Here is a 576716-nt window from a genome sequence, read left to right on the forward strand (position 1 = left end):
AATATGCCTAATTAATGAGATAGACAATTATTCAGATAAGCACGTGTTGTTATTTCGATTTATCTTTACCCGAAAATAGATTCGAATTCCAAAACAATTGTATCTAAAACGAATGCAATAATAATATTTATTGATTTCGAGAAAAATGTGACAAGCAAACAAAATATTACTATGAGATAAATATGTAAATTAAGAATACATATAACGACGAATATTTTTTTAAAGAGTTGAATGTGTTGTAGGTATTTTAATATATTTTCATGTCAAGGAACTTTTCTAAGTACTCGCGTATATCAAGTTAGCAACAATGATAATAACGAAATACATACGAGACGTTCGTTAGTAATTATAATACAAATATCACGTGTGTCACTTGTGAGATATTATGAACAATAATAATTGGGAAATATCCGGCTCGTCTTAGTTTAATTTATCATTATTTAATGTAAATAATTTGCTTAGTTAAATAATTATTTATACTTCAATAATAATAAAGTTTAAGAACGAATTAGACTATAACATCAAAACATACATTTATTTATGATACAATAAATAATCTACAGGCTAAGTAAAGATTTAATATAACTTTTAAAAAACTTTGGCAATAAAAGTACATATCCTGTTTTAAAAAAAATATATCGTTTAATTTCGCATTGCGTATAATTTATTTTGATTAATTTAATTAAGTATCGAAAATCACCACTCTGCCACTTTTCGCACACCTTAACAAAACTACCATTAATATAATGAAATTCTCTTTGTAGCATTTTTTAAGCATTTGGTAATCAACTTTATAGATGAAATCACTGTCAAATTTATACTATTTATCTTGCAAAAACTATTGATAAGCTTTACATTGAAAGAAGGTCACACGTTTAAACAACTAACGAGGCCAATACTTTTATCCTTTTGTTCTCAAATCTAATCCCAGACTAATAGAAACATATATGAATATTGTTAGACCTACATTTCTTAAAACTACTTTCAAGTCTATTAATAATACATTTTTTACAGTCATATCGTAACTTTTTATGAGCTTTTATATTTGCTGGCTTTATAATATTAAAATACTACGATGATATTTTACGACAAGTAGAAGTAGAAAGCTGGATTCTTTATAGCCGTCTGCATACCGCTGCGGTTGTACCAAATTATTATACCATACCAAACTGATAAAAATATTAACTTTTACTGATTGTACAAAACCCACCTGGGCGGGTAACACAGCATTATCAAGTATTCTACTGCCTCAATAATTCAAACATTAATAATTAGGAGTACTGTGTTTCAGTCTGAAGGGTGAGTTAGTCAGTTTATCAGACACAAGGAATTCAACATATTCGACTCGAAATTGTCGCTGCATTAGGGTAAAGTAACGAGATGGTCGTCTATCCCCTACCAATAATGATAAAAAAAATGTATTTAAAAACTTCACAAAATTATTATTTTTTGCTATCTATTATATAAATATTATCGTGATAGGTGCATAATTATATATAATATACTTATATATAAATTATACTTTATTAATATTAAAATACAAAAATGTGGATGACCTTATATTTTCATACATTTTACACATCACAATGGCAAACTAAATGAAGATGTTAAAGCGACGTTGGAGCTAGAGCCGGTGACGCTTCACGAATATCTTAATCTTAGATTATTTCATGAACATTGAATTAATACCAATATTTCGTTAAAGCTAAATCTAAATCCCAGACTATTATTACAAAGTAATGTAATGTATTTATTATATATTCAGTAATAATTCAATACTAGTAAACATTATGTAGAAACGAAATACAAAACTTATTAATTTCAACATCTGGACTCGTATGAATAATAAACAATAATTCAATATTTTTCTTAGTATACGCCATAAATTTACGAATGTAAATATATTTTCTAAAGAAAACACATTTCAATTATGAAATAAGATGTGACTGATTTTTTTAGTTTTATTTATGTGTTAACGTTTACGTGAGAAAATCATTTGGAAACTTATTGTTATTTCCTTGCAGCGTCGCAAAAACATATCAGACGAGGAAGCCGAATAGAGTACAGTTGCGAAATATTAACGGGGTCGGGCGGCGGTCTGAGACGGGCGGCTCTTAAATAGTGCTTACAGATAACATTGTATCGACTTGTAAATTATTGTTTTGTCATTATAAATTAATTTAATGACATTATAATAATAGTTTGCGCTAATAAAACCAATCAAAAGTTTTAAAATAAACTACGCTAGAAATTGACGTAGGTACATAATTAAGGTACCTATAATGTTTTGCAAAATGTAATAATACTCAATATCATGAAAGTGTCGTTTAAGATATATGTGTGCTGTATTACATATTATAATATCGTAACTGTTTCGAATATGCTGATTTATTTTCCAAAAATCAACAATTTACCAAAAATATTAATCACCAAAGTACTATATTTATATTAAATTTATGAATAAACTGCATTAGTAATTTGGTAACTAATATTTTTTTACTACATATCTTGTATATTTTTCATAAATACATTATTAAATAAGTAAAATAATAAATATCGCTATCGAGAAAAAAGTACGAAAAGAATGAAAAACATCGATACAAATAATCAGAGGCAATGGGCAGCTCTAGTGTGTTTCGGCGAATGCTATGCGCAGGCGCGAGGGCGGGCGGCGATGTGACGCGTCACGCTCGCCCAGCTGACGGCGCGGCCGCGTGACGTGTATACGCAACCGCGAGTGTCGTGCACGTCTGCTACATATGCGGCTGATACCACGACTTGCACGGTGAATCTTTCGTGTTATTTACTGTTGCACCCCTTGTGATCCAAATGATGGTGCGACGTAGTGGACGTTACACAGTTAACTGGCGAGGATTTAGAGACTTCGTCAGCAATAAACCTCCCGATGACGGTGAGTTGTTTGCAAATCGGCGTGTGAATAAACTTAACCTCAAATCTAATGTGAAATAAATTACTATTCAAACATTGTAATCCACTCAGTAGATAGAATATCGCTTCACACATAATGTCAAACACGATACATACCAGACATCCGCAGAGCCTCATTAAATTGTTTGCGCATTCACTCTTAATGTATTCGCAAACTATCGACATAATAGTTTAGCTTCAATTTTAAAACCCTAAACGAGTTTAATCTTAAATCTGATGGGTGCAAATTGCACTTCGCGTGTATGTTAATGTTATATCATGTCTGTTATAAATTTAAAAGTTATTTAAGTTTCACGATTTATCAGTGTTAACGCTGTAAGTATTAAATATATACTTACAACTTTAAAGCTCATAAAGCGTGAAACTTCAATAACTTTAAAATCTATGGAAGATCAACAAAATCATGACAGAAAAATAATCTACATCACTATAAACAATCAGAATTTTAGTGAGTATATTAATTATTTGGCTTTGGTACTCGTTTTAACTGTGAAATAAACAAATCTGAGCCAATAAAAAACAATTGAACAACAGTAGGTACAGTATACACGAATAAAATGAAAGAAGGCAAAGCACAAATTAAAGCTATTCAAAGATTTTACTTTACATTACCATGTTCTTTGAATTTAATTTCAAGCAAAATATAAGTAGGTTCATAAATAAGTTACAAGTAGAGCCACTATTTCATTTAATTCATTGTTTCAACTATAAAAGTTCAAAGTATATTTTTCAAGTGCAATTTGCATTTTGTAATTATTAGGGGACTTAGTAGAAGTCGTAGCACGCAAATATATGTCACGGCTTAAGTATTTCCGCAATGTGGTTATTTTTTGCATGGCATATGATTCACCGAATATATTATGCAGCTTACGATAACTTTCCGCCGGTCGGTAATCTCCTTTCCTTAGTTAAATAAAATTAATACTTATTATTTAAGATGTTATTTAAATTTATTAGTTACATAATATTATGTAACAGTCATATAGACGTCATAGGTATATTGGCATTTAAATTATATAAAATCATTTATATCCGTATAATTTATTATAACAAAGACATAGTCAGTCGGTGGACAGTCACACGCTCTCGCATCACACTTTATCCCAGTTATACTTACTCAAAATCCTGCAAATCCTGCTCAAAATGATGCTGATGCAACAAAAAAGACAGGCGTTGGCAAAATCAAACATAAATATTTTATTCAAGTAGAATCTTTCAGCATGTCCTTATACACAAGTTTGTCACAAGATAAATTATATGTTCAAGTTCAGAATGTAAATTCCACCGATAAAAATCAGCGAGAAACTCAGTTTTATTATTTATCATTAAACATATACTTAACTTACCTTAGCTATAAAGCTATAATACAGCATTTGAACATTCATAGTTTGGTACAATTTTAGATATTTAAAATACAAAAAGATCGTGACTGCGACATTTATTAAACTCTTTCTGATGGACCTCACTTACCTTTGTAAAGAAAGAGATATTGATATTGATTATAAATGGGTTTACTCGTAAATACATATGTTTCATCAAAGTGTTTTTTTATTCCTACTATTTCGTAAATAAATGTTAAGCTAATTTCACATAATCGATGGAGTAGATGCTGGTGCAGTACAACCAAGTATGCCTTATTTTTTCTTTTTTATTATAAATATTAAACTTGTTATTAATCAATATATTTTAATACCATTTCGTTTTATATCAAACACCCGTTAATATAAATATAGAAATATATTGAACTATATCGATAGTTCAATATATTCATAATCTCATAATAATGTTAATATTGTAAAGAGATGATTTTGTTTTATTCGGTATTTATCAGTTAAAATTACTTATCCGATTAATATTAAAATACCATATTATGATAATTTATAGTCCTGTGGTGAACATAGCCTACTGTGATGCACATATATACATATTGCGACTTCTTAATTATATCATATTATGTCAATGTAGTCGGGCAGCAAATTCTCGGTCATGGTACTTCCCAAAAACTGCCAAATCCTGAAGTCATTATTATATATATATATATATATATATATATATATATAATATATATATTGTCCAGACCTATTCTTCATATTTTAAAACCTTCTTTCTTAGAGTATTGACATTTAATATTTTATAAATGAATCACGCGATTATATTTAAGGTTTAAACATTTTAAAAATAACCGGTAAAGCGACATTAAATGTTATCAAAATTTATTCCTCATTAAAATAAATCAAATATGAGCTTAGACAATTGAGTCGAGTGCTATAGTATATATTATATCGCATGTGAAAAAGATCGTGAGGCTTGCAATTAAATGTACTTAACATATTACGAGAGGAGAAATATTTTGATTCGATATTAATTTTATATAAAACTATACTCAGATTTATACTGCGGTCAAATAAAGCCGAACAAAGTATATAAAATCGATAACATACAATTAGAATAGTTAATAACTTATAAGTATATTTACAACGCGTAAAAAAAAAAATATAAATAAGAAATATGAATAACAATAAATACCTAATAAATAAGAACATTAAAGTCAAATTAACATCGATTCTAAATCGATCGATATAAAAATCTGAAAGAATGAATTAGATATGATGAAATTCAAAATAGATGACTCCGTCTACTGTTCAAAGCATCTACTAACCAAACAAAATCAAAATAAAGCATAAGAATCTATTTTCGTGTAGACCGATCATACATCTATCATGTTTCTATTAGTGACACTGACCGTGGTTAGAAATAGATCAAATCGAATGTCTATATTAGAAACATTCTATTGTACAAACTGATCAGAACGAAAAGAAATGACAATTCACAAAATTCGTGACTAAAGAGTTGAATTCATAGACCAGTATTTCCTTCCAATAGTAAAGAAAAATTTAAATAGCTCTATAAATAACTAAGTATACTTATTATAATATATTTACGTAGTTTTTATATAAGTTATGTTGGCAGTTATCGGCTTATTCTAAGAAGCTAGTTAATAGAATCATTAGTAGCAGGCACATACTTATATTATCTATTACTAATCTAATTAAACCCTTAAATTTAGTTTTCACTTTAAAAAATTATATAGGTAATAAATGTACAAAATCATCTAGCATCAAGAATAATATGTAACGATGCATAAATTTGCTCTATAATAATTCTAAGGACTATTTTCGAGTCCGATTACTAAAGTATAATTTTATTAGGAAGGTAAGTAAGTGTTAGAGGTAATATAATGTATCACAGGTGGATACAAAAAAGAATTTCCGAGTTAACATGTAAAAAATGTAATTTCCGTATCATATAAAAGATATATTCTAGAGCCTTTACAATATAAATTTTATCAAACGCAATATTTAAAATCTATTAATGCTATAAGGCATCAATATGTATGCTTTTGTACTAATTTAACTTGAAAGCAATTCGATTAACTGAAATGTGAAACGTATGTGTGGTGAAAAAATCTAACCGATTTTATTCATTGATTTTTATGAAAGTGGTTTAGATATTCAACAAAATACCTAACAATATCCCAGTTCATTCTTCACATAATTGTGTACGATAGGATCATGTCCCCCTGACCGATTACTGCAGCTATTAATTGTACACGAACTTAAGAGAGGTCTCATAATCCGAATGAACCAGCGATTTTGACACGAAAGGAAAGGCCGCAGGACCAACGGTTTTAGGTGTTTTCAAGATCATGGGAATATTGACACTGTAAATTTTTGGACACCGTGCTGATATAGAGAATTTCGACCAATAACCCAAAACTTTTTATATACCCAATACATTTTTAATGGTCCCACCTATAGTTTCAACTCAGGACTTTAGGATGTACGCCCTTAAAGCTAGCCACTAGATAAACAATAACTAATAAAATGTAAAGAAGGAGCTGAATTGTATTAGTCTACATATTTATATGCGCCGGATGACTTTACAACTGGACGTGGAAAACAAGTGGGTCCACTTGTTTTCCATCTTACAAAACTGTTTGTTTGGCTTTGGTTGGCCCTGCTAATGTTCAGTATACTTTCTCAATGATTTAATTCGAGACAATTTGGAGGTGCATGTATTTGACACCCCATCTCTTGGCATTCAAAAAGTACATTGAAATATTATTAAAACATATTGATTAAAACAAATCAATTTGTATCATCATAGGGCTAATTGTTGGATAACCATAATATCTCCTCAATCAAATTTCATTTTGACAACGAAATAATATTCATATAAAAATGTATTTTAGGTACTATAAATGTCTATAAATGTCTGTATGTTCAACTCTTTCGTTTACCAAAAGAAGAGATTTTGAAGAACGATAACATTACCCTTATATACCGATATCAGGACATCATATAACTTTCTTTTTAACAAATTTGAAGCTATGCCAATTGGCCACGCAGTGCTATTACATTGGGAGAAACATTTTTTGTACACTTATGACTATTAATAATTGGAATCCACCACCACATGAGAAGAACATAAATAAAAAAAAAATATCTCCAAAGTTGTAAGAATTAATAAGGATTTCAAGACGTTAAATTTAATTTTAGTGTTAATGAAATGAACTATAAAATGCCATAAAGTAAATTGACTTGATCACAGACATGCTTAAAAGTAACTGTTAGCACTACTTCTTCCATTTTACATCAGCTACAAACTTTTATATAAATAAAAATATTTATGCTTGATAAAAAAACACATAGATTCTCTGTTGACTGTTATTATTTTCGAAACAAATACAAGAGACAAGGCTTACTTTGGGATTCAAATGATCGATTCCAGACACATTTCTAAATATAGAATTGGAAAATTGACAAAAAATAATGTTCTCAAACAGTTTAAGTCGCTATTTTATTTCCGAGATTTTATTTGTAATAAAAGAGTACAATCTTTTACAGTATATAATCTTTTATATGGATTTCTTTTTTAATAAAACTCCTTCATAAAATCTTATTTCACGCATGTTTTATTTATGTACAGGGTAATAGTTACTGTATATATACATTATTGGTACTTTATCATCAAGCAATATTAACAATAATCTACTGTTCGTTTCTATAGAAATACAAGAAGAATCGCAGCCAGAAGAAGATCTGTCAAATCATGAAGTAATATTTTTAAAAAGCATAGTAGAAAGCCCCGATTTTGCTAGAAAGTATGGAGTAAGTATTATAAATGGTAAATTAATCATCATCATCATCACTATCAAACAATACATCTTTTATAGTGGAGACTTTATTTATTAAAGAAAGACAGATGGACAATTTGTTGACGCAAAAGTGTCACTCTATTCATCAGTCAGTGTGTAATTCTATTCATATCTAAATAGATTAGCTTTACCTTAATTCAGCTGACACTAAATCCGAAAATAATGAATTTATTTTATATTGTAAATTTGTAATAACAATAATTTTAACAAGCTTCTAAAACATTATTCTATTCAGTTCTTAGTTATAAAAGTGAAGCCATACTATTTTTTATCTGTTCCTCAAAGCTACTTTTGACAGACACGGAACATTGATAATATCATTTCTGTGTCATAATTACTGTGTCGACTGTCGTATTCGAAATGAATTTTCAGCTCTATGAAAACGTAATAGGGTATGAATTATATTTTTACAATGAATATACACTCAAACAAAAACACGCAACACGCAAACGAATTTCCAATGAGAAACTGAGTGGGTGTGTACATATATATTGGCCAATTTATTCGTTAAAAATGAATTTATTTAAATATACAGAATAATTTTATCATATTTTTTATATATTTTTATAGTTATTTTCAAATATTGTGGTATGTTGTGTGTTTAAAATAAAAGTTTTCATTCAAAATTATGAAATAAACAAGTGCCACGCCTAAGCCTGTTTTTTGTTTCATCCTTTTTATTGTAAAATCTTTATGCTTAAAACAAAGTTTTAAATTTTATGTGGGTCTTAGTGTACGTGTTGATGTTACAGGCGATCGATTCGGAAGAGGACTTAATCGTTAAGCCAGTCTCCCTGGATAATGTAAACATAATAAAGTCTCTCAGTGAATATCGTGGCAACAACATACGGACTATCGAACAAGCTGAACTAGCTATATTGTTGTCCCGAGTTCACTTCAAGGTAAGAATTTCACTTACAATCAGCTTGCCAAATAGCTAATTCGTTGTACTTAAAGCCTATAGTCCAATCATACTTAACAATGAAGGACAAGTGAATTTATAATATAGTCCTGTGAAATTTATTGTATTTATGTAAAATCCAACTCAAGAATACCTTTGTTTTATACCTAAGACGTAATGTTATTAAATATTTATTTACATCTTAAATATTTAGTCTTTTAAATAGGCACTGATTGATGCTCATGATCAAATTGGGAAAATTTGGCTTGAGCGTGGTTCTGGGATTGATGAGAAAACTTTAAAAGAAGAACAGAAAGACGTAGCTGAAAGCCTAGATTTAAGTCCAGACCACAACGGAGACATGCCAGTGGAGACTATTAAAGTTGTAGGGCTTAGAAAAGTACCTGGGCAACCATTGGGTTTAACGGTAAGTACTGATAATATCTTAGGCATATCACATAAAAAACTCAAACTCAACAATCTTTACTAGAATTATGTATGATTGTACGAGATAAATATTTATTACCAATTTCTTATATTTTATGGATTATATTCATAAAGATATAGTTAAATTAATTAACAATAATACTGTAAGTCATTTTTTCATTTTAGGTTACAACTGATGAACATGGTCAGTTGATAGTAGCTAGAATCCTAGCTGGCAGTGCTGCAGCAAAGCAAGCACTGCTCAGTGTAGGGGATGTGTTGCTAGAGGTGGATGGAGTACAAATAAATACCGAAGACCAGCTAAAGGAAGCTGTTTCTAAGCCAAATGATAGAGTAACACTCAAGGTTGGCCCTAACCTTAAAGAAAAGAATGCTCAATTAACTAATAAATTAAGTGTAAGTCAAACATTAGACAAATAAAAAGTTTATTGGTATAACATTATCATAGGGTATTTTAAATAATTATGTTTAATTTTCAGTGTTATATGAGAGCCTTATTTGATTATGATCCCTCTGAAGATACATTATTACCTTGTAAGGAGATTGGATTAGAATTTAAGAAAGGTGATATTTTACAAGTAAGTCAATATATTATTATTGTTATATTTAAATTAAAGTTTTTTTGGCTAGATTTTATTATTATAATTATGGTTTTTTTTTTTCATAGGTCTCTGATAGAAGAGATCCTAACTGGTGGCAGGCAAGCCATGTGGATAAACCTGATGTAGTAGGTTTAGTTCCATCGCCTGAGTTAGAAGAGAGGCGAAAAGCTTATGTACCACCTGAGGCTGATTTTGTTCACAAAATTAGTATATGTGGAGCTAGAGTAAGTGTATTTTAATTTTTATAGGTTCTAAGATGTCCTCATGGTTAGAACATGTATATCTTAACTGAAGAATGGGTTCAAACACAGGCAATAATCTCTAAGTTTACATACCGTGCCTCGGACAGCTCATGAAGTCTTTGGTCCTGTGTCTGGATTTGCCATCTGAGCATGAGAGCAAGGGAATAGGCAGTGCACAGGTGTTTACGGTCACTTGTGCACCATAAATCAGGAGGACATCAAAGACCTTGTTAAAATATAATCCGACATCAGTTCATTTATTTGATGACTAAATATGTTTTATTGCGTTAGGTTAAATTTTTGAATTCTAATAAATAAATTAATTTACGATTTTTATCTCGTACGTTACCAGAACATCTACTCATCATCATCATGGCAGTCGGATAGTACTAACAAACATACACGAATTCTAGATATCTAAGAAGAAAAAGAAGTTCGTCTACGAGTCGCGCTCGAGCGTGCAGCTGGAGGGCGCGGAGCTGGCGCTGTACGAGGAGGTGGCGCGCACGCCGCCCTTCCTGCGCCGCGTGCTGGCGCTCGTGGGCACGCGCGGCGTGGGCCGCCGCACGCTCAAGAACCGCCTCATACAGGACCAGCCCGACCGCTTCGGGGCCGTCGTGCCGCGTGAGTTCCGATACTGTTTTTCAAGAAAATTGGGAGTTTTCCTTGGCGAAAATAGATACATTTGAGCCAAATATTCATATGCTTCAAAAAATAAAATATTAATTTTAAAAATTACTCAATTTTCGTATTCCATATACAGAAAAAAGATTGAATAATTATATTTCATTATGAATATATTTACAGATACGTCGCGTCCACCTCGCCCCCTCGAAGAGAATGGCATGTCGTATTGGTTCGTGTCGCGCGAGGAGATGGAACGCGATGCCCACGCGGGACGCTTTCTAGAGTACGGCGAACACAATGGACATCTCTATGGAACTCATTTAGACTCCATAAGAGCTGTTATTAAAGAAGGTAATTTTTTTTCTTGAATAAGAAAACTACAAGACTCCTATTAAAATAAACAATTCAAATAACACTACCTTCCTTTTCTCATTACAACACTACAGTCCACTCCTCTATTAACTATTAGACTTGAGATAAAAAAAATAATACTATAGATTTACATTAAAAGTTTTTATGTTATAATTGATCCTCTGTTCAAAATGTTAAATAGGTAAAATGTGTATACTGGACTGCGCTCCGCAATCACTCAAACTTCTACACAACAGCAGCGAGTTTTTACCGTACGTAGTCATGATCTCAGCACCGGGCATCGAACAGTTACGCAATCTCACATACGCCTCCAACCGCAACTTAACGGTAAAAACAAGTTCACTTTATAAACAAACTAATGAATGACATTCATATATGGAAATTTAACAATAAAAGTATCTAGTCCTTATAATGTATAGCATGTATAAAATTTATTCATATATACAAATTTGAGTTTGTAGATTATATAGAAGAGTTTTGTTAGTATAGACATCTTATTGATAGATTATTTACCAACTACCTTTTGTTTTTAAATATATAAACATGCTACTTTATTTTATGGCATGTTTGAAGTAGATGTAAACTTTTATGTTCGTGACGGTTGCGCATGCGCCGTGTAGTTCGATCGGCAGAGCTCCATCCGCTACAGCTCGAGGCGCGCGCGCACGCTGGAGTCGCTCGCGTCACTCTATGAGGTAAATTAGATTACATTTTTATTTTCATATTTACCTGTCAAACTTTCTCTAACTAGCTGTCATCGTTCTTAGCACCTCTCAAGTAACTACTGGTGATAAGCTTTACTCAAGCCCATCCGGTACCACAGACTCATCAATAATACTGCTACACTACAACACTTCGGATTGTACCGTGTTCGGGTTTAATGGTTGAATGAGCGTAAAAACGACCCGACTGAGACGATGTAATTCACAGGAAGAAGACATGAAACAGACGCTAGAAGACAGCGCGCGCATCCAGCGGCAGTACGAGAAGTACATCGACCTGGTGCTCACCAACAGCAACTCGGACACCACGCACGCGCGCCTCATGGACGCGCTGCACTCGCTGTCCACCGACCACCAGTGGGTGCCCGTCACCTGGATCTACTGAGCCACCCGTAGCAACGAATACGACGTAGTACACTTCTATGACGCTAAGTAGTTGATATTTTCGAATATTAGGAGTTGAGCCAATTGCATTTAGAACGTTTTGAGCAAATGTTACATTGACAGCTTTGAAGATAAAATTATTCTTATACTTGATATTACACTGATCTATCACAACAATATATAATAGAATATTATACCAATATCATTATGAGAAATGCACATAGTGGTCAATTTATAAAATCGCGCTATTCGACTATTGTAAATTCGTGTAAAATACAACATCACAATACGAATTTATATAGACGATAAAATTTACTATAAGCAAAATTTAGTAATCACAAAAAAAAGTTACATTTACATGATTCAATTGCAACAATGATCTTTCAACTAAGCACTACCCTTAAAACAATGTATCTGTTATTCATCACGAAACAATCACAAAGAACTACTTTAATAAATATGTAATACACACATATATATAAATATATATATTTACATTTTTATTAACAGTTTGTATACATTATATTTATTTTTTCATTGAAAACTATATATTTCAAATAATAAATAAATTATTTAATAAAATTTTTATCATCACATGGTTGTATAAAACCTTATATCAACTATTTTAGATCAAGTAATCTCATTATATTTTAAGTTTAACTTAGTTTTTACTCGAATCTTATCGAGATATAAATAAACCGCAGTCGCAACTGCTTTAACATAACTGGTAATAATCATTCCAATAATTTTATTTCTTAATATACCCTTCCATAGGAAAATTGTTACCATTACAAATGTAAATGTTCTCATAATCTCTATACAAAGTATCTTGAACCACCCGATTATAATCACAATGTCTTTAAAGTGTTCAAAATTAAGTCCCACCTGGATATATAAGCTTATTCCAACTACAGAAGGAATAAAAAAAAAATAACCATAAGATTGTATTGAAGCGAGATTTTAATTATCTATGATATTCATTATGTATTTGGCGCTAAAATGGCGTTTTAAATGTCGGCGAAGTTGCTATCGGATGTTTGGATAAATAAAGATGTATTAATTAAGTATTTTTTGTAGTGCATAATATATAGCAGCTTTCAGCAAATCGCATGGAATAAGTAAATGGAAGGTTTATTTATATCAACTCCTTCTTGGATTGGAATAGGCTATAGTTATCTGTTACTTAAGTAACTATAGGTAATGAGTATTTTAGGTGTGTAAAAAGGTTCTAAGTTTATGTAATTGTAGGGCGATCATTCGCAAGGAATGTAATGCATTTAATTATAAACACACACTTTCACAAACTATTGAATAATTAAAAAGATGTCTCAGTTAGTTATTTTTGTATTTACGAATTAAGTTGCCACTAGTAAAATAAGATTTTGTATTACAAAGACACATCACTTATTATTTTTTAAATTAATCTCTCACTGCAAATTATGAAGCTATGAAAATATGGATAAATAGTTCGAATGCTTATAGTTTTTTTATTAATTAACTGCGATCTGCTAATGTTAAGAACTTATATACCATAGATATTCTTATTGTAATATTAGCTTGAATTTCATAAGGATTTTACATTCCGTCCATTTTATTTTGTTAATTAGCTGTAAATTTTATTGTATCGAGGATATTCAATATACATTAATATGTAAGTTTAAGCTTTATTTTATTTTCGCTATTACATTTACGCCATGTTTATTTTATTCTTTGCCAAATTAAATAATAAAACATCATATTCTTGAAACTGCAATAATCAATTTTTATTGAATATATGCCAAATCATATGAAAATTTTGAAGACTATGGGTTTGATGGACGTGAAGTATTCTTGTGATGACGCACTGAAGTCTTAAAAATGGTTGGGTCGATGTGGTTAAAACCAGTCTCATTGCTAGTAGAGATTACATTTTGTTCATTTTCTGTTTTCTCCAAAAGATGCGGCGCCAACAGAAGAAATAATTGCTGTAATCATTTTATTATTTTGGGTAAACAATATAAAAAGAACAAACTGATTTGGTCTTCATATTCAGTTCCATTCAAATCAGTAATAATACTTTATGGTGTATCTTTAAAGGAAAGTAAAGTAAGTAGAGAAGGTAAGGTTAAGTTAGAGATGAATTATAAACACAAATTAAGCACATGAAAATTCAGTGGTTGGCCGAGCTTGAACCCACAGATTTCGATGTGCACATTCAGATGTGCTAACTACTAGGCCCTTTCGGCTCAAATATCGCTTTAATATTAAAACAAGACCAGGAATATTCAACATATTCCTATACAAAAACGTCAGGCTATAAAAGAACATCAATAGGAAATAGAAAACGGTTATTAATAGTTTATTTAAATTTGGCTAAGACCATCTCTAAACATTGCAGTATCTAGTAGGGATCCGTAGGAAATTAAACTAAACACAGTTGTTGAGTGTTTAATGTAGCATTTTTGTCAAATCATTTGAAACCTGAAATTAACTTTTTGTACTGCTTGGGTTTGAAACTTATTTAAATAACGGACCCTTTTAATATCATACATTACCTCCGCCCATGGTATTAGTGGCAGGTTAGCAAAGGCCGCCTGCCAACCTGGAAGACCGAGATGAACGAGAGCCATTCTAAAATAATGGGTAAAGGAATGCGCTAACCAACCCCATGACCCCTCTCTTGTTGCAAGCCATATAGACCAACATCCACCGGTATATATCAAGCACACCTGAAAGTTATATGTCTTCTGCAAAATCCTTTAGTATACACCAATATATTATATAATATATATATATATATATTTTATATTACTGTTGTAATCAGTTTTATGCGTGAATCTACATATTATAATGATTTGATGACGAGCGAATATAGACGCACCTGCAAGCCCCCCCGGTGTTGCAGATGTCCATGGGCGGTGGTAGTCACTTTCCATCAGGTGAGCCTCCTGCTCGTTTGCCACCTCTATCATTAAAAAAAAATTAAATACGATGACACGACCGCTTAATGCTGTGAAATATAAATCAATTTGGAACATATCAACAGGAGATTCATAATGGAGATAATTGAAACATTCAAATTATACTTAAAATCAAATCTATTTCAATAAATAAACAAAAAATATTCACTACTATTTTACCTTTCCTATATTTCTGCAGTTGTCTAGTTCGAAGACCTTACTTTTAGTATTCAGTACCGGACGAGGACCACTATTTGCACGTGTAAGTGAAAAATCTAATAGATCTTTAAGTGCAGAAGTCAAACACAAATCATTTAAAGCATTTACTCGTATAGATCCAACAGACAATATTTCATCCGCTGCAATGAATATTCAACATTTTAAATAAAATAATAACGATCTCGGTTTTGTCATCTTAACTATCTACTACCAGCTTAATACAACTAAAAATACTACCAAGCAATAACGCCTGGTATGTTGGTTGGTTTGTTTTTGAGGTGTTCTCATTCGGATGGTGAAGGAGGTAGTGTATCAATGTACTCTTTAAATATTTTTACACTGACATCAAGAGGCAGAAATGACCAATTAAATAATTACATGTTAGCCCTTTGTCCGTTTACATTATAAATAAAATAAAATATAAAAAGTTGCTTTCCTGAGTATTTATAGCGCCAAGATAATTCAAAGCCATCTGTCGAAGCATAAAAATTACGCAAATCTTCTGGTAATGCAGCAGAATGCCTCTGTTCCCAATTTGAAAGCGCCACACGATCGCATGGTGGGCGACGTTCAACGACAACATTAGATATTCTTGAATCGGACTCTAAAATAATGTTTTGTTTTAAATATAATCTTTTCTATTTGGGTATACCATATTATATACTACATTATAATTAAATATTGACAAAGTTTATCAGAGGAGCACAAGGTCACAACTATAGTTGACAAGATTCTTGAGAGTCGAATGTGATGGTCTGATCGGTTCTGGATACTGATGTGTTGTTATCCAACAAAATTAAGTATATCGTTAAGTGTGGCTTTAGCAATAAAGGATAAAAATTAAGTCAAAGAACGCCCTCAAGCCACATAGTGGACAATAAGTGTAAAGTGGAGCTGGAGATACAGGCAACTCATGGTAGGATAATAGGTTACCGTCTAAATCAAGGAGAGCTGACAAGCAAATTAAGGGAGACTTAGTTTAGCAAAAAGAAAAACACTATTAATTTTTTACATATAATACTATCTACGCCGATGTAGTCAAAAGTTCAATTCCGGCATATTAATAAGGTTTCTTTTAGAGTAGATATGTAACTATTTTATAGTATGACTTTGAGTGAGGCAATGGTTGTATATATTTTTTCTCTTTGCGAGAATACTGCTTACAGCGTAAATTTTAGTTGAATCGATTATTGAACCAAATTTAATAAAATAACTTGGACACTAAAAATAATTAAAAATAATTCCAAACAGTTGGAAATTATTTTCAAATCTACTAATCCAAACTGTATTTTAATTAAAATGTTAATTTTAATTACTGAAATAAGATCACTTAAATCGGTCGATTTCTAAAATCGAAATTATGTTTTTGGTCCATAAAATTATAAAATTGAAAAAATCTATTTTTGCCACTTGACAAGTTGACAGTTTGAATTTTTGAAGTCAGTTTTGTTATCAACTTTGACAAGTCGTAGACCGTGGTACAACACATGGGCAATTATGTTTAAATATTCTGTATAAAATATTCTGTAGGCGATTGCAATGTACACTAAATATCCGATTTGTTTATAACATTAGTCAGCAGTATTATATTAACTGTAATTTTATGAGATTATTTATGAATGATAATAACATAACCTCTACGTTAATATTTCATTTGTATAGATTATGACAATCGTTACTTATCTGTAAAAAACTTATATATTTTAAATAATATAATAAATAATGACAAATCCTAATGCTGGCGTTTGTGATATAAAAAAAGAATTCATAATTCAGAAGCAAGATAAAAATAAAATAGTAAAAACTGAAATAATTAATAAGCGTAAATTAAGTGAAGATGACGATATTGAATCTAAAAAGCTCCGAGGTGATGAAAATGGGGATGCGTCCAGTGATAAATGTAAGGTTAAAAGACGAGGCCAAAACAAAGCAAGACCAAAAACATTTCAAGATGATAAACAAAGTAAACCATGCCCAACCATCATAAATAATATTTCCAAAGATGAGATTAAGCCATGTCAGTTTACAAAGTGCAAATACATTCATAATCCCATCGAGTACTTAAACTCAAAACAACAAGATTTAGGTGATGTATGTCATTTATTTAACATTCGAGGCAGGTGCCCTAGAGGAATTACATGTCGATTTGGTTCCGGGCATACAACAAAAGATGGACTTAACATTATTGATGAAACTAAAATAAGCACCTGGAAAGAAGATGTTAAAAATTCCTTACAACAATCACTACAAATAAGTTTACAAAAAAGAAAATATGAATTTTCTCTAGCTGAAAAATTGGTTAAATCTCTGGATACCAAGAATAAATCTGACAAAAAAGACATTGAAAGTGACACTAATAATTCAACAATAGAGAATGATGCAATCATTAGCCAAAGTGGGGCAGTTATTGATGATGATATGATTAAGTTATTGCCAAGAGAAAAAAAGAAAATTGATTGGCAAAATAAATTATTTCTTAGTCCTCTAACTACTGTAGGTAATTTACCATTTAGAAGAATTTGCAAACAATTCGGAGCTGATATCACATGTGGTGAAATGGCATTATGTGAATCTTTATTAAAAGGTCTAAAACAAGAATGGGCACTGGTTAAAAGACATGAATCAGAAGATATATTTGGAGCTCAAATATGTGGTAACAATGCTTATGGAATTGCAAAAGTAGCTCAATTGTTGCAAGAAAATACAGAATTAGATTTTATTGACCTCAATCTTGGATGTCCAATAGATTTAATTTATAAGAAAGGTGGAGGCAGTGGGATGATGCACAGAATGCCTGCTTTAGAAGCATCAGTTAGAAGTGCTTCAAGTCTATTAAATATACCATTTACTGTAAAAATGCGGACTGGTATATACCAAGATAAAAAAATAGCACATAATATTATTCCAAAAGTAGTAAATTGGGGTGCTGCTCTAATAACACTACATGGCAGGTCTAGAGAAGCAAGATATACAAAATTAGCTGATTGGGATTATATAGAATCTTGTGCTAAAATAGTTTCACCTTGTCCTGTTTTTGGTAATGGTGATATTCTAAGTTATGAAGACTATGTATACAGAAGAGAAGTAGCTCCAACAGTTCAAGGTGTCATGATTGGTAGAGGTGCATTAATAAAGCCATGGATATTTACAGAAATAAAGGAACAGAAATTGTGGGACATTAGCAGTAATGAAAGATTTGATATAATCAAAAAATTCACTAATTTTGGTTTAGAGCATTGGGGTTCAGACACACAAGGTGTAGAAAATACAAGACGCTTTCTACTTGAGTGGCTTTCATTTTTATATCGCTATATACCTGTTGGATTGCTAGAAAGACCTCCCCAAAAAATTAATGAAAGGCCTCCATTGTACTTTGGTCGCAATGATTTAGAAACTTTAATGGCATCTGGAAACTGCGCTGACTGGGTAAAGATTAGTGAAATGTTACTAGGTCCAGTTCCTGATGGATTTCAATTTTTGCCTAAACACAAAGCTAATTCTTATCAATGATTGGTATATTATATTTTGTTGTTATTTGAATTAAAAATTACTTTTATTACCTAAGACTTTGGTTATCCCCAATGTTATATTTTCGTAAAAGGAATCTTCAGACACTAAATCAACACAAAAACTCATTACAACTTTTTTGGTGATATAAATTATTGTACTTTATTGATCTGTCAATAGTTGTCTAGGATACAATAATTGTTGCCATTATGTTGAATTAATCCAAGGTTTTTATTTAAATGAAACTCATTTTGTATGTATGTAAAGGAATTTTATTTTCATTAATAAAATACACTACTACTCAAGTAAAATATACACTAATTCAGACTTACAGTCAAATTAACACAATGATTGTTATTAAATACATTTCAATGAGAATATCTTTTTTACAGAAAGAGCTTACTTTGCAATATTTCTTGCACAATATACCAGTGTCTAGGAAATTAATTATGAAGTGCAATTACAAAAAAACCTCTCAGAATAGCTTTTGGTTTCATTTTTAACAATACAAAATGTACAGATCTTAATGAATAAAGCGTACTACTGCCTTATAGTTATATTACTTAAGTAATTTTTTAGCATCTATTATAAAAAGGCATTGCGAATATATAATAAAATCGATTTTAATCATACTGTTATTTTTATTCTTAATTGTGTATGGTATATGTTAATAGACACTAAAACATGTTCACATTTTACTGATATTGTTTTTTAATATAAAACTTAAATGTACCAATGTATTCTTAATACTACTTTAAGCAATCACTGAAAATTTAATTATTTATAAAATGTATTACGTTTTCTCAACATTAAAACCAAATCAGTACTGTCAAATACATATGGAATGAAAATAGCAATTCCTTAATTTATTTTAGTTGTTCTGTTAGTGCCGAATTTATTCAGTTTTATCGCCGCCTTCGTCGACGAGAGTCACCATTATAGCCGTTCTCTGTAAAAAAGAAAACAAATATAAAAATATTGAACTCTTTTTTTGTGAATACAAAAGTAAATTATTTATTAATAGAAATATAGTGTTTTTGAAACACCAACCATAACCATATTAAAAGTTAAAAATAATATTAAAATCTTATAATATTGACATTTTATGGATGGCATCTCAAAACTGGTATTGTTAGGGAGACGAGCTTGCATTGGTTTGAATGTAACAAACCTCGATCTTATTCACCGTCGTTGGCGATTGCCCTGGCGGTCATTTCTGTACCCCATGGAGCCATTAGCCAGCGCACCATTAGACAAAGCTGGATCCATACCAGATGTGAAAGGTCGGCCAGGTCCCATATTTTGGCCGTAATAGTCAACACCATTCATATTGCTACTATCATAATTACTACCGTCATTTTCAGGTTGATTTCTTTTATTATTTTTAGACCCATAAGAACCGAAAGCTGTAAAGTTTGCGCTTTGTTGTCCCCCGAAGTCACCAACGTTCTGCGGAAGCATGCGCGGCAAGAGGCTCCCATGGGGCACGCCAAGACCGCCAGTAGCTAATCCGCCAGTTGCCTGACCCAGGCCGCCTTCGAGGCCGCCCGAGCCGTAAGACCCGAGACCACCACTCGGACTATCCGAGTTATAGTCATCATGGTCTCGTCCTCTTCCTCGCCGACGTCGGTCACGACTGCCCCGTGACCGCGAGCCGCTTTGGCTCTCATCAGAGCCAAGGCCGCCACCAGAGCCTAGGCCGCCTGACCCGAGACCACCGCCATAGTTGTCAGCCGAGCCCAGGCCACCGCTGGACGATCCGAAGCCTCCTTCGGAACCCAGGCCGCCGGAGCCCAAGCCAAACGAGCTCGAAGTTCCGAGGCCACCAGAACGACTTCCTCGTTTTCTGGAATCCGACTCTGGAAGGCGACTTTGCCCCGAGCCACTTTGTCCATAGTCATAATTGTTTTGTGGCCCACCACTTGTTTCTGTAGGAGGAGGAGGAGGAGGGGGTGGAGGTGGTGCTCCCCAGCCAGTTGTATTGAGCATGGCATTAGGAGGAAAAGTTGGCATCATCATTCCATATTGATCACTGGGAAAGTATTGAGGCATCATAAAACCTTGACCATTCATTGGAGGAGGAACACACATATTCATTTGAGGATTTATAGCCATTAAAGGTGGAATTGAGTTTGCCTGCTGTTGCTGTTGTTGCTGTAAATTGGTATCATGGTTTATGTGATTATTAACATTATTATTTATATTATTATTAGGAGAAAAGTCTGTATCATTAGATCGTGTTTCATTATTTCGAATGGGAGGTGTTGAGGAAGCTTTGCCGTTAGGTCTATCAAAATGTGAGGAAGGTAGTTGGGGACCGATGGGTGTGGGCAAAAGTGGTTTGGGCGTCGGTAGCAGAGCCTGAGTCGCAGGCTGGGGCCCAATATTAGAACCATCCTTCAGTGGGCTGCACTTGCCTGAGCGAGATCGGCTACGTGAACGGGAACGTGAGCGCGAGTGACTTCTCGAAGATCTCGATGACCGGCTGCGTGATGATCTGGACGAGCTGTGTCTGCGCCGACGGCGATCTCGGGATCGTGAACGCGTACGTGACCGCCGACGTCGATCGCGAGAGCGGGATCGAGATCTGGATCGACGTCCTCTTCTGTATCTGCCACCGCGACCACGGTGTCCTAAGTGGATAATGACAAAATTAATATATATATCTAATTTGAAAATTGTTCACTTTCGAGTCTCTGTTTCTGTACTTACTTCGGCCACCACCACCACCTCGTTCGGCTAGCTCTTGCAGCTTAGGATTAACTACTTGCTTGGCTTCTTTTAACACCGAGACAAGATCTGCAGCCTTAGCAGCATTGGATGGTGTAAAAAATGTATATGCGGTTCCAGTTTTATTAGTTCTACCTGTTCTACCAATTCGGTGAACATAATCTTCAGAATTACTAGGGTAATCAAAATTTATTACAAACTTGACATCATCAACATCTGAAATAGGATTTAAAAAAAATTATTATATGCAAAAAATAAACCACCAAAAAAGGCTAGTTAAACGAAGCAAAACTGTTGACATACCTAATCCTCTTGCAGCAACATCTGTTGCTACAAGAATAGGAGCTTTCCCACTGCGAAAATCTGAAATAATATATTTCGTAAGTATATCTTTAAGCAAAATATTAAACAATTTATATTAGAAATTTAGAAGGATTTCTCTATAATTTCATAAAATATAATGGTACTTGTAGTTTGATCAGTTCATATTATTAATTTAAATACTGGTACAAAGGCTTGATCAGCATGAAGTTAATGAAAATGATAATATATAATTTATAATGATAATCTTAATTAGAAGAATATATATTATTTAAAAAATTCTCATACTTAATTTGACAGTCACATATTTTTTCATTATTTTAAAAAAAATTGACTGACATTAAACATGATAAAACAATATTTAAATATTTTCAGCATATGTATAATATAATAAATATTATAAAATCAATATAAATTACAACCTATAATGAATGCAATAAATATATCAATCGACCGACTGCAGCCAAAAAACATCTCGGACGGTGTATAGGTCGCAATATGTTCGAAACTTACTACTTTTAACGAATCCATCGAAAAGTGATGGTGTACAGTTCATTCGAAATGTCAATTAGGACTAATAAGGGCGTCCGAGAGCGCAAGAGGCGCAAAGCGAGACGTGAACGGCGAGCGCACGGGGAGCCTCGAGCGCCGACTCGGAGCGGCGGCGGGCCACCCCGCGCCTCGGGCCCCCCGGCGAGGCCGACCGCCAACCCCGCCGCGCCGCACGCGCGAGAAGCGGCGCAGACTAGCCGCGGTGGCAACTCTGAGTGCTTAGGGCTTAGCCCCGTCAATAGGGGCGGAGCAGTGCGGCCGCCGGGCGCTTAGCGGCGACATCGCCCGCGGGCCGCCGCCCTCGCCGCCCGGCCGCAGCTCGCCTCAGCCTGCACATGCAGACATGTGTTCAGATACCGTTTATACGCGACACGCGTCAAGTGACGCGTGGCAGGATTGCCACACCCGCGACTCGCATGCTACTTCAGTCCGACACCGCTTCTCGACTCGTTTCGATGTTCGTCATTTTTTACAGTCGCCACTTTTTAGGATAATCATTTTTTACTTGAAGGGATAAGGATATCTGTTTTTTAATAATATGATACAAATGTTTATAGAATATCAAATAAAACAAAAGATAATAAAACATATTCCAAAATCAACATTACCCAGCCCTTTCTTACCTTGTAATACCCAGTCACGTTCATTCTGTGATTTGTCACCATGGATACAAACAGCAGGCCACCTGCAAATTGTGATGATTGCATGTTACATTAAATTATAAAATTGTTAAGTTTATAAACATGGTAAAGAGATACTTTGTAAACACATACCCATCTCTTTTCATTTTCCTTGTAATGTCATCTACTCGTCGTTTTGTCTCAATAAAAATGATTGTTTTATTTTCTTTCTCTGCCATTATTTCTTTTAGTAAAGTGCTCAACTTAGTTTCCTTTTCATATTCCATACAGACGTCAATAATTTGTAAGATATTATGGTTTGCAGCCAGTTGCAATGACCCAACATTAATTTGTAAGTAATCTTTTAAAAATTCTGCAGCCAAACTTTGAACTTCCCTGGGCCAAGTGGCAGACCACATAAGGGTCTGCCGGTCAGGTCTTATTTGTTCTATTATTTTTCTGATTTGAGGTTCAAAACCCATATCCAACATTCTGTCAGCTTCATCTAAGACTAAATAAGTGCATCTCTTTAGATTAGTTCGTCCACTTTCCAAAAAATCTAACAAACGTCCAGGTGTGGCAATTACAATTTCCACCCCAGCATCCAAGTCCCTTGCTTGAGGTCCTTTTGGAGCACCTCCAAACAAACAGGTATTGTGGATTTTTGATGTATTTGCAAATTTATCACAAACTTCTTGAATCTGTTGGGCAAGTTCTCTTGTTGGAGCCAACACTAAGGCCATAGGCCCATCTCCTCTGCTTGATTTTGGTTGATTATTTATATGAACAATAGCTGGCAAAATGTATGACAGTGTTTTTCCTGAACCTGTTGAAGCAATGCCAACCATATCATAGCCACTTAAAGCAATTGGCCAACCTTGGGCCTGAATTGGAGTTGGTTTGGAAAATCCCATTTTATCAATTTCATCCATAACGTAATCAGGGAAACCAGCTTCATCAAAAGTTAGGGTTGGTTTAGGTATGTTACGGCCTTTCAAAGTTATTTCATTTTCACTTCTCCAAGCTTCCACCTCTGACTCGGGTCTATTTTCTACTTCACTGTGTGGTATATAAAAATCCTTTTTAAATGGCTTTAGCCTACTTAAATCCCACTTGGGTTTACGAAGATTTGCTCCCGGATTACTTCTTCGGCCTCCACCGCCATATCCACCACCGCCGCCGCCACCACCTGATCCGAGACCGTAGCGCGGACTACGACTTCGGCTTCTGCTTCTACTCCTACTTCGACTGCGACGCCTATCCCGACTGCGGTCTCTACATTTTATGAACAAGAAAATAATAAATCAATAAAACTGTCGATGATGCCTCGATTTTGATTGCAAATTAATTTAACGAATATTATAATTACCTTCCACGTCCCATATTTGTGAACAATAAGGCTTTATATGATTACCAAGTACTATATTAACACTTGTAGACAAAAATTATATTATTAATTATGAAAAATACTTTTCATTCAAAATATTACACAAAAAACGCGTCTCACTAAAAATTAACCACATGAAAAGATCAAAATGGCGGCTGTAACATAAAGCCAAACTTTGGCTGGCTAAATTATCTTTGGTTAGCCAGAGAGAATTTAAGCATTAATCATAGACTTACTAAACTAGGCAGTAGACAATTAACATTATTTTTGTTCCTTTTATCCATCTTTCGGTGTAGGCCTTTCGAGAATATTATTATGTCTTTGGGCTTAAAGTTCAAAAACAATAAGTTGTACGATTTATAATTAAATCGCTTGTTGATCTATTAGCTGTTATCTCCTTTACAAATTAAAACAATGAATGTTATCATTTTGGTGACGTTAGTAAGGTATATATTAATATATATATATATATATTATTTGTAATTTTACAATTTTTTTTTTACCGTCGGTGTAAGGTAAGAGTGAAGGCCCCCAAAGGTGTTGCCCTTTTTCTCTTCTACTCTTACCTTAAGGATGCGAGAAAAGTATGTAAGTTAAGGGAACCAAGAAAAAAACTAAGACGGTCCTGAATATCCTAAAAGTAATTAGATAATGACATATTTTAGGGAACGTCACATCATAAGCTACAATTAGTAAAAACTAAATAATTTAACTAAGCCTCCCAAATAAACGGCTTAAAGTACATAAATAACAGCCAGCTTTAAAATTAATAAGTTGTAATCAATAAAATTAAAATCTAAAATTATTACATTCTTTACTTCTAACTTAATTTAATTATAAAAAAAAGAAGTGGTATGAACTCGACTTTATTTGGAACCAGGTATATTACATTTAATATTTAAACTATAATACCTAACTGTTACTAAAAATGATTAATATATTAAAATAGTTTGTTTTTAAATAATTCAATGGTTTTATTTGAAATATACGTAGTTACCTATTTCAAATGTTTTGTTATTTCAATTTGTCTTTATGGTCAAAACCGAATACCAGGGTAAAACTAGAAAAAAATCTATTTAGCTTGAAAAACCTTTCATTTCAGCAACAGTTTTTGTTTTCTCTTTCTATAGTTTTTCTTACCTTTAAACAAAATTACATAATAGTATGTACAACAATGTTTAATATTCTTTTATATTTTTTTTTTTTATAGCGTTGGTTGGCGGACTAGCATATGGGCCACCTGATGGTAAGTGGTCACCACCGCCCATAGACAAAGGCGCTGTAAGAAATATTAACCATTCCTTACATCACCTATGCACCACCAACCTTGGGAACTAAGATGTTGTTCCTTGTGCCTGTGATTACACTGGCTCACTCACCCTTCTAACCGGAACACAATAATACAGTGTACTATTATTTGGCGGTAGAATATCTAATGAGTGGGTGGTACCTACCCAGACGGGTTTGCACAAAGCCCTACCACTAAGTAAATAAATATAAATAAATTTATTATTTTATTTAACACGCTTGTGATGATTTTAATGTATATGGTTTTAGTTATTTAACCATTTTTTTAATTTAATCTACGTACCAGTTACTGTAAAATAAAATAAAATGAAAATATTTAAAATAGTCTATGAAATGTGAACCATATTATTATCTAAGTAACTTAAAACGGAACGTATGTTAGCGGAATCCATTTTCTGCGTTGTTGTGACATTTTGATTTTCGCTCTTCTGTTGTGAAAAGGAATGAATACTATGTTGTTTAACCTTGAATTATTTCAAATAAGTGATGATTAAATGTTGTTCGTTTGTAGTATTCCACATGAAATATTTCATATATGCATAGTATGTGAAGAAATACACAATGGGTTGAAGTAGTGATTGGCTGCGGCATTAAGTACTCCTTCACTGTAAAATACTATTACAAGACTATTAAAACTAAGCACGTTGTTAACAATGGAGTTGGACGTATCACCAATGGAACCTGTTACTAATGAGGTTGAATATTCAGATAACTCGTCTGAGAGTAAATACTTGGCATGCAACAACAACGAACAGTATACGGTAATTCGCATTCCTCAAGACGGTGAAAAATCTAGTAAACACTCCTCACGAAAACAATCAAAGCGTAGAAAAAAGAGCTCAAATCATTCTAGACCTTTGCCAAGAATAATAGTCAAACCATTACCACCTCCTCCACCACCAGAAAATCGAGAATGGACCGCAGCAACGTCTTGTGCAGACACAAGTTCCTCTTCTAGTAGTAGACCTTCCACTATGCGGGAAGTTTTAGCTAGTATTCCAGGATTTTGTATAAAACCTAGAAAGCGCAGCAGCAAAAAGCTATCAACAGCAGCCCAACTACAACAGACAAGAGAAGGCTGCATAGACTTAGAAACTCCAGATTCCATATTAGTTAACACAAATATAAGAGCTCTTTTAAATAAACATACATTTTCGTTACTTCCTCCTTTATATCAGTATAAGTTGGGACAATTACTACCTAATGTAGATAGACCAAGCACTTCAGGCCGCTTAAGTTCATCTAGTCTTAATAATGAATTTTTTGCTCGTGCATGCTTGGAGTGGCAAGAATCTCTTTCTGGAGGTGAATTTACTCCAGAAAATCAACAAAAGATGAAGAGTGAAGCAGAAAAAGAAAAAAGTAAGATTGACCCATGGAAGTTAAAACATTTTGAGCCATTTTGGGGAGAAAAATCACAAAGAGAGAAATCATCAATGAATTTAAATTCAGAGAGACCTTCATTGAAAACAACTATAAAACTTAGACCAACTGCTTCAATAACTAGCAGCAGTACTGTTCCAAAGATTAAAAAAAGCAAATCTTCAAGCTCTAGTAAAAGATTGCGTTCAGTTGGTGCAGTAACCAGGTCCTCAGCCAAAGAGGCTGAAGAAGCTGAAGATGAGTCTGTTTTAGTAAGCAATAAATCATCTGCACCTGTACCAGGTTTGCTGCCACTTAAACATGTTAAGAGTCAAGGGTATGTGGAATGTCAGATGGACTTTAGTTTCTCTGATTCATCTTCCATTACTAGGATAGAAGAATCAGTATCAACAACACCAGTTGATCCCCTGCTATTAGTAGATAATGACTCTGGAAATGAAATTAAACAAGATTTAGACATGTGTGTTGTTAAAATTGAAGAATCCAGTGCATCTAAAGATTGTGATGAAGACAAAACAACAGACTTTGTAAACAACATGCCAGAAGCAACTAAAAGATTGAGTAATGACATAAATGATTATCAATTTTCAAAAAGAATTAGATATGAGGATGATTACGCTGTTGATAATACAAGCTATATGACTATGAAGACTGAAGATCCAGAGAGTAACAATGGATCTGATGTTGAAACTAACTATAATAATGAACAAATATGTCAGAATGAGGACCTTAATCTTTATTCTGGTCAGGATCAAGGTGACACCAATAGTGAGGACAGTAAGGCCACTGCTTCTGTTTATGAGTATGATGAACATAGTGTATCATCCATTTCTAGCCTGAAGATAGAAAACCATTTAAATAATGTGTCTCTTGTAAATGAATCTTCTGACAATATTCCAAATGAATATGAAAATACTGAAACTGAATCCCACGAAATTACACCTATTGATAAAGAAAATGTTAAGGAATCTCCAATTCATGACAGCCAGGATGAGTATGTACCTGGGTTCCGGGAAACCGTGATAGATGCCTACAGTACAGATTCACTACAGAATAACAAATCACCAACACTTGTTTCTAAAGATGTGTCTTATGAAAAAATGGAAGTAATTGAGGATTTAGATTATTCAGCAGAGCAACCAATTGAACACTCTACAAGTAAAAGCGATGAAAACAATACTGACAAAAATGACCACAAAGTCAAAGAAACAGACGGTATTGTACCTAATTATTATGATGAACATTTCAAAGATGCTGAATCATTTATACTAGAAACTAGTGGATTACCAATATTAACATCTCGTAAGTATAATATGATAGCAGACAAAATATATTGTAACATGTAAATATATTTTACATTACTATATAGAATTTATTGACTTTATAGAAAACGAAGATGTCAAGTATGCTCCCCAAACCAATCTGATGGAACTTACATCATATATGAGTGAAACAAGTAAGTAATTCTTACATTTCATTACTTATGAGGGTACTCAAACAAAAAAATTGACATTGTAAAAATTGGAATAATAAAAACTTGGAATGGTAAGTGCACCTAAAGTATAATTATAAATATTACAGATGTAACAGCTGTTGTAACAATGCCAATGCCACAAAATCCTTCAATTCCAATGATGGAAGTTACAAATACATCAGTAAGTATGAGTTTGTAACACATTACTTGGTTATTTCTTGTCATACATATAAATCTTTAAAATTACCCTTAGGTGGTTTCATACCCAGACGATCACTTACAAGATCCAGCCAAACCTAAAAACTCTGCAGTGTCATGGAAAAGTGAGAGTGATTGGGTGCAAAATGAAAATGTTATCAGTATACAAAATTTTGCAAACATAAATATGGATAATACAAAGTATGTGAGTGAAGACTCTAAAACTAGCATGGAAGATGTTAATGTTAATGATGAAAATTGCATGTACAAGACAGATCGTGATACAAATTATAATATGGAATCATCAAATTCATCTGAGAGTTGCCACTCAATGAAAGATGTTTTAGTTAAACAGGAGTGTGAACCAACAGCTAGTATGGTTTCCAGCACTTCAGTTACAAATCAATCAATTAACTCAACTACAGTAACACAAAGTGTTAGGATCCCTGGCAAAAAATCTAAGTCTGGAAAGGAATCAAACAGGTACATTAGACATCATTTTTATTAATAGCAAGTAAGTTATTATAGATAATGTCAATAACTCTGATATAAATAAATATATTATTCATTGATTTACTCAGTGGTAGGGTTTTGGCCCATCTGGGTAGGTACTACCCACTCAACATGACACTGCTAAGCAGCAATGCATAGTATTGTCGTGTTCCAGTTTGAAAAGTGGGTTACCCAGTAACAACAGGCATAAGGGACATAACATCTTACCCCCCAAGGTTGGTTGATACTGTATTAAGAAATTTTATATGCTAGTTATTGCTATTAATTTATGAAAATGTTTAAACAATCTTTGGAAAAAATATATTTAATGGTTGGGGCCGTTTTCTTCAGGAGTCGCAGCTCTAACAAAGTACCCCCTGGTGCTGTGAACCTGGAGCGTAGTTATCAGATCTGTCAAGCCGTAATTCAAAACAGTCCAAATCGTGACGCGTTACGCGGCCAGCTGCGGCCACCGCCTGCACTGCTCACACGACCCACGCGACCACCGCGGCCTCCGCCACCAGTGTTGGTCAGACAGATACCCGCATCTATCATACCTCATACTGAGGTATGTTTGTTTCAATATCAATTATTCAAACATAACAAATGCTTACATAAAGTTCATTGGATTAACATATTATATGCAGTAAAATAATTTGAAGCACTAAATCAACCATTAATTCTTTTATATTCGTTCTGTTCTATTAAAGTTTAAATGTATGATAAGCATTTTTACTTTTTTAAATTCCAGATGAATGAGAATCGGTCAAATAACATGGGGCAATACATCCTTGTTCAGAGAACACCTAATGTTGCTCCTAGAGCATCAAGTGCTCCACCTTCAAATCAGAATTCTAATGTAGTATGTATCTAATATATTTTTTGTTTCCTTTTTACAGCTATCAAAATGTTTCATTATTAATATGTACTTTACATTCTATGCTGTAACATAACATTTTAAAAGTACTTTTATGAGCATACTTGAATAAAAAATATTTTAATTTGATATCTATAATATTGTTGGTGTAGCGATTGGGTTGCTTTTACGGTTATTAGTAATCATTGAAATTAATATAATAATGGTCATTGTAGTTCATAAGAAAATAATTTTAACTTTTTTTTATAGAATGTTACTCGTTGTCGAAGTGTGGGCGCAGATGACGCATGTGTTTGTAACCTGCGTGCCATGATTCTGTGCAAGAAATGCGGTGCCTTTTGCCACGACGACTGCATCGGATCCGCTGAGCTCTGTCTCACTTGTCTCATACGCTGACACTATACAGGCTCATATCCTCTCAATCTTGCCATACCAAATACAACTTTATATTCCAAGCATACACGTGAAAGGATCCAAGCAGTGACCTAGTGACTTATCTGACTGATCAAGTTAACACATATGTGACAGTGTAAACAGTGGAATGTGGTTGTAGAAATGGTGGTGCTATCTGTTAGAAGTGTGAAGTTTCATTTTTTTTTATTCAATCAAAACTTTGACTGTGAATTTTCAAATCATTAACACTATCGTCTCTAAGACTCTTAATATTAAATTGTAATGTTGTATATATAATTATATCGGGCTTGGAATGTGCTCCATTTGGTCAAAAGTATTAAAATCATAAGTAATTATAGAAAATATATTTATACAGGATACATTTATAACTTTAGAAATTATTTGTACCTCCATTTTAGCAATATCATAACTTGTTAAAATAACATATATCACAATTTATTAAAGTAAAGAGTTAATGTTATGTAATGAACTCTATATAAATGCAAGCACAAGTTTATTCTGTACTAAATATTAAATTTGATATATAATAGTATATGTTCTTATCTTTTAACTTATATACAATTATATACAGGGCTAAGGCTGAAGTGAGGATTCCAAGGCTGAAATCTATAACATTATTATAATACTTTGCTGTGTCCTTAACATTTTTTCCAAAGTATTGTTGTAAAGAAGTAAATAATTTAAATTGAAAGATATCTTAAGCCTTGTAAATCATTATAGATATACATACTTCAAGTGTCATTATAAAATCACTGGGATAATATTTTTTTACAGTTTTAACTTCATTGGTTATCTGTCATCTTTAAAAACTATAATAGTTTTATTAAAAAAAATTCATATGAGGTAATAAATAAAATGCAGAATATCCTCACTTGGTCAAGCAAAACAAGAAAATATATAAATTAGTAAATACTATTATTTTATTTAGTGTGTACACTTAAGGTTAAAACATGTAACAGTCTGCTTGAAGTTACATTTTCAAACTATACTCGCAGCTAATAACTTAATTACAGTAAAGAACATGGTTTTATTGTCAGAAAAGTTAACTAAATCCTTCAAGACAGATTCCATAGATATTATTTGAATAGATTTTAACAAAATATACTCTCTTTAAAATTCTCTTCTTGCATATTCAGCATAAAATATAAGTTTTACAAATTTGCCTTAAAATAAACAAGGAAAATTAATATTGTAACCTTAATGTGAGTTGAGTTGAGAACTTAAGAGTAAAAATATCAGTGATGGACTTATTTCATTGTTGTGATAAAGTTCTGTACAAAACATATGTTTTAATTACTATTTATACTATCATACTTAACATATAAATTCTTATTACAAATGCATTTAAAAGTCTGTTTTAAGAACTGTATAATTATTTCAATTGATTATGAGTTCTAAAATTCTGAACTCAATTTTCAAACAGATTTATTAAACTTATCAAAATAATTTCATTCATAATAATTCAAAGTATAAAACAAGACTATTTTTTCAAATGCCTTATAAATAGTTGCATAAAAAGTAATTATAATTATCTAGTTTAACTGAATACAAATATAATAAACCACATATATATTTGATTTTATGATTTTCTGAAAATGTAATTGTTTCTCTATCAATATTACAATTATTTAAGGCATGCCATCACAATATTTTGTTGTTATATTATAAGCCATATTTTGCTTTTCTAAGTGTATTTTTTGGTTTGTTTGGTTTTAGTACTACATGTTAAAAATAATTAGTACTTAGTATTGCTTTAGCTTTAGTTTATTGTTAAGATTATGTACAGATATTTATTTCCTTGAGAATACTTGGTGATTAATACTTGGTGACATCAGGTATTATAATTTAAAAAAACTAATGAAAACTAGTACTAGAACTAATACTAATGAAGATGTGAAAACAAAATGGACAGCTGTCACTAAATTTTTAAAACGAATTATGATTTTTGTATGAATGATAACATTTTGATTCATTTAAATATCTATTAAATGTGTCATAAAAATGACTGTATAAATTATTTAATGGATACACATAAAATATTTAATTATATTTTGGTACCCATTTTTTTCATTCAATTAGCAGTTATGAACTCTTTGGTCTTCAATTTATTAATTACATACATACATTGAAATCAATATAAAATCAATGTAAAAGTATATATATCATTTTATAGCATTTACTATATCATTGATTTGAAGTCTTGCTTATATTTTATTTAATCAATTATTTTGGACATCTTTGTTTTCTTCAGAATTTGTTTAATATGAATGAGATTGATTAATGCGTCATATTTAATTTAAATACAGCTTGTGTTAGAAGTATAATAAATTATAAAATTGATATTTTTCAATTTAAAAGTAAATATTAAATTGTGTAATAGCCCTCTACTGTGAATAACACAGGAGGTAACTATGTCACCAAAGTAATATTAAACTTATTGATTAATTGTATTCTTAAAATCAAGTTACGTAATTTATTTTCTTGTTAATTTTACAAACTGTAGTACTTTGTTGTGTACAAAATCATGTACAATTATTTATAAATTATTTTGTGATTATTTTCTATCACTATATGTTTATTCACTTGTGATGTCTTACTTTGCAAATTAAGTAACAGCAACTTAATTATTTGTCGCCTCATAAAATATAATATAAACAATTTTTGTTTTTGTCAATACTAAATTGTGACACAATAACTTTATTATAAGAAAATATTGCTCACTCTCAATCACAATATTTAGATAATATGTAATAATATCTAGGTACTTATACTTAGATGACATTATTAAGGACTGTTAATATTTTAAGTATTTAAAGTATGTTAATACATAATAAATAACATTGGAAGTCAATCTAAAAGGCAACTGGAAATAAATAATTTAGCAATATTAAATAAAACAGTGGACAATCACAATTGTTACAAAAATATCGATTTTTTTTTCTTATATTTGTTAAGTATGGCTTGCTGAACTTCTAAAATAATTACAAGCATAAATATTATACAGAAGCAGCATAACCTGCTTTTTTTATAAAAAAAGTATAGTAATTTCAGACAGGATTTTTTTTATGAGCCGAGTTTATATATATATACTAAAAAATGGATGATATAAAACAAAAATGATTGTGATGTAAGTAAAATTAATAAACATTAATTTGCACTTGATTTTGTTTGCTAACGAATGATCTTGTTAAGCTGAATTAGGTTAATTTTGTTATGATGTTTTAATCTTCGGCTTCTCTGTCCTGTTAATTTATTCCGTTGTCATTTTTATATATTGACAAAATGTATTTTTTTTTAAATAATGTCGATAGTAATGGAAAATAAGAGTGGTTTGATCTTTTTTAATCTTTAAATTCATAAAATTCAACTCTGTACCTCCTACTTGGCAAACAAAAGAGAGCTTTAGAAGGAAGATAAAGATATAATACAAAACAAAAATAAATGTAAGAAAACTTAACTATATCTGTTACTAATCAGGTTTGGTTTATTTTTAAGGCATTTGCAATTCATTAAATAGTGTTCAATTCTATGTTACTGCAGTAAAATAGTTTTGTTTCAAACTTAACCGTATCAGTAACCCATAACGGGCCATTTTTCATCAACATAATAATGTATCTTTAGAATTTGAAGATTGCTTGTAAACACTAAAGATCCAGCTAGTTGCCCAGTAGACTTGTTTTTATTTGGTGACTAAGAAGGTTTTATGTACGATTGATTACAAATTAAACAATTTTCACATTATTGTTATTTATTGGTAGATAGTTATTTAAGTATATGAACATTTTCTCTAATAAAACTATGTTCTTATTCGAATTATGTTATTGATTTATCTAACGAATTATTGAATATAAGACGATAAAATAATAAAATATTTTAAAGTAAACCAAGGAAAAGTCTAATCGGGTTAGGGTTGAATTCGTGACATTTTTTTTGTGCAAACTTAATCCAATCCTATCCAAGTTCCTAAATAAAGTTTCGTGTTATGATAAAAATAGAATGACCATTCGCTCACTAGTAGTATTCACTTAGTATTATAAAGACTAAAGGCAAAGAATAGTACTCCGATTTATATGAATAAAGAGTACTGGTTCTAGGGATACCTGTCTAACTCCTAAAACTGACTAGTTTTACTGCAACAATTTCTGTACGAAATTTTACATTCCATAAATGGAACTCTAAACGGTAGATAAAACCTTAAATGAATAAATCTGTTAAAATCTTTCTCCTTATTGTATATATTTGATTTGCATTTTACATGGAGCTTTGATAACACTGGTAAACACTGTTTTATCACACGAACTTTGTTATGATTTTTATTTATGTGTATGGTGTGCCCTCATTAAAAATATATAACAGTTTTGTTTCTATCCAGTTTACTTGTGACAGCTACATATTTATTTCTGATATCATAAACGTTTTTTTGTTTAAATACCTGCATTTAGTCGACTGTGTGACTATTATGTTTACTAAATTACATTTTATTTACGTTAGGTCGTAAATATGCTACAAGAGTGTTTGAACAACCTGGACAGTGAATGTTGTTGAAAATTTTCTAGGTAACCATAAAGCGGAAAATTACAAAGATTTAATAAATGAACTTATAATATCATATAAAACTTTGGGGTGTAATATGTCCTTCAAAATACATATGCTGGACTATCATCTGGATTCCTTTCCGGAAAATTTGGGTGCTCTAAATGACGAGTCAAGGTGAGAAGTTCCATCACGAAATTGCCTTAATGGAGAAGCGCTGTCGAGGGGAATGGAGTCCAGAAATGCTAGCAGACTATTGTTGGAGACTTAAATGGAACCTACCACAAGCCAAATATTCAAGAAAATCATAAGTATGTATATCGATATTAGGAAATAATTCTGTAAGTGTGGCTGATTTTTGTACTTTTTAAGAAAATTTAGTTTGATGTCACAAGACGACCTGATGTGTACATTTTTTCATTGATATATTATTGTTTGGTGGCCGCAGTATATTCAAATTTTGATATAAGTTTTCATGTGATAAAAAAAATACGAATTTGTTGACCAGTGTAATTGAACACAAGGGCACAATATCCCTGTAATATTCTGCCCATATACGATCCATTATCCAATATCTATTTCTGTGTGCAATTTCTGAGTTTATATAATAATATATAGAGTAACCAACCTAGTTGTTACTACCCAAGTAATTATTGTTTTGCCTATTTCACCTATTTGACAATAAAACAAATCTGAACAGATTGTTTCATAAAAGAATATGATGTCGAACGAAATGACAAAGACCATAATTCTTTATATATGATTTGAAAATCGAAATAAACTGCTCTGCATTTTCCTAAATTTGTTTATATTATTCTACCTTATTACTTAACCACCTTATAAAAAAGATGAAAAAATTGGTTGTCCAATTATTTGGTCTCAATAAGTATGTCAATGATTGGTCAGATTTTTGCATATAGCAGACAATTTTGCATAAAAAAATAAAAAATAATAATAATTACTTAATAAGGATAATTTACTTTGTTTCAAACTTTAAGTGCCCATAAATTGGCAGCAATTCCTTTCTAGATGAGTTACATAGTTTACAATATGGAAGGTAGATATATAGTATATGAAGGTATCAAGAACCATCTCATATGAGGACACCAGTTAAAAATGAAAGTGTCTAGCTACTAGTGTCTAAGTAAAAATTAAAAGCTTAAAACCCCTCCAAATTAGCGCTAGTATAGGCAAAGGGTATGATAACAGTAGCAGTTGAGGAATTGGTCCGTCGAGTTATAAAATTGAATATTTACGTAGTCTAAAATAATGTTGTAAACATAACCTTTTATAACTCTTTTATATTTTAAAATATAATAAAGATTAAAAATTAAATAAAAAAACTAAACTAATTTGCATATGGCAACTATATTAAGTCTTTTGTCTTAAAAATTCTAGAAAGACTTTGACAATTGACAATATAACTTGACATTAATTTAAATATTAATTTTTCGTTTTAGTTTTATATCCGTGGTTGGTGGTAGTGGGTTCGTGGCAGATAGCCGTGAAAATTTAACTTAACCCGTCTAAGTCGTCGTAATTTTGCCGCGATTATGTAGATTTCTTTAAAATATTTGGAGTGTGGTTGTTAAAAGTATCTTTGTAAAATGTCTACAGTTCTTCTTGCTGTAATTGCAGTTATTCTGTGTGTGCTTTTTCGAATACTCAATGTGAATAGTCAACCTCACAAGCCAGTTATATACGGCAGAGATAGAAATTTTATTGAAAATATTCTATTCATTGCACCATTTCTGAATGAACCGTGAGTAGATCCGTCTTTATTGAGTTATGTTTTTATTAATAAGAATCACCGTGCATCCACGGTCCATTAGATGATGTCATGTTTACTAAAAATTAATACTTAGTATGTCCAATTTTTAAAAGAAAATCATACATGTTTGCTGTATCGCTATATCGCTGTCAAAACATAATATGTCTAGTTTAATATTGTATGTTTATGTACCAAAACCTGGAGAAACATTTATCAAGGTTATATAAAAATGATAATTTCACGCTTATGCCATAAAACAAATGTATCAAAATGATTGTATAATATTATAGTTACATTTTATCACTAGATGATACCTATAAATGAAGCTCATTCAACTGAATTATATTGTAAATTATTTGTTATGTATACATAGGTTCTCTATATATTTAGCAAGACTATGTTCCTATTTTATTTACTTTTATTTTCGGGAAACATACAGCATAGTATTATACACAAATATTTGATAACAAAATAAGTCTCATATAAGCCAACCAAGTTTCCACTATTACATTAAAACATGGAGTGAACCTTATAAGAACAAATAATTAACAAATAGTAAAAGTTTATAAAATTAGGTTTTTTTTTAAAATTGTTTAAAGTAAAACAAACAAAAGCAATAAGAATATTAATGACAAATAGAGTTATTTTAATTTTTTATTTAGTTATTTTAAGCAATATATTAAATAAATTCTTGATAAATATGTTTTGCTTTTCCGTTTTAATTTGAAGTTGCTTGTGTTATAGTTTAATTTATAGTTGCTTAGTACAAGAGTACAGTAGTTAATGTTTTTATTGCATTTTCTGATGATTTGGAGTTGTTAATAAATCTTACCAATACAATATATCATAACAATTAATTGAAAAAATTACAACAATAATTATAAATGCCTGTAATAATTTACATGTGTGATTTAAATAAAATACCCATTTCAGTCTTTTAAAACCTCTCATATAATATTTATGAGGGACTAACTCAGTTTTAGTTTTTATTTTTTACATTTTGTACTACTGCTGAACCACAGTCATATTTGTTATCAACCATTAATATTTGTTAAATATTGTTAATTGTCCTGCAAGTCATGGGTTGGAAGTCTATGCTCTTAGAATTCTGATTATAAAATAATTTAAAAATATACCAGCAAAACCATTGCTAGAATATAAACTAGAATTTTGCATGACAGAATAAAAATGGTTTATCAAAAAATTGCATATACATATGTATAAGTAACTATAAAAAATATTTTAAAATAATGTTTGTTGTTTTTTCTTTGTTTCAGTTACATTCCAACCCGATTATGGGGATTTAGTGGGCATGTACAGACCATTCTTCATAGCCTAATAGGTCGTGTGCGATGCCCATGGCCTATTGGAGGAAGAATTTCCTTAGTCTTGCCTGACAAATCAACTCTAACCTATGATCTGTATGAACCCGTAGGAGCAGAACATGAAGGTATAGTTAATTTATTTTTATTTTTTATTAAGTTTATAGAATTTTTTTATTTTATTTTGATATAATATATAGCTTTATATTATATTTTACAGTATATATGCAAATAAGTGATAATGATATATTTATTCGGGACTCATACTCACTATCTGAGCATTGAAATATAATATCTAGCCTACATACTATTTGAAAGCAATGTGTTTACAACTAACTTCAATTTAAAGAAATAACAAGATTCCTTATATAATGCTTAAAGTAAAGCTTAAGTTAAAATAAAAATATTTAGTTATCACTTGACTGCTTCTCTTAATGATTTTGACCTAATTAGATGCCTTTACCTCATACTTTTTACAGTTAGAAAGTATGAATGCACTTTTAATAGTAAGTATATTATTTAAAAACATACTACATGTCTTGTAGTGTAACAAACTCGTACGAGTTATACGAAATAACATTGCATTGTTAAATAGACAAATGATTCATTAAATCAATGTTGCAAATTGATCGGTCAATTCATCCAATTGTTCGTATTTAGAATTGAATACTCATCGATGTTTCTTCTTATACAGATGACGTGACCGTGGCAATATGTCCCGGCATCGGCAATACGTCGGAGAGTGTGTACATCCGCACATACGTGCACTATTCGCAGAGACACGGCTATAGATGTGCTGTTCTCAACCACATCGGTGCGCTGAATAGCGTGCCAGTCACCGGCGCTAGAATATTCTCGTATGGTATGTTTCGTAAATTTTAGTAATTTTTATTAATATGATATAATAACTTGTAATTTTTTGCTACCAATAGAACTATCAATTTTATTAGACAAAAACTTACCTGCAGTGAAGTAAGTATCGTTCACAAAATAATGATTTATATATATAATCGTTAACTTATAAAACTGCAAATCTCAAGATCCCATAATCATATCTAGGATCGGACCAATAAATAGTGCTTTCTAAGATGAAATTCTCAGAAAAACCCGAAGTTTTAAAATTTGCAGTCTTTCAATCTCGTATCTCAGAAAGAACGAACTAGCTGATCCTGCGCCTTGATCTTATTCTCCGTCGAAAAAAGCAGCATTTACAGAAATCCATCAGGAGTACATCATTGTTTGTTACTTATTTAATTAAAACACAATGAATTTAATTTCTAGCGCGCAAAATACTTTCACAGAACAAATCGCTACGCTTAATTATAATAGAAAGTTTACAAATAGTTTCAATTATTGTAAACTTTATTAACTAATGGTTCTTGTATACCAGAATTTAATTAAAACATTTTCAATTTTCTTTCCATAAATAATTACATTGATTTTTTTCAACTAAAGTTATAAAGATAAATATAAAAACACTGCTATATGAAGTATGTTAAACAAACATAAAATCTAATACGATTAGTTTACCCTCCTTATTTCTGTAGTTGACTGTCAAATCGTTGTATTACATAATCGGAATTAAATACATCGATATATAATTCAATTTTCAAATCTGTATAATGGAGTACAATAAAGTCTTTTCAGATTTGTTATATAGCTAATACAAAACTTGTCGAAATAATAGGTATATTGTAAATACAGTATACATCCAAGTAGGTACGGATAATAAGACTAAAGTAATACCATCATCATAATCATTAGGATGCTTTGATGTAATTTTCTGTTATAGCAATACTTTTCTTGTTGTATTCGTTAATACCATGTGATCCAAATAATGCAACAGCGCATATATTTACAGTTTATTACTAAAGTAGTAACAAATAAAAAATAAAAGTAGAAACTTAGTAACTCTGTCGATCTGTCTGTGGCACTTTCACGGCTAAGCCACTGAGTCGAATTTGATAAAATTTGGTATGAAGGCCAAGGCTACGTTTTTATGCTTCACACCTGAAGACCAATCCTAAAACGCGTGCAAAGCCAACGGCGTCAACTGGTATTATATACATTACATTTCTCTACTAACTACGGTATCATCTTCAGTAAACAAAGATCCAATTTAATAAATTATTGTATTTGTACCCGTAAATTTGAAAGAATCGTTCGTTTATTTTTAATCTAGACAGTAAAAAGTAAACTGTCGAAATATTATGAACGTTATTCGGGAACATATATGATCTAAAATACAGTGGATCTTGTTAATTGGTGTAACGAATATTACAATGCTATGAAAGCTAATTCAATACACGTAATGAAATTACAAATGATTACCGTCTATATATTTATATAAAGTTATTCATGTTAAGTGTTTATTTAGTACGTTTAAGTGTTTAAAAAATAGGAACAAGTCAAGTTTTCCTCTCTCGTTCGACTGCACGTTGTATTCGAGGTTTATATTATGGACAATGTCAAGGTCGACGACAATCGAAAATTACGTCACTCGATAAAAATAAAATAAAAAATAATATGAACATCGATATTACGAAATAAAAACAGACTATGTGTATAAGTAAAAGTAACGGTACTCTCTGCATATAAAATATTAAAATACAGAAAGCGCTTGAAGGTTTTTAATCGACGCTGACATTTGTATTGCTATTGTTAACATGAGTAATTTTATATATGATTTTAAGAAACTGTGCACTGGCTGGAAAGCGTGGAGATCAATGATCTCCAGTTCAAATTCAGGCATTAGTCATTATTATTTGTACACAAGAAAATAACCGACTTCCAATTTAAATGGAACCAAACGGGAAGAATCTTCCCAACACAAAAATAATTGTACGAGTTGAGGTTGCCTTATTGATAAGATTTTTTTAAATTCGGTTTTGATTTGTATTTACACAATTTATCGGTGCAGGGAAAGTAGCGTGAGGAACTTACATGACTGACTGTGTCAGTTAAAATTTTGCGATATCTATATCCATACAGTCCCCAAACTTCTCCTAAACTTGGCTGTTGCGTTTGCTATTTAAATGAGTGCTTATATATAGTCGTTGAAACAATCATGTAAGTATAAGTTACTGTTATTGAATCTAGGTCTTCGAGGTTCGAGGGCAGACTAGATTAATATATTATACATTAAAGTATAGTATAGTTTCCGCCCGTGACTTTACCCGCCTGTGAGAGAAGGGTGTCAGGTGTTAGGTATCCTATGTCCTTTTAGTTTTACCCTTGTTTAACATACATAAATATGTAAAATTTCAAGAAGATCGGTTGAGTAGTTGCGGCGCGAAAGCGTAACAAACAAACAAAGTTACTTTCATTTGTATAATTATTATTTAACATTGTTTGGACTGCCTTTATAATATTATAATAACGACAACATAAGAGCTATTTGTAACAAGTTATAAGTAACAATGCAATTTAACCAATGCTTGTAATTAATATGTAGGTACGAGTTATAATTTAATTCGATTGACTAACACACAAGCAAACAACAATAGAGTTTAGGATGTCTAGTCTTCTATAATTCTAGCAGAAAAACTCGAGTAGTATCCTGAAAATTTTCCACCGCTCAGCTAAGGCCTCTTCTTCCTTTGAGAAGAAGAGCGGGTCGGTCGATACACATATGGCAAAATTTTATTGAATTTAGGCACATACAGGTTTCCGTACGATGTATGTTTCCTTCAAGGCCGACCACGAGATGAATTGTAAACATAAATTAAGCACATTGAAATTCAGTGTTGCTTCTTGTTGGTTTAGGTACACGCGTTCTAACCACGCCACCGGCTCGGAAATATAGCTGTCTGGAAGGATAAAGTGCTTGGTGATATGAATTTGTGTTTTGACCCAGACTATTTTGTCGACAACACAAAAAACATAAGCCCTTTTCATGTTCGCACGATATCGTCAGATCAGGTTTGGTTTACGAGGTCAACGAAATACGAACACGAAACTTCCTACTTTAGTGATAAAGCTCAATAATTAATTTTCACTGATCTTCTAATGAATATCCTTGGGAATGGGTTTTAAAAGTATTCACTAAAAACATCCTATTGTTATACTGTTATATATTCTTGTAAGACAATAGATATTTTAATTTTTGAATTATTTTTGTAGAGCTTTGGTTCCATGTAGAGATTAATAATATTTTTAATTATTTTTGAGCAAACAAAAAATCCTAATTCCGTGGAGTGCATGTTAACTGTATATTTTTAAGTTAAGTTCAATGAAATTAAATATTTGTACTCCTAATTAGTCTAATTTGATAACGAATTATATATGACTGAGTACTAATACACAGTTCAAAGACTTTGAAAATGTAATTTATATTTCATGTAAATTGTTAGATAGGTTTATTGTTAATTTGTGAACGAAACTTTATATTACAATTAGCTACCTGAACTGTACGAGTAAAATAAGGATTAGAAAGTTACTCTTTATTATCTATTACAGATAGCTAAAAGCATTTTCATATTTCTATAGAAATTGTGGAGACGTACAAGTTTCTCATGTACAGTTCTTAAGTATCTATCCTGCCAAGACTGACAATGCTCAAAAAATAAGCAAATTCTTAACATATAACCTATGTCCAATCTTTAAGTTTAAATTAAAGTACATAATATGAAAGTTCTATATACTTGAATCGGAAAGTTCTTTTGTGAAACGAGAAATTAACAAACAAACAGTATTAACCTCTTTATAATATTATTATAATTATTCTCATTATAATTCATGATTGATCCTCTTCCGTTTAGTGAAGTCCAAAGATCAATGGTTAGTCAAGTAACAATCAAGGTTTTCCGTTTAGTTAGAAAATGGTATTATTTATTTTTGTGATATGAATTTGATTAATTGTAATATAAAAAAGTTTAAGTTCCAAATTTGGAATGAGCCAGCTGGGTAACCTGTCACGCAAGTTTGACATGATGAAAGTTATCTTTCAGCGTCAAGGCTAACGCTCTTGATTGCGAACAACGTATGTACACACGAAACGTTTATCTTTAGTATTTTTTTGCAGGTCACACCGATGACTTCAACTATATGATAGAGAATTTATTGGAGAGATATCCTAATACGAAACTGATATTAGTTGGATTCAGTCTCGGCGGTAATTTGATAACGAAGTATCTCGGCGAGGAGAGGAAGAGAGCCAAGAATATAATAGGCGGTATATCGATATGTCAGGGATACAATGCCATCGAGTGAGTAATGGAATGTTTATTTGGAGAATATTGTATTTAAAGTTCGTATCGTAGCTAAAACATTGTATGATTCGTGTAATATTTTTGAATTCCTAATATATACTTATCAACTCATTATGTAATTTACTCAGAAGCTGGATGCATAATACTTTATCGTGAAAAACAAAACAATGAATTTTGTTATTAGATAAGATTCTTTAAATGTCTTATATAATAATAGTAATTTTGTTTTATCTTGTAATAACATAGAAAATGAATCAATCAATGGCAAAAAAAAAGAAAAATCAAATTGACTTTTACGTGCACTTATAATAGCCAATATTAGCACTAGTTCGGAATGTGGGCTCTACTGTGAAAATTACATTTAATATACAGCTATTCAATGTATACACGATATTCGGCAAACGTTCAATGCATGACTTTTTGTAGTTTGTTGACAGACGGGCTAGCACAAAGCAGCGATTTAAATAATTATTTTAAATAATATATATGTATATATTTAATTCCTATTTTGACGTAATTGACTAAAAACGGTTTGAAAACTTTGTGAAAAGGTAATAATTTATTTTTAAAAATTGATTGGCGCTGATTGCCTCTATTTCAGTAAAAATATTGGACTTTTATTGGATACTACTTAATAGCATTAAAATAAATTAAAGAGGTTTTACTTAGTCACTTTATTTATTTGTTTTAAGAAAATATTTTTTGGAAACTACGTACGCTCCTTTTGTAAGTCGATATTACTATGCAAGAAACCTTAGAGTTTTTAATCTCCTTTAAAGTGTTAATAATTTAACTCATTATATTTACATTTGCATGATTTCATACATACACATGAAATATTTGTATTTAACAATATTAACTACGCGATTTATTAAAATTGAAGGCAGTAGTAATTGCTAGTTATTGTTTATAAACAACCTAATTATACCTTATTTTTCATTAAGCGTACATTGAAAATACTATGCAGTATATAATTTTTATTTCAATAATATTTGGCGATCAGCTTAAAGTAAGTTCTTAACAACTGGAATTAAAAATATTTAAAATGAAGAATGCTTATCTAAGTTCCATGGTTTCATTGGATATGCGAAATCCCAAAAAGTACTATTTCACTTGGTGGAAGAGGTGGAGTTTGCACAGACCCCTCTGGGTTCCACTTATCACTTTGACTATTAAACAACACTGCTGAGTAGTTTGGTTTCGGTTTGAAGTGACTACAAAATGTATCTGCTTGAAGTATTCATCCATTCACACTACATACGAATAGTTTGTCGAATCACTTCGTGTGAATTCGTCACACATGCTAATTACCATTTGCGAATTTATTACTTGGACTATTCCAAAATAACTATCTGAGGCATTTATATTTTTATATTCATGTATAATCGTTTGTGGGAAGGTGAAGTGCGAACGATCCCTTGAAATTAAGATTTTACTTAATCCCTTCTCTACAACTGAGGTCAGAGAAATCAATACAAAATAAGGCATTTATTTCAAGATTGTGTCGAGCGTTATGCGTTTATACAAACTAAATAATATATAGTTATACTGATAGTAGGTGTACATTATTATAAAGCGGAAGTTATATATTAATCGGATCGGAGTTGCCATAATTGCGTGCCTTGAAAAAAACGCTAAGAAACACACAATCGAAATCAAATCATATGTTTTTGTTTAAGTAGATATTCGTTATACAAGATTTATTAACCCTTTAAACGCCAATAACGTAATATTACGGGTTTAAAAAAAATGTTATATAAACTTGTTATAACTAATGGTTATTCTATTCATATTCGTTTTAATTTTACGAGCAACGTTCCCATAACTACTTCCGATAGTTTCGTCGTTCAAAACACATTTTTTTTTGCAAATCCATAATGAATATCAAATCAATGATATAAATGAAATGAATTATTCATTGAATATTTATTCGATACCAAATGTAGTATATTTGTTTGAGTGCGACATTGATAAAATATAAATTAAACATAAAGTGAGAAACCCACGTTAATAAATTAATAGTAAATCAGATTTTGAAACCTCTTAATGCTATATTCATTAAAATCTTAAATTAATCATCTCATTTATCATTTCATCAGTAACAAATAAAATTTTGAGTTATATTAAATTAGCGGTGTAGAAATAAACCAACAATAATATAAAACCGGCTTATCGCGGTACTTCACCAGTTGGCAGTTTCAGTTCCTTGTATACATATTATTAGTTGGGTGACTAATGTTGTTCTTTAACCTGTCAATTTTAAACGATGAGGAAGTATATATTATCATTAATTGTATAATGTAACTGCTCATTATTATTTAATTCAGTTTAAGAGGACTACAAGAGCTTAGTGCCCTTGAGAATCGCACGCACACACTTACAAAATTGACAAAAACGGCAAGCCCGTGAACTACTGGTTAAGCGAGGTAACGAGGTTACGTCCATATATTATAATAGATGGCGCCAAACCGAGCGAAGTAAGATCAATCATAAATCTCATAAAAAATAGATAGGACAACAGAATTATTTTTATTTCTTTCGATGTTATTTAACAAATGATTATAAAAAAAAACTGATTCAATTAAACTTACAATATTTTTATTTATATTTTGTATACAATAAAATAGACAGTTAGTTTTAACCTTTTTTTTTCTTTTATTTATATTATTATACCACAATTAGTTCTTATACTAAATATTAAAACATACTAATTTTTAACATTTTATAAAAGTTTGATAATCTATTTATATAATAAAATCGTAAGTGTTCGAAATCTGTAGTCTAGTAACCGTGGGGTAACATATAGCGTAGTGTTTGTTTGTTTTATTAATATCGGGTCACAAAGAAAAAATATATATTCAATTAAAAAAAAAATCTAAATATTTACTAGAAAAAAATGTCGTCAAGTCGATTTGGTTGAATAGGTTAACTAGGTTAATCATACTAGGTTTAATCATAAATCTCATAAAAATAGATAGGATATTAGAATTATTTGTATTGCTTTTGACTGTTATTCGAAAATGATTAAAAAATAAAACTGATTTAATTAAACTTAAAATATTTATATTTGGTACAACAAAAAAGAATTCATTTAGTGTTAATTTTTTTATTAAAATATTTTATTTTATTTCACTTGTATGTATGAATGTATGTACATATGTCCTGGAATCTTGCAATCAATATTACACCCACTTCCACTGAAGCTATGGAGCTGAAAGTTGGCACACATATTTAGTCTCGATGACAATCCACGATTCATGAATTGCTGCCATATTCAATCCAATATGACGGACGTTACAAAAAAAATAAAATTTTTGAATTACGTACAAATGACACTTCTAAATATTCTAGTTCTCTGGTTCACAACAATTACATTTATTTTTTGTTACGACTTTACTTTTTTTTATTATTAAAATTAGTTCATACATAACTTTAATTCCTATTATAAACAAAATCGATAAAATTAAACTCTTACGCAATATAAATAGCTTCCATGTTATTGTTTTCGACTTTCTTTATTCTGTAAAAAATAAATATATGTTAGTAATTATATTTTTATTAATTATAAAAGTATGTATTTAAAAAATATGTATCTGAATATGCCCCATAGTACTTTTAGTGAAAAATATAATATTGCTTCAAGTTCATAGGGATCGAACGTAGTCACACTCGATTAATGTTTTCCTAACTTTGACCAAATATTCTATCGTAATATTTAATGAATAGCTTGAAAAATCTGATTCTATGCGAACTGATTGCACATTTTTTCTAATAGATGTTTTCAATATTCATAATTTATAAAAAAAAAAAAATGTTTACTAATAAAATACTCTTACCTTTTAATATCGTTCATATGTATGTTCTTACCCATATTTACACAATTAAAATTTATAACAAATAATATAATAAAAAATAAATGCCTAATTACTACTACACTATTTTAATTTAATATATTTATTTACAAGAAAGAATAATTTTTATTGTAAGAAAACATGAAACAATAAATTTACAATTAAAATTCCAAAAAAGTATCTCGTAACGTAATGATGCAGCGAAAAGATCGACACGTCTGTATAGCATCAGGCCTCGGCCGGCAATGTCTGTACACGGCGTTTACCCACGCATGCGTACGCATTTTGTTCGAAAATAAGAATATCTGATTTTAAAAAAATCTATTGATTTTACTAAAAAAGTGACGCAGAGGTAAAGTAGTATATTGCTTGTAGAATAATCTGACAAAAAACCAGCATTATTGAATTTATATAAGTAGAGTTATTATTTGTTAAAAGATTTTTTTAGAGGTAACTTTGTGAGTTTTTTCTATCGTACCAAATTAATTACATCATGTTTTCAAAATAATAAATAACTAGCATGTATCCTGAAGATTATCATTTTTTTTTTTCATTTGGTTTACTGCATTGGATCATATACTTTTTTGCATTATAAAACTTGCATTTAGCTCATGTAGTCCCCTTAATAACATATATAAATATTTTTACACTACCCTACTATATAATAAATACACCAGAACGTAGAATATTTATTTATTATTTGTTTTATTTTATAAATATTATAGTCCTGAAGTTAAATATCCAATTCACAAAAATCTCCTATTCTCATTTCATGCGCGACTCTCTTTTTATTTTTTAATAATTATTTTGCGCGGGAAAACTTCTTGTATTATTTTTTAAAGCCATACGATTGACGTTCTGAAATCGATTAATTACACTTTTATGAAATCGTATACAATAACAAAATATGTGTTTATTAAATATATAATTATAATATAAATGTAACTACATTAATAAGTATTTCTAACATATATAAGCTAGCGGTTTTATATCAAATTAAATAAAAAAAATATAAAACAGTATTATGGACCTATGCAGTAGCATAATACTCCATAATACGGATTTATTGACTGCAACATTTATCAATCACAACAAATATTTGATAGCAACAGTTGCTATGCTCTAACCGTAAAAGCCTCACAGATCGCACTACGCCCTCAGGATGCAATATTATTGTTTGTTTTTTCGCAAAAATTGTTATTATTGTATTTGAGTGTTATACAGTTTTTATGTATCTTATATATATGATATATAAGATAGATATATTATATATCGCTCTATTATACATATTCACAAGGAAAGGAAGGATGTACAAACCCTTGTGCATCTCTATAGCATTATATACTGATTAAATTGACGTATATTAAGACTTTTTTCATTAACAATGATCTTAAAATTATACATATTTTGTTTATTTCATCATTACGTCGATATTTATGTTTTAAAACATTATGCAAAACTATATCTTTTTAAACGTTGCTGCCGCTGCAGACATGCAACTCTAATCCAATCGTGGCGGTTGAATGGTTAATAAAACTTAAAACTATGCCAAATCGACGTTTCTAGTAGTTGGACATTTTGTTACTAGGAAGTTAATCTTGCGGCGAATCACGTAATACTAAAATATTTGTAAATAAAGGTTCGCTGAAATGGTTTGATTTAAACAGATTTATATCCGGTGTTATATACCATTGTTTTTCTACCTCTGGGCGAAACGATTGGGGGATAGAATAATGTCATGTTATCTTTTCACTGCCCACATTTCAACCATTGTTGTGCATTTGTGAGGTTGGAAAAGTGTGTGAACCAGAGTAACTACAGACACAACATCAACATCTTACTGCCCAAGGTTGGTGGCGTATTTGCAATGTATACAATACATGTTATGTTCATTGTTGTAAAAATATATGTATTTTTTAGAGTTTTAAAACATATTAACATAAGATGCTTAGAGGAGAAATATATTTGTGTTTTTCTTTGCATTTTACTATTGTTATTTTTTGTGCATACACGGGTGGTTTGCACCAGCGAATTATACTATATATCGCTAAATTGTATAGCTGTACTCCGGTTTTTATGTGGTACAGTAGTCAGTTCAATTACAAGCATGGTTATTACAAACCATCTTAGCCTATTCCTCACAAGAGGAGTGAAGATAAATCCTTCTTAGACTTGGAATAGGCTCATGCCTGCGTGGAATGATATTATCTCATACAGTACCATTCTCACGGGTTATAGTGATCACTTACCAGTAGGTTATCCTATTTATACTTGGACGTGTTTACCTTCCAAAATAATTAAAAAAATATATAATACTTTAAGACTAATTCTCTATCTGTCTTCCATTAATAAATGGCAGTGAATTAATTCAATTAATTACAAGATTTTGTAAAACTTTTTTATATATAGTAAATTTAAATTAATCATATATTACAAATTCAATTATAGCAAAAATAAATGAAACGCTTGATGAATAATAATTAATAATACTAAAAAGATCACCAAAATTTGAAAATAAGTTAAAAAATAAAACATTATAAAATAATAAATTTGGCAGAAAGCTGTAGAAAACTATGTTACGTTTATGAAATACGCCAATCGGCATGAATTTGTAGATAAATAAACTCAGATATTTCGCGCTAGTTGATATAAAGATAAGATATTTATCTCTTGAACATTGAATCTACCGAAGTGTACAATTTGAAACGGTCATGAGTCAGACGATGACCGCGTCATTCTGAGGTGGCACCGGTGCGTTGTATTCCCACGATAATCAATGTAACTTAAATTTCTTATAATATTGCGCCCTTATTTCTTTGATATAATATGAAGCATTGATGACCCGATGTTACTTACAAATTCAAATTTCTAAAAAAAACAATGTTATCCTACGATACACATGTGCTTGATATATGAAAAATATTAGCATTTTAATTTTGTTCACCTTGAAATTATTACCAGTCGAGTAATGTTATGCTTTCACATTTGCTTATGCTATTAAGTTTCACATATTTAAAGTAAAAAACCAACTCTAATTGGATCGAAAGGTCATTGTTCGGGGATAATTATCAAAAACTAAAAGTATGTAAAATCATATGCCTAAAGATGTGTCTTGAGCCAAAATACATCAACATGAAAGATAAATTTATTACTGTATTATTTTTACGAGTACACGTCTCACACATAATAATAAAATGGAAAATTGTGTAGTATAGTTTGATTGTTTATCACAGCGTCAACTTAATCATATCAGGGTTGCTCTTAATACTAAAAGGTCTTCATTTTATACATAACTCTGTAACGTTATATAAGAAAATTGTGTTAATATCCCACTGCCGGACTAAGGACAATTTTTTCATCTACCATTTGAGGAAAAGGTTTGAAGGTTATTTCACCACGCTGCTTCAATCCTAGATAACCATGTGACATGTTTCCATCCGACACATGCAATTTTCCTCACGATATTTGCCACCTCCCCAGCTTGCTGTAAGAAATATTAAACATTCCCTACGTCGCCAATGCGCCACCAACCTTGGGAGCTGAGATGTTATGTCCCTTGTGCCTGTAGGTACATTGACTTACTCACCTTTCACCGGAACACAATAATACTAAGCGTTGCTTTTTATATCTATCTGACGAGTGCACGGTACATGGTTCTTCTAACCAGAGGGCCATACCGGTTATTTTATTTTTATATTGTATTCGTTGATATATTTTAAACATTTGGTATAAAATAATAGAACATTATCATATTTAAAGTAAAATTGCTTTCAGTACGATGGTATATCTTCTTCAATGGCAAAACTTCCGTCGATTCTACCTTTACATAATGACGGATAACTATCGAAACATCATCACGAGACATAAGCGTATGCTTCTCAGTCCAGAAATGAAGAGCCGATATACGCTAGACGAAAACACGATCGTGTCAGCTGGAACTTTGCCTGACTTGGATGAGGCTTATTCGAGGTATGCATTCCTTTATAAAACGATTCGTTAGTTATCAACTAACTTAACGTTGATCCTCTTATACGCTATAAAATAATTTATCAGTACGCTAAATTACTTTAGCTCACAGACCAGTGTAAATATTCAAATTTATATTTATACCTACTTGGATTCATTTCGATGTTAATTTAGTGTAATTATATAAATAGTTTTGCGCTCGTTAGTGTTTTTCGGTAACTGTAGTTAAATATGTACATAAATGTTATAAATGAGACCTTGACATCGTCCATTTTAGATGATTCTGTTTCTTTTGCATTATTTCGAAAACAGCGGGTACGTTTGTATTAACTTATGATTTTTAATAAATTTTGTGCACTCGAATATTATAGGAAAGTGCATGGCTTCAATTCGGTAACGGAGTTGTACAAATGGAGTTCGTCGGCCTTCTACCTACAAAATATAAAGACACCAATGATATTTATAAACGCCCGGGATGATCCGATTGTACCCGAACCGCTACTGCCTCACATCAGAGAATTTGTCAGTAAGTATATAAAAGGTTTTTTTTTTTTTTAATATAATTTTCATAATATTCAAAATATTAGTGATAAAGATAAATTCGAGGCCGAATTCATCCTTGCCGCTGTTTACACTTGACATATAAATTAAACATTACATTGTACTGGTAGTAAGTGCGAAAGAGCGAATAATTTCAAGTAACACTATTTCAGGTAAATGTAATGTTAATACAATTACTGAATATTGTACACTTACAGGGCAATTTCATTTAAGTTTAAATTTAAATAACTTTACATTGCTCCAGAAAAAAAAATATTAAAAAAAAGAATACATTATATATAACGAATAAGATGTCAGCAGTGTATCGACACAAAAGGAAGGTCACTTAGCATATGTTGATGCTCGGGGTGGCATACAATAACCTCCAAAGTTTTCAGTGACCGCCTTATACGAACAACAGTGACATCCATAAATAAATCTATATAATATGAAATAAACCACTATTATTTATACTATTATTATAAAGACTGACTTAAGTAATTATAAATAGTTAAATAAAAAAATGCCCAACTCTCTCTAAACTGTTCTCTTTGTATACACAGAGAGAGAAAAAAGTAAAACTATTACATATATTATAGGCAATGAATAAGTCATAAAGCATTACTTTATTTGCATTTCCGCTAACTATTTTAAATAAATATCATATATTCTAACGAGTTGTCTCTTTTTTTCTGATTGGTGTATGTATTTACATTATATATTATATCTTTAAATAATTCATGATAACTATTAAGTATATAGAGTAAAAAAACATATTGATTGTGAAGCCTGTTCATACAAGTCGCGGAAAACTATTACGCGATCACAGTAACCGATGATGACTCAGACTCAATACTAAAGCCAGTAGCATCACGGATTGAAAGCGTTCAATGGTAAATTGCAAGGTTAAAATTACATACCATTTTTGTAAAAAAACGTGTACTGTTTAGAGAAAGCCTTTAAAGTAATGTACCTGTATCAATGTTCAGTAATCGCAACTGCTATATGCAAGGGCCACTAAATGGTCAACGTGGCGACCTTAAGCAAAGGTGCATTCCATCCAGACGATTAACAATTAAATAGATCATTTAAGGTCAAGGATAATGACGAGGAAATCGAAATGTATGAGAAGAAATTCTGGCTCATGTGATGTATTATGTCAATAGAGTAGAAGAGGGGGGATGTGTTTTGGTTTGTCAATAAAATTAGCGAATATGCTTATACATAAAAATTAAACATACAGACACTAAAAATTGCTTTACAAGCACTTTTAAACCGTCATTTAACAAACTATTTAAAGTAAAGCTACCAACGGTTCGGAATGTAAATTTTACCGAGAAGAACCGACAAGAAACTCAGTAGTTACTCTTTTTCAACATCTAAAAATACAGTCATGTTAGTTAAATACAATTATATATGTATGTTATGTCTCCCGCCTGGAAGTCAGCAAGCATTAACTCCACGCTTTTTTATCATCAATATAATCTTGTATCCAATAATATGCCTAACCAATTACCAATGTATTTTTTACAAATGACTTGAATCTATGAAACGGTAAAGTTAAAAATGTCTGCGGAATTTTATTATAGAAGCGGATACCTTGCCCTAATATATGCTTGGCGTTCTAAGCTTATCCTTACTTCTTGTGCACATACAATGATTATCACTGATTTTATCAAAGTGATCAATGCTACTGTGAATATACATAATATTGTTGTAAATATACTTTGATACTTCTCCAACAACTTTTCTTTCTTGAATTATATATATTGAAGTGGCGCAGTCCGCCGCAATCAATATAATAGAAGCAATCGCACATTTCCCACGTGTCTGAAACGTCGGTGATACGGATCAATTTGGCGGCATGACCTTAACTATTTAAATATACTGAACATTATATAAAAACAAAATAATTTATGCGAGCTTATCCGTTTATTGTTATCAATGCGAAAAATAACTATACCCATATAAACTCATTCATATAAAAGAGGTTTAATCGTCACACAGGCAATTAAATAAGTTAAACTGATATAACTTGACGTATAAAAGAAAATTTCTTAATTTTTCCCACTAGAGAATCTTCAATTTTCAATCTCTGATAACACAGATATTGTACATCATCTTCCTCTTAAATAATTCTGTTCATCTGCATTAAAATCCGTTGCGAAGTTTAAAAGATCTAAGCGTACTAATGTCAGGAACTGTTTTATACTAAGTAGATATTACAATATTCATTTAATCCCATGACAAGCGCAACGTGATATGGTACGGGCTACTTAAAGTATAGTTAAAATGTTATTATATTTCATGTCTTCGTGCTGTCGTCGTATTATTTTAAATTCTAACATCACTCGGTTGATGTAACTATTTATTACATCTTGTGATCGTCGGGGAAGAAAACCGTGGCTAAATTCTCAAACATCAGAAGATATTCTATACAACATGTTTGCTCGTCAAAATAGCTCTTTCGAACCTGGACGGATATTGATAAGTTTTTCCACCAATCGTGATGGAACGGTGGGGCGGCGTGGTGAAATAAGCCGAAACTTCTCCTTACCGGGTGGTCTTTGACGTTCACGGTATATAACTTACGATTCATATTCATGATTGCAGGCTCCCACGACAAGGCGATGTACCTAGAGCTGTCTCACGGCGGCCACCTCGGCTTCTACGAGGGCGGGCTGGTGTACGCCAACCCCGTGACGTGGCTGGACCGCGCGCTGGCGGCGCTGGTGGGCGGGCTGCTCATGGCGCACCACAAGTGCGAGCCGCGCGACGCGCTGTGCGAGCCCGGCGCGCGCTGCGACGAGCCCGACCTCATCAAGTCCGCCACCATCATATACCGCGACCCGCTCGACAAGCCCGCCCTGGACGCGTAGACTCGATCTCTAGTAAGAAATTGTCTGTAGATAGATGTTGACGGGTTAGTGACGACGAGGGGAGTTCGTGTCGATAGGTTTATGTTCCTATTGAGGAGATTTAAATATTCCTATATTATTCCACATGTGTATGTTTGAAGTTCACTTTTGTTTGTGTTTTAAACAGAAAGTCGTGTTTGATTACTGATTGCATTGATAAAAAGAACCATATTAATTTATATCGCTACAGTATTTATTGTAATTGTTTTTAATATTTTGGTGTAATATTAATTTCATATGTGATGTTTTATAGTGATAGCGCTTTCTGATTATTTCGAATGAAAATCTATTTTCCATTGAACAATGGTGATGTTATTTACGTTCCAGTGTTGTGTATTACTTATACGTAACGCGTACTTATGAGTTTTAAGATGAACCACGTGAGGTTTTATATTTTTAGTGAAGCCGATTTATATTATTTGCATTTACTTTAATGTATTATTTATTAATATATTTATATATTAATAACATAACGACGTGTTCAATTCGGGTAAAACCCTAAATATAAATTTAACTTATGTGTTTGTGATTTCTAAGTTCATACAATATGTTTTTAGTGTTATAAGATTTGGGATGTAGATTTATAGTTGTTAAAATATATGTCCAGCTTCATCTAAAGACAGAAAACACGTTAGGCGAATTGTTCGTAACAATTTGGCATATTACTTATTCGTTATATAAATGATTATCTTCAAACAATATAAAATCCTAGTACATTCAAATAGATATTAAAAAAATTTTTGTAAAGTTATTCGACGTATTTTGTTACCGCCTTTATTGGATATAAAGTCATACCATTTGTGATATTACCAAACGACATTTATAATATGATGGAATTAAGTGCCTCTATCACATTCGAAATTATGTAAATTATTTTAAAAAATATCAATTAAAATTAGTGATTAAGACAAAAGCCTTTTATAATTTGATTTGATCATTAAAGGGCAACAATTGATCATTTGTAGTTTTGAGAATTGGTGCAATATTTTAGAGAAATATTTAGATGAAAATTGTCGGAAGTATAAAAATTTGTAAACCCTTTAAAAAGTGAACTTAGCATGACTGCAATTTTTATAAACAGTTTATTGGAAAAAAAATGTTTTTATATTAGTTTTTGAGGTGCTTAACATATAGAACTTTATATATATATAAATATATTATATCCGCATAATTCTCCAATTTTGTTATTAATTTATTATGTTACCATGTTTATGTTACATAGTACAAATTCAAAGATAAGCACAAAATTTAAGCTAAGTGTTTCACCAAAATTAGCTTTTTCTCTACTATGTATAAAAGGTTATAATTGTTCAATTATTGTGTTCAAATTATAGCTATTTCGAGGGTTATACCTTATGCACAGTATTTAAGTAAAAAAATAAAATAGTGAAAAAGTTTATAGTGGTCTAAAATAAAAGACTAAAGTACTTCATAGACCAATATGACCTTATTTTATGAATTCTTATTTTTCCTTGCACAAACAATCAATATAAAACGAATACTTTGTATTTAAATTAAGATAGATTTAATTAATTGATATTATTTGATGGCATCTACTGTATGAAAGGTACAATTTTAAATTCAAATAATTACTAAGCAAATATGAAATTCCTCAATGTGGAATCTCATGATGATGTGTGATTTGAGCTGTTAACTCTCACTAAGAGTATTTTCAAATTCCAAATAACTAGTTCTAATTGTTAATCTCAAATAATTTGTGTGCGAAAAAATAGTGCATGTATATGGTATGGTATATACTACTGCTTTGTTGCGGTCAATTTATTTTTTTTAAATATGTCAGATTTATAACCAATGTTTCAATACCTAACGATTTATAAAAAGTTTAGTGTTAGCTATTAGTTGGACATGACGTGATGTTTCCCCGAAATTCCCTAGCATAAAGGTCCTAAAACACCGTCTGACGATATGCCGCAGGCGGCTTATCTATTACCTAATTGGTAGAAAAAGAAAGTATAGAAAATACGTATCGTATACGTTATTTTATAGTGCCTAAATAATAGTACTGGTGTTATGTGAGCCTTAATTACTTTGGTATTAAGATATTTTTATAGATCTTGTTGCCAGTTCTTTTTAAAAATTGTTAATGCTACAATCAAAGTTAAGTATTGGCCATTATATCTATGAATTAATTATTTGACATGTTTGATCAATTAAATCTTGATGTTAAATTTTATTTAGTACAGGCCTAATAAATGTGATGTAAATAAAACACGTGTTTTAAATTTTTTCCATTTGTAATTAAATTAATCATTACAAAAAATTTGATAAATAAGTATATTTCTAAGTCAATTATATAAAATTTTTAAGAGACGGGTGAATTTACGATGCCTTAAACACTAACAAGTTAAAACTAATCTTAAATTACTTTGTAAATGGAATATTATAATGACATTCTTAAAAATATGATATCCAATTAAATTACTTAGATGATTTGAAACAAACAAGTGATAAACATTTTGTGTTGAGCAATAAATAGAAATCAATTATATGAAGAATAATAATTAAATCATATTTGAAATTGAAATTTTAGAGTTTACAAAATCAATTGTACATATTATTTTATTTAAATATTGTATTTGTATATTGTTTAGGATCTCTTTATTAGGTATTTTAATGGAATTACAATTATAACGAAAATAATAGAATATCACTTCACATCATTAGTTTTTAATATACACAATTGATTTTTAATTTATCTTAATATACATGATATAAATAAATAATAAAAGCATGGACTTTAAATTAGAATCATAAAGAACAGTTTTCAGTGTGATAACACAAGCCAATGACGAGTGAATGAAGAAGATCAAGAGTTATAATTATTCCAAATACAAATATCACAACATTTTCCTTACATTAATCTCTTTACACATACATCTTACATTAATAAACATCAATATTAAGTATTTTAGCAGCATACATGAATAAATTTACAATTAACTTAATATCTGTGTCAGATCTAATATTTTAGGAAATCATAAGACTTAATATATTTTTAGTCATAATACTTTTAATTTTATCTACTAAATTAAAAATGGCATATAGGTAATAAAATATGGCCACTGGGAGGAAAATATTTGTATAAAATTTGTCTTTTTGATAATAAATGCAATCTCAGTAAGTATGAAACCATATATTGTTAAAAATATTATTTAGAATTGTCATGGTGCTAATAATGTCCTTAATATTCATTTTTAAAACAATATTGCTTTAAAACTGATATTTTACAGTCTTTTTTACAAATGAGTTATATATGAGTATTTTTCAAAATAAATTAAAGCTCTTTGTACAAAATTTCTGTTTTATAAATAAATTATGTGAATGTTATTAAATCGAAACTTATATTATCATATAGTCAGCATACTGCTGCAGGATCCCCTTCCAAAGTGCACGCTACACTATCTAATTTATGAGCTAAGTGCATTTTGTTTTCTAGCCCTAAAATAATTTGTTCTCTATATTTACTGACGTAAATGTACAACTCTTTCAAAGCTGATAAAGTATCAAATTCATTGAGTTGTTCAACTGAAAGCTGCTGCATAGAGGTACTTAGCTCTTGGTCGGATACTTGAGGTAATTGAGAGACGGCTTGATAAAATTGTATAACCATGTCCCTATAGGTTGGCAGGTCTTTAGCAAAAAGTAATTTATTGGATGGTGAATCTTTACACAGCCTATGTTCTGATAAAGAACAAGCATCCATAAATGTTTGAGCAATCACAGATAAAGAGGAATCTACTGTTGAAGTTTTATTAATATCAAAAATGAAATCTGGATTTTTTATAAGATTGACCCAAAATCTTAACGGTAAACTGTTAGATTTCCATGCATGGACGACTTCGGGGTTAATAATACCGTGAACCCTGGCAGCGTCGTCAAAAAGATCAAACAGCCATTTAACAGCAGGTGGTAAAACTTCATTTACTGTCAAAATAGTGCCGAAAAAGTCATCGACAAACTTATGAACCGTTCCTTTAGTAGAGAGTAGTCTCGTGAGAAATATTTCCGGAATAGCTTTGTGACTGTGTTCTGAAGATTTATTCACAATGTGTTGGTACTCAATAGGTTTGACTAAATGATAGTAGTGCACATTTTGGTCGCTTATATCACTTTTATATACTCTAATATGGGTATTTGAACAATAAATTCCTGTGCAATTTTTGCAAGGAATCTTATATGGAGTATTAAAGCTGTCATTTTGCCGTGATATTAAAGACATAACAGCAGATTCTTTAACTCCATAGTGAGCTAAGGTGTTTAATTTTCTCCAACCATTTAGAGTTTTCGTTGTAAGATCTTCGTCTTGAAGAGTAACATGACCACCACGGCCATGTCTCCATTCTAAATCAACTTCATGGACGGAAGGTCGCATACTGAAAGGGGTATTTTTAAATAAAGCATCCAATATTTTAGATTTTACTTGTGATATACTATCACAATCTAAGACTTTACATTGTACTTTATCATCAAAATCATCTTGTACTATGTGTAAAGTAACAATTTGATAGTCTATTTGTTCTTTTAAGAGTTTTTCTTCTGATAACGAATATCTAGCTTCATGAGTTATAGCATCAACTACGCCTTTTTCAATTTGATGTTTTATTGCTTTGAACAACAGGAACAGCGATGAACCGGCATAATCTTTTAAATAATAATACATGCAAAGAGCCATCCAATTTGTGAGCATTTTTTCAACCACGCTCTCCGTTCTTCTTAACATTAGTTGCGGATGTTTTGTACAAACCGATTTATCAATAAGACGCAACAGCAGAGACTTCAATATATCAGTAGCATATTCCATTTTTCCCATTAGAATAACCATCAAGAGTGATGCTACATTTACTTTATCCCTAATATTAAATGATTTTTGGGACTCCAATGTGTCTATAAATGACAGAAGGAAACATTTATTATTTAAAAGCTGTTCAAACTGAATCATGGCTGCATCATAATTTGTTCGTGGCGTATTTATAAATTGACGTTGAACGTTTAAAATAGGATGGTCAGATACGCCAGGAAAAAATACCTTCATGACGTAATTTACATGATCCAATGTAGGTATTCCAGAATGTTCCAGATCTGCTGCCAAATCTGACATATCAGTTTGAAGCTCTGCAAATGCTAATTTACATTCTAATCGGACGTTGCTCTCTAACGTGTCCATTTGTATTTGTATCCTTTTGTATTCTCTTTCTGCTTTTGTACTTCGTCTTCTATACATAACCAAAACAATCATGAATATAAGTACTAAGAAAAATGTACCTGCAGCGATTCCTGCTATCGCTTCTGGTGGAAAATTATAATTTCTTAAAAGCTCATAATGCAAGTACCCAATAGGAAATCGCAAGTTTCTACCAATCTTAACAACTACTAAAGGTAGATTGATATCAGTTATCTGGAAACCATTTTCGTCGGTATTTGTAGGTTGAACTTCTGGTGGGGTGCATAATAACTGTTGCATAGTAAGACTTGTAACATTGCACAGTTGAGTTCCAATAGTCACAATTACATCTGTCTCGTCACTTGCTCTAATGAGATTTTCGCCTTCAATAACTAAAGGGTCGCCTTTATACAATTTAATTTGATTTGGAAATTGATAAACATGGGGATCTTCGACAAAAACCATATGAGTTCTTGGTGGATTAAAGTATTTTTCCAAATCGTGCATTGTTTCCACATTATCCATTACAAACCCTACCTTCATAGCAATTTGTGGAGTACTAGTTTGTGATTTAGTTGCTTGTATTATATCATAATATTTTTTATTTACGGCTGGACTTGGACATTCCATTTGATTAGAATTAAGTACTGTGCAAGCTGTAGCATTAACAGGAACAACTTCATTTACATAATAGAGTTTCATAAGAGGTTTCTGTATAGTATGCAAATTAGTACCATGAACTGTTATCATTCTTCCTCCCGAAACAAAACTTTTTAATGGTTTTATCTCCATAATTGTAGGATCTGCTGTATAATTAAATAAATCTCCATACAATGTTCGATTTGCGTTGTCTATTGAAACTGTTAATGTGTGAACAATGCGCGGCATATTAGCTTTGGGGGTGATGCATATTAGCCTGCTATTTGATGTCTGTGTTTTATTTACAGAACATAACAATTCATCTAAATATGCTGAAATTGTTGATCCAATGTTAAGATGTTGACCCCCAATAGCTAATTGTGTTCCTCCCGATACAGGTCCAAGAGAAGGATAAATACCTTGTAACTTTATATTTTTATAACTAAACAGGACAGAGGATTCTGTATAGCCTGCATCATTTTCTACAATTACAGGAGCTACAACTGATACATTAGATGGGCCTGTCTTACATGTTATACTAACAGACACTTCAAAATCTACAATGTCACATAGTACATCACCAATTCGAACTTTACCAGTTACTTCTTCAACTCTGAGACCTAAATTACTACCTTCGATAGTTACCAATGTTCCACCTTCTATAGGACCACTTAATGGTTTTATCATATCAATCCGAGGCTTAGGACATTCTGTTACAGGATTGTCTAAACATGATTCACTGTAAGAACACGAATTGCCACACCATGTACACTGATAGACAGAATTACGTGTAATACAAAGGGAACAGTCTGCGTGGTCTCTATGAGATCCAAGAATTTCACACTTATATAAAGTAATTGTTATTGTATCTATATAATGTTTATGATTCCAAAAAACTTTTACACTTATATTATACTCCCCTACGTCTTCCTCATAAGAATACATTGTTTTGTCACATACAATAAAATGATTAGATTCTACTCTAGCTGGCAGTATCATATTAGCCAATTCAATAGTAACAATACACTGAAATCCTGTGTGTCCAGGTTGCAAATGAGGCAAATTTTCCACTTCAAGTTCCAATTCTTTCGGTACATTGTTTGGTAATAAAATTGGTTTTTTATATTGCCTTATTCTAGGACAGTGACCGATACCATGATTTAGAAGTTTGATGGGATTTTTCTCCCCACTTATAATGGTTCTTTGGCATACCGGTGCATCATGTGTACATTTATTATCATAAATACACCAATTGCAAGCCCACTCACTCATAATACATGTGTGACATGTTGTGTGTTTTGAGCAATCATAGAAAGCAAAATTACGGGAAACAAAGTCTTTGTTAGTTTCTGATGAGTGCACAGAAAGAGGTACATACACATGGTCTTGGTTTTGTGCTATTTTTGGTCTGTGTTTAATATCAGGTGTTGGGCATGCAAGCCCATTGGATGTCACTGCTGCATCTATTGGAGGAGCATTACCAAAAACACATTTATATTTTGCTCCAAATGGTAGTTCTGGCAAAGTTCTAATTATCAGTTGGACAGTTGTGATTTCTGACATTGATATTCGATCAGGTAAAATTTGTTCAAAATCTATACATTGTTGGCCAGTATACTGTGACAGCCACCTAGGTGCACTTTGAGTACCTTTTTGACACATATTCTGCACTGTACATCGTTTTTCTAAAGAGCACCAACCACAATGAGGATCATTTGATTCTAAACAAGAAGAACAATTGCCATGCTCCGCACACTTTTCAGTAGGAATTTGAACAATTGAATTATTTGCCAATATATATACAGTTTTACCATAAGGGGATAGAGTAGTATCAGGCATGATTTTTTGACCAGGGAGAAGCAGTTCATTAGAATATTCCAATGCCTTTTCTGCATCAATGAGCACTTTTTTAATAGTACCTTCACTAGTTCCTAAAAAGGCAACAGTATGTAAACCTGTTACAGACATTGTTACTGAAGTTATTAATGTGTCATTCCAATGTATCACTGACATCGCTTTAATAGGATAAAGACCACTTATTTTTAGACCTACTTCACAAAAATTAAGGATATTACCAGTGGAACCAACACTTGGACATTTACCATCTGATATCATACCCGATATGTAACCCATGTTACGTGCCTTAGTACTACCATTAAAACACATGTGAACATTTTCATTAAACTTAATTTCTATCTCTTGTAATGAGAATACACAAACAGCTGACTTAGGTGTAGGTTCATTTGATATTCCTTTTGATGGGCTGAATGATGCTACAAGAATGGTATCTCCAGTCTCAATTCCTAACTGATTGGCTAAATTAACACCTGCCTTAGCAATTTTAGCATCTTGAATTAAGTTATAATTGACAATTTCACTCTTACCAACAGTTGTTTCTTCACGAACATTACATTCTAATGTTACTTCTGTATAACTATTATAATTGTCATCATTTACACAAGTACGAGCTAAACGTGACACATATCCAAGTTCCTCGTTGCCAGCGAGGTGTGAATGTTTCTGTATAATAAGAAAGTAGGCATAGTCACTAGCATTGAATCCATACACATATTGCACAAGAAAATTGTCCCTGTATTTAACATCTATTTGAATTAAACTTTGCTTAGAAAATGTAAATTGAGCCAGTTGCAATGTCATTAGATCGCGACTGGATATAGCAGGAACGTCGTGCCTATATTCCCCATTATTTGTAAATGTTGTTCCTACATAAAGTACATTGGAGCGGTCCCAGGAATTGTATCTCTCTGGACCGATAAAAGCGTATGTGGAGGCTTCCGCATCGTTGGCAGCAACACTCTCAGGGACAAACTCAGGTTCAGCTGTAAGGTCACCCAGCTTATATTTGAAACACGATCCCTGAGCCACTGATCCACAAGCTATCACAATTCTGGATTCTTGATCAATCACTAATATTTTATTCACGTTATCAGTCCATGTGGTTTGAATATCCGCCGTCGGACAACCACTAGCATGGCACATAGGATTATCAAGCTTGGGTCCAGTCCGTACAACATGAAGCGGTTTCAAGTCGGGACTAAGCTGATGTAGTGTATTCAAAGAACCTGCATATACTTGTCCGCTCACTTTATCGACGACGAGATGGTTGAAGTGGAATGTTTCATTTTGATTTTTGGGATATTGCGATATAAACTCATATCCGAACACTATTGTGCATCGAAGCCAAAATGTTATAACTAATACTATCACAAATGCAGCCATGATCACATTTTAAATTGTCTCCACCAATAATTTCTTTTATCGTTTTAACATTAACATTCACTGAGTTTGTTTTATTTGAATATTCAACCCATTTTATTGTAAGAAAATATTAAAAGCATACATCGATGCGGATGACACGGAATAAACAAGTTTTTTTTTTCAATTTCTGTTAATTGTTACTCACCTCACTTTTTACTCTATATATGCAACCATAGATTTGAGTTTATATAAAATATATGACCTCATGAAATTTATTGTATATAATAACCATCTAAACTATATAATTTTTTTAACTTTCGTAATTTAATAATGTTTAACGATTTTATAAGTTGAAATAAAAATATTTCGTGTATCGAGTATCAACCTATACTTACTATTTAGATACCAAATTATATGTTAACTTAAGAAACTATATTTTTCATACACTACTTATTAATACATTTGAACAATACATACAGTACTAATTCAATTAATTATATTCTAATTATAATTAATATATTCATTTAATTCTAATTATTAAGTCTATTCAAAATATCGATAAGTATTGGAAATCAGAGGTACCAATCGGGGATCTATCCCTAAAATTAAGGGCCAAATATTTATGGATTTTATAAAATTATAACAAAAACAATCTTTTAAATAAATAATTCTGCTAGTAAATATATTGATTACCTCCTTTACTTTAATTTTCAATGGACATTTGGATTATAGAAATTTATATTTTTTCTCTATATTTTACATTGTTTTTTTTTGTGCTTATTCTAGGAGTTGGCAGCCTTGTACTTTTAATATGAAGTCTGAAATGTTGCGTTTTAAGTTTTATTACACTAATATTTCAACAAACTAAATAGTAATGTTTTAAATTAATTATATCAGTTTAGGCAGCTTTTTGTGTTTTCTACATTTTTAGACATGATTTTTATATTTATTTGAATGGTAGTAAATAATATGTGATTTAAGTAGCACAATACGATTTGTTATAATTTTTTTTAATTTTAATATGCCGGGTAGTGCCTAACACGAGTGAAACCATTCATAAAAATGATGGCTTCGATGGCCACTGGTGGTCCTGGGGACCCACATACACAGATGAATACCTATCGCAGCTATGTGACAATGCTAGCGGATCCCGGTGCCAAGGATGAAATCAAACTCAAAGCTGCACAGGAACTTAGTGAAAATTTTGAGGTAAGATTTATTTATCAAAATATTTTTATTAAGAATGTCACCTAAAAATATGTGTCTTTTTAATTAATTAATAACTCGATAAATTTTAATAGGTAATATTAAGTTCACCACAGTACCCGCAATTCTTAGATCATTCTCTCAAAATATTTCTGAAGATCTTGCAAGAAGGTGAACCACATTTTATAGCTGAATACAATATACAGCAAGTTCGAAAATTAATACTAGAGATGATCCACCGATTACCTATAAGTGAAACTCTTAGGCCCTATGTCAAAAGTATATTGATACTAATGCTGAAGCTCATGGAAATAGAAAATGAAGAGAATGTATTGGTTTGCTTAAAGATATTTATGGAACTTCATAAGCAATACAGACCGGCTTATAGTACAGAAGTTGATGTAAGTATGATTTTACTGCCTCCATTACTTATTACATATTTATATGCAAATATTATATTAATTTAATATCAGTTGGATATGTATTGCAATATATTTTTATAGTCCTTTTTTAAAAAAAATCGGAATTATTTTTTTAGATTCATAAGTTTCTCCAATGGGTTAAAGGTATTTATTCTGATTTGCCAAATCACTTGCCAAAAATATTTGAACCTAAACCTACAATTAGAGTGAAAGATCTATCTGAAGTCAATATAGAGCAGCTTCTTCAAGAGACATACACAACTACACCAATACATACAGAGAAAAAATTATTAGACGGAAGTGTTGTGACAGTAAGTTTTTTCATATTTTTCATTTAATTTAAATATCATATTAATATTATATATATGATATAAAGGTTAAACATTCAATTAATGAAATCTGTTACTTATTAACAAATACATATAATTATTTTCAGTACAACCTTATTCCCAGATCAGTGTTATCTTTGAAAGTTATTCAGGAACTACCAATTATAGTTGTTCTTATGTATCAACTTTATAAGCAAAATGTTCATCAAGAAGTAAGCAATTTCATACCACTGATTATGGAAACTATAACATTGCAACCGGCTGCAACACACAGGTATAATAAAGATCTGAATGCTATCAAATTATTTATTTCTTACATCAGTAATTTTGTAAAACATTTTCTATTAAAACTATGTTGAAGTAGTATCTTTTTTCTTCCATTATGTTCCGGGTCTAATGGGTATCATACTTTTTTCATTATATTGCCTTATGTTTCAACAAAGTTGCACTGGTTATTATGATCACATGCTGATTGATACTAAAACCTAAATATTATCTATGAAATGGATAACACATGTTGTAAAAGTTCAAAAGTGTAGTTTATTGTATTTTAGGCAATCAACATCTTTTAATAAAGAAGTATTTGTTGACTTTATGGGAGCTCAAATAAAAACACTGGCTTTTTTGGCATACATTATAAGAATATATCAAGATACTATAGCAAACCATGCAAGCTTAATGGTAAAAGGTATCATTGGACTTTTGACACTATGCCCACCTGAAGTGGCACATCTAAGAAAGGAACTTGTAATAGCTACGAGACACATTTTAGCTACAGATTTAAGACTGAGTAAGTTATTAGCACCATCTACACAGATATGCCAAATTTTTGTTTTCTTATATATAATTATTTTCATCAACAATTTACATTACAGAATTTGTTCCATATATGGAACGTCTTTTTGATGAAGAAGTATTACTTGGTGGAGGTTGGACAGTACACGAGTCCCTTCGTCCTCTTGCATACTCAACTCTAGCTGACTTGGTTCATCATGTTCGGCAACATCTTCCATTGACAGACTTGGCTATTGCAGCTCACCTCTTTTCTAAAAATGTTCATGATGAGTCCTTGCCAACCAGGTAAGTTGATTTGGTTTAGTATTAATTAAGATTAGCGCTACCTGTTGCTTCTTTACTTGTGAAAATTAATACAAATATATAAGTATGTTTTTAATGCAAAATCTGTAATACCATGATGAACTGTACATCTATCATGCATAGGATTCATAAAACATTGAAGCTAAATGACTTTGTAGTGTAATTTATATTATTTAATGATTTTTATTTGTTCTAACAGCATCCAGACAATGTCTTGCAAGCTTTTGTTAAATCTAGTGGATTGCATTCGCCAACGGTCGGAGAGCGAAGCAGGTGCGCCTCAGGGTCGACACCTACTTATGCGCATCCTAGAGGTTTTTGTTCTCAAGTTCAAAACTATCTCTAAGCTTCAGCTCCCAGCGCTCATGGCTAAATGGTATGTCGTCATATGTGTATCATATACATTAGAAACAATAAAATAAATTGTTCATTTTTATACTATGTGTATTTTCTAAATAATTGTAATTTATTATTATTTTGTACCTTTGATTTTAAATTTTATATATAAGCATATAAAAAATATTTTATTTTAGTAAACAAACAACACCACCTACGCCAAATGGTACAAATGGAAGTACTGCCAATACTAGTCCGAACACGCCCACTACGCCTGCCCCAAGCACATCCACAGCTGAGGTTAAAGTTGAGGAAGAAAAACCTACAACTGATTTTCTCGATAGCATAAGCAAAGCAGAGGAGAAGTCAAAAATAGGTTTTCCTACATCACAAATGAGTAACCTTAATGTGGGAGACTATAGAACTCTTGTTAAAACACTTGTCTGTGGAGTCAAAACAATCACATGGGGATGTGCCTCGTGTAAAGTAAGTTTATCATTATATTTACAAATTTACTATTTAAATTCACTAACTTTATTGCAATTTAATAGAATTATCTGATTTTTTGTTTTATTTTAGACTACAACAAATAGTGAAGGAACATCAACAACGACAATAACAGGTCAAAAGCAATTCAGTGCCCGAGAAACTTTAGTTTTTATTAGGCTCGTACGTTGGGGCTTACAGTCTTTAGATATTTATACATTAGCTGCTCCGAGAGCACCAGCCCAACCGCCTGCGCAACCTCATGTCCGATCCAAAGAAGAAAAAGAAGTTTTAGAACATTTTAGTGGTGTGGTAAGTACCATATAAAGAATATAATATTTAAATGTTTAGTAATTTTAGTTGACTTTTTTAATATTTATCTGTTTATTTTTAGTTTTCAATGATGAACCCTCAAACTTTTCAAGAAATCTTTACAGCAACTATATCTCACATGGTTGAAAGAATAAATAAAAATCCTACACTACAAATTATAGCAAATACATTTTTGTCTAATCCAGCAACATCGCCAATATTTGCAACTGTTCTTGTAGAATACCTGTTGAAACGAATGGAAGAAATGGGAACTAATATAGAAAGGTCGAACCTTTATCTAAGACTTTTTAAATTAGTCTTTGGTTCGGTTAGTCTTTTTCCTACTGAAAACGAGCAAATGCTTCGACCGCACCTGCATAGTATAGTCAACAAGGCAATGGATTATGCCATGACGGCAAAGGAACCATACAATTATTTTTTGCTGCTACGAGCCTTGTTTCGCTCGATCGGGGGCGGCAGTCACGACTTACTTTATCAGGAGTTTTTGCCTTTACTACCTAATCTATTGGAAGGATTGAATCGCCTTCAGAGTGGTCTACATAAACAACATATGAAAGATCTTTTTGTCGAGTTGTGTCTAACTGTTCCCGTTAGACTTAGTAGTCTATTGCCTTATTTACCTATGTTGATGGATCCATTGGTATCTGCACTCAACGGGTCCCACACGTTAATATCTCAGGGATTACGAACCTTAGAACTCTGCGTGGATAACTTACAACCAGATTTCTTGTATGAACATATACAACCTGTCAGGGCAGATCTCATGCAAGCTCTATGGAGAACGCTACAAAACAATGAGGTTGCAAGGATAGCATTCAGAGTGCTTGGGAAATTTGGCGGTGGGAATAGGAAAATGATGATTGAACCACAAAGACTAGAATACAGAGAGACTGACGCTCCTCCTCCTGCTGTTCAAGCTTACTTCCAAGATCAACCGAAACCGATTGATTTTGAAGTAGATAAGATTATAGAAACCGCTTTCTCTGCCTTGAAGTCTAGTACGACCGATCCTTTCTACCGACGCCAATGTTGGGAAGTTCTTCGATGCTACTTAGCAGCGTCATTAAATCTAGACGACGACAAGGCCACACTGCAGAAGTTATTTAATCATCCTAGTTTCCTCGAAGGAAAGATTCCACCTCAGACTGGTCCTTACTATAAATGTAGCAACAATATCGTTAGAAACACACATCGAACAGCTTTAACGGGAATGTTTGTTGCGGCGGCGATCAAAGAATTACGACACCATGTTTTGCCGACTATGGTATCTCTGGTTCGTCACTATACATTGGTTGCTATCGCTCAAGAGGCCGGCCCATTCGCTGGTTCAGGTGGCCCCAAAGAAGGTCTCGATGCTTTAGTGCTAGTCGATGCAATCGCTGTAGTGATGGGTCACGAGGAGAAAGAACTCTGTAAGCCGGGCCACCTGGCATTAGTTTTAATGATAGAGACTGCGGCAACTGTTCTGGGCAGTAAAGAACGTGCCTGCCGTTTACCTCTGATGGAGTATTTAGCAGAGCGGATGTCGGCGTTATGTTACGAAAGGGCCTGGTATGCGAAATTGGGCGGATGCATTGCCGTCAAGTTTATGTTCGAAAAGATGGCGCCCGAATGGGTTTACAAGCACGTGTTTACCTTTTTAAAGGCGGTTCTATTCGTTATGATGGACCTCACCGGTGAGGTGTCATCTGGAGCTATCGACATGGCCACAGTGAACTTGGAACGCTTGGTGCGAGTGTGCGTGTCCGGGCCGGGCGGGCAGGCCGTGGAGCCCGAGGGTGACGTGGCCGTGGCCAAAGCTCGCGCGCTCCACGACGTCCTGCAGGAACTCGTCCTGCAAGTTACCAGTCCACACCTTTTAGTTCGGCAACAGGTATTTGCGAATTATATTTTCAATATCAATAATTGACAAACAAATAGAGACTTTTTGTTTTAATTATACTTCAATAATAAATACTTTTAGGCAATGAAATCCTTGGAACTAATAGCGGAATTACAAAATAAAACTGTAACGGAGGTGATGGATCCACATCGAGAAGTGTTGGCCGATATTATTCCGCCGAAGAAACATTTACTTCGACATCAACCGGCCAATGCGCAGATGGGTCTCATGGACGGAACCACATTCTGCACAACATTAAAGCCGAGACTGTTCACAATAGGTAACACTAGCACTGTTTTTAAAACGTGGTCGCAACGGAGATATTCATATCTCCCTATTAAAAAAAAAAAAAACATTTTAAATGGTAATCTTTCCCCCGCAGATCTGAACATCAATGAGCACAAAGTGTTCTTCCGCGAGCTGTTGTCGCTGTGCGAGGCGGAGGACGCCATGCTGGGCAAGTTGCCGTGCTACAAAGGCGTAAACCTCGTGCCGCTGCGCGGGTCGGCCCTGCGCGCGCTGGCCGCTTGCCACTACATACAGGAGAAGGTCTGTCGGGAGAAGATCTTCCAGGTGCTCTACAAGTCGCTCGAGAAGAGCGATCTCGAGCTGCAGCAGGTATGACGGCAACCGAATATAAATAGTTATGACTCTGAGCTAGAAATTGTTTTCAATTGTATTCTTAACTTATGTATCGCTTCAAATACATTTTGGGCTAAACATATGATGTCGACAAGTCCATATAATATTATCTGAAAATAGTTTTTTTTCGTCGATTGTGTATAAAGAGGTCTAATTACAAAGAAGGTATCAATCACTTGTAATATACGCATATTAAGTAGTTCTGCTCGAAGCAGCCAATGAAACAGTGATGTCGATATTGTGTTATATGCTCATCATAGAACTTGTATTTATTAGACTACACGTGAGTGTACTTAGTCAGTAGTTGATTATGTACTATTTTATTAAATGTATTACATTACTTCCAGGCCGGGTTCGAATGTATGCAAAAATACTTATCTGGTTTCCAAATTGACATGGAAATGGTGCATCCGGTTATGCGACCACTTTTACTAACATTGGGCGACCATCGCAATCTCAGTGTAAATGGAGCGAAGCGACTGTCTTATTTGACTCAGTTATTCCCTTCAACATTCAGCGAGAAACTCTGTGAACAATTACTACAATTATTGAAGAAACTTCTGGATTACTCGATTCAAACAAATAGAGGTACGTGTATTAAATAACAGTCGACGAAAACTTATGTAATTAAAAAAATATAATATACAGATATATTTTTCTGTTTGTGTTTTCATATAATGTATTATATATTTTAGGTGGAAACTTCCTGCAAAGTGTTTCTAAAAATATGGAAAATGAACAAAAGATTATAATATTAATCGGTATATTCCATCAAATACCTGCCGCTTCTCCTCGTTTTATCGACGTTCTTTGTCGTCTTATTTTCCATACCGAGAAGTCGTTAATGATCGAAGCTGGGTCGCCATTCAGGGAGCCACTCGTAAAATTTCTGTTAAGGTAATTTAATTAAAAGTTAAATAGTTTCAAAACTTAACTAAAAAAAAATGAACAGTACGCTTTTCCGTTTATCGTTCTGTCTTTCGAACTGATTAATTACAGACTACTTAGGCAGTTTTGACGTTTTAAAAAAAAATCTGTACCCATTTGTAAATGTAACATTATGTGGGTACACTATACAAAATTAATGAATGAAGATTTTACTGAACTCGTATCGATAACCGACGCAAAAATTACTGTTTATTTAATGATTCATATATTATATGAAATGTTCATTGACCGTGGTGGTCGAAGGGTTAACCCTATCTAATAATTTATAGGTACCCCAAGGAGACTCTAGATCTGATAATGAGCGATAACAACATAAAAGATCAGCAGTGGAGCCGTTTCCTCGTATACCTAGTGAAACACTCGGAGGCGGGCCCCGCGTTCAGGGAGGCGCTGCAGACGTCCAAGAAGCAGCGGCTGATGCAGCTGCTGGCGGCCGGCTCGCTGGGCGCGGCCGTGGCGCCGGCCGACCGCGCCGAGATGCAGTTCCAGGCCGTGCGCGTCGTGTCGCTGCTCATCAAGTTCGACGACCAGTGGCTGTCCTCGCAACACGATCTCATCGAGCTGCTCAAGCGCATCTGGTGCAGCGACCAGTATCACGTGAGTCGCGAATTGATTTCCATTCCTATTCCATTTCTTATTACCCCACTTGCTGGTGTTTAGCCTTAACTGTTTCGTCTAATTTGACCTAATTTTCAGGATGTTCACAAAAAAGTGGAAAATGTGGACTGTACGCACTGGAAGGAGCCTAAATTGATTGTTAAGATTTTACTGCATTACTTCTGTCACCACCCGTCGAATATCGACTTGCTGTTTCAGTTATTGCGTGCCCTTTGTGATCGTTTCATACCTGATTTTCAAGTAAGCCCAGATCTTTATATGTTTTTTATATTTTTAATTCCTATTTCAAATACTCAGATAACATAATAAACACTAATAAAACTATCTATCTCTTTAGTTTCTTCGCGATTTCCTCGAGAACACTGTAGCCCAGAATTATACAGTGGAATGGAAACGATCTGCCTTTTTCCGCTTCGTGGAACATTTCGCCAGTGACGCCATGTCGCAAGAGCTCAAAGCGAAGGTCCTGCAGATGATTCTTATTCCATGTTTCGCCGTCAGCTTCGATAAGGGCCAGAAGATTGTAGGAGGTCCGCCTGCGCCTTACCAAGATAATCCAGATAACGTTGTCTCCGTTTTCATAAACAATGTAAGTTTTGCTTAAATAATAATGTATAATTTTACACTTCAATAATATAGTATAGTATTTGTACGTATAAGACTGAGATTTAATAATATGTTAAGTAACGACAACAATATTTAAACTCAGGTGATAGACCCGGAGAACCCATTCGCTTGCTCGGACGCGGTGCGCATCTCGCTGCTGCAGTTCGCGTGTCTGTTGCTGGAGCAGGCCTCCGCGCATATCCATGACGCCAACAACAAGAAGCAGGGCAACAAGCTACGGCGCCTCATGACCTTCGCCTGGCCCTGTCTGCTAGGCAAGAACTTCGTCGACCCCGCCACCAGGTTCGAATCGATCGTCTGCTGTGTTTTGGTTTGTTTTATTCTAGTTGTAATCGTTTTTTTTTTGTTTTAGATATCACGGACATCTACTACTGAGTCACATCATCGCGAAATTCGCTATTCATAAGCGTATTGTTTTGCAAGGTAATTTCAACTTGATTTGTTTGGATTAAATGTTGTTATTCTATATTTGAGTCGATGTGGTATAGTCTTTGGTATAGTCTTTTTCGGTGGTCTAGGCTTAGCTATGTTGTACATTACTGATAGTTTTTGATTATTAAGTCTTTACTTGTAATACAATATTATTCCACTTAACTAAGTATATTCACTTAATTACACACTTAATTTTATTCTTAAAGAATCGTTCCAAATGGCATTTTTTTCGAAAATCCATCACGATCTTTCGACCAATGATGTCACGTCAATTCGATGTCATTCGTTTGCGCAGTGTTCCACAGCCTGCTGAAGGCGCACGCGGTGGAGGCGCGCGCGGTGGTGCGCGCGGCGCTGGAAATCCTCACGCCGGCCATGCCGCAGCGCATGGAGGACGGGAACACCATGCTCACGCACTGGACCAAGAAGATCATCGTCGAAGACGGGCATTCGGTTCAGCAGCTCTTCCATATCTTGCAGCTGGTGGTTAGGCATTACAAGGTATGGTGTCATGCGTTTTTGTCCTATGTAAGTTCTCTAATCGACATAACTGAATGTCGATCAGCTTATATATATACTTATTTTGCGTGCAGGTGTACTATCCAGTGCGTCACGCGCTAGTGGGGCACATGGTGGCGGCGATGCAGCGACTGGGCTTCTCGGCTACCGCGTCCTTGGAACACCGTCGTCTCGCCGTGGACCTCGCCGAGGTGGCGCTCAAGTGGGATCTACAGCGCATACGTGACCATGCGCCCGTTGATACCGTCGTAAGATACTTCAAACTCTATACCTGAAGCAAATATGCTTTTACGTTTTTGTTCCATAAAATGTTTAGGTATATACACATGGAATTTGGCTCTAGGTGGCGACGTCTCCGAGCGGAGCTATGAAGCGCGTGTCGTCTGACGAGAGTGGCAACGAAACCCGTAAAGCGCTCAATACGGGCTGGGCCAGCCCGCAAGCGAGCGTTTCGAGAGCGGAACCCGACGCGGCCAAACCGCTCGACAGACAACACGTCGATGTCGTCGTCAATCTACTTCTGAGACTGGCCTGTCAGGTAGGTTAATGAGATACGATCTATTATATTTTGTATGCGCATAATTTCGATTGCAACAATCCAGAGACCAGTGATCGTAAAAAGTCGGCCAGCTAGAGGAACCAGTGTGACCCCGTCCCCCCGCAGGTGAACGAGGGCAGCGTGGCGGGCGCGGCGGCGGCCGGCGCGGGCGGCGGCGCGGCGGCGGGCGCGGGCGGCTCGCCGGGCGAGCAGCTGTCGCGGCGCTGCGTGCTGCTGCTGCGCGCCGCGCTCAAGCCGGACGTGTGGCCGCATCTGTGTGAGCCGAAGCTCGCCTGGCTCGATAAAGTACTTTTTTTTTATTAATAATTTATGCTTTTAGGTCGTATATCTGTATACGAATGTATACAGATATACATAAAAAAATTGATTGTATTAATAATTATAATTACTAACTCCTAACTTTCCTCACGTGTTACATTATTCTATTCGTAGGTATTTTCGACGGCTGACACTAATGCGGCGGCTTGCGCTAACGCTTGTACTGCTCTCGAACTACTCGTTTTTCTGTTGGGAGTGTTGCGACGCGAACAGATTCTAGCCGCTCTGAAACCGCTACAGAGAGGTTTGGCGGCTTGCGTGGCATCGACTAATGCAAAGATCGTTCGACTCACTCACAACCTGCTCGCTAAGCTGACGGCGCTCTTCCCGACGGAGCCCTCTGGGGCGGCACAAGCTTCTAAGGTAAACATTTCGCATAAACGAACGACTTTTTAAGTAATCAAACAATTTAATATATAAATAAAGAACACGTTATTCGTGTATAACTTCCAACAATTTCGGTAAATTATTATTCATTTGTGTGTGTTATTTTTTACCTTAGTACGAAGAGCTGGAAACATTGTACGCTTGCGTGAGCAAGTACGCTTTCGAAGGATTGGCGACATACGAGAAGTCGACCGGCGGGGGCGGCAGCGGCGGCGGCACGGCGGGTACGACCGGCGGGGCGGGCGCGCTGCTGGGGCCGCTGATGATGCTGAAGGCGTGCTGCGCGTCCAGCGCCGGCTACGTGGACCGACTGCTGCTGCCGCTGATGCGCGTGCTCCAGCGCATGGCGCGTGACCACGTCGCACCCAATCCTGATGCAGCTACCTCGGACCTTTTGGTAAAACGAATTTTCTTTATTTGTATAAATGACAATGTGATAATTATTTCTATTTAAAAATACAATAATTAAGTTATTTTAAAAACATGTTATTAAAACTTACAGTGTAAATAATTTTACTAAAAAAATGTTGATTGCTAATTATGTTTTTTAGATTATCTTTATACAATAAAAGAACAAACACAGTAAATATTTTTTTTTTTTATAATATATGTAATTTATCGTATATTTAATTAAATATATTTTTGGTTTCAGATTTTGGCATTAGATCTCTTAAAAGCACGTGTTTCTGTGATGCCGGTAGAAACGAGGAAAACTTTCATCGGTACCATACTCGTCGGACTTATTGAGAAAACTAATGACGCTAAAGTGAGAATTCTAAATGAATTTTATTTATATTATTATTTAATAAAATGTTCGTCTAAATTGACTCTTTATTAATGTTAATAGGTTATGAAAGCTATCACTCGTATGGTGGAAGAATGGGTGAAATGGAAGGGTGCGGCGGCAGGAGCCGCTCCTTCTTTACGCGAGAAGTCTATTCTTCTTGTAAAACTCATGCAGTATGTGGAGAAAAGATTCCCTGACGATCTTGAGCTGAATGCTCACTTCCTTGATCTTATTAACTATGTTTACAGGTAATTCTATCAAAATATTTGTTAGTTAAATTATGTCTTTTTTTTGTTGGTGATTGTTGGTTAACTCATATTTCACTTTTGACTGCCAAGATTTTCTTTTAAAAGTGTGAAACGCTTTAAATTTGGAATGTCAATATTTTTAAGCCTGCTTATTAACAATTTATTATTTTTATTTTTAGAGATGAACATTTAAAAATTACTGAACTGTCAATGAAATTAGAGCCAGCATTTCTTGCGGGTCTGCGATGTCCACAACCACATATTCGAGCAAAGTTCTTTGAAGTTTACGATGGTAGTGTGCGTCGTCGTATATTCGATCGTTTACTTTATATAATCTGCTCTCAAAATTGGGAACATATTGGACAGCACTTCTGGATCAAACAGTGTTTGGAATTACTACTCGTTACTTGTGTTTCTAGTGAGTGCTTCAATTATTATTATTTATATTATTATCAATTGTTTTAATGATAAATAATAATTGTTATTATTTTCAGGTTCTCAGATTCGTTTGTCAAATTCAAAGTATTTACTTCCAAATATAACGGCAGTAATAAACTGGGCCGATAGTGAGGAAAGAAAGTCGTTCGTTATATTCAGCAACGTGAAAGAAGAATCTGCAGATGGATTTAGTGATTCACTCGATCCAGATAAAGAGGATGTTCTCGATATGGATTTAGACTCGAGTTCCAATCAGAAAGATGATTTGACTAAAAACGTACCAAGGTAATAATTGTATTATTTATTTATTTATTATATAAGAGGTAAATCATTATTATTTACACCGATTTCACCAAATACAACAAATATGTATTTCTGATCGATCATATGTTCGGGAAACATTAAAGTGTTCGTATTTTCGCAGACAACGTGCCCTAAACCAGATAGTCGCCAAGCAGTCGGAGTTCCTGGAGCTGGCGCGGCGCGTGCGCACGGAGCAGCTGGTGGTGGCGGCGGCGCAGCTCGCGCACATGGACGACGCGCTGGCGCACCACACGTGGCTGCGCCTGTTCCCCGCGCTGTGGGCCGCCTTCGACGAGCGCCAGCTGGCCGTGAGTACCGGCGGTCTCCCTTCATACCATTTGATATCGTTTCGAATGCTAAAAATAAATATATTTTCAGACAATAATGAACGAGATCGTGCCGTTCATTATATCGGGAGTGCACGTTATTCAAAGAGATCAACCGTTGAGTGCACTTAATACGTTTATTGAAGCGCTCGCTCGATGCAATCCACCAGTTTCCATTAAACCGTGAGTACATTCACTTACAATTAAATGACTAAAATATTTTTGTTAAGGATTATGAAATGTAAGTGTCTGGAATATCTGTTAGTTGATACAATAAGTAGAACTTAGTGTAGAATATACTATTGATATTAAAAGCATATAATTATAAATGTTCTTACTTGATTGATATTAGGCCTATGATGAAATATCTCGGAAAGACGCATAATTTGTGGCATCGAATGACACTAAATTTGGAACAAATGGCTATCGACCAAGCAAGCGGTCGGACCGTCCGAGAGGCTCTTGAAATTTACGATTATGACGTTGAATCCACCACGCCGACTGTAAGTATTAGTAATGAAGTAAGTAAATATTGCTAAAGGTTCTCTTATTATTACGTTTATTATTTTTGTAGGAGGTTTTAGATTCTTTAAGTGATATGTATGAATTACTACAAGAGGAAGATATGTGGTCTGGTCTGTGGCAGAAGCATGCTCGGTATCGGGAGACTAACGTTGCTATTGCCTATGAACAGCAGGGCTTCTTCGAGCAAGCACAGGTACTCGATATAATACATAGACATTTCAATTTATTTGTGTTAATATGTTTATGTTTAAAACACATTTATGTATAATTAAACCATCACTAGGCCGCCTACGACGTCGCTATGGCTAAGCTAAAACAAGAATACTCTGCAAATCCGTCGTCTTACAACATGCATAAGGAGTGTACTCTTTGGACTCAACATTGGATCAAGTGTGCCAAGGAACTGAATCAATGGGATTCGCTTCTAGAACTTGGCCTGACGAGAAACGTTCGAGATCCATTTTTGATACTAGAGAGTTCATGGAGGAACCCGAATTGGCCGACTATGAAAGATGCGCTCGCCGAAGTCGAGTACAATTGTCCCAAAGAACTAGGTAAAGTCGAATTGAAACGAATATTGTCAACGAGGATCGGAGAGTTAAATTTGAACATATATAATATCTCCCCAGCGTGGCTCGTGAACCTGTACCGCGGGTACCTGTGCATCTGCGCGGGCGGCGAGCAGCAGCTGAGCGGCGTGGAGCGCCACGCGGAGGCGGCGGCGGCGCAGTGCCTGCGCGAGTGGCGCCGCCTGCCGCGCCTCGTGTCGCACGCGCACCTGCCGCTCCTGCGCGCCGCGCAGCAGCTCATGGAGCTCAGCGAGGCCGCGCAGATACACACCGTGAGCACTTACTGTACACTTGGACACACTGTCACGCTGACTCAGCTCATGTGGCATTATTGAACCTCTGGTGTTCTAGAACATGTCTGACTGCCGCTACACGATATGCATACACGATATGAATACGTAAGAGTTTTTACACTCGACAGGGACTCCTGCACAGTCGGCCGACTTCGTTGCACGACATGAAGGCCATAGTGAAGACGTGGCGCAACCGGCTGCCCGTGGTGGCGGACCCGCTGTCGCACTGGGGCGCCATCTTCACGTGGCGTCAGCACCATTACCAGTTCATCGCCTCGCACTACGACTCGCAGACGGACCACGCCTCCAACCACAGCATGCTTGGCGTACATGCCAGTGCACAGGTCTCTTTCGAATATAGCGCACAAAACTTAAATATAGAATTGTTTTTGTAGTTTGTAATTTTAAAATGTATTATTTTTCCAGGCAATCATTCATTTTGCTAAAATAGCAAGAAAGCATAACCTCTCCGGTGTTTGTCTCGATTCATTACATCGCATATACACCATTCCGAGCGTTCCGATAGTGGACTGCTTTCAGAAAATACGACAGCAAGTCAAATGTCACATACAGATGTCCTGGACGGAAGGAAAGGATGAATTGCAAGAAGGGTTAGATATGATAGAATCCACCAACTTCAAGTACTTCACGAAGGAGATGACGGCAGAGTTCTACGCATTCAAGGGATTGCTTTTGGCTCAGTTGGGTCGATCAGAGGATGCGAACAAGGCATTTGCTGCGGCCGTACAATTACATGATACCCTTGTGAAGGCTTGGGCTCTGTGGGGTGATTACTTGGAGCAGATCTTTATAAGAGACCCGCGTCAGACACAAGTCGGTGTTTCTGCTATGACTTGTTTCCTTCACGCATGTAGACATCAAAATGAATCAAAGTCTAGAAAATATTGTGCCAAGGTGTGTATCTAACAATTTTCCAAATTTATCAAGTCATTTATTTTTAATTATAATTTTTTTTTATTGTCAGTGAAACAAAAACAAAAATTTTTTTTTACAGTGGATTTTACAATTAAACAACATTCTTGCAAAAAAATAAATAATAACTAATATTTCACGAAAATTGGTTTTAATAAATCATTAATGTAATTATATAATTTTGTTTTGTAAGGTACTGTGGATGCTAAGTTTCGACGATGAAAAAAATAGCCTTGCAGAGGCACTGGACAAGTACTCAGTAGGTGTCCCGCCCGTGCAGTGGTTACCGTGGATACCGCAGCTACTGGCGTGCCTCGTGCAGTACGATGGGAATGTCATATTGAACTTGCTAAGCCATGTAAGTTAGGTTAAAATGCATAGTGTGTTTTTATAAGTATATTTTAAAAATCTTCTATTTATTAATGCTATCATAATATTACGTCATTTTCTTTTAAGCTTCGCTAAAAACATTTTGTCTCTACTAAACCTAAAAGAATATTAGGTTATAATGTAATATACATTTTATGGTGGTTGTTTCAGGTCGGTCGACTGTACCCACAAGCTGTGTACTTCCCCATCCGCACATTGTATCTGACTCTCAAAATCGAGCAACGCGAACGTCACAAGAGCGCAGAAAGCCTCGCCGCGCACCTGCCGCACCAGTCCGCTGCCGCCGCAGCCGGCGCCGTTAGTCCAGAACAATATTATTTATATACATTTAATGAAGTTTATCTCAGAAGTTCGAACCCTTACGTAGATACACATTTTTGTAAGAAATCATATAACGAACCGAAGGTAAAATCTGTCCAGGGTGCGGCGAAGGCGGGCGAGAGCGCGTCGACGTCGGGCGGCGCGGCGGGCGCGGCGGGCGCGGCCGAGGCGGGGCCCATCAAGGCCACGCTCCCCATGTGGCGCTGCTCCAAGATCATGCAGCTGCAGCGCGAGATACACCCCACCGTGCTGTCCTCGCTCGAGGGCATCGTCGACCAGGTGCGATGACTACTTAGGACCTAGTTTAGTTTGACAGCTACTACTTTTGTATATTGAGTTATTGCAATGGCGATCTATATTCTCACTCCAATTGGGAGATTATCTCAATCGTCGTGTTTGTTTTATCTAAGTTAATTTATATACATAATTCGGTTTTTATATTTATATACATAATGTCTCAATCTAGATGGTATGGTTCCGTGAGAACTGGTACGAGGAGGTGCTCCGTCAGCTGCGCGCGGGGCTCGCCAAGTGCTACGTGGTGGCCTTCCACCACCGCTCCGCCGTAGCCGTAGCCACTGTCACGCCGCACACGCTTAACTTCATCAAGAAGGTCGTCTCCACCTTCGGAATCGGTATCGGGATAAGTAAGTACGCCGTCCACGTGCTTAGCGAATGTTTTAAATGTGCGCCAATACGAATTTAATGCGATGAGAATGAGTAACGACCACCATGAGGTTGTTGAGCTTCGTTCGAGTAATTCGTGGTAATTCCCAAAAACCTTTTAATACTTTTTAACGCCAAAGAATTCGATTGAATTGTTTTATTGGTATCTTAATATGCAGTTCTATACATAGAAAAATACTAAATAACTGGATATTTTTATAGAAGTAACAAGCCTTTTGTTGTGCATTAACTAAGATAGCGCCGACTGCTGCTACAAACTGCTATCGTGTCGTAATACCATGACGACAAATTTTGAGGGTGAAAAATATTATAGACCATTTGTGTTTGCACACACATTTGTGTACTATAATATGTGCTGCGCCGTCAGTGCTAAGTCCTTTGAGACATCGATCATTATATCATTGTTTCCTTGAACAAATTCTTATCTATATAAATTATTTTCAAAACAATCATTTAATTTTCAAAGCAAAAGCAAAAATGAACGTAACAAAGAAGAAATTTTGACTCTTTAATTCAGGATTTATACACTTTTTTAGATTTTTTTTATTTATGTTACTTTTTGTTTTTTTTTAAGTGTAGGTATCGCTGAGGACAAAAATTACAGTTTGCTTAAGACAATTGGAAACTTGAACGCTAATTTTCTAGAGATTTGGCTGAAGAGTCGAGTTTATGACATCTTAATTCTTCGTCAAACTATAATGTTAATGTCAGCCAATCAACTATCCTACAGTGATAGTTATCTCGAATAACCTATTATAAGTCGGATTTTTCTTATAATCTTAAAATAGCTCATTTGATTGATAACATAGATTACAAAAATCTTACGATTTTTTTTTCTATTATCGTACGACATATACATATTTAATTACACTACGCATCATAAAACGTTAAAATTTTAATACGGGGCGCATGCCAGTTAAGCCCCGAGTCGGCATAATTTTTTCGACATCTTAGACAATTATCGTCATATTTATTTATGGATGAAATCTCTCGACAGGTAGTTCATATTTAGTATTTGTTATGACAATATCGAACTACAGAAAACTAGGACTTCACCACTAAAAATATTTTTTTGTGGTGTATTTGTATGTCTTTCAGTAAAATTGTTACTTCCATCGATCAGAAATCCGCCATTATTTAAAAATCAAACATTTTATTTTTGCATCAACCTGCTTAATAATTGCAAAGCGAAAAATGTATGCGATTGTCCCGTGTATGTACATTAACTTTCATCTAAACTACTGTGACGTCAATTAAGCCAATAAAATATGGTGGTTTTTTTATTTCAATCTTGTATTTAAATTCGTCCCTTAAAAATAAGCTCGATACATTAAACGTCAATATATATTTAAACTGAAATGATTTCATGTTAGCCGCGCTATACCTACAGGTATAGCGCGGCTAACTTTGGATCTGAAGGCTTTTACGTAGGAAATAGCGTTCTGCCTTTGTGAGCGCTCGGCGCGGTATCCCAATTTGGGTGCTACGTTTCAATGTTGATAGGTAAATTTGATAAAAAAATCTTTAATTAATTGTAATTTAAATCAAAAAAATATTTTTTTCAGTAATCAAAGACTTAAACTTTATAAGTATTTATTCGGTTAACGATGTAGTTTTGTAGAAATAACATGAAATTTGAAGCTTAATATTGTGCTTTTAGCCTGGTTTTCATTCCTTTTTTTCTCAAAAGTTATATCGCATGCATTTTTTTTTATCAATACATTCTAAATAAGGCAATCTGCTCGTTTATGTAGTGTTACACAAATGACTTAGAACCCATTTTTATGGTAAAACAGCGTTCAAATTAAATTGAAATGTAGGAATTCTTGAAAACATACAATTTTAACAAATATTTTGTCAAATATCTGTAATGTTTGTTTAGTAGATTTTCTATAGACTATTAAAAAAAGACGAAACTTTGGTACAGTAGTTTTTGTTTAAGTAACTGATAAATATTTGGCTCACAATATCCGGCATAAGCGCTCTTAACGCATGACAAGAACAATTCCGTAAAAATATTTTTATTTTTGGAGTTTGTACAACCAAATGTCTGCAGAGTACTCTAATTTTTGAAAGAACTGAAATCACTATTAATATCATATTAGTGATAACTTGATAAGTAATAAATGGATAACATTCTCTTCGTATGCAACACTGAACTAAAATATTGGATTCCACTCTCGTAGTTACACCTGAATAATTCTTCAAGCTTACATGCTTTGGAGCTCGTCTTTGTTAGCGGTTTGTGCACAGAATATGCAATATTTGTTTTTAATGCCTGCTTATCAATTATTTCCATAATTTATAGATTACTTCGCTCATGGAATTAGAAGCTCCTGTGTGCCACTAATCATGAACTTGATCTTGAAGCGTGGAATAGATTTCTCGATTATTCTTTCATTTGTAAATGTGATGTGTGAGCTCGTGCAACTGGCTAGTGGACATAAAATCTTAGTAACCAACCAGGGAACCGTATTTCGTTTCACATATACTTAATTTGAATTCATATCCATAATTTGATTTCAGAAGTAATCTTTAAATTACAGATAGCATTCAAACTGCGGGTATTGCTTATTTTTAACAACATTCTAAACCCTGGACGCGTTGACTAGGTAAACAAAGGTTAATTTCACGATTCTACAAAAAAAAATAAACGTTTTACATATTTTTTGTACGTGTTTTCCCTTTACCGCAATTGACCTTTGAGTTCTTGATTAGAGATTTTCACTAAATGTGGATATCCTGGTATCAACTCAATGTTGAGAAGGTCAAGATGGGTGGTAGGAATAGGTGCATCACGGAAATTAGATGCACATCGTGAAATTCGATTTTAAGTCACATTCGACAGTTGCAGCCGTCAACGACTAGGTTCTCGAAAAAGTTCAGGCTTATTGAGAAGTGGTATAGAAATGTTAGTGCTGATGATAACTCAGATGAGAACTGCCTAAGAACTCAGGCATAATTCCTTCTGGTGCAATGAACTTATACACATAAAGATAGAAAAACGCTCTCAATATTTCAAATAATCGCAATGAGGAATGGTCGGTAGATAATTAAAGCCAAAGTCAAGATCAAATTTTTTCACGATCAAATACGCAAATAAATTATCATGTTCCTGCATTGCAAAAGAAGTTCTTTTCAACTGATTTAGATAGAGACCGAAATTGCTTTCCGGAAGGCACAAAATTAATATGGCTCGATATGTTTGACATGCTCCTAACGAGCCTTACATAGACCCATTTTCAGGAATTCAAGGCTTATGAAAGGCTCCATCTAAATTCCTTGGACTTTTTAATCCAGAGTCTTACTAAATTCTCTGACTTGCTTATTGCACTAACTCCTATTAAACCCTATACAAACACACACCCATAAGCCGCATTATTATTTTATGTAACAGTTAATAAATAACTAAACTAAAACAGCAATCGTTACTATTGTAATAGATATTGTACATACTCGTAAACGATGACAAACAAAAACGAGCAAACACGACACGCATGTAATACATAAATACTAAATATGTGCACCATTATATTTGGGGGTATTGTGGTAATAATCTATGAATCTAGCACTTGTCACGTTCCTACTACTTATACTATTTCCATCACCGACCACTGTGCATGAGTCTCGTATGTGTAAACACTATTTGGTGCCCTATTGTATAATCACTTTCAGATTCACCATCCTCCATCGAACTATTTAACTAGACAGATTTATTTCCTTGGCCCCTGACATGACATTGTAAACTAATGAAATCGAATTCTTCATAATTAGTTTGTTAGCTAGTTTAGCTATTTTTTAAACAGCCCTACAGATTGACAAATAAATTAAAAGTTAATTTAAATTTTGAAACGATTAAATTATTATAAATTATGTTAATTGCCATCTATTCACATATCATTCAAAGTTCATTTTGTCCGAGTATAAATTAAAAATAAAACTTTATATGAGCGCATTTATAATTATAACAAATTACTTGAAATGTAATGTTATAATAATTCAGATCTCTTTAATACCATAATTTTAATTCAAAATTAGTTTAAAAATAGTTTGCTAATAGCAAGTAGCAAGTTTTTACTACCTAATTGTAAGTTATAAAATCCTCAACTGGAAATTGCAATTAGGTTTGCGATGCTGTTCAAATAAATGTTTTCAAGCTATGAAATAGATTAAAAATATTTTATTTTTGTTTAAGTTACGTATTGAATAGATCTTCATAATGTATCTACAAGAAACTAATTTGTGAAGTATTTTTAGTTAACATGATAAAGCCCGTATGTACTATGTAGTTATGATTTTTTGGTAACAATAATCATATTATTTATTAGGTAGGTACTGTAGAAATAGTAGGTATTAGCACCTTCATGATGCTATGCGATTTGATTCACTTTTCACTTTGATTACAGATGTGTCGTTTTTAATGTTTGCGAGCTTTGTTTCTGAAAGTGCTAACGTGTAACCTGTGTGAGAGTGGCCGATGCGAGCGTCCTTTTATACATGTACTCCATTTTGTATGTCTACAGAAAGTGTTTCAAGTTCTGTAAGTGGTGCATTCTCTTCAGCTGCCTCGGAGAGCCTCGCGAGACGCGCGCAGGCCACCGTGCAGGACCCCGTCTTCCAGAAGATGAAGACTCAGTTCACAGCCGATTTTGACTTCACACAACCCAACGCAATGAAATTACAAAACCTCATACAAAAACTTAGGAAATGGGTCAAGATACTCGAGGCCAAAACAAAGGTTCTGCCCAAGTAAGTAGCCCTACAGCACTGAGACTCGCGAGTGAGGTAAATACTGCGATCATTCGTTTTGAACTGTGCCGTCCATCTCACGTTTTTGCTGTAGTGGTGCTTACTTCATAATACAGTAGTTACGAGTCGGATGTTCATTAACTCACCGGCTTTCGGGCAGATTAGTTAGCAGACTTAACAAGCTTACACATGACACGTACTAACCCAAACATCCTAGTTACTCGGTAAACGCTTAACACATTAGCAGGTCCCATGAAAAACATTAACGTTTTAAACTAACATGTATTTAAATTGTTTCCCACAGATCATTCCTCATTGAAGAAAAATGTAGGTTCCTATCAAACTTCAGTTTGAAGACGGCTGAAGTTGAACTTCCGGGTGAATTTCTGTTGCCAAAACATACTCACTACCACGTAAGAATTGCGCGCTTCATGCCTCGCGTGGAGATTGTTCAGAAGCACAATACTTCTGCGCGTAGATTATACATACGTGGACACAATGGAAAAATATATCCCTATCTCGTTGTCAACGACTCTGGACTGGGCGACGCTAGGAGAGAAGAACGTGTCCTCCAGTTACTGAGGATGCTTAACCACTATCTTGGCAAACAAAAGGAAACTTCTCGAAGATTTTTGCACTTCACTGTGCCCCGAGTCGTGTCGGTGTCACCTCAAATGCGCCTCGTCGAGGACAACCCGAGCTCAATATCTCTTTTGGACATTTACCGAACCGAATGTGCTAATAGGTATGTCGTACTTAAAATAAATTGAAAATTAAACTAACTAATCGAACCGTATTAATTTAACATTTTCCCGTTTTAGGGGTGTGGAATACGACGCTCCTGTAGCTCGCTACTACGAGAGATTGGCTGCCGTTCAAGCTCGGGGATCACAAGCGTCACACCAAGTTTTGCGCGACATTTTACGAGAAGTAACATAACTGCTAATTTTAGAATACACGTGCGTTTTAAACACACCATAGAAGCAGACGTGCTAAACAATGGCCACGTGCAGGTGCAGGCGACGATGGTGCCGCGCGGGCTGGTGCGCGAGTGGGCGGCGCGCACGTTCGCGGCGCCCACGGACTACTGGACGTTCCGCAAGATGCTCACGCTGCAGCTGGCGCTCGCCGCCTTCGCCGAGTACGTGCTGCACCTCACGCGCCTCAACCCCGACATGCTCTACGTGCACCACGACTCGGGCCTGCTCAACGTCGCCTACTTCAAGTTCGACGTGGACGACACCACGGGTGAGTGCCTCATCGGCGTCGTGGTCGTCATGGTCGTCATTTGTTTTCACTTGTCTCACAGTATGGTGTTGTTGGTTGTCGAAACTACGTGCGTTGTCGTTATAAACGACAATGATTACTATGCTTAACAGAAAAATGTAGATGTAGATGGGCTGGCTCAATTTCTATTTTGCGTAAATCACACAGGACGTTGCGTCTCTATAGATATTTTATCAATCGATGAACGAAATGAGCGAATGCAAGAAAATCGTGAAAAATTATTATAATCGTATCGGCTGAGAAGTAAACGAAAATAAGAAAAAATATTTTAAAAAACTTATCAGTAGATGAAAATAAAATTAAAATTTGAAAATGATTGTTCGTTGTCAATTAAAGCGCTAAGATGAACAAAAATAAAAGATTAGTCATTACATTTTTATGATTCTAAAGCACTTAAAAGCCTTCAAGTTTTAATGGCATGCAGACTACCTCGCTAACCCTGAACGAGTTTTTATTTTATTTACATTATAAAAGAGTGCAATTTACTTCGTTAAAAATTAACAAGTTTCAAGTTCTCTATTTTATGTTGGAAAACGAGTTTTCGTTATGACGATCGAGTAATAAAAGAGCGATGCAATATTATTTGTTGCATTTTAATTAAGAATTGTTTAAATGTCATATGTGTTAAACGGATATGAGCCAGAACTTACAGACGAGATATTTAAATAGTTACATGGAATTATAAATATTTATAGTATCATAAAATATCTATTAATAAATGTTATATTACACATTAAATATAAACTAATGAAATATATCGCTTAAACAATATAATTACATGATTAGCAATCAAAATTATAGCACGACATTTAAATAACTCATTTGCTCATATTATCATAAAATATATTATTTTCGATTTTCCTGTAGGTGAATTGGATGGAAACAGACCGGTGCCCTTCCGACTGACACCGAATATATCCGAGCTGCTCACCAACATTGGTATCACTGGCCCTCTCACAGCATCTGCAATAGCTGTTGCTCGCTGTCTCGTAACACCTAATTTCAAGGTAAAACAAAGAACAACATGATCAACGAGCTTCATATTACTGATAATTCCATTGTTTTTTCATTAAGGTAATATGCGATCGTATGCGCATATCGTATATCCTGTTCCCTCTTATATATAAGTGGTATCGGTATCGGTATCTATTGACGACTGCCTTTATGTTCTGACTCACATTTACATAGAACTGGTTATGTGTGAGGAACACTTGTAAACGGTATAAAAGTCACGTGGATTCAAAATTATAACTTCTAGGGAGGAAAATTAAGTGTCATTCGATTTTTAAAATGTAGTTTAATGTAAATAATGTATTTCAAACAGATCCAGTCCATACTACGAACCATACTTCGTGACGAAATGGTCACCGGATATAGAAAACGTCTGGAGGATAAGTCCGGTCTTCCAACAGCTGGTACTTCCGCTGAAAACAAACCGATGGAAATGGACAACGAAACGATTATTAATATGGTGACGAAGGCCGTCACAGTTATAATGAATCGCCTGAACTCCCTTGCACTATTTGACGGACCGGACAGCAAGGTGGCCACGCTAGTAGCTGCAGCAAACAGTCACGACAATTTATGTCGAATGGATCCTGCTTGGCATCCTTGGCTATAAATAATATCATGTATAAATCTTTTTCAATGACAATTTGTTACTCTTATCAAATGTATATCTCTTTTATAGTAAACTGATCTCGACACGTCGATAAAGGTATTATAAATTAAATGTGGTTTTGTCTTAATTTGAAAACGAAATGTGATTTGTGTCTTTTGGGTTTCTTTGCTAGAGCCATGGTCGGTGACAGGCATGAAACTATTGCAAAAATGTGTCCATATTCGTGTTGTAATCGTCAAGCAAATAAATTGAGAATATCATTTAAGAAATACTTATTACACTGTTAGTTATGTTGTGAATGTATGAAAACTACGAATTTTATATGAATATTAAAGTGAACTGATATATGTTTTTTGTGTAAAACTATGATTGTTATGAAAATAATTAATTGCATTCTATAAATATAATAAAAGATTAAATAATGTAAAATGAATTGATTTCAAATCACAGATTTGAATTCTTATCGCAGTACCTATTAGTAGTGCATTAAAAGATGAATGAAAGTTTGCTTGTAAATGAGTGATCGGAAGTTGCGGCTTAGTCACCATATTAATACAGTAGATTAGAACCACATGGTCTTGGTTGTCTGTTCCTGCTTTCGGGTCTCGATTTTTCCAACGAGCTTCACATTAGCTAAGAGGCTGGCGCGGCGTGACAGCTACATTAGTTCATATTATAATGTAAACCATTTGCCAGCTTTTATTGTTACCTCGGATTATCGAAATAAAAAGTGAACATATAATACCAGTTTACTTGTTGAAATCAATATAATAAATCTGTAGGTTCAGAATGCCGCGTTTTCGTTACTGAATTACTCATAAACGTACGTATAAGTTAAAGTTTAAGCAGTTTGTATGACATGTATAGTAAGTGAAAAGTTCTTTTAATTATTTCTGATTAAATTAAAATAAATTTGCAGAAAAGTGTTTTGATTACATCTCCATAGCCTTACAATCGAAAAAATTACACCTTAAAATATATAATAATTATGTTACATCAACAAGCAAGTAGAGGGAAACAGAAAAAAAAATTGATAACAGGTCCTGCCACGTCTCCTTTTTTTTTGTATGAAAAATATAAAAAAAAAGATTCATAATTCCAATACGTACATATTGCATTCCATTATTATATTATATAATACCAACGTTATATTTTATTCAAACAAACAAGGATTAATAACAAAATTAAGGATTTTTTTTCTATAAATTTGCATAAAATGCATTTTTATGAGCTGATTTTACACCCATACTGGGAATTCAATTCCAACTACAACAAATATTTAATATAGATAACTCTTATTATTTTACTTATTAATTAATATATGGATACATATATACTATACCAAATAGTTATAGACTACCAGGCCGTTTTTCCTGCATGTGCAAAAATCTGGATGAAATATAATATGTGAAATTTGAGCCAGTGGTGAGAACATGTGTAAAAGATGGCTGTGTATTTGAACCAAGGCAAGCATCTCCGAAATTTCATATGCTTAATTAGTGTTTATAGTTTATCTCGTACTCGGTGTTAAGGAAAATATCGTGAGGAATCCTGCACCTGTTGGATGAATCAAGTTTATTGAAGCAGCGTGAACGAATAAGCTCCAAACCTCCTCAAACAGTCTAAGATCAGCCGTGGAACACATTGCTGTTATATGTTTAGTATAGGTAAGTATTATGTTTTGTATGTATAAGTTTTTACAAATAAATGTTACAATTATCTATCTCTCGCCTTCTAAATGTGTTAATATGAATTTACCAATTTATTCTAGATGTCACTATAATGTACATAGGTATGTATTGTCAATTGTTCAATTATTGTTCGAATGAAAAATACACGCGAATGTGCATACGATTGCCCGTGTCGCACTAATATCGAACTCGAACTTTTCGTCAAAACACGAGCGTACATTACATAATATGGTGGTAATACACGTTTTATCGTAATTGTGTTTCCATTAATTTATTATAATCCTTATGTCATATTAGAGAAAATAGGAGTGACATCTCTCGTATTACGACTTATTAGATGTTTGGATCAATTGCTCCTATTACCTACGTATATACATATTATATATGGTATGGGTACGTACTAATAACTGGTTGTTACTTGTTGCATGTTCGGGTAGCAGGTACCGAGTGAAAGTACAGGGGCAGCATCAAATGCGGCTAACGAGTAGTACCCGCTTGCCAATCTCGCTCTATCGTTAGATAGTAAAACCGATTTCAACACGCTAACAATGGGAAAGAAAGTGCAATAATTGTAGGATAATGTAGGAACAGATTACATTCAACCGGCTAGAAACAAATGCACTTTATTAAATAATTATACTTTGTGGAATCTGTCCAGTTATTTTTTTTTCATAAATTTAACGCTAAGTAGTATTAGTATATTTTACTTTGCTCGGATCAACCTGATTGAAATGATCATAATTAAAATTTTTACGTCAGTAAAAGTCCTATAAGTAGTCAACGTGTGACCTAAGTTAAGTATCAGCCCGTATTTTTGTAATTACACATCAGAAGGCATTAATGTCAATAAAAGCATTATTACTTTGCGTTAGACATTTGTTGAGTAACCTAATGATTTGATAGTCAGGGTCGTATTAACCATTAGGACTGGGCCGAATTAACCAGGCCTCTGGGCAATGCATATCTCGGGGCCCTTTTAACTTTTTCTGACTTTCTAAGATTTGTTTTATACCACAATACAACGTCATTTATGTATTCCATACACAAATTTAAATAGTTGAAAGATTTACCATAAACAATTTAATTAGAAATTAATTTTAATACTTTTTATATATTTCCACATTTTTGGTCTTTTTAGGATAATTCTGTACTACATTGATAGTGTAGGTATTTGCCAGGCAGCCAAAAGCCAAAAATTGAGAAATAAGGCTTAAGAATTCATTTTTTATAAAATTTTTGAAGCCATATATTTCTCTTTTTTGAACGAGGGTGGCATGTTTTCGGTACATAAAAGTAAAATCATAATTACGAATAAAATTGCGATGTTGTAGGAAATATTATTTTCCTCGAAAAGGGTAAAGTGACGTGCATGGGCTGCGACGCGCGGTTAATCCGACCCTGTTGATAGTACCATGAGAGCCATCTGCCAATTCAATTGTTGATGAAATGATACATACGACATAGCACATTCAAAATTAAAGTAAAACAATAGTTCCAAATATCACTTAATATTCTTTATTTGTTAGGCATATTCTCTGATAATAGGTTTTTCGTAGGACCTCTTTGTATTGCATATGCATTTTTCAATGTGTAGAACATCACATCAATGGTGTATCGAAAAAAATGGAGTCTGGCGATATGGGTGTGCTCGGCGTTGACGACGGCGGTTTCAACGGCGGCGTCGCGTTGCTAAGCGGCATAGCTGACAAAGATGAGCGAGAGCGAAGCGCTGCGGCAGCTCCGGTGCGGAGCGACTGCCCGGGCGGCGTGCGGCGGCGCGGAGGTCGCCACGTCGTCGCGGCCCCCCCTCGTCCCGCGCGTATCGGAGGGACGAGGGAGCGTGTCCGTCGCTCGCCACTCAGTATTCTCCGTGGCTTCGCCCAGGGTGTTTGTAAATCGTGGCTCTGCTCTCGCACTCCCACCGCCAGTGACCGACCTCTGGAACCCGACCATTTATTACATTCGACAACCCCGCCCCGTGCATTTTCCCAGTTGCAATTCAATCATTACGAAGAGTTCGCCGGCGTTACCCGTACCGCGACCTAACCGGTGGTTCCTCCCGCCTTTATTTATGTTGTCGTTTTGGTGTGGTGTATATTTGTGCCGTACGGACGATAACCGGATTATCTGTGCGTCCGAGTCAGTGGATATTTATAATACCCATCGACAGCTTTTTGTTGAAGGTGAGTGAAATTCTTGTTTTGGCGAATGTTGACCGTTTAAATGGACTGGACCATCGTGTCGTTTCGACGTGGCGGCCGTCTCGTCGCGCTCTGGAACGTCATGTTCTAGAAATGGACATTGATACCTAGTTTTCACAAATTTACTATTATATCGACCCAATTATTTCAATTTTTGTTTACAATTATCGTGTACAGGTGTGAGTAATTACAAATCCACTCTAATATTAATAGTTATGACGTCATAGAAAAACGACATGAGTATCCGAAAACTAAAGTTATATGTTTTATTTAAGACCTATTTTGACAATTTGGAATCTTGTAAGAATTAGTTCTTTGCCAGTATTCCATATTGTAAACGGAAACGAGTGGTAAGAAAACATGGAGCCTGGAGGAGAGCGGGCGTTGGCGCGGGGAGGTGCGCTGCCGGTCAAGCGACCGCATTCCATATGGGATGCCGGAATATATACAATGTCAGTGTGACTTTAAGTTCGCCGCCGCTTCTGTCCGGATCATTGCATATTTGCAACATTGTGTTCCAATTGGAATGTATTCTTCGCTGGAGAATGTTTATATCTGATAGATAATTGTGGGCGTTGATCGACATGGCGGCACGACTCTCCTGTCTCATGCCAACTACGCTATAATAAATTTAGCTAAAATTCAAATTTATGGACTTAAATTTTTTTTATTAACCCGTATTGACTTAAAATTTTATTTCTGCTTATTTCTATACTTACTTCAACATCTAACTTCTTACAAATAAAATGCAATACAGTTCTTCTGTTGTACTTTTATTTCCAATTTTGATTTGTAACTGTATGTTACAATGCAATGCAAACATTTGGTAATTATTTTAAAATGTAACAAAAAGCTACGGAGTTCTATTCTACATGAATGTGTACTGGACCTTTAAAAATAATTACTTGTTGTGGAAGTTAGAAGTCTTGTTTAGAAAAAGTAGACAATTAGTCTGATTTACCAATATTTATGAAACATCTTTATCTTTTATTATTTTTTCTCGTAGGTAGCGGTAGTTTGTTATTTCATGCTAGTATCTTGTAACAAAGCACGAGAATTGTGTTTGATAGATAATGCGTGCTATATTTCGAAACTCTTGCGTCTTCCGCTTTGTTCCCTTCTATTACCTATTGTAACAGACTTTTTTTTTGTAATTTGATGTATAAATAAGTTACTTTTTTTAATAACTAATAATTTTAGCCTATTCCATTTGACACGATTCGATAATCCTGTGAAATGAAATAGATGAAAGAAATTTGTTTTAAATTAAATTATTAATGATAATTGTTAAATTATTAATGATTTAAATTCTAGTAAAATAATTACTTAGTAGATTCGATTAAGTAGGTAGTAAGCAATACTTTATTTAGAAACCATATTCAAATCCGCCGCTTCCGATTTGCTTACTCTACACCTAATTATTTTGTTCATTTAAATATATAATTCAGTTCTTTTGATTGGACACATTGATAAAAAACTGTAATACTTGTATAGTATTAAAAACAGTTTTTTAAATTTGATTTAATTTGTAAAAATTGCTCTATCTATTTGGTTTTAGATCACAGATAATAAATATTGTGTTATCGCGAAATACTTCAAACCAAAAACCATAATTATATTATATTTTGTCCAAGGAATCGTATAAGTTAAATAAATAAAAAAATAACATATATTATTTTGTTTATGGTTAAAACGACTTTATTTAAAAAAACTAACGATAAACTATAATTTTTTTTTTAAATTAAAGTTAAAGATTACAATTAAAAAACAAACAATTGTAATGAGAGCTACATTATTTGTTGCTCGTTACTGTGTAGTTGTTTAAATATTTTATCGCGTAGAGTCCGGGTGTCGGGTCAAATTTACACAATCTCGACGACCTTTAATCTCGTTTCAGATAGCTCAAATGAGCTCTTTTGTTAATTCTCGGAACTATTGTTGTTATTGTTACATCTTAATATTTTATATTAGGCAAGAATTAGACCGTTAAGCTGAAACCACCCGCGCAGTGCAACTCTGTGTATCTAACACGTGACAGAGAAACTGCTCTTTGCTTTGAAAACGATAATAAACATCGACCTTGAAATTTAATTTTTATCGCGTCTCATTAAATTTCACTTATAAAAAAATTTAAAATGATTGTTTCAAATATAGTCGTATACAAAAAACATACCAATCGTAACCGATAGATCATAGAACTTTAAATGATGAATGATTCTATCGTTACATTGATTTGTATTAAATAAAGAGTCAAAATTAAGTTGATACAAAAATAAGGAAAGCAAAAGCTCAATGGTGAATTTAACTCGCGAGGCATTTAAATCGTTACAAAGGTTTTGTTCTTATAACCAAAAATAAGTTTATGTATATTCAAGCCTCTGTTTATTTTTTTTAATTCGACATAGCCTTAGATTAGATAATCGCAACCACTGTCATACTCACCAAACTCTTCATATTATCCTAATATTACATTTATTTATTAATGTGTGGTAAACGATATTTAAATATCAATAGTGTTTTTTTTTAATGGGATAAGGGCAAGCGAATTGTGTAAAAAGTGTTTAATATAATATATTGGTACTGATTCGTAGCGTCTAATGAGTATTCATAATTTCAATCGTGTTCAGACAAATTGCGCAGGATTTACTGTAGTTACAATATGCGGCGTTGTATTAAACAACAAAAATTGCTAATAAATTTAGCTTTTAATTTTTAATAAGGAATATTATTGAAAATACTAAAAATTTTACCTACACTAAATGATTTAAAGTTAACCTCCTATTTTTATTTAGAAATATTTTTCGATACGAAATGGCATTCGATTAAGATTTTCAATAAAATAAAAAAACACCGGACGAGATAATATAAATTATTATTTGATTTATTTTTTCTGTCCCTTACTATAATACACTAAGCGTTGTATGTTTCCTATTGGTGCTAGAATAATAGCCTGCGTTGAAACCTTTGTAAGTAGCTTACCTTGACATATTCGATTTGATAGTCGTATTATTGTTTATAAATAAAAAAAGAAGTCAACTAATTATTTATTTTGAATCTTGTAATTATCAAAATGTATCATTGCTTAAGTTATAAATATTAACACGTGTAAATGGTTTTCGGTCATATTATAAATATTATAATACAAAAAGTTAGAGCGCGCGGAATGAATATTGTGTTCTAAAAATTTACTATACGCGCTCTTGTAATACCTGCTCCAACGCTCCCGTATGGCTGCTAGGGTATTGAAAAATCCAGTTCTTACTCGGATAGGTCTAGATTCATTTATTTAATGTCCATTTCCACTCAGAAATATGCCTATGAATAATAAATACCCCATGATACGTTTGATGATGGAAACTCTACATTAAAGACATGGCTAAACATAGTTTGACATATTCCAACAAATAGCGTAATTTAAAAGTTTATCTTTCGATATCTCAAAAACGGACAATTTGCTAACAAGATCCACTGTACGACCCCAATTCGGCATGACCGTTTCGACACTATATCCTAATGATTGAACAAATGACATATTATATCTATAATATCTTTCATATTGTTAGTTTTACACATAGCAAACTAAATATAACTAATTGATGGGGAAAATAAAATTAAGCAATTCATACATATTATATGTATATTATTATACAAAATAGATTTTTAACAGCTTTTGGTTCAAAACATACCTTCTAAAATATTGCTTTCGGTTCTAAGGTATTGGCTTTGGTTTCGAGTTTGGCTATGTAGTGTAAACGTAGATTTGTATACATGTTTTTCAATTATTATTTACTATCAATAGTCCAGTATAACAGGATCTGGCGGTGCTCAGCTAAAAACATACGAAATTTATTAAGTTTAGAATGTTATCATAAAAGTGGTGGCATACAAATATAACTTACATAACTTTAATAATATTTACATAAAGAGTATATAATTATTTTGTATGCGGGCGTGAGAGTTTCAAATATATATACATCTGTATGAAAATAATAACAGAGATGTTTCGTCACCAATCATGAGAATAGTAACATCTACAAAATAGAAACATTAAAGCATCTTAGTAAATAGATTTTAAAAAAACTACCGGAGAAAATGTTTTCAGCTGATTTTCAGTTCGCCGTACTACACAAATGCCGCCAACACAAAATAATTATATATCATTAAATCATGAATATTTAAAATCATTACATAATATAAACCAAAGTCGCTTACCGCTGTCTGTCCCTGTGTATGCTTAGTTTTTTTAAATTACACAGTAGATATGATGCGGTTTTTTTTAATAGATAGATTGATTCAATAGGAAGGTTTATATGTATAGGTTTCTAAAGTGATGTCGTAAATAAACACATTTTTTGAGCTTACATTGCAAACGCTGGCCGAACCCTACGAGATAGATCAAAATAATGTACTACAGTATTGTACACTTTTTAAGGGTCTTCAAAAAACTCTAAGATTGTATATGTCTATCTCTTAGGGATAACCCACAATAACCATTTTTTATCCTTTTGTCTTAATTTCGAAGCGATTTTAAGCAATACAGCATTAATCCTTATCGAATTAAGTACCTTTAATACATTTTGCATTATAATCAATATGGCCATTTACAGCACGTAATTGAAATGATTTTGAAGATATTACAGATTTAAAATGCAGGAACATGGCGGTTTGTATTGTTTAATGACAAAAAAATTGCGAACGTTGTAAGACATTCTGTAGTATATTTAGTATCACCATTGCACCCGTGCAAAGACGGGGCGGGTCTCTAGTATATACTAAAACAAGTATCAAAATTAAATCATAAAACAAAACCTATATATTTTGTATTAAATCCACATAATATTTACATATCTGCTGTTGTCGAACCATACAAAGTGGACGTAGTCCTTTTAGTTTTCATATATATATACAATTTTTATTTAATTTGAACGTAACTTGATATCATTATGTGATATCGTTGAAGTTTTGTGTTCCAAGTCCATAATGACAAATAAAAAAAAATAGAAATTAATTTTTAATAAATCTAAAAATTACACTTTAATTACTTTTCGTACAAATAATTGTGTTTTAGTAATTTCGATCCATAACTATCTTGTTGAAATAGACCTTTTTTTAATTGACATGCACATATAAAAAATGAAATAAATAGTAGGGAAAATCTGTTTTCCTCTTAATTTCGATACAATAATAATTTTTTTAATCTTTTACTCGCATACATACGTAAATTATAATTTCGCTAATGCTATTGCATACATTTCTTTTAATTCAATAAAGATACGCTCATCTTTTTCGATGATGAAATTTAATGTTATAATCGCATTCCGCGGTTGGTCCCCCTCTCACCGTTTGCAGCACGGTGTAATTTTCTTTATATTGCGTACCTACAGGCAGCGCCGACGCGACGCTCGACTTTTAAGTAGGTTGCTCGTAAATATATACATAAACTGATAAAAACACACATGACAAGATTATCGGTTAACTTATATGGATCATATGAAATATGGATGGTATAAATGATAGCGGTACATTCATTGTATGCAAAGCAAACAATCAGTTTGCGCTGTTTAATCAATTTACGAATGTGATGTTTATTAATTGGCGGTTAATAAAAGTATTCATGTTCGGTGGTGGTAAGCAAAGTAGACCCTAAGAGTGTAACGGGTTCATCGTGTTTGCAGAAGCACGGACGTGCGTGTGTGCGTGTACGGCTCTCACACAAGTGCATTCTGTTACTCGCGGCGCGGCCGTTGAACCGAATACTTGAGGAATTTCTCCACTGTCGTGTCGTTAGGTTAGACGAAGGAAAAAATCACGACAAGGGGTGACGTGAACTGACCTCTTATGTCTTAGTTTCTTCATGAATATGCACTTCTTAGCACTTTTCATTCTGTCGGACATATTTTGAAAGATTTAATCAAGGCAATTTAAAAAAAAAATCTTGTCACTTTTAGAAGATATTTCATTTGCTTCATTCTTCATGTCATTCTTATAATATTTGTTTGTATAAGCCTACTATGCTGTATCTTGTAATTACAAGTTCACATTAGCATGTCGTTTATACATTATATGGTTAGCCGGGTGCGGATTGCGTTTTATAATATTTTTTTATCTCTCTCAATTGAATATACTTCGCTACACGTATACTATTTACCTTATTCCTTCGATGGTATTTAACTAATAAAAGATTGCGTCATACAGCGTTCACTTTTAGAGTTTCGACACTATGCATGAGTTGCATATTGTATAAACATGCGGCACAAAATTCGAACTCTGTGACATTCAGCGCTTTTAGCAACAATCGATTTATATAACTGAGTTCATTTTCACAATTGATATATCAAAAGTTAATGTATTGCATTGTATGTATTTATCTTTGTTGACCTTGAAATGTTTTGTTATTGTTTTTGTCATGTACATACGCGATTACATCATTATTTTTTGATAACAATGTAGATAATATATAAAAGACGACTACGAAACATACGAGATTGTCGGTATATCAAATGGCCGGTAGGCATAGCGTGCAGCGGTAGCGGTGGTGGTAGCGTACGCTAAGCAGAGAGCGAGGAGCGAGAGAGATGTGCGGCGAGTGGCGACCTTGGGCCCGTGCCGGCTCGCGGACGTTCGTTGAACGCAGACCCCGCTCGCCCCTCGCCGATCTACCGCCGCGCCGTCGCAACTCGTTTCAGCCAAGATTACACGTAATTTTCGTAAATTAAATTTAGAATTAGCAATTTTTAATGAAAGAAAACCACCACGGCTGTGCTTGTCAATGATTCACGGCTTCAATTTCAGCTCTGGCGATAAAAATAACGAAAGTATTATTGCATTTCACTTGCGATAATTTAATTTATCTATTAATTAACAAATTGAATAAATGTTATAAAAATAATATTATCAAACGCGTATATAGAGTACACATATACCTAAAATATAACAATATCAAAATGTCAAATTAAAAACAATTTTAATGAGGGAGATATTTGTAATAGTGTAAAAGTTCTCTCACAATAGCGATATCATTTCGAATATAATAAATAATGTTTGTTGAACAGAAATAAATTTATTTAAAAACATTTACAACTAGTACATTACACCAGTCTTTAAATGTTTTGCCTTGCAATTAACCTAAGATTTCAAGCTATGAATAGACGAAAGTTGTTTTTTTATAAATAAAGATCTCATGAATATTTACTAGCTTATAAAATATAATTCTGAACCTGTTACTTTACTTTCAGTTTTATACAACTTCAACTTTGCTTTGTTTATGTAAAATCAACACAATCATCAAAACAATATTTTCTCGACGTTATTGACCATATATATGTAGCCTTTGGTCATGACTTTGGAACTTTTCGAGATAGTGTTTGTAAAATAAAGATATAACGCATAGTTGGGCTTTAAAACGGAGACATATACAATGGATTGAATAAAAAATACTGCCAAAACAAGCGTAACGACTAAGGTGGCTGCATTATTTTCGCGCTAATGGATGCGTGGGGCCCAGCGGGCGGCAAGCGAACATTGACCGCGCAAGCGCACCTCGCATTACCGACGCGACGCAGATATAAAACGCATTACATCGATCTACTGAAGAAATTACATGTTAAAAAACCTTTAATTAAGTTAAAATTATTTATTATATATAAAATGCATTTTAATTTGACCAAATTATTGATAGATACAATAGCCTATTATAGCATTAATGATATCGCAATTTAAATATTTGTACATAAATATTGTAACAGAGCATATTCTCTGTGCTCTGTTACAATATATCGGAATATGCTCCATACCTTCTCCTCAAAAGGGAGATGAGGCCTTAGCCCAGCAGAGAGAAATTTACAGGCTGTTTATGTATGCTATGTTATGTATTGTAACAGAAATAGTTACAAAATAATAGACATATAAATATTTTATGCTAGTAATGACACCGTTAGTAAAGTAATAAAAATGTAATCTACATTATTGAAAATTCCGTATTCTCAGGAAATCCACGGAAGTAGGTCGTAACGTAAAATATAAATAGCTATATAACTACCCGGAGTATTACTTATATAACCAACCATCGGATAGGTCTGCACAGAACCCTACCAACGGGTAAATACTTTTAAATAAGCTTGATAACTGCTCAATTGTTAATGAAACGATTGTTTGAGCATAAAAGTGACTTATTTACAATGATTCGGTTTCTTTGAAGCAGTTATGCAGTCGTGGCTATGAACAGGATGTGGATTTTCCTTGTCGAGTTGGTAACTAGTTAAGATGTCTGAGGCACGTACTTATGTGTAGTATAATTGAGGTACAGATGATATGCCACGTATTGTTGTTGTGTTATATTGTCAATACATATTTGCTACAGTGAAACTATGAGATGCGTGTTCTATTAATCATTTTTATTGCGGCGCGGTGCATAGATACTGACTGGCCTTCGTTTCAATCTGCTTACACGCAGTAAGATTCAATAAATCTTGCACAATTACACGATATGACCGTTTTAACTGCCCAAATAAGTTGGCATGTGCAATAAAAATAAACATTTCATAATTTACGAAAGCGTAGGTATGTACTATGTACGAATGCGGTATATGACGATAATGATTCCAATTGAAGCATCAGACAATATTCTAGTATTGCTGCATTTTGCAAACTAATATTTATTGACTGTCATTTGTCGTAACCACATCGCAGTTACGCTAATAACTGCCATCTCATAAATGACTAAATACATGTTTGCGATCTCTCCGCCGTCATCGCGTCTATGCCCTCACCACACGACACTTTCTCCAACGACACTTCATTTACCAAGTCAAATGGTGTAGACTATATCTAACTTAAATACCTTTTATTTAAACATCTGTCAGTTTTCAGTCCAGGAGGTTTCCGCAAAACCTATAAACAGTCGGAGTAAATATAGTGATAATTTATTTCTCCGTAAGTTATACATGTTAAAACCTTTAAGCCCTGAGTACATAAAAATAGGTATACCCATTGCGAGGTTTTTTTATCCTCGTGGCAAAAGGTATGTGTACAATTTATGGACAATTAGGTTCATAAGTATTATATCACTTATAAATGCGTTGAAACATTGGACGTGGGTTTTTCTAGTAATTCTCATATCGACGTTTAGAATCTTCCAAACTCCAACTGATAGGATGCTTTTTAATTAATTACATTATAATTATATATGTTATTAGAGTTTGAAATTATTAATTCATGTTACCGAAATTTGCTTCCGATGGTACACCAGCTCAGTACTCAGAAGTGGATCACCTACTAGCAGGTCGTTACACCTGTTCTAGTTGGTACACCCACGTACTCAAGCAATGGATTACGTTTACCTAATATCTAGCTCACCTGTTCGATTATATATCGATATATCGTATCGTCATCTGGCGTTGATGTTAATCCATTAAAGATTTTTTTAGTAAGGGAAACACTTTTTTTGTTTTCTCCTTTAGTTAATGAAATCACATAGCGATGTGTTATTTTTCTTTTGACAAAGAAAGTACACGTCTAATCTCACAGCGGCTGAATAAAATTGATTGCATTACTCATGTTAAAAAAATGTAAACCCCAGGGCGTTGTCGAATAATAATCACGAAGGAATTTCAAGTAATAAATTTGCAACTGTTTTGGGTGGAATATAAATGGCGGCACACGCGAGAGTCAAACCGGTCGTTATCAGCTCATGATAAGCCGTCCGAGGCTTGATTGCGCTACCCACTTCCCTTATCACAACCGGTGATCGTCAAATATCTGAAGTTGGCACTGTTCCATGAGGTACCAATCTGATCGAACATAGTTTTGATTATTTAACGATAAATTCGCCTATTACTGTGCATATATTACGTGTAAGTGTACTGTATATATATATATATATTGAACGATTGATGTTGTTTTTGGACAGGAAATTTATGATTTGAAACACCTTTACTGAAAATGAATATAATTCTTTTTATATGAGCTAAAAATTGATCCTGGATTTATAGCGGATTGTTATAATAGTGGGCGATGTAACAAGTGGTGCAACTGTAGGGGTGGCGATCGATAAGAGGTTGTGGGCGGCCCCCGCCCCGCGCGTCTCCATCCCGGCCGCGCCCGGGCCCGGAGAAGAGCTGCATGTAGCAATGGCGGCGCCCACTGACGCTAACAACCTATAACTAATCTATCTCCCAGACACCCACCCCCTAATGTCATTTATGTCCCGCTCTCTCACCTCAAATATGTACAAGAGCCAGTGATGCAATCGTCCTTCATATCTAAGCGATCATTAGATATAATTTATAAAAATGTTTGTCTTTTAATCAAAAGATAAGCACACGAGTTAAGTGTATTAAGATCACACGCAATGCAATTACCCTTTAACAGTTCTTGTTTTGTTTGCCGTGTGTTCATTGATAATGTTAATAAATATGAGCGTAACAAAAGTAATTTATATAAATATTTATGAATGCTTGGTGCAGGCAGATATTATACTATTAATAATAATGTAAAGAAGTATATTTATGATAATCGCCACATTCTACCGGTCAGTTGCTGCAATGAATAAGTCTGAGAGGAATTTTCCGTTCATCTATGATTTTTTTTTAATTGTACAATTAAATATATATCCTAGAATACCTGTACAACTAATCCAAAAATACCAAATTTATTTAAAACAATCCTGCGTTTGATATATATGAAAAAAAAAAATGAAAGTTTTCGAAATTTACGTAACTATTAGATAATACATATTTATAGAATAGTTTCACTAAATAGTTGGTCGATTAGGATAGACATTTTAAACAAAGCTTGCGTATTCATGTCGATTTGGAGTAAATATTATAAAATTTGGAATAAATCGAAATTAGGTCTACATAGTTCTAGAATAAGGCGATGCCATTAACGCGGGTGCAATAAATTTTCTAGAACACTTTGTTACACCTTTCCAAATAACAACAAAAAGCAAAATCTTAATAGTTACACTTTTAGTATAATACATTTCAAATTACAATAAAACAATTATTTTATTGAAAACATTGTATGTCGGCGATAATGACTTTGCTACTGTTATTTTATTATTTACAATAAATAAAGAAAAACAGAATGATATGAATTTTAGAAGAATCGTCAATGCAACGTCTTACTTAAGCTTACAAAAGCAATCTTCCTATGGATATGAGATGTGAATAAAATAAAAGATTAAATAATTTTAATAGTGAACTCATTGTTTGTTATTTTGTTTCATTAAATGACTTATTTCTGTTTGTATATTTGAAAAATCTGTAACGATGACATCTATATTTAATATAATTACTTATTTTTTTGACGTCTGCTATGTATTCACTATAGAAATAATATCGTGAGTAAACAATCTTTATTTCGTTTCTTTATGACATATGTGTCAGGAGCTCTTGAAACTCATCAATGGTCCTTAATGATAGTATTCTTATTTCGTCACCTTCATCGATACCTCTATTAAACATTCCTATAAAAGGTGTACCTTTTATGCTGAACTGCACAAATATCAGTTGATCAGATAACAACAATTTCAAGGTTTCTCATGTAACATAAATTTCATCATATGAGTCTTGAATAATCACGCAAATTTGGCCTGAACATTTCTTCTTGCATAGAAGCGAAAGAGGTTCCAAATCTTTAAAGCCCAAATTACTTTCCGTTTCGATGACAGTTCCTAAACTAACGCTCTCCAGGTGAAACTGGGGTTAGTTGCTCAGAAATATTGTTTTCTAATTGAAAGATTTATTCCATCTTCTTTGCTTTGATTGAACACCTATTATTTTTTTAAATCTTAGCAATTTAAAAGGTAACAAAGCTTAAACTTTCTTTTTTATTTTATTCATCATTTTTATATAAAAAAGAGGGAAATAATAACACGAAATCTAAACCTATTAAATATAAACCATTACTCATACATGCAATATATGATAAATATGACAATAGGTAATGTTTAGATGACAAATATGTTGCATTCGCGAACTGAATGTAATGTGAACGTTTAATTGAACTCTGTTTACAATATAAGCCTACGATTGATTTAATTGTAGGGCATAGTTTCAGTCAAAAAGCTTTCATATATTTAATATCATATTGTGGGCAACATACTAAAATAATGCTGGAAAATAATGAAAATACTTACGTGTTTTTACTGAACGAATGTGTACCTTAAATTTGACTAAAATGTGTTTCGCGCGAATGTTTTCGAGTACCAATCTTTCAATTTGCACCAAAACATTGAATGCACCCCAAAATCTAATATACGTACCTGTCCGGTTAAAATTTCTTTTTTCTTTGTGTTGGCATCAAGAAAGAAAAATGTATATACATACTGCTAGTTAAAAACTGATGTCGAGAATCGTCCCATAGTAACAAAGAGATAAATTAAACAAATAGTTCCAATGTACTCGGTTATAGATGTAAAACAGTGGCAATTCATTTGATGACAGTCTGTTTGATAGCTGCTCTTAATCTGTGTAGGCATAACAATTCTGAGAATGACTGTTACATGAATGCAAACAATACAATGGCGTCGCGTCGCCTTTATTAAAGAACAGCCAGTTCGTACTTCGTGAATTACTTCATGTCAGAGACTCAAAGCTTGGTTCATCGTTAGTCATTCGAAATGATTGTAGTTACGTCACGATTACACTGGGAACTGAGATAAATCACGACGACTTTCACCACGTCGTTAACCAGAAATGTAGCCGAATATATAATTACGTGCAACAACATCTGTTATTCTAATGTGAACTGTTATGACGTAAATTAAGAACTATTAACAATTCTTAATTTGTATTTCAAACGTGATGGTTACAAAAATACAAATATAAGAGTGCATTGTTGAATATATCTCGAGGTGACTGATGCAAAGCATAGTTTTTTGCGTTCTTGAGCAATATTTCTCAAGTCAATTCAAAAACAGCATGTTCCTTAAATTTAAATAGCCTTCTCTTGACGCAAACATAAATGAACCTTATCTACGATATATAATATACATAACACTTTATCCGTTGATAAGGTAATGTTTTCAAAGAGGAATATTCGAGTTTATCTTGTGATTCATGTATTGTTTCTAATTTGCAGGTACGTATGCAGATAAGTGGCGCGTATTGGAGCCATCACGTTGTATGGTAATGTAGACGGTTTTTAAAAAAAGTTTTCATTGTTCCTGGAACAGCGGCCTTTCTTGTGTCCTGGCTACGTGTGTTCCTGTGGATACAATGGCTATATATTATTAAAGATCGGTCGACGCACACTTTAAAATTTCAGTCATATATATTATAATATACATATAATGTTATGTATAAAATCATGTTGTCTAGATTAAAGTAGATTTAATCAAAATAGTGTATCAATGATAACGCTGAAAAAATTTAAAGTAGTCGTGGCTGGATTCTGAGCTGTTATTTTGTTATACTAGTTATTTTATAGAAAGTTATAATAGATATTAATCGAATATCGATCCCAAGTAAATGAGATGAGGCAAAACTAGTGTTAATTATAAAGTTAAAATGCAATTGAAAGCATTTTTTTTTTAAATCACATCAATTTTTTATAAAACTGTTAATGTTACAAGGCTTAAGCATTGAAATAAACTATTCTCTGAGAATTCGATTCAACAAAGATATACTACCTCAGACCATACTCTAATTTTTATTCCAATTTTTAGTAGGTTCTGGGTAATATTTATAATAAAATAGAAAGATGATTAAGGCAACACTGAAAGCCATACTATAAGTCTATACTATAGCTTTTTCTTTGTTGACATTTGTTAATGATGTATAAATAGTTATCAATTTTATGAATAACATTACCACGTTCTTATCTATTCGTTTTTAACGCGATTGCAGTCGTATATAATGAATCATGGACTCAGATATCGTTATTTAGCAAAACATGTGGACTTATGCAGCGACATATGTATGCCACGTGTTCAACCTCCTCGTTACCTCATTAAAATCTTGTAATAGAAGTACGATTATCCGGCAACATTGTTGTAAGACTGCATCTTTATTGCATAAAAACATAGTTGGTATAAGAGCAAATTGAATAATTTTATTCATATCAAGGAAATTATTAAAAGCATGTATGCTGTTTTCTCATCGTCATAACTTAACGTTCCGAGATCATAAGGTATTTATTGTATTTCGCAAAGGATCAGTTTCTTTTTTATTGAATGTTGGTAAGCGAACTCGCAATTAGGCCAGCTGACGGTAAGTTTGCCATATATGTATTGTCATTGAGTCCTTTGGAATTAAGATGTTATGTCCGTTGTGCCTGTAGTTACACTAGCATTCACGAGAACAACACTACTAAATTATTTTCAATTTGACACTAGAATAGGCGATAGTTGCTAAGTAACTTTATATGTATATATAGTGAGTACATTTAAATATCATGTTTAAAAAAACTTAGATTACGCGCACGGCGTAGAATTTGGAAAAGGATTTTAAAGATAATATAAAAAGCGTGTTAGCAATCGTTGATTTCCGTGAAGGATAAATAATAATTCAATTCTATTTAATTACCAATGTAATTTAATTGTCGGAAAAGAGTAACTGCTACTTTGTTGCCGGTACTTCTCGGTAGATCTACATTCTGAACCGGTCGTAACTTTAAATTAATCTTGTATAGCGACGATTCAAAAGTGCTCGTAAGAGCTCGTAAGAGCCTGCTTGAACAATGTCTATTTTATTTTTGATATCATATGGGTACACCTCGAGGTAAAGTGCACGCCACTTTAATGTACTGCTGTACATTAAATGTAATGCTCTATATCTGTATAAAATAAAAAATACACATTCACTAAGTTCGTTTATAAAGATAATGTCTTAAAGACTGCAATCCGTAGATGTTTTACCATCCAGTCTCACTTCCAGTTTCAATGTACAATTAACAAATTCGCATGATCTGGATAAAATATTTTGAGTAAATATTTTTGCTATTCCGTTTTAACCGTTTGTATAATTGTTTTGATTATAATTGCGTGACAGTTCACAATAAAGCTGAATTCTAAATAAAGTTTTTATTCGAATTTGTCGACACGCTAATTGTAAACAATATGCTGTTTTATTCATTTTTCTATGATCGTGGCATTGAACCTGCGACCATGGAATTTATTAGGTTTATTATTTACATCTGTGATTCCGACAGATATTATAAAAGTACAATAAAGCATAGACTATATGCGAATCGCTCATTAATGGTACTCATTTTCTTTGGAGCAGAAATAAATGACATGTCAGTTCCATTCATATTTGCGGCGACTTCAAATGTTTTATGTCGTCTGACAGCAGCTGGTCTCGCTAACCAAGCAATTAGATTGGATACTGAAACATTACTCAACAGCAAACTGACAGCTCATATCAGATTTATAGTAGGTAGTACGCAAACGTACAATAATATAATTTCTTTTAACGCTTCTGTTAACGGTCGATTCTGAATATTTACTATCTAATTTTAAATTTAATTAAGATTTGGTATAGATTACTACGATTAAACTTTTCTTTAAATATAATCTTAACCTTTGTTTATAGCAAAATAATTCATCGTAATGAATGAAGTAGTTTCGCAATTAACATTATTAAGCAACATAATTGCAATGCCAGAGATCATAGCGGGACGGGTGATTTCATCCTAATAGATGTAACAGCTGAGTGTCAGCTGACGACGATACGTCCTCGCCGAGCCGTAACTGTACCCTGTGAGTTCATCGCTTAAAGTATTCATCGCATACACTGGTACAACTAAATAGAGGCGCCTATTGTGGCCGCCTATACTGGACTCGGCCGCGGCTGAGCGCGTGGCACTGCATGCACGCCGGTAATTGAGGGGCCGCGTTATTACTGTGTTATTGGAGAACGCACTGGAAACGTTTGAGATATTGCGTGCATTTTATAAAATTCTTTCACGAACACTTTTTAACCGTAAATAATACTAAATATGTACCATAAAAGCTAGCACTGATATCGATCTTGTTATCTCTTCGTTTGTTTGGAATCGTGTAATCTGAACCATAACAAAGAGATGATAAGATTACGCGATTAAGATGAATTAATATATATAAAAATAACTTCCCGAAAAAGGTACATTATGTTGACGTTAAGCAAGAAAATAAGTAAGTGGCATACGTGCGGTATGCGAAAAGCGGGAGTAAATAAGGTTGACAGCGAAGGCCGTCAGTTCCGCGTGGTGTCGTAACCGGCGTCGGCGCAGGCACAGCGCAGCGCCGTTCGCTCACCTCGTCGCTGCTGCCGTCTGCGGTTCATGCGCACCTTCTATTCCTTTCTAAAATGCTTTCTATAACCATATTGTACATACATTTTTCATTGTTTTCAAGCCTTCTTATATAATTTTAACTTGAGTTAGCTTAACATATTGAGTTTTGTAAAGAAAGAAGCTTAGCAGATGTGTCGCCTATTTTCTACTTACGGAACGTTTCAATTATCTAGCGCTGTGTGCTTCGTGCGATCAACAGCCACATTCCAATAGCGACGAGTCATTTTAGATTATGTTAGATTCATACTAAACAAAAACCGATTGCACATTTCTTGGTATTGGTTTAGAACGAAGTTGTAAACGTATAAAATCGAACGTAGAATGTTATGAAATGTTTTAATAAAAAAATATGACCTTTTAAGAAGCCTACTTAAGAGTTAAGATAATTATTGTTGTTGAGATTATTTCAATACCTACTGTTTCGAAAGTCTATGTATATATAGCAGGCAAAGATAAATAATTTCATTTTTTTTTTCTTTATATATATATGAAATAATATTAAACAATCGGTGCCCTTACGTTAGTCAAAGTTATCTTTCCTTTATAAGTTTCACACTTGATTTACAAAAGTGACTTATCCATGGTGCGTCTGGTACGTACATCGACGGGTTCATCCACATTGCACATGTGTATGGTAATATTAAGAGGAAAATAATCTTTTGATATTGGCCTGACCTTGCTTGAGTCTGAAATATTCGATATATTAATATCAAATGCAGATGCATGTTTTTGACGATATTATAACTGAATTGAGTATAGTAAATAAAATTATATAGATGATATATTAAAGGCGTGGAGCTAATACTTGTTGACTTCCAGGCAGGATATGTTATATACATATACAATTGTAATTTGGCTAACATCACTTTATAACTTTGTATTTTAAATGTTGAAAAAGAGTAACTGAGTTTCTTGCCGGTTCTTCTCGGTAGAATCTGCTTTCGGAACCGGTGGTAACTTGACTTAATACAGTTTGAAAAATGACGATTCAAAAGTGCCTGTAAAAGCTTACTTGATTAAAGTATATTATTTTGGTTTTGATTTTGTCATTTTAATCATACGAGTATACTTGTATTACAGTCGCTTTGGCCAGTGCTGATGTTAAGCAAAGATAATATTTTATCAAATGCGAAGTATGTATATGTTCAGGACCATTTAAAAAAAACGATTTTAGTATTCTTGTAACCTTTGTAGAATTTCCCGAACACTCACCGCAATGGAATGTCGCAGACATCGTTCGTCGTCCTTTCATTTTATTTATCATCGATGTAGTTATTAACCTGCTACATCTTAACAACTTCGAGGTAACCTTCACGAGCATTAAAATAAAAAATAAAAATAATTTTTAAAATGCGAATTGACATTTTAAAAAAATATTTAAATGTAAAGCTACCACCGTGCATTGGTTCGTAATGTAGGTTCTGAGAGGAAGCAACAAGACCTGAATAGTTGCTCTTTTTCATGAATTGTATTACATATGTTAATTATATAGGTCTAAATACCGATTTCTTTACTTCTAACATAAGAAATGACGAATTTCCATATAAACTTTCATCCCCCACTAAGTGAATTAGGAGATGAATTAAAAATTTTGAAATATCCGCTCTTAGTGCTCACCTTTATTCCATAAAGAATTCCTGTGCATAATTTCATCCTCATAAACCCACCGGTTTAGTCATCGCGTTGTATGTCAGTCAGTCATTCAGAATTTAGTGTCAATGGTTTTTGGAACGACCTGCTTTGTATAAACTCGAAGGGTCGAACCTCACCTTGCCTTACCTCAACTCTTGTCTATGATACCCACTCATAATACTTGATTCATAACATTCGCTTTACGCTTAACTGAGAAGTATTATGAAATCAGCGATTCCTTGAAAAAGCTATTATTATTTAAAATAATTGGATTAACTTCCTTTGTTAGGATATTGACAAAGCTTACACGCCTATGAAAGCAAATAGGAAATATTACGCCTTAGTATGCGACGAACGCGCTTGAGTTGTCGCCTCAAGTGAACGATTTATAACAGCGCATATTGTACACCTAAGTGCATACGCCATGGGACTGAGATTTGTCCCACCACATGTTTATATTGTATGTTGTGCTTTCCGATAATGGGAGCATAGCAACAAAATCATCTGTTTTAGTAATTGTCACATTCTGAATAGATAACATGGATCTCTTTTAGTAAAACGTAAGGAATGTTTTAACTTCCAAAAAGGCAATTTATTATACAAATTGTCTTAGAGTGTATTAACTGTATACTAATAGTAATAGCGTACACTATTAAAATATTAGCAACTTTAAAAACAAGACAACAAAATATGACGCATGGTGAACACGTCGAGATTAGATTATTATCTTGAAAACAATCAAATACATGAACGAACGATTATTCGCTAGTTAAGTTTACAATTTTAATAGCTTTTTTTCTCATATCTATATTCGTATATTCGTCAGTTTTATTTGCACAATCATACGTAACACGTTGACGTAAATGCGTTCGTACCTATACAATAAATACTGAACACGTGTAAATAATGAAATCGAAATAAGAATCAGGACTTTTTCGACAGGATATTATATATCTTCTTAATATCACTTTAAATTAAGCTGGCCACAGTCGTCTCCCGCCAACTGGTTTATTTGGTATTCAGTCTGCTAGCCCGCCATGAATTGAATCTTAATTCTCTCGCCAACTAACGTCCCAATGAACACATAGAACTTTTATTACATGAGTTCATTTATTTATTGTTATGATAGTTTGATAGTCTAGATAGTGTAATTTATTTATTGTGATAAGGTAAATAGATGAAGTGGAATGTCATTCACATTAAAAGACGCGTCATTCGGTACAGAGTAGTGAAAAGTATCGTATAAATTATTAAACACTCACTCTCTCTCAAATACACGGTAGTCAGTTAAAATTTGGCAGAATTAAAACATATTTTAACTCAATATGATATTTTAAAATCATCATCAATTCAACTAAATATAAGTTTGTTTATATAAAAAAATATATGTTTTTAATTTTCTACTAAAGTAATTTTTTTTATCTATAAAAATGTTGATCAATCAATTAATTTCAATTAATTTTACGAGTACTATAAAGATCTATGTTAAATTCTTTTGTGTTTTAAGTAGGAATATTTTCTTTCTAAAATTTTTTTAAACTCTATATATAGCAACACTATAATTATTTATTTTTTAAATTCGTGTTGGTGTTTGAATCTGGATGGAACCGCGCGGAAGGTCATTGCCGCTGCTTCCTCACACTGTATAGGGCTCGACCCTCCATTTTTAAATTATTTACTGTACTAGTTGATAATTGAACCACTAAAATTATTACTATTGCCTATGCATACTATTGCCTTAAACGAATGGGATTACTCAATTTTTAATGTGCCCATTAACACATTTTTATTTAGAACTTTACGTGTGTATAATTTTAGTTTTTTTTAATCTTTATATTTTCCCCGATTATCTTTACATTTCCTAAATCCATTCTAGGTAAGCGATAGCCGTTCTAAGTTCATATAATGCATTCAGATTCCAGATGTTTCCGCGTGATGAGTACTTAGAGAGTGTTCTTGATTTAATTTTGGTCAAAGATTGTTCGATCTTCTTGCGGTGCTATTATTATCATGTATATTTTAGACTGTATTTACAAGTTTAAGGAAAAAAAAAATCCACCTAAATTATTCGATATTTCAGTTAAAAAATTTAACGTTCGATAGCGGTTGTTGTTCATTGTGCACTAGTTCATCAAAGCTTTAGACGTATTTTTTATTTTTAGACGAGTTTAGATCTGCAACTCTTCATTTAGATAGTTTAGACTAGGTTGTTACGTTTTTGAGAGCGCGCTATATATGTATTGCGCTGAGGCGCAACCGATGTTGCAGATCAAACAGAATACGTAATCAGCAGTGAACTGGTCTCTTGCAAGACAATAAGAGAGAAAGTTTATAGCAGATGATGCGAAAGAACGGGCAATTATTGAACGATTCTGTGCCTTTCACCGAACACGTTCACTTCGCTCATCGAACGATGTTTCTGTTTAACTATTCCTAGAATGCTGTGCATTAATCTTAATTGAGAAGTTTGTTCTATGAGAATCGAAGTTGAGTTGAATATCCTTATTATAGCATATCTCTAGCCGCACTTTATCTCTGTGGTCTCCACTTGAGTATGTTCAAACCACAGCGCGAGCGCACTGTTTTGAGCTTTTACAACAATACGGAAATAGAACCATATTAAACTGTGATTTCTACAACATTGAGTGAATGCAAATAATCTTTCTAAATCTTCAAAAACACTTATGTAGGCATTACGTTTGCCTCAATTTATTATAATCAATAACAATTATGCAAACGAGAAATGTACAAATTATGTTGATATCTGAGACATTTTTTTTATGTGTAAAAGAATGATGTAATAAAAATTGCCAATCGACATATTATATGAGACAATAAAAATATATATTCTGTTGTTAAAATTTTTCAATAATAGCGGAAAAAGGGATAATTGGACATAAAACTTTACATATTTAATTACATGTTTTAATTTCCTAGTATCCATATATACGATTTATGTCTTAAATTGCGACCGCGTTTTTCATCGGTCTTTAATGGGTGTCTCTCAAAGTAATTTACTGTTAAAAAAAAAGTAAATTTATCGGCTATGTGTGTGCTAGTACTTTTTATTTGTAACATAATACAAATGTTAGTTACCAAAAGAATCGCCCCTATACGATAAACCTAATCTATCTGTAGTCTTTGCTTAGGAGCGGTTTAAATACTATAATGATATGATATGATTTGCTTGTATAATTGCTATTTTCCATTCCGTTTTTTTTTCACTCCATTTAGACATGTTAATCATTATTAATAAATGTTATTAATGCCAATTTGATGAATCAAATTATTTACGGTTATCGCTCGTTTAATATTACTGCATAATGTTATATGTAAAATTAATAACTCAAACAGCTCACGTTATAACATCAATAGCAAAGCGAATTTGCAAATAAGTATATGAATTTTATATCAGTACATAATAGTATATCATAAACATATTATATTGTTGTTGAGTATATTATCTTCAAGTTTTTCTGCCACTTTTAATAAAATGATACAAGAAATTTGATCTCATACTGAATAAAGTTCGATTTTTAGCTTCAATGGCCGTTTTTTTTACTACGTTGTGCATTAGTAATTCTATATTAACTCAGCTTTCATTCATAACGTTCGTCGCGTGAATGAAGTCCATTAAGGGCTGCTAATTGACTGACACTGGCACAATAAGGTGGACACGCGAGCCGCGCTTTGTTGTAAACCAAGTTTTGCTGTGTACACATTCTAGAGAATGATATGAATCCGACTCTACAAAATGTATGAAATATAATATTATTTAGTGTTAGCTTAACATCTAAATCGCCTTAAAAAACGCTTATATTGTTTTTTTTATTATTATAAATTTGCGATCGAGGTGGATGAGAATGCTAGCGCGAGACGCGGGCGTAGGTGGCGCTATCGCAACGGTTCGGCGGAAAACGAGCCGTATCCTGCGGAAGATAAGCGCTCAGCCTCATCTGCGGCATCGTGCAGATGCAATCGAAACGGACTCCGATAGTTTTTACTCGAATAATGTGCTATTTTACATAAAACAACATCTCTTCTACCATATTTGTAATGATGAATAGCTAACGCCGCCGCGTACTTATTTGAATGGAATCGATTTTGAAACTGTTCTGGCGAATGTGTGTAACACTTAACTAGGCACCTTTAATGCTAATGACGGTTTTTTTCTCACTGACTCAATATGAGTTGCGTTTGTGCATTCCGCGTTGTATATTATAAATGTTGTACTCTGTGTTCTATTTACATTTATCACATCGCTAATAATAAAACAGTTTTGTTATTTGTAAAACTGTATTTCTGTATAAATAAGTATGCCGGTACTCTTAAATAGTACAAAATGGAGTTCAGAGTAAATGTAGTAATCCAGTAAAATGTTGAGCCTAGATCATATCAGTGCTGCTGAAATTATTTTTCAACACTTAGATATGCAACTGTCAGGTTGATACATTATAATAGTTGGGAAGATCAATTGTTATTTACAAATGTTGTACGAATTTTAAATTAAGAACTATCTCTGTGAAGTAAATAGTTTACACTTTGCTAGATGAGGATATTGTAGGTACTAAGTAGTTGGATTTCTCGTTGCTAGTTGGAGTCAATTGTTATTCAATTCAGGTGTATCGAGACATGACGTCGGGCGACATCGGTCGCGGGCAACTGATCGTGTCGTCTGGCGCACGAATGATTCGGAGGTCGATGCTCGACACAAGTATGGTGATAATAGTCTTATTGAGTCTGTTAAAAACAACACTGCATTGGAAACACGGTTATGAACGTGTTATTTTAAAAACCAATAACTCGATACATAGACGTGCGAAACAAATGAATTCGATTTTTATGTCAATTCCGATCTTCTTCGCCATCAACCGGTTAGTGATAGCAATAACGTTCACGAAAGTTTTTTTACTTTCTTGTATTACTAATCGCATTTTAAATACTAAAATAAAATGCAATCGAATTATAAATAATATGCAACTACGAAAACTTAGTAACAATATTAATATTTATTAACATTAGAATTTAGCCACACATAAATAATTAATATAGGTATTTCAGCTGTATTGATATTTTTTGGTACCTCGACGGGACCGTTAGTGCGTTTTGAATTTAAAATGTATATGTCCACTATTGTTTGTTAATATTGTAGTACGTATAAGTGATTCATACGTCTGAACGAATGATAATTGTTGCTATTAGTATTTATATCGCATGCAGAAATTATCTACGGTATCCCGAACTTCTAAATATACAACATCGCCTTATCTTGTTTATTCTATGGTCGTATGCAATCCATGCACTTAACTAGTCGTCAGCTTGAATATCGATTAAACTATCAAACCGTTATCAGAGCAGCTGTTATTAGAGGAATTGTTACGAAATAATTGCGTGTAAATAGCACATTGCGAATAATAACACATTGAATTACTCGAACGGCATTTCCTGCGAAGTTTCTACCTATATAGGTATTTTATTTTTCCGTTACGCTTACATTGACTTTTATTACCTACATGTTAACGACATTATTATGATACGTTTTGGTACAGTAATAGAGGAAACCACAATTAATTGTTTGGTTTATCAATTAAATAGCATATTAAAACTTAATTAATTTAAAATTAAATAATTCATTTACACAGTGTCATTTTTCAGATATCGTTTAAAATGCTTAAACTTAATTTGTTATTTGGATAAACAAAAGTTGCACGAGGTGCATCAGGCATCCTTATCACTTAAACAGCGATCTCTTCCAGGCAAACTGGTCAGAGGACTGGTTCTAAAATACATGTGGGTAGGGGTACGATTATTTTAAATTCGTTAATTAGATATATTGCATATACAATACATACAAATATAAATATAACTGAATAAATACATAAATACGTAAACATCCACATATAAACGAGTAATCTTTACATAGTATAAAACAAAGTCGCTTTCTCTGTCCCTATGTCCCTTTGTATGCTTAAATCTTTAAAACTACGCAACGGATTTTGATGCGGTTTTTTTTAATAGATAGAGTGACTCGAGAGGAAGGTTTTTGTATATAATACATAGACGATATAGATAAGTAACACTGATAATTTTAAAATTTTCTAATGTGATGTCATAAATTTATACATTTTTTGCGCTGACATTGTAACACTGGTTGAACCCTACTAGATAGATCAAAAATAATGTACTACAGAATTGTACACCTCAAAAATGTCTACAAAAAAGTCCGCTATGGATATGTCTATCTATTAAAGATAACCCACAATAAACATTTTTTTATCGTTTACTTTTTACGAGAAATAATGGCTTATTTTCGAAGCGATTTTAAGCAATATAGCATTAATCCTTATCCAATTAGGTACCTTAAATAAATTGTGCATTCAATATAGATAAATATGGCCATTTACAGAATGTAATTTAAATTAATATTTTCGAAGATATTACAGATTTAAAAATTGCGGAACGTAGCGTTTGCGGTGGTACCGGCCGGCCGGGGCGGCGGGAGCTTGCTATAGGCGCATCGGAGGCCGCGATTCTCCCTGTAACACTTTGAATTTAGCAGCGATCGGACGCGGTTATTATTGGAGCTCTCTAGCGAGGGAAATAACAATCCATACTAATATCCATACTAATATTATAAATGCGAAAATAACTCTGTCTGTCTGTCTGTCTCGCTTTCACGCCAAAACTACTGGACCGATTTAAATGAAATTTGGTACACAAATAGTCTAGAGACTGAGAAAGGACATAGGCTACTTTTTATTTGGAAAAAAGTGCTATAAAGGGTTGAAAAGGGGGATGAAAGGTTGTAAGTTGTTGAAAGTATTGTCATGTTTAGAATTTTTAGAACTAGAAGCATAAAACTTATATTTTAGGCTGTACACTTATAAACTAACATATCATGACACCCACTCAGGAGGGAATTTTGGATATTCTATTTCACCCCTAGATGGGTGAAATAGGGGTTGAACTTCGTATGGATTTTTTAAGTTAGAAACATGAAACTTTATTTTTTGGGATACTGATAAAAATGAGTAGATACGTATTTAAGCGTTTCTGGATATTTTACGCCTAAGGGGAGAAATAGGGTTAACATTCCGTATACAGGTTAGTCTGGAAGACTGTAATTTTTTAAGTTAGAAGCTCGAAATTTTATTTTTGGGCTACCGATTAAAAATGAGTTGATTCGCATTTAAGCGTTTCTGGATATTCTACCCTAAGGGCTGAAATACACACCAATGTCGTATACAAAGAGGTATTACATGAACGTAACATTTATGTTAATTTGTAAATATATTCATATTCTACGCGGGCACACGGGTAACCTAGTACTAGTAACTATAATATACTAGGTACTAGTAACCTTTAAAATTAAAAAACAACCATCTGATATTGTGAAGCTAAGTGACATTACACATATTATAAGTATCGTTATACTAATTTATTTTGTAACGATCAAAGCAAAACGCTTTTATATTAAATTCCCTGTCATCAATGTTGCCTAATATTTTGCTTAATAAAACAATTTATCGTTGCAAATTAGGTCACACTCGTAGTTGCATCGCTTTAGCGTCTCTATCATGTTTACAAGCTATTTAAATGATTTTACTGTCTGTACTTGATATACATGATGTTTTACAAGAAACTATATATATATATATTATTTAGATATAAAATAACAATTAAATATATAAAATTGGTAAAATAGCATCCAAATAAGCGGTAGAGCTTAGGAATATCAATACGATATCATTTAATTTTAATTACAATAAGGATGTCAATTATATTCTGAATGTAATGAAATATCTGACGGAAATCCAATGTGTCAAAAATAGCAATTAATTTTTATCTGTGGCCTTGCTATTTACCGCCCAGTCTCCTCTCGCAATTATTATCTCGTTGGCCTTTCCTCAGTTGGCGTTAAATGTGAAAATATACAAATATTTTTGATATAAGGTCCGAAAATATACACAGACCTGGTTTTAAAATATACATTACCCTACAAAACTACAACAAAATCATTTCATTTAAAAAAATTAAGACAACTTTAGAATGTACAAGTCCACGACTTTTTAAATGATTACAGTTTCAATGCATTGGTCTTCCTCGCCTATCGCCCGAATTTAAATCCTATTGAAAACGTATGGCGTATTGCGAAAATTAAGTTGCCAGTCTAAATTTTGATCAGCATTATACTTCGATAACTCCAATATTAAATCAAGCTTTTGACCGAATAAACAGTGACATTTGGGCTAATATATGGAAGGAGTATGAGCAAATAGAAAACGAATATTTGAAATACTTTGATTTAGGTTTTAGTTTCACTATAAATTTCTGATTCATCGGCTCTGATACAAATATTTCTGAATTAAGCGACGACTATAAAATAATGTATAACATTACTTTCAATATATATTTTATTTTTATAAAATAGTGTGCATTCTATGCATGGCCCCGGTAACGTTTAATATTTAATAATAATATAGAATATTGCAGATTGATAAATAACGTAGTTATTTGAAATCCAGAACATGTGGCAGAGCATATTTCCCGTAGACTATAAATCTCTTCTGTCATTTAAGATAGTGTGCATGTAATTCTGAGCGTAGCAGTAGAACTCACACTCCAAAACCTAACATCGCACGCTTTCAATATAGCGATTCGGAAAAAGAGTGGGGATTGAACTAGCTATATTATAAAAATGTATTCTGTAAAATAACTGTCAATATTAGACGGTAATGAATGACATGACATGTGCATCGTCGAAAATAAAGATAATTAATATGAATAAAAAGTCCACCTAATTCATCAAAAGTAAGTTTACAACCATTAAATGTCCCACTGTTGGCCTAAAGCTTCCTTCCCTTTAAAGAAAGGGTTTTGAGCTTATTTCTTACAGTGTGGGTTGGTGTGAACAGATATGGCAGAATTTTATTTACCTATGATTTTATTTGTTTTCCTTCACCGTCGAGCAAAAGATGGATTGTAAACACAGCTCTAGCAAATAAAAATTCAGTGGTGCTGCCATAGGTTTGACGTGTTCTAACCTCAGGGCCATCACGGCTAACATCAAATACTATTATTATTTTTATAGCTTGTGTACTTATGTTTTCAGTCTCAAATGAACGTTTAGAGGGCGATGGAGCTCCAACTAAAAGCCGTTTTATCTTAAACTAATACAATCCGTCGAGCCGCGACGCATTGGCCCCGAGTCAGGAATAGACCATCCACAGTTCAAGTGTACGCCATTTCCGGTTTAAGTATGCAGTACTTTTACGCATGAAAGGATAAGACGTAAAATGTTTTGTTAATGTTATTGTTACAAAAGAGTTATTGTTATGAATAAAATAATTGAATTTAATTTTAACCGAGTCTAGAGGATTTATAACTGTGATTATAACATTTAACAATACCTTTATTAAGAATCGTTCAATAAATAATGTTCACTCGGGAGATAACTTCTTGGAACCTTCTAGCCTATCAGTTATACTTATTCAAGAATTATACTTTTACTGGAATGTAGGCGTGATATAAAATAATATAATTTTTCTCGGATATATACGTCAAAGGGTGGGCGCCAACCCGCCCACGTTTTACTAGGGGCGCCGCCCACGCTTGATTTTTGCGTCGGTCCATATTCAATATAAAAAGATATTAATTAGTTTGTAGTATATTGTTATTTTTTTAATTCAATACAGTTTTTTGAGAAATATCAATGAAAACTAAACTTAGTACACAAAAGTGAAAGTTAAAGTTGCAAATATGGACAAAAACAATTGAAACAGATTAGCTGACAACAAGCAATACGTTCAATTTAGGTTGACTGACAACAAGTGTATATAAATAAATTAGATTTAGAAATAGTATATCATTAATTTCATGGAAATAAGCTATAATATAGTATTGTAAGACATTTAGAGGACACGTCAAAATATATAATAGTGGCGATGTTAGTTGATGTGATGTTCCCGTCTGCTGATCGCGGCCGGCGACCAGACGGACCGTGCAGCGATACTAACTATGATATTATTATGTCGGACATAATATCATAGCCTTACTGTCAATGTAAATGACAGTATGTATAAATTAAAGTTCTAATATAGAACTTCAACAAGTCGTATATTACCGGTTTTTTTTTTTTCGTATATCTCAAACGCATTTTCTTTCTACTATTCATTCCTAAATATTTTTATTGATAAAACTAAAACACGGACATAGCTAAAAAAAAAACAATTTTATTTTCACACAGAGCAGAAAAAGGGGCAGAACTGTTTAATTTTTATGTATAGATAAATATATTATTATATTTTTTTAATAAGAAATTTATATCCTGCTATAAAGTGCGTGTAATTTTATGTACGATCTTTTTCACTAACAACAAATATTGATCATTGATCTTGATCTAAAGTAATGTAAGATAATCGCCTACAGTACTTTTACCTATATATATATAAAATATAAATATATTTGACGGCGCGGCTTCATATTAATATAAGCACTGAAGAGAATCTGCAAAATCTGCAAAATTCTTCTTAGAATATTTCATCATGGCATCCTTCGCAATAGAAAACTTAGGTATATTTTTCATCTAGAGCACATAATATTTAGCGCCAATATATTTGTTTTTTTTTTTTTTACATTTTGTTTCGTATTTTATGAAAATAAACTGAAATACAATTATTGTGTTTATGTTTTTATAGTAAATAACTTTTATTTTGTATTTTGATCAGGTTTGTACAGAGATGTTTATAATTTAAAAGACGATCTGTCATAATTTCTTTTGTCAGTGATACATGGAGCTTGTAACGAAATAAGTCACGCTTCATGAAGCACGGTAGCTTGTTCGTGTATAATGAACACTATTCCTATTGAGTTTGGAGTTATACGATTACATTTAGTTTCTTAATACGCGGAGGAACGTACTCTGCGTTGCCGGCAGATGAAAATATGAGTTTGAGCCAAATCGCTGGTATAAGCGTACAATGATACCACAACTTTAATGATTTGTACCACATTGTACAATTCGAGCTGTAGGTAAATTATTTTAATTGCTATATGTTTTTTAAAGGGTTTGACAAACTAAAATACATCAATCCAAACAGAGGAACACAAAAATCATTTCAGTTTGCTTAGTTTTCGATTGCACAAGTTATCCTAAGGTAGGTTAATACACACATAAAACAAAAAAGCATTCTACTATACCTCCAGTCAGTTAAAATTTAATCAAACATTATATGGTGGTAATACCCATATACAACACAATATGACACAATACAATACAATGCAATACAATACATAGAAGTTAAAAGTCGATGTACGATTGTTAAGGTCTGTGTTAAATATAAACGGTTGTGCAAATTGAATTAAAGTGTCAATAGCGCAGTGGTGGCGGCCCGTATCCGCCTAGAGAGGTCACAGATTCGATTCTGACTCCCTGGGCTATTGTCGTCTCCACTCCTAGCTCAAGTTTTAAGCTTAATTGGTGTAGCAAATAGGAATATTAGCAATTCCTTAAAATGGGGCATTGTTAAAACTAAAAAAATAACATCGAATTTAGTATCTATTTTTCTGTGAGTGAATACATGATTTATTATAGTAATCTTTCTAACGTCTGGTTAGAAATTAAACCAATGTTATATATCTATCTCTATATTAGACAACATAGTTACTTCACACTATTTCCCAAGCAGGGCGCATAAAACCTCGATCATTGAGGAAATAGATAACTATGAGATTAACCAACCGTTAAATATATTATCGTTGTTTTGCAACATCCTTTTTTCTATAGAGCCCAGAGCCGGTATTCGTTTCGGCGTATCGTGCAGTAGGCCAGTTCGTTCAATCCTCACATTTGCTATGTAAATTAATTCTCGGAACGTCTCAGACGACGTTCGGATGATTTCCTTTTGCACTTCTCGACATTTGGAAATACCCGCAAACCGGTTCTGTTTCGAAATTTGTGTTTATAGGGATTATGAATTACTTAATAAAATAAAAATCTACCTAGGTATATAGGTAGACGAGATGACTGAAGTGTGGCTACAAATTTGACTATATTTAACTTTATTTATTTACAAAGTACAAAACCTAATGAAATAATACATTTGTAACTAGTTACCTATTTAATATATATCTTAAATTTATAGGAAATATTACTCTTTCGATTTTAAATAATTTATAAAAATGCACAGCAAAGAATATGTCACACAATAAGAAAAGAAAAACCTAAATTTAAGGAAAATAGAAAAAGACGTATCGCTATTACAATTTATCTTCTGTACATAAATTCAATTTAAATTACTTGCAGTATGTATGTAATTGTCTGTTTATTTCTCAAACGACTACTGAAGAGATTTTTCATTCCGTTTATAATATATATTTTATAAATCATTCTGTGACTTTAGGATGGTTTAGTCAAGGAGTAGGATAAGTATACATATTTCATAAAAGATAGTCACTATAATGAAGCTGCCAGTTTCTTTATATCATGCTGAAGACCAGCAACCTGAAGTATTCACTTCATTGCCAACCCCAGTCTTATAAATATATATAAGGTTATAAATAACCTTATCGCATTTAAATTCATTTTCATTCATGAACATAGTCATTGTTTGACTTACTTATTTGTTTGACTTCAATAATAATATAACTATGTATGTCTTAAACATTTTTGATGTATGAGTCAGTCAGAGTTAACATTGAGTCAAGCCGTATGAATCAATTGAAAGTCTAACCACAATAAAGAATACGTATACCCATGTCTAACCGTTTTAAATGCAAGTCCTGATAAAATAATTTTACTTCTTTATTAATAAAATAAATGTAAACATAAAAACAGTGATGAAAACAATATAATAAAAGAAAGTAACTCCTCTCCTTAACAGGTTTCAAAAGAAAAATAAATTCAATTATGCAATATTGTTTTAACTAATTACCCACTGATTAGTTAAACAGAGCTGACCCGCAGATTATATTATTTATGATTATATTGTGCGGCCTTTATGTTTTCGTCGCCTAATAAACGAAGTTTTTTTTGACACGGGAATTAACTTGGCTGAACACAGACAGCCCAGAGTTAAACAATGCTGCGTCTTCTTTCGAATGTCAAATCAACTCAGAAATTATAAATAAAGCCGTAATTAGAACTTTAGATCAAGAAAAAGTCAAATATCAAATAATTAAAAAAATATTTGAAATAAAATCGACATTAAAAAAGCGCAGGCCACGCAGGCAATCTTTTTAAATGCTTCAATATAAAATACCTTCATAAGTTAATCGAATGGACGACTTAAGTCCAAAGTTGCGCTCATTTTACGTGGTGTAAATATTTGTATAGAGACGGCTCCGCCAATAGCAAGGGTTGCCATTTTGTAAATATTATTTTTTAATTTAAATTATATCATAAAGAACGTTGGGATATTAGTGTTTTCGGTACTTATGGTAGAGCTTTACGCCTGTCTGGCTAGGTACCTAGTACCACAACCCACTCAACAGTTATTCTAACGCCAATCATCAATCCTTTGTACTACTATGTTCCGGTGTAAAGGATAAGTGAGCCAATGTAATTACAGGCACAAGGAACGTAACATCTTAGATTCCAAGGTTGGCGGGCCGCGCTTAGACGGTATGATTCACTTCTATCAGATGTCCTATTTGTTTAACCGACTGCTATAAATTAAAAAAAAAACGCAACAATATAAATTGCAATGATATTGGTATTAAGACATATCTTTAATAAATAAATATAAAGTTAGAATACATTTTAAAATGGCGGTTTATATGAAAGTTCATAATTTTATCAATTAAAATTAGAATGCGTAGAATAACATGGTTCATATTCTTAAAAAGACGATTATTAATAAAGTGGATACCCCTAATTACGACGCCAAAGGGCCGTCCTCCTATTTACATAACAACGTGTACAGAATCCGGCGCGAACGCACGCCGTCGCCACCTCCTCATTTATTCAATTGAATATGATCGAGAGCGATGAATGATCGTCTTGAGAACGCCAATATTCTTTATACATTACATTGTAATAAAGCGAATACCTTTACAAATATCTCTTTCAGAAATTATGACGTAAATCCTTTTGTAATTCGATTCAATAAGTTATTTATAATGTACCTACTGCATTATTCATTTAAATAAATATATGATCAGTTGGATTGTACTTTAGTATAAAATATTAAAAAAAAAACATTTAAAAACATACATAATAATCTATACTAATATTATAAACATGAAAGTAACTTTGTATTTCTGTATGTTACTATCTTACGGCCACAGTAATCATCAGTCGTCATATGAAAATGTTTACTTTAAAGTACATATCTAACTAAATAATATAATTACTGAACTATATCCATACAAATTCCAAGAATGTTATGATTACAACACGACCTGGATTGTTATCAACAATTGGTTTCGAGTTACAAGGGGAGTTCCCCACATTCGAAGTGATTACTTTGCTTTTATAGACCGCTTCATATTTCATGAAATTGCAGTAAGATTATTTAATCGAATAAAAGCAGCATTGGCAAAATTTCCATTTTTTTGTAATATAGATAGGCAGAAAGGCAAATAGGCCTGATGGTGAGATTAAGATTAGCGCTATAAGAAATATATATATAATATATAAGCGAAATACTCACTTATTAATCACGAAATCTCAGAAACTATAACACCTACAAACTTGAAATTTGGCAGGTTAGAACGGATTTTACGGGGATCGGAAGTTTGTGTTAAGCTAAGATGTTTGTGCATTCTGCCTGTTACACAGGCTCACTCATCCTTTAAACCGGACCACAACATACCAAGTATTTGCTGCTTAGTAAATTACCAAAATTCATTAAATCATTTAAGTAACTTTGAACTAATGAATGCTTTTTTTGTTACTTTGTGTAAAATATTTCGATATGATAATTAGTTTTAAAACATTTCAGTGTACATTAAATAACGTATTAAATATGCCATTATAAAAACTTAAATAAACAATTTGCAGGTGAAGTGTGAAGTCGAGGTAATAGTGGAAAAATAAATACCTCATTAACCGTAGGTACATTCTTATCGAGTTTTTGTAACTATTTGTTAGACCTTCAAATAGAGGTAAATATGCTAAAACGCAGTGATAAGTATTTTCTGTGAAAATAACATTGTATATTAATTTATACTTTTGCATAACTTGGATTTCCCGCCATTAAACGATTCTAAATACAACAAAATCAACACCACATGCTGTTTTTATGACGTCAAACCATCTCGGTATATCCCGTTCACATAATTTTCTTAGAAATTTATTAATAAATATTGCAGTAAGAATTATTTTTTAATCCACTAATCTACATCTAATAGTGTATTAGAAATTTCTATAGAGTTTGGCTTAGACATGCAATTGAATGTTTGAAGTGTTTTCAACACGAGCTAAAATGAGTGGCGAATGCTCGTCGACAAGGTGTTCGAAACCACAATCACTGACACAGATAACGGGCGCATCCACGCAGAACTCGTGAGGCGCCATGACAGCACCCCATTTAAAAGGCAAATGCCGTCACGATGCGCTCACGCGGATGTCGATATCGATTTGGCGAAGAACCTTGTGCAACTGCACTGCACTATTGCCGTTGTGACGGTTAATGGGATTAAGTATATAAAATTAAAAATACACACTTGTAAATAAGATTATCCCTTAAAAAATCTTTATCATAGACTGCTAATAAAATTGTGTCACACCACAATTCTAGATTCTATCTCTTGTTCATGAATCAGTATTAATTAGCATTTCGATCAATGTTAGATCATAAATAAGATTAGAATCTATTAGTTTGATATTTCGTCAACTATTATTGTCAATGATCGATCGATGACCTTGCCTACCTGAACGTAAATAAAGTATATCGTACCTAAGATAATTTTCGTTTATGACAGTTAAAAAGTATTGCTCAAATAATATATCAATAAGTACGTAGTTATTTTACCCATATGTGATAAATGTTACGTAAATTGCTAGAAAAATAATATGGCCAAGCCCGCATTGCTGATCTGTTTGGCAATACGAGACGCGAGGAAATAAGTAAGTAGAGCATACTTATATTTCATGATCGATTTTCTCAGAGATAATGTATCAAACATATTAGACCATAACGGTTAGTGACACTTGCAGCTGGTAACATAATAGTCCTGGATCAGAATAAACAGTAATTTTCCTAATATTATGTTGAATAAATATTATCGTAACTTTATTATCCCAATAAATGATATGTGAGTTTAAATCTACGTAATTTGTATAATATATGTTTAACTATTGAGATTGGCTTTTCTTATTCAATTAGGTACTAGCACACTTATATGCTTAGTAATTTTCGCCATTGCTATAATTTAATAATAATTAAAATAATGCTATAATAATATATGTTGTTATTTTTATCTGCATTTTCTTTCTTGTATACTACTCGGTAAGGCTTGAATGTGTGTGATTTTAAAACAACAAATAAGGTATTTTTAGTTTAGTGAGAAACATTGTTCTATAGTGCGTGGTTAGTTTCAAAAGCTGGATCGATTACTCCTTTTATGAACTATTAAACGTTTAGCAGGTTTCGGTAAAATTTGGTAATTATAATATCGCACAAAATAAGTTGCAATAACTGTGGGCAATTTTTGGTTTATTTAATTCTATTTAGTTTAATATACACATGACTATATAGCTTAATCTTTGCTCTAAGTTGAAGTAGATAAAATTACCTTTCCAACTATGAACTCTTACCTCGCAGAATTCTAAAACATCTTTCTTTACGCTTAAGGGTGGCAGCAACTTTGAATCACGCGTGAGACACAAAGCTGGTTTTGGCAAATTTGGTTTAATTTTTAGCCACTAAAAGTATAAAAAAATCACACTCTCGGGCTGTAGTTACAGTAGTACATGTATATAATTTTGATGTATATGTTTCAGTTTGACAAACGCACGACGGGGCCGCGATCGCCACGGATGCGTCGCGGGCGGCAGCGTGCGATGCGCTGCTAGACGCTGCAATGGTGGGTGTGGGAGTGGCGGAGGGAGGCGGGGGTGGTGTGCCCGACGGCTACTACGGCGAGTACTACCCGTCGGAGGCATACTACGTACCGTCTGAAATATGCCCGCATCCCCAGCAGCACCCTCAACATGCGCACGTGTGCGCCGTGCACACTGAATATGGTATGTAATTAAATAGTATCAAATTGTTAATCCATCGGTACGTTTAATTGCAATATGAATACGAAATTAATAATTGCTTTAAATTATTCATTTATATTTTCCTAATAAACAATGACATTCAAACTAAAACGTTAAGACGTTATTAGATGTTAACTTACTGTTCGTAGTGTCTCTCAAATCTATTCCGCATTTTTCACCTGACGGGTTTAGTTTAGGCTGAAGTTTAATTTTGTATACATTATTTTCCATGCTCGATTATAAAATCCAATACTGTGTATCGAAATCTGAAGTCCGGTGTCGAACGAGAGGTTCGTTCAGAGGGCAAGGAAAACGGCCAATTGAATAAAAATCGAATTGGGAAGGACACCTGGCCAGGTCTTGGAATGACTTGTAGAATAAGATACTGACTCAACTAGTCGGTAAGTGAGGCATGGCTGACAAAACTCATTCTATTGCAAGACATCTTAAAAGCATAAAACCGAAAAAAATTGCAGGTCGAAAGGCTTCATGAAGAATCAACATTGATTAAAATATCAATTTATAATATAAAAAATCATCTACATAAAAAAAAAAACAATCAAATTATTAAAAAAAAAAATCTCGCATCGCAAAAATACTACTTACGTATTAAATATGTTAGATACATTAAATATTAAATGGTTTCGATTAAATTTCGATCTTTTTGTTGGGTAATAAAACATTCCGATGACATTTCCAAAAATTACTATTCTTATAATATCACAAAGTGATAGAATGAAGAAGACAAAATTTTATACACAATGTTTAAAATTATTTAATAATCAGTGCCCAATCGGCACAGCTAAAAGTCATTAAACTAAGAATTGAATTGAAATGAAAATTATTTAAAACTTCGAACTTACAATATTTTAGTAAAGAAATAGAAATAACGGTCTTATTCTTTTATTTTTAGTTTAAGTTATGAAGTCGATGATCCGTTTTTTACGATAATTTTATCAAAATAAAAAAAGGATATTTTTCTGCTGTAGATTTTTTATTAAATGATGATGTTGAACTCTTTACGCGACTATAAAATTCTGTCTGTGGAGTAAAGGACCTGAAATTCATTTCTTATTAATTTTATTTTTTAACAGACGTTATTCGAGATTATACGTTTCTATTACAGTCATTTATAATAATAATTATAATCCAGCCATCGTGAAAGAATGTTTGGTAAATGTCTAGGATAATAATCTATGTTCGGTCCATGCAGCTAACAAAAACCAAAACTGTCAGATCATAACAAGAACGGTAAATTACCTATCAAACAAGTCTATTATTACAAAATTGAGCAATTAGGTAATTACAAAAGGTAGAACTCGAGAAACAAAGGAATTATGACTGACAACTAAAGAGGCCCTTTTACTTGCATAAAATAAGAGCATCAAGGTTATTTCGGGATTCTTGTGAATTGCTTAAAACATTGCGGTCGGGTTGCATGGCAAGTTTATTCTAAAAACTACTCAAAACATTGACACCGCAAACTTTAAGCGGATTTATTCATAAAAAGCGGTTTCGCCGAATGCCCAAAACAAGTTCATTCATAAAGCACTGTGTTACGAAGCGGAACGACTGACGCGACGCTGATGTCAGAATTGTGGCCATATAGAGTTTGGTCGGTAATTCGGTCTTTTTTCGCATCCCAATTTATTCCAGACAAACATAATAAAAGCTATAACTTTGGATTATTTTTTAAGCCTAAACATTTTCATGTAATCGACATGCATCAAAATCTAGAGTCATGAAATACTGAGCCGGATGTTGGGATTAAGGAATACGCGCATCCTAAGTCGAACCTCGGGTTAGGGCATCGATGGTAGGAATAAGAATAAAAGATAAATAGAGATACCAGGGTTCGTGTAAACTAATAAGATAAAAGTGTATATCAAAAACGGAACATCTAAGGTATTGCAGAAAAATAATGTTTGTAACTTAAAAGTCCTGGATAGTGCTGAATATACTAGACCAATTAGTAATGGTGTATAATATATAGTATATTAGATAACTATGTATACGAGTTTATGACAGTAAAACATATTTTATTCAATATTTGAATAAATTTTAGGTGGTATGCCAGTTGTTACTTCAGCGACGATGATGCCACCAATGTTGCCGCCAGTATTGGATGAGGGAATGCGACACTATTTAGTGGCCCATCACGCGCAGCCGCATCCACATCACGGACCGCACCACCAGCCCCCTCATCATCAGCCGCCTCACCATCAACCACCACCGCATCACCAACCACCGCATCACTATGTAAGTGTTTACTTTTACCAGGGTTTACTAGTAAAATAAAAACAGCTATCTGTTTGAGACGGTTTAAAAGTTTTTTTTAAAGGTCCACCAATTTATTATTAAATGGATACTTAAAATATTTAACGTACTAAATTCCTACATTAAAACATATTCCTATAAAAATGATTGTACGATAGTTTGTTTTAATAACTCCAAACGTTTAGTCGGCGGTCGGTTGAATATTTTGATTTTAATCAGGTTCGTGAACGTATTTTAATGTCAATTTGACAAACATATATTCAGTGACATATGACATTTCAAAGCGTCAGTAAAAAATATCAATAAAGTGTAGAATGAGAATGACGCATTTTTGATCATTAATAAAATGATCATTAACATTTAGTCATTTGATTTTTAAATGTAATAGATAATATTAGAATAAAACCTATCACTTAAATTAATGATCATAATGAATGTTTCCTTCTTTTGAAAATTGTGCTTTTATGAAATCCAATTGTGTTGTGTGGTAATTTTCAAAAAATGTGAAAACTAATATTGATTTAACAGTATTGCTCATGTTCATTAGAAGATAAAACGAGAATGTCAAATAATTTTTAAAAGTGCGTCTAAATATACAATGTAATTATTCACCGCCTGTGCAAACGATTTCCGTCGACTTATTGATTGTTTCGCGTTTTTTTCTGTAAATTCGTATGAGTACACGTGTACTGTTTAAAAACATAAAATTACCCGACTATTTTATGTGAGACTTTATTTCTTATGCATCGGAGACTTCTTATCGTAGCTGTATAAAATTACCTTATGATTGTATTACATTGGACATTATCAGTCGAGTTGGTGGACGTGGCTTGTGACGTGTATCTTGTTGATATGTTGGTTGCGTGTAAAGTTGTTAAAAAATAAAATTTTTATGAATAAAATGAGTGGCTCTCAGCATAATAATATTGAAGAAAATTCTTCAAAAGAAACCATTAAGGTACAGCTATAAATAAACATTTCTAAATGTTAAATGGAATAATATGTTATTTTGGTGTAAGTCTAAACTACAGTATTTAAAAATTGTGTGTAGTAACAAGTGTCAATTATTAAATATTCTAGGGTCCTACGAATGGTGCAGGTGGCCCACAACATTATTATGGTGGAGGATATCCAGCTCACTTTCACCCTGTTCCTCCACACCATATGCAACATTCACCACCTCCACCAGTGTATCAAAAAGATGAACGAACTCAGCGCCAATATTCGAAACTTAAGCAGAAATTAGAACGTAAACATAATAACAGGAATAATGGCATCGGTAAGACTATGTTTATTTCATGTTTTATCAGAATACAAATTTATGTTTATTGAATGCATTAAATTTTATTGCTTTTCTTTTCATGGTTTTATTGTAGTAAATTAAAATTTTTACATTTCATAAAGAAAATTTTCTCATGAAGCCTTACTTTTGAATTTTTTTTTAAATATTTTATATATCTAATTTGTTTTTAATATAAATTAGATTAAGATCAAACATACTATAAATAATGAGATATTACAACAGTGAATATCTTTGTACAGAGGTAAACTCTGGTGCAAGTACACCTTCGCTATCACCTCGAAAAGAGTTAAATGGGCGAAGCGGCGGCAGCGGCGGTGCATCTTCCGGCGCATGGTCTGAGGGGGAAGGATCGTCGGCGGGAGCGTCTGTGCAGGGCGACGACGACAACGATACTCAAGCATTGCTTGACTTGCTGTCAGCCACACGTACACCTCAGGTATATTTCCTAAATTTAAATTGTGCCTATGTTACTTATATATCAATTTTTATTTGTGTTAAGTCTATAATCGAACACAGGCTTAAATAATTTACACAAAAAAATACTAGTATCATCACTTTTTTGTTGTATCTTTGTTAATTAAAATAATATGTTTGAATAGCTAATGTAATATAATAATCAGATTTTCAAGTAATTACCCAATAATTTTTGTTAACTTCTTTATTATTATGTTTATTTATTTGTCTTATTTATATCCTTAAAGATATTTTTATTTAAAAAAAATCCATTTGCAGGTCAGTGATATGACTCCAACCAGTGCACTTGTACAGTGGAATTCACCACTACCTGAAGGTGTTACACTCCCCAACGTCGAGCTTACTTATGATCTCTTATTGGGTGACCGTGGCAGATATAAAGCCATTTATAGTGGCTCTTCATTGTCATGTCGGTTAGTATTTCGCCGGTTTCTTCTTACTTTGATTTATATTAATGTCTGCTTCACAATATAATGTATAAACATTATACAAAAATATTCCATAAAAGCTTGATATACATACTATTAATACAAGAAATAAGAAAAACTTGTAACCTCTACTTTCCGTTTGCATATGGTACAGAGAATGTTTTTGGGCAATGGTATACGCATATATAATAAGATACCGGGAAATATAATCAATTTACCACTTACAAAATTTAAAAAGTTTATTGAGACTAAATTAATAAAAAAATTAATGAATACTTTTTTATCTCGCCGTTTCTTTTCGCTAGAAGTTTCATTCCGAAACGGTGGTCGAATTTAAATATTGAAAATTCAAAAATGCTTCATTGTGAAGTTCACTTGAATAAAATTGATTTGATTTGATTGATTAATATATTCTTTTATATTTTAAGGGTTCGAGATCTGAGGCCTGGCTGTGAGTATTCAGTGTGCTTACAAATTCGAGCGGGAGAAATAACAGGTGCGGCCAGCGAAGCAGCTACTTTCCGCGCACCACCTGCGCCTCCCGACAGACCGAGTCCGGCACGTGTTCAACAAAGGACACGAACATCAGTCTTGTTAAGATGGTCCTCAGTCGCCGATAATGGAGCGAGAATAACACATTTCATTCTGGAGATGGATGCCGGCGAGGGATTCACGGAACTAAAGCGTCCACGAACGCCCCAGCATACAGTGAACAATCTACAACCACAAACACGCTACCGATTCCGTATCGCTGCTGTCAATGAATGTGGTCGAGGCGAGTGGAGTGACGAAACGGTCGTGTGGACGGCCGGGCCGCCACCACCTGCCCCCGCACCGCCTGTGCTGACGACTGCGGAGTCCACGTCTCTCTCTCTAGCTTGGAAACGTGAGGCTGAAGAAGAATTCACTTTGCAAATGGACGACGTAACGCAGGGTCACGGATATTTAGTAGTTTACTCGGGTCCTGACTGTGAGTACGTTTGCGATAGACTTCGTCGAGCAAGCGATTATCGTTTCCGTTTAAGAAGCGAAACCGCCGATGGGATGGGACCTTGGTCATCGGAAGTCTCCTACCGAACATTGCCCGAGCGGCCAGGGCCACCCGGCCGACCGGTGCCACGCGGCAAGATCCATTCTCGTGCATTTCGACTGAGATGGGACCCTCCCACGGACGACGGAGGCACTGCCGTCGAGTCTTACACGTTAGAAATAGACGGTGGCGAGGGCTACAGCTGCGCATATCGAGGACCTGATCGCGAAGCGCATTGCGATCGGCTCCTACCCGGCACGCAGTATCGCGCTCGTGTGCGCTGCTCGAACGTCGCCGGCGAGAGCGAGTGGTCGTCCAGCGAGACCGTGGTGACAGAAGCGACGTGTCCCAGTGCTTGTAGTCCTCCGGAGATGGCGAGTGCGCCACGCTCGACGCTAGTGCCCGTACGTTGGCGAACTCCCGACTGTATCGGCGGAGCACCACTAACCGAATATCGACTTGAATTGGCCGATACAGATGGCTTAGTGCGTTTAGTGCATGTTGGCCTAGAATCTGAATGCATAGTACGAGAACTGCTACCAGGTCGTGAGTATCGTATGTGGGTAACGGCTTGCAACAGGGTAGGCGCTGGACCACCTTCAACGGCGTTGAGGTTCAAGACAGCACCGGCACCACCTGATGCTCCTGAAGCGCCCAATCTCACTTTAGAGACCCCTCGTAGTGCGCACGTAGAGTGGACGGCTCCCCCAAACAATGGTGCTCCCATTTTAGATTTCCGTTTACAGATGAGCGCGACGAACGTGGACGATAGCTTTACGGAAGTATACAGGGGCATGGACACGGCCAGTAACATAGGGAAATTGACACCGTTCACACCTTATTTCTTCCGCGTTTGCGCAACTAACTCGGCGGGACGCGGAGCCTGGTCTCCCGTGAGAGATGTCCTAACCGCGCGCGCTCCTCCCGCCGCGCCCGCTGGCTTGCGTCACGAAGCCACCGCCGATTCGCTGCGTCTGCACTGGCGAATTCCGGCTGACCATGGTGCCGAGGTACTCCGTTATCGGGTCGAAATCGACGACACCGCTTTCGACACAGAAGGACCGACTCCAGAGCGGCTCGTGGAAGGACTCTCTCCCGACACTGTTTATCGAGTGCGCGTCGCGGCCCTCAACGAGCTCGGCGTCGGCGATTGGTCAGAGGAGGCTCGTGCGGCGACCAGACCTCGCCCGCCTGCACCGCCCACCATTCGCTGCGCACAAGCCGCTCACAACCATCTGCGTCTCGAATGGGATGCCGGCGTCCAGGGTACACAATATTGCGTCGAGATGCGTCCACCCGACGCTCGTGAATTCCGGCCAGTATATCGAGGATCGGCGCACTCGTGCAAGGTGAAAAAGCTGCGCGAGGCGACATCGTACTCGTTCCGGATACGAGCGAGTGACGAGCGCGGCGGGCGCGGCGTGTGGGGGCCCGCGGTGGCGGCGCGCACGGCGGCCGCGCCCCCGCCCGCGCCGCACGCTCCCACCGTCGCGCTGCAGGCGCCGCGCAGCGCACTCGTCTCGTGGGACGCCGTCGACGACGCCGACTACGTGCTGCAGTGTGCGCGGAGCAAAGACACCATTTTCAAAGAGGTAAATAATCTCAGTAATTTTCACTACAGATTGTCACAGAGTCACTGCGCAATAGTCGCAATGGCCGTCTATGTAGAATCCTATATATTTAAAAGGCAAGTGCTCCCGTGATCAGCTGCAGTATAAATGTATAACAAATTCAACTTAGGTTATTGAAGTCTTCTGTTTAAATGCACTGGTGAAAGCAACAGATACTGCCACTTTACTCTTAATTTTATTCTCTATGTTTGTATTTTCTTTCTTGTACTTAATTAAATACTTGCCGTCTCGATTCAAGGCCATTAAGCAAACACACCATAGCTTATATATCATATTATCTCATAAATAATCTTACTTTATTAATTTTTAAAATCTACTTATAAATTCTTAGGTATACTCCGGTTCCGAAACCACCTACCAGCTAGAAGAGTTGGAGTACGGCGCTGAATATCAAGTTCGCGTGGGAGCCGTGCGCTGCGGGCTAGCCAGCGCCTGGTCTTCGCCGGCGCGCGTGGTCGTGCCGCCTGCGCCGGCGCCGGCCCGGCCGCGCCGCTCCCGGCCCCCCCGCTCTCTGTCGCCGCGCCACACCGCGCTGCTGATAGCTGCCGGCTTCTTACTGGTGGCCGTGCTGGTAGCGGTGCTGGTGCAGCGCCTGGTGGAGCCGCGCCCGTGACGCGAGCTGGCGGCGATGCGGCCGCGCGCTCTCGCCCGTCTGTGAGCGCGCCCCGCCGGCTCGCCGAGAGACCCCGACGACTCGACCGGTTCGCGTTATATACAGTTACGGATTGGGTTCGGAATACGCGAATTTGGCCCGGTTAATCCTACCGGATAGACCGAGGCGTTAGGAGTGCAATTATTCTTCTATTTCATAGCTCATTCGATGTGATTTTATAGCGTATTTGATGTCTCTGGTGCCCCGTTTGTACCGCCCTGAGAAAGTTATTTCTCCGAGCTTGCGTCGCTCGACTGACGGGTCGTCGACGATCGAGTACCCCCGCCTACGTAATCATTTTTTTGTAGAATCCTCGCTTTCTTATTGATGACCACCCGTTATAAAAGCATCTAAAATATTTATATGTATATAGTAGATAATTAAATATTAAAAAGTGTGTCGCCGCCATCAGATGACGGATGGCACGAGGTAATGTGTCATTATCGCTTTATATTTATATTTTAATTTCAGTTTATAAAAATTATGACAAGAGAGAATTTATTATCATATCTGTTTCAAATTACGTAACCGACTGTATCTCTACGGCCTAGTGACCACACCGATGACTATTTTGTATTCTCAAGTTTGTAATATTTTTTAAGAAATACACTGGGACTGCCATTTTTAAATGAATTGTATTTTTGGAAGTGTGACAAACATTCATATAAGTCTGTAAATTTTCACAGATCTTCACATCTAGTCTATGCTTTTAACATTTCTTTTTTTTATTGTAATTACTAATAGCAGTAAAATTTTAAATACATATATATATATAAATATATATAAAAGCAACTTTATTTATAGTGATACAAAGTGTACTTCCAATTAATATTATATTAGTCTTCTTGGCTCCGTGTTTTCCAGACATTTGATATTTTTATAAGAATCAATCGGTCTGTTGCAAATTTTTATCATATTTAAGTATAGCAAGTTAGCAACCAAGGTGCTCTAATGTAATTGTTCTGTTGAGAGGGACAAGGCCCCTTTTTCTGCAACGAGTTTCCAGTGTGTGTGCTGTGATCACTTCCTTATGCGAATGAGACTGATTTTGAAAATAATGCTTTGTCTACATGTTTGTTTCTAAAAGCTGATGTTAATTTTGACAATGTTTTAATATTTTAATTATACATATTGCAAGCTAAAATCAAAGAAGGAAGTGTAGATCCTTTCAGTGATGAAAGCGTTGCTGCCATCGGTGTTTAAAAATGGAACGCCAATTTGTATTTTGTCTATAATGTTATTTAACCGTATAACGTACCTTCCAAGTTTTAATTGATAATAGTGTTATTTTTTTAAATAATAGAACATGACTTCTAACTGATGACATTGTGTAATATAGAATAAATTGTTTATGAATTTAGAGATTATAAATTTATCGAGATTGTTACCACCCGGTGTATATTGATAAGGAATTGTCAAACTTGACCTTATTTCTAAGAAATAACTATGTTCCAAAAAAAAAAACAAAAAAAAAGAATAGAATGATCCCATATTGGTGTTTGTTACTTTAATTAATCAATATATTAGGAAAATATTAATTGACATCAATCTAATTATATTTTTAAATGAATTAATTTCTCTATAGTTAAGCAGAGTATGTTTTAAATTGTATTCAATTATACGAATTATATAGTAGAAAGTGCATCGATGTTCTAAGTGTCATTATTCACATATAAGTGTTTAAAAGATTTGTGGATTAATGTCATTTTAATGTAATAGTGACTTTGATTAATGATTGTTATCTTATAAACCTTATCGCATTCAATGTTTGCTAGTTGAAGCTATCAATGTTTATATTTTGTCAAGGTTAGAGCTTATTTTATGCACGAATTTAAGCCTAAATGTTGTTAATACTAATATTCTGTGATCACCGTATTCTGTTCATATATATATATTTATATATATTCTTATAGTAATCATAGACATTCCTAGGTTTGATATTTTTTTCAAAGCATAATTAAGTAAAAACATAACATTATATTTGGTGTAAAAAAAATTCGTATTCAATGCATGTTAATGAAAAAAACTTTAAATGAATTTTGTAAGCACAGCTTGCAACAAACATTTATACGTGGAACGATTAATTTTTTGAAAATTTTATAATTCTAATGTGCAATTTATTTATTTTATGGCTTAATATAATATATTTATTTTTTAGAACTTATATAAATATTCTATAGTCGTATAAATGAAGGAATCGATGTTCCTAAATGTGTTAAACGTTTTGTAAGATACACCAATCGCAAGCTAAATTGTGTACTACAGTAATGCATTCCAACTTTGTATTCCACTTTGTAAATAGGCCTAATTAACTCTGACTTAATGTTGCTTTAATATGGGAATGTAAATAAAACTTATGTTTATGAGCTTCTTTAAAGAGGCATCAAATCTATATGCCAATGGAAATTATTACAGTGTTGAGACTAAACGTTTTTAAATTAATACATATGATTAATGGGGATAACATCTCATATTGTATTTGTGTTTGAATAAGTAACGTATAACGAAATGTATATGTTTATAATATAATATTTGATGATGTTATGTATACAATTTATTAAACATGGATATATCAATAAAATTATATTTTGTGTATGGTGAAAGTTTTAATTTCATTAACAAACCACAAAAAAATAACTTGCAAGTCACATTCAGTTGTTCTAAATCGAATACTTATGGTTGGTATATGGTAACCATTAAAACATTTTGTTATATTAAATGTTACAATAGAATTGGTTCACAATAAGACGACGCGACAATAATACTTAGGTACAATGTTATAATATTCAATATTTCACAAAAGGTAACATGAATGACGATCAGTATATAAGACTAGAAACATTTTGTACTATGAGTATTTATTTACTTATCAACTATATCCACACAATACATCTATTTTGAAGCGAACAAGTACATGACATATCAAATAAAAAGTAGTCTTATATAAGACGTCTTTACTTCTTATGTCTACGCAATCTGTGGATCGAAGAAATAACACTTATTATAATAATTATGATTACTTTTTAATTTAGCGAGTATAGGGCTGCCCCATAATGATAATATATAAAATTAATATAAAGATTATGAAATTCGTTTTTGCAACATAATTTAATAAACATTTTACTAATAAAATAATTTCAAAGTGATGTAATGCTAAGTATTAATCATATTATAGGGATAAAATCATCATCCCCCCGATGACAGCCCTACGGCAGTGTTATGCTGAAACGAATTGTAACAATAATGAAAATTATTTTGTTTCCGTACAAGAATCTTTTTGATTCTCACATCCTAAGCCGTCGGGAATAATTGACATGATTGGATGTTTTCAGTGTAAACTTCGGTGTAGTTGGTCAAAATAATCCCTTCTTTTGTAGAGATTTTGTCAATGCAGCCTCTGAAGTTGAGGGGAAACATTTTTTTTGCTTCGATATCTTCATTAACAATTCCGCCTTTAAAAAAATAAGTCACATCAATAAAAAGTGAAAAATACCATTATTTTCATTTATATTATAAACTTTTGATGTTCAACATGCCGTGACGAGAGAAAAGGCATGACGCTGTTTTATGCGGACATTCTACTCCCTTGGGTGTGTTTGGCGCTTATAAAGTATACTGCGTTGCTATATTTAATAATAATAATATGAATCGTATACACCTACTTATGGGTTCTAATAATGAAATTATGATTTTTATTTAATTCATTCCATACTTATATTTATTGGTTTTCCTTTATTATAAAATCTTATTCGTTATTCGTACAGAAATACATAATGTAAGTTGTATCAGTGGGGCTATTACGGTTACAGCATAGCAACTGTTGCTATCAAATATTAGTTGTGGATTGATACCAAATCAAATAAAAAAAATATGAATCAGTATTATGGACCTATACAGTAGCATAATACTCCATAATACTGATTTATCAACTGCAACATTTATAAATCCGCAACAAATACTTGATAGCAACGGTTGCCATAACCATAATAGCCACAGGTATACATGGATGAAATATCCTATGAAATTTATGACTAAACACTTACCTATATACAAATCAGTATCTTCATGGTCCAAATCGTTATAACATTGTTCTTCTATGTAGGTCTTTTGATCAACAGTAATGGTTATATATTTTTTAAATATCAACACTATTGAATGCCATTCCCCGTTTGCCATGAATCCTGCTTGCACTAGACTAGATATTAGTTTAGGTGGTATGGCTAAATAGTCTCTAGTTTTTTGCTGTTTAGATGAGTTATTACAATTTAAAGACCACGTCAACTTAATGTATCCGTTTTCTAGACCTAAACCTAAATAATCGGATCCCTGTAAAGTAACGATATTTTTTTATTGTGTGTGGACATTTTCAATTATGATAAAATATTAATGAAAAAAAAGGTTACTTTCATATCCATAAAGTTTTTGCAATATTAACTTCTAAAAAATATATTAAATTTATTGTTATGCTTATATATTATTTACTTAATTTATGAGCTTTTATAATTACAAAAGCTCATAAATGATATAGTCACACAAAATTGAGCAATAAATTAATCAATTTATGTTTTTGACGTTATATAATAGTAATTTTATAAATACCATATTAATCCATAGGAGAAGACCGTTAGGTTCAGCGGTGGTGAAATTGAGTGAAACGCGGGAAGGTGTCGAAGCGGCCGAGCTGAGGCGTTGTCCGGAACGTGCGGACGGCCCACGCGATACCGACAATAGGGCTTCTCCGTCGAATTGCGGGATGGTCACGTTTATATCTGTTATGTTTCATTTTCATTACTGTAACTGTTACTTACATATTCAAGGGTGACATGAAAATTATAATGGTTTTAAAAATACCATAACCATGGATATGTATAATATGCTTTATATCCAAATACTCCTTTTGTATCAATACAGTGTATAATTAATTTGTTTTTAACTTTATGATAAATTTAAGAATTGAACTTAGTGGTTATGGTAGTTCACCCGAATCTGCGATGGTCTTAGTATTTTCATCCAGGAAGAACATTTTTTTATTGTAAATAAATTATACAACTGTAAAAGAGTAGCTACTAAATTTTACTGCCGGCTATAACAGGTGAATCTTCACTCAGAACCGGTGAAAGTTTTACCTCAAGTTAATAGTATAAAATAAATATTGAAAACAGCATTCTTAATACATATTATATGATAGTTTGATATAACTTACGCTGCTCACACCGTAATCCAGTTAGCCCAGCGGGACAGAGACAGCGCCCCTTATAGCAGCGTCCAGTCCCGCATTGGTTTGGACGACACGCAGCACGACGACATCTCAAACTACTACTCAGACTTGTACCACTGCAAGCGGCACCCTCACAAGCTCCGATATTCTGACCCTCTAAAAAATTCAAATAAATGGAACATATGTCTAATAGAATAATCAAAGGACGCCTGAGAAAAATTCCGTGATTTATCCAAGCCAATTGAGGGTTTACAATACGAAATGTACCTATTCTGCTGGTCCAACGATGATACCATTGCGGAATTAAAGATACAGTGCTTTTGATTTCTTATGTAAACGTACTGAAAGGTAAGATATTGTCTAAGATATAGTCTAATGTGTCTGTTAATAAGTTTCACAATAATCGACAATCTTAGGAAAGTTATTTCTTATTCACATATGTGATATACTCGTAAAAATATTTATGCCAAAATATAAGCAAAGTCGTATTAGAGATTTTTTTAATTTTTATGGTTGAAAAGTAGACATACTTTTTGTGAAGATATTTAAATCGAATGTTCTACGAAAAATCAATGAACTATTCATTCAATCTCAGAAGAAAATATGTCAATCATAAACACGAAATTTACTATGGTATCTTTAGGTTTCAGTATATTTTATAAAAATTAATACATTTATAAAACAGATCAATGAAAAGGAAAAGTATAATAATTGTACAACTATCATGTGACCATATCATACATAAGATGTTTTGATGTTTATACATTTTTACGAACAATTACTTTTGAGACATACCTATATGTAAAGTATTTAACAATTTTAAAATAAGTATTACCTTGAATATTCTGTTTTTCAAGTGGCAGCAATATATTGTTAACTTGAAAATTTCTAAGACATCCGCTGTATGATTCTGGTGGTCCAGACATCACGTCGAAGGGAAGAGTCGACAAGTCTTTTGCTCCACCTAAACATTAATTATGATAAATGATGTTGCTGACGAAACACGAAAATATTTTTAAGTTCTTATTAATTTACTGTTACATTTGAAAATGAAAAATTATCTTTTGAGGAAATGAAAAAGAATAATATAAAGAAATAATGACCTATAACAATAGATGCATCGCTGGCCGTGTGAGGATAGGCATGAGCTAACATCGGTTCAGTGCTCAGTGCTCCGTCCACCCACACATACAGCCTGTTACCATAACGACCAGCCTTCACGTTGTGCCATTGCGACATTGACACTACCACCCCAGATCGAACTAGTGACGTCAGACCGGAGAGATGATCTAGAAATCAATCAATATCCTTTGTAATGGTTGGTTGGTAAAGGGTAGATTATAGTTAATAGTGAATCACTAGCAATCGCTTAAAACTCTTTAAATGAATAAAACTACTCATTGGAAATTATCAAACGTCTGGCGTCGAATCTGAGGTCGGCAGAATATAACTTTATATATGTTGGCGGACAAGCATATGGGCCACCTGATGGTAAGTGGTCACCACCGCCCATAGGCAATGGCGCTGTGGGAAATATTAACCATTCCTTACATCGCCAATGCGCCACTAACCTTAGGAACTAAGATATTAAGTTCTTTTTAGTTACACTGCTCAACTACCCTTCAAAGCGGAACACAACAATACTAAGTACTGTTGTTTGGTGGTAGAATATCTGATGAGTGGATGGTACCTATCCAGACGGGCTTGCACAAAGCCCTTCCACTAACTAAAATATCGAAACTTCCCTCGAAAAGAAAAGCTAAAAAAGAAAAGCTTTCGGTCCTAGGTCTTACTCTATTCGAGTAGGATTGCCATCACATAAGATTACGAGAGTAAGGGTAGAGACTGTTCGATAAAAAATGTGCCCATGTCATATTGTACGTACTTATTTCTTTATTTACCTGTCCATCGATACTCCAATAAACCACCTTGGAGCGAAAGAGCCGTATAGAAATGAGGAGTCTTTACAAAAATCACAAGTCCTCGCTCCTTCATGGGTTTGATTTCCGCTTCCAGGGATAAACTGACGCTCGATATAGACCGCGGGTGGAGTGTTAAGTAAGATCTTGTACCGGTAAATAGCATATCTATTGGAACTAAATCTGAAATGATAAAATCTGTGTCTTGTATTTGTATTTTTTTTTATTTTGGATACACAATTGACCATGTTTGGGTATATTTTTTTTAAACCATATGTATACTTTTTCAATTACTTATAGAACAATTTTTCATAAAACAAAATTTTTAGGAAATAGTTTTATACAAATATAAATCAATAATTCTCAAAACTTAAAAAGACTATAAGCGCTTATTAAGTCTGAAATAAAAAATACATAAGTCTAAATTCTAACTATAGTTTTACTAGACTGGTTTCTAACGAATTTACTTAAATTAATCTTCTTTTATTTTATTTATCTAAGAAATAAAAGTTGTTGCAAGATGAAGCTTAATAAAACTAACCTTGATCACAATTGATTCCAGTTCTGCCATAAGGACAGTCACACTGTGCGTCATCAATGGTTATGACGCACGCTCCTTTACACTGCGATCGTGAACTGTCGCAAGGACTGTGCACAGTGGCACACGTCGCACCAAACCAACCTTCGTTGCATATACATCTGTGATTTGATTTGATTAAAAAAATTACTCTTGATACTTTGATTAAATAATAAACAACGTTTGACAGCATTCCTAGGTGGTTAATCAAAATGGTTATTATTTATAATTACTTTTCATGTTTTCCATTGTGCGGTAGTAAGCGAAGCCCGGGCAGTAATAAGAAAAAAACAAATGAATAACCGTTTTCTAAATGAATGTATAAATTTGAATTTGGAATTATTAACCAAAATTACTTTTAGAGTGGTCAGTACGACAAAACGCTAATTTCAAATGTAAGGACCTAATAGTATAGATTATATCCAGATTAGCTGAAATATTATTTACTAGGTAATATTAAATAGTTAGCAGGGTAGCTACCCATAAGTAGCTGGCGAGTGTATACACACTCCTCGTGGAGCATTGCAGGACTTGGCAGTGCACTGCGCGACCCCGCACTGCCCCACTCCTCGCCCCCCCACGGCGCCCGCGCCCACCGCTTGCCCCGCTACCTCCCACACGCAGCCGCGCCAGCCGCTGTGCAGCGGGATATCATGGGGCAGATCACGGAAATCCTTGGATGGGTGACCGCCTACAATTTATTTTTTAATTTTTCAATATTATCATTATCTTTTCAAAAAAAACATATAAAGCTTTAGCTTAAGAGAGCATATTACACGAGGCATTGGAAAAATATAGGTTGACTACTGAGTTTCTTGCCAGTTCTTTTCGGTAGAACCATTCCAAGCTGATGGTAACTTTACGTTTAATACAGTTCTGTAAAGTGACGATTCAAAAGTGGTTGCAAAAGCCTTCTTGAATAAAGTATATTTAGATTTTTCCTTTAATAGAAATATGAAATTACCAAGTAGATAATCGGTTGAAAGTAGTATTTATGCTAGTGTAGTGTTTATTCGACATTTGCACTATCAATTCGTCTTATTCCATATCCTATGCAAAACATAATATATGAAAAAAAAAAATAACAATTAAAGTTTGCGATTATATTTTATGCGCTGTCGACTCTACCCCACCGATAACAGATTCAGCCAATAACTTTACCAATATAGATGTAAGGCAGGAGTGTCATATTGGAGCGGCCGGCGGGTGCGTTCCCGGTGACGTTGAACCGGCCGTCGACGACGAGGCCAGCGCTGCGGCCGCGCCGCCACACGCGCACCACGTGGCCGCCGCGCCGCGCCCCCAGCGCGCGCGACGTGAACAGACGCCGCGGACCTGGCGGGAGCTCTACGTTATTGGTTTGACTATTTGTCTGTACACTGAACGTACATACGAGTTTGTTTCAGGTAAAAGCCAGGCAACAAAGACGTTCTGGCTTTTCAATTTGCCCTGAAATCGTTGCGGTCTAAAATCATTAACTCAGAAGTTCATCGGACTTCCCCACAAGCCCATTTTCAATACATTTTAACGCCAAAACTTAAAATTTTTGCCTTCCGGTGTAAAGGGTGAGTGAGCTAGTGTCACTAACTTGCATAAGGGACATAGCATCTTTGTACGCAATGTTGGTGGTGCACTCACGATGTACGGGAGGTTACTATTTCTTACATTTCCAATGTCTATGGTGGCCAGGTACCATGAGGTGGCCCATCTGTTTGTCTATATGTAGGACAAATAATTTAAAAAAAAAACGCAACGACACGAACTTCGTGTTTTTGTTGATATATTTTTCGTGGTGCTTACCACTTCCCATATTCCAAGTTAACATAATATAGCCCTTCACGAATGTCAAAGCTATATGTTGACTTTTGGAATCATGTCGTCCACTCTGTCCGACATACGCCAATAGAGCGATCTGATCCATATCCGCTGTTTGAAAGCGCAGGCGCAAATCGAAGCGATCTGAATTTATAGCAGCAGAAGACAAAGGGTACATCACGTACGTAGAAAGTCCAGTTGATATAGGTGATAATGACGGACGAGTTATTTCAACATCTATAAACAAGAAAATATTATTTACCAGTCTTATATTCGTATATGTACTACCGCAGAATGAAATACTTTATTTGAATAAAAACTTAAAAAGTTATAATCTTCTTTTCATGAAAATATCCCTTTGCCCAGCAGAGGGTCATTTACAGTTTGCCATAAAAAAGTCCAACAAAAATTCAATCCAACAATTGTAGCCTGAATCTTTAAAGGATCGAAATAATGTTTATTTTGAAGAATTATCAAAAAATATGTGTTCATTTTTACTATGCACGAAGTAACTAATCCTGTTAATTCTAAAATATAAACATGACTGCTAAACGGTTAAAGTAAAGCTTCAGGTTACAACTTTTGCGATTTTTCTTATGACCGTCTGTACTTTTACCCAATATTAAGATCACTTACTATACTCGCAAAATATGCCATGTTTGCCGTAAGGACATAGACACAAGAATCCGCTTCCTGGATGAGGAATGCAGCTGCCCCCAGACTGACAGGGATTGTGGTCGCATACAGATTGGTTGCAATGGTTTCCTATCCACCTGTAAACAATAATTATTATATTATGATCAAATAGAGAATGGCACACGTCATTCGTTCTGGGAAATAAATATATTTATGGTAAAAGTAGGTGGACTGGTGAATGGGCCACCGATAGTAAGTGGTAATCATTAGCTATAGATTACACATCGGTGCCGTAGGAAATATTAACCATCCTTTGGCACTATGATATTATATCCATTGTGCCTGTAGTTATACTAGCTCACTCAGCCTTCAAAATAATACCATATTATTACTGTTTGGCGGAAGAATATCTAATGAGTGGGTAGCACCTAACCAGAGAGACTTGCACAAGACGATCACTAAGTACTATCTAGTAGAATATGTATAGGTATAGATAGAAATCCAGCTTTGATTGTAGATCAGATCATACTTTTCAACATACCCATTAGCGCAGGAACAAGCATAGCTATCACCTCGATCACTACACGTGCCTCCGTTCAGACACGGTGAAGATAAACAGGATAAAGAAGAACACTCTGTAACTGCAGCCGCGTCGAAAGCGTCTCTAAATATATCACGTTTTTCACCATTTACCTAAAATATAATTCCTCAGAATCAAAGTATTTTATGATTTTTATTACTTAGTATAGAAAAATATTAAAAAAATAACAGATTTTAGGGCTTTTACTATTATTTTCCAAGTATACCATATTGTACTACTACAGGGCTACAGATAATATTTTATTTGTTTGTAATGATATATTTTAGAGATAGTTACAATCAAGTCCTTTATGCAACCGACAAATGGTTTGTTATCAGAGTGATTGGTGTATGGAACATTTCCAAAGAATAAAATAGTATTTTTATCGAGAGACGTTAAGCTAGCGACTTGTCCTCCGCTCATAGCCACAGTATCGTTAAGACGAAGAGTACCGTTGCAGTGGTTTTCTTTTAAATACAAATCCAACCTGAAATTTTCAAAATTATTGAAGTGTATTGGTAGTTTAAACAATATTTGGAACTTTTCAAATATATCTTTGAAATGTACCTCGTTTCAATTTTCATAAGATATCCTTTATTGACGTAAGTTTTTAATTCACTTAAAAGCATTGTCTGGTAACCACAAGAAAATTCAAACTTTAATAAACCAAAGTTCATAAAAAGTTTCATATATGACCCTTTGACTATATCCACGTGCATTATTTGTCCATCGGTTATGAGAGTTTTTGCATTAAATTGTATTGCTATTGAAGTAGAGTTTCTGACTTGATGAGATATAAATGAATTTCCATCGAATGCAGCTGATTTTATGATAATTTCTTCTTCGCAAAATCTCCCGCCATAATTAAAAAGACAGTGACACTAGAAATTAGAGAAATTCAGTTATGCACAATTGGAAATGTTGATATCCTCTTGATCATTTTCTGATATAGTGGAAAATCTTATTAACGACTAGCCAACACTTCTATCATCCTCTTAATCTGACGGTCGGCAATCTTTAGTCTCGAGGATTTCTTAAGAGAAAATAAAAAAAAAAAACCACTTCATCCATCATCCCAGTACCTCGAGATCTGCAAACTACGCTACAATACGCTAGCCACGAAATTGTAAATGGCTGTGTGGCTCAATATTGGGCTAAATCCTATCAAGGATAACGTTTGAAACTGAAATCACTTGACTAGACCAAGAAAACTAAAAAAATGATAATAAAAAAATCATACGTACTCTAATACCATGTAGTCCGTTAATGCAAGTTCCATGATTATTACAAAGAAAATCTGTACATTCTGAGTGACTTGGGTATGATTGTGTAGTATCTTGTCCAGTACTCGATTCCATTGTTTCAGTCGAATAAGCAGTAGATGTGTAATCTGTAATGTCTATGGGCGTATCGGTAAACATTTTGTCAGTGTGTGAATCAAGTTGAGGGCTTGTGGTAATAGTATCCATCTCTAGCTTTGTTGTCGGTTCTGTAATTGACGTCGTTTCTGTTTCCGTTGCATTTGCAGTTGTTTTAGTTGTCGATGTTTCTTCATTTACCAATGTTACTTGAGTTGATTGTTTAGGTGTTATAGACGATGAACTTGTTACAGTCGACGAAACAGTTGTTAATTCAGGTGGTAAGTTTATTGTGGATACGTTATATTTTATACAAGAGTCAATACATTCTGTTGTGGTTTCAATTTTATTATTGTCACTTTCTAATGTTTCTTGTGTTATTAATGAAGTTATGGTTTCTGTTGTTAAATCTGTCTTTATTGTTGTTGATTCTGTTATTATTGATGTATCAGTTATTATCGTAGTTAAATCTGGTTCATCGATTTTAGATATATTTGTCGTAGTGCTTATTTCTGTATTTGTCGATGACTTTTCGGTGCTTATAGCAACAGAAGTAATAACAGTTAGCGGATCACTGGAAGTCTTCCAGGTAGAAGTTTCCGGGATAACATCTGAAGTACCAGTGTCGGTACTCATGTTGTATTTAGTAAAATCAATTGTCGTTATACTACCTGTAGTTGTGGACTCTGAATATGTTGTTGAAAAAACAATAGTTCCATTATAAACCGGATATAAAGTTGAGCTTACGTACTCACAATCGTAACTCTCATCATCAAGTATAAAACATTCGCATAAAGCTCCAGTAAGCCTCGGTGGACATGAGCATGTAAAGTTATCGACACCGTCAATACATGTGCCTCCATTCATGCACCTAGTATTTAAATATAAAACACATAATTAATTAATAAATTTATCAAAACAAGTAATATCGAAAAAAACTATAATCTATATCTATAATATATAAACGGTAATCCTAAAGAAACTAAGCAATAAAGTTAAAATAACTTTAGAAAATAAGCTTTAATGTCATCAATACTATCAATTTAATTCCTTTTACAATTTTAATATATATCTAATTAGTTACGAGAAAAACACATAATCACCTCGGCCCAAGGAGACACTCGTCATATTGCAGTTCGCATCTTTCGCCGTGATAGTCAGGAACGCAATAGCAAATTCGGACGCCATCTTCCACCACGCATAGAGCATTATTACTGCAAGAGTCTTCGTCGCAAAACTCAATTTGAACTTCACAATCTTTGCCTGTAAAACCTAAAAATAATTTCAAGCATTTATGTTATTGAAACTAAACAAAATCACAAATCACTTTAAATATCAGTCTATTTATTTACCGTAAGCACATGCACACATATAATCAGCGTGTACGTCAATACAAATCCCACCATTTTTACACGGATCAGATTGGCATTCGTCAATTTGCTCCTCACATTTTGTACCTGCCCAACCTAAAAAGTTAAATAAAATTTAGATCCAAATTATTTTGATAGAATAATTTAAAAGAAAAGGTACATACTTATGTCTGTCTGAAATACAATTAATATGAGTTTTTGTGTGTGCTTTGTATGTGTTGTAAATGTGTGGGTATTTGTGTGCGAGGGTCAGACCGGTTAATGATCTAATCGTTTAAAATCATTACCTGCTGAACATTTGCAATAAAATTTAAAGCCAGGTCCTTCTATACATTCTCCGCCATTATAACACCTCTCCTCTTCAGTGGAGTTACAAACGGCAACGTCCAGCTCACAATGCTCTCCAGAGAAGCCGGGTATACAATGACAGATATATTCGTTTGTCATGTCGATACATGTGCCGTTGTTTCGGCAAGGGTTGGATTCGCACTCATTGAAGTTGGTTTCACAATTATCTCCTATAAATTTGAAACATAGGTCAAATTATCAACAATTCCTAAACCTATTGTATCCAGAAAATAGTCCTAATTCCTACTGTAAAGTGCGTGCTTAAACTTCATAATTTTTGTTACATCAACATACTTAAAACCATAGATTGTACGTATATTGACATGATAAGAAAATTACTAGTGAGATTTCAATAACATTTGAATCGTCTTACTTAAGAACTAGTTATAATTAGTTCTAATGATCACTTCTGTCTTTTTAACGGGGATGATAATATAAGTAGATTTAAAATAAAACTATTATATCTCTTTCTTATATAAATTGTTAATAATTTTGTTGTCTTCAACAATATGTAAAGCATCTAAGCAGGTACCTAAGTTAACTTTTGGGCTTTCATTATTTTTCTAAAATATATAGCGCAAAACATGCCAACACATCAAAAATAACAAAAGATATTTTTTTTAAGTTGCAATAGGAACAGGTTTATGTGATGTTAAGTGATTAGTGAATATCGACATTTGAGAACCAGGGGAAATGCTAAGTCGACCTTTGAGGTATAAAAAGGCAAGGACAGCACGACTGTAGACAAATTAAAATTAATTATAACGCAGATACCTATAAATCCGTCTGGACAAGAACAATTGTAAGTAGCGACACCGTCAATGCACACGCCATCGTTCTGGCATGGATTCGACCAACACTCGTCCCAGTTCGTTTGACATTGCACCCCGGTGTATCCATCGATGCAATAACAGGCAAACGTGCTAAAATAATACGAAAACATAGGTTTAAGATATTAAATATCCTAACAAACTATTGATCCTAATAAACTTTAAGTATTATAATGATGATGAAACAGGATACAATTTAATGTTCTTCGGTGACATGAAATGACAGTATAGTTCTAAACTGCTGTACCTACGCCGTACGTTTAGTTAATTAATTAATTATCTTCTTAATAAATTTAAAGCTATAAGTATACGCTTAATTCATTTATTATATATAAATATAATATCACCCAATATAAATGCGTAAAGTTTATATTCTATATTTTCTTAATATATATGAAATAAAATATCATGTCCGGTATAATGTACATAATAATTAATAAAAAAATATATATTTTTTACCTGTTTATATCATCAATGCAAATGCCGTGCAGGCAAGGATTGGCAAGGCAAGCGATGCCGGCTGACACCACTGGTATCGCAACAAGTATCCAACATAGAAATTGTAATTGTCTTTCGTGCCTATCTTTATACATTTTCTTAAAATAATTTACGATAGGTTGCTAGGCTGCATGGTTAGCATCATTATTTTAAGTGCAATAATATTTATTTTAACCTACTTATTTAAAAGAGCAATGTATTAGTCAAATTTGTTACTACTACTGTAACTACGGTCACTATAAAAATACTCACTAAAAACGTCTTACTAAAAAGTCAGAGTTTATTAAGATATAATTAAAACTTTTCACGTTAACTTTTACTTATTTCATATACATAGGTATAATGAAACTTCACCATTTATTTAATATTTGAAAAAAACTAACCAATGAAATATTCTATTATAAATTTAAAACTGTTTTATTTAAATAAACACAGAAAAGTATGTCCGTATAATACTTAAAAGACTTTAAATAGGTCTATATAGGTGTGGTTTATCAAACCTATATCGCTATAGCAACCGTGAACACAATACTCGCGGTCAATGATGCCATTATTATTGACAAAATTTTATGTTATGCTCCTAATAATGAATTTTGATAGAAAATTGCTGTGATATTTACATTTTTTTTCAAATTGAGATTAAAATAAATATGTAAGTATATTTAACAACCGTCAAACTTAGAGTCACTTTCAACAGCGGTTGCAATTAAGTTGCCGTCTCGAAATATACGTAATGCAATTTTTTTTTATGATATAGCATTAATTTAAGATAATATTAATATAGGATAATAATGATAATGATGACAATGATGTTCACAACTAACAAAAACAAATACTAACTGGACTAACAAATTGCGAATGAATTGTCACTATATGTTCATTAGGACATCATGGGTATCTTAAAATATTATAGACTTGTAACGAAAGGACTTCTTTAAAAAGAAATTCAAGTACCCTATAGCCAGGGCCGGATCTACCATATGGCTTTTTGGGCTTCAGCCCAGGGCCCCGTGGATTCAAGGGCAGCCCTAAGCTAAGTCAAGTCAAAGTCAAAAATAGACGATAATGCGAAAGAATCCATTACTTTATTAAATTAAACAGATCGTATTTTTTTCAGGCCTGCGAGTTCTGCAATTAATCAAACCCATTCAATTAATTTCATTCAAGTCTACGTTCAGATATGTCTTAGGTGGGCCCCTAAGTAGTGTTAGCCCAGGGCCCCCTAAACTTACGGTCCAGCCCTGCCTATAGCTATAGTATATAATAACTTTAATTCATAATGACGCGAAAATTATTTTAATTTATAGCTAATTCTTAAGATAATTTTATTATTAAACAGAAAATAAAAGCATTTAGTAATTATATTTTTTTCAAAATTGCCGCTTTTTCTCTATATTTTATATTCCAACCAATGACGAAAAGTTATGTTATGAATAACCAATAAAAATTCACTCATCTGTTAGAAACTGACATTATACAATAAAGTGCGTTCCAAAACTTCACCACGATGTTTTCAGTGAAGTTTTTGGATTTAAATTCAACATAAAAAAATATTGGATCATGTTTAATCTTTTTGCTTAAGTATTGTAATATAATTTTGTAACTATTATGTTGTATGTATTAATGTCATAAATAAACGACTCTTTGATTTTTGACGTACACGATTTTCGAACGTCACTATGAAGGCCTTCAAGATGTGGAAGGAGCTTGACGGTGGGACAATAGATCTAGATTCCAATTAGAATTTTGCTTAGTCAGTCATATATTGCGGCTTATTATTTAATTTTATTTTACTGAGTAACTTAGTGACAATTCTACAATTAGGATTAAACTTTAAAAGTATTAGTTTAATTTACGTTACTAAATAAAACCTTCTAAAAATGGATCCAGGTATTCTTTGTTTCCACCATTGTGAACACAAAGTTTTTTGTACCATAATACCCGAAAATTGCCCTGTTTGTCAACAGACACTGGATAGATACGACTATAATCTCTTGCCATTTAGGTATGTAGAATTTTATTATATGCGATTTAATTACATCTGACGAAATAAAGCTGGTTGCTAAGCATCCTATTTTTTACAGAGTACCATATCCTTTCGTGAAAGCCTCTCAGCATCCACGAGCAATCGTCATGAAACCCACTCATGGGGATTTCCTCAAGTAAGTATCCTTATTTTTTGTGAATTAAAGCAATATTGCTCAGACAATTCCTTGAAAATGACTCACATCCCTTTTAGATAAGAATACAATATGTCCATTGTGTTTCAGTGACTATTATAATTCCAAAGATTTGCATATAGGGGTCACTAACTCTCAAGGGTATGTAGTGGAGTTCAGCGAAGAGGGCATCCGTGCCGTTGACCCTGTAACTAAAAAGTGGAGTGAATGTGAAACAAGTGTAGACTGGGATCAATGTCTTTTGTTAGAACAGTTTGATGAACTGTGGAATGAGATCTGGGATAGTGTCTTATTAAAGGTAATTTATTTTATTTCTGTTTAATAAATATTATGTTAGTTATTTTATGATATTATAAGTTATAATCAATATTTTATGCAAAAAACTGTGAAGGCGTGGTTGTTAAAAATCTTAAATCTTAACAATTGATTCAGAGTTTGAACATGGCAAATAGAACAAAATTTTGACATGTTTATAATTTGTTTTGGGATTGGTGGTGAAGAAAAACATCTGAGTAAGAATCTGCCATGAGTATCCACCAACCTTGATTAAAGCAGCATGGTAAAATAAGCTCTGAATCTACATCTCAAAAAGTAGAGGAGCCCTCACCCAGGCAGTGTGACTTTATGGGCAGTTTTTCTATGAAAATATATTTTTTTTACTTACGTTTTGATTATGACAATAGTAATAATATATGTGTGATATTCATTTTCAGGTGAGCCAGCGATCATTGTGGGTGGCGGACAGGTATAATGAGGAGCGTCACAACTGTTTTACCTTTGTACTGGCATTTTTACGAGCACTTGATTGTGGGGAATTGTCAGAGAGAGCACGCGATCCTAAACTCTTCTGTAAACAGTATGTGGTCCCGCGAACTTCAGCTGCCGGGAAGTATATATCACTATATAGACAATTAAAGAGACAAAGCTATTTCATACAGAAACAATGATAGCCTATTTGAATTTACTTATAAACTATATGTATTTATTTATTGTCAGTTCAGTATTATCTGTGATTTCTCATATTTAGATAAGAAACTTTGAAATTAAAATGCATTTACCTAAAACCAAATAGATTATGTTTGAGTAATTGAAATTTCTCAGTTATTTAAGTAGTATATATTAATTTGTCATCTATATTATAGATTAATTTAGAAGTATTTTTTCAGAACTATGTTAAATAAACCAGTTACTTTAAATTTATAAAAAAGGTATAGTCCAATATCTTTATAATTTTTATTAACTATTAGAAACATAACAAAGGCTAAAAGGCTGTGTTATTTTTTCGTTTTGTAAATGGACCAGGCATATTTGATATAATTATACAAAATTAGAATAATTAGAATTTTTTTAACATCACAACAAAATTTCATACAGGCCTAGTGTTAATTTTTCATTTAATTAGAAATTATATAATATCCAGTCTAAACTTCCATACCATATTAATCTTCTAAATGCAAATGTAATCAAATAAATTAGCTTAAATATTGTAAGCTGAGTGTAGGTAGCACAAGTCAAATATTCTCATTAAAACTAAAAATGCTTTTAATAAGTACTCTCATAAGATAGCCAATGTTACATTAAGTAAATGTTGCATATCCTTCTATTAGTATTAATCGAACTTTTATTTCAATATATTGAAAACAATCTGATAGGTGTCAGTAAGAAGTTATGTGTAGTCAATTAGTGTTTTCTAAACATTTACATTTATGACTATCCTATAAAGTTCTCATGTACGCTCAAGTTGTTCCGTATTCATCTTCTCTAAGGTAAATGTAGTGTTTTGATGGTGTATTTTTCTCTTTATAACATATATCATAGTTTAAATACAAGTGACATTTAAATTAAGAACCGAAAAGTTGTCATGATATCTGTAATCATAAAAAAAAAAATCATAAGAAAGTAAATTAAGTAAGGAATTTTTAATTAAATTCATGAATGTATTCATTAAATGGTGTTAGTGTATAAGGTGTATAACATAAATTTATTTGTAAAGTTTAAATTCCTTTCAGCTTATTTTATTAATCTGTATCATTAATGCCCCATATAGTTAACCAAAGTATAAATGCATAGCATGTGAAGGTAATATTATTTAATAATGAGCTGATTAAATTAATATGAATTTTGACCACAGATATACGATTTGATGTCACCTGGGATCTTAAACTTCGAAAAAAAATTCGAACTCGAATAAAAGAGTATCTCTTTAAATCTGAAAAAAATTGTAAAGTTTGCATAAAGAATTAACATAGAGTTGCTACAACATCGAAATATATTAATTTATTTATATGTCCCGCAAACATTCATACTACATATTATAGTTGGAGTATGTAAGTTAATTCTATGTTATATCTTCTCAGCAAGTTTAGTTACATTATTACTATCTGTTCTTGGTTCTACTTATGTAGACAACCCTTTTACACTTTTATAACAAACTTGGGAAAAAATCTAAATCACAAACACATTAAACTAGTCAAACCATTCTTTATCTCATCTTAATTCCTTAATCTGTATAATCTTATATTAATACAAAATAAACGAATGCGATAATATTTGGTGGTAAAAAATTATATGTGAGACCTGAAATTTAATATTGTTAAATCCAGCCAGCAGTGACTTAATTAATAGAAAAAAAATGCTAAGATATAAATAACTATAAAACATTAAAACTGAATGCAAACTTATTTAAGATTTTATTTGCATTGAAAGTTTTTTTTATAATTAAGTATTTTTATAATAATTTATTTATGTCATAAGAATAAAACAAAAATAATGCCAAATCTTTGTTCCAATAAATAACTCTTTGATGTAAATAAATTACATACATTTTCTTCCATTCCAATGTATCTAATAAAATATATTTAATCATATGTAATGGTCTAAAGATACAAGTTGGTCACTTTTGAATGTCAAATATACTGCCACAATTGAGACTTGAAGATTTTATAATAATAGGTTTAAGTCAGTACAAATTCATTGGAATTGCTTTGTCTCAGATGTAGATACTTGATTTTTAAATTAGGCTTAATCAAAGACAAGACACAGGCTTCATAATTCTCATGCACTTGAGTTATTCACGGTTCTGAGCATTCATATGTATAGTCAAGTTGAATCAAATCACCTATTCCACCTATTCACATGAAATCTTGCCTAAAAATTCAAAACTTGCCTATAAATATGAGTGTTTGTTCCTATTATAATATTTATCTTTTATTATTGTATTGATCTCGAAGACAATTTTTCTAGGTGCTACAATTAGAATAAAAAAATTGTTAAAAAAATTCGGTACTTTTTTATTTTCTATGTTTTGGAAATAAAGGGCATAATTTATTGAACTTTTTTATTTTATATAAATTATACTTCACAGCAAATTAAATTATAAAGAATACATAAATAAGATATACATAATAAAAGTAAGTATTCCTAGCATATAGTGATTTATTGCGTCACTTTTATCGGTGCGGATTCTTCGCCTACCCAGAACACGGCGCCATTGAGAGCAATAGTAGCTCTGTAAAAAAATATTTATACAAATTTAGTTTAAGACGGTATGTTTTTTTTTTTCATATACACAAAACTTTATAGTATTTTATAATTTCTGTAACATGTCAAAATTCACCAATATTTTGTAATGAATTTAAAACAAATTTTGCACATCTTTGACAAGTGACGTAAGTTCCATTGCTTTCCATTTTTTATGTTTGAAAAAAGAACTTTATTTTATGGTTATGTATTAAAAATTAAAATACAAATATTCGTTCACCTGAATTTGATGATATCGTTGAAGTCAGCAGGTGGAGTCCATGTGAAAGTCACTGTTTGTTGGTCGTCCTTATGCTCGTGCTTCTTGTGTGTTACTGTGTCCTAAAAAGAAAAAAAATAACATAAAAGTAGTTGTTTTGCTATGCATAACGTAATAAGGACATAATTTTCCTTATTAATTTATGTACGTTATCTGACGAAACATGCTAATAAATTAGATTCTACAATTAAATATGGTTTGATATATTCTTTTTTAAAAAACCCAAGTCATATAAGCCACCCATTTAAGAAAATAAATTATGGAATTAGAGACACTGCACTGCCTTCTGATGTCGTATCTGAGCAATCGGATTCAGAAGGTTGATGTAAATGAAAAGAGATCTCCCGGGGCTCCAGTGGGGGTCCCTCAAGGATCAATTCTTGGTCCATTTATCTTTCTCATTTATATAAATAACCTGCTACATCTTATAGGTAATAAACTCGAGATAGTATTGTATGCTGATGATACTTCTTTAATTTTTAAAATAAAAATACGTCTCAATATATGACGATGTGAACAATGCTCTCTCTGAAATAGTACATTGGTTTAGTGTTAATACTTTACTGTTAAATAGTAAAAAGACAAAATGTATTAAATTCAAATTCACTACTCCCAATGTATAATAAGATGTGACAAAACGAATGTACTTTTAATTGGGGAAGCATTAGATGCTTTAAAAACAACAGTTTCTGGATATTACAATAGACTAAAAAAAGACCCGCTGTTTTTTTTTCGCCGGTTCTTCTCAGGGCAGGTATGTTCCGAACCGGTGGTAGAGTTTAATTTGACTATCAATAAGTAAGTGTAATGCTTCTGTATTGAATAAAGGAATTTGAGTTTAAGTTGAGTTTGACTCTGAGCTCCAATTTGGCCCCATATTAATATATTGGCTAATAGACTCAGCTCTGCAGCCAACGCGGTAAAAAAAAAATCTTGAGTGACGTAGACATAGATCTGAGGTAATGCAGCCGATATTAATATCATTTTTGTATTGCAGAAGAAGGCTATCTGTGCAATCCTGGACACAAAGATTCGTTGAGACATATATTTAAAGAAATTAAAACAATGACGTCGTTTCTCAATTTGTTTTTGATTGTGTTATGTATGTACGTTAAATATAAGACGAACGAAGGTTAGTAACTCTGTTGTGGGGCAATGTATATGTTTTTACAACAGGCTCCCAGAAAACGTTCAAAAAAATTCAATTGTATAATTTAAAAGAATCGTTAAAGACATTTGAGTGCTAATGGATATTACAACACTAATGACTGCTTAGTTGATTGTATACCTTGGGAATGAAATAATCGCCTCCAGGCTGTTTCAAATAACGCAAAAATATTTATTGTTATTGTAGGTACATTGTTATTGTTAAATCAATAAGTGTTTGAATGAAATTAAAAAAATAAATCTTGCTGAGTTTCTTTCGCCGGTTATTAATTTCCGAACCGTTGGTAGATTTTTGAATATCAAGCAAGCAAGCAAGTGTACCTAATACTTCTATATTGAATAAAGATTTTTGACTTTGACTTTATAAGTTTTTCGATTTTCTCAAACTATTGATCCGGTTGGTATCGGAACGAAAAACACATTAAGCTATATTGGTTAATATTTTTCGTAGATAATAAAACAGTTGAATGTAAGGAGCTAAATAACTAACTTAACTTACTTTAACATTCAAGAATTCCTACACTCGGCAGTCGGCACACAAAGGTCTAAGCCGCTTATTATGGACTACTATAACCGAAGATTGCAACATTCAAGGCTGTTAGTAGTGTATGAGGTCGCGCTTGGATGATGTGATTTATGATGGTACCTACCGTCGAAATGTATTATGTAATTATTAAAATACATCTATTAAGGAATCTAATTATGTTAATAACATCTATATATTTGACCTCAGATATGTTATGTTCATAATTTAATAAATATCAACATTCACATATGCTTGCTCGGCGCGCGGTAGCTGATTAATGAGAAAACATTCTGATGATTGATGAATGAATGATTTTATTGTACGCTATCTACTAATACTAATTAGTGCAAGTGTGAGCGCAAACACAGCTCAAAATATCTACTCTTACGTCCATGATCTGTTAAGAGGGCATATACGTGATTTCGCGAAAGGGAAAAATAACACTAACGTCCTAGCTCCTGCTACTGAAAGACTCGACCTTTTTTTATTCGAATTAAGCTAGCCATTAGAGCAATGAGGCAAGCTTTAGGTATATTTATTATATTATGCTTGCTCCAAAAATCAGAGGGCTTAGAACGTGAAGGTCTCTAATAAAAACAGGTAAGTATATAACTGATTATAATCATTTTTTTACAATCAAAAAGACTGACAGTACGTGACATGATTTAGGCGTTCGTAGTAATGACAAGGAAGTAAAATGAATGAAACTTACAGACCTTGGTATAAAACACTTTTCAGTCATGTCATGTTCATTGAATTAATAGATTAATTCGTTAATATGTTTTAATTTATATATGTATGTTTTACTCTAAATAGATTTTTGATTAAAACATATATACTGCCAGCGATCAATTGAAAACGTATTTGTAATTAAAAACAGAGACAACAGTACATTCATATCAAGAATTATTATCCAATATTTATAAGAAAGTAGTCATAGTATTTTTTATTTTGCAGATAAATATATAACAAATTCCTATACTTAATTTCATGGTATGTCACGTTTATAATTATACTTTTTGATACGTTTTTTTTTGAAAAAATATAATGAATTCATTACTATAATAATATGCGTTTACAACGCGGTTGTGAAGAGTTCAAAGGGGAAACGGAGTAGAGACAGCAGGTCCAAATATGAAATCAGTACCACGCCGCTTCCCGCACGTTGTCGTTATGTGCAGGATGCCACCTTGTCTTTTATCGCTCGAAAGTAAGTATTTTTCTTCTGACATTAACGCTTATATAATTTGTTCATTAAAAGTGAATGTATTGAGTGTGCGTTTGCGATTATTATGACTCTTGTATAATAAGGGACAGGGACTATTCTTAATGTAGGTATTATTATTAGTGTCGTAATTATAAAGTATATTTTTAATTTTAACATAAGTGGGGTTGGGGACGGTTGAAACATTTTTTGTAGGTACGGTTGAAACACAAAATTTATAAATATTTGTCTTTTTTAGATGCCGAGCGTTAGGGTGAGGAAGACTTTCAGAGGGAAAATTCATTTGTCGAGCTAAATGTAATGCATATCAGGAGGTAAAAGCTGAAGATTCACTACGAATAGCAGCCGACCATGTCAATCTACGATATACCGAAGATTGTAGCGTCTGCTATGCCGCTCGCTATGAGACCTTCCAATATTCACGCCGGCTTTCGCAAAACGGGCCACAATTTACCCATTTAACCGGAATCTGTTTACTGAGATCGACCTAATCCATAAAATAATATCGAGTCTGCAGTTGTTTCTATATACACAAAATATCAATATATCAACTGAAAATAAAACACTACTGTTATCGCCTTCTCATTTAACTGAAAAAAGCACCCCCAAGGAAATGTAATAAAGGGCGAAAAACTAGAGAATCAACTGTTGAAGACTGATAAATGTTTGAGGAGTATTAAAATCTTGAAGATCAGTCTTCAAGATTTTAATAATATAATACATACTTATAATATAATATAATTAGTACCTATTAGTGATAGATAAAACAAGTTTCATTAGTATTAATTGTATTATTTGTACCTGTTTCAAATGCCCTCAATCGCTGTTGTAACCGCCCCTGCCATGGGGACGGTTGAAACAAATATGTATATATGTATCTTAAATTTCATATATTTATAAAAATAGTAATCCGGCAACTATAATGATACAACAATATTGTTGCTTAAAGTATACCTTTGAATTTCACGTCTCATAATCGTCATTTGGTTAATAAATAACAAAATTATATTCAACCGTACCCAGTCTCCCGCTAAAGACAGCAAAAATACTAATTAGATTATATTTGTTAAATTTACTAAGACTATTACTAAGACGACGACATTTTTACGTGGAAGGGCGCCTTTGGGAATGAATAGATCTATAACAGAATCGTGTATGGTGTGTTATTGACTTATATAGAGACTGATAGCTACAACAATATCTTTATGGATTCGGTCAAGGTGGTTAACTTAATGATATACTCAATTGAAACTATATCAGTGTATAATTATGTAAACATATGAAGATTCAACCTCTTTCATTCTTGCAAGATTACGGTTTTCAACATTGGCTGAACATATTCCGTTCGATTCATGTGTTCTAGCGACTAAATCATGTCGACTTAAATAATTTAATATTTCGTGTTTTTTATTATTATTATCTTTATTAAGTTTATTACTCTTGCTTCACACTTATTCAAAATATCTCATCATAGACAATGAGATTTAGACATAGGCAACTTTACTTTTTTTACTATGTACTTAATATGACATATTTGAAGCGTTGGTTGTTAAATAAAAGGAACGTGCGGAATTAATCTATAAGTTGAAGAGTTTTTTTGTTTGAATGTTATCTAAAGGAATATTAAAAGAGCCTTCGGCTTATATTTGCAGAATATCTTTTTAAATATTTACGAACCATTTTTACGTAGGTAATTAATACGCGAAATACATTGCAACCCCTCTGTCGCCTTATAAATTAATGGATCAGTGACACTTTTTCTGCAATAACAGCACAGGGGCTGTAAGGTTTACTTGCGGCATATTTATCGGTAGGTCCAATCCAAGGTCAAGGATATGTCTGGAAAATAATAAATATGTACTTACGCCATCAACGCCGCAGTTCATTGTCTGGGCAAGAGGGTGATTGGGATCTACTTTGAAGGTTCCGACGATTTTGTCACCAGCTCGCGCTTGCAACATAATCCCGCGAATAGTGTCGTTAGCAGTTTTACCAGAAATCGTCACTTGCATGGAACTACCCGCCTTGACTTCCTGGAGGAAAATTAAGAATTTAAATTTATGACAATATTTTTTAATTTGAAAGTATTTATAATAATATTTATTAAACACGATGATAAAAAATATATATATATATATAGGTGGTACAGAATCTGGTCTTATATAATATATTATATTTAAATCAAGCAATCTTAATATTTTACTTGTACTTATTGTACTCATATACTTTTAAATACATTTTTTTTTTCTAAATACTAATAAAAACTCTACGTATATCCAATTTCAACCACATGAATACAAAAGCCAAATAAACAAAATTTGACAACAAATTGACGCGATATCATTGGTCGAGAGCTAGAACAATCTATGATATTAATTATGGATTTGCTAAAACATTTAAAATGTCGACAAGGCTTTGGAACTGAATTGGAACTTTGAGAGATAAATTCAAATAAATATAAGTACTTAAGCGGACAATATATTGTACACAACTAACTAATAATTTGAAAATTGCTTGGAATACGTAATTCTAAATTTTCCATTTCAAACTGATTGACTTTATATTATTTTGTTAATTTCTGGTATTACATTAATATACGAATGTACATAATTAAGTAGGTATATTCGTGAATTACGCGTCTTTAGGCGAATACAGGCTAAGTGAAAGGATATTTTAGGTTGATTGTAGATATAGATAGACAATACAAAAATGTTTGACTCGGTTTCATTCTTATATAAATAAAAAATAACACAAAACACTTGCTCATGAAATTTAACACAATGTTAGACAAAATTATTAAATTAATTATAAGTAAATACGTCTTATTGTACTCACCTTGGTGCTTGTAGTAATGATGTATGGTGAGGCTATTTTTTGAGGAGGAACGGGATGCCTTGGGATCATGTCCTTGCAAGCGCTCTCGGGAGCACCCACGGAATATCCTTCCGCGTACGCTACCACAACAAGGATCATAGCGAAAGATGGGAACCACATCTTAATTTTTTTTTCTGTAACAAAGTTATATTTTCAACCTCCTAAATATTATACAGTAATTTCACCCAATAACATTCAAATCAATCGAAATTCAAAAATCATGTTAAACTCGGTCAGGGTCCTTTCTGTTCTTCTTATCCCAAGCAACGTTTTCTTAGAGACTGGTTCTGTATGTGTTGAAACACCCACGGATTGACGGTGATTGCCTAAATATGCAAAATAAATAAAACTACGAGACTAACGCTAAATTTCTATATACGATTTTTATGTATGACATGACCTTCCTATACCTATGTGTAACTTAGCTACATACAATTAAAGTTTACCAAATACAGCAGCAAAGCAGTATGTTAAAAAAATGGAATGGTAAAAAACATTTCAAAGTTAAGTATGCGAGCAAAAAAATTCAAGGAACAATTTAAATTGTTTTGTAATTTCTATTACAAAAACATATTAATAATAAATTATTGGCTCGTTTATATTTTCACCTACGATTATAAAAATATAATAAAAATAAAAAGTACCATTAATTCAAAATATATTGTGTTATATGCACAGTACTTATAATAAATTTGACAATAATTTTAAACGTAAACAATTATTATTCTGAGATCTAAAATAAAACAAAATAATATAGTACCCTCAATCTATAACACATTAAAATTATCTTTATTAATTTATAATTAACGGTATTTTACCTTAAAGTTACACGACACGAAGTGCAGGTTACGTTTTGCGTGAATGGATCACAACGACGCGACCTCGCAAACTTTCAAGCTATATATCGACTCCCGCGCTGTATTCGCATTGGAAGGGCGCATCAGTCAAAGACTGTTTTATACAGAACATACAAAAATATTAACCTTTTATTGTATTAGAGGCATGATAGACGGATAATTGACTTTTTTTTTTTAGTTAATTTATTCTGACGCATCCTGGGCTATATAATCAATGGTAACCGTAGTTTTCCCGAAAAATACCGGTCTTTCCTCGAAACATATAATTAAGTGGGTAGTTAATAATTAAACATTTTGATTGATATCTCTGGATTCAGTTATTGAATCGCTAAATGTATCAAATTAATGGATAATGACCCATTTACATAACATAACAGATCTACACCACAGTTTTAATATAATATAAAAGGGATCATTTATGGTACTTGATTATAGATTAAAGTTGTCGAGTATTTAATTTATGTAAACTTTAAAGTTTAAATTACTACTATATTAAGTAGGTACTTCTGCAATTTCTTAATCTATATTGTAATTCATAGAAGCATTAACAATTTTTGTACTTTATTCTAGAGAATTTATCTCGTGCTGGTAACTTTATCTTTATTGCAATTTTGTTTTAAGCTCGTACTGGTATCATCTTGTTTAGTTACTATTTGCATTATAAAATTAAATTTATTGTTTTATAAATGTAGGCAATAATGTTATTGAAATTGTATTAATCATTTTAATTTTTTTCTCCCAAGATAAATTGTGATTCTATTTCTGTATAGAATGTTATAAGACTTTTATATTGATCACACTTACATGGAATATAAAGTTATTGAAATAGTTATGAATCAAAATATTCTCAAAGTTAGTCTAAAAATATTTCTTACAGAAGTTTACACATACGCCGAGAGCTTAGTATGATCCTACCCTTTAAAAATTACTATCGTGTTTTATGTCATACTGTTAATTCAAGATAAAAAGTAGCATAACTATTGATACATAAAATATTACTCCCCACCCTATACTACCCTTTCATTTGTTTAGTCCCAATACACTCAGATTGCCGGTACCTGAGAGATGATTATTAGTGTAAGCTAGGGCGCCAAATCAAATTGGCACTTTATCGCAATCGAAACACAAAGAAGTTGGATCGAATATAAAAAAGTAGAATTCGCACTTAATTACGTTTTTTTTTTTATAAGGAATAGTAGTTTGGTTCGGAATATAACCGGGATATATATACTTCTGTTAGTAGAATTGATCCCTGCGTTTGCATGCAATTTCGTAATTTTATTATTTTTAGTGCAATTAATTTAATCTGTGTTTGAAAAGGATACAACCTTCCAATATATGAGCTTTGTTTGTAATATACATGGCATGATGTAGAGCTGTGAGATATAAAAATTAAAATTGAGCATTGGGTTCTTATTTTCAAACAAATGTTTTCTATTTTCCCGCATATCTAGTTATGCAAACAATAGGAACATATTGTAGCAGTATAAAGGACAATAAGCCTAAGGGTTCAATAGCATAGCTATGCAGTTGCACAATTCAGGTTTGAAACATAATTGTTCCTAATTTTCTTAATAAATACTGGCCAGTGAAAACTTTAATTGAATATTTCACAGATGTTCTAAAAACATTGCTTTCCATAATATTTATAAATTATTAATATTAAAGAATTTAAGCATTATTATATAAATTTAAATTCCGTTGATACTCTATATATTAAGACAAAAAAAGGGTTTTCCCTTTTGAACGATACCTATACTAAAGATATAAGTATTATTCTGTGAAATAATTAACTATGTCATTAATTTAGTTGATAGTAAATATTGTCATTGTTGTTGGTTTATTTATTGTTTCAATTTTATTTTATAATTCCCTTCTGAGTTTATTACAATAGTAAGGATAAACAGGAATTATTTTACCGTATTGTTGTTGTAAATAGTAGGTATTTGTCATTAGTATAAATAATATCAAATGTAACTAAGTATGTAAGTAAGTTAATAAAATAGTAAATCAGCATGACAAGTATATAATGGAGGTAATGTTACAATTATAATTTACTTATTGTATTTATTTAGAGCATTATCAATAAAAATATCTTACTTAATGAAAGAAAAAAAGGAGCCCAATATGCTAATCGTAATTCTTAATATTGTAAGTTTAAGACATCGTAAATAAATATACAGATCTCATGATAAATTGTTGGGACAATTGACTATTATATTGTTATAAGACATTGATGTAAGTACTCTTTGTTTGTTATGCATATACAGGGATAAATTGATTCAATATTTTTCAGCCAGTTCCAGCTAGCCTCTATCTTATTTTAAAATTAATAAATAAAACCACAATTGAAAAAAAAAATACAAGAAAAGGCACTAAACGAAGCGTTGTGATGTGTTTTTGTTATTTTAATATTCATGTTCAAATAAAGTATATATTTTTTTAATTAAAATTAAATCGCCCATTAGCTAAATTTGAGAGCTCTTTATATAGTCCGATACCAAATGAATGTTTCTAAATTAATTGAAAAGTGTACTCACAAAGACTAATTTGGTTATATTCATTAAATTGATTCCACCTTCATTATATTATTACAGCGGATTTATGGTTGCGATGCGATAAAAAAATATTGTTTAATCCTTTTCTTTCGTGATTTTATTATTTTTATCAGCTATATTCAGTGCTTTAGAACATGCATAACAGACCAAAAAAATGTATACGATCGTCATTAAAGAGGTAATGGCGATACATGTTGTTACTGTATTGGAAACCAATATGGTATAATAAGATTAGTAAACACATTTGTCATGTGCAAAAAAATATAATCGATAAAAAATTTGGAAACAGTAGTCAGAATGAATAAAATTTGCCAAATGATGTCAAATATGGCTTCTCGTTAAAAAGGCATCTAAACATCAGCTGCAGTAATCTTGTCACAGTTTTACTGTATTATGATAAGAATAGATAACAGTCAATAAAACATAGAACTGAAAATGAAGAATATGACCATTGAAAATATTTTCCAGGAGAAAGGAACAAACACTCAACTTTGAGGTTTGTTTATCGACGAAAATGTACATGCCGTACTTGTGAGTAAGTAACTTTTGATGGAATTTTTATCGATATGGTAGTTTAAGTAAAATGCCCAATCTCTGCTTACCACTTAGATTATGTAGAAGAAATAAAAAAAAATATATAAACCCTTCTATAAAATGAACAAAAAAAGCAGCATTAGTGTAAATACTTACTAATCATAACTGGTATTTCCAAATACAGGCCCAGTTCCACATAACAAAAAATAAAGTGCCCGTTTGCGATGTGGTATGAAAAAGATGACAGTTTTATGTGAATTGCATACTACCAAAATCAATCAATTCAAGACATTCCACAAAACGAGATTAGAAACCCTGTGTACATTAAAAAAACTATGGAAGAGAAAGTCAGTAAAAAGGTATGTCCCAAAACATATAAATATTACAAAAAAATTTAAAAAAAATTGTTGCAAAGAGAAATACTTCTTTCTATTTTTCATTATTTATTTTTATTACTCGCCTTAGGTAAAGAAATAAGGTAGGGAAAGAGTAAAAATAAAGGACATCAAAAAGAAGGAGAACAGAGAAATTTATAATGATCGTCTATATGTATATTGTATTGTAACGCATTATGTGACAAAATAGAATAGATTATTTTCTATTCTATTTTGTCACATAATGCGACAAAAATAATATAAATTAAAATAACATGAAAGTTCGATATCAATAATTGTATTCGCAATTTTTGAGTGACTCTGGACAAAATTAAAACTTCTCTGTACGCATAGGTACCTATGTGTAATATGGCGATGAAGCCAATAGTAGGCAGTACAGCTGCAGTGGGTTTCATTCCCACTCAGAAGTAGGTTATCATTTCAGCCTTAATGTGATTCAGCTCCTAAAACTAACTCCTTAATAAGTTTCCTTTTCAGAAAAAACAAACTAAAAACGTAATAATCGTGCTTTTGAGATATAGGTAACTGTACTGTAGGGTAAATGTGAACAAATTTTATTACGCATTTTAGATTAAGGAAAATATATGACAGTGATGCATTAGCGTCCACCATTTTATTAAAATTTCTTAAAATATTGTGTCTTGGTTTTTCCATTATAAGGAAAATTTGTGTCACAAAGTGTACGTAGGAATTTGTATTTTAGTTAGTCTCGTCATTTTCAATTACAATTATACGGGTAATAAAATATGAGACCTATTAATGTTAACTAAGCTATTGAAGTATATTGCTTTATACAAAATATATTTTTTTTATGATATAAGTAAATACTTTTATCATAAAAAGGCAACTTCATACGTAAATAATTAATATTTAGTGTTCGAACAAACTCTCAGCTTCGGTAAAATCAAAATATACTTTATTCAAGTAGGCTTTTACAAGCACTTTTGAATCGTCATTTAACAAACTATTTTAAGTAAAACTACCACCGCTTCGAAATGTAGATTCTACAGAGAAGAAACTCAGTAGTTACCTACTCTTTTTCAACATCTAAAAATACAGTCTTGTTAGTTAAATACAATCATCTATATAATCATGTATCGAATAATATGCCTTCTTTACCAATTATTTTTTTACAAATGATTTGAATTTATGAAACGGCAAAGTTAAAAATGTTTGCGGAATTTTATTATAGAAACGGATACCTTGCCCCAAGAATGATTTATTGACTTTGCGGAGTCGGAAACTTGGCGTTATAAGCTTATTTTTACTTCTTGTGCACATACAATGATTATCACTGATTTTATCAAAGTGATCAATGCTACTGTGAATATAAATAATATTGTTGTAAATATATTGTGACGCAACAGTAAGTATTCCTACTTTGTTAAAAACATCCCGAAGAGAGTCTCTAGCTCCAATATTATAAATAGACCGGATTGCTCTCTTTTGTAAAATAAAAACAGATTCAATATCTGCAGCATTACGCCAGAGTAATATGCCATATGACATAATACTGTGATAATAACCAAAATATACTAGACGAGCGGTATCAATATCAGTTAGTTGTCAATTTTTTCTAACCGCGTATGCTGCAGAGCGGAGTCTTCCTGTTAGGGACGATAAATGAGGACTCCACTGAAGTTTGGAATCCAATGCTATTCCTTCACCGAAAGGCTTCAGGCAAGACTTGCTTCTTACCCCACCTTCCCCTAGATGCTTCTTACCTTATCTGTGTCTATTATGTACAAAGAAGTGGAGACTACTAAACATTTTTCCAAATAAGTCGAACAATTGTTTTTTAAATCAATATAATTTTGCAGATAAATAGAATAACTTTGCTTGTATTTTATATAAATCTTCTATTTAAGCTGTTTTCTCAAAGAAATAGTAATCTTTTCTTACACAAATCTCTTGCTCGGACTCTCTCGTGGAGGCCCTGTTACTGTAGCTCCGGATGTAGCTCTGGTACGGATTAAATGGGATAGTCTTGTTTCATAGGGAATATTTAAAGTCCTTTGCTATTTTTGGCATAGGTAGATACATAAATGATCCTCTATTATGTAATATTAATTGCAATTGTGATAAAATTGTTTTTGTTTTGTTTCTTGAAGATGCAGAACAATCGGTTATTATGACGATATAAACAATGTTCTATTACAGATATAAATTGAAGTAAAATTATTTATAATTTGTTTTAAGTTCGACATTTTCGTGCGGCGGGGCCTGATTTCGGAGATGGATGTGTGTCTTATTGTGTTCCAATGGCCGAGCAATGCGTAAGCCATGATAGTACATAACATCTGTTTACTTCTCACTCACTCAGCTATTAAGGAATGATTCATTGAAGTTTAAAGAATATAAGTATGTACACAATATTATGACTCATGTTCTTAAATTTAATTTAAAAAATGCGATCATTCTTCGTCTCGTTATATGATTGGAAACCTCTATTACACAAACATATTTTTGATTATTTAAGAAACGACCAAATTTTAAAAACAACAACGACGAAAGTTGTATCAATATTAACAAAAAGTTATTACGATTTACAACCACACAGTAATTCAGTTTGAGACAGATTTTTTTATAAGGTTTCGACATCATAACTAGTCTTGGTACTTACGTAATAACGCCACTGCGGAAAAAAAAAAATTGGGCTTAGAATTTCGCCGCACGATTTTGATGAAACAGAGTATATGGTTGAAATTTGATCCCTGGTTACAAGAATCTTTGTTGTGGTTTCTTTTGATCATTTTGCTAGAAAGCTCAGATTCATACACTTGATAGCGCAAAATTGTCACAAAAATGACTCTGTTAACTATGACTCAATATGGTCTTGTCGGTCTTACCCCTAGTTTGTTTTTTAAGAAACCCAAGGCGCGAAGGTGCTTCTCATCCCGTAGCGCCGAAGGATACTTAGTCTTGAAATTATTGATAAACAACCTAATTTTAAGGTTAGAATTACAATATTTATTTATGCCAATATCTCAGGAACGGAACATTTAGGTTAGAGGTCAGACCGAGGAGATCAAATAGAGTTAGAGTCGGGCTTTTTAAAACAATTTAAAAAAAAGGAGATTCTAAAGTACATAAATTGAACGGAAGATGAATTGGCCGAGTGTCATTCAGGCCGCCGTTTAGTACAGTGGCTAGGCGTTTCATTGGATGGCTAATGAAGGTAGTTGGGTGCGACATGTATAATACAAAAGGATGCACCTTTCACAACGATAGCTACTTAAGAAAATAACTCTTCAAAATATATATATCAAGATTTTTTTTAAGTATCTTTATGTGATGTACTATAAAGATGTTACTATGGGTTTGATTAATCAGCTGAAATATAATTTGCTATTATTATTAATTCAAAATTGTAAAGACACAACGAATTCTTAAAACGCCTTTAATTTTGAAAACACACTTCATGTAAAAGGTGTGTTTGTGCTAAGTAGAGCAGATAAGGCGCTATGACCAATATTTAACTATTTCCAGGTGGCGTCTCAGACACGTGTTATAGTTTTTCAGGAGAAAAAAGCTTGAACGGTCAAAAAAGACTTACAACAAAAATAATTCTATCTCTTAATAGCAGAACAAATAATTGCCATCATATAGACGATTTTTTAATTAGAGCTATCAACAGCTATCACCTTTGTTTCCAATTTTACTCTTTGGTCTACTTTTCAATTTTCATTTCATTTCCCGCCTTCAAAACTGTCAAATTGTATCACGGGCATGCGTACAGAAAGTCAGAAATGAGTTTTTTTATTAACGGTCAGGGCTGCCATTCTTACGTTTTTTTTCAGATTTTGCACTAACTTCAAATAAACGGTTTAACAACTTACGGAAATATTTTGTTCTTAACCATTATATCTTATTATTATTAATCCAAAACTTTTAAATTTTATTTTTTTTATGCTAACCAAAAAAATAAGTTTACATGTCAGATAGGCTTGTCCAGTCCTAATTTGTTCCGAAAAAATGGAGGACATACGTTTTCATAGGACAAAACTCGTCGTAAACAGTGATTTACCGTATTTCTGTCATAATTCAATACGGATGGCACAATCTTTACAACAATCATTAATCATTAGTGAAGATCCGCGATGTAAAACTCGCAGTGATTGTTTGGTGATATTCGACTTAATGACCCCTCACTAGCGCCTCTTGCGGCTGATTCAAGCGCGATAGCCTCCATTAATTTAAGACGCATTAATTATCACTTTTAAACACAGTTACGAAACACCTTTTATCGCTCCGGATATGCAGAAAAATCTTTGATACCGATAATCGTTTTAAACTTCACAAATAATATAAATCTATGGTAAAAAAGTTTGACATTACGTTGCCAGTAAGGAAGCAACACGTTTTAAATTCTGCAACGGTGGTATATTAAATCGAAATTATAATAACTAAATAATTTTGTTTTTAGGGTAATAATAATTTGAAGAATGTTATTTTTAATCATAGCGATACATTTTACATATGGCAATTTTTTAAAATGACATTAAGCCGGTGTGTCAATTTTTTCTAGTCTATGCTTGTGTAGTATGGTGGTCGATTTACCAATATTTTTCATAAATTGTTTGTTGAATTAGGCGGGAAGCAAGTTTTGTCATTTTATAAACAAAAATGAGTGTAGAAGAAGATGTTATGAAAATACAAAAGAAATTGACTAAGATGACATCAGAAGATGGCACGGTAGGTGTGGTAATAGTATATAATAGAACGACAATAATTTTAGTCGGTACTGAAATGCAACATAAATAAAAGCGACACCGCGTGAGCACGATACCTGATTTAGATGAACTGTAAAAGAAAAACAAAAAGATAAAATTGGAAACACAGAAAGCTGTATATCAGAATTAGTAAATAAATATGTGATTTATCTATATATATAATAATCTTGTTAGGTTTGTTTTATGAATTACTAATGCATATTTTTTTATATTTGTAGGGTCAAGAAGAGGCACTGGAACTTTTAAAGGCTCTACAAACAATGGCCATTAACTTAGATGTCCTTACCAAAACCAGGATAGGGATGACAGTGAATGCTTTACGCAAGTCCAGTAAGGATGAAGAAGTAATATCATTGTGCAAAACATTAATTAAAAACTGGAAAAAGTTTTTGTCAACACCAGCTACACCATCTAAGGACTCAGGTGGCTCATCAAAGTCTAAGAAAGACTCAAGCAAAGATAAAGAGAAAAGGGATGAAAAAGAGAAAGACAAAAAATTACCAGCATCATTTCCACCACAGTCAAATACCACCGATGCAGTCAGACTAAAATGTAGAGAATTGTTGATGCAAGCATTAAAAATTGATGGTGAAAACCCTAATGCATGTGCATCTCCTGAGGAACTTTCTGAAGAGTTGGAAGAATGCATTTATGCCGAGTTCAAAAACACAGACATGAGGTATAAAAACCGGGTCCGGTCTCGAGTAGCAAACCTTAAGGATCCTAAAAACCCTACATTGCGAACTAATTTCTTGAATGGAGTCATTGCTGCTTCTCGTCTTGCCAAAATGACACCAGAAGAGATGGCGAGTGATGAAATGAAAAAACTTCGGGAGAAATTCATTAAAGAAGCCATTGATGATGCTCAACTCGCAACCGTACAGGGTACTAAAACAGAAATGCTCAAATGTGGTAAATGCAAGAAGAAGAATTGTACTTACAATCAACTACAAACTAGAAGTTCAGATGAACCTATGACTACTTTTGTTTTATGCAATGAATGTGGCAATCGCTGGAAGTTTTGTTAAGACTGCTTTTAATATATTTAGAGAAATAGTGTATCTTTTATTGTATGATACACTGGTGTATCAAATAAATATTCTTAACTTTTACTATGAATTGTTTTCCCATTTCATTGCATTGACCTTTTTGCTATAATTGAAAATGGAATTGTGTGAAGTAGATAAGGAACTTAGTTTTAAAATTAATTAATAAATTAACCTGCTTTAAGTGATTGGCAATTTTTTTTACACTCTAAAGGTGGGTTCAGAAATGATTTAAACTACAAGACTTTTATCACATTGCTATATATTTCTCTACATTCTTTTACTCACAAAAGGAATGTGCTCTTAAGAGCGTATTAAAATGATATTCTATATTTATATTGGATTGACAGTGCCTAGCTTCTTACTTTTTAAATTCAATCAAAAAGTCTGCAAAAATATGTTTTTCAAATATCCTACTCACTATTAAAAATAAATACATAGACAACAAAGAGTGACTGTTTCTGCTGATAGTATTTTAAATTTTATACTGAAATCAAGTAATGTTAAAAAGTTATTGTCTGCATAAAGTTAAAAATTTTGGATCAAAATCACATTCTCAATAATGCAATATATATAAAATTATAATAACTGATATAAAAACGTATTTTATACAATGTTAATGGGTAAACTAAATACCTTTTATCAAAAACAGACATTCATTCGACTTAAAAGAATTGCAACTGAAATTTTGTTTTCATTGCTGACCCTAAAGTAAAGAAGTATTAATTTCGTGATTATAGTTTTAAGTATATAGTAATTGAGTTTTTTAATTTCGAATATAATAATAAAAGTAACATATTTTTTAAGCAATGTAATTTCCATAAATATTTTAATACAGTTTCTTAGGTACCTTCAGTAAAATTCTTTTTATCATTAAATAATAGTCCATATTTCAGCATTATATATTGAAATAGGTAATGGATGGACTTGTAACACTATTAAAAAACAAATGACATTTCTGAATTAAACACACATTAGCTGTATCTAAACAAAGTTATTGATGCTATAAATGGGTAATTTCACTTAATGAAATACTTTATTTTTATCACATTTCTTGAGTAAAATTGATCTTTTTGTAATCATCTTCGATTTATTATTGATCAGTTCTATCCAATGCTCCAAAAATATAACAATTGATTTAAAATTACATTTTTTCATTGATCCCTAATTAAATCCTTTATTGATTTAATGATTATAGGTACAATAGAAAGTAGTTTTGCATTTTGTTAAAGTTTTTTACCTGTTACTGGCCAGATATAATTAATGCAACTTGTTATGTACCCAAAAATGATCCGAAAAATTCGCCAAGTGTTCTACTCTAATATGGCAAGCTATACTTTGGTGAATATCGACAGTTTCACTTTTTGGCTCCTTTTTATGGAACTATTTTTATTTCCGTAATAATTTTGCTTACTGTAATAACTTATATCTACACTTAAATTATAAACTATATAACTGTATAAACTATTCAACAAACAGTTCGCCTGTTTTAATTTTTACAAATATTTTGTTTTCATTGCACATACTATTTTGATTAAGCATATCTAATTTGAGATCACAAGTTGATTGATTTTCTTCATTTTCTTCTAATTTTGTAACAGTAAAAGTAACATTTTCATTAGCCACGAAACACTCAGGGGTTAGGGTCTTTTGATAATTAAAATGAGTTTTTAAATGCTCTCGGAGGAAATGCGATTGCACCACTACTAAATCACAAAATGAACATTTATGATTGCCTGAATTGAGGACATCAGTTTCATCATGCCTTCTGTAATGATTACTAAGGGCATCTTGACGTTGATTCGTATATGGACATAAAAGGCACATGTGTAGTTTCCGGTCCTTTGTGGGAGAAAGTTCAGAATTAGAAGCGTCCTTTCCTGTATGATTCATAGAACGACGACGTTGTAATAATCGAAGGGTTTGTTGATCACTAATTGAAAATTGTTGAAAATCAGTTCGAGGAGGCCTTTTGGGCATAGTTTTAATAGCTAATTTAATGTTGTCACCACTCTCATCTTTTTTATTTTCAGTATTTTCGACTTCAGATTCTACGTATCCATTTACATCTTTCTTTCGTTCTGCTTGGGCTTCGTCATTCATTTGATGTTTTCTCATATGTTGGACATAATTAGCATAATATTTTACAGAATAGTCACATAATTCACATTTGTATCTTTGTTTTGAACCATGCAACGATAAATGAATTTTGTATTGTTCACGTTTTTCAAATGCCGAAGGGCATTTGTGACATTTATAACGTTTTTCCTTCTGTCGTCCATTTTTAAGATAAGTTGGATAAATGAATTCTGGATTACCATGCATTAAATATCCAAACTGAGGATCAGCCTGAAGCACCGGTGGGAAGTGATCGTTTGGCTTTACAAGCTTATCTTTGTCTGTTAAAACTCTCTTCTGTGCTTCTGTTTTTCTTTGGAATAAGTCGGTTCCTGATAGAGGTATATTTTTATAATCTAAATCATCACCCGATTCATAATCACAAGTAGCAGATTTATTTTCATTTTCATGTAATATTTCGTGCTTAGCTAGGTTTCCAATGTTTTTAACCGCGTAACTACATTTTTTACATTTATGTTCGCCTTCTCCTCCATGTAGTCCCATATGATAACTTAATGCAGAAGTTTTAAAAAACTTTGCAGGGCACTCTTTGCAAAAGTACTGTTTTGGCACGTGTTTTGTATCTGAAGATTTTTTGGTTATAGTTTCATGAAATTCATAATTTTTTCCAGGATTAGCTACCACCCATGTCACGTCTGATGTAAGTGGACAATGAAAAAGTTGCAATCTGGGTTCTTTATAAAGACTATGAATTTTATGAACGAATTTAAGCATTTTTGTTTTTGTGTTATATTCATCGGTGTGTACAAAGTTATGGGTATTTAATTCATTTTCTTGAGGTACCGAAAATTCACAAGCCTTACACTTATTTGAAAACGTTAAATCATGGAATTTATCGTGGACTTTTAATTCACTGTCTGCAAAGAATCTTGCTGGACATTTCTGACAGAAGTATAATGTTTTCGTTTCTTTACCCTCGTTCTGATTTTCCTCTTCTTTAACAAATTCATCTTCCATGTTATTTTTTTCTCTGTCTATCACTTTACGCAACTTAGCTATTTGCTCTTCATCCGGTAAATCTGATTCAACAGGACAATAAATTCGGCCGTATATTTCTCCATGAGTTTTGGAGTGCTCCGATAATCTCCCTTTATTATCGCACGTGAATTTACATTCCAAACATTTATATATTGTTATATCACTATTTTCAAACACAATACAATGTATTTTTTCATGATTAGGAATTTTACATTTTTGTGAATTCACGTACGAACAGTAACGACATTTATACATTTTGTGAAACTCATTTTTAGCCGACACCCACACGAAAGGAATCTCATCAAGGTTCATTGAAAACTCAGAATGTACATCAAGCTGATTAGAATTAGAGGAAAATGATTCCAATTCAGCTTCAATTTCACCTTTTTTCGTAATAATCCCATGAACACGCATGTGTTGATGAAGCAAGTGCCTTTTTGAAACACTATAATTACATTCTTGACATTTATATGGAGTATCAGCCGGTAATCGATGGAATTGCTCGTGATACATAAACTGAGACTTACTATTAGTTTCATATGGGCATTCAGTACATCTATGTCTTTTCGTAGATGAAGTGTTTGGTAAAGCGTGGGGTCCTTGCTCCGGTAAGGGTGATTTGCATCCCATTGCTTTTGATATATAATCTTCTGGATCAGTGATTCCGTGTAAAACAAGATGCTGAATTAATTCGTGTTCGTCTTTCACAAAGAAAGGACAAAAGTAACACTTAAATATCGACTGCGGCGAAGGTTGATGCTGTTGTAAATGCGCCATAAGCGTATTCTTATCACTTGTTTTAAATGGGCATTTAGTGCAAGTGTCAGTACTGATGTCGTTTGCTGACATTGCATTTATGTCCGGTTTTGGTTTTACTGTAGTGATGACTTTGATTACTCCATCATGCTTTAATCGGCAATGTCTCTGAAAATGGAAAAGACAAATAGTTACAAGAGTTTCATATTTATAATTAGGTAGAGATAAAAAGTTGGCATGAAAATTACAGAGCGCAAATCGATATGTATGTATGTTTCAATATATCAAATATACAATACAATGGCAATCGTATATTGAATTTTTACGTATAAAGAACATTCAGAACGAAGTTACTTATACATAGTTATAAATTGTAATTATATAATAATATAATTTATTCTATGCTGCTATGTTTACTACACATTTAGTAAATTGTAATTTTTATATATTATTTCTTCAAATGTTTATGCTAACCTGTATAACATGCTTCCAATTAGACAATTGGTTGCAGTGTCCGCATCTATACGCCAAATCGGCTGGATCAGGCATGTTCTCGGGTTTTTTATTAATGACAGGTTTTGTTTCTTCCAAACACTCATCAGGCTTGGAGTGCTCACGAACATGTTCTAATAGAGCTTCTCTTGATGAATCTCTGAAATATATAAACATAAAAGTATATAAAAATATATAAAAATAATGTATAAATTTCCTCAAAGTATTGATTTTAAAAGTGAATGATTTATATTTATTATAATTTAAAAAAAACATCTATCTAATATATTCTCCGACATACAGATGAGAGCTCGAATAATCCTTCTTGCGTAACAAACACTCAAACATATTGTATTTCTGATTTATTTAATGAATATTAAGATAAACGTATAGAGATAGAGAAATATTAAAAACTATATGTGTAGACTTAAAATAAAAATTATACTAACTTGTAATTGCATTTTTTGCATTTCCATAGGGTTTTTTTAGGTTTCTTAGCATCGAGATTTCTGTTATCTAATTCATATTTGTGATCACTGTTCAGAGTTTGTAAATTAAGAGGTTGCATTTCAAATGGTGTATTCATTCCATCAGTTACATCACTAAAGGCGTCATCGTCTAACGCAGTGTCCACAGATGTATTTTGATCAATGTAATGAAATTCATTTTCACCGTTTTCGTTTAATATAGGCATTGCTAAAAATTTATTATATTTACTGTAATTGCGCCTTCCAGTCTCGTCTGTCATAAGTACTTTCGCTTCTACATGATCAGGATCTCGAGCCGATTTCAATTTAATATGCTTTGTGATATCCCATCTCCAATTTGATTTATATTTACACAGAGAGCATTCAAACGGTTTCTTGTTTAAATGCCCAACTATATGAACATGAAATCTTGAAGCAGTTGATGCCCAGAAAAGACAGTGTGGACATTTAAAAACTTTTTTCCCAACTGCTTGACTAGGCGATAGATTCATAGTTTCATTATCATCAACAATATCAGGATCAAAACTTCTACTTTGTTCTGGCATCGTGGAATCATCATTAATACTTATGTCTAATGGTACATCAAATTTATTTGAGTCGTGGCCTATATTATTCCAAACAAAAACGACGTTTTCCATTGGATGTGGCTCTAATTCCTTTTCTTGATTTCCCGTCACAGCTTCACTGCTATCTTGATTATTTACTTCTGATGCATGTTCAAATTTGCTATCTTTCTTTCCGCATGTTTGCATGTGTATGTATAAATCGGCACTTGATTTGCATCGATGTCTACAGTTTTGGCACCTTGTCGAGCCTAAGCTTGGATGTAATGCGTTGGTTAACATACGATTTGATTGAGATGTACAGTTTTTTTCATGGACAGAATGTTCTGACAAACATTTACTTTCAAAACCACAATTTTTACATATAAGTGAACCTTCTTCTCCAGTTTCTGTTAATAACCTTTCTTTTAATCGATCAAAAAATGATTCATTCTTTTTGCGGTTAGAAGTATCTTTACTGACTACATTATTTACTGGAGTTAAAGTAATATCTATAGGTATATTATCAGTTTTCTGACTATCTGACTGAGATGTAGTTTCCTTAAATTTTTTAGCTGGCGGTTCTCCAGGCAGTGCTTTATTTTGATTTGGCGTTGATGCATTTAATGGAATAAGTTGTGGGATCGGTCTTGGTATTTTTTTACATTGTTTTTGATTTTTCGCTTCATCCGATGTAAGTTCATTTTCCGCTTCTTTTGTACTGTGCAAATTTTCACTTTTTCCAACGTCCGAAGATGAAGCCTCGTTAGAGTCGCTATTACAACTCACGATGTCTTTGTCCATGTACTGTAGACCCATTTCCTGAAAAGAGAACAAAAATATTTTAAAAAGATTTGTTTATTACAAGTTTGCTTAGTTTTAAAAGTGCAAACAACCTAACGTTTTTCTTTGTTGTATTCTATGCAATACAGTGGATATTTAAAATTATTAAATTAATATCATTGTAATTTTACTTTTATCAAGCTTAATGAAGACTAAATTACCATCTCGTGTAGAATGTGTATGTATTGTTTATCCCTAAAAAGTGAACTAACAGAGTCGAGTTTTTTAACCTAATTAACAAATGTGTGAAGTTCGCAAGATAATAAACAATTACATAATATTTTGAACATATATCTTTTTTCAATCTAAGATCCATTTCTAAAGTTGAATTAAAGCTTTATTTATTTAAAAACGTCAGAAATTCTTTACAATTTAATTTTGCAACAACCGTTGTCATGGGCACTATTATTTAAAAAAAATAACGAAATTCTATTATATTACTATAGTCTGATATTTTAAAATAGGACAGGTCAAGAAAAATTTAAACAGACAATGGTTTACCTCATTAGTACCTACATTTTTTTAGTATCTAATACGTATACGAAATTGACAATATCTGTTATATTAAAATAATAACAGGCCTGTGACTAGACATTATTTTTTGATCATTTATAAAAAAAAAAAAACAGTTAAGAACATCTGAAAACGTACAATGTTATTCATGCATGAACAAAATAATAAACAACATGAAAAAAGTGGATGTTACGAATAAGATTCACAATAATAGAATCTTGTTGCCTCGATAATAGAATTATTGTAAACGGCTCAACGGTAGTCGCACTCGTGAAGTCGCAGGTTCGATCCTTACTTGGACTATTGTCTTCCCCACTCTGAGCGCATACCTCGTATTGATATTAGAAAACAAAAAATATTACTTAGTAATGAAAATGTTTGATAAAATTAATTGTGATTGCCTATTCCTTTGTATAAAAAAAGTTTATAAATAAAAAATAATTTTATGTTCCGAATGTGTCATTTTAAATTTTAAGTTATTTTAATATAGACAAAACATACACATAAACATTTATGAGATAAGACATTTTACCTATATTGATAATAATTAGCCGCTATTATATGTGGTGAGTTTATTTTTCTGCTTCAAAATCATTATTATTATTTTCTTATTACTTAATCGTATGTTTACAATACAACCGTTAAACATTATTTATATAATAGTATTATGTCTTTAAATTAGTATCGAAAAGAAATATTATGACGATGATTAATACGAGTGTTAATTGCGTTATACAATGGACTTTGTAGACAAATATTTTCATGCACGCAATGCAAACTTGAACAACATGCATAGATCTAAGCATGATGCAAGAGCGCGCGAGGGGCCGTGTGGAGTGCAGAGCAGTCACTCCGCAAAGCCGGAGTGATAAGAGGCATGACGTCACCGACCACTGCGGCCCCTAGGCGCGGCCTCTGCACTCAACGCGACACTCACCGATGCAGAGTGTGAGGACCGTGAATCTCCGCTCCCTTCCTCCTCTTTCAAGATGAGAGTGTTTCCGTCCGTCATATCGACATAAGTGGGCATGTCACTAGCGCCCACCCGGTTGCGACGGCGACTCGAACTTGATTGACCAGCAGGCGGTGTGTGATGATTCATTTCATGTACCGTCAAACTTTGTCTAATATCAGCGGTAAAGTTACACATAGAACAGTGGAAGCTCCCGTTGCCGCCATGGTTTTTCATATGACGATCTAAATTCCATTTGTAAGGCGTCCGGAAATCGCACATAGTACACTTAATCATTGGCATTGAGTGATATTTTACATGCTTCGTATATCTTGCTCTAATGTGCGTAACGTAGTTGCATTTACTGCAAGAAAAGAATTTACTTCTATCTGTTGACAATCCTGGCGGTACTGCGTCAGCATCAAATGAGCGCTCGAGTGACTCTTCGTTATCATCATCGATATCCATCTGCGAGTCATCACAATCCTCTACTTCTTCGAACATCTCTTCCATTCTTTCTAGAGGTTCCAAGTTTTCAGATGTAGATGGTAGAGTATCTAATTCTTTGTTTGAAGCTGAATTTTCATGTACCATTTTGATATGTCTTGTAAGTTTTTGATGATGTCGTGAAGCATATACACAATGTGGACAATCGTAAATCTTGAGTTTTTCAAAGTGCACGTCACGAGTATGCACGAGATAAGCGCGTGGATTCTGCGTATAAAACGTGCATTTGGTGCAGTTGTAGTTTCTTTTTATCTTGCACTGTGGTAATTCACAATCTTCCGCGGCATCTGAGGAAGCCTCCGAAGATGCGTCGCCGCACAGGCGGCCTTCGAGGGAGCGCACGAGAGTCGCGACCTCGCCGAGTTGCGCGCTGTGCGGCGAGGACATCTGTTGTAGCATACTCCACTGCAACAAAACAATGCTCGGTGTCGGTTAAACGTTCCGAGACAAGGGTCTGCGGCGGGAGGCGAGGCGCGGCGTGCGGCGAGGGGCGCGGTGTCGTGCACTGACGAGGCGAGAAGCGCGCAGCAGCGGTCGCGTAACCGCGTGTGCGAAGCGCGAGAACGTCGCCGGCAGAATGAGGCGGCCGGCTGGCAGGCGATGAGGCGACCCGCGACCGGCAAGCGCCGGTGGCGGCTGGCGGTCGGCCCGAGGGCGCGTGGGCGCGGGACGGGTGCGGAGGGTCCGCCGACCGTTGTGATGATCCTATGTTTTTCTCCTCCTCGACACCGAGCGCGGTTAGGGGAGTCGACGCAGCAGGCGACCTACACTGAGGCAGTCCTCATTCGTTACGTAATGTATAAAAGCAAGGTATCCGTAATGTTACAAATTACTAAGAACGTAAAAGAAAACATAAAATAACAATGTCTAGTCACAGCCGTGGCTTATAATCATAAATTTTGCATAAAAGATAAGCTATTTATACGTCTATATCATAATTTTTGATCAGATCAAAAATTATATCAGTCTACAGATTAATCTTGTTTGAATTACACATGTGTTATAGAAAACATTAATTTCTTCGGTTGTTGACCTTCTAATTGCAATATGATATCAATAACAATAAAATTACATCTGAAGTGACGTCGTGAATAGTAAATAATTGTATTCGGTATATATTTGTTATTTCCGTAGACAGCGTTGAAGTCTTTTCTGACAGTCAAAGGTGCAGAGGTAAATGTGGTGTACCTTGACAAAACAAGCGAAACATTACCAATTACTTTAATCAGTATAAATAATAACCGTTTCTCCTTTGTAAATGAATACTATAATAATAACTTATTATTATTATTAAGTGTTGATGGGATTTTAATCGCATATATATTAAGTATATATTATTCATGATAAACGCATATATGTTACCGACTATTAAATCAATACGTCTGAACCGAAACATGTGTTGTTTGTATGGCGATAATTTCTTTTCAATTTTACATCATTTTCATAATTAGCTAACTTTCCAAATTAATAAAGTTTAAAATTTAGTGATTATCACATTTAACGAAATATATATTGGTATGACGAATGCAATCAAAATCGTTTCAGTGTTGAGATAGCCATTACAAATTAATTACAAAACATTTTGTAAAAGTTTTAAGCGCCATCTAGCGAGCGCTATTTTAATTCATTACCCTTGTCCTTGTCCATTAGTAATAGCAACAGTAGTCGAACTAACAATACATAACCCAATGAAAGACTAACATAAAGATGCATGTATGGTTTTGTGAAGCTTGCGTATGACATTTGAAGGGCGCGGTAAAATACTCACTAAAAAGGATATGTTAAAGCAACAAGACCAAATTAATATCTTCACGTGACGAATAAACTACACGAGTTGCTTCTTAAAGTAAATATTAATCTCCATTCATCAACATTATTGTTACTTATTCATATTAATATTATTATTTATAATTAAATCAATAAATTGCAAGATTTCTTTCATGACATAAGTATACCTTTTTGTCTTTCGTCGTAATATATCTTCCTATCTATTATGCAGTATTTAACTTAAGAATATTTTATTTGTAAATAACATTGTCTCATGGTTTGATCATATATAATTAAATGTAAATGTTTATTAGTTGATTCGATTAAAATAACCTATTATTTTTAAATGTCTGTAAAGCTGCTATTGTTGCTAGTTATTTGTTTGTTATTTATACCGTTAATTGATACCTAATAGAGTAATATTACAAATTATTACCTATTTAATGACTTATTAACCAGTAACTGTAGATTAATACAAAAAATATATAGCGAAATTTTCAATCATTAATATTGTTCTACATAAATTCTTGCAATAACGACCACGGTTTTGTTACATGTAAATTAAGGCGAGTGAAATATTTGCTACTATAATTGTTTTCAATCTGTTTGTTTATAATATTAAGAAATAAGATTTGCATGTTTAAAGTTTGTGTGATTTAAGAAACCAAGTCAAAGCCAACAAGTAACAACTTCGTAGTGGCGGGGTGAACTACTTAAAAATCGAGTACGCGTCGTGTAAGCACTTATGCAGTTGAAGCAGCTGGCGGACGTCCTGGTGAGACCGGCACAGGCCGAGGCGGGTTGCGGGGCGAGGGACGGGTCCACACAGACAACTTGACGAGCCAGAGGCAGGAAACGCCGGAGAAGGCATCCCAGCCCGAGCACAATGAGCGACGGCGCGCCACAGGGGGAGCCCTCGCAATCGATATGGCGTCGCTAAGGTCCGTTGGCCGCTGCGAACGCTTTGGAGCGCTGCAGAGGCGGATGCCCCCGCCCCGCGCGCCCCGCTCCCCGCTCACTCACCACACCTGCTGTGTATTTATAGAGCCGTACAGCCGGCGCTGCCCGGGGATGCAGGGATGTCGTCTACCACGGGCTTCAACCTCTACCTATGTAGGTACTCTCACATACGTGTGTTTACAATGTTCGCACACCGCGCCACGATGCGGGTGACGCCCGTGTGTTATTATGACAATGAATGTAAAAATAGCAACCACTCACTTAAAAGCGCTATTTAATATTAAATACAAAGAGTTGTCTTGCAAGCCATCTAGCCGGAATATCTGACCGGCGAGTACAAAACATTATTCAAATTGGAAAAACACATGGTGCCGAAATGTGAACTGATAGCGTTTATCAAAACCACAAACACGAAAGCAACAGAAGAACCACTACTGGAAGTAGTATACACGAAACACCACAGCTATCGATGTTTAAAAAAGTTCTTCAAATTGTTTTTAAAAACATTACGCAATTATTTGATATTTAAATAAATATTGTCATATCATACAATATCAAAAACTTGTAAAAAACAAGATGTAATAATCTGTAACATTTCAATAATAACTTTAGAGTGGCGACGTTCGGTACTTCATAAAATAAAATCAAGTAGGTATTCCTTTTACTTTCGTATGTTTCAAGTTCGACCCCTATCGCGAGCATCGGGCATATCGAGTCGTTGGGACTTATGGAGGACAGCAAACTCTTGCTTTCATCCGATATTGTATGTTTAACAGAACAGGAACATTGCTTCATTAAAGCCACGGTCTATATTTATTGAACATGACGTCTATAAATTAATTATAATTTATTTAGTTATTACGTTTCCAAACTATAGTTTAATAGTTATTTTGGTAAAATTACAAAAATCATAACATTTATTTCTTTGGAAAAAGGCGTTTAATAAAATCCTACAGAATTTAACTGAGTTTATTTATTTGAAAATTATAGTTATACGTTCTTTTCGGAATACTACACGCAAATTCTAAATTGTACCTGTTGCATAGTAATCCATAAAATTATAAAGTAATTCGGCAAATTATTATTACATACTGCTTCAATTACGTTAAAAAGTATAGTTTAACTCTAAAACGTAGGGTCCATTGCAGGTAGAGCGGTGTATACAGCGTTCCATATTTATAAATGACTAGTTCTCGACCGCGACTTCGCCTGAGACTGAGAGGGGCGGGGGCAGGTGTTAGGTACCCTATATCTTTTTCTGTGCTCTTGACAACGAAAACATCAAATTACAGTACGATCGGTTGCATAGTTGAAACGTGAAAGCGTAACAAACAAACTCACCGTTGTATTTATAATATTAGTTAGAATAACGTGCTTGATCAAACATGACGTATCAATTTGAGCTATGATTACTTCTTCACATTACAATAGATAAATTTCGATGGCGTTAAATCATACATTAGCACAGGAGTTCAGTCGAGTCGATCCCGCGATCTCCAATATCATAGCGGTCGCATAAAGTCACGTCGACGTATATCAACGAACGGGTTCCCGCGTGAATAATATATTGTTATGTAACTTAAATTAGATTCGAAAAGGATGCTAGTTGGTTCAAGCGTTAAATACATTATTTTGTTTTTTGAAAACTATACGATACTTTAATTAGAGTTAAATAATTTTGATTTAATTTATTTAAAATACAAGTAAGTAACATAACTACAGCCAATTTGTACAATAACCAATATTAGAGATAAATACAATACATAAAGTAGTTTCTGGGCTTAGTGCGTAAATGAATACAAACAGACGAGAGGGGGAGCTTTATAATATAGATTTTCAAATGTACATCATATTCCCACAGAGGTCCGTCTTTTACTGTTTGCTACGGCTGGTGTAAGAGGGTCCAAATTATTCTTTAGCAAATTAAATAATTACATAGCGTTCTTAAGAATATTAAAGGTTCATCAATTTGATTGTTTGTATTGTAAGCTGTATAAGGCAAGCGACAGACTCGAAAAAATACTGGCAAACTTCCTAAACTATGTACGTTATACAGTGTGCGAGTTAATAAATTACTGGCCAGACTAAAATTTATTATAAAATTTAAAATATACCATTATGCGTAAAATTGATCGACTGAATAACTCACTAAAACAATACGATCAAATCATCAATTTTATTTCGCCTGATAGACCTGATTAGAACATGTTATACAAATACGTTTTAAATGAGATTTCGGATCATCGTATAATTGTAATGTATATTTCAAATTATTATTTAAAAAATACGTGGTCAATTTGCGAAAAAAAGAGTAACGTAAGCGTTACTGCTCTATCTTATGCGACGGTAAAAAATGGGTCGCAAAGTTTAAACGAGGTCGCACCAGAATCCATGATTAAGAGTGTTCGAGATGCCTAAAACTACAGCAACTCCAGAAATTCTTTCAGAATTATATAATATGTTCATAATTATTGAGTAATGAATTGAGTATATGGAAGCTATATGGTAGCAATCGCAAGAAGTTATTGTTAAGTATCCTACCATGACTTAATTTTACAATTATTCCACCGCCTTTCAGCAACAAAATAGATTATAGCTGTGTTTCTGTTTGAATGGCAACTGAGCGAATGAAATTACAATTTACAGGCACAAGGGACCCCTTAGATTCTTTTGTGTTGTAGCACATTGGGGATTTTTTTTTAATAATTACCCGAGTGTTAATCGCCTAAAAATATAAATTATTTTACATTCACAGTTAGTTAATATAACGTCGGTTTCGAAAACTTCTGCTATTCAGGTGAAATATAAAGTTTGAACGAATAAATACTTTATAAAAACTTTTATAAAAACGTGCCATTGAAATGTATTGAGGTATGTGGTTACCATTAAAAAAAATAAGGTAATGGAACTGATGTTAATTTAAAACTCTCAACATTATTTAGAAAATTATGAGTCAGACTAAGAGGAAACGATTCTGCAGATCTGTAGTATAACACGTGACGTTCCATTATATATCGAGTTGTGTCATTCGTCTCAAACGATGCTCTTATAGTTGTTAGCAGTCCGCTTAGTCGCTCCAAGCGTGACTAACCATAGCTGCAAACAAGCAATACTAGTGTGTCAAAGCGTTCGCTTCGTCGCGACCTCGACAGTCTCACCACTTCTTGTATCAAACCCGTTCCGAAGCACAACTAACGTGACAGACTTATCGAGACTGTGTAATAACCCGTGAAACAGAAGTTTTAACAGCGGCGACATTTAAAATTACGTTTACCGTTCATATACATTCCCAATCTAGATACATTACCAAAACATGGGGCGATGTTAGATACTTAATCATTAAGTACCCAACGTCACATTAAGTCTTCATGTATAAAGTGTTGTTCCTACTTTACAACAACGCTAACAAGATCAACGCCGTCATATTATTAACAGGTGGACAACCGTCGATGGAGGCACAACAGGAAATAGATTTAAAATTGTCTCCCGGCTAATAATATACGGAGTATTATAATGTAGGTATAATGGTAAGCGACATTGCGGATTTTGCGACGCAAATAATTTGCGCGCCAATTGACCTTTCGTCGGGCGGTGTCGTCGACGCGGTGCGGCGGCGGCGACGGCGGCGGGCGCGGTCGCAGTTCGCAGCTTCGCCAACACAATCTATATATAGCCGCACGACAACATATTCCGTACTTCGACCGAACAGCCGCTAGGGGCCGAGTACGTAGGCAGTTTCCTTTATCAACCGCCCGACAGCCTTCAGGCTGGAAAATACGAGAGCCTAACTAACACCACCGTCGTTGTGGAGATGAATTCGACGGGATGTCGACCCACTCCACCCTCCGGGGATCGATACTGTACAGATGGTAGCCACAAGAACATCTTACTCGAGGTGACATGTACCCTACCTACTTAGCGCTAACGAATGATCTTTTATGGCGGCTTACACATCTATACAGCAATAACACGATATAATGATGCATTTAAATCTATCTTAAACCAAATTTAGCATACTTAATTAAGATAATAAGATATTATAATAAATAGTTTTTATAGGAATAATACTTTAAAAAAATATGCCTATCTAAACATAAAAATATGAAGTTTCGTTCACGACGATATCACCGGTCCGACAGGTAATTACCATAACCTTGAAGGAGGTGGCAGCCAAGCGACGCGTTCTTAAAGGACAATGAAAGGAGTGCAGTTGTTGACGGCAATCATGGCAACAGCGTTCTCAAATGGAATTCGTACCGACGTCGGTGGCGTGCATCGTGCTCGTTTAAAGATGGCTACGATAAGGCGCAATGACGCTCTTCGGGCGCGGGCGTCGTGTCGGTGATGCGCGTGTGTGCGTGCCGCGGTGAGCCGGTGTGCTGACGCCTGACGCCGTCCCTGGCGCTCCCGTCCTCCGCCCCGCGTGCCCCTCTGCCGCCTGCACGTTCCGCAACATGTGCGAGCAACGTCGGCTGTGCCCCGAGTCACTCGAAACCGACATGCGCCACTCAACATTCAACCGATCGCAATTCATGTCCCTCCCGCGCCGAGGCACGCAGATAATGCGTCTTATCAAAGCACCAGATAGCAGAGGTGCTGCTCGCTCATTTAGGTGTCATGGACGCTTCGCTTTGACCGATCGACTCGTGCATGAGTGTAGTCACGCTGACTTGTTTGTTAGTTACTTCTGCGATTTACATTATGAGTCAATATCGACGACGCCACTAGAAAACAACATCCAACCGTAACACCACACAGATTGCCGTTCATTTGCATGTCTCGTTAAAACGCAATATACTCTCAATGCTAGTGATCTCTTTTAGATCCCTAAAAGTACCTATATCAGAGAAAACTTACAATTACATGTACATATATGTACCAACTACCACCTATGTGAAACAATGCGACGATCACAACTTTTTTTTATATGATTTCAATATTGTAAACAAAAAACTTCCTTTTATTATAATAAATTATCTATCTATAATAATAACACGAAATGCCGTTAATATCATAGTATTTCATATTTATGTACCTTTGTTGAAAGCTATTTGAAAATACATGAATACTGCACAGAAAGTAAGCAGTCTACGTATCGATTGCATAAAACTTCAGAAACCTAGGAAGAACGGAATTCTGTGGCGTAAGAAGCCGTTGAAGTAACGTGAACGCAGCAAATTATCAGGGTCGTCCGACAACGCCGTCGCCGTGGGTTTGTGGTACCGCCGCCGCTGCCTACGCAGCTACATATATATAGTATCTTTACGACACAGTCTATGTACAGCTATATAATACCTACTTACAGCCACTCATGTAAACAACTACAGTGCGTCGCTAGCGAACTCGGTACGTTGCCTTTTCGCGAATCTCATAACATCGGAAAAATACGCTCATGGACGAAGTAATGGACCGCCGCTCCATCGAAAGCCACGATAACATAATAGAAAATGTATTAAATTAATCTCTAATAGCATCTAATACAGTGGCTATATTACAACATTATTATCGATTACTAACAATAATTATTCCATGATTTTATAAAAATCAGATGAAATAATTTACGTTTATAATGATGTATTATCTAAGGTTATTTGTCGGTGGCATGTCATTTAGAAACGTCTGCTTGGTTGGAAACTAGTTTCGTTGTGCCCATGCGCAACCAGCCGGCCGCCAGCTGCTATCTTGTCAGGTGTTGTGTGGCCTCGTACTCTACGTAAGAAACGTGCCACCTCGAATCTAATGCACCATGTGCCAAATATCAACCGCAAACAAACAACTAAACCGAACATATCAGTATGATTAAGGGAGCTCAATTTTCCATGTTTTATGCTCAATAACTTTTAAATACATATCGTTCATATAAGTGTAAAGATAAAAGTTGATAAGTGTTATTGTTAGAGATAATAAATAACATCGCTAGTATGTCAAAAGAACGTTCGTGGTTAGGTCATATTTAGGTATTGCGACCGGCAGCGGCGCCTGCGCAGTGAGGTCACGGCGATGCGAGTGCGACGCCCGTTCGGAGCCAAGCGTCGACAACACATGGATATAGAGTCAGTCGAGAGCGACCACGCATATATTACATGCCGCCTACAAAGCATGCGCCATGCGGCCGTCTATCTGCACGCAGACTGTTGTATGTATAGTAAGTTGTTGAATATAGCACTGGCAACGCGTGCCGCTCTTCATTGTTGGCTGGGTGCGATGGCTGGCGCGAACACGAACGACCTCTTTTCGTTTCAGTGACGCGGATATTACAGGGGAGCGGTATTATTGAATTGGAAATGTCTGCTGACTATCCTTTTTTTTCGCCACTAATATTATCTATTAAATTATGAATTATAATCATTGTAATTCTGTATACTAAATTAGTCAAACATTGCTTTCACTCAGTATTTTAACTTTTTGAGCGCATTTAATTGCCATGTGAATCGAAATTGCAAAGAGAAAGGCGTACGTACGTACAAGTGATTAGTAACGCTGTTCTATGTGGCTTCACAGAATACCCTGAGCAAGGCTATCGTTGATAACGATATCTCAGTTAAATGACAGCACCATTGCTGTCAGTCGATTCAGCATCTCGATCGAAATTATGTGCAAAACTGCACGTACAGATATTTATAATTTACGACAAAGAAAATGTGATTTACCAAAATCCATCGCTATGGTATTGAATATTTACTAAAAAAAATTATAACATAATTATTGCCTCAATATCTTTAGGCATTTTTATCTATTTTGTACGTTATTTTTATTATTTCAATTATAGTTATAGACTTGACTATACTAAATGATGACCTTAGTTATCGTTCTATATTAGGTACTGTGAGAGTAATAAAAACAGGCAACTCTTAATAAAAAAATGTGTTAAATAATTATCTCTCGGAAGGGAGTTAGTGTAGGTTTACCGTATAAGAAATATGTTTTTGACAACATCTCTTTAAGCATCAAAACTATACTTGTAATAATTAATCTTTCAATTGAGTCTGTCTGCTATCTGCTGACCTAATTGCCGGTCAGAAGAGTGAAGCTAAATAAGAGGCGACCTCGCATCCTCGGCCTTGTAATTGTATGTGTAGAAACGAAGCAGGAAAGTAACCCCCTAGTCTACATCGTAAGACCTCCGGGAATGACGGGGGCCGCCCCGTCTCTTCGGCAGTTCAACGCCTACCCACGGTCCCCTACCTACGTATTACATTACGCATAGCCGAGTCATGTCCACATTCTTCGACTTGCCGGATATAACGTTACAGTGTTTGAGCTGTTACAAAGGACTTGAGTAATCTTTCCCGTGTAGCACGATAAAGATACAGATTATCACGAGCATATTGAGCGATATCTCTATGCAAACGATCGAAACACTCAAGCAATAAAGATTTAGTGAACTGTGTAGTATGCAAATAGTTATATTAGTAGACATCGTTTTAAATGTTCTATTCTGATATACATAAAATACAAGTTTTTTCAAGCAATGATTCCCATTACCCGGATATATTACTAATACGTCTATTTATTTTACGTGAACAAATGAAAATTCAAAGAAAATAGCCCATTCAAAATGTACAATACACAGACATACATCGTTTCAGATATAGGCAATATATACATATTTAGGGAAAACTTTATTAATTATACATAATAAAATAAAATCTATCAATGTTTCGAAAACATTGTAGTAGGTATGGGGAACGAAATGACCACTACCGATGAAGTAAAATATGTCTCATCTTCCAATATTTAGCGCACCTCTTCTAGCGAGATCATTTAAAATTATAATAAATATTACATAACTTAAGGCTACAACAAACTGGTCTGATTCGGCGCTATCTAGACTGGCAGTATTATTAACCATCGAATCGTAAAACTTTAAAAGCATGTTCGAAACACTCCTCTAAGTACGTGTACACTATTGTAATACTAAGAGCCTATATTAAAAAAATAAAATTTGAATATTAAAAAAAATACGTTTTTTGGTAAGAATGTTCAAGATACATTAATTTTATATATTTTTTTACAAAATTAAAACTTGACTACAATAAAAAGAAAAATTGATTCAATTATATTTATTAATTCTTTCAGTACACCACTAGATATGTAATTTAATTTTAATTAAAATAAATACTCTTACCAATAATTTTACCGCCAATCTGCAATGCTTTATATTACTGTTTCGATTTGAAGGATGAACGTCTTAAGATCACGTGGTAAGCGGTACTTAAACAATGTAATAATTGGGTTGCTCTTCTTACAGTGATAGTCTATCGGCAATGGAGACCACCAGCAGGCTAATTTGCTCGTCTGCCTTCATAAAATAAATGAAAAATCTCTAGTTTTAAAACTTTGCTAAACTAATAATATTGTAATATATATATATATTTTATTCGTTTAGTATATTTTCTCGCTGTACAGTATAATATGTAAATATAACTAATGAAATAACTAACTAAATAAAAAAAATTAAATATATAAAATATGGTATGTACTATGTCAAATGTTTTTGTAAATATTTTGGAAGTTCATTCATTCATTAGCAGCCTGTAAATTTCCCACTGCTGGGCTAAGGCCTCCTCCCCTTTGAGGAGAAGGTTTGGAGCATATTCCACCACGCTGCTCCAATGCGGGTTGGTGAAATAGAACACAGAATTTCGTTGAAATTAGACATATGCAGGTTTCCTCACGATGTTTTCCTTCACCGCCGAGCACGAGATAAATTATAAACACAAATTTAGCACATGAAATTCAGTGGTGCCTGCCTGGGTTTGAACCCGAAATCATCGGTTAAGATGCACGCGTTCTGACCACTGGGCTATCTCGGTTTCTATTTTGGAAGTATTCACAGATTATCATTCCTTTAAAGTAATTCCACGTAACCTTTGAAAGTAAGATAATCTCGATTGTATAAGGAAACGACTTACTCGGTATCATCAACATTACAATTTCATATAATATTGCTCTGGACTCCTTTAAGTTAACAAAATTGATACGATCGGAACTGTCATTCAAAATATTGAAAATTATAATTTAATGGAACAGTGAAAATAATATTCCTTAAAAGTTTTCTCCAGTTTTTGAAGATGGCTAAACTATGAAAGCTGAGAGTAATGCTGCGACTCTACAGAAAGAAATTTGGTAAATTTTGGTGATTTAATAAACTCAATATTTAATACATTATTTTAGTAAAAATTGTAGTTTCCAACTACTTAACGCATCAATTATAAGTTATTTGTAGGATACAATAAGGAAAATTGAGATACTGAAGTTAGTTAAATAGGGAAATAGTTCCACATAATTATTTGAATTCTGCAATTAATAAAGATTTATGTTTAGAACTCGATCATTACAAATTTAATTGAAATTAGATATTGATAATTTTCTATTTTAGTAACTGTGATACCAAGTAGATAGAGAAGGAAAAAACAGATATAGTTTTAAAAAAAAATCTGTGTTTTCGTCATTTAAAATAAAAAAAAATACTTTTCCATAAATCATAAATCTATAAATTATATTTACCTAAAAAATGTTTTCTTCATTCTTTGTTATAAATAATGTTAAAAAATCTAACATTAAATATTACGCTATATAAACCCAACTACATTCATCTTTATTTGGTTTTATAGTATTTATTATTTTATTTATATTCATGATTTTTATAAATCATCATCAACTAACCTCAAGACGGGAAAAACGTATGATGTGAATACGAATAAACCTAATTAAACAAATAAACAGTGAGTATTAAAAAAGTACTTAATAAAAAATATCGATTCTCAAAACAAATGATCAAAATGACATTAAAAATCTTTAAGCATTATATTAGTTATTGCGACGGAAACCTTTGAAAAATTTTATAAGGATAAAAAACAATCGAGTTCACCATCTCGTTAATTCATTCGTCCGCGTCGCTCATAATTAATCAGTATTAACCAACGTCAGACGTTAGGATCAGGCTAGTTAGAATAAGGACATTCAACGTTGTCCATATATACAGATATGGTGTGTGCAGGATTCTGTTGGTTGCTGCAAAACGAGCAAAAGTACAAGTCTGTCAGCTGCAATGCAGCTGCCGTTCGCCGCCCGAGGTGCGCCTAACAATCTCACCACGACACATGCGAATTATTCGACCATCTAATGCAGGTGCAGTTGGTATCTTATTCAATACGCGATTTGCCGCAACGTCGTTGACAAAGCATTAATGTAACTCTAAAAGCATAATGATTGATAGCTCTTAGCAATTTAAGAGATCTTCAACAATTTTCTCTATCCTAAAACAATGTTGAGAAACATAAGTGGTTCTTATATTCATGTCTATTCCTTGTACTTTTGTTTAAGGTAAAGCTTTATCGAGGCTTACTCCTTGTAGCACGCTACATTAAATTGGCAGAAATTACCCGTTGAAAGAACTAGCACGACACATAATATAAGTACCTAAATATTTTTTTTGTAATGAATAAATTTAGAACAAAGAATGAATTTAAACTTTGTTGTTTGTTTTTCTGTTTTAAACATTTTTAAAGCTGAAAAAATATTTGTACGTTTCTACTTAACGTAATGGTGTAGGAAAATATTTCTCCAAAATTGAATTCGCTAGGTGCTTCGCGTGAAAACAGCGGAGGCAGACGACAATTACGTAATCAACTCGGATATGTCCTTGATCGGGTTTCGGCAGTCTTCCGTTAGGAAAAAATATCGCCGAAATATTTTTCGTCTTTTATGTTATTTATATTATAATAGTTGTACTTCCTGTGTAAATTGAAAATATGACACACATAAATATTATGTGATATGCTAAGAAAGAGAGTCGAGTTTACGATAAATTACGTTTCATGCTTTAGACTTAATTTTTCAAATCTTTATAATAATATTAGAACCATATAAAAAATATAAGTAGGACTCATATTGTGAATGATATTAAACAAAAGATGCTGACTGAACTTATGGTAGACATGTCACTGTCAGAGTTGAGTGTATTTTAAATCATTCTTACTCCAGATTGATCATAATATCAGATTAAACGTGGTCATAACTTAGATAAGTACATTATTTTCTTTGTGTTAAAATCAAAGCGCCTGTACAAAGAATAAGACACACAGTCTATAAGGTGCGTCAGGGGCGTAACTCGGTATGGCATTGGCATTAGCACGATTGCTAGTCTGCGCACTGACATGAAACCTTACCTATATTCGAGACGTAGAAAGATGCGCTAATTAGGTGACTGAAATTAAACGATTACGCTGGACTTGTTATCGCGGTTGAATAGTTCAAAGCATAAAGGCCCTACGAAAGATTTCAACACATTTAACCTTATTAACACATTACACAAGAAATTATAGGACAGCTTCGCCGTAAAAGCTGCAGATTTGGCAAATCCTAGTTGTTAGTCCGGGGCGAACCACTCTTGCGGACCTAAGGGGAACGCTACCACCCTCTCACCCACCCCCATCTTTCACTCTCTTGGGCGACGGGATCTCAATCCTGCCTTGGTTTCGAAAAATAGTTTATACCGTGAGCCTGGCAAGCAGATATGTCCCTAATGCGGTCGTCTATTGGTGCGAGTTTAGGGTAAATTGGATATAACGAGGCCGAGAGCTGTTGAGCGATGCGTCGAGGGTACACTAAGTACAAACGTAATATCACGCCATTTTATGACGTGTTTTTATCTATGTAAGGGCGAGATTACCTTGCGCTATGCAATATTACTGTACACGCACAACGCGGTGCTGGTGAAGACAACACCGGACGGGCGTAGGATCCCTCGATAACTCTACACGCACCGTATTACAAAATATATTCTACTACTGTGTTCTGTCCTATGGAAGTAGCATTTAAGCGGTAGTAGGTTTTGTAGTCACGCGGAATTAACATTATCGTAGATGTTGTATACATGTAACAAACAATGATTGTAGTGTAAAAATACTCAACAGTTAACAAGCTTATATGGGTAAGTCACGTTTCCACTTACCAGTCGTCTAATCATTTGACATACGAACGAAGTTGCCATTTTTATGGTACGATACGATATCTAAGATGTTTCGTAACATTTGAATTTACAAATGACAAATTATTAACCGTCCAAAGCAACAAGTGACGGCTAAATTTTAAAAATGATCTCGTGGAGATACTTTTCGTTGTTATCTTAATGCAACAGAGAACGTATTTCGTCAACTGTTACATTAAGTATATAAACAAAAATGAGGTACGAGAGCGTTGATATCTCAAACCTATAGTAAATAGGAACGACGCAAGAGCAGAGCAAAGACAGAGAACAACCCGAGGTCGGACGCGCTGCGGCGCTCGCAGTCTGCTACAACCCTACGCCAATCACGATAAGGCGCACATCGCCTCGCACGCTCGCTGACCTCACCGCACCGCCGACAAATAATAAATATGTAACACTGATAAAGCCACAGAAGCGTTGACCGGTAAGTCGCTTAGAGATTCCTATTTTGCAAATATTTGTAAGGTTAAGATATCGTCGTTATCGAGGAAGAATGGTTAGTTCGAGCGGTCAACGGCTATTTCTGATCACCGGGCGACAGGATCGCAAGGTAAAAACCGTGCGGTCGGGCGCTTCTTACGACGCCCACCTATTCGGTTTTGGACGGGTGTATGAAGTAATGAGAAGGTCGCGTGTACATACCTGCGTGCGAGCGGAGTTGGCGAGACGCGCTGCTCGAACAACAGTCGTGTCGGGTGGCGCGCGGCTGACTGGCGAGGCGGGCGGCGGGCAGCAGCGAGCGTCGCCGCGGCAGCAGCAGCCGCCCGCGCCCCGCCCCGCCTGCTGCATTCCGTGCGTGCGCCCGCCGTCGTCGTCGGGAGAGCCGCCGCTCCCAGTCATCACCGACATCAGCACATCATCGCCATCACATACCAACATCGCGACAACACATTATATCTTGATGACAAACATAGCTCTACAATTTCAATATCATAAGTAATGTAAAAGTGCTCTGCTAATTCATACATAGTTACCACAAAATACCTTTACATCAAAGAACAACCAACGTGCGATAATCATTTGCAACCATTGATTGGTTTTAACAAGAATAAGCATATCAAACGGCGAGTGATATACTAATCAGTGGAGTTATCTGTCTTCGTGAAGACTGTGATGTAATTGATAACATACTAAACAAAACATTGAGTGCTTTCTTTCTTCGTTACGGGCATATCACAAATAATAGGATTACACATGTTAATGTAGAACCTTATTTTATATAAACCTCTAAAAAAAAAAACTAACAATGTATGTATTCTTTGTTCTACGTATTATTTGTATAACACGGTTTGGAATTTGCAACATACCTTCCTTCAATAATAAAGTAAAGTTATGGCGGTAAAAAACTAAACACACTTTATGTGAAGAACGGTGATTTGATGACAAAAACGTGAGGAGAAGCCAAATATGACAAATCAAAAGCTTAATTGACTAAATCAAACGATGTGACGCAATGGATATGTAGAACATCTGTGGCGCAAGAATCGTAGATTCGAATCCATGCAAAATTAGCACGAACTACGAGTACTATTTTTCTTTTACATTTTAGATAACGAATTTAATACAAAAAAAGAAAAAAAACATTTAGTAGTATGTTAAAAAAAACATTATAGGTTAATTTAAATCTAAATTAACGAGGTAGTAACAGTAGGAGCTTATTTGGAATTCCTAGCTTTTCTAGTGTTGGTTGGTGGATATACTTATATTTGGACAATTTTTGCCGACCCATGCAGGTGTATTTACGATGTGACATTGGTCGCCCAACACATTATGAAGCCTTTATCACGTAAATACTTTATAGTGCTTTCCGGATTTGAATTGCCGATCTTCGGTTAACTTTAATGTCTTCTATCCATTGTGATAAATGAGCTATTAGTTAATAATTTTACAAAATTTGGCCTATTCAGTGTGAGGTAGCTTCATAATAACTTCATCATTTCATATTTACTTTTATTGCCAATGCAACAGTTAGTAGAGGGATAAATCAACTAGCATTGAACTTTTTCCGGTCGTGTCGGATTTACCGTCATCGTTTTACATTACGAGTGAGGGAGTAGAGAGTCCAGAGAGTGAGTATAATAGGTGTGTTTGCGCACACTAGTGCATTGTATGTATGTATCTAAAAAATGTTCTGCGCAGTTAAATAGTCCTTTGAAATCGGTTAAGACGACATCATCATCAACAAATCAACTATCTGCAAAATCGGAGCTAATTTTTAACATAATGTGTATATAGGCATTGCATGCTTTTAATTTCAATATGATACAGTTAGTCATCTTAATATGACAGTAATACCGGGATGTTGACTTTATAAGCATGAAATCGATATGATAAAAAATAGGTATCTGTATAATTTGATATTTTCGTCATGTAGCATCATTTTTTACCTACAGTGTTGCCAAAATACGCAGCTTTCCTGCGAAGCGAATTTACATGGTTATTGTAATGAAGTGTTTAAGCAAAAATTCCTGTGGACAATGTTTTATTGTCACATTTTTGTTGCTCAGCATCGCAAAAAATCGTATAAGTACATAGTTGTTTTTAGTAGCGCCATCTTGTGCTATGTCTACATAAAAACTAATGTTATTATCTAATCCCAAACGATGTCAAAATCTCAAATAGATATACTTACCAATATCCATTTTTATATAAATATATAATTCCAATGGTCATTTATAATTCATACCTAATAGAATTGAGTGACGCGAATGAGCATATGGCGATCTGACCTTTCTGATATTAAATAATTTATATAAAAATGTTTAGGTGAAATTAAAAGTAAAAAGATTCTTATATTACACCTTTTTTACATGCCGCTTGATCTGTGTCAGTGATTGCGAGAATTTTTCTAATTCTTAATCTGTGAGGAACGGGGGTAGCATTTTTTTATTTTCTATTATAGCGTTAAAAATAGCTAGATAATCAATATAATAAGAAAATATCGTATTATATATATTTAATGAAATAACTTCCTTAAAACCTTCATTCAAATAAATAGTTTCATGCAAATAAACAAATAAATTTGTTATTGACTGGCTTTATCAGCTCGGTTTTTCTTCGTATATACATATATATATTGAGATTAACTGGTAACGTCTCACATACCCCAAGCTGTGGTTAGTCATATTTATGGAGTATTTTCACTAATATGTAACTTTTGACCCTTGAAAGCGAAAATGTCCTAACGGAACTATTATTGTATTACGATAAGTATAACAAAATATTGGGGAAAATACTTCTTATTAAACAACCTCTGTAATTCGAGGAAAATCTACTATGTAAATCTATTTAATTCCGTATTCAAAATTTCTAATAAAATTTTGAATACGGAACGTGACCATTGCTGCACAAGCGATGGTGTGCTGCACAAGCGTATACGCAAACACACGTGCACTCTTCCTTTTACGTGGTTTCCGGTGCACTCTTGGCACTGATGTACAGTACATATTGAGCATTTCTTAATACAAAAAAATAAAAAACCGGTCAAGAGCGCACGAAGGGTTCCGTACCGTATCTATAGAAACTGCAACAAAGAAACATGGTTGTTGTATGGGAGCCTCACTTTAATATTTATTTATTTTTTAAGTTTATCCTGTTTTTAGTTATTATAGCTGTTATTATAGCGGCATCAGAAATACATCATCTGTAAAAAAATCAAGTGTCTAATTATCACGGTTCACGAGATACAGCTTGGTAACAGACAGACAGATGACGGACGGACGGACTGCGGAGTCTTAGTAATAAGGTCCGTTTTCCCCTTTGGGTACGGAACCCTAAAAACAATAAATTGAATTGTCCTGATCCGGAATTTTAACCTGGGACTTCATGATCTACAGTCATACAACATATTCCACTGGATCATCGGGGCAGTTAAAATAATATATGTATATAGGAAGAGCATAATTATATTATAAGATAAGCTAACGTTAAGCATCCCTTTACATAGATAGGTCGGCATTGTAGAGCTGCCTTAGAAGCTGTCATACGTTTTCATCTTTATAATTGAAATATTATTAAAATTTTAGAATAAAAGCATCAAAAGTAGCCTTTGGCTTAATAATTAATTATTTTTATTACTTACTTTTAGTAGATACGAATTCTTACAAGCACTATTTTGTGACGCGCCTCCCCTGTTAAGTGGTATACTAAAATAAAATCAAAATCAAAATATACTTTATTCAAGTAGGCTTTTACAAGCACTTTTGAATCGTTTTTAGTCGTTTAACAAACTATATTATAATTATAACTATATTATTTTTTTTCATAAAGTTTCGTGTATTAAATATGTTGCGTATTCTGTAATATTATTTGTTGAATAGAAATTAAAAAGGTTTAAAATTAAATACCTAGTAATGTTCCAACTTATTCGAATTAGAGTTGTATATATAAAACAAGCTGAGAACGCATCGAAAAAAATTGTTGCCAACAGTTGACCTAACAAGGTGCATTATAAACACAAATTAAGCAGATGAGAACTCGATGTTCCTGCAAGGATTATATTTTATCTGTATATTAACAGATAACAATAATGATTAATCACTACATTTCCCTTTAAAAGAAAACAAATAAAAAGGTATGCGTGCGAGAAGTTCTACTTCTTCGGCGGAATTAAAAACAGTTTTTACTTTTTAATTTCATGCAATTTTTTTTATAATTCAGTTATCTATATCTTCTATACATATGATAAAAAATTTGAGTGTCTGTTTGTAATATTAAAATAACCGCTTTTTACTAAATGCCTTGTTACATACAAGGCATTTAGTAAAAAGCGGTACCACGATACATATACCAAAATAACATATTTTTTTACAATGTTTGTCTGTCTGTCTGTTTGTACCGGCTAATCTTTGGAACGGCTGGACCGATTTTGATGGGACTTTCACTGACAGATATCTGATGTAATAATGAGTAACTTAGGCTACTTTTATTTTAGAATTATATATGAAATAATAATAAAATCACGCTACAATGTCCAAATACTGTCCAGTACCGCGCACAGCCCTCGCGCCGCCGCCGTCACGTGGAAGCACCAACGACTTAATATCACACAAATAGCCTAATACAAAGATTTTACTAAGTTATAATAAAATCTGCGAACGAAACAATAACTTTTTTGTTAAATTCAAACGCGCACGAAGTCGCGGGCACATCTAGTTTACAATAAAATAATATTTATTATTATGATTAATGTAACTTCTTCTTTCTTTATCACAAATTAACACTTTACACTCACTCACAAATTTAAATATTCGCAATTTAAATTTATTATAAAATAAATATTATACAATAAGATAAGGTGACTTGATACTTCATTGGCGTTTTTGCGAGCAACTTCATCATGTAGTTTTCCCCCACCCGTGCGTGCTCATCATTAAAATTTACTCTAATAATTCTTTCATCAGGCGCCAAAAGAAGTATAACTTTCAAAAGAAAGATGCTTGAAGTTGGCTAAAACATTTCGCAAAAGAAATTGAGTCAGTGTCCATTCTATGCAACAGACAAAATTTACACAAACATACAACAAAAACGAAAGTTCATAATATTAAACTTGTTTTTATCAATACTGTGTGATAGGGCGATGCTTTTTAATAATTCTAATTTAATTCATAACTTATTTCTAAAATAATAATAATCTTGACTCTCAAAAAACTCATATCTACGGATAGCATAAACCCTTTATCATTTTTAAATTTAGTTCCTCAAATAACCTCCTTTCATTTTGGGAATAATTTAATTCACTAGGGGCTGTCCAGAGGAAATGGTGTGATGGCAAAAATATCGAAGCTAGCCCTACGGACTGCGTAAAGCGCAACTTCCGATCGATGAGCACGAACTTTATCGTAAAGAAACAATACGACCGATCACAGTTTTCCACGACATTTTTCTTCAATCGCTTTACGCTCTATCGGAATTAAAATTACACAGTAGGCAGTAATCATTTGATTTTTTGGCATGTGGCAAATAATAAATTTCCTTCAGTAATATAATATAACACTGAGCAATAACTTTGCCAACGATGTGAGTAGCATGAAATTTATTAATTAACGGAGAAAAATGTCGTTTATAAGATTTATTTTTTCTATCAGGTATGGGATCGAAATGATGAGCCACGCTTTTTCTATGGTGATAACAAAATATTACCGCACGTAAGTTGCTTTCTCCATATTAAAATATTCTTATTTGAAATTTTAAACATTAAAAATTAATTGTAAGAAATTTTTGAAACACACTTCATACCATTCGTTTTTCACAGCTTTGCATAAATCTATTGATGTAATTTTTCAATAAATCTAAGTATATTGAAATTTTCCAAAGTAAAATTATGCTTATGTCAAAGATTAGCAAACACAATCTAAAAGGTAATAATAAAGGTAACTAAAAGTTTCTAACCAAGCAATACTTGATATTCTTAGCCTTTGACGAATAAAATTCAATGTAAGCCGGCTTTTTTTAACATTATGATATAAATATATTTATGTATTATTATTTAAAAATTCAAATATAATAAGTATAAGCATAAAATTAAAATATATAAATAGTACAATTTATAGATTTAGATACTAAACTTTTATCTTTCTATACATTTTTTATTTTATAATATTTTTCTAGGATGTATTGTTTATCCTGTGGCAGTGCAGTCCCGTGCGTTTGGGGCCATCCTGAAACTAAATAATATGATAATGTCGCAGACAATGACTCGACTCTTCCATATTGACGTCATGGTCATGTAATAAACATAGTAACCATCACGTATATGTACGTTATTGCAGTAGTCAAGCGCCTGTTGATTTTAAAAAGCTCATACTTTTAGTATGATGTTAATACAATTTAATCGTAGGCACAATATTATATAAGTTAATGAATATTGTGCTTCAACATAATCGTAATCTTTTATTTTTAAATACTAACCAAAAGTCAGAATTTAAAAATAAATAATTACCTACAACATTATTATAAACTCTAACTCACGCCAAAATTTTGAGATGTAGGTATATTTTTATGATAAAATTAGTTCTAATACTAAACTAATATTTTTTAGTGGTTCATATAAAAACATACGTTTCTCAAATTCTCAACCATTCCGAAAACAAAGAGGAATATTAGAATATAAAAACAAAATTCGAACATTGTTTACTTATAGTTACAATAAAAAGTCAAAAATAGATTCTGAGGGTCAAGAATTCAAATTTTAATGCATTTAATATAATACCTAATAGATTCCAAGTAAATTAAAATAATTCATTTTTTTAATATATTTCTCGTACAAATAATATTTTTAAGTAATCTCGCGATTACTAAAGACCATATTTTGATTTTGCTATTGGTATTGGTTCAAAATATTATGCTGCTGTTCGCGCGAAAATTAACAACCTGTCAATTGAGAATTAGTCAATTACCAATCGGTAATTATCTATTATACACCCAGTACCCACCCTCATTTTGTTTTAATATCTTTATCTTATGACGTTATTAGGTTTACTAGGTTTGACTTTAATACTATAAATATTAGGTATTTATAAATAAGATAGTAGAAAAGTATTGTTTCGAGAAATAGATTAGTTTTACTAATAGTTTAAAATGAATATAAAAATAACGACTTTTACAAATCCTTTCTCATTTTTTTGTGTTGCTAAAGATTTTAGTGAAAATTGTTTTAAACTTGAAAATCAATCTGAAGTGAATCAATTTTCAGTAAATAAGAATAAAATTACAGAGGCAAACCATGGTCAAGTAAGTAAAAATAGTTTTTTGAGGGATTGAATATGTATCAATTTAAACCTTTTTCTGTTAGTCTAAGGTGTAACAAAAATAATTCAATTTTAATATTTTTCAGTATGTTGCTGTAAAGTGGGAAAATAAGTGGACTCGGGGTATAGTTTCGATGGAAAAACAGTTTTTGATATGGTTGATTGATTATGGAATATTTTTGCGTCCAAGTGAAAAAACAGTTTTTATAGATCTTCCATTAGAATACAGAAAATTACCAACGAAAGTGTTTGAAGCGAGTATACATGGTGTCGTACCAATTGACAAGGTATTCTTTTTTTAAAAATTATAAATATATATATTTCTACCTATGTACCATTTGGTACACATTCTAAAATGAATATGTATTCTATTTTTTTCATTTAACAATAATTTATTAATGTTTCTATTTTGCCAGATATTGACAGATGATTGTCAAATTAAGAATAATACAACTACATCTTGGACCCAAGGTTGCATAGAAAAATCTCAGCAACTTATAAAAAATGCCTTGAGAATTTATTTTCAGCCAATAGCTCTTTTAACAACATTGCATAATCATGTGGTAATTATTAACATAATATTCTGACCATGCAATATATTTACTCAAAGAAAAAATTACTCAAATTATATCACAGGTCATCGGAGATCTATTTCTTGAAATTCAAGGAAAAGGAGTTGTCAATATAATAGATGAGTTAGAAAGTTGGCCAGTGTTTCTTGCAAAAAATCAAGAAACTTATATTACTAGTAAGTAAATAATTTAGTTAAATTGAAGTTCATTTAAAATATTTTGATAAATTTTGAATATGTATATTTTTTTGTTACAGATTTCACAAAACTATATGTAAGTCGCAGACGTCACCGTGCTTGTTTGCTGAAACCAGATATACCTGATTTTAATGTGCCTGAAATAACATTGCAAATCAATTTGCAAGAATATGAAGATATATTAAAAACCTCAAATAGTGAATCTGTTATAAATAAAACTGAGTCACAATTTGAAAATACTGATATTTTGTCTTCAGGTCAATATGAAGACAAAGGTGCTTTTAAAATTTCTCCATCAGACATAGAAAAATATTCTAACAGTTATGTGACTCTAAATGGGAAAAAATATAATGTTTTAAGTGTTTTAATAAATAAAGCCAGAGATTTGAGTATATGTGAACGCTACAAAGATTATGATCTCAAGTCTGTTGGCAGAGGATACTCATACAGGCAATCAAATGCTTCTCCTTAATGCTCTATAATATTTTGATTCAATATTGTTATTGTTTTGCATCTGAAGTAGATAAGAATATTATATAAACCATTTTTTTTCTATTAACTGTTTTATTAAGAAATGATTATATGTATATGATGTTTGATGTTTGTATACTATAAAGTCTATAGTAGTTCATTGAATTGGCTATGAATATTTTATATTTAATTTTGTTTTTTTGTAAGGTACCAAATAAAACAAATATTATGTTTTTGATTTTATTTTATATACAAATAGAAATTCTTCCCTTAGATAAAATAAACTTAGTTAAACTTATATAGACTTATGCTATTCTGTACAATAATTTTGTACGACGGAAGGGCAGTGTGTGTCGAAGAGATCGTTACACGTTTAGAATATGGCAAGTCCTAATAAAAAGTGAGAGATGTGCTTCTTAAAATAGAAAATATGGTGCTGTTCATATTATTGACATTAGTCTGTTATCTGTGGTAGAACTACAGCTTCTTTCACTTGTGCATTTGTTACACATGAGTATAAACGGACCTCTAAGTAAATCGCGCGTCCAATTACACAATTATATTAATTGTAGTTAATTTTAAATAGGCTTGTATGATGTGTTTAAAATCACAGACGGAGTTTAGGATTGGTGCTCGCTACGTAATTAAGGAGTTCCTCTGAGTCCTCGCAGACCACAGGTTTCTCGTGATAGCAAGCGACATCGTGCCACGCGATACCGTCATTGTACACGTTGTTAAGGACGCTGAGACAGGATTCTGAGGTTCCGTTGATGTCGAACTCAGCGTTGTCAGGCTGACGTTGCTTCTTGTGTCCGGTTTGTGACCATGGGTTGTAGCCCCAACCGTTGGGAATCTATTAAAATACGAAATTACGATATTTTTATACATGTACCAGGTTTTGAAACATCTGAATAAGATGTTTTGTTTAAAACACTAAAAAAAACATTCAGTGTTTTCTATTACCCAATAAGTTTTTAGATCCGAAGAAATGTGAAAATAACACTCAGTTTATAAACACAGGAACTTTAACATTAGAGAGAGAGAGTTTAAAGAGAACTTGTCGAAGCTATACATTTAAATAAATTTAAAATTGCTTAGTTGTATACATTTTATGTATAGTTTCAACAAGAAACTAACTAAATTGTATTCTTATTTTTCACAAACCTGGTTGGTAGGCGACATCTTTTCGCGGTTCGCAGACCAGAACCATCCGAAGACGTTCTTAGGCTCGAGATCTTTACGCGATTCACATCCCTTGAAGTCGCAAAGACGGCCAGAGGTCCATATGTACGGAACATCGTCTGGAATTCATAAAACTTGACTTGAAATATACATGTATTATTAAACTTCCGAGAAATTTATAATGTTACTCTCATATATTTATTTTCTATGGATAACTATATTTCGTTCATTTCGTTAATAGAAATATCTTCAGTACGCTTGCGAATGCTAAGTTGTACGTTAAATTTAAATAACTTTCTAATTTGTATAATATAAGTAACTTAATAGTGATGTTAGATTTGTTTAACTACTAATTACACTATAGGTACGTAATTATTATAACAGATTTATTCAGCCCAGGCCCCAGACCCTCACACGTAAGTACATTGCGTTCTGGTGTACTGTCAAATATAAACTTATCATAGACTTACTTTTTAATTATTTAATATATGTACCTATATCAAATATTCCTCAAAATTATATAAGTACTTATCTCAAACGTAATTTATATTTTGTTGAAAAGTAGGCAAGTACTTCGAAAAATGTAAGGCAAATAACATATTGTAATTTTGGTCAATAAAATTAGAATTATATGTAATATCTACCTACCTGCAAACCTATACTAATTTTTAAAGTTAAGAACCTAAGTCTAGTACTTACTTTGCTGAATGAGTTTGAAAATTAGATTATTTTCTTCTTGAGTTTCCATTGAAACAAGGTCCATGCAATACTCGCGGCAGATGTTGCGTCCGTCTAACCAGTCTACTTTCCTGTTAGCTAGCTCGGGAACGTGTCCGCTGTAGAAGTAATTGTGACCACGGTAGAAGAATTCCTTAGGCCCTGAAAACGCAGATTTATTTTTATTTACCATTATCATCACTTTCATCATAACCTTTTATTGACGACAATTAGCATTATATGTAAATCAACTATTAGATAGACAACTATTAGGTAGAAGACATACATACCTATGATAAAAATTTCGACTACTTGTAAAATAGATGCTTATGTCATAGAAAATCGGTGACATTCACCTCCAAATATATAAACAATGAGTAAATATTTTTATTTGTACTTACAAAAATATTTACTAGCTTTATTGACAAAATTGTTAGCACTTGTTAATGAAAAGTGAATCTCGAGGTACGGGCCATTTACAGAACGATAACTTCTATCACGGTCATGACATTGATGACTTCTAATTGAATCAAATAAATGACTTGAATTCAATCCGACATTTTGTCGTAAAAGCTTATGGAACACGTCTTTACATAACCCTGCGACGACGACCTTTTCGTATTGTGTAACAAAAGTGGTCGCCTAACGTGGGTAAGTAAACGCTACCAAAATAATTGACGGAAATTTCGATTGTTATTCTGTCTGGAAATAAAAACCTATAAGCATACATTCAACAAATTAAAAACAAAAAAAAAGTTGTATAACAAAGGCACGGAAAACGCGTCTGTGAAGATTTTAGTACCAAATAAAATAAAAATTGAAAAGTTATTTATACATTCAAAACTTTTGTAAGTACTTACAATATAATTTATGCGCTAACATAACATAAATCATAACTACTATATTTATTTATTAAAGTTTATTAATTATTGAAATGTATTTAAGCGTAATAAAATAATTTAACTATCGTAAGCGTTACAGTATATGTTTGACATTGTTGATCCGACGACCTAGTCGAACAGATGCGTCTGTCACGCAGTTCCATCTAGGCCAAGGAACATGCATAAGTACTCTTCTACATTTTTTACCTACATGATTATTTGACAATAATTGCCTAATATACATAACGTATAATAACAGCTATATATAATAAACGAATACAATAACATATTTAAAACATGATTTATAATGTTACAATAACACAAGCAGTATTTTCTAAAATACCTATGTATTGTATATTCGCACACTTTTATAAAGTTAAAAAAGTATTACAAGTAGATATATTACAGAAACCTTTGCAATAGAGAAGTGCATGTAAGTTGAATGTGCTAAGATTCGCACGATGGACAATTATTATATTGAATGAGGCCTTGTGCTGACAGACAAACAGATGTGTGATTGTCTGAGATAGAGCACACAGCACAATAGAAACTTAGCGAATAGAACTTCGCATTAATCTTCCACGAATAATCTCTAACGATTTAACATATTCAAGTGGTATAATATTCAACAAGTTTTGTTGGGAACTTAACGTGGATATTCAGTATTATTCTCGGCAATTTCTTAATAAAATAATACAAGTTCACTTAGTAAATAATGCCATTACATAGCTATATAGGCAGTTGCTGAAATAAAAATATTCAAACCTATCTTAGTTTTATAAATAAACCGAGATAGGTACCAAACCTAGGCAAGTACTGCTGAGTTTAGTGTGATTGATCCTTTTGTATAACTCACTGTGTGATATTTTCATAACTCGGCTGCTATAATTATGCATAAACTTCAATCTTAGATGAAAGAATGTCTTTGCTTTTAATAGGGATATTTACGATCTTTCTTTTTATAATTATTAAAGAAAAAAATAATTTAAATTATAGTGAATATTAAGTTCATTCATTAAATAAATAATAACGGTATATCTGTATGAGGTTTTATGCGATTTTTAGTATCTTGTACGTCTTTAAAGATTAGAGCAAAGTTATAAAAATATCGATAATGTCGATGTTTTTAATTTCAATGGCAGTTATTTACTAAGATTATTGCTGCAGCGAATTTAAGTAATTTTTACAATGGGTTTATAGAATTGAAAGGTTGGAATCCGATGAAGGTTGTATTGCATCATCCTTGATTTTGTGATTTTATTTTACTAGCGTACGATCTAATGAATGTGAGAATTTATTTTTATGAAGCATACTTTACCAATAATTAAATGTCATGGTTCATATTTAATCCCATATTATCTTAATTTCATCTGATAGTGATTTATAATATTAGTAAGGTTGCATCATAGGTAAAACTTTTGATGTATTTTCCAATAGAATTTCATATGCGTCGTCTGGTTAGCTTCTCTACTTCAACATTTAATTTTTTAACATGCCGTAGATGTAACGACTTTTAAATATCAGTATCATAAAAGAGATTAGTAACATAATTATTTAAAATTATAATTGAATAGGTAGCTAGTACATAAAAGTGAAAAATGTTATAAAGTAAATAGGTCAGGAGAAGCGTTTATCCTAATTTAAAATATTGCTCGTAGTAAAATACATATATGTAAAAATGTGTCCGAATCGACCTACCTGAGTAACTTATTTTTAGCCAACATTAAGAAAAAAGAAGATCATAATTCAAATTATTTACTTGTCTGTTATTTTTTAAAACGATATAGATGTCTATTTTTATGGGTAGATTACAGTCTGAAAACTGTTTCATTTAAATTTCTAGAAAAAAATCCACCGCTGTCTCCAGTGGTGGTTCTCCGCCACCACCTGTGAGGAATAAATATAATAATATAAATAGAAAACAATGTTTTTTTTTCACTTGCAGTAAGTACGAGGACAATACTCGTTATAAAAAATGAAAGAATAATTTTGTATCCTGTCCAGTCAAGTGTTTGGAGGCAAATGGTTATTGCTCACATATCCCCATAGCCAGTGCAGGTCCTTTTTGTCGAAGTTTAAAACACTTATTACTACAATGCGATACAAGCCATGGGATATGCAATGTTATGTTTCCTGTGTCTGTAATTTACTTGGGCCTATGTTTTCTTTTCACTTTAAGGCGACATAATAACTGATGTGACTGTACATCAATGGCAAGTTCCGATAGAGATATTTTTTATGAAGTTCTCGTTCTTTGCTCGCGTATTAGGGGATGGTCGTCAACCTTACCGCATACCAAATTACATCAAATTCAATTCAATGGTTTGTGTGATCCGTGAAAGAGCAACAGCCGGACAGACAGACAGCGTTACTTTCGTATTTTTTAATAATACTAATATTATAATAGAAGTAAAGATTATTTGACATGTTTTTTTCTAGAATTTAATTTCAGTTTTGTTGACTAAGATAAGGTTTTTTAATCTTTAAGATGTATTCAAAATGTACGTATATAATATACCTATCTCTTTATTACTCATAATTATTCTTTACCTCTTGTATTTTGAGATAGATTTTTTTACTATGCAATATTACTTTTGTATAATACCAATGCTAAGACCAAAACTAAAAATTAAATAACTTTTATTTCAAATTGTTTTCTTAAATTCTGTCATTTATGACAGAATTTTCCTTTTAAGGAATCAATATTTGAAATTAAATAGATTTTCATAATATTAAATTATTCATAAAATCAGATTTTAACTCTTAGTTTAATATATCTATTTAAATAAATATAAGTATTGTTCTATCTATTTCTCCATCTTTTCCGCTTGTTATCATTTGTGGTAAACCAGCCATTAAACACGCGGAAATAAAATTACGTATTTAAATTGCGTGAAATATGAATAAGTAAAGTGTTTAGATACGAAATTACATTGACTTTCAAATTCCAAACATGCTTTCGTACCATGACTAATTAAATCAATACTTTTTATTTTATATTTCCATATTTTAAGTAGGGCTACCCGATTGTATTATTGTAAACGAAATATTTATTATTTAGTCACCTTTTGTATCTAGTAAAAAACATAATATATAAACAGGAATTTATCAAAAGTAACAAAAACGAAGTTAATCCCTAAAATATTTTGTCTGACGACTTAACATATACAACGACAAATGTATATATTAAATTTTTTTTGGATTTTTCAGCGACAAAAATAAATATCAGTCCCATCGTTCCCTTAATAACATTTCCACCACCAGCAACAATAATAATAACCTCATAATCACAAATTATTTTAACTGAAACTGGTAAATCATTTTTGTCATTGAGTCGGGTATAAACATTGCGCTTTGAAAAACGCCGACATCCTTTAAATTTACATTGAAAAGTCGCGTAAACTCCTGTCTCGTGGCAGCATTTCGGGCACATTTCACTAGGAAATGATGTATGTCATCCTCTATCCTACACAAATCACACTTTGGAGAAACTTCTGCATTAGAAATCGAATTTTTGAGTGGAAGACATTGTATGCAACGACAATTATATATTTATTAAAATCATTACTAATTCAAAACAAAAGAAGGAAAGGCAGGTCGCTTGTAACTTACGGCAGCAGTTCTTAACAAGTTTTTTACGTCGTATAATAAGCTTTAATTCTGTATATTTTAAAATAAAGCTTTAAAAAAAAAGTTGGCTCTACTGACAGCCCTAATTTTAAGTAACAGACCCTAAAAAATTCCACTACTCAATAATCCTTCTAAAGATATGATTAAGCTTATTCCACTACTGGATACTCATGTGGCAGAATATCATCCGACACACGCCTTTACCCCTGATTTATCACGAAATTAATTATAAAAGCACACAAAAATGTTTGATGAATTTTTTTGTTCTATCAGGCAGCAAAGAAGTAACGAATTCACTTAGATTTTATAGAGTTTATATAGTGTAGAGTGATATAATCTTTTTTTTTCCTTTAAGTGTGCGATAACGAGATCGCGGATAAAAGTTAAAATATATTTTGTACTTATTTAAGTCCTAATGATATGTTGTCGATATATTCTTAGTTATCTTATTTATTTATTCTTGATTGTGAAACGGAGATATAAAGTTTCAATAGAAAATACTAAACCTCCATTAATCTTCTTTATTGTTTTACAAGTTTTAAATTGCTGTAAATTTTTATGACATTACGTAACATTTTGATCTTGGAACATGGTTCGAATAACCTTATCACATTGACTGGTTTTGTTGTTACGTGATTCATTCATTTTCACTATGTCTGTTGTGTAATGTTTCACCCAGTAAGCGGAATCGTTCCCTTAATGTACTTCACGTTTTCCAAAGTACCTTTGTATATTAATCTGCTCGATTTTTACTATAGAGTAGGTACAGGTCATCTTGAAAATTAGGAGACTATATCAAATAGTTTTCACTAAAGACTAAAGTGTATTAGTCAATAATAACAACAATTAAATACCAAATATGTAAGTACGCACACACAGATATATAGCGCTTTTATATTTATTATATAGCATTGTATTTGTAAATAGTAATCTTCTCTTTTGATTAAAAATACGTTATACTTTAGCAAAATACTTAAATCTGTTCCATCTTACATTTAACCTAAATCTAAAGCTAATGAACTAACATAAAGCTTTTATCTTAAATATACAAACGAAATAGTCACTTTTTAGGTTATATAGGGATAAATCGTTTGTGTTAGACAAGGAAAAGCGCTTTCCTCGGGCTCGGCACGTGCGTCCCGCCGCCCGTGACCTTGGCAGGTCAACGAACTGAACTTTTACTTTCAATGCTAAACATTTTGTTTTTCAAATTCATAATATTCAAATACTTAATATTGTAATAACCATTTTATTTTATCCAAAATAGATATAAGTCGCCAAATTAAATGAATATTATTTACGCCAAATTATGCTTTAATATATTAAAGGATAATATTCAATTATAAAAAAGTATTTGAGGATAACGCTGATCTATAATATAGTTTTAATATATTATGTATATCAAATTATTTTTCCTCCAGTACATCACATGATCTTTTAAGGTTGCTAAATAAGAGGTCAAGGCCTCAGTTTGCTAAACTACGAATTATTTAAGGTGGTTGTGTTCAAAACATAGGAGATAATATGCTTGTACTAAAACTAACAAATAACTTTTAAATAATTGTTCTTTATGAATATTCTCTATGATTTTATAAATGTCCGTATATCTAATAACAGTATTACTTCAATAATAAGGTTTATAAGTAAAATATAACAATAATAATATTACATTTACAAAGAAATTCAAACCTTCTCCTCAAAGGGGGAGGAGGCCTTAGCCCAGCAATGGGATATTTACAGGCTGTTAATGTTACAAAGGAATTTTACTTACGTGACTGAAGAAGTATTTTAAAATTAAATATTCATATGTAAAACCAGCCTATTGGGAAATTTACATAAAAGTAACGTTGAACTGGTTTGGATATATAAAGTATATCGTAGAAGATCTCGATGAGTAGTAACCTGTTTCCTAGGTTACACCTTTAGTTTGAACTTTTACTTTATTACCACACCATATGGTAAAAAGATTGTGAAAATAATCTTTTATAAACAGATTCTAAAAATATACTCAGGCAAAGGAAATTCAATCGAAAACAAGCATGTAAATCTTCTTGCTGGATTACACTCGAAAGTTAAGAAGTAAAAAAAGTTAATGTTATTGAGTTTTATCATCATTTAGTCACATTACTATATTCTCGAGTTCTCTAAGAACAGGCAGGCAGGATAAATGTCGTCTCTTTCCTCTGAACATACATTTTACCTCAAAAATAAATGATGCAACTGTATTGCGCCGAGATTGCCAACTCTTGCATCCTGACCTAGTAATGTAATGGTTTGGCTACGGAGGCATGTTCGAATAGCCTAAATTAAAACAAACTTACTATTGGCGCATTTCGACGGCACAGGCAGGGATAGGAATCTTCCAGGTTTTTGCGCAGAGGCTAACGCCGCTAGCGCTGTTGCGCACGCCACCATTACCCACGCCTGCATCTGTAGACAAATAAATATAATTAAAAAAATAATTCGAGCCCGCTACTAGTTTTTCGATACTTATAAAACTATAAAAGGCAACATGTAAATTATAAGTAATGTTATATTTATTTTTAAAATAAAGTAAGAAAATTATTTTATTGGACTTTTTTCAATATAGTAATGTTTGTGGCATACTCATATACCGAACACGATTTTATCAATATTCGCAAGATATTGTACGAAGGCTTACAAAAAAAAACATTACATAACTCATTGTTATTTAGTATTATTGTGTTTATCGTGATTTATATGAATAAATTCAATTTTATTAAATAAGCAAGAGGCTCAAGTGTGTTTACACAAGTATAGTGTTAAATGAGAATTAAAATATGTTCATAACGCATTACATGAATGTTTCATCGCTTATTATAATAAATCTGCATCACACGCCGAGATCGGATTACATACAACGTAACCAAGCAGAAATGTTGATAATAATTAATGTGTCACCGGATGGACTGGTCCAAGGAACGCGTTGCATAAGCAGAAGAATATTATTTTTAACGTTAAACTTTAAGATATATAGGAGCTATTTAAATACCAACGTATCGGCTTAATAGATTTTTAATAGGCCGTCAGAATTTACAAGAATAATGAGCGAGAGGTAATCGAACTCACGATTGACTTTTAGAAGCTCAACATTTGTATTTAGTTACGAAATATCTCATGAGTATTTATTCATATTAACATCATTAGAAAATTAAACATTAGGTATTTATAAGTATCTACAATTACACAAACGTACATGTTTACTTACATTTTACTCGAGTGTAGTGTTACGAATAAGTCTGTTTTTAAAGCTTTTCCAGCAAATATGCAGTCGCGTTACGGGATCATTCGAAATACGTATTTTATATCTTACGAGCTTGTTGTTGCACCACTACTGTTTTTCAAGTTTAGTGCAATATAACATCCGTCGTTTTTGTGACCAAAGATTTTTGAATGAATACGGTACGTATGTAGTATGGTACGAAAATTCGTTTAATATGGTTGAGAGAATTCCTTTAAAAGATTTGAGTAATTCTAATAAATCAACAAAGTTTCATGGATAAACTAAGTGCATGTATAAAACAAATGTCTTAATAAAGATGCGTTATTTATTATATTCAGAAAAGAAAATTTATTGCTTATTCTCGGCTCGTAAGATTTATAGCATCTGAGACATCATTGATTTAGTTGCATATATCAGTCCTTTGATAGGCTTCAACAAAGTGTCAGCTTATAGCTTGCGGGACATCGATCAAGCGGCCCTGCAACTTGCAAGCCTATCGTATGTTACGCAACTTTGTCAGACGGAACGCGAAACAGCAGGCGCGCCCGAGACGACGTCTCGTCCGCCACCGGCGACAATACACATGTAAACGAAACACTTCGACCTAATTTATTAACAAGCGTAAACTGTTAACCGTGTCACAACCAGTACGACAATGCAATCGCTAACACAGCCTTTTTTGCTATATTCCTCTACACAATTATCACACACAGCGCTCATTACGTCGGAGTCAAACGTTAAGCAATCTATTTGTCTATTGCAAAGGTCTATCAGAATAATCAATGGATCACATTAATGTCACTATATGCGTCGATGAGTAAAAACTCGTTGATTTTATGTACACACGTACACGATATGCTAATATAGACTCCATGGCATCAACATAAGAATAAAAGCAGCATGTGTAAACACCCGGAAGCAGGTGACTGTCGTTAAGTGGAATGCAGAGGAGTCGCCTAGCAAGTGAGGCCAGCCTTGACACGTTTTATCGCTTTTAACTGATGTAATTGCCGTAAGAGGATAATTGCGATCCACTTCATCAATACAGAATACAACACGTCACCATAGGCGCAGTTGTGACGGCGCGTCGTGTAATATCAGGGTTAGATCTAATTAATACCCTCGCCTTAGAATCGTGCTAATCTAGATTAATGGTAATATAAGCTCACATTATACATCCTCACTAGTTGACATTGAAAACTAAAGACGTACTCTCGTATTATCGTTTGTCTTAAGTCATGAATATTCATGCGAACTGTGTTTCTATGGTTACCTTCTGATTGCTATGAGTATTGCTGTTTAATAATAAATCAAAAGGTATTACCATATTCATGACGTCAATCTTAAGATTTTTAGTTTTAATTAGATATTTTGAAAGCATTAAATATGATTCTATCAAGTAACAACCAAAACACATCTTTTAACACATTTCGAAGAAATACTTTTAAAAAAAATAGTGGAATCCGATTATGCATAAGTTCGTATAATTTTAAACGCAAATACATTTTGTTAAGTTAAACCACGACTAACATAACCACATGTCGAACATTTATCAAATACGCTGACAAATTCAATGATATTCTGTATGTTTACCAATCGTGAATTTAGTGCGAGGCTCACCACAATGCTCTACAGTTTTGCAAGCTTTCGAGGCCGGACCATCAGATTCGTTCGCGACTCACGATGCTTCGTGAGGTGCTTTATTTAGACAATCTAGTACGCCTTGTCAATTCTTGAAACGTTCTAATCTTAAGCCACTACGATCAAACAAATGTACTATCCTTGTACAAAGGATTTAAATCAGATCGAACGAATACTTCTCAATAGAAAACATACGTTTGAAAATCATTTAATTAAAAATTATTATGTAATTTTTTTGAGATAAAACTTTTATAAACTCACCAACTCATAACAAAAATAACATAATGAACTATAGCACAAGCATTGTGTAGAAGTTTGGTTTTTAAAAAGTTATAGACACGGCACCTAGTGTACAAAACACTTAACAAAATTCACGTAACTATGTATGAGGAAACATTTTATTTCAGAGTAATTTTTCAAGTATCTTGTCTTACTTCCTAGGATACTTTTTTTCCAAACTACATATAAGTACCTAGCATTGCTACTAGCCATAAAAGAACAAGTTCCGCATAAAGTTACATCCGTGTATATTCCATCAGGTACTTTAGAAGATCATTTGTATTCATCGTTTATTGCAACGCGAAAACTCTTACACTTCATCGAAATTCTATTCATGGGCTAATTTGTTATTTCTTCACAACATCGATGTCTTCATATACAAGAGAGACTTTTACTGACATATTCACATATAATCATTGTTGTATTAACTTTATTACAACGATTTGCTAAAATCCCATATAAGTTAAAAACGTTTATATAAATATTTTTACGTTTATATAAATTTGTGTTTATAATTCATCTCGTGCTCGGCGGTGAAGGAAAACATCGTGATATCATCTAATTTCAACGAAATTATGTGTATCCAACCCGCATTGGGGCAGCGTGGAGGAATATGCTTTTTTTAACATTTAATAATAATTCCCGTTACAAAAACAAACAAACAATCAATTAAATAACCCGTGCGAAGACTGAACTAACATTGATATCAACTGCCTGCCCAGATTTCGTAAGTTACATCCGTTAATATTGTTTCTAATTGACATTTACAAAGAATTCGATAAAGGATAATTCAATGTGAACTTGCACTCATGTTGAAATTTGTTGCACAAATTTAAACTATATTAAGTCAAAAACATAATAATATTATATTTTATTGAGTCAATTTAGTATTCTTTAAAAGGCTTTATTGATCTATTTTACATATAGACTTTAAATTTTGTTTTGCAACGTATGCAAATTAACTTGAACCACTTATTCATATAGAACAATTTATTCTCAACATATAAGCCAATTGGCCAAGCAATTGAACACTCAGAAGTTGTGCAAAAAATAAAAGCAGTTAATAATCTATAAGTTGTGAGCTTGTCACCCTATTTTATGGCCTAATAACTAAACTGGTAACCGAATAGATTATATTATAGGTTTTATTTCTGTCCTGAAAATCGGAGTAACGATTACCTGGTCAGAAGAGATATACTTGCCGTCACTTACGATTAACAATTGTGATGAGATGTGGAATGGGAATGAGATGATTGCCTCCAGGCTGTTTCCAAGAAAAAAAAAATGTTGTTCTTGTATACTTAGTTTTTGTAAACAATGACAAAATATCCCGCTGAGTTACTTTCACCGGTTCTTCTCAGGTACGAGAAGTTCATTTCCGAACCGCTGGTAGATTTTTGACTATCAATAAGCAAGTGTAACACTTTTATATTGAATAAAGATTTCGACTTTGATCTTCATTTAAGTCTACCGTTTAAATATTTTTTTGTAAATAAATCGTTTTTTAATATTGTAGATACTAAACTATTCACATAAACCACACGATTATCTCATCCCTTAGCTATGCTGATTATTTATTATTTTCCGTTAATGTTTTGTAATGTTTGTATATTAGCAAGGAAATCACACATACCGTCAGTGATATTTACACATTAATTAGCGGAGTGATGTATCCTCGTGATCGCGTAGTCGAAGCCAAGTTCAATGCTGTTTATTAAGCTTACGATTTAATTAGAATATATAACGAACATTATCTTTGTTTATTCGTACATTGCAGGGCTTAAGCTCCTTACTTCATCTCAAACACAGATTATACAAGTTATTTGTCGTACATCGATACACTATTGCATCGACACCTTTACCGTGTGAATACAGCGGACGTAAAAAATAAATGAAATATCTTATGAAGGTTTCAATGATATCTTCACCGAAATCATAATTAATCAGCATCATAATCGTTAACCAGTGATTTGTTACGATAACTGTACCCATTTGTTAATTATGCCAAGTCGTTATGGCTTCGTAAGGTAAGTTTTGATTTTATACGGCTCTTATAGTTTATAAAAATATTATACGCTTTTATAAAATCATTTCTAGGGAATGTAATCTCACGGTTGCGAAAATTTTTACTATTCTGTTTTATGTAATATTATACCATTATGTATTGCATTGAATAAATCATATTTAACACTAACTGTATTGTATGTATATTATTATATATAATAATAAAATATATAAAATGTTTTTCGTGTTATAAGTTTATTTTAATCGCTTCTTGGTTCATCTCAGATATCTTCGCTGCAGTTTCGTCAATCCTTCACTTTGACTTAACTTTAAAATTATTTGACATAACTAAGATTTATAATCGTAAGGTGTCAGTAGTAAGATGAATAAATAAATAAATTAAAAGTAATTACAACATTCTAAACACTGTTTACATGATCAAAAATCTTATATGCCGTAAGTACGAAAAATATTTCGTCAAGAATATAATATATAACATATACACTGACCAACATAATAGTTATGAGTACATATGAAACATTTTGCAATTAAAGCATTATTTAAATTAGGCACCTCTTTTATGAGTTAAAGTTACAAAATACTCTTGTTTGAAATTTCCTAATTAAAATTGCGATAGTTTCGACTTCACATTGATGTAATGTGTGCATAATTCAACCTCCTTACGATGGTCTACGCAAACCCAACACGACACTAATAATTTTTTATTCATTCAACTCGTGTGAACTTATAACTAATATTAATTATTTTTTTTATTAAAAGATTGTTCAACTTATCGGCTTGATATATATCGCAAAGTTTTTACTCAAAATTTTGCAAAGTTATATTTTCTCGTTGGAAACTCTTCAACTCTCTTTTTTGTAAAATGTATGTACAAAATAAATGTATGTATTGTATGTACATAAGGTATATTTGACAATAAGAACAAACTCATTGTTGTTATTTACATTTAATTAAAATGAATGATACAATACTCCACTATCTATTCTATATATATAAATTGAAAAATGAATGCAACACTATTACAAGAATAACAATTGTTTCAATATAATTTCGGTATACAATCTCGTGAGATTGATTTTATCTTATAATGTCCCACAGACCCTTTCAATATGACGATATATAAATGTATTGTATTGAAATTGATCACATCCAAAACAGAGACGCTTACACGAGTCGTATCTTGTGCAATGTTTGATCACATCATTGCAACACGTGCCATATCATGATTGACCAAATTACTATAATATATCTCCTAGGTTTAATAATGAGTTATATACGCAACTATTTAACTGGTTTTAAATGTAAAATAATTTTATTCGATGATTTGCGACACTCGATATTCGATCTTTGTAGAAGACATCAACGAGCTCTTCAAGTTCAACTTTATTATCAACTTCCAATGACAAAAACTATTCAAATATATTACGGACAAATATTAAATTCTCGTTTACTTTAATACACAATTTAAATAATTGACAAAATATAAGACAGTACTTTCTTCGAAATTTCCGAAAATTGTAAGTCAGTATTTTTTTTTAAGTGACTTCTAAAATGGTGGTGGCATATGTTTTTATTAAGTATAAAAATACTTATTTACTTATAATACGAAAACTTGGTTAGATGGTTAATTTTATATTTTTATAAAACTATTTTTTTCATATAAAAAAACCTTAATATTTTTCATGGGTTAGGTTCCAACTGCAAAAGTTTTGTTGTACAATATATATCATTTATATAAAAAAATAAGTTTTTTTTTTAATTTTTGTGTATTTTCTGTTGTCTTTAAGATGGCGCATTTTTTATGTGAAGTTTAACATCGCCTAGCGTGGTGGTGGTGAATTTTTGCTATATGTATGTTCAGAAGTTTGGTTTCGAGCTAGTCATAAATATTAATTAACAAATTATACAAAATATTTTAACTTCATTTTGGATTCATATTAGAAATTACTTAATTAACAAACATTAAAAGACTTATTTAATGATTCATAAATCACGAACAAATTAATTTGAAGTTTCTACTAAACGACAGATGCTTAAGCTGTCTAAACCCAAATACAATGACTAATTCTTTAATTATTAAATGAAGTTTTAATATTGAGTTTAATTTCATCGGATTAAATAATTTCACGTATTTTACTCCATGCCACTATTGTTCCATGAGAGAACCATCCGGCGATTAAACAATAAAAAAATATGCGCAAAGTTATTATATTCAGCTTATAGTAGCCTTGAACCGTTGCGCAACTTGCCATTTGTCCCACAACCACCACGACAAACGACCTCAGAATAGTGTAATTATATTAGAAATGGCACCTAGACAAATGTTGAAATTAATAGAATTATTTATTTAATTCTTACCTTCTATTTGAGTTTCAATATGCTGTCATTATTTTTATAACCTTTCAATTAAAAGTTGCAGTACTCTTTTACGTTCTCTTCGTTTGTGTAGTTTGATTCATTGTTGTTAAAATACCCAATCCCTAACCTTAGTACAACTCTGTAGTGAGCTTAACAAACGATTTGCAAACAAAGAGCTAGATGTAGACAGTATCGGATCGCAAATGTGTACATATTTGTTAATGGTCTCATAAGTCTGAAATTATTTTATAACTTAAAACGTGACTATAAAATAAACAAAAAACGATCGAACTGAATATTGTAAATATCATATTGTAAAATTGTTTTTTAATACATTTTATTTGATAACAAAAACTTAGTACGAGGTAGAATCATTCGTGTTAATTCTGCAAGACGTTACTCAACTCGGCCTTAGTTGCAGCAGCCCATAATCAGTAGCTCTATCGTATTGCTGCCGTGAGACTCAAATTCTTACTACAATGCGAATATTATTTTGTCTTCTGAAGGTGCCGACGCAAAAAAATATGTTCTCACAAATACAAAAAGCCGTTGAGATAATTATTTTTACGCGAGGCATTGGTTTTTAGACAAATAGTGTACTACGAAAACAAATAGTCATTAACATAAGTAACTTAACAGCCTGTAATTGTACCACGGCTGGGCAAAGCCCACCACTCCTTGTGAGAACATTTTGGAGCAAATTTAACCACGCTGTTCTAATGCGGTTTAATAGATATACCTGGTAGACTTCCATTTAATACATGTAGGTTTCCTCGCGACGTCTTCCTTTACCGCCAAACATAAGATGAATTATACATAAATAAATATTTAGCACATGATCATTCAATTATGCTTGTCTGGATTTGAGCTCGCAATGTTCGATTAAGATCAATAAGCAATTTGCTTGTTATATTTAGTATAAAAAAGTTTTTCATCTTCGAATAACACATAGTCCAGTCAATAAAGCTCAAATCCCTGACAAATTCGTAACTCGGCGAAATTTTGTAGGTTTGTTTAGTAAGGTAAAATTACTTACCGTGTGATTTTGCAGCGTCGTGGGTTGAAGGGAGAGGGTTGAAAAGGGGTGAAAAGCGTTTTTTGTTAAAACAATTGTTAAAAAAATTAGTAACACGCTGCAAATTTGCAATTATCATTTTTATAGCATTTTGTAACATCTATTAAATTTGCATCGTTTTGCAACATACGGAACACTGTTTATTATTGAAAAACATTGATATTTGTGAATAACAGGGTAAAAAAAATTAGTAACACTCTGCAAATTTGCAATTATCATAATTTATAGCATTTTGCAACATATATTAAATTTGCAGCGTTTTGCAACATACCAAACATTGTCTATTATTAAAAAACAGTGATATTTGTTAATAACAGGGATGAAAAGTAACTTTTTACCCCTGCAACTTCAACTTTGCAGCTTTATGTAACATACAGAACATTTTTATTATAAATTAAAATATTATATTTCATTATCAGTTTTACTGATGGAAGAAAAGCTAGTTCAGTTCTTAAATTTGTAATTAAACTTTTCCAAACCGTTTTGTTGTCCCGCAAATTACTCATCATAAAAATCGCCTTTATTTCGTGGTCGTTGGTCCAGATGGGCTGCCGTCCTCGAGTATATCCACCTCACCTGCATTTTCCTCAGGTGAGTTTTCTGCCTCATCGAGTTTGTCATCACGATATGGATCTTGCGGCTCTCCAAAATTGTTATTTTCGGCATTTAGCAGACTGTTCTTAAATGCGTCTGTTTTATCATCGTCCATGCCATCAATTTCAATTTCTCTGATGTTCGAACAAGTTTCGCCATGACAAGACCAGCAAAGTTCTGTGCATTTTAGCCCACTTTTTCTGTAACTGCATGATGCGGTTGAGCAACCTTTCGCGCATCTGCATGAAACAAGTTTCAAGACATCTGGTGGCGCAGCTTCCTGAGTCGTAAAAACTGGACTCAAACCATGCGATTCTCTCGTCCAACCCCATGATGTTGCAGGTAAATCGTTACCAATAACAGTCAAAAAGCGATTGATAATAAAATGAATTGTCTGTTAACAGAATGAAAGGATTTTTTAACTCAACTAACCATTGTTGAACTTGATGATATACGCGATGAGAATGTTGACGTGCTGCAACTTTTGTGGGGTTTAGACTGGAGAGATTGTATTTGCTCTTGGTTATAGACCGAATAAATCCAACGTAGCGTAAGTTAGTTAGAGTTTGTGGCGAATCTCCTCCATACATCTTGACCAAGATTTTTTCGCCTGCATCATCAAGTTCGTCTGGCTGCGCATTTGGGTCTTTGAAGCATTTAAGAGCTTCCTCGATGTGCGAATCTTTAAGGACAAGCGTAGTCAATTTCATTTTGCCTTAGTTGAACAGAGCTGAAGTTGTGTCACATCCGGTGAAAGCGCGATAAGTTAGAATATGTGCGGCTACTTTTTCTTTTTTCAGACTTTCGACAAAAATATGGTCGTGCTATTTTTCCTTTTCCGAGCTTCATAAAATACACGTTATTGTGTCATTCATATCATATTGTGTGTTGTAAAGAAAACAAAGTTGTGACAGTCACGGAAGCCCATTTTTTAATTAAAAGAACATTAATTTTATTAATATTTTCCGTTGAATTTTCATGTTTCTTTAAAAAAAAATCTTTCGATTTTTGACTGTTATTGGTAACGATTTACCTGCAACATCATGGGGTTGGACGAGAGAATCGCATGGTTTGAGTCCAGTTTTTACGACCTAGGAAGCTGCGCCACCAGATGTCTTGAAACTTGTTTCATGCAGATGCGCGAAAGGTTGCTCAACCGCATCATGCAGTTGCAGAAAAAGTGGGCTAAAATGCACAGAACTTTGCTGGTCTTGTCATGGCGAAACTTGTTCGAACATCAGAGAAATTGAAATCGATGGCATGGACGATGATAAAACAGACGCATTTAAGAACAGTCTGCTAAATGCCGAAAATAACAATTTTGGAGAGCCGCAAGATCCATATCTTGATGACAAACTCGATGAGGCAGAAAACTCACCTGACGAAAACGCAGGTGAGGTGGATATACTCGAGGACGGCAGCCCATCTGGACCAACGACCACGAAATAAAGGCGATTTTTATGATGAGTAATTTGCGGGACAACAAAACGGTTTGGAAAAGTTTAATTACAAATTTAAGAGCTGAACTAGCTTTTCTTCCATCAGTAAAACTGATAATGAAATACAATATTTTAATTTATAATAAAAATGTTCTGTATGTTACATAATGCTGCAAAGTTGAAGTTGCAGGGGTAAAAACGTTACTTTTCATCCCTGTTATTAACAAATATCACTGTTTTTTAATAATAAACAATGTTTGGTATGTTGCAAAACGCTGCAAATTTAATATATGTTACAAAATGCTATAAACATGATAATTGCAAATTTGCAGCGTGCTACTAATTTTTTTAACAATTGTTTTAACAAAAAACGCTTTTCACCCCTTTTCAACCCTCTCCCTTCAACCCACGACGCTGCAAAATCACACGGTAAGTAATTTTACCTTACTAAACAAACCCACAAAATTTCGTCGAGTTACGAATTTGTTAGGGATTTTGGGCTTTATTGTCTGGACTAACAGATAAATATCGTAACATGGTCGATGAGTCAAAAGAGGCTATTGCATGCAAAGCGCCTGTCGGACTTCATAATAGCCTGCGCTACACATCGGACATATGAATTAGTTTTAATTTCAGAACATTTACTTTAAATATATACATTAACATTGTCTATGCGTAAGTGAAAGTTCGGCTGTTAAATTTTTAAACAATTTACTTAGTACCAACTTGTATCAGTTGAAACATTCGATTTTAATAAATAAAATAATATAAATAAAAATGTCCGGCCTATATTTTTCGTTTTAATTATGCTTTAATCTTCCTTGAATAGTGCCATAGTACATTTATTTATCTTGACATGTTTAATTTACGTAACACTAAATAAATGAATGCTCGACACAGATTTGGCCGGTTTTTAGTCTCTGCTCGAATACTTGTGACGATAGGGTTTTCCAATTCAACGTTTTCAATGTTGTTCTTTAAATTAAACTTTGAAACAAAAACGAAAAAATATGAAGTCTTAATATAATCTTAAATACTGTATTTATTATTAATGTGGTTAATTTCCGCTCATTATAAAATATCCATAGAAAATAACTAATAAAGTTTAATTTACGATGAGCGAAGTAACGTGCCAAGACTAGTATATAGACGTAATAAAAATTGGTATTGGTATTTTGTACGATTAATGTTAAGCTATTTTAAAATACAGACCACAATTTAAATTTCGTCGACTTCATTCAACAAAGACCACGACGCGTAAACACTACATTAGGTACGCTCTATGTTACATAATCCGTTATAAGACCTTTCATACGATGCTACAAATATAAAAACCGATTTTTTAAACTGTATTCCTAAAACGACACTTGAAGATAGTCTATTGTGAAAATGTATTACGAAATAAATAAAAATATTTTAATTTATTTACATGTATTCAAGAATAAGAATTATAATAAATTTTGTATAAATCATTCTAATTACTATTATGGTCGCATACATTATACATTTTGTATGTATAAAGTCATAAGAAGCGATGTATATAAAGACAATAGAAAATACTAATTATCAAATTAAAATTATGCAATGTTAGCAATAAAATGAATATTTTACGAATAATAGAGATCGATTTATTTATTTTGCAAATATTTAAAGTAATGTGTTATTATATTATTCCTGCATTTTATCATTCAACCCAAATAAAGGATGACATTAACATTTATAATAATAAAACAAGTTTTTCGTGATATATTAAAATCAAAAGCAAAAATACTCTATTCGAGTACTTTTATCTTTTAATATTATCACTGTTAAATATACAGTCATATTACAGAATTAAATCGTAAACGGAAGGATACACACGCTTAAGCGATAAAATTGTGCTTTTGTGAAATGTGACTTAAAGTTATTTACTTTAAATCTAATTTATTTCACTGACAAAATGTAAAACTACCCATTTCGGAATGTAGGTAGGTACTGCCGATAAGAAAACCCCGTAGTTATTATTTTTATTGAATCAAATTCAATGTCATTAAAAATTATATGTATGTTCTGTATGGAAATCAACGCAAAACTCTACCCATATTTATGTCCTCATATTGCGTAATACACATTATCTATAAATACTTTTTAACATCAGATTTAAATTTATGAAAAGTTAAAGGTTATCAGTGGAAATTAATTATATAATTGGCCTCAGAAAGGACTGTTTTGACTTTGGGGAGTAAGAAGTATAAGTATCCCCGATTGCTCATACTTAAAACATTCAAAAGTTTCGTATCAAAATATTATACATATATTATAATTACTACTATACTATAATTTGGTTTGAAATACGTTATATGTTTCGTAACAAATGTAAAAAATAGGTACTTTACTCCTAGGTCTTTAAAAAAGTTTTTATATTACATTGATGTAACAGGCTTTTTATTATTATAAATATATTCATTTTAATGTTCAACATACCTTTTTATTAATAGATTAAATTATTAACAATATATGCTTTAAAGGATACGAAATCATATAAAAGTTATATTTAAACGTGATAAATTCGTAACGTTAAACTTTACGGATTTCGATATCGATTAAAATCAAGAATCTGTTTTGCTCGTCCAATTCACTATATTCACTCATATTTAAATCTGATGAAACGTGTTTATGAATGTTAATTAAAATAATTCAAGAGCTACTATAAAAAAATCAATCAATCTGCTTATTTCATTTCGATTTGATTTTAAAATTCATCGTAGCATGCTACCGTTTTTGATTAAAAGCGTTTTTTTAATTATTATTCGTTGATTTTTTTTATATATATTGATTTAAGCGAAAAAAAGAGGTTTTATGTTCGAACCGTATGTTTTTTTAGTCATTACTTGTTTGTTTTTAATTATTTCTTGTAGCTGTTTTATATACAGCTTACTTTAAATTTTATAATACAGAGTATGTTATATGTCTATGAAATCATAATGATATCATAATAGTTGGATTATTTGTGATTATTATTAGTATCAATACGGTCATTATTTATACTGTTTATATTATATATATATTTATACAAATTAAAAAAAAATAACCCAGCTTAGCATCCTTATCACATTATTAAATCCTTAATACATTATTAGATCGTTAGGAATATTTATCAATCTTATATTAAATAATATGCAGTATTTATGTATTCAGTGAAAATCATTAAATAATTTGACGTCTGGTCTTTAAATAAGCGTATCCGTGTAAGCATATTTATAGAAAGGAAAATGTATGATTCATATCATATGTTTAAAAAGTAAATGTTGTCCTACGCTATTCTAGACTGTATGACACGACCATTTCTCTAAAAGTCTACTTAGAACAGGTTTTCAAATCGAACACTTATCTTAAACATTCGGTTATATATTTTGTCACAGAATATTAATTTGAAAGTCGACATCTTTACCGGTGGAGCGACCTTCACAATGCTATGTTATGAAACTTTTGACTTTGATCCACTAATTAAGTATACAATAAAAAAGCTAAGGTATGACTGAGTATGTTTTATATTTTTATTTTTTTCTATATAATATTAGGGGCATAAATACTTATTTCAAAGCTCAATGCGTTTTTAAGAATTACCAGCAAACTATATAATCATACTTAAAATGCTCGTCATTATTCTAAACAATTGATCAGGAAACATTATATCTATAGTAAAACTATATAGTACGTAAAAACATTACAGTTTTGTTAAATTATTAGTCTCACACATTCTCTTAATATTTTCGATTTAAAAAAAATATCAAAATAATTATATTTAAAATAAAACACTATTGATAATAATTATTAAGTATCTAAATAAATTCTGGCGATTTTATACCAAAAGCTACCGTCAAAATGTGCGGAAAAAAAGATATGCATTTAAACCCAAAGAATACATACATATTATTATTTGATTTATCGATTAGTAACATTATAATGTTTATTTTTAAGACTAGTCGGTTCAGAAGAAAAGGGTGCGCGATAACCTCAACATCGTGTTGCAACTGCAGCTTGACACACATACGACTTTCGTACAATCCTTGTTTGTCAAAATTAAAAATAAAAGGACGCAACTGGAACGGTGGCCAATTTTAATGTCAATCTTTGTGTCAAGATGTCTGTATAATAGCAGCAATCATTGCGTGAACTTTGACGCAAGTTTTCTTAATAACGTTATTTGTAATTGAGTTAATTATAACGGCTATTTAAAATAGTGGATTTAAGACATTTTTTATTGTATGAATTTATAGAGTTACAGCACCTTTCTGTATACATATAAATTTTATATTTTTATAATTGTTATTAATCGGTTAGCTATATAAAATCGTTAATCCCGAATCATCCCTTCGACTACCCTATATAAAATGTGACTTACCTTTTTTTGAAGATAAAAATACGGCGGGAAAAATTCACAAAGACACTGTTGTAATAGCGCGCGGCTGGTTTGGACGAAGTCTTTTATAGTCAACGTAGCGGGGATGAGGCGCACGCGCATGGTGGGACGGCTTCACGCGCTATACATCACCACTGTAACTTGATCTCTGAAGATCCTGGTAAAAAGAACCTTTTGTCTGTACTTGACTATATATTATACGAAATCTTACATTTATATAATGAGAACTTTATTAATAATATAATTAAACAAACCTATATGATATGAAGTACAGATCTCAAAAAAATACCTTCCTAAACCCAAAATAATTTTAAGGAAAAGAAAAAATAAAATGTTTTTGCTCTTTCTATAATGAGTCTGGGTAAAAATTGGATTTTTCTTTTCAAGATTTTTTATTATTTCGTAAAATATTTTATATTGTTAAAATGTGTAATAGTTATTTGAATAGAGTTGGTCTCTACGCTAATGCATCACTAATATTTTGAGACGCCTATTATGTGTTTTTGAGTGCATGATTTGTATTTGCAATTCACCGACAATGCATTGTGAAGAAATTTTAGCACATATAATATATATTAAGTCGTAAAGGAAAGGAGCCGTATGTTATAGTCTGTCGCTACATACTGCATGCTATGTTATAGAATATTGCTGAGAACCATTTCTTGTAACAGAAGACTTACCATACTATAAATTTAGAAACAAAGTATTTTTTTATTAAATAAATAATTTACAATAATATTAATTAGGTCTTAATTTATTTTATATATTTTTGTCTGTGTTGGTTTCGTGACTGGCTTTTGCGGCTACAGATGGCCGTTCCCGATATAAAACTAAATGAGTTTTTTTGTAAAGCAATTCCAGAAACAGCAAATTAAGAAGTTGGTGGTATTGAAGTTAAAGTTTCAAACTGATTAATTTCTTTTTGTCGTCTCTGTCATTGACTTAAGCAGCAATATTTAACTAGAGCAATAGTTAATGTCTTTGGCAAAAAGAACCGTTATTGTACAAGAAATATTAGAACCCAGGGATGTTGAGAATTTCAGGTAACTATATTATATTGAATTTACACTCGCTTACTCACCAACAGCTCCATATATATAATATTAGACAATAATCAGGCGGTGATAAGGTGTTATTTTTTACTGATGGCTGAAAATCGTTGTATAATCTACCAGCTGAAACCGCGGGTTTACCCACGCGAAGTTTATAGAACTTTATAGCACACGAACCTTCACCTCACATGTTACACTTTCGAGGGGTGAATTAAAAGCCTATGCCCGTATATATTCTCAGTGACTTAAACTATCCCCGTATCAAATTACATTTAAATCGGTTCAATGGTTTAAGTGTAGAGTGGGTTACCACTAAGTGGGTGGGTTTTGTCTGTTAAAACAGAGTTACTTTTGCATTTATAATATTAATAGGGATGTGTTTAGTAGTAATAATATATAGTATTAGTATTTAATATAAAAATATGGTTTTCTTTCTTACAGGTAAATGCAAATATAATTGACTTCCATACAATAAAAACGTTTATTATATAGCGCTTCTAAAAATTATTAATATTCATCGATAGTAAATTTATATTAATCGCAACGATTTCTTAGTAGTGTTATCATAACCTTAAGCTCGAACGGCGAGAATGTGAGTCACATCCATGGATTCTAAGTCGTGAAAAATCGATATTTTTTTGCAATAATTTGTATCAAACCGAAATAAACTTAATTCAAGTAAGCTCTTATTATCACATTTGAATAGTTATATTACAGGATTTTTAAAGTAAAGCCACGATTGGTTAGGAATAAAGATTCATCCGAGTGAAAAATATTGCCATCTTACTCTTTTCTATCAATCATATGCATATAAAATCAAATATTAATTAATCCAGAAATTTTTATCATCTCTATAATCTAGTGCGGTTTACTTCGTTTATTATTATTTTAATCGGTATTTTTTTTTATTGTTAAACATATTGTTTGGGTTTTTTGTAATCGACAACTTGGTATATCGGTTCCATGGAGGCACATTGACGACGTGACGAAACCATTCCATGGTTAATATTTATTACAAAGTCAATGTCTATGGGCGGTGATCACTTACAATTCAGTGAGTGACCTTACAATAATGAATCGATCTGTTCAGACATATCTGACACTTTGTGTTACAACTTATTACTTATTTACTCAGAACTTACAAATTCAAAATATTTTTTCAACTTAAAAGCTACTTGCAAAATCTACCACCGATTTGGAAATAAACATCACAGAACTGAGAAGAAGTGGCGAAAACAAATTATATGTATTATTTATAAATATACCTTTCTTTAATATATTCATTCAACTGAATTAATGTTACGAGTAATGTTGAAAATGTTTGCATTCAATTAAAGTCCCCTAGTGTAGATTTTTAAAATCGAGATATTTGTATAGACATACCTTGTAGTTCTATCTCAGATTATAAAATAAAAAGCAGGCGGAGCAAATAGAGTGAAGTAACAAAAGCGAATGAAATTTCCCAGTAGTACGAAACGTAGTCTTTTTATAAATACATCAATAATTAATAGGTAATTAAACTGGCAATATTTTTGATTCTGATTTGATTGAACTCAAAACTCAAACTCAAATTTCTTTATTCAATAAAGAAGCATTACACTTACTTATTGATAGTCAAATGAAACACTACCACCGGTTCGGAAAAAAACACCCTGACCTGAGAAGATCCGGCGAAAGAAACTAAGCGGGTCTTTTTTTGTCTATTTTATTATTGATATTACACAATTGAATATGAATAGAAATAGCCAGGAGCCTGCAATATTGAGAACTGTTACAAATAAAAGTCAAATATAACATGTCATAATGTTGTCATAATATTCCAAGATAAAGAAAAATAAAATTGTAACCCTTTTTATAAATCATTAAATGACTATTTAATATCATTTATTTATTGATTAACATTTTTTTCCCCTTGAAAAAAAAAAACACCTATAGTTTTTGAGAGTTTTAAGTAGCTTCATCGATTGCTGTTTAATCGGATCATTTTAAGTCAAGGAAGAGAATGTAATGTGCTCAGGGATAACAGGATCGGTACTTTAAGATCTTCTTAATATATTTCATTACAAGTTACAACAATTTACAAGATCCAATTATGAGCAAACTTATAGTTTGCGTAAATAACGTTTAATTACATGATATTTAAGCAGAATATCTGCTTGCAATGTGTAATGAACATTAGGCCTTATTGGTTTGTAAGCTGATTAAATTTGGTCCAATAGATGTACACTTATGTGAATTTAGCAGATGTTTGATGAATTTAGATGTCCATGGGCGGAGGTAGTCACTTTTCATCAGGTGAGCCTCCTGCTCGTTTGCCATATCTAACATAAAAAAAAAAAAATAAGTTAGGTGTATTGTAATAAATAAAATTTTACTCAAAAATAATTCGAAAAAAGTACATTGTGATTTGTTACTTCAATTACCTATCGTTACTCTAAATCTTATTTCATATATATTTTTGAAGATTATTAAAATATATAAATAAAATGGTGCTCAGATGATTTTGAAATTTATACTATTTACCAAATAAAATAAAATGTATTTTCTTAATTTAATTTATTCAGTTTGTCGAAGTATATGTGTATTTTTACAAATATGACAATATTTTACTAAAGTTAAACACGAAAATATTGTCTTTATTTTTAATAAAGAGAATATTTTCGTGTTTAACTTATATTATAAAGCTAAAGAGACATGTATGGTAGAACGCAGTAATTACAGATTTTCGTTACTAATTTCGCGCTACATATTCAGTCTGTTTATTGAGATAGGACTTTCAAAGTTTTATTTTGGATACAGCCCATTCGGTCTAGTACGAATTTAGTATTCTAGTAGACTTATAACCTCATTAAATATGAAGAAACCGGAATCTAGTATACAATTTGTTATAAGATTATTGAAAATGTGTTCTTTATTGGATAACAAATAATAAATAAACTTACAAGTAACAACCATGTAATATCATAAACGCTTATTAACACTTATTATGTTTGTTAGTTTAAAATATTTATTTAATTCAATAAATTGCATATGAAGATTAAATTATGAATAGCCTTAATTTGATTTGAGAACGAGCTGCCTCTCACTTCGTCCGAGTGAAATAGGATTTGTATTTATTTCCTAAACGCAGTGCCACCTAACGGATCCAATTCAATCATACAAAGACCCACTGAAAATCGCATATCGAAATCAGTTCAACTGTTTTGGAGGAGTGCAGTTACATACAAACGTAGAAAAGATAATATGTATTTAAATAAAGATATACAAGGGATTTTAAAGTTGTTATTAATTTGACCTTGAATATAGTTTTTTTTCAGAATTTTTTTAGCGTTCGATATTGTTAATTACTAGATATTATAAGCTCGAAACAAAATGAAAATGTGAAACGAGCATACATAATCCAAAATTAATGCGAGCGAAACTACCGCGTAATGTCATAAATATACAGATTTTTATAAATATGATAAATATTAAAAACAATTTATATATTTTTTCGTAATTCTCATTCAAAATAAAGCCTGTAAAACAATGATTTGCATATTTCATATTATTGATATAATTAATATTGCATTTATAGTCTGTAATTTATTTTAAATGACTTACATGCGAGTTTGTAGGATCAACGGACCAATTAAACTATGTTAGTACTTATTAATAGACTGTCGGTTTGCTTTGTAACGGCATCCGACCTTGACTATTCAGCAATAAGATATAATTCAACTATAATTTGTATAAACTATAAACTGTAGATAAAACTGTCAATAAAATATGTCGTTAACGCTTCTTGAAAATAAAATTTATAAATCATTGATAAGCCGTGGCCAAGTTATAGAACATGTCGATTTTTTAATATATTAGTCATAGGTATAAATCTGAACAAGTATAAATTATTATTACTGTGCTTATTTTGGGTTTAAATTATTGGCGGTGATGAAGATACGTGTCGGTTGAAATTCTGACACAGTATCCTCCAAACCGTACAGGGGCAATTCGAAACTATATAGTTCTAAATAGTTGTCTAGATTTAAGTTAAAAAATACCTTAGTCATATACCAGTAGATATCATCTTCAGTCATAGCCTTCGTCAGGTTCCGTAGTCGTTCTATTAGGCTGATAAAACATCTATCGTAGGAAACACACACGGATCTAAGAAACGGATCTCCGGCTCATCTCAGCGTTTAATAGTCGCTGCGTAAAAAATCTTAGCGCATAAATTATTTCTAAAAGACATATATACATGTTGAGAATTATTTTTAATGGCCTTAAGTCGTTAGTCATGTGATTCAAATTATACCATATATTATGAAATAATACATGTAATCAATTCGTATACCTATATTTTTTAATAATTATTTTTTACGATAGTAAAGTCAAAAGAAGATATTGATATTTTAAATATATTCATAATTTTATTAAGCTATTTCATTATTTGTTATGAACGTTTATTATGATTTTTTACTGACCTATTCCCAGCGCAACTTCGATCCTTCCTAGCCAGCTCGATCAACTTGTCATGAAGCGAGCTATGCTTAGAGTATATTTTTATAGGATAAAATCAGCAACATCTTTAGATTATCTGGAGAAGAACCCGAGTAACCGAAATAGCTTGCTAAATAGACCGAAGTGGCAGTTGCAGTAGTTGGTTACGTATGTCGAAGAACCAATGGACACTGCCGCAGACGAGTCCTATAGTGAAGACTGCAATTCGGCTTACGCAGCAAGGTGCATCGAGGTTATTTCTTGGTAAAATGTTAACTAATTTTAAGAAAAATAATTTATTTTTGTCCATATTTAATGCTGCATCAAGCGAATAAAGGATTATATTAAAATGGAAATAAAAGTAGAGGCCTAAAGACATCCGCGCTTTCTTGAAGCTAAGGAAACGAAGATTACATTGCGAATCATATACGGCATAGCATTCACAGTCGCTTTTAATAGCTACTTATATTAATGACAATGTGCATAAAGTCGCCGATGTACATTAGTAAATTAATTTGCAGATAAGGTTTTTTTAATTTTAAATTCGGAGATAAATATGAGAAAATTAAAATCCTAAATAAAAACCAATTCAAGTACCTAAATGACTGTAAATAAATTTTAAATCTAAGTAAGTAAATAATTTAAAGTCAATTTTTTCATTCAGATTTAAATGGGATCAAACGACAAGAATATCCTCTCTAATAAAAATATATATTTCCAAACGGTTCATTAATAACGACGTTCCGTGGAAAATAAAAAGTTCGAATTGATAACCACCTCCTTTTTTGAAGTCGGTTAGTAAAAAAGTAGCTATTGGATTGCTACGCAACGCGAGGGGACTCAATTATTTCCAATAAATAATTATATGCATTTGTCTTTCGTTTGTATTTAAAACAAAGGAGCTCTATCGCTAAATCAAACGTGGAGGTGGAATTCACACCAGCACTCGACGACTAGTAGTTAATAACTTACGAGCATACATTGTTATAAAATACGTATATTTAGTTATGTATGATCAATGATTGTATGCTAATACAGCATGCTTCGCGGGACATACAGCTAAAAAGGATTTGGCGACCTTATGCATAAAATTACGCAAGACGAGTAATGTAGGGAAAATGAAAAGCCTCGAAAGTCGTGCACTTGAATGGGTACATTCATGGTTTTTAAATAACTATTAAATTGAAGTGATGGAACCTTCTTAATTTATTATAATAATTAAACTAATAATATGTTGACGCACACCACTTTGTAAGTATAAAAATGGATATGAAGTTTTTTGATTTTAGTAGGTATAGGTATTTCGTGATAGCGTCGTTTTATAATCTTGAAAATCTTGTAGGTACTGTTCTGGTTTAATTGAGGAGGATTTTTACCGTGAATATATTGATCAACAATATAATTTATAATGAAATGCAAATCTATTTTAAAATATTTTTTCTTTTTAATCATTTATTAAAATCAGTAAGTCGACATATATTTTTCCAATTCCTAGTTTAATATTCAAGACTCATGATCAATTGTCAAATAATAACAAATCGGGGAAAATGGTCAAAAATGTTGGTAAAACTTTATATTATTTAACAGTATTGAGCCATAATTTAGGTAGAAAATCCATTTGCGATTTATCATTGTATATACTTCTACTATCTTACATAATATAATTGTCAAAATCAAATAAAAAATAATGAAGCAGGTTATTTCGTTTTTTCATTACTCAAAGTGATTACTTGTAAAAATAATACTATGAAAGGTATGCGTTAACGTTTTTATTGGAATAAAGTAATGTATATTTTATTCTAATAAATACAAACATTAATAAATAGTTCAAATACATAATCATTAAGTACCTATAAAGTTTTAATGTCAGCAGTAATTGTCATACTCTGATACATCATATTACACAATCCTTTAATTAAGAATCTCATTTATCGTTAAATCAGGACTTCTTTTGTGCATTTATTACTACTTACTTGTCTAGTCCTCTTAAAACAGTTGCCTAGCGTCATTGTGTTCTTCATGGGAAAGGTATTGTTCAACAACAGTGTTACAATTTTGTGGAAAATGTGCGATCTTAAAAAATGTATAATTAACTATGTTACCGTGTCATATTATTTAAATTCAACATTAAATGTTTATACTCTTCTTTATCCAAGCATATAACAAAATTAAACTCCATGAACTTAACTCTTTCGTAATGTTATTAGATTTATATCAATTTAGAAATAAAACAAAGCTTATAATAGAAGCATTTGGCAATGTTATGTATTTCAACATTCTAACTCGATTTTGGTATAATGTAAGAACCTCTGTATCAAGCACGATTGTTGATATCTAACGACATGACATGATGTTCACTAATAATGAAATTTGCATAGCAACAAGTGATGTTGCTCTCACCTTCAGGATTTAAATTCACTTAATTCGCAATAATTATATGAGTATTTAAACAAAACTGAGCCTGTAAATATAAGATTGCTTTTATTTTTGATTTGTGCAAGAAAATTTATAATCTTTTCAAAAGTATAATAGATTAAAAATTTATGAAATATAGAATTTGAATTTCTGCATATTGCGATAACAATAAAAGTTATTGTATTTATCGTTGGAGTTTTTTTTTATATTTTACGATAATTTATTCCTTGCAAGTCATTATTTACTACGCCTTTTTATAAAATAGTTTGGCGAGAGGTGAAATAATCAACCTGGTAGTAAGTCGTCACCGTCGCCCATAGACTGTCGCTGTAAGTCAATGCGTTACCAACCTTGGGAACTAAGTTGTTATGTCCTAGGTATCAGTGTGGTGTAAATACAATTTATATGTATTGAGATCCACTTATAGCCCGTCTTGTTATGTACAAAGCCATAGATAAAATAGAAGTAATTCATAATAATGTCATTGCAAGACACTGTTGACGGCGGTGGAAGGGCTTTCGAGAAGGTGAAGCCATAAAAGTGTAGTATGTGTGTCTTGTGTATGTATATCAATATCGTTACAAAATAATAAAGAGTGAATTCACTCAGTAATGGGTAGCTAAACTACGACTAACAATCATAGTTTAGCTTAAGACTGTCGATCCCGAGGACCAAGGATTAATTCCGGGGTCAGAATTTATAAAGAAATATATTATGTATATACTTTCAGAACATCTCAACAGCAGCACAAAGTTAAAAAGTTGCTAATGTTTTACACTTCTATGCCTGACACATGAGTCCTGCGCATTATTCTATCGTGTCGAATTGCCATACCATCAGATTATAATAATGAGGACAGAGGATTCAAGGTTCCTATGTTATTACATTTATCCATTGCGTAGTTTGATTATATTTTGTAAACGATAAAATTATAAATATATATCTTATAGTTAAACTTAAGAAAAATAGTTCCAAACAGACAGATGGCCTTATCAGTCAATCTACTACTTTTTACTGAATATTTCATATTTTTTTATTACTTTTTATAATTCCCCTTTACAAAATAATTCTTATGCGTTAAACGTTATAACAGAGTAATTATGGAATCGGTACGCTTATATCAATTTGCCAAGAATGTGCGTTATTATTCTACGCATAATGCAACGATCGGCGGCAAGCTTTGCATACCAAACAAATAAATATAAGTTAACAGCTGAGCGCGAATCCAAGAAGTACAGATGATGAATTTCCGTAGTAACTATATAATTAAAATATATAACAGTTTGATACTGGCATCGCAGCTTTGACTACAAATAATAATAATAACAAAAGTAGCCAAGTAGAGAGTGTTACAAAATATCTGACTCAGACCAACCCAAAATAAGTTAATATTAGAGCCAAAAAGTTTTTATTATATTTTTTGGTATATTGGTCATATTAAACATTTTATGGTAATTATTATTAATAAAGTTTCATTAAATCAGATGGTTCTAATTTAATATTATATTTTTTTAATGTACTAACCTGTTAAGCTTTAAATATTTTAATGTAATATGCTCCTAATAAATTAAAGAGTTTCTACAGTGGTAAATAATTGTAGAGTTCGAACAGTCTTTGCGTTTTAATTTTATCGTTCAAAATTGTCGAAGATTGAGAAATGTTTACGAATTCTAAAAGGTCTAAATAAAGTACCTATACCCTGTACAAGACAGCTCGATCTTTTTGACAGATGTAAATTTTTCTGAACGACATTACTTTGCAACCACGAACATATTATTTTCTTAATTTAATGATTTTAAAAATTGTAAAACTATTTTAAAAATATATATATAATACAAAAGTTCCTACAGATTCAAGCATTATCCGAAAATTTTGAGACTTTTTCTATTATATATTTTTGCTTCAAAGTAAAATTTAAATAGAAACACTGAAAATAATAGACGCTTGTACAATGTTATATCGGTCGGATGGTAGGGACGCGAATTACAGGCAGTAACTGCCAAAATTTCGATTACAAAAATCCTTATTAAAGATCATTGTTAAGTTATTGTTACGAACGGGGGTCCTTTTTGTTGGGGGCTCTTTGGCTAGTGGTTGGGGTGTCTTTAGCTGGTATAACTCTTTTTAGAAAAATAACTTAAAAAAAATTAAATTCTAACTTGAATTACGCATTCCATCGTTCAATCGACTGTTATATAATATGTTATATTTTCTGTTTCTCATCGCTAGCCCGTCTGTCAAAAATATCGAGCTAACTTTAACAGGGTATAGTTATTCTAATACTCTTGCCCTATTTATGCAGTGCACATAAAAAATGCGGATGTTTCATTTACAATTCAATAAGTTTTGAATTCAAGATGCATATGTAATTGTTAATTTTACATCTTAAACAAATGCAAGTATTCGCACTATATACACATAGACATAAATAAATTGTATGTATATATTTTGTTGACACAGATCGTGCTCACGGGTTAAATTGGATTTAACCGTGCAATGTTGAGCACGAGCTCAGTGTGAAGTGATGTCTTAATTTTTCATGAGTGTAAATATAACATATATCCTATGAAAGCTTGATACTACTCGGATTAGAACAGCTGTTTATAATTTAGCATATTTCGACATTTTTAACTGGAGTTTAGTATACGCTGGGACCTCACGCGTATACCAAAAGTTCTATACATAGAGTCAATCTATGAGGACCTATAATTTGCCAAAATTTGTGTTTCAAAAAATTGTTTTTAGCAATATTCTAATGGAAATTTAACTATAGTTTTATTTCGCTGTTTCGACTTTAATAAGTTTCATGAGTCCGATAAAAATACTTTATTTAGGTATGTTTATATGATAAATTAAAATACAATTAAAAACATCTATAAAGCTTTACAAGATCAAGAACAAAAAAAAAATGATGAGATTTTAAGTTGTCTTTTTTATCATAACAATAGTTAACTTCAATAAACATTTATGCAGGATGTAAATAAGATGCAAGCACTCATTCATCATAACATATTATCTTTTCGAACCTCTTATTATGATAAGTACACTTATTCGCAAGTAATCTTTGAAAGTAATTATGCTTTGCGGAGACTTATTCGTAATTTTAAATAGTTTTTAAAGCACGAACTAGAAGAAGCTAATTGACGAGCCACGATGCGATTGTTTTGGGACATTGAGGCTGTAATGATTGGACCGACCTTAGCCTGCTTGCCCGAGCGTCTCGCACCTGACTGATAGCAATGTATTTTTCAAATCGTTCACGCACTAAGATGACATTACTCTTTGCCACAACGCTAAATTTGCGGTTTAGCAAAGGTCGCAACAAGTTTGTTATATTCAAAATCCTATATATTTTACAAAACTAATATTAGTAAAAAAAATCTGGACAGATTTAGAACGCTAATATTTTATCAAGGTAATTGTTTAATCAAGTAATAAGTACAAATATGTAGATAAGTATGTTAGTCAGTGAACGACCTCTAACTTTTTGTTCCACGATGTCCAACGCAAAAAGAATTAGTAATTGTTGCTATCTTTAAGCACGGCTAGGGAATGGAGTATTGCGTAAAAAAGCTTCGGGCGATAGCTAAAATAAAGCAGGTATAATATTAAAGGTCATTCAATCGACCCGTTATCGTGACTTTACGACCATTTAAATTACTGGCATACGACCAGAGGACCTTTAATTCATAATCGTATTAATATGCCATAGTCATTGCTTAAATTGCGTTTTATATATAGAGGCCACTGATCCGATTCTTACGTTTATTGATGCAAACTGCCGAGACCTCAGTAAAGCACATCGTTTATTAATAACCAGGGTCTTTGGATCGGATGCGCCATATGAACGGCTGATAATATAGTTATATTCGTAAAAGTGCCTTTACGCACACAAGTGCACACACACATTATCAAAAGGCCTTACACGCGGCCTATATGCAACCATTGTCACGTGGCTCATTATCACGATAAGCCTCGTCGACTCCTAATTTGAACAATCGATATTGTACGTTATCATAACGAAATGCGTCTGCTGAGCCGACTTTATTTTCCTTTGACGTTTAAGCAAAGAGTATTGCAAAAGGTTATTTAATAAAGAAGTATGAGATTTATATTTTTTTAATTGTTACTTACACCTAATTACAGAATGGTGTTGTAATATTATTTTGAATTAAAACAAAATCAACATTATTTAACAGAAGCTTATATGTAAACGGATATAAAACAAAGAGAAAAAATATAGTCCTGATGATGTAGGTATATTTGCATTTATTATAAGAATGGCACCTGACATAGCCATTAATTCAAACACAGTTCAAATATACTACTCATATTTTATCATCTTATATGTGTACATAAATTCAGACTAACTACCAGAACCAACTTCGTATGGGTTATATAAGAATTATATTTATTATATATTTTTGTTAAAGAAAATACCTCGAACCCGATGGCAGCGATCCACCTACTTAGTTTAATTTAAACAAAACTAACTCGAAAACGCACAAAAAAATCACCATAATCTTTCCAGATGCTTCGGAGTTCAGTCATATACACATAGAACAATTATACACCTAATTCCATAAACAATTGTATGGGCATAAAAGCGACGTTATATAGCTTAAATATTTCAATTGCATTTATTTGTTAGTACAGATAACTTTACCTGATTACTAGATTATTTAATAAAATAGCTAACACTAACTTAATGTTTCTCTAGCCACATCCTGTTGCTCTTGCGTGAAATCAATAAATCCGAAACCACATTTCATTTGCTGCTGCTTTAACAGAAATATTTGGCGAGGTCAAAGAAGTCGTGATCATATTAAATTGCTGTTGTTTCTATCAAGTGTTCGTATCCTGGTAAGAAATGTCAAAGGCACCTTTCTCATTGGAATATCATTTTTTCTTAATGTTATTTTATCGTTAACTACGCTAATGTAAATATTGTACTGTCTAATGCGCCTTTTTTATACTATAGTTAACTAATTTACTTTTTTAAATTAGAGTCTTAAATTATTGTTTCGGAGATAAATATTATATTTTTAAAATGTTTATAAAACTAATCATTAAAAACAGAGGAATCTCTATGAACCTATCAAGTATCTTGGGTATACCCTTAACAGCACCTAACAACCAATTTGAATTTGGTTTTGCGGCAACCTATATTAGATTATCGTATTCTGGATTGAAGTGTTTAAGTCAAAGTAATTACAGGCATAATAGACGCAACTTCATATTTCACAACACTGGTGGTGCAATGGTGATATAATGAATGGTTAATATCATATAGCGTTAATGTCTGTGGGCTGTAGTGATTTACATGAGGGCCTACAAGTTCAATGGCGTAGTATGGAGTTATGTATCCTATAACTTTATAGTATACCCAGTATTTACCGTACAATTAGCGCGTTCAACCAATTGACTATTAGCACTATTAAAGATACGCTCTCAACGTTTTGTTAACGTATTATTTCTGAATTTCTTTTAAAATTATACCTACTACGGTTAGGGCAGGATCAATTTTATTCCAACCACAGGAGGAGATTTTTAAATTTAATTGATCGAGATCTTGATCATTCAATAAGGTATTAAAATATCTTTAAAAAAAATGGCGTTTTGAATATCGGCAAGTTTCTATCGGAAGTGAGGTACCTAGTTAAATTAAAATGCATACAAGTAGTTAAGTGGAATAGTATTATAAATAGAGATATATTAATCAAGAACTGTTTGTAGTGCACATAATATAGTAGACGTCTTAGAAAATCGCATGGAATATGTAAATCTAATCATGTTTATATTATACAAACACATTGTCACTTGAATAAAAGTTACACTTAATCTAAGTCGGTCAATTAAATAATTTATGTAAGTCACTACAACCCACAGACATTAACGTTATATGATATTAACCATTCATTATATCACTATTGCACCACTAATTTATCTTCATCAGAAAGTAAGGTATTAATATTATCATTAAATAAGGTAGAAGCTTTTGTTTTAAATATTTATTCACAAAATAATACATTACATTATTATATACGTACATAGTTTGCGTTTATGTAAAAAAATTAAAACGTAACAGAATATTAGTGTTAAACGTACCAATGTTAACTTAAATCTTGTTCTTACAATTATAGTTAAATAAAAATAATGAAAAATCATATACTTACATCATTAGTATTTACTTATCCGCTGCTTGTAGATAAAACCTAATAAATAGACTTTTTGTTAATTCGAATGTTATATCAACATTTAACAAAAAAAATATTTTTTAAATACTAATACTTTATTCGTCATGTAATATTTTTATATTATAATTGTTTAATCAAAATAAAACATCAAGTTTAATTTGTTGAAATCCACGTTAAAGCATTCGTATCTGAAATCCGGATTTAATTTGAATATACATATTTTCAATTTTCTTTGTTCATAAAAATATTAAGATATTGTAAGCATTTGAAACTAATAACAATAATCTCGATTTATACTTCACATTCGAGTTTTGCAAAAAATCGTTATGAATAGGTATTTAGTTTAGGTAAATGATAGCTCATCTATAAGTAACTATATAGATCTATCCAATTACGAAGGCGCGCCCCTCCACGATAAATTATTGTCGGCGTATCGGCGTGCATTAGTGTGAGTTAGTGTCGCTCATGCTTAATAGATGTCTTAGTGTGCGTGATGTCAACAAAATATATTTTTTATTTGCATTGTCTACGTTGGAAACGATAGAATTGAGTTTCCTAGGTACTAGATAGTTTACCAGCTTCCGATTTTGAATCATTCCGATTTACCGGATTGACTTTACAAGTTATCTTGTAAGATTCAATCATTTTAACCGAGTCTCTCACTAAAATAGTAGATCGTATCGTGAAAGAATGAGCGAAACAAACGGAAGCGTCGCACAGCGCTGTTTGGAAGCTGAGATACAAGCGATAATGCGTCTTATCCGTTCTGAATTTAAGCTTCATTTCCACTCTGCCCGGCAACTTCGTACCTTTGTACGAACAACCGACGAATTCGAAGTCGTCAATTGTCACGTCCTTATCATTTTCATCGCGAACGCAAACGTGCCAGTTCTGCGGCGCGCCCGGTGTGAACTTAACGCTTTTCGTTTCAGCGTCTAAACTTACATTGAAATATATTATGAGATTGCCGCATTTTCGATTCACGAATAAGTCATTTTTATACAGTATTAAATTCTCGGGTTCGGCGAATTTTGGATCTGGAAGACGTACCTTGAATTCTTGACATACATTTTTGGCTAGATTAAGAATTTTTATGCTATGATTATTCGTATCGGCTATGTAGAGATATTTTCCATCCGTACTGGTCGAGAGACCCGAGGGTTCGTTGAACTTAGCTGGGTCGGTCGTTTCGATCATCGTTGGATTCAACGTGGTCACTTTTTGAGGTCCAACGTCTATTTTTTTGATTTTGTGATTGTATGTGTCGGCAACGTACAGTGTTTTGTTTGATTCACAGTAAGCGACGGCTAATGGATGTTGTAGTTTGGCTTCTATGCCCACATCATCAACGTCTCCGTAAGCAAAAAGATTCTGTAACAAAATCACATTTATTAACAGAACTAATTATTTCCAACCGTAAAAAATAACCATGACATTTTAAACGTTACTTTAAACGTACTACTCTAGTTAAAGGGCGAACTCAGGGAAATATTTTGCGTTAAGTGCTTTCAGCAAAACCTTCAGCATTTAGTGCAACAATGCGTACCGTTGCGCCGGAAAAGCAACCCTAAAAACATTCCTGTGATCGAACCACGAAAATAGCCAGCTGTAAGCAAAAATTATTTAGCATAACTTATGCTGCATAAACAGTGGAAGCTTTGTATACGTACTAAAGGATTTCGATCTCCTCCACAAAGCGTGGAGACCTGTCCAGTCGAAAGCGCTAATCTTCTTATAGAGGAACTCTCCGAATCTGCTATGAATATTTCCGGACTGGTACCTTACATTGTACAAAATAATAAGTTATTGTTTCATCTTATAGTGTCACTGCAATGAGATTTCAAGTTGTATGATAATAAATTACATCATGAACCACTACTGATTAATCAATATTTTAATTAGTTATTTTTAAATTAACATGTTTAAGAGGTCACGCTTAAAAAAAAAAGGATTAAAACTCGCAGTGGAGCGGCGTGGTGGAGTAAGTTCTACAATGTTCTCGGAGCAGTGGGACGTTACCAGGCTGTTACTTTACTTTTAATAAAAAAGTTACTCGAGGTAATGTTTTAAATGTATATTATTCATTATACATAGATTAATATGAACGACTCACCCGTCCGCAGCGTGAGGCCCGAGGGCTGCGCGAAGGCGGCCGACGCGGCGTACGCGCTGTTGCGCGCCGCCTCCGCGCCCGAGCCCGCCACCACCGCGCACGTGCCTGCGGGGGGGGGTGGGGGTCATATGGTTGTTTAAAGGATATAAAATCACTGATCTGTTCAGACACTGCCACGATTCTGTGACATTTATATTGCCAAGCGACCCGTTTGTTATACAATTATAAATTATAATGAATTAACAGTAATACGACTTCTATCAATAACCAAAACCCAAATAACCGCTTACATACGCAAACCGCTTACTATTAGACCATAATATAATAAAACTCACCCTCAGAAAATGCCTTATATTTCCACCAAATGGTATTGTCGAGGAATAGAGCCCATATTTGATGCGAGCCAGCGCAGGCGATCAAAAGGACTCGGCGTATTTCGTCCTTTTTTTCTTTTTCTGTAATAAAAATAATTGAAGTTAAAGTATTATTTAATTATTGAATTAATAATCATGTAGATATTAAATGGGAGTATAAATATTTCTTCGACCGGATTTCGATCGATTCTAATTTCGCTAATCTGTAAGGTTTTCCGTAAATCTTTGATGTTTATTGGTATTTTTTGTTAAATTTGTTTCTGAAACTTTGATATTACTCCCATTTAACTCTCATTCGAACTCCTATCTATATATGCGTGAACGAGATAAATACAGAAACAGTAAAGCGTAACAATGGCTGACGACTGGAGAAAGGAAGATAAAAATTAAAGTTGAAAAATTAATACGATAAGGATCCGTTTTGGAATACAAGTAATAAATATATTCTGAACGGAATATATAAATGAGGCTGATATTATTTTAAATGATTTACTTTATTATCAATGTATCGCCAAATAGCGCCGGTCTTTGAGGATCAAATTAAATGCTATAAAAAACTCATACAATATGATCTCTTCATTTGATTCCCTGCATTATAAGAAAAGATCATGTACCTTTAACAAACTCTTTGTCAGGTTTCTCGTGGTCGAGGGGAGCGTGTCCGGGGGGTGGCGGCGGAGGGGGCGGAGCGGGCCGCACCGACATGTCCATGTCGGGGGTGGAGTACAGCAGCACGTCCCACGGGGACGACAGCGCTTGGAGACCCAGACATTTTCCCCCTGCAACATCATTTAGGCAAGGTAACATTATATAGCGGTTCAATTATAAGTTCGAGTATGGTTTCCTTATTATACTTATATTTTGTTTTCAGCGGTTTTTGTTTCTAATTACCTAACTCTTTGAGCAAAGTATTTTAACATACTATTTGTATTCGAGTGACGATCACATTTATCCATCTTTACTATTGATTCATCATTACATTAGTAATTCAGAAAAAAAGCAGTTACAAAACAAGTTGAGTTATCAATTAAAACATTTTATTCTATTTATTTGTCCGTTATGCGCACTTAAATATTGCGCATAAAATAAAAACTGCAAAGAATGAATACTATAGTCTGTACGAATGTACGTATATTCGAGTAAAATATTATCATTCGTTTTAGCACACTATATCGCACTGGAGGCGTTAGGGGGGGGGGCGGTTACCCTTGTCGCCGACGGCGGCCTGGCGGCCCGTGCCCACCAGCACCTCGACGCTGCCCTCGTCGAGGTGCACGGCCCGCAGCGCGTGGTTGTTGGTGTCGCACACCACCAGCACGGCGCTCGACAGCCAGCACACGCCCTGCGGCGCGTTGAACTGCGCCTCGCTGAGTTCTGGAAAACGTATTCGTATCGAATCCCCCATCCGAGCTCTCCTTGGTTCGAATGTGTTAAGTGGTAAAACATTTTTTTTGCGATACTAGAGACATGAATACATCAGCCGGCGAATATGTAACATTTTGTATACATTAAATTTGTCTTCATATATATAGGAACATACATAGGAAAAGAAAAAATCGTTTCATACCTATTCTTCTCTGTTTGTCAACCATAATTATGTTTTGTTTTTTTTTTGTTGACTTTGACTTCACTTTTCAATATTTTTTTTATTACATATATAAACAATAAAAAAAATTTGTATACAATGCAAAAAAACATACAAATTTATAACGATACGTTAAATTCAAATTTACAATATCGTTATGGTCGAATTTCGAACACTATTTATTTCTAAAATGGCTTTGTTCGTGTTTTGTATTTACTATATCAACATTTTTACAAATATAATTGTGATTATTCATATTTACTTCCGTCTTTAAAGCCTGGTTCTGTTCCCCCGATTATGCGCAATATGACACCCGAGCAGTCTGTCAACAGTACTCGATTATGACCCGTGTCCGATATTGCTAGAAAGGGCTCTTCACCGCGACCGCGGTAGAATGGATTCAGTGCAAGCTAAAATAAAATAAAATTAATGTATAATTAAAATTAAAAAGTTTTTTGTTTACATTTATTTACATTGTTGAAATAATTATGTACACATCGCGTCGTTCCGTGCTATATCGGATAGCGTCGTTTAATAAATGCGCAAATAAAAAGAACGAATGAATGAACGTAAATTCTCTCGTAACTTATTACATAATATTCATAATGAAGAATGAACATATTGATAGCTTTAAAGAAAACTATCACAAACCTTACTAGGAAAATAAAGGATGTTATTCTCCTTAGTTTTTAAATGAGTATTTATTGACGCAGGTAGTGAGACTGTCGAGAGGCGTGATGTGAAATGTCGTATAGCAGCACCGACATACCAAACAAGTTCATCTCTGTGTCCTTCCCCAGTTATGATAAAGATTGGCTTGTTAGATGGACCTAAAACAGATAAACAAACTTAAATAGTAGTAACAATGCTAAAAGCTTCTGGAGTTTATTATAGTACATTACTTCACTGCAAATTGGTATACATACATTTGGATATATATACATACAGGACATACATGGTAGTATTTCAAGACATGCTAGTTTCTGTAATAGGTTTCCTTCACTTTTTAATGTGGGATTATTTTGAAAAGAGATTAGGCCTGTGAAAACTAAGTCCTTTTGAGTAGTAGATTTAAATGTGATCTTACAGCAAAAGTTAAATGAAATTGTGTAATATATGAAGCACTCATACCTAATATAAGAAGGGTGGGCCAACATCTAATTCCCAATGTTTCCCACATGCAACTATCAGAATCATTCACTACAGGATGATGAATGTTGTATCTCTGTACAGCCGCCAACACATTGCCGGATACCTTCTCATTGCTAAACTTAGCACAATGTACACCAATCTGAAATGTAGCACAATTGTTTTCAAAAGTAATGTAATAACAAATAAATTATAAACTTAAGTTAAGCCTATGAAAACTCAGTAGTTCTTGCTTGATTTTCACCCTGTCTTTGGTTACGATTCACATGCTCCAGCCCCTGGGCCACCTCATTTCAGCTATTGTTCTTTCATCGAAATAATTTCTATAAGATTTTGATACAGCCTTTACCCATCTGCATTTGATGTGGTTCTCTTGAATACAGCATTTGATGAAAATTATTTGTAATTTTAAACTTATTGTATTGGCCATCTGTTTGGCTCAAACACAGTTATTGTTTTAGTTTTAATACAGAAAAAATATCTTCATTATTATTTTATATTGATCAGTGTTATTAAAGTTTATGAGCCTCTTTGGTTTGATTATTATGAATTTACAAGGTACATGAAGTGACAAAATTCTTAATAAATGAATTTCATTGTTTTTATTTCACATGAATCTACAATGTATTTAACAATTATAAAACAAACCATGACACCAGAAGCCATAAAATTGTTGATACTTTTGATACTACCAAAAAATAAGAATAGAATATTTAAAAAAAAACACATACCACAACCAGATTATTATCGGCTTTGTGTAGTTTTTCTAAATGAGCTAAGTCTGGTAATACATGGTAGCAGTTTATACAGCAGTATGTCCAAAAGTCCAAAACAACCACTTTCTCTGCACAATGCTGATTAAGGGAAAGCGGTTCAGACACATTCACCCACTCCAAATCTACAATATAATTATGATAAAATATTCAGTCCTTTATGGTCTACTTACTTGTGCTTAATAGAATTGTTATTAAAAATGTTTAAAATTTTACTTTTTTTAAAGTCATCAATCGGTGGTACCAATGCCCAAACTTTTTTAATGTGGTTTACTATGAGAGAGTCACGTTCAGCTTCACTATTTGCAGATACCATTGAATCAATTAAATCCATACATGCCTGGGCTACATAATCAAGTGGACTTGATTCCATATTCGTGAAATAAAATGGATAATATAACAACACTAATCTGTGGATGTATTTTATTTGAAAATTAATTATGCAATTATTTACAAAACAAAATTATTGTCTTAAAAACAAAATGGAAAACGACTACACTTTACGCTTAAGCTGGTCCCAAAATATTCTGCGGCCTGCCAATGTTACGCTTTGAAACTTTAAATGTTAAATGTTTACCTACGTCATTGTCATAATTATGTCAGTTATTGTCATTCTGACCTTAGCCGTGTGCCATGTTACCTTACCATAAAATCTTTAAATCTTACAACACTTTGACAGCATTGCAGGAAAATATCCTTTAAAATTAAAGCACTGTTAATGTAAGGAGTTTGTATTTTTTTTCAAAACGGGAAAAAACTCCAAAAGAAAGTTTTGATATCGTATACACACTGTCATTTTTAATGCGACCTCTTCAGTCTTCACAAAGTCTATCCTAGAATATGATAAATATATAATAGATATATATGTTTGGCGGAAGGGTCAGTTAGTTAAGTGGAGTGCGGTTACATACTATGCCAAAAATATATATTTTTGTATAATTGCACCACTAAATATTTTTGAATTTTGTAATTTATAGTTTGAAGGTTTCGTTTGGAACAAAATATTTAAGTAGCTGGCAATTTGCATTGCAACAGTTTGTGACGTTGGACAAGCTGCAATGACATGTTTACAAAACATAATAATAAACAGTATTCTATCTACGTCGTGATTTGTTTCTGAAGTTGCTTTCTTTGTCAGCTGTTTTGTTAAGTTATATCCTGTTAACGTTCATTTGTACATAGAATCTATTACAATAAGTTATTGTAAAAAAAATATGTTCAAACATGGATGCCATGTTTGATATATGCTACCTTTCGCCTGATGGAAATAACGTTGAACCTGATGATATTCCTAAAACAAAAGACAATGTTTGGATACTGGGTAAAAAATACAGCGCGGTGCAAGGTAAAATATCCTAATTAACTTTTTGTTGACCCAGAATTAAAAGAATAAACAGAGTTTTTTTTCAGATCTAGACCGAATTAGGCGTGATATAAGTTCCATCATCTGGTGTACATATAGAAAAGGATTTGTCCCTATAGGGGATGAGGGTCTCACGTCGGACAAAGGATGGGGTTGTATGTTACGATGTGGACAGATGGTACTTGGAGTAGCTCTTGTGAGAATACATTTATCCTCAGATTGGGTATGGACTCCAGAAACAAGGTGATTTTTGTAATGCCAATTTATTACTAATTATATATGTAAAAAAAATAATTAATTATACTTGTCAACTTTTAGAGATCCAACATATTTAAAAATAGTTCAAAGATTTGAAGAAAGGAAACAAGCACCATATTCAATTCATCAGGTTGCATTGATGGGGGCTTGTGAAGGGAAGGAAGTTGGTCAATGGTTCGGACCCAATACTGTTGCACAAGTGCTCAAGTAATCAAATTTTCTAAAATTAAATGCTTATTACATTTGGAACAAATAGTTCAAAAGTTATCTTATTTACACAAGTCATTGGACTAATTACATAATATCACTCCAATTTATTAAATATGTAATTAGTTATTATTAGTTGAAAACATCAAAAACTATAGATAGAATATATATTTTTAAATTATAACAAAGTTGTTATATGTTTAATTAAAATATTTAAGCATTTTAAACTAATATAATTATTTTTAATGCATATATTCCAGAAAACTAGTTGTATATGATAAATGGAGTTCCCTGGTCATCCATGTTGCTTTAGATAATACTGTTGTTAAAGAAGATATCTGTAAGTACCCACTACTATCTGTGTATAAACTATAGTTATTTTAAAACATTTTATCTTAATCATACTAGTGTCATAAATTAATAGGAAAAAAAATTGTCTGGTAATTTATTGACAGTCAAATACAATAAAATAAACTGCTAAATTATTTTAAATATGTTCAATGTAAAGGAACATATAATTAGTATTAGTAACCTGGATGTATAAAAGACTTAATTATATAATAAAAACAATATATTTCTTGGATCATCATTTGTAGGTGTATTTGACTCGCACTTGATGAGACTAAGCTGATTATTTATGCATATAAATTAAAAGTCCATCCTAATTCTTTGCCACTAACAAAATTACTATACCTGTTTATGGAATAGTTGCTAACAAGAACTCTTATATTCCTCTAATATACCTTTAATATATTGGTAACGAAAGGATTTCCTTGAATTATCAGAAATTAAATTTTAATAGCACTAGTATACTTGTTGCTAAATTAAAATGTCATATTTTTGATTCCAGTGCAACAATGCATTGTAAATAACGACAGAGGGGACTCATCAGATAACCCAGACAATATTATTGTGTCAGATTGGATGCCACTGTTATTAATAGTACCTCTTAGACTTGGACTAAGCGAAATTAACCCTGTATATATTGATGGACTAAAGGTATATAATTTTGTAATTACTTTGATATATATCATTTTAGTAAGTCTGTCTGTCTGTTGCTCGTTCGCCTAAAAATTGTTGAACCAAGTTTGATAACTAATTACTTTTGCCAGTGTAACTACAGGCACAAGGGACATAACATCTTGGTTTCCTAGGCGATGTAAGGTATGGTTAACATTTCTTACAGCGCCACTGTCTATGGGCGGTGGTGACCACTTACCACCAGGGGGCGCATATGCTCGTCCACCAACCTATACCATAAAAATAAATAAATGATGAAATTTGGTATGAAGCAAGCTTAAACTTCTTATTATGTATTTCAATTTTAGGTTGATCAGATTTTTTTTAAACATTCTTTTAAAAATGAACGCAATATAAGCCAATAACTTATTAACAAACTTAAATTTGTATTATAGATTTGCTTCCAATCGCCGCAATCAGTTGGTGTGATTGGCGGTAAGCCCAACCAGGCTCTGTACCTTATAGGTTGTGTTGGCGATGAAGTTGTGTACTTAGATCCACACACAACACAACGGTCCGGTTTAGTTGAGGTATGAAAACTATATCGATTATATATAAATAGGAAATTGAAAAAAAAAAAATGTACTCAGATGGTTTGTTTGTCAAAGTTAGTATATAATAGCAATGTTTTTCGGATAATTTAAGTCTTTAATATTTACAGAATAAAATAACAGATGAACAGAAGGAAATGGATTGCACATATCATTGTAAATATGCTTCGAGAATACCTATGCTCTCCATGGATCCTTCGGTGGCTGTGGTAAGTGATGTTTGTACCTTAACTATTCTTTTTATTTGTTATACATATAATAATTCAAATTATTAATAGTATTTAGACTCGATTTTTTAATCGCCACTTTTATCCAATGAATTTGATTGAAGAATGTTAAAATGGAAATTTTATTCCACTGAAGTGAACTGGACTAATCAAACGTCTTTTTGTTATAAATATTTCACAATTGTTGTTATTGCAAGTTTATTTACGTGTTGCGATTTTTTTTTAGTGCTTCCTTTGTCGAACGAAACGAGATTTTGATGAGTTATGCATAACAATAGAGAATAAATTAATGCAAGAAAGCCAACCTCTATTTGAAATTTGTGAAAAGCGACCTGCTCATTGGGGACCAAGTATTAACGATATTGATTTGCAGAACACCACACTTTTCACAGGTATTTTTATAAAGTTAGAATCTCTCATCTCATACTAGTATTAAACACTGCTCAGCTACACTTTTTTAGTATTTAATGGGAAAAAAATAAGAGAAATACATATATTAGAATGTAACTGTGCAAGAGCCTCATATGAAGCGTCTGCTTGTATTACGCAGCAGTCTTTATGATGATACTAGTCCTACAATTTGGCACACATATTATTCAATATTTTATTTGTGTTCGATTTCTATTAATGAGTATTTTTATCGTTTCAGAGTTTGAAGAAGTGGATCGGCAGTTTGATGATTCAGATGAGGAATTTGAGATCCTTTAAAGCAACGAGAAAAATATATATGTTAATTATCATCACAATGAAATTTGTTTTTGTTTCACAATTTATGTTTGAGTGCAGTGCAAATGCATTTTGTGTTCTTTAGTTTTTTATGTAGGTAGATAATTTTTACGTCAAATGGATCTTTTTTTATGGAATGGAATTTTGTAGAAATGGTACGATCAAGCCATTATTGATCACTGTATGAAATTTAAATGTTACTCGATATAACGCACTGGTAAAAATCAATATAGATTGAAGCTATTGTGCCTAAGAAAATATTAATAATAAATATTACTATATTTTATAAGCAGTTCTGATTTACAGTGCCTTTTGAAATATTAAAATAACGTGTAATATTAGATAAATAAGCTCCTGGATTTGTAGATTTGAAAAATTTTCACAATTCGAATGCTTATGCTATACCTTCTTATTGCCAACTCTAGTCATGGTGTAAATAGGCAAGATAATATGTATTACTGCCTTAGGTCCGCCCAATTTACTCGTGTTTCGCAGCTAAAATTTAAAATATAACAAGTACAATTGTTCGCAACAATTAAGTCTTAAGTATTTTCAGTTTTAATCTTTTCATAATATATATAATATATCTAGGTACTAAGACATTATTTAATGACAAGGAGCCAAACCACAAAAATACCAAAATTGAGTATGTCAGCATACTAACATACAAACTTCATATTACTCGAGGCTTAGTAAATATATACGAGCTTTATAAAGATATAATAATTTAATGACAAAGAGCACCAAATGACCATTCCAAATCAGCAAACTACAACACACAGAATATAAAAACTAAATATATATTCAAAAATATAATAACCTATATTTTTATTTTATATAATAAAACAAGTCGATATTGCGTTTTGGTTTTATGATCAATAAATAAATATGTCGTTAGTTTCAAGGTGAAATATCTTAAACTTTATTGTTGTGGATTGGATCCTTTTTTTGTTAAACGTCTAATTGTTAATATTGAAAAACTGTCTTATTGATAACTTTCTACATAACTTCAATTTTAAAATGAATATTATAATATTAATAAATATTAAGTTACAATTGATTTTTATTGTAATTTAGGTTCCACATTGATTCATTATTAATTAATCTCGCTTTTGACATTTGATGTAGTTGAATAAAAAAACATTTTAACTCAGGATCTGTCCCATTTCACAATAACCTCTCAATAATTAAATGAAAAGATACCAATGACATACAGACAGTAATGATAAAATTTATTTAAAAATATTTTGTCATATATACCAATTAATAAAAAGAAAACCTAAAATAATACTTGATTATGTTTCATAAGAGTTTGTGGTCGTACACCAGTACAGTGAAAGACTGAATAGGATAAATTTTAATTTTATTACACCTGCATATGTTTCACATATAAAAAGTTACTATTCATAAATTCTAATATTTTTAGACACTCAAATATAATAGACATAGAATCATAAATACATGCAGGTACATATTTAAAATGGTTTACACCTGTTAAGTTTTGTAAAGTTTAAACTGTTTAATTGGCATGAGTATCAATAGAGAAAATTTTATGAAGAACTCTATTTAGTACCTGTGTATGTATGTATGTGTTAATAAAAAATGTTTAACATTAAAATTATTTCATACAATACATTTAATACAACAAAATATAAATATGTAAAGCAACAAACTCAAACATAAGGCGGGCTAAAATGCTAATTAAGCTTAAATAATGCAAATATAAGTAAACTTAAAGTAACTTGTTAATAAACGCAACACATTATGAAATTTATAGTTTTCATGAAAAATAAACAGAATAGAATAATTTGGCCCCAAATTTTGTTAATATTTTGGCAAAAACTAAGTGTTACAATATATTTTACATAGTTTTCACTCAAGTTAATAAAAGCCAACTAGATGATAATAATAAATATCAAAGTCAAAGGAGTAAATTTATACTAAAAACATCAATTAGCATAACCAAATTACAGGTAACTTCTATTGGGATACAAAAATATTTTTACCAGTATACAACATCAATTTGATATTTTAGTCTATAACATTACATAAAGTAGAATTTATTCTCTATTCACTCATATTGCACTAAATTAAGATTATGTATAATATGTAAAATAGTGAAGAATTCATGACTAGCACCAAAGGTAAAAGTAAACTTATTCAAAACTATAGGAGCATTTAGATAAAAATATAGCTTGGATAAAAATGCATTCTTGGATTTGCATAAATGTAACAGAAACATTAAAAATATCAATTGATTAAAAGGGTCTTCATTGTGTGTAATTCTAATTTTAAAATATGAAGACAATAACCAGGAAAAAAGCAAATAAGTACTAACCCAATGTAAACTGGCCATTATAATAGAAATGTTTTACATATAGTATACACAGTATGATTATAAATATATTCACATATTTGTTTTCACTAAAATGGCAAGATAAGTATTCAATATTATTTAACCACATAGCTTATTTGACATTTTATCAAAGGAATTTATCTAAAGGAGTCCATAGATTTCCTATATATGATAGTTATTACTTTTTTTCAACAATTGTTAGTTTGTTTTTAAAATATATTATATTCATTTTTTTCCCATTTAGCATGTTAGAATATCTTTTCTTAGTTTACATTTCATATTTTTGTGACATTGACAAAGAAAATACATGATAGTTATATATCCATCCAACTGCTTCTGTTTTTTTTTATAACCTGATTATTAGCCAGACATAAACTAGAATTGTGATTACATTTAAGATGGTAAACAGTATTTTAAAAAGGCGATAATTTGTTGAACAATGTCTAAATAATTGTAATATTTTAAGTACACAATAAACTTGATCTTAAATATAAATTATGCATAAAAATTGCAAACATGTCATTTTTCAAGGAACAATCACAACCACACAAATAGTTTTCAACTTTCAATTTTAAAAATATGATATTATTTTGTTAACATTAAAAATACACTTTATTATCCTTAGTAGACATGTATGTACATATTTATCAAATTTTAATATTAAAATATATACACATAATACAACATTTATTATATTATAAAATTATGTAATGAATTTTTATGATTTTTAAAATGGTAAATTTTTAAAAAACATACAGTTAAAACCATTTATGGCGACATCGTTTAGAACAACATATCGGTTATATTGACCAAAATCAAAGGTCCCGGCTGAATGCTATATAACGGTCTTATCAAAAATATTGCTTTGTATGGCATTGCTTACTACGAAATACCGCATTAAACAACCATATTTGGCTAATGTTTTTGGAGAATTATATCTGTAGAACAACCAGCTGAAGAAGAAGAAAATGACTGATGAACAAATTACAGTGGCAACTTTGAATGATGGTCTCAATGTTGTTAGTGTATTACGCAAGATTGTTCTTTTTAATAAACAGTTTCACATGCAGGGAAATTATAACGATACGCTGATTAAACCCCAAAGTTAATTACAAAATATGTATACAAGACAGAAGTGTTCCAAACTAAAATTACAGATTTTATGCATACAGGAAAATTACATTGTTCTTTCTTAATACTTATACATTTTTTTAAATAATCGAAATATAATTTAATTTCATTCATTTATATATTTTGCCTATTAAAACCTATGACCTACACATTCAATAATACCACTTCATAAAAATATAAGCATCACCGGTTGTTACAACTATCGGTTTTTACGACTAAATATGATTAGTCCATTCAATGTTGTTATAACAGATTTTGACTGTATTTGTATTATCTGTAAAAAGGTTGTCTTTTCAATTGGACTTTATTTCCTCACTTGATAATTAACATTCAATTAAATACAAACCAAAAAGGTTTCTTTCATAATACATGCTTTGCTCAAAGTCCAATAATACCACAGTATATTGTTTTTGTATTGTACATTGTCATAAAATATTTTCTTTGTGGACCAGCTACACAAAAAGAAAATTCTTAATGAATTAAAACAGTTACTGCATCGAGAGTTGACTACTTAGAAAATTAATCACTAAAACTGTAATATTGTCAACAGATCCTCTATAATAAGCTTGCAGTGTTAAACTCTTGGCTCCAAAGTCTGGTTCATCTAATCTTTCTTTTATAAACTTTACTGCTTCTTCATTTGTAAAAGTATCCCATAAGCCATCAGATGCTAATACTAAGAACATTGGTTTGTGGTCATCAAGGTTAAATGTAAGTATATCAGGATCGGCAATGACAAATTTTTTATCTTTTAAAGGATAATCACCCATAGCTCGAGACGTTGCTAAAATGCCTGCAACTCTCCATACTCCATTAAAGGCAATGTAACCTCCTGCGGCTTCAATCCGTTTCTGTTCACGCACCTTTCACAAAGAAAAATTAATGGTTAGATTTAAATATATATTTTTTGAAAATAAGTAAGATTTTATGCTATTCTTACCTGTTGTGGCTTATGGTCAAATGATACAGGAATGGCATTACCACGACTATCACACATAACTCCTCTTGAATCACCAACATTAGCTACAATGAGATAGTTGTCTTCTAGAACAGCAATTAAAGCTGTAGTTCCAGCAACATTCATAGATCGCTTTGCAGCTTCTACTAGAAGCCTATCAGCAGCAAGGACCTCATCTGTCAATAATTTACCATAGTTTATCTTTCCCTTATCCATATAACTTGATAGAGGAACAGCAATGTTTTTAATGGGTTTAACTGGTCTAACTTCTCTTGTGATTATTGGTCTCGCCTTAGAGAGTTGTGCCAGCAGGTCAGGGTCTGTAATCTCTTTTATAGATGTATCATCAGCAGTACTTGCAGATTTTTTAAAACTTGTTTTTCTTTCTACACTAACAGTTTCTTCTTTCTTTGGTTCTTCGGGACTATCCCTTTGAGGAGTGATGACTGTTTTGCCTTCTTTGAAAGCACTTAATTCTACAACTTTGTTATAAAGATTTTGTATAAGATGATCTTTAGCGTAATTCGCAGCGAATTCCCCACCGTGTCCGTCAAAAATAGCAAACAATGAAATGCCGGTATTATTTATGTTTTCGTTAATAATAAATTTATCTTCCATATGCATTCTCCGGCCTTTGATTGCATAAGCTGCACTTGAGGAACCCTTCAGTTCCCAGCTTTGTTTATCGGCGTCAGAGCCTTCCATTAACTTCATACGCTGAACAGCACTGATAGGACTCATAGCCTGTGACAATCTGCTTAATAGGGTTCGACTCCATAATCCAATTGTTTGAAGATACATAAAGAATATAATTATCCCTAAGGTGAACACTAGCACTTCTGATCGCAGTAAATAAAGTCGCACCATTTTCCATAAATAGCTCACTGGAGTGTCAAACGCAACACTACTTGTAAATCGCGAAAAGATTTTCATAAACGAAACGTATGTTTGGTGTAAAACCCTGTCTTCTAATTCGTCTTCCATGTCCTTGGCAAAAAATTGAATTAGATTTACAAAAAAAAACAAATATTATACGCTATTATCGAAATTGCGGTGAAGTTTTCTTTGTGAATTGAGAAGCAATACTGCAATACGAATACATAGATAAGACAAATAATAAGTTCATGAATCGTGATTCGTGATCTATTTCTATTTTGCAGTGAACTTCCGAGTTCCGACGCACACGGCAGAGCTGCCAGCCTTCAAAATTTTTGCCCTAAATATAAAAGAAAACTAAAATATTTTGAAAAGCTAGAGATATATTTTTAAATATATAAAATGTGTACAAATTCGGTTTAGTAAAATTAGATATTATCTGTTTGTCGTTAGATATTTACTCAAATTAAATCTTAATACAAGAACAGTAATCAGATGAATTTAAATGTGTAAGGTTTATTTTAATAATTGTCCTAAATTTAAAGTAGCTTTACCGGGTGAATGATTTTTTTTATCAACTGGGCACACTGGTGGCCGCTCGGTGGGGCGGGGCATCGAAACAAGATGGCGGTGGGTTACGAAGCGCGGGAAGCGTGATTTTGAAAAAAAGTTACCGAATTGTATTTTGAAGAAATATAGTCCTTGTCAGCTTAATAATTGCGTTTAATTATAAAATATAACCTTCGTCGACACATTCAGTGACATAAAGGGGATTTATTTTTTACATCTCAGAAGTGGGATAAACCAATAAAAATGTAAGTACACGCCTGCAACTTAATTATGACCTATGAAGTCCGATTGTTAAACTTGGTAGTTTGTTTTCACGATTAGAAGTATATTATAGTGATATATATTATCCGAACCAAACGCTAAAGCAAAAAAATGTTGAAACCGTCTTGTTAAATAGACTACCTACATTGAACGCATGATATTCACGAAATGCCACTTACCTTCGAAGTTCAAGCTGATGTTATACTTCCCATCTAATTTTAAATAGTTTTATCGTATAAACTAAGAAAAGTTTAAATTGAAAGAAAAAAAAAAAAAAAAAAAAAACTATAATAATGGGTATTCTTATTGTTGTGTCTGGGTGTTTATAAGGTGGATCAAAATTTCGTTATTTTTTTTGCGTAGGACGCATACTTTTCATGATATTAAGGATTTTGTCTTTTCAACAAAAATCACGTTGCCCGATTTTATATCTAATGCACACAATTTCCGGCTACGAGTTTCAGATGATTTCGGAATCAAACGATGTTGGACGGACGGCAGAAACTCCCCGACGCGGCCGATCGCGCTCCAGGCGCAGCCTCACTCTCGGGCGTGATCGCGACTCCAGTCGACGCAGCCGTAGTTACTGCCGCCGGCTGCAGGATCGCGAAGAGGCGCTGAGGAAAGAACAGAAGCGGGTTCACCAACTGGAGCTTCAGCTGCAACGAGAACTAGACGTGGAGCAACGTCGTCAGCGGAGCGTACGCCGCGGGTCGCCACAAAGAGCGACGCGGGAGAGCCGCAGCCGCAACCGAAGCCGCAGCCGTAGCCGCAGCCGTAGCCGCAGCCGTGGTCCCAGCCGTGGCCACGAACGCGGCCAACACCGCAGCAGCAGTCGCGTACCCGAGCGAGACTACCGAGGAGATTCTAAAAGGTCACGTAGCCCATCCTTTTCTTCTAAAGACGTAACTCAAATAATTAAGTCTATTAAAGATATCTTTCCGTCGCAGCCGAGCCATAGCACACAAATTTTGAATAGAGATAGCAAAAACATCATACCGGAGTTTAACCCTTCGGAGAAAAACCAGCGTATGGATATTTGGCTAAAAAAAGTTAATGAATGTGCGATGGTCTATGGCTGGGACGAGAAGAGCACAGTACATTTTGCTATGCAAAAATTGTCCGGGTTAGCTAAAATATGGTACGAAAGTCAGAGCTCGATTTTGTACAGCTGGTCGGAATGGCAAACCAAATTGTTAAACGCCTTCCCTTGCGAGCAAAATTATGGGCAGTTACTCGAAGACATGTTAAAGCGCAAAAGTAGGATTAACGAACCCATCCAAAACTATTTTTACGAAAAACTTTCACTACTTAACCAATGCGATATAAGCGGCAGGCGTGCAGTCGACTGCGTTATCCACGGTATCAGCGATAGGACCACAAGGTCCAGCGCATTAGCGCTACGATGCGATGAACCTGACGATCTATTGAAATTCCTAATTAGCAATAATAGAGATCCTTACACTCCTCAACCATTGTTTTTGAAGGATCGTAATTTCAATACGAATGACGATAAAGTAAATAACCGCTCTAATATGAAAACCAATCCTGGGTTATTTTGCTACAATTGCAAAGAGAAAGGGCACCCGTTTTCAAGATGCCCAAAACCTCTAGTGAAATGCAGTCGTTGTGACAAAGTGGGACATAAAGCTGAACTTTGTCGTTCCAAACAAGAGACGGGATCGAGGGAAACCGACGGGGTGGCGAAAACCATGCTCATAAGTAGTTCAAAGTCTAACAATAAATTTACGAAGGAAGTAATTGTGGAAGACATTCCATACCAAGCGTACATTGATCTGGGCAGTGAGGTGACCTTAATCGCACAGTCGTGTTTGGCAAAACTCGGGTTGTCTCACGACCAGATTCCATCCACTATGAAAGGTTTCGGCAATAACCTTGTGAATTCATTGGGCTCTGTAAATCTAAACGTGTCTATAGATGGTGTGGGGGCGACAGTCTGTTGCCGCGTAGTAGAGGACCAGTTCTTAGAGAAGGACTTGCTTATAGGACAAACTTTCACTGAACAACCTCAAGTAGTTGTTTTTAAAGACGTGAATAGACTACATTTTATACACGTTGACTCAGAACTACCTAACTTTATTCAAAATGATGACAATGGACGGCTTCAGAAGGTCAGTATTGTAGCACGCTGTAACCTCCAAGGAACTGCTAGCGTCAAGGTCAAAACTGGAACCTTATTCACCGGCAGTATGATAGTTGATACAAAGGTAGTGGGCAAGCTAGGTGAGCAATACATTATTCACGGCGGAGTTTACGAAGTCAGAAACGGTTCATTCTACGTCACAGTGCAACCCTGCGCCGTCCCATGTCAGCTTCAGGAAAACTCGGTGGTCGCCAGGGCCGAAAGAGTAGAATTAGTTTATAGACTTGTGAGCGGGGAGATTTCTACAGCTATGGGCACTCGCACCGAGTCTACCTCAGCTAAGAAATTCGACGAAAGTCTAGTACAAGTAGACGAGATGGTTTCCGATGAAGCCAGGATCAAGCTTCTAGACGTGCTGCGGCGCCATGAACACTGTTTTGCGCATGGCTTGGCAGACCTTGGATGTACTAACACGGTAGAAATGAACATAGAGTTGAGCAGCCAGCGCCCTGTAGTTTATAGGCCGTATCGCCTGTCTCACTACGAGAGAGAGAAGGTTCGTGAAATGGTCGACGAGATGTTAGAAGCGGGTATCATTCGAGAGTCAACTTCTAACTACGCTAGCCCAATAATACTCGTGCGGAAAAAGAACGGTGGCATACGACTATGCGTAGATTACAGGCTGCTGAATTCCCTGACCATAAAAGAGAGATACCCTATCCCGATAATAGAGGACGAAGTGGCGAGGTTATCGGGACAGGCGTGGTTCATTACTCTTGATCTGATGTCAGGTTATTATCAAGTACCATTATCGGAGGACAGCAAGCATTTGACTGCTTTTGTGACCCCCGACGGTCACTACGAATATAATCGTATGCCATTCGGACTGGCAAATGCTCCAGCTGTTTTCCAAAGGATGATGAACCACGTTCTGGGACAGGCTCGGTTTAATAAAGCCACAGTGTATTTAGATGACTTGTTGATTTTTGGTGAAACTCCGTTTGAATGTATAACTCGTTTAGAAGAAGTCTTAATATTGTTAGAAAAGGCGCAGTTAAAACTGAATTTATCTAAATGCAACTTCTTGCAAACCAAAATTGACTACTTAGGATACGAAATTAGCGCGGCTGGCATGCGTCCAGGTTCTGCCAAAATTCAGAGCGTAGCGGATTTTCCCTTGCCACAAAATGTGCACAACGTGCGCCAGTTTTTAGGACTTGTGAGTTATTTCCGGAAATTTATACAGTCATTTGCCCAGATAGCATACCCACTCACTAAGTTGTTAAAGAAAAATGCAACGTGGGAGTGGACGACTGAGCAGAAAGACTCATTCGATGTCCTGAAGTCCAAACTGGTAGAAAGGCCTGTCTTGGCATTGTATGATCCTACAGCCGAAACAGAACTCCATACGGATGCGAGCAAAGTAGGTATAGGAGGGATATTGCTCCAGCGTCCAATGGGCAGTCAAGACGCATTTCATCCCGTGGCGTATTACAGCCGCCAGACGACCCCAGAAGAAAGGAACTTCCACTCGTATGAGTTAGAAACTCTTGCAGTTATATGCGCATTGAAGAAGTTCCGGGTTTACCTTTTAGGGAAGCCATTCAAAGTGGTTACTGATTGCAGCGCACTGCGCTCTACGTTTGAAAAACGTGACCTGATACCCCGGATTGCCCGCTGGTGGATTGCCTTACAGGAGTTTGACTGTCATATCGAGTATAGACCAGGCACAAGAATGGGTCATGTGGATGCCCTTTCCCGGAATCCTACATACGATACGGACACTACAGACCACGTAAGATATCCACCAGTACTGGCAATTTCCGACGAGGATTGGTTGCTGACTTTACAACTAGGGGACCCTGAATTGTGTAGGATTAGGGATATTGTCAGTAGTAAACTAGATCTCAAAGGATTAGCTTACATAAGAGACAACTATGTGTTAAAGGATAACAAGTTATTTAGGTGCCTTGGGGGCGATAAAGAGAACGTCAGATGGGTGGTTCCGAAGGGTGCCAGGTGGCAGCTGTGTAAGATGAATCACGATGATATAGGTCACGTTGGTTATGAAAAAACCCTGGAACGCATGAAGAAAAGTTACTGGTTTTCAAAAATGAAACGGTTTACGAAAAAGTATGTCAGTGCATGTATAGATTGTGCCTATGCTAAGAAGGCTGCCAATGGGCGAGAGGGTTTGTTACACCCCATAGAAAAAGTTGCGATTCCATTTCACACGTTGCACGTCGACCACCTTGGACCCTTTGTGAAATCGAAAAGGGGTTTTACACATACGCTAAATGTCGTGGACTCCTTCACTAAGTTCTTGTTTATCAAGCCTGTACGGAGTACTAGTACTGCAAATGTTATAAAAGCGTTGCAAGACATTTTCGACATATTTCGAGCACCTGATAGATTGATTAGCGATCGAGGTACTTGCTTCACTGCTCATGCATTTCGAAGGTTCTGTCTTGAGCGAGGCATAAAACACGTGTTGAACGCAGTGGCAAGTCCTAGGGCCAACGGTCAAGTAGAGCGCTACAACAGGACCATACTTGACTGTTTGACTGCCCAAAATTTACGCGACAATGAGAAGGATTGGGACAGTAAAATTGGTAAAATTCAATGGGGCTTGAACAACACCATACAAAAAACTACAGGAAAGACACCAGCTGAAATCATGTTCGGTACGGCAATGTATAGTGAAGTCAAGCCAGCCTTAAACGCAGTCGTGAATGATACTCGCGATACCACTAACTTATCTGATCTCCGCAATGAAGTCAAGGAAAAGATCGATGAAGCCCAAGCTATGCAAAAGGAGCAGTATGATCGGAATAGGCATGCTGCTCGTACATATAGCAAGGGTGATCTAGTTAAAATAACAAAGGTTGCGTTTCAAGGTAAAGGTCAAAGCACAAAGCTAATGCCTTCTTACGAGGGACCTTTTAGGGTCATTAAGGTTATAGGGAACGATCGTTACAGGGTTGCTCCAATCGCGGGTTTTGTGGGTATGAAAGGAAAACGCAAGACCACGGTTGCCGCCGACAGAATGAAACCATGGATTCATGTAGCTTCGTTAAGTTTAGATGAAACAGAAAACGAACAAAGCGATACTGAATCAATTGAATAATTATGCTCTCATGTCTTCAAGTTCCTTCCGGCCAGTTTCAAACTACCCAGAGCATAAATACAATTTTAGTTTAATGTATGTACGTTGTGCATTAAATGAAATGTTATGCGAGGATGTTGTTTTGTGTTGTTTCAGGTCGAGCGCGAGCTACAGACACATTCGCGCCTGGCCTGATGCCGCACAAAACAATCGCAAGAATTTATATTTGGAAATTAGATAGCACGCTATTGTGATTTAGACCTGTCTAACTGTTGTCTAAATACATATTCATGAATTTGAGATAAATTGTGTAAATATTACTTCGAGTTTTGCTAAATAATTTATTTTATATATAGTGATTACAAAAAACCGTTCAGATTTTAAGATGATTTTACGATTATAAAGTTAGTTATAAATGGTTACAAGGTTTCAAGGATTGTTATAAGTGGTTATAAGGTTACAAGGATAGTTATAAGGTTACAAGGTTACAAGGATAGTTATAAGTAGTTATAAGGTTACAAGGTTACAAGGATAGTTATAAGTGGTTATAAGGTTACAAGGATAGTAAAGTTATAAGTTTCTATTTGGTTACAAAGATGAAAATAAGCTTTTGTTAAATTATATAGCGAAATTATTAGTACATTTACACGCATTATGTCTCTTGCTAATTTATTGATGATGAATAAATTTGAATTAACGGTTAGCTTATTATTATATATTTGCAAATACAAAAAAAAAAAAACTGTAATTATTATAACGAGTACTATAAAATCGAATACTGTATAGTATATTATTTGAATGCCTCGTTCTGCCAAGTGTAAGGTTTTATATGGTTCCACCTGGTGCATGCATGAGGACATGCATGTAATCAGGATGGTCGAGTGTAAGGTTTATTTTAATAATTGTCCTAAATTTAAAGTAGCTTTACCGGGTGAATGATTTTTTTTATCAACTGGGCACACTGGTGGCCGCTCGGTGGGGCGGGGCATCGAAACAAGATGGCGGTGGGTTACGAAGCGCGGGAAGCGTGATTTTGAAAAAAAGTTACCGAATTGTATTTTGAAGAAATATAGTCCTTGTCAGCTTAATAATTGCGTTTAATTATAAAATATAACCTTCGTCGACACATTCAGTGACATAAAGGGGATTTATTTTTTACAAATGTAAATAGATAATTTATTGTATTACCTTTTTCAAATGTTATAAATTAACACATTTATAATAAGAAAAAAATGAAAGATGTAATTCTCGATGCAAATTAATAAAAATAAAACAGTTATAAAAATAATTGTTAAAAGCTAGCTTTAATTTGATTAAATGAATAAATTGGACAATAATATTTCAATTCAACCCCAAAAAGTAACATGTTTACGCATTAATCGTTAAAAAAAACACCATTTGCCGTATATACACGATTTGGGAACATTCCCATTGCTGCCATAGGTAGTATTGGAATACTTGGCGTTGATGTTTTAAATCTCATTCAGTTTCGCAGTCAATTGGAAGTTAAAGCCAAATTGACAACAAAAAGTTTGCTGTACTCAGCAAGGCAAGACAGTACTTCACGTCGGCTCATCGCCTAATCGGTTGTACCAGGGATTAATTCGGCCTCACGTGGAATACTACTCTCCAGTTTCTTCCATTTGACCATATTCAACGCAGAGCGGCTTGAATTATCGACGATCAAGCCCTTTCCTACCTGCTTGATTATTTGGATTTGCGTAGAGACGTTGGATCACTTTGCCTCTTCTACCGCATTTTTCAGAGGAATGTTCCAAGGAATTGTTTCGATTAATCTCGGCTGCTGAATTTCACCTTCAGACATCGCGTCAAAATTCCAAGTTTCATCCACACCATCCTTGATCTCCGAAAATCCACAACAGCGCGACTTTTAAGGCATTTTCTGCCTCGCACAACCTCTCTGTGGAACCAGTTTTTTTCCGAGCTGATACGACTTGGGAACCTTCAAGAAAAGAGCGTACAAATGTCTTAAAGGCTAGCATCGCACCTGCAAGCACGGTGATGTTGCAGATGACCATGGGCAATGGTAGTCACTTTCCATCAGGTGAGTCTCCTGCTCGTTTGCCACTTATATCGTAAATAATAATAATTCAGAGAACATGAACTTGAAACGAGAACGGATTAGCATGTATTAAATTTTAGTGAATAGGTACTCAAAAGATTAATAAAATCGTTCTGTAGCCATTATTTCAAATACATCATTTCATAGTACATAAAGATAAAGATTATGCCTAATGCTCATCGCCCCAACAGCGCCTATAGGAACCGCATGCACGGGAATTTATATAAATTTTGCGTTAGGGCACGCACACGGCACGTTACAAACACTACACCTTAGTCAAAATATATGGCTTAGTCATTTCGTTAGGGCGTGTAGAGTAGTTAGAAGTGTGGCTCTACAAGAGATCTCATAACTTTTTGACAGTGCGAGTCATATTGTCGAGACCATCTTGGCAACATTTTACATAAAAATGATTTTGGTGGGATTTCAATTGTTTTTAAGTTGCTTGTGAGAAGTTTATTTTTCTTTTTTGGGAGTTTGTTTTTTATTATCATTTATATCAAATAAAATATAAAAATAGCGGAAGTCTCATACAAACTTCCATCCCCTAGTTTAAAGAGTTGTAGGTTAAAAGTTACACGTTTTATAATTTTGTTCTTTGTATCATAAAAGCTGAAATTTGGTATGTAAGCTATACTAGCTTAGAACAAGTAAATAGCCTAAGAATTTTGCTGATCATCAGTGAGTCAGTGGCGAAATCAGGGTTTTTCAGATATCAATAAAATCGAAAGTATAAGAACAGTGCAATTAAAACTTTGTATATTTATTAAGTCCGCTATTGACAACATATCCCGAGTATTTTGTTTATCGGATATAATCCAAACCCAAGTTATAAGGGTTCAAAAAAACGACGAAGCGCTTCTAGAAAAGGTCGATAGTGACCATACGCTTCGCTTGGTTCTTCTTGGCGGGGGAAATACCGTGCCCCTAAATAATTATACTATTCTGTTACTAGTCTGTACTATTCTCTTGTTGTTGGTAAGTAGTAAATAAAAAACATTCACTATTCTTATAAATGTATTAAAACAGCAAATCCAGATTACAAATCAGATCAAGTTACAAATTCCTTGATTTATATTAATTTGTGCAGATACATTGTAAAAATTACTACCGAGTACATAAAACAATTAATTATACACTTTATGGCGCACCTATCTATATATAGTATATTGATAATTCACATTTAAATAATAATAATTCAAATACAAAAATTTGAAAAAAGAATAGGTTATTAAGTACTTTATTTAACACAATGTATAAATCAAATAGGTATTCAATAAAGTAAATGTGTATCACCTATGATACACAACAAAATATTTTTAAGCAAAATGTAAACTGATTTTGTACTTTCTATTAAATTATTTTGAACAAAAACATACAGCAAATGTATCTTTGGATCTAAACATGTCATTTAAAAATTCGTTACAAACTATAATAAGTTTAATGTGTAGTTTTATTACTTTGGATTAACTGAAAATATTTTAGCACTGTATATAGCAGATACTATTTTTTATTATAAATTTACTTTAAAAAAAATATTTTTGGGAGTTCAATACAATTAAATAATTTTAAAAACACTGTTAATCATTGAAATAACACGAAATTATACAAAATTCAATTTTTTTCATTTATATAGTAAATGTAATGAAATTTTTGTTATAAATGAAAATGACTAACTGTCATGAAAAATGTTACCAGTTATTTTGTAGTTGTTAAATAGGAAAAATGTATATGATAATCTTTATCAAACTAAAAAATCTTTTTTTAAAGTTTTTTAATTAGGTTACAATTTGTTATCAATTTTATATTACTACTACAATAATTGTTGTGATATTTATAATAATGTTACCAAAAAAACTGGAATGAGAAGAGTAATTATAATGAGAATATATTACTTTAAAAAAATAGAAATATGTAACATAATTACCAATACTAACAACACAATAAATAAACACTGACATTAAACTTCTCATAAAATTAAAACGGAACATCAACTTGTACTAAAAAGTATTTAAATTTTAAAATTAAATTACAACTATTATGATATTCATTTCTCATTTCCTATTTGTTACAAATGGCTTTAAATAGATCGAATTAAAATTGGTATCGCAATTTTTTAATAATAAAAAAAAATTTTATTTAATTTATTAGTTGCGCACGTGATAACGTTTCTTGAAAGCGTCTGTTTTTAGTGTATTTGAAAAATTAGACAATGCAAACATTGATACTGCAAGTAACTAAATATACCGGTATATTATATTTTTTAATTATATATATCTTATGCTTTGCATATATTGAATACGTATAAAATGTAAGAAAGTTTAAAATCTATAAAAAGCTTATTTAAAGGAGAACGCTCAATTGTAACTGTTAGATATTCATTAACGCATGTTTATTATAGTAAGTAATTATATCTACAGCAATGTAGGTAGCGTGACATACGTTGCGTGTTCATATTTCAAGAACGAGTAGAGAATTCATAGTCAGAGAACTTAGCAACAGCCTCAAAAAATTACCTTAATATAAAATGAGATTTAGCCACAATGCAGCCGATCTATATTTCTGTAGCTCAGATAATTTTTCGCTACACGATCACTTTCAAACTTTTCCGCCCTCTAAGTCCATTCGTCGTCTATGAAACGAATCTTATGATTTAAGATCTTTGTAATCGTGGCTAGGTTTGTGTCACAGAAGTCATGAATTATAACTAGTTTAGGAAAGGTACGACATTTTGGTTGAGCGATATACATATTAATGTGTAAGTATATTTCTATCTACATAAGTATAATGATTGTATTTCAAAATACATAATAAATAGGTGACATATTTTAATAAGGTAAGTTTGAAATCGAAGAAAGGAACTTTAAATCTTATTTAGTTATTTATACATAATCCTTATAAATTTGGGACAAGTTATATAAAGTTGTAATTGATTTTGCTACGTCTTAGTAAAGATAAAAGGTCAAAATACGGAGGGAATTTGGTACGATTAAATCGGAAATTAGCAACGATTTCGTTTCTCTCTTTTTATATATATGGCAACACCTTGTTTATATAGTTCCTGATAATATTGGGATACAAACTAATTAATTATTTTTATTGCCGTTGTCATGTTTGTACAAATAAGGCGGTATTATTCTTTGATAGCGATTAAAAAGAAAGATGTATATTATAATATCATATAAGTCACAAAAAAACGTTCTAATCACACTTTTCATTGTATAACTATAATGATATAGTATATGTTTGTTCATCACTTAAAATAATGTAAAATACAGACAACTTATTTTGTATAGATCAGAGATAGGATTTTATATTAGAGATGTATTGTATCAGAGAAAGAAAAAAATCTCAAAGCAATCTCGGGTCTTATTTTAATGAAAACTTAAACAACATCATTGGAATTTTGAAAAATCAATATAATTAATTAATTTATATTCTTGGCTAGAAATATTGATTTTCCAAGTCTAATTTTTGGATGCAGTTTTAGTTTTCATTAAAATCAGGTCCAGGGAATCTTCCTTTGAGTATTTTTTTGCTATTCGTTAGAGTTTCGGATTTAGCCATGCTAGTCCAGTAGAAATGTTCATCCTGTATAATTTTGTTATAGTAACGAAATATTTAGTTGAACTTGCAAGTAATAGTTTACAAACAGGAAGGATCTTGTAATTGACTTGTATAGTTTGTTCAGATTTTTTGTGTACTAACATTTTTTCTTTATAAATTGTCTGTTGGAATTTTATAGTTTTCATGGTAATTCGCCTATAAAAAAATCAATATAAATTTAATTTAGTAAGTATTAAGATTCGTATTTTGTATGAATATTTAATATAGAAATTAATTTTGAGATTATAATTATATTATAATTGAACAATACTCTTAACGATTGCTAACTAACTGGCTACAAAACTAAAGAGCAATCTTAGAGATATCATTTAGAGTTATAGAAATCCTAGCTAAAAGTTTATCGAAAAATTACCTTTTATAAAAATGAGATTATATGCAGACCTTTATTTAATAAAATGTCTTGATAGCAATTTCAAATACGCTTGATAATTTATAGGCCTAAATAAATTAAAGAACATTTATGACTCTACAGGAGATATATTTTTTGGTAATACGCAAAAAAGTAAAGAGCAAAATTGTACGTTAATATCACGTACTGTTAAAGACGTTTAATTTATTACGAACTATCATAATTTAAAAAATGTATAGAAAGTCGTATGGACCTATTTCTATATTATGATAGCCGTACATATTTTACCGAGTTATATTATTTTCCAAGTATGGTTAAGATATATTTGGCTAAATTATATTTTCATGATTCGATAATTGGCAAAAATGCCTGGACTCGTTCGTAAATTAGTTCAATTTTTTATACTTAAATCGGCAATATATATATCGCTAGAAGTTTAATATTTTAAGCATTGCTTGAATCGAGTTCGACCCCAGTGACAGTAGTACTGAGGTTTCCATTGACGAGAATGTCCTGCAGGGGCTGGCCCAGCATGCTGGAGAGAGAGTCGCTTAGCTTATAGTAGTTTGATTCGAGAGCCTCCTGGTACGTCACCTGGTCGGAGCTTATTAATTTTGCATTCAACTGCAGAGCCGCGTGGCAAATTGTCAGGAATTCCCTGAAAGAAGGTAACGAAAAAGTAAGTGGGACATAATTTTTTTTGCCGGGAATTGTAAACACATTTTCATTTAATTTCTTCAAAAGTACTTACTTAAATATAGCCTTTAATTTGTCGACCATATCATCTGGATACATCGGAGCTAACGTTGGGTCTAGGAACGCATTCGCATATGCCAATGGACCAGCATTTACTTGAACGCATATGCTGCCTTGTAATCTGAAAAAAATATTACAAATATGCATTAGTAGATTAACTTTAACATTTATTGTTCGTTGTAGAAAGTATTTAATCGTCTATACAAGTAGAAGCGAATGACATTATTAAATTATTCTTATATATAGTGGGTTTTAATGAAAACGTTAAGTATGAACGATTACATACGACTTTTAAAATATACTTTGAATTAAAACACTTAAAGTCGAATTTCAAATATCAGATTTTTGTGTAATGAGAACTTCTATAAGAAATCACTTTAAAGCATTTATTGCTTAGTAAACAATTTTACGACGGCAAGATACTTTAGTTCATATTTTAACGTTTTATATTCCAAGTTTGACATTTACAATGTTCCTATACGAGTATACCTGAGTTGCAGTTTCTTGATATCTGGCGCTTTAGCGTTGACGATTTCCGCTAGCTCGCCCACCTGACTTTCCATCTCGGAAACCGCGACTTCTATGGGACTTTTCTCTTCCACTTGGGTTTCGATAACCGGCACTCGACGCTTTACATACGGGAACCAACTGTCAGCTGTTTAAACATATTTTTATTATAATCTGTACTTGAATCATTAATATTGACTTCCCCTATTATTTATTTCCGTATATATATTACGTATATCCTTCCTTACGAACCTAAGGAAGGATATACGTAATATATATAATAGCTTCCTTCATACTAAATTTCATCGAATTTGGTTCAGCGGTTTGGCCGTGAAAACGCAAACAAACAAACAGACAGTCAGATAGAGTTAATTTTGCATTTATAATATTAGTATAGATTAGATCAGTGAATATATTGTCATAACGATTAGTTGAACGGTGAAGAAGCTGATAATGCAGCGAGATCTAGGGGCCTGTTTCAACAAAGTGGCTAGTATAAAAATCTTCTCTATCAAACTAAACCATATCTGTGCCTTCTTCCGTCTTGATCAGTCAATCAATCGGTAGCCAATCCCAAATAGTATCCAATATCCATTTTGTTTGAATAAAATTATTATATTCATATTATATGAATTGTAATTCATGCATAGATAAGGAAAACAAGGGTATTATATAAATGTTACACGATTTATTAATAATATGATGATGTCATTTATAATCCTATATGAATGTAAGCCTGAGGCACGTAATTTTTATGTAATTATAAAAATAAAACAGACACAAATCCTTTTACTGAACAATAAAATCTCTCGGATACTACTAAGGTTTGTAACGACGCATTAATACAAAGCGTGTATCCAAAATATGACATATCATACCAGTGAGATGGGTAAGCCGTAGTCTTTGATGATGTACGGGCCCACGTGCAGCTCCGTCTCTGGTGAAGGGAGTCTCGAAGACGAAACGTCTCACGTTATGGACCCGGTCGAAAGAACCTTCTCCTGCCGAGTGTGTGGCTGACATTCCTTCGGGCGACACGCGCACCCACGTGACTTGGATGTACGCCAGCTTGCTATCTAACTCATCGCGGTTCACCTGTTGATTAACATACATTATACATATAACCAACGCCAAGAGAGCCCAAAACGCTCTACAATAGACATAAAGGAATAGTTTCTAATAGTAATAGTCTACTCAAAAGTACCAAAAGTGTGTGTAAAATTTTATATTAATTAGTTGAGTGGAATTGGTTTAAATTCAGTTGCAAGATTTTTAACACAATATAAATTAAAACTGTTAAGTAATCGTAACTTCATTATGAAAAATAATTTGTACTTATGTATATCAAACGTTTTCATATTATGTAAATTATTTTTGCTCAGCAATGAACTTTCCAGTCCTTAAGCCATCCCTATCAATTTCTAAAGTAAAGTCAATCTAATACGTAAATATTTTTAAAGCAATTTTGCAAATTCGATAGACTAAAATCCAAATATGTATTGATATATTAGAATCGTTTGTTTTTTTTCTTTATTTTAGTTAATTTCTACCTCGAACGGATGATATTTCTTTGACAATCTTAGAAAGTATATTCTTTATAATTTTATAATATTATGACATAGGTGTTAAGTTAGGTTATTTACATAACATAGTTTTTTGTAGAAATTAATAATTCTAAATTGAGTATTACATTTTTGAAACGAATGTTCGTGTTTTTTGATTTTTTCTACACTCAATTTGTGGAATTGGGAATTTTACGCATTCGCAGAATTGAGTTCGACCTCCAAAGTTAATGTCCATATTAATAACCAATCTAAGTAATGGTACTTGAGGTACCAGTCTAATATATTCGTATTTCCTTACCGGCGCCGAATCCATTATCATTTTGACGCAGTCAGCGCCGAATTTTTGCTCGTAGAAATTTTGAAGTTTTTCTGAGATTTCGCTCAGTGAAGTCAACTTTGGTTCCTTGTAAATAAACTCTATGCCCTCTTCGTCATCGCCGAAGTGGGCTTTTCCGAAAAAGGCCACTCGATAGAATCTACCCAGAAGTCTTTTCCCCGAATTGGTGACTTCGATGACTTTAGCGTAAGCTTTGGTAAGATGTTGGTAGCATGTGAGGAGCGCTTGATAATCCTTCCTTCGCTCGTATATCGGAATCACAAGTCGGTACAAGGGTCCTAGAAGTTCATATCGCTCTGCTTTATCAACGTACTCTGTACACAACATCAGTTGATCCAGGAGTGATTGTTCGTTATAATGGACGTCTGTCATACCTGTAACAAAATAGAATAATAATGATCAGATGGCTTTTCGATTTTTTAAAATTATTATCGCATATATGTGTATAATTTTTAAATAACAAAAACGAGACTATTTAAATAACATTCGTAAGTATAAATCTTTATAATAAACCTTGAAATAAAAAACCCAACTGCCAATTTATTAATGAACATATAGACAACTGTAGCGATATTAATATCAAGCATAAAATGTATGTTACGTTAATATTAATTATATCCATCACAAGATGCTTGGTAGATCTCAAACAAGGAAATTGATGCTTGGTTACTGAAAAAAAATAGTTTAAACAAAACAATAAATTACAAAAATATACAATAGGTAAAAGAGTACCGTTACTAAAACAAGTATATTTTTCGTCATATACTAATATAATAAAGGTGAAAGTAACTGCGGCTTGTCTGTATGTCTGTCTGTTGCTCTTTCAGAGCCAAACCACTGAATCGAATTTGATAAAATTTATTGTATGTATGACGCAAGCATGAACGCAAAGGAAGGACATAGGCTAGTTTGTTTGCCTAACACTTGGCGACCAATCACTAAAACGCGAGCGAAGCCGCAGTCGAGAAGTTATATTATATTTATGAGTAACACCGAAGTGTATCATATAATATACGCCGTCGAGTAGTGTGTACACCGGTTTTCATGGGTACGCCACTCCGACGTCCAGGGTTCGATTCCCGGCCGAGTCGATGTAGAAAAAGTTCATTAGTATTCTATGTTGTCTTGGGTCTGGGTGTTTGTGGTACCGTCGTTACTTCTGATTTTCCACAACACAAGTGCTTTAGTTACTTACATTGGGATCAGAGTAATGAAGGTCCAATATGTATTTATTTATTTAAATTTCGACTTAAAAGAGCATGCCGTTTGCCGTCACGGCATACGAGAATGTCTTAACCCCAAGACGTGTCTATAGGTATAAATGATTGTTATGTAGATTAGTATGTTGGAATAACATTAATTTAAAAAAAATGCGTTGAATACAAAATGATTAAACTATTTTATATTAAAATTACAAGGATTCTTATTTTGAATATTCGTTACTTTAATCTTTTTTTGTTTCATTTATTTGTACCAACTAGTATTTTATAGCCGGATATTATAACAATCTAGTTTTTTGATAGGTTGCGTCATTTCAATCTAGTCTTAAGGACTTCGATTGCTAATTCTGACATTTATAAAAAATACCGGTATAGTAATATAATAATAATATACATATATTGTAGTATACACGATGTGTGTCATTATTTCTTAGTAATTATCTTACCAGTATTAACTGGTTCTTATACAGAGTGTCAAGAAAGTACATTTGATACGCCTGTTTTTGATTATTTTTGTTATTGATATCAAAATACACCATAAAAACATGGCAAGTAGGCATTTTGAAGCAGAAATATCTGATAGCGTACCGAAAATCGTAATCACATTGGTAGATACTATATAAATAGAATTGGGTATCATATATTTGCAGTCCATGTGGACTTGTTAAGGCAGTGACATTATGATATTAAATCTTGTTCGACATAATGTTGCAAGCGTTTCCATTGTTTAGTTTTGTGATAGTGTCGGCTTTTTGTTCATCAGTTGATCAATGGATGCCGATTCTTGAAGAATTACCAAAGGATCTCAATGATACGATTAATTCTGAAAACCATGATTTGGACTATAATCAATTGGTGCTGTCTTTTGTGGTAAGTATCACAATTCAACTTGTAACATAATGGAACTATAACGTTTTCGCCCATATATTATTCCATCAAACAATAAAAAGAATAACGCTAATTGTTTTTTTTATCTTGCTTAAGATGCAACATTAACAAAGGAAAAATAGCAACTCAGATTCTTGGAGAAGGTTGAACACAAAATCAATAAAAAATTATATTGTGTAATTGCAAAAGATTCGTTTTAGAATTTTAACTAGATGCAATTACATATTTCGCTCTGCGGCTTTTGCTTTGCTGAAAACGCACCGTTTATATAGCGGCGTAAGTGCGTATCTCAAAATTAGAAACATAAAAGCACTCATTACTCCTTGCACACCAGACTATTAATAAGCGACAACGTTTTATATTATTTTGTAATTTATATGTACATATTATACTTTATAACAATATTTATACTACAATACTGGAATTGTAATGAATATATAATGCGGTTTGTTAATCCATGTATAAATATATAATGGGACATGGAAGTTTTTCCATCTCTTGTGTACATTTCTATATTCACATTTTTTTGTATCTAAATAGATACAAAAGATTAACATTACAAAAATAATTGATCGTAATAAATTATCATATTTAATTAAGTTCATATTTTTTGTTAGGTTTTCAGACATGGCGATAGAACACCGGATCAACAAGAGTTAGATAAATATCCATCAGGACAATTTAATGATAGTATTTTCTATCCATACGGAAAGAAAGCACTCACAAATGTAAGTTGTAGTTTAGACTATAAGATGTTCGCATACATGCAATAAACTAAAGTATGTGTATGTTTGGAGTGAACAGTTGAAGGTTAACTTATTAATTAGGTGGCGGTCATAAGTTTTGCACAATTTTACAGTTGTTTGTGTTTCTTATTTTTTTAAACATATGATTATGATATATGTATCTGACAATAATAATTGTGAAATTGTTTTAATTCGACCTTTTTACGGAATTCGTAATATGTACCAGTAGTATCAAATGAGGTCGAAATTATTCCATTTTTTAGCCCATATATATTATTTGTATACATGTTTTGGTACTTTTCAAATCATTAGGCTTCATTCTCCGAACTTTCAATTAATATATATTATTATTTTTAATGAATGCATCCAAAAACGAAAACTAAAATATTCAACAATATTTACAAACATTGTGTGTGATGCTACAGGAGATCAATGAAGCACCGATATCTTTAACACAACCTGATTTATGTGGGAAAATAGTTAATAAAAATATGTATAGTATTGTTACTATTCTTCGTTTCATTTAACAGAAAGGCAAAGAGCGTGCATTCCTTGTGGGGGAATATTTGAGAGATCGCTATAATGATAGCATATCTCAATTATATTTGCCCGATGAGATATCTGTGCGGACGACAGACTACGCGCGTACTAAGATGACCGCTCTGGTTGTACTGGCATCAATGTATCCCCCACAAGCAGCTCAGAAGTGGAATCCTGAATTGAATTGGCAGCCCATACCATATGACACAATGGAATGGAGCAATGACGATGTAAGTAACAATATAGATATAAAATGCATTCATGTATTGTGTACACCTTCTGTAGCGTATTTAGGAATAATGCATAAATTGAAACGTTGAATTGTCCATGGTATGATTCTCGTATAGGCAACGTGTGTAACGTTAGTGAGCCGCGCTTAAAAGTTAGCTAGTGTAACGAACTATTATCCTACTCCTATCCTACAAATAACATCACCCATCCCTTGGCTTGTGTTCTTCAAGTGTGTGAAGACCAAGGGAGCGCTCCCAAGAAGAAAGTGTCTTCGAAAGTAAGAACACGGATTTCGTGGTAACAATTCCCCCCGTTTACTCATTTTAATACAGTCCACTTATCTCTCGCACGTACACCTACATATGCAGATAATTTGTATATATGTATTCCAAAACATAAACATTGGAGGGAACACGTGGGTTTTTCAAGTAAATAATTAAAGAAAAGATATTAATGTGAATATTCATTCAAATTTATTTCACAGCTTCTACATTTCTCCAACTGCCCACGGTACGATGAATTAAAAAACAGCGTTTACGAAGTGCCCGCATTAAGCAATGCGATAAGTTCGTACGAAAACTTATTTGAAGTATTAAGCGTTAAAACAGGAACGAATATAGAAACACCAGAAAATGTTTTCTTTTTGGACAATCTGTTCCAGACATTGGTATGATACTACTTCGTATTATTAAACAATGTGTTACTTAATCCAATTCACTAGCGGACATTCAATTATTATCAACTTATTTTTTTTTTATAAAATCACTTTACATCACGAGACCAATTTTTTATAAAGGCCTTAGTTAATTGCCGTATTGACGAAGCTCAGAAATGTTTATTTATCCAGTAATATGTTAGTTATCTCAACCGTTGCTACGGGTTGGTAAATCATTTTCATATAGACATTAAATACAATAAAATATTTAGGTATATTTCATCCTCGATATAAACTAAGGACAAACGAACTAATAGACTGTTAGATTCTACCTTATGTCCAGGACGCATAAACATAAACAATCAACCACCCAAGTTTTTACGTGAAATAAAAAGTATAATATTAAAATAATTTTATTTTCAGAATAACACTGGCGTCACACTTCCAAGATGGGCTGATGATCTAATGCCGAAAATTAAAGAAATGACTAAAATTGAATACCTTAGTTTATTCTACAACAAAGATTTAATAAGATTATCTGGAGGTAATATTTCTCAATAATATTTCTTGTTGGGAACAAACAAGATATAGTATTGTTTGCTGATGATACCTCTTTGGTTTTTAAAATTAATAGGAAACAGGTACAGTATGACGATGTAAGCAATGCTATGTCTGATATAGTACACTGGTTTAGCGTAAATAATCTTAGGCTGAATAATAAAAAAACTAAAATTGTAAAATTTAGTACACCCAATGTGCAAAATGTAAAACACGATGTACTTATCAATGGGGAATCGATAAATCCAGTTGAAACAACTGAATTTCTTGGCCTTACTCTTGATGCCAAGTTACAGTGGCTCCCCCATATAAACGGATTGGCGGGTAGACTGAGTTCTGCGGCATGTCAAAAAAATTAGATTATTTACCGATGTTGATACGGCTCGCCTAGTTTATTTCAGTTACTTTCACAGTATAATGTCCTACGGTATTATGCTTTGGGGTAACGCAGCCGCTATCCATACTATATTTGTGCTGCAGAAGAGGGCTATTCGCGAAATCTATAACCTAGGAGCCAAGGAATCATTAAGGTATAAATTTAAAGAAATTAAGATATTAACTGTTGCTTCTCAATATATATTCTGTAATGTTTTGTATGTACGGAAAAATATTAATGTTGTTATGAGAAAATGTGATTCTCATAACATTGGTACAAGGAACAAACACAATCTTGTTACTCCTGTTACTCGACAGTAACTCTTTTGTGGGGCAATGTATACGCTTCTACAACAGGATCCCAGAAAGCGTTCAAAATGCTTCTGTTGCCATATTTAAAAAAAATGTTAAGGAACGCTTGTGTGCGAAAGGTTACTATACAATTAGTGAGTATATGTTTGATAGCACACCTTGGGAATGAAACGATCGCCTCTTGGCTGTTTCTATTCATATACAATTATGTATGTAATTAATTTCGCAAAATAAAAAAAAGACCCGCTGAGTTTCTTTCGCCGGTTCTTCTCAGGTCAGGGTGTTCCTTTTTCCGAACCGGTGGTAGTGTTTAATTTGACCATCAATAAGTAAGTGTAATGCTTCTATGTTGAATAAAGGAATTAGAGTTTGAGTTTTCAGTTGAATTTGTTAATGTCTTATTTCGATGGTAAGTTTTAAGATCTTATCAATTATAATTGATTATAAGATCTTTAAACGATACGATTTATACGATACTTACCCTGATGTATGTTCTACACATACAAATTATATTAATATAAAATCAAATACGCTATCAATAATCATCGAAATCGGTTGACGTGGTAATTATTCGCTCATGTCTTGCAAGAGATGCTTTAGAAATTTTCAGTATCCAGAATTTGACCAATATATGGGAACAACCCATATATTCCAACAAAGACTCTTAGAAATCGAAGAAATAGATAAAAAATATATTTACTTTGCTTATATATGACAACATAGGAGACGGAGGGTCTATGTGGTGATTACGTCAGCACTGATTATCTATTTACATTTTTCTAATAATTACTAAAAATATGCCTTAAGTGTTTTCCTATATATGACACTTTTCATATTTAAATATTTTTATACAAACATTATAATATTATAATAAAAAAAATAGGTGTACTCATGGCTGAAATAGTTGAAGCAATAGACGCTGCAATCGCCGGAAACGAGAAACAAGTGAAGTTACGTCTATATTCGGGCCATGAAAATAACGTGGCAGCCCTCTTAGCAGCCGCCAGAGTATTTACGCCACATCAGCCCAAATATGGATCAACTGTTTCCTTAGAACTTAGAAAGAATGTGACAACAGGAAAGCACGGAATAATGGTGACTATATTAAGTATAATATAATTTATATTGTTTAATTGAAACTGGGATTGATTTATTATTATTACATTTTTACATTCTACATTAGCAGCCTGTAAATTTCCCACTGCTGGGCTAAGGCCTCCTCTCCCTTTGAGGAGAAGCTATGGAGCATATTCCACCACGCTGCTCCAATGCGGGTTGGTGGAATACACATGTGGCAGAATTTCGTTGAAATTAGACACATGCAGGTTTCATCACGATGTTTTCCTTTACCGCCGAGCACGAGACGAATTATAAACACAAATTAAGCACATGAAAATTCAGTGGTGCTTGCCTGGGTTTGGACCCGAAATCATCGGTTAAGATGCACTCGTTCTAACCACTGGGCCATCTCGGCTCGGCTCTTATTATAATATATTATTATAATGTTAGTAATACTAAATCTACAGAATAATCCTGCAGGTGATACCTACTCATCTAATTTATTTAAAAAAAATGAAATTATTCTTAAACAGTCCTAAGTTCCCCTTTGAAGTGAATGTATGTGAATTACAAGCATAACTGACATAATAAAAATTTATAAAAAAATTAAACCGACTTTAAAATTATAAACAGCTAATGCTAGCCATAATAACAAACACAAATTAAAAATGTACTTAATATATAATAAATATTAATACTTAATAATAACAAGCGTCTGCTGCTCGCTCATGGCTGGCAATGCTGGCACCGACCTCAAAAAATTGTCGGCATGTGTGAATTACAAGTCCTAGAAAATATTACTTTTTTATTTTTAGTTCACTAGCTGTTTCTAATTTTGTAGTCTCTGTCAAAAAAAGGGAAAAATCTTGAGACAGAGGGTAACAGAGGTAAAAACCAATAGACAAAAAAAAACAATACAAAACAAAATAGACCCTAACAAACTGTTAAAATAACCTCACCAGAAAATGATTCGTTTATACAAGTTGTAATAATTCTCAGTAACTGTCCTACGTACTCCTAATATTATTAGTGCTGCTATTTAATAATAATACGTAATAGTACGAGCCCCGTGGCTTCACCTGCATCAAATTATTTTATCGTAGTAATTTTTGGACAAGGATTACAAAATTTCATCTTTATCCAATCAATAGCTCGTAAAGAAGTACCAAACACACTCTGTTTTAACTTTTGCACCAACTTTATGGAATAACATTATAATAAGAACTACATATACAACTACTAACCTATATTTTCTGGCGCATTTTGTATATGATAACTATTTACTTGCACTATATATCCACTAACAATAAACATTGGCATAAATTACTTTGTTCTTTTCGACCGGAAAAAAATCGGAAACCAAAAATCAAAAAGAAATATCGATTAAAGTGTCAAAATCGAATCGATAATTGAAATGTTAATTTGCTGCAATCACTAGTCTATTCACTACACTACACTACCTATATATATTCTGTCTATGTTACAGATCGTGTATGCCGCGGAAGCTGGAGGTCCCGGTGTTGTTTTACCAATTGAAGGCTGTGGCGGAAATTCGATTTGCGACTACGAAATGTTTCTTACCCTTATAAGAGACGTGCTGCTATCTCGCAGCGATTATATGAAACAATGTTTTACCCCTCTTTAATAGTTTAGTATGAAAATATTGAAATATTTTATATTATGTTTTAATAAATAAAATGACGTTATTATGCGTACGGGTAAGTTTTAAAAAGAGTTTTTTATTCAACTTCCATGAAATTATTAGAGAATAGCTAGTCAAGCGTGATCGATGACGATCGCTGGTAATAATAAATATTTAAAAAAAACCTTGCACCGTTAATTTTTGTGCAATCGATTTTCCTTAAAACATACTAATTACAATTTTCCCAAAAGAGATACTTTACCTGTAGATATTTTGTTAATTAATACGTTTTAATTACGTTTACGTTTTTATTAATAATATTATCTGTTATATTCATTGAACAAAATATTTATTACAGATACAATATTAGATAATTAAAATAAACTAATGACTAAAATTTTATTAGGGTTTTAAATAATTACCAACTAATTGGGTTTAGTGACATATCATAGTGACTGATCGTATTTAAAAATGGAAATCTAAAGAATAGGTTTATTATCATTATATATATAAATACATATTTTACGGGATTTTACTTAACTTTACCTTTTACAATTTGGGGACAAATCTTAGAACAGAATTTTTAACCATTTCATATAAATCATGGAGTTGAAATTTTGCACTACAAGGAAGTGAGGCTCTTTTATAGTCTACGACATCGGTATTAGTGTTCAGTAATTTTTAATTACAGAAAGGCAAACGAGTAAAATAATCAGCCATTGATTACCCCCTTACTTTAAGAAAACAAAAAACGAAGATTTGCTGTTAATATCTGAGCGATAACAAATCCACTATTTTGGATTTAACAAATACATATACTACTAATAAATACACATACACAAAAATCGGGTTAGTAACTTTTTTAATAATTTATTAAATAATTTTAGTAGTTCCGCCTGCTCTTTAAAAATATATCACTTTAAATAGAAAACGTTAAATAATCGTTTAGTTAGACATTTGATTTTCGTTAATCGTTTTTAATATATAACATGTCGGATGATGTGAAAAACCACTTGCGACTCCGTATTAACGAAACGTACATAATACTTATGTCTATATAAATGGAGTAGACGCTCTGAGTACGGCAGTCGAAATCGGTTCGCGAACGCGCGTAGATAATGCCGATAAGAAACGTCGCATAAATGTTCGTTAATTGCTTATTGAAATAAAAATATGGATTTGCTATACATGGTAGCGTTGATGGTCGTGGCCGTTAGAGCTGGCGAGGAACAGTATCACAAGAAGTTTCCGTTGGGTCATACTTTGGAACCAAATAACAAGTATGATCTGCTAGACTACGAGCTAGCCAACACCGAGCTATTAATGTCTTTTGTGGTACGTCCTTTTAAAGTGTTGTATTTGGTCCTAAAGTAATTTTGATGTATTTAAGATCGAATTTGATGTTTTATTACAATAAAAAATAAAATTTTCCTTCATATTATTTTTAGATATACAATTATTAACAAGTATTATAGTAAATACATTTTACAATATTAGTGTTTTACCATAAAAATTATGATCCTTGAACTTATTTTCTTAGGTATTTCGACATGGAGACAGAACTCCAGACGAGGAAGAATTAAAAAAATTTCCAACAGACCAAAATTATGACAAAATATTCTTTCCTTACGGGAAAAAAGCATTAACGAATGTAAGTAAGGAAAATTCTATTATTATTACAAACTTTGAATAATTATATTAAATTTACATACGATTCAAAAAAATATTTATTTTTAAACAGAAAGGTAAACAGCGAGGATATCTCGTTGGAGAATATTTGAGAGAACGCTATGACAACCTCATATCTAAATTATATTTGCCCGATGAAATTTCCGTTCGAACAACAGACTTCTCCCGCACTAAAATGACAGCGTTGACCGCTCTGAGTGCCATTTATCCACCTCCACCAGCCCAGAAGTGGAACCCTTTCCTCAACTGGCAACCCGTACCTTACGATACACCAGCCTATGATGATGACGATGTGAGTATCATGAGTAAATGAATAAGCAAACTTAAATGGAAATACCCTATTAAAATTGTTATTATTTTTTTTTTTTTAATATAGCTGAGCATTTTTTTGTTTGAAAGCTCGGCAACTGACTTATCAATTTGAAAAAAAAAAACGCATTAGATGATCGTGACGTGTAACATGCCGTAACGTCTGACACGAATAAAACCATGAATAGTATTATATTGTATACTCGTATGAAGACTATCTTATGTTGTAAATTATTAAACGGTTTGTAACTGTTTGTCATCAGTAATATCGATACCAAAAATGTTGATTAGACGAATAAAAGAATAAGCAAATTTTTCGACTACATTAAGTATGTGTTTAACTGGTTTTAATCGAGTCAGTTTGAAAGTCACGTGTACTGCACGTGATAAATCATCTATATTACAAAGATATTTGGTTTGATATTAAATATGTAACGCGATCATTAATAAAACTTTAATTTTTTTAAAACATATTTATCATAATTGAATATTTTTTCAGCTATTATATTATTATAACTGCCCCCGTTATCTCGAACTAAGACAACAAGTATACAATTTACCTGAAGTACAAAAAAAACTAAAGCCTTACGAAGGTCTCTTTAAGTTTTTAACAATAAAAACAGGAACAGACATATCCGTACCAGAGGATGTTTTCTATTTAGATAACTTATTTCAGACTCTGGTTAGTATACAACATGTAACAATTACATACAAACTATACATTTTTAGAATTGCAGTGGAAAATTTAAAAATTACACTCGATACCATAAAGCAAAAGGTAAATATATGTTAAAAATGTTTATATAAAAAAATTTCAGGCCAACATTGGTGTGAGAGCTCCGAAATGGGCCAATGACGTGATGCCACAAATAAAAGAAATGACTAAAATTGAATACGCATTGGAATACCACACCAGTGAAATGATAAGATTGGCATCAGGTAAAAAAAATTAACGGTACTATTACGAACTGTTTCAATTACTTAGGCAATCAATCTATTTCTAATGTCATTGTCAAGGGTAATGACCTGTAACGATTCAATCGCAGGAGTGCTTCTGGCTGACGCATTGAATGCTACGAACGCTGCTATCGAGGGCAAATGGGATCAACCAAAGTTACGTCTATACTCAGCACATGAAAATAACGTAGCTGGATTCATGGCAGCTATGAAGGTGTTCAAACCACATCAGCCTAAATATGGTTCAACGATATCTTTAGAACTCAGAAAGAGACTTCTAACAGGACAATACGGTTTTACCGTAAGTTGTAAATGTATTACATATTTAAAACAAAATTGGCTAAGACGCCGATGTCGAAATCACGTGTTAATTCTCATATTTAAAATTAATTTTAAATGTTTGATTACAAGCCAACAATTAAAGTAATCAAGAACGTTCAAGGATTAATATATTGTGTATATTCCATTAAATTTTGGTTTTATGATATAAAAAATATATAATTTATGTCATTGATTAGGCGACGTATGCGGCAGACGGCGGAGGCCCAGGAGTTGTGCTACCAATCGCTGGTTGCGGAGGACAAGCGTTCTGCGACTATGACACTTTCGTTACTTTAACGCAAGATCATGTCATATCTCGAAGCGATCATAAAAAACTATGTTCGACTCCGATTAGTTAATATAATAATTAAATATAAAACACTTTAATCCTGTCGACTTTTACGATTAAGAAAAAAAAGTGCAATGTAAACGTTAATATATTTATACTTTGAGTTGTGAAAGTAAATTATTTTCATGTATTACATACTATGTTGATTCCGAATGTGTTAATTGTTGTGAACGTACATACAAAACAAATAAACTGGCTGTGATTTTCATGTGTGTTTTTTTTTCTGTATTTCAATATTCATTAAGTCTAAATAAAAATGTGAAATGAATATTGTTTGGTCAAATAGTCAGACGATTTTAAAATTTTTCAAAACTACAGACTAGTAATTAGACTAGGTACATGATATTGCAAGACACATTTGCAATTACTTACATTGCTGTCAGTCAGCATAATCTAAGTTCCTATATTTCCTGAGGAAACTATATAACTTGTTTGAAAGAAAGTAAATGGTAATTGAATGGTCTGGTTACCTACCCAGCCAGGGTTGCGACGAGCCTACCGTCATCACCAAAAAAAGATAAGGTAAATATTCCCAAATATAACTTTCGCAATTTATACTATTTGAACCGAATCAGAAGTTCAGAAAATCCGCAGCTTTGAGCGTGGTTCTGCGGCTGACCTCTTCCGGGTCGTGTTGGTTTGCCTGTGTGCATCTGTAATTGTGCACGCAATCGTGTATTACAATATCCTGCGCTGGATAACTAGGTTTTAGGACTGGCTGCCGTTTCCAAAACTCGGTTCGGACGACTACACATCTACATGAAATAACGATAATCATTACGCATAAGACACATTGAGTGCATAGAAACAGTTTTATCTCGATAACAATTAAATAGTCATATTTCCTAGACATGCTCTCATTATATATATTATGTTTAATTATAGTTTATCAGATTTCTTGATAAATAAGATACGTAGAGATCAACAAAGACAGTTAGTCGGTTAAATCACTTGGAAATATTAATTACTTTTCAGTTTATTATGTTGCTAAAATATAATTCTGCGACACGAACAAGTACTATATGAATAACATTATTGCTACGCTATGGTGCATTTAACGAGCATTGTGTGTTCGAAGTAAGTTGTCTATTGTAATTTTTTGTAGTAAACCGTATGTTACCGGAACTAGTTAGACCGGGACATTTTTATAATAATAATAGTTTTTTTTTTTAAGTTTTCATATAATTATAGAACAATACTAAATAATAAAAATAAGTATTCGTTTAACATTTATTACATATTTGTAATTTCATTATCACTGACAATTTAATTTATACTTCAAAAGGTCATTGTTATTATAAAAAATGTTTTATGAATGAAATACGAAATTAAGCTAGTAAAGGCAAAGCAAGGAACCAACTATTAGGCAGTCCGCAGATCATATAAATATAATAAGTACCTACTTAAAAGAAAACTCTATTTCATATGTATATTTTAGTATAGCCAAAAAATCTATCACTATAGTTGACTGCCATAGACTCGATAGAGTGAGTTATCTACATAAATAAAAAACATAACATGTGACGTTATACATACAACTAATGTTATTATTGAATACTGTATCATATGCACTGGGGGATCAGAAACACATCGCAGTTTGCAAACGAGAATAAACGGAAGGTGTAGTTCGTTCGCATACAGCCGCAATCTTTTAATTCAGTCTATCAGACAAAATCGACCGTAACCGATGCATTATACGAGGGTCATAAATATTGTTTCGATTATATTTTATTTGATATACACTGAGCTTAATATACTTATGACATTATTCAAATCCAAACCCAAATGTATAATAACATACGGAGCGTGGGATAAGTACGGTGCATCAAAACCACGTATTGTACATACATAAGAATCGATCATTGAGATTAAATTAGCAATAAGTTGCATGTCACATAAAATATCATTTTGTATGTAGTATAATGACAAGATAAAATCAGTAGTTTCAATTGAATGTGATGTCGGGAAGGGCGTCACCGGGGCGCAGGTACGCCTATACAAACAGCGTCGCGCGTCCGACGGTTCATGCGTACGTGTAAATAGATATCGTACAATCGATTGGACAAAGTCAATCATCTGAGCGGCAGGTCGCAACGACCGTGAATCTGATGAACGTCCCGTGTCGCCCTCAGTGGGACATCACTTCGCGCTTCGTGCACTTCCGCCCTCCTTGTATCGCGATCGTCTGTTCCGAACGTACGATATTACATATCCATTGTGTTTATAATGAAACTGTCATAGATTTTTTGGGATGCGATACTATAAGTGAAGGCACGAGTCACGATAGGACTACAATGTAGAGCTGTTAACCCGGCGGAGGACAATGTGAGTTTCGAATTCATTTGGACTAATTCTAACTATGTATTAACTTTATATAAAGTATAAATAAACACGTGCCATTGATTTTATTGAAATGAATTAACAACTATAGAAACGTTAACAGATATATATTACGACAGTTTAAATAGATTTAGATCGTCAAGGATACAAATTTAGTAATACTTATATGGTAAAGTCCTACCTACTAACACTTAAAATTTATAATTCTGAATCTTAAGTCAAAAATAACCTTAATACATAATAAATTTCTAGTTAAAATTATATAGATAGATATTATTATTTATTACCTAGTGTTTTATTATTGTGAACACACAGCATATTGTAATATCATTTATCTAACATAGTTAAACAAAACATTCACTAGATGTAAGTTTTAATTAGGTCGTAAGTTATGTGTTTTTACGTCGTAGGAAGAAATATTTTCGAAATGAAAATCATCTCATAAATGGTATTTCACTTTCAGTATTTGGATTATATCGGTTTCAGTCGGTTGTGACGTTAATTCTACTTATATCTACTTTACTTAGAAATAAAGTTACGTAGAAAAGTCAAATACTGTATAAATTATTAGAGGAATATTATCATGTATGAATAGGAGCTTATGTTAGTAAGTAAGGATAATCTTGTAGGAAAGAGGGCGGTCGCGAGGAAGAGCCGACCAACGCGGCGGAGGCGACGCCGAGTATGCGCACCGAACACACCTGCTGTTGCCTCGGCGTGTTGGTGGGCGTCTCTCTCATCGCCGGTTCGTATACAATCCAAAAAAGCCTCATCCATAATTGGACGTAGTTTCTCAAAATGGATCCAACCCACAACATAATCGTAGAGTAGTAGTCGTAGAGGTCGATATTTTCGATTACATTAACTTATTTGTATGAAATATGGTAAATTTATACAAATATTTCTCCAGGAAGCAATAAATACAAACAAACACAACTATAAGCAAATACAGGTAAAACTTTAAACTTGAATAACTCAGAAGTAACATTTTGTGGTTGGGATCCTTTTAGAGAAACTACGTCCAATTGCACAAAGTACCTTTGATGAGCTTTGTTATGTTGATATATATATTAAAAAGCCGTTTAAACAGTTCAAGCAAGCAAATACATTTCCCGGAAATATCACTGTATCGATTATTTTGGCTATTTTGATAAACTAATCAACAGTATTATTAATAAATATATACAAGTATAAAATATTACGAGTAAATTAAGAAAATTATGTAAATGAATAAATACATAAAGCATAGTTAATAATAATTAACTTTTAATTTAGCCCTCGTAGCAGTGATCCTGATGAAGGACAATACAGTCGAAGTCACAATACTGCGACAAGTCCACGTGGTAAGATAATCATTTAAATCTAACATCAATACATATATAAATTTAAAATATGTTTACATTTTTATTTCGACTAAAATTATATAACGAAGGTACTGTGTGTATGACTTTTTGAATAATATAAATATAAAAATACCTAAGTGTTAAAACAATTCTATGTTGCACGTATCACCATAGAATATTTTATACACAGTTAGATTTATATAATCTATCTATATATAAATTTCGATAGTTGACAATCTTTCGGTTAGGATCGATTTTTTGTAATTTAACTGAAATTCACGTCGCTAATCGATAATCTAACAGTATTTACAATTTTACTGGCTCATTTACTAGGTGGTAGGGCTTTGTGCAAGCCCGTCTGGGTAGGTACCACTCACTTATCATATACTCTACCGCCTAACAGCAGTACTCAGTATTGTTGTGTTCCGGGTGAAGGTGAGTACGCCAGGGTAACTGGGCGGTGGTGACCACTTACCAGATGCCCTATTTGCTCGTCCAACTATATAATAAAACAAAATGTATATGATATAGCTTATGTCTCATGGAGAGCGAACGCCAAGCGAGCGTGAGTTGGCAATGCTCGGAGCGCCACCACCGGACCACGTATTTGTCCCTTACGGCGCTGGAGCCTTGACTAATGTAAGTACTAAAATCACTTAACATATCTGGATTAAAATAATATAGATATAGTAATGTGAACCTTATTCGACGTCTAAATTATATTAATTAGCAATATTATTTATTGAAAAAAGAATGGAAACCAATTAATACCTTGTAATCAGCAAACATAAGTATTTCAAAATTGCAGTTAATGTTCGTTTTGATTAAGATTAAACTTTAATGAAACGCCTCTATCTATTGGTACGACAAAAAACAAATTTGGACATCATTGAGTGATTCAATTTAATATTATATTTTTATTTAATAAAAGAAAAACTAAAAATATAAATCATTATAGTCATATAATATATATAAGACAATTCGATTTCATTTTATTCATTTAGTTTTGCACGGAAACCATGAGCTCGGTGGTAACAAAAGTATATCAGCGTATTTCCTCTATTTGTCGAATTAATCCGATGACGGTTCCGTTACGGTTGCCTATTATAGCATTTATTCACTATAGTTAAGGTTGTTAAATTAAGTTTAATTTGCTCTACCTACGTCCATGTTAATTCCATATATCTATTGACTAATTATGTACATAAAACTACATTTACGTGCAGAGCGATATTCATAAATGTATATATGAACAGTCACAGATATATTAAACAACCATGCTATTTGAATTCTTAAGAATCTAGACACTTCGCACATGATATTCGAGGGTCGACCGAAGATAGGTCGTACTGAAGCGTTTACTTCCCGGTGCGACGGAGGGATCTCGACTCCTGAAGGTCGTATTCTAAACAGGAACGAGGTGTCGAGAGGCGTAGATTACTGTCAGTCTAACAATGATTTATCATCTTCAATGTACGTCATTCAATTGACAGAAATGCGTTTATTTTTAATTTATATTTTTATTTTCTTTAATCAAACTACAACTGATGTTAAATTCCACAGGAAGGGAAATTATTAACCTTCGAAATGGGCGCATTACTTAGAAAGAGATATAACGACTTCTTAGGACCTTATTACGAAGCTGGTGAGTTTCGAGGCGATTTATACGTTAAAACCTAATTATTCTATGTTATAGGTAAATATAAATGTATATGTATATATGTGCAAACTTTGTTTTCTTTTGTATAAGTAAAGACAGATTGTTATTTCAATTGAAACTTGACACCGTGTTCCCAATTCATACTTGACACATTACACATAGCTCTTGATAATCATTATTTATACGTTGCAATAGTGTATAGATGATTTAATTTTATCTATTCATTTACATTTCACAAAATATATGCATAGCACTTGCATCAATTTAAATGCATTTAGATATGATACAGAAGGTAAACTTCTTTAGACAAATCATTTTTATCATAGTCTAGAATTAGTTAAGAACACCTATCATTTAGTATTAAAATGTGTAGCAAGAACGAGTTTAATATTATCGATAGTCAAAAATAGAATAATGTTATACGAACATTATAGATTATTTTGTCTCATACTTGTATTCCAGAGAAGAGTATAGTGATAGCATCCGATACGAATCTCAGCAAGATGACCGCGCTGCTGATAGCAGCCGGGCTATGGCCACCGCCGCCGAATCAAATTTGGAATAACACTATGAACTGGCAGCCCGTGCCTTATACTTATCCGCCGCGGACTGAAGACTACGTGAGTTTAAAAATCTTTCATTATAATTACGCAATCACATGACGTCACTAAACACTAGTTGCAATTAATAATTGCAGTTTAATAAATCAAAATTAAATATTACTTTTTAAATAGATTATGATATGACATATACTTTTAAAACGACAAAGGGGGATCCTTTGAAGCGTTAGCCACGGATTTGCGTTTAAATCCAATCCTATTGAATTTGGTTCATTTTCATATTTTCAAGGAAATAAATGGTACAAATTTATGTTGTTGTAAATAATTTTCTACAATTTAAATTATTTCAAGTTTGACCAAGAAATTATTAACAATTCAATTGTCAGAACTGGAAGCGGCAAATTACAAATGTCTTGTCTATTATGTAGTGTACACTTAGATTTGCCGTCCAATTGGATTACGAGAGACGGAGTAGATAGCACTTATGTCTCGCGCACTTGTCTAGCCTCTCTCGAGAATGTCCGCCATACCCAAAATCGGTCAAAAGGATAACATATGAAGATATAATAAGGTTCTATTAATGTTTCAGCTTCTTTATGACGAAAATTGTCCACGATATAGCCAAGAGAAAAGGAGGTTGTTAAAAGCATTTTCCGAGGAAGGTTTACTGATACCGTATCGAGATCTTTTCCACAAGATAGCACACATGACCGGGACTAACTTCAGTACACCTCAAGATGCGTACAATTTAAACAACTTATTTGTAATACAAGTAAGTTATACAATTATTATTAAATAAATAAACAAATAAATATTGGACAACATCATATACATTACTTCGATCCCAATGTAAGTAGCTAAAGCACATGTGTTATGGAAAATCAGAAGTAACGACGGTACCCAAGACAACATAGAAATCTAATGAATTTTTTCTACATCGACTCGGCCGGGAATTGAACCCGTGGCCTCGGAGTGGCGTACCCATGAAAACCGGTGTACACACTACTCGACCACGGAGGGCGTCAAAATTATTAATTAAAGATAACAGTTTGATAGTATTTACACTTGACGCAAATATATTTACTGATTAGAATAAAAAACGTTTTAGGATGACATAAAAGTTGCTAATCCAAAATGGGCGAAGCATGTGAAAAGAAAGTTGATGGACGTCGCCAGGTTGGAATACACAATGATGTTTCATAATAACCTACTAAGGAAACTCAGCGGAGGTAAGTTTCAATATAAAATATTACAACAAATAAAGATCACAGTGCACTTGTTAAAAAAAAATTAAACTACCTAAGGACACTTTAACTATAATAATAGTAATCTTCGCTCGGAGACATCCAAATTTAATAAAAAAATGTCTTTTGTTAAAAATATTATTACTAGATGCGTATCACATTATCCGGTTTTAGTTATTGCAATTACTACAGTACTACACGGACATTCTCTAATCGGAATATTAATCTAAGAAAAACCGTCAGCAGACGTTAGTTCCCATATATGAAATCCTAAAATCTTCTCTGAAACTGCATCTTCGGGTACAAGTTTCACGTATATTAGTTTAGTAGCTTTTTCAATTAAAAAACACGTAAATATTATCACGTCGTTTATTAATATAGATAATAAAAATACATTTATTTTTCGATTTTTGTTTCTTTAAAATATCACATGTTAATTAATATGAAAACAATTGTCTTAATTGAGGGATATATTTTAATGGCTTTTAATAAAGCTTAAACCGCAATTTAAAACCTGTTTAAACTGTTAATGTACACTTACGACTACGTTAAAGACGTTGACTAATAAATATATACATATATATAAATTTATTTATACACCCTATATCTCCGCCAACACGAGTGCGAGATAAATTAATGAATACAATATTATTAGTATTTGACAAACCAATGCCGCTTGCCCGCATTCAACGAGCGACCTTCGTTTAATATTAAAGTGTCCATCGCCATATCGACTCATGATAAAACAAAACTAGTATGTTGTACCAAGAGTTATTTATGCAATAAATAATTCATAACTAAAAATTCGTTCTGGTTGCGTGTTTAATTTTACGCCATTTATGCAATAAGTTTAATATAAAAACCAACTGAATGATTCCAGTCACATAAAAATCATATCATTTGTTTGTCACACAATAAACTGAGCATCGCTTTATTCTAATAGCATCAAGAAGCAATTTGTATTGCTGTGTTCCGATTTCAAGAGTGGGGGGGTCAGTGTAACTAAGGCTCAAGGTACATAATAACTTAGTTCCCAAGGTTAGTGGCGGATTGGAGATGTAAGGAATGATTAAAATTTCTTACGGCACCAATGCCTATGGGCGGTGATGACCACTATCGGGTGGTCCATTTCGCTAAGAAATAGGCTGCAATTAACTGCGCAATGGTCATTGCAAGACAAGACAGATCCGCGGGTGATGACTTCGCTTCTCCGTCTCACTCGCGTACTTAACCCTGCTCGTTTACATTGCCATCTTATATTAGTAATCAGTATCACTAGCTAACACTAAAAAAACCTTACCTGCAGTGTATTTTAGTTTCAGTAGTTGATTTAAGTCTAAATTGAGCACGATCATTTGAAAAAAATCGTTCGTTTGTTTGTTTAAAAGGAATCAATTGTGTTAATTCAAAAAGTATGTATTTAATTTTACTTTCAATATCATTAATTTTTGAATGAAGCATTATGAAGTGTTTTTCCTTAAGTAACAACTTTTTACATGACTGCCTTTCCGAACGTATGATTTTAGAGCAGTTTTAGACACAGATCAATGATGTGAACTATAATATATCTACAGAAATTATTGTATTGGCAGGTGCACTACTGCAACAGATAATAAAAGAAGCCGTGTTAAACACAAAAGATCCATCGAGCCCTAAAGCGATAGTGCGCATCGGTACACCCGTGTCTGTGGCAGCTCTGCTGGCGGCGTGTGTCGCGCCGCCGCCCCGCCTGCCCGACCCCGGCGCCGCGTTATTGTTCGAATTGCACGAAAAGCAACCTCCGAAACAGGGGAACAAGGAACAAAATGCTTTGACTCATGGACAAAGATTTGGATTTAAAGTATGAATTTCAATTAGTTTCATTTTAATTGAACTATTATACTGTTAATATATTTTTATAAATGTTTTGAAGATATATGATGTAATTAATTGTATTATGTTATGAAATGCTATAATTTGATCGGTGCGTGCAGAGTATGCTGTTGACAACAGAGTTATATAATTGGATGGATAAACAACCCGATCAATTTCTATTATACTTTAAATTAATCAAGTCATTAGTAAATAGAGTATAACACTTAACTAATTTCAGATCTTCTACTGGGATGACGACTCAGCAGAGCCTCGTTTAATGGAAGTTCCCGGGTGTAACGCGTTGTGCCCCCTCGACACATTCACGGAGATAACAAAATATATCGTGTCATACGACTATAAGAAAGACTGCAAAATTGTTCCTACGATATGACTCATATAAAAAGTGATTAAAGTGTTTTTTAGTTTAAGACAAGTCTTGGGACGAGCTAATTTTATTTAGAAAAATAGATATTTAATAATAATGTTTTAATACGCATACCAATTTATTCCATTTACATATTAAGAAAAGTACTATATTTCTCGGCTAACTCTAATGTGACTTCATTGTGGTGTTTATAGATATTAAAAATGTAATATAAATTATTAAAATAAACAAAATATTCACTAACCTTCATCTATCTTAATGCCCGTCTCATCTCTCGGAATGTTCTTCGACAACCCATCGAAGACTTCTGCGCCCCAAGTTTGGGTTCCACGTTGCTTCAGATACTCGGCTATAAGCGCAGCTATGTGAAGCTGGCAACACATCGCCTGCAAGTATGAATTAGATAAAAATAAAATTTTCGATTGTATTACAAACCAAATTTTTCATTCGGGTAATATTATCTAAAAAATATGACGTCACTATGTTACAGTTTGGATATCGAGAATATGTGTGTGTATGCGTGGGCGTGTGCGCACCTCGTCGTGGTCGGCGTGGCGAGCGTTGTGCTCGGCGAGCGTGGCGAGCCAGGCGTGTCGCAGGCGCGGCGTGGCGCGGCACGACGCGGCCAGCGCGTGCTGCAGCTCGGCCAGGTGCACGCTGCCCGCGCCTGCACACCAGGGTCGAGGCCCACTTTTATATAATTACGTTTTTGGTAGAAATCGTAAACATGATATGACGGCGGTCGTCCATTTAGTGATACTTTATCGGTGATATTTTATCGGAAATGTGCACCGGTGAAAGTTAATATTTCATATTAATTGCCAAAGATATAATGACTCGGGAACTCTAAGTTTTTAATATTATGATAACAATTTGATTATTCAATTGTTTTAAGAACAATTTATTTCTCGATGTAAGAAATGAGCGGATTAACCTGCACCAGCTGAACCGCCGACTCCCGCGAGGCGCGCGCGCGCTCCCACCACTGTGCGGACGCGACGCATCAACTCCGCTACTTCGCTCGACAAACCTTACCGATAAACAATCGACTTATATAAAACAATACGATCAGCCAATAAACATATTTAACGAAAACTAAAAAGTATTTACATGAATTATTTTTTAAGTTAGTAAATTTTTAGCAACGTATCAAAGTAATTTTACCTGTTCCCTTCATAGCCTTATCGCCAGTAGCGAAACAATTTATGACCGAGAGTGATTCTTGAAAACGTTTACAGTTGAGTGACGTCGAACTATCCTGCAGTTTCGACACAGCGATAATGACCTAATAGAACAAATATAATAAAATATAAATAAAACCATTCTTTCATTGAATCACCTGGATCGTCGCAAGATAGCAGCGAAAATTTAGTATCTATAATAAAGCCACTCGAGGTACACAGACTACACGAGTCGCGGCCGACCTGCAGATGCACGCGCGTGAGGTTGCCGACGTCCTTGTGCTGGAAGTTGGCGCGCATGAGCAGGTAGAGCGCGGCCGCCGCCTCGCGCCGCAGCCACGCCGCGCGCGCCGCGCACAGCGCCACCACGGCGCGCACGCAGCCGCCGCACAGCGCGCTGCCGCCTGCGCAACGCTCGTTATTACTCCTAGTTTCCGTGGCGCAAACGTTAGTACGCCCTTCCTGCGTGCTATTTATTCGGTTCTTTAATCTAATTCCACGGTTATTTTTAACTTGACCCTTTCAAAATGTAAAGCTCGTGTCAAAAAAATATTGATAAATAATGCATGTCAGTACGAGACTGTATTAAAGATAAAATAGCTTAGATTTCGTATTTATCGATTTGTAGGCAGGATATATAAAAAATAATTGTTCTTTACTGACATACTCTGTAATTCAAATAGTGGGAAAGAGTAGCCACTAGTTTTTTGTCGGCTCGGTAAAATCTAGTTTCCGAACCGGTGATAGCTTGACGATTCCGAATTGCTTTAATGAGCCTACTCGGTGGAGAATTGGACGTGAGTAAATCGTGCATGTGTCAGATAAAATTCCACAGTGAAAGAAAGAGGCAAAATAGCTAGAAAACTTCTTTGATAGAAAATAACTTTACTATTAAAAACACATGTTTCTTTGTTTAGAACTTACCTTCAAAAAGTGTTTCAGAGTATTGATTAATATAAGCTCTTAAAGCCGCAAAGAGATGTTTATATAGAGTTTCGCTCTGTGGGTACTGCAATAGTTTCAGATAGGGTCTAGCTGCGGCTCCGTCCGCCGGACCCAAATTCCGCATGAATAAACAAGCTCTATCTATGATAGTCATTCCTACTTCTGTGGCCAAACAACCGGCGGACAGTACTGTGTATTCTGACATCGTCTCTAACTCTGAAAGAAAAATCATTATTTAATAAGTAACATTAGTTTACAAATCGATACTTAATGTTATCAAGAAAAAAAAAAAACACTTTCTCCATAGTAAAATTTAAAGTTGTATAAAAAACGAAACGGCAGAACTGATTGCTCGCTTAAACCGCCTCTTATACATCTTTTTTTACTTTATTTAATGGATTTTATTATTTCTATTGTATTGAACAAATACTTTTTTGTATGCTATTGCCAATTTTAATTGATTTTTGAAGAAAATAATATATATTTATCTAAATTATCACATATTCGAAGTTATAATCTTATATTAAATTAGTATGAACAGATTATCTCACCATTTGTAACCGAAGTATTGACTAGATTTTCCCTGTTAACAGTATTGTTCTTCTCAACAATAATCGGCGGTTCCTTCGAGAAGTCTGGTGGACTCATTCTAGCGGGTAAAGTTCTGGCTTTCATTGGTTTCGGCTTGCCGTTGCAGTCCGGTGATGGCACACGTAGTTCTGATAGGATTTTTTTCCTACCTATATATTGAAACTGTTCTGCACATATTCTGAAAGTTGGTATTATAATACGATTAAAGGAAAATTACTAACCGTTAAGGCAGTTTCGCTTTACGAAATTATAACTTACTCTAAAACATTGAAAAATGATTGTTGTTGCGCCGGCGAATGAGTCCTCCACCACTCAACTAGTCTGTCTTCATCCAAATATTTCAAAACAAATAGGAAACACAAAAGCACATCGCGCACCTCCTCCGCGGACATCACACCAAATCTGGACCACACGAACGAATTATTACTATTAATATTTTAAACATATTCTTTAATGAACGAAGAATAAATTAATACAAAATCAAAGCAGTCAAAATTTTCTAAATATATTTTATTTGACTGTGATACGCACAATCTAACTATGCCGGTCTGAAATTAGTAATGATCTACTTAACAAACTATGATTTTTGACAAAAGAAAAGTAGAAGCAAGTATCAAAATATAATAATACTCACACTTTTTTGTGTTTTTATATTAATGAATTTAAATTTGCTGAAATTGTAAGAATACCCATATGATTAACAAATTTACCTGTTAACTTGATCCCCAATTTCACTCAAATCTAACCGAGCGTTCCGCGGCAACGAGTCCCCACCGGACATCGTCGAGACCGACTCTAAAGAGCTTTGCGACATGTTATTTGCGTTATCTACAAACAAAATTAATGATAAACCACCACAAACGAGTACAAAAAACGAAGTAAATTATAAAACGATTAATAGGCCCACAACCAAAACGTCATAAAGCGAAACGAACCTTTGCCGTACATGTTGCTGCTGATATTCGGAGGATCCTTGAAGTGTGCGGAATTGCGGACAGGCGTGTGATCGAAATGCAACGTCAGTCTGTTCCTCCGCGGAGTACTATTAGCGGATGCGACCTCCTTCTGCGTGCTGTTGAGCGCAGAAGTACCGGTTGCGTCCCCGTCCACTCTGTCGAGACCATTCTCCAGGACGGGACTCGCGAGCGTCTTAGTGACGAGACGATGAGCGTTGTCTGAAATTATAAATACAAGGAATATATATCGCTATATGAGGAACCGGAGGCGCGTGGCGGGCCGGCGGGGTGGCGGGGCGGCGGGGTGGCGGGCGGCGGCGACTGACCGAGCACGACGGCGAGCCAGGGCGCGTAGAGCTGCGCGAGGCGCGCGCGCGCCTGTCGCGTGCGGTAGCGCTCGTCGTGCTCGTGCTTGGCCAGCAGCGCGCGCAGCACGCCCAGCGCGCAGCGACGCTTCTGCGGCGCCTCTCGCAGCGACTGCTCCACCTGACGTGCCGTACGCTGTTAGTGCTCTGAATATATACTACAGGATATATATTTTTTATCTACTGATTATCGTCTGTATCTTCGCAAACCTACCTGTTTCAAAAGGACTCCGGCGAGAAAGTGTCTCATTACAAATTCGTCAGTCAATCTCAATCTTGATGGTTCTGTTAAAAATAGAAAAAAAAAACTGTAAGTAACTACAATAACTTAAATTTGTTTATTTGTAGATGTTTTAAATACGGTCAGACGAAAATCATTGGAAGAATATAAAAATTAAGTTGTTAAAGTTGTACTATTTATAATATTTGTCCTACCTTCATCTGAATCTTTGGCTAGCTTGTTGGCTTGTAACGGCAAGTTGAAAGGAACGTAGTGTTCGTGCGAGCAAATAGTTTGCAAAAATGTGAATTTAAAATCAAACAATGCCTTTGGGTCACATGTTTTAAATTTTTCTAAATATTTCTTCACTTGGCGGAATATAAACCCTCGATCCATAAACGAGAGACAAGACTGAAAAAGAGAATATTAATTAATTTAAATCTTAATAAATTGACGTTTATTTTAAATATTTGTATCTATTTTAATGAAGATGATAAACGCTTGTAAAAATTACTTTTAAAAAAACAGCCAAATTTTTGTTGAATATATGAGTCTGCATTGGCTGTTGCAAAATATGCGAAGGCTCGACGGCAGTTACCAATTTATCAATATTTTCTAGTAAGTCACTGTGAAACCGTTCGTTTCGAGACATCTGTAAATAAATAATGTAATTACAATGTTTAATCACAACTCAGTTAAAGTACAAGTATCAAAATTGGTCATTTTGTAAGTGTGCATATCAGTCATTTATATATTTAATTAAAATTATTTATTCATTTGATGCAAGGTATTCACCCATCTCTTATAATTAATTACATGCTTTTAGCAAAATAAATACTTTTAAGCTGTTCTACCTTAATCCTTCCTGTATTTATTAAATATTGCGCCATGCTCTTAATAATTATGTCGAAGAAAAAATTGGAATACTGCATAAACTTATGACACATCAGAAAGTCCTGCTGATTGGGATCGACGAACATATGCAAGGGGGCTGTCAACACAGTGTGTAATTTGAATTCCACGCAGTTGAAGACATACTGGAAACATAATAAGATAAACAGAGTAATTATTTATATAATAATGATATTACATATATCATAAAACCGCTAAATAAAAGATTATACGCAAACAAAGTTAGATTTACTTATCCGAGTATATAGTAAATGCTCATTGGTCGCCTTTTATGTCATCCGCCATCGACCAATGATAATTCGGATCATATAAAACTAGACATTGATCAGCGTTCGAAAAATTTAAGGAAAAATGACCTTTAATCATCATTTAATTTTAAATAATTAATTAATTATTATTGTAATAAAGCTATTTCATCCGAAACTGTATTTGATTTATAAATCAGGGATAAGCCTAATTTCGATGTTGTAATTACGAAATTTGTTTGTTGTCTGTTGTAATATTTTTGGAACGGAGCATTGTCACGCAAGGGAAGTGGGTAGCGGCATATAAAAACAACCCCTAGTTCACTTTCACCCCTCGTGAGATCGACTTCTAAAGAGTATTTTAACAACACTATTACTCGGTCGTACGTGAAAATGACTTTCAAAATTTGATTATTTGTAATAAATTGCGAGCCGCCTAAAATCCTTTTAATTCTTGATAGTCATGTTGCAAATCTTCTATAGGTCCTTAGTGTTGATGGAATTCCCGCGCCAAATTTATTGAATAAGTTCAGTGTGCACTATTAGGAAGTTCGCCTAAATAACAAAATGTAATATTAAAATCTGAAAGCGAAGTACCTTCACATAACTGTCCAGAAGATCTTTCCTCCCACAGTCATGTAATAAATGTACAAAATGTACAATCAATTTAACCACTTGGAAGCCCATATCGTGCGAGTAACCCTTTTCAATCGTCTGAAAGTTAAAAAAAAGAAAATGAATATCAGCACATGGATTTCATTATTAACCTGCATTCAATATTTAGTTATTTCAATATTGCAAGAAGTATAGCTATACTAGTCGGTTCTATGATTATGTCCCGATCAATTTAACAACACAGGACATCTCATAGTGCACATGTGTGCGCGCAAAAATAGGTGCAATCTTCATCAGTTCATTCACTTCTGCAAAGGTTTAGATCAGTTCACTTTCATATCTTACTATCACAGTTCTTTATAACAAAATATGTGTATTCGACGAGTATACGAACTTAAACCACGTTATATGAAACAGTGCACCCGTCATAGACGTATTGACAACAATTCATTATCATTCAACTTATTTATACTAAAACATCGAATTAAAAGATTTGTAAAACATAGTTCTATTTTAATTTTTCTTTTCTTAAATTCCTATTTTTTATAAACACGTGATAGGTAATAAGTACTGATTTCATAGTGAATTAATAATTAAATTAATTCTATGATCACCAAAAAATAAATACTTCGGTAGTAGTTACCACTGTTTGACGATGCTTACCATGAGGTCAAAGAGCTGATTTAATATTGTTGGTAGGAACGCAATCAAAGAACTCAGATTAATCGCGTGCGCAGTTTTGAGTGCGTTGCACACGTCGTGCCACGGCGGGGGCGTCGGGGAGGTGGGGGGAGAGCTGGTTTTTATCAGGCGTTCGATTTGTGAGAATAGATTATGTAAGTGGACGTCCCGAGTGGCGACCGTTGAGTCCAGGACTAGTTGGCAACGGAAGAGCGGTTTCTCTCCTTCGACCCAAACTACTTCTGGACCCGTATTCTGTGTAAGAGAATAATTAGGTTAGAATTCAATATAGCAACTGCACTTAGTTAAAAATTAAAGTTTGTTGTGTTGTTGTATTGAAGTTGTTTGTGGTTGTAAATTAAAGCAACTAAAGGTAATATTTTACGATGAATATGTCTTACCCCTCTGCCGAGACCGAGTGGTTGTATTGACAAATATCCAGATGGTAAATGGGTAGCTATTGGTAAACTCACAAATTCATCAATGAATTTGTCATTTTTCAGCAACGGGACCCACGCATACCTAGAATACGTATAAACATTGTATCAGGGCAAGTCATTCAGTATATATTTTACGCATTTGATTTTTTTAAGTTGATTTTATATAAAATATTCATGTAAGGAGAATGTAAAGGACAGGTCTGATTCTAAACCTTTCGCCTATACTGTAAAGTTGTTTATTTGCGTAGGACACCGTAGTATTAATAATATATTAAGAATTCTCTTTGTTCTCACCCTATACAAATTTCGACATTCGTATCGTTCTTCTTTGCAAGATCACAGGAAATGTGGTGGAAGGTGAACAGCAAGTGGTGTGATGGTGTAATGGTAGTCGGTAGTCTTATTTTAGCTTCATCGCACCAATTAGGATTTGCATTGTGATGCAATACTGAGCAACGGTATTGTGACGTCATACCCGTACGCCCGTATATAACCTAGCAAAATTTAAAATACATAAGTGCTACAAAAAATCATAAAAAAGGTACGCAGACGGTATACTGCTTAGGGGTCACCACTTGGTGATGGTGAGAAATATTAATCTTTCCGTACACGTGCAACCAACTTTGGGAATAAAGATGTGGTCTCTAGAGCCTGGACATAAAAAATATATGTATTTCTGTTTGGTAGAGTATATGATCAGTAGGTGGTACCTAAATTGACAAACTTGTACTGAGCCCTACTATATTCTATGAATGTAAAAACCTTGTTTACTTTACCTGCAATGGCTTAACATCGCCTGAGTCGTTTTCCTTGAGCTCTATAGAGCAGGCGATGTTCCTAGCTCTAACGAACATCTTCTGCGACTCAAAGTTTAACGAGAGCGGTCGGACATACAAATGGTGTAGGAACGCTGCGTAAGGTTGTTCTGGTTCTAAGTTCAACGTAGCCAATTCCAAAGTTAGGGGCGATGGAGGTGGCAGCGGAAACGGCTTTAAGGCTGCATAGGAGCTAGTCATACAATCTGTAAACAAGATGTTACTAGTAAGTAGTAGTAAGTAAATTGAGAAATATTATTAAAACAAGTTGAACTCAGTGCGGCTGATGATACAACATTGCACCCAAGTTCGAGTTGAAACTTTACTCTTAGGTTAGTTTCAATTCCAAAGACATGAAAGTGTGTGGGAATCGTTTAAATATTTATAACTGTAATAAAAGTATCGATTATTAAATTAGGACTCTATTTAATTGTAAAATTACTTAATTACTACTAATTAGATCGTTGATCGAATCCTTAATAAACCCTTAAATTTTTTAAAGTATATTCGTATAAAGTTTTTTAACAAAATAAATACATTTTAATTTTTTCATTACTTCTCATACATTCCTCTGATATGATAAGGTCTAGACGAGCCCGCTATCGGATAAAGTATGTTTGTAGTTTGCCAAACATTTACACTAAATTATAATTACATATTAAGGATATAAATACTTCAGTTAAGTATCCACTGAGCCGTCGCGGCTCTCGTAAAATGTAGACAAGAATTTTTTTCTTAATGCACCCTATTCATTATGCAAATGTTAAAATCGGATAAACAAGTAAGTCAAACAGTTTATAAGGATTCCTCTAGAAGCTTAAGAGAATCCTTATTATGTTATCTAATAAAATTACTGCATATTCATACTTGGTATTTGTTCTACACACTGCTGTATATTAATACTCAGCCATCCCGGTATGACGGTGAGTTTCGCCAATTTTTCCGGTTTACGGTAATCAGATAAGATTTTGAGTATGTCCTCGTCTGACATCTTATTCGGTTCTTGGCGATAAATTGCTGGGAATTCTGGTGTAGTGTCCAAATCGTTGCTGTATAATCTGTATAAAAAAAAAACAATAGGTAGGCTAGTATAGTAAAGTAGACGATTCATTTTGATTATTTCTATCTTACTTGAATAAAGGTTTGGCAGCCCAAGCAAATGGCATTCGATAACTTCCCACTCGGTTGGCATAAGCTTGTATAGTTTTGTGGACTTTGAGCCCTAAGCGAGGATCCTTTGTTGCCTTCATATAAGGCTCGAGAACCTGGTTGACGTGTCCTTGAAGAATTTTGTCGATTTTTACTACTACAAATAGATCTGGATGAGGATTGTTTACTGACAACACAACCTTAAAGAAGAGACAAAAGATTACAATAATATTAAACAATTTAATTACCTATTGATTTTATGTTATGACATACCTGTCTCTTTGATCGGAACCATTCTTCCGATATCTGTTTAACGTCTAACTTAACATCGTAGCTAAAATTTTCTACTAATGACTTTGTGCACTCATTATCTTTGACTAGATCCTTTACGGCGGCGTGATTCACGTCAAAATGAAAATTTTCCGTAACTTTCTTGCCACTGCGGGCGTCGTAGAGAGCGAGGTGTGTGTAGTATGGCTCGACTTGGCATAACAGTTCTTTGTCGCCATCTATTGGCGCTTGTAATCTAAACTTTAAGCTTTCACATTTGAGCAAAATTCTTTGGCCAAAATGTTCTCTGAAAGGAAAATTTCGCAAGGAATAATTAGTTACTCGACATTGATTAAACAAATAGGTGGTTGTTGTTTGTTTTTAATACATGACGAGAACAAATGAAAAAATAAAAAAAATTACAAAGTTATCCTTAATGTCAGAATTTTATTTTTTCATTTTTATCGATTTTTTTAAAAGTTTGTATTGGCAAATACATTTTGAAATCTCTTACTTGAATGGTTCCAATTGCGGTTCCGGCGAGGGTGCTTGTTTATAAGGTAAAAAGAAGATGTTAGAACGACAATCATTACGCGCTGCTGCTATCGATAAGTCTGTTTCACGTGAATATCGCATCAGAAGTGGATTCATGCTGTGTTCGAGACCCTTCAGAGTGCCGTACGTTGGAGGAGGCGGCTCCGCGGTGAGAGATATGTCTGCATCTAAATAAAATTTATTTTAACAAAAAAACGCGACGTCAAATATAGTTCCTGCTTCACACATAAACAAAATAACGGCAACATATAGTGTTTTATTATTAGATATATAAATATAATTTTCATTGTATTTAAGTGACATAACTTTGTATCACAAATATTGGAAAAGATTAACTACTGAGTTTCTTGCCGGTTGTTCTAGGTATCTACATTACAAACCGATGGAAGCTTTACGTTTAATATAATTCTGGAAAATTACGATTCTAAAGTGCTTATAAAAGCTTACGTCAACACTACTTGACTTCTCAAAAAAATATTAATATATAAGGTTGGGAAACGGTAAGAAACCAGTTAAGAAACTTTTTCTCGGTAGCATTTCAATCACAGTACAAGCTTTAGATTTAGTAAAATAATTTAAAATGACCAAAAATGTGCTTATGAATGCCCATTTGTATTTTGATTCAAATATTGAAGTAAAAAAAGAAAAATGTATTAGTTTACGTGTATGTGGAGGTGATTTTTTGGAGGCGGGTAACAACAGAAGGACAGGTATCTACGTAATATGAAATGTGATAATATACTGCATATGTTTATCACCTTTGTCCAGCACTTCGTCTGATTGTGGACCGTCTTGATCCTGGTTCTTTTTCAGAGCCGCTATGAATGCATTTATCCAATCGTTCATATCCTCTTCATTTTCAGTTGCGAACGTGTATCCTTTGTTGCCAGACATGCGCAATTCGAAACAATATTTCCCGCGCTTTGTGTTCTAAAACAAGAACACTGGACATTTAAACCAATTGAATACCGCAGGTTTTTCGTGACGTTCCTATAGAACTATTCTGTAAACTCGCCACAGAATACGATCGCGATAGAAGTATGTCAGAAAGTTATGTGCGTCATTAACTAGAAATAAATAAAACTTTCACAAGTATCAGACTAGCGTATCGCCGTAAGTTGGTTATCTACATTTCATCCATATGTTCTTATAAAATAGTATTTTTTGTCTGATTTGAAAACAACTCCCTTAATAATTTAGTTTTTGAGTTGACAAAAAGTAAATAAAAAAAAATACGATTATACATTAATCACCAGTAAAAGCAAAGTAGCTATAATAAATATTAATCTCATAAACATTTTCAACGGATATTTTGTTTTTTATTCATCAAACCGTTAATTTAATTGAGGCTAATCCAAATATGAAAAGCAATGAGATGTTTATCTGAGTGTTTGAAGTCATTATTTCGCGCGTTGTAAAGAAAGGAATAAAATTAATTTGCATATTTTCAAATGACTTAAAAGACTAATATTTTGAAAACAAAATTACTTTAAGTAATTGAAATTGATATAAATTGTGACAGTGACATTTAAAAACCTAGCCATTAACGCCGTTTTAATGGGACCTAATAAAAATCTTGGCGTTCGTGGAAAAAAAACATGCCCTATAAACTCGTAACCAGAGAAAAACAGGTATGTACTAGTTTGTTCGTTTACGCTCTAAATACTAAGAAATAAGATCAAGTCTGTATTTGTAAGCGAATCAGATAGATAACGGCTCTACGCTTTTAATGCTGATGACACCGCTTTTTAAAGAATTCTCTGTATTACTTAGGGCGCATTAATTAATGAAGAATGTTGAGAATCATAAGCTAAGATTCAGGGTTATTTAGCGGTTTTTTTTTATAAAGTAGGCAACAAACTACCTACATCAATGATATCATAATATGATTTCTTTAAATATACTAATACTTTTGAAAAGTCAACAAATACTTCGATATGGAGACGTAATAATTATTTATTACGACAACTAGTAAAAGGTAGCGTTGTATAGAAAGTCGAAATGCCCCAATCTATGATCAATTGTTTTAAGGAAATACTACCGACTTTCAAAAAATGTTTGTAATATTTTTTTTCATTTCTAGGTGGTGAAGAAATGTAAATACCTTAACAACATCCGAGCAGAAATCCATAACGATAGTGAGCTTGGTGTCTGTTTTCTTTTCATCCTTATACACTTCGAGGATATAGGCGCCGTCGGCTTCCCGAACCATTGAGCAGTATCGCTTCTTAAATGATTTAGAAGCAAGATTGCTAAATATCCTATCTGAGCCGATTTCTGGTCCTTTGAGCAAGTAACCTTCTTTTGTTCCAATATCAACCTTAGTTTGAGCTTCATTTTCATAATCTGTTTCTGTATCTATGTCATAAACTTCCTCAGTCAATTTATTGCCGATTGGTCTGTATAAATATTATAAAATGTTGTATCAGTTTCATTCAACATTAATAATACATTGTTACATACAATTATATTAAGTGTTATAAACAGATTACAATGAAACAAATAAAATGTTAAAAATATTTCTAGATTTCTTGTATTAAATTGTTATGAAATCCATCCACTTTAGTAATGTAAATGTTAATAGTTTATATTATAAACATTGAGCAATGATTATATACAACTATTATGTTGTTGTTAAAACAGGTATGCAATTCAATGTCATAACATTTAGACGATTTTGGCATCATAACAAGTATTGTAAATTAAGTTCTTTAATATCTATATATAAATATATTTTTTAAATCTTTGAACTTTACCTCTATGTTGCTTGAAATTAAAATTTATAGCATCATTAGCATACTAACAAATAATACATGATAAAAATTTGAATTTAAGTTCACAATTTTCTAAATTAGAAAAATAAAAATTATTTTATAGGTTTTCATAAATAAAAGTCAGATGTATTATGTTTTTTTGGAAAGGGGTGTTATAATAAGGAACGAAATATTTCCTGGGAAGTGGGTCATTTTAGTTGTTTGTGCAGAACTAATTAGCTGTGCTCTATCGACCTTAAGATGCATTTTTAAAATGTTGAATAGTCTGAAATGTTTTCCATTAAAAGTTCCATTAGACACATATGTAGCTAAAAACCATACCTTTTGAATACCTAGTGAACATTTTCACTACAGGAACCAAATAAATTATGTTGCATTTAAACATTTTAATTTATTTATCTTAAATAAACAACTCCTATTATTATAAGGAAATTATTAATATGATAAAACCATATGATATCATTACGGGAATGTTGACAATTTAAACTAGAATCAATTACTATCATTGTTCATATTTTACAATGAGTCTTTTATTAAATGGATAGGAAGTGAGTCAGATATTAGATAGTGTGGAATAACCTTAAATATCAGTAAACTAAACTACGACCATGAAAAGTATGCTAATTAGCATCTCATTAGCTATATAATTATATAGCTAATGAGATTCTAAGTTGTGTGTGAGATACATCAAGATAACCCACCAATAAATATCAACATTTTGAAATCTGAGAAAAATGTTTTTATATAAATCTATTTCACATTCTGATTTAGTTCTAAGCACAGTATATGTGTGTTTATATATAAACTTTAATGAATTACTGTTTCTGCCATTTAAATAAGGATAATATTTACCTAGGCAAATTCAGATAAGAGCCGGAATAGTTGCTATATTTGTAATGCACAAGATTCCAACTAGAGGCATAGCTTAGCAACGCCTGTCTTGTAAGCAAAGGGCAAGTGGCAGCCGTTCTCACATCAGGCACCGCTGTCGTCACAGTTCTCCAGCGACGGGGAAGCACAACACTCTATAAATAATGCTTCCCATGTACACAAACACTCTTCAAGCTAATTTTATAAGTTTATTATTTACAGTAGATTGATAATATTGTCATTAGGTAAAATAATCATTAATAAGTATATGTAGATTTTTACTAATGGTATAAATACTCACAGAAACATCATCTGTTGGGTAAAGTAGAATATCTCTTAATGGATCATTTAATAATAATGTTTTATTCTCTTGTATGTATTTTTCAAAGTCAAGAACATTGCATTTATTGTTTAATACATTCTGAAAACACAGAGATTATATAAATTTTTAATAAACTTACATTTTTTTATGTTAAGAATTGGTTGATTTTTTTTCTTTTATATTGAATATTAGTATTCATTTACATAACATGTAACAGTAGAAGTGGCTTCCTATGAGTACATTATGTCACTGCCTTTATTGTTTATTCAAAAGGATATCGAATGCTTTTGTTGAATATTACATACTTAAATATGAATGATTTAATTTATGTATGTATGACAGGCTTTTCTATCTACATGTGGTCGTTGAATACAATTTGTATGACATAATCTTATACCAAAACTGTTTAAAATATTAAAAGTACCACTCACAATTATTTAAAATATTATATAAATATTTAATCCAATAAGTTATTATTGTATTAGACATATTTTAATGAATTTATATTGTTCGAGAAATTTTTATTACAATATATTAACAAAATAAATAAAGAAACATTCTATTTCTGCCGAAACAGGTTTATCTGAGATAAAACGTATTTTAAAGCAGCTGCAGCTCTCTAAATAATAAAATGAGCGACAGTTCAATCAGGCTAACATTGAGTGTTTCAGATGGAGGTGACTTCTGTTAGAAAATAGAAAGCTCGGTATGCATAATTTTTATGGTTTAACAGAAATATTTACCTCATATTCAGCGCCATTCTTCTTATTCCTAGAAATTACTGGAGGCATTATGACTTATTCAAGATGCGGCACTATATATAACATTCGTGTTAGTATTTATTAAATTTTATAATGTAAAACACTATTTTTACATTTTAAAGAAATTTATTGATGATCACAACAATAAACGCCGAAATCTCCGAGATCGAATAACGATTTGACATTAGTAGGTGTTGGTTTTTTCTGCCGTCAAATTATTGGAATACAGATAAAATATTTATAGATGATTAAAATTCACACAGATAAAAATCTGTCTACACTACATGTCATAACTTAAGTCACTTACGTTGAGTTCACTTGTCAATTCGCTAGCTGTGTAATTTAATAAAATTATGAAACTTAATTCTTGACTGGTATTATTATGAGTACCGGGGCCCTAATATTATATAAAATATAAGAGCAATGTATTAATTTGCAGACTCGAAAAATTGGAAATGGATCATGCGGCGAGCGACTCGTCTTATTGTACTGACTATACATTACGTTCAAATTATAGGAGTTAATACCAAGTTAAATGTTTACGAGTACCGAGTGTAGGCTGTGCTCATTGTTTAAGAGTGGTTCTGTTGATTTTAATTTATAGGCAAATCAGGCAAATAAAATGTTCTGGCAGGCAAGTAAACACGGGACACGTAATAATTTATTGTGAACCTCTTTTTTTAAGTCTTAATTTTTTTTTGTCATGCGGTGTACAATAAAGAGTAAATATTTTTTTTTATAAAGTAGCTTATCGCTGTTTGTCCCTATGTATGGTTAGATCTTTAAAATTAAACAACGAATTTTGATGCAGTTTTTTTTTAGTAGATATGCACAATATAGTAGAGAAATACTGATAATTTTAGTGGTTTCTAAAGTGTTGTCAGATTTTGACGGGACTTTCACTGGCAAATAGCTGATGTAGTAAGGAGTAACTTAGGCTACCACAATATGTTTTTTGAAAAATTCAATATTTTTGAAGATATTATAAATTTAAAAGGCAGAGACATAGCGGTTTGTATTTTCTAACGACTGAAAAACTGTGAACGTTCTAAGACATTCTGTAATATATTCAGTGGCAGCATTGCATCCATGCGAAGCCGGGGCAACGATGGCAACATTTAATTTAAACTCGTAGATTTATGATTCTAATGATCCTGTTTTGATTAGCTTAGACAAGAATAATTCGAATGTACTCTACCTCTTCTGCAAAATTTAGATTGGTAAATAAAACAAATATCGGATCATGAAAAATGTATTCAATATGTTTAACCTTTGTGTTATAATAGAAAAAATTGTGGCTAGGATATTTGAAGGAAAAAAAGTTTGTATTTAATACAAATACTTTTTGTAATCACATGTTTATGTAATTATTTTTAAATATAATTTTAACGTTACAGGTTTATATTATGATTAATCAAAATGGTACTGTAAGTATATGTTTACCGTTCCTAATGAAAATCGCATTTTAAAATATAGCGGTAAACTTTTCAAAATACCCATGTTATTAATCTAATAAGAATACTCTTTACTATATTTTATAAAAAAGTTTAACTACACAATAATATGTAGAACCTAATTTAAGTAAAAATATTTTGCAATTATTTTATTTATATAATTACGTCAATGTATTTACATGTTAAATATTAAATGATTATTTGCTATTTTTCACAGTTAGACCACTGTACAATAAGCGGAACTTAGTTGACCGGTTGAGCTCTCCAAGACTTTCGCGCACGATAAAACATTAACATATAATAAATATAATCGATTATTGATGTAACTGCAACCGCACATTATGAGTATCTCTTCTAATATATTAAGCCTGGACATCACGATTTTGTTCCGAAAAACTCCATCTGCTTCGCAAGTCGCGACGAATTTCAGCCCGGCCAACTTAGATCACGCGTACCTTTTATGTGAGGCATAATATGAACCTTAAAATAGTTATTTTGTCACATCTATTTTTGTTCTGTACACTAATCTTTTCACCAGTTTTCTTATTAAATGATAATTTGGCATTTAAGTTAAAGGTATTATATTCACATTACTTTCGGTATATAAATAAATAGTACCCTAATAAAGTTACAAAAAAATTGCTAAATATGTATTAACAATTATTATTACACTGTACATTTATGAAAAATACGCATGACATTATTATAATTAAATAAAATAAAATGTACATAAACCTAATTGCGTTTTAGTATTTTAATAATAATTATATTTTACATTTTATATAAAAACATCTACAATACAGTAAATAAATACATTTTACTAGCAAAGAACATTATTTTATTATAAAAGAATACATTTCGCTTATACGTTACTGGTATTGTACATAAGCTTATAGCTACACGTATTAGTTACATTTGAATAAAATATGGAATTGTAATAAATCCATTAAAGACCATCACATACATTTTTGGTATATAATATTTATATGGCACAATATTCAAAATGATGATCTGTAATATTTTAAGATAATTTAACTATTCACACACATACACACGCACTCACATTTTCAAACACATGTAATATCACACGTCATAATATATTTGAGTATTATTTCTACAATAAAATTATTCAGGCATTACATTCCTTGTAAATAATTATAGACTGGTTATTCAGAATAGAGAGTGTTTATTTAGCACTCAAAATATTCATTATCCATTGGTGATAGGAATGTGAAGGCAGTCCACCTAGCTGCAGCCAAGGGTGAAGAGCGGGGAACATATTGCGAACTGGGCGCGGGGTCTGGACGTCAAGTATATTCTTCTACGTCGTCATCTTCACTAAAGTCGGAATCTGGGTCAAGATCCGGTAGAGGTTTTAAGTAATCTACAGTTGGTGGTGGTGGATTAGGAACTAAATAGCCTTCTGATTCTAAAGGTCCTACCGGCGGCCGAGGTAGTCGCATTTGAGTGCTAGAATCGGGACCAGTTGCTTGAGCAGCTTCTAACTTTGTACATATTTCATCAAACATGATCCTATCTCTGGGATCTATTGCCCAGCATGCTCTCATTAATTCACATGCGAATCGGGGACAGTCATCTGGTGGCACAAGAAGTATTCCCCTTAAAATTTTCTTTGAAGCATCATAGTTATTACAACCGTAAAACGGTTGTTTTCCGCGACTGTAAATTTCCCAAAGAACTACGCCGTAGGACCAAACATCGGATTCATGAGTAAATCTAGCATAAACAATACTTTCTGGTGACATCCAGCGCACAGGCATAGGTCGTTCACGACCCATTTTATAGTAGTCACACGTATAAACGTCACGAGACATCCCGAAATCAGCTATTTTAACCGCTAAGTTGGTACCTACTAGACAATTCCTAGCAGCCAGATCCCTGTGCACAAACCTTCTGGATGCCAGATATTGCATTCCACGCGCTACTTGTAGAGCTACGTGTAGTAAAGCCGATTCATCGAGCACTAAGCCTGGACGTCTCCCTCCCCGAGAACCGCGTAAAACACCCGCTAAGTCACCCCACTCCATGTACTCGAAAACCATCCATGGACTTACATTTGTATCATCTGAAATAATAATAGGCCAGTTTAATGAATAAGTTTAGTATAATAAAAAATACAATTTAAAAATAAGTATATTATATTACGGTAAACTTACCTCTGTATACTACCCCTATTAGTGTTAATATATTAGGATGACGGAATGCTGACATTATGGAAACTTCTCTAACGAAATCTTCTTCTGCGCTCCGACCGGCATTGTCTTTTAGGACTTTTATAGCAACCTGCTCTTCAGCAGTAGTACTTCTGAGAACCCCTATTAATAATAATATAAAATTTAATAATATGTAACATTTTTGACAGCGTTTAGTATTACATAATGTGTCAATATGCGATATCACCAAACAGTATTATTTGAAGTTAAGAATATTATGTCTATCTATTTTGACAAACAAATTTAATTTTTTGGTCCTTACAATAATAAATACGTTTATAGATTATTAAGAGATATACGATACTAAACTTATTATGATAATAATAAACTTTGTATTTCTGTATTACGGTTTTTAGGGTGAGCCAGTGTCATTGTAGGTACAAGGAACGTAATCTCATGATCCATAAGAAGTTAATTATGTTAACTATAATTGAAAAATAAAGATATAAATGAGGGAGTAAGAAGGCGAAGATGACCAAATACTATCAGGTGGCACATTTGGTTGTCTGTCTTCCTAAAATAAATAATGTGTATACATCTATATATAAAGTACCTTTATAAACTTTCCCAAAGCATCCTTCCCCAACTTCTTCCAGGAACGTTAAAGCATTTCTTTCTAGGAGTGTAACTTGCGGCTCGTTTCCTTTATTTGATGGAGGTGGAGCGGGAGATCCCGGCACAGTAACTGGAGCCGAAACATTCCCTGCACCGCACACGCCGTACTGCGGGTTCGTTATATACCGTTCAGCAAGTAGTGGTTCTCCTGGCCGTATACGCTACAAACATAACGTATGCTAAGCAAAAACATCGCAAGCAAGGACTAAGCAACAGTTATAAAAAAATATTAGACATAAACCTTTGAATATTCATGCTTTTATATACAATATCTATAAAATAATAACAGTGGTTATGAAAATTTCAGTTGAGATATTTACTTCGTAAGCGGATCCATGTACAGGATAAACGAGGTAGATTAAAGCTTTTAATTAAAGTAGAAGTCGTACCGGTTTGTCTTTTCTATCGATGTTACATATCCGTTTCCTGAGGTAGAATATAATTATCGAAACTATGAGCAATAGTACTCCACATCCAGCGGCCATGCTCAACAGCACTGGGGCACTCGCATTGGAGTAGGCGCCTGATCCTAATATGGCTGTATCGCTGCTTGCCGTTGCTTCTGCTATTATTTCATTGCTTACTAGTGGATTCGGTGCCTAAAAATAAAATACGTGGAAATGTAAATAATATGTAGTATATAAATATTTTCACTTAATCTAATTAATAGTATAAATGCGAAAGCTTTTTTAAACATTTCTAATGAAACTTGGTTGGCACATAGATAATTAGACAGCGTTGACATTAATATTCCAATGGTTAAAGCATGTATATCGTATCCAAGAATTGTAGGTTAAAATCAGGACAACACTACTGAGTTTTATTGTCTTCATTTTTGTTATCTCACGCTTGGCGTTAAAGGAAAGCATAACGCGGAAACCTGCATGCGTTGGATGAAAGTTTGCTACATGATTATCCCCTAAGCGGCGTCTAAGTTGCTACGTACAACCCTAACCGTGATGCCTAGAGTTGGTCCGTCCCAGTAGCTTCATAGTTACTAATATTACAAGAATTTTTCTTTTACATCATTCTAATAAAATAAGAATGACTAAACTTAACTAAATCGCCCTAATCGAACTGTAGCAACTTTGTATCACAGTCAAAAACACTTTGTTTGAATGATTTTTTGTACCAGTAAGCAGTACCATGTAATTTTTAAATAATTTTTAAATCGTCATAATTAATGTAAAAGGTCATTGTTCTATTTTGTAATATAAATTACACTAAACGTAACTATGAAACTATCGCCGCATATTTTGACTACTCAAGACATTTTATTGGTCTGGCTACGAATATATAGATCTTTCATTGTCATCGACAAAAGTTACCAAGGGTGACCTGCCATGAATATTTATCAGTTACGAAGGAAAACTTTGATTCATATTCCGTTCCATTCATTCTGGTGTGACCGATGGCGTATTCGAAATTAATACTATCTTGATTGATAAAGGTTAATCGAAATAATAATTTTTACTTTAAATGAAATTTGTTTTTGACAAATATGGTTGATAGTAATTTAAAAACTTAAAATAATTTGACTCTTTGTTCTTTTTATAGTCGATTAAAATTGTTTTTTTTTACATACCTCAAAATATACAATAAAAGAAATTTATAATATATGAATACTTTTTCTAAAGTATTCGTATCAGGTAGATATTTTAATTTTTTTTTAATTTATTATAATGAGGTCACCAAATCTCCTTAGCCATTTATAATGATTATATGTAAAAAGAGCATCTCCCTATAAATTAAATTAAACTTTATAAAACAACAAATATATGCGTCGAATACTAAACGAATTCTCGTAACCGTTCATAATCAATTTATACTAATGCAATCGTTTGTCTATGTTCTCTTCGGATTATCATAAAGCCTATTATTTATCTTTTATTACTAAAATTTTAGATAGTAATCCAAATTTGAAATTCTATCTTATTAGACTTTGGCAGCTCAACAGATAACATATACAATAATTAACATCAAATACAATATTTTAGCAACAACAAAATAATGTAGATCATAAATTTAACATTTGCCAGAACAGTTGGCAATAATTTATGTTTTAAATAATATCAGTAACAAGAGTATTATTACTGAACCAGAATCCGTCCGAGGCTTCGCACGCGAGTTTTTATCCGTGAAGACATTTTTGCTTGATTAAGTAACAAAAATCTAATCTTTCACATTTATAATATAGGTACTAATAATCGAAGGATTTATAATTTTTATTTATAATTTATAAATCGTAAATAGCAAATTTCATGATGATATGAAGGTAATGTTCCGTTTTTAAATAATCGTTGATGTGATGTCATCCTGAACGATTTCGGCCACAGCGGCTAATCTCTAGGGAGACCAGCCAATAGCGCAGAACATATTATAGTGGACATGTATGTGTACAAAAGTGCACTCTCTATTCCCTCACGCTCGTAATTCCATGGGACGGTAAATCCACGTCACGTCCGGGAAGAGTTAGCGCACAGGACCAATGGCTTTACGTGCTTTCCAAGGTACGGAAGTCTACACAATTTCAATTTTCAGGTTCCGGCCTGTTATTGAGAACTTTCGATACTAAACCCAATAACTTTTCCCGCTCACACTGGGGTTTGAACCCAGGACCTCGGAATCTGAGGCCTTCTAGCCACTGAACTAACGAGGCAATTTATAAGGTATATGAAAGGGTATTCTTGAACGTGATAATGTTAATTCTAAACTGTAATCAGTATCTATGCCTTGGGAAGTGTTAGATAAGGAGATATAAGACGATGTTTTAATGATGATTGATAGTCTTACTTGAGCGGTGGGCGATGACGGTGGGTATCTGAGGTCGGTGGCGTTTGACGGCCGCGGTGGGATTACATTGTGGATAGCTTGGCGCTGCGTCAGGGGCACTACAATTCACACATTTTATTAAATATGTATGACTGTTATAAATAAAATCTTTAATAGAAACTCTTTAATGTTTAAATCAAGGTTTCCTATTTATTAGCATAATATAATTTTATTAAATCAATAACCTGTACTTCGGGGGCATTCAACACCTTCTTTGGCGGGTTCAGCGTTAGTTGTGCATACACAATAATGCACTGTGTTGTTGTGCTGAATACATGCAGCTTCTGCTCCACAGGATAAAGTTTCACATCCGCCATAGATGAATGTTACTAAAATATAAAATAAAAACTTTTTAAAAACAAGTTTCACATATTCGAATATCATTACTCTAATTGAAAATATAAGTAACTACAAGTTCTATGCATAATTTTAGTTCGTAAATAAAAGCTTGTAACTTACTTTTTAATTTCAAAAAGATTTACAGTATGGCAAATGGACCACAAAATATCTTGGGAACTTATCTATATCTTTAGTGGTGACCACTTGTCATCAGATGGCCAATTTGCCAGTTCGCCTATTTATATAATAAAAGAGTAATATAAATTTAAATAAATTGAAACCTATTCTTATTAATATAGGAACTACACTCCTTTAAAACAGGCTCTTTTTTAAAAAACGTTGCGCTTGCGGTGTTTTCTGTTGCAGTAAAGTAATGTTGATCATTATAATAGAGAAGTTATATAACTACATATATATGGGTTGACTGGCAGTTAATCCATGGTATTGGTTCAATATAGTATAAATAAATAATATTTTATATATATATTTGTACATATTATTAGGTACTTGCTTGTGTTATTTTGAGTCGACTGCTTAGGTCGCGCTTCTTCTCTTGCGACCCTAGCTAGTTTCGTTGATTTCTCACGTGACAACTGAAATAAAAGAAAATTAATTATTGCAACTATTTATTTTACATCGCGTGAATACACATAATGATTTGTTTTGTCTTTAAGTAGGAAATTATGTATATTTTATTTAAAAATAAAATCTATTGGAAGATCTTTTGAATAGCTTTTATATCATATACAAATGTATAATGAAACAAAGACATTGGATTTATTTACTTTCAAAGTTTATTTTCTACTCTTTAGATAATTTAAATAATAGTTTTTATAAATGAAATGAAATGATCAGAACTTAAATATTGTAGAATTCATTTTTCCAAATATTTTGATAATTTTAATTAATTATAAATAACAGTCACGAATTCTCTGAGAATTTATTATTCTTATAGATACGACTCAACATAAACGCGATTTATATGGATTTCACAAACTACTATCCGTCATCCATAGTAAACAAGGTTTTACAACAGATTCTCACTACTAATTATAATGCGTTTCCATACATATTAATTAACACGCGCATGCAAAATGGTAAACATCATGAACCTTGTCGATGCGAAAAGCACGGATTTATTCTCGGTATATTTTTTGGAATACTACTTACAATATAATAGTTTAAAAAAAACCAACCCAATTTTTTTTATCTATGTTATTGGAAATTATAATTAATATTAATAATTTTATATAAAAGGTATAGATAAATATAAATCATATTAATTTAAAACCGTTTAATTCAATTTAACAAACATACCATAATGTAGAGCTTATTATTTAAATTATTTCGTTTTAATAAACCAAAATAACGTAAATATATCAAGATTGAATTGAAAGTCATCTTGAACGCTTGAGGAGCCCGATGCAGTTATTTCGGACACCTTATCATGGTGCGTGCCCACTCCGCGGCTGCCTGAGGTTACGATAAATCAATAATATCATATCCATAAATGAGTTATTGATGTTTTATAGTCCTCATTTTAAAGAGTTACTCCCGAGTTATGCGTTGTTCGATTGTGAAAGATCTAAAATGTTTTATGAAAATATGTTATTATTGAGAAACGCCTACACGTGTACGTATAATAGGTATACGGGTATAAATAAAAATATGAATGATCACCGCATTATAATTTAAATGTAACAACATTTTTCACATAATCATAACGCATTTGTAACATAAATATATCGTTTATTTGACTATGCGTTGTTTATTACAAGTTTACGTTACTTATAAAAAATTAAGTCTTACTAATATAACATAAATAAATATTTTACTTTCTGATTCCTAAAATAGACGTTTAAAGTACTTTAAGCCTTGCGAATCGCTTTAGCAAGAGTTATTCAAGAGCTAAATTTTTTATTTTGCGGCAGAAGTTAAGTCACTTGCTTGAAGTTTTTTCTTTGGTAGGTCTTTTTACATTTTAGGCGTCTAAAATTACGATATTCATATAATGTGTTATATAAATTACTTGATGGATACCATGATATTAGACCGGTCATTAATTTGATGATTAAATTTTGTTATCAGTAACATTCTGTTCTTCCATCGGTATTAATTTTGTTTTCTTTTTTATTCAGTACTTTTCGTCAGATCATATAATGTCTTCACTGTTTAAATTTAGTGAATTGGAAATCGAATCTATTTCATCATTGCGCGAAACACCAAATTTCCTTTTCATTGATGTATTCATCAATATCGATCGATTTCATTTAGTAAAATTTACATTATCTTTGTTATCAAAATGTTTACCAATATTGGTAACCAATGTTTGGCTACATTCGGGAAATTATAAACGTTTTATTGTTATTATCTTTGTAAAAACATGAATAGTAAATACTATAGAATACAGAAACACTCATTTCAATAGCATAGACTAGTTCACCAATATTGGTAACCAATGTTTGGCTACATTCGGGAAATTATAAACGTTTTATTGTTATTATCTTTGTAAAAACATGAATAGTAAGTATTATAGAATACAGAAACACTTATTTCAATAGCATAGTCGTGAATTTTAGGTATAAAACATTACGAGTGGCCTATATAGTGCGTTTAACATCATTGTAGGGTGACTAAAGTTGTGAGAAGCGATCTACTTACATATTATGTCTTAAGTACCTATTTTAATTTCTACACAACCTACCCAAAACCTATATTAATATTTCCAATTACATTCTCTCTTTCAATTATTTTTAAAGTTAGTCCTTGTAATCTTGATGTCTATGTGACTACTAAGAAAATATTTCGGTACAACATAAGTTTATTGACTTCTGAATGATATTGTACGACTAAGGTTAAGATGGGTCATATTTTAAGTATCTACAGTTCTACACGTTTATTTAAAATTCATTATCACCGATTATTGATTGAAGTTATAAATGGTATTATATTTGGGAATATTCAAAATAATATCTTATCTTTTCCAACATAAAGACTTTCTTGATACTTTCAATACTTGCTTAATTCATCTATTGAGCCTTATAACTGAATATTGATCTAGTTCAATAGTATAGAACGGTTCCGCAGATCCGTTATCAAAGAGGTTATTATATAGTTTTAGTCAAAAAGTGAATCTTAAAGTTGCTTAAATCATATCATTTTGTTAACGCAGTCTCAATTACTGTAAAGCCTAAGGTGTTATCTAAGCTCTTTGATTCTTACATCATTATATTTATATACCTGTCACTACAAGTATATCTGCGAGTTCAAATTCGAATAAGCACTGCTATCATTAATGTGTGCTTAGAATTAGAGAGTAAGGACACCTGCATATTTCTTATCAAATTTTGCTCTAAGTGTAATCCAATGGAGCAGCGCGGTGGAATGATCTCTTCTGTGGAATGAAGTCTTCTTCTCAAGAGGTACTGTGGTAGTAGGTTCAGATGATAAATAACATTTGATTATAAATGCTACCTTTAAGGGGAGTTAGAATTGAATCTTGCACGTATTGATGCTTCACGTATTGATCCATCAATATTAGTAAACTGCTTATATAATGGCAGGTATAACAAATCGTGTAACGTCCAAATGAATATGAAAATTTGATATTTCCATGTATTCAAATTTAATCCGTCGCGTCGAGTAAATCGAATTTCATTCAACTGTTTTGCGACATTGTGTCTCGCTAGACCTTGCAATATGTACTCTACAAATTAGCTTTTCGTCGAAATGAATAATTGTATTAAACTTTTACATTTTGATTGTCGTTGAACTACTCATAATACAAAAGTAGTTTTATTATTTAAATCTGTAAAGAAACGTTGTAGCGTGCGTCTGTTAGTAATTTTTTATCAGGTTATTGATATTTACAACATTTATTAGTGTGTCTTTTGAAGACGATGATTCACAGCAATGATTCGCTCCAATAGGTAGCGCTATAGATAAACTATTAACAAATTACAAATTAATTTAACCACATATACTTGACAGGGGGCTGGTTGATTTTTTGCCCAGAGGAACGGAATTGCAAAACAACGGCGAAGAATTTTAAATATTGATGGTGATTTTATTTGATTAGGACTAAATATTTCATATTCATATAATATAATATATATATATATATATATCAGTATAATAACATTCTTCCATAAAGGCAAGGATGTCTTTGCTCAGCTGTCTGATTGGAATTTACAAATTATTGTACTTTGTAATCTTTGTATGTATCATATTGAGTGTGTTACATACTTATATAATTAAATACCGTGAAATGAAATTATTTTTAATAATATACTTAATTTATTTTGCACCGTCAAATTTTATTTCAAGTCATTCAATGTTAAAACTAATTAAAAGTTTCATTTTGAAAGGATTATATTCGCTCGGACGAGATTTATCCATACGTAATCGAATTACAATGACCGTTTAAAACGTTACAAGTCAATGAGATTGTAGGTACATAATAAATTATAAGTACGAGAGCGATGAAGAGCGATTACTAAAAATAAAAAATACGTTAAATATTTTCAAAGCGTGTAATAACATCCATATTCTAATATTACACAGTTTCACAATCAACGGGCATTCATCAAACGGGCTTAGTTGTTAAGGAGACGCTTCATTGTGGTCTGTGTGAAATGTGATCGATCCGGAACACAAGACAAATGCACAAAGTCAACGCAGACTCACATTGGACATTATACAACTGAATAACGAAACAATAGCGAACTAACTAGTATGGCTTCCGTGACGGCCAAGTGACTGAAACCAAACAGCAAGTTTTTTTCTGCTCGATCGAGTGGCTTGATGTACATGACAAGAAGTTTGATCGGGTTCGAAGCATTCTGTTGGTATTCGTCCTGTCAGGTGGTCGAACAAAGTGATTATGGTACAAGACGCACGACTGGAGCTAAGCTTGATCAAGCGGTCGCGACATAGTCAAGCAGCTACGTCAAACTCTTGTGTCAAAAATAATACCCCCCACAGATTGTCTGATTTAACTAACGAAATATGTAAAAGTAAAATATAATTTCATTTTTTACATAACCCTTGAGTTATAGCTGATTTTTTGTTGTTGTGTAAATGTTTTATAATAAAAAAAAAAAAAACAAATTATATGGTAACAAAATAATCTTGAGACGTATGATTAGACAGTAAGACCTACGAGAAAAATAAAACTTTTCCCAACTTTTATATTCAAATTAAAGGATTTAAAATATATGATGCGCTTCTCAAACGTCATCGTCGATTGCTAAAAAAAATATAGGAAAAGTCTGTACATTTCACGCAAACTAAAAATTATGATCTTGCACAAACTATGAGGTACATTTTATTATTATTAATCTAAATACGATAAGTTGATATCACTATGATAGATAGGACAATCTGTCAGTGCTGTTCCTTGTCATTTTGTCATAAAAAGTCGTAGAACTTTATATTAGATTAGACCTTGTATTTCAATACGAATTATGAGAGCGAGTGATTAAAAAAGATTGTGTACCAAGTGGATAATCTGGTATCTGTTACTTTTAGTTAAGAGTTAGTTGATAAGATTTTTAATCTTGTTAAAAAAAGGCTTATCTTTTATTAACATATGTTTCGGTGTTAATTTATTTTAAGACAGAGCTGGTACAAAAATACTTGATTAATTTCAAAATTTGTTTACATCATTGGTCATAACGCCTACTCATATTGTCGGTTATTTAATCAATAACATTAGATATTTTAGATAAAATAACAGTTGAAATATGATCATCGCGGTAACAAAGCATGTCGGAACACAACAGTATTACTATTATAACACGATGTTTATTTTATCTGTAACTATTTACGATACATTGATTCGATTGGAGTCAACTTTGATAGTTTAAGTTTCTAAGATAGGTTTAGAATTGCTTTACCGAAATATTTCCTTATTCGTGATAACATTCGCCTTTCTAAAATACTCGATTTTATAGTTTTGAGAAAAAAGTATTTTCTGTTCAACTCCACCGCACTTTAATAATAATAATTTTAAAATTTCACGAATACTAGTCATAGAATACTTCATATATGTATATCCTTTAGTTCTAATCTAAATGAATAAAACTTTCTTTTTATAATATAAGTTATTTGAACGTATTTCTTTGAAGCCCCTTGAACTTTGGAACAATCCAAAATTAAATCTTTGTATTTGATTTTACATGACATTTGATTTCGAGAGTACATTCGATAATTGCTTTGATTGATCGCTATAGAAATATTCTATAGCAAGTTAGCCTGAAGCCAAACTCAACCGCCTTTGCATGCAACCGAACAATAGAAACAGTTAAATAGTATTTAGGTACATAGTAATTGTTATAAACGTTATAATTAGCGTCACAATTTAGAAAATATTTAATATTTGACTATGGATATGAACATTAAAACAATCATACTTCTAACGATTGTTAGAATTTAAGATGAATCGTAGAGTTATTTTGTAACACTTTTATGAAGATTTATTTAAATAACTAGATTAACGATTATTAGTAGTCTGTTTGATTTCTAAATTATAACTCTTTAGAGCTAGGCATCATTTTTTAATCATTTTTTAATAATTTAGTGATCAAAAATTGCTAGCGCCACGGGTTTTATAACGAAGATGTTGAAATAAAAATAAATAAAGGAAAACAGCATTTTAAAGATAACTCATTGACCTCTTCGTATACATCGATAACAGAATTTCTCTTATATTTGTAATAAGTAGGTATTTTTTTTGTTCCTGTTATGTCATAAATGTAGCTTGTTATATTTTGTTATGATAAACATCTTTTAAAATTTAAATTAAAGCAAATAAAGTTTACTCGTTGCTGTTTTACCAAAACTACAATTATAATGATACCTAGTCGTACATACACGTACTTTCAATATACAATCCTATTTGTAATACTTTGCCTCATCTATGAATACATTTTCCAAATATTTATAATGCCCTTCCTAAGAACTATAATTTGATTATTGTTACAGGTCATGTCAGGAAATTCTATGAATAGGAACAAAAGAAGTAGGTAGGAAGGTACGTGTAGGGAAGTGGGGGGTGTGTGCGCGAGAGCACCGTCTGCGTACACCTGGCAGAGCGCGGGCGCGGGCCGATCATTAAAAATGTTTATTTAAAAATCCGACCGCTTAGCATTTGTCCGCTTGAAGCGAGAGTGAACATTTTTTTGAAATAGATACTCTTTTATATATAAAATATTATTATTTGTTTTTTTTTTGTTGACTAAGATGGGTGATTTTTCGGTTAATTAATATTTTTTTAATATTAATAATTTTAAAGATTTGCGTGGTTACATTGATAGACATGTTTTAATTTAAAGAGCAATAAATAAAAAAAAAATTCAGTTTAACTAACAGTAAAATATATAAAAACAAAACATTATTTTTTTGTATATAATTTAACGTTAATTGCGTGCTTCAATATAATTTTATCGAATCTTATCATTATGTCTGCTGCATAATCATTTCCAGTTGGAACTATTGGTCTGTCTATTTTACTAAAGTGTCGGCAGTCGAGCCGTTCTATCTTTGCTTTTTAACAAAACAAAAGTCTTTCCGTAACATCAACAACATATCAAGATATCTATGCATTAGATGATATAACACAAGCCCACTAGAGCCCTTAATATATTTTTTATTTATCTTATAAATATGTTTCTCTCATCGCTACTGATTATATATTTGGAAGCTTTTAATATTGCGTTGTAAAGAAATAATGTTTAATAAAATTATTCCACCAATGATTCGTTTGATAAATTATCTAATATTTCGAATCCAATATATCCATAGGTCCGAACTACTTTATAACAATGAAAAATAATGAAAGTCCTTCACGACTGGCTGGAATGATAATTTTAAGATGTTTACTCAACAATAAAGCCGCTAAAGCTCACTAAACTATGACATAAAAAGTTTAAAAAGCTCTCAGTAGATCAAACAACTTGAGTAGTGTCGGTCGACAGACGGCGTGGTGTTAGGTTACGAGCGGCGGGTCACATTTGTCCCAAATAATAAACACAAGATTGGTGTCAAAATGAGCACTTTTTATTATCCCATCAAACCGTAAACTTCTAATTCCATGCGCACATGAGTGTTTATTTTTAATAAATGTTACATGAAGGATAAACGATGCTTAATTTACCGATTGCAGTTTTATATCTATGTTTGATATTATGTTAATTGTAATGCAGTTCGAAATACAATTGTGTATTGTGGTTAACAGAATGGTTTATACGAGTTTATGTTGCAATAAAACTTCGTTTAGATTATTTTAGTGTTGTCCTGATTTCTCTTAACGTTATTTCGGTAATCGTTGTTTGCTCTACCGCAATTTGTGCTAATTTAAAATTTTGTTACTTACTCCAGTATCCTAGTTCTTGATTACTAATTGAGTGTTAATACGGCAGCAGGCTAGAATTTTAACGTAAACTTTGTTGCATTTATTAACTTTTTTTTAAATATCGAGATAAGTTTATCGTTCGAGATATTCAATAATCAAGGCTTACTATTTCAATGAAAAAGGTAACTTTAGAAACGGTAACTGTAACATTTTGTTGTATTTTTTTATATAAAAATATGTTAAACATAACTTTTTAAATGAAATAAAATTTTGTAATTTGAGAGAATGATGGGCGACCATATACCATATATTCGTATAAGGAAGTTTCTTTTGCAATCTTAGAGAAAGCGTATGAGCTAGGCGTGAGGATGTGCAAGAATGTAATTTATTAATGTATCGGCTTACAGATATATACGTCTGCAACAAAATTATGCTCATTTGAAATTCAAGTACCAATCCTCAATATAAGGGCGAGTGTTCATGGCGTGTTGCAAACGTAACATTTATATTTTAATCGAGATGATTGTTGATTATTATAAACAAATATATTTCTTCAGTGACTATGAATTGATGTTTCAATGAGATTATATAACCGATAAACCAGAGCGAACCTGGATCTTTTCATAGAAAAAAAGATCGAATAAATAAACTTTTAATCATTTAAAAAAAAATTCTCCGTCGTTGATATATTAGCTTGTAAATGATGGCTTGTTGCAAGTATTTTTAGTCGCGATTACTCATTTATATGATTTTGAGTGGTTATCATGATGTATCATGAAGACCGGGCGTCGGGACTTAATACGGAAATGCGCATTTGGAACATGTGAATTGCTGGATAGGTAGCTTCGAAACTACATTGGACTCGGTTATTGACTCACATACATAGTTTACATTGTCTGATTGAAGGGTCAGGGCCATGACGTAGTTTGAGTATTGCTTAGGAATTAATAGAAACTTTTTTTAGCGTTGAATTAATATCCAATTAGAAACTGCTATTTTCTGAAAAGTTGATCAATCAGATTTACTAATCAAACATAATACTGAACGCAATTTCTTTACCACTGATCAAAGATCATTCAGATTGAAATCAAAGTAACGAATTCGATTTTGATCATGGTTTCAGATACTAGAATTTATTTTTATGCGGTTAGACAATGGTGCCGTTTTTTATTCGGCTGGCTAATTCAAGCCGCAGATTAATTTTTTTTACGCATTTTTCGTGCAATGTATTGTGGAAAAATGTAACTACTCTCATTTTGCTAATTATAACACTGTAGCAAATACTAAGAATAGTTTTTTTATTACCAAATACGTATAGGAACAGAAAGATAGAACATTTAATTGAGCCATCTAATGGAAAGTGGTAACTGGTAATGTAAGAGATTCATTCCATATATTGCCAACCATCTGCCGCCAATTCGCAGCCAAACATGGGGTCTAAGATTTTAGGTATATCCTTTGTGTATATTATTACACTGGCTGGCTTTGCTCTATAACCGGAAAACAGAAATACAATTACAGTTTTAGTTTATGTGGGGTACGATCTACTTAGACGGACTTGTAGAGAGTCCTACCACTCAGTAAGCCTCTTGCATTTATTTTATAAGAAATGATCAAAAAATCGGCGCCACGGTGTACGCCAAATACTTTCATGCCATTGCCAATAACAACTGTGAAACGTTTCAACTCTGCCAAGGACGCACGGTGCGTGTACGCATAGAATATGAACAGAAACAAGCAGTACCTAATTGCATATAAGAATAGGTTACCAAGACTATTTAACTATATATTATCTATATTAAGAATTTCGTGCAGGTCTACGATAGACCTTAAAAATAATGATCTTTTATATAATAACATTAAGGTATCCGCAAAATTCGTATAATCGAGATAGTTCGATATTAAATCCATGAAAATTAATGACATTTTAACAGTTTAACGGGCGGTCATGTTTGACGTTTACGGGTGCGTACAGAAAGTGTGTTCCAAATATTAATTTTCTTGCAACGTACGGTACGGTAGTTAGTATATTTTTATTTATATTTTATAGCGAAGCCGGGCTTTCATCTAGTTATATTTTTTTTTTTACATTTGGACATTTAATATTATAAAACGTTCAGGAATTGCCAAATTGAAATTCTTCATTCTGTCGACCCACATGCTATGAACCTTTAATTAGACATTGTACCGTTTCAATGTAGCATGCACATTGCACTGTTACGTAACGTTCTCTTATTAGATGCATTTATATCATTACACTTGAGATTTCGCTTTATTTGATCCCAGTAAGTCATCGTAAGTCAAATCGGATCACAAAAGCCCGTAATGATGGATTTTCTTGTGTAGGTATCAATAATAGATTTATAAATAACTACCGTTCAAACAAATTGTCCAGTGATGAATTTTTTTAGGGCATAAGCGGCGTTTGCCCCTGTAGACAGGTTCCAGGAGTTGTATTTATATTTTTTTCTGTTGATTTTTAAGGAATAATGTTATGAAAGGGCTTATTTTATTAAAGTATATTTTCGCCTTATTTCTAATAAAAAAATCGTCATTATTTGGAAAAAAGAAAGATTTTAAATACTAAATCGAAAATATAATAATAGCAATGAAAATTTACAAGCATACGTTACATATTTTATATGTAAATTATTATTAAAACGAACTCCAATTTTTTATTTGTAAATTTAATTCGATTTCACGAACCATTCAACTAGCTTTAATAAGTATTATATTTGTGTTAAGCGCGTATGATTTTAAAATCAGAAGGAATATTGAGTATGTGTGATGTAATATTATATACAGGTAATAAAAAAACCAAGAAATATCTTCGTTAGCCAATCGTCATCCATTGCTGTAGCAATAAAAAATAATTAATTTTCTCTGAGAAGGTATCGACTGCTTAGTTTCATATTTTTTTACAAATTTATTTCGATACATTATTATTTCAATTTACTATAGATACGAAGTAATACAAGTAATCAATTTCGCAATTCAAATTGATTGATCACTCAAAGGCGATATTTTACGTGACGAAGAATAAGTTGTAAGTTATACGTTTACCTTCATCGCTTTTCCAGAAAATCTTTTAAATATACCGATTTCTGTTGTTATCAAATAAAGTCTAACTAATGTAATAAATAAGAAAAACATAAATGATTTTTACTCATTGAGCTCTAGAAATTCATGGTCTTCTCATTATATGGTATAGACTGGTTCGATATTCTACTCGTATAATAAAAAAAAAACAATGACTTAGGGAGCTCTTGGTTTTATACGGAATTTACGAGATGATTACTATCTAAGTACTTAATTTTACATAAAGTCACGTGTTGCGACAGCTCAAACATTGTCATCTTTCTACAATATATTTAAATGTTTTTTTTTGTGTTTAGGCTGCGTGAAGGAAGATGTTAGTGTGTGTGTTATAATATAAAATTACGAGTTATTTTAATGATTACAATTAAAAATAAATTACTATAACTTATCAGGAAAACAAAGGTTAAAACAACAATATCGCAGTAATAAGGTATTTCGATGTATGTACATATATCTTGGTTAGCGGTACATTTGCAATAAGACAGTCTCTGATATTATTACTGTCTATGGGTAAATTAAAATTACGATTTTTGCAAGCCTCTGCTCGAAGAATCACTAACATGCTATTTTTACTACTGAACCAATACATTGGTCCTTAAAGCCTTCGTCCAGTGATTGAGTATTTTCGTCTCTCAAACAATCATCCTCCATCAATCAAATCGTATTTTTAATGGTGTTATTTTCCTTACGTCCGTACGTGATTATATGCTTTTATGAACATATATACGTACATATATACATTTTTTTACAATACATTAGCAGCCTGTAAATTTCCCACTGCTGGGCTAAGGCCTCCTCTCCCTTTGAGGAAAAGGTTTGGAGGATATTCCACCACGCTGCTCCAAAGCGGGTTGGTGGAATACACATGTGGCAGAATTTCGTTGAAATTTAGACACATGCAGGTTTCCTCACGATGTTTTCCTTCACCGCCGAGCACAACTTAAGCATAAATTAAGCACTTGAAAATTCAGTGCCTGCCTGGACTTGAACTCGAAATCATCGGTTCATCGAGGAAATCATCGAGATGGCCCAGTGGTTAGAACATATACAATAGTACATTGTATTCAATGAAAACGTCTGTGAATATATTTTCGTATATCTAATGGTAAAAATGTCGTTATGTAAATCACTAAAACTTATCGACTTTAGGAAATCGATAGCATCTGAAAAATATTATTTGTTTGATAAAAAGAACGACAATTTAATTTCAATTTTATTTTTAAATATTACGAATACCGATATTATAAATATCGTGTTATAGATTCTTCTGAAACAATACAGACATTTGTAGTCATTCATTTCCAAGAGCTTTCCATAAAATTACGTAGTCGACGAAAATAATTTGATTGGAATTTTTTCTGCGCGCTACGAACATATATTTCTATGTCGTCTTGGGATGGCATGGATATCCGCAAATAACAGATTCAATAAAATATTTATATTAACGGAAATGATTACGCGTGGGTAAGTGGTCATATGTATGAGAGTATGTGCATTATTGACCGCGGCGTGGGCTGCTCCTACTCTGTGTTCATCCAAAAACGCGAGCGCCCTTGAGCGCCCGCTCCAGCTGTTTATTCGACTGTCGTCTAGCACTTAACGCTGTCGATATTGGTTATTTTTGCACGATACAACATCAAGAAAGCATTCACTCTACATAGATAGGTTAATTATGTATAAGCCGACAGAAGATATGACGTCGTTACCAAAACATATTTATATTATATGTGTGGAAACTTAAAAATACTAAGTTTCATAAAAATAAACCATTTTTAGCTTTGTTTTGAACATTTGAAATGGAAGATTTTTTTTTTATAGAAGATTAAGTTACAGTCTATATAAATATATTGTATTCTCATGATAAATGTATTATTCATTGGCTTGTTTATAACATACTTTTATTACGCAAAAGGCTGACAATATTTTATAAGCTAATATATTTAAATGTTATTTTTTATATTATACATATTATGTATGAGTTCTAAAGAAATATAATGTCGTAAATCAAAAGATTTACCTTAACTACTACCTTAACTAAGGGATTTACCTTAACTAAGGGAGTGATGTGAAAAGTATTTTTTGCTACTATAAATAGGTATTTAATTTAATTTATATTATATTAATAATTCAATCAGTTATCATCCGAGTTAATCGTACGCCTACGGCATATTATCAATATTTTATCTATTTATAACAATAACCAAAACACGATTAGCGTTATAAATAAAAAGATTCAAACAAAACACTGACTATAACAATAGTTTACGATGCTTCTTTATTATGTTTTTTGATATTTTTTATGTTATGTTACTAAATATAGGAAACATTAATGTTTAATTGATAAAATTAAATATCTGAGTGGATTTCTATCTCAAGCATTTGTTAGGAAAAAAAAATCAATAATAAAGTTGATGCTATACCTGCGGTCAGTTTATAATTTATTTTTAATAATTTGTAATATTTTAGAATAAATTTATTTTTATTCGTTAATACTAAGTTTATCTAAATCTAATGTACATGAAATATGTAATGATATACTTCAGATATAGTTAGAAACAAAAGTAGACTCGAACTTAAATTCGAATGCCACAAGCCATTGTATTTGTTTGCTGCAGCTCCTTAATTACAAACTGACGTGGACTTGGATAATTGTGTAGTTAAAATATAAGATAGTAAAAAAACAATAAAACAATAGAACGGATACCTAAATCAAAAAGTTAAGAGCTTATATTATTTACACGGTTTTTTTTAATAATTAAAATTCACATGGACACAGTTAGGTACCAAGTGAGAAAGTCTATTTAGATAGCTATGTATATTATAAAATACTTTATTGTTTTTTTTTTATGGCATTGGTCGGCGGACGAGCATATGGGCCACCTGATGATAAGTGGTCACCACCGCCCATAGACAAAGGCGCTGTAAGAAATATTAACCATTCCTTACATCACATATGCGCCACCAACCTTGGGAACTAAGATGTTATATCCCTTGTGCCTGTGATTTCTTTTTTTATTATTTTGAACAATTAATTAATTTATATAAAGAATGTTAATTAATTAATTTATCTATCCTACGTACAATGTATTGATGTTAGTTAGAATTTTCTTATTACCAACCACAAATAAAGCATAAAACTCTACAAAAAATTAAGAGCCTATATTTACTTTTCTCAGCTTTAACGTAAAATAAAATTTTAATGGTTGCTCGTATTTCTTGACTCCTTAAAGATAAGATTTTAGCAATCGATAAAGATTTATCAGCAAGAGACAGTCGGCGATTCTCATCGGGCATTGTAAAAGAAAAACGCAAGAATTCAACATTTTATCCATTTATGGCGCGTGAGTAGTGACACAGGCGGTTTATGGTTACTGCGCAGGAGCAAGTGACGTTAATTAGGTACTACATTTACGGCGAGTTCCCACTGCGCTTCCACTTAATAAATACCGATCATTACTTGTACACACAACATTAAAAGCTCTTTAACTTGAAATGCTAACTTTTAATATGAGTATTTATATGCGAAATGTTTATTTAGCCAATAAATGGTATGCCGTAGCAACTGATTTTACTTTTCCATTCGTCGATGTAAATATGTATATATAATAATATGCGTTATAAGATTTCCAGCTACTGATGCTTAGCGTTCAATGTAGCTAAATTTTTATCATTATTATTAATGTAACGGTTGTTAAACTAGAGTGAAAATTAATTGCTATTAGCGAGTAATTTGCAAAATTATAATTGTATTTGGATAAACATACTAAAAATATACATTTTTTTTTATGAAATACACGGATAAAATTAATTGGTCGTTAATTGCAATAATATGACATCGCGAAATATTAAAAATAACTTTTATTAATGTAATTAATGATCATTATAAATAGTGAAACATTATTTTGTTACGGAATATTTTTAAAATTGGAATACCTTTATTAAAATTGATGTTAGTATTCGTTTCATATCATATCGAGCCGTTGACCCTTGGCACTGATATCACCAAAACTAAGAATTCAAACATGTTGTTATAACCTTATAACTTTAATTACCGTTACACAACGCTCCATTACTATAATAAAGAAAGCCGACCTTCGTCCTATATATTAAGAATATAATTAAAAATTGTATTATTATTGCTCTACGGATATGTCAAAAATATATTACAAAAGAGATTTCTCTAAGTTAATTTCATCACGAAAAAGTTTTAGTGGGATGTTGGCAGTGATATACTGCCTGCTATCTCTTCGGTCTGATCCCATAGAACTAAGAGAGCGAGAAAATAGCGCGCACACCTTTGTAGAATATAAACTATGATAATTATTATATCCAGCGCAGTTGGCTTGTCTTTGAGATTTGCCGCTGTGACCAAAATTATACACGAGTAGGTACATATAATAAAACACTGTAGTGGTTATGGAATTAATAAACTAAAATAGATATCCATGATCAAGCTTATTTTGGGAATTAAGCAATTATTTCCATAATTTGGTTGCGACATAAATGTATTTTCGCATTTGATCCATTAATTAAATTGATACATATTTCTAGTATATGTATTGAGTCAAATGATATTTATCGTTCTAATTCAATTAATTGAATACCGATATAAGGCAAATACCCAATATTAATTAGTTGGGTAATCTTTGTCGAGTATTAGTTAATTATCTGATTATATTTGTTTGTTTCAGCCGAAGTTTTTCTTTAGTTTATTTTGTGTAAACATTATTTATACTGATACAGGCATTTCGCTACGTTTAAAGAAGCCATGCATTTGTCGGTAAGGAAATATTTTTTTTTATCTCACGAATTTAATGACAAATTGAATTATTATTATATTTTTCCTGAACAATGTGGAGAAAATATAAATGTTGAATTCAGTACTAAAATCGTAATGCAGATATATACATACAATTAAATAAAAAAAATGATTTATCTATTTTGATGACTATTACAATAATTGGTAAATTGTTACACATAAATATTTATCGTTACTGAATGGAACGATTACTCATACTACAATTGTTACATAGCAATTGTTATTCTAGAATATCAGTATAATATTACAAAATACTTACTATATTAAAATTATAAATTCGAAAGTTTACATGTGATAATGACACACGAGATAGATATTTATAATTTGAAATATCTTTTGAATTTTTTTATATCATTAAAAAGAAGCAGTGGATGTCGGGCTGCGTGACATATTTCGCTTAATAAATAAGTGGACATGCCCCACGTGCCCGCCGGTTGGGACCCCTCGGTCCGTGTCCGGTGTCTGCGCGTCACTTCGCTATCACTTGATTTATATTTTCGATAACATTCACGCGCTTTATTATTCGTGTACGAATATTTTAACAGGCAAAGTGACATATTTTATTACTATTCATCATAAATCATTATTCATTTACATAAGAATTATTAACATGAAGTCCTTAAATATGTTAAAAATATGAATTAAAAATAGTTACTGTTTAAATATTAACATTAAAAAGTGTTATTTACAAAATATTATTAAATTCATGATTTATTATTATAATTATAAATTATCGTGGTGTTTTATTATTGTAAGTTATGATACAAACATATTACACACATTTAAGAATTGCTATAACGATATGATACATTCGACTACCGCAGTACATTTAAATTAACACAATTTTAGTCGTTTCGTTTATAAATCTCTTGTTAATTGCTAGCTTTCAAACGTTGTTAAACGTCAAAATATAAATCATACAACAGTTACAGAGAAAACATTATTCCCTGTGATTGGGTTACAAGAAAATCTTATCATATGATCAATTAATAAACAGACAAGGTGGTCCGACCGTAAATAATTAAAGACAGATCGGTATTTCTAAATTAATGGTTTTCGTTGAGTTAAACATACTGCGGCTCATATTTATTTGCATTTGACTTCGACTGAGAATTCTGTGGTGAGATGGGCGGGCGGGGACCCGTCAGATAGCGGGGTCACGTTCCGAGATAAAACGCGAGATAACGCGGACATCTTCACTATACGATTGTCTTTACGCGGTTCTGAGACTTATTATTAAAAGGGTGCATTCACTGCCTTTTGATAATTGTCACTGTAAGTTCTTTACCAAAGAACAACCTCTTGTTAACTTATTAAATCTAAAGAGTCGGCAAAACTAAACAACTTGCTATGTGTTATAAATGTATTATTGTGGTCCTAATATGTAGTTTTATTGTCAGCATATGGCACTCCATTGAAATACGTTTTTATGCATAAATAAATAATTCTCGTGCTTAATAATTTTCATACAAAAAAAAGAAAAGAATATAAAAAAAATTGTGGTTGTAAAATGTGATAAGAATATTCTAAATTTATTAATAAATATTTATGATAGTTATAAATAGTTATTTCTTATCTAAACACGCTACATGGATTTTTATTCACTGACACGACATCAATAAAAGCCAAAACCGTGTAGGCCCACGGTGCCGTAATCCACACCAAGATATTACAGTATAATAAGCCGATTTATCATATTGTATTATCAAAACAGGTATGTATAAAGAAATAAGCGATGGTTTTCTCGTTGACACTGAAATGCAAGGAATTATGAATTATCTTAACCCCGAGGTCAATGATTTAATATAAAAAGGAATAGTCTTCGATGTAAGATAATACAACGCTGACATTTAAATCTCACTTCCAGTTTTTAAGCGCCGAAGGTGTAACGAACGTGTTAATTATGTTGTCATTGGTTCATCCGCAGTAATAAATAGTTTGTAATGAGGAATAATAACTTATTAATTAAAAGAGATTAATCAAACACTATCATAAGTAAATAAAGTATTTTCTTTTCTTGTTTTGCCACATTAAATTGTTCAGCATTAAAAAATAACAGCAGTAAAAAACAGCAGTAAAAATGTAAATTTTTACCTTAGCTAAAGCCACGTTTACAGACTACGTGCAGCAGATACAACGCTTTTTTTTTTAATGTACTAATGTAAACGTTGCTTAAGGTTGAATATTGGAATAAAAAATATTTTTGCATTTGCTTTTAAACATAATGATACTAAAATCGTCTTTATAAATATTTATTTACCATAAATACATATGCCGTGTATAATCTGTAATTTATATCAAAATGTTTAAGTCCGAGAAATGATAATTGAATCATTATTAGCTAGTTCGACCGCCTTGTGATCGTCGCTGAACATGGTTTATAGCTCCATCTTCCGATAATTTATTAATGGGTTAGACTGTTATTAATAGTTTTAAAAAACATTTAATTATATGGACATAAAATTTGCCCTTTTTTACACTTTGTGATTTATAACGCAATTTTGTTTAAACGCGTCCAGCTCTATATCGAATTACACTAAAAAGTATACAACAAAACCATAGTAATAAACTACATAGTGATGGCAATTTTGTAACTAATTAAATAATTTACTAGTATAATAAAAATATATATTGAACTTAAATTACATTATAAAGTAAAAATTACAGCGGAAAGACAAAAGAGAGCGGTAACATAGACAACAATATTAGGGGGATGGGGGTCATCGCAAGCCTGTCTATGTAGGTACCTTACTAATAATAAATTCTTCCGCCAAAGAGCAATACTTTGAATTGTCATGTTTCGGTTATACGTGTGAGTGAGCCAGTGTCGCTTGTCGGTGGATCATTGGTTATGTAAGAAATGGGTAAAATTTCACACGGCAACAATGTCTTTGAGCTACAGTGATCACTTACCTTCAAGTAGGGCCCATTCGAACGACTTTATTTAAATATGTGATTATTTTTTTTGAAAAGAATTAATATTTTACAATATTTAAACTTAAAATAAGTCAAGTATTTAAAATGTACATATATGTAAATATTTTCCTTATAACATATACCTATAGTCAAAACCGGGGTAAAAAATTTTGTTAGAAAAAATTATATCCTGTTTCAATAATCTAACATATAATAAAAAATATAATAAAAAGTTTGAATAAGTTTTTAGTTTAAAAAAACCGTCACACAAATAACCAGTATTATTATAAAATTCGTTTAGTATTCATTTAAAATTTACATTTGCAAATGTTGGTGGTAAGCTGATTAGTGTGGTTTTGCTCCAACTCGGAAACATTATAATTATATTATAAACTTGTAAATCCGGGGCATTATAACACATGTCATTACTTAGTCTACAAAATCATTATTTCTGTAAAAGCAAGTTCAGAAAAAAGCTTTTAAGGACGTCATCACAGTTGGATGGCTTAAAATTACCTACATAAACACCTTTTATCAGACAGATTAGTCTTACCGTTAAGCTTCGATTAAAAAACAATCCAGTTTCTTACACACGATAATGAGTAGCAAGAATTTGTTTTGTTTAAAATTCAAGAACATTTTTAATATGGAAAGTGCTCACCACCGCCCATAGATACTGGCGCTGTAAGAAATATTAACCATTCCTTAAATACCTAATGAGCCACCAGCCTAGAGGGCTAAGATGTTATACTTGTTCCTGCATTTACACTAAGTCACCCTTAAAACCAGAACACAGCAATACTAAGTAATGACTTTTGGCGGTGGAATTACCTGTGTAGCTGTTCAAGCGGGCTTGCACAAAGTAAATTAATTTTTTTATTAGGTTATTAGAAATCGTATTTTAGTCTGTCAAATGTAAGCTATTAAGATCTGTTATATAAGCTATGAGAATAAAACCAATACATAAAACATGTTTTTTCTATGATCCAATATGTCGATCAATCACGTAATAATATAGGATTGTAGAAAGGCAGTCTTACCGTATATGGGTACCTTAACGCGACGCGACAAAAAATTACAGCTGGCATAAACCCAACGCTTACAAACATGGCATTATAGTTAGACATTATGCCAATGACCTTACAACTTTAGAAGTGTGTTTAATATTAAATCAGATAAGCACGAGGAAATAAAGAACGAGTGATTATTTTGAACCTGTTAAAAACACAATGTATTATTGTTATTTATTTCCATAGAAACTTTTTAAATTACAGGTTGTAAGTAAATATACACATTCAAAATACCTAATCTAAAAATGTAACAATTTTCTAAAAGTTCACATGAACAATCATATTGTGTAATGTTGAAAGGCTCCAGAATTTTATTAAAAGTATGTAAGGAAGTGAAATCGAAAAAATCACGTCCGTAAAGACAAAGTCTTGTTATTTACTCGTAAAAAATAATGTTACTTTACAATCCAAATGTGGCAACTTTAAGACTATAAATTTATTTACATTCAAAGAGCACCGCAAACAGATCGCATCACGCGCTGCAAGTTAGTGGTCAATAAATAATTCTAAATCGTGCTTTGACTGCACTCAATGATAATAATACTCGTAGTTAGCAACGCTGACCCATGATATTATATTTCGGTTTTGCTAGCTTTCGTTACCGCGTCCTACGCTTTCATAGACCTCTAAGAAAGTTTGACGCTTAAGATCATCGCATTGACCCGAATTGTGTAGCAGTATTTTTGAAAATTTTAATGACACTGTATACGAAAAATTTGTAGGCGAAATTCATAAAAAAAGGATAATAATTATCTTAAGATATCTCGTATAAAATAGCCTTTAGATCTGTCTTTCATTACACCTTTGTTCAACGGCTACAACACAAAATATAAAGAAGAATAAAGCACGATTTTAAAGTAGTAATAAAACGTTTTGTAATACTATGAATATATCATTTGCATTAAATGTGAACATTCAAAATTTTATTACAGGCCTCGCTCTATGGACAAAAACATTCTCGTTACAACACCGAGGCGTATGTTGAAGCAATTGATTCGATTCTTATCAAATATATACTGTTTGACTCTGAAGAAATACATGAGCGATTATAACATAAGAAATACTGAACGAGCAGTCAATGTGTAACATAAATTTAATATCCATAAAGCATATTTATTTTATTTTATATATATTTGGTCGTTCTGTTATTAATATTATTATAAATGTGAGAGATTCTATTTGGATGTTACTCAACCACACTCGAATGGCTAGAATTATTTAAAAATGTAGGCTACGTTAATCTGATAATGCAACCATAGAGCAAATGCTCTACATCTTTCGTACCCATATTTTTAAGTATTTAGAAAAAGTAGTACTGCGTCACCAATAAAAAGAAAATCAAGTATTTGTAGGTAATTATTATTATTAAAATTCTTTATTGAACACTATAGGTGTACTGTTCAATATTTTTTTAATTATTAGTTACGCAACGGATGAGAAAGATTATGGCTGAACGGATTAAGTTGTTTACAGATTACTAACTATTGCCGAGTCTACGAAGTCGTTAGCGTAGAGGAAATATATACATATTTTTAAATCAATATTTATGCTTTAATTAGCTTAAAATAATCCTACACAGCCCTTATTAAAAAGTCGTATCTGTTAGTAAATTTTGCGTAATACACGAAGCCAATTACGGTATTACTTATTTTAAGTAACAAAAATATATAAATATTATTAATATCAGCAGCTAAGTATTAAATCAATTGTATATTATTCATCAAATTATCGCCATCAAATTATGATCGACGGTTAGTTTTCCTAGGCGTCAAGGGCGATTGGTAAATTATAGACTATATATAAATGATTTGTATGTATGAAAAGAAAAAAACCGGTAATAAAATAAAAAACTTTTCAAACAGATTTTATTTTCGGAAAAAACAATTTTTTATACGTTCAAATGTTTATATGTCCAAAGTTTATTCGTGGGGAATTGGATTGGCGAGGAAAAAAATGCTTCTTTTTTTAGTCGTCTGTGCACGCATCCCGTGGCACGTGGATTTTGTCAAAATTTATTGAAATAGGTAAACAAACACAATACTTTTGTATGTTAATATAGGTCCTAGTTTTTTTTATCAAGGCAAATGAAGGCATCATTGTAATATTATAAAGAGCGAAGCTTTGTTTATTTGTATTTCCGAAATTCCATTCATTGCTGCATTCATATTAATTTGGTTAAATCAATTGACGAGTAGTATGAATCAGTAGTTTTAGATATATTATAAGATATACGATTACAGCACTTATATATTATATTACTATATTTGATAATATGTCATTTTAAAAAATATAACTAAATCATACACTAATTTCTGAATATTTCACGGGTAGCTAGTAATACATCATTTTCATTTTCAATTGTATCAATAATTTTCCTTCAATTAAAAGATTCAAAATCCAACATAATAAGTACTTAAATATAATTCTTGTACGATATTGATTTATTTTTCATTTTGTAAGTAGGTTAAATACTTATTTGCATTAATAAATAGAAGGGGAAACCCGTAACTGAGGAAATAAGAAACAATAATAAAGATTTAATATTATTAGTGTTTCTTTGATTCGTGTTAATTGAATTACGGATGCGATTAAACTGTTTAACACCCAGACAGTGTTTGAATTTTAAGTAGACTTTGAATTATTTCCCGTATTAACGCTAATCAAATACCCACATAGATCCCACACTTTAAATAAACCGTGTTACTCTTTGTATTTCAAACTGGTTTTGTTTTGCAAATTTGCTAACGTTAAAACTTCTTTCCGTAAATAAAAAAATGGGAAAGCTTAAAACTCGTATTATTTTGGTTTCACACAGTTTCTTAATGATCTGTCAATATTTATATTTTAGTAGACTTAAATATTTAATGTATATTCTAATTATTGGAATATACATTGAACATTTACACAATAATTATTATTGGTAAATATTATTAGTAAATAATCGTTAAACGTAATTTGGTAACTAACATTTTCTAAATGTTATACCTCAGTAATCAACTTGGTAGGTATATTTTACGTAATATTTGAAATGTTTTTTTTTAAAAAGTGGAAAAGGCAACGATAAAACATTTTTAATATTCTATTGAATAGTTATTTAAAAAAAAACACGATCTAGCTTGTGATGTATTTTATCTTAGGTATAATAAAATACCTACTTATTTATTTATATTTATAGTATTATGTTGGCACAAAAAAAAATCCTTGTAATTTGTATAAAATAATATAGAACCTATATTATATACAATGTTTCATCATTCGTAATTTTTTTGTAGATACGTATGCACAAAAATTTTTTTTTTTCCATATATCGTCAATAATAAGTATAGCAACTTGAAATGAAATTTGTTGTATATGTTTATAAAGTATGTACGATAGAATACAACGGGCAATTTCGGTGTTCCTGTCTTCGATATTTAAAAATAAATATTTAATATTTATATATTATCTTCATAAAACAGACAAACATATTTTGTTTATGTATTCAACTAATCATTATCATTGTTCCTATTTTCCTTGACAACAATTGCACTAAACGGTACGCTATCATTCTTACTTATGTCTATAAACATTTAATAAATGCTAAGAATGAGAATGACTAACGGAGGTTCCAATAAATCATTAAATATATACAAGTTCAAGTATACAGTTCGAGTCTATACTCGAAATTATAAATTGACGGCTGGAAACGAATATTAAGTTTATTTAACTATTCACGTAGATATGTAGAATATACGTATGTTTTGTTTATTTATTTATTTATTTATAATGTATTACAAGACTGCCAATTTTTTGCCACCTAATGGTAAATAATCCCCATCGCCCATGGATATTGGCACTATGAGAAATATAAAGCATGCCTCACATCGACAATCCATCTTCCAAAAACTTTAAAAACTAAGAAGTTATATCTCTAGTGCCTGTAATTACACTGCCACAGTCACTTTTTAAATCGTTGTACGGAAATACTAAGTACTGCTATGTAGATTAAGTGATGACCGGTGGTATCAATCGAAAGACTTTCAATAAGTTCTACCATCAATAGTCGACTAGAGAAGACTTTAAAAAATAATTACGAAAGTATATTAACTTTTAAACATTATTGTAAAAGCATAATAAGATCATATTAAATTTTAGTTTTTCTCAGGATCGCTTTAAAATAGCAATAACTGTAATATAATTAATATATTACTTAACTAATTATATTAGGCAATATTTAAGATTATAAATTAAGATTACATTTTATAAGTAAATTTTAATTCAAAGTAAAGATTTCTTATAAAATTTAAATTAAGGTATAAAATACGTATTTTCCTGTATTTACTTTAAAATAAAAAAAAAATCAGTATTAGTTTGTATTACGGTTCAATTGCTAGCCTGATGGTAGACACTAGCAATTTAATTTATACAAATCATTTTTAAGCTTTATAGAATCTAATATGTTCCATATCACGTTCGGTATCAATACACTTAACCAATCAATTTTAACACAGTAATACAAAATATTGCTGTTTGGTGGTGAGTCGGTGGTCGGTACCCAAGTACCGTAGACCTATTGTCGGCAGAGTTTAAACTATTTTAGACATATATTGTCAAGTGCTATTAGCAGTTCAACTACAATTTTTACCCGTAATAGAGTTAATTTAGCCCATTTAATAAATTTCATAAATGACAAATGTAATAAAAACCGTTTTCGCATTTAACCACGATAACACAACAGGCGCAGTTAAAATCATAAGTATAATAATATTTTAATGCTAAGATATTAAAGAAGTTTTGTTTGATTCATTAATTTTTAGTATCTCTAAAATGTTCTACATATAATGTAGATTGTATATTTTTTAAATAAAATAGACGTACGAGACAATGGGCCACGTGATGGTCACCATCATCCTTAGATATACCAATACGGCACCAACCTTGGAAACTACGATTTTAAGTCACTTGTCTCTGAGTGCCAGTACTTGTTATGTTGCCATATTAACTCAACATCACTTGACAACGTTACTTGTGTTAATGTTACTTCATAAATATTCTTAAAATTAAGAAAAATAACTTCATTTGCATAAATAATTTTAATTTAAATCACTGATTATATTTTGTCTTAGCAGAAGATAAAAATGTAACAGTGTACGTTGAGTATTTACATGTATGTACGTACCTATGATTATTATCATTAGGAAAGATGTGTAGCTATATATATTGTGCATCCGTCATAACGTCACTGTACATATATGAATATTATTTATGTACATATATTTTTTATACGTAGATTCCTTCCTTGTGTTGAATATATTTTGCATTACTGAATGTTTCTTAAGATTCAATACGTTATTAAATAGTTTATTTATTTTTTACAGATAGCTTTTATAAACCGAAGCAATCTGCTACTACAACCAGCACTATCACTACAATGTATGACAAAATGGTCTTATTTGTATATTTTTTACAGATAACTGATTTAAAAACAAAAATACTCTATTTTTGTTTTGTTGAGAAAAGAAAATCATAGAGTATTTTTGCCTATATTTACATTGATTATAATATAAAGAGGAAAATATTCGTTGGTTTATAATCGATAAGCTCTGAAACTACTAAATGCATTTAAAAAATTTCTTTGACAATTAGAAATCTACTTTATCCAAAAGTGACCTAGGCTATGTTTTATTTCAATAATAATAAGATTCTTATGACAAACTGAATTCCACGTATACATAAGAAAATGATCTACCGATTTATTTCAAAACTTTAAACCTTAGTGCTGTACTCTTTTTAATATAATTATGAAACCAAATAAAAAAGGGGATTCTAAAACGTAATCGCTTCTGAATTGGCCATTTAGTCTACCGTATGTACCTACGTATAAACGAAACGTTTCATGAAGTGCGGGCTAACGAATATTACTTTAAACACAAGCGCCTCAATGCTTTACGGTGGTAATAAGCAACCCATTAGCAAAAGCATTCCCAAGGAGACAGTCGACCGTTAAAATTTGCCAAACACTATTTTATGTTGTGACCCCCTAATGTTGACCCCGAATGAATGAGATATAGAGACACGATGACGTGTTTTTTGTGAGAAAAGGATTTAACATTAAACACAGTTATGTTGGCGTCATTTCAAATTGGAGGATTCTATGGTGTCTTTTATCTTCGGTGGGATGGTTGGTGTAAGTTTACAAAGAATTAACATTATTATCACATAAATATATTGTTTTAAATGCAATTTAAATAATAATGATCAACCCTATTTTATATATTTAAACGTACTCTACATTTTAAAATAGTAATTTTATATGTATATTGTCTATGTAATATCTTGATTCGTTTTGTAATACTTGTATCAGTATTTCATTTATATAATACTAATAATTGAGGTCAATCAAATAGAGTTTTGCACATACAGTGAAATTTTAATTATAAAAATGTTTAAATAAGCATTCTATGACTCTATCGAACATTATAAACATATAATATTTCGTTTATCTATTTCATTCTATTTAAATAAATATAAATACTCATAATAAATACCTTTAAAAGAGTTATAAATTGAAATCTTATACGTTATGAGGGACCGGATGCAATAGTTTTCCGACTTTTCACTGAACTTACCCTTCGCTTTCTATTCGGCCTTTCCGTAGATTGTACTTGATGTTTTTTCTTCATTTTTACACTTGTGATTTTTTTTAAGTAAAACACATTGCAACACTTCGTTATAATTATCAAGTCATTTGATTTTCACTACTTGTCTTGAACTAATACGTTTGTTCTCTAAAAGTAGTAGTTTAACGTAACACTTGTCCAAAAACAACGAAAGTATAATAAGGATGAATTGAATCTGAAACTCTTGCAAGCACTTCACAATCACTATACTTTGTAGCTTTACGAATCCAGAAAATGAATCGCAGATGCATATTACGTCCGAATAATTAATTCCTTTTAACACGCGTTTTCGCTGAAAAAGTTTGCGTACGCGGCGTAGTTCGTAGAGCGGGAAGCGTGAGGCGTCTCGCTGTAGTCCCACGCCGTTTCGGAGTGGGCATCCTTCGGCGCTACTCCCGCCTCCGGGCACTACGCGCCACCGCGTCCCGCCGCACACCTCCCGCCTACTCCGAATTATTCAAATAGATCACTTTATTTACCCTTCACATCCTAATTGCTCTTCACAAATACGTTGGCTTGTTGATAGATTAAGATTACTTTGATTTTTTTTGCAATTAATTAAGCTAATAAACTAATTTTTCATTCATAAATATTTGTATTAATTCTTGAAAAGTCTATGATAACTATAAATACAATTTATTTTAAAAATATATGCTTTCAAATGTTTTATTTTTTACTTTAATTGTATTCAGATAACTTTAATCGTGTTATACAAAATAATAAACATTATTAAATTATTTTTGTCTCTATATTTAAAATATGTTTCGCAAATACTGTCACCATTTTAGTTAAGAGATAAATTCAATTCCTTATTTCGAGCGCATCTCTCGCAATTCAAAGTCAAAGTCAAAAATCTTTATTCAATATAGAAGTTTTTACACTTGCTTATTGATTGTCAAAAATCTACCACCGGTTCGGAATTTAGCACCTCAGACCTGAGAAGAACCGGCGAAAGAAACTTTTTTTTTTTTACCCATTTTCCATGTACAATGATAATTATATTTTAGTTATTTGAAACAGCCTGGAGGCGATCATTTCATTCCCAAGGTGTGCAGTCAACTAAAAAGTCATAAGTGTTGTAATATCCTTTAGCACACAAACGCTCTTTAACGATTCTTTTGAATTTTATAATTGAATAATTTTGAACGTTTTCTGGGATCCTGTTGTAAAAACGTATACATTGCCCCAAAAAAGAGTTACTAACCCTGTGTAATCGGGTACTTGGAGTAACCAGTTTATTCTTGTTCCTAGTCCTAATAGAATGTACGTCACAGTTTCTGGGAAAATCGTTTATGTTTTTGCGTACATACATAACATTATCAAAAACAAATTGAGAAGCAGCAGTCATTATTTTAATTTCTTTAAATTTACCTCTTAATTGACCTTATAAATTGCACGAATAGCCCTCTTCTGCAGTACAAAAATAGTATTAATGTCAGCTGCATTACCCTAGAGTAGGATGCCATACGACATTATACTGTGGAAATAACTGAAGTACACAAGGCGAGCCGTATCCACATCAGTCAAAAGTCTAATTTTTTTTACCGCATAGGCTGCAGAGCTGAGTCTATTCGCTAATTTATTTATATGGGGGCCCCATTGGAGCTTAGAGTCTATTATCATACCAAGGAACTCTGTTGATTCTAAAACATCTAATGCTTCCCCGTTTAAGCGTACACTCGTTTTGACACATCTTACATTGGGAGTAGTGAATTTAACACATTTAGTCTTTTTACTATTTAACATTAAATTATTAACACTAAACCAATTTACTATTTCAGAGAGAGTATTGTTCACATCGTCATATATTGAAAGACGTCTTTTTATTTTAAAAATTAAAGAAGTATCATCAGCAAACAATACTGTCTCGAGTTTATCACCTAGGAGATGTGGCAGGTCATTTATATAAACAAGGAAGAGAAATGGTCCAAGAATTGATCCTTGAGGGACCCCCACAGTAACTGGAGACCCGGGAGATCTCTTTCCATTTACATCAACCCTCTGAATCCGATTGCTCAGATGCGAAATCAGAAGACTGAGTGCAGTGTCCCTAATTCCATAATGACGTAGCTTCCTGACCAAAGTTTCGTGTTGCACACAATCAAAGGCCTTAGATAAATCACAAAATATCCCTAAGGCATCCTGTGACTCCTCCCAGGCCCTGTAAATATTTTTAACGAGCTCAACACCAGCGTCAGTTGTTGAGCGACCCCTTGTAAATCCAAATTGTTTCTTGTGTAGCAACTTGTTATTGTTAAAATGTACTAGCATTTGATTTAGTAATAACTTTTCAAAGATCTTGCTAAGAGTTGGTAGTACAGAGATGGGCCTATAGTTGTTGGGGTCTGATGTACTACCTGACTTAAATATTGGTAATACTCTACTATGTTTCATGAGGTCAGGAAACACGCCACTAAGGACACATTTATTAAATATAGTGACAAGGTAGGGTGCGATTACATCAATTATTGAATTGACTACCTTGACAGAGATCCCCCACAGATCGGCCGTTTTCTTAATATCTAGTGATCTGATGGAGCTTATTACATCACTTACACTTACTGTATTAAATTTAAAGCTAATATTACATTTTTCCACATGGTTTTTTAAGAATGATTCAGCAACGGTAGGAGAGGAATTTAATAAGTTAGTAGTCGAAAATGGAATGTCAGCAAAAAATTTTTCAAAAACAGTTGCAACATCCCGATCTGAGGAAAATAAATTGTTGTCAATAGATAAGCTAAAGTCGGAGATGTTATTTTTGACTCTTCCAGTTTCACAATTAATAATTTTCCATGTCATTTTAATTTTATCAGGTGCGTCAATAATTTTTTTTTTTTATATGCAATGATTTAGCTGTATGACACATTTGAATAGTTTAGAGTAGGCACTAACATAACTGATAAATGAAAAATACCGGTTGTATGATCTTTCACTTTGCCGTTAGACCTTTAGACTGAGATCATGAAATCCAGTTTACATAGTAATATTGGCTTTAATGCAGGTCTCACTTAAGTGCTGTTAATGCTTTAATCACTAAAAGCTAATTGACATTAAGCAGGCAGTATGTGAGGAAACATAAGAGGGACCGTTGGGCAATCTGACTGTAGACTGGAAACTCCTACCTACTTGAGTCGCTGTCCACTGTTTCGCGATTGGTATCCCTATCTATTAAACATGTTTTCGTGGATACCCTGTGTGAAAGTCGCCTACCGGTAATAAACTACGGCTAACATTGATGTTGCATACAAATTGTTCGTGCTTTTAGTATACTTTGAAGAGTAACTTATAAATGTTGTTACTTGCGTATGCATAATCGTGTATACTTTGACGTAATGTTTTATAACTTATAGTATAGAATTACAAAGGTGACTGGACATGGACAAGATGCCTTTTCTTTGCCAATCTCTTAAGACCTTCAAACTTCAGCAGCATTTTATATCTTTTTGGATAAAAAACCAGTTTTGATTTTTTTTTTTGTAGATATTTAAACCGTTTATAACAAAGATTTGTTTTATTTGATTCTTAAATAAATTATTCTTGAATAGGAATTAGCACGTGTTAATTTTTTTATTTCAAATTTATTTTTCTTAAAACGAATATATTCATGCTTACTAATTAATTTGCATGATATTAATTGTATTAATGTGAAAGTATGCCTTATCACAAATCAAGATTATACTACAGAACGGATCGTATTGAAATTTGTCAAAATGTAGCGTTGTTACCACGTATAGGGTATTGACATAAATTATTCAAGATTTATAGAGTAGGTTATGTCTACGTCTAGTAAAAGGTATTATAAATAGAATCATATTATTCTTTCCGACAGTTATAATTCGAGTAAAGTGTTTCGGATTAAAATATTCAATTATATTCCAAAATATTCCCATTTCTCTAACAAATACTTATAAATAATATAATTACTATTATATTTGAATAAGGATTAAAAATGCAATAAGTATTTCATGTTCAGTTCCTTCCGGTTAAAATGCCGGATGTAAAACGGGAGATCTAAATGGATTTTCATTTCATCAAATTTAACTTCGTTGTTTTTGTATCGTTAAGTGATCATTAATATCATTTCAATAAAACGTTTTGACGTTTTGTAAACAATTACTTTCTTTAGCCCAACCCCTGAAGTATCCGGTACATAATAATAAATACAGATTTCCTATTGAGAGAGGAAGTAGAGACGATGATATAAATATTTTGATAGCCATATGTATTTTTAATCCATAGTTATGTCATTGAATCCGTCACAACTATTAAAATGTTTCATAATTCTAAGTTGATTGATATTATTAGTGGAGTAATATGTTATAATTTTCTGATATCATTTGATTGTTTGAAGAGAGCGATGAGGTCTCCTGTGGTCTCGTCAATTAAAAGTACGACGGGCTATTCCCAACGGAGGCAGTAAAGAGTACCGAGTTTATTTCCGGTGACATTCGAACATGTGGTAGCATTACAATTAATTTAATCCTGTGCAATTACTATGTAACGCGTCAAATAAACTGCATATTTGAAATATACTTTATCTATTGGATTTATATAATAATTGAAATTAAATTACTTACTTGCTTTCTCGATATAAATTACGAGAAAAATGAAAAAGCTGATAAAGGTTTTTTGATTACGTTTTCTTCGAAATATTGATACTATAAGCAAGTACACGAGCACAAGCTCTTTGCAATATCTTATCAGGAAAGATAGATTTTTATGAGAAAAGAAGAAATATAATTAAATAACGCTTTATGAAAGCCCGTACCAATCTAATTCACAGACTACTAAAATATATATTTTATATTTTATAGGAGCTATTATGCTCGAAATTAAAAAAAGAAATATATGATGCTGTCTTTAAATTATATTATGATCGTTTGTCGAAATGGTTGATTCATCGATAAATTCTTATCCTCTTAATCAAAATCAAAATATACTTTATTCAAGTATGCTTTTACAAGCACTCTTGAATCGTCATTTAACAAACTATATTAAGTAAAGCTACCACCGGTTCGGAATGTAGATTCTACCGAGAAGAACCGGCAAGAATCTCAGTAGTTACTCTTTTTCAACATCTAAAATACAATCATGTTAGTTAAATACAATTATATATGTATGTTATATATAGCCTGCCTGGAAGTCAACAAGCATAAACTCCACGCTTTTTTATCATCTATATAATCTTATATCGAATAATATGTCTTCTTTATTACTGTATTTTTTACAAATGATTTGAATTAATGAAACGGCAATGTTAAAAATGGCTTAGTAATTAACAACATGGACTGGGAGTCTTTGGACATTAATTTGTCGTCTCTGAACACTACCAGTGTCCCGGATTCGCCTATACAATCCTTTAAAAACTGATAGATGTAGCAGCCGGCGATTAGGAAACCGAGGCGAATAATCTTACATTGATTAACTATGCATTGAACCTATTTGCGAGACATTCAAAGAGCGAATTTAAGTTTTGTTCGAATACGAATTTCCACCAGCGTCCTTTGTGGTCTTTTTTTTTGCTTTGAAATAAGTTCCTAGTTGCTATACATTTTTGGAGAGCTAAAATAGGTTATATTATTAAAATAATGTGCAAGATAAGTTTCATAACGACTTTTTTTTGTTTTTAAGGCATTTTTGTGGACCAAATTCATAAAAATATTGAAATAATATCGTTTTCGGTCTCGCATTTTAAAATTTGGATTGATAATTACTGTTTTAATATTGATAAATAACCACTGTTTAATTATTTTTATAGATCAGAAGAATAAATGAGATTTAAATTGATACTTTTTTTAAATAAATAATTTTTGAAGTTGCATTTTTGACTTATTTTGAAAAAAAATTGAAAAACGTGGTAACTCGAAAATGGTTACCTTTTGCATTATGCTTATGGGTGTTAAGATTATTGCAAATAGTCACCCCTATCACCTTCTAAAGGGAATTCATCGAATTACCAATAACCCCGTATATTGAGCACTCGAGTAACGAGACAGTTAATTGCGCACTATTCATCAATACATAATCAGCCTGTAAATTTCCCACTGCTGGGCTAAGGCCTCCTCTCCCGTTGAGGAGAAGGTATGGAGCATATTCCACCACGCTGCTCCAATGCGGGTTGGTGTAATACACATGTGGCAGAATTTCGTTGAAATTAGACACATGCAGGTTTCCTCACGATGTTTTCCTTCACCGCCGAGCACGAGATGAATTATAAACACAAATTAAGCACATGAAAATTCAGTGGTGCCTGCCTGGGTTTGAACCCGAAATCATCAGTTAAGATGCACGCGTTCTAACCACTGGGCCATCTCGGCTATATTGCTGTATGGCACATATATATGAATAGCATATATATATATGCTATTCATCAATACCGGATCCCAATAGAATGCGTAATCTATTATATCTATTAATGTAGAAAGGATCTCCCTGTCTATAATCAGGTAAAGTAAAATAGCTGCCTATCTATTTCTTACTGTTAGAGCTGTCATAAAGTTATTCTAACTCGCGAACACTCCTCACGATGTTTACCTTCATCGCTAAACACTATAATGATAAATTATAAACAAAAAATAACTACATATAAAGTCACTGGTCCTTGCCCGAATTTAAATCCGTGAACTTCAGTTAACATGACTTGGTCTTTCCACTGGGACATGATATCGTTAAGATATAATACTTGAAAAACATTTATAAATTAAATGTAACGGAGTTAAATTAATATTAATTTATGTAAGGATCAATTTTGTATAACATACAGCTGTTTGATTGAATGAAACGACGCCGATGATTTATTGATCAGTCGATATCTCGTAACAATATGAAAAATGAAGCAACTAATTACACTGTATTGTCTACAATATAAGTATCTATGAACCATGATTGCGAGGAATATTTATGTGTTCACCAGACACGACTCTTAATTATTATATTCTAGTGATGAATAACTAATAACAATTGTTCGTTATTATTTTTTTCTTAAAATTATTTTAATTTTTATTATGTCGAGTTTCAGTGCATTCGTTTCAATTAAGTCTTAACAGTTCAGTAAAACAATATCTTGTAAATTATTACATTCGTGTTTCATAGACCGAATGATGAGAGTAAAATGTAATATACCCCAAACTATATAAAAAACGTGAAAAGTTACGTTTTCAGAATTTAATAAAAAATAATTTATATCAAGTCAAGTGGTCGGGTTTAGTTAAGATACATTATATATTATTATTTTTTCATATTAGAAAACAATATCGAATTAGTATTTTAACTTACGTTACAAGAAAATAATTTCCTCCTTAGGTACTTGGCAACTAGACAGATGGACAAGGAAAATTTTATTTACTGCAAGATCCACTGCCGTTAATTATAGTATACATGCATTATATCATTCGAAGTAACATTTTTGATTAAGATTAAACCAAAGTGATAATGAACTAGTATTATATTAAAAAAAGTTGAATAGCTACTGATTCAAATCAGTTGACATCCAACATCAATCAAGTCAATATTATTTTGAAAGTTGATACGTATTGTTGATTTGAAAGTAATTACAAATGTTGAATGTTATGAAATTGATAACGAAGTTATTTGAATGTTTTTATTATTAATATTCATATAATTTCATATAAGACGGAAAAGAAAACAAAATATTAAATACTACATAATATAATTATTTCTTTACATACAAAATATCGTTAACGTGAATTACATGTTACTACATATCTGAAGGCTGAAGTATTAGAAATGACGAAATTAGTATCTATTTTTATTATTTGGGTACGTACATATCGAATAATATTATACATTTTACTAGCTAATCCGCGGTATGCGTTGCAAAGGGTTTTTTATTTTTTTTTGGAAAAACATACATATCTGATAGCGTGTTGCATGCACGTTGACGTAACGTCAATGTCAACGCCACAAATATTGTCCTTCAAGTTCATCAGATGAACCTGAATGAGTGAAATGAGTTAAAGATATAAATTAAAAATGCAATTTTAGTTTGAATGTTTACTATATGGGTATAGCAAAATGGAGTTCGATGAATTTTATATTACCCAATGGAAACGATTACAAATCCTGCAGACATAACTCAAACATTTCACGAATAGTAACTTGTCATTTGTTAGGAGCTGGCCTGAGGCTACACTGTGTATAAGTGTACCTTTTATTTTCGCCATAAATTTATTTAATGGTTACCAACGTCGCAGATACGAATGCCAGCAACCATTACCTGACTGTCAGTGGTTGAGAACGATTTGTTATTTAGTATTTATCGTCATAAAGACGAGTTATGTCGGGTATTTGTGTCAGAGACCCCACGATATTACACAAACGTGAAGTATTTTGATTATGTATCACTTATCTTGATAATTTAAACTCTAAGGATTAGCGAACAGCATGTGAAAATTATCTGTAATATGTAATTTAGGGAAGACTTGCTTTAAAAGTTTTAGGATGATATTTATTTATCAATTTCTTAAAGTATAAAGTGCATGAAAATCGTTCTCTAAGTATTGAAGACCCAGCTTCAAGTAAATAGGAACGTCAAATAATTAACAATATTTAATATAGTACAATATTTATTTTTCCAGTTTTTGTTACAATCATCCATTATCTTCCGCTTTTCAACCCAGATTAACAATTCCCATGTCAAATTCAAAAATATTCTTCCTCTACTTTTATTATAAAAATGTCAAACCAAAAAGTATTCATCACATTTATATAATTCTGTGATTGAATATAACTCAATAGCTAAAAGCTATACAACCTTAAATGATTATTTATAAATATTTTATATAAAATAATTTATAGGCTTACAGTATACTTTAATTTTATGAGAAAGTATCAACAGGAAAAACTACTAAAAATTTTTCTTAATACAATTCTTTATTGTATAAATTGAAGTGTGACACTGAAACGATTTGCGTCACTTGTGGATCATCAGCTTTAGGAATATAATTTATATATAACACCACGCGTACACATACGATAAAAATGCAACACGTGAACATTTTAACTATGCTACCTTTCGACAATTATTCAACTTGATTTATGTGTTCTTTGATAGTATGCCATGGGAAAATACACTGCCGCTAAGTTTAACATATTAACATTCACACCTTCGTTTATTTATTAAGTTGATTTATTCTGTTACATTCCTAAATCTTTGAATTACATAAATAAATAAATATACTGAAATATTGTCTGACTGACCTGACTATCTAAATAATATAAATATAAAATATCGTTAGAATCTAATAAATTATGTAAATTGAAATAAGGTACATTTTAATATGAGTGTGAACTTAGCAGATCATTGTCCAGCAGATCAAAATTAAATGTGAGTTCTGTTAGCATGCAGAAGAGTTCTATAGTTCATGATAGTTTTTAGAAATAGTTCTCCCTAAAAATGCCGGAACTATTTCTAAAAAGTATCAGGAACTGTAGAATTCAGCTGTATGCCCTAAGATATCGTATTTATTTTTGATTTGCTGTGATATGATCTGCTACGGGAAGTCAGCAGATCATTTCGTCGATTAACTTTTTTTTAGGTAAAAACGCCAGAACTATTTCTAAAAACTATAGAACTCTTCTGCATGCTAACAGAACTCACATTTAATTTTGATCTGCTGAACAATGATCTGCTAAGTTCACACACATCATTTTAATTACCTCAATAAAATGGATTTGACAGATTCGTTTTTTCATTAGTACTAACTTTGATATTAAAATTAGGTTTATTAATATTCTTGGATTTTGTTGTTTGAAGTCTTTAATTGAGTATAAGCTTCACCATTAACGATATTTTCAATATTAATGATAATTTGTTCGTTAGGTACCTTAGAACCTACCGATTATTTGCGTACATAATCAAATCCCTGTTCTAGATTGAACGCTTAATCCATAAAGCAAACATACACGATATTTACAATCGTACAGCGTCCCTTAATAGCTAATCGCCACTCGCTACAATACTAATGAGTTGGATGATTGATGTACAGCTTGAGTATGTCTTTTTACGTTAATGTGTAAACAATTCGTGTCGTATAAGAAAACATTGCTCGTTTAAAGGGGAGCTGATATGTTTATCAGTGTGAGCGTAGTTACCTTTTAAACAAACACATCGATAATATTATAGTATTTCAAATTAAATAATTACTTTTACGTACTAATATGGCACAGCAGCTAGAATATATGAATGTTAATATAATGTTGCGGGCTGAAACCTTTTGTAACTAATTCGTGTGTAAATTTCATAATGTGCTCGACATTGAATGAAAACTTTGTTAGGAAACCTGCATGTGCCGAATTAAATCCTACTTGTGTAACACGCATTAGAGCATCGTGGTGGAATCAGTTTCAAAGCTCTTACTCAATAAGAGAGGAGGCCTCTGCCCAGCGGTGGGTATATTTATTTTTGTATTCAAAAGATTAAAGAAAACTTTTTACGTTAAAAATAACTCTTTTAAAAGTTAACATATTTCTAAACGTATATTAAATCATTGATTTGATAAAGCACTTAAAAAATAAGAGACCAATGCCTTTTAATCAATGTGTTTCAAGTAATATTGTGATAAACAATAGACATTTGATCCCATTCAATTTTAATGGAATTTCAAAATCTAATAAAACAAATATAAGCGCTTTCCACACGGTTTCTAAGTCCTAACAGTTTTAATCTAATCTGTAGTCCATTGGAACTACGTATTTGCGTGACTGTTTTCAAATTAATCAACTCAGGCTAATTGATTGAGACACGATTGAGTTAGCTACCGTGATAGGCTTGGTAAGTTGCTAATTGCAATGCAATCAAATTGGAAAGATTTCCTATACAATTAAATGGATTAATAAATAAGGAAATTCATCTAAGTAATGAATCAAATTTTAATTATACTTTCTCCTAATAAGCTCTTACTAGCACTTTTGAATCGTTATTTTATAAGATTTTAACTTTTAAAGTTTGGATGTAGATTCTACCGTGAAGTACTAGCAACAAATTCTGTAGAATGTGTTATGTTTTCATAATAAAATTATAAACATTTAATTTATAGTTAAGAGATAATAACTTTAATGTATAGAAGTGTGTATAGTAGTCCCTTCACGCAAACAAACCTCTCTAGAATGTAGACTAAAGTGAAGTGAACTTTGTAGACATAATTTTATTTTCAAATGTAATTTTGGTAATAATTGTGATTAGAGTTATTATATTCGTAATTTTATTTTACACATTTCCATTTTATTTTTTATTCGTATGTGTGTATTCGAGTATGCGTGTACGTAAATGTCATGTTAATGTTTCTTTCGTGTCGCGTATATCGTGAATAAATAATTATACACTACAAAGCAATTTGGCTCAACTCGCTTTAACTACGATAATGAATATTTGATTGAGGAAATTTTAATAAAAACGATGGAGATAAATATAAATATTAAATACAGTTTTCTGCTATACGGGAAATTAATATGCAGACTATATTACATCCAGATCGATGCTTTTTATGCAAATAAAATCATTTACGGTGTACCTACCTTTGCTAGGGCAATGCGTTAATGCCCCTCTAAAATTGCCTGAAGCATGTAATTTCGTCAATGCTCTCTCAACTGCAAAGCCTATGATTTTATTAAAGTTCTTTGTGTATCACAAACGTGTGATATTCGCGTAACTATAAGTATGTACATTGATATATATACTAGAAAATATTTAAGATATTAGATATAAATGATAAATTGCCATGATTGATTTAATTCTGATTTATTTAATAACAGTTTTAGGATTGCTTTATTTTTTAGTATTTCAATTTTGCTTTGGGTGTTTTGAAAATATTATTTTATGTTTGCTATGTGTGTCATTCTATGTTTTCGTTTGTAAAAACAATCTCGGAAAGTAAATTTTTCTTCGTTATTATCGTTTATTGTTATTGTGAATCAAAATTATTTGTCCTTAAGGTTTTAAGATATAAAGGTCCATAAGGTTTAAACAAACGTAAGTGTAAACAATATAAGCATTTTATTGTGAAACTTATATTTTTTTATAATTATTTCAAATTTGTCGGAGGGCCTTTGTACAAACCCTTCTGGGTACGTATCACCCACTCATCAGATACTTTACCGCCAAACAGCAATATGTACGTATTGTTCTGTTCCAGTTTGATGGGTTAGTGAGGTAGTATAACAAGCAGAAGGGACATAAAATTTTATCAACCAAGGTGGGTAGGGTATGGCGATGTAAGGAACGTTTAATATTGCGTACAGCGCTGATGTCAACAAACCTATGCCATAGAAAAAGTAAACATTATATTTAAATTTTCATGAACGGAAATTATGTTAAACTATAAATTTAGTACAAAGCACCTGTTCTAAATGAAGTTTACAAGATATAAACAAATTTCACTGATTATTACGATCCTTCTTGTAAAAGATTTATAGTGTACATACTTGTAATACTATTACTTATTACTTAATATAAGTCTTGTTTAACTATTTATTCACTATAAACGTATTTATTATAAAACATATTCAATATAGAACACTTTTACATAGCTTTCTGGCGTACCGTCGTATATTGATATATTCGTAACATAACTTGAGACACATTATGAGGGTCTCTCTCGTTGTACAGGAAATAGAATAAACTTATCCTAAAATTCTACAAGTTGTTTCTTCATTAAGTATTTCATAATTCTATTATCGTCACGCCGTTTCAATAGGTATATACCTACGCATTGATTAATTAAGCTTATCCAATCAATCGAGTTAAAATTTTAATAAAATTCCTTAGCATCTACACAGCACTTATTTGTTTTTCCAGGTTGAAACAAAGTTCCAAGGGAATTCCAGTATACTTATGCACTGCATCTACTCTTCAAGTAATGTTAATTAGATTCCGTGCCATCCGCGATTTGAATAGATAAACCTCTTCGAAGTTACGATGTAGGTCGCTCCCGTCACGCACGCACGCCCGTAAAGAGAGACTTGTATACCAGTACGCGTTACGGTGTGTTAGTATTGTTCTCACTAGTCATCCTTTGTACAACCCATAATAATAGCTCTTACAAACTCATCGAACTTAATACAAGGAGCCTTGTTCTGTCGCAATGTGTTTAGAGTAAAAGAGTCTTGTTTGCGGACACCACGTGATTATTACTCAAAAATAAACATTATTTCAAACTAATATTATGAAATATTCATCGGAAATTTAGTAAATTAAGTTTTGACAAATGAGTTAGTCAATCATCATAACAATTTTTTTTATAACAACGTATAATAAAACTATAAAATTTGTAAATTTACACATTATAGTTAAATATACTAAAATAAAAATAAAATTTCCAAATAATTCGTTCTAATAATATAAGGATGTTTAAAAAATCATAAGGTACCTTTTAATTAGCGATCACAGACGTAGTCTAAGTACATCAAATAAAATCTAAATAAATAAAATCTTTTTTATCTTTTTAGCTTGATGACTTATTTTTGAGTATGATTTTTAGCGAAAAGAGATGTATTACATTTGCACATTATGATTAGTTCACATTTATTAGTACATAATGTAGACATTCGTGAATCAATTGCTTTTTTTTACGGATATTTGAATTGAATTCTTGTATTCCGCTCTTTCAATTGGAGAGCATACTGCCACAAGAGAATAAAATTAACAAATATTTATGTATTATATTTAATTAGATTATTAACATCAATTTGTAAAGTAAAAAACGCAATATCTTATAAAAATGAACACTTTGTATATGCATGAATATTGCTTACAGTTCTCTTTATTCTTAAGGAAAATTTCCGTAGCGCATGTGATATGATAAGTTCTCGTTAGTAGCAGCTGGTTGGGTACAGACAGTAGTCATTGCGATGGTTGGATCAAACTTTGTATGATATACAATATTATGTCGTAAAAAATTATGCTAGACGTTTAAAATGTTGTCGATCTCTGGCTTAGTTTTGATTTCTTCATAAGTTTCCCCAATAATGCACGCAATGGAAAGTTATATTTTTTCTTGGTCAATATGAATATATTTTATTCTGGTGTGTTACTGGATTGCCCATAAAGAGTTGCGGAAGTCAGATAGCAATTGCATTGTAACAATAGCTAATAGCAATGAGACTCATGTAGATAAGAGCTGCATTTGTTATGCAATAAGTAATCAATTAAAGAGAACCTTTTTTAATATCTAACAAGTTTTTAATGTAAGGAAATGAATAAAATATTGAGTAGTATTATATAACAGACTCTATTGTTAAAAGTGTTGGCAAAATTAGAGTACAATCGACTTGATCGATGTGATTTAAATCGAGTTGTAAAATTAGACCTACACATGTTAAATAAAAGCTCGTTAAATAAGATTAAAAAAAGAAAATGCTTACATATAATAGTTATATTTTTTTATTGATTTCTCATTAATCTTTATAATATATTTTTTATTTTATAATGCAAGCATGAAATGGTTTTTGGAAATTTCAGAACTAGAATTTTCCAACTAATTTTATATTCATTTTTCTCGTAGGATACCGGGACTTACATATACTTACGTAATACTCATTGTTTATTAATGTTTCCTAATAGAATAGATTTCACAATCAAACACAAACAATTATAAAATACATATTGCTATTAAAATTTCGTATGCGTTAGAATGTAGAATTTTTAAGAGCACATAAATATGTTTATGATTATTCATAATTAAAACCATTTATCAGTAGCGAACAAGGGAATATTGTCAGCAAATTAGGCCCAAGGCCCCTAATAGGAATCAAGACTTCAAAAAAGATGGAGTTTCTTAATTCAGTTGTGTATTTCTTATGTTTGTTACCTGATTTCTTCGACCTGAAATTCGTCATTTATGAACTGATTTAACTATGGACAAGAATTATCAAATTTCATTTTTTTTTGTATTTTGATACTTTTTTATAATATATCTGAACGCGCTAATCTCTGGAGCTATTATGGATTAAAAATAACATTCTTGCATTTGGTACTTCAATTCTTAAGAAATGTTATTGAATTGCTTTTTACATACATTATAGGGTACAGTCCACGGGGGCGGAGTATGAACGTTTAACGCGGATAAAACCGCGCGGTGCAGCTAGTTACACATAAGTAGGTAGTAATTGATAACATAAACGATCAATTACAACATAAATTTACTATTAGAAACGAAGCACGACTAAATCATAGACTTAAAATTATTTCAATATTTCATTTATTGACTAATATTAATTTTATTGAATTAATAAAGTATATACCTAAGCTAATGCTTGAGTAAATACTTGTATCGTTTTATTATATTTCATTGCTTATGTTTAATTGATTATCTATAAATCAATCTATGTGTTTATCTTTACATACTTGATTTATTGGATAAAATAATCTTTGTTCCTTTAAAATCTAACTCAAATTTTAGCTTATCGATAGAAGGTTATTAATGTCGAATGACACTAGTCCTTAAATAGAGACAGGTCGTAATCACTGTGTCGAAGTTAATGCTTTGATTCATACCTTCATCAAATAATTTAGTTTGACAGCTTAGAAATCAAAATAAATGTACATTTACTATAAGTATAAGTTATAAAATAAAAAGATTCGTTTCTTTGTTGTTAAAAACGCATCCTTATGCGTTTCCAAGCCCCTCGTTCGAATGTGATGAAAATTTGGTGAGTGGATCTGCTTCCGCTCGCGGGGTTTTCTGGCCTAATATTTCGCGTGAAGCAAGGACGTTAGCTATTAAGTTATAAAAATATCATAATGTATCAATTTATAAATCGAAACTCTAATTGTACACTCGACACAAATATTGACACTAAATATCTTGTACCTATTACCTAGTTAGGGTCAATTTTCCTTGTTTATTTTTAAATCGCAATAGACCATAAAAATCTCATTGTATTCCTTAATTTGGCACTATGACGCAAATGTTGACGTAGAGAGATTAACCAATTCATTCTTTAGAGACATTACAATGTTATAGTGATTATAAATCAATCGACTGTTTGACCGCACACGAAGATTTCATTGACGTCCGCGAAATTAATATAACGCTGTAAATTATGTCCTAAATCAATGTCTAGTCGTGCAATCATTGTCTTCCGCCTACGCATTAAACAGAAAGTACAAAGCATACTTTACATTTTTTTCAGACAAGAACTTATATTCGTTTCATAAACAAATCACTGCGTTCATTCTTCAGTTTAAAACACCGCATCAAGGCGCGTTAATTCAACCGTCTAGTATTCCAGTTTTAAAATGATATGATGGCATTTTTCGCTATTTTAATTTTTAATGTGTTATTTCGAGCTAAGTGTTATTCAGTTTAAAATTATAGTCTAGCGTAGTGACAGCGACACTGTCTGTAATGGAGAAGGTCGTTTGATTATTGCTTGGAACGGATTTTATGTTACTCATATAAATATTTTCGCATGAGCCCCATCTTAGCGGATATCACATTAATCTTTCGGTCTCGACATATTGTAACAGTGGAGACTGAAAGTCTCAAAACTTCTGATAATAGTATGACGATTATTCTACTGGTTGATTGTAAGCTTCAACTAGATTATGCAGGAAAGTTCCAAAGAGTTAATAAGAGGTTATTCAAGTTGAATACGCACTTTTTAAGTTTCCTTCTGACATTAAGACGTATCCTATCTAACCATACCTACTGAACAGGCATTACATATATAAACCAAAATAGATCATGATTAGCTTGCAATATAATAATCCTTTTAAACGATTTCAATCTAATTGCAAAATTAAAATACATGTTGATTTTATTAAAATTAATAATAAATCTATTTAAAAAGAATTGGCCCCTTAGTAGGAATTGAACTCGAAACGTTGGGAACGTGACTAGCTAGAAGCTAGCTTGGGTTAGTGACCAACACGGTACTTATATAAATAATAATTTGTACAATTGAGTATTAATTATTAATAATAAAGTATTAATAGAGTAACCTTTCAAGATGAATTCTACCAATTGTTGATTTTGTAGCCAAATTAATTGCTGAACATTTTTGATCAAATACAAGTAAATTTAAATACTTACTAATTTAAGGATAGCCCTGATAATTACAGGCATTGACTTTGAATTGAATTGAAGTCACAATGGAAAATTTTCACTGTGAGAAAATTAGTGATTCAATTAGATTCTTCAGTTAATCAGTGGAAATACTTAATCAGGCGTAGCAGAGCGATTCTTATTAAGATTTAAATCACGTATGCATACCTATTCACCTTCAAGGTTGTCACATGCTCGAAGACTGCTTAGAGCCTTAGATTAACGCCATGAAAAATATTTTTCTATTACTATCAATAAAGAGAAAACGCCTATTATTATTTTTTATTGGTGAATTTAAAAATATATTATCCGCTTTACGTAAAAGAAATAACAAAGTTCTTAAACAATCTTTTCTACATTAATAAAAAGCCGAAATCGTTAAAATGTTATAAATCGACCAGTATCTAACTCAGTATCTGTCTACGGAGTTTGTTCAAACACATTATTATGTAATAATTATACCGCAACGATTTAAGATAATTAGCATCGTCATATATCTCGCAAACGGCGAAACGGAAAGCGTATGCCATTACAAAATTCATTCCAGATAACTCGTGACATGAATTTAGTATCTCCTTGTACAGTTCATAGAACTTAAATTGTTTGTTTATTTGTTTGTATACATATATACATGAGTTGGAGACGTGTATGAGTCAATGTGGAAAGTCATTATGTTATCACAAGATGCGTTGCGGAGAAATGCATACGCTCGGCGAAAGCGCTCCGAGCCAGGCTTGCTCCGAGATATCTCTTATCAGTAGGCATTGTCCCTTACGTGACCAATTGATGTTTATTGATTAACATTCTTGAACTTTGTGCGTGTAAACATATCGGACTATCTTTATTGCTTCCTAAAAATAAAGAAGTAAGGTTGTTAATATTCGATTTACCTCACATTACAAAACAAAACGTTCAAATGTCACTTTGCAAATATATATTGTTTCAGAATATCGAATTTACTCTCAAGTAATTTCAAAGTATTTAGTTTACTGAGCAATGTTTATCCTCGTTGCAGAGCATGATGTAAAATTTAAATATTGGCAAACTTTAAATAAACTACTTGGTTTTACAATAAATCTAAATAAAGATAATATTATCGTAATCAACAATTATAAGCACAACGTATTACAAGTTACAACTACTTTAGGTTATGTCAGGTCCAATAAAGTTTATTGATACTCTATTTGTATTTGAAATAGCTTCGATTTGTATTGCACCAAGATTTATTACAAACATTTAACAGGCTTTGCTTGCTAAAGGCAATACGAACAATTGTTATAACTAATCATAAGGCAGTTCAATCAAATGGGTAGATAACAATCTACATAGTTGCTTACATTCAGATGTTCGAATAACATTAATTCCTGTTCAACGTGTCTCTTTCCATCCCTGTTTCAATAAATTACAGCGAAGATAAGCAATGGTTGTTTTTGTATGTACGTAAGCGTATTGTAGTGATTAAGGGCTTGGTAAGGTTTAGTGTTTGCTATCGGATATATGAGGAAAGTATCGCACGCGTCCATCTCGACGGACAACGGCGCTGTCCTCAGCGAATTCGATTTATTGCCGAGCACGCACAACGCAGCCCGTTGTAAGGTTCCGCCTCTTTACTCGTGAGTCGGGACGTCAGGGCTATCGACACGCGATATCGCATTCGCTACTAACGAACTTGTTTGCCCACCTTAAATATATTGATAGGACATAATTGCAGACTTTCATTCGTTAGTATATAATATAAACGTCGGAAAATATTTAGCAAATATTTTCTCTCGAAAAGCGAAAAGCAATAAGCGGTTATCGTTTTTATGTTTACGATCTATTTCTATTTATGATCGCTAACTTACACATCTACTTGTCAGGTTGAAATTAATCTAGAATTACATCTAGAATTAATACAAGTCTATTAAAAAATGTATCTAGTGTTACACTACAATTAAAATAATTAACGATTCTTATCGAGAGTTAATTAATAGATAAAACCGATCATTATATCGCTGCATGTGTTTCTAACTAATGCAAAGTAAACAATAAATGTCACGAGCATAAACACGAAGAAATATATTATGAAGGTTTTAGAAAACATTGCATTGATATTCAAATAAAAACGATCAATTATTTTTCTAAATAAATAACTGTTAATTAAAATGACGATCATAAATTTCAACCCTACACCGAGATCTGCAAATTAGTATAGAAAATTGAGTACAAGAAGTGTCGGATTGCAAGCGGCCGGCGGTCGAGGGCCTTGGCCCGGCCTCTGCCGACAGCAAGTGCTTATTTATCCTCTTCCTTACTCTCTGCATTGTATCCCACTACTTGAGGCGATATCGATTTGTTGCCGCTTAGTTTCAATCGCGACCGAGAACATAATGCATCTTTAGACAGGGGATAGACAGTAAATGAAATAGTACTATTGATCAGCTCAGACCAAAGATAACAATGAAATTATTACACACCTTTCTAAGATCCTATTTGATATAACGTACACAAGATGTAAATCATGTATTCGCTCTAAATAAAACTCATTAAAAAAAAAACGTGTAACTCGAATCTTATCTTAATACACGTGCATATTACATCTTGCAAATGCTAATTTAATTACGACGTGATTCATTGACGCTCGCTTGAGACTTTTACAAGTATTTGCTTTTTTCTTTCTTGTTTCTTATCAATCACATAATATTTTATTTTAAAAATATACTTAGTTAACGATTTACGAGAAAAAGATAAAAATAGAATAAAATTACATGTAAAATGGGTAGCCTGAACTGTCGTCAATTTTAGTCAATGTATTCCTTAACGAAAAAATTAAACATTTATTTCTAAATCGAATTATTAAAAAATTATATATTATATATATTAAAGCGATCACTTATTTATGCATATTAAAGATTAGATACTCGATCAGAATCACCTTACTACACAATACACAAATCATACTATAATTTCAAAAGCATTAAGGCTGTTACAAATTTGACCGTCATCTCGATGGAATATTATTATAATCTTCATACATTAAATCTAATGTAAGCATGATTCAGCTTGGAGCTTTAATTTAGTCGCCTTGTAAGTTTCGATAGTATAATAATATCGTTCTCGTCTGACTGCAATTACCGAAGCGGGCTCTCATCTCCGGACTTCCATCGACAGGGCACGGTAAATTAGCAAAAAATAATGATCAAAGTGCATGCCGCGACTTAAAGCTCACTCAACTTTGCAACACCGCGGCTCCGTACAGTATAGCCCGTATAAATCATTATCGTTCTGATTTCCATGAAATTGTCTGGTAATGGAATTTTATATTTGCGTGATTATTATAGTTATAAATTTCACTAACACTTTCTGTGTTATAAAAATTTATCTCAAATAAATCTTATAAAAATAATAAGTGTAGCACATAGATTTTTTAGCACAAGAAACAATTTTAATAAATATGTTACCTTGTAATTAGGTGTAACAGTGTTTTAATATCAGGCCTGTATTAATCCAAGGTATTGGAGGTCAAATGCCCTGGGCCCCGCGCTTTGGGGGGCGCCTCGCCTAAGATGGTCAAGTCTTGGATCATCGGTGAGGTGACGCAAAAGGTTTCTTAGAATTATTTTTTGGGGGCGATCGAAAGAAGCAGCTTGCAGTCCGGCGCGTTTGTGCTTAAGACGGGGCTTTAGTTGATATTACAATTAAAGATTATTCAACTAGGACCATCGGCAACGTCTCAGCTTCTCACAAATGGTAGAGTTTTCAAATAATCTGCTCTGTTTCTCTCTTTTTAACCCTTTGCTTGCGGCAAATAAATAGATCCGGGCGAGCAAATAAAGCCGCAGGAGAACTACGGAATGCTGACGTTTCTAAATAAAAAATGACGCACTTTCATCACTTAATATATGTACATCTACAGATTATGATTTTTTTTATCAATTAGAAGGCGGGTTGGTCCCGTAATGGTAAGTGTTCAGAAATGTCCATAGACATTGGTACTGTAAGATTTTTTTTAGAATTTTTCATATCAACACCACCCCATTTAAGAACTAAGATGTTATGTCCCTTGTGCTTGTAGTTACTATACTAGACTAGACTAGACAACTAGAATTCAATAAGACTATGTGTTGTGTAGTTGTTTGGTGGTGGAATATACGATGAGTGGAACGTACTCAGACGAGCTAGAACAAAAACCTTCTACCTAGTAACTACCTACCACCAAGTAATTTTAATAATTAAAAATTTCGGTGAAAATTTTCATCTCTCATTTAAAGTCCTTAAAGGCTAATTTTCTCTAACCATATTTCATACAAATTTCCATATCTCATATAAAGTCTTTAAAGGCTAATTTTCTCTAACCATATTTCAGCTCTAATTTACGATATATGAGGAACTTATTTGCAAATTTTCAATAGAATGTAAGTAAATGAATAAATTAACCAAACTATAAAATCTGTCTATTAAACTATAGCTATAAAGATGCTCAAGGGACTCTATATAAGTTTTTGTACACTATAAAAACTTTAAAAAAGCTTATTCTAAAAATAACCAATGACCTATTCGATAACCATCTGACAAAATTAATACGTCTGATAAAAAATATGATTCGCAACTTCATAATGAATGAAGATCTGTGTTTTCACACAGAGACCAACTCATAAAAGCGAAGGCTCATTTACTATGTGTTATAATTAATATTTTTGTAAGTTTGAATAATAAAAATATGAACATTGATGGAAATAAAGAAAGTGTTAAGTATTCGTACATTATATGAATCAAATACAATTATGAATGAATAATTGGCTAAGTCGCCTTATATTTGTAATTATTAATTGTATGAGCTTAATGCAAAATATCACTAAGAAATTTACTATAGAAGTGAAGCAAACAATCAATCTCTCGTATGGATCAATATCTAAAACGTGCTTACGGCTGAAAAGATTGATAACTTCTATTCTCGTGCAGATTTTTTCTGAGAATAAATCAATAACAAGACAAAGGGAAATGTGTAAAAATTGTACAGCTGCATTAACGACCAAAAGGAAGACTTCAATCACAGCCGTGAAGCGTATACTTTTCTTTGAAGTGACTAACACAAAAGCGTCATGTTTATTGCTGTAAGTGTATTACGCCATGCACCTTTCGGAATGTCAGCGCAGAAGAATAGGGTGCCATACATACGGGTCTAATGTTCTAAGTGTAAACGTAAGCGTTGCGCAATACTTTTACGAGTTTTCTGTTAGGAAAAAACAATAAATACTAGTGTCACCGCCAATCGTTATAACACGTAACGTGTGCTACCCACACAATATATAACTTTTAGGACGTAGATAAATTATTGATTCATTAAACATATCATACATTGTATTGTGATTTTATTTTACAAATATACAAAATAGTCATTTTTTAATATTCTTAATATTATTGTTATTTATACAAACTACAGTCTCTCCCGGCTGTAAGAGTAAGAAATACACTAGAAAGAGCAAATAACTAAGCACCATGCTCACAATAGTTACTATAACAATATAACTTCTCCACCAATTATGTAGTTTGTTATCGACAGTCGCCCACACCGAGATGAATACAACGGTCTCCACAGTACACACTATGATCCAAAACATATGCCACACGCGGACGTGGCGGAAACGGATCTTAAACTCCATAAGGCAAAACAAGTATATGAACGCGAGGAACACATAGAACGCTCTCTTCACAGTACTCGCTTGCGGGACTATTAAAAATAATAGCATCACTTGATAGTGAGACATTAAAATTATAATCGCAACAAACGGAAAAAAATCTATAAATGCCGCTATAGAGAGCAAACGTGCTACGAAAAAGGCGTACCATCCTAAGAAATTGACCAAAGCGGCCGTCGCGTCTTGCGGTTCAAGACCTCGCATGTAAGATCGCGGTATCCGTCGCGGAATATCAGGCTCGTCCTGAACTACTTCCCAGTGCTTTCTTCTCGGAGGCGCAGATAACCAAGTTGGAATCGACTCCGCATTCTCGACTAATCTCTCCGCCCACACGGCGAAGGAGCCTGGTCGTGGCGCCGGAGTCACGGGCGGCGCTGGGACGTACACTCTCTCAATTGTATAATCTGTATTACGCCTCCGTGGCGCTACTTTATCTATAATTGATATGGGTCTAACATATTCATCATCGCTTTCCAGCTCCTCGTTACGAGCCTGCGGCAAATAATCTGAACACTCGTCCGAAGCCGATACGATATCATCATCGTAAAAGGAGCTCTGAAGTTCTGAACTACGAGGAGAAAATTGGATTAAGTCACTATTGATTTGTTCTCTGTTGTTAAAATTATTTTGTGATACTGATGACTGTCTTTTCATCATAGGCTCGTACAAAGAGTCGTCTTCTTGACTTTCGTTAGTTTTCTCTATATTTTCGTTGTTTGCATTTTCAGTTTGAGTTTTATTATTATTATTGATATTCCATGGATATTTTCGACCGCACAATTTTTCTCTTTCAAATCTTCTATACATTGTAGCTGTACTTGCCATCCGAAGTGAAGCTGCAATCATACTAATTGCTTGCAAGGTGACTGTAAAATAAAATACAACGTATGTAAAAGTATTATTAATATAACAGTTGATATCATTTAATAGAGATAAATGCCCTTAACATGATAAAGAGTATTATAATTTATATATTTTATATAACAACAGTTATAAGGCATTAAATGTGTAACACGTACTTTTATCAAATGCAGGATTCGCGTAACGTGCCATCATGTCTAGGATATTGATAATGGCATGGGGCGCGCAATGTATGAAGGCCTGCAGAAATAGATACAATTCCATGGAAGAAGGCTCGCGGGCCTGAGAGAGAGCTTCCCGCGTTCGTTCCTCATCTTGTTCGCGGGCCGCGTACACCGCTTCTATCCACCAGAATATTAAATAGCAGTATCTGCAACGTAAATTAATCTATGTCTTTACTTATGTAACCAAGAAAAGCTTGACTTTTATAATAGACGAAGGCTTACTAGATATGGCAGAACAAAAAATATTCAAAATATCTATTTTAAAAAGATCGTGTTACCTATTATGATTCATATTTAATTCCAAATTATTACAATTTAAAATATTAGCACTTTTATAATATTTTTAGGTAGCTTTTTCGGTTATGTGTAATGGGAGCTTTCCTTTAAAAAAAGTTGTGTAGGTACATTTAAAAAAGTATGAGGAAATTAAATATTATATTTAATACTTTCAATGTTGACGCTTTGTGAGTACAAAGTAGACAATACTATCACAGCCTGTAGTCTTCCCACGCTGGGCATATTATAAGAATATTAATATTAGTTTCTCTTTACTAACCTGCCAATAACAGTAATCGGAAAAAAGAGAGCACGTAAAATTTCCTCAAATATCCATTTAATGTCATTATTCTTTATTGTCACAGTAAATGCTGAATCTTCTGTTTGCAAGCCTGGTGGTGGCGAAGCTAGAGTAAACACCAGTGATAAAATCGCTGGTAATATCATCAATATGACGACGAATATACCCAGTCTATTTGAAACGAAACAAAAAATAAATCAATTATTACTTTTCTATACAAATTATACCTTGGTTATAGGTACATAGAGATCATTAACAATAAACAGTTTATAAAAAATACATTATATTATTATCAATAGAGTGCATAATTGGTATTATAATTAGTACATAATAGTTTTCTACATCTGAAACAAACGGTGATTATGCCATATATCCTTTTAACATATATAGAGCCACATTAATAAATAAACTATCTTTATAATAAACGATCACATTTTTATTACTTCTTGCTTAACTTGTATAGTAAATATACCTATCTAACTCACAGATACAACGATATAAAAATCAGTATTATAAGTACATATTGATTATTTTACTAATTGTTCAAATTTGTATTATTAATACAAATCAGTCGTGTCTTGTTAACACTTAATGTTGAAAATACCTAATATTTGATGTAAGCTTCATATTGTTAAATATCTTACGTATGCTTGACTAATTGCTATGTCATTAGGCTTAAACAACTTTATACCTACATCATGTTTGCAAAAGAGTTAATTATTTTAGAATTATTTCAGGATATGATGCATTTCTTTTGTTTTTGAATAAATTTGTAAATGCAGCGAACGAATAACAAAACGAGGTTTTTAGTATAATATATAGATACATATATAATTAAGTATGGTTATAAACATTGTATGATATGTATATCATATTTTAATTTTGATAATAATACAAATAGATGTACTTTTTTAATAGGTATAGATTTTGTTTTATATATATAAACAAATGTATATACTCACGCTTTATCACCTTTGTTTATATGTTCATAAACGAGTGTGAGGTCGAAGCAAACGACGATTAAATAAAGGACCAGACCTCCACATGACGGAAGCACTCGGTGAAATAGAAGAGCTTGCCAAGCCGGTATTTTTCTTCCTAAAATCTCACCCGACACTTCTTGATCCAGTTCACATACCACCATTTTAATAGTTACAATATTTTCTATAAACACTCATAGTAAAAACTTTTAATATTACCAAGCTTAAGATTATGTTTTGTACAATCACAAAGTTTACACATGTTAATTTTAAAATGCCACTGCTCTACGATTTTAACATTTTTCATGCAGAATGTTGTATATCAATACGAAAACTTCATTATTTTTAAAACAAATGAATCATGTTATATGTAAAGTTGATACCCACTCCTATTGATAAAATACGATTAGATAAAATTGTTGATTCAGTGATAACTTCTGTCCTGTGGCAAACTTTTGTGTTTTTTATAGATAACATTTTATATTTTTGAAAAGAAGAACGTGTCTTAATTTTCTGATACTTTTACATAATCTGCTATAACGTCGTAATAATCTATTTGGAAAATAAAGACACGAAATTTTTTAAAACAAAAAGTAGATGTTTTAAAATAAAAACATTGTATAAATAGATACCGCTTTACTACAATATGTTACCGACTATGTCTGAAAAAAATAAATCCGGTGTTAAAATGCCTTTGTTTTATAATTTTACTTGTTAGCTGATTAACAAGTCTTAATAGAATTTTTACATCCATTAAAATACATCTCTACTATTGAAAAATTTAAAATAGCCCCCATCTGAAGCACAACAAGCGCCCGGATGCAAGACAAAATTAGGACAACATCATGGAAGACGGCTGCTGGGGCGCCTCATCGATGGTCCAAGACTTGATTATCATAGGTCTAGATGTTTTCAACGTGCAGCGCTCAGGTTTTTTGCATATATACAACTTTTGGATTATTCTTATTGACTCTCTTTCTATAGATGCAACAAGACAAATGCAATTCACAAGCTTATTTCAATTCTGTTTTTCATATCATTTTTCAAAGGTTTATATACTTATCAATTAAATACTATTAGGTATACTAAGGCTAGTTAATACTCAATAAACTCGAAACAGTTTTAATTGCTTATTATATAGGAAGTACATAAAAAGAGTTTACATAATATTTTGAATTTAGGATAATTGAAGGTTTTCCCAGAACCCTTGAAGTTTTTAAATATATTTTTTTATTTTTAGTGATACTCCTAAAAATGCATTTCTAGGGAAAAATACATGACAGGCGTTTTATAATACTTATTTTAAATTCCAGCAAATTGTTAGAAGTTAACAATTACCTACTTAGTTGAAAGAATACATTTCCTTTTTTTTTAAAAAAAAACCGTTTTAGACGGCTTAAAACATACACTCTTTTTGTGTGCAAATGAAGAATTTCAAACAACTTCCAGTTGCAGCAGCAGTGTCTAAAAGCTTCAGGTGATTAGGTGATCAAAATATTAGCCTTTAGACCTATGTTACCTGACATAATATTTGATGAAAAAAACGAAGTCTATGTTTTTCTTATACAGTGTAAAATATGAATATTGTACCTTCTTAAATAAATAATGTATGTACATAATACCCTGAAAGTGAAATAATACAATACATGACGATACATAATTAAAAAAGGTATATCTATATATATAGCTTTAATTGACTTATATGTATTCAATTCAATTCTTAGTTTAATGGCTTTTAGGACTTATATCTTTTTCTGAATTAATGACCAACGTCAATGTCACATTGCGCAAGGCATTTGATTTTGACAAGAGTTGTTATTATAGTTCTTAATCAAACAATTAAACCAAACGTTTTAATTTATATTCTAATATAAAACTTTATTGAGTTACAGTTTTTCATTAATATTATGTTATGTAATTATTAAAATTTAGTAAAATGTTTAAAAATATTCTATTGCAAGTAGTTGTTACCCAGCAGAAATGTAAAAGTTACACAAAAATTCCTAAAGGTTATCTTACGTATAGGATAAATAATAGTTATTTCCATAATGGGACATGTTTGCTAAATCCTAGAAACCCTCCAAAGTCAAGTAGCCAAACTTCTCCAGCGATAGCTACTAAATTTCAGGTTATAACAGAAACAAACTCACCAGTGATAGAACATACTGCAGATGAACTTTACGTAGAAGACAAATATCCTATTTTAAGTGATGAATTTGACGGGATTAATTTAGAAAGTAGGATTTATTTCTTTAATATATTATAAAATATTAATCTTAAAAAATACTTGCTAGATCTGAGCTATGTATAGTAACTTCAAAAGCACAATATATATTACATGTAATATTATCCAATCACAATTAGAACAAATGGATTACTTTTTTATTGTGTGGATTGTTATGATAACATAAATGAATTTTTAAGAAACTAATTTGTTAAATAAAGATGGTAATTAAATAAACTATCTACTTATCTTAAAAAATAATTGCTATTCATAAATATTAATTTTGATGATTGTCAAAATACAATTCTTTATAGTTAGTATGTATAATTTTAGTTAATTAAAACACTTTAATTTCAGGAGGAAAAAATGGTGTTTACGAAATAGAAGATCTTGTAGAATTACTGCAAAGAGAGAACTCAAAAGATATATTTGTAGCAACTGTTCCAAAAGAAATTAATTATGTAGATTATATATGTGTAGTTAGTGCAAGAAGTAAAAGACATATTCTGGCATTAGCCGAGTTTGTTAGGAAGGTCTATAAAAAGAAATGCCACAAAAATGACTATATACCAAAAATTGAAGGCAAAGATTCTGAGGAATGGATGGCTATAGATTTAGGTACTTATATACTTCATTTTTAAAATATACTAATATTTTTATTTAAAGATATCTGATAAACAATTTATTTACTTACAGGTAATATAGCCCTACATATATTCTCAGAAAAAACAAGAAAGGTATACGACTTGGAAACATTATGGTCAGTTGGGTCAGAATTTGATGAAAAGACCAATAAAAGCAATGAAGTTATAGATATGTTAGAAAACTACAGCTCATATTTGAAAGATCTTAAGCCATTAGCATGAAGATAAAATAACTGATGCTTTTGTTCCTACCTTACAATATATTGTTTGCTAGTGTGTGTATATTAAACAATATCTGTTCACAATTTATTGTGTAACTCTTTTAAAGATCACCTACAAAAACATATAACTGATAGGAATAACTTGGTTTAAATATGTAAATAGTAAAAAAAAAATTACATCAGCAGCAATAAAGTTTCTATTGAAAGTCTCATATAAAATGTTTATTTTTGCTTAATTACATTAAAGATACATAAAGTATGGACTGCATAGCTTATTCACAAAATGTTAATTGCTTTAAATAGTTCAACTTAATCAATTCCTATTTATTGTATAATATAATAATTACATACATTGGTATTTTCAGTTGTACAATTTAACAATGAGTGATTAATGAAATTTATTCTTATTTGATTACAAAATAATTTGGCATAATTTCATATATAACTATGTCGGACCATAAATGCAATAATAGTTAAAAATAAAATTATTAAAAATTCTCTTGACTAAAACATTCACACCACAGTCACAAGATTCTTATTTCAGTCAAATGCACTTGCACATTCTAGTAGTAGTCTAAGTTAAAACTAAGCATCAAAATTTTGGAAGCAAACTTACTTGATTAGTGCTTCGTAAGAGTAACAACTAAATATACTCAAAGCCAATACAGTATAATGAAACATAAATTATGTTAAAGAATTAAGTAGCAAATTAATGATTATGAATATAATACAAAAAATATTGGACCACATTTTGTAAGTCTTTCGTTTTAAGAACTATCAGTAGTATAACTCATGACTGAAAAATTACAGAATGACTATCAGTATCCCATTACAATTCCCCAGCTTTTGTGCACTTTTATTGTAAACTAAATTTTATATTATATGTTTACATACAATATTCACTAACTCAATACTCCAAATCTTCAACCTGAAGGGAGACAAATTCTTTGCCCATAGTCTGACATTTGTGGGCTGTTACGTTACTTTTTTACATGGATAATACTAAATCTTTTTTAAAGTATAATGTCGTTATATCAATTATACCAATGTATAATCTTTTCTAAAACTTTTCAAATATGATATTTGGCAAATAACATCACATTCCTTGAAATTAATCAATGTTTTGGAATACTGTACCAAAATTCAAATTATAAGTCTTCAATCTGGTGCAGACATTCTAAATACAATGGAATCCATAGACATTGATATATCAATTAAATATGGATCCACTTTTCATTGAGATAAATAATTAAGATAATATGGCCACACTACGCCTCACACCTGCACCAGAATTGACATTATCTAAACTTGACCACTTCTTGATACCATTCTTAACAACCTCAGCTGATATTTTATCCTCCATCACTCTCGACATTGCTTCTAATTTTTGTGCTCTTTCTTTACTCAATGGCTCACTAGGGAATGCTAAATCATTAGCTTCAGCAAGGGTACGCAAGTCGAAATAATACTTAGCGTATACACTAGAGGGGACATTTATATTGAACTGTAGCATTTCTAAAAATTGTCTTTCTAATTCATTCATATCTTCCACAGTGATATCCTTCAATATTTGACAGTAATCAACATTCCATACAGCTTGATCATCCCAAACTTTACTTGCAAGCAGAATCGCTCCCAACACTATTCTTTTCCAATTAGAAGGTGCAATATCAAGCTCAGCACAAATGAGAAGTCGTTCCAAATATACTAAAGTAATAATAGCACACTCAGCTGTCAATTGAGCAGCATTAAATAATGTTCGTACAAACTTATAAATCTGCTTATGTTCTGGATTATACTTGTCATAATCTTCACTGACCCCCTCTTTACTCAATGGATGCAATTTTTCATCAAATATATCCAGCCTTCTTTCTGATGTTCTGTTCTTTATATGGTAGTATATAGCAAGAGCTACACATTTTACTGTGTTTTTTAAATTTGGTTGAGACACAGTGCTATCATCTAAGTATATAGTAGAACAGGAACTGCTTTTTTTCAATTTATTTTCAGCTATTTGATGTTGACTTCGCTTTCTTGTTATACCATTCTCAATTGAGGCTTTTGATCTTTCCATGAAGATTGTGCCTGCAATTGGATCTTGTGATGGGTCTATATCTCCATCATCTGGTTCTCTTTCACTGATGTGTTGAATGTTATTTGAACTTACTTCCCCTTCAGGAAGATAATCTTCAAGTTTAACGATGTCCTTTCTGATCGGCGAAGGACTTCGGTAACAGCAGCAACTATTTTGGTTACCCATTATTGAATAATTCAAAGAACGTTACAGATGATAATAATTCATTATCATTCTCCAAGTACACCTTTAAACACACATAAATAGAGTGCCGGATCGCTAGTGTGACTTATAAAGCCCATAGTATCTGTAACAAAAGAATTAAATATTTTACCATAAGATAGTTTAAATTAATATTTCATAGTATATACAATAAACAACAAATCATCACTGTACCTTGATATTATACAATCGTATTAGTCAATTTGTTTTAAATATATATGAAATAAATCGGAAGAAAAATCATTTTTAACAATGACAGATGCAGCTAGCTGACTCTATCAAGCGATAAGCGAACGTCATTTTTACGTTCTTTACTAACAGATTGTTAATATTCATTATTTTATAGCATGCAGAAAAAAAAATTGTTATAAAATTAAGTAATTCTAATATTAGGAATGTGAAAGACTAAGATTAAGATTTTTAAATTGTAATTCATTCTATTATGAACAAAACAAAAATTAGCGATAATCTATCATTTACTGATTGCCTTAAAATCTCTTCTAATTATTTTTTTTCTATAATCACGTTTTTTTTTTAACGCTTAATGTTGCTTTTAAATTTTCCTTTTTCATAATCTACATTTTGAATCAATAGTAAAACACTATTCTATTTTTAATCTGTAATCCGTTCGGTTTATATTTCCAACATGTCTGCCTTTCTCTGAAGTTCTGAACCTCCTTTCAATTGTTAGTGAGATTCATGTCAAAAAGAAGCTAAAAAAATAACGATTGTTATTTGGAAATAACTAATTTACAATCTAGATTGATCTTAAAACATCGAATAGTCGTATCTCATTTAAAATAAGAACCTTCACAACAATGCGTCGTAAAAGCGAACGCACCGCTAGTAAAAAAACAAGAGTCTCTCCTGAGCCTAAGGAAAAGATCGAAAAGGTGAGGCGGACTAGAACACGTCGCAGAAAACATTCGTCGTCATCAGAAAGTGAATCTGCTGAAGATACTGTTCCAAAAGAAACAGTCGTGGTTAGTCAAACCGAGACCACGGTCCCGCCAAAACCTGCAAAAGAAGACAGTCCCGAAGAGTCACAAGAGCAAGTGTGGCACGTTAAAGCTACTGAAAGTTCAGGGGATGTTGGTGAGATTAAAAAGCTTAAAATATGTCTTGCACGTCCGCCCTCAACACCAGAAAGGCCCGACAGATCACCTAGAAGCAGAAGGAAGCACTCACGAGCAACAAGCTCGAGTGACACTCAAAGTGTAGAAGGAGAGGAAAAAAAAAAGTCAAAACATCGTTCTAAGAAATCAACTGAATCTAAAGATGTGACAGACAAGAACCAAGATAGTCAGGGAGATGACGCAGAAGTGGCGACACAAGCGCCAATGACGACGGAACCTGAATCTACAGAAATTACTGAAAGCACTCAACAAAGTATAGCTGTAGCTGATGAGACGCCAATGTCAACAACAACCGAAGAAATTAAAGATGACAAGGTAGAATCAACGGAACCAAGTGAAGGTAAAGATAGTGATCAAAAGGCCCAAGAAGAATCAAAGGATAATGAATCTAAAGATAAGCCATCTGATGCTGATACAACTGTTGTTTCTCCAAAATCAGATGAAGACAAAGATAAAGACAGTAACTCTCATAAAAATGAGAGCCCGACAAGAAAAAGGAGTCTGTCAGAAGAGAAATCTGAAATTTTAGAATTACATGCAGATGAAAGTAGATGTGAATCTTCAGAGATAAGTCTAAATGAATCTCAGGGGGAAGATGCCAAAGCTACATTAGATCAGGACAAAGACATTAGCAGTGTGGTCTCAAATGAGGTAAGTATTAATGAAAGTACAACTGAAATTTCAGGGAAAAGAGAGTCTAATAATGAGGACATAATAAATATTAATAAAAATGATGTTGTAGAGAGCACTAAAAGTGTAGAAACAGAGAAGGCAATATTAGTTCCAATAGAAACCAATGATGAAGTAACTACTGAAACCACGGAAAAAATACATGAAGACCAGAAAAATGAGAAAGAGGATACTAATCTTTCTATTATTGACATTCCAAAGGTACAAATTAATCCAGAAGTTTCAAATAATAAACCTATTCAGGATATTCCAGAAGAACAAAATATTAATAAAGTGACTAATGATGAAATAATTATAGATGTTCCCAATTGTAAAACTAGAGAAGAGGATGTTCCTGATAATAAAATTATTAATGATGCTAATAATGAAAAAACTATTGAAGATGTTCCCAATATTAAAACTAATCAAGATGTCACCGATAACAAAAGTTCAGAAGAGGTTTCTGTAGATCCCAAAAGTAAATCTCCAGAAGTTGTCAGCAATAATTCTATTCCAAATGTTTCAAATGACCAATCTGTTCTAGAGATTGCCACTGAGCAAACAATACCATTGGTAATTAATAGAAAAAGAAGATGGGGATCACGTCCAAGTAAATTGTCCACACAAAAATCTATTACAATTTCTACTGATATTCTTAAGGAGATAATACCTGATGTTAAGCCTGCTGAGTTTGATGAAGTGATTGAAGAAAAGAAGCATAAGCGGGTGGAGGTAGCTGCTAAAATTGAAAGACCAATATTGCCAAAAATTGTTATTGACAATACAGAAAATGTAGAAATTCATAAAGATCATAAATTAGAAGACAGAGATAAGGAAAATGTTAAAGCAAAGGATTCAAATCTTGCTTCAATGCGGAAAATATCAATTGTCAGAGACAATGATGATTTTATATCAAGACCACCGAGTCCACCGAAACATAAACAGTCAAGCATTCTGTATATAACAAACTTAGTAAGACCATTTACATTGCCACAGTTGAAAAATTTATTACAAAGAACTGGAAAAATTATAGAGAATGGATTTTGGATTGATAGAATAAAATCAAAATGTTTTGTGAAATATGAAACTGAAGAGTAAGTAAATTTTGAAAGAATTATACTATTAATTGAATATATTTTCAATAGTTACTTTTGTAATTCAAATAATTCACACCTAAGCAAATACTAAAAATAGATTTAAAAATCATTATAATTATAAATAACTCCTCTTCTTTTTTCAGTCAAGCTGTAGAGACACGTCATGCTTTGCATGGAGTTACTTGGCCGGTGTCAAATCCTAAGACGTTACATGTAGATTTCTCAACAGAAGAAGACTTTGACAAAGCTAAAGCTAATGAAGACACAGATAATGCTCAGGCTTCGACAATTCCTGGAACTGTTGAAGATTGGCTACGGGAGCAAGATTTAAAGAGAGAAAAGGGGGAAATAGTATGTATAACATTTTGTATTAACTTAATATTAGTAATTTATTTTCTATTTCTTCAAATTTATAATTTCAATTTCTAGACAAGATTATTCAGAACATCATATAAAAATTAGAATTTATATTATTTTAAGGATAAGCCATGGGAGAAGAAAGCTTCAATGCGTGAATGGGACTATGGCAAGAATGAGAAGAACAAGGAAACCGGGCGCCCAGACAAGATGCTACGGGATGAACGACCACTTGAAAAAAGAAGACACCGCACTCCTGAACGAAGTCCAGAACCAGGTTAGTTGTTTTCTTAAATATTTTTCTAAGAGTGGGATTTAAAGAAAATTTGGTCATCTTTGATTGATTTTGCAGTAAAAATATTTTCACGACACGTAATAGTAACATTTTTTCAATAGAAAGAATCTTAAAGTGACCTTAATTTTTTTTATAAATAATTGATTTTTATAAATTTCTTACAATTCATATTTATGCTGAAGATCTAGTGTTTACTACATTTTCTTTACATACATAACAATTTATGTGGAGACATGAACTGGAGATGACAAGACCTCATCTCTAGTCACATGACAGAGAAACTGTGTGAAATGTATAATTTGGGGAGCTTCATTTCTGATCATAATCTATGCTACATTCTTATTCATTGATAATCTTTTCTGTTTTCAGCGAGGAAGTTTAAGAAAAAGGAGGAGGAGGCACCAGCCAAGTTATTGGATGATTTATTTAGAAAGACAAAGACAACTCCATGCATATATTGGCTTCCGCTGTCTGCGGAAACGGTAAGAAAAGGCATTTTATTTTATGTAACGAAAAATAATTATTTTTAATCTTACTAGGTTCTTCTCGCGGGCTCAGCCTAGTGAGAGGGTTGGATGGAGGGGATAAGTACCCTATGTTCTTACTGTACCCTATATATGCTCCATATATTGTTGATCAATTAAGTAGTCAGGTCGTGAAAACGTAACAAACGAACTCACTTTCGAGTTTATAATATTGGCTAGGATTGATTAATAAATAAATAATAAATTTATTTATTTACACAGTTTAACTTTGTTTCAGATAGCAATAAAAGAGGAGCAACGGCGGCAACATATGGCCGAGCACGAGCGGCGGCTGCAGGAGCTGCGTCGAACGCACCGCAGACATTAGCCAGGGTCCGTCTACCGCCCATACATTCAGCCTTACATTTACACCTCATACATAACAAGTACACACACACACTCAAAATTTTACGCCTTACAGGACACATTTTATACACAAAACACAAACACACGTACACAACACACACTTCATTACTGTGACAACATTTACATATTCACGTTCTTCATGAGCTTTACAATTACACTTTTAACGCTTTGTCGCGATATCGATGTTTCTTTCCAGGTTTCGAATAACGCTGTTCGTAGCAGTATAATTTTATGTTAAAATATTGCTTAATACATTAATTTAGATGTAGGTTGAACTAGGTTTAAAGGAGATACTTTCAAGATTATGAAAACTTGTGAAGCAGTTAAGCAAATAAATTTATTTTATACGAAATGTTATAGAAAAGGCTCCCTTGGAAGAAATCCTATGATTTAATTCGTCGTCGGAGTATCGCAGTCGCTTGATTGATCGAAGCAGACATTTTGGATCTCCGCAGTGGAATGATACCCTTTGCGTTCCGCAATCGGGTGAAATGCGCTACCATCGCTGACTCACCGCATACCTTTGTCAAAGTCAGTCAGTCAGGGCTGCATCATACGAAATTTACACGTTTGATACTGTGATTTCACATTGCAAGCAACGTTGGATTCAACTTGATACTATCTCCGAAGAAATCGTGAACGTAATAATATAATAAAATAAATCTATAGTGGACAAATCTTGGACGTCGTCGGGGAAATCTTATCTGGACGAGTGAATTGAAGTTAGTGCATACGAAATAAGACAGTCATTGGAGTTTCAATATTCGGATCATTCGATGTATTTATTATATCCTCGAAATATGTATCAGGTTATATATAGTCACATTTTTGAAATTGTATGAGAATAATATCCATATTATTATATAATTCCCTTCATTTGGTGTCTAATAAACATTTCCCCATTAAATGTTTGTTTTATTTTTACCTGGCTTCATTCTAATATTTAAATTATTATACATATCTAATCATATTCGACCTAATAATATAGTATTTAGGATTTGTCCAATATAATAATAAAATAATAATTTTATCACTAGATTACATTATCTTGGATAAGACAAAATTATTGATATCTAACAATGTACCAGTCGAGTTGGCGGGTTGTAACCGTCAACCACTGAATACTAATAGTGATCTTTAAATATGGTAAGAAAATTATTCGTCCAATTAACACATTTTTTAATCCTATCTTAATAAAACAAGAGATATCTAGTACATATTATTTTTCTTTAAGATTAGTATTTTTTTGAAAATACCAAATTGTACTACATATAACGGATAAATAACTTGTCAAATCACTTAGTATTAGTTTAACGAAAATAGTTTTGAAAACGGTTATATTCATTGGAAAAGATGCATATGTGGTTGGCGCTGGTGTCACTGGCGGTGGCGGTGAACGCAGAGAACCCTTTCACGTTGGAAGAGTTCGTTAGGGGGCAGTTTTCTCAGCGAGGATTCAATGGAACATGGATATCTGGTAATAAACAAGTGGAACAATATTAAGTATCATTATTAGTTTAACAATAAACTTGCAAAAAAAATTAAATAAAGAACTTTTACATAAAAGATGATACCGAAAACAATCTTGATAGAAAGAATACGTACCTCCGCCTCCTTCAATTGTTGCATTATTAATTGTAAAGAAGACTCGGACACTTCCAATTCTATTTCAACACAACCTGTTTACAGAGTCGAAACCATAATATTACAATTTTGGTGATTACAAAAAATTTGCACGGTTTTGCTCTTGTTTTATGTTACAGATACTGAGTTTACATATACAATTGCCGGTGAGCCGGGTATCTATGTCTTTGATGTCCCAACACTTACTTCGAACGTGCTTGTATCTGGAGAATTGATGGTAATCAATTTGTTAAACTTATACAAAAAACTAGTCAGAGTTTGAAGCGTTCCCCACCACGTTGCTACAGTCCGAATTAGTATGTGGTAAAAAACATCACAGTATTTCATTTGAACCACAAGATCGTACTTAATTATTTTATAACAACGAGCACCAGGTGAAATATTATTATTATTAACCACATGATAACTTATTTTATCTTTTGTTAAAACCCACGTTTTCTATGGAATGGGACAAATCTACTCTATTAAAAAAATAACTCTTAAAATCATGTCAGAACATATTATTTTGTTTTTAATTAGGTTTAACGAGGAACCTTATTTTTTCCATCAAACAAAGCTGATCAGTAATTGTTTATATTTTCATCATTTGCGCAGAGTTTCCTGAACACCAGCAGACCCATACTTTCTGAAGACAGACGATATATTTTAGCTCCAAGCGAAGTGGAATCAGTAAGTGATTAAAACGAATTAGATTAATTATAAAGTAAATAGGAACAACTATTGCACTTTACTGCTGTTTAAAATCATTATTTTTAAACGTTTGTACGTGAATTTTAATTACCCAATGTACCTAATCTAACTCTTAGTGTTTTTATCTATAAATACGATCTGTTATAAATAAAGATAATGTTGGATATATTATACCTATAATCTTAACAGATACAGAATTATTATACAATGTGCCTTATATATTTTTTATAATCCTAGGTATACAGATATTCAACAACGGCTAAGTTCGCTCTCTACGAAATAGCTACAGGGTATGTTATTAGTATTATGTTTTCGTAAAATATAATTCGTTAATTATTTTATAGACAGGCGTGGCAAATTTAGGTCAACTCTCATTGTTGATCTATTGAGAAAATAAAATATCGAAATTATAGTACATATAAGAAACTCTTCTAATAGCTTAAAAACTTAAAAATATATAATATTTTAATTCATTGAACAATTGTTGTAACGCATTACTGAAATAAAAAAAATATATTTTAAATTTTATTTGTTTAAAAATGTTCGATACGACTCACGCGCCGCTTCTACAACATTGATAACTATAAGCTAAGTATATAATTATTGATATTTAGTTCTTAGTATTTTTTAGTTAATATTGCGACTATATACTGATTTTTGGAACAGAGTCCCCCGACATAGACCCTACTCTAACATAGCCTTCGGGCGTACTGACTAATATTAGTATATTTATAATCTCTAATATTTATATATTAGTCTATCAGAACAATGAGATTTAGACATAGACAATTTTATTACGTTTTACTAATATTCCTTACATACCCTTAACGTAAGTGCCAAGAACTGTATAAAGTTTTAGCTTAAGTGTATCTATAAACGATGCTTATTAACTTATAGCCTATTCCAATCGAAGAAATAATAAAGATAAACAAACCTTAGATTTACACATTCCATTCAATTTATATCTATATTTTAATATATCTTATTCATAATACAACACTATTTCATTTGTCATCCAATGTTGCGATAACAGCTTCGTCGACGTGCAAACCGCTATTTTTTCGAAAATCCGTGATGAATATCATAGCATAGATTTATTCAAGCTTTCGAGCCGATTCGATGTAAAATGTTGTTTATTTGGCTTTTGTTCTCTTGTGGCTGAAATATGCGTAGTGTATCATAAACATTAACAAGCTCTATTTTGATACATTATTTTTTCTTAACCGTCCTTCGTTTCTTATCCTAATCTTTTTATGTTTTTTAAAACAGTATTCAAGTTTGTAAATTTTTCTAACAGTTTTGGTGTTTATTAAATTGCTTATTAATTATGTTTCGATAGCAATGTAAGAAATATCGCAAATCATCAGCGTCTACAGCTGTGCATCTTCGGAGGCGGACATTCCTTAGCTTACGTGTTGGACAATAACTTGTACTATTTGCCGGAAAATACTGACCAGCCTGTTCAGATCACCACAGATGGCATCCCTGGTGTCATTTATAATGGCCATGCTGATTGGGTCTACGAAGGTAGATATATACAAAAAAAAAAACTTTACTCGTATTTGATAAGTCTTTTATGAACATTTTTTTTTCAAAAAAATCTCTACTGTTTGTTCAATAGTTAATAGAGAAAATGAAAGGACTAAATTTATGACCAAATCCCTACTCTAAAACTATTAAACCATAGATTTATTAAAGCGTAGCTATCGTGCAAATATCAAGCATGGTTTTATTTTTGTAGTACTTATTATGTATGAACATATATTTAAACTATAATTTGAAAGAAATGTAAGATAATGGGACAATTTTAAAAACAATTGTGAAAAGGATTACTAAAGAAAGGTAAATGGGGTCATCTTCTAAATTACATATGGAATAGGCATTCAAGGACTAAGTCCTACTATAACGTGTATACATACGTGTTTAGTTCTCAATATGTATGGTCTGAAGAAGTTATATTGTTTCAGAGGACGTCATGTATACTGGACAAGCGACCTGGTTCTCTCCTGATGGCATCTATTTAGCTTTTGCCAGTTACGACGACACATTAGTGGAAACATACTCGTATTATTACTATGTAGATAAGAGTGATCCAGATGACTTGTATCCTGAACTTTTTCATCTAAAATACCCGAAGGTAAACTCATATTTGTACTGTCTGTCTGTTGCTCTTTCGCGGCCAAACCACTGAACCAAGTTTGATGGTTATGAAGCAAGCTTGAACTCCGAGGAAGGACATAGGCTACTTTTTATGCCTAGTACCGGACGACCAACCCCCAAAATAAGCGAATCAGCAGACGGCAAGCAGTAGTGAATAATTCATTAATTGAAATGTTACTATTCTGATATACACTTTGCTTAATTTTGGTTCGCAGGTCGGCCGAGTAAATCCTACAGTAAAACTTCGCGTAGTCGATCTAAGGACAGCAGCAACTACTCTTTCAACCGTAACCCTGGAAGCACCAAGCGTAGTCTCTAGTGATCATATACTAGGAGGAGTTACTTGGACCAGTGCAACAGAGATAGCTGTACATTGGCTAAACCGCAGACAGAATTATACTGTTCTGAGGATATGCAATATCGTCACATCGCAGTGCGAAGTAAGTTATTTCAAAGAAAATTGCGATTTTCAAAGTTACATTTCTTCCATGACTTCATAATATTGGAAATAAACACATCACATCAGGTTAATTATATAATATATAAAATGACTATTTTTACACAAAACTATGTAACAGTAAATGTCCTGAACTACTGAGAAAAACCTTCTTTGCTCTTAAGGAGAAAGTCTTGAGCTCACTGCACCATGCTGCTTGATACACGTATGTTAGATTTTCATCCGACGTGTGATGGTTCCCTCACAATGTTTTACTTCACAACAAACGAGATGAATTGTAAGTACAAATCAAACAATATGAACACGATGGTGTTTAACTTGATTTAAAGAAGTGATATTCTTTTAAGATTTACGACTATTATCTTTTTCACAACGGGATTTTCACTTCTTTCAATCAGCTATAAAATTTCTTTTAAAACACTTATACAATTATATTAGGAGGAACATCGTGCTCAGTCTAATGGTTGGGTACCCATCGCTTTGCCCCGCTTCAGTAGAGCTGGAGACTTCTACGTGTCCACTCGGTGGTCTTTGGAACAAGCAGATGGAAATATTTGGCAGCATTTGTATGTCAGTATAAGAGTCAATGGAGAAATCGTATCTAGTTCCGTCACTCCTGGAGCATTCACTGTGAACAATTTCATTGGAATGGATGAAGATAATTTGGCTTAGTGAGTATCTTTTTCTTTTATAGGTAGACGAATAGGCAAATGGGCCACCTGATGGTATGTGATCATCACTGCACTGTAAGAAATATCAACCATTCCTTACATCGCCAATGCGCGACCAACCTTGTGAACTAATATGTTATGTCTCTTGTACACTGGCTTATTTGCCCTTCAAACCGGTATCCAGCAATGCTAAATATTGCTGTTTACAATTTGTCCTCACTGAATATCACAGGTCAGATTAAAAACAGATGGAGCGCGCGGAACATTATAATGAAGCAACAAAAGCTAATACAAAATTGAAAAGCAGTATAAATTTCACTCTCTGTCTCTAATAAGAATTATAATTGAAGCTACTTTTACACTTTTCACTTCACTATAATGTTCCACTCGCTCCATCTGCCTTTGGTTTTACGAGTATAATCTGAGTTGAGACCAACACAGATAAAATGACTTATTCTAGGAGGTTGAAATTTGGAACATAGGTTTATTTTATATAATAAGCAACCGCTAAGGAAGGGTTTTTAGAAATGTCAACATTAAGTTGGCGATGTCGAGATACTACTACAAATTAAATGCAAATTTATAAAATATATATATTGCTAAACTATTAAAATATAATCGTTAGGTAGTATACATGGGTATGACGTTATGTGCATATAGATTTGAATGAAGTAATTTTCTGACTTGTTATTTTTATTATCTTTAGGCGTTTGCATAAAAACAAACAATGAGACCAACTTCGAGGTCTGCATAGTAATTATGATAATTGTTGCTACTTCCGTGTTAGTGACTATGAAAAATTGTTATCATAGTCACTAAGACGGAATTCAATAAATATTGAAGCGATTCTCTTTGAGGATTGATTAAAGTTTTTTATTAATATTAAAAAAAAAATAATGATAAATTTCTATTTATTTATATTAAAATTTTGTAGGATTTTTAAAAATATTTTAAAGGCTAAATACAGTATCCAGAAATAAACTACAGATATGATATTGTACAATTTTTACTTAAATACATTTTTTCTTTAACAATTTCCAAATGTGAAGTATAGTCGTGCAGGAAAGACAAACCGATTTCGATGCCTGACTTGTATTGGATATATATAATTATTGTATTGTTGTTGTCTGTCGTTCGTTGGTTTAATAGCTTATTTATAAAGCTGTAGATCCAGTGATCTTGGATTCAAACCCCGAGAAAATAAAAAGCTATTGCGTGTTTTTCGAATTCTCAGAAGCAGTTACTAAATTGTCAGTACTCACACTCCCATGCTTCAGTGAAAACTGTCCTGTACCCTTACTTATTCCAATCATATCGGATTACTATTCCATCGTACAATGGGACCTAGAGTGAACCCGTGTCTGTGCACACTCTTGTGCACTATAATATGTCCTCCGAATAGCTAGACTCCGTTGAGATCGGCGCTGCGATCGAAATTGGTCAAGATTTATTAATCATCTTACTCATTCAGGGGTAATTTTTATTTAACTTTACTGAAACGAATTTGTAATAACTGTTACACTACATTTTATTGTGCTTCAAAATGCAATTGAGTAGGTGGTTTCATAATTTGAATTCAAGATATAGATGAAATTAAAAAATTGTAAAAAATACAAAGAAAATTATATTGGTAGCTACTACACACGCACGGTCACCAACGCGCCGTGGCAGTCGCAGGTGCACGTGTCAGGTGCGCGCGCGGGCTGCCTCAGCTGCGAGCTGCGCCTGCCGGACGGCGGCCCGTGCGCCTGGGCCACAGCCACCGCCAGCCGGCACGCCTCCTACCTCACTATCACCTGCCAGTCGCCCGATGAGCCTTCCGCCACCTACATTGTCAACCCATTAGTGAGTTCGTTGCAAATGCAATTATAAATTCCTTATCTTCCGTCCGTCCGGTTCGGGCTACAGTTACAGTACAGACATACAGACTTGAGACGATCGAAATGTTGTTAAATATATATGTTATATAATAAAACTCAAATATTAAACGTTATACGGTTATCTACGTCAAACATCCGTCTTAATACAGATTGGAGGGAATGCAAAAAACCTCATCGCCGCGTCTTGGACAACAGATGAAGCGCCTTTGAAGGTCTCTTAAAATACTTTTTTGAGGGGGAAAGATCGATTTTTATGTTTAATGCGGGGCTGACGTCATTCATAGAACTATGTTTGTTATCTGTTTATAATTTATTGTAAATCTACATATGATAAAAATATCACGTGGGCTCTAAATTCATATTTAAGTGTCGCTATCGACTGGAGACAGTGGATTCATAGGTATTACAACTTGGGCTCAGTAATCGACATTCCCTACAGTTTTTTGTCCCTATGTTATATTCCGAAAAAACTTATATTAATACATTTCTAAGTTGTAAACCAGCTTATACACTATCTTTAGTAACACTTCTGAGCGCATCACTCTTGTTCAACAGACTGGTCAAACCTTATATGTTTGGGAGGACAATCAGATCGTACGTGACCGTCTCGTTGGTAAAAGCAGACCACAGAGCATAATAACGACGGTGCCTCTAGAAAATGGTTACCCGGCACCTGTGAGGCTGTTCTTACCTCCTGGGTTAAATGTTAGCGACACTACTAAGAAGTATCCAGTCGTATTCTATGTTTATTCAGGACCGAACACGAATACCGTGTATGATACTTTTACTGTTGGTAAGTTGTTTGATTGTTGGTTGGTATAAATTAGATTACCTTGTTGTCTGGCGTTGTTGGGGTATTATTTTTATACCTACACATTTGTTCTTTCCCTTCGAAATCTTCGGTTGATTTACACTTATTCAATTCAAGGCTATTTTGGTTCAAAAAATGAATGAAGATATTATACTTTATAATTGAAAATTTAAAAGCAAATAGTTTTCTACTTCAGCTAGTTGAGCATATTATTTTTTTCTAGTAGTTAGTTTGATATTCTTTATTATATTATATTCTATATTCTAGGTTACCATTCATACCTCACTACCAGCCGTGACACCATTTACATGTTGGCGGACAGACGTGGGGCGGGACTGAATGGACAGGAAATGCTATATTCCCTCAACAATGCGCTTGGAACTGTTGAAATCTTTGATCATTTTGTTGTTTTAAGGTACATTTTGCTTACAACAGACCAATTCAAGTAAAATTAATATTAGTAATAAGTCAATGATATTCAGTCATCTTACCGATGTGGCTAGGTCCTATTCTGACACCCTAGGCGTGTTGTCGTTTTCAATCAATACACAACCTTTACGATTAATTAGGAAATAATATATAAAATATTAGTAAACTTAAACTTATAACACACAGTCAATTTAAAAATTAGCAATCATTGTTTGAGTAACCTTCGAAAACTATCTAAAAAATTGGCCATATTAATGATTTTAGACAAGCACTAAGTCGCTACGAATTTATGGATCCCAATCGTGTTGCCATCTGGGGCCACAGTTATGGAGGATATGCCACGCTCTTGACGTTGGTCCACGATGACCAGAACATGTTCCAGTGTGGCGTGTCCACTGCACCCGTCACCTCTTGGTTGTATTATAGTGAGTATTAGCAGCTTCAAATTTCGGCTGTATGAAAGCATGAATTCTGTTTGATAATTCTTTAGCAGTATAAAAAAATTACACAATCCAGGGTAAGAGGAACTGCTATTCGTGTACATTGATTTTTATTATTTTGATAAATTGAGTTGAATAATTTACAGGGAGGCTTCTCTGTAAATTATTCAACTCCTTACAGATAATACAATTGTAATATATTAATCATTCCTTAATCATATGATTTAAAAGTACATTGTTCCTGTACACTGTTATTTTCCCATTTTTATGAAATTTGTAAGAAGACTGGTAAATCGGTCACCTGATGTCACTCTAAGAAACATTACAAGTAGAATATTTGATGAGTTGGTGGTTATTACCTACCCAGACAGGGTTGCAAAAACTCGAACTCAACATTATCGGTAGATAAATTGATGTGCGATACCTGCATGGCGCCACATTCCACAATTTAAAACAATGTTGTAAAATTTGGATATGAAAAAAGTTACCTCAAATAACTACCACTTTGAGCCACATCAAATATCTTAATTTCAGACACAATGTACACCGAGAGATACATGGGTCTTCCCACCGCTGAAGACAATTTATCTGGTTACGAAGCTGGTGATGTAACGCTGCTGGCGGAGAAACTTCGAGGCAAGAAATTCTATGTCATGCACGGTAATGCGGATGACAACGTCCATTACCAGAACGCTGCCAAGCTGTTCAAGATCCTTGCGGAGCTTAACATACCGTTCGATCAGATGGTGAGTATTACTTGGAGAAAAAGGGATTTAATTGTAAAAGACATGTGATGATGATTTCTTGCTAATTGACTACAAAAATAGCCAAGTGCTGAGGAGATCTTATAGTGTTAAGTTGTGTGTAAACACACAGGTGCAGGGCCGGACCGTAAGTTTAGGGGACCCTGGGCTAATAATTCTTAGGGGCCCATCTAAGACATATCTGAACGTAGACTTGAATTAAATTAATTGAATGGGTTTGATTAATTGCAAGACTCGCAGGGCTGCAAACCATACTATCTGTTTAATTTAATAAAGTTATGGATTCTTTCGCATAATCGTCTATTTTTGACTTTGCCTTGACTTAGCTGGGGCCCCTGGGGGCCAGCCCAGGTTGAAGCCCAAAAAGCCATATGGTAGATCCAGCCCTGCACAGGTGCACTCTCTAATTCTTCACTTTCATTGCCAAAATAGTTCAGTAGTTCAACGACCGTGTGTACTTTCCGGGCACAGGCGTTCATTTACTGTGAAATTGTCATTTACTCTGAAATCCAATCTGTGTTGACAATTGTAGAAGTCAATTTAATCATCATTGTTTTAGATAATATTTTATATTACGGTTTGTAAATTAGATAATTTGTCCTCAGTCATATCCCGATGAAGCTCACAGTCTGGCTGGAGTCAATATGCACAGATACGGTACAATGAACCGTTATTTCGAAAAATGCATCGGCATCCCCGCTGAAGCCTAACATAGTTCTAGTAAAACTAAATATAAAAAACTATTTATGTCGTAACACCTAGTCATTACATTGCTGAGACTAGTACGAGACTAGTTTTTGTGTAAATACTCCGTATTCCAATGTCCTTGACGCATTTAATTGAAGCGCGAAATATACTTTTACTTCCACGTGTATAATTTAAAGATAATATGTATTCTGTAAATCCATCAACGAAGAATATTAATAAAATTTTATAAGGAATTCATTTAATTTTATTACCCTGGTCGTCAAAATGACATTTGTATAATCACGTCACTAAAGACGTGGTTGTTAATAAAAAAAATGTTTGCGGTTATGACGTAATAGACACTGATAACCACTATCTACAATGACGAAAGCTTAAATTATCTACCGATTAATTCCGGTTTTACGCTCGTTTATATACAATAATAATTATATTGTTAAGAACAATAGACCGTAATTATCATGGATAAATCACGTCGTTTAACTCATGCTATTTTTATACCTGCACTTTAAGTTTTATATTTAATAAAATCTGTGCCTTTGCTGTCTGATACGGAAACATGTATTTCTTATTGTAACAAGATTTATAATCGTTATAATTTAATTTAATGTTACTGTTATACAATATTTTATATTATTAATTGGTACGAACGTAATCATTGTGTAGATTACACTATATCTTATTTATCCTAGTGCTTGTTTCGCTATTGCAGCATTGGATTAGACTCCATACTTTCTTGTTAAACGTAGAAAAGTCATAACTGACTAATGGGACATTTACAGGATGTTATATTTGCTTTTACTTACCCCAGAAATACGTTAAAGGTAGGGTAAATATCTACAATTCTTAATTCTGTTATTATAGTACTGAAATACACATAATAGATAACAGCTCTTAGATAATATTTAATACATTGATTTATTTATTGGCCTTGTACAAGCCTGTCTCCATTCATCAGTTGGTAGCTCTATACTTAATTCAATAATAAAACATGACGATTCAAAAGTGTTTTTATAAGCCTACTCGAACAAAAAATATCTTGAGTCTATATATTACGATGAATAGTAATATTTGATATGTGTTCTGATTTGAGGACTGTATAATTGAATAATATTACAGGCACGAGGAACATGAATTTTACAGCCTCACTTATAAACATTGTTTACATGTTTAGTTGAACACTGATTTCTCTATCTGTCTGTATTGATTTGACATTTGAAAAAAGAAGACGCCTCATTGATTAACTAATCACAACCTCGAATACATCTATAGGTAAAGACGTTAGTTTTCAAAATTGGTGACGCATTTTAGTTGGAAGAATTAGTTTATAAAATACCCTTGAACCCTTAAACATACTTAATTAACACAAAACAGATGCAAATACATTCAAGCGCGTGAGTGTGTTTGTGTCAAACACACATATATAATTATATAAAATAAGTCTTACCTAGCTGTAATTTGCCTAACTTTTATGTTATTTTTTAACAAAATGATGCAATCTCTGTTTACTTATATTTAAGATGTATATCTTAACTGTAAACATAGAATTGTTTATGCTGTTGATTATAAATAAATAAAAATTTAATTCATATTTAAGTTTTCAGGCGACAATGTCATCTTAATATTTTGATTAAAAAATAATTTGAATTGCAAAAATAAACATAATTAACAAGATTACACATTCTTTAAGAAAATCTAAGATGGCTGCCCTACTTAGCAAGTATGTTCAATAAAAATAAATAGAAGCTAGAGCCCCAATAATGGTATACGGATGTCTTAAGGGACAACTAAATCATTTAAATGGATACTAGTACGGTATCCTTTGTAACTTTAATATAATATCCGATGCGCGACACGTCAATGGGAATGGAGGTTAGCGTCCGACAAAAGTGAAAGGAGATGTGACCGATCACGATTATACAATACACACACTTAAATGGAATTTTAATTCCTTCTAGTTCCAGTTACTCTCTGATACGTTTTAAGGATATACGAGGTTCTACAATGATGATGAACGGTTAAAAGTGAACCGATTTTGACGCATATATCATATATTAATCTGTGCTTTATTGGCAATATTTCTGTAAAATTTTCATAGTGATCTTGGTTCTATGGTTCTTTTTTCTAAGTAAATACCAATACCCAATATATTATAATTAATCACTAATTGTTAAATTATTGTTTTTGTGTAGTACGAATTACGATATAAAATAATAATAAACGCAGGCTGGAATTAGAGGTCTGGAGGCCCTTTATCATCCTCCTGCCTTTATTCCAATTTTATTTGGGGTCTGCGCGGTATGACTTCTTCTTCCATACTTTTCTGACTGACTTCATCTCACAAATTACATTATTTCCAGCCATATCGTCTTTCCGACAGTCCATCCGTGGTTTCTTTGGTCGTCCCCTACCTCTATATCCATCTATGTCCATGCTCAAGAACTTCCTTAAATCATGGTCCTAATTCCTCCGCATAACACGCCTATACCATGACAACCGGTTTTGTGGAGGCCCTTGATTATTCTACAAATTACTTTGAACAATTTAATTTTTGTCAGACAGGTTTTCCAATAACTTATTTTTTACAGATGACATTTTCTTCCTTTCTTACTCTTCTTTGTGTATCAGTTATTTTTAACCAGTAATTAATTAATGTCGGAAGGTATGTCATACTTATATTTTATTATATCTAACTACACATCATACCTCGCTTTATTATCTCCATGGATGACAGGACAGCTGGTTTGTTTTTGCCCAGAGGATCGGAATTTCGATTCAACGGGGTATGCATTTCTGTCACTATTCCGAGCGGTCATGATTTATACGGTAAATATTTTTTAATTCTTATTAGTATATTATTAAGACCTTAATTTTAATTAATAGTTCTTATGTAAATGAATATTTATTAATAATATAAATAAATAAACTACCCATATTAAATTAAAATAATAAAATTGTTCCCTTGGATTTGTCGAAATTATGGTTTTTTTTTTAGAATTCTTCTTGTGGTGTCCCCGGGGCTGTTGCCCCGTTTACGCTTCCCTAAATGTGGCTCGAAATACAACACTTTATATCTTGTATACTGTTAACTATAAAATTGTAAATACCGTTAGATTATTATAATCTATCTCACGATATTCTAAACTGGACAGATTATGAACGGTGATTCAACTTAAAATTAATCGTGTAAAAATTCGATAGTTTAAAATCTTTCGGTTAGGCTGGGTTAGAGTTTTTATAATTTAATTGAAATTCACAACGATAGATTATATTCTAGTGAAAAATAATACGTTAAATTGTAAGCAGCATGTTACGGTTCACGATCTTTCGACTGTTTACAATCTCGCAAGATATATTATAAACTAACGTTATTTATAATTTTACGATGACATATTCATACTTTCCTTCTCATAAACAAGCAAATTTTATACATGCAGGCACTCTCAATCAAGATTTCTTTATAATTAACCGAGAATTCGCGGGCGAGCTGCAGAATGAGGTGTTATTTTCGCATCCATTTGACAGGATGCTTATTAATATCTCATATTTATTGTCATTTGTCATGCAATAATTTCTACTGCTTTCTTTCATTTATTCTTTTACTTAAATATATATAAAATTCTCTTTGAATAATAAGATATTTACAAGTCTCTCAATTAATTTGATCCATATATATAAATGCTTATAATTATTTCATTGTTTTATTATAATTCACTGTTTATTTTTTTATTGAGCTAAAAAAGTTATCGCAAGCAATGCAAGTAGAATGAAGATGATGTTATCATTATGATTGCATTTTTGTTAAATAAGTTTGTAAGTAAAAGTGACTTTTAGAATAAGTTAAATCGACGTACAGTATACGTAATAGTTGATAAAAAAAATTCAAGCAAAAATCAGACAAGCATACTAAATGTTTCTAGGATTTTTTTACACGTATTTTGATTTTTTTATATTAATTTAAAACATATTAAGTAAGTACGTAAATAATACTCGCTTGAAGATACATACATGTAAATGATAACAAAAAACTATGAAGTATAATTATTTTATAATGTATTATATTATGAAAAAAAAAAGAAACATAAAAATAGACCTAGGACAGATAAGAACTGATATTACTTTAAAACTTTAATATTCTCGAAGAATGTTAATAATGGTTACAATAGGTGATATATCATATCGACTGTTTCGTTCTTCCTTCCGCTTTCGGCACGAAGTCTTCCGTAAAAGATTCCCGATAGGAAGTAATATATTTTTATACATCGAATACGGCATGTAAAAATATACTACATAATTATGGATCTCTAATAATTATTTTTTTTCACCTCTTCAGAGACAATAATTACGGTTTTATCATCAAGCGCTACTTAATTTGGAAACTGGTTCAATCGTCATTCAAACCTGATCACAACAATACTAAGTTTTGCTGTTTGGCGGTTGAATATGTTGAATATGTGCTACCTATTGACTTGCACAAAGCCACAACACACAAATTCAAAACTCTATTCGATTTGGTATTGATAAATATATTGGTTTATTTCTACAAAAATATTGCAATTAAATAATATTTACCGTTATAACAAGATATATGTCAATTAGCGTCAAATAAATGGTCAAATTCCAAACGAAACTTGTCATGTAGGTCGTCTGTTGTATTATTGTTTATCCTAGATATTCGAAAGGTCTTGTGTAACACGTGCTCACATAACTGCAGTAAGGCGATAGTTGTATTCGACTGTATTACGTCATAATTACTTCGCAGTCCGGACTTAGGTGTGCGATGTTCGCCAAGATTTTATTCGCGTCACTAAAGAATCCATATAAATATAAATCTAGAATAATATGATCTAATACTATTATAAATGCGAAATTTGGGATGAATAGTGATGATAATTGGCCAAAATAGTATTGACCATAATATAAATACACACATTTCATAAGTTAAATGCGAAAATATTCAGAACTCAACCAGCCTGTTTTATTAATTTAAATATTTCCATAAAACTATGATGTTATTATATAGTGTGTTAATATTATTGTTCGCCTTATCCTAGATTTAAATAGCATAAGGATAACAAGTAGATTGTAATGTATTTATAATAAAATAGCGGATTTTAAATTAAGCTACCATACAATCTATTAAAAGTACAGTAGAAAGTAACAGCCTGTATATATTCCATTGCTGGGCTAAGGTCTTCCCTTCTTTGAGGAGAGGACTTGGGCACTCTGCTTCGATGCAGTTTGGTTCACAAGTGACAAATTTTCAACTGACACGTGCAGATTATCTCATGCTGTTTTCCTTCACTTCGAGCGAGAGATGAATTTTAAATACATGTTCTTGTCTGGATTTTATCCACATCTTCGTTTTATATTAATGTTTAGCAACAACTAGGAAATCTTGAACCTAGGCATTCGTTTTTGGGGATCTAAAAGTAGGGATGATTTAAGACAATCTTCGGTGAAGTGTAAAACGCAAGTCATTTACCTACAAACGTCAACAAATACTTAGTTTTGTTTTAAGTCCGTAGTTTTTGCTTAGCTGACACGTTTATTTTGAATAATATAGGAATTTTAATTCATTTGTCGACATGAATAATGAATATTAATTATCACTTTGTATATAATTATAAGAAATTTACAAATACTTAGTATATAATGATTCAATAGAAAATAAAATAGGTAGTAATTTAAACTCAATTAAAATTAACATTTAAGAATATTCTATTATGTTTGACTATTTACTTTGTTAATATAATAAGTGTACGGCATGCTATTTTATGAATATTTAAATAATATTTAGTTTATTTTGATTGGAATACTGGGCGTCCAAACTAACCTGACGTTTTTTCATAAGATTCCTAAAAACAATTACCACTTGTATAATGTCTTTAGAATTTCTGACATTAAATATAATTGACTCTTGATTAATCTAATTAATTTTATTTTATTAGTATTGTGCAATTTGAAGAAGAAAGAAACATCATATGTATATTGAAAATTAAGATTGGAAATAAAGACTTTTATATTTGATTTTGATTTAAAGTTATTCATGAACTTGTTATATCGTATTTACTAAATAAGCATATGAATACACCACTACTAGACAAAGCTTGTCTAGGACTCCGTAAATTCAACATCGATTAAGCTGCGGAACGAAAGTCTTTGAATTTCTCTTTCAATAAATGTAAGATTTATTTTAAGTCATAACAAAAGAAAAAGAAACTGTAAACTGATTGATAAGTTAAAGCTGCAGAGTATAGCGGTTAGAGTGGTTGGTTGAATCTCAGAAACAAGATGTCCGATTAGAATAATTATTTTTGTATATCTTCTATATCTCCAATTTACCACACAAATCGTACGTCATAAAAAAAAAGAAAAAAATATATATTTATTCGAGATAAATTTTGGACAACTATGTATAAATAAATATTAAAAGGATATTCCGTATAAGTGTGTGTGTACTCTCTAGAGGTTCGATCCCGACGTCAGACGTGCGTTGCGTCAACGCAAGAAACACGCCCGACTGTGACACTCGCTGCTACGTTCCATTTGTTAAATTCAATCAGAGCGTAGCGAATCGAGGAGGTGGCCTTTTCTCAGCTGAGTAGAATTCTCCTTTGTTTGTTGCCTTAGCACTAGCACAAGTGCAGATATAATAACAGACAATTAATAATTTCCTTTAAACCATTCCTTTATATCAATGTTTATTAGCAATGTATATCAATTTAAGATAATATTTTGATCTTACTTATATTTACTCTAGATAATGACCAATATTTGTATGTATATATATACACGAGACTGGAGACGAGACTGTACATTATGAAGGCTATGTATTAGGTCGACTATCTTGTCTAGTGCGTGCGATTACTGTGTAAAATTTATTTTATAATAGGCGTTAAATTTTTCATTGTACATATTTTTAATAAACATTTAGCTTTATGCTTAAGGCACTTTTATGAGTATTTTTTGTTTTTATAGTTGACAATAATAAATTCGACTGAATTATGAGAATGGTGGTGTACTGTACATACTATCATATATAATATGTATTTTATCATAACGGTATTAGACAATACAATATTTTAAAGATAATTAATAATGTAAATTTGAACCAGCATTCGCCGGCGGATTTTCCGAAGCGATACGACTTGGGAACCTTCAAGAAAAGAGCGTACTCTTTCCTGAAAGGCCGGCAACGCACATGCAAGCCCCCCGGTGTTGCAGATGTCCATGGGAGGTGGGAGTCACTTTCCATCAGGTGAGCCTAGTGCTCGTTTGCCACCTCTAAATTAAAAAAAAAAGTTGTCTATTCATACGTAATTATGTGCTGTTATTTATTGTTCAATAAAGTCATATCATAGTTTTGATATATTTAAAAAAATACCACAACAAATTCACATCAGTATGTATTTCATAACAACGTTGTAAAAGTAACAAAAAGTAAATAACTACATGGGAAATAATCGAAAAATGTACCTTTTAGATAGAAGAAAATACATTATTATCATTAACATGTAATATTTCCTATATTTCATTATTTAAAATAGTATCTTAGTTCAACAGTTTATAACTTATACAGTAGGGAATAATGCAGCTACATATTACAGCCTGTGTAGCGAAGGGATTGACTATTGAAACCCTGGATATCTAACAGGGTTGCGAGTATAACCAATGGATCTATATCGGATACTTCAATTAATATATTGTTACTGTAATCACAAATGGATTAAACGATAGAAACAGGTATATTAAACTGTGTTATCAATCATTATACAATATTCCAATATGTATACAAACCCAGAAAAACAGAAATATAATAAGTAAACATAATTAAAAAATACATTTTCTTTTTGTTTTGAACATTGAAAAAAAATGTATGTACAATACATAAAGGTTATATGAATATTGTATAGATGTTCTGTCTGTCTGTTTGTCTGTTGCTCTTTCACGACATAACCACTGAACCGTATTTAATGAAATTTTGTTTGAAGTAAGCTTGAACTCAAAAGAAGTATTTAGGCTACTAACACCTGATGAACAACTCATAAAATGCGACCAAAGCCACGGGCGACTAGTAATATAACTAGTATTATATATATAAGCGGAAAGCCATAGTGACGCATCACGAGATTTCCGAAAGTGAAGGTACCTTTTTTTTAATGTATTATAATGTCCCTACAGGCGTGCTGTCCGTGACATTGTCATATTATGTATTTATATAAATAGGTCCAGTTGAATTTAAGTTTAGCAAAGTTACTCTTTACGCGACGTATACGCTCACTGATGTAAGGATTTTTGGAAATTTGTACTTCAAGAAGAAGGAAAGAACGACTTTCTATCTATTTTAAACGTACGAAGTCAGCAAGGACAATTTGTTTATTTATACAGTATATAATGTTTTTGACTTAAATACGTAACTGAGTACATATATTATGTTAGGTACGACTACGTATTTTCTTTATTATAAAACGTAATTAATTAACAAGTAACGTTTACTAAATCACATTTATACAAAATAGTAACATTTTACATAAATCATTTTCTCATAAAGATAAAATCATTGTATGTAGACATTATGTACGTAAGCAATAGCATAGTTTTTGTAATATAATGAACGATACGAACACTCACGCTCCAGTAAAACTCACGTGTATGTAGGTAATGCGGTTAAACTTTGTAAAAATTATAACTGTCGTCATAAACAATGTTTAGTAACATTACACGGAACTCAAATTAATTATAGACCTCCAAGGTTATTAAGATTACGGTTTTTTTATCCACTTATAAGAGAAGCATTAATAGTATTTATTTTATACAATTCAAATTTTTGTAATTTTTCCCCTTGTCACTTATATTATAAGTGGTACCATTCAAGGCATTTAAGGTAATAAGACAATTAAGATTAAAAAAGGAATTTATTGTATAATTGTTAAAGAAAACAAAGTTTAAATACAATTTCATAGCATATAAAGTCTTTCATACATAGCTTTGTAAAATACGGGTTAAATAGTTTCATTACCTGTTTTTTTAAATACTAAAAAATTAATTGTAAGTTCGAATTTCTGAAATCAAAAGTCCGCATACCATAAAGTGCGCGAGCGCAGTTTACGTTGGTGCGGCGTCGAGCGAACTCGTGCGTACAGTTTACATTTTTAGTTGCCTATTGGTGTGTGATGTGATCTGATTGGACCACTTAAATCATTGACGAGGAGTCATCCTCTTGTCCTGTGACCTGGGAACATTCGTTCACGTAAAATGGCTAGTACTTTCATTGTTTATATCCTTTTGTTTATGAAATGTTTTAAAACATTTTTTTTTATTATAACGGAACAATCAAAGAGAATGTTGAAAAATGTGTTTAATATTTTGAAATCATAAAATTGTAGGTTAATACGTGCCGATAACTTTGATTAAAACGGAGAAAAACGACGATCGTTTTGTGATTACTAATTTCTTTGATTATACTGATTTGTTTCGCCATAGAGTGTTAATGTGATTAATTAAAAAAAGGAACGCAAACAACAATGAAATTGGTTTGTGATATTATTCAATCGCTAGAGAATTAGTTATACCACGTGCATTAAAAGTTTCATACATTTACCTATATATAAGGAAAATAATATCATAACTCATTAATATTTACTACAAATGTTTATAGTACATAGATAAAAAGCTATCATAGTGTGTGATATAAATTAAAGCTTAAGATGTAAATTTAATGTATGATACTAATTAGAAAAAAAGTCCCTGCTAGTATAGAAATAAATTACTGTTTTTATTGTGATATTAAATTGTCAATACTTTTGTGTTAACTAAAAAATTGTTACATAAATGAACCGGTTTTTAACGTCTGCTAAAAAATCTATCTGTGTCGATTTTTTAATTTAATTATAATTATATAGAAACCTATTTGAAATTAAGTCAATTTTAATATATATTTTTTTAATCGAATAATAATTTACGATGTAAATTTGCTATATGTCATATAGGTATTGTTTAAACAAACAATTAAAAACAATAATGCAAGATTTTATTTTATATACTTGTACTCTTGTGATCAATTGGAACTGTAATAATAATTTACAAGTAAAACACTATATCTACTCATAAAGATTGAATACAAAAGTGATCACCGAAATCGGCCCAAAGAGAAGGTATCGCGTAACACAGACTCAAAAAATATCGAACTGGGGAGTACAATAAAGTTCTATTCATTGAGTAAATTCATCCCAAGAAAGACAATACATTACACATCTATTGTTTAGTGTTAGTGACATAATTCTTTAACTTCGCAAGCACGCGATATTAAGATAATGCAATAGGGAATTCGATGATAATAAAAATATATATTAAACTAGCTATCTGTCCCGGCTTCACAGGGTAGAATAAGGGTCCGTATATAATTTTTAGATTGAAGAACTAACACTATATTGTTTGTTTATTTTTTTTCGACTACGAAAATTGGAATTCTCGAATTTTCTCTACTATATATACTATATATATATACTTTATATACTATACTATATGTCATTTTGTTTGTACTATATAGATATTTTATATTAATTTGTTTGTATGTATATTCATATCATATGTTATACAAAAATCATAGAAATAAAATAAAACTAAGAATTAAATTTTAATTTAAACAGTAACAATATCTGCTTTTATTGGAATATATGCATGCGCGTGTGTTTATTTAAAAACTCGTTTATGTATGTTATATTTAAACTACAGTTTACTTATTATTTAGTACGTTCCAAAAGTGCTCATCATAAGTGATAGGCTCGATTATCATATTGGTTAGAAACAAAAACTATTTCAGTGATAACTGCAGAGATATTTTTTTATTAAATTAAGGCTGATGGCTTGAAATATACAGTCTTATGTAATCTGCAATAAGTCTGTATAATATATAACTGTCTCAATGTCAGTACATTACTTATAGTATGTTTTGAAATGCATTTTCAATAAATAACGTTGCTCTCTGCCTCAATAATTTGTCTTGTGGTTCTTCCCTATACTCGTAAACAATATGCAATGACTGACTTGGCAATATATATTTTACAAGAATATGAAATTTGAAGCAAAGCGTTACTGATATAATAATACTAGCTAACCTTGCGGCTTTACCCGTGCGAAATTTATAAAACACTGCCCTCGTTGTACCCCCTTAGGGATGGAGTTTCGTAAAATCCGTTAGCGGATGTCTGAACCTATCTGCCAAATTTCAAGTTTGTAGGTGTTATAATTTCTGAGATTTCGTGATTAATCATTGAGTGGTATTTCGTTTTTATATACATATATAGATTATACCCTAATTCGTTTTCTGGGAAGTTTTGTATACATATAATGTACTAGCTCGGCTTTGCTCGCGTGGAAATTGATTATATTACAGAATAATTTAAAATATTACGTTAATTTAAGACCTCATTTGTGGTTCGACATTGGTGGGCTAGATACACCAGACTGCTTACAGAGCTCACCCTCGAACAGGTTTTCTCTTATATCTACTCTGGCCATTTTAGAAATTTGACCTTGTGCTTTATTATTTAAGCATACATTAAGCGCGACTGTACTCTCTTGAAATTAAAGAATGATTCTGATGTTATCAAAGATATCCGTGGAATATACACTATTTCTCTTTTAGTACATGCAGTGATAACTGTAACCTATGACATTACGATAGAGAACCCTTACTATTAGTCTGGTGCCATTGCATAATTTTTAAAGTCTTTAATTCCTCAGTAAAATTATTGGCGGCAATTTCCTAACATAAAAAATGACGGGCTTCAAGACTAACTTATATACGAAATTTCAACCCCTATTTTAACCCTTAGGGGTAGAATATCCAGAAACGCTTAAATACGTATCTACTCATTTTTAATCAGCATCTCAAAAATGAAGTTTCATGTTTCTAACTTAAAAAAATGACGGACTTCCATACAAACATTCAACCCCTAGGACTCGAATTCAACCCTTAGGGGTTGAATTTCCAAAATTCCTTTCTTAGTGGGTGTCTACTCAATAAAAATATCCTACTCACCAAATTTCAAGGCCCTAACTTTAATAGTTTGCGCTCGGCGATGATGTATCAGTCAGTCAGGACTTGTTTTTTTTATATATATAGAAGATTGGTTCAGTGGTTTTAATAATCCATAATAGCTCATTTTTGAGTATTCGCTACAAGCTCAATTCGACCGAATTTCAATTACCTATAAAATTATGTCTATATATTTCGTGAAACACACGTTACTGATGTTTGGACAGAAGCACGTTTTATCAGCATGAATTACAGATTTTTGTTGAATTTTAAGACAAAATATATTTATCATTTGTATTATTATTTATGTTTATAGTAAGACAGAAAGAGTTGCTTTTACCTGAAGCCGAGGGCACAAAGAGGTCGTTTTATTAAACTTGGTACAATAACAATAATTTCGATAATAGTTTTATCTATAAATTGCACGATAATTTTTAATTTTGTATGGTTAATTTCAAGTTTAAGAATACTCTATAAATAGAAAAAATGAGGATTTTTGAACTCTTTCTGTCCAGTGTTTCACATATAATGATTCATGCATATTGCTTACCATATCTTTTAAGCCACCTTTGATAAAAATAAAACTTATCGCTTACATTCTTATAAATAATGAAAAAAAATATTAGTAATTGTGACATTTCAATAAAAGTTCCCATTATTGAAATGTCACAACTTTTAGAGTGAATTTTGTATCTATATGATAAATATATTAATATCCAATTAATATACCATAATGTTAATTGTGTTTTTCATTTCAAATTTTAATTTAATTATAAACAATTCCAATATTTTAATTGATTTACTAAGTATAATTACTTATATTGATAAATATGTTTTAAGTATTTACCTGTTATAAGACATTATGCTCCAATTTTTCAAAACTGCGATTCGAATGCCTCGGTTAAGATGTTAAAACAAATGTACGGACCCACTCGTAGCATTTCAGTTACATTTTAATCAAAATGCATATTGAATTGCTTATTGAATATTGTTGATTTAAAGTACTAACTACCGAATGGTGAAATCAATTTTTACAAAGCCTTTGAGAAACCCTCACACCGAAAATTCTAATTGGACGTCTAATTTACATTGACACGAAAGAAGAAAAAGCGGTATTAATATATTTAAAGTGCAGTTACAAAATCATAATATTCTTTATTCACGTAGGCTCATAATAGCACTTTTGATTCGTCAAGTTATAGATTTGAATTAAATGTAAAGAGACCAACGCATCGGTTCGGAAAGTAGATCTTACCAAGAAGAACCGGAATGCAACGCAGTAATCTTTCCGCCATTTTAATTACAAAGTTTATGTCACTAAAGTACAATTACATCAAGAACGATATAACGAGAAATGATATTAATTCTAAATCTTACAGAAAATAAATGTTTACATACTCTCGTATTACGTTATATCACTGAATATAATACACTAGTTACTACTTAAAAACTCGTTAATAGTTCGTTAATTACTTATTATACTTAATAGTTGAGGAATAGTTGGTTAAATATTTTATTACCTACTTTGTATTTTTTGTTTAAAACGCTTTAAAAAAAAACTGCACTCCCAAGCAAATCAAAACTATATATTTTTACCTAGACAATACTATTATTATTTATTATTCATGAATATATTTACGATTTTTGCTATATTTATTGTTAAATAATCTAAAATCGATGGTATGAAACATATCAAATGAATTTCGATGAAAGCTTAAACTTTAGTTAACAGTTTTTTGTCCGCCATTTAGGTTCGGCAAATGATTATAAGGCTCATATGAGACCGATAATTTTTTTTTAGTATTTTTATGAAAAGATAATCTTGACGCAGTCTGCAATTTTTATTTCAATATTGAAATGCATACGAGGTTGTTAGTTTGAACCGTTATTCCGAAATAACTACGTGTAAAAAGTTATTAATTAATTTGTACGATCGTGATCAGACGAATAATGGATTTACAAAATAACATTATATTTATGATGTGATGGCTGATGATTTGATTTAAAGCGTATTATCTAAAGGTCATCACTATTACAACGGCTAAGGTTAAATTTAAAGACTGTGTTGTTTTTTTTTATCTTTTCATATTATGAACGTTATTATTCATAATATCAAAATATAATTAGTTATAATTATTTAGTGTTTTTATTTATAATTAACTCGCTCGGTTGGGTTTGGCGACTACTGACTCACCAGTTATATCGTATCTTTCTATACGCCTGCTTAAAAAGCGTGCTTTAACTAGTTAGCGAGTTTATTTTCATTAACAAAGTACAAAATAATAATCGGTTCACATTTCTTCCTATTTTATTTTTAGCCAGTGTTTTCGGTATTCGTAAAAAATATTTTTATTTTTTTTTTTCTTACAGGATTATCACGTTATTTTATTAACAGTGACTTTGTTATGGAGTGTAACCGAGACAATTGCGACTCCCCAGAAGATTCAAAGGAGGTTCACATTGGAGGAGTTAATACCTTTGCAACATGATTTCTTTCCCGAAAGAGTAGCGGTTGAGTGGATTTCAGGTACCACTAAATATATTATAAATAATCGTCACTATGTATGTACCTTACCAAGGCGCAACCGTGTATTCAATACCTATTAAGATAAATAGTTAGTCAATGGTATTGCACTCATGCACATATATAAGTATTAAATACGTATAGATACATATATATAATTATGCCACGAGAGATAAATAGAGATGTCATCTATCAAAATTTTATAAAAGGCAAGGACGCAAACGTTGTGTAGATCTAAATCCATAGATGTAGATCTATCTATAATAAATGTTTTTAAATAAATATATATGAAGCAATCTAAATTTATATTTTAAACAAAGGTCGATCGTAAAATATGCATTTGAAAAATATCTCACAAATATGCGTTTTTCTTGTATCTTTATTACAAGTTAATTACATTTTTAATATCAGCTTATTAACTTTAATTACATCTGAATTTCAAATAAAATACCATCTCACTCGCTGGTTTCCTTTTTATTAGCTTTTAAATTTAAATAAATATTTGATTAAATAAAGAGTGAATTTTAAGCATCACCTAATTTGTAGTATCTATTTTTATGCATGTGTTTTAAAAACTACGAATATAAATTAATTTATTCTAGATTCGGAGTATATTATTGTTGAGCCCGGTGCAATTAATAAATACGACGTCATCAATGACAGTTATGTTACGATTTTGGATCAATCAGAATTAGTAAGTATATTTTAATTAATTTACTCATTTTAAGAGTATTAGTAAGATCTCCTCGTAAGTTTGTTTTAATGTTTATGATTTTTTCAGCTTAACTTGAGCCGCTTTGCAGTCGCTTCCTTCTCAGATGACCAAAAATACTTACTGCTAACTACAAATAGGAAAAAGGTGCGTTTATAATTTTCTTAACGATAAAAGCCGCCGCACAGTTTTACTCGCGATAATCGTTCTACTTCGCCTTCCCTTATAATCTTAAGTTAAAACCTTTCTTAATAAAGGATTACATAATGTTAACATATTTTAGATAAAAAAACAAACATTAAAATTAAATTCTATTGTTTTTCCGACTAGGAAAGTTGTATTACTCTGCTTTTCTCTATCATAATATGCATGTATAGTACATATATCACTGTAGAATTGTAAATACCGTTAGATTGTAATTTATCTCGCAAGATTGTTAATTGCCGAAATATTGTGAACGGTGATTAAATCAAAATAAAATGTCAAAAAATTCGATACTTTATGATATTTCGGTCAGGTTAGGTTAGTGTTTAACTGATATTATGCAATGAAAAATAATGCTTTAAATTGTAAGCAGTATGTTACGGTTCGCAATCTTTCGATAGTTCACATTCTCGCGAGATAGATTATAATATAACGGTATTTACAATTTTACGGTGATACATATTCTTTTCTCTTGAATCACTCTGTTTGTTGATAAAAATCACTTTAAAATACGTTGCGTATTTTAAAAGATCTAAGCGTACAGACGGCGGGATACGAATTTATTTTGCAACAAAACAAATTTAAAAAACACTGAAATATCAAAAGTCATATGCGACAAAGATTATAATAATTATAACATTATAAAAATAACATACAAAATAAACTGCAAGTTAAATGTTATAAAAAATATAAATATTATAATTATTATTGTTATAGAATTTAAATTAATTATCTGTATTATATATATGTTTACCTCACACATATATCCATGATTTACCTTGTTTAATTAATTTACTACGGAAGTTAAGTACGTTAAACTGAATTCGCTCTGAAATTTTCGCTTTTAGAAAATTATTATTTGATTAATTATTTCTATGCTTGTATGCGGAACGTGAGCTGTAATTTAAACTTCTTTCAGAACGTAATAATAATAAAATTTATGTAAATTAAGAATTATTTACATTAAGGCCATAATCATATACAATAATACAAACAGTCATTAAAAATTATTATTAATAGTTTAAACTGTTTGTAAATTCTATAGTTTTATAGTAAAAACGGCGTATATGATTGAGAGTAATTTGTGGCGTTTTTATTGGAACAATCCTTTGGTTCCTTTAATTCTACTAATAAATATCGATTATGATACGTTCCCGATTTGATTCCGATCGAAATTCGACTAATCTTTACAAAATATAAAATTCCGCTTAATCGTAACTTGGGGTCAATCACTTATGATATGATCTCGATTATATTCCGATCAAACTTCGACTGAACCGTAACTAGATCTTTCTGTTATTGGAATGGAAAAACGGCCGAATGGTTACGATAAAGTAATGATTTGATAGTAGAATTGGCACCCTGATCGCAGGCCTTACTTTCATAATTGGAAGCCATGTGAAAGAATTCTATGTCACTGAAGAGGCCAAGAATAGGAGAGTATAAAGAGGCCAGTCTCTTTTTCCTATTCTGCTTTTCAACCCATATACATTAACATAATAACATTTCTTAGTTCGTATTTTTAAATGTCAATTAAGAGAATTAAATTACAAATATAAATCAAGGCAATATAAAATAACTTGATAAATACAGTATCAAACTGCATAATGCTTTGGTTTCGTCCATGGTCAAGTGATCCTTTCATTTTATAATTTAGCCGCTTATGTAAATGGCAACAGACGTCAAGAAATAATGGATAATTGATTCTTGAACAGCTGTTTCGAACAAATCCAGTGATCTTGAGAGTAGTTGTTTCACGTTCCGTGTGGATACCCAATAGCTTTTTAAATAAATTTACATTACAAAGAAGTTGTTTCAAAATATTTTGAAGCTACTTTTAAATTATCTACTTACGAACGAAGGTTATATTCTATTGTAGAACGTTATGTTGTAAGGTTTAATACTATGGTTTAATACTATTAAGTTCGTTAAAATTTCAGGTGTATCGATATTCAAGTTTGGCGGAATATTCGGTGTATAACCTTGAAAATAAGTAAGTATAAGAATACAAAAAAAAAACATACATTATTACCTACATATGAATAATATTATATATTAAAGAATGATTGCAAACATTGAGATGCTTTTGAGTAAGTTGGTTGGGTTCTCGCATTCTACCGTCAAACAGCATTGCTCCTTTTTATAGTGTAACGATTTGACAAGCGAGCTAAACGACATAACAGGCATAAGGGACACAACATCTTAGATCCCAATCCTGGTGGCGCAATGTCGACGTAAGGGATTGATAAAATTTCTTACAGCATCAGTAGTGTACGTAGCGTCAGGTGGCCATTTTGCCAGTCACCTATCTATTTTGAATAAATAAATACAAAATACGTTTATATGCATATACACTGAATGCGCTCTGTTGATTCACCTGTATTCAATATTAACTTATTTGAGTATAAAACAGGCTATCTCTGATATGCAGAAAAACAATGGTTGAGTAATAATGAAAATATTTACGTAACAGGTCAATCGCTCACATAGGCAATGGTTCCTTACAAGTTGTGGTGTGGGGCAACGGTCACGCGCTGGCATATGTTCAAAATAACAATGTGTATTACGTGCCTGATGTCGCAAAACCTTATGAAGTAATGGCACTCACTATTGACGGAGTACCGGGTAATATTTATCATGGCGTCTCAGATTGGATTTATGAAGGTAAATTAAAGAATTATTTGCCATAATCAATGTTCTTTTCAAAGCGTAATTGTTAATAATTTGAAAGTCGAAAACAGGACCGAATTTATTTTTAGCAATTTTATTATATTTCTTATTTATTCATCTTGAGATAATATAGTAATAATGTTTGTCCATATATTATTTGTTTTATATTTAACCTTTTTTATATCAAATATGAAAAATATCAAAAATATATTATAAATTTGTTTTTTTTTTTTTTGTATCAATTAGAGGAAGTGTTTAATTCCGCTGAAGCAATGTGGTTTTCGCCAAAGGGAAGTTATTTGGCCGTGGCTTCGTTCAACGACACTGAAGTAGAATCGGCTGTTTATCCTTATTACGGAGAGCCTTCTGAATTCGACAACCAATACCCTCTGATGGTTCACTTCAAATATCCCAAGGTTGGTTTGAATTAATAATTATTGATATATCCATTTCTATGGTTTAAAATGTTTACTGTCCCTAGAATATACATTCTCACTGAAATGAAAATTAAGACTTATTTACGACGTAACCAGCTTCCACGATTAAATTAATAGCATTTAATATACATATGTATTTACTTGCCGTTCCATAAAAATATGATTTTGTTAAATTAATTATCATTTATTTGTCAGGCAGGTCGTACCAACCCAGTTGTCCAACTACAGGTTTTCAAATTAATTGAATCAAAGATTGCGTCGATGATAATACTAGCACCGGTTGATATTGTTGGATTGGATCACATTTTAGGAAGAGTAAACTGGGCTACAGATAATAACTTAATTGTGCTATGGTTAAATAGAAGACAGAATATAAGCGTATTAGTTAACTGTGATTTAAAACAAAATAAATGTAATATAATGAAGCATGAGACTGAACCAAATGGGTGGATTGATATCCGTCAACCATTCTTTGACAAAACTGGAACGAAAATTCTGGAAATACAGCCGTTGCCCTACGGAGAACAAAGATTCATGCATCTGGGTCGTTTTGATTTTAATACAATGGAAACTGAAGACTTGACTCCAGGAAATTCAACGGTTACTGAGATACTAGGGTGGAACCTAGATACGGATACTGTATATTATATTGTATCTCCAGGAACAGAACCATGGAAGAGACAATTATGGGCTACTTCTCATGGAAATGCAAAATGTATTACTTGTAATAAACCAAATTGTCACCAAGCTGATGGAATGTTTTCAACGAGTGGCAGTTATGCTATTATTTCATGTAGCGCTATTAATGTGCCCGCCATAACGTATTTTTATATGAGTCAGGTTTGTAACAATTATAAATAACTTTAACCATTTAGTTACGTCACAATAAGACGATAATAAAAGTGAAAACTTTAACCAAAGCATTATGATCGGATGTACAATTGTGGTCGAAATTAAAATGTCATAAAATTATTTTCGATGACACTGACTTTAATTTTTATTATGAATTCCAGAAAGATACCTTTAAAACGTTAACAGAAAATAAGAGATTGGCTCAGAAATTAAAACAGTACAAGTTACCCATGGCTCTGTTCAACATGATTCCATTAGAAGATGATTTAAAGTCAAACGTCAAACTACTTTTGCCGCCAGACATGGAAACAGGAAAGAAGTATCCCATGGTTGTTAGATTGTATGCTGGGCCTGGGACTTCTAGAGTTCTAGATAGTTATGATTTGGGTAATAGAATTTATATATTGTTTCTAAGTGTTTTAATATTACTAACAATAGCCAATTCCAATTGGACAAGGAGTTCAAACAGATAAACTAACCTTAATTTTCCATATTTCATTCTTGATTATATTTATCTATAAAAAACATTATCCACTTAATTACTTAAATAGATTTTAAATTTCTTATAAAGTTACGATAATAACTTTGCCGATGTTCAAAACGCCATTTTTTTACGAATCCATGCTGACAAACAATATATGTTATATTTAAGATCTCAAAGTTGTTTTGTTACTTGTCTTAAGATTGAAGTAGGCTATATCGTTCATAGTTGTGAGGATTATTTATGAATAATAAAAAAAATACACCCAATGCTTAACCTAATTGAATTCTTTATCTTAATTTATAATACAATGTATATTTTTTTTCAGAATATTACAATATGTACTTAAGCAGCAATCGAAGTTACATAATAGCGTCTATTGACGTGCGGGGCTCGGGAGTGATGGGCGTCGAAGCGATGCACGCCGTCAACGACGCTCTGGGGACAGTGGAGATCACTGATACCTTAGACGTGATAAGGTACTATCTATATTAAAGTATTTCATTACAGGAATGACATAGTAAATGTCTCATTTTTGAGCAAAGGGTCCTCTGCTCTGAACAGGCTTAGAGCTTATTTTGACCCTACTCCAATGCGGTTGGTGGATACTTGTTACAACTTGGTAGTTGAATGTTTATGAAAATATGGTATTAATAAAATGGACAACATCACATACATTACTCTGAACCCAATGTAAGTAGCTAAAGCACTTGTGTTATGGTAAATCAGAAGTAACGACGGTACCACAAACACTCATACCCAAGACAACATAGAAAAGTAATGAACTTTTTCTACATCGACTCGGTCGGGAATCGAACCCGGGACCTCTGAATGGCGTACCCATGAAAACCGGTGTACACACTACTCGACCACGGAGGTCGTCAAACTTATTGAAAACTATGGAGATGAATGTTATATGTTGCTATATTAAATTCTATGCCTGAAGAGACGTGATATTTACGGTCTTTATTTTTTGACGTATTATTATTAAGACGTTAGTATTAAAATAAAAAACGTAGGTACGGTTTTCTAATCATCACGTCATACAGCAATCCTGAGCAATATTTAATCATACATACATAATATAGTACATACATAATTTCACTTGATACATGCAAGTTTTTGCACACGGAATCTTATATCATTAGCGCTTCCCGGGTTTGGAACCCTTAATCTTAGGTTTCGATTCACGTGATCGAGCCACTGGACCATCTCGGGTCAAATATTGTAACCAACTACTGTTTGCCCTTAAAACATCGTTACGTTACAGAATTGTTCCATTCCATTCCATTGAGTTATATTTTGTGCGAAACTTGAATAAATAACGTGAAAGTAACCTAGATTTTACTTAACATAACTTTCTTAGTGTAAATGTCGGCATCCAAATAAAATAAAATCAGTAATGAAAACATAATATCATTATTTAAGCTATTACAACATGATCTAAGTTCGCGTAAACGTTATGAGCACCTGTTCATTTTCCGTAATAAATGTGACCTATATATTTCCCTGGGTATCACATAGAATATTAAGTTTCATTAGACTAGCATAGCTGTTCATATTAATACATGGAATATAACTGTCGGTATTTCTTATAAATAAAGTATATATTGATTCTAAAATGAATTATATTATTTAAATATTATATTCTAAGACTATCGGCGTATTCACGCACGAAGGCGCGCCCCTCCACGTTAAATTATAGGCGTGTATTTGTTGAGTGACGTTCATGCTTACAAGATGTCTTAGTGTGCGTGACACGGTTAAGAGTAAAGACAGCAAAACAATACAAATTACATTTAATTTGTTTAGTTCATTTTACTAAAAATTAATTTCTTCGTGAGTGAATCTATAATTGAAGACATTAAAATGTATTTTTTTTTTATTTCTTTTTATAGCAGGAGTGTCCATTATTAAATAAATATATTTGTTTTTATTTTGTAAAGGCGTTTAGAGAAAATGTACTCGTTCATCGATCCTTATCGTATCGGTGTTTGGGGCTGGAGCTACGGTGGATATGCGAGCACCATGATGTTGATTAAAGATGAGGAGCAGACTATCTCATGCGCCGCTGCAGTCGCACCCGTCACCTCCTGGCTCTACTACGGTAATGATCTGACTATTTATTCGTTTTAACCATAAATTTTTACTAGGACAAAATATATATTTGTTAAATCATTTTGGAATAAGACGCTAGTGTTGCCATGCATGTCAATGACAAAATAACAATCTTCATACTATTTTACATGCCAATTGCTATTGTCGAAAACCATCACTCACATTTTTTAGTTGTCCTGTCAATCTTTTGTTATGCTAATGTAAAACAATTTGAATATTGTTCCAACTAAATAAAAAACTATTATGGAAGCGAATATTACGTGTTGCTATATTTTATTGTATGCTTGAAGAGACGTTTTACTCACGGTCTTTATTTTTTGATGCATACGTACCTACTAAAATAAAAAACGAATTGTCTGTACCGAATGTAGATCAATTAATTTTTTACATCAATGAAAGTGTTTTAACAAAAAAATATCGTTCATTGCACGTAGCAATAAAATAGCATCAATCGAGATTGATTTGGTGGAATTTTTAAAAGAGTTCTGGTGCTAGTCTCCGAAACTTATCAGATCTTTATGAAATGTTTCAGAATAAACAATATTTGAATTAAAAACAATTACATAAATAAATTTTGTTTTTTTTTTTTTAAATCGTTTAATAATTAATGTATCAGTCAAAATAATCTAACAAAATAAAGGTATTACCGTGTAATTAATTAATTTATTAAAATATTATAATTATATTATTTAATAACTGGAATGTAATATTACAAATAATTGATTATAATATAATATATAATTTTTTCCTTTAAGTAAAAATATACGACTTATCCAAAATCCGTGCGATGTTATACAGATTCAATTTACACGGAGCGGTACATGGACACGCCACAAAACAATCCAGAAGGTTACGAGAACTCGGATTTAATGAAAGTAGCGGAGAAGTTGCGCGGGCGCCGGTATCTGATCGTGCACGGCACTGGCGACGACAACGTACACTTCCAACACAGCATGCAATTGGCTAAGAAATTGCAGAGAGCCGATATATCTTTTGAACAAATGGTAAAAATAAACTACATATTATTTTATCCTAGATTATTCTAATTACTAATATGGGGAACCAAATTCTGCAAGGAATAAACATGCAGATTTTATGTCACTTGTTATGTGTGGATCCAATTATTATGAGTAACCCGAAATTATGCAAACACTTTTTGAGACTATAACAATACTATGTTATACTATCAATAAGTTTTAGAATATTTATAACTTGGTTGGTCAGTAGACGATTATAAGAAGCACCAACATATTACATACAACTACTATTTATTAACTTTCACTTTGGTTACAAATAGTCAAAATAGATTCTAACAATTTAATACTTGGTGTTAGGATTCTGTGTAAGCCCATCTGGTAGCTACCATCAACTCATTAGATATTCTAAGTTTTGAAAGGTGAGTGAGCCAGGCATATGGGACAGCGTGGTCAGTCCCGAAAGTTGGTGGTACATTTGTGATATAAGGAATGGTTAATATATCTTCAGCGCCAATGTCTATGGGCAACAGTGACTACTTACCATCAGGTCGCTCAATTGCTCGTCCTATGTAATAAAAAATACATTTTTTTTGTAAATTAATTATAGTTTATAATATTTCATGGATCATATTACTTTATGTTTTTTAATGTTTAATAACAATCTTGACCTTTATCTGAGACGATAAAGTAAACGTAAACGTAATCTTTTTTAAATTAATTGTATCTAGAAACGAAAGTAGGTCTGTATGTCTGTCTGTTGTTCTTTCACGGCCAAACCACTAAACTGAATTTAATGAAATTTATTGTGAAGTAAGCTTGAACTCCAAGAAAGGACAAAGGCTACTTTTTATGCTTAACACCTGACAACCAACTCCTATAACGCGGGCGAAGTTGCGACTGACAACTAGTATAATATAAAATAATCCCCTAAAGTTTTTGCCAGCATACACGAGATGGAATAAATGTTGTTAAATAAAGACAAGAACGTTTATTGTTTTGAAGTAAAGACAATTATTAAGTACCCTCAATCATCTCAAGTAATCGCCATCTTATTCCACTTTTTTGTTACAGAGTTACACTGACGAGAATCATTCCTTGCGGGGCGTGAGTCGACACTTCTATCACACGTTAGACCACTTCTGGACGGAGTGTTTTGGATAATTACTAAAAGTATTACTTAATGTACAAGTTAAGACTGTGATTACTGACTATTATAGTTTGTGACTCAATGAAATTATTTATTGTATAGCGACATCCATATTAGATATATTGATATACCAACTGTACATTCTTAAAACTATTTATAAATTATTCACTTAAAACATTAAAAATAAATAATAATTTTGTGAATGTATGTATATCGGAGATACCTATTTGTTTATGGTGAATTTTAATAAATATGAAAATAAATATTTTAGTAAGCTTATTATTTTTCAATACTTCATTGTGGAAGTTAGTGATTAGTTTATGTTTAAAATTAAATATGAATGAGGTAGTTTTTCTTAAAAATACCTATCACTTGATATCATTAATTCCATAGAATTCAAACGCTTGCTGACAGAAAAGCGATACTATAAATACTATAATTTAAAAAAATTGTCTCATTTTCTTTAATAATTATAAGTCATAGACGTCATAGTTTTGCCTTTCATATGAAATTAAAAAAAAAACGTTCAACAACAATAAAAACTCTAATCAATATACTTTTTAAATCTGAGAGTAAATATTGATAGATTTATAAAAACATAAAAATAAAAGAAGGAATACATATGTTTCTTTTGTATTATAGCAGAACATTTGAGACGTTAATATAATCTAACATTTTTCTAATATATGTATGTGAAATATAATATTGATTGATTTACCAAAAATATTTACATAAAATAAAAAACAAACTCTGAATACAAGATAACGTTTTGCTATAAGTCAGTTCACTTGTGACGTTGACAATAGAACTTTGAAAGAAAAATTATTGTAGTCCATATGAAAATTATCAGTAGAAAATATTTTAAATCGATCATAAAATGGCAAAAGACAATAAAAAGAAGGTACGTACGTATATTTAATTTATTGAGCTGTCTAATAATGATCTGATAAATAAACTCCAATTTTTAAATATTATCTCTAGAATGACCGAGAAAACTCCTCCAATATACGATTGTGGCCCAGACTTGGAAGATCGCGGAATATGCGCCGTAGATGCATGCGATCCTGATAAATGCTTTCCTGAACCTCGTGTAGTAATAATAGGAGCTGGTGTGGCTGGACTTTCTGCGGCGGCGAGACTGTCTGAACGCGGCATTAATAATATTGTCATATTAGAAGCATACGAGAGGTATGTAGAGGTAATCCTAAGTTACAAGTCAGGTTACGAAATTCGTTTTATTTTCATAATAAGACCTTAATGGATTTTAATTATTATAAGAATAAAAGATAAAGAGAAATAATTTTAAAAGAATTAAAAATCGTAATATTTTTTTTAGACCCGGTGGTCGTATACATTCTTGCTGGCTGGGTGACATAGTAGCTGAATTAGGAGCTGAAGGGAAACCAGAAAATTTTTCGTCTCACCCGATTTATGCAATGACTGCTACTGAGACACCACCTCGTCCTGGCGTACCCGGAGCAGAGCAACCAAAAGGACTCTTAAAAAAAGTCGTATCAGAAAATATGGCATTGCCACCCACGATCACAGCCTATTATAAATTTCGGCAAATAGAAGAAGAAGCAGCAAACATTTTTTGTCTAGGGGGAAACAAGCAACATGGCTCTTTAATAAACTTTATGAGTCTGCGCATTCAACAGGAACTACATGAATATCCTGTAGAACAGCAACATTATGCCGCTAAAATTATGTTTGGTCTTACTCATATGTTACGAGCTAGATGCAATGATGATACAGCGATGTTATGTGCCGATCATTCGGGGTGTTATATGAATATGCCTGGTGGAGAGGTACGCGTTCCATTAGGTTTGGTCGGTATACTGGCACCTTTATTAAGACAAATACCAGAAGGAACCATCCGCTACTGCAAGCCAGTTAACTGTGTCTATTGGGGTACTAGTCAAAAATCAGGGTATCGTGCAACTGTTTGTACTACTGACGGTGAAGAATTCCCGGCTGATTATGTTATTGTAACCGTTTCTATAGGAGTCCTTGGTGCTAATTCTGCAAAAATGTTTTGTCCAGCTCTTCCAGCATCGAAAATTGATGCAATGAGATGTTTAGGTTTTGGTTATTGTAATAAAATATATTTGGAATACTGCAGACCATTTTGGTTTTGGCACAATGGTGATTTAAATTTTACATATAATCCTAATAGCACAATGTGCAGAAATGATTGGACACGCGGTGTGAGAAAAATACAGGCAGTACCTACAAGTAAACATGTGATAAGTGCACTGGTTGTAGGAGAGGAAGCATTAATGATGGAGGGACTTTGTGATAAGGATGTAGCCCAAGGTATCACTGACCTTATTAGAAACTCGTCTGGAAATAAATTTGTACCTTACCCTACAAACATATTAAGATCACATTGGACTAGCGATCCGTACTTCTTGGGTGCTTTTTCATATTCTTGTCAGTGTACAAATGGTCATGCACAGAGAGCCTTAGCTTGTCCTTTACCCGGACCTAGTGAACCAATTCCACCAATTATTTTATTTGCGGGGGAGGCAACAGTAGCCGGCCACTTTGCGACTGTCGATGGAGCAAAAATAAGTGGTATACGAGAAGCTGAAAGAATTGTACAACTGACAGTACGATTTCGAGGGCCACCACTTCCGGCTTTAGAATCTATGAGTACTCAAAAGTTACCTTGTAAATCATGAGGATTCAAATTGTTATTTTATGAGAAATACAATCAAGTTACAATAAATGGTTTTTGTAATTGTAAGCTGTCCAATTTCTAACTTACACCTATGTTGCAACTAACAGATATCTTGTTATGAACGAGTTTTGCGTAACTTGTTCTTGAGTTCTGATTCGGAAAACATTGTAGTATCATGTTTTCAGAATATTTCATTTTATTACAAAATACCAACCTTGTAGTTGTATTTGTTGTAGAAATTTTAATACGATTACTACGACTAGCTAACAAAGTTATAATATATGGTAAAATATCATGAAGGTCTCTGTCTAATCATAACAAAGAAACCTAAACTATATTAAAAATATTCTTAGTTCTTAATATATTTTTTTTAGTTTTTTAATTGATATTTCACTTTATTATCGACTGAAAAAAAAACTTCGCTGCAATCTCGTCGGCAGTTATTTCTACTTACTAAATCACTTTATAGCTTAAGGGAACTATAGCTAACTTTAGGGAAGTTATAGTTTTCACCTCGAAAAGGCAGCCATTCTGATTATTTACAGCTTAACGTCCGGCCGGGTGTAAGTGTGGTCGTTGTGTGTGTGACAATATTTTTTTGTCGTACGATATTTCAAGAATGAATCAAGACACGACGTTCAGAAGGATTCATTGAAACTTAGATCTGATTAGATTTTGCAGTCATACGCTTGAGCTGTTCCCAAGATATTTAAAAAATAAAAAAAATGTTTTTAATTTTTTTTCAAATAACTTAAAAAAAATCGGTCAAAAAATCAGTTGAAAGGTTATTGCAATTCAAACATTTCCAAAAAAATTAGAAACTGATATTTTTTGAAAATATTTTCTTAAATTTTGTTTTCTTTTTGTATTAGGAAACCTGCAAACCTTAAAGCAAATCTGGAAACCGAATCAAAATCAAACGATGCTTTAAAATATCAAAGTTTGAACATTTCCAAAAAAGTGTTTTCATAACGCAGCTTCGACGTTTACCAACCAATTGATTTTTAATCTCTTTAAAAATTATAAAGAGCGCCACCAAAAGAAATTTGGTAAAATTTGAATGACATAAAAAAAACTTTATAAATATTTTTTAATGTTGTTATTTCTAAACATATACTTGTAAACTTTTAATATATTTCCAATTATATCAACAAAAATTATACTCATAAAAATAATAAATAATTTTTGACAAAAAAACTGAACAAAATATACGACACAATGGAATAAACAAAAAACTAATTCAATTTCAAAAAAGAAAATAAAAAATAATTATAAAATATAAATGAAAATTTATTGAATAACAAATTGTTGTACAGATATAAAAAGTACTTAATATTAATAATTATATTATTGATTGATTTCCTATCCTTATGATAAAATTTATTAATATTTTATTTTTATTTTTTTTTATTATCGCTCAAAAATATTCGAATATTTATTCCTACATTAATTATATTCATTAAGGTATTTAATTTTTATAACGATCAAAAAGGAATAAAGCATTAAGAGCTCGAAAAAAATGATAAATGTAAATTCGAGCCCTTTGAGCTCGAAAATAACGAGAAGTTGTAGGTAACGGGTTATAATTATAACCCGTGCTTTGCCGCTTTTCGTCCTCTTGTGGTAGATTTTCGTAAATCCAATTTTAAGTTATTGTCTTTGAAGAATGCGGAACGTCCAAGCCATATAATATAGTTTCAATACTGTGCAATTTACAGTTAGGGACGGGATTTATTTACTCAAAATCTTCATCCAAATTACCTTAGGAGTTATTATTCGTTCAAAAGCGTAAAAATTATTTAAATAAATGCCGGGTGTAAAATAGGCAATAGCTAACATACCTCTACTACGAAATTTTATTATTACTGTGGGCAGTCCCACGCTAGGCAAATTTTTATACTCGTTACGGAACTTTTTTTTTTTTTATTTATTTTAAGTGAATATACATTTTATTTATATTGTACTGTATTAAGAACGATGTAACAAAAACCTTGGTATTAACTTTCATATTGATGTTTAGCATGTAGTGTCACTATATATACCAATATCTTAAAGCACACACACTTACAGAAGAATAAAGTTGATTTAAATATAATCAGTTCAGTGGTTTCAGTTAGATAGAAAATAAACTATGGCAAATAGCAATGCCTCAAAAACCGTTAATTTTTACAGCATATAAAGTATTTTGTGTATATTTTAGATTAACTGCTGATCAGAACCGATATTTATGCATATCGGTTTCACATTTTCTTTGGTTCGTATTGTTATGAATTAATAAACTCCAAAATATCATTTTCATAAGAAAATTTGTCCTATTTTACAAATATTATACCATCAGTTACAACTTTCTTTTTGTAATTAAAATAGTTCTCACAACTATCATGTAAAAAAGTTAACTTTACGCCATACAATTCTACAAGTTATAAATAAAAATCTATTATACGCAATAAAATTCACGAACGTTCAACATTTGCTTATTATAATTTAATAGCTATCGTGGTGCCATCCAACTTAACCCCAATTTCAAAGTACATTCGTGGCATTTTATGACAAAAAATTAAAAATAAGCCAATGTTTAAAACTTGGACATTGGAGCCAACGCATGGCTTTGCGGATGATAAATTGGGTCAGATGAGAACAGTCACATTTATTGACAAGTGTATGTATAAGATCTTATAATTGTCCTTGAATCTATACATGCTTAAGATCATTTTATTTTAATTGCCACGTTACGTATATACATACAAATTTCATACCATACTTTTTGTTATGCGTGTGAACATACAATAAATTTGAGGTACGAGCGGGCATTTAATTCTATGGCAGTTACGTTTTAGGCATGTTACGTGAATTACCGTTTAGTTTTATTTCTTACTTACATTATAACAAAATTACAAGGTGAGATATTTGCTCTCGTTACCACAAAACTGGGAACTAGTAGTCGTTTGGTTGCGCATTATTGCATTTTAAACAAAGCGTCTAAAATTCTCTTTGCTGGCAATGAGTTTGTCTGGCGCTCGACTAAGGCGCCGAAATGTCGGCAAGTGAAGCGAATAAAGCATGGTTTGGCTTCTCCCTCGATGATAAATCTATAGTCCACTAACACTATACTTACTAAGTTAATGAAAATTTACGCCTAAAACTTTCTATGAAAACATGCTTAGGAATGAAAACGAAATAACTATTATTTTTTTTATTTTCTTTAAAAATAGAACCGAGAATAATTGTTCTATAGATATTTCCAGCGCGTTAGTAGTCAATGTTGAGAGTATAGTCTCTCTGTTAAGATTTTCACAGCGAAACGAATTCGTATACAGCAAATTTTCCGCGTGTTAAGCTATGCAAGTGCATTACCTAAAACTAAGTTATAAAATACTTCTATTTTGTACGATATTTCAAACATTGATTCATCCAAATATACTTTAAGTTCAAACATAATTTATATTACGTTAGGCTTTTTTTACGTGGTAGGGCTTTGTACTAGCCGGCCTGGGTAGGCACAGGTATATCATAAAAAAAACTTTCATAATTGTTTGGGAATTCCAAAAATAATCTTATATGTAGGAAATGATCCAGCTTTACTCGCCTTATTTATCGAGGAATGCTCGACATATTATTTCGGGATGATTACGGATCTCATCATCCTGTAGACTTTAATAAGTATTAGATTTCATTAGCTATGTACATTACAAAACATTTATTTATAAGCAGTAACGATAAACAGCATTATTCTGTGTATAATTAAAAAATACTTTGAATAAAATGTACTCTGTATTTATTAACAATCTTTATTATCGCATAAATAATGATAATGGTCTAGTGGTCAGAACGGGCTCATTTTTACCGATGATTGCGGGTTCAAACCCAGGTAACATTCCGAAGAAACCTGCATGTGTGTAATTTCAATAAAACTCTGCAACATGTGTATGCACCAACTTACACTGGAGCAGCGTGGTGGTGTTCAAACCTTCTTATCAAAGCGAGAGAAGACCTAAGCCTAGCAATGGGTCGTTTATAGAATATTATAAGTTTACCCGGATAAAGGTTAAAAAAGTTTATGATTGATAAAAAATATTTGAGTAGACATTTTATATAAACTTTAATTAACAGTTATATATGAAAAAGGTTAAAAGTGAGTAAAGAAGAAATCGATTTTAAACAAGAGGTAGACTAAAATATTTTCGAGTGAAGCTTCGTCTCAAATGGCTCTCAGTTACGCTATGTGACATTTAAAGAAAGCAAGCAGCAACTTTTCTCGAGATCAGTCTCGGTTGCACTGTATCATTAGTTTCAATACGGCGTCGTAATCGATAACAATCCAGTGTCGGATTACTAGAAATATAACAATTCTTGTAAGTATTTGTTCTAGTCCTTATATCGAAGTACATATATAATTTTATCTCATAGCAGATTGCTTAAATAGTTTTTTATGTAACGCTCTCGTATATTACATATATGTTATTTTTCGTTTTATTTTATGTAATTATAATTTTTCACAGATTTACTACTTAATCAATAAATTAAATATTTTTATGAATAAAAAAAAAAACCTTAATTAAAAATTTTTTGGAATATTGTATCCAAAGATAAAGTCAAGAGTGAGTGACACGGAGGGCATTAACATCGTAGCAATGTGACACGGGCGGGCGGCGCGCGCTTGCCTCGAAACGCGTCTCTGCAGATGGCGGGTTGCGGGAGCACGCAAGAAATCGTCGAGACAGATGCGTGACGCAGCGCGCAGGACCGGCCCCCCGCGATACGCGGTGCGTGCTACCCCCGCGAACCCTGTGCTCCGCACAAATCCTGGCAAAAAACATCAATATTCGTAGGGTGCGTGAAGCTGCAGCGGTGGCAGGTGGTCTCGGCCGGGCAGCTCGGCGTGCAGCGGTGCGGTGGTGCCGGTGCAGGCGGTGCGTGGCGCGCGGCGCGGCGGCGCGGCCCGGGCGGCAGTCGCTCGCAGCAGGCGGCCGACGCGGGTCGCTCTCGCCCACTCGCTGCGCTCTGTGCATCGCGGATTGCGCTCGCGATACCGCCACCAGGTACATGACGGGCCGTTATACTCCCACAGTGCTCCCTGTCCATAGGACCACTTTTATATTTGCACTTTTCATTCATCATATCACTAATTCAGACGGGACTCGCTAATATTTCAGTTGGACTCGTACCCCATGTGTTGTTGGGAATGGTGGATCGGTTCTTTTAAAAGGGGAAGCAAATGCTTACTTTTTAAAGTACTGGTAAGAATATACGTGTTATTAATTAATAAGAAAATCAAGATAATCTTTAATCTTGTACTCATAACTGATGCTGTTACTTTTATAACAGAAAGTTGTATTCAAATGAGGTGTGTATTGATTAATAGACAAAAGATAATTACGTTTTTTTTTTTGTGATAAATGGTGTAATACAAAATATAGACTACATATCTTTGTAATACGTATAGAATAAATAAGAACGTGTTATATTTTATCTCATAGAAGATGTCATGAAAGAAAAGAGCAATAGATACTGGCTTTACGCCAAATACCGACCGCGCGCATCTACATTAAGAAAATAGTTTAGAAAATTGGGAATATATTGTAAAGACATATTTATATATGTACCGAGTCATAGCAATAAGATAGCGACTCATAGTTTCTCTGCAAGATTTACGCAAAATGCTTAACTTACAAAGATCGTGTCTCAACAAGTAACGTAGGCCTTAAAATATTTATGTAACATTTTCTGCTACAGTATTCCATAAGAAGTAATACACGACTAATAAAACTAAGGAATTTATGGAGACATTACACTCGGATGGGTTACATTTATATTATATAAAAAGTATGTGATTTTATTAATTGTTTTTTATGAATGCAACTGACGTATAGTATAGAACTTATAATGTATTTGAACAATCATAATCAAACCAATTCAACGCCGTTCGTCATACGATTTTGATCGATATTTGGCAGCATCATCACACGCCCATATATTTACCTCTTAATTTTACACAGCTAATACCTGTGACCACGTGCCTTTCGATCATCGTATTATAATATAAAAATATAATAATATATAAAATAATAACAAAAATACGTGTGTTATAATTAATATTATTTACTATAAACAGTTTTTAATTATTAAGAATTAATTGTCGCGTTACAAAGTCGTTATACAAATAAACAACACTTTTTGTGATAGTCGTTTAATTAAAAATATTTTATTAAAATCGCATTGCAATGTTTATCGTCTTAATTTAATCAATTTTATGAATGAATCAATCAATAAATCGCATTACGTCTCATTGTAAATAAAGAGCATGTTCATTTAAAACTTCATATTATTATGTAATATATTTTCAGGTTTGGATAATTTTAAGAAGCTAGTTATCGTATAGGGGCGTTATTTTTTAAGTTGAGTAAATAGCGAATGAGTGCATCAGTCCTGTGTGTTAATATTCGTTGTGTTGTTAAAAATATTGTAGATAGCTCTTGCGGCGCATTTGATAGTTGCAACCTACATTTGTTTATTTATAATAATAAAATTCACTCAGAATATTGATTTTATTCCTGTGTTTGTTATGCATGCTACAGTATTCATAAAATTGCTAAATATATATTGTGCAGATTCTTTGAAATACGCTTAATATTAAAAAGAACTAACTGATCTCATTTATTTACATAAAAATTACTCACATAGAAGACACTCAATTTATTGAGATATATAATTAGAATCAATCAAACGGCTTAAAGTAAAGCAATTTTATTATACAGTAGCCACAAATCGCAGTTAAAGATATTTACTGTGTATGTTTTAATTGCCAAAATGTTACAGGTTACTTATTTACTATCCCGTAGCTTTTGTTTTATTCGAAATAACAATTGAAACTCGTATTTCAAACGATGACATTTTTATCCACTTAAAAAGGAATTGTTTTAATAAAAACACCTCCCTGTGCCGAGGCAAGCCTGGCACCAGAGACCCACTGATTCTCATAAAACGTTACTCAATCGGTGATCGTGTGTTTTAATAGTCCAACTAAAGCAAACAATCTGATATTTCCCCTACGCTTTATACTTGCGTAATTTCCTTGTTGCCTTTGTTTAGTTACAACAATCTTCAACGCCGTGGTCGCGTTAAGTTCAAAATGGCTTTTTCACACGAAGCTGTTAGTTAGTTTTCAGATTTGGGGAACCGTTCCTCGGTTCGGAATATATATATTGGTTCGATTTTCCAATTACAACCCACAGCTACCGCGGAAACACGTTTGAAATAAGTTGACATAACTGCGCTAAAGAAGTAAGAAAAAGGCATAACTATTTACATCGGGTTTAAGCGAACAAGTCATAACATTTCTGAACTTTGGGACCCGGAAAACTAATAGGAACTGCAAATTGTCTTTTCAGCTGGAATCTCGCTGACGTTTGGGGCAATTTGTGAGTTATCCCCAAGAGATGCAATTTCCTCTTTCCGCCTAATTGCACTCAAGGCTTTCTGAGCTAGTTAGAACTCTTGGCCACTGGCTTGTCGATGTCGCCGCGGTTAGCCCATTGAAGATTATCGACTTGATCTTAATTCACTCGATCCAAGTAACCTAATTAATTTCATGTGCAAATATAAAAAAAAAAAAACTACAAACGTTGGAAAATTAGAAGCGTCAGCAATCATTTTTGTTTTATTATTTAAAGATAATAATATTATTGAGATATCGTGGCTATGTACATATTCTATAAATTAGTAACATCTCTATCAGTTTTTTAATCGACGTTTTATTTTTAAATAAATAAAATAAAACCTTATTTATTATACGGATATCATATTTTCCATTTCGTTTCCATAGCGGTCCACAATATAATCCATATTTTATGTGTTCAATATGTCATTCGTTTTTAAAGCCAACTTAACTTTTACGAATTTTAAGTCGAATCATATATGTATTAATATAATTCAATTATTTATTACAGTTCACAAACTTTATGTACTTATTATTTAAAATACAATATAGTAAATATATATTTTATCTATCTCAGAAAAATATATAAAATGCAGCCTATCCTAGTAATCTTTTTATTATTAAAACTAAAATTAGTATTTATTTATACATTACACTTGTGTATTGATTGTCAGAAATTTAAATTTATTTTTATAAAAGTATTTATTTTAATATACATCACACATTTATATAATTAATTAACCTTCGTTGCTAACTAAAATAGTATGTGTTTCATGGTAAATATCCATGATTTAGCTGCACTAAACTTAAATTTAAATACTTACATAAATTTATTGCCTGTCTGTTGAATATTGTGTACAGAAGTTTTAACACATATACATACATAATGAAATAGTAAATTTATTTCTTACTGTCTGCTAGTTTATTCGTCTAACGTTTAAAATTTGATATTTATTATCTTTTACTTCTCAGAACATAAGTAGCACACATTTATGTGCATTTGATCTACACTGATATTATAAATGCGAAAGTAACTCTGTCTGTCTGTCTGTTGCTCTTTCACTACCAAAAAAACTTTTTTTCACAAAATTTGGTATGAAGCAAACTTGAACTCCAAGGACAAAGGACATAGGCAACTATTTTGCCTAACACATGACTACCAACCCCTAAAACGAGAGCTAAGCCACGGGCAACAACTAGTTTCATATACTTGTTGAACAAAAAGGTGGCTGAGTTACTTTTACCAGATCTCTCCAGGCCCAGATTGAATCTTTTCCAAATTATTCGTAGCGTTTAAACGTTAACTATCGATAAGTAAGGGCAATGCTTTGATATTGATTACTATAAGAAAGTGCATTTAAATTAATTTAGAATATTTATGAGTTTATAAACTTGACTGAGATGAGTTTCATTCATGATGTGTTTTGTATTATTTTCCACGTCAGGCGTTTAGACTTACGATTTCTTATTCGGTTTCGATTATTATCGCAACGAATCTTTTAAGTAATTTTATAACTAACGTAATTAATAATTAATTATCTTATCAAGCTTTTTTTTACCAAAATTATCTATGAGACATAGCGTTAAATAATTAGAGTACTTATGACTTCCTATTTTTTTTAATATTTGGTACTTTTATGCGGTATGTTTGTAATAAGCAACGACCCAAAAAGTAATAAATTGCAAGACCCATCTGACTGTACGGGTATGGCTTTTAATAAATATCCTTATACAAATATTTTAATATGTGAACGTGATTCCAAATTAACGTTTCCGATGGCTTAATACAGAAAGCGCGTAACGCGGTAATAAAACTTAAAAAAATAACAATAACTGTGATAAGATATTTATAGTATAAATTTATTTTAACTATAAAACCTTTGTACAGTTTTAACTTATGAAATGAATACTGAAAATTTGCAATTAACAATAACTTTTATTATACAACTATTTTTATATATATTTGTGAAATTAACAATTCAAACACGGAGAAATTGTACAAAAGTAGTTCTAAAACATATAACACGCTGCTTTGTTGGGTCCAATGCCAGAAGGTTTATTTTTCACCATGAGAGTCGGATTTGCGATACAATGTGCAAATGCTGCTAGTATTTTTGTCACCATTCCTCGTGGTCATTATTTATAAAGGTGCTATTTTAAATTTTGATTTAATACAATAATAAGTTCTTGGTTTCGCAAAGGTGCAATTTATTAATATAGAAAATGAGAAATATGTTTAGCTAGAAAATAACCAATAGGTACATTTATTTGGTAACGTTAGTATGAAATACGAATAATATTTTTATTTTCAAACATGATCAAAATGTGTCACATAATTTGGAAACAATGAAATCCTTTAAATTAATGTATTCATTCTTAATCTATAATAAATGTCCAAGGTAACTGAGATATTTATCTCGATAAAAATGAAATTTTATTATGATTGTACCTTAGAAAATAGAGACCTAATATTCTAGTACAATGTTTTGACGTATCTCCTTAAATTTAGTCAGCGTCAGCCATGTAAGCGTACGAAAACATGTCTTTTCGTTAAAAGTCGTCATAGTTTTGATAACCAACAATTTAAAGAATTGTATTAAATGTAACTCATTAGTTCACACTTTTCTAATGTATCATCTGGACATATTAACCGTACCAGAAACAAGATAGACACAACTATTAGTATACTAAATATAAAATGAAGAGATTCCTTTCAAGAGGGAAAAAATTTAGACAGATATCTGTCTTAAGAAGTTAGACAAAATGCAAATTCATTTTCATATTATATATATGTAAATATATTTTTTTCATTTCCTATATCATAATATATTTGATGGAATAGTTTCACTATATAGGGTAAATGACCCAATTTTATCTATGTCATATCTATATGACATCACCAGTCATACACATCACATATCTTAAATAAAAAATTGTGTGTTTGTAATAAAATTATATCTAAATAAAATAAATTAAAATAACTTTTTTACTAACATTTTTTTTCTATTTTTGTCTGTCTGTCTGTTTGTTCCGGCTAATCTCTGGAACGGCTTTACCGATTTTGACGGGACTTTCACTGGCAGCTGATGTAATAAGGAGTAACTTAGGCTACAACAATAACTTTTTTGTTAAATTCAAACGCGCACGAAGTCGGGGGCACTGCTAGTCAGAAACTAAATTTAGTTACAGTAACTTTTTTTTTTAGTATATATTATTTGACAAAATAAATATTTGAATTTCAAACACGGTTCTTATTATTTTAGACACATTGCCATCCCACTTATAAATACCTGCCCGCGTTTCCCCTGGGGTTCGTGACACCCTGCGTGACTAACGATGTTCTAAGATATATTTGTTTCCAACGGAAGGAGTCGAGATGGCCTAGTAGATAGAAGAATAGGGGCAAGTATCTTGTGCTAATTTCGAGTTTAAAACATTTATCTCTTTTTCAACTGAAGAAAAAATCACCATTAGGCAGAAGTCGAAAAAATCTTCACTTGGTGGTAGGGCTTTGTGCAAGCCCGTCTGGGTAGGTACCACCCACTCATCAGATATTCTACCGCCAAATAACAGTACTCTGTATTGTTGTGTTCCGGTTAGAAGGGTGAGTGAGCCAGTGTAATCACAGGCACAAGGGACATCTTAGTTCCCAATGTTGGTGGCGCATAGGTGATGTAAGGAATGGTTAATATTTCTTACAGCGCCTTTGTCTATGGGCGGTGGTGACCACTTACCATCAGGTGGCCCATATGCTCGTCCGCCAATCAATGCCATAAAAAAAAATCTTTTACAATATTGTAACATATATATATATATGAATATAGTAGTCGATTAAACTTAATTTTCTATTGTTAATTATTATTAAGACTTTCTTAATTGAGATTAATTTCCTGACAATGTATTTGGATTTTTTAATTTTTCTCAATAAAACGAATTCCAATACATAACACCGTATTTCATTAAAATTATATCCTATAGTTTCTGCACGTTGCTTAGACAAATATATGGTATTGACCATTTTCAAAAAGTGATTTTCCTTGTTTTTCCTTACGCAATCGTCCCTGGGAATGGTTTTACTTATGTGTAGGATTCGTGCCACCTTATAGTGAGATGAGATAAGGGTCAATGAGGCTCTAAGGTGCTGATGGTGTTTACAAATGCGCTTAACACCAAAATACCCTTAGATGGAGGCTCTTACGATACCCAAGGGTTGAGATGGGCGACTTTATTCAGCCGCTAAAAACACACAATTTTCAGAAATTATTTGAAAATAATCCTGTCCCGACAAATTAACTGTGTTTTTAAGATTTACTCCATGAAAAACGACTATTATTTTTATCTTTCTGCTTGTCCGCTAATCACACACCTTCAAAACGCAAATGTAAATAATTTTTAAATTAGGGTATTCACTATAATAGTTAAATTATTACACAGCGGGACCACGTAGTATTTAGTCAATATTTCGTCAAAATCGGTTGAATCTTTCAAAAATAGCAACTTAAATCGTATTGACATCTAGCATATAAAAAAAAAGTAATGCGGGCAAAGCCGCAGGGCAAGTATCTTTTGTGTCGCCACGATGTTTATTTTACACAAAATGTGGTCTGCTCCATCACCATTATTTTAGAGAATCCTAAATTTAAAATGAAAACTGTTTATTTTAAAATTGTTGCTGAGTATCGAGGGTATTATCGTGGATTTCAATATATATATTTTAGACGAAATTGCCATCGTCACGTCCGCATCTTTACGGGAGCGTGTTCAGCGTTAAAATAGAGAATCCTTATTGATTTCCGATACTATTAAGAAAAAATAAATAGAATCAGGATACTGGGTATAAAATGTTAAATTTCGGTTCGAGGGTGAGCACTCGCTGCTATAATTAGATTTCTTTTTGCGAATTATTATCGGTTCTTTCCATGCCATGCGGCGTAGCGGTTTTTAATAACGTTTCAAAAGTTCATGGTCTTTGTTATTTATGTTATTGTCATATATCATATTTATACTTCGGAACTTATAAAGTGTTAGACCTAAATAATATAAATTATAGTGAACGTAACTAAAATCTAGCTTTTGTCAGTGAAATAAAAGATACTCCACAAAACAACCTATAATCGAGAGTTTTTTAGGCGTCATTTAAAAGTTTCGCTATCCATTTCCTGGTTTCATCATTCAGATCAGCTCGACGAAATTCGAACTCATCAATCGATTTTAGAAGTAGGTTAAAATCGACCTCATAGATTTGGTACACGCATTGTTAGTTACGTTCAAGTAAAGCATATAAAAATTACACATTTAACTTTTTTTTTTTTGTTACAGATGCCGAATGCTTCAAAGACGTAGATGTCAACAGAAGACTTATCGCATTAAGACTTTAAACATTATTAATATTAGTGCTAAACAAGTGCTATTAAATCGTACGTAATTGTCGTTCAAGTGCCTCGCCAGTATATCACAGAATATTCATCAACTTAACACAAGTGTATTTTTTATAAGTGCGGTATTAAATATATATTTGAGAATAGATATTGGCCAGAGCAGCACAGTGTATATGAACGAGACAGATCAATATACGACGATGTTATAAAGGTAAGTTATCTTTATGTTTTTTTTTTTAATTTTTATCAAATATGTATCAGATATCTAAAGTATATCTAATTCCTTAAAGTTCGGCGACGCACTCGCAAGCCCCTTCGCATTGCAGATGTCCGTGGGCGGTGGTAGTCACTTTCCATCAGGTGAACCTCCTGCTCGGTCGACGCCTATTCCGTAAAAAGCATTTTAATCATTGAATCCAGAGCAAAAATTAACTTAATCAAATTCTGTAACCGAATTTTCAATAGCTTCAACGCAACCGATCGAGCTAAAAACCTTGCACACTTGACGCTGATAACATTACATAGTACTTACTAAACTTAATTGTATAATTTTAGTTTTTGTAATAATATTATAAGTTTACATATTAACATTAACTTTAATTTGAAATTTAAATAGGGTAATAAATATTTCTTATACATACATTCTTTCAAATTAATTGAATATCCTCGAAACTGCTGGTACGAATAGCAACAAGGAAAATATAGTAATAATCGAAAATAAATATATTTCTTTTGATAAATAATATATTCGCTAAATGTTATGAAGGACAACGCTTATATAAGATAAAAAGTTATTGATATTATTTATATTTTACACATGCACAGACCTTTAACATAATGTTTGTAGTGTTGTATTGTGTTAAACTTTAATTCCATTTCGTACTTTTGACATTGTTCCTCTTTTGATTTTTGGTTTCTGTCTTGTGGAAAATGAATTTATTTCATAATCATCATCATTTAAACAACTTTAGTTTTATGAATAAAGTAGGTTTTTGTAAATAACAGGAATCATAATTACTAGTTCACTATGACTAAAATGAAAAACTTACAGACATTTAAGATTTAACAAAATTGCATGACGAGGAATGCTCTCCGTTCATACCACCCGCGCTATTCTTTAAAAACTCCCTTTGTATCTCACTCGTGAAATGTTGAAAACCGACTTACGGTGACACGCTGTTTCGACACGTGTATCCTTTATACGTTGTAATTGTAATAGTCAGTCGTATAACACTTTCTGACATTTCACGATCGTAACCTGCAATGAGTTTCGAGTTTGTTTTTGCAGAATATTTCTAGGTCTCTTCTGCATCATGTAAAGGTGTAGATTTTTAACATTTTACCACAGCTATAAATGAATATTTTATGACTATATATATAATCGTAAAAAAACAGGTACGTGTCGTGGGAAATCCGGTTGGAACAAAGTTGATTTCGCTCAAAATCAAAATAAAAATATACTTTATTCAAGTAGGCTTTTACAAGCACTTTTGAATCGTCATTTAACAAACTATTTAAAGTAAAGCTACCACCGGTTCGGAATGTAGATTCTACCGAGAATAATCGGCAAGAAACTCAGTAGTTACTCTTTTTTAATATCTAAAAATACAGTCATGTTAGTTAAATACAATTATATATGTATGTTATGTCTCATGCCTGAAAGTCAAAAAGCATTAACTCCACGCTTTTTTATCATCAATATAATCTTGTATCGAATAATATGACTTCTTTACCAATTTATTTTTTACAATTGACTTGAATCTATGAAACATACATACATTAAATTAAATTGTAATAATTAAACAACAGACACAATAGAATAAATTTATAACGTTTAAGAATATATAAATACCAAGATTTTTTTTTATATAAAAAATCCCGCAAGAAAAATTTGTATAAAAAATCCCGCAAGAAAAATTTAAAATATTGTTTTATTAAACCGTATATAATAAATAGAAAGAGACAGAGAAAGAGAGGAAGGCCGCCTAGAGATCGCATAACGCTTTTTCTTTACGTGACGATTTCTACCTGCTCACGTTAAAGAACTTCATTGCAAAAATATTTGAAGACGCTGATATGAGATACCAGAAGTCAGTCTAAGAAGTTAAACGAGAGAACCTATTATGTCAAATAACGTTACCCATCTTGCACGATTTTCTCCTTAGCTTGACACTCTTAAAGGTGATACCGATACTGCTTACTGACTTAAAACCGCCAAAGCGGCCACATTTGCGCACGGTTGTCAGAATTTTTGCCTTTAATTGTAGACTCTATTTATTGCGGTGACTTCACGCTACACCAGTACACCGCGTGCACAGGTTGAACCCTGTGACTAACGATTGCATAAATAAACTAGTTGTCCAGTCCGACTTCGGACTGTTAAAATTAATACAAAGTTACCCCTTGAAATTTACAACAGCTCTTTCTTAGTTAACGTCTACACTGCAAAATGAGTAACTGTGCAAAATTTTAATTCAATCGTACCAATCGTTTCAGAAATCTCGCTTTATATATATAGGTGTTTTGCATATGTACTTGGTGGTATGACTTTGTGCAATCCCGTCTGTGTAAGTACCACCAACTCATCAGATATTCTACCGTCAGTAGTAATAGTCAGTTTTATTGTGTTCCGGTTTGAAGGGTGAGTGAGCCAGTGTAACTACAGGCACAAGGGACATAACGTCTTAGTTCCCAAGGTTGGTGCGTATTGGTGATGTAAGGAATGATTAATATTTCCTACAGCCTCATTGTCCACCATGGGCGGTGGTGACCACTTACCATCAGATGGCCCATTTGCTCGTCCACTTATTTCTATCATAATATATGTATGTTTCCCTTAGAATATTGAAAAAACGATACGCTAAATTCAGTTAACTTCAGATTATTTTTTTAAACTCCATAAAATGGTCAGTTAATAAAGTTTGTACGGCAAAATTTTTGTTTTATCAACTCTTGTCGAATACAATTCAAACTATGAAGATAAACTCTTCAATAATTTCAATGGTATTCGTTTCAAGTACCGTAAACAGTGTCTCTTCCTCGATTGTCTTATGTATCACATTAATATTAAAGTTCTCTATTAATACTCTGGCGTCACTCCAACCGTCGCGACATTTGCCGTGGCCTTCGCGGATGTTAATTATATTAATATTGTCACTGTTTACATATGTCAAGAGCAGTTATTACGTCTTATTAACGATAACAATCTATAATATCTCGATATAACTTTTACATCATACTTTTGTATTTAGTCATATTATTTTAATTTTATAATAAACTGAATGAGAATTATTGTAATGTTTGTTATGAAAATTTCAATCATATTTGGTTTGTTAAATGTAATCACTATGTTCACCGAGTTTTAATTTATTGTCCTACCTGTGTTTATATATATAATACTTCTCATGGCAGTTGATTGAACAGTGTATAATTCGATGGGATTCGCCATCGAAAGTATTTCAGGAACCATCCGACTATTTTCTACTAATTGAAAGTTATAAGGTTTTTTAGAATTTGCTACTAATTTCAAAACTGTGATTAATGAGAGGTGTTATTCAATTAATTTAGGAGATGAAATTTCATTAATATATCCAGCTACGACTATTTTATTTAAAACCAGACATTCCAACACCAATTACCATATTAATAACAGAAAAATGATGATTTATTATACAAACATCTACTATTAATTTTACCCTATTTAACCTCCTTATGAGAAAATATTTTTCATTTTTCTGAATACTAAGCAGAATTTTTTCAATAAAATCGACTTATTTACGTCTAATACTAGTTAACAGCCTGGCAAGAAAACACTTAACGCTGTACATACAAAATCCTCCAAGCTCATTGTTTGAAACTTTTTATAGTTTCCTGGTAAACATAACCCTAATAGTTTTGTCATAATATTTTGTTCAGCAAAGCGTAAAATATAAATTATACCATGAAATCGTAAACATAAAACCTTATTCAGTTGGATCCGTTACATCGGTATCGCTCTCATCCACAATCAAGCAACTTTGATAATGCTTTGTTCATAGTGAGTAAGATTGCAGTCTAAATTACCTATACAGGAATCTGGCAAAAATAGAAGCAATATCTGATAGTGCCAAAAATAAATTTCAAAGACAGGTTCCTCATTATTTAGTAGTGTACAAGCCAGAAGATTAAAATAAAATAAACTACTAAGTGGTATAATTCACAATTATGATATGGTTTTTGGTATTTAAATCTTTACCTACGATATGATATACTCCTGACTGCCTGCCTTTTTCGAGGATGATAATCACCTTCTACATTATAGTGCATAAATGTGTGAAAACTAACCTGCACTTCGTATTCCATCACTCACATAATCCTAATGGATGGAAAATACGAAATGACCGCAAAGAGTTCAGGCTCAGGACCAACGGTTTTACGAGATTTTAGAGGCATAGACATAAACACTAAAATTCCAAACTCGAGATTCTATTAGGTAAAAAATATACCATATACCTCTTCGAATAATAAAAGTTACCTATCGGTTTTATAATCCGCTAATATTTATAAAAAATGGTTTTAAATTTATGTACAAAGATGGCTGCGGTATAGTTTAATAATCAAGAATTTACCCTGAAGAGCGTTATTTATTTAGAATGGATTCGTTTTCATTTCGACCGAAACATAGGCTTATAATTTTGTAGGCACTGTGACAGTTCAAGATAGAGCTTGTTGATTGTACTTTGGATATTTGAGTCACAGTTGAAAATCATTAAGCAAATTTGTATGTCAATGCTATTAATTGCATCGATTACAGTTAGTACGGTATAGAATTTAGAGTCTTGGGATACACAGAAGACAAGTGCAATATATTTAACTCAGACGAGAATTGATCTAACGATCTTAGGAGCTGAAGGTAGCAGTGACCGCTGTGCTAAATTGTCGTCATTAATCGTTGGTAAACTGCAGTCATTCTGATAGAATTCGATTGCTAATATTGATTGCCGAGAAGTCACCTGGTGCTAACTAGAACAAATGTTCCTCATTTAGCAATATTGTCGTTTGATTAATTGCTACAATTAACATTGAATATGCTTAATTAAAATAAGGAATAGGATGTTTATAGTTATTAATAATACTCGAAAAATTTTATGCTTTTCTTTAAATTTCGTAATTTGCTGAGTACGGTAAAAGTTAACATACGTCAGTCAGATGTTTTTTTTTTTTTATAGTGAAGTTAATATCACATAGAACGTACATTTTATCATTATATTTGAAACTGCTTGTAGTGATTGTACAAAGTAATACCGTTTAAAAAAAAAATATGTAAAAATTATAATGAAGTACCTCATACAAGAAATATCATCCAAACCGTTTTAAGTCAAAGTACATAACTATTACATTAAATTTACATACAAAGGAAAGGATTATTGTTATTTTCAAATGAAGAATATAATTTACAGATACCTCATAAACAGTTTTCCAATCGCTCGTACTGTCACATCGATATCGTTGAAGTATATGACATCGTGTCGACAATTTAATCGCTGGTAAATGCCGGCAATTCGGTCATGGATGCGATTGCGAACATTGACAACCGAGAAATCAACAGTTCACGTTAAAACCGATACAAAACATTCGCTCTTGATATTGATTATTAAATTATGTAATAAACATTAACTGATTTCATTTTATTTATTCATTTTTGTCGTTCTTTTTTTACATACATACATTAGCAGCCTGTAAATTTCCCACTGCTGAGCTAAGGCCTCCTCTCCCTTTGAGGAGAAGGTTTGGAGCATATTCCACCACGCTGCTTCAATGCGGATTGGTGAAATACAAATGTGGCAGAATTTCCTTGAAATTAGACACATGCAGGTTTCCTCACGATGTTTTCTTTCACCGCCGAGCACGAGATGAATTATAAACACAAATTAAGCACATGAAATTCAGTGGTGCTTGCCTGGGTTTGAACCCGAAATTATAGTGTAACATGCACGCGTTCTAACCACTGGGCCATCTCGGCTGTCGCTCTTTATTGCACTATTTTTATTATGATAATGAATTTGATTACAATAATTAAAATTTTTTTGCTCATTGCATACATCAATAAAGAGTAGTTTACATATTCATTTCAACCGTTTTATCTAAAGAAAAAATAGTATAAGTAATAATACAGAATGTTTTAAACGAAATGATCGCAGACGGAACGTAAAAACTTAAAATGACAATAATTTAAAATACAGCTTAAAATATAGTCTTATTTGATATATGATAATGACAAATATTATATGTTAGATAATATTATATGTTAAGATGATATTGTTGATCGATAAATAGCACATGTGTTGCCAAGCTATCAAGTAAGTTAACTAGACTTTTAATTTTAATTCATTTTTTTATCAACTTCCCTGAATTCTAGTTTATGAAAATCGAGAACGTAACAAGAGGAATTTGAAAAATATGCTTTGCTTACCAACAGTATACGAACCAACACATCTAACATAATTATAATTTTTGACATTATCTAGTATCAGATGAGAGTATGTTTTTGTTAAGCCGTATCTCGTACTAAAACTTTTAATAAAGAAAATCAAATGAGTTTCGTAATGCTGAACTAGATTTTTTTTAATGTTAATTTACCGGTTAAGTACTCGTGTACAGCTAGATCGATTTAAATTATTCAAAGTTTCTTTTGAGGCAAGTTACTAGGCAGTCTCATTTATTGTATTCTGACAATATTTATCGTTTTTCAGAAGAAAGTTTATTATGTTAGCACCTCGTAAGCTGACATCGTTATCATTTAAAAATACAATTTGTGAACACTACATTATGATTATATTTTGTTCATAAATAAAATTGCTAAGTGACACATCATTAAGAATTCTTTGGTTTTGGCACCGATTTCAATGAATAAAAATGCAATTCAGTTATTTTTTAACTATTTAGTGCATTTTTTATAACCTAAAATTTTATCTTTGAAACGGTTTTAATTTTTAACAAGATTTACGTTGCTTATGTATGAAATTTTATGATCCATTAAAAATTTACAAACTCGTAAACAACATATAAAAACGAAAGTTGTTTGGCGCTATTATTATAGTAACCTGGCAGACTCTTTTATCAATTATGATATACATACATACATATAAACATCATTGACTTATGTACAAAAGTATATACGATATGTATAGACGTATATTTATACGTCTTTTATTCGAAGATTCATTCTTCTATTATATTACTATTTTTATAAACAGAAAGGAAAACATCAGCCTGTATGTCCCTGTTAGGCTAAGGCCTCCCTCCTTTTAAGGAGAGGGCTTGGATCACGCCAACCATGCTGCTATACATACACGTAATATATATATATATGAGGATATTACTGACACATGTATGAATTGCCAAGAACGAGACGAATCCAATCAGAAAATTAGGCACGTGAAGGTTCAGTGGTGCTTGCCTGGGTTTGAACCCGCAACATTGGCCTGAGAATCACGTTTTCTAACCTCGGCTCTCTTTTTAAAACATAAATATTGCTACGGAAGTTGTTTTGTGTGGAAAAACGGTAAGGGCTTCAATCAAAAGCAGGAAATTAAACATAATTTCTATTATATACGTCGCTATTACTTTTCATGAAGTTTATCAGAGTTTGTTGCGTGTTTAAACATACTCGTAGCTTTTACTAATATTAAGCGCTCCTTGTTTCCTGTGACTCTCCGCCTGAAATTGCTCACTTACTTAAATGTCACGTACTCGAATTGCTTTGAGTAAAAAACATCAAAATCTAATCGTATTTTAAAAATACATCAGTAGAAATAAAGACTTTTGTTTTTTTTAAATCTAAACTTAAATCTATAAAAGTGAGCTCAGATCTAATAAAATACAGTATTTGTAATCGTAAACAAACTCGTTATAACTGTAATTTTCTAGAAAACAATCGGACGAATACGAAATATCTGAAAATACTTATCACGATATACTGTAATAAGAAACACAGCGGGAGCATCTGCAATGATGTTACCATAAAAATATATTCAGAGTACCAGAATTTAAGATTTTTCTTTTCCGCAACTCGTAGTTTACACAACGAAGCGAAAGCGTGCATAATGCACCTATTTTATTCAGAACAAAGAAGAATGTTTGTAAAGACAACATAAAAATAAAGCACCGTGTACACTTGTGTAACATGTGCTTTGAAACGTTAGGGATTAAATCGATGTGAAACGAAGATATGGGACTGTTGTTACAATGTTGAATTCCCTCAGCCTATCGTTTTGATCCGATGTCAAAGCACGTGGAATATATTATGTAGGTTGTACAAAATATTTCGCATCTATTCCGTTGTACTTTGATACGAAATGACATAGAAAATACGTAACATATATTTTATTCTTAAGAAATACTTTTCATGGTTTAAAAACGATGAGTTTAAAATGATTAACGACGTTTTCCAGCAAAAATCTAAGTATTGTCATCATTTAGTTCGTCCGTACGAAATTTCGGACATATTTTTTTCAAACTATTAATAAGCCAAGTTCTCTTACGTAATCTATATGTATAAAAGCGAAATACCACTCACTTTTTCACGATTAATCACGATTTCGTTTTTCGATTTCGACTCAGCAACTATAATACGTACAAACTTGAAATTTGGCAGGTAGTTTTCTTATATGGTGTAGACGTCCACTAAGAACGAATTTTACGAAACTCGACCCTTAAGTTTGGTTAAAACGGGGTTTCGAAAATTTGTATTTTATAAATTTCGCGCGGGTAAAGCCGCAGGTTCAGCTAGTATTAAATATAACATGCGAGTCATAAATATATCATGTTATTCTTGTTCTTGTTTTGTTATTATTATTTTAATAACTTATCTAAATTAACTTATCATAATAGCGCCCGTATTATTTACCTTTGATAACACTGAAAAATAATATTAACAAAAAATCATAACATGTATATAATATGTTGTAGGTCAATCGTTGAATTGGGCCAATTGAGATCTGCCTGGTTATGATATGCTGGTATTTTTCGGTTTGACCGATTATTTCATGAAAACTCAGCGGAGATTGCTCGTATTTGATAACTCTCGACCTTCATACATACATTGGGTCATCTTGTCCCAAGCAATCTTATGAGAATAATATTTAGTCAATGATCAATCCGGAACTTTATAATAATGAAACGGTTACTTCCATCGGATTAGTGCTTAGCCCGTGATTTCAAGATTTTTATTATTTTACTAAGAGTATATATTTAAAATACATTAAAATGACTTTGTAACAAATCAAACATTAAAGGAAATACTTAAAGAAAAGTACTCACGTTTTCCTTTAGAATCCTGAGTGATATAATTTGGCCCGTATCCCATACATTCACAGTGCGGTACGGACGTGAGCAAATATGAGCACAGAACCCGTTCCAACCAGCTTTCGGCTCAATTTAGATCGAATTTTCATTTTGAAGATAAAGCAATGCGAAAGAAGTCAATCTGACGAACATTTGCCTTTCCATAGCTTATTGGATACGTCAGATATGACGTTGAAATCGGTTTCTAACTTACAAAAGCGACGGATAAAAACATTTTCAAAGCGCATTTTGTACTGAGTCAAGAATTTGCAGTTAAACTGACACACTTAAATGCTTCCAACATTGTGATTGTATTTTAAAAACATCGTAAATAACCTTAAATACAATAGAAATAGATGAATATAAATTAATAAAATAATTGCAAATGGTGCTTAGATACGATAATTGAAATCAATTTTGATATTTTGAACTTATTAACTGTTATATTAACTGGTATTTTAATTAATTAATTATGTATATATAAACTATCTGTACCGACAGACGTCATCCTGTCTTAGCTATAAATATTCACGGTATGTTTGCTTTAAGTCACTGATAAATATTTAGCTGACAATGTCATTTAGGACACCTACACGGGTTACTACTAATCCGGTATGAAAAATCTTAAGTTTTCTGATAATTTATTTTAATATATTTTAGTTTAATTATAGTTTCCGATTCGGTTACCTCACAGTAATATCAATTGTCAACCATCTTGATAAGACTACACTGACTCTGAAACTCAACACAAAACCGTCATAGACTACTGTTTATTTCTTGGTGAAAAATATTTTTTACACTACTTTCTGATGATATCCAACAAATCACATTAACAACACAACGACAACAGTTTATTTTTAATAATATATAAAATTTAAAATTGCTTTGTTGACATTTTCTAGAATAATTGGAATCTGTGAAAATTTCCGGTCGCCTCAAAGCTTGTCGCTCCGTACGCAGCCTGCTGACGTGAAATCATTAGTTCTCAGAATACCTGATCTATTTTAAGCAAAACGTCAAATGATATATACAAGACTTAACTAGATTTTAGTTTAATTTAATGATGTAATATTTTTGTATTAGATAAATTATAAAAATAACACGAAGCTTAGAGTGCTTTACTCATTGAAGCTCATCGAGACGGCTCAAGAAGAGATAGTGCTGAGTTGCGATATCCATTGATTACGTCATAGAGGCCATCTTTATGATGCCAAAGAAGAGATTTAAAAAGTTATATTAACGAGCTCACTATGACATACTACAGATTTTAATCACGATTGTACATTATTAATACATGTTTTTATATTTTATTTACTAAAAATATTTGTAGATACACATAGCAATTTAATATAATAAAACTTTAGATAATTGGGTTAATAATTAATTACTTTTCATATATATATATTTTTATATATACCTATGACTTTTTTTTATTAATTTATAAAAAAAAATTATTAATTATAGTATGACAAAATAATGTAGACTCTTTATTCAATTTTGTATTACATAGCTCGTTAAATCATTGTGAGCACAATTCAGTTTAAAAAGTTTGTCTTAGTAGTTAAAAGTTATTGGTGAACGAATACGTGCGAACTTACGTATTGACGACATTTTGTACAAATCAAATCGAAGATATATCGTTATAATATTTACTTTAAAGATCTAGTTTTAAAGTATACCTGTAAACAACGGAATAGGATGCCAAATGAAACAGCCGTTTCCGTCTATCAGATGATAATAAACAAATCAGTGTTTTTTTATAAAGACCATAGAGTTCGGTTGGCATGCAAAAATAAATTTAGCTAACATTTATTGGTGGAGTATTAAATCGATGTTGTTTTTGGCGAACAATTTGCGTGAAGGGAGGCAGTGACGCACGTGCGGGCGGGGCGGGGGCGCGGTTGTGACGTAACGGGCGACGTCAGATGATCCTGCCCGGCCTCGGCCTCGGCCTCGGCCTAAAACGGCAATTTCGATACAAGTCCGCGTTTTAAGGATACTAAATTATTATATTTTTTCTGACTAATTTGATAAAATTATAATATTTTTACCGAATATTTGTGTTCATCTTAACTCTACGTAGTATTATTAACGTCTGTTATGTAGGTACTATATATATATTGATGAACAAAAATTAATAATATATTTTTTATTATAAATGAAATATTTATGAAGTAAATTAATTTAAATGTTCATATTTTAAATTATATTAAACGTATAGTTATGTTTATTTCTTTATAAAGGGTGTTAGTGGGTGTGTCATCGAGCTTATATTTTTAACCAGGACCTCAGCGTAGCAACTCCCGTTCGTTGTTTCAAAACCTGCGCATACAAGCCGACATTTTTGATCCCTTTTTACTTTCATTTAATATTAGAATATAAAATATTCAAGCTCTTTTACAGTTAACATGCAATAAAGCTATATATACTTTTAATATAATATTATTATACATATTTTTTTATTATTAGTGTTTACTGTTTATAGTTAAACCTGTCCAAGTTCGCCATGTTTTTTTTCTGATAAGAGTTGAATTTAATTACTTTGTTACTACAAACAATAACGATAAACAATAACAAAATGATTTTTTCTTCTTGAAACGTGTAGATTAACCTGTCCCTATTGCTAGGCATTCACAGGGAGTAAGGCATCAATAATACTAAATTCAAATAACATATTATACCTACTATAATTAATTCTTCATAAAGAACATTTGACGTAATTTTACATAAAGCAAATTAGTTAACAAAACTATATCGTGTAATCTAATGTTAATTATATACAATATTTAAATAGTATGTTTGTAAAGTTTTTTTTTTTGTTATAGCGTTAACGTAACCTCAATGAAGAGTAAAATTTTATTTTCAACAAAAGGGTGGATTAATTCTCTTAAAAATGCTTATTAAAATTCATTTCATAAACATGCATCGTTCGTAACGGTAGGTACTCTATTGAAAATACAAAGTTAAAAGTGTTATAAAGAACGTTTTAGTTAAATTGCTATAGGCCGCTCACCCCAGCGAAGAGACACCGAGACTGAAGGGTACCGCTGGTTTTTAGTGGGTACTCCAGTGTACTAGGGCGCATTAATCGTGTTGAGCACTGACGAGTCTCAGATACCCCCCACTTCATGTGGGGGAAACACGATACTAGTATTTCCAGCGAGATAAAAAAGTGATGCTCACCACGTTGTTGAATCACTTACAATACACTTAAAAGTAATGTAATTAGCATAGGTATATTTAACAGATAAGCGGTTAGTGTCATTGATTATAAGGCTGCAGAAACTTTGGTCTTGGGCTATATAGTTAACAATGTCAACCCCGTGCCTCAGTTTCACTCTTTACCCTGTCAATGTATGGTCAACAATATGGTCTAAGATCATGCAACCCTTGTATTTAAAATAACACTGGTTCACACAACTTTTAAACCGACACAAAAAAATACCCAGTATTAATGTTTGATAAACACATTAATACTGTGTAACAAATTTCTTCAAAAATGGTATATAATATGTATTATTCAAAGAATATTAATTGTAACGAGTATAATAAATCGCCCTTCGCTTCGATCTTACATGTGGGTTCCGTAACGATGTTTTCCGTTACGGCCGATCACGAAATGAATACAATTAAATTAATCACTTGAAAATTTAAATGATCTTGCTCAGGTTTTCTAACCATCGGATCACCTTGACTCACAAATGAAAGCTAAATTCAGAAAGGCTTTTTACAAGCGGAACCTATATTATATGTATATGTGACAAATACATTAACCAATTAACCATGAGTCAACACATTGAGCGAGGGTAACAGATCTGTGTACTAGTGTTAATGATCGCTACTTAGATTAACGACACGTACAACGTATTATATATTTATAAAAACTAAACACGCGACTGTATTTTAATTTGTAAAACCATTGTTATAAAAACATAAGTAATACTTTTTTTTTTGTATTTATTACTTTACGCGTGTAACTTATAATTATTAAATAAAGTGTAAGTTTTGAATTTATTACTAAATTTATTTATATTTATTAGGAAATAGTTCTCGGGCGCGGCTTCGCTCGCAATGCTTGTTGACTTCCAGGTAGGATATATTACATACATATATAATTGTATTTAACTAACATGACTGTATATTTAGATGTTGAAATAGAGTAACTACTGAATTTCTTGCCGGTTCTTCTCGGTAGAATGTACATTTCGAACCGGTGGTGGCTTTATTTAATATAGTTTGTTAAATGACGATTCAAAAAAGCTTGTAAAAGCTTACTTAAATAAAGTATATTTTAGTTTTGGTATAAGTTTCTGCTCGTCAGCTGTTAGACATAAAAAGTAGCTTATATCCTTTCTTAGTGGTCAATCTTGCTTCATACCAAATTAAAACAAATTCGGTTCAGCGGTGGCCCTGAAAGAATCACAGACCGATATAAAGACAGACAGAGTTACTTTCGCATTTATAATATTAGTATAGATGCGAGCTAGTCAGAGGCACAAATACATCACCAATCGTCTCCATGTTGTAACTTTTACAAAACTTGAAATAAATCCGCCATAGTTTATTCAGATATCTACTAAAAGCTAGGACTTTTAACGTGTACGTAGTCTTCTATAGGTCTACGTCTTCAAATAATGAAAATAATACTCAATATTCTAAAGAATATATTAAAGTAAATTATATAAATATTAAATATAAAAATTATGACAGCTTTTTATGAAATATACGAATGTTGAGAGCAAGGTATAGTTTCACTATCATTATTATTATTATCTAGAATATATGATTACCATTAGGTAAGTATTAACTTATAGTGATCGGATGGTAAATTTGAACTATACGCGATTTATAAGTTTTATAACTTAAAGTAAAAAAAAAAGATTATCGGAGAAAAAAGTTTTTAATCAACTATTGTATATAATATAATATTTTGTCTCTATGCCGAGATGTTCCTAGTTCTAGTGATAAAAAACGAGAAATTTAACTGAAAGACGAGAGTTCATATCTAACTTTTGAACTACTTACCTATATCTGTGTTAATAATTCATTTAGTTTTCGGTAATGAATGAAACTTTGTAAGGATACCGAGAGGTGATAATGAAATTTTGCCACATTTATATCTATATGTATATATATCTACGATCCTTTGATTATTTATATGCCTGGATAGACTGTCAAAGCTGAGAACGCGTCGAACAAAATATTGGCCAATAGTTAGCCACTAAGTACACGCATACGAGTAAAGCAATATGACGTTTGGCGTAAAGTCAATCGTAGCTGTCACGCACACCAATATATAAATGAAATTTAAGCTACCATATATTCGTCTGCATTGGAGTAGTGATCGAAGCTCCGAGCCATCTCCATAAGACAAAAGTTACTTTTTTCTTTAACAGGGTAGCGTTGTTACATTTAGTTACGTTGTTACAATATATATTTTCTATATATGCTTGTAGAATGAAAAGATAAGTTTATCTTAGCTGAAACAGTGAGTTAAGTAAGTCACTTATTTGTAATGAGTAAAAGCAGGAAGGTAGTTAGTATGAAACAAGTTCGGTTTTAAGAGCTAATCTATTTAGTTCGTACACGCGAATTGATCGCAGTTCTTTATCGCACTGTAAAACTATTACGGTAGGGAGCTGTCCTATTAGTTAAAGTGGATAGCAACATTTAAGCGTCTCTTTGTAATCGCATTTATTATCAGCTTCAAATAAAAACCTTTGAAACATTTGTTAAAAAATTGACTAATTGGCTTAACATGTAGAAACAATTATGATCTAAAATTCATTTTCTTAATAAATAGTTTGTCGTTGTTATTTTAAATCTCCTTATTGCATATAGATTGTAATAAAAAGAGGAAACTTCAATTTAACAAAAGTGTGCGAAGGCGCACTTTATTTATTTATTTTAGGGAAACATACAGCATAGTATAATACATACAATTAATACCAAAACAATTCTAATATATGCCAACAAAGTTTCCACTGTTGCATTAAAACTTGGAGTGAACTAAAATATGCACATGCCCTAACCAAAACTTACTTATACCAATAAGAGACCTATTTTAGCAAAATCTTAAGATAATTTAGAGAATAATAAAAAAAAAGTAACAGACTATTAAGATATATATTTTTATATTAACTAGAGCACTGATGTGAAATGGGGTATACAAATATGGGAGAATGATATATGGTTTACCTATATTTTACCACCAAACAGCAATGCTTAGTACTGTTGTATTTTGATTTAAAGCGTGAGCAAGTGTAACTACAGGCACAAGTGACATAATATCTTAGTTGATTGATAAATAATGATTAATATTACTTACAGAACCAATATATATTGGAAGTAGTGATCATTTACCATTAGGGGGCATATTTGTCGATCCTATATAAAATAAAAAATCATTTGACACATGCTGGCTTCTCACGATGTTTTCTCCACAAAAATTAAAGGTGCATAGATTTAAGCCGCCTACCTTCGGTAAAAATTTACGTGAACGTGGAAATTACAACACGTGGAAGTTACAACAGCATTAAATAGTCATAGATATATAACTCATTAAAAGTTTCATACTATTGAATTAGTAGGTTTTATTAGTATCCTATATTATATGGTAATATAATTCTATAAGTATTTGAAACGGGACATTTACCATGTTTTTTATTTTCATTTGGTGGAGCGTGAACAAGACATTCGTAGCTAATGTCGAAATATCGAGCTCCACCAAATAAAAATAAAAAACATGGTAAATATCCCGTTTCAAATACTTATAGTAATAAAAATAACCATGTTAATTTAAAATCTAATATAATTATGATTTTCATATGTTAAACTGTGGCTTAAATAAGTCAGGAATAATTCTATTATAATTCATAAGATTAATAATTGACTATCTGCTCCCTTGTGGCTTTATATTTATTTCAATAGAGAGATATGCTTACTATTATTACACTATTAATATACATTATTATTCAGAGTGTACGTTTTCACTATTAGTGTAGAATAAACATAAACAGAAAACATTCTTTGCACATGTTGTAACCGGTTTGTATACGGTTTATTTTTAGTTACATTAACGGCGATTTGTGTACTCAATTAAAAGTTTGCAAGCCAAATATTAGCTTATGTATCCTAGTATGGAGCGATTTTAGTATATTTTCTAGTAACTTTTATTATTTCAAGGCGATTGATGTGTTTCATGGTCTTACAATACATATATCAAAAGTGTTATTTTGTAACGAGATACGTCTCACGAGTAAAGAATTAAGACCGATTTACAGTAATACGCTATTTTGAAGTGTGTTTGTGTTGTGTGTGAGTGTTCTTTTCATTATGGTCAATATCACGTATCACTTTATCGTAGAAAGGGATATTTTTCAAGATTATATTCGACTGTGAGCTTAGAGTTTGTTCTTACTAAATAAATTTGCTGAACCAAGACAGCACAACTTGAAAGTACTTTTGATTCAGGTGTAACAAGTATCTACCTGAGACTTTAATTCTGGCTTCAATAGTCTATTTAAGTATTTATGGTAGAATTTAAATTAGAAAAACTCTAACCTAACCAAACTAAAACAAAAATAAGATTATGGTTTAATCGTAAATTATTAAAAACTCCTTTCACAGTTTACAATCCAGATTTATTAAAAAAATATGGTAATAAACACTCAAAATATATAATGTAGAACTATTCGTTGCCAGTGATATGATAATACTCATATAAATATTTTAAATGTATACAAGGATGTTTCGTAGTTAATTAAGGAGTTGTATTTTCAAAGAGTCGGACATCTGACGGACGTGGTCCGAGGCTCAGTTGAGTCGAGTGGTTTGCGCCGTTTATGTAACAATACTGACTGTCTAATGAACTGAGTTTAATTGAACAGTTCACACAAAGAATAATGTACATTTAACTTTAAAGTACAGATACTTTTTATTGTGCAATTAAATCTATACATATCTATACGTATAAAAAAATTGAAGTGTCTGTTTGTAATATTAAAATAACCGCTTTTTACTAAATGCATTTGTATATATACATGGTATATATACTAAAATAACATCTTTTCCAATTTTTGTCTGTTTGTCTGTTCTGTTCTGGCTAATCTCTGGAACGGCTGGACAGATTTTGACGGGACTTTCACTGGCAGATAGCTGATGTAATAAGGAGTAACATAGGCTACAACAATAACTTTTTTGATAAATTCAAACGCGCACGAAATCTCGGGCACAGCTCGTCATAAATAAAATTAATTTAACGATGTTATACAAGAGGATTGCTTAGGGAATAAAAAAAGTAAAAAGAAACACAGAATATGTATAAACATAAATAACACCATACAAGTTACAATAACAAAATCTTATTTGGATGTTAACGTAAAATGGAATGATATAGAATAATTATGACCGAGATGATGATGATATATCTAATGGTGATGGCCGATTTTCAATTCCTACACTCTCATAATCCAATGAGGCGACAACTAAAATATGATCAGATTGGGTTCAGCCGCAGGCGAGGCACGTAACTAAAAACAACAATTTCCAAAATCAGAACTATTCCTGAGAATTTCTATAACGAAAAAAATCTATTAACTTTTTATTAGTCGACCGGGATTTGAATCCTTCTGGATTCTTCTGTTTTATCTCAGTATATCAACGAGTCATTTACGAATAATATGACTAATTTGAATATGTGTTTTGGCAATTAGTCATCGAGTACACCTGTGTCTTGGCACAGATCCATTGAAAATTAATAACATCGACCTCGTAATTGGCAGATGACGTTCGCTAATTAATTGATGCATATGTCGACAAATTATTATTTTGAGTGATGGTAATTTGTAATATTACAATGAAAGTGAAAATCGTTTGTTTACTGCTAGTAAAATAATTACATAAACTCATTTTTATTAAACAAAACCATGTAGTATGAAACGCCAATCGATTCATATAGAGACGTCAATATTCGCCAGCGTAGTTTTGCGGGTATTAAGGATAAAGAGTATTATACGTGTTACTCCAAGCTGTAATCTAGTCTGTATTAAATTTCATTCGGATCAGTTCCGCCGTTCTGGAGTGACTGCATGTAACAAACATCCATCCAAACTTTCGCATTTATAATATTATGATATGTTTGGCATTTATAATGGTATGATTTTGTGATTGTTCCCAGTATTCTATTGAAGGACTTTTGACATCAAGTTATCTGATACATTGAAAAAAGTAGCTCCTACATATATACTCAGCACGAACTAGTGACTTTTATTTTTTATTTTCTGCATTGTCGCGTCACAAACGACATTTCTGCTACAAAGGGTAACTTTTCGCACTCGACCTCAGTTCAGAGTCACGCTTTTATCTCCGGCTCCGTGTTCATATATGCGAGACCTCTAGGGTGGCGTGTGGTAATTTTAATTAAGTATATTTGCTAGGTCGAGCGCGTCGGGTGATAGAAGACGTTAATGTCGGCAGTAGAGGTGACAAATGTGAGCGGGAGGGGAGCCTTCCTTGCTACTGCCTCTCGTTTCTACGACACGTGATATCCACCTGCACGACTCTTTCCTTCCTGCCCGAACGACGCTCGAGTTTTAATAATATATTCCCTTCGTTTCCTTTAAATGTGAACTATAATGTAAGAAAGATTTATGTGAATTTACAATTGAATAAATAAATTGTGTTTCGCTCTCGAGGGAGTTTAATTTGTCATAGTGAGGTGGGCAATCTAAAGTTCGACCGAGTCTATTGAACGACCATTACTACAAAGCATAAATCAAGATTTCGTGAATATCGAATCAGTAAAGGTTTAAATCTTCAAAGTCTAAGTTTTAAGGCGCAGGAGATTTAGGAGTTTCCTAGCTTTGTATTTGGGTCAAGTTTTGCTCGGCTAAATTCGGCAAGCTTCCGAAAGTCTAGAAAATTGAACGCAAATCCGATTTGTTCGGATCTCTCCCGAATTCTTTCTAAAACATAAAACGATATCTACATACGACCAATCCAGAAGCCGTCTGTCGATTTTATCGTTTTGTTTTTTTTTAATGCGCATAATATCGCTGTAATAAACTGTTGATCGCTATCGTAGAGACCGCAAAATAAACTGTTAAATTTAATAGCTTTTTTCGGTATTCCATAGAGGTGTATTTTTAAAAATAACTATTCTACTTTTTGTGTAGTTATTGGCATAGAAGATGTACTACATTATAACGTTATTTGATGTTTATTTTTCATTGTATAATTGAGTATTTTATACATCTTACTCATTAAGTTCTAACGTTAACTATTAATTAAGATAATTTAATTGTAAACTGTATGATGTATATATATATAACAACAGAAATTTAAAAATAAATCCGTTATTAAATTTTGGTATTTAGAATTTGGAAAAACCAAAGGTCGTCCTCCTTCCGTTATTCGAGTTCCTCTGTTATTTTATTATAAAACAAGTACACACGCATTCAAGGAGCGTAAATTGAAGTTGACATATATTAGTATTTCCTCAGGTGAAACGAAGATCCCGAGTCAACTCTGTAGCAATAAAACAAAGTTTGTATATTAATATAATGAAAGTTTCTGGTTATTATATCCGTGTATTACTGAATGTATGCGCGGTTACGATATCCTTATAACTTTGATACTAAATCCTCAACTTTAGTAGAGAGAAACTTGTGAAACACGGTGCGAATCCGCTACTCAAGTAGATGTGGATATTGCTTAGTTTTAGGTAAAGTTGACGACGAAGCTAATCGATTACCTCGTAGCATTTACTCCTAGACTATATCGTAATGTTGAACAATAACGTTATTAACTATTAAAAGATACGATATTATGCAGATTAAAATAATACAATTGGGTTTAATTTTTTTAAAGTATTTTTTTTATATTGATCATGAGAATGATATTACTATGTCTCAAATGCATGTTATAGTCGTTACTGTTTGGTGTTAAGGCTTATCTAGGCTACCTTTAAAGTCCGACTAGTATATAGTTACAAAAAAATCAAGTATATGTAGAAGCAAATTTATTATATTCATCCTAATTTCCTTAACGATATAAGAGAACGAACAAATAAAGAAAATGATATGATATAAATATAATTTATACCCTATAGCACTCAGCAATAACGTAGCTCTCTACCAAGGAAATTTTATTTAGATTCGGATCATTTGTTCCGGAGATTACCCCTAAATACAAACAAACAATTTTATATCTTCATAATATTAATACACTCGTATATATATAATATATAATATATAATAGAATATATATTGTAACGCACACTGTCACACTATTCCTAATGTAGGTATTTGAGTTAAGCAATTTTACAATTGTAGTGTATTTAAACTAGCATATCTTGTAATTCTAACAATTGTGACCCGAAATAAGAACTGATTCAATTCATGATATGTATGTTTTGACAACGATTATGATAATGACTTCGAAGGAGATATAATTCACAAATATAAGTATATATTCCTTCAATCTCACAACCCGAAAGCAGTTCATACTATGCTGGTCTGGATTGAGAACAGTCAAAAAGTTTATGTGTTTTACGAAGCATGGGATTGTAAACACTACCGAGTTCCAAACTTCGCGTAACTAGGCAGAGTTTTTCGAAAGAAAATATCAATTACTTTTAATAGGGTTTGAAACCAAGACCTAAGATCTGCAGACTCATAAACTAGTAACAAAATCAATGAGACAATTTTAAATGATTTATTAAATATTGAATTAAACTTCTTGATATTCAAAGTAAAAACTATTGTCAATTCGGAAATTAAAAAACTCAGACCCGAGAACGGCGACGGAAACTAAACTTTTTTTTTATCGGTCAAGAAATAAAGTTTTTCATTTAAAAACCTTATTAAAATAAGCGAAATTATGCCACAAAACGCAATATTATTTTTGTATTTGAATTACTTGTATAACATAAAATATTATACACGATACACCTTTGCTATCTAAGACTGTGATAAGATTTAATATGAATGGAAAATTTTAAAAATAAGCAATATTATGCAAGACTTCTCCATCGAAGTGAAAACTACGAATTGGCCAACGCAGCCTAGGGGAATCGATGAGCTGAAAAAGGTCGCGGGACCCGACTGGATCTGGAAGTCGAAGAAGTGGGAGAATCGGCTCACTTTGCTAACAAAGGCCTATATTGAGCCGTGGGTGCCAATTCGCTGATGATTATTTGTATTATTTTGAAAGCAAACCGAGTTCGTCAATCAATAAATGTAATTATCTATAAACATGTATATGAATAGTACCTATACATTAAAACTATTTCGTGAGATCCATTACAGTAGTGTAAGAGTCGACCATGCAAACATACACAGCCAACAATGATCCTTCTCTTTGAATGTCGATTGTAACGATGAAAGTACTATTTCTAACATATTTTTTTAATTATACTTATATTTTACAAATACAAATAAATTTAAATGTTCCTTATATATATATTATAGTATTTTTGAAATAGTTAATACTCGTATATTTATTTGTTCATATATTTGTACGAGATGAACCTGCGGCCGCACCCGCACTTATTTTATAAAACTTAACCTATAGCACACCCCCTTAAAACCATTACCCTCCATTTTACTCTTGTATATTTGGTGAATTTAAAAAAAAGTAATCTATGCCCTTCCCTGGTACTCAAACTGTCTCTATATAAAATTTCACCTAAATCGGTTGAGCGATTTAAGCGTGAAGAGCTAACATACAGAGTTATTTCGCGCTTATAATATTAGTTTAGATATAGATTAGTTGTTGTTACTAAAATTTACAAAAGTATTTCCTGATTCTTATAAAAATAATAGGTCAACCAATAAACACTAGCGTAGGATATTGCCAACTGTACGTCACCTTACAACTACTAAGCAAGGATTAACGATTTAATAATACCTTGTCGGGTCCTTTTACAGCGTAATTTTAGACTGATCTCTGGATATGAGTTTCTAACAATATTGTAAGCGTGATAATTAAAGTCTTAAAATATACATGTTATTTAAAAAAAAAATTATCATTAAGACATTGAATTGAAGAGTATATTAAAAATTCTAATTTATGGATGTCTGATGCCAGCTCTGTTAACTTAAGATAAATGTAGAGTATCATTCAATTAATAACGTTCTTAATTAGTATCATTGTTGACACGTATCGTAGCGTCTCCCAGCTCCTGTTCATGTAATGATCAAATATTGAACTAGTTAATAGGGTCCCGTATCGCACTAATCACACTCGACTGCGTGGGGCTCAATACACGTCTCTTGATCCTGAGACGGAATTGTATTACGAGCAGATGGGATCGGAAACTACTTATCCACTCTGCTAACAAACTTATTCTTATTTTATCTTTCTATTATTATAACGATTCCTTGTATTTTCTAGAATATATTATATATGTAACAAATTCAAATACAAGATATTGTTTTTTAGTTTAAATAATGAGTACTAGTGTTTGTTTGTTTTTAGTTATTATACAATATTGATTGACTTAGCTTAGATGTATTCCATAATGGTACACTATAATCCTTTATATACTCTAGTGGTAGCAACGCTGGTTGTTAATATTAGACGCGCAGTCCAGTTGTTCATTCAGTACCGCTGTTTTACGCAAACAATTGTACAAACACATTTCATATGGGGGGTGTCAACGTGCTTTATATCACCCTTGTACGGTCACCATGTCTCAGTGGTATATACTAGGATTGATAGCACGATTGCTTTGTATACGGCTTAGTATGTTGTATTGCATATATCGTATGTTAACCAAGGGTTAACGTTATTCAGACTTAATTCAAAATTATCTAAACTGCTGGAGTATTTGTCTTGTACACGAAATTTCGATTTCGGTGATTATTATCATGGATAAAACAGTTATACCAAAATTATTTATTTTCTCTGTAAGTCCCCTAGATATAAAATAAAAAACGTAAGTAACAACCTCCAAATGTAAATGCTCCAAATGTTGGGCTAAAGCCTCCTTTCTATTAAGAAGACGTTTTGGAGCTTATACCTCCACGAAGTTCCTCCTCCAATGCGTGTTGATAGCTAAGTTAGACTCGACCAAACAGGTCGGGCGTTTAGATCGCCGTTTTTTTATCATTATTTATATTTCTTTTTTACAATATAGACAAATTAGTGATATTGAAGCTGCAAGATACATTAACCATTCCTTATTTTGCCAATGCACCACTAACCTCTTGAGTTAAGATTTTATGTCCCTTGTGCATTTAATCACACTGGCTCACTCACCCTTCAAACCGGAACACAACAATGCTATTGCTATTTGTCGGTAGAATATTTAACGAATAAGAAGGTTCCTACTTAGACTGGCATATATACTTATTGCCTTCCTGTATTAAATGAAAAAGGAGGTTTGACTCATTTATCGCCCAGAGCATCGTATTTCACCAGCAATTTGCCACCATTCCACACATTAATGATTTGTGAAGAAACTATGTATTTTTTATTTAGTTTTGAGTATGAGCATTTAATTCCTCGACCCAAATATTTTTTATGTAAATAAATTACACATAATTCTTCTTTTAACCTATATATTTACGTAAAATTATGTACATACGTCGCAACACAAGAAATCATAATTTTTAGGCCTTATAAATCGTGTCAAAGCGTGTTAGGTAATAAAAATAAAAATGTTCATATCTTGATATAACTAAAATTAGCATATTAATGATAAATTACAGTACAAAAATACAAAACACTAAAGGCTAACGAATATTTAGTTAATATATTCCATTGAGTGACTTCAAAGCACCGGAGTGTTTATCCTGGTTTAAGTTTGCGTCGTAAAGCCATTTAGATGCAATCTGCGTCCAGTTCTGGACGAGTATTCTATTAGCACGCAATGCTTATGCAATGGCAATAAATTCTTTTGGGTGTATAATAGTAGCCTTCTAGCCAATTAACTAAATTTAAACGTGATGTTAAACGAAAAAATATATATAGTACAATATATTTAGTAAATACAATTTAGCTTTAATCGAATATATTTTTTTATTTATATTCAAAAATTTTCTTTCGAAAATGAAACAAATCTAGAAGATAAACTGAAGTATCAGCTGAAATTAGCTATTGCATTTAGTAGGGATAAAGCTTAGTGCAGGTGCGCCGGTTGACGTTGTCTAGCCACTTTATTATCTATTCCACTGACAAACAGCAATTCTTCGCAATACAACTACAGTATAAAGGGCGAGTAATGAGTCACTTTAATTACGGGCATAACAATGTAGATGCCATAGACAATGTAATGCACGTACAGTCTAATGTTTCTACAGATATCTATAACCAAAGACAATTATTTAATCACTGGCCATCGCAATGATTGTCTTTCAACTTTTTCATTAATTTTTTTGATTTCATTTTTTTCTTAGTGCACTTACAATGAAATCAGAAATATTTCATAAAATCAAAATACACGCGAAATAATTTTTTTTTGTTACCACAAAACTTTCAAGTGTCAAAGAAGAGACAACGGTGAGTATTTTTGGGAGTACAGTGACTGAAATAAAAAATGAATTACATTTATGTTGAATATACTAGCGATCATTCAAGAATTGAATTGAAATGTTGTTGAATATCTTTAAATTTATTCCCTTTGAACCAAGCTTCAACAGTCTTAATATATGATATATTTTTTTACGAAATACGAATATAAAAAAAAAATCCATAAGAAAAGTAAACTTTAAATGATATTATCGAAGCAATGACGCAATTTCACCCCTACTTTATTAACTAACATAAAATTGCACCTGTATTTTCCAAGGAGCATTGAAGGTCCAATTATGTTCAACCTTGGCTAGTATTACGATCAAATTAATGCAATATATTACAGCTCGAAATTTATAATGGACTTAAATGTAGCGGTTGGCCTTTGCCTTTAAACATAATGTCACTGATAAACTTTCACCTTGCCATAATTATAATCAAATAACCTATTTTAGGTTATTATGAATTGCAGAGGACGCCAGGGCTAACTTATTCATACGTATTTTTGTTGCGTTTACAAATAGCTGATACATTTATCAACTATTTTTCATATGGAGATGTAGTGCGTATTCTAAGCTATACCACTTGGTACTTGAAAAAACAGATGTAGATGTAGATAAGGGAGACCCCGAAATGGGCAAGTACGACATACCTATCAAAGAGAAGGGCTTACAACTTAATCTAGCCTTCTCTTCTGTGAATTCTAGTGGGTATGGTGTGATACCGAATTGTACTGACATTGATTTATAAAACTTTACCAATGATGCATATGTATTTTATAGTCTGTGTTTTTAATTAAAAAAAAAAAAGTTGTTAAGCACATAAAAGATTTAGTGGTTTGTATTTAACCACTAGATATTGCACCAAATCAGTTATCAAAAGATTGTGTATTTTCATTACAGTAGTAGTGTGTCTGGGAAAACTTTTTTTTAATAATTAGTAACCCATTCCCACTTCACAGGGGCTAAATGACCGCCCCCCCCTTACTAGGGAGCTCCGTCGAGCCCCGAGCGAATCCCGGTATGGGCCCCTCTCGTCCTCCTCCCCTCTAACAGCGGATGCGTATACGAAAACGACCCCGTATCCTGTCAATCCAGAACAGGCTCGGGATTTAACGTAACTCAGTTTCTTCCTTCCAGTACCCAGTTATTTTTAGATGACTTTCCATGATAAAGAAAGTGTTTTATGCAATGTTATTTTTTAAATAATTATACATTTATAATAAAATGACTATCGAGACAAATGACCTTAACTATCATACTGCGCGAAATCAACATAACGTTCGTCTACAACGACAAAAAAATATTACAAAAGAAAACACTTCTTTGTTATTGTTAATAAAGATTTAAAAAATTGAATGAAACGGTTTTATCCATTCAAAATACTTTTAATGTTCCGTAAAAAGCACTCGTAATTCCACTGATGCGACTGTGAACATAAAGTTGACTCCTGATGGACGACATTCACGCATTAAACGACTGAATATCACGATATAATTTGTGTAATTTATTATGTTTGAACATTACATAATATGATTACATTTATTTTGGTTAAATTTCATTTCTAAGGGTAATGCTATGTTACATAAAATACAAAAATAGATACTATCGAAATGTTTCTTTACTAATGAAGAAAACAATGTCAAATTTACTTGGTGGTTTAAAGGGTGAGTGAGCCAGTGTAAATACAGGCACAAGGGACGTAAAGTCATAGTTCCCAAGGTTGGTGGCGCATTGGTTATGTAAGGAATGGTTAACATTTCTTACAACGCCATTGTCTATGGGCGATGGTGACCACTTACCATCAGGGGCCACCATTTGCTTGTCCGCATACCGGTATCATAAAAAAAAACGCCGTATTCCAACATCTGTATTAACATCATGTATTTAAAACTAAGTTCATATTAGACACAAATAGTGGAACTTATATTTAAATGAATTAATCATGTTTAAATTCGATACACAAAATGTCTAATACCATAGCATGTCGGAAATTACGCCTTCATTTAGAATTATATATATTAGTGAAGTATTATTAATGTTCAGTGTAATTTGCGCGGTTCACACCCACTTCACTCGTGAACATTAATTACAGTTCTCTCTCTTTCATTTGCTGCAGTATTTATTTAATAGTTAGCTCAGGAATATAAATAAATCAAGAGTTTGTGATCTAGAGACTAGTTGCAGGTTCCTTTACTAGTACTTTACGACGGCATAAATTATGATTTCCAACTCGTTCGCTAAAACGCGTACTCTCAAACGATATATTTGAATAGCTAAATACTTAAGAACGTTTTAAATAATATAATATTTAAGTACTACAATGTCGTAAAAAGTATTATTTTCCCATTTTTAATTTAGTGTGTTTGTAATAATATATTTATTATATAGATTAAAGATTATTTTATGTACCGACCAGTTAAATATAAAATAGAGACTTCCTTTTATGAATCATACACTATTTTAATGAAATTGAAATAGAATGGTAGGTACTACTGAATGCCTGTGGTTCTCTACCGATTCTTACACAGCAAGAATATTGCGGCGCGACTGATCAATTCAACACGTTTGCTTGCAGAGGGCTATTGTCACATTCGACTCGCACAATAACCCTATCTGAATTTCAAAGGTTTCCTTTTGTCGTCCCGAGAGTGCGCTATTATTGGATTCAAATTTCCCATGGCTATGTTTTGGTAGCCCTAAGAAGGATTCGGTTTAACGTGTTGTTTGAATTGAAATTACGCAATCGACGCAGCCGAGCTCGCCGTTTTAGCTTATCAGCGCTACATCGCTTTGAATTCCTCTTCCGAGCCTCGCAATAATGTTTTTCGATTTATTTTATATATCTCGCGAATTATATCGTTGATGAAATTATCAGGAACAGATGCGTCAACTCCACTTTAATTATGCTATATTATACTATAACTTATGGATGACTCAGTTATTCCTTATGTTTAATTGTCTCCGCGTCGTCTGCAAGTGTACGCTCTTATAAAGAGTTTATATTTAACTACACATGTTCCAATTTGCAACTGAATTTAAAATCACTTTCACCCAACCGAAAAAACCGAAATTTTATACATGCAGAAATAAAATAAAAGCTTGGTCTTAATAACTATATTTATGAAAATGGGTAAAATAAAAATTTAAGAATATTTATTGAATCGTCTCATGTGTTAACAATGAAACATCGTATAATAATATTATGTTCATCTTGTATTCTAGGAAATACCGATTAGTAATTGAATGTATATTGCTCGCGGGAAATAATTGAGTTTTGGAGATCAATGTGCTTTAAATTAATGGTCGCTATTGAACGTTTAAATGAAGACATATTGTGCACTAAAAGGAACATATTGACGTAAATAGAAAACCTTATTGACAGAATTATAGATGACTAGCATATAATTTAGCCAGAATTAATTTTATAGTATTGCTTCGCGTTAACAGGAAATTTGTTGATTTTAGGCACCAATTTACCTTCTTGCTGAAAGTTAATACAATGAACATACCAGAGCCAGATCAATTAAGATTGCCGAGACTTCAAACGAAACTCTGAGTCACATTTCTTTTTTGTAAAATTTTAAATGTTATACAATAGCAATTATTTAAAAAAATGTTTCGGTGTGCTCGTGTTATAAATTATCAAAATTATTAATCCAGGGTCACACGCTGCCCTAATTTAAATTCAGAGAAAAGTTTTACATTAGAGTCACTCGCCGCCAGCTGAATATATATTTGTGAATTCCAGTAAGATTGCAGGGTTCCGTTAAGAGCATACAAAATTACTGCTAGACAGCGAAAGTCCATTAGGTTTTATGGTTTCCACTCGGGGGGACGAATAGCCGAGCCGAAATGCTGAAATTAATTAAATTCAAAAAAGTGTAATTTTAAGAATTGACTTGATGAATTACGTTTTCGAGATATGCGTAATGAATATTTTACTCTTTGCAAGTAACGAAAAAATTTTTTTGCTGAATTGCTATTCGTTATATTAATAATTACGTAAATATATAATTATGACATTGGGGATTTATAAATATCTCTACCGCAGTTATTTTGTAATTGTACTTTTGACAGATATAAATATTGTAATTTATAAACACATATTTTAATTATTATAATTATACTTAGGAAGACCTTTATAATATTTTAAATGAATTCTGTGCTTAATATATATATATAAATGAAAAAATTACAGTACTGAAAAAAAATGAATTTTGTTTTTAGATAGTAATTACTTTTCTATCGAAAATACTGTAGAAGTTGAACTAACACCACACTAAATTTCGTTAAACCGCTGACACTGTCAGATAGAAAAACGTATTATATATAATTCTATAACAACTTAATATCATGCCGCTTCCCACAAAATCCTAAATTCGAAACCGGATGAAGCTTCACGTTTAAATTCATTCAAAACTGCTTAAGCAAACCCTATTACAATTATGCATAAGTTTAATTTTTAAAATTATTTTAGCAAGGGAAACGAAGCGTATGGGCCACCTGTTGGTAAGCGGCTTCATCTTTGCCCACACTCCACACCATCAATGCACCGCAGACTATGGGCGGAACATGTTAATATATCCCTCGTGGCTTGAATTGCGCAAACACCGTTCAAACTGGAACACGGCGGTTAGAACTGGTCCGCTGCTGAACTGCTGACCCGTATACTACCACTAGACTGATGAACCTTTTTGTATAATATTACAATTTAATATCTCACGCCGTTGTAGAAAAAAATAAACGCAACGCTATTACGAAGCTATTATAATACGAATAGAGGAAAAAATACAGTCTCCAAGTCTATTGTTAGATATTTGAAGTATAAAAAATAAGATTGCAATTTGAATTCTGTTGGAACGCATAATGGTATATTAATGCTCCATTTTCAAACAAAGGCCACTTTTATAATGAGGAGGTATGAAGCGTAATCCTCAACTGTGACACAAAAGGGTTGATGTGTGAATGAATGAAGACTTCACATTCATTAAAGTTCTTTATTTCACCACAGACGAGGTCATAAAACATACTTTTTTTTATTCTAAAGCTTTGTATTTCATTTTCGCGATATCATTGTTGTTCAAACTGAAAAATATTTTTTTTAAGTTTGGTGTAAATGGTACTCCTTGTTTCAATCAAAATCAAAATATACTTTATTCAAGTAGTTTTTTACAAGCACTTTTGAATCGTCATTTTACGAAACTATGTTAAGTGAAGCTACCACTGGTTCAGAATGTAGATTCTTACGAGAAGAACCGGCAAGAAACTCAGTAGTTATCCACTCTTTCCAAAATTTAAATACAAAAGTTATGTTAGTTAAATACAATTATACATATATGTATATAATATATCCCCAGCCTGGAAGTCGGCAAGTATTAGCTCCACGCTTTTTTATCATCTATATAATCTTGTATTGTATAATATGCTTTTTTTATTCAAGTATTTTTTACAAATGATATGAATTTATGAATCGACATAGTTAAAAATATCTGCAGAATTTTAGTATAGAAACGGATACCTTGCTCCAAGAAGGATTTAAATAATTATTTTTTTTAACTTTTGACTTAAATAAGTACTTAATATGTTTTTAATAAAACAATGATTCTCTCTGTGAAGAACATTATTTAGTTCTAGAATTCATGGTGCTAAAAGCCTGCTTGAACTGCTTTCGATAAGAGACGCCGAAAAAGTTAACTTATATTATATTTTTAAAATGTAGGTACTTCATATAATTTTATAAGATTAATATTTATGAGAGTTTATTTACGAAGATAAGTATAATGACTGACTTATTGAAACATTTTTTATTTATGTAAGTTCTTCACGCTATCAAAGAGTTTTCTCGTAAAAATATCCCTCTTGATTCTAAAACTTAAAGTTATTGGAATTTGAAGGCCGTCTGCGAAATACTTTAGAAACGTCAAACTTGGAATTACGACCCGAATTTTAATAGTCTTCAAAACGAAACTAATACGAAACGTTATTTGAAATCTATTTATTTATTAAATATAAAATGAAAGATAAATAATAAACGATTGAGCTATAATGAGATAGTTCAATTTTGTATGAAATAGGACGTTATCAGAAAATTGAAGGCCCCAGCGAAAGTATTAGATGAAATGTTTTCAGACTCCAAGAAAATTGGTTTGCGCACCGCGGACCGACTAAATAAATCACAACTCGAGGCAAAACAATACCGATAAATTATTAAAAAGGGGAAAATATTATGGATACAAAAGTAAAAGTAATACTTATTTAATTATGATAAGAGGTATCTTTGTTATACTAGACGTTCATTAAAATAAATCGTACAATATTTTTAAACAAATATAAAAAAAAAATAGGAATATTTTTCTCTTTCATTCTTCATCTTTTTCAAGAATGGTTTCGTCTAAATAGAGTCACCCTACTTAATCCGTGCGTGTTGTAAAACCCGATTAAGAAAATAATTGTCAAACGCATCTGTAACTTGAGCACATAAACGCCTCAACCAATTTAATGCTAGCGAGAAACCAACTTACCAGTTTTGTGAGTCTTAGAAGTCTTCCAAAGACGTATTTTCTTAGTAGTTTTCACACTTAGCTGGCCTTAAATTGATAAGAGCTAGCGAATAAACATCACGATTTTCTTATATCATCGTTTATATTTATAATTTATTTTACAATAACACATGTATTTATGCTATTTAATCGGTGCTAAGGTAAATACTAACTACTAAGTTTCATGCCAGATTTTTTACGTAAAATCTACATATAATCCGATGCGTTTGGCAGCTTCAAATTTAATGTAATCCTGTAAAAATGGGGACATGTTCACGCTTTAAAAATATGATAATAACAATAAACAAAGTAACTCATTTACAAAGATAAAATATAGAACCTCCACAATTCTATTCAAAACGTTAATATTACACTCTAACGAGTAGTTCGAACGTTTCAAAGGATATTTGAATAGAAATTTTACAAAGGTTCCAATTTTAAATGTGTCTTACGGACACCGCTTGTAAAAATCTATAACATTCATAGTACGAGCTATCCTTAACATTATCGGTTACAAAGGTTCATCTAGTAATAAACATTACTAGAGAGATACTATTTTTAAGTCCCTTTTAAAATATGTGTAAATTTTTCTTTAATAATGGACAATATTTTTAACCAATGTTTGATTTTATTAAAAAGGTCACAAGTGAGGGAGGCACAATAAAGTATTACGGCTTTATAAAATCAATGACCAGCTTCACAGGCCTCATTGCACGGCCGCAACACATTTGCCCAAGTCCGTGTAATGGTTGGTGCAGTCAACAGATTGATTGGCGAATAAATTTACAATGCACCATTCGACAGTAAATAACCGTATCCCGCTGCGAACGATGCGTAACAATTCTATTTTAGCTCTATATTCAACTGTTCCGTATTTTCATTTGATTTGAGAATTTTATTTATATCTAAGCTATTTTTTAATATTCATACGACAAGACAAGATGGAATATAAAAATTGTATAAATTCGCAATTAAATTATTTATTTTTTGGAACGAAGTTCTTTTGCGCGGCTCACAGTAGTGTGATCGGGCAGAAATTGACACGAACGGAAAAAGCGATATAAACACAAATACCTTCCCCCCCTTCCCCACCTCCCTTCAGGCGACCTTTCCATCTCTTTCTCTTTCCCTCTGTTTCTTTCTTTTACTCACGGTTTTACTTAAACTTATTATTTGTTAATGTTTCAGTTCACATTGGATTTTTCAACCAAACTTTGTTAATTAATTTCATTGTATCTGTTATTTAATACATTAATAAAGTGACTTCGTTCCAACCGGGTGTCACACGACAAATCTCTTTTATTTTTTAATATTTTAGCACCAAAAATTTTAATTAAATTATGTGATTTTGGTATTTTTTTAAATACTATAAATTAAATTTTAAGTTTATTGTATAGCCTCTCTCATCCAATATTCATTTTTCAATTCGTTTTTTATAAACAATGTTATTTCTTCCTTTTGCAATTCGTTACCATTTAGAGAAAATTAGATCGTAAAACAAATTTACGAAGGCCTCCGCAACGATTCCAAATAATTTGCGATTTCCATTCGAAGTGTTGCATAAATTTCATTGATTTAATTTCATTGCACCTGCTACACTCCATGAATATATTACATTCAGTGTTTGATTGAAAGTTTTAAGCTAAATATATATAAGGTTAACTTTTTTAAACATAACCGGGTCTTCTACTAGAAGAATTTATTTGATAGGATTGTGAAAAATTATTTAATTTTTTACTTTCAAACATAATTATAGTTAATGAAACAATAATTTTTTGAATATATACAAACTCACAGAAGAAAGTTTCTAGGTTAAAAAAAAAATTAGCACACAATATACAAATACATTCATAAATCGTTATCATAATATACTGAACAATATAAAACGAATACAATGGATGGGAGTAGACAGTGCGATTGCTGCAAAGCTAGTTATTTAACGACGGATTGACAGAGAAAATAAAATCTTAATGCAATATTTTTTAAGATATTTATATGAACAATTTTTTATACAGATATGTATCTAGTATTATATTTATTTCTATGTATTTGAATTACATATGATTATGAACTATAATCGCTTAATAATCCCGGAAGCAGAGAAGGGGGAGAAAGAAGATAATTATTTCATGTTAAGCGTAAGTGTTTCAACCCACTTCAAATAACGCAAACGCATTTCAAATAAGTTTTGTTGGTATTTCAAACATCGAATCCCAGATAAAAATTAATTAACTAAAAATGCTTAGAACTACTCAATAAAAACAATAAATAAATAAAAATAAACAAGTAACTATCGAAATTTTTCGAACTGTCAGTGTCGCAAAATAAAAATGTAATTAAAGTATTAATTCGTCGTAAAAATTGTCGTTCTCATATAAAACATAATTATTTTAAAATATAGTAAAAATAAAAATAATTATAATAAAAATGTGTAATGCAATTTTCTGCACAGCGAATATAGAGCAAGTTTCAACTTTTGTAGATGAGAAGAGTTGTAATTCGAGTTATTTAATTTATTTGACATAAAAGTGATACTTATTATGCAAGAGTAAGGAGTAATTGGTGTGAAACTCCTTTTAAAAGCTCTGTAATTAAACAAGACACATTCTACTATGTAATTAATACCAGCACGCGATTTTAACAATTAATGTTTCGTAGAATACACATACAAATTGCTGGTATTCGCAGTAATGAATATTTATCAAAACACAAAAAAATCTATATCAACTGAACATTTTACGAAATTAAAATATATACATAATATTTGTTATATAACAATGTATAAAGGATATTTTTATATTAATAGTATTCAAATATAATATAATGTAAGCAGTGAATGTGAATTAATACTCGTAGCCAATCCATTTGCACACTTTTCCTCCAATCGGGCTAGTCGTCAAAATTATCCATAGCTTAAAAACGGCTTAACTCATTTTTACAATTGACTATAAATTAAGGAAGAAACTCTCTTTTGACTGTCTTTTTCGTTTTAATACGATCATTAATTATATGAACAGATCTGACTCAAAGTAACATCAAATTAAATTAAACAATTAACATAAAATAACATGAGAAAAGATTTGAATATTTATGTAAAAATGAGTCCAAGCGGTTGGTACAAGTAACTATTTTCACTGTGTCATGCAAAACCTCACATTAATTTTATGAAGCGTTGGAATCGATGGAACAAAGACCAGAAAGACACACACTAGGGACACATAATGTAAGATTGGATGCTAGAAACTTTGTTTAACAACTCACTACATTCCTTATATTGTTCTTGTTTAGGCTCTCTTTATGGGCAGCTGTTTTTAGGATTATTGTCGTCTGTCTAATAGTTGTATGCCGTTCAGCATGTAAAATTTAACTATACAGAAGATTTCTTCCCTTAAAATAACAGCTCGTAAATGTGCCACTGTGGCCCAAGTTATTCCACTACTGTTTCAGTGAGGTTTGGTGGATACATGGGGTTTCCTAATAATGTTTGCCTTCAAGTTGTAAGTACCATGAAAACACGTTGATTGCCCAGATTTGAATTCGCGGTCTAAGCTTAAGTTTTGTCTGTAACTTTTCAAGTTAAATTTCAAGCAACCAATGTAAACCATAATTTGCATTATAAAAAGAATAATACTTAAATAAAAAAAAAATTAAATCAGTCAATAAAATTAACCGATATAGACCAATAAGAGCAATATGTAAGAAAGTATGCAATAAATATTTCAATTATTGCTCAAAAATATTAACTTCGCTTGTACCAATTCCAATTTTAATTCTGCTTCGTTGAATCTACTTACCCGATCTCGAATCAGAATTCGAATTCAGCTTGTGAGTTATAAGCTAGCTTGCTTTAATTTAAATTAATTTATAGATCTCATTACACAATTTACAGTTTCCGAGTTGATTGAATCTTGTTTTCTTGAAACTAGAGACGATCTACAATAATGAACCTTATTTGTATTCGTTTAAATATACTCGGAAATCACTTAAATATATTACATGATAATGTCAGGTCTTAAGTACTTTTTTATACTTAAAGGTTTTTAAAAAAAATGGATTTATTTCTTGGAAAATGTTATGCAAACATAACAAAGTTTTAAAACACAAATCGCATATTATGTTGATTTTTTAATCAATGAACTTTGAGGTCATATCTCTAAAATTATATATATATTTAATATAAGCTAACATAACATAACATAGCCGAGATGGCCCAGTGGTTAGAATGCGTACATCTTAACCGATGATTTCAGGTTCAAACCCAGGCAGGCACCACTGAATTTTCATGTGCTTAATTTGTGTTTATAATTCATCTCGTGCTCGGCGGTGAAGGAAAACATCCTGAGGAAACCTGCATGTGTCTAATTTCAACGAAATTCTGCCACATGTGTATTCCACCAACCCGCATTGGAGCGGCGTGGTGGAATATGCTCCATACCTTCTCCTCAACGGGAGAGGAGGCCTTAGCCCAGCAGTGGGAAATTTACAGGCTGATTATGTTTATGTATGTTTATAAGCTAACACTTCAAATTTACTATTCACAAATAAAACAAATAATTGACTACTGGGCAATGATTCTAGTGATACGATACGAAAGAAGACACATCGATGAATCCTACAATAGATTTCGACATAAATGTACATCCCTACTACTAAATCATGACTTGTTTCGGTTATACAGTGAGGCTAGAGAGGGCATCAATATTTTCGATATCGGTTTTTATTTTTTTTTATTTTCGATATGCAACGTTTCATTCGGGTCATGAATAACATTTTATCCATTTGAGCTATGGCTATCGGTAGCGTATTGAAAATAGAAAATCATTGCACTGTAAAATGGAAACACAAGAGCTACTATTTTATAGATATTTTAAATGTTTTACAAATGCTTTTACGTCAATGCTACTTTAAAATAATGTAAAAAAAATCGTCAGCTATAATATCAGTTATAATTTTTAAATTTAGAATCACTCTATCTACAGTTGAATGAACTTTTATGCATGGCGAGTAGCATGCTAAATACGTCGAGTTATTAGAATAATTAACATTCGTAATGATCATATACCCGCTCTATTTGCATATCAGATATAATGGTAATTTGCTATGAAGATGAAAAGCAAAATTTTCACATATACAATAATATTAAACCTTGGTAAATAAGGTAAATACCTTATTAACTAACCACAATTTCGTATGAAATATCCACAAAAAAACTATATAATATGTAAATCATTGTTATTTTATCTCGGTAATAAATTTAACAAGTGGAAATTATGGGCTTTAATCGTATAATTTCCATAGTGAGACTTGGGTTTATCAATATTACATCGAGGCACGCCATTCATCACTACACGTCTTAGATGATCGATTATCCGCCAAGCTGCCAAGCCTCTTGGCCAGTGCGTTTGCGGTCATTCTGCTCCACTTATTTGGATACTTTGTTCTCGATGTATACTCAACTTAATGCTTATGAATGTGTCTTCAATACAACTTTAGAGTTTCATACTGTGTAAATCATTCTTATTCACTAATAAGAAAACATTCTTAAATCACATTTAATTTTATGAAGATAACAATAAAATATATAAAATTCTGAAAACTATTAATGAAAATGACATTACATATGAAAATTACAATTACAGACCTCAATCTACTTAGTCGCCTTGTCTTTGCACGAGTAAATTAAGTTACCTATTATTTATCGTATGATTAAATAAAATACTTGACTGTATTGAACCTTTTATAATCATGTTATGTGTGTAAATAAATCAAGAAAATATATACGTATATGTTAGCTCTATCGCAGTTCGTCCATCTAGAAGTTTCTTTGTAATCAATCGTTGGTCGTTTAGGAAATGCATTGGAGCCGTTCTATCTTGCTTCGAACAAGATCTGAATGGATACTAGACTGAAATACATACAAGAGAACAATTTCTCTCTGAACCTAACGTCTCATCGATAAAATGTATTACTTTTCGCACTCAATACTCGCGTTTAAGCAAACGTTATTTCAAGTGTTATGAAGAATACTTACCTAAAACAAGCACGGGATATGCATCATCAAGAATTTTACAGCGTAACCTAGTTTTCTCTCTTTACAATTCTTTATAAACCATCTCCATTATTCAAAAGATAATAGAAGCGAGTTGTACTAACTACTTCCAAGATCTTTGTTTTCTCGCTGCTTTATTGTCGTGAGCAGTTACGTAGTTACCACTGTGGCTTATGGATTTGAAAAGAGGGAGTAAATTATATTGCCTTGTTATGACTAATTTTCATCACGCAGTGTACTCAATTTTAATTCAATAGTCAACGTATCAAATCTATATTAAAATAAAGAATGTGAACGTAATCTTTGTGTGTCTGGCCTTCTGACTGTTATCCTTTCTCAGAGAAACCACTGAACGGAATGCTATTCGGCTACTTTTTATACCTAATCTAACCTGCGACCGCAGATTAGTGTGTACATTTAAAATTATATTTATTTAGTTGTTGAGAATAGTGCAAAATTAATACAGATGTACCTTTGTATTATATTTTTGTTTTATATTTTATATTTCATTCTATTAATTTAACAAAGATCGATATAACATAAACTAATGGACTGACGTACTCGTAATAATATTAACAAAATCCAAATCAAAATATTGTTTATTCAAGAAGACTCTTTTAAGTACTTTTGGATCATATTACAGGATTAAATTGAATTTACTATAGAGTCTAATTTAGAAATTAGTTTAAGACAATTTTATTCACAAGTTTCCTGCCTTCTGTAGCGTCTAAACAATATTTTCTTATGAAAATTATGAACGTAATACTATTTAAATGTTGAATAAATGTTACTTTAGCAGAATAGAATTTCTATTTTAGTTCTCGCTGATAGCATTGAAGTACATAAAGTGGCCAAGTTGATTATCGAGGAAGGGCACGTCCCAGTCAGATGTTTTAGCAATTCTAATTGAGAGCGGTCTAGCTATCATGGGGTTGGCGCTGAATGGGTATAAATTACAGTCCACCCGTCCGCGGGTAGCACGCAAACTTTAGGGTAATGAAACCGCTAATAATATTAATGTTTGATATGTTGTGTTTTCAAATGTAAAATGGGTTGCCATTATACTTAAGAGTATTTCGTCTCGTTTTATGTGAAAAAAATACTGTTATCTCTTTTTGGTTTTTAAAGATGAAAAATCGACTCTCGTATTGCCGACAGTGCAGTTAGTATTCAGGAATATAATTTAAAAACTTTTATGATTACAGTGGTAAGTACACCGTGTCCAGAGTTTTATTTATTCTAGTGAAATTATACAGTCCATATAATTTGACCCGTCAAATTCTTATACTCAATTCAAATGTTTCGTTGGATTGTTCTATTTGAAATCTGACTAGTTTTACATCATCAACAGTCTCATTGGTCTAAGTAGACCTTATGGAATAGGAATGAGGTTACAAGACCTATAAGTTTTATATTGTAGGACGTACCCACTGACTGTGGTACATCTGGTTGGGGCCTTGTGTGCCTTGTTTGTGATGGCCGCCAGGATGGTCTTGCGCTACTATAGGCACTTGCGAGGTGTGCGGGGTAAGGAGATAGTTTTTCGCCCTCTGACGAGAGCTCAGCCGAACCATGAGTGGGCCCATTGCGGCGCGTGGGCTTTATATTGAAACGTCGATTTGATTCCTTATCTCTCTGATGTCGTATCGGATATATGTCTCATTTTGATATTACTATAAGATGGAGGACAAAATAATGTAATATTTCCTACGCAAATGGCTGTTTTCCGTTAAGATTGGCATCATGGTTTATTACCATTATATATGGGATAGCTTATAAAGACACATGGCGATACTCTTATATGAATTACACCGGGTTAAAAAACGTAACTGCGTGACGGATACTAATATCTATCTCGAGCAGATATAAAACCTGTAACCCTACAGGAAAGCTTGATAAATTGTACATATAAATTGTTTTAAAGAACGTAACTGATAAAATCGTTCACCATCGCGTGGTGTAGTGAACTTTTATCTTTCGTATTTAAAATCAAGGCTCGAAAAACAATTAACCCGTATTTTGTTCCCTTTAAAGCGCGATGTGACCCTGCCTACAGCGAATGCCATTTCCGGAGTACGAATCCGACGGAACACGCGAAGCTAACTTCACAATGGGCGTTAATTTAGTTGCGATGATAAACTCTGCTTATTGCGCTAAAACGTGCGAAATTAGCATTCCCATTACGGTTATAAATCGTTACACGCAGATAAGAATGGATTGTTCTGTCTGATATTTATGCTTTGAGCCTGAATTTTGGTACAAAGCAGGAGCTCGCTTAATCATCGTTGCTGTGTGTTCTATATGAATCAATGGCCAGGACGTATTCTATTACGGAACAATGGTCATGCTATGTGTCACAGGGACGAGTATATTCTGCAATGCAGTATACTTTTGCAAATATATTTTATATGATATCCGCTGAATAAAACATACGAATGGCACATTGACACATCTCAATAGTAAATACGTTTTAAATTAATATCATCACATAATAATTTTACGTATAAATAATTAAACCAAGCAGATTAAACAAAATACAATACAAACGCAGTACAATATAACTTGTATCATGTTTAACACAATTAATTAAATTCTTTTTAAATGTAATTTACGAGTATTTGTGAAATGATTTCATTTCACTAATAATATATTTCATTGAAATGTAACACAACTTTGATTTATACGTCATCTCCGAGTCGGCATCTGACGCGAGCGCGGCATATATCAATCAGCTAGCGGTCATCAATCACCTCTGGATAGCTTGTTTATGCAGTGATGGGACTGCAGATTTATTTGGCTTGTTCGACTCAGAGATAAGTTTCACTTAAGTGTGGTTCATGTTCAGGGATATTATTTTTTTGTGTAGGTTTGCCAAAAATTTATAGAGAAATTAAATATCACAAAAAATGTCCATTTCATTACACATAACAGAATCGATACATCGGAAAAATAAAGATCTAGGAATACGGGTATAAATAAAAATACAGATATTCAATTTAAATAAAATACTAAGAATAATTTGTATGATGAAGTAAATATGGTATTTTTTTGTATAATTCAATTGTTAGTTGAAAATTTATAGTAAAGTTAGAGCATAGAATATTTAGCGACAATGTTACCACTAAAAATATATAAATATCGATTAATGTTTAGAATCGCAATATTAATCGAGTAAATCCATATCAATTTAACAAATATTTTTAATGTTATAGTCCAATTTAACAAACATTAAAATCGAAGTATGAGTTGAACGGCTGAATTTATGAAATGACATTAAGAGGCATCTTAAAAATATTCTATAATAAAATTTAAATGTAATCCGTTAGTTTTGTTAGCAGTAAACATTGGTATTTATGCTTTTCGTTTGTTAATTTCAGACTTTTTTTAAATCTTACCGTTTTTATATATTTAGAAAAGGAGTATGTATTTTCTCTATCCTTCTACGGTTGATATCTGATGCACTATTCGTTTTGTAACACGTTAGTCATACAGCAAACTTGTTTAAGTGGACGTTATAGAATCACTTCAGAAACTTAATAAATTGAAAGTTACTAAAATCATTATTAAGTTAGAAACAATCAATATATCTTAGGTATCTAACATTTCTTCAAACTATCGCTTTCCACAGATGTATTCCTCAATTTGTTGTATCTTTAAAATCGCTTATTCAAAACTATAAAAATAAAACGTTAGATATAACGTTACACGAGTGACAATCGGGCAAAGAATGGGAACGACGAGCCACAGCGCGGAAATATGTCGACACCGCTGTAATTAGGAGCTGGCGACTCAGCGACACATTTCATCGAATATAATAGTTGTTATTGGAGCTTTTAACTTCTATTGTGGCGTGAAGTTTTAAACTTTTTGAAAACTAAACAAGGATGTCATGTCCAATTATTAAGGGTATTCTTTTAGTTTTTTTTTTAATGGTATGGGTAGGTTAACCTTTCCTCATATCGCCAATCCGTCAACAACCTTGGGAACTAAAATATTATGTCCCTTGTGCCTGTAGTTGCACTGGCTCACTCACCCTTCAAACCGGAACTCAACAATACTGAGTACTATTGTTTGGCGGTAGAATATCTGATGACTGTGTGGTACCAGGCAGGCCCATTGGCTGAAACTCGGATATTTTAACCGATGTTTTGTAGGTTTGAACTTAGGTTCAAATCCAGGCTGGTGTTTATAGATCGTGCTTGACGGTGAAGGAAATCATTATCAGAAACCTTCATGTGTCTAATTTCATTGAAATTCTTTCGAATGTGCACCCAACCAGATCCGCATCGGAGAACACTGGTGAAAAAATCTTTTCCTCAAAAGGTAAACGAGGCCTTAGCCCAGTGACTAGACATTTACATTATTTTATTAGTATACTTTTAAATTAAGAACACTGCCTTTTAAATTCACTTTATCTTTTCAATAGTTTAATAACATAGCGTTCCTATATCATGAAAGAGAAGTTGTAATATTAATAAAGATGGTATAATACTCTTCTTGATATCCGGTTAAGAAGATTATTCTATAGCATAGAATAGTTGAATAGGTTATGCAAGTCTTCGAAGTTTCGCCGTATGTATTTCAACAATAGCAACACGACGTTCGTCTGTTGGATACATTGTTCGAACAGTTAAATTTCCATCGTTTTGATACTTGGGAAAACGCTTCTTGCATATTGTAGTATTATAGCAAAGTTTTGTGTCAAGTTAGTATTTTCTGTAGTTCGTATACAGAACAGGATGTCGACAATTTAGAAGGAAATATTACAGCATTATATTAATCTAACATATCTAAAATATATGTTAACACCTTTCTGAAATACGAATATAATTGAGATTAAAATAATATGTAACCTGAAGAACCATGACACGCGTATCTTAAATTTACATTCTGGTTGAGAGACATATTATTCTCCAAACTTTTATTGGTAGGGATTTGTGTTAATAAATCTAGGTACCATCTACTCATTGATTAATAGCAATACTTCATATTGCTATATTATGAGCCAGTAAAAGCAAAGGGACATAACATCTTAGTTTCTGAGGTTGGTGTTGCAGTCGCGTTTTAAGGAATGGGTAACATTTTTTCTAGTGCAAAATACATGCAAAAAAAGACCATTAAAAAAACACTTTGTTTATGGCTTTATGGAAGCCCGTCTGGGTAGGTAGCACCCATCAGATATTCTACCACCAAACAGCAGTACACAGTATTGTTGTGTTCTGGTTTGGACATAACATCATAGTTACCAATGTTGGTGGCACATGGTTAAAATTTCTTACAGCACAATTATCTATGGGTGGTGGTGCCCACTAACCATGAGGTGGTCCATTTGCTCGTCCGCCTACCCGTACCATTAAAATGAAACTGAACATCTTATATCCCATAGTAGGCAGGGCATTGACTGTGATATTTTTTTATTACCAATGTTAACCTATTTTCCAATAGCTGGTCTGTTTTCTCGTCTTACTATATAAATAAAAATAACAATACTTACCATCGGAATGATATTACATAAATGTAATAATATAATTTCTTAAGGCTTCTTCTGGTATAACAATAATTAGCAGACTTTTGAAACATTTTTCACTTGGTTTATGTTCGCCACATTTTGCTTATTTCAGCCGTAATTAGACCGAAGGCTCAAGACTCGCATTGTTCTTATTTTAACAACATTTGTTCTGTGAAATTGCTAGTCTCGTTCAAAAACTTCAGAAACTCTAGATTAAGCTGCATTGTTTCGTATAAGTTTTAATTCTAGAATACATAAAGTCCAGAGTCGGAGAGCGTGTCAGATTGCCTCGGTCAATTAAAGTTCATCTGTTCGTTTGTAGATCCGCTTTGTTACAAGGCATAGTTCGCAATACAACTACTGCTGTTTGCTGACATTAGTATTTAGTAGATAACAACAGGTTAATAACATTAGAGGTCTAGCAGAAATTCAATTAAATTAAGGAACACTTGCATTGCAGTTTTAATAAACTTCTAGAGGAAGGTAAATTTGTTTTCATCGATACAATTTTTGCTTACTGATGATCTATATCAAAATTCTTATAAACAATTTAGTACAGACTTAAAAATTAAACTTAACGTATTAACTTACGATTTTAATAGAGTTTAAATAATATTCGCCTTTTTTTAAATATATATGGGGTTCAAAGTTCATTCAAAATTCCGCGCTACTAACTGCGATCAATTCGACAGAAAAGTCCCTTCTATATTTCGATTCATATCCGTCGAAATTTCCTGCGAACATACCTCCGACCATTTTTTATTACTCCATTTTATTTCCTTTTAACAGAAGTAAAATCCTCCTAATACTAATGAACCTGCCACGGAGCGTTCAGCCGAATCAAATACGGGATATACAATGTATGTTTGCCGCTGTGCAAATAGTGTCGTCCAATTCTATGCCTAATGTAGAGGTAATACAATTTTGTGTTGCGAAATAACGGCTTTATGGAAGCACGTAAAAAATTGTGGTTATGCGAATGGGGATATTATCTGGAAATCGCGAGTGTCTCTGTAATAGTGGATAGAGAATGCGGCATGTAGACCTGATAGATCTATTAAATACAATGACAACTATGCGGTTGTTACATTTTTGTCGTTTAATTTCTCTTTTGAAATTCATTACAACCATAACAGCCAACAAGGTTATTAATGTTTTAATACAATTGTAACTACTACATTGTAATCTAGTCTTGCTTTCTTTCTATTAGAATATTTAATATTATCAAAAAACTAATTCTAAAAAGGGAAATATAGAATTTTACTATCATGTAAAGGAAGTTGGATTAATTATGTAGGCTATATAATATATACAAATATAAATTACTAAATAAATAAAACACCAATGCTGATGCAGGCCTGGAGATGGCTGGCGCGGTACGCCCGTATGCACTGATGCGTAAATTGTTGCTGGTGTTTTCTGGACCAGGCTACTCAAGAAAGCATTTAAACCAAATTTTTGGTATCATATTATGTTAATAGAAACTAAATCACGGCTGTACAAATATTTTCTTTAGGAGATGGTTAATTATATCACCACGCTGGTTCTACTGTAAAGTGATAAATACATCGGGAGGCGTGAATTGTAATTATATATATTTGCATGAAAGAGCATGTTGATGGAGCTTACATCGCGAAGCTTAACCTACTGAAGATTGTTATGGTATTGAGAGAAAAGATTACGTTGATGACGTATGATCTCGTCAAGAAGGAACATTTAGATTCCTATTGATGGATGTTTGATTGAGAGACTAGATTAATACTACAGGAAATATTATAGTTGAAAAGTTCATACGCACACAATCGTATACGTACTCTCGATTAGATCGATTACCGCAATCAGACACGACCGGAAAAGGTACAGCTGCAGGACTAAAGCCTATACCTGCTTTCTTTGACACGAGTATGAACACTATAACTTTTGAACTCCGGACTGCTAAGGAAACTCTCTAAAATTAGATGAACTTTTAAACTGTATCCTTTCTGTATATAATTAGTACTTGAACTGCAACTATTAAAACTTTGTTTAAAGAATTAATTAGGACTAATTGTGAAAGTGATTATCATTTTCAAGTCCAAGAATACGTACTTATTTAACGCAAAACTAAAATTAAACTTCGAATTTATATTGTATAATAACAGAAAAAATTAACTAAAAGTAACTCTGGTTAATAACTTCAGTTTCCTATCAGGTTGTAAAGAATATTTTACTCAATATTGTTGTGTTCCGGTTTGAAGGATAAGTGAGCCAGTGTAACTACAGGGACAAGGGACATAACATCTTAGTTCCCATTGGTAGCGCATTGGCGATGTAAGGAATGGTTAATATTTCTTACAGCGCCATTGTCTATGGGCGACCTGCATTATTAAAAAAATAACACATTGCTTCTTGTCAACTTTCACAATTTTAGATCATATTATTATTATTTTTATTATTATAGGTTTTGATTCCTGTACAGTACGGAACCCCAACAATGGAAACAGGAGTAAAACAAAATAATTGATATATATTATTTATAAAAAAAATCAACTTAATATTTTGTACATTTTTAAACATTTAATAAAGCAATTGAATATCACACACGGAATTAATATGTTGGTGTGTCGTTAGCGTCTCGTTAAAACTATTTACTGCGCATCGAACCAACGAACCGTATCACGGCAAATAGACTTTATGACACAGCGTTTAAACAGCTTGGATAATGAAATGCCCTCGACTCACCGCAGAGTTTATGTCCAATAAAATAACTAATATAAGTATTCGAGTATATTATTAGACGATTCGAAAACATTTCATACTTGTGTAGAAAAGTCATGTTGAGTAATACTACATATGTACAAAATTCAAAACATTTACAATATACTATTAAATAATTAATTTTCAATTAATAATTACATGACATCCCGCAAATTCTTTCCAATTTGCCATTTACTAAAGTTATGTTAAATAATATTGAAGAATAAGGCAATCACCAAATACACAAACACTATTCTTACAACTAAATGTAACCAAATGTAAAACGTCGCTACGATATATACACCGACTTTGTTTTTGACATCTACGCCACCAGTGTTGCCAATTGCTTGCTTATTAGCTTTTTTTTTTTATTATTCTGTATTGAGAAAGCAATAGTATTGCAACATACTGTAAATTATCTGTTGATTAACATTTCTGTTTAAAGGTTTGATTAATGCGTGATTTATTCCTTCGGAACAATAACAAAAGCTATAAAAATCTTACTCAAATAAAAGCAAAATTTTAATATCCCTGATATTAAAATACAGCTTATACAAGACTGAGTGAAAAATAAAAGTAATGGTTTTGAATTATTTTTTATTTAAAAATAAATAATGAGTTAAAATGACTAATTGTTCTTTGTAATTATATTAATTTAATAATACTTAAAAAATATTTGGAGCCAAAATAATGGATTTATTATCATTTTTACTAATCTATATTTATAAATGCGGAACCACTCACAGATTAATCACGACATCTCAGAAACTATAATACCTACAAACTTGAAATTTGGCAGATAGGTTTCTTATGGGATGTAGACTTACGCTAAGAATGGATTTTACGAAACTCCACCCATAAGGGGGTAAAACGTGGGTTAGAAGTTTGTGTTTTATAAATTTCGCGCGGGTTATGCCGCAGATTCAGCTAGTAATATTATAAATGTGAAAGTTGATGAATGAAGCCGGAACGACTGAACGACTCTGAATGAAATTTGCCACCGAGATAGATATATTCCGGAATGGAATATACTGTATTTATTATCCGACCACCTGCCGATATATATGTGTAATTTACGTTATAACAGACAGTAACAAAATTTAAATATGCATGAAAACTACATATTTTAATTTTTTATTTGATATTTACTTTTTATTTATATCGTATTAAAATTGGTTTAACTTTAATGAAACATATTTGTTTTAAATGTCAAATTGTTTTTGTATATATTATTAACTGCGTCTAACTTCTTAGTATATGTTATTAATTAAAATATCTAACATCTAAGTATTCATAAAATATCCAACTTGTCGTCAACTTACAGGTGCGATATTTGCACAAAACTAGGAGATGGTACTTTGCAGTACTCATCAAACGGCAGCCGAGTAGCACTTGTCGGTCGATCAATATTTAAATACAACGCGTTGTCGTTGTAAATAACTTGTATCAAATATGCATCGTTTTCTATGATTTTAAAATATACAAAAAAAAATCGTAGAAATATATTATTTTTAAAGTATATATATAATATGAAAACTAAACTAACTCACCTTTGAACAGCCTTCATAAATACGAAAGGAAAAACTATGCATATTATTTATGTTCTGCTAGACCAACATTTCGAAAAATTCTGTAACCTGCTTTAAAAAATAAATTTATTAAAACAAGTACATTTATTATAGAACATAAATTATTTATTATGTAAAATATATTGTCTATCTAATAATATATTTCTATTATATCTGTAGATTTAACATGTCAAATTTCATAAAATAAAATTGATAGTGTATATTGTCCAGAACACTAAGACTATACGCCACGGGTGATCTTACTGTACAAGAGATGTTATAGTGCTTATGTGTGTGCGTAAAATCAGGTGCACTAACAATTCCCTCACTGTCATAATCGTCGTTAGGACGGCAATCCGACACTAGCTGTGAGAGTTCAGGCGTTTTACGTGATAGCTGAAGCACGGGAATTTAAACAATATAAACTCTCAAACTTTAAACTGCTACATGCTACACAGAATATCTGGTCAAAAAAAACAAAAATATTCGTCTGACCCTAGGCCTGAAATCAGGACCTCAGGTTTTAAAGTCCTTTAAGATAGCCATAACAATTTTGAAAAGTCTACATCAATGAAACTTAAAAATACACAATCTTTTAAGTAAATTATGTTCGAGATTTTTAACTTCCTATAAAACAACTTTTGCAATTTTCAGATTTCGAATACATATGAAATTTAACTGAAATGTCCGTCTGTCTGATTTTCTAACTCTCCAATTCTGAGCACGCAAGTCCGATTTTTCTGTAAGAATTTTTACTTGGCAATTTAGTCAGAAGATCGTTTTTGCTTGCACGACATACTTCTGTGAACACAAATGTGATTTGAACCTAACATCTTACTGAATAAGGTTCAAATTATAAAGTAAATCATTTCATAAATTTAAAGACGAATCGTAGATATTTTTTTAATATTGACTTTCATTTCAGTATTTGTCTAAATACATTACACAATCTCCTTGTTTGTCGTTTATAGATCTTGATCATATTTTTTATTGGATAATAAGATTATTTTTTATAGTTATCTTTAACAACTATACAAATGATCATATGAGCAATTACTATAAACATCACAAAATTAACAAACATCTATTTGTTAACACTTTATTGACTATTTTATACCCGTTATGCGTTGCAAAGCCTTTTTACCCTTTTCTGATAAACAATTAATTATTATTTACGACACGACGAGCGTGTTACATATTTAATATTAAGAGTACAAAAAGAGAAAATTACACACAAGTGTCAATATCACCGAAAACAGAACCAGAACAATGCCTTAGGGAAGCATGCGATATGTGATATACGAATAAAAAGTAACTTCTAAATAATATAACATTATTTTATGAATAATATATGATACATAACATGACGGCTGAAGTATTTGGGTTTTTCTGCTGAAAAATTCTGACAGTTGGAAGTGTGTACACTCCCGTGCCTCGGAAAGCACGAACAGCAGGTCATGCATATTAACTCTTTCCGATCGTTTCGGAATTCCCATCCCATCGGATAATGAGAGTGAGGTTATGGAGAGTGCGTCTGGATGCACATACTTGTGCACTTGAATATGTCCTGCGTAGATGGCTGTTGTCCCTTAAGATTCGCCGCCGTGACCGAAATCAAAGTCAGGACGACATCATCATCATTCACATATATGATACATAAATGACTATTACATATATAAAAATATTTAATAAAAAATTAACAGCCATATTCATTGCCGGTTATTTTCGGTAGAATCTACATACCCAACGAGAAGTAGCTTTAAATTTAACTTACCTAGTTAAAGGATGATTAAAAAATGTACAATTGAAAAAAGTTTTTGATTTGATTAATCGTTATTATTAAATCTATAATCAAGAAACGTCGAGGCGTATCGCTAGTATTGCACGAGTCATTTTACGATGGAACAATAAAATATATTTACTGCTTAATGTATAACATCTTCGCCAAATGTATTACTGATCATAAAATAAAGTATAGTTAAATAACACGTGGCCAGTACTCCGATACTCGCATTAGGAGATATTAGCATAAGCCCCGTGGAACGGGTTAAAGCCCTCTCTGTATCGGTAGTATCGCGGAAATACTTCTCTGCATTCATTTTGACGACCTCCGTGGCCGAGTAGTGTGTACACTGATTTTTATGGATACGCCACTCCGAGGTCCCGGGTTCGATTCCCGGCCTAGTCGACGTAGGAAATTATTGTCTTCGATCTGGGTGTTTGTGGTACCGTCGCTACTTCTTATGTGATGTTGTACAATATTTATTATTATTCTACTTTAAACCACTATATATTTATATTTTTGAATTTATTTTAAATGTTTAACGTTTTTTTAGTGAAAATACGTCTACTTTTTATGTTTTGTTTGGTTGTGTATGTTTAAAATAAAACATGATCATCAAAACAGCATCTTCTTCTTGGTCTTATTACTTTTGGCAGAGCGATCGTGATCATCTTGATGCGATCTTTCTTGGATTAGATATCTCACTGCTAGCAGTCCGGCTAAGGACTATTCACAGAATATTTGATTACATCATGACATTACAATCAGAACAGCATACATACTTAACATTGTTTGTGATTACAACATTAAAAAAAATCGTATTTAACAGTTATTTAAAAAACCGTTAATAGTAGCACTAGACAGTCGCGGATTCAACCGTGGAAAGTAAAAAATCGGACCAGTGCGTTTTTATCATGAACGTGGTTTGTATTTTATTAAACCAATCAAAAATACGATACCGTAGTTTTATATAAATATATTAGTATATTTTATTTCTTAGCTCTTTCACATAAATGAGGATAAAGGTACGTCATAAAAGTACATAGTAGTGTTTACGTGAAACGATATATTTGCAATACAAGTATAAATATATATATAAAAAAATAATCAAAATTAAATTGCTTTTAAATTCGATCTTATAACTCAAGAATAATAACCTAAGAACTCATTCCACCGCTACTTTAAATTTGTAATAAATTTGGCAGAACATAATTACGCACAGTTTAATTTTATTTGAAAAAAAAATCACGTAAACACGTGCAGGGATTCAAGCTTACGATCTTTGGTTAAAATTCTTCAGTGGCTCATATCGATGAAAATAATGTTAAATTATATTAAACTAAAGTGAAGTTAGTTATTTGAACATTAAGAATAAATTATTTCTGTAAGCAAGTGCTTACACGGGAAGGAGATCCTTCGTGTCTGGGAAAGCACCTTCAGCCGTCGCTTCCTGTTTGTAATACAAACAATAAACAGTATATGTGAGCAAATTTACATTTGAAATTCAATCTTGGTTATAGAAATACTTAACCAACTATTAAAAACGAATTTTCAGCGAAATTATTGTTAATATTCAAATGCAAAAAAATGTATCATGATTACAGATATCAAACGTCATTTACACATATCGTGTTCGATTTGATTATAGTGACTTAACACATATCGTTAGAATATTTAAAGAAGAATTTCTATCTCCTTATTACTTCACAATATTTTAAGGTTATAATACAATAAAAGATTATATGAAGCACAAATATTTATTTAGGCATTATAATAGCTGTAGTAATCGTAATGTTGTATTATTAATATTTACATGAATACTATTTACCTTAGTACTAACTTTGTATATTGACAATTGCAAAAAACAATTAATATATTATCACTAATTTAACAAACAATAACAATCATACTTTATCACACAATTATACCATACCTTAAATGTTTACCTTGTTGGTCCAGCAAAAGTCTATAAGCAGCTTCCATTACTTATATAAGCCTCACTACAAATCACACGATTCACAATAATTAACAGAAAAGTCAAAGTACTGTCTTATTTAATATCAATGTTATCAATACAATTCAAAAATAATTTAAATCTATTTATTATTATTACAGAATTGATTAAAACATACAATAAATTATGTAAGCGTTTTATAATCATCCAATTTAATAATTTCTTACTCAATCTGTCAACCGCATGTCGTAAATAAGTCAAATAAACCCAAATATTCCACTTGTTTTTATCTTATTACCCTGGCCTTGAGTGAGTCACTATTTAGTACTGGGACTCAGTCGAGAAAAAGCATAAACTCATCTGAAAGTTATAAAAGAAATGAAGAAAATGTAAATAGTTACACTCAGATACACAAATAAATTGAAATAAAATTGGAAAATAAGAAACGGAATATTAACGTCGAAGATCACAAAAGACAGCAAAATCAATTCGTAGCGACGCATGTATTTGGCAATATTTCAAATTCTCTTTGATGCTGTTGCCTTTTCTCTCTTTTCTCGCCACTTACGTAATCGAGACCACACAGTATCCGCATTCGTCAGGATGTCTGTCTTAAAAATATTATTGAACTAGCTATTCAACTAAATTTCAATGTCATACAAATTTACAACCAAATTTTAGCCTGGAAGTAACATTTAAAATATAAAAATAAGTGTAACCAAGAAATCATTACAATAAATAGCGATAAGAAAGTATTCGGCGTAGGTTTGTTCTAATTAATGACCATTGTTTAATATAGTTTTAAAAATATGAGCAAAACCAATATTCAAGGCTTTACTAATATTCCTATGCACTCCTACACGCCTTGAATCTGTCTTTTGTCCCAAAGAATCGAACTTGGAAATAAGGTGAATAACTCGAAGTGAATTTTACGCATCCATATACTTGCACAGTGTACATTACTATTATACATAGCTTTAAATAAACAGCACATTAAAATACGGTTATTTGCACTTACCGTCTGTTTCTGAAACGTTAATCAATATCAAATTAACTAATTTAGTTTTATTCTGAATAGTCATTGGTCAGTGTCTGTCAATGACGCGATGGGCGGCCAATGAGCAGAGAGATTTAGGCCAAATTAGTAAATAAAAATTTGACTAGCGTATTAGAAAATAGAGATTAATGTAGTAAGATTCAATTTAGAAGCTATGAACGTGATATAATTAAAAACAAAAACTACTAAAAAGTGACTCGAGTTCGTTGAAGAATTCATTATCGGCAGATCGAATTCAATTGTTACAGTTTTTATCGTCTTGATTTATAGCCCTTATCGTTCTTCGCTAAGAATAGCAAGCTAGCAAGTTGCACCAATATAATCAATCACTTAAGTTCACCTTTTTTAACTTAAAGTAATTTACTTAATGTCTTGCTGTATCGACCTTAAAATAAAAGCCGTACTGTTTAGAAGGCTTATCACATTGTCGTACGTTTTATATAATTGAACCAAAAAATAAATAAAACCTTGTAAGTTTTATTTAATAATTATTAAAAAAATAACAATTACATTGGTCTATTCGCTAGTTTATTAGGCAGATCTTGAGTTTCTGGGTTCAAATCCTGGGTCCATCACATTAAATCATTGTGTTTTTCTATCAAGAGTAGCAGTCCAGAGCTTGAAAGTTAACGATAATTGTACTACAAAGCTCTGGAAAGCTTCATATTAATAGAGTGACTGATCACACTATAAAAGTGCTTTTCGAGCTACTAATTTAAAAAATACTTATAAATTGTCCTTTAAAAAAATACTATTTTTACCAATTTACGATAATATAGAAACCCTTATAATTTAAGTTTCCATTATTTTTGTTGACTACTATTTAAACAAAAAAAAATTTAGTGACTTATTATCAAATTTCAAGAAAATTAATTAGGGGCAATTAATTTCAGTTCTTCGCTAACCGTTTCTTAAGGGTATGCATACAACAACAGCCAGTAATGAAATTGGTTGAGCAGGGTGGCATTCGTAGCACGTTCACGCTCTGACGGTACCACAAATTGCCAACTAATTAAATTACAGGCTGTTGGAAATACCCAAAGAATTAATTTATTTCTAAAAAACTTACGAGACCGGAATCGTTTTACTAGAGTGATTTTGTTTTAAAATGAGAGTTTTTAGTCCATGACTCGATCTGACGTCGATTGAAACACGTGTGTATTTTTCCACTGAATAATTCTATACATTCACGAGCCAACACTGCATTCCCTTGGGATGCAGTATTTCAATGCAGCTTAGAATAGTTAGTTTAAAAAAATTCTTTGTACGTGTCAAGAGTAATTCAACTTATGCTTAATATACTATACGATGTACTTTAAGCAACAATAACGGGTAAGTAAAATAGATTTAGTGCTAGTTAAATTAAGCCCTGACGACGCTTTCAGCTTGTATAAGACAAGAGAGATGATGTGGTCTCGGTAAGCCTTTGTTAACCCGAGTAAGCTTGGGGCTGATAAAAGCAAACAGTGTTCGGTCGAAACCACCAGTGTTACTCGTAGTAATAACCATATGAGTAACCAGGTACACTTTTAGCAATTTAGGAACCCTTTTAGTTATAAATTAAATGATTGAGGCTCTTGATATTTCTGTTTGATGCAGATTAACGTTTTGTTGTTTACTTTTCTTAGTTAAGAGTCATAAATTAAAGTAAAGTAATATGCCCCAATACTGGGTTAAGACCTTTTGGAGGTAAGGTTTTTCCATCGCTCTTTTCATCGCATCTCTAAATTTTCTGCTGAAATTAGATACATGCAAGTGTCCTCGCTATGTTTTCCTTCACTATCGAGCACGGGATAAATTATAAATAAGAATTAAGGATATAAAAAATCAGTAGGGGCACGATTTGAACCCGCAATTATCGGTTAAGATGCATGTATCCCAACCACTGTGCCATCTCGCTTCTCTAAAAATTGATTTGATTAATTATTACAGCTTAATTTAACATTTAAAGTGTTCGTTATATATTTATACTAACATATTTGTTCTATCAACTAATTGCCTTGGCTATTTAAACCGAATGAGGAGTTGCTTGGCAAAAAAATTAAAACTGATTTTAGTATCCATTTTACGGATTATCTGAATTGCGATCGTGGTAAGTAGCTACTTTACAGAAATTTTACAATTAAATTTCTACAATTTTGGAGAACACTTTTTTAACATTTTCAGGTATGTCCTCCTATACATTCCTGTGTATCATTGAAATCACTTGTGGCACCTTTTATAATAATTTTCTTTGAAAGATTCCTTACTGTTCTTGCCACACGTTTCTAGAACTTTCTTTCTGATTATATATTCTGAAATAATCCTAGCACAAAATATTTTAAACTTAGAGTGAGCAGCACATGCTTTCAACGTTGTTTTAATATGTATATTTTATTGTATGTACTTAGCTTTATCTATAATAAGTATATTTTTCTCAGTATGTAGTATATGTACATGAATATATATATTTTTTCAATATTAAAGGGTCTCACCGAGTTTGTGTGTCAAAACTGCACTGTTTTTGTCATTAGTGATTTTATAATGTTTCTAGTTTTTAGAAATTACTACGTGCCTTCTTATTTAGAAATTTAGTTGTTTTGAAAATGTTCCACTAATCACATATCGATGTAATTGCTACATATTATATTTGGATACTATCGTAATATGCATGTTTTTGGTCGGCTTTCCTCAAGAAATAGCCACAAAACAAAATTTTCGTAAAAAATAAAACTATGCTCTTTTTTACAGACATTTCAACTGTGTTATTTTTTTGTTAGAAATTGTTTAAATTTTTTGCTTATGGAATAAATATATCTTTAAGTAAAGTAATAAGTTAAATACACACTAACATCTCTATTTATTTGAAATATTTAAAAATAAACAAAATATTAATCATATCAATGTGTATGGCCGTTGTTCATTATTTACATATTACCTTAATTGTATATCTTTTAAAATTCTGTTAATTGACTTCAAAAGATAAAAACTTTTAATAGAGAGAGTATCAATCCTTTGCAGTATCTCTGCCTTTCAAATGACTTTGTTTAACTATTTGTTTCGTAATACGAATAATTACTTTGCAATTATACTTGCAAAAAATAACATTACGTTTAGCACGCAAATTGTACAATTTATTGTGAGCAAAATACATAAATAAAATACAATTAATATAGGATAAATTACATTTACCGAGCTGGCCCAATGGTTACAATATGAATGTTACCCAAAGACGCTGGTCCAAACCCCGACAAGCGCCACTGAAATTCAATGAGCTTTTTTATTTTTACAATTCATCTCGTAATCGGTGGTGAAATCAATCACCGTGAAGAAACCTGAATATGTCGGATGAAAATATGCATCATGCGTATCCACCAGCCTGCATTAAAGCAGCGTGGTAGATCAAACTCCAACCTCATCACCTTAAAAGCTGAAGAGGTTTTACTTTTATCAAATTATTATAATATATTATATTGTTAAAATTAAATGTTATCGAATTTCAAATTCATTTTTATTGTTATATTTTTAAATTAAAAAAATAATACTAAAAGATTACATTTAATTTAAAAAAAAACTTTCTGACCTAGTTGGTTGGCCTATATCCCGGGGGACTAGTGGCAAACTTGATACCTAATATGTATCACGAATTGGCAATATTCTCGCATTTTCGAATTCAAGGATCTGTATAAACCCAATCCCTTCGATCAAATATAATTTTGTGTCGTTTTATGATATATGTATGTATATGCTTGGAGTGAAATAAATGCCTAGTAATTTTATATTGTATTGTATGTTTTTCGACATTTTAGAAGTCAACGAAAGCGTCAGAATATTTTGTGTTTGTGAAAGTAAAAAATGGAGAATATACGATTAAAGTAATTAATTGTCTTTAATTAACATATCTATGCAATTTAAATGTTGGAGAAAAGTAACTAAGTGCTGCGTTTTATTCCAGTTCTTCTCAGTTGCATCTACATTAGGAACCGGTTACTTTAATTATATTCAAAAATAATCTACTCAAATAAAGTCTATTACAATTTGATTCGATATGAATACGGTTAAAGCTATTAAAAGTATGAAATCAATGTATGACAAATCATTTTTATTTGATTTAAAGATACACTAAGGCAAAATACTTCTTACATTTTTTATATAAATAATTCCTCTCGATGTTGAAAATACGAGTGTTAATAAATCACAAAGAAAATATCTCCTGACTTGCAAAATAACTTTGCTTTTTGTGCAAACCGATAACACTTTGCAGCTGTTTCACATCGAGCGAAATGATTGTAGTGGATTTGTGGCTATTCTTTACTTTAATTCTCTACTTATTTCAACTATACAGCTAAAAATCGAACATTCGAGAGAATTAATAAAAGTAAAACTAATTCAGAAACAAAAATAAATATCTGCAATCTGTCAAAAGGTCATAAAGGAATTTTGTTTTATTGACGTAAAAAGCTACTAAGCTAATAATAATGGTAAATATATAGTTTTATCAGCAAGTTTGTTTATTTCTTTGTTATGTTTTTACATCTTAACTACAACTCGATCATCATGCAATTTTACATACACATCGTCAAGAGTACCGAAAGGGACACTTAATGTCCTAATCCCTCTTCAATGTATAAGACTGATATGCTGTTTTAGAAATTACCAGCAAAAGCCGATATTGTGCTGCCTATGTGTGTATATGTACCGGTATTATGGCGATCGGTCGAACGGTGTAGACGTTGATATACGGCAGCGGGTCACAACAAATTGGATACTTTGAAGACCCTCTCCATAATAAATATCAACTATGGGTCAATTTTTATTGTAAGCTGTGTCGAATACTAGTCTAAAACAGATAACTTTTTTTTAATTTATCAATTAAAGTAAAACTTATTCAATATTCGGTTGTATAAAAATAATCATTTCATATATTATAGAGGGAAAAATCATTAAACTATAATAATAAATAATCTAAATGAAAACACGTATATATTACATTTTTTTAAAGTTAAATTTAACTCTTACACCTTGATACATTTATACTGTGAACAGTAAAATCACTTAAATGATATTTCAATTAGTATTTCGTTTGTTGTTAAGAGCTTATCTTATCGGATTTCATGGATTAATTTGAAACGCGTTCACCGAGAGAAATATCACGACCGAGAGGATCAAGCGAATCTATAGGCACCGATCTTAATAAATGGCTTTATTGGAGGCCCTGACTTATTGCTTTATTCGTCTGTTTCACATTGTTTCGGGAATGGCCGTTCGTTCGTTCTTGATTAATTATGAGACACAGGCTTGCTTTCAAATCTTGGTATATCGTTTTAATCCAAAAAATAATGGATCACAGTTTTTAAAACCAAGCATAGTATACAAAATATAAGTAATTTTGGAGTAATCTTAAAAGTTATTATTTTTTTAATTTCGATTCACAACAAAAGTTTTGTTTTTATTCACGTAACTTCCATGTAATAATTTATTTTAATTAGAAGCTGTTTACAATTATAATATATGTTTTTTTTTCGCTGTAAGAAACTCTTCCGGTTCCTTTTTAAAATTCATAAAATTGGAATTTTATTATCTTGACTAACAATGAAAATTTTAAAAAAATATGTAAGATGAAAAAGTATTTTATAACATTAAACATACGTATTAATATTTATAATATTTTGAAAAGGCTGTAGTTTTAGAATGAGAAATTAACGTTAAAAACTGCTAGGATAAAAAACATATACACGAATATACACACGTAACGTATGTATTCTAAAATTTCAACGAGACGTTTTATAAATAAAATTTTAAAGAGTATTACTTTATATTTTAACGGTAAAACTAAAACCTCGACAAAGACTTCCACGAGCAACTAGTTGAACTATTCAATTCTCGGTTTAAACCTATTACTTGAATGTTAGAGGAATAAAAAAACTGTGAACTTCTACTTAAGGCGACATTCATTCATACTTTAAGTTTTTCTTGTATGTCTTAATATTGTTTTTTTTTTGTGTTTCCTTCTATTCTTTCTGATGAGTGATAACAGTTTGAAAGTTTAAGATATTTTACTTCTCATTTTCTTTAAAAGCATACGATTTTGATCTTTATATGATATGTCTATTGGAACGTGATAGAACGTATGAACGCAGCTTTACATGATATAACACGTAGCATTTAATTCGTAGATTCTCTGCCTGAAAATTGAAAAAGCGGAGTTTGGCTTCAGGACTGTATCTGCGGATGAATTTGGCGATTTAGGTCACGTATGCGGTTCTGTAACAGTTGTAAACTAGTTAACACGGAGGAATATATACCGGTGTTTCTTATATGCACGACAGAAAAATTTAACACCAATTATGGTAAGATAAAATAAACTTCTAGACGAGCAAATGGAACGCCTGATGATGATCTCTTCATATAAAGGCTTTGTTAGATATAAAAAACAAATTTGTCATTGAAACCAACAATACCGAATATATTAAAAACAGTACCACATCAATAAACAAGAGCACTTTCGATCTATTAGTATAATATAATACCTCAATTTACAGAAAACGTATAGACTATTTGAGATTTCGCTGGATGTAAATCAAAAAAACCATTACAAGCAGAAAATTGTGAGAAAATTCACTTCTAATGGGCGTTTTAACAAAGTGGCTAGCGTATAGGTAATAGTTTTTCGTAAACATCAACGGTCTGAGTCATCATTAGCTAAGTGAGGTTAACATCAGTCACGCCCTGGTCGACCTCTAACATTTCCTTTGGAGATGGATTAATCTTACGAAAACACTTCAGATTTATTGGATATCAATTCTTTCAAAAGAATGTATTACACGCATATTATATCGAACGATTAAGTCTTCGTTGAAAGTACCTTTAGATATTTTGTGTGAAACTTATGTTCACCAATAATAAATTGTAAAATAAATAACATAACTAATATTGATCTAGACTAGACTGTATAGGAGATTTCTACTGGTGATCAACTCACTTAATTATTCTACAAACTATATAATATCGCAATATTTTATATGGCTGGGAACATGATATACAAGAAATGTAACAGCTTTGACCCAGTGACTGATATCGCATTGACGGTGTATAGTGGGCGTTATATTTTTACAGGGAGATTAGATTTTTACTTTTTTTTTTTTTTTTAATATAAAATAAAAAAGGATCGACGTTTTTCTTAGAGACCTAATAATAATAATATTGTATTTATTTGTTCCAGGTATTGGATGTCAAATGAACGTTTGATGTAAGAATAGAAATTAATTTGTTTCGAGGTCATTCAACTTTAGATATAAATAATTCATTTACGCTAAGTACAATTATCACTACTTGTTGTCTTAAAATATTGTGTAACAACTTAATCAAGTGCCTCTATGAGCACCAGATGACAGAATGGATTATCTTCGGTTCTATCGGTTTAGTCTTTTTCGTAGATCACGAGTTCAAATCCGGCCAAGAACTAGTAAATCTCAATGTGCTCGAATTGTCTTTATTAATTAATTAATTTATCTATTTATTTGTAAAACACACTTACAACATACATACATATAATTGAAAAATTAACAAACATAATAATAATAAAATATCTAATACGCGCGTGAATTACAAATGCACACAGAACTTCAAGATTCATAAATTAAAAGTAACAAAAAATCATAAATGCATTTAAAAAAAAAGTGTATGAATTTAATTTTAAATGAACATCATTGTTATAACAGAAATCTGTTCGAAATATGAAAATACGAAAGTCCGATGAATATCTGTGTATCCACCAAAGTACAATGGATAGCCATTAGCCCAGCTATGGAACCTTTAAGGGTTAACATTATAACTGCCTGCTCTAAGATATATGAAGAGACATGTGAAGATTCAGTGTATGGTTCGACACTCTTGTACAATTAAATCATTATATGTAGCATTGAGAAGATACAGAGCGTGCATAACGGGTCGTCCAGTATATACGTACAACCTGGATAGTAGAATACTCTAAGCTAGATCTAAGTAACTTGTATAGATACTAACTGTCTTAGTGTTCCTTCGTAACTGTCCTTACAAACATACATTTATACTCTACAAGAAAGAAGACATGTCTTCAAAGAGCGTTTAATAAATACCATCTGTATCTATAAATTGTATAAAACAAAGTCGCTTTCTGTTTCTGCCTGTATCTCCGCTACCTTCATCTAAAAACCTAACGGATTTTGATGCGATTTTCACTCATAGATATAAACGAAAAAGGTTTGTATATATATATTGTAATTATTTTGTACGAAATGGTTGAATTGTTAAGGTGTTTTTTTTTTTCAAGAAACGCTTTTCGTACTCTCCACATGGGCGACGCTGGATAAACTTTAGGATATATTATTTATATAAAATAATATAATGTTAATAATTTAGTTCTTAAAACTGCCTACAGAAAATTCCACGATAGCATTATAAATATTTTTATCTTAATACAAACTAATAAAATACTTTAGGCTATTTTCGAAGCAATTTTCCCCAAATATTTGTCCTTATTTAGATAAATATGTTAGTTATTTGGATATTTAATATAGCTTATTAATTTTTATACTATAACTTTCGACTGAATACTTAAGAAGATACTAGCGATCCGCCCCGGCTTCGCATGGGTGCAATGCTGATATTTAATATACCACAGAATGTCTTTAAAACAACATTGCGTTATCCCTAAGATTAATATATTATATTTTTATTTAATTTATTAATAACTAGCGTTCCGCCCCGGCTTTGCACGGGTGCAATGCTGATAATAAATATACTACAGAATGTCTTACATTGTTTTATGGTACTTAATTACATAAGGATTAATGCTGTATTGCTTAAAATCGCTTCGATAATAAGCCATTATTTCTCGTAAAAAGTAAAATATGAAAAAATGTTATTGTGGTCTATCCCTAAGAGATAGACAAAAAGTGGACTTTTTTGAAGAACTTTTTGAGGTGTACAATACTGCAATACATTATTTTGATCTATCTTGAAGTGTTCAGCCAGCGTTTACAATGTAAGCGCAAAAAAAATAGTGTATTTACGACATCACTTTATAAAACTCTAAAATTGTCTAACATATTGTGCATGTATTATACATATAAACCTTCCTTTCTTGAATCAATCTATCTATTGAGAAAAACCGCATCAAAATCCGTTGTGTAATTGTAATGATCTAAGCATACATAGGGACAGACGGCGGTAAGCGACTTTGTTTTATACTATGTAATGATTATCACCGTTTCCAAATGAAGTTCAACAAAAACAATTCTTCACTGCGAAACAGGTGGTCACTGGTCGGATAATTAGCTGTAATAATAAAATATTCACCTTGGCAGCTTTGTACTTAAAATTATCCAGATTTGAATCTTTATAGATTCAGCGGAGGATTCAGTGGACACACTTTAATCCTTGTTTCATAATAATATGAATTTCCGTATTTTTCATTCATGAAATACCTACTTTTTTAAATTAATAAATAAATATATAACGTAAACTAAATTTACTTTCTTAATTTTTGCGTCGCCGCGTCGGTTCGCTAGTAAAGGCTATAAAAATTGCTAAATATCTACAACCTAATAGTCCACTGAATAAAGACATCGCACTTCGGAAAAATTAGGGGAAAGCTGGATTTTGGGATGAACCTTCCTTTTGTGGTTCTTAACAAAAACCCAAAAGTTCCCATCCCGTCCCCATTATCCAGGGTCAAAGGTCGCGACAATTAGTTTTTCACGATTATCTCGTGAGCGGTCATAATTATGGAAAAAATGTTGTCATTCATTTGTAGCTCATAAAATTTTCAGAAAAAAAAATTGTATATTTTTTCCAAAGTTCAGTCTTTATTCACTGGACTATAAATAGTTTGTAAATGGATTAAGTAACAATTTGATAACATATAAAAATTCTTGAAAAAGAATAAGGGTTTTTTTTGAACAAAATAGATTATTTAACAATGATTAAGCAAAAAATATAGTCTTTAAATGAGAATTACAAAGGAACAGCGAGAATTTTAAAATTGAAATATGGAATGAAATTTTAAAATTTCATTTTAATGTACAACTTTTTGCAATGCATGCAACATTAAAAACCATTTCGGTTTAATTAAAAAAAGGGGAACCTAAATATGTATTATTATGTAAGTCATGTTCTACAATGTGAAATTCACGTGGAATTTAACATCTGCGTAAATTGACACACTCAATTATTCCGGACAATGTGATGTGCACCGACGGTAATGACTTTCTGAGATTATATAGATGATGAAAGAGCTTGGAGTTAGTATTCTTTGCATTTCATACAGGTCACAGGACATCTACATAAATTCAACCGTATATGATTGATAGAACACTGCGTTCCACTACTCCGTTTCCTGCTTGTTTTTCTCAGTAAGGTTCATTCCAAACCGGCGGTAACTTTACATTGAATTTAATTTAGTTAAATGATTATCCAAATGACCTCGTCGAAACCTACTTGGAGGTTAGACTTTGTGCAAACCTGCCTGGGTAGGTACCCAATCATCAGATACACACATTATATGTATATAATTATATTCGGCCAATTAGTAATACTCAGTATGATCTGTTCCGATTCGGGTTCGAATGATGAGTAAGCCAATGTACTTACGTTACACGTATACTTATACGCACAAAAGTCATAATATCTTAAATACCGCGTTTGGTAATGCATTGGTAATATAAGAAATGGTTAATATATCTTACGACATCAATATTTATTGGCAGTAGTGACCACATACCATCACTTGACCTATTTTCCCATCTGCTAACTATATCAAAAAAAAACCTACATGTATAAAAGTATATTTTGATTTCATCTTTCTTGAAATGCTGAACACGGGATTGGAAAACATTTTATGATTTCAGTTTTGTTTGCTCATCTCTTTTTATTTTGTGCGTATAATATCCACTATGACGTAGACGTCCATTTTAGTACGTCAAAGATATTAGGAGATATATTGTTGTCATAACATTTGGACATATATCGTTGATATATTGCAAAACGTAAAATTTACCTTATTTGTAAAATTCATTATCATAGAAATTTAATAAAAGCTATTCTGTCAAAAATAGTCGTGACTTGAAAGTGTATATGATTGTGACGTCATTACAACCTGGGTAGTAGAATATTGTAAGCTAGAACTAAGTCACATGTATAGAAACAAAGTGAGCAGCAATCATGATTTGCCATTAGATATATAATAAGATATTATTGCTCTTTATAAAACATTAGACTTAAAATTGTACCTCTGTTTTGACCAATAAAAAAAAATACTACTACATAATATATTGTTCAATTGCTTTATTGATTTATCTTGCAAGATTGCAGATTGCCACTTCCTGAGACCAATTAGTGTATTAGGGCCATTAGACGAATATCTCACCAATAACAGGGAGTTTAGAAGCTGGATATATTTACACTCTCGTCCGTGGCACAAGCACGTAAAACTACTGATCCTGCGTCTGAAATATTTTCTGTCAGATTATGAAAGTAAAAGAAATAGCTATAATATCTCGCGCCCATTTGACTAGCTCTTGAGGCTTCTTTTGAACTTTTTTGTCAACGGAACATAGGCCAAAAATGAGAATAACACATTCTCGGAAACGATTTTAATCTCTTCATTCACATGTTGAAAAGAGTTATTAAAATTTGCAACAGTTTTTTGATTATGATGCATAAGGGGTAATTTCCTAAATATACTGCAGTGAACATATTTTATAGTTTATTTATTGGAGTTGTTAGAGAAAAGCTAAAGAATATTTAGAGGTTTTAGAGAGATACAATACAAGTTAGTTAGTGAAACGTCAACTCTTTTTACATTTGAATGAAAAGATTAGAGCCGTTCCAGATTTCTGAGAATTCATTATCCTACAAAACTGATGTTACCCGGCCTATTTTTGGAATTTTGTAATCTTTAAATTTTCGCGTTGAAATGTATTGCATAATCTCAATTATGACCGAAATAATATATCTGTATATAAGTATATTTAATAAAAATGTCTTTATTTAGTACGACATACATAAACTTTAACTATACCGTGAAATTATTGTATCTCTAATTCAGTTAAATCTAAAGGATTTTCAGGTAATATTTTTTACTTATATTTCCTCCATGTACCCGAAAAAATACTCTCTCGCTTCCCGAGTAATAAATAATGAATACAGAGAATGAACATGTAAAAAAATTTGGGACCGTTTTTTTCTATTTAAGTACTAATGCTTTATTTCACGGCCTGACAAACGTACAGGAAAAAAACTTTAAATCCTTTTAACCTTTTACAAAACAAAAAAAAATATCCAGTTTTTTATAAACATATGTACTTAAAATCAATATTACAAATACACAAAAATTTGTAACAAATAGTTGTAAGCATATATATGTACTACTACTTATTTACTTGATTATACTATGTAAACAAATCCCCATGCCACTGACGATATATAAAATAATAAATAATTTTGATCACCGTTCACCAAGTAACCAGTTAAAATTAACATTACAAATTTTAATCACTTTAACTCCGTTTGCTCTTGGATAGTTTTAACTAAATTAGGATATAGGCTCAGCATGCCTACAGTAACAACTGAATTCTGGATGAATTATAGTGCAATTCTCTATAAATTTAAATTGAAAAATATGATTAAACAAAATTCAATCGAAAGCTTTGTATGACAAACGTGAAAATCTATACTTCTATACTTACTAATATTATAAATGTGAAAGTAACTCAGTCTGTCTGTCTGTCGCTCTTTCACTGCCAAACCAATGAACCGAATTTGACGAAATTTGGTATGAAACAAACTTGAACTCCAAGGAAGGACAAAGGCTACTTTTTTTGCCTAACACATGACAACCTCAAGCGCGAGCGAAGCCGCGGGCGACAACTAGTACTTTTATAAAACTGTAATATGCCTGTTCTCAAATATATCCATTATTAAAACATAATTGATTTAGCTCCGATAACCGAGCATTCGATTTAAATTCGGTTTATAATGATGTGAAATTAATAAAATTTCAAACCGTGAAGTTAGACGAATGCAAAAAGATATAGTAAGTGAAAAGTCTCTTAATTTAGAGTGACCAATGCTACTTAATATATAAATTAAATAAGAATGAAAATGACAGTTGTAACTTATTAAGGAATTAATTATATCAAATTTGTCACCAAGATGACAAGTAAAATATTTAAAAATACGATCTGAAATGACGCAGAATGACCAGCACCGAAAATAACATCCGAATTAGTGAAACAACACATAATTCTCTTAATATCCTCGTTAAAACACAAAGTCTGGTTTTGCTTATTCCACCCATCCAAATTACAGAGAATTCCGAACCTGTGAATTACTAGCAGCACCAAATTTGTAACACGTAAATAAAATGACACATGAAATCAAATATTTTGAGCTTATACATCGTTTAGAAGTTAAGTTAATATTTTAATATATAAAACGTGTTAATTTAAACAAAATGTAGTAATTTTATTCGACGCGTACTAACGAAAGTATTTTTTTTTTCGGAAAATTAAAGTCGATTGTTCGTTGCGACGTACATTCCGGTCACAGCCACTTCCGTCCAGCTTTTTTACAGCCAGTTACACTCGGATAACATTTAAAATGTAAAACTTTTTCTAACTTTCGTAATGAAACATTGGCTTTGTTATTGTCATGAGTAGAATATTATGCTTCCATTACACGAACAAGTTCAGCTACAGACAATACATAAAAGCAGAAAAAAATGTAGAATGAAAAAGGTATTCAATATGAAAACTAACGCGATGTACGAAGTGTTAACAAACTTTGAATCCTAGTTCAGCAAGCCGAGGCATTGTTTGGAGACTGCAGAAAGTTTAATCAAATCGTAAATTTTGCTTTTAACATTGTTGCCTTCCGTCTGAACATTTTTCAAGATATTTCAATTTTAACTCGGAAATTCTTGTGTTGCCCCTAATTGGGCTTCCCAACTAGACGCTGTGACATAAATCTGTCTTGATAAAATCCGAGTCGTTAATAAAAACAAATTATAATTTATATTTTTAATATTGAAGATGCGTAACTAATAACCTAGAATCTATATGCAATTTCATATAGGAATTTGTGTCTATTTTATATAGGCGAAGCAGTTGCGTTACAGGTAATAAATTGGGATCGGTCTGTTTGTCCTCGCCCGAGGTCCGGGTTCACGCCCGACATATTAAGCACAGCTGGCACACGCTGAGAAACTTATTTGTTATTCGACCTGAGGCATACATTTCTAAAACAAAAACGTATACCTCATCTCAAAAAACAATTCTTGATACTTAATATAAAATTAATTATAAAATCGTAAAATAAATTTCATAATAATTCATTTTTTTAAGAATAATCTTGGTTTCTGACCGCAGCACTTTCATTTGAAAGATATTTTTACTTTTTTTTCAAATGTAGTAAAATATTCGTCAAATATTGTTTATATGATGTACAATTTTTATTGTACTTTAACTCACAGTCATGAGCTACAAACTTAAAAATATTATTAATAGTTAACATAATGAGAAGTTTCAATTAACAACCACTTAATAGATTTCAATTACATGATAGTATTATAAACGATATCTCTAAACGTTTTTTTGGGAATGAAAGATTTCTTCACAGCAAATAACCAATTGTCACTAAATGAGCGGTCAATAACAATATAAGTAATTCCTAAACACACCACATACTACACACTGCTGCAGGCTGCTTACCGGAATCAATTTTCTCCTCTCGAATGTTAAAACTTAATTACGGCTAAATTCTTCCGGCTAAATGAACTGGGCGATTAAATGAATGAACGTTCATAAAATCATACTTTATGTGAAAAACTCGCTCTTCACGGTTCTTATAGACGAGGTATTTTGCTCTTTATTAGGTAATAAAGTTAGTGTAGCAAGTAACAAATGAAGATCAAGGGCTAATTAAAAAGCATTCGATATTTTGGATTTTAATCATGTTTCTGTGAAGTAATTTAATTCTAGTGTAAATGAATATTATTAGTCGAGACGGCGGAGTTGTTAGAACGCGTGAATCGTAACTGATGAATTTTCATTTGGTTAATTTGCTTTTTTTCATATACACACACGCATATACAAGCACGCACTTATAAAATTATGATTTAAAGGTTCCTGTACTACCGCGAGCTAACTAGATTATTTTAATCGATCTAATGGTAAATCGAAAGCGATTTGAACTGCTGGGAACAGATTCAAACAAAATGAGCAAATAAAAATTTAAACAAAAGTTTGCCATCCTATAATTTTCATTAATACGATTTTTAATTTTATTTGTAACGTTTAACTAAAATCAAATCATATGAACTTTCTTAAATAGAGCATATTTTAAATTAAAGGAAGAAACTATTTCAGTAGATTCACCATTATCGAATATAATTTTGTATCATCCCGATAGAGTTACCAGATTTTTAATTAGTGCTTCGAAAGTTTACTAACAAACTTTCTGACTGCGACCGCTTAAAACATCGAAATAGTTCAACGAGAATCTTAATGAAAAAAACATTTTTAATTTAATATTTATAGTTATATTTACAGTGTTTTAATTATTAGAGCTGAGATAGTCCAGTGTTTATAACATGTGAAATTTGCCTTAAAATTTGCCATTTAATTACCTCTTAAATTTTAATATACTCGATTTGTATTGGTGGAGGAAAACATCGTGAGGAAACCTATAAGTAAGTAAGGATGAAAATGTGTGATGAAAACTTGTTACTCGATGAATGTCTATTCTTTAGACATTTATATTACAACAAATGCTTAAAAAAAAGGCAGTTATTGGCACGAAGGCACGTTGGTGCACTAAAAGCCCAGGTGTCTTGCAATTTATTTTTGTGAAACTAGTATCGCTCGTGGCCGAAGTTAACCCATTTTTTGTTGGTAAGAAATATTGCCACTTTTGTGACTGTATCGGTATTTATGGCGAAATAACTCCTTTTATTACGATGAATACTTAAGTTTACCGATTTTCGATATTTGTGCATTACATGTGTTTGTGCGTGGCTAAGAAGAATTACGCCATCGGCGTTGAAATATGAAATACAAAGTCTATTTCAGATGTGGTAAGAAGTTACAATGATTTATGGAGTTTAGAGTATCGTACGTTATGCCTTAATTTTTTTTATATTGATTTATCACATTTAGAAACTTGCTTTATTATATCTATGTATACAATAATTTAATTTAATCTAGTAACATTATTTAAATATATATAAATATTATTTGGAAAATTACTGAGTTTTTTGTAACAGAAACGAGAAATCACTCACACAATAGCCCGTACACATCTCGGGACATATAATGAGGTGCAAGGACCTAAAAAGAACAAAAGAAAGAAAACTAAAAAGGGAATGTCGTCGTAAAGGATCCCCAATTTCCTGCAGTCTTAGATTAAAGATTATATTCACTGCAGTGGTCATCCTTAGTGCGTGATTCGTCAGAAAATTCTTGTAGAAATACTTCTTTACTTTTTATTCCTTATTTTTAAAACTTTATTTCATATTCTGTGTTGGGCACGAACAGAACCTCTTAAACCTATGAAATTCCTTCTAGAATAATCCTGCGAACTCTTTCTTAGGTAGGTATCATCTAATCAATGAATCGTAAGCGATGAGATAATCAGGCGATAATTTTAAGAAATATGATGACTATGTAATATTATTTTAGACCAAGATTTTTTCAAAACATTTTTTTTTTAGTTGTGCGTATATTAACATTACTTAATATTTGCTATTTGACATTACGTACTTGAATAAAACGGAGCCATCGTCTATTGAACAATATTCGATAGTTCGAGTGTAACTAATTAAAGGGAAGGAACGTACGGGCTACATCCCGATACACAAATACGAGTACAATGAGTTGGCAACCGCTCTTGATTTACACGCTTCGATAGGTATTTCCAATATTCGTGTGCACACGTAACTATCACCAAAATTAATAAAACATTTTTAATAATCTCATTTTTTCATAAAAAAATTATGTTATAATTTTTACGTTATTCAAAAATATATAAATTGTTGTTTAAACATTTCATTATAAATTCAAATTTCGAATACTGAGATTAATAAAATAAAGATTTCACAATGAAAATAAGCAGAACGACTATGGAATTAGAGTACATTGCTATGTCAGATTGGCTTCCCTACTCGTAGTAAAAGCAATAAACTTGTTACATCCTAGTTCCTGCCCAGTAACGGGCATTACGACTCGAGGTAATGAACCGACTTCGAGTGAGCTCATCAATTGTTACGCCACCAATTCTCCGCAAAGTCTTGGTATGTTCTTGACCAAATACAGAAATCGGGAATTTTGTGAAAATTTTTCAACGTTTTCTTGAATACCTGCGATTATTCCTGCAATGATTTGGTCCTATTTAAATATAAATATTCGAATCTACATCTGCTAAACAGATTTTAATATATGAGTGTTATTTTGGAAAGTTAGCTTCGTTTCTCGCTCGTGATATATTAATAATAATAAAATTATTATTATTAATTATAAATTAAAAATAACGACGACACATTTTTTACTTACAATAATAATAATGTATACTTCAGATTTTATATTTCTTTTAACCTTATCACTTCCTACTAAATTCCGATCTTGTTAGATAGACCTAATCTGTGAGAGAAAACGAAACCCTACATTAACGTTTACCATTTACGTTTGTATAAAATGATTAATCATTGTTTGTTTTATATATTTTTCAACGTGATGAATTCCATGTTTAATCTCTTGTGCGTGCTTTTGCGTGTTTGCGTATAAATGATATGCGAACACACACGGGAAGACAAGATTAATGAGGCTACTTAATGGATCACGTGGAACTTAGTTTAAGAAAATATATTTTCAAATGTCTCTCGATGAACTTATATTCTTAAAAATTAAAAATTGTGTAGTTAAATAAATAAATTAATATGGAGTAGTATAAAAAAACGGTTTCGTTAATGAAATAAATAAAAATCGACTTTTAAATAGCAACATGTACCTTTTCAATATAGTACATATGTACTAGGCATGTACGATATGTACTAGGCACCACGAAAACAAAAGGAGGTAGCGGCGGCGGAGACTCAGGTCTATAGGTCTATAGGACCAATACCGAAAAGTTTCACATGGAAACAATGGTCTTTCGAAAAATGTCCTAAATAATTTAGTATAAATAAATAAATTTACAATAAATTCCAACCAGATATCTCATATACAAAGTTATTGGTAATTCGACGTATTCCCGTTAGTAGGTGATAGGGGTGACTACTTGCGATAATTTTAACCCCCATATGTATGATGCAAAAGTTAACATTTGATTGCAGTCAAAAATGCAACTTCGAAAATTTATTTGTACAGTGGATACAATGTATCGATAAATAATAAAATGTAAAAAAAGGCACGGGCAACTGTGAGCCCGTGGATGTTGTAAAGTAAATAAAAAAAAAAAAAATTATCGAATGTAAACATTGGTCATATGCTGAAAGTATCCATGCCATCCAGTGCGAGTTTGAATAGAGAGCTGAATCTGGAGTCTGACGAAAAAAAAAATCAGCTCATTATTAATAAAGGAACATGATTAATAATTTTATATAAATTTAAATTTATAGTTTGCTATTGTCATTTTATCAAAAATAACTTACTAGAAACCAGTGTCAAAGTACTTATAGAGTATTACATTTGTACCCCTAAGTATTGCTGTTTAGCGGAAGAATATCTGATAAGTTAGTTGTACTGAGATGGGCTTGCACAAAGTCCTACCAAGCAAATTATAATATCGATATGTAATTTCTTACATACAAATATTACAATAAGCATATTTTTATGGATTCATTTTAAGCGTAAAGTTTAATATTTTTTTTAAATTTTCAAATATTTATCATGAAATATTAATTATCTTGTTAAGCCTGGTGTGCAAGACAATGATCACGTGTGCGGGTGACGCGTCGCATTTGTGGTTTTGACACAAGTTACATTGTCACTGTATAAAGGTTATGCAACAAGCAGGTTGCGGTTAAAACGTGATTTTAACATAGCTACGTTAGCTTACGCCGTGTGCATGTCAGGTATCGTTTGCAACCGATAGCTCGTGAGCACGTGACATTGATACGGGATTTATTGATACTGCGATTGTAACTTCAGGGGATATAAATATAGATTAAATATAAATTGAATTTAAATCATTTCCAGATTTAATTGCCTTTTAAAATATTATATTTCATTTATTTCTATCCGCGTTTGAATTATGATAAGTAGTATTAAAGATACAATGATCGTTCAGTATGATATACACGTACTATAAAATGGTTTCGCAAAACGCATTAATTTAAGTTAGAATTTTGCGGGGGCACGTTATATAAAGCTATGAATATCGTAGCGACACGAGCTTAAAGCCAACTTGCAGTGCACTGCGATGCGCTAATAAGCTTCACACTTAAGTCGATAAACGACAGCAATATTCACAATAATGTTGCGATGCGTTGCTGTTGATGATGACTCCAATCTTATATACTGTTATATATTGAATATAAGTGAAAAAACACATGCGTCACGTTCCCACGCCACCGTCGTTTTATAATATATACTCAAATTATGGATCCAAATCCGATTTAATATCTCAGATAACATTTTTATAAGATTATATACCTAATTATTCATTATTTAATAAATTAATTTAAATTTTTTCGTGAAGTATAAAAAAAGACTGACAATGTTTTCTATTACTTAAATATAATTCTAAATATGAATTTAAAAGATTCAATCGTCAAATAAAGGAACAAATAACTAACTAGCGAATTAATTTATCTCACTGTTCAAAGGACGAATAAAATTGACGCAATGGTCAGGTAACAAACTAATAGTTATCTGTGGTCTTTAGTTGCCAGCTTCACTGTAATCTTGTATGAGCGAGAAAAACGCATTTCGTGTAAAGTATGTTAGAAGGGGACAGTAAATGCTTTGACTTAAAATAAAATTAATACATTTTATTTCTTTTCCCAGTATAATTTAGCTGTATAATTCGTCTCTGACTCCTTTCCGAATGTGACGTAACACAGCTTTCTGGCTACTTCGCTTTATCTGGACGCTTAGAGCCGGCATTCTATCACTGTTTTTTTGTTTTTTTTTTTGTTTCATGAATTTTACTGCCTCCGAATACTTGGCACCCGTGCCGATACAATACAGTAGAACGGACGTGAATTGAAAATATATTGTTAAACAGGACAATTTTAAAAGGAGAACATTTTTAACTAACTTTTCCAAAAGAAATATTACTACCGGTAACTTACAAAGAAAACTTTAGAATGGAACATTCCGAGACGGAATGATCGCGAGAATATATTCGATTTCCTAAAGCTAAAAACATTAGTGAATTGTGAATTTTGAGATGTAGAAAACTTTTCAATGCGCTTATGTTACCTTCCTTCTGTTTCTGAAAACTTTGAATTCGTTTACTTAGTTTGAATCAAACAATGCACGATTCATATTACCTAACTAGCGACCCGCCCCGGTTTCGCACGGGTGCAATGCTGATACTAAATATACTACAGAATATCTTTAAAACAACATTGCGTTATCCCTAAGATATAAATATACCATCGCGGACGTTTTTGTAGATCTTTTTAATTTAGTACATTACTTTGATCTATCTCTTATGATTCAGCCAGCGTTTGCAATGTAAGCGCAAAAAAATGTGTTTATTTACGTCATCATATAAGAAACCTCTAAAATTATCAGTGTTTCTCAAATATATTATGCATTTATTACATATATAAACCTTCCTCTTAATGAGTCAATTCTATCTAATAAAAAAACACCGCATCAGTAATTTTAAATATCTAAGCATACATAGGGACGGACAGACAGCGGGAAGCGACTTTGTTTTATACTATGTAGTTGTTGTAAGTACCTTAATATTACCATTGACTATAAACATTAAACTATAAAAATGTTAAAGCATTCCATACAGCGTCAATTCGCTCCAACTACGATGACTTAGATGTTGCGTTTTGGCTCATACTGTCTCTTTCAGTAGTTGAACCAAAAAATTTATACAGGTAGGAAAACTAACAAGGAGTGGTACCACAAACGGCATAATAATCGGCTTTATAATAAAACAAACTTAACAAATATAATCTAACTTGTATATTTTTTGCAGTCTTACGGTTTTACTTTTAGTGGTCTCACGCACACTAAGACCCCTGAATTTAACGTAGAAGGGCGCCTTCGTGAATGAATGGATCTATCAAATGGATTTGAATTTATTAAGATTTGAAGGATTTGAATATGAATAGGATTTGATATTTATATTTAATTCGATGTTTATATTAGTTTTAGAAATCTCTTTGTATCACATATCACCTATATACCAGTAATTTTACCGCTAAATATAATTTGAATTATGGATCTTTGTGGACGGCGAGCCGCAACTGATTTGATAATTTGCCTTTCTACAATAAATTCAAGATTAAACAAAAATCCTTAATAACAGCTTGTAGAATAAAATAATTGTATAGTATCGTAGCAAAATACTCGGGATAAAGTTAGTTATTAATACAACACGTAAATCAGAGGTGCCCGATAAACAATTGAAATTTAAGCTTCAAGATATCCAGTGAACTTAGTGCCATTAATTTATTCATGAGATTCTGTTGATACTAGCTCTCTCGTATTCGTATTTAATTTAAACACTTTTTAGTTATCCCTTTGCGACTAGACCGGATTGTGGTCTTTTCTAATTAATAGAATTTCATAATGATTTAGCAAGAGGATTTACTTATTTCGATTTTATTTTAAATTACAACAGTTAACTATTATGGAATTCGCTCGCTTATTTGCAGGTTGTACAAATGAACCATGAACCAGTGGTTAGAACGCGTGTATCGTAACCGATGATTTCGGGTTCAAACCCAGGCAAGCCCCACTGTATTTTCATGTGCTTAATTTGTGTTTATAATTCATCTCGTGCTCAAGAAAAACATCGTGAGGAAACCTGCATATGTTTAATTTCAACGAAATTCTGCCAAATGTGTATTCCACCAACCCGCATTGGAGCAGCGAGGTGGAATATGCCCCAAGCCTTCTCTCCAAAGGGAGAGGAGGATTTAGCCCAGCAGTGGGAGTCCGCATACCTATATCATAAATAAATAAAAAAATCCTAAAGACTACAACGACTGCCTTTTAAACGTGTTGTTTTATTATTATTAATAGAATCGAATTATCTTAAAAAAATATATTCTCATCTAACATTATCAGGTGCGATTATGGAAACCTATAAAAACAAGCTCATTGAATTTTCCCTTTTTAATTCAACGTTACAACTTCATCTCCGCTAATGGTTCTTTTGATCGGTAACAGCTCAAATAACCGGTACTTTGAAAAGGTTGGATAGTTTAATCATAAATTACTAATTGATTTTCACATACTCAACAATATTTTTAATAAAATCGTTCGTTTAAAAAAAAAACGCGATTCCAATATCAGAGCAATTCTCGAGACAAATAAATTGTGTACTCATGTGAGTACTGTTTTAATGCATTTCGACGTGATGCTATCTCGGAAATAAATTGAAATATCGTTGAACACGTCACAGTGATGTGACATGATCTCACGGTATAGATTGTATCCAGTCTCCGTGTACCGACGATAGCAGTAAGCAGACAAAATCCTTATAGCGTGAAGAGATTTATGGTTGGAAGCATAATATGCACATCCCTCAAGTAACTTATGAGCATGACGTATCAATCTAGAAGCACTTTTAATCAAATCAATTCTGAAAGTCTATTACAACGAGTTTCTTAACTCACGTATACACGGACTCATTTATAGTGGTGTTATATTAAGACTTTAATAATGATTTTTTTGAATCAAGTGATGCTGATACTATTAATTATTTTATGAAGCTTTGTTTTTTGTTTTATGGCATTGGTTGGCGGACGAGCATATGGGCCACCTGATGGTAAGTGGTCACCACCGCCCATAAACAAAGGCGCTGTAAGAAATATTAACCATTTCTTACATCACCTATGCGCCACCAACCTTGGGAACTAAGATGTTATGTCCCTTGTGTACACTGGCTCACTCACCCTTCCAACCGGAACACAACAATACTGAGTACTGCTATTTGGCGGTAGAATATCTGATGAGTGGGTGGTACCTACCCAGACGGGCTTGCACAAAGCCCTACCACCAAGTAAACTTCAATTCAAGCTCTTACAAAAGATATACGAGATGATTTTCTAAAACATATTTACAATAATAGCTCATTTACTTTTGGCCTACTTTATTCACATCACCACGGACGTCACATTAGTAACCACATCCTGCACAATAAGTCTAAGCTAATTATTATTAATAAAATAAAAAGTTAACAATTATATTGAATAAAATAAAGTTCATCGTTTTAAATATTATTTAGTTATCAGACTTTCTGTTCTGTATGGCGCAAAGATTTTGTGATTTATATTACCAAAGTTTCCAATTATTTACTTCTTTCTATTCTTGATCTGTTTATATTCTTTTTTTTCTCTTGAAAGTAAATCTAATCTAATTTCTCAATTCTTTTCTTTTAATTTCTAGCTTAGTGCAGTACTAAACAACAGTGCACTTACTGCTCTTGAAAATGTATGGAACGATTTCTACAAAAGCGTTGAAAAGGCAACAACTGTATTAGCGATCGTAGATTTCGAATGCCTTTTAATATATATTTATATAATAATATATGCTTATTAATCCTAAGATATCATATGAAATCAAGAACATATGTTATAATGACATGAACTCGTTTCACTCACACTATTGTGACTGTAGATTAGGATGAACAATATGCAATTGATGTCAGTTAAGTGTCCGCGTAAATTTGAAAAGAATATTGCAGTTGTTAGCTTCTGTATGTATAGGATCTATCTAAAACCAATCTACCGACATTCTTATCTGATAGCCAATGTTACCATTGCTAGGCGCTGTTAAAAATCTTGGATTTCTGATTGATAAAAATTATTTCCTAGATACCTTATGTCGTACAAGTCAGTTCTGAGATTTAAAATATATTTTTTTAAGGCGATGGAATAAATTCATACATATCAAAGCAAAAAAAATATTTCCTGTTCCCAATAACGGACTACGAGGATATCTGCTACATGAATTTATCTGCAGAACTTCTGAATAAATTAGAACGGATGCACAATTTATTCATAAGATCGATCTTTCGTCTACGAAAGTTTGATCATGTTTCTCAGTATCAGGCTCAATGGTTACTAATCAGACATCGTAGTTACTTCATTGCATTTACGGCATAATACCTCAAAGAGCGCATTTTAATGCTTGAGAAGATTAACAGCATTCATATAAATTATCCACAAATATGTGCCAATCTTGAACCATTTTTAAAAATCGACTGAAAAGCTTTAACATCTATCCAATTCTAATGTTTGTACTTTTACTAAAGAAACGGAAAAAATATGAAATTTATAATATTAGTTTTGAATTATAATTTACTATAATTGAAAGATTTTTTCTATTTTAATTGCACTTACCCATTCTCTTAAATAATCCTCTCTAACAAAAGATTATCTGTAAACGGTATAAGCTATCGTCTTTGCGCAACATTTTTTTTTTTTTACTCATTAGCAGCCTGTAAATTTCCCACTTCTGGGCTAAGGCCTCCTCTCCCTTCGAGGAGAAGGTTTGGATCATATTCCACCACGCTGCTTCAATGCGGGTTGGTGGAATACTCATGTGGCAGAATTTCGTTGAAATTAGACACATGCAGGTTTCCTCACGATGTTTTCCTTTACCGCCGAGCACGAGATGGATTATAAACACAAATTAAGCTCATGAAAATTCAATGGTGCCTGCCTGGGTTTGAACCCGAAATCATCGGTTAAGATACACGCGTTCTAACCACTGGGCCATCTCGGCTCCATCACATTTTTATTATTGTTAGAAAAATAAAAGGTGAATCAACGAATAGATTGAGATTCAATAAAGAGTTGCGGACCGATTAATAACAGATAGAGCGGCTTGCGCGTGCTCCATTGAAATATAGGAGCTAGAACAACAGAGTAAGTTAATTATAATCTGAGTAAGTGAATGCTTTCTTTTCAGTGGCTCTGTGAATTAATTTATCGTTGATAGTATTAACGGTAGGTTTAACATTAAGTATTAAGGTACTCGTTTCGGTAATAAAAAATAATAATATAAGTATTTAATAAAAAAAATAACTGACCTCAAATTCTAATGGGATCAAACGGGTAGTATGCCCAAATCGTTTTATAAATGACGTGATGGAGTTGAGTAATGAGGAATTTTAAGGTAATAAAAACAAGGTAAACTACCATTACAAGTAAAAATTATGGAATATCACTTATATCGGAAACCAATACTATTTTATACAGTATATAGGTAAATGTTACTTTTATACTTTGAAGCATTGGTCCTCTAACCTCAAATACGAATGTCAAATGAACAGTTCAGTATAATTTTTAGATGATTACACTGAAACAGAATTAAACATTTTTTTTTAAATATAGAACATATTTACTCTTTGGTTGGTACCAGTGGTAGAATGTTGAAAGACAAGCAAAGCACAACCTTTTGCTGTTGATTTTAATTTAGCTAAATGCTTCATATTATGAATAAATATTATGAAGGCGTTATGAAGAAGATCAATATTAAAATTATTAAGTGTTATTTTTTCACTAAGCTACACGTTAGTCAACAACACTCAGGTTAGTGAAAAAGAAATACTCGTAATTTATCGGGAAGACTGAAGTTCCCATCACCATGGAGCGGACGCTTAATAACGCCGGCGTCTGACAGTGTCATGATGAAAACCGTAACAATTGACAATGACAATATTATGAACGCTTACGACTCCATACGTGGGCTACGAAATAGGGAAACACTAATTATCAAACATTAATCTTACATAATATTATTATACTCGTAAGATATTACCGATTTTAATGACAAATTCAAAGATCACTAAAAGCAGTTTAAATATCCCGAGAGTCATTAAAATTTTATAAATTTAAGCGACATATTACACACTTACAAAGTTATCGTCAATGTCATTGGCGAATGTTTTAACAATTATACAACTTAATAAGCTATATCATGAAAGAATTATGTTTCCATAACTTTATTATACTAATATGACACTTGGCATATTGGATTTTTCGGAAAAAATCTGTTATATATAAATTTGCTCAATATACATTTGCAGTCTTGGAGTAAACAAATTACAGAAATCAAGATCATAAATAGTATGTTAAAAATAAATTATAATCCAGTAAATCCTCTTTGCGGTGGGACCTCTGGCATTTACTGGCTCATAATAGTTTTACGTAGCTCCGTTATATAATATGTTAAATGAATAAACTGTACAAAAATAATACTTACTGCTCGTTAGTGAAAATGTGAATAAAATTTTATTAACTAAAACTAAATATTTAGCCTGAACTGTACCCGTCAAAATAATTAAAGTACTTAATGATAATTATATCGATATTAATACGAAATAGTAATATATTTTATTCGATATTAAAAACTATCAAACCAAACGAAATATTGTGAGCCATATGAAGATAATTCGACCAAAACATTACAACAGTTAATCATTAAAATAATCGCATGTAAATTTAAATTTTGTATTCAGTTAATTGCGCATGTGAAATTTTAACTTTCACTAGGTGGTAGGGTTTCATATTGTGCAAGCCCGTCTGGATAGGTACCACCCCCTTATCTGATTATCTTATTCTACCAACATACATTAATATTAGTGTTCCGGTAGTCCGGTAGTCAATATAGTAAGTGATCAGTGTAACTCTGTAGGTCTGTACCTAACATCTTAGATCCCAAGGTTGGTGGCGTATTAGCGTTGTAAGGAACATCTCTGGTTGGTGACAACTACACCCATCAGGTTTGCTCGTCCTACATGCAATTAGGATCTTTATAATCGTTTATATTGAAGGGCAAATATACAAAGATTCTTGTTTTTATTAGTCCAGTAACCTTCGCGGTCGTATGCCGAAAAACTCACCAAAGTTTCATGGTTAGTTTAGGAACGCTTAAAGGACAAACATGCAAAAATTCATTTTTGCGTATACTGTTTTTTTTTTAATTATTCTTCCGAGGCAAGGGCAACTTTAATCTGGTGGCAAGTAAGCGTCAATAGCGCAATGGTTTACGAGCCGCCTAGCGAATTAAAAGTCGCAGAATCGATCCTGATCCCTTGGGCTATTGTCGACCCCACTCCTAACACATGTGATAAACTTAAAAGGAGGGTAAATAGGAATCTTAGTAATTCCTTAAATAATTCAGGACATTGAATGGACTAGTATACTGTTTTTTGAAAAAAGAAACAAAAACTTCTTTCAATAGCTATAGTGCATCTTTTTCACGTTATCATAATACTGAACAACTATTTAGTAGTTATCAAATATTTTACGTTATATTTCGCTTACCTTCGCTTCGCTGACCTTTAACAATTAATTAATACACTCTAAATAAATCCTGAACGTAGTTCGCATAATTATTATCGGATATTGTTTTATTAATAGCAATGACGACATTATAACAATAAATTAATTAATAAAAACCAATAGTAAATACTTACTGTTAATAAGGTGTTGAGCTAATCTGCATACCAATTATGTTATAATAGCTCTCTACAGATCTAGGTAATTATATAGACACTAATGTAATTATGATGTGTTAATGAATCATTAATCAATCAAAATTTCATTCTAAATAATATTGTTATAGAAGGTCTGGAACAGCTTTATGTTTTTTGTGTATATATTTAATACATTACATTAACAGCCTGTAGATTTCCCACTGTTGGGCTAAGGCCTCCTCTCCCTTTGAGGAGAAGGTTTCAAACATTTTTTAATGAATATTAATAAATATGTTTGCTTGCTCTATATACATCTGCGTCAAAAAAGATATCATTACAGATCTTCATTCATTCATTCATCATTTCTACTTAGTAGTAATTGGAACTAAGGCTTTCTACGATCCTTTCTGGGTAGATCTCTTACTCACCACTTATTCTACTGCTAAACAGCACTACTTAAGTGAGTGAGCCAGTTGAATTGCAGGCACAAGGGACATATAACATTATAATTACCAAAATTAGTTTCACCAGTCTCTGGTAGTCAGTCAGTAGCAGTAATGTAATAGTAACAAAATGACGAGCTTCGCCAGTTTTATTTATCACGTAATTGAAATCGTTAAAAACAATATTAAAGAGGAATAAATTAAATAGCAGAATTAACAACGCGGAACTAAAAGGTTTTATTGTAACTCGAAATGTTAATGCCTTTATATAATTTATCTGAATAAAAATAAAGTAAATACTATTATACAAGTAACTCTATGTATATCCAACCGGACTTTAAATATGAAATGAACACCGAATATTTATGTTTACGAAGCGCTATTTTTTATGACTTTGCACGCCTAGATGGTCTAGTAGCTAACTCGAACTTTGATATGACCAGCTGCCTAGGCCTCGCTCACGACGGTCACTGAGGCTTCGAAGAGTAGAGCACTTCGAGAGCTTAGTTCTCCGGATCGAGAATGTGTGCTGACACACGCTGTTCCATGCACAGAATGCTTCCTAATCTTGTGGAACTGAAGGAGGAAGTTGGCTGTCTCCATGTCAATTGCCGGACGTCCGACGTTGCAGAACTAAGATCCAAAGTTCCTAGCGGAGTGTAGAGTGCATTATGCTAGTGCGCTTTCCGCCCTTGGACATCTTGGCGAATACGAATGCGAGAGTCTATCAGTAGACTCGCGTCCTTCGTTGGAACGTGCGTCTCCTCTGAGTGAAAAAACTGAATCGGTGAGGAGAGCCGCGGCCTCCTTCTATGAAACCGTCATTGTCCAGAAAGAAACGGGAGAAGGGCAGTTCCCTTAGTTCGGCGTTGTTAATTCTGTGTTTCAGAAACGACGTAAAGCTTCTCAACTCACTGGTCATGTCGAATTTGGCAAAAACGTCAGTTCACCTTTTATTATAAATTATAATAAAATATCAGATCACTATAAACTCAATAACTTCTCTATCTGGAATACGAACCCCTGTGATATGCAGTCGTGTAAGCTAGAAAACATAATTAAATTAACGACGCAATAGGCATATTTCAAACCTTTTCATAGGAAACTATCGAATATAGAAATCATTCACATAAAACTTATCGCAAATTAATATGGTCTCCTGGAAAAAAAATAACAATTTTACTAAGTCTCTTTCGACTGTTTTTAATTCATATAAAATTAAAAAGTTCTAATTTCAGAAGGAATTATTCACGTGACACAAATTTATTACAACAACAAAAAATCTAGTTAGCGGAAGACTATAAAAATGTTGAGAAAAATCAACACGAGCGGTACAGTTGTGAGAAATGACCAGACTAAATTATGAAGATATTTCTTTCCAGGAATGAAAGAAAACCTGCAGAGTCGAGCTTAAAAACCTTGCCATATTTTGAGTTGAAAGATAGCAAATTCCATTTTAATATAACGTTACACGATTGGACCGTGGCCAACTCTTTTCAGTATCACTCAGTGTATCTTATTATTTTAATATTATCTTTCAATAATAAATCAATTTCGAGGTTATTTTATGCAATATTATCATACATTTAAAGGTGAAAGGTAAACTTTTTGTTTTCAATTACAAATGTATATTTATAGACAACAAAAAAGAAGATTCTAATTGGTTTATTCGTTTGTTGTGATCAACTCTTACATAATCCTAACAAATATTATTTAATTTTTCTTTCTGTAACATAAAAAACTTTGTTATGAAACTTGTTTTAATTACATTGATAGAACAGAGACAACCCTTTGATTGGAGATGAGAAATAATACGTAGATCCTAATCAAAGGCTGAAAATCCAGGTCGATATTAAACTCGTGAGGTTTAATTATCTTCGAGTTTTTCACACCAAGCACATCTCTGGTTGCATTAATAACCTGCTTTGTGATAAAATAAAATTGAAGAACTTCTTTTTAAATCAGAGCCCGTTAGCTTTACAGAGTTACAAATGGAAACATACTCAAACTCATGAGTTTTACTTCAAAACATATTTAAGCACATAAAAGTTCTTGATATATACTAATATATATTTTTCTAATAATGGGTCCATTTTTAGCTGCTGTTCTTGTTACTTGATTTGGGTTGGTTAGTGTAAAAAAAGAATTAACCTTTATGATAATTAAATAAACTTATAATCCAACAAAATATTTTTTATAAATTAACTTCAACGATTACGAAATATATAGACAATATGCCCAATTTATTTCTCCTAGAATCTTTTTAACGAAAGAAAAAAAGAAAAGTCTATTACAATCCGCAGTTAAACAATTTTTCACGGCGGCAGTGCTAATCCTACTGGCTATATTGAACAGATAAGATTCAGAGAGCACGGAAAGCTTTTCACACCGAAACAAAGCCGGTGGACAATTAACTTCTCGAAATAAAGTAATATTTTCAAACAAAGGACTATAATATTCTTTTTAAAACGAATTGCAATCACTAAATATAATTCATACAATTTCAGGCAACAGCTAAGTAAAAATATAAAATATATAAAGATAATAAGAAAAATTATTTACTTTATCTTAAAAATTCTGTGTTTCCAATTTAACGGTTGTGTTTTTTTATTATTTAGGTAGGCGGATGGGCAGATGGACCACTTGATGGTCGTGGCGGCCCATAGACTATGAGTAATATTAACCATTCCTTACATAGCCAATGCGGCACCAATGGTGGGGCAAAGATGGTATGTCCCTTGTGCCTGTAGTTACACTGCCACACTCAGTGAGTGTTACCTACCCAGACGTGCTCGTCTAATGCCCTACCTACAACAGATGGCCAAATTTTTTATTAAATAATTTATTTTTAAGCGAACAGCTTTATTAATAGGATCAATTTATTATAATAAAAACTTCGCATGGGTTTTCAGCCAACGACATTATGAACAGCTTATTCCACCACGCTGATCCATTGCGGCCTATAAAATGGATGATATATTTCAGGCTTATTCAAATATCTTAATATATACGAGTATATAAAATTACTGTTCCAAATTTATTGAGAAGTGCTATTTTTTGCTCACAGAATCAGTTTTTTTTTTTAAATAACATAATTGTTTTTTTAATTAGGAATAGTGTGTAACTAGGAACATTAATTTCTCCTCCTATTTTTAAACATAAGAATAGATTATTGTAACTATATTTATAATTTATTTTAATAAGATATTTACAAATGTTACAGACAAAGGTTTTGAGTTCTCTTATAGTTTTAGCAGCGCTCAGTGGATTACGGCCAGACGGATAATTTTCTTTTCGGCTAAAGACGGCGAAGAAGAGGTCGTTGACATAACCTATACTAATATCATAAATGCGACAGTAAGTCTGTCTCTCTGTCTGTTACGCTCATGGCTAAGCCGTTGAACCAAATTTCATGAAATTTGGTGTGAATTGCTTGAACCTTAAAGAAAAGGACATTGACTTTTTATACCTATAACCTAAAACGGCAGCACGCCCCATCCCTCCACTCTAAGAAGTAAAGTAAATAAACGAGTAAGCTATATTCTAAAAATATATAACAAATACACATCATATCCATTTACATTATGTAAATATTTCATATGCTCCAAATTGATAGTATTTGAAATAATTTGGAAATAACAGAACTTTAGTTCTCTATATTATTTTTTTTGTATTATTACACATGCAAATAAGTAATTTTACATATGTTTTGTCTGCAGTCTTCGATGTATACTTTTTGCTTATCCAATCTAAAGTTACCACAATCCGCCGTATACCATGCTAAAATGAAGCTCTTAAAGCTGGCTTAAAGACCATGAAATTTTATCTCTGTCTTTAATTATCGCCGAAAGCATTTAAGAGAGATAAGAGAATTTAAATATGACATGAGAATTCGAATAGATCAGCAAAGTCGTCATTTTATATGAATTCTCCTCTGAAGCGCCATTCGTGGAAACGGGTAGCGTTAGAAAACATCAATTTAACAACATTAAGAGAAAGGAATATTAGAGATGTACTTATATGGTACATTCATTTTCTGTCACACATCAATATAAATACTGTGGTTTTTTTTTAAATTATATATAAATAAACATTTGGTTTAATAATTCCGAATGCCATTGATTAATCGCAACCGATGCGACTAGGGAACATTCAAGAAAAGAGCGTACTCCTTCTTTAAAGGCCGGCAACGCATCTGCAAGCCCCCCGGTGTTGCAGATGTCCATGGGCGGTGGTAGTCACTTTCCATCAGGTACCTATCACGAAAAAAAGGCGACCAATGAACGTTCAGTATATTTGTTTATGTATTCCATACTTAGAACATACATATGTAACTATTATAATAAATATTTTCTGAGACTCGTGCACTGAGATATACGCAAGAAATTTTTAGAACAAATTAAAACATTGCAAATATTAACAGCAAAGGATTTCTTACATTTCTTTTTGGTCGTATACACTGCTGAAGATCACCTTGAAAGTCTTACGTGACTTTGTTAGGTACTTGCTTACATTTTGACCGCTTTATTGGCCTGTCTTGAGTTGCTACGCTTGGCTTAACGGGAGGTCAGATACCTAGGTTTTGAGGTTGCGGTACTAGCCGATGACATGACTAACCTTCAGGTTATGAAACGAGATCAAAGTCAGATTAACTTATTTTAATTTTATCTGAACGGTCATTGGTCAACCGCAGGCGATGACTTAATGGGCGACCAATGAGAATTCACAGTTTAAAGTAAGTGTATTGAAAAAGTGATTTGACTAAACGTAGCCACATCATACCTTGGAACCTAAGCCTATTCTCGCAGCCGCCACAAGCACAAGCTGATCAATCTTCGGTTGCATATCGTTGAGGCTTTCAACTGGAATTGGATCATTATAGAATATTTTTTGTATTACTTATTTAAATTATATTTTACTGATATTACAAATAATTTGAGTGTTTGTACGTTTGTCACTTAATCTTAAAATAAATCTGTTTATTTATTATATAGTTTATATTTCTCTTTCTATTTACAATAAATAGTACGATGTAATCTATGAAACAATGTCAGCTCGCCGCATTTGTCTATCTGTTGATTTACGTACGGTTTTCACTAAAGCAATGTATTCATGTTTTGTATAAATTGGCTCAAATAATAAACGATTGTTAAAGATGTCGGAAAAAAATATGCCGACTTGGAGCTTTATGTCTTACGATGTAAACGAGGTGATTTAGTCTAGCCGTGTAAAGCCGGGGCGGGTACCTAGTAAATTACCAGCATTGGAGCAGCATAGTCCACCACGCTGCCCCGATGCCTACTCCGGAAAGCTCTTAAACCTTCTCCTCAAAAAGAAAGGACCTTAGCCCAGCAGTGGGGAATATTTTGTTTACTGTTTATATTTATAAAATTGCATGTATGGTTTTCATGGCAATTTTGTCATACCACCCTCTCTGTTCTAACACGCCGATTGCTGGCACTGCAGTACATAAACGTCTATCCCTTTCTACCTTTTAACCGATCGGCTTGACATCTTGTCTACACACTAATACAAGTACGATAAAGTCTGCTGGGTTTTGCAGGTAATAGACGATACACGTAGGCCAATAATTATATTAAATATAAAATATTATTTAAAGAACTATGTGTTTACGAAAATAAATATAACTAATATATACAGCTATATTTATTTTCGTAAACACCCTTAAATGGTCAGTTATAAGCCGACTTAGAGAGCCGAGATGGCCCAGTGGTTAGAACGCGTGCATCTTAACCGATGATTTCGGGTTCAAACCCAGGCAGGCACCACTGAGTTTTCATGTGCTTAATTTGTGTTTATAATTCATCTCGTGCTCGGCGGTGAAGGAAAACATCGTGAGGAAACCTACATGTGTCTAATTTCAACGAAATTCTGCCACATGTGTATTCCACCAACCCGCATTGGAGCAGCGTGGTGGAATATGCTCCATACCTTCTCCTCAAACGGGAGAGGAGGCCTTAGCCCAGCAGTGGGAAATTTACAGGCTGATTATGTTTATTATTTATGTTAACACCCTTATGGATGAGTTGCTTTGAAGATTATTTTCACCCTCCTGCGCTTCGGTTATTTATATTTATCATTTTTTCAGTCGAGACGAATGGAATAACACTTTATTTTCACAAATGTGACAGTTAGTTTATGAACAACGAAGTTAGATCCATATTACCGTATTTATTTGTATATTGATACCTTAACTCGTTAGCCTTGTAAAGAATTTTACTCAAATAATTGACATTATAGCTTAATCAATCTTTCAAGTGTATTTATGAAACTTGACAAAAAACAAATCAAAGTGGCTTCGTATATAGATATATTCATCACGAAGGCGCGCCCCTCAACGGTGAAATCGCCGTGCAAATGTATGAGTGATGCTCGTGTGTACAAGATGTCTTAGTGTGCGTAAGATATCTAACATAGAAACAAATATAGCAAAAAATATACAAATTATAATATATTCATTATGGCACGCCGATACCGCCTTCGTGGGTGAAAATACACACTGACGCCGAAATGACGCTACGAGTACATTGCAAATACCCGCATTGGACAGTAGGTACTGATCACAGCCCATTAGGACAATATATTAGTAATGCCTTATTTTAAAGACCAATAATTAAATGTGTACATACTGTCAACACTGGTACTAGTAATAATAATTCATATTATTTATTAATAATTCATTATATTTGCACAAATTAAATAAACTAAAGTCAATCCTAAGTTAAACAGAGAAAATATGAAAACGAAAATAAAACAACAAAAACCGAGCAAATATACACAAACTGAAAAAATATATTTACAAAAAGCATCTCGTTTTCGTTTGGAGGGAAAACAATATTAATTATAATTTTGTTTTGAAAAGTTCAAACATGACGAAGATATATTTTCAGAATATGGAAAGAAATTAATAAAAAATATATAAACAAAAACACCAATGTGAAAAAGCCCTTATACGTCATTACGCTGACTATCGTATTATATACTTACACGAAATAGTAGCACGCCAGCGGCAGTTCCGTACGCGGCCCGTTCGCGGTTGTTATTCATATAATATAAACTTGTGGTCCGGCGCCGATGCGGCTGCGGCACCATTTACACGAAGCCAGTAGTAAGTTAGAATCTACTTCCAAGACTTGTTTATATACTGACTTTGTAAGTTACATACCAATAAATAAATAAATTGGTATTATATAATAAATACAATTTACAAAAAGAAACTTACATCGTAAATCTCATTCATAGGCTTAGATTGAGTAATATATTACTAACCTACTTTAAAAATTTAAAATAAGAAAATGTGTAAAGGTAACAACATCAATATTTCAATAAAAATCCAAAATTAAAGGTAAACGTATAAGTAGAGATTTTATGTTGTAGTTTCTTTAAAATTAAAAACTTATACGCTATGAAGTAAATTTTGTTTCCAAGGCAGAATAAATGTTCCTATAGGCTGAACTAAATCATCATCCGGCGTCCTAGTCAAGCAGAGCCGATACTAAAGACTCAATTAATTGGACTGGCCGTTTGCCAACTTCATCGTTTTTTCATGTACAAAATCTCACCTTTTATAAAGTTCAATAAAACCAAAGTGAAAAAAAAAAACTCAATTTAAAAATAAACGCTATTCAAATATGATCTATTTTATTTTAATGTTTATATTCAAAATACAAATGATAACGCTCTTTCATGACACCAATACTTTTTATATAATAGTTATTATTGTTTTAGAGATTAACTAAGACTTTTGTATTTAGTATAGTAGGACGCAAGTATTAATAGTCACTCATATATACCGAGGATATAATTTATTGTATTATAATATGATTTGAAAACTTGCAAAAATCTTGATACGATATTATTATCATGTGCTTATAAGTAAAAAACTTAATTTAACCTGGACATCGTTAATTGTTAAATTTGTTGTTTTATTCGAGAAACATATTCAATAATTTTCAATTATATATTTCGTCCAAAGAAAATATTAATTATTATTTCATTGCTCAGGAGGCCAACATCTGCAATGCAGCTTCCGTCTCGAAAAGTCCTCAGAGATTTGAGATCGTTCGTAAAAAATTAAATATGACAATTTGTAAATTGAAAGACCTACTGTTATTAACTATCCGATAGATGTAAGCATCTCCTCGCTCTGGAGAGTTCGTCCGTTGCACCCAATTAATCTTAGTCAAACTGCCAACTTATTCTACACACAACATCCACTACCTCGACACACTTTATACTTTAACGAGATTAAGAGAGTATAACAACTTAATATTAAAATATGTAATATTAATATATAATATATTAATCATTAGTATATTCAATTTTCACCGCGGTTTTTCATTTAAATATTCAACTCGCTTACTTTTTAACGTTCCGGCTCAGATGTGAATCTCTGTGAATTATTACAGGAGCGTCGACATTTTTTGGACTAGATAAAACCATTAAAGCTTTCTCGCAGCGATTTCTACCCGCTCGGTACAATTAACACTCTGGTCTGGTCGACACCACAGAAAAAAGGAATGTGTGTCAGCACTATTCTTGCCAAATCCACACGTTTTTATTTTCTCGTGTCGCCACTTAACCTACGGGCATAGTGCCCATATCGTAATGCATATTTGTTATTATAAACGATAACATATTTCGTTCAATAATTTTTGTATTCATGATATTAAAGATGAACTGATAAAAGATAAATAGATGTTACTTGTGACATGGACGTTTCGAGGTTTTCCATAACGCTGATCCTATTCGTATTGGTAGGAATTATATGATTCTTTCCTTCGCCTTCAATATGTTTTCCATATTTATATAATTTCCTTTTTAAGCTTAGAATTGTTATATATAAATTATTAATAACGCTCTAATTTAGAAAAATAAAATGTAAATATTTAGATAGTTTACTATTAATTTTTGCGTTTGTCACATTTGTGTTCCAAAATAGATTTGGTCTGTTCGTGCTAAGATTTTTTTGATAAACTGATAGGAAGCATATAGTTAACAGCAACTTCTATTAATAGTCAGCTTCAAATGTCATATTTTTCCAAAGCTTCATATTTAACATTATAGGAACACGAGATTCGCTTGTTTAAGATGCGTTCTTAAGACATTTTTTAGCCAATATTATTATTTCCTCATATTTAAATATGTAATAAATAACATACAAGAGGATATATGAATTAACTGATCTACCGTATCAAAATTGTTGTTAATAATTATTATTATACTTTTCACTGATATGTATAATGTAATTTAAATATTTATTCACAATTATAAATTCAAAAAAATTTAATCGTATAAAGAGATAAAGGAAACCAAGACAGTCGCCACTGGCATTGGTTTCCATTTCATATTTTTTTTATTTTGCACGAGAGTTTTTCATTACTGATTTTATTTTAAGATAAAAAATAACATAAAAATGTCTTAATTATAAAACCAAGTCTTATTCTTAGTAGTTCAAATTATAGATACGAAACAAGATTTTTATCTTTTACGTTCCCGCGATCTGTTTAGTAGTTGATTTCCGCAAAACCCGTCCTTAGGGTCTTTATCCAGCAAAAAAGAAAGATACTTGTCTAGTGGTATCTTCGTGTTCGTTGGTAACTCTTTTAATTAGTGGTAATAATAGATTTACATATTTTACAATTCACAGACACTATTTTTATTACTTAATCAGCCTTATAAACGGACCGATAGGGCAGCGAGGATGTCATATATAGCAATCAGACTTGCTTATTTGGTTCCTGAGAATTTAAATACACGGAAATAATGATCAAGAATACTTGGGTAGAACACTTTAAAACCCCAAAAACAATATCCATACCATCTTAAATGGAAATTAAAAAAAGCTATCACCAATGAAGTGCAATTTTGACCTAGAACCTATACTTAGCGGTAGGGCTTAGTGCACAATATATGTAATTATTACACATTCTGCCGTCAAACATCAAAGTGTTGTGCTCCGGTTTGATGAATGAGCTACCCAGTAAAACTACAAGCACAAGAGACATGACATCTTAGTTCGACGATGCAAGGGATTGTTAATATTTCTTACAGTACCCAAGTCTATGAATAGTGGCACTACATCCCATAAGGTGGCCCAATTGCCGATCTGCAAACCTATTTAAAAAAAAATCTTTATACCAAAACTTATTTATTTACACCATATTAACTCACATATTAAACATACATGTAATAATGACTATGATATCACTACCCATAATTTAAGTACCTTAAATATTACCTTGATATTAAAATATCTTTCGTACATTTAATTTTTCCATTCAGTTGCGAAGCTACGCAATACCTTTAATGGGTAGCTGTTTAGATAGCGACCGCACCCCTCGGACTAATTAAGTCTACTGCTCTCAATTTGTATACAGAGTTAATTGATTTTCTCTGTGTATTCACATAAACAAGGCTGAGGAATGTGTTGTCAGTCAGAGACGTTTTATTACAGACACGTGATCTTCTCACAATTAAATACCAGTATCAAGTATTCACAATATGCTATAACATTGATCAAAAATACTCATTTGTCTAAAAATATGCTCTAAACGCTTGATACTATAGTTGTTGGATCGAGTGTAATCGTGTAAATCTTTATACGTTCAATGTTTACAAACATTAAGTGGTTTAATATTCCATATTGTTTAATAATTACATTATTATATATGTATATATTACATAAAGTTAAGGAAATAAACTAAAAACGAATATTTCTCTTTATTCAGTCAATGCACATTTTAATATAATATTTTTGTCAACAGTGATGGAGGTGCGTGCGCCGCGTTCTTGTGGCGCGAATCGCGCGGGCGCTCGGGCGGTGCGGGTTCGCGCGGGCGCGTAGGGCGGCGCGGTGGCGGGTGCGCGCGCGGCGGGTGCGGCGGCGCATGCACGCCACCGGCCACACGGACCGCTCGGGCGGCGGCGGCGGCGGCGGCTCCTGGCGCCTCCCGCCCGACGAGACGCTGCAGGTCGCCGACCCGAAATCTGCGAAAGAAGAGGTATACTATTTTCGATATTAATTTATCCATACATTATTTAGAATATGTTCCAACGGTGTGCTAACGTAATTGATATACAATTAAATAATTTGTGTATTTGAAAATAAAGTCCATAGTACTTTTTGGTGCAGATGTTTTTTCTAAAAAATATCGCCGCCTAAAATATTCAGCAGAGAGAATTGAGATAACTCTCTCTCTCTCTCTCTCTCTCTCTCTCTCTCTCTCTCTCTCTCTATCTTCTATCTTTAGTGAAAATAATTATATGTATATAAAGAAAGACTATTTAGACAGTACAATTTCTAAACTGGTGAATACGGTATAAATGCCGATCAACTTTAAATAGTATTAAAACTTTCTTAAAACAATTCTCAAGTAAAATTAAATATAGAAAGGAACACAGCAAAAATACTTCATAATTTTAAATACCACTTCGTCAGTGCCAATTATAAAATGTTGCTTGAAAAGTGTTGGTTTTACCGTCCGTCCTTGCGAAATAAGTCCTCGTGCTGCGAGCCTCTCTCCGCGAGTGTTTGTCCGCAGCCGCACCTACACGCTTAAGAGCGGATAAACTTTGTTGAAATCAAATTAAAATGCAACATTTTACACATAAATATAAAACTACTAAATCTACTACTATTTTATAAGAGCCAAGGTTTTCCGTTGTTTAGAATACATGAGTCTTAACATTTAATTTTTAATTGTTTCATTTATGTTAATGATAATAATTCATTTCGTATATGACGGTAAAGCAATCATCGTGAGTATGTCTGCACGTATCGAATGATATGATCGGCCGAATGTGTCCGCTAATCCGCATTGGAGCAGCGTGATGGTAAAAACTTCAAACCTTTTATTCAAAAACGAGGACACAATAGCCCAGCATGAATAATTCATAACATTTTGATGACTTTCCCCTAGGATCTATACCCGGGAGATGGGCACAACTGGAGAAGCATCATATTTTCGTTGATGGTCATCAGTTTTGTGATCGCTGGTATCGTCACCGCCATATATTTATTAGGGTAAGTTACTGTTTACTACAATGTCACTATTTACAATTTTCATTTAAATTATATTTGTAATACATTTGCTCGAATAATATTCAAAATATTGTTATATAACCATTAGAAAAATGTTTAACATGGGCGGGCATGTAAACGAGACGGTTGAATAAAATATTGTTCATAATTTCTTTAAACATTGAACAAAATAATTTAGTTACAAATATACACTACAAGGCAGAATATAATTTATTTCTTTAAGAAGTATAGTAAGATATATCATCAGATTTATCTTTAATATAAATGTTAATTAATTCATTTTTGATGTGGAGCTATTCTGTAAAAACATACTAGAATCTCATCGTAGAACACAATCGCAAAATGTCAGAAGGTAATATACGCCAATTAATATAATAATAATAAGAGTAACATATCACTACAGCGTATCAACGTACCAGTGTAAGTCGGTTTTCATCGTCACTGCTGAATTTTGTTTAATTTATGAAATATTTCAAAATCTTTCAAATGGTCCAAGGAAAACATATCCGAATTTCCAAGTGTCGAACATTATTCTTTTTATACTCTTGTTTCAATTCGATTTCAAAGCTCGACAATAACTACAAAAAAATTCAGTTCACAAACAGAGGACAAAAAGATACTAAATAATATCATATTAAGATAGTAACCAGAACATACTTTAAAATTCACAACCGCATTGCGCACGTATAGTTGGCTACTGCGATTTCACTATATCCGACGTTATTTCTTACATATGTACTACATCATATATATTTATTGCCATTCGGTACATCCAACGTACCTCGTATCCGATATTAGTGACGTAGCATGTGTGATTGCATGCAAGTTCGCATGTGAAAATCGCTTTGCGATGTTATACGTCGGACATAATTCACACGCGGAATTTCCCTTCTAGAAATACGGCCTGGGGCACCGAAATACAACAAATAAATCATTACTACTGCTGCTGTCGAACCGTCATTTTCCAGTGGTTAGAACACGAGCTTAACTTAACCGATGGTTGCGGGTTCAAAACCAATTAAGCAACACTGAATTTAAAAGTGATAAATTCGTTTTTATAGTTCATCTCAATCTCGTCGGTGAAATAAACATCGTGAGGAAATCTATGTCTAACTTTAATGAAATTCTGCCACAACTGTATGCGCTTCAAACCTACTCCTCAAAGAGTACTTAATATTACTACACTTTATATAATACTTAGTATTCTAATTACGTTCCGGTTTGAGGGTGAGTAAGCTAACGTAATTTAGGCACAAAGGACATAACATCTTAGTTCTCAAGGTTGGAGGTCCATTGGCTATGAAAGGAATGATTATTATTACTTAGAGCGCCAATGTTTATCAGCGGTGGGGACCACTTACCATCAGATGACCAATTTGCTCATGCGCTTACTCATCCAATAAAAAAAGGAATTACATTAGTTATAATGATGCAATCTCTAAAACTATCTTTTTTAACAGGTATGTGGACGAGTTACTTTACTGGTCCGGTCGTCGTATGCGACTCGACGAATTCTTGCGAGGAGACTTGACAGGCGAGCGACTACCCACCACTTGGGTCAGCTCCCATCAGCTCGTATACCAAGCAGACGACGGCGGTCTGTTGGCGCTCGATACCTTCAACAACTCCCTCACTGTACTCGTCACGAATCACACTCTCGTTAGTATAATGTTTTTTTATATATAGACAAGTAGATTAGAACCCTTAGATTTAAGTGAAAAGCAAGATTTTAGATCCAGGCATACACTCCTGACTTCAAATGTGCTTAATTCGTTTATAATTCATCACGTGCTCAGTGAAGCAAGGATTCGCGATACGCATCTGTTGTATGGCATACTACGACATGCGTAACCGCACAGAATCATCGAAGTGGAACGGAAGCTGCAAAGCTTCTCCTTTAGAGAAAAGGAAAGACTTTAACCACTTGTTCAACTTCTGTGAACCATTATAAGAACTTGTGAATATTAATTTATTGTAATACTTTACAATAAATTAATCTCTTACGATATTTATTACTAGAATGACATCGAAATATTAACGGATAGTGACTTTTATCGAAGTGACAATATGCAATCATAACATAACAAAGATATTAGTGTCTTAAAGATTAATTGTTGAATTTTTTTAATTTTTATCTAAGTATTAACAATTTATTATTACATTTTTTGATTTTCAAACAATTACACGTATTTTAGCTTCAATATGTACTACTAATATTACATTTTATGACAAACAGTAAAATATATTATTTATTTTTTCAACCTAAAACAAGTGACTCTTCTACAACTTCACGAGACAAAGTCTAACAAAAACGTATTAATATTAAGGAAATATTCATAAATTTTGTCAAATATTCTTGTAAATTGATGTATTTTATGCAATATTATTTATTTATGGTACGAGAAAAGACACGAAAATAAGTCTCTTTTGGAACTACGCATACGCGAATACTATTAAACACGAAATCAATGTCGATATTACTTATTATAATATTTTCTAAAGTGAAGTAAAACTGTCTGTTCTGTTTTAACGAAATCATTTTATCTTTGTATTAATTGTACGTCGGTACTTTTAATACAAGGATCACAATCTGTAGATAAATCTTTACGTTATATATTTGATATTACGGTATTAAATATATATGTATACATATACAGAAACGAAGTCAAAAATATCTAATATAATATACTACTTACTATCCGTCTGTCTAATAATACTCTTATTAATTTGATAGATATGAAAAAGATATTTTTAAAACTCGTCAGTTCTCGAACATAACAATGTTTTTAAAACGTAAAGAAGTTAAAACAGTGAACCGCAAACGCAATATCTGAAAGAACAAAGTAGAAAGTAATCACAGTTCAAGAAATGTCTTGATCTAAACTTCATTTGCAACTTGTTGGAAATAAAATTAGTTCTACATTTAACATTTTCATTCGATTTAAATGTTTTATAGTCTATATATGTGTGTTTATAGAACGAATAATACATTATTTTCTTAAGTATATAGAAGTCAATGTTATTTAATAAATATACATACATATGGTTTTCATAAAAAAAAAAAAAATCTTAATAGAATTTCAAAAAATATTCTGATCACAGTAACTAAAATAATTTTAAGATCTTAAAATATATCAATGTTTTTTGAAACTTTATAAATATTGGTAATAATATTCGCTAAATATTTACTATATATTGAAACCATAATTTAATTAATTCAAGTAGGCTCTCACAAGGAACTACTAGTTGTCGTTTTACAAAAAATAAAAAGAAAGTTAACTAACGGGAACAGACTATGTAAATATACTTTTTCATCACATACACGTAATAATCATAAATAATGCAATTAAGGCGTCCTGTATGAAAACCAACGAATACGAATTCCAAGCTGTTTTATAATAATAATAATATTCAGTCAGATGAAGCATAAAAATAAAGACTTTAAAATTTTACGACGTACCTGAGCAGTTAGGAAACAAAGTTTTAATGTTATGCAGCGTGGGAATTGCTAAAGCGCCTCTTAAAATTATCCCGTAAATTTTCCTTGAAACTGAGTCCGGTCAAAGTTCCGTAGTTTCAAACAATGCAAATTCAATTTCCCCACCTGAATTGCCTGTTAGCATCGTGCGAGGTGCGCAGTGCTGTAAGCTGGCTGCTGGCAGCCAATACCGGTCACAAACTGCGGCTAAACCGCATATTACAAAGACGTGCTACGAGTAGCCACATGATATTAGATGTGACACCGTATATTAATATCATAAGACATCGTAAATAGCATGCTCATATCTGCCTGCCTTACACGGTCATAAATAAATAAATTTACCATTATTGTTTGGTGACAAATTTAGTTTTAAATTTTTTTTTAATATATCATCCACTCACTGTTTTCAACATATTTTGTAATCTTACTAAAACTTCCATAAATATCAAGCTGTACTTCAACACTATTGCATCATTGCAATCCATTTGAAGCTGTTTGTTACGAGGTATATACGAGTATACATGTCCCTGCCCCGGCTTAGTACAGGTCCATATAAATATAATTTATATTGAAGACCATACAAGGAAAAAGTCTTGTTTTTTTGGGCCAGGGCTTTCGCAGGACAACTTTGCATGTTTCATTATAATCAGATAAATATTTTAGGAACGAACACACGACAAAATTAGAAATATCGATTAATATAAAAATATTGTGATTGCGTCGATAATATAAAATATTTTTTTAAAATGACGATTCGAAAGTACTTGGACTTATGTTTGATTGATCATATTTATATTATTACGCTGGATAGTTCCTATGATCGGTCCTAATCTCAAGAACTACAAGTCGGATTTGAGAAATCATTTTAAATTTTAAAGTAAACATTCTAGTGAGTAGAGTTTGGGCTATAAAATGAACATCTGTGATATAAAATTCATGCTTAAATTATCAAGATAAAATAAAATATCCCGAAAATAGTTTACTAAGTTATGTAATACCAATCTGGCTTTCTAAATTTTATAATATATTTTTTTATAAACTGAACATCACTCACGCATATTATACTAACAGGATATAAGGTAATGGTACGGTTTTTAATGCTATTTATCGTTTATACATCCAGAGGCAGCTCAATGTACGCGGATATCAGTGTTCTCCAAACCTTCGCTATGTGTTGTTCCAACACAATATCAAGGAGGTATGTTTATACAAATCGTAAAAATCAGTTAAATTATTTTTCATTACTTGTAATGTCAGTATAGTAATACCGGATTAGTACCGCCGTATGGTAAGTGGTCACATCTGCCTAAATTTCGGTATACCCAAATGCACAGGAGGTGTGATGCAAGCACAGGTGCACTGTGTTTTCTCTCACTTCCATAATTCAGCATTATTCCTGCACTAACGGCCCTACTTGAGAGCGTTAACAGTTTTCTCAATATTTTGTTCTTAACGCAACCGGAGTTTTGATTCCAGGAACACGGAATCAAACCATTATCACCTACTAGACCAACGACTAAGCCGTGAATAAATATAAACTATTTCTGACACTGAAAATGCGTCGCCAACTATAAAATCTAAGATGTTACGTCCCTTGGGCCTGTAATTACACTAGCTCACTCGACCCTTAAGTGGAAAACAGAAATAAAGTATTGTACCCAAAGGTAATATTATAACGGAAGATTAATTTTGCAAATAAACGACACTATTTATGTTATAGGTTTATCGACGAACCTTCACGGCACACTACACAGTTTATGACGTCACAAATGAGTAAGACTTTTCATGTGTGCTAATTTATCGTTTTGTAGATTTTTAATATTATTTTAAATGTGCCTTGAAAATGCTTCTAGCTGCTTATGATATGCTTATGGGTGTTAGTTATTTGTGTTTAAAGCTTCATAGAATACTGGTATATTTAAAAATGTAAATTTAATTTTTAAATACTATATGATATGGCTACATGTTTAGAGGGGATGGAAATAAAGAGGGTGCCGTCGGTGCCCTGAGGTAAAAGGGCGCTGTTATTTCAATAGTCGCTCGAAAGGCTCTTCCGCTCTATAAACGAGCGAGAATTTTAATAAGTACGAATTAATTGTAAGAATTAATTCTAACATATATAATAAGTATCTTTATTTAATGTATTATTAAGATGAGTGGAATAATGTCTTTGTGTACTTAAGAATATCGTTTTGCATGATGCAAGAACGAACTACCGTGAAACGATTCTTATACGACATGTGGTGAGAAAAAAAATAACAATGCGGCATGACTTTGAAGTTTAAGATTTTTATTTGATTTCAGAAGTTTTAATGCACGTTTTGAACGAACATTTTTTTTAAAAGTTTCAGCATGTTTCAAATATAATATCTATTTTTTAATCATATTTTAATATTTAAAATAGAATTGAAAGACAAAAGGAAGTTCAATGCGCATTTATATAATGTTTAAGCTAAGTTGAAAAGTAAAAAGATGTCTCCCGTAACTTACAGTCGAGATTTATTGTTTTCAAGTTCCTCTACAAAGACCTTTCTTTAAAGCAGACTTATTTACTTACTTCTAAATAAATTTGTTTCAGAACTGTACTACACCTTTTTTAGAGGACTATTTTCAAATCTTTGCGAAATTTAAATACCTAAATAATTAAAATTGTTTCACAATTTATTTTATTTTAGTTTTTTAAAATACGCTTTTTGATAACAGTTTTAATAAATCGACCCTTAAATAAAACCTTGTTTTTCTTAGCCACCACATCCCCTTGTTCGGTGAAGGTCAAAGCAGTTGGGAATGGCAGCACGCTGCATGGCTCGGTACAGAGGGCGCACTATTGCTCGTCGCAGATAACGAGGTCCTCGCCAGACCAGCACCCCCAGCTCGGAGAGCACCTCTGCTCCGTCTTACGACCGATGCTAGTCCGGGTCGCGTGTACAATGGAGTATCGGATTGGTTATACCAAGGTTGGTGAACCAATTCTATAGGGACAGTTGCCGCAAAATAATTTACTATTTGCTAAACGTTCTTCTTGCAAGAATTAAATTTAAATCTACAAAACTTTTTTGTTCCTAACAGAGGAGGTGACAAAAACAGCATCAGCGACTTGGGGATCTACAGACGGCACATTCGTTTTGTACGTCCAATATGACGACAGCAAGGTGTCGGAGCTGAGATTTCCTCACATATCCGAAGGGATAGGTGGCACTGGTGCGTCCAGATCAGGCTTCCTGCTCCCGACCCTCAACAACAGTATTCCATCTGTCTTCCCTGATCACATTACTGTGAGATATCCCACGGTAAATATGAGTCTTCAAATTCAAAACTATAGTAACTGACATAAAAATATATTTATTTTAATATGTAGTTATTTATTTTTGTAATGCATATTTGTCTGATAAATACTTTTTAATTCTCAGCCTGGCAGCTCCATACCTCAAGTGACTTTATGGATAATAGCGGTTCAAAATGTAACTTCACCTCCCAAATGGGAAGTCAAGCCTCCTAGTACATTAGATGGAATGTAAGAGCAGTTATTTTGCTTTTTCTAGCTATAATTTAAAACATTAATAATTAAAATGCTGTTATTGTGGCATTCAACGTCGAAACGAAAATAAACTTATATTTAATTTAACTAAATAACTTTATTTGTATATGATTTATTATCGATTTCAGTGAATATTATCTCATATCAGCCCAATGGGTGGGCAAAGAAAACTCTCACATTGGCGTAGTATGGATGAACCGAGCTCAAAATTATACCGTTTACAGCAGCTGTTATGCACCAAATTGGACGTGCACAGAGGTATCGAAGGCTTAGTTTCTTTTAATATTATTATATTATATATTATAATTTATATTGGATATTTTATAATTCTAAGTTTTTTTTTCCTTAGACGCATTCTGAAAAGGCGACTGATGAACCTTGGCTAGAGGTCCATCAACAACCTGTCTATTCGGAAGATGGCAGCGCATTTTTACTTCTAGCAGCAGTACAAGAAGGCGGAGGCCAATACTACACACATATAAAACATGTCGATGTATTGCGCCAGCGCATGGCTGTTTTATCGCACGGTAAAGTGGAAGTCGCGAAAATCCTGGCGTGGGATCAGGAAAATCATTTAGTTTATTATTTAGGTAAGAATATTTACCATTAGATACTAAATATATTTTTATTTTAGTACATTCATATATTCGTTTTTCTTTTATTGAAGGTTTTGACAACGAAAAGTTTCACTCACATAATCAGGAACCCGATATGGCCACCGAAGCTAATCGAATTAAGTATAAGAATTCATTGCAGCTGAGTGGTGTTTGTTGAATAGTGCAGTTGCCTCAGTTACTAACCTGATGTCATTTAGTTCACCTTATTTGCTTAGCTCATTGTCTCTTTAGTTCCAAAAAGCATATTATTTTATATTGTGTATTAGAAGTGTGTTGGAGTTGTGTAAGCTGTCAGATTTGTGGATTTTGGTTTGAGCTTTGTTCCATTTAAATTGTGGTTTTGAAAAATGATTTCTATTATAGGTAGTGCCGATAGACCGGGACAGAGACAAGTGTACGTGGTGCGAGATCCGAGCTACGGTGGAGGAAGCAACTCCGTTAGGGCCCGCGCTGAGCGAGAAGAGCCACGTTGCTTAACTTGCGAGCTAGCTGTGTGGCCAGCTCGCTTGCATTACGCAAATTGCACTTTCTGGAGTGCCACATTCTCTCCTGCGAAACCAAAGCTAGGAATAACGCACTATGTTCTTGAATGTATGGGCCCTGGTCCACCGCTTGCTGGACTTCATGACGCTAGAACACATAAGTTAGAAAGAATATTATACGATACGAGGCCTTATAGGTGAGATCTGTTACATTCCGAACAATTATTATATTCATCTTAAAATATTTAAAAAAAAACGAACGAGATTTTTTTTTAAATTGGTATAAATATATGCCCTCTAATACGACTTCCTCATTACAATCTTCAGATCAGTACGATTACGTGAGTTGGCATTACCAACGAGAAGATCATTTGACGTGCAGTTAAGTAGTGGGTCCAAAGCCCGAGTTCAACTATTCCTTCCGCCTTCATGGCGAGAGGAACTTCGTGATGCTGCCTTTCCAGTTCTCGTTCATGTGTAAGACATATTAATTATGTTAGAATATTTATTTCTGATTCGATTACTATTTAATATGCCAAAACAAGTACCAGCGTGCCGATATTAACAATTTTGGCATTGATATGGGTCTGAACATTATTATGGAATGAGGTTTTTTTTAATAAGTGATTAGAATATGACATCGGTTTATAGTACATTAATTATTATTGCAGGGATGGGCGGCCTGGAAGTCAACAAGTAACTGACCAGTTCCTTGTAGACTGGGGAACGTATATGTCCTCACGTAATGACGTAGTTTACGTTAAATTAGACGTAGCAGGAGCAAGAGGTCTTCCTCGAGCACTGCTCCGCGGTCGCCTCGGTGGAGTCGAGGTGGCTGACCAGTTGGCTGTTATTAGGCACGTTTATAATCAAAATTATAGTATAACTGCTTCTAAATACATCACTTACCTTACTATATTTACCTAAGAGCATGTTATACAATTTAAGAAAATATTTAATTTTAAACTTTCAGATATTTATTAGAAACCTTCAAATTTTTGGATGTAACACGTGTAGCTGTTTGGGGTTGGGGATACGGCGGCTACGTGACAGCGATGCTCTTGGGTTCTCAACAATCAACGCTAAAGTGCGGTATAGCCGTCTCGCCGATAACGGACTGGCTGTATTACAGTAAGCGTTTCGATATTTTCTAAAATATAAACTCACCAATAAACTAAAGCTAACGAATCAAGTTCGTTCTTTCACTTTATACATCAAACGCAAAAGCTTTAAGTGTACTTTACTGACGCATTTGGCTCTCAACTTTTAACTGATTTGCAATCCTCTCTACACAATTTTGTCGTTGAAAAATATACCATTTTTAAAGTAATTCGCTCATTTTTAAAACTTTGCTTTCGTTCTAAATTTATTTATTAATATTGTTGCGTATTGATAAAAATAATTAATTAACTATATTACAAAGACACATAGAAAATATGGATAATATAAGATCCTTTCTTGTTGAAGAAATATGATTCTGTAATACTAGTTATTCCAATTTGCATATATAACAAAATGCTGTGCACATTTTAGACGCAGCGTTCACGGAGCGCATCCTGGGCATGCCGTCTATCAACTACAAGGGCTACGTGGAGGCGGACGCGTCGCAGCGCGCGCACCACGTGCCGCGCCACGCGCTCTACCTCATCCACGGCATGGCCGACATGAGCGCGCCCTACCCGCACGCGCTGCAGCTGGCGCGCGCGCTCACCGACGCCGGCGTGCTCTTCCGATACCAAGTGAGATTTATCATTTATATGGATATAAATATATGCTAGTCATTTTAAATTACAAATATCTGGTACTACACGCAACACTTTACCGAAAAACGTGTTTAAATCCGGATCAGCACCATCATCATCAGCCCACATTCGTCCACTGCTGGATATAGGCCTCTCCAATACAGCACCATCGGGGTGTCACAATATAGTTAAATTTTGATTACATATAATTGAACTTGTGCATAGCATTGACTGTTTGATTCAATATACCGCATACATACTACCGCGGCGTAGACTTTTTTTAACATTGGATAAAACTGTGTCCTTTACTGCCTGTCACTGTTTGATTACGTTACCTGCGACAGCACCTAGCATATAATAGCAAGATTATTTTATTTACCTAACCGGTCATCTAATTACTATTTCTTCGATATAAATATAAAACATTGCAACGGATAATCCCGGCGCTTTGTAACTTTGGTAGTGAAGAAAGTTAGTTTTGTCAGAATTCGAGTTTTATTAAAACTTAATTTATATAATCGTATAAATAAAGAAAAAGTTTATAGAAAATATATATTTATATATATATATATATATATAATATGTTATTACAATAATACGCAACATGCTTAAAAGTTACCCAAGAATGCAATTTGTAAAAAAACCTTAAATGCAATTTCTTTTTTCAGGCGTATGCTGATGAAGGGCATGACTTGAAAGGCGTCATCGAGCACGTATACAGGTCTATGGAAGACTATCTCCGAGAGTGCCTCTCTCTTGATCCAGAAGACACCAAGCTGCCTCCACCAGATAGATAAAATTAATCATTCATAATAAGTCCTGATAAGTTTTGCGATATTACATTCTTTAATTTTAATATAATAATTATTATGTATAGTTGTTATCATATTTTGTAAATATGTAAATGAGATAGTGCTTTAAATTGTGTTCTCAGATAAATTTAATTTACGCCTTCCTAGAAGGACGCTAGATACTATGTATATCATGTATGTGAGTAAAATGTAACTAATATAATATTGAAACATGCTAATATTATGAAAACGTTCAAACCATAAATAATAACGGGATTCCCCGAAATTAAATTTAAAAAAATACGTACCTAATTTATAGTTTAAGAAACAAAGTTATAAATCGGGCTAATTGACTTAAATTAATTTTTCATATCGATATATTTCTAGTACGCTCCATTGACATCGCTTAAGCAACTCGCCTTTCTATGGACTAAAAAATATCACCTATGATAAGAATTTTAATCTTGAAAAGTAACCTAATTAGAGCTGTACGAGATTTAAAAGCTGCAACGATCATTCGACGCGTCTTATAACGCTATTGTGCTCGTGAATTCCTCTCTCTGGATATTATGTATATATTGTGATCATTATTCATAGCGATTCGAGCTTTACCCTTTAGGCTTTACGGTAACCCTTTCTACTTCCATCTTTTTAAAACTATTGTACTCTAACCGTATTAACGTTATTGATACATAATTATTACATACCCTGTTCTTATCGATAATTTACGACAACATTTTTTATATCTTTTCTTATAACTCTCATAAAAATATAAAATAAATAACGTTAAAAAAAAATAATAATGAGGAGCTTATCCTTTAGGGAATCTATTAGGCCTTTTACAACATAGATTTTATTTGTCAACATTGTGTTACAGAATTTTAAAATAATGTTTTATAATATTATAGTGCTGTTAAAAATACCTCATGCGGACGTGTGAACGTATATATGTAGGACTAATTATTATATATGACAGATCCTTCATATTTGTAATCGATTGTAATGTTTAGAAAAAAAGTGACCTTGTTCATCCTCTCTTCCTCAGCTGCTTTTGCACCATAATTCGTACCCAATCTAAACCTCTAGTCACTAAGTCAGTCGAATAATTGTTAAACGTCGCCTCTATCACATTCACATAATCACGATACTTTTAATATATTAAATTCAAGTTAATTTAACCGTCGACGATATTAAATTAAATAAATTAATTTATATTATTTAAAATATAATTTATAAACGAAAATCCTTGAAATATATGAAGTAATAAGTCGGACCAGTAAGTCTTCACATACAAATATCAAAACTATTCGTATTTAATTATATGTTGGAATTATATGGTTCATGTAGTCATTGTCTCACCATAAGCCTCTGAAATAATAATAAAAACTTAAGAAGCATGTACAAAGTAGAGTAAATGAGCTAGAAATTGCCTTCGACTTTACTTAAATGAACGTCGCAGATGACCAGACTTGTTCGGAATTCGGAGACTAATCGGTAACCATGAAGTTAGTATATGTAGAGACACGATACTAAATTAAAGAGACAATTATTGCTGTTGTGAATTAAGAGTACTGAAAAGTAAAAAAAAATAGTTGGTCAATTTAATATGAAAATGTCCTTTATGATTAGAATTTTTAAACATATTATGAGAATAGAGACAGAATGGTTAGTTTATATGAACGCAATGTTCATTTAACCTTAACTGAGACATTAGTAGGTAACTCGTTGTTGTATAGGTATAATATTGTCAACCGATATTATTGGTAAGTGTTATCGGATACCTGCATAGACGCATATCGTACATTCCATGTTTGTGAAGACTGCCAATTTGGTCTAAATTTTACAATTAAATTACCTACGATATGTCGATGACATTAATTTCAAACGCCGTTATGGTCTTAAGGATGCTGTGATTCTTCTATTGCAAAATTTTATCGATATTGTATAAAATATATTAAATAAATATGTCTGCATCTGATATACGTAGGCCTAGTCAAATCGAATTCGTTGTATTTATTAAAACTAAATCTAAGGTTAACAATAATTTAGAACTTTTAAAATTCTTCCATAAATAAATAAAATATTACATGATATTGCTTTCATCCGTGAAAAATATAACAAACCTAGACAATATATTACGGGCTATGTATACATCACAAAATAATATGAAAATTTTATAGGTATTATAAATATGAGAGAGTTCGGAAACCGGGTGCTTTAAATTTTACATCATGTTATATTGATTTCATTAGCGAAAAGTTCTATAGTTATACACGAGTAAATAAGTACGTTATATGACCTGCTGCTACGAGGAATAATAATAAAAGTGCTTGCGAGGTTGAGTACCAACTCTGCGATACCTTAATTATTAGAATGAGGAATTCTCAATGGGATTCTTATAAATTGAGATTTTCGATATAATATAACACCAATTTAAAAACATGTAGTTGTAATATCGATCAATGTGACAGGTCGGTATTAAATATCAATTCAGTATTAAAATCACTCAATGATTTGCACGCTGCTTCTCTCGACGGTCACTTTTCCTTTCATAATAGTCCTTTGGTCTTCCAATGTAGCGAAAGCTTCCAATACAATAGATAGTACTCTTGGGAAAAATTTAGGAACTATGTGATGACTATGTCAATTATTTCCTTATCTCAACTCAGGACTGCTACATTTTATTTTAATAATGTTTTTGGGTCTATTTAAATAATTAGTTGTAGACTTCTGTCCTAGTTTCCTCAGATACACTAGATGTGTTGTTAATGTCGGTCAGTAACGCTGTGTCTTTAGAATTATTCTGCAAGAACACTTGACTACACTCGATACGTAACCATATTAAACATGCAATATCTTATTTTAATCATTTTTTTTGTAATGAACAAAAAAAAATACAATAATGTTTATATTTTGTTTTAAGGCAAATATTATGTTTTTTTAAAAAGGTTTTTTTTTTTATAAAACTTGACACGTAAAACATATTATTTTGAAAATTTGAGTTAAATTTTGGCGGAGCGATAAATACATCGAGTGTAGTTAATATGCAGTGTAGTGTCCGCCTTCGTAACTGTAGACTGTCACAGATTGCTCCTTAGCGATTAGATCGATGGAAAGCGCGCTGTTGAACACAATAATATACAATTTTCTCTTATCTAATAAACTATTGAAAGCCTGTCTTTGTCTTAACCTGAATCTGTTGTCGTTAAGCTAGCGAGTCACATTCGTTACAAGATACAGGGCAATCTTTTAAATTATTGTATTCAGTAACGCGCCGTTTGATGGCCCTAGAGAAAATTTATATTCTACGTTGTTGTTAATCAGTGTTATAAATCTTATCGTCTCGTTTAAGAGTTACAGTGTTGTATAGATCGGTATGTTTATTTGTAAATTCTGAGATTATTCTGTTATTAATGTAAAGTTTCTTTGAATAAATAAAATTTTCATAATCGTTAATGAGTAAATTTCATTTCGTACACAATCCCTTTCCATACATATTTCTTTACAACATAATTTATATTTATCGATAAGAAAATCGGCGTAACGGTTATTTGTTTTCCCTTGGCTTGGAAAACCGGGCCCACGTATCGACGCTTCGAAAATATCTTTCAAGGTTTTCGTCTCTGGAAGTGATATCCGTGAGGCTAGAAAAGGCATCATGTGCACTGCTAAATGCACCGTCAGAGTTGCAGTTTGATCGTGAAAGATTTCGCATTAATTCGTAATGAGAGAAATTCATAGATATCAATGATGTATTGTCAATTTCATTAAAATTTCTACTGGGACTTGATATGCTGTCAATAAACATATTAGTGTTACTTCGCACTATATTTGAATGCGCAGTATTTCCACTGTATTCTCCATTAACAAGTTTACTTTTCTTCAACCTTCCCACAGCCAGGTCTAGAGACCGAACAGCTTCATTTTCATTAAATGATTTTCGTTTAACAGGTTCACTTTTAAACTTTTTAGGTCCACTCGAATAAGATTTTGCTTTATTTGCCCATTTCTTTTCATTTAATGGATCAGTACTTTCCATCGTGACTTAATAATTTTGTGACTATAAATGTTTTTTCATAAAAGTATAATAAGACCCATAAAATATAAATATATAATCTGACACGTTACATTGTACAGCTTGATTTATTTGTTATTTTTTTAACTAATATACCAGTACTTTTGACAATAATTCTTGTTCATTTGTCACGCCATCTTTATTGAAATAAGAGAACTACGTTATGTTGTACCGCAATACTTTCCTTATTATATACGCTATATACGCTAGATGGCGCTGTTCTGGGTTTTTTATTTAAAAAGTTGACACTAGATGTCATTAGTTACAATTTTGCGTGGAATATAATATTAGAAAACATAATATACTCGATCATATTTATAAACATGAAAGGACTTTTAATTCACATTCCTATCTGTCTGTTGCTCTTTCACGACCAGGCCACTGAACTATATTTGATGAAATTTGTTATGTAAGGTTGAACTCAAAGGAAGGACATTGACTACTTTTTTATATCTAACATATGACGACCAACCCCTAAAACGATGTATATTAAACAATTATACATCAATGACGTTTCGCTCCAATATTTGAAGATTACTTATTAAAATTTATGATAAGTATGGTACATGAAATATATGGTACATTCAACGAAAATATTTTTGTTATTATTGTACATGAAAACATGAAATCTATACATGTGAAAAAAAACATGGTGCTACATGATAATGGCCACTTGAATTAAACAACATTTTATTATAGATATACTTAGTTTATAGAAATAGATATTTCATTCTACAATGTTTCTTAAGGGCATCATCCCAAATAATCAGCTTGTATAATTTTGGAAGGCAGATAGCAATCACAGAGCGCCGCGGTGGTAGAAGCCACAGCTTCTATCTCCGCCTTCATACCACTCGCCAGCATACCCGTCAAGTCTTCCTTAATTCGAATACCTAGAATTTATTTAATTAATAACTTCAATTACCTACATACTGTGGACGGACATACTAGCATAAACGTGTTTAAGAATTTCTTGTTTATATAATATATTATTGATTTTAATCACGTGTATGTTTAGTCTAGTCTAGTTTATTCATGATGGTAAACTAACATTATATAAAAGAAAATTATATAAAATAAATGAGAATGTGCTATTTTAATGTGTAGCCGATATTCATTTATGGCTTTTTGTTGTTTAGGCGGTGATCAACTAAACAATGTTTTGTCTTCTTCTTTCGAATGTCAAATCAATGATGACAGAGAGAGAGGATTCAATGTTTGAGTAAACGCCATTAGAGTTATTCTGTTAGAAGACACTCGAAACTCACCGCAAAACGCGAGCGTGAAATATCAGGGTGTGATATGCGATATTGACCATAGTAATTATAAAATATATGGGATAAACGTATCAAAATAGCGTATCACTGTAAGTCGGTTGTCAAAATTTCACCAGTGAGATGCAAAGTGAATTCTTACAGAATTGCAATGCACCAATGCACACGTCATATAGAAGTAAGGCTGTTAGTAGTTAAAAACCATTTTGTAAGTTATTCGTCGTTTCACAAAATAATTAGTTATATAAATATATAATACTTATTTCGTTGAAACTAATCCTAAAACTGGGAATAAATGTTATAAATCAAGACGATAGTTAACCTGAAGGAGATTCTAAATAAGGCCTTTTTATTAATGATATAAGTTTCCTTTTATCCAGCACTGTTAAATGAAGGCGAGCGCCTTTAGGAACTAAAGTTGTAACATCATCAGGAAGAACTCCAAGGAGCAGCAAGCTGCTACAAGCTAGAGTGTCGGATAAGTGTGATTGGGCCTGAAATAAATAAATAAAACAAAAAAGCATATTAAGAATAATCTGAGCAGCGATTGCAAAACCAAAAATTACAAGTTTAAATTTAATAGAAAAAGTATATAACGTAAACCATAATATTATTTTCAAAGGAAAATTGGGATGGTGATGTGATATTTAAAACAACGCTAGGATGATAACGGTAGTTTAACAAGTTCACAAGAAGTGTAGAGTAACTTACGAGCGAACCATATTTATATGTTAGGAAGATCTCATATCCATGAGGATCGTAGTCTACAAGCGCGAGCGCCTTCAATCGCAACTCTTTCACTACTCGGCAAAGTAACTGTCTAGTACAAACATCGGGATATCCCTTTCCCTAGTAATAAAATACATACATCTAATATATAGTTATGTTAGTTCAAAGCGTGGCGACATATAATTAAAAGCTAAGTAGCAGAATCCTAGTAAAAGCATCACAATACGTTGAGATCGTAATATATCTTGAGAGACAATTATAATGGATTTGATTAATTACGAGAATTTAACTTAAACATATAATTAATGTTTGGTTTTAATTATTTTTTTCAAATTAAACGTTATAAAATTACAATTAAGTTTTAGAATTATTGAAAGCATTTCTGACAGATCCGTAACGAATGTACCTTTGAAGTGGCGATAAACAAACGACAAAATGTTGTCAACATACTATATATATTTTGGATTTAAATAAAAAAAATATATTTTTCTGTTCCTGTTACAAGATTATATCAACTGTTTATATTTTAAGTCCATCAATAGTTATGACCACCTGATATACATGAGGGCGTTCCTCATATCTATCACTAGGTCATGAGAGACATAAGGAACGTATTATATCGACCGGATTTTTAAATATAGAACTAAAAGCTTTAAATAAAACGATTGATACTTAAAATATCTTGATCATCGATTTAAAATAGTCAACTTAATACCGTTAAAATAATGACAGGACCCAAACGCACGAGTGCCCCTTCATCAAGTAGCTTTTGGAAAATTGCATCTTTTTCTACAACCAAGATAAACTTAGCTGTTGACTGAAATTCTTTTATACCGCTAATATCTTGTGGTACTAAGATGCCTTAAAATATGAGAATTATTTACTTTCTGTTTTATTGATCTATCAGTTATATATTTTTAAATAAGTTGTTGAGTAGCTACCGCCGGATGCCATACAGTCTACGACAGTTCCATCTGCATTAAACATTTTTAAAGGGCCTGCTATAAGACCTTTAGCTGTTGCAACAATGCCTAAACTCCACGGTGGAGTTTCAAGCAAGCAGCACATGTCGCGCACGCCAACATCTAATTTAGATTGGCTTCTAAACCTCGAAATATTCTGATAGAACAGTTCTCTGCAAAATAACTTGTAAATATTAACGTATATTTCTTTATAATTTCACACTTACAATAGTACTATAAGGCACTTTTGTACGAAATACTTAAAAAAAAGATTATAACACATACCTCCTTGTTACCGACAAATTTTTCGAAAGCAATTCATGGGCTTTAGTCAAAACAAACACTATTGTATTAAAACGTGATTTATCATCAGCGTTCGAATAAATCAAAGTTGATGTTTTAGCAACTTGTGAACTTTTTAAAGTAACTCTAAAATCAAATTAAAATTTATCACAATAAAACGTATTTTTTTTATTATTTATTTGAATATATTAGTAATTGAATTACCTACCGATCTAAATCGTAAATGCAATTGCTCCATAAACTCTGATTACGTATAATTAGTTTAGGCGTAGAGCCGCTCTGTGCAATGTTATTGATATCTTCCAAAATCTTTTCGATTTTCTTTATAAGTTCTCTTCTTTTATTTAGAGCTTCTTCTCGTGACAGCTCGTTAAATTCACCTTACATAATATAATATAATTTTTAATTTAGATTCTTTGAAAATATTAGTCATATAAAATTTTTTGCGTAACTGAAATATTTCTCAAATCTCTTTTCCCTTCGTACTTTACAAAGTCTAACAACATGAGATTCGATACCATTATTACTCGATGATCCTTTTAGAAGCTGACAAACTTCGCCGAAGTCTAATTTTCGTTCCGGTAAAACTAGATTTAATCCTGGTTTTTCTTTTTGGAATAGTTTATCTATGGCCGAAATAAGTTTTGGATCTTGTTTGAAAGAAATAATCGAATTCAATGTGAAATCGTTTTTAAGCTCCAATACCTCTTTGTTTATTAACTCCATTCTGAAATAAAAAAATCCGTTTGATGTCTCAAACAACCTTTCAAAACAACTATAATTGACAAACAAATCCGATAAAGCTCTATTAATACGAACCACCGGCAAAAGTATTAATGATCCCTACCTACCTAGTGGCGAGATGTTTATCGACCGCAAACAATAACATCGAGCGTCACAAAACGGAGCTCGTAAAAGGGCCACGAGACAATAGGGCAGCTCCTCAAAAGTTTTTACAGCAAAGTCGAGCGAAGATGCGTACGAGACAAATTCATCGTCGGTGGCGCATCCGACTCGCGCGCACTAAAAAAATGACACAATAGATATAATCGAGAGATAGTCGAGGCAGGCGTCTCGAGGAGCAGATGACACGACGTGACGATCGCACAAAGGGCGTGAAATGACGTCATAATAGCCTCGAATTATCGCCCCCTCTTGTCTCAGGCAAATATTTAACAGCAGCCCCGTTTTTGTCCTCCTTCTTCGGCAGGAGATCATAAATAACAGGGTTACGGCAGACAAATGATGAGGACCGTTACCGCAGCGCTTTGTTATACGTGACATATTGCAACGAGCTGATGTTTATGTCTTATTATGGAACTTGGTTTAAGTTATGGTTTTGTTTCATCATTTCTCAGTAAACCTTAATTTACTGAGATGATTTTGGTTGTGTTCATTTTAAGTTACTAACGAATAAATTAAAGTGATATCAGCTTAAGCATAGTACATAGGTACATATTATATAAGAATAGGTGAAATAATATAACAAGTGTTTTTTTGATTCATAAAACAATACTATTTAGATTGCAATGTTGAGATTACTCTTGCCAAATTTTAATTGCATAATCAAACCCTTGAAGTGTGAGAAAGTAACCCTTACACAGGATTCCCACTACTGTCGACCGGCACCCTGAGGAGCGTCGATAGCATCAGCGGGAGACAGCCCGCACAAATACCATACAAATTGCTCGATGGCTCCTTCTTATTGATTGTTGCAATTATTCGGCGAACCCTTTCACGACACCGCGACCACGGGGAGGTGAGAACTTACTTATCTGTTTGATCTATCTCGATGCAGCTACCAAACTCTTTGATATCGGTGTGAACTAACAATACACCAACACGAAGTTAGGTCGCTACGGGACGTCTCGCCGTCATGTACTATTATTTTTGTCGCGATCTAAGATTTTGAACGACGATAGTTTTCATCGTTCGTTCAAAGACTTAGAATTCAATCCAAAAAACAACCAATAAGAAGTACGTCGACTTAATCAAAGAATTAATAAACTATTCGTTGCAAATGTTTGAACATAAGTAACGATCTTCCCACAAAGTCTGGCTTTTGAAGTGGTCATCTAAGCGGAAGTAAATGCAGCAATTATAAAAATGGGAATAAAACATTCGTCACATTGTATGAATGGAGAGCGAGTGCGTCGCGAACCACAGGGCGTCGGCCCACAATGGACCACCATAGCGCTATCTCGATGGACGATACGTTCTCGCCCAATTGATTACTCAAACGTTATTTTAATACTTTGTTATTGAATTCAGATTAGGGTACTATTAAAATTCGATATTTAGAATAACTTTCGGTATGAATACGATACAAGATTATTATTATTTATTGCAAATATTAATTTATCAATAAATCTTCCATATGACATTATTTAAAAGTTATATTTTTTAAGTAAATCGATTATAATATTGTTTAAATTAAGTTCGTGCTGTATACATACTACATGAAGCGTATGACTTTTTTTTTAATGTATATTTCGTAATAACTAAATAATAATGTTAAATACTAATTAATATTTTAGTTTGAACGTATCGTTACGCTTAAACTTAAAAATGTCATGTGTTTAAACAAATTAAAATAAAATAAAAATAAAAACGGTTAAATTTGCAAAAATATTTTTAAAGTAAGTAGTAATAATTAATAATAGTTTAAAACGCAAACATTTAGTCTGCGTATTAATCTCTGCGATTATTTCAAACTTCATACTTCAGACAGACAGCATTATTAAATGCTTTTTTTATAAATAAATAACCGTAACAGCAAATATGAAATCTGCTATCGACGAATACATTAAAAGAATTAAACCGTACCTACCTGTAAAAATAACTAGAGTATTGATTACAATTACTATTTATTTAAATGGCCCTTGAATATTACAAAGAAATAATTCTTTATTTCTCTTACTTATTATGCATTTGCCCACATTCCCACACGCGAATTCTGTATATTCGCAACAGTTTCTCACATCGAGTGGCTACTTATGGCTTTGTACTAAACAATACAACAATCGCAATAAGGCTACGAATGCGACGAATGCTTCTACAGTTCACCACTCGAGTGGTCAGACTAGTGTAGGGGCATATACTTCCGTTCTTTCATTTATTCTTATTGTTTCTTCTGTAAGCGATCGGTCTTTAGATATTGTAGTTTCAATTGTGATAAAATCTGATCGTTTTCTGCCTCTTTTTACTTAATTATTTTTTTTTTCTTTTTTAGGCGAAGGTCTCAAATACTAGCACTACACGAACAGTCCCATTTTAACGCTCCGCATTTTGGAGCCGTCTTGCTGATAAGGGCCAAATCTTGCACCATCAGTTTGGTGCAAGTCTCTTAAAAACCTTTGTTGCAGGGAAAGAAGACCTCCTAACTGCACCCGGGCGATTATTATGTTTAAGATGGGGCTACTCACAAATTACCACAGTGAAATATTAAAAACATAACTTATACCCTGTTTACGATTTTTAATTCTAGTAATAGCAACATTTTTTCATAATTTAACTTTAAAAAATGTAAAACAAATATTGTTAAATTTTATTTGAATACTGATGAACTCCTTAAAAATCGGCTGAGGAAAAAATTTGTTAATAAATTAGTAGTAAACTTATTAATACAATGTAGTGTAGATCACTCTTTACCTTTTTATATGAAATACCTTTTTGAAATTATGACAATGTCAGACCTGATTGTTGGACCTTATATAATATTATTATTTAACAAAAAATATATTTAAAATTTATTTCTTTGTATAGAAATGTACTAATGATATTTAAATTTATATTTAATAGATTATTATATATAGCAAAATAAGTGAAACAATATAGTAACACCTTAAAATAGAAAATAACATTTACGTTTTTAAAATTTAAAGTTTTCACTTAAGAGGCTTATTTGAGTAATTTAATATTTTTTTGCATTATGATGATATAAAATATAGTCTTACCTAACTTAAAAACACAACCGGTTTAAAACTAATGAATTGTCATGGGATTCGTCGAACCGATCGAAGTGTTAAAGGTTATAAAGATATCATCAATCTAATAAGCCTGACGGTAGCTATGATACTGTATAAGTAGTTATTCTTTTGTTCAGCTATGAAAAATAGATATTCAGTCAACCCGTTTTTTTGCTCTTTTTCTTTTAATAAAATGGCATGTAACTATAAGTCGTAAAATGACAGCCAGCATTTATAATTGCATATAAAAACTATTTTTATTTCTTATGGTTAAAAATAAAACAGATAACACTTCATAAATCTATATAAATAATAATCGTTTAAAATATCGCAGGACTTAAATAAAATATAAAATTTTTAGTGTTCATAACTTACCCCAGAACAAAACATGGCAGAGAAGTGGCGTCCCGTTGCGCCCCAATATTATCGTCGATGATTCTTTCCCACCCCACTTCACCCCGCAATATGCTCCCGGATAAATTTACATGTTACAAAGCGACTGTCACATATTAAAGGTCATAATTACGCAATCCATTAGATTTATAGCTGAAAAACAATAGTACTCGAAAGTCCAACCCTTTTGTTTAGTATAATAGTGTGAGCGACGAACGCGCTGATCATTTAAGGGATAATTAATATAAACGTTCTCATGGAAATGAGAGATAGAGACAATTAAACTTTTTCAATCTCTATGATAAAAAATTACAAAAGATTAAAAATCCTTTTGTTTACTGTGCTCTGGGTATTTTTATATATTCATTGTCATTTCAACTCTAAAGTAGCTGTGTCAAATATTTACGTAAATATTTGACACAAATTGAAGCATTATTTATGAATTAAAATGATAATCTTATCTATACCAATATTATAAAGAGGTAAGATTTGTTTGTTTGTGTGTAGGGCAATATCCGGAACTAATTCCCCAAATTTGATCCAAATTTTAAAATGCAGTGGTAGAAAAGTACATTATTCTTGATTGCTACGTAAATTGTATTGTTAATCTTTATTAAGAAATTGCACCCATGCGAGGCCGAATCGCTAGTACATTATAATATTATAAAAAAAAATATGTTTAGAAATCAAAATAAAAATCAGATTTTTATAGAACTTTCACGTGACATCAAATTTTCTATTAGATGGTCTTAGATTATAATGTTTTCATTTTATTGTCTATGGATTATGAACAAAGTCAAAATTTATCTCTATAATTGATAGCACGTTTTTACATCAGAATAAATTCTACCGCTATATCAAATCTTTGTATTATTGGGTTCCGGTTTAAACCAGTTAAAATCATAGTACATAACTACAGTTACGAGTCGAATTACTTCGCGGAACTAGCAGCATTTTGGAAAGCTGAATTAAAGAAGGTGAACCATTTGTCCGTAAAGATAAGTAACATAACATAGATAATAAAGAACATAGAAAAGAAATAATAAAACCTCTTTGTACTTAATATGTAATATCCATTACACCTCAGTATTATAAGTCTGATACAGACGGAAAATTAAACACGTGCAGAATGTTTGATTAACAGTTTAATGCATAAAAAGAAATAAGCAACATTAAGTACTTATCTTTAATCAACACAAGCTTTATAAAAACGACACAAGATCTGGTTTAGTGTCGCGTTATCTTATTTTATCTAAGTGCCCAACAAATGTGTGTATGGGATTGAACGGACAGGTGTGCACATTGGCGCCAATCCTTCGAAGTTTGATTTTATACATATTTAATACTTACATCTAATCCGCGACTCTGTCTATTATTGAAATATGTATATTTAAAAATAACATATATGAACATTATTATCACGTATTATAAATTTAAAAGCATAATTGCTTATCAGTCACGGTCAAACGAGAGATTGTGTTGTTGAGTAAAGAATAGAGACTTATACATATTTTTGTATATTTAAATTTACGCCTTGCCAAGTGGATACTTTAATTTAAAATTTATGAATCTTATTTAATTGTTGAAATATTCATTATCAATAATCAATAAATGCTATTACGAAGTTAAGTACATTTTTATTTTCAAATTGTATTTAAAGATCGTAAAATCGGAATAACGTGAACTGCATTAGATATCTAGGTAATGCAAGCAGGTGTAATTGCAGCTGCCTAAGACATCGAATTCAATCTAGAACGTTCTTAAACTTCATAATTCGGGGGTGTTCGAACGGAAACCCGTAGACTTCTAAAATTTTTGAAGTATACGGGTAGCGTTCCGCGTATTTCCAAATTTCGAAATATATTTAACGATACAAATGGCACGATAACTTGATATCTGTAAATATTTTATTTTTAATTGTTTGGAATAAATAAAATCGCACAAAATCAATTGTTTCTATTAAAATTTTTGAAAAACAACTACACACTACAAAAAACTAAGTGAATATAAAATTTGTAAATTGTTTTTAATTTTGAAAATTATTCAATCGCTATTTTTTTGTTTTGTTTTTATGAAATAGAAGTGGAGAGTTTATTATAGGAAAAGGTGCCATTCGTAAAATCCATAGATGTGACAAAAAAAAAACTATTTTTGGCCACGCGCGTTGCACAGTTATTGTTATTGTGTGTTTCCTGAGATACGCTTTTTTATTATCTAATTTAAAATGATTATTTGGTCTTTTTATACAAAGATAATTGTTATCGTATTTAGTTAATATGTTAAAAAAATATTCAATAAAAATTATAAAACAAAATAAAAGTTTTTCAACAGACTACAACTTTTTCAATAGCATTTAACAATAGTATTACAGCAATCGCGCCTCGCGAGTATTTATTGACGAGTTCCGTTGTCTGGCACCGACACTCATCAATCGATCAATAAAAATATTCGCAATTCGGTCTATATTGATGACGAAGTAATGACTAAAATGTATAAAAATAAAATAAATAAAATATAAACATCCAAGAATTTGAACATCTTCTTAATTTGATATTGACTATATATATCTATAGACTTATTATATTGTAATTCTTTAACTTAACTAAATAGATCAAAATAACTTTTTTAAAAAAATCCCTGCTATAATAAAAGAGTTTCGTTAATAATTTTATAAAAGCAAAAACTTAAAACTTAATCATTGCTTAAATCAAAGTATTTTTAATGTTGAAACTTCAATACAGGCAAAAAATACTAACCCTAATGGCCAGAGGCCAGTGAAACAAAAACTTCATAGAGTACCCAAATAGGTAGTTATCCGCTATCGGCTCACGGCGCGTGCTACAGACTATTCCACGTGTCCCCGACACGATTATTATCTGTACAGCTGTCGCTGCCACTCGTCTTCCATAGACAATGCGAACTAAACTTGCTACCACTGCGGTCACCGTGTAGCTCACACTTAACGCAAACTTAACGCTATTTATTTAACTTCTTTGAACATTATGCCGAGCCATAATTTAGATTCTTTTTTTAAATCGATTTAGTTTTTTTATTTTTTTACACTTTACTGTTGTTTTGTCGTGATGTTTAAAAATGTTTTCGTGATTTATTAATAAATAATTGATGATGAAGAATAAAATTAAATATTGATAAAAAATATATGCAATGTAACAATTAAAATATACAAAATTTATGTGGTATATGTAAACAATCAACTTAAATTTTATTTGACCATCAATTCAAAGCCGTCGACGAGTATCAAGGGAGGGCCACATTCCCTCACACCTCGCGTCAGCTGGCTATCCTCACCCTCCGAACATACCTATTAACTTCAATTGAGCCCGACAAATTTACATGAACCAGTGTGGCTCCTAAATATGAAAATAACGATTGGAAACATAAATTTCAAATTTATCCTTTTTTTAGTGCAGATGCGCGCTCTAGAAATAGTTCAGAACAAAATTAAGAAGACCAAATTCGAAACGCCATGTAGAAATCAATTATAAAATGTTTGGAAATAATATTGCGAAATTGACTGCAATTGTTTTAATATTTAAAATATTCTCACTCAAAATAGCAGATTAAAATTAAAATTTGGTGATAAGTAACAATATATTAATTATATTACCTAAATTAGTAATATATTTTTTTTCATAATTACATGATAAAGGTATCAGATATAACAATTATAATATGAGTAATGACCAAATTGGTATAAAAACACATCGAACATAAGCATTGCAGTTATACAATTTTAGGTATTTTCAATAAGAAGATATGAAAATTATTATTACTTTAACTATAAACCTAAATAAAGCATATCATATGCAGTAATAACATTATATATATATTTATGTATATAGAATATAAGATCATGCGATATCTCTAGCCCTTTTCATGGCTCCACCTGCACCCGTGCGCCACTGCGCCATATGGCTGGACCTACCCGACTCAAATCGCTATTATATTGCTTTTAATTGATAACAATTTAAATATATTTGATGATTCACACTTACAAACCTCATTATTATTCATCGGCTCATTATCTCAGTGTATTCGTTTTACCGAACGATGTTATCTGAAGCACGGATGTGTTTTACTTTTGTATTATTGTCGTCACGCTATTTACATTGTTGATATTAAAAATAGCTTCTTCAGTTTTGTAATTAGTATACTAATTTGAATTAGAAAAGAGGTCAATCAAGATATTCTGACAAGAGAACAAAAATATTGTCGATGAACGTCGAAATAGTAAAATAGTATTCTTTTTTTAAAGTAAATTGTTTTCTTATCAATCTAAATATCTTATATAATACGACATAAATAAGACTCGCTATTGTACATACAGTTAGACGCAAATAAAAAAAAAACTAAAACATTTTTTTAAAAACATTACACAGTAAACGATAAATATTTTGAAAAATAAATAAATAATTAAGAAAACTACCACTAAATTGTTATTCAATATTCATAATAGTTAACGTTAAAGATTTTAAAGTGAAAAGAAATTATGACCTATAAAGTCGTTCCATTTCGTGGAGAAATTTTATTATTCAATAAAAGTGTTTTGCAACAAAGGAACATTGAGTCCCTGTGGTTTTCGGAGGCTATAAATCAGGAGCAAGGACCCTTCGACTAGGCGAGAGGCTTCTTGAACTGTCAAGGCCTTGTTGTGGTCATCCGCGTCTCTTCTCGAGAGTGCAAACAAAACACGTTTTCAATTCACTTCAATCGTGAATAAAAACAACACTAATTTAGATGAAATCCATAATATACCCGAATTTTAGATATTTTATCATTTAAATTTGTCGTTGTAGCTCATTTAGTTAAATATTCGTATAGAGTTAATTTAATAGCATATAAAAATAATCATAGAGCACTTTAAATTAAACATCGCGTGTCGATCTCAGATAGTAATGCAATTCACAGACCATATTGCATTCATATCATTAACATAATTGTTAAAACGCATTGTCCTCTTCAATGATGGCAGATATTTAAATGAGTTAAATAGCTCGTAACCGCTTAAACATACGTTTTGTTGTCACTAAGTAAAATATTATATAGTGTTGTTTTTTTATGATATAGGTAGGCGAACAAATGAGCCACCTGATGGCAAGTGGTCACCACCGCATATATAGGCCATGGTGCTGTAAGAAATATTTATCATTCCTTAAATCGCCAAAGCGTAACAAACCTTGGGAACTAAGATGTTATATCCCTTGTGTCTGTAGTTGTTGTTTCAAAACAAATGCGACGTAATATGTCCGAAGTCAATAAATGATGGATTATAGAGTTAATTATAAATAAAGAACCTGATTAGCATAATTTAAGCAACATTAACATTATATCCTCATGGAAAATTAGTTACTACCTTTTCATTAAATCACTCGTACAGATTAAAGGGAAGAGAGATTTTACACATCAAAAAACTATTTGAATAAAACTGTAAAATATATATGTATGTCACCTTACATTTTAAAGAACATTCGTTTATAACACCAATTGTAAACTGTCGAAAAATGTAATGGAGCAATAAATATACAATAAAAAGCGTAAAATTTAATAAACTTTTAGCTTAGGTTAGAGTGTTTTAATTAAACTATAGTTGGCTCAACAGCGTACGCCGTCCTGTTTTAAAATCTGGTTAGATTTGTTATAAACTAAGTTCCCTATAATTATCCGGCAGCATAATATGACGATGATTGTTAATTATATAACAAATTGAAGATCCTAATGATTTTCATAGATTTCATAATAATAGTTTTTTACACTTTAGCTTAGTCTCGCATCTTATAAACAAATCTATGAGTGATTTTAAATAAAATAATTTAGAATGTATAATAATATTCCACGCGTAGTATCTATTTAACGCTTCAAATGCAAATGTTTACAGTAAGATCGACAAATACCCTACCTATTATATCGCATATCGAACATTACTGTTGTCCAAATACAAATCAATGAGATTATAAGTTCTCTAATTAAGGTAAGCGGTAGTAGATACTATATGATAAACTTTACCGAAGTTACATCAAAGTCAAAAAAATAATACAAAACACTCAAGTCTAAACGAAGCATATATTTACATTTAATTTTATCATTTAAAATTAAATACTTATAACACGTAAAAGAAAATTCAGTAGATATCTGTAAAGAGTAAATAATAAGGAAAAAGACACAAAGAGCTTTGACCGCGCACCTCCAAATAATCCTTGTACCAGATTCTATGGGCTAATTGCACTGCTCGTATGAGATAAACTAATTAACAAGCATAGACATGAGATTCCGTTGCTGGGTATTGCGAGCTTATCTGCTAAGGCCGCGTTCATAGCAAGGACAAAATGACGTACTAAATTTAATATTAAAAAAAAATCAAATCCAACAAGATGCTATTATGAACCAAGACCGCAAATGATATTCACAAGCTTAATTTAAATACCCTTTTTATTAGTAAACGGTAACTTTTTTAGAAGCATATTTTTCGTATTGGACATATATTTTATTGTATATAAATGCCGAACTAATATGATTTATTGATAAGAACACTTGACTCTTAACCGACGATTGCGGATCCAAACAGTGCTACACCACTGAATTTCGACATGCATGATTTGTGTTTTCTATTCATTATATACTTGGCGATGAAACCTATATGTAATAAGATGATAATTCGTCACATGTGTAACCAATATAAATTGGAGCAGCGTGATGGAATAAACCTTCTCTCTCTTCGAACTAAGTGAGAAATTTATAAAAGATTAAATTTGAAATTATTTACACATGTATATATAATTTCCGCTTTCGCTTCGCTCTGCGCTCGTAACTATAGCCCTAGTCGCGTCAGCACAAAGGCCTTTGACGCAACGGGGGCGGAGGGCGGCCCGCATGATCGCGCGATCACCGTAGACCCATTTGCGGCTCGTTACACGCTGATAGCACCAAACAAAACACCCCAAGTAATTAGGAAAAGCCTTTTCCAGATAGCGTAAGCACTGTGACTTTTACTCACATATCGCATTGTTTTTGGTTGTTCTTGTATGGTTCAAATGTTCATAACACGACCTTTAATGAAGGTTACCATTCCGACTTTGCACGGACGAAGTTAGCATTTTACCCACACAAATTATTTAATTGTTATTCGTTTCGAGATTGTATTCCGTACTACGGATTTTTTACTATTTTGTAATAAGTATCTATAAAACGATAGACGCATTTTTGTAAAATATAAACAGCAATTTTTATTAATAAACAGAAATAACTTGTAATTAATGTGTTACTTTGATAACAATTAATATTGTATTACAAATAAATTCAAATAAGAATATCGTTTATTTTTATTTTTCTTTTATATATGTTTATACATAGAAATGGTTATTGTGACTATACTATCAATCACTGTACAATACGATGATTCAAGAAAAATAATAATTGATAATCTCCATCTTAGTGTTTTATTACTTTCGTCTGTTATTTTTTATTTAAAAAAATATATTATTATAAATTATTCTTAAAATTTAATTATTTGTGTATGTTAAAAATAACGACTAGGGAAGGAAATTTCTAATGACTAGGGAAGTAAGTAGATAATATTATATTATCATACTTACATTATAAAAAGGTAAGTTTTTATTTGTTTATAGCTATTCTCACCGAAAATCAATATATAATGTACACTAATAAATATATTTGTATAGCTAATTTTGTCAATGTCGTCGAAGAAAAAAAAGTCGGTCCGCGTCGTTTCAAAAAGTACGCCAAAACTTATACACATGAAAAACTATATAAAAGATTTGAAAATCAAAATTCGCAAAAATTAAATTAATATAGATACTTTTTTATGTAGATAAATATTGATTCATACACTTTTTTATCATTTATTATTTTTAGAAAAATTGCGAGATATTTAAATAATTAGTTCAGTATGGATGAATAAATCAATTACCAAACGGTTAAAAAACCAAGAGAAAAAATCCGTAAGCACTCATATTTAAATCACGAATATTTATAGATTGTAAATGGTTATACCTGCAAATAAATTAAGAGTGGAAAAAACATACCCTTTAACGTGGAATTGCTTCTCTAAGAGTGAAAGCTGCAAATTTTTACGATCAAACCACAGTCAGAATTCTATGTCTCTATGTGGTTCGTAAAGAAATACACACATAAGCCAAGCCACATAAATTTAAAAAAGAAAATGGAATAGCTATTAGTACTTAAATAATATCAGTGTATTTCACAGATAAATTATTACATTCCTCATGATATCAATACTTTGTTTTTTTTTTTTGTATGGACTAATGTCGGTAAATATACCTATTCATTATTTTATTTCTAATTTAATTATCAGCAAAGAAATCAAACTTCATATATGGAAACAAGCTGCGCTTCTGAATCGTTCCAGACCACCTGGTCGGCTGTCAATAATACACTTTTTACTACGAATACCAAACATGTCATTATATAGGCGCAAAAAATGCACAATATTTTTTAGCTATAACTTATTGTTTCTTGTAAATATATACCTATAATCTTTTTTTTTTAAATCAACGTTAAAAAATCTTAAATATTTTTTTTATCTGTAAAGTTAGTGTTTTTTTTACAAGTAGTGTTCGCTCAGTGTTATTATTGAATATTTGAAGAAAATTTTGATTTGCATGTATCACAATTTTTTTTCTTATATCCATTTTTTTTATTAAAAATCATCAATGCCCAGCAAAAAAAAACAGAGGAGAAAATGTTACTGAACTGTGTTGTCTTTGCTTATTTATAAATAGATTCAATAAAAATGTGTCTATAAATAGTATCGTTCTAATTTCAAAAATGTTATAAAAAAAATAATTTAATTCGTTTTTTAAGTACCTACTAAGCAAATTAAAGAAAAAAATTCTATGCGGAAATTTTGGCGGGAAATTACGTTCTCTTCTTTTAACACATTTTCAAAATGTCACAAGTGTGTATTTTACGGTAATTGATACAATTAATACATAACTAAAAGAGAACTATGTAAACTGAAGGTAACCATTTAAATATATATTTAAAACAATAAATAACATAATTATTATATTAAAAAAAAACTTAAAATAATAAAGACAATGGCTGTTTGATGCAATATATTTCCCTTTCACAACAGATAATTAAACAATAAAAAATAAAACTTAATTTAAATTAACTGCACGAATGATAAGTAATTTTTACGTGATATAAACTTACGACTACTGAAAAAATTTGAACTATATCAAAGTCGTGTTTCGGTATGGTCTAGTCAATCAATGAATGCGGGCCCACAATTAGTAACACGTGCCGCTATGGGAAGTAAACGCGAATCATATATTTTCATATACATTGATTTCAAAATCGATTTATGACACTCGGAAAATAAGCACCATAATATTTTATGATTTTAATCAATAATAGTATTCTTCAATTAATGTTAATTATTTAATTGCAATGTGATAACGATTATCACAAATTATTCTTACTAATAATTTACTAATAATGATATATATTATGCTATATTTTGCATTATGTTATATGCCATTTCAAATTAAAAGAATAATGTTTTCAATTGTATTTGAATTCAATTCATGCTAGTGATTTCTTAGTATTGATTTTTTATCTATACGACCCACTATTTTAACAATTAAAATCACAAATGATTACTCTGTTCACTATAATTGAGATAACTATAATGAAATAAATTAACGTAGTCCTTATTTTAGACAGGTTTAACATGTTTTAACACCACCACACAAATTGTGGAAGTATTTTTTACTTTTACTTATGTATTACATCTGTAACGAAATTATTACTTAAACGTTTAGCGTATATTACCCAGTATTCCAGCGGCACCAGGCAAATTGCTAAAGTAAAACCGCCGTAGCACACTTATCCAACATTATTTTTATTTCCATTCTTTGCGGAACTTATAATTTGTGCATTCTTAAAAACAGTTTTGTTTTGATAATGATACGATATTTAAAAACTACTAGCTTTCTCGTAAATACTATTTTGAGCCGTATTATGTTGAAGCAGTTTGAAGAAATTATCCCTTATTTTTTATACTTACCTATTTTTTTCTTTGTTATTTAAATATAGTTTATTTAGTCTTAAAGCCACTGGAAACATATGTGTTCGTTTTTTATCACCTATTATACAGGAAAATCTACTATTTATTTCTTTGAATCCTAACTCACGCATCACACCTGTCTGCCCATAAATGCATATACAAAGAGGCAAAGAGCAGATTTTAAAGCTTGAATCACTTGATTTTATTCATCTGTAATAATAAAAACAAATGATTAAACGAGTTTACCATTTGAAATAGCTAAGACCAGTTATAATGTTTAGAACATTAAAATTAAAAAAAGATTGAAATAATGACTAACGTTACAGGGTCCAGAAACCTAATAAGGTGATATATTACTATTGAAATAAGAAGAAGACCTTTCTAGAAAAACAATTTATAAAGGAAATAACCATCGATTCACAACTCTACGGGAAATCTATTGCTATCTGCTAAAGGGGTTTTTCAAGAGTTAATCTAATAAACCTATATAGCTGTAGGTATTGTATATATATTAACATATTAACATATAATACAATTGCTACTTTATTTAGAGTATTTTGACACTTACATATTGTTTTTTATATCTGTCCAGTGAAAACACAGAATTTTAAATTATAAATTTTAATTTATTTTTATATTGTTAAATTTCTCAATAAGCTAAAATTGACTTTAATTTTTAGATATTCATTTTGATAATAATAAATATAATTTTCTTTTTTTTTGTTTTGTGTTATTAATAACACAAAAAAAGGCACAAAAAGCAACTAAGGTTTGTTGTGACCATATAATTATTGGGGTACGTGAACATAATTATATAAAAGTTAATTTCTGAGGCGCACTAAGAAAAGATTTCCGGAAATGTCAGTGCCTACATAAAAATTAAAGAAACGTACCGCGTCAAATATATATATATGTTTCTACGTGCAAAAACGTGACGGATAGAGCTTATTTATGGTCGTATTCTCTATAAAAAGCTTAATACTCTTGACTATTTACTTATTTTTTTATATGCCAGTCGATATAAAAATCATCACAAGTTCATCGTTCGGTCCATGCACATCTGGATACGGGGACAATCTATTAACATAGAGTTATTGCGTAATAATCTAGCCGGCAGATGCAAGGATGATTGCACTAGGTAGATATATTTAGCTAACAGGTGCTGCCCACGTGGATGGACAGGGTCGTAAGACTTTGACTAATATCATTGGTAAATAAATAATATTTTTATAAGACACTTATTTATGTGATGAGTAAAGATTGCAAGGCATTGAATAATTATAAGTAACAGATACACGGTCGATACGCGATGCGCCTGTCAAATTTTCGCCTTGCAATTGAATCCATTTTTTAATATCATATTGCGTTATTGTCCTTTAAACCGATACAAATGTATACAAGCATTTAATACCGTTTAAGTGACATTTGTATTTTTTTGTATGTATTAACTACTACCTAATACTAGCATACTATCTCAATAAGTTTGTCTAAACTATTATCGATACGATCTTCGCAAAAATATTTAGTGCTGAAATGTACACCAACTGTCATGGCGACCGATTGAACGGTATATAAATTGCTGTGGTGGAGCGCAACCTAGCAACCAGTAAGGTAAATAGAAAATATATACAAAAAGAAAATATACGTTATAACTTTCATGGTGATCGCAAAGATTGTTGAAGGTGAGGTATGAATAAAACACCTTCGACTTTATGAAATTTAAAGTATACATATAAAAACACAAAATAGAGGTAATAATATTTATAACGTTTTCGATTAATTTTATTATAGAAACAAAATTCCTTATTTTAGTTATAAAACTTTTTGTTTATATATTAGAGTATTTGTGACAACCCTATTTTAATATGTTCTCTTAACTAGATTAACCAGTTGTTGCGATTTCTTTTTATGAAATTGCATAATAATTATAAACTTGGCAATCGTGAATGTATAATAAATAAACAAAACATTAAGCCGCTTCACTGCGTTGACACTTTTTGTAATTAAAAATCCCTTCAATATATGTAGGCAGTTAGGCACTAATGCTAATCTCTTTTTGCTTAATATGTTTAAAAAATTAACATTGTTTTGACTTTTATTATTCATACTTGATGTTTCTGGAAATTTATTATATGTAAAGGTATTAATTACCATACCTGCGTTAAATTTTTTATATAAATTTCAATTGTAATAGATTTTTTCTTTATTTTGAATATGAATACTGTCCTATCAAATTATTTTCCGCAAATTAAGTGTCTTCATTATATATATTTTAGAATAACCTAGAAACAGTATTGACTATACAAATGTGTACGGCAAATATGTGCATAACTTTAAGTTTACTTAAGGTAACATATTTTATGAAATAAATACTAAACTGTGTCCTGACCTGGCCTCTAATTATATCTTTTTAAATTTTAATTTCGAAACAAAACTTGGAAATATTGTGGCAAGGTGTATAATTTTATATATCCCGTAATCCAGGATTTTATTTTATACAAATAAATACTTATTTAATGTTTTCAATTGGAAAACTAAATATCAACGAAAAAATATTTACTCCGTTAATATATTCAATAAAATAGTAAAGCAACAGCCTGTGATTGTCCCACTGTTGAGCCAATAACTTCTCTGCTTTTGGGTTTGGGGTTATTCAATAACGCTAAAAATTCAGAAGTACTTACCCGAGCCCTCAATTAATTCGATTAAGATTCAATTGTTCTATCAACTGGGCCATCTCGGAATATAGCTTAAGATTTCTAGACTTATAAAATGATTTTCAAGTGTAATTTTTTGTATATTAATTTATTTATATTTACATATTTAAATAAAATAATACCTAGTAAGACAATAATGCTATTAATCAAGTTTTTCGAATAAATTGATTCCGTAAATCGTTTCGTTAATATTAATAACCGTTGTACTTACAAATTTAGTATTTTCTGGATTTTTCCATGAACTATTTTGTAAGCGTGGACGCTGTTCATTGAGCCTAATATCATTTATGTATCTAAAATTGTCGTTCACAGTTTTTTAAGATAAAAATATCAAGAGTTTCACCTTTACAGCATAATCGATAACTATTTAGAAATAATGAAAAAAAAATTAACATCCAATTAAGTCAGGACTTTATAAGGCGTGACTACAAACACGAGGCATGATTAGATACAGATACATTGAATCAGGCAAACGCAGGTGGCTTTCCTTGCAGAAAAGTTTTTGCACAGATATCCAAAGCAGATGTGTCGCGAAAATTGCCAGCCCCTATGCCTACATCTACTAATAATCTAGGAATTAATAGCCAATTGCTAATGACAAAATGGAAATGCAACGTTTGGTCAAAGGCAAAGTAATTACCGGTAGTACGTTAGAATACGAACCAAGATACGGGCGAAGGCACGTGTCGCGGCCACGGGGCCGGTGTGGATTTTTTATAATATAAATAAAATTAAATATAATCATCTAATTTAATTCATTATTAATATTATTAGGTTTTAAGAAACTTATAGTAATAATATATGTTGGTATTATTACTTCCATATCTTTAAGCATGTATTCCTACAGGCAGTGGTTTTTCGACCAGAATTACATTGATTACATTTTATTAATAGGTTTTTTTTTTCTTATTTTTGTTATACCTCTTTCGGTTGAAAAGAAAAGTATGGTGAAGGTGGATTAGTTCAATATTATTAGCTTAAGGTGAGTTACAGTATATATAATTCTATGTTAGTCGAACTAAATATTTCTTATTTATTTAAATAATCACAAAATCTGCCGAATCTCCGCCAACAATTATGAGCCCAGTATAAAGAGCATATTATGTATCCTAACCGCTGATTGCAGATTCTAACCCCAGTAAGCACCATGAATGTGCTTCATTCTTGTTCATAATTTAGCCCATGCTGAGAAATAAAATAAAATATTGTGAGGAAACCTGCATATGTTGAATGAAAATCTGCCACATGTGTATCGACCAACCCGTATTGGAGCTCCGAAGTGGCTCCGTGGTGGCTCCGTGGTGGCTCTTTTGGAAAACCTAAGAAGGTTTTCTTTGATTTTCCAAACGAGAATTAGCCCAGCTATAGGTTACTTAACTTTACTTTTAACACGACACGTAATAAAAATCTAACGTTAACAAGAATATTTCAATTTGTAGTTTCGACATCTTAAAATTTAAAGACCAAATGTAAACTGAAACCCAATTCAACTGCCTCTCTCTTTAATTTATAGCTCAAAGGTAACGAAATACGTACATAATTTAACTAACATATTACAATAGTAGATCAAAATTTTAATACGAAGTCAATATTATAAATAATATAAAAAGTTTAAATTGATTAGACCAATAATTATAAAAACCCTATGTTAGGATATTAATTTTTACTAACAATACACATCAATAAGTACAGCAAATCAAAATATTGCAGAGCTTTTGTGTTACCGCACATGCGCTCTCAATATTGAAGGAATGGGCTCCACAAAACGCTTTTCATTTCGTTTGAATCGTTCGCGCATTTTGTGCGCACACGCAAGATGAGTCAGTAATGTTGACAAAGACTAACACACTACAAATCAGTAACGTTAACTATGAAAACATTAAAATATAGTAAATAAATTTAAATTTATATTAATAACACTCAAAAGTAAATTTAGTTTATTTGGTTGAATATGCCAATTACGTTTATATTAAATAACAGTAAGGACCTGCTTAAGTAAGTAAATTGCAATCGGTGAGTGCTAAGGTAACTGATATCGTTCCATGTCAAAGAGAAGAGCTTAAAATGATTTGTCTCACAAGCATCGCAGGATGAACCCAAAACATATTAAAACGATGTTTTTTATTAAACGATGAATTGGAAGCAAAACTTAAGGACATCAAAACTGAAATTCGCCCACACCGATTCGCATCCACGATTTCGTCTAAGATTCTTACCTTGAGGGAGTTAAGAGAGACTTCTACATTAAACAAACGTTTTTAAGAAAGCTATGATCAAATTTTAAATTCTTATTATTTTTCATATAATTTTAATTTAAATTTAATAGGAATATTTAAAAAATATATACCTTATCTTCTTTCTTCTTTTTGTGACCCATATAAATATTCTGCATATCATAATCTTTGGCCGCGCGTAATTAGTAGCGCAGTGAGCGTTGTCTGCGAGGAATTCTTTTGAGAGGAGACAAATGAAAGAGGCTACGAGCGAGCATCGTCCCGATCAATGGGATATCGTGTGTCGGCCACCTGCGCGCCGCCGCCGCGCCGCCGCCCGCCGCCGCCCGCCGCCGCCCGCCGGCTCTTTCAACGGGCACGCTGCAGTGGTGCTGCGCTTGGGGTATTGAGTGAATACTTTATAAATACGTATACGTATATAATTTAAATCAAAATCGATTCAGCAATTAGATCAAAACATATTGCTTAAAAAAGAAGTCTATGAACAATAACTATTTGATAACATAATAGTTGTTCCGTTTTTCTTCCCTAGACTGTAATTAAAAAGTATTTTTATAATTAGAGAAATAATCGCGAACTGCAATATTAGCCGTTACAATATTGTTGGGGTATCGATTTGTAAAATATAAAAGATCTCACACGGCGATATCGTCTCCCCCGAATACCCCGCTGATTCCTGAGAACGTCACTCATTACCGGTAATATCGATACATGGATGTAAGTTAAAATTATCGATCGTAACTGGTATACTGATGTTATCGACCACAAATTGCGGTCTGTGTGGGAAATCATTTATTTTGACGACAAAATCAAATATAAATGGATAGTAAAACTCATTATACACTCACGAACCTAACATTTAGAGGATCGCAAAAATTGTTTAAAAACAATTAAATTTGCACTTCTAGACGTATTACTTTGAATAAATTATTGAAAGTAAATTTTTAAGCAGAAGTCAATTTACATTTATTGAAAAAAAATCGTAATACAACAGTTGTAAGGAAAATTATCACTATTTGTGACAAAATAGAAATTCGTGCGAACTGGTGAAATTTTTGCTGCAGTTTAGCTAACTCGTTGTTTATTAAGTCCCCTTGTTGTCAAAATTAACTACTTCCGTCTGGGTATATATATTTTTTTACATGAAAAACACTTTGTGGCATGAGACTCTATTCATTTAATAAAGCACTCCTCCGGTCTCATTTATTGGCTGGTATTAAATTTCATTGTAATATTTGACTCTCCAGTTTATCCAACCATCCTTAACGATATCCATTTCCATAACGTATTAAAATCTGGCGAACGTGCTTGCCAGTACAAAGCCATTAAAGAAAATACGAATATAAGACACAATAATCCGATCTAAATTATATCTACAAACCGCAACCGAGAACTCATTTTCTACGATGTACAGCTTCATACGTACTCCTATACTAATGCGACCTTGCCTTTCATCTCCATGATGCTCTTTCCAACACCACTACACTGGGCCGATTATTCTCTGCATACGTCTGGCTCCAGCTTAAAACTAAATGCCCATTCATTTTTTTTTAGCATTAGCATTAGCAGCCTGTAAATTTCCCACTGCTGGGCTAAAGGCCTCCTCTCCCTTTGAGGAGAAGGTTTGGAGCATATTCCACCACGCTGCTCCAATGCAGGTAGGCGGAATACACATGTGGCAGAATTTCGTTGAAATTAAACACATGCAGGTTTCCTCACGATGTTTTCCTTCACCGCCGAGCACGAGATGAATTATAAACACAAATTAAGCACATGAAAATTCAGTGGTGCCTGCCTGGGTTTGAACCCGAAATCATCGGTTAAGATGCACGCGTTCTAACCACTGGGTCATCTCGGCTCCCATTCATCAGTCAAGAGTAAATTATTATCTTTACCATGTACTGTCGTCCAAGTTTCGACTGTCACTTGTCAAACTTCCTATAGCTTAGCTTACCTACCCTACCTCTTACCCTAGACGAAATAGAACTCATTAGCACATTGATCGCAATAAATCAGTCACCATTCGACGTTCGTAATTATGCTATGAACGGATGACTTAAACATATTACTAAGTATGCATATATTTATACGTTTTACGCGCAACATGTTACCAATTTTAAAATAAACGATCATAATCATTTGTCTTGCCAGTTTCAGACACACGATAACCGCGCGTAAATATTCCACTGCTGGAAAGTCAAGCCAAGCTGCAGAGAACTTCAGTTAAAGAGAAAGCCTAGAGTTTATTCCACAGTGGTGCAACGGATTACATACACATGAAAAAATTCAAAATCAAAATAATATTTATTCAAGTTGGCTCATAAAAGCACTTTTGAATCGTCATGTTACAGTGTTGTATTAATGTAATGCTACCTTATTAAAGGTAATAAGGTAGTAAGTGCCTATTATATTAGGCCCATCCAGGTATCCTCAAGATTTTTTCCTCACCACTTAGAAAGACATTTAATAGTTCTTATTTATACACAAAATACGCTCGTTTCAAATCGTTGTGCATAGATTTAAATTCATGATTTGATGACTGTCAACAATTCTTTCCTGCAACTTTGTGTTACTATAAAAGTAACATAAAGTTTTACTGCATATAGTAATTTTAATTTTTATCATGATATTTTAGACAATGCAATGAACGGATTGGAAGCGGAGCAGATCGTTCTTAATCCATTTAATTATGAAAAATATATTTGTTTATTAGATACTTTTAGAACTTAAACACATACTCAACTTACCTTTCGGTCAAATTCACCCCTGCTCTCGTAACTTTGTTAATACCATCCTTAAATCGAGTGATTGTGGGAAAAGACAAAGACAATGGCGATAGCCTCATCCTTAATAGCTGCTATAAGTAACGGAGGGTTGCCGAGGGTTACTCGCTTATCCATCTTGATTAGTCGGTAACGGTTATTCGATAGATATGGTTACATTATAAATGGGATAAAGTGTAATCTTAATTATATTAAAAAATACAATTAATATTTTGAACTCAATCGATTCATTTAAATTAACAACATAAACTATTTCTAACAAGTAAAGTAACAAAATTATGATAATGAATTAATCTTATTTATATGTATCTAGTAATATTAGTGCAGAATGGTAAATAACAGTATTTATATATATTATAATGCCAAATAACCACGGAACAATTACTTGACCAATTATTTTTATTAATAGTTTCTAAATTTCTTCATAGTCTTTAAAGGATATATTAGTTTATATTATGCAAAAAGTTTCTATATTTCTCACCATGAATAGCTCGTAACCTATAAACTATTTATTGGTGGACTCGAATTATAAACCTGTACCGAACCATCTGAGTATTGCTCATCTATAAATTATTCTCATATATCACCTATGTCATTCATAAATACAGTATGTTGTAAAGCTTAGTTCTGATTTGGACGGTGAGCGAGACAGTTTATTTTTGTTTATTAGCGAAATGTAATGCGACGTCAGGAATAGTCTAATAATATCAATGGGAAGTAACAATCAGGATCCAAATATGCCCCTCTATTCCTCCTAAAATTGTTTATTGCAAAAGAGTCATAGATTTGTATTTTTATTGGAAGTTTATTTGGCAGATTGTTCGACATTTTAAACCTTATGTTTATCAAATATTTAATCAAAATGTTCCGATTTCCGGATATAGACAGAATATACGGACCATTTCTCATTCTAAGGCTAACGTTTTTAAATTATCGACTTATTAAAAACTAACAGATTTTCCGTCATGTTATTATTTACATTACTTATAGGTAAGATAGTAACTATGCACAGAACAGCAAATACATCATTAATAAAGTTACACAGACACATATTAGTGATATAAGTCATACAAGTAAAAATACAACAACATTTAAACAACGCCCTCAACAGAAGATCTCTTTAACAAAATCAGTACTAAACGTCACACAGAAATATAAAACTAATTCACCCTGGCGATAAAATCGAAATTACTTTATTTAAAACACTTACTTAAATCGAGGGGGCAATGAATGCATTGTGTTAATATCACAATATGCCGCTGTCAGTTAATTGGAATAGATTATGGGAATGAAGGGAAGAAGACTGTTTTCAGTGGAGTGGTCCCGAGTCCCGAGGGATGACGGGTGGAGATCATTTTATGATTTTTTTATCAAGTCATCGAGTGACAATGTGAAGAGGCGGATTATCACAATATTTGGTTGCGGTCGTGTGTCAGCGTTCAAAATAACGGTCGTGGTTTAAAATGAGATAAATACGTGTGAGCATGGTATTTAAATATGTAATTTAATGCTTATTGAGAGGATGAGAACAGATTAATAGGCACGGTGATTATTCGAGGTGTGGCAGCAGCTGGTTTGGTTCACGACTTCTGATTTTTCGTGTTCCTATAAGATACTTTGATAAAGATAAACACTTATCAGAAATTGGTTGCTTCGGTTGATAATTATTAAATAAAGGATCCAGAAGCAGGATATTAATGTAATAATCCACACTACTTTTTTCACGAAGTGTTTCATTCTATGAATGCCATTCGAAATCCTTTCAAAACTAATAAACTTTTTTTTAAATCATTCTTAAGGTTAAATTTGTTAATGTTCTTTACTGCTCCGCCTAAATTTACTTCAATATTTGGAACTTTATTTTTTTCTAAGATGCTTTTGGTAACGTGTTTGCAATTACTTGGTACTAATAGTAAATATTGTAAAATTACAGTTCAGAATCGAAAATTACATCGATACCAAATTCCAAGTTAACCACGAAAGAATTCCTAACCTGTCGTGTGCCGACATTAAAAGCCATTAAACTAATAATTGAATTGAAGAATTCCTAATTATCACATTAAACGTCGAATGTCAAAATAAGCCGAGTTGGCCCAGGTTAGAACGCGTACATCTACTGTTCGCTGATAGTTTAAACGTCTTAATGCTCTTATGTAAAACAAGTTCAGTACCTTTCTTCAGTTTGACTGTTGAAAAACGATCTTCTTAAATTATGTCAAGGTTCAATGTGTAGAATCAAAACAGTCTGTTAATGGTATAGAGCAGTAGTTTCCAAACTTATTTTTCTCGTGGACCAACTATTGGCATGTGTCCGTAACCACAGTTTGAGAGAAACACTAAAATTTGAACTAAATTAAAATTTGTTTAATATTAGTGCTTTTAATTCTACCCTTAGTAACCCTACGAGTATTTCAGCAATTAAAATCTATGAATTTGTTAGTGATTCTCTCAAAGTGATAAAGAAGAAAAAAAAAAAAGGGTAGGCGGGCATCGAGTATTTATAGGTTCAAGTCTGAACAAGCATCAAGCATGCTCTTTACTATCAAAAGCAGATAAGTTTTCGTGGACCCCCATTAACATCTTATGGACCCCCATTTTTTATTCACGCCTACGTAGACCCCCAGCAAGTCTCCCGTGGACCCCTTTGGGAATCACTAGTATAGAGGAATGGTACATGTAAAAAAAGGGTTTTCAGAATACTCAGTGTTAAAAGAAGTTAATCTAATCTAAGTTACTCTGCAAACTATCTCTATTATATAATATTTATACTTAATTTATCTCGTAGTGAAAGTGTTCAAGATTGTATTTCTATGAAGAAGGCGTGACCCAGAGAGCAGCCCGCATGCAAGCCAGACGGCGCGGCTCCGCCTGATTCATTGACTAATTCACGGTACTGACCATGCTCAAGCCGAGTGCCGTCTCAAGAGCACGTGACTCATGACATCTTATGACTTGTTATAGAATTAGTAGTAGCATGGTTCTCATGTAATTGTCTGTATCAACGTGAGACCTTTGACTGGAAGATGAACAATTCGGAACGAAAATCATAATCAGATCTGATCAATGGAATTACATATTAAAAGATATTTTCGGGTTACGTTTTCAATAAATTTGTATTTGTATGTTTTTAATTTATAATAAAAATTCAATCGCCAGCATTAATAAATAAAGACAAGAGCTTGACAGTAAGTTACCTTCCTACATTACAATAGCTGCCTAATAATTAATCTTAGTACATATATTATCTGAAATATATTTAATTTAAATCAATTTCGTAACATTACAAAATATCAAACGCATGATACAAAAAATAGCTTCCAATACAATTGCTATCCAATTTCGAAAGTGGATACCTTGTGCATTTTCATTCTTTTCATGAAATAATTGTCCAACACAGAAACTATTTTAACACAATATTGAACGACCTATAAAAGAATCATTGGCGTATTACAGCGTGAAAACATACATCGTAGACCGACGTTTTTATCTATAAAAAGCAAATAAAAAATTCGAACAAAAGTAACAAAGCTTTGAAGATGCGCAATAAAAATGCAATAATACGTTCTTGTGTGTTCAGGGTGCGAGCAATGAGCGTGACCGGAGCGACAATGGAATCAGCGACGCGTGCGCACCCGACCACACCTTGTTGCGCTCCCGGCACGCGTAGCGATACTTTGCTATCTTAGCTAAGTATATTATACATAGTTATTTACAGTTATTTAAAAATAAAGGTAAGTTCACATCGTCAATACTTAATTAATACTAGAAATAAAGAACTATCAAATTACTAAAATAAGTAAGAGCCGTAAAAAGCGAAAGAGGGTTGAGGCTCCTCTGCTTTTGATAAAGTTAGAAAAGATAATTTACTAATTACGCAAAAACGAAACTAAACATATATATATAACACTATGAATAATATTTTAAAAGTAGTTTACATCATATATTGCTTAACATAAAATAGGTTAGTATTATCATAAAATAGGTAACTCAAATCATATTTGTTACAAGGCCTTTCGACCTTTGGCGAATGTTAATATCAAGCAAATATTGCCCTAGAAAGCGCTAAGCTCCCACAAGCTATTGTTGCTGGACTTATAAAAAAAACAAGCTTATAAACGAATAAAAACTCCCTAACAATATTGCATAGAAATCTTCAACGAACTATTGTATTTTTTTTTTTATATTATTTGATTTGTTGCTACAAATAGCGGATATGAAAAGCGTTTAAGGTACTTAATGTCCAGTAATTGGCGATCAATGAGGATCAGTGGGTACATTGTGTTAAACTATCGAATAGCTTCAGCTTTTGTCCAGATGCGGATAAAAAGAAAAAAAAGTTAAGCCCAGTCAGCGCCCGTCAAGGGTCAACGCTCAAAGGCAAGCTGTCAATGGACCGCAAATTTCAATAAAAAATAACATGTATAGCTAAAAATTTAAATTGAGAACAAAAAAAAACCTCTATTTAAATAATATAAAGGATGGATATCATTCCATTCATAAAAACAAATGCTATAAACAACTAATTATTTTGAAAAGCGTACAGAACGCTTTAAATGTGTTGATATAACATTGATCATGTCTATTAGTTTTAAGAGTATATGTCACTTAAAAGGGTAAACAAAGCAAGCAAGGTGTAAGTCTACGGACTTGATTGCCGTTTTAAATTCAAATAGGCCCTCGAAATGAAATCACCAGGCGACTGGTCGCGGTTGAGTCCCACGCACTCTGAATAAGAAATATGAGCTGAACGGATACTGCTATTATCAAAACATTATTACAACACTCGAAATGCATCGCCCTTCCAATGTAAAAATTAAACAACAATTGCCTTTAATATTCGCTCGCTGGTGCCGACCCTCGGGTGGTTTTATAAAAAAAATATCTGTCAATCTGCCGTAGATCAATCATCCTTCGTGAATGGTTAGAGGGGTGAGTTCAAGCCACAATCGAACTTCACAGATAATAAAAGGCGGTCCATATTTACGTAAACGCATCGATTTGATGTTCAACATTGTATTCGGAACATCCGACACCGATTTGGTCTTTTCACTCTTTTGTAAGAGAGTGAAGTCTGAGCGATATTTGAAAATTACAATGAAAGTACAGAACATGTTAAATAGGCGAATTGATAAGGATAAGCTGCTTGAAATGATACAATGAATTACAATTAGCTCAAAAGATATGGTATTTTATATACTCCAATATTGTTAAATTGAAATAGCAGCTTTATTTTAATTAATACGTTTCTTAAATAACAACTAGACAAAGTCACGTATGAACAAATAATTTAAAATAAAATTCATAAGTCACTTGTCAAGTAACGCAAATGTTTTATTGTCAATATACTTGACAAGTAAAAGTACTTTAGTGGACTAGATAGGAGACGCGCGCGGGCGCATCCACGTGCGGGCACGGTCTGTCGGGCCCACGTGCCCGGAACGCGCTGCGCACGAGCACAGGTAAACATGCTGTTAGACTGGGTGCAGGACCGCAGGTAATTCACAGCGCGTGTCGATAATCTGTCAAGAAAGAAGTTGAGTGACACCTGCAATGCAAACACTCACAGAAGCTTTTTCTCGAAATATAAATAATACTTAGTGTTGCACTTGTAATTTTATAAATTATATTTATTTATTAGAAAAACAAAATAGGTATCGATTTTATGAAATAAATAAAGAATTTAAATAAATAAAACATGTTTGATCATATTACACCGTTCGCATTATTGTTTGACGTACAAAATGCAGACACATAACACAATAATAACTTTTAAAGCAGCCAAACATCCTATTACAAGAAAAAATTGAAAAATTAATAAATTATCTTTTATTCTTTCATAAACATTTTTAAAAAATATTACATAATAAAACTAAGCATAACCTATGACGTAACCAAAATAAAATAAATATGATCGAGTACGCCAGTGTGAAGTCTACTCACACCAGTAATCGCATTGGCAGCCGTGCACTTTATCACCGGCTATAATCATCTCCCCTCAGCATCTTGTATCGTTATTAATGAGCTGTCAATAGTAATTATACTAACTTTTTGACATTTAAAAAACCACAATAGCAACTTCTGATTATAGTTCGTCTCGGTGTTTGTAACGAACTGGCAAACCGTGTTGTTAAGATCGTTATTATTCAATGGCGCAGAATTTCACTATGAAAAATAAATATATATTTTTTTTACCCTTTCTGTATGCAATTTTTTTGCAAAATCTAAATAGCTAATATTTTTTCCTGCTTCATAATTATTACAGTATGACATATTATCCATTGTAAGTTCTTATATTTGCAGTTTCTTCGTATCGTATCGTATAGCTAAGCACATTAAATAATCAGGCAGCCTAAATTCCACTTCAAATTTTTTCACTATTTATAAGTTTTAGCCTTTATGTTTAGGTTTTCGTATATAAAATGTATTTGTTTATACATTATATAAAAAAAGAAAAAATTACATAAAACACTATTTACAAAAAAAATTTGAATCATTAATTTTCTTTTCATTAGTATACAATTACTAATTACTATCAATAAACTATAAATAAATCTCACAAAATGGACGTTCAGTATTCCTAACAATAGGAAATGTAACCGTGACGTGTGTCCAGCGGTGGTCAAATTGATAACAATATATCGAATCCCGATAATAAATGTTTTTAATTTCAAAGTGGCCGTCGAGTATGATTTATCATGTATTACTTGAATACTCTGCTAATTTTTACACAATATACAGCGTTTATCAAATATTTTGATTATTATAAAATAATATTTTGGTGTCTAAACAAAAAAAAAAACAGATTTATTATGTTACCTACACAATATATTTATATTTATGTCAAATAATCTCTTTTGGGGCTTAAAAATAATAAAGGTAGGACAAAATTAATAATAATTTAAATTAAAGAATAATTTAAAATATTATAATATCTGCTCAAATCTACTAACTTTTTATAAATATTTGACATAACCTTAATGTTGCCAGGTATTATTATTTTTTATATTTACCCTTTCGAAACTATACAATTCTTTTAAAACTATTTACAATATAAGTTACGATTATGTTTTTATTGAATATGGTTAAATGTTACCAAATGAGTAATACCATCTATTCATGTTAGCTTTCAACGATAACCATAACCGTACATCTCGAACGTACAAATATTGTTCTAATAACAATAAACATAAAGTATTGGCAGTGCTTAACCCTTTCCCACCGCTCTAATTTTACTAATGCGTACGGTTAACGGAGGGTCAATAAAGTATTAGGTTAATCAAACCCAAACTGTTGTTTAACGTTTACAAATTATTTAAAAGATATTAGTATAAAGTTACAAACGAACGTTGTAACTTATTTGAATCGTATTTCATTATTTACACAAGTATCAAGTTTGTTATATTCCATGTTAATAATGAAGTATTACAATTGTTTTTTTAATCTGTAACAGCATATGAGATAGGCTGTTGAGTGCGCCCGCTAAGTCATTGGCACTTTTGTAATATACAAAATTTTTTGACCAATACGAAACTCACAAGATGTCTAAGACGTTACTCTCGTGCTTGTAATTACAATGGTTCACCCACTGTCCAGGCCGAATAGCTGATGTTAAAAATACTGTATAAGAATAACGGATGCCTTAAATCCTATAAAATACATTACGTATATAAATATTATATATAGCTATAAAAATATTAAGCTACAATGTAAAATGTGATAAAATATAATAAAATGTATAATAATAATTGACTTTGACTGGGCAAAGTGGCATGTTTTGAAGTTAATATTCTGAGACCGCCCAGTATAAGTTTGATGAGCGCCAATAATTTCATCCAAAATATGCAGGATTTTCTTACACCACCGACCACGAGACGAATTATAAACACTACTTAAACAAATAAAAACGCATCAGTTTAAACCCACGTGTTCTACATTTGAATATAAAAATATATTATAAAATTAATAAACAATGTAACGACACGCGCACCAAAAACTATCACATTCGAAATAAAATAAAATAATATCCGTTCACATGATGCTGTCACAATCGTAGCTAATTGCGCATAATGAGCACAGCAACAACGCAATATGTTTTTTGCCATTATTTATGCCTCGAGAACGCCCTGCCGATTTCACCACCCTTTGCTATTTGCGGGTTGAAATAAAATTTAATGGTCGACCGAGTGCTTTTTGAATTCGATCATTGAAGGCAATGTGAAATATCCGATTTCCGGGTATTGTATTAACCAACTATTAGTGGATCATCTTCCTTTTTGTCAGTCACAAATAAAATAAAGCATTTTATGGTCATATCAAATATAAATATCATTTAAAAATATGTTTATACATGTAAATATTTACATTATATTACAAGAACAGCCTAAGAATTTCTCACTGCTGGGCTAAGGCCTCTCCCTTTTAGGAGAAGGTTTAGGTTTTTTTTTTGTTTTTTTTTACGTTTTTGTAGATATTTACTTACATATAATTTCGCTGATTCGCCTTTACCTAATAATAAATATTAGGAAACAGTATCATACTTGAGAACTTTTAATCTATCTGAAATTAATTAATTTATATTAGTAGTATTATAGAAAATTTTAGGAAAACATTTTTAGAATTTTATGAATTTACACAATAATTTTACAAAAAAAAAAAAGTTCACTAACAGAAGAGAAAGAGATACTGAATTATTTTGTCTTTGTCTATTTATATACAGATAATCGACGGCTAATGTTTTTGCATATAATTTTCACGGACATAAAGTACCAAAATATTTTCCTTTAACTGAAATCGAAATAAAATCATAAAATCCTTTCCCACGCCGAGCAACGTGAACTTCCTATTAGAGGCGTCAATTAATTAAAACCACCAATCAAAGTGGTTCCCACGTCATGATATCTCACAATCACGCAACATCTTTATTCGTTTATTAGATTATTCCCCTAACCTCCCTATAGGTGTGCTTTTGTTTCGGGGGTGAGCGTGAAATGGCCTGACCATAATTACTTTGTAACGTGTTACAACTCATCAATTCATAATATCCTATAAAACGCTGGTATTAGACACATAAATACCAGTAAAGTTAATGCAAGAACATTCCAGTACATTTCAAAGAATATGGGTTTTGTAAAATATTTATATAAATCTATAGGTACATAATACTCATAATTGTCGCCTTACTATTTAAAACAAATAGATACAATCAATTACTAGAGTAGAAATATTAATAGAAATTGCTAATAAGTATTTCGATTCATAATTTGTTCACAATATCTCAATTTAGTTGTTATATATTTTTTGCATTTTTTAAAATATCAATAGCTAAACTTTAAACAGCCCTAAAAGCGACGATAAATACAAAATAATAATTATAAATATAATAAATATAAATTACACGGTATCTCCTCGACAAAAGGTCTGACGCTTATACACGAAGTAATTTGTATAATTTAACTCTAAATCACGTGCACTATAGAATGAATGCAGAAATATTACGTCGAGCCCTATTTTATGCAAAACAATCTTTTTCGCAAATTCAAATCGATAAATGGGTAGGGTTATATTTTGTTAGCAATCAAATACGAACAAACCCGTCTCTGAAACAGATACCCAATTGAATAGTAATTTTGTTTAAATATAAATAAAATATATACTCTTTATGAAATCACTGAACCTTATCTCATGAAAATTGGTATAAAGCAATCTTGAACTCTAAGAAAGGACACTTTTTATACCTAGCACCTAACGACCAATCCCTAAAACGCGAGCAAAGCCGCTTACCACAACTAGTATGTTTATTATTTTTAGATATTATCGGATATATCATTACTCAATAACACCTTTATAACTCAAATTGTATTTCGAATACGGATCATCGTCTAAACGTAATTCTCTATAAGGCACTCGCTAGCAATGTGAAAAGATAAAACATTATGAAAGCGCTGGTAAATAATAAATATGTATGACAATTATGTACCATTAAAATGTATATGACGGAAAGTTTTTATATACATGATACAATAAAAAAAACATGCACAGTTGCCAGAAGTCACGTGCTGCATGTAAAATGGTGGAGGTCCCGTCGCCATGGCTGCAGCGGCCGGCGCACGCGCACCCGCATCGTATAGATAACGGACGACAATAAATTAACAGCGAACACACGGCTTTTCACAACAAAACTACAATGTCAGTTTTCACCTTGTCTTTTTATTCGCTATTGGATTCAAGGTATTCACCAATCTAAAAAAATACGTTATTATTTTTGGAATTCCTATTGAGATCATTCTCATCGCGCACCAATTAAGAGTAGATAAAATATGCAATATTGAAATGGTTATTTTGGTTTATATAGAGATATTTCAAATACATTTTATTACTTCGAACGAAGCTAAACCTTCCTTGCAAATAAAAATGTAATGTCTCGTCTTATCTAAAACAAAATTATAATATTTTGAATAAATCGACATCAATTATGAGTTTTGCAAAATTTAAAATATCTGGGTTTACTTCATTTTATTAGTCTAGTCAAAAAATAATCATATATTGATAAAATGCTTATGAATATTGTAATTAATCTCTACATGGTATAAAACGAAGTCGATTCCCGTCTGTACGCTTAGACCTTCAAAACTATGCAACGGATTTTATAGCTGTTTTCATTAATAAACAGAATAATTTAAGAGAAAGGTTTATAATTATATTAGAGAAAAGCTGAGTATTTCAAATTTCCTGGCTGGAAAAAAGAAGTATATTTCTTTTTATCTTTGTTCCTCAATCTAAAATTTGTTTATAGCCTTATTATACCCGTGTGAAGCTATAATGCTAGTTATAATTATTTAAAATAAAAAAAAAACTAAATACAATCCGTTTGAAATATCCACACATATATAATATACATATATCATAGCCATAATCGCGACGCAAAAGTATTTACGCAACAATCCAAATTTGCAAAATATAGAAAGGCATGACTTTATAAAGCGATTAATTCCACAGCCGGCAAAGCTGTAGTTCAATTTCACAAAAACGATTGCGCATTTCAAGGCATCGGATTAGTTATGGGAGATAGTCGATTGTGTTCAAATCGTAGGTCAATCATAAAGGTATTTGTAGCTTGACAGTTGCGCGCGACGCGGGGGCGTAGTATTTGTTCAGGGTTCGAAATAGTTGTTTGATTAGCTCTCTTTCATGTCGGTGTTCATCGGAACGCGATTGTCTGCAGATTTGTTTAATTTGATCCTTTGTTTGAGCGTCGCTTGTGTGGAAAAGCCCATGAAACTAGGGTGGGCTCAATAGAGATAGATATGGAGATTTCGTATCAGTAGCGAAGGGTTATCTTCGGTGTCACGGACAGATCGCAACCTGTGCCTGATTTACGAACAATGTTGACATGTGTTCTACTGATTTGTAATCAGTATGACCAGGTATAAAATGTGTTATAAATAATTAACAATTTATTGTTTATCCATTTAATAAAATAAATATATAAAGGCAAAAGAATTAATGCATAGATATTTATTATAAAAAAATCTACATTTGTCTTGTTTTTCAAAATACTTGATAATGATTTAATTAAAAAAATAGAACCAGTTCAAAAATTGTTAAATTTCTGTGAGAAAATTTTCAAATTGTCACATGTCCTTTGTTTCTTTGATAGATCGTGTAGTCTCAGAACTAAATTCCACTGTTTACTCACGTTCCCCTTTAAACAGACTGTTTCAGATACAAATGCTAACATCAACCGTATACAGTTTTATTTGTTATGTTATTTTGTTCTGTATTTTCCTTCCAAACGAAGTAAAGTAGTTTGTCTTGTTTATTTTATACAATAATTAGGTAGTTCATAATTACCTACATAAAGTGAGTGTAAACCGAGTTTTAAAAAAACGTACAAAATATATGTATATTTTAAATTTAGAATAAATAAATAAAAAAAAAACGATTTCCATATGATTTTCTTAAGATCTACTATTACTCCTTTTTTTGTTCTAAATTTAAATTAATACTTTTTTACAGTTTATAATCTGCTTTGTAAATATTATCTTAACTTAAACAGGCAAACTATTGTACTTCACTACTAAAAATAAATAAACATACACGCTACCTGGACATACGTTGTAATATATATATATATTTGCGTTAAGGTGAAATAAATATAAAATATAGCCTAAGTTACTTACAATAAGCACTACACACTTCGTAAAAATATTTAAATAATTCATAATACAAATTAACTTTACGTAATTGACGCTAGTAACACAAACTTAACAAGAAACAAGTCTCCATGTTTATAAAAGCGGTCTCAAAAGCTAAGTCGCCATACAATTCTACACCGCAAGTTGGGTTGTCAAAGTCGGAGACTCATAAGACGGATAAATGTACAAATAGTGAGATATCACATACAGAACATTTAATCGTTAAAAAAATAACATATGCAAAGTACATTTTGTTTGTTTCCATGTGTACTTTTGAGGATTTAGGTCATAACTGACTCGAAAGCACAATTAATAACAAGGAACAGACGATTTCACGTTTAAGGTTATGCAAACTTTAAGTCTAATTCAAATGGGCTTACAAAATTTATACAAATAACTTATAACTCAGACGTAAAAGTAGTACCTACCTACCAGAGCAGATTCTTATTTTCCAACAACGATAAACACTCGTTGGAATAAATATTAAGTGTATCTATGAATGTAAAAGAAAGTTAATTTAGCACTCAAAATTAAAAAAATATCTTAAGTATTTTTAATTTAAATTATGCCGTTGCTAAAATAATATGTCATGAAAAACGTAATGACGTTTCGATTGCGATAATCCACATAAAAACTTCTCATACGAATGGCATGCCGAGCATCTTATTCTCTAACGGAATTGTTGTCAATTTCGCGAATTGACGACTTCCGTAGAAGTGAGGGGACGCAAATTGTTCGTACTACGTAACTACTTTTATTCGGGCGTCAATTGGTAATGAACACGACAGCGGAAGGGGATTACCGACCATTGGCCAATGATAGAACATACGTCTGTATACCTATGGATTATTTTAGCCAACATTAATATTAGGAAGAATTTGTACATACAAATAAATCAGATAATCTTTTAAAAACAAGAGAAATATACAAAGCTGTAAATGTCCACTGCTGGGCTGAAGCCTCCTCTCTTCTCAAGGACAAGGTTTGGAGCTTATTCCACCATGATGTTCTAACATAGGTTGGTGCTACACGGTGTTACAGGCGGGCTCCATTACGAAGTTTTCTTTTACCGCGGAGCACCTATTAAATTAAAAACATAAAAAATCAAACGTGTTTGCCTCGGGCTTGAACCCATAAGCTTTGGTTAACATTTGCGTGTTCCAACCACTAGGCCATATCGGCTCACTGCAGCTTGGGAATGTGCATTTCACTAACAAATACCGATTAACTCTGCAGTTGCTTTTTTACAAATATTACATCTTATAAATAAATTATTACTTAAAATCTTAATTCTGCTTAAAAGTGCATTTTTGCTCATAATATTACACAACATGACATTACACAGATGATGCGCTTCGCTCTCCCTATCCATTTGAAGTTAGCACAAAGTGTTTTAATATTGTTAGGTTACATTGCACAGACTTTTACGGACTACCTACCTGACGCAAACCTTCCTTGGAAATTCTTCTGATGGGTTATTTGCCGCCATAGTACGAGTGGTTGAGAAGCTTGAATGCTCAATGATATTATAATGGGCTTAACAAAATCTCCATTAGTCGACTATTACGATTGACTCATCCGTTGCTTAAAACGGGGTGGAACTATTTCACTGTAACCAAACGGCACGGCTATTTTCTTATAAATTGTAAACCATAAACTCTAAATTAAGTTACTGTACTTTACGGAAATATTTTTATTAACTATAAGTAAAAAATTCCTTACAAAAAAATAGATTTAATTGTAACAAACACTTTGATATGAAGGCATATCACAAGAAAATAAAAGAACAATTTAATCAAGACAAAACAAGCATACTAATCTTCTATTTTAAATAATCCTCTTAAACCAGTAGCGTTAAAGATCTTGCAACGTAATGAAGCCGAAAAATAACAGATTATAACGGAAGATTTGTTTATAGTATTAAGGCTCAGATTATTTGCAATATTTGCAAAAGAAAAAGTTAAATCTTCGTTTCTGGAATGCTGGATGTCTTAAAATAGGATTAGCCTTTATTTACAGCATTAGAAACAAAAGACAGGACACAATCTCACGTTATCGTACTGTCGGCTATTGCTACGTCGAAATAGTAGGTACTTACCAAGATTTTAATCCAGCTTTAGTTAAGCCTTTACCCAAATTACTGTAACATATATAAATTAAGTTTATAATTCAATAATTGATGTTGCGGATTGATTGAAATATAATTAATAAAATAATCAACAATAATACGGTATAGATGAATTTAATAAATTTATTAGTCTATAAAATATATCTAAAAATACATAGAGCATATGTCTACTATATCAGATAACATATAATCAATGTAGAATATACTTTTATATACCTACCCATGTATCTATACCTATGTAATGAATCTCTACGTAGTATAACACAAATACGCCTCCCGCCGTCCGGACGCTTAGATCTTTTAAACTACGCAAAGTTATTCAAGAGGAAGGTTTATAAGTATATGCTAATAATAAATAATGAAACAATAACTTTTACAATTACGTATTTGATATATATATACCTATATAGCGACATGTAGCACCAAATAAATCATACAAACAGTAATCCCGACAATAACATCTAATAATCCGTAATTACTTGATCCAGATTAAAAAACAATGAGCTGCATAAAAGTTACTTTTCCGTTATTCTTTATAACACCGATGTTTATATAATCCGTTTAAGTTGTTAAAATAATATGAAACCTTTTTAAATACGTCACAGTCGATTTTCAACTTTTACCATAGATATGTTATTAAAGTAACTAATTAATAAAATATTTCGGAAATTATTATTGAAAGGATTAAAAAAACAATGTTGCCTACCTATCTTTTTCATACTCTTCGTAAAGGAAAGGAGAGCGAATATTTGTCAAAACAAAAGCGAAATACGAAGTTATGTTAAAATAAAAAAAAATAAGTAATCAACTAATAATTTCATACAAAACACAGTCCTCGTGATATTTTAGTAGGTATAGAATTAAAATCCAGTATATATATATAGCTTTTCAAAAACAAACTCACAAGTCTGCGTAAGCGCCGTTCGTATACCCGCATCTCGCACCCTTTTTTAATCAACCTATGCATATCTACTAGCTGAAGTACTAACGTGCGTACAATTAATGTTATTTGCAACTCAATTGTTATCGCAAATAACTTTTAATTACCATTTACAGTAAATTAAAGTAACTCTTGAAATTGTTTCATGAGCTACATCCTTTTTTGAACAATCATTATTCAATAAAATTGATTAAACAAAACAAAATTAAAATTAAAATTTACATTGAAGTATCTTACGAAAATATTTTATCTATGTACGTATGTTATATATGTACATATAGTTGTTATTCAATCACGCTGACGTCATCATTGGTTTAATAGCTAATAAATAC

The 576716-nt window shown here is 32.3% G+C and overlaps 32 protein-coding genes across 43 annotated transcripts; 18 read left to right on the plus strand and 14 right to left on the minus strand.

Moving 5' to 3' along the window:
* The first annotated feature begins 2703 nt into the window (after window positions 1–2703).
* Window positions 2704–14125, plus strand: Vari (varicose). Of its 5 annotated transcripts, XM_064220741.1 has the most exons (12): window positions 2705–2911; window positions 8020–8120; window positions 8920–9069; window positions 9295–9495; window positions 9681–9911; window positions 9995–10093; window positions 10183–10341; window positions 10773–10983; window positions 11167–11337; window positions 11540–11685; window positions 11979–12053; window positions 12289–14125. In XM_064220741.1, the coding sequence occupies exons 1-12, from the start codon at window positions 2830–2832 to the stop codon at window positions 12463–12465; spliced, it is 1803 nt and encodes a 600-aa protein (XP_064076811.1). In that variant the 5' UTR covers window positions 2705–2829; the 3' UTR covers window positions 12466–14125. The 5 variants fall into 5 exon arrangements, with proteins under 5 accessions (XP_026487810.2, XP_064076811.1, XP_064076813.1 ...); XM_026632025.2 differs by lacking the exon at window positions 11979–12053 and having other exon boundaries at window positions 2704–2911; XM_064220743.1 differs by lacking the exons at window positions 2705–2911; window positions 8020–8120 and adding an exon at window positions 8541–8559.
* Window positions 14117–19306, minus strand: LOC113394637 (tubulin polyglutamylase complex subunit 2). Its single transcript, XM_064220749.1, has 5 exons — window positions 19183–19306; window positions 16062–16226; window positions 15584–15765; window positions 14999–15172; window positions 14117–14428 (listed from the first exon to the last, which is right to left on the minus strand). The coding sequence occupies exons 1-5, from the start codon at window positions 19256–19258 to the stop codon at window positions 14267–14269; spliced, it is 759 nt and encodes a 252-aa protein (XP_064076819.1). The 5' UTR covers window positions 19259–19306; the 3' UTR covers window positions 14117–14266.
* Window positions 17094–19181, plus strand: LOC113394631 (tRNA-dihydrouridine(47) synthase [NAD(P)(+)]-like). Its single transcript, XM_026632023.2, has one exon. It carries the CDS (start codon window positions 17345–17347, stop codon window positions 19130–19132), a length of 1788 nt encoding a protein of 595 aa, XP_026487808.2. The 5' UTR covers window positions 17094–17344; the 3' UTR covers window positions 19133–19181.
* Window positions 19307–19378: 72 nt separating the features above from the next.
* Window positions 19379–24944, minus strand: LOC113394630 (uncharacterized). Its single transcript, XM_026632022.2, has 7 exons — window positions 24722–24944; window positions 23506–24627; window positions 23356–23417; window positions 22163–22222; window positions 21842–22075; window positions 20301–21762; window positions 19379–20078 (listed from the first exon to the last, which is right to left on the minus strand). The coding sequence occupies exons 1-6, from the start codon at window positions 24733–24735 to the stop codon at window positions 20312–20314; spliced, it is 2943 nt and encodes a 980-aa protein (XP_026487807.1). The 5' UTR covers window positions 24736–24944; the 3' UTR covers window positions 19379–20078; window positions 20301–20311.
* Window positions 24945–26408: 1464 nt separating this feature from the next.
* On the plus strand, window positions 26409–31606 carry LOC113394629 (polycomb protein Asx). Its single transcript, XM_026632021.2, has 7 exons — window positions 26409–28732; window positions 28818–28886; window positions 29012–29085; window positions 29158–29585; window positions 29946–30162; window positions 30346–30456; window positions 30721–31606. Exons 1-7 carry the CDS (start codon window positions 26701–26703, stop codon window positions 30865–30867), a joined length of 3078 nt encoding a protein of 1025 aa, XP_026487806.1. The 5' UTR covers window positions 26409–26700; the 3' UTR covers window positions 30868–31606.
* Window positions 31607–36863: 5257 nt separating this feature from the next.
* Window positions 36864–56288, plus strand: LOC113394635 (abhydrolase domain-containing protein 2). The gene is made up of 7 exons (XM_026632026.2): window positions 36864–37180; window positions 38467–38639; window positions 39206–39373; window positions 43535–43718; window positions 51347–51541; window positions 51910–52064; window positions 54692–56288. Exons 1-7 carry the CDS (start codon window positions 37026–37028, stop codon window positions 54955–54957), a joined length of 1296 nt encoding a protein of 431 aa, XP_026487811.1. The 5' UTR covers window positions 36864–37025; the 3' UTR covers window positions 54958–56288.
* A 944-nt stretch (window positions 56289–57232) lies between these two features.
* Window positions 57233–64223, minus strand: LOC113394628 (plexin-B). Its single transcript, XM_026632020.2, has one exon. The coding sequence runs from the start codon at window positions 64055–64057 to the stop codon at window positions 58373–58375; it is 5685 nt and encodes a 1894-aa protein (XP_026487805.1). The 5' UTR covers window positions 64058–64223; the 3' UTR covers window positions 57233–58372.
* Window positions 64224–64839: 616 nt separating this feature from the next.
* Window positions 64840–88662, plus strand: Nipped-a (Nipped-A). 2 transcript variants are annotated; one of them, XM_064220628.1, is made up of 47 exons: window positions 64840–65245; window positions 65338–65643; window positions 65781–65975; window positions 66101–66267; window positions 66548–66783; window positions 66869–67073; window positions 67291–67467; window positions 67625–67913; window positions 68007–68225; window positions 68308–70119; window positions 70210–70408; window positions 70511–70746; window positions 71118–71358; window positions 71466–71667; window positions 71988–72315; window positions 72415–72576; window positions 72674–72925; window positions 73046–73245; window positions 73316–73386; window positions 73691–73896; window positions 73989–74162; window positions 74258–74452; window positions 74579–74758; window positions 74906–75154; window positions 75294–75575; window positions 75831–75944; window positions 76026–76213; window positions 76393–76631; window positions 76708–76936; window positions 77076–77262; window positions 77333–77463; window positions 77633–77783; window positions 77855–77998; window positions 78089–78359; window positions 78435–78646; window positions 78796–79011; window positions 79094–79582; window positions 79794–79958; window positions 80141–80287; window positions 80411–80590; window positions 80778–80958; window positions 85522–85747; window positions 86052–86492; window positions 86569–86677; window positions 86761–86995; window positions 87902–88041; window positions 88359–88662. In XM_064220628.1, exons 1-47 carry the CDS (start codon window positions 65099–65101, stop codon window positions 88653–88655), a joined length of 11622 nt encoding a protein of 3873 aa, XP_064076698.1. In that variant the 5' UTR covers window positions 64840–65098; the 3' UTR covers window positions 88656–88662. The 2 variants fall into 2 exon arrangements, with proteins under 2 accessions (XP_064076698.1, XP_064076699.1); XM_064220629.1 differs by having other exon boundaries at window positions 85561–85747.
* Window positions 88663–92183: 3521 nt separating this feature from the next.
* On the plus strand, window positions 92184–138053 carry Mtgo (miles to go). Of its 2 annotated transcripts, XM_026632018.2 has the most exons (8): window positions 92184–92529; window positions 127403–127645; window positions 129729–129922; window positions 131021–131219; window positions 131483–131679; window positions 131976–132130; window positions 132574–134767; window positions 135138–138053. In XM_026632018.2, exons 2-8 carry the CDS (start codon window positions 127483–127485, stop codon window positions 135417–135419), a joined length of 3384 nt encoding a protein of 1127 aa, XP_026487803.1. In that variant the 5' UTR covers window positions 92184–92529; window positions 127403–127482; the 3' UTR covers window positions 135420–138053. The 2 variants fall into 2 exon arrangements, with proteins under 2 accessions (XP_026487803.1, XP_026487804.1); XM_026632019.2 differs by lacking the exons at window positions 92184–92529; window positions 127403–127645; window positions 129729–129922 and adding an exon at window positions 130547–130898.
* Window positions 138054–138617: 564 nt separating this feature from the next.
* LOC113394625 (protein eyes shut) lies at window positions 138618–150775 on the minus strand. The gene is made up of 21 exons (XM_026632016.2): window positions 150569–150775; window positions 150054–150202; window positions 149219–149449; window positions 148914–149027; window positions 148665–148833; window positions 147448–148432; window positions 146771–147084; window positions 146501–146690; window positions 146165–146316; window positions 145624–145760; window positions 144973–145224; window positions 144334–144507; window positions 143653–143863; window positions 143137–143294; window positions 142578–142778; window positions 141780–141965; window positions 141512–141640; window positions 140662–140832; window positions 140058–140227; window positions 139502–139784; window positions 138618–138910 (listed from the first exon to the last, which is right to left on the minus strand). Exons 1-21 carry the CDS (start codon window positions 150700–150702, stop codon window positions 138750–138752), a joined length of 4671 nt encoding a protein of 1556 aa, XP_026487801.2. The 5' UTR covers window positions 150703–150775; the 3' UTR covers window positions 138618–138749.
* A 1513-nt stretch (window positions 150776–152288) lies between these two features.
* On the plus strand, window positions 152289–156119 carry LOC113394349 (MKRN2 opposite strand protein). The gene is made up of 4 exons (XM_026631631.2): window positions 152289–152612; window positions 152692–152769; window positions 152878–153085; window positions 153501–156119. Exons 1-4 carry the CDS (start codon window positions 152488–152490, stop codon window positions 153732–153734), a joined length of 645 nt encoding a protein of 214 aa, XP_026487416.1. The 5' UTR covers window positions 152289–152487; the 3' UTR covers window positions 153735–156119.
* On the minus strand, window positions 156111–162508 carry L(2)34fc (lethal (2) 34Fc). The gene is made up of 4 exons (XM_026631632.2): window positions 162340–162508; window positions 161370–161537; window positions 156548–156648; window positions 156111–156295 (listed from the first exon to the last, which is right to left on the minus strand). Exons 1-4 carry the CDS (start codon window positions 162496–162498, stop codon window positions 156223–156225), a joined length of 501 nt encoding a protein of 166 aa, XP_026487417.2. The 5' UTR covers window positions 162499–162508; the 3' UTR covers window positions 156111–156222.
* An 8721-nt stretch (window positions 162509–171229) lies between these two features.
* LOC113394537 (transcription elongation factor S-II) lies at window positions 171230–172689 on the plus strand. The gene is made up of 2 exons (XM_026631885.2): window positions 171230–171417; window positions 171674–172689. The coding sequence occupies exons 1-2, from the start codon at window positions 171349–171351 to the stop codon at window positions 172481–172483; spliced, it is 879 nt and encodes a 292-aa protein (XP_026487670.1). The 5' UTR covers window positions 171230–171348; the 3' UTR covers window positions 172484–172689.
* A 57-nt stretch (window positions 172690–172746) lies between these two features.
* Window positions 172747–196344, minus strand: LOC113394536 (zinc finger protein 729-like). 2 transcript variants are annotated; one of them, XM_026631883.2, is made up of 5 exons: window positions 196076–196344; window positions 180190–181116; window positions 177316–178718; window positions 176849–177026; window positions 172747–176542 (listed from the first exon to the last, which is right to left on the minus strand). In XM_026631883.2, the coding sequence occupies exons 1-5, from the start codon at window positions 196310–196312 to the stop codon at window positions 173966–173968; spliced, it is 5322 nt and encodes a 1773-aa protein (XP_026487668.2). In that variant the 5' UTR covers window positions 196313–196344; the 3' UTR covers window positions 172747–173965. The 2 variants fall into 2 exon arrangements, with proteins under 2 accessions (XP_026487668.2, XP_026487669.2); XM_026631884.2 differs by lacking the exon at window positions 180190–181116.
* A 6597-nt stretch (window positions 196345–202941) lies between these two features.
* On the plus strand, window positions 202942–204659 carry LOC113394451 (uncharacterized). The gene is made up of 5 exons (XM_026631762.2): window positions 202942–203164; window positions 203268–203468; window positions 203598–203744; window positions 203818–203929; window positions 204010–204659. Exons 1-5 carry the CDS (start codon window positions 203012–203014, stop codon window positions 204420–204422), a joined length of 1026 nt encoding a protein of 341 aa, XP_026487547.2. The 5' UTR covers window positions 202942–203011; the 3' UTR covers window positions 204423–204659.
* Window positions 204648–228017, minus strand: Slf (schlaff). Its single transcript, XM_026631886.2, has 5 exons — window positions 227871–228017; window positions 213153–213261; window positions 206303–206482; window positions 205586–205722; window positions 204648–205274 (listed from the first exon to the last, which is right to left on the minus strand). Exons 1-5 carry the CDS (start codon window positions 227988–227990, stop codon window positions 205029–205031), a joined length of 792 nt encoding a protein of 263 aa, XP_026487671.1. The 5' UTR covers window positions 227991–228017; the 3' UTR covers window positions 204648–205028.
* A 14315-nt stretch (window positions 228018–242332) lies between these two features.
* On the minus strand, window positions 242333–248571 carry LOC113394368 (NHL repeat-containing protein 2). Its single transcript, XM_026631654.2, has 11 exons — window positions 248242–248571; window positions 247984–248150; window positions 247235–247394; window positions 246755–246933; window positions 246366–246513; window positions 245725–245892; window positions 245133–245297; window positions 244480–244599; window positions 244145–244249; window positions 243702–243811; window positions 242333–243402 (listed from the first exon to the last, which is right to left on the minus strand). The coding sequence occupies exons 1-11, from the start codon at window positions 248396–248398 to the stop codon at window positions 242587–242589; spliced, it is 2295 nt and encodes a 764-aa protein (XP_026487439.2). The 5' UTR covers window positions 248399–248571; the 3' UTR covers window positions 242333–242586.
* A 484-nt stretch (window positions 248572–249055) lies between these two features.
* Window positions 249056–252666, plus strand: LOC113394527 (cysteine protease ATG4B). 2 transcript variants are annotated; one of them, XM_026631869.2, is made up of 9 exons: window positions 249056–249370; window positions 249436–249631; window positions 249707–249853; window positions 250114–250193; window positions 250704–250852; window positions 251269–251403; window positions 251535–251633; window positions 251878–252043; window positions 252301–252666. In XM_026631869.2, the coding sequence occupies exons 1-9, from the start codon at window positions 249250–249252 to the stop codon at window positions 252357–252359; spliced, it is 1152 nt and encodes a 383-aa protein (XP_026487654.2). In that variant the 5' UTR covers window positions 249056–249249; the 3' UTR covers window positions 252360–252666. The 2 variants fall into 2 exon arrangements, with proteins under 2 accessions (XP_026487654.2, XP_064076696.1); XM_064220626.1 differs by having other exon boundaries at window positions 249247–249370; window positions 249423–249631.
* Window positions 252667–256132: 3466 nt separating this feature from the next.
* LOC113394522 (protein phosphatase 1L) lies at window positions 256133–258006 on the minus strand. The gene is made up of 2 exons (XM_026631865.2): window positions 256805–258006; window positions 256133–256727 (listed from the first exon to the last, which is right to left on the minus strand). Exons 1-2 carry the CDS (start codon window positions 257804–257806, stop codon window positions 256353–256355), a joined length of 1377 nt encoding a protein of 458 aa, XP_026487650.2. The 5' UTR covers window positions 257807–258006; the 3' UTR covers window positions 256133–256352.
* Window positions 258007–269567: 11561 nt separating this feature from the next.
* Ziz (Zizimin) lies at window positions 269568–309065 on the minus strand. Its single transcript, XM_026631862.2, has 34 exons — window positions 308850–309065; window positions 308086–308205; window positions 307767–307939; window positions 306245–306539; window positions 304899–305070; window positions 304100–304307; window positions 303589–303892; window positions 303298–303515; window positions 303034–303224; window positions 302128–302372; window positions 301646–301845; window positions 301313–301433; window positions 300894–301166; window positions 300213–300329; window positions 299313–299495; window positions 298973–299110; window positions 298674–298869; window positions 298453–298523; window positions 298200–298359; window positions 297853–298092; window positions 297628–297745; window positions 297176–297319; window positions 296878–297095; window positions 296306–296542; window positions 295625–295785; window positions 295365–295485; window positions 295135–295230; window positions 294737–294867; window positions 294445–294586; window positions 272925–273337; window positions 271940–272156; window positions 271044–271209; window positions 270550–270675; window positions 269568–270456 (listed from the first exon to the last, which is right to left on the minus strand). The coding sequence occupies exons 1-34, from the start codon at window positions 308895–308897 to the stop codon at window positions 270243–270245; spliced, it is 6177 nt and encodes a 2058-aa protein (XP_026487647.2). The 5' UTR covers window positions 308898–309065; the 3' UTR covers window positions 269568–270242.
* Window positions 274739–281692, plus strand: LOC113394526 (venom acid phosphatase Acph-1-like). Its single transcript, XM_026631868.2, has 7 exons — window positions 274739–275053; window positions 275689–275799; window positions 276348–276587; window positions 277073–277255; window positions 277667–277787; window positions 279372–279583; window positions 281034–281692. Exons 1-7 carry the CDS (start codon window positions 274889–274891, stop codon window positions 281190–281192), a joined length of 1191 nt encoding a protein of 396 aa, XP_026487653.2. The 5' UTR covers window positions 274739–274888; the 3' UTR covers window positions 281193–281692.
* LOC113394525 (prostatic acid phosphatase-like) lies at window positions 282243–284986 on the plus strand. The gene is made up of 7 exons (XM_026631867.2): window positions 282243–282524; window positions 282730–282840; window positions 282931–283170; window positions 283687–283869; window positions 284006–284126; window positions 284234–284445; window positions 284663–284986. The coding sequence occupies exons 1-7, from the start codon at window positions 282363–282365 to the stop codon at window positions 284822–284824; spliced, it is 1191 nt and encodes a 396-aa protein (XP_026487652.1). The 5' UTR covers window positions 282243–282362; the 3' UTR covers window positions 284825–284986.
* LOC113394523 (venom acid phosphatase Acph-1-like) lies at window positions 286868–294443 on the plus strand. The gene is made up of 10 exons (XM_026631866.2): window positions 286868–287139; window positions 287784–287899; window positions 288430–288497; window positions 289029–289136; window positions 290061–290142; window positions 290620–290777; window positions 291307–291489; window positions 291826–291946; window positions 293554–293801; window positions 294054–294443. Coding segments are annotated over exons 1-10 (1239 nt in total). The 5' UTR covers window positions 286868–287137; the 3' UTR covers window positions 294207–294443.
* Window positions 309066–310833: 1768 nt separating the features above from the next.
* On the minus strand, window positions 310834–343646 carry LOC113394521 (tyrosine-protein kinase transmembrane receptor Ror-like). 2 transcript variants are annotated; one of them, XM_026631864.2, is made up of 8 exons: window positions 343207–343646; window positions 316853–316934; window positions 316188–316331; window positions 315964–316061; window positions 313560–313769; window positions 313109–313277; window positions 312499–312657; window positions 310834–312407 (listed from the first exon to the last, which is right to left on the minus strand). In XM_026631864.2, the coding sequence occupies exons 1-8, from the start codon at window positions 343258–343260 to the stop codon at window positions 311629–311631; spliced, it is 1695 nt and encodes a 564-aa protein (XP_026487649.2). In that variant the 5' UTR covers window positions 343261–343646; the 3' UTR covers window positions 310834–311628. The 2 variants fall into 2 exon arrangements, with proteins under 2 accessions (XP_026487649.2, XP_026487648.2); XM_026631863.2 differs by having other exon boundaries at window positions 313109–313331.
* A 22037-nt stretch (window positions 343647–365683) lies between these two features.
* On the minus strand, window positions 365684–369025 carry LOC113394452 (uncharacterized). Its single transcript, XM_026631763.2, has 4 exons — window positions 368626–369025; window positions 367643–367834; window positions 367021–367232; window positions 365684–366867 (listed from the first exon to the last, which is right to left on the minus strand). Exons 1-4 carry the CDS (start codon window positions 368805–368807, stop codon window positions 365699–365701), a joined length of 1755 nt encoding a protein of 584 aa, XP_026487548.2. The 5' UTR covers window positions 368808–369025; the 3' UTR covers window positions 365684–365698.
* A 1425-nt stretch (window positions 369026–370450) lies between these two features.
* Window positions 370451–371816, plus strand: LOC113394475 (uncharacterized). The gene is made up of 3 exons (XM_026631793.2): window positions 370451–370880; window positions 371225–371485; window positions 371564–371816. The coding sequence occupies exons 1-3, from the start codon at window positions 370580–370582 to the stop codon at window positions 371731–371733; spliced, it is 732 nt and encodes a 243-aa protein (XP_026487578.1). The 5' UTR covers window positions 370451–370579; the 3' UTR covers window positions 371734–371816.
* A 123-nt stretch (window positions 371817–371939) lies between these two features.
* Window positions 371940–374334, minus strand: LOC113394474 (cyclin-Y-like protein 1). The gene is made up of 2 exons (XM_026631792.2): window positions 374203–374334; window positions 371940–374113 (listed from the first exon to the last, which is right to left on the minus strand). Exon 2 carries the CDS (start codon window positions 373990–373992, stop codon window positions 372982–372984), a length of 1011 nt encoding a protein of 336 aa, XP_026487577.1. The 5' UTR covers window positions 373993–374113; window positions 374203–374334; the 3' UTR covers window positions 371940–372981.
* A 326-nt stretch (window positions 374335–374660) lies between these two features.
* On the plus strand, window positions 374661–389359 carry LOC113394453 (uncharacterized). Its single transcript, XM_064220530.1, has 20 exons — window positions 374661–376927; window positions 377074–377281; window positions 377411–377564; window positions 377952–378064; window positions 378345–378433; window positions 378928–379003; window positions 379826–379949; window positions 380236–380333; window positions 380711–380785; window positions 381044–381096; window positions 382146–382333; window positions 382774–382943; window positions 383182–383406; window positions 383862–384094; window positions 385729–385939; window positions 386530–386767; window positions 387053–387200; window positions 387479–387639; window positions 388189–388400; window positions 389024–389359. The coding sequence occupies exons 1-20, from the start codon at window positions 374847–374849 to the stop codon at window positions 389126–389128; spliced, it is 4962 nt and encodes a 1653-aa protein (XP_064076600.1). The 5' UTR covers window positions 374661–374846; the 3' UTR covers window positions 389129–389359.
* A 13664-nt stretch (window positions 389360–403023) lies between these two features.
* LOC113394366 (venom dipeptidyl peptidase 4-like) lies at window positions 403024–413541 on the plus strand. Its single transcript, XM_064220562.1, has 13 exons — window positions 403024–403041; window positions 403537–403693; window positions 404293–404384; window positions 404472–404549; window positions 406547–406599; window positions 407080–407270; window positions 407523–407692; window positions 407909–408553; window positions 408727–408952; window positions 409375–409525; window positions 410993–411153; window positions 411963–412168; window positions 413213–413541. The coding sequence occupies exons 1-13, from the start codon at window positions 403024–403026 to the stop codon at window positions 413300–413302; spliced, it is 2238 nt and encodes a 745-aa protein (XP_064076632.1). The 3' UTR covers window positions 413303–413541.
* A 537-nt stretch (window positions 413542–414078) lies between these two features.
* LOC113394369 (protein anon-37Cs-like) lies at window positions 414079–416037 on the plus strand. The gene is made up of 3 exons (XM_026631655.2): window positions 414079–414189; window positions 414270–414476; window positions 414625–416037. Exons 1-3 carry the CDS (start codon window positions 414125–414127, stop codon window positions 415970–415972), a joined length of 1620 nt encoding a protein of 539 aa, XP_026487440.2. The 5' UTR covers window positions 414079–414124; the 3' UTR covers window positions 415973–416037.
* Window positions 416038–420908: 4871 nt separating this feature from the next.
* On the plus strand, window positions 420909–535071 carry LOC113394372 (inactive dipeptidyl peptidase 10). 3 transcript variants are annotated; one of them, XM_064220643.1, is made up of 19 exons: window positions 420909–421010; window positions 428726–428995; window positions 519688–519924; window positions 520843–520946; window positions 522425–522623; window positions 525569–525643; window positions 526166–526218; window positions 527191–527402; window positions 527515–527735; window positions 527856–527959; window positions 528112–528241; window positions 528333–528573; window positions 528651–528720; window positions 528968–529279; window positions 529410–529559; window positions 529754–529939; window positions 530056–530213; window positions 530616–530821; window positions 531493–535071. In XM_064220643.1, the coding sequence occupies exons 3-19, from the start codon at window positions 519811–519813 to the stop codon at window positions 531619–531621; spliced, it is 2664 nt and encodes an 887-aa protein (XP_064076713.1). In that variant the 5' UTR covers window positions 420909–421010; window positions 428726–428995; window positions 519688–519810; the 3' UTR covers window positions 531622–535071. The 3 variants fall into 3 exon arrangements, with proteins under 3 accessions (XP_064076713.1, XP_064076712.1, XP_026487442.1); XM_064220642.1 differs by having other exon boundaries at window positions 420937–421208; XM_026631657.2 differs by lacking the exon at window positions 528651–528720 and having other exon boundaries at window positions 420937–421208; window positions 528964–529279.
* A 1372-nt stretch (window positions 535072–536443) lies between these two features.
* Window positions 536444–539684, minus strand: LOC113394373 (meiotic recombination protein SPO11). Its single transcript, XM_026631658.2, has 8 exons — window positions 539477–539684; window positions 539167–539338; window positions 538941–539084; window positions 538635–538828; window positions 538409–538554; window positions 537676–537813; window positions 537287–537458; window positions 536444–536583 (listed from the first exon to the last, which is right to left on the minus strand). The coding sequence occupies exons 1-8, from the start codon at window positions 539682–539684 to the stop codon at window positions 536444–536446; spliced, it is 1314 nt and encodes a 437-aa protein (XP_026487443.2).
* Window positions 539685–576716: the final 37032 nt, after the last annotated feature.

Source organism: Vanessa tameamea, chromosome 4 (genome assembly GCF_037043105.1).
Source record: "Vanessa tameamea isolate UH-Manoa-2023 chromosome 4, ilVanTame1 primary haplotype, whole genome shotgun sequence".
In the NCBI taxonomy this organism is placed as follows: Eukaryota; Metazoa; Arthropoda; class Insecta; order Lepidoptera; family Nymphalidae; genus Vanessa; species Vanessa tameamea.

Bases quoted from the DNA above. Each gene is read 5' to 3' on its own strand.
- Mtgo (XM_026632018.2), top strand. From the start codon at position 127,483: ATGGTGGGTGTGGGAGTGGCGGAGGGAGGCGGGGGTGGTGTGCCCGAC. The intron at 131,220-131,482 runs GTAAGACTATGT...ATCTTTGTACAG, and splicing joins TAACAGGAATAATGGCATCG to AGGTAAACTCTGGTGCAAGT. The intron at 134,768-135,137 runs GTAAATAATCTC...ATAAATTCTTAG, and splicing joins AAGACACCATTTTCAAAGAG to GTATACTCCGGTTCCGAAAC.
- LOC113394637 (XM_064220749.1), bottom strand. From the start codon at position 19,258: ATGAGTTTTTGTGTTGATTTAGTGTCTGAAGATTCCTTTTACGAAAAT. The intron at 16,227-19,182 runs GTAATAAAAGTA...ACATTATTTTAG, and splicing joins GGGGATAACCAAAGTCTTAG to AGTCCGATTCAAGAATATCT. The intron at 15,766-16,061 runs CAGGAAAGCAAC...GAATATTCATTG, and splicing joins ATCTTGGCGCTATAAATACT to CAGCGGATGAAATATTGTCT.
- LOC113394527 (XM_064220626.1), top strand. From the start codon at position 249,254: ATGCCATGTTTGATATATGCTACCTTTCGCCTGATGGAAATAACGTTG. The intron at 249,371-249,422 runs GTAAAATATCCT...AAGAATAAACAG, and splicing joins AAAATACAGCGCGGTGCAAG to AGTTTTTTTTCAGATCTAGA. The intron at 249,632-249,706 runs GTGATTTTTGTA...GTCAACTTTTAG, and splicing joins GTATGGACTCCAGAAACAAG to AGATCCAACATATTTAAAAA.
- LOC113394625 (XM_026632016.2), bottom strand. From the start codon at position 150,702: ATGTATAAAGATAGGCACGAAAGACAATTACAATTTCTATGTTGGATA. The intron at 149,028-149,218 runs GTAATGATTTTA...TTAACTTTTTAG, and splicing joins TTATTGCAAATGTTCAGCAG to GTTGGGCAGGTACAAAATGT. The intron at 141,641-141,779 runs GTCATTATTTCT...ATTAATGTTTAG, and splicing joins CGATGCATCTATTGTTATAG to GTGGAGCAAAAGACTTGTCG.
- LOC113394521 (XM_026631863.2), bottom strand. From the start codon at position 343,260: ATGAAGAAAAAACATCAAGTACAATCTACGGAAAGGCCGAATAGAAAG. The intron at 316,332-316,852 runs GCAAGTACCTAA...TTTATATTTTAG, and splicing joins GTCGACTCAAAATAACACAA to TAACATTCATCTATGGCGGA. The intron at 313,770-315,963 runs GTAAGACTATCA...TTTTATTTTTAG, and splicing joins CGTCATCGCCCACCGCTCAA to GCACCGAATCCACTAGTAAG.
- LOC113394628 (XM_026632020.2), bottom strand. From the start codon at position 64,057: ATGGCTGCATTTGTGATAGTATTAGTTATAACATTTTGGCTTCGATGC.
- LOC113394635 (XM_026632026.2), top strand. From the start codon at position 37,026: ATGTCTACAGTTCTTCTTGCTGTAATTGCAGTTATTCTGTGTGTGCTT. The intron at 39,374-43,534 runs GTATGTTTCGTA...ATTTTTTTGCAG, and splicing joins CGCTAGAATATTCTCGTATG to GTCACACCGATGACTTCAAC. The intron at 52,065-54,691 runs GTAAGTATATAA...TCATGATTGCAG, and splicing joins TCACATCAGAGAATTTGTCA to GCTCCCACGACAAGGCGATG.
- Slf (XM_026631886.2), bottom strand. From the start codon at position 227,990: ATGCGCGTGCGCCTCATCCCCGCTACGTTGACTATAAAAGACTTCGTC. The intron at 213,262-227,870 runs GTAAGTCACATT...ATTTGTCTACAG, and splicing joins ATTTTTATCTTCAAAAAAAG to ATGCAGGCGTGGGTAATGGT. The intron at 206,483-213,152 runs GTAAGTTTGTTT...CTGCGTTTTCAG, and splicing joins GCCGTCGAAATGCGCCAATA to GGCCTAAGGAATTCTTCTAC.
- LOC113394369 (XM_026631655.2), top strand. From the start codon at position 414,125: ATGAAAATTATCAGTAGAAAATATTTTAAATCGATCATAAAATGGCAA. The intron at 414,190-414,269 runs GTACGTACGTAT...TATTATCTCTAG, and splicing joins CAAAAGACAATAAAAAGAAG to AATGACCGAGAAAACTCCTC. The intron at 414,477-414,624 runs GTATGTAGAGGT...TATTTTTTTTAG, and splicing joins ATATTAGAAGCATACGAGAG to ACCCGGTGGTCGTATACATT.
- Vari (XM_064220741.1), top strand. From the start codon at position 2,830: ATGATGGTGCGACGTAGTGGACGTTACACAGTTAACTGGCGAGGATTT. The intron at 10,094-10,182 runs GTAAGTCAATAT...TTTTTTTCATAG, and splicing joins AGAAAGGTGATATTTTACAA to GTCTCTGATAGAAGAGATCC. The intron at 12,054-12,288 runs GTAAATTAGATT...TGTAATTCACAG, and splicing joins CGCTCGCGTCACTCTATGAG to GAAGAAGACATGAAACAGAC.
- LOC113394373 (XM_026631658.2), bottom strand. From the start codon at position 539,684: ATGGAGTTAATAAACAAAGAGGTATTGGAGCTTAAAAACGATTTCACA. The intron at 539,339-539,476 runs GTATCGAATCTC...ATATTATGTAAG, and splicing joins AGGATCATCGAGTAATAATG to GTGAATTTAACGAGCTGTCA. The intron at 539,085-539,166 runs GTAGGTAATTCA...ATTTGATTTTAG, and splicing joins TGCATTTACGATTTAGATCG to AGTTACTTTAAAAAGTTCAC.
- LOC113394525 (XM_026631867.2), top strand. From the start codon at position 282,363: ATGGATTTGCTATACATGGTAGCGTTGATGGTCGTGGCCGTTAGAGCT. The intron at 282,841-282,930 runs GTAAGTAAGGAA...ATTTTTAAACAG, and splicing joins GGAAAAAAGCATTAACGAAT to AAAGGTAAACAGCGAGGATA. The intron at 283,870-284,005 runs GTTAGTATACAA...AAAAAATTTCAG, and splicing joins ATAACTTATTTCAGACTCTG to GCCAACATTGGTGTGAGAGC.
- LOC113394451 (XM_026631762.2), top strand. From the start codon at position 203,012: ATGAATATAAAAATAACGACTTTTACAAATCCTTTCTCATTTTTTTGT. The intron at 203,745-203,817 runs GTAATTATTAAC...ATTATATCACAG, and splicing joins CAACATTGCATAATCATGTG to GTCATCGGAGATCTATTTCT. The intron at 203,930-204,009 runs GTAAGTAAATAA...TTTTTGTTACAG, and splicing joins TCAAGAAACTTATATTACTA to ATTTCACAAAACTATATGTA.
- Ziz (XM_026631862.2), bottom strand. From the start codon at position 308,897: ATGCCTCCAGTAATTTCTAGGAATAAGAAGAATGGCGCTGAATATGAG. The intron at 303,893-304,099 runs GTAAGAGATTTC...TTTTCCTTTCAG, and splicing joins CCGCAATTGGAACCATTCAA to AGAACATTTTGGCCAAAGAA. The intron at 303,516-303,588 runs GTATGTCATAAC...CTCTTCTTTAAG, and splicing joins GGTTCCGATCAAAGAGACAG to GTTGTGTTGTCAGTAAACAA.
- LOC113394453 (XM_064220530.1), top strand. From the start codon at position 374,847: ATGCGTCGTAAAAGCGAACGCACCGCTAGTAAAAAAACAAGAGTCTCT. The intron at 383,407-383,861 runs GTAAGTTATTTC...CAATTATATTAG, and splicing joins TCGTCACATCGCAGTGCGAA to GAGGAACATCGTGCTCAGTC. The intron at 386,768-387,052 runs GTAAGTTGTTTG...TCTATATTCTAG, and splicing joins GTATGATACTTTTACTGTTG to GTTACCATTCATACCTCACT.
- LOC113394526 (XM_026631868.2), top strand. From the start codon at position 274,889: ATGTTGCAAGCGTTTCCATTGTTTAGTTTTGTGATAGTGTCGGCTTTT. The intron at 275,800-276,347 runs GTAAGTTGTAGT...TTCATTTAACAG, and splicing joins GAAAGAAAGCACTCACAAAT to AAAGGCAAAGAGCGTGCATT. The intron at 276,588-277,072 runs GTAAGTAACAAT...TTTATTTCACAG, and splicing joins TGGAATGGAGCAATGACGAT to CTTCTACATTTCTCCAACTG.
- LOC113394630 (XM_026632022.2), bottom strand. The intron at 23,418-23,505 runs GTATGTGTTTAC...CACAATTTGCAG, and splicing joins AGGAAAATGAAAAGAGATGG to GTGGCCTGCTGTTTGTATCC. The intron at 22,223-23,355 runs GTAAGAAAGGGC...ATATTATTTCAG, and splicing joins ACGTGACTGGGTATTACAAG to ATTTTCGCAGTGGGAAAGCT.
- LOC113394523 (XM_026631866.2), top strand. The intron at 288,498-289,028 runs GTAAGATAATCA...TATATGATATAG, and splicing joins TACTGCGACAAGTCCACGTG to CTTATGTCTCATGGAGAGCG. The intron at 291,490-291,825 runs GTAAGTTATACA...AAAACGTTTTAG, and splicing joins ACAACTTATTTGTAATACAA to GATGACATAAAAGTTGCTAA.
- LOC113394522 (XM_026631865.2), bottom strand. From the start codon at position 257,806: ATGGAAGACGAATTAGAAGACAGGGTTTTACACCAAACATACGTTTCG. The intron at 256,728-256,804 runs GTAAGAATAGCA...TCTTTGTGAAAG, and splicing joins TTGACCATAAGCCACAACAG to GTGCGTGAACAGAAACGGAT.
- LOC113394536 (XM_026631883.2), bottom strand. From the start codon at position 196,312: ATGTTGGTATGTGATGGCGATGATGTGCTGATGTCGGTGATGACTGGG. The intron at 181,117-196,075 runs GTATGTACACGC...GTTTTGTTGCAG, and splicing joins CCAACTCCGCTCGCACGCAG to TGGAGTATGCTACAACAGAT. The intron at 176,543-176,848 runs GTTAGCATAAAC...TTCCATTTTCAG, and splicing joins ATTGGAAGCATGTTATACAG to AGACATTGCCGATTAAAGCA.
- LOC113394349 (XM_026631631.2), top strand. From the start codon at position 152,488: ATGGATCCAGGTATTCTTTGTTTCCACCATTGTGAACACAAAGTTTTT. The intron at 152,770-152,877 runs GTAAGTATCCTT...ATTGTGTTTCAG, and splicing joins ACTCATGGGGATTTCCTCAA to TGACTATTATAATTCCAAAG. The intron at 153,086-153,500 runs GTAATTTATTTT...ATTCATTTTCAG, and splicing joins GGGATAGTGTCTTATTAAAG to GTGAGCCAGCGATCATTGTG.
- LOC113394452 (XM_026631763.2), bottom strand. From the start codon at position 368,807: ATGGTGGTATGTGAACTGGATCAAGAAGTGTCGGGTGAGATTTTAGGA. The intron at 367,835-368,625 runs GTGAGTATATAC...CGTTTCAAATAG, and splicing joins ATAAACAAAGGTGATAAAGC to ACTGGGTATATTCGTCGTCA. The intron at 367,233-367,642 runs GTTAGTAAAGAG...TTTACGTTGCAG, and splicing joins CCGATTACTGTTATTGGCAG to ATACTGCTATTTAATATTCT.
- Nipped-a (XM_064220628.1), top strand. From the start codon at position 65,099: ATGATGGCTTCGATGGCCACTGGTGGTCCTGGGGACCCACATACACAG. The intron at 75,155-75,293 runs GTAAACATTTCG...TTTTTACCTTAG, and splicing joins GGGCGGCACAAGCTTCTAAG to TACGAAGAGCTGGAAACATT. The intron at 80,288-80,410 runs GTTAGTCCAGAA...AAATCTGTCCAG, and splicing joins CTGCCGCCGCAGCCGGCGCC to GGTGCGGCGAAGGCGGGCGA.
- LOC113394474 (XM_026631792.2), bottom strand. From the start codon at position 373,992: ATGGGTAACCAAAATAGTTGCTGCTGTTACCGAAGTCCTTCGCCGATC.
- LOC113394372 (XM_064220643.1), top strand. From the start codon at position 519,811: ATGCACGCCACCGGCCACACGGACCGCTCGGGCGGCGGCGGCGGCGGC. The intron at 527,403-527,514 runs GTTGGTGAACCA...TGTTCCTAACAG, and splicing joins ATCGGATTGGTTATACCAAG to AGGAGGTGACAAAAACAGCA. The intron at 528,721-528,967 runs GTATAAGAATTC...TATTATAGGTAG, and splicing joins ACCGAAGCTAATCGAATTAA to TGCCGATAGACCGGGACAGA.
- LOC113394537 (XM_026631885.2), top strand. From the start codon at position 171,349: ATGAGTGTAGAAGAAGATGTTATGAAAATACAAAAGAAATTGACTAAG. The intron at 171,418-171,673 runs GTAGGTGTGGTA...TTATATTTGTAG, and splicing joins TGACATCAGAAGATGGCACG to GGTCAAGAAGAGGCACTGGA.
- LOC113394629 (XM_026632021.2), top strand. From the start codon at position 26,701: ATGGAGTTGGACGTATCACCAATGGAACCTGTTACTAATGAGGTTGAA. The intron at 28,733-28,817 runs GTAAGTATAATA...TTGACTTTATAG, and splicing joins ATTACCAATATTAACATCTC to AAAACGAAGATGTCAAGTAT. The intron at 29,586-29,945 runs GTACATTAGACA...CGTTTTCTTCAG, and splicing joins TCTGGAAAGGAATCAAACAG to GAGTCGCAGCTCTAACAAAG.
- LOC113394368 (XM_026631654.2), bottom strand. From the start codon at position 248,398: ATGGAATCAAGTCCACTTGATTATGTAGCCCAGGCATGTATGGATTTA. The intron at 248,151-248,241 runs GTAAAATTTTAA...ATTATATTGTAG, and splicing joins GATTGATGACTTTAAAAAAA to ATTTGGAGTGGGTGAATGTG. The intron at 246,934-247,234 runs GTATGAGTGCTT...TATCTGTTTTAG, and splicing joins GCCCACCCTTCTTATATTAG to GTCCATCTAACAAGCCAATC.
- LOC113394475 (XM_026631793.2), top strand. From the start codon at position 370,580: ATGTTTAAAAATATTCTATTGCAAGTAGTTGTTACCCAGCAGAAATGT. The intron at 370,881-371,224 runs GTAGGATTTATT...CTTTAATTTCAG, and splicing joins TGACGGGATTAATTTAGAAA to GAGGAAAAAATGGTGTTTAC. The intron at 371,486-371,563 runs GTACTTATATAC...ATTTACTTACAG, and splicing joins ATGGATGGCTATAGATTTAG to GTAATATAGCCCTACATATA.
- LOC113394366 (XM_064220562.1), top strand. The intron at 407,271-407,522 runs GTAAATTAAAGA...TGTATCAATTAG, and splicing joins CTCAGATTGGATTTATGAAG to AGGAAGTGTTTAATTCCGCT. The intron at 407,693-407,908 runs GTTGGTTTGAAT...TTTATTTGTCAG, and splicing joins TTCACTTCAAATATCCCAAG to GCAGGTCGTACCAACCCAGT.
- LOC113394631 (XM_026632023.2), top strand. From the start codon at position 17,345: ATGACAAATCCTAATGCTGGCGTTTGTGATATAAAAAAAGAATTCATA.